General features: G+C 41.7%; 8 protein-coding genes across 17 annotated transcripts; 4 read left to right on the top strand and 4 right to left on the bottom strand.

Annotated features, from left to right (window-relative positions):
• Positions 1-8,189: 8,189 nt before the first annotated feature.
• Positions 8,190-80,254, top strand: cercam (cerebral endothelial cell adhesion molecule). Of its 2 annotated transcripts, XM_052037255.1 has the most exons (13): positions 8,192-9,301; positions 12,099-12,209; positions 22,964-23,081; positions 30,472-30,606; positions 32,384-32,588; positions 34,556-34,675; positions 45,422-45,498; positions 47,581-47,687; positions 52,516-52,648; positions 57,215-57,342; positions 59,153-59,356; positions 72,014-72,273; positions 78,140-80,254. In XM_052037255.1, the coding sequence occupies exons 1-12, from the start codon at positions 8,775-8,777 to the stop codon at positions 72,252-72,254; spliced, it is 2,106 nt and encodes a 701-aa protein (XP_051893215.1). In that variant the 5' UTR covers positions 8,192-8,774; the 3' UTR covers positions 72,255-72,273; positions 78,140-80,254. The 2 variants fall into 2 exon arrangements, with proteins under 2 accessions (XP_051893217.1, XP_051893215.1); XM_052037257.1 differs by lacking the exon at positions 30,472-30,606 and having other exon boundaries at positions 8,190-9,301.
• A 3,309-nt stretch (positions 80,255-83,563) lies between these two features.
• cfap157 (cilia and flagella associated protein 157) lies at positions 83,564-108,501 on the top strand. Its single transcript, XM_052037219.1, has 9 exons — positions 83,564-83,833; positions 91,301-91,572; positions 93,676-93,829; positions 95,292-95,559; positions 97,687-97,817; positions 98,602-98,752; positions 104,597-104,811; positions 106,183-106,384; positions 108,258-108,501. Exons 1-9 carry the CDS (start codon positions 83,706-83,708, stop codon positions 108,354-108,356), a joined length of 1,620 nt encoding a protein of 539 aa, XP_051893179.1. The 5' UTR covers positions 83,564-83,705; the 3' UTR covers positions 108,357-108,501.
• Positions 108,502-113,636: 5,135 nt separating this feature from the next.
• On the bottom strand, positions 113,637-250,916 carry LOC127582253 (ral guanine nucleotide dissociation stimulator-like). Of its 5 annotated transcripts, none has more exons than XM_052037409.1 (18): positions 161,383-161,702; positions 141,158-141,268; positions 139,091-139,284; positions 138,154-138,225; positions 136,993-137,183; positions 135,595-135,710; positions 134,845-135,060; positions 134,090-134,193; positions 132,289-132,373; positions 127,910-127,987; positions 126,745-126,831; positions 126,267-126,299; positions 125,272-125,393; positions 124,778-124,873; positions 122,967-123,165; positions 121,286-121,357; positions 119,865-119,979; positions 113,637-118,993 (listed from the first exon to the last, which is right to left on the bottom strand). In XM_052037409.1, exons 1-18 carry the CDS (start codon positions 161,563-161,565, stop codon positions 118,818-118,820), a joined length of 2,250 nt encoding a protein of 749 aa, XP_051893369.1. In that variant the 5' UTR covers positions 161,566-161,702; the 3' UTR covers positions 113,637-118,817. The 5 variants fall into 5 exon arrangements, with proteins under 5 accessions (XP_051893369.1, XP_051893370.1, XP_051893368.1 ...); XM_052037410.1 differs by having other exon boundaries at positions 121,286-121,354; positions 161,383-161,693; XM_052037408.1 differs by lacking the exon at positions 161,383-161,702 and adding an exon at positions 250,168-250,916 and having other exon boundaries at positions 113,638-118,993; positions 121,286-121,531.
• Positions 250,917-258,569: 7,653 nt separating this feature from the next.
• ccdc180 (coiled-coil domain containing 180) lies at positions 258,570-327,320 on the bottom strand. Its single transcript, XM_052037466.1, has 40 exons — positions 327,225-327,320; positions 324,475-324,582; positions 322,797-322,987; positions 321,519-321,607; positions 319,736-319,845; positions 319,226-319,354; positions 316,285-316,395; positions 315,253-315,348; positions 314,273-314,436; positions 311,985-312,095; positions 308,785-308,864; positions 307,962-308,050; positions 306,720-306,842; positions 305,336-305,509; positions 303,819-303,934; positions 302,706-302,832; positions 301,714-301,774; positions 301,129-301,235; positions 299,582-299,630; positions 298,817-298,971; positions 297,052-297,269; positions 294,639-294,814; positions 293,736-293,916; positions 293,435-293,581; positions 291,895-292,039; positions 289,598-289,714; positions 286,077-286,175; positions 282,821-282,907; positions 281,216-281,394; positions 276,391-276,458; positions 275,267-275,357; positions 273,132-273,206; positions 270,694-270,760; positions 268,031-268,175; positions 266,651-266,811; positions 265,239-265,376; positions 263,210-263,321; positions 261,377-261,494; positions 259,273-259,441; positions 258,570-258,701 (listed from the first exon to the last, which is right to left on the bottom strand). Exons 2-40 carry the CDS (start codon positions 324,535-324,537, stop codon positions 258,570-258,572), a joined length of 4,770 nt encoding a protein of 1,589 aa, XP_051893426.1. The 5' UTR covers positions 324,538-324,582; positions 327,225-327,320.
• A 105-nt stretch (positions 327,321-327,425) lies between these two features.
• psmd5 (proteasome 26S subunit, non-ATPase 5) lies at positions 327,426-347,693 on the top strand. The gene is made up of 10 exons (XM_052037414.1): positions 327,426-327,617; positions 331,414-331,558; positions 332,425-332,538; positions 335,969-336,097; positions 338,738-338,847; positions 339,676-339,818; positions 340,912-341,103; positions 341,665-341,774; positions 345,741-345,881; positions 347,117-347,693. The coding sequence occupies exons 1-10, from the start codon at positions 327,445-327,447 to the stop codon at positions 347,372-347,374; spliced, it is 1,515 nt and encodes a 504-aa protein (XP_051893374.1). The 5' UTR covers positions 327,426-327,444; the 3' UTR covers positions 347,375-347,693.
• A 42,342-nt stretch (positions 347,694-390,035) lies between these two features.
• LOC127582287 (beta-1,3-galactosyltransferase 9) lies at positions 390,036-392,353 on the bottom strand. The gene is made up of 2 exons (XM_052037465.1): positions 392,348-392,353; positions 390,036-391,097 (listed from the first exon to the last, which is right to left on the bottom strand). Exons 1-2 carry the CDS (start codon positions 392,351-392,353, stop codon positions 390,036-390,038), a joined length of 1,068 nt encoding a protein of 355 aa, XP_051893425.1.
• A 3,648-nt stretch (positions 392,354-396,001) lies between these two features.
• LOC127582254 (kelch-like protein 20) lies at positions 396,002-425,051 on the top strand. 2 transcript variants are annotated; one of them, XM_052037412.1, is made up of 11 exons: positions 396,002-396,261; positions 398,406-398,977; positions 400,976-401,134; positions 403,853-403,947; positions 408,473-408,588; positions 410,725-410,908; positions 415,055-415,198; positions 417,231-417,364; positions 419,235-419,443; positions 420,599-420,705; positions 423,650-425,051. In XM_052037412.1, the coding sequence occupies exons 2-11, from the start codon at positions 398,414-398,416 to the stop codon at positions 423,732-423,734; spliced, it is 1,797 nt and encodes a 598-aa protein (XP_051893372.1). In that variant the 5' UTR covers positions 396,002-396,261; positions 398,406-398,413; the 3' UTR covers positions 423,735-425,051. The 2 variants fall into 2 exon arrangements, with proteins under 2 accessions (XP_051893372.1, XP_051893371.1); XM_052037411.1 differs by lacking the exon at positions 396,002-396,261 and adding an exon at positions 397,281-397,348 and having other exon boundaries at positions 423,650-425,016.
• On the bottom strand, positions 424,890-432,778 carry LOC127582256 (uncharacterized). 4 transcript variants are annotated; one of them, XM_052037415.1, is made up of 9 exons: positions 432,411-432,778; positions 431,467-431,607; positions 430,374-430,521; positions 429,898-430,019; positions 428,465-428,586; positions 427,847-428,009; positions 427,701-427,774; positions 425,896-425,946; positions 424,890-425,726 (listed from the first exon to the last, which is right to left on the bottom strand). In XM_052037415.1, the coding sequence occupies exons 1-9, from the start codon at positions 432,554-432,556 to the stop codon at positions 425,491-425,493; spliced, it is 1,203 nt and encodes a 400-aa protein (XP_051893375.1). In that variant the 5' UTR covers positions 432,557-432,778; the 3' UTR covers positions 424,890-425,490. The 4 variants fall into 4 exon arrangements, with proteins under 4 accessions (XP_051893375.1, XP_051893378.1, XP_051893376.1 ...); XM_052037418.1 differs by having other exon boundaries at positions 425,038-425,726; positions 425,896-425,972; positions 432,411-432,665; XM_052037416.1 differs by lacking the exon at positions 425,896-425,946 and having other exon boundaries at positions 425,038-425,726; positions 432,411-432,668.
• Positions 432,779-452,803: the final 20,025 nt, after the last annotated feature.

The following is a 452,803-nucleotide window of genomic DNA, read 5'->3' as shown; positions in this document are numbered from 1 at the left end:
CACCATTCGCCATCATTATACTTTCAAGGTGACAGCACCTTCTGTGCTTACAGAAGCTGTGGTCAGTGATACTCTGCTTCTCCACAGGTGTGCTGTTGGAATCTTTGCAAATGTAGTCAATTTAAAATCACAGCCTTGCTGGGAACTTTATTTATTTATGAACTGTTGCTGTTGGAAAACCACTGGAAATATTATACCATCTTGAATAAAGTATAACAGGATTTTTAGCAACGTGCTAAGCTATAGTTAATGCTCAACAACCTCTCTGGCTCTGAAAAAAAAGCTAATTTCACATTTTAGCTAACTGCTTCAAAATTCCACAATTTTTAAAATAATCCACAACATATTTTTAAATGTTAATGACACTTCATCTTTTACCTCAATTCCATGTTCTTTATTTCAGCCTTTGTTAAAACATTTAAACTGCTTGTTAAAAGTTAGAGTCTTTTACTCCCTAGTTTGGAAGTAAAAAAACTCTAACTTTAAGGTGATTGGCTGCTCAGCTTGTGTGATGATGCCATTGTTGCTGGATCCATAGATCCCTTTATAGCTGGTGCTAAATTGAGCTTCATGCCATTAGACAGGAAATGATGCCACATTTTTATGAATAGTCTTCTTTTGAGATTATGTCTGAATGCCCTCCCTTCATCATGAAACTCGAGCTATTGCATGTATGAGCATAAGGACATTGTATAACTAATTAGGGAAAGTGCTCAAAGCTGTAAGATTTACAAACTGTTGTATGTATCTAAACTAAATAAAAGCTATTGAACAGTTTTGCTGTTAGATATGCACATGAGCATGCCTCATCTTTAAAAGGAAATTAAGAAAATGCTGATAATTGCCAATACACAGAATCGCCCCCTGACTGAGAATTGTTGTTAGAATCATAAAAGTATATTTTAAAACATCTCATCTAAAATCTAAATGTTCTTAAAAATTTGCCTGAAAACAATTATTTTCCAGTTGATCACATTAGGGAACCTTTGAAGTGGTGCTGTTTTTACACAACCATATGCCTTAACAAAATAATCCTGTTTATTATATTTCCAGTGAAATCTTGTGGCCAAAGTTTCCCTGCACCTGAAACGGTGAGGCTGGTTGTTCCCACCACCCACCCCCTCCCATTATCACTGGGTAGAGCAGAAACTTCTGGTACCCCCCAATGCACAGGTGAATGCTGCAGACCAGAAACTGCTGACTCTTATTATTCATTCGATCAAGTCGAGTTTATTGCCATATGCACAAGTATGGTGAGGTACAGGTACAATGGAAAAGCTTGCTTGCAGCAGCATCACAGGGGCGTAGATTCAGACAACACACAGAACATAAATTATGCAACAGTGAAGAGAAAGACTGCACATTAGTGCAAAAACACAATTAGAAACAAGGGAGGTGGTCCACAGTGTTCCATTGCTGAGGTAGGATTGGGATTGTGTAAGTCAGTTCAAGAACCTTTTCTCTGATTTGGTTGTCCTTGGCAAGACCAGCCTCTGCCACCCACCCTTAATATTCCTTGAGAAGGTGGTGGTGAGCCACCTTCTTACATCTCTTCAATCCTTCTGTTGCAGGTGCTTCTATAATGCAATTGTATGTGGGGGGTGGGGTTCCAGGATTTAGACCCAGCCATGAAAAAAGACTGGTGATATATTTCCAAGTCAATATGTTGTCTGACCCAGAGGGGAATCTGCAGGTGTTCCCATGCCTTGTTCTTCTTGGGGATGGAAGCCATAATGTTGGGAGGTGCTCCCAGAGTAGCCTGGACAAGTATCTACAGAGCATTTTGTAGAATATAGACATTGCAGCCACTGTGTGCTGGTAATAGAGGGAATTAATGCTTCGGGTAGTTGATAGGGTTCCATTCTAGTTGTTTACTTTGTCTTGGATGGTACCGAGGTTCAGAGGGTTGTTGAGCTACATTCATCCAGGCAAGTGGATAATTTTTTATCACACTCCTGGCTTGTGCCTTATAGATGATAGAAAGGCTGTGAGTGTCAGGAGGTGAGTCAGTAATTGCAGATACCCGACTCTGACCTACTCTTGTAACTGCAGTTTTTATGTGACTTATCCAGTTGATTTTCTGGTCGATTGTGATTCCCAGATGTTAATGGTTTGGGACTTAGTGATGGTAATGATGGTGAATGTCAAGGGTAGGTGGTCAGATTCTCACTTGTTGAAGATGGACATTACTTGGCACTTTTTTTAAACACAAATGTTATTTGCCACTAACAGTCCATACCTGAATGTTTGTCCAGATCTTGCTTCATGCTGGCATTGGATACTTATTTACTGAGGATTTGCAAATAGAATTAAACATTGTGCAAACATTAGTGAATATCCTCACTTCTGACCTTATGATGGAAGCAGGGTCATAGTGAAGCAGTTAGTGGTATTTGGGCCTAAGACACTGTTCTAAGGAACTGCTGCAGTGATGTCCTAGGACTGGGATGATTGATTTCTGACAACCACAACCATCTCCCTTTGCATGATGTATTACTCCAACTATTAGAGAGGATTTTCCCCTTGATACCCATTGACTTCAATTGTACCAGGGTTTCTTGATGCCATAATCAGTGAAACTCTGCCTTAGTCATGCTTAGAGCGTTATTCTTACCTCACCTCTGGAATTCAGGTTTTTGATCCTAGTTTTGACTAAAGTGGTTGATGAGGTCTAGAACTGAGTGATCTTGGCAAAAACCATACTGGGCATCGCTGAGAGGTTATTGGAAAGTAAGTACCGCTTGATAATCCATGAGGTGTGCATGGACTCAGTGAAGCACATTTAGAGTTTAAGAGCTGGAGGGAATTGTCGGGAAGGTTGATCTAGGGATACTGAACTCACTTTGGAAGCAGCTGGTATTAGGGGAAAATGGAGGCAAGTAGTTTGGAAGGATGAGGATAGATAGACTTACACACCTTGGGCACAGAGTCAGATAGAACAAAAACAGGCCCTTTAGCCCAGCATGTCCATACTAACCATCACTTAACCTTTCCTTACTAATCCCTTTAATCAGCACTTGGTCCATAGCCTTCCAAGCCTTGGCAATTCATCATCTAGATAATTAAATATTGTGAGAGTACCTACCTCCTCCAACCACTCAGTCAGTGCATCCCTCTAAGTGAAAAAAATCTTCCTCTAAACCTCTTCTCCCTTACCTTAAACCCATGTCCTCTAGTTTTTGACACCTCTGTTATGCAGAAAGTTTTCTTTTATCTATGCTCTCAGTACCTCTATGTTTCTCATGATCAGGTCTTCCCTCAGCGTCCTCCACTCCAAGAGGAACAAGCCCCACCCATCCAGGTAATGAAACGCTTCGCCCCAGGCAACATCCTAGTGAATGTCCTCTGTACCTTCTCTTGTACAATCAGCTCCTTCCTCCAGTGTGGTGAACTACACACAACACTCCCTCTGTGGCTTAGCTAGTATTTCATAAAGCTGTGGAGTAACCTCCCTGCTCTTGCATTTTGTGCCCCAGATAATGAAGGCAAGTTGTACGCCTTCTTCACCATTTGTGCTGCCACCTTCAGTGATCCTTGGACTTGTATGCCAAGGTTCCTCTGTTCCTCAATACTCCCTACTATTCCTCATATACGTTACCCTATTAGTCCTCCCAAAGTGCATCACCTCAAACTTCTCAAGATTAAATGCAACGCTCTGCCCATTTTACCAACTGATAAATATCACCCTGTAACCTAAGATGGAGATTTCATTTTACTCTCCACAGAGTTAGTCACTGCATTCTGCACTGCCACAAGAGAAGGCTTCTAATATTGAACTGAGACTGATGGAAGAATTGGAGTCTATCATATTTCTCCACTGACAAATAAATTCACATTTATATGTGTTTTCAGTTCATCCTGTTATATGGAGTGACACAGACTTCACCACGGCAGCAGAACATAAATATAAGAGCAGGAAACCTGTTTGTTTGACTTTGGCCCTGTTTGAAAATATACTTTGCAAGCCAAAAGGATTGAGTTTGCTTTTATCTTGATGATGTGAACGGAAATGCCAAGCATCCTTCACACAAGCAGTTTGTTGCAAACAATGCTGGCCTCAATTTAAAGATATTTTTGTATTAGGAAAAAAAATAAAAAGCAGTAATACTGGTGGAAGGTGCCACAAGGAGTAGTCAGTTCACAAGTGCTGAAAGGCAATGTACTGTTCTCTGTGATCAGTTTGAAGGACAGTCAGTTGATATTTAGAAGACTGTTTCCCTCACCAAACCTAACCTGTTTGATAGCTTCTAAACTCCTTACTGATAATTAGTATTAATAATGGTTTAATTTGAAAGATACATGATATAGGGAGAGTAGCGAGAGACTGAACTTGCCCAGCCCTATATTTATTTCTTTATTTGTCATTGTACTGTTGCAACAACAACAACGAGATTACAATGGCACTCCCTTGCCTAATAAAAACCAAAACAGTAAATTGATAAGAGCAATTATAACTGTAAAATAAAACAAACATACTTACACAAATATAAAGTATAAAAAAAATAAAAAGGCAGTGTGCAAATGAACCATGATAATAATAATGATCAGCAGCATATCAATATATTAAATAACACCATGATGAGTCCAGCTGGTAAAGGGGGGAAGACATAGTATGTGTGTGTATGTATGTATAGGAGGTGTCAGTCCATGTTCAACAATTTAACAGCTTTGGGAAAAAAACTGTGTTTCAGTCTTGTAGTGTGTGCATGTATTGTCCTGTATCGCCTACCAGAGGGGAGTAGTTTAAAGAGGTAGTGAGCAGGGTGAGCTGGTTCTCGAATGATGTTTAAAGCCCTGCTCCGACATCGAGCCTGATAGATGTCCTCCATCGCTGGTAACTGAGTCCCAATGATGTTTTGGGCCGTCTTGATGACCCTCTGCAGAGCCTTCTGCTCCTTCCTAATGCTGCTGATGACTACAGAGGAATAGAAAGAATTTTTACCAATTTTATTCAACAGAGGGAGCTATATCCCAGCAACCTAGGTTTTCACAGTCGGACAGAAACCAGCCCATCACCTGAGGTTTTAATGCATTTATTCTCTTGCACTTTCTGTTGGCCTCCCTTGTAATCTCTGAATCTTTGTTTCAGGGATGTGGACCAGCCTTCCAGTGCATCAAGCCAATGGCTGAGCCCTGGACAGTTAACAGTCCAGATGAAGAGACTCGACCTGAAACGTTGACTGTTCGTTTCCCTCTACAGATGCTGCCTGACCCGCTGAGTTCTTCCAGCGATTTGTTTGTTGCTTCAGATTCTGGCATCTGCCGTCTCGTTAACAGCAGTGGGCTATTCAACCACAGAATGCATCACACACCGTCAGTCAACTGGTATCTCTGACTCCATCCTCCACACCCCCCCCCCCCACCCCACAACATACGCACGTTCACATGCGTGCACAGATATGCCACCTGTTGCTCCGATAACCAAGAAACTGGGCCCAAATCTTCACGAGATAACTGGGATTTAATAAGTACCAGAGTGTAAAGCACCGAGGAAATGTAAGACATGACCTCAGGATGTGCCAAAGCAAGCTACAGCCATGAATGAAGAACATATGGCTTCAGTCAACATTGTACCATGGGAGAGCATAAGGTAATATGCACACAGCAAGATCCCACAAGAAGAAATGTGATATTGACCCATTAACCTGTTTTTGGTGGCTTTGGTTAATGGATAAACAAGTCTCCCAGGATCTGAGCTAAAAGAAGCACTAGTATTAATGGAGTCAAAAAACCGCCCCTGGCGCTGTGCTGGGAATGAAATTAATTTAGTTTTAAATAAGAGGCAAACAGTTTGGTGACTACTGGGCGAGAGGAGTGGAGGATGAGTGGGGTGATGTGGAGCAAAGCACATTCAGACTTTTAAAACAAGATGGTTTTAATGACACCCTGATTGCTGGTGACACATTGTGCCATCTATGCCACAAAACAGAAAATGCAGGAAACACTCAGTAGGTCAGGCAACATCTGTGGAGAGAGAAACTTGAGTTTTAACGTTTCAGGACAAAGACCCTTTGTCAAAACTGGGAAAAGTGAGAAAGTTAAAGTTGTAAAGAGGGTGGGGGAGGGACGATAGGACAAGGGGAATATCACCAATAAGGCATATTATGTTTTTATTTCAGATTTTCAGTATCTGCATTTCTGGTTTTCAGTTTCTGTCTATGGCACCTTTGGTTAACTCAGCAGGCTCACAGCTCTATGGAAACTCTGGCTGATATTTCCCCCTATATTTACACTCCTACATTGGCTGCTACAAACTGCTAGAGGACCTGGGATCAGGAAAATGCAAGCTCTTTCTTCCATTAAGCACTCTAGAGGCTGCTTGTCCTGCTGAGTATTTCAAGCATTCGCTGCTTCACTTGCTTTTTTCCTGTATAGCCTCCTGAATAAAGAATGCCCTGAGTGGAGCTGTTAGCATCTGGGAAACTACATGCCGTGTTTGCCCATGGTATGGACAAGAGAGGGAGGATTTTCTTTTTAAAGATCCACTCAAACTACTTCCTATTCCTTTTGCTCTCTCGCAGTCTTCACACCAGCCACATTCCCGGTCTCATTCATTCCATTCCCTCCTAGTTATGGTATCGTTTACATCCTCATCCAGTACCCAGTCCCTTCACCAACCCTACACATTGGTCCTACTTGCTCCCTACACAGTAATCCTCTAACTACAGTTCTCATCCCTTTAGTTACCTAGTTAGAGTGGACAGCCAGCGCCTCTTTCCCAGGGCACCAATGCTCAATACAAGAGGGCATGGCTTTAAAGTAATGGGTGGTAAGTACAAGGGAGATGTCAGAGGAAGGTTTTTTACCCAGAGAGTGGTTGGTGCATGGAATGCGCTGCCTGGGGTGGTGGTGGAGGCAGGTACATTGGTCAAATTCAAGAGATTACTAGATAGGCATATGGAGGAATTTAAAATAGAGGGATATGTGGGAGGAAGGGGTTAGATAGTCTTAGGCGAGGTTTAAAGGCCAGCACAACATTGTGGGCTGAAAGGCCTGTATAGCGCTGTACTGTTCTATGTTCATGCCTTTATTCAGTCCTACTGTTTTCTCCACTTCCCCACATCATTCTGGCATTAGCTGTTACTTTTAAAAGCTGGTCTCAGTTGTGCATTTAAATAAATTCTCACCCCAGTATTTAAAAGGATAAATAGGTCTGTGTTCCACATGATACCTCTTTCCAGGGACGAACCCCCACAGATTAAAGCTGCCATTTCTGTTCTATGTTGAATTCAACTCCATCAGTGGAGCTGCTGGGAGCCTTGTGAATTTCCTGTCAATCTGGCCCCCACATGTACTTGAAGATTAAAGAATAAGGATAAACAGACGGCATTTATTTTACAGCAAAGCTTTTGAATTAACTCAGTCTTGGCAGCCACTGAGATTTTGTTTTCCTTTCATACAACTGTATTTCTTCAAACATTATTAAGATAGGTCCGAGCTGAGTGCTTCTTGCCAACATCTTCCCTTTGTTCTGAATTACTGGCAAATATAGGCCAACAGCTCAATTGTTTATCAGAAACACCTAACCTCCTCCAAAGACGCACGCCAAGCCTATCCAGTCCAGGGACACCTTTCCAGCAACTGCTGACTTGACCTTTCCTGGAGAAAGAAAAATACATAACTCTACATCACCTTTCGCAACCTCAGATGTTCTAAAGCACTTTACAGCCAATTAAATGCTTTGCATAGACATCCTTTTAATGCAGGAGCCAGTGTGCACTGGGGGTAAAGTTGGTCAGGAATAGTGTTGGAGAAGCTATCACACTCAGTTGAGAGGGCAGGAGGTCCCTTGGATTGGTGTTGAGAAGCTGCCGCACTCTCCTCACTGCCGCAAGGGAGCCTCAGTCAGGGCTCCTTGGGTGGGACTTGAACTCACAACGCTCAAAGGTAGGAATGCAACCACCGAGCCACAGTTGTCATTTCTCCATCTCTTTCTCCTTCCTCTCATCGCCCTCCCTCGGCTGAGTTCTAGTGTCTGCCAGCCCTTTACACACAGAGCTAATGCCCTGGTCAGTTACACACTCCCATCGGGCAGAAGCCCTTGCCAGCCCTCACCTTCAGAGTTCTCAACATGTAGTTGTCAACTAGTCTAATTCAAGCTCATGTTACACGTTACTTGGTACTGATTCACAGAATACAAGTGGGCCTTTTAATTCCTTCAGTGTGTTGAAAACTGCTGTAACATTTATTGCAATTTTCTGGGCATTCAGAACAAGTTACGATTCTTAATCTTTAAGTTACAAAAATGATTCTTTGCATGGGCTGGCTGAGATCTGACTCCACTGGACGAAAGCTCTCTGGCTGAATAACCATTCAAGCAGGTGTGAGACTGGACAATGAGCACAAGTGGGCTATTCGACTGTGCAGACCATCACTGCCAAAACAGATCCAACATTTCCAGCAGGACTCTCAGGATGAGACTCCAGACTAATCACATTTCTGTCCCCGACCTCAAAAAAGAACAGATAGTTTGTTGCATTTTCTGCGGGCGAGAATCCAAACCCCCAATGCATTATTTTTTCACCCTGCACTTCAAACACCAATGGACCTCGTCGCATTGCAGTTTATGGAAGCTTCCCGTGCACCGTTCGGTTGTCGCGTTTCCCACGTTATAGCACAGTTGATTGTCTGGAAAGCATTTTAGAAAGGCGCTATTGAAAGGAAAGTTTCTGAAACCCGAGGTTCCACCCGGGCCTCTTCCTGTCTGAAGCACAGTCGGTTCCATGCAGATTCACCACATTTTGACTCAGAGGAACAGATTTTAATTTAAAGTCATGTTTTCTTCAACTAAACTGAAAAGAATTATAACATTTCTCTTCCTCCATTGGGGAGACTTTCTGAACTACAGTGTTAACTTGCTCTCTTTTTACTTCACAAGAATGTCCTTTCTCCCTCGAGTCATGCTCTCCAGTTTCCCCTTCTCCTCCACCCCGGCTCCGCCTCAGCGCGAACTTGTAAAGTCTCCAGCAGCTCCATGTGTCTCCACCCCCACCCCGCTTGCTGACGCGTCCCGTCTCGTCCCGCTCCCGGGGAGACGGGCTGCACCAGAGAGCAAGGGGAGTGCTCGAAGGATGGCGGCGGCGAGGGCGATGGCCGTGTGCGCGGCGCTGCTCCTGACCGTCCTATCCCGACCCCTCGCAACTGCCGCCTACTTCTCGGAGGAGCGGCAGCCCAGCGAATCGCCGCTGCAGAGCCCCACCGTGCTGATCGCCATCATCGCCAGGAACTCGGCCCACACCCTGCCCTACTACCTGGGGGCTCTGGAGAGACTGGACTACCCGAAGGACAGGATCTCCATCTGGTGAGTGGGGCTGGGGTCAGGGTCCCAACTATCCCGTGGAAGCCCAGAGGCTCAGGCGACGAGATTCCCCTCACCCCAACCCAACCTCTTGTACCTTGTACTACTTTGTCTGCAAGGGTTTGGAAACCCCCCCTCTCCATTCAACTCTGTGGACGTTCAAGGCAAAACCCTTTATGTGAGGGACAGGAATTGTCTTCGTACAACGCCCTATTCGACTGCAGAAGCCATCATCATCTAGTGAGGAGCCAACGTTTCCTCACGCAAATCGCCAGCCCTGATTGGTCCGCTCTGCCCACCCCAACAGCAAGTGAAGCATCCTCATTGGTTAACGCCCACGGCGCTGTTGTTGTTGGGGGGCGGACATCCCAAGACACCTCACAGCCCCAATGAGAAGTGTTGCCTCGGTATTGTTGTTGAAACGTGGCAACGCAGAACTGGGGCACAGCAAGATCCCAGCAGCGTCCAGGTGATCTGTTTGTCATGGTGTTGGTTGAGGAGCTGATGTTGGCCCCAGACACCCGGAGATCTTGTTCAGTCTAGTGCCATGGGTTTGGTTGCTTCCAGCTGAGAGGGTCTAATGGGTTTCAATTTATTGTTTCATCTGAAAAACGCGAATTCCAACAATTTCACTGAGATCAGACTCGTAACTTTCGTGTGTCTCAGAGAAGACTTCCACTTTCCCTCCGAATCTCATGGTTTTCGATGGCACGGTAACCTTGGAGTGTCTTGTAGGGAGCCCTCTGGTTCCAAAGAGTAGGACACAGTCCAGATCAAAGATGACAGTGTCTGTTGTCGATTGTGGACTCACCATCCAGGGTTGAGTGTGAGGAATCATCAGTTGGGTAAAATGCTGTCTTTGGATGGGGTGGATCTGCTGCTGATCGTACAGAATGAAGGGGAATGAGCTAATCAGGGCACACCTCCCACACAACCTGCCAAGTCCAGCCTCGTACCGAGAAGTGACAGATAACATGTCAGTTGTGCAGGTGTAGAGTTTGTATACATTGTGCATATGGAACTCCTAACAGGAATGCTCCAGCGGCTTGGATTAAGGAGCATTGGCTGGACCACTGAATGTTCCAGCCACAGACTTGAGTTACATCTTTATTCCTCTAAATCTGTGGCTTCAGTAAACTGCTGATTCTCTGTTGGTTTCCAGTGCGGGATCTGCCAAGGGTAGGTTTACACTGTCCCAATGCTACTTAATGCAGTCTAAATCCTGACTGTTCACCAGTCTGGCCTGCAAGTCTGGGTGATGAATATTATGGGATGATCTTAGGGGTCCAATTCTGTCACGGAGATTCCCATTTTCAAAAACATTAAAACCTTTCACACCTTGCAGAGCTAAGGTTTTGCGCCTCATTCCTATAGCTCCTCACATTAATCACTTTGTTTTTTAAAATTCATTTTTAAGGTTTATTGCCCAGTCTCAGTTACCTTGAAATGAGGGAGGCGTGTCAGAGAGTTGTGTCCCTAAGTGATTAGAGGCAGTCTAGGGCTTGCTCAGATACTTCAACAACAACTTCTATTTATATAGCACCTTTAATGTAGTGTACTGCCCCAAGGAGTTTCACAGGAACAATTATAAATCAAAATTTGACACTAAACTACAAGAGGTGACAGGAGGACAAGTGAAACTGTAGGTTTTAGGTGCCATGGAATCATAGAGACACAGCACAGAAACAGGCCCTTCAGCCACTGAGTCTGCACTGACCATCAACCACCCTTTTATATTAGTCCCATTTTACTCTCCCCACGTTCTCATCAACTTTCCCCAGGTTCTACCACTCTACACACTAGGGACAGTTTACAATTAAACTACCAGCCCGCACGTCTTTGGGATGTGGGAGGAAACCAGAGCACCTGGAGGAAACCCACGTGGTCACAGGGAGAACATGCAAACTCCACACACACACACACACACACACACACACACACACACACACACACACACACACACACACACACACACACACACACACACACACACACACACACACACACACACACACACACACACACACACACACACACACACACACCACCATAGGTCAGGATTGAACCCAGGTCCCTGGCAATGTGAGGCAGCAGCTCTACCAACCGTGTCAGTGTGATATGCTTAAAGAGCGTTTTTAAGTAGAGAAGGAGTGGTAGAGGGATGGAGACATTTAAGGTGGGAATTGTTGAGTTTAAGCCTCAGGCAGGGATTCTCCGTGCCTGGGTGTCTTTGGAGAGAGAGCATGTGGTGTCCATTGGTTCTCTGGAGGCTTTCCAGGACCGGTGGGCACCACAGGGGCTGGAGTACATCCTAGACAAGGATGGTCATGTTTTAATCTGAATTAGAATTTTCTGTATATTTTGACGGAAATGTAAATATGTAAATGAACCTTTCTTTGAAGAAAAAGTCAGTTGAAGGTACAGCTAACAATGGTGAAGAGATTAAACTCATGAGGCCAGAAAAATCTTGGAGGATGTCGTACGGCAGTTAAGCGCCAAGTGTTGGAGTGGGATGCAGCTGGTGAAACAGACTGGGAAAGGACAGAAGATTCCTTTCCTTAAAGGATATTTATTCAAGTGGTATATGTTTACAGATAGAGTCATACAGCATGGAAACAGGCCCTTCGGCCCAACTTGTCCATGCTGACTGTGTTGCCCAGTGAACTAGTCCCATCTGCCCGCGTTTTTATTGTTATAAGAGTTATATTGTAACTTTTGAGATTCGTGGCTGTTAATCTGGCCCTGCCCCACAGCCGGCTGTGTACGCTGTCACTCTCATATCTAATGTCTGTTTCTTTAGGGCAGCAACTGATCATAACATAGACAACACAACTGCCATCCTGAGAGAGTGGCTGACCAGCGTCCAGAGGTTTTACCACTACGTAGAGTGGCGGCCAATGGATGAGCCAAGGTATGTATCTGCACCTGTAGTACACCCTGTTTCCGTACACTGGCTGTTGGTGACAGTTTTTTGGGTCCAAGCTGCTGAGATCCAGCCCAACATAGTCCCCCTGCCACAACCCTAGATTATCAATCCTTGGGACAGGATTCCCTGGCGTGCCTCCTTGAGCTCTCCTCAGCAGGGATTAGAGAAGGATTGATTGAAGTTTGTTGCTTGTGGTGAATTGTATCAAAATTACAGGGTGGGATAAGCTTCTAGTCGGATGTTGCAGTGAGCAGCTAGTGTTTTGTATTCTTTTCTCTTGCCTGAGCTCACAATAGGTTAAAGAAAACTGGAGCCTGTATTTATTTAGCACCATTCACAGCCCCAGGACATCCTACAGCACTTCATAGTGAATCGATAGCAGCCAAATCACACACAGCAAGGTCCCACACAAACAGCACTGAGATTACTGGTTAAGATCATTAGCAAGCTCACAGTGGCAGCTCATCAGCAGGGAATGCAACGGCCACTCCCTGCAGCCTGGTTGGGAGTCGGTTCAAACTGGGCTGCTGTCTGACAGGCGGGGTGGGAGGGGGGGACAAAGTGGGAGGGAGGCACTTACTGGGTAGAAATGGAGGGATTTTGCTCCTCTAGACCCCACACAAATGACTGTAAACAACCTGAGCAGCCTGCAGCAGCTCCTTCAAGGATCTTTGGTCACTTGATGCCTGGCACCAATGAGCAGGATGTGTGTGGAATTCTTCCTGCCGGATTGCAGCCCACTTTGATCTGATGTCCAACCAGATTGCATGGAGCAGCTGTTGGATTCTCTGCTGAAGACCCATTGACTCTTGATGTTGTGTTTTGACGCCCAGTACGTTTAAGTCCATTATTAATGTTCTTGTCTGATTTGGGGAGCAGTTTTCTTTATCCATTTTCCAGCATTGACAGGAGAGGTGCTGGGTGAAATTTCTATCTCATTCCCCTGACTCTTCCCAAACCCTAATTTTCCCCAGGCACAGCCAGGTCTGTAAAGTACCATTATACATCTGGGTAGCTTGGTATCGTAAATGAACATGAAAAACAATTCACACACCCACCATTCCATGATCCAGTAATGCTGAAGCTGCAGCTCTGCATACTATCCCTGCAGGAATGTGGACTGTGGCTGTGCTGTGGGAGTGAGGTTAGATTCGGCACTGTGAAGGTTCAGGCAATGATTTGAACCATCACACTGTTGAAGCCTGGCGTTTCCAATCTCGAACAAGAGCTGCGAGCACCCCTGGAGGAGCAGATAGAAGGTTTGCACATCTGCAAATGATATTACTGCTGCTGGCAGGTTTTGTGTATTACTCTTTTGCAGGACGTTGAGTTTGTAATGCAAACCATCTGTTTTTGAATGAGGTTCTCTGGAAAAGGGTAGCTCGAGGCCATCTTTTCTGTTTCTTCCCTGAAAGAATTCTTTCCTGTCTGCTTGCCCCCATCATCCATGAGTTTGATCCTTCCTGTGATCAGGAGCTAGATGTTGGAAGGATTTACCTTGCCGTGAGAGTTAGAGTGGAATAACAGAATGAGGTATGTTGTGGTGACTTTGACTGTTTCGTGCTCGGCCACCCTATTGCAAAGTCAAGTTTATTGTCGTATGCATAAGAACGTGTATGCACAGGTGCAATGAAAAACTCACTCGCAGCAGCATCACAGGCACATAGCATCATAAGCAGCATTCACAAGTAAAACATAAACATAAATTAAACAGAATTTTTACAAGAAAGGATACAATTAGAACAAAAAAACAATGTCCGTTTCAGTGCAAAGTGACCAAAGTGGTGATAGTGTTGCTAAACTGTAGTAATTAGGGCTTTGCAATAGAATAGAAGTGCTGGAAATGCTTAGCAGGTCAGGCAGCATCTGTAGAAAGAGAAACTGACCTGAAAAGTTCACTTTGTTTATCTTTCCACAGATGCTGCCTGACTTGCTGAGTGCTTTTATCATTTTTCTCCTTATCTGTAATGGAATGTAAACTAGATGGGTTCCACAGTACACACTCAATCCAACCCAGCAGATTTCCAGAGGGTTAAGGAAGAAGTATATCCAGGCATTTTTAACTGTGATTGTTTCTCCAGTGATAAATTTGCTTTATTGTGGCAATGTTGACCTTAAACTTGAACATTCTGGGCTTCAAACCATTGGTGGGGATGCTGTGAGCTCTGGAATTCCCACCCACAGCCTCTCCAATTCTTTCCCCCGTCTCTCCTCAAACCCTAACTCTTCGCCCAAACTATGTTTCTACTGGTCCTATTATCTCGTTGTGTGGCTTGATGTTTTAATGTTGTTTGCTGACAGCCCCGTGAAGCACTTGGGACACTTACTAGGTTAAGTAGGCTGTACAACTGCAGTTTGCTGTTTTGGTGTATCACTTCAACCATCCATTATACAACTGTCATCGGCAATAAATTACGTTGCAAGTCAATAGTGATTGTCTTTCAAAACAGTGATTGGATGCTCATGAAATTTGAATTAAGGGTGTTTGTTGATGGTAAGTATTGGCTGGGATGCTGGAGAGAACATCTTGTTTCTTTTCCAAACAGAATCATAGAATTTGAGAGTTAGGACATAGATTTAATTGCTTGACCAAAGGGTGCCCCTTCTGTCAGTGCAGGACTCCCTCTACAGTGTCACCTGAATTACAACCAATTTGGGAGGCGACAGTACTGTTGAGGGTCTTTGTGAGGAAAGGGAGGTTGGAGATAGGATGTAGTTTACAGGAAGAGAGACATGCGATGGGGGCATGAGGGCTTCAAGGTTTATTTAATGCAGAGGGCTAAATACAGCAGATTGGAAAGAGAGGTGTTGTCAACCAGATAGTGTTGGTTTAATGGAGACACAAGAGACTGCAGATCTTGGAATCTGGAGCAAAAAAAATGGCTGGAGGAACTCAGCAGGTCAGGCAGCATCTGTGGAAGGAAATGGACAGTCAACGTTTTGGATCAAGACTCTTCATCTGGACTGGCAGCATCTGAGCTTCAATTTAAATGCACAGCACACTGATTTTTCTAAAATTTATAACCAATAAAAGGCAGAAAAAAGTAAGGTAAGATTGATTCCACCAGAGTGTCCTTGATGGGTTACTGACTGTTACAGTTTTGCTTTAGATGGGTTTTCCTTCCTGCTCCTGAAACAGTTGGATCATGCTGGTGGTGGATAGTTGGGGGGGGGGGTGGGCAGTGGGCTGGGGCGGGGGGGTGGGGGAGGTGAAGTGCAGTACACTCCACAGCTCTGGTATCTTGCCTTTGTTGATTGCGCAGAGTAGTGCTTCTCTGATAGTGTTGACAGCACCTGGTTCCCATAGGTGATGTCAGCAACCCAGAGACAAATGAAGAAATAAATATAAAAAGTCTTTGTTGTTATTATATAGCACCAGAAGAAATGTGCTACCAAGTAACCAGGACTGTAATCTGATTAAAGCCCTCATCCTAGAGCTCACTGTACTTGGTTTGGGGCCAGTGGACCCATAAGGTCTGACAGTCTGAAGAGGAAACCTGAAAACATGACAAGGACTTGATCTTAGAATGAAGGTAATTGGCAAAACTGGAGGGAATAGTTTTCTGTGTGGTTGTGGTGTGGAATGAGCCTCCAGGGAGGGTGGTGGAGGCAGACTCATTCATGGTCTTCAAATGGGAACCAGGTAAGTACCTGAAAGAGAAAAAAATATGGCAGGGCTATGGAGAGAGGGTGGGGAAGTTGGTTGTTCTTCTGGATTGCTCTTCTATAGAGCTGGCATTGTCTCAGTGGGTTGAATGGCAGTCTCCTACGTAGTATAGCCTTTCTGTGAATCTGTGGTAGGGCCAGACAACCAAAAGAAATATACACACACACCCCTTGATGTACTGGTGTGATGAAATCATCTGTATGGTATGCAGAACAATTTTTCACTGTCCCCAGTACATGTGGCAAAAATAAACCAATTTACCAACTTACATACACACATCTCTCTCTCTCTCTCTCACACACACACACACACACACACACACACACACACGTACGTCCTGGCTGAGGCCATGTGACTAAAGCTGCTCCACCTAACTGAGTTCTAGTTTAACATATCAGAATAGTAATCCTGAGATTTTAGGATAATCTTAAATAACCTGGGGGTCTTTTCAGTTCTGCTGCAGATTGTTTCTTGTAGGTGAGAGAATGCTCGTAGAGTTTGCTAATCCTTCTGGGCAGTTCCTGAACAGATACTGTCTGGGATGTTTTTAATGGTTTATTATGGACACAGCACACATTCCAGCAATGTGTTCCTAGCTCTCCAATATTCTAAATTCTAAAGATTGAGGTTAAGGAGGAGAATAAACATTCATGAACAAAGGGTTTTGAGGCTATGGAATGTTCTGCCAGTGTTACAGACTGAAGCAGAGACCATGGCAAAACTTAACCACAGTTTAAGAGGGTTCCTAAGGGAACAAGGAATGAAATTGTATAGGAACAGAGCTCTCAAGACTAAGATTATTACTCATTTAGGAGATAAACACTGAAATGCACTGAAGTTTTCACAATGTAATATCAATGTAGATTGATTTAAAAGATACAACAATGTTCAGCTGTCATGTTTGCATTCTTGGAAAGACCATTACCTTTACCTTGGCTGTATATGATCTAATGGATGTATCAGGTTTCCCTGTTTAATTTCACAGTTTATCTCCAGTTTCTCCTGTGTAACCTTGTGCTTATTGAGAGTTAGTCTGCATTACCTCATACCCCCTCACGGATTGCCCTGTGGCACCTCAGATTAGTTCTCCAGCTGTCCCTATTGCTTGCTCTAACCTCACACTTGCTCCAGCTCCCATGTGCTATCCCAAGTGGGTCTTGAATTAAACCTCATTTCATGGTCCCCCTGCATTTATCAGTTCCCCTTCCTATTTAGCTCTCTCACCAACCATCCCATGTAATCACAGATGTGTTCACTATTTAGCCCATCAAGATGTCAACTAACTGCCTCTACTAGGAACATAGTCATTCCCAGTAGAAAAAGGGAAAACACTCCTGGGATTAGTCCTCTCCATTTTTTCCCCCAGCTGCTAAATTCTGTTTGAAAATGTTTACTTTTCCTTGAGAAAATTTCACAGCTGATTGTACTGCCTTTAGCATGAGCAATCAGCTTCACCTTCTACTGGTTGTAATTTAAACACAGTCATCCTGATGATTTACATCCATCCTGTTAACTCCCCGATGTGGTAAAGTCTGGACAAGGCAATGCAGCTTACTGCAGAATTTAAAAGGCATCGTTCATTGCATTACTGCATACAGTCAGGTAGTGGTGCCTGTTACTGTGCGAGTGTTTCACTTTCCCAGCTAGAGTTTGGTCAGTTAGGCAGAGCTGGCATTACGTTGGCTTGGGTGTGGAGAGTTGGGTGGGCTTCGGGGTATTGAATACAGTTGGGAAATTGGCAATGTTTGGTTGCATTTCCAAGAAGGATGCAGATAATTCTGTAGGGAATGTGATTCTTGGGGTATCATGTTAACCAATGTAAAATACCAGTGAGGGAAGTTTTGCAGCAATGCTTGTTTTCCTGTCCTTCACAGGTGGCCTGAGGGAAGTGGAGAACAACACAACCACACTTAAATCAATTATATCACTTGTGCAGTGATAGAGGTAGTGCCCCTTTAATTTATTCTACACAAAAGCCAATTGATCCAACTCGTTCTCAAATTGTGCCAAGCTTCGAGTAACTTATCCCACATACATTAGCCCCCATTGGGACTTCAGTGTCAGTGAAACCTTCATCAGCCCTTCCTGCTGTCCCTTATTCACTGTGTCAGCCTCCCAAACACCACCCATGTAAGTTCTACTCATTCAAATATCGACCAGCCACACTCAATTCATTGTTGACTCCCAATCTGTTTTTACCCCACCCAAAGCTTTCCATTCCCCCGAGAGTCAATACATGAGCAGAATGTTGTGCTGTAAAGTACTTCGCACTGAATGTGAAGGTGTTTGGTTGGCCTGTAGTACCTTCTTTGGGTTGACTGTCACTTTATAGGAAGACTAAATGGCTGGGAGGGGGACATAGAAGTTGAACGTCAAGCTGCCTGCCACAGAAACAGTGAAGAGTTAAAGAGGGATCACCCAGGTTGGAGAACTGTGAAGCCCTTCTTTGACTCCCTGATGCACTGGTTGGAAGCAATTTAGGAGAACATCAAGAGGTTCTTCATCCTCAAAGGAGTTCAGAAAGCAAGACAGAGTCAGAGGGAATTGGGTAAACTCCAGAAAAAATTTTGCTCGAGGTGGGTGAATATGCAGGAGGAACTCTGAGAGTTAAAGAGGACACAAGCCTTGCTCTTTGTCTTAGAGTCCTCCAGGATCATCTTCTGATCCAGGGTCCGCTTCGTGGAACAGGATGAGGTGTGCTCACTTTACAGGAGGAGTTCTGTGATCCACAGCCTTCAGGAAGAGGGTGGTTCAGTCACATCCTCCCAGCCAGACACATTGAGGATCTGTAAATCCTTCTTATGCTGGTCTGTACAACAGCTTCTTGTCCTCCAGCTCAGAGGTTATGGACTACAGCAAGTGGGAGAGTCTGGACCAGCCACTGACCCTGGAGTTCCATCCATTCTCTTGAGATGAATAAAACTCCCAAAGTGATGGCTTACAGGCTGAGTTGTACTTGTCTCTGTGGACTGGGTGAACCCAGGCATGGTGGAAGTGTACAATGTTATGCTTCAAACTGGCAGCATGTCAAATCCATATGGAAGGGCATCCTCATCCTCTTCTACAAACAGAAGGGGGAGAGGGAGGACATTGGAGACCCTTGTCACTGTGGAATGTGGATTACAGGATCCTATGTAAGGTCATTGCCGATTGAGGCAGGTCTCCTGTGAGACAAAACCTGTGCCATACCCAGTTGGAAACTCTCTGACAGCCTTGCCCTGCTTAGGGTACCATTGCCCACATAAGGGACAGGACTGAGGTGGGGGGTGTACACTTGCTCGGTCAGCTTGGACCAGGAGAGTGCCTTTAACAGGATATCACACACATACATGATGGACATGATCCCTAAAGTGGTCTTTGGGAGGGAATCAGGAATTGGATCCAACTGCTCTGTGCAGACATCAGTAGAACAGTCCAAAACAGAAAGCTTCCCATTAAATCTGGAGCTGGGCAAGGTTGCCCTGTCTTGTTTGTGTGTTGTACTGAGTCCTTTGTCAAATTTATCAGGAGCTTCACTGGTATAAAGTAGCGATGATGCCAGGCAGTGGGGGCACTCAGATCAAAGCCTGTAGATGGACAATGTCACCTTCTTCTCCTTGAACCCATGGTTGGTCTGTAGATTAATCTGCATCTGTGACCAGTCTGAGCTGGCCTCGGGGACCAGAATCAGTTGCATTAAGAGTTCTTTGGAAACTGGCCCGACCAGTCCCCTGTTCCCTTCCCTGTCAAGCCTGACTACCTAAAGGTGCTGGGGCATGTGACAAGAATTAGCTGGAGCAGATAGCCATGGTGAAACAGAAATTGGGAAAGTGGGATTGGCGCTCTCTCCTGGGCAGCAGGTGCGAGGTACTCTCCCGGTTGCTGTACTTGGGTCCACCCCTGGGTATCCAGTAGTGGCAGGACACAGTCTGGGATGTTGCTGGCATGGACACTGCCCTATGCAACAGCCTCTCAAACACTGCATGGGTGCATTGTAAGGAGGGAACAGGAGTGGCGTTGAAGCATTGTAGGAGAATGTATTGAATTGATGGCACAGTGAACATAGAGAAAGGCACGCGGATTGTATTTCCTGTGTACATTGTTATTAATAACAATATGTTTTTGAAATAAAGAAAGGGAGTACGACACGGCACCAAGGCCTGATAGGGGGTGTGTCCCGGGGCTGGAGACTGACAGGGGTGTGTCCCGGGTCTGTGACCAAAGGGGAGTGTGGTCCTGTGGGGGGTGTGTCCCAGTGGAGGGGGTAGGGTGGTGTCCCGAGGCTGTGTCCTGGTGGGCAGTGTGTCCCGGTGTACACTCATTCATTCAGTAACATGCGGACCAAGATGATTTAAGATACTGATTTGATTTTCTTGCTCGTGGTTTTTCTATTTCTGATTCCTGGCTCAGTGTTTGATTACTTTCCCAGCTGCTGGGTTTGTCATGGGAGACAGGAAGTGGAGTTGTGTGTGTTTGTAATTGCCTTGTGTTGCCAAGTGTGGATCCCTGACTGGTCACGGGCGGTGCCTCAGCGCACAGCTGGTTCACCCGCTGCTGTTAATCTTTATTCACACTTCTGCTTGTCCCGACACCTGATGATCCCATTCGTGGAATTGGGGCTCCGGATGGGTGGAGGAATGGGAGAGGGGCGTCTCATGGTGAATTGACCATCTGATTAAATAGTTACTACAGGGGACTGAAAAAAATGTTTTGAATGTTAATATTTACACTTGGAATAGAAAACACAAACACTATGGTTTACATTAACGAAATTTTCCAGGACAAAAGCTTTTAGCTGCTAGAAATTTGTGTCTCTACCTTCTGGCCTGTTTGTTCTCACTGCATTGCTGTAGTTCCGACTAATTCTTTCTCTCTGCTGTGTCACTTTTCATCCCTCCATTTGCTGTGTGTCTCTCTTCCTCTCTCTTTCCCGTCCCCTCCATCAATTCTCCTCTACTGTTATCTTTTTTGAGTTCCTTCCCTCCCACCCCCCAACCCCCATTGAGTCTCCCTTTCTGTTCCCCACTCCTCTTCTTAATAACTAAGTGATGAAACTTTGGGTTACAATAAAATCTGATCATCTGCTGTCCCATTGTTCAGAAATCCTGATGGTTTGGCAACTGGTTCACCAGGTGTTGATTTCTGCACTCCCTCCGACACACTGGGTCCCGGTTCCTGCACTCCCTCTGACACACCAGGTCCCCGGTTCCTGCACTCCCTTTGACACACCGAGGCCCCATTTTCCGAGCTCCCCCTAACGCACTGGGACCGTGGTTGCTGCACTCCCTTTAACTCACCAGAGTCTCATTCCCCACTCTCTCCTTAAACTCACCTGGGCCATGCTTCCTTTAACCTTACAAGGTTTGCTCAAAAATATAATATAGTACTGCTTAACATCTTTAAAAAATGATTTAATTGAATGGTGGGATATTAATTGGAGTACCATCCAATAGTCTTGAGCACTTGCCAGTCCAGCACCACCACAGTCTCAAACATGCTGGATTAACAGAGTTATACTGTACTTATTCAAGAGCCAGTGGATACTCAGTTATGGCCTTTGTGTGGACTTGTATTCAATAGATTTTTGGACACTAGGATTAAAAGAATACAGGGATTGGACAGGAATCTGGAAGAGCTAGATCAGCCATAATTTTATTGAATGACAGATTAGTTTCAAACTACCGAATTGGTCAAATGTCAAAAGTAGAACAGTGCTGATGCTGGAAATCGGAAATAAATGTAGAAAACACCAGAAATTCTCAGCACGTCAGGCAGCATCTGTGGAGACAGAGACAGATTTAACAGAAAAACTATGTCAGAATGAAATGTGATTAGGAAGGGGATGTTCAGGTGGTGGTGTTCCCGTGCACCTTTTGCCCTTGTGCTGTTTGGGAAGCACTGCCTACAAAGTCCTGGTGACTTGTTACACTGCATTTTGTAAATGATAACACACTGTGGGCATGGTGTAATAGTGACAGAGGAAAAAAAAATCATGGATGCAGTGCCAATCAAGTGGGCCACTTTGTCCCAGATGGAGCCTTGTTGGACCTGCACTCATCCAGGCAAGTGGAGAATGTTCCATCACTCTCCTAACATGACTTACTGATGGTGGACAGGCCCTGGGATATCTGGTGGTGAGTCTCTTACCACAGGATATCCAGCCCCTGACCTGCTCCTGAGGCCACAATATTTATTTTGCCAGTCCAGTTGAGTTGCTGGTCAATGCTGACCTCAGAATGTCAAGGGTGGGAGCTCAGTGACGGTGATGCTATCGAATGTCAAGTGTAGGGGTCTAGACCCTCTCTTGAAATCATCATTGCTGGCACTTGTGTGAAGTGGCAAGTTATCAGGTGGTCTTGGTTTAGCTGAATATGGGTATGGACTGCTTATTTGTTTGGCTTGTGTGGTTATGAGTTGGAGACAAGATCAGATTGGTATAGTTGAACAAATTGCTAACACCCAGTGTCTAGACTTACAGTCAAGACAATGCCCAGCTCGGATAAGGGTTATTGAAGCTGATCTGGGTGAGATCAAAGTCAGTTTATTGTCATATGCATAAGTACATGTATGTGCAGGTGCAATGAAAAACTTACTTGCAGCAGCATCACAGGCACATAGCATCATATAAACAGCATTCACAAGAAAAACATAAAATAAACATAAATTATACACAATTTTTTACAAGTAAGAGTACAATTAGAAGAAAATAAAACAACATCCATTTTAGTGCAAAGTGGTCATGGTGTTGCTATACTGTAGTGATTAGGGTTGTGCCAGTTGGTTCGAGGGCCAAATGGTTGAAGGGAAGTAGCTGTTCTTGAACCTGGTGGTGTGGGTCTTCAGGCTTCTGTACCTCCCGCCCAATGATAGCTGTAAGAAGATGGCATGGCCCAGATGGCAGGGATCTTTGATGATAGGTGTTGCCTTCTTGAGGCGGTGCCTCATGTGGATACTACCGATGGTGGGGAGGGATGTGCCCATGATGTATTTGGCGATGGGTAGGCTGGGAAATTGGGATTTCCTTGTCAACAATACAGCAAGCTGTACCTGCTCGTTGCTTCTTGCATTTAACACTGCATTTCTTGTCCTGTAGATCCTATCCAAATGAACTAGGCCCCAAACACTGGACGCAAACCAGATTTGAATACATGATGAAGCTGAAGCAAGCTGCACTCAAATCTGCCAGGAAACAATGGGCTGATTACATTCTGGTGAGTTGAGCTGACATCATTTCCTGTGAAGGGGAAGGACTCTGCCTCTCCCCCTCTGTGGGGCAATTGGGGTTTTCTAATGAGTGCATGATCCAATTCATGGTTCTGTGGATCTCCCATTTTGTTACTAAATGTTGAAGCTGTAAGATCCACCATTAGCATAAGACCTTGTCACATCTGAAGATGCTTCACACAATGCATTACTTTTCAAAGAGCAGTGACTCTCTCTTCACATGGTGCAAGATGGCAGCATTTCTGTAAACAGTTGGGCTGGTTGATTTGTTCATTATTCTTGTTGATTGTAGGAGGAACAGGACTAAGCAAAGCCATCGTCCCCTTCACCATCAGAACAGGCAGGCTGGCCCTCAGTGAAACACATGGCTCCCAAGGGTAACGTAGGCATCCTCAGTATCTGGGCTAGATACTCCCCAAAATCTTCTGTGTGGGCTCCCTCTACTCTTGTGGGCCCTACACTCACTATCTGCCCCCTCTCCCAATGCAAGCTCTTTGGGTGCTTCAGATTAGGTCACTCTTGTTAGCAAACCCACACCATGAACTTGGCTTTCCTCTTCTGGTTTTGTTTTTTTTGAGCCGACCATCTCCAGCTTGCCATGTCTTACTCAGGCTGACAATGTCAACATTAGAACTTCTGAGCTCCCAGGTTCTAAGTGCGTAGTAAAATAAAGGCTTGGTGAAGCTGGGGCCAATTGATGCACAACAGACTCTCTCTCACTTCAGACTGTGGTCATGCAAGGCTGCGTCATCACCCCAACACTTCTCTCAGTCTTCACAGTAATGCTGCAGCTCACTTCCTACAAGCTCCCCACTTGAATGAAGCAAAATCTACAGGATAAATGGGAGGCTATTCAACCTTTGCCACCTCCACTCCAGAACCAAGGTCATCCAGCCTCAGTATGCAAGCAACACTTGTGTATGTGAAGATTTGGAGGCCGAGCTCCAAGTGATTGTCAGTCCGTTCACTGAAACATATGTGGGAGTGAACTTTGCACATAACATCCGCAAAACAAGAGTCCTCCATTGCTGTGCGATCTCACCCTCCATCAATAAGGGTCCATGGTGAATCTGAGGAAAACAGGGACCATTTGCCATATTCAGGGGCAACCTCTCTGAAATTTGCAATCACCTCAGTGTGCCAGCACAGCCTTTGGCTATCAAAGGAAAAGAATGTTTGAAGTCCACGGCTTCAGGCGTGGTACAGCACTCCTGGCCTGTCAAGCAGTAGTGATCCTGCCCAATGGTATTCTCTCAAGAGATGAATTGCCCTCAGGAGGCACTTCAAAAGACAGAAGTACCGCCATTGTCTCTGCAAATTTCTCCAAGTCCACTGAGTAGATAAATGAACCAATATCAGTGTCCTCTCTGATGTCATCATCCACAGTAGCGAGGCCCTAATTATACTTGGTTGGCCCCAGTGAGTGGGATGTTTTGTTTGCCTGACATCAAAATCCCAAGACAGACACTCCTAGTTCTGTCACAGTGAGCGATTCCACCAGGTGAATGGTGGAAATGATTCAAAGATGTTCGAAAAGTCTCCTTGAAAAATTGTGGCATCCTCACCAACTCCTGGGAATCCCCAGCCATGACCCCAACTTCCCAGGATGGCACTGAGAACTTGGCCTTGGAGACAGGAGGAAGCGTAAGCCCAGTGTACACAATGGAAGCAGTGCCCCACCAGCCAAGTTACCCACTTCCTGCCTCACCTGTGGGAGGGTCTTCAGTTCCCACAATGGCCTCATCAGCCACCTCAGGACCCGTAGAACTGGAGTGGAAGCAAGTTACCTTCTATCCCGAGACTGTCATCCAAGTTTATAATGGGTCAGAGGTAGCTGTAGAGCAAAGGAACCAAACAATTAAAGGCACATCTTCCAGTTATGGAGCGATTTAGGGTGAGGAATGGCAAGAAGTGGGGAAGAATTTGGTGCGGGGGTTGAGAGGGAGAATTGAAAGGAGACTCAATGGCAGGTAATCTGTCCTGATTTTCATTAAACCAAGCACTTTATGATGGTGCTGACACTTGACAGTAACTTCCAATGACTGAGCAGTTATAACCTCCTCCTCCCACATGCTACAATTCTCAGCTGCTTGCTGCAGATTCACCAGTGTGTGTAGCAATGAAACAGTTGATGGTTTTCTCTGTTTTTGCTGCTTGTTTTATGTTGGCAGTTTTGATTTGGGAACTTGACCCTCTGCTGGAGCCAACCTCTATCTCTGAGTCACCATTGACGATGATCTTCTGCAGTTTGCAAATTGTCTTTTGAGTTTTGCCGACAGGGAGAACATAGTCTCAACGTCAAAATAATTCAATGGCTTTCATGCTCTTTGGAAGCTTCTAAAGATATGCAAGTTGGTATATAAATGAAAATTGTTCATTCCTTTGCAAATTGAAATTAGCACATCTGTCAAATAATTAAAATGCTCAGGCGAATAATAAAGGAAAAGAAAACAGAATTTATAAAGCACCCTTCACATCCACTAGAAGACAAGATTCCTTTCCTTTTCCCCATGCTCTCTGTTGACAAATTTGTTGATCCCATTCTCTTCCCCTGGCCCTACATCCTCATCCACCAGTTACTTTTCATCCCCCCATTCCCTTATCAACCCTTGATGGAGATTGAAGCCACTGAGCTGAAGGAGTTGCCCGCTGCAGGGGCTGAGAAAGTAAAGAATGAAGGATATCTGGTGAGAGAATTGGGATGGGGACTCGACTTTAAAGGATAATTGGGGAACAGGCTGAGCTGTTCGCAGGAGAAATCACCTTTTGATTACTGGTGCTCTCCACAGGAACCTCCCAGGTTAAGAGAGGTCAGAGAGCAGAGTGCAGTGTATTGGGCAGGGCAGATGGTGGATAATCAGGTGGGGGAACCTCAACAAAGGTCACAAGCCGTCTTTCAGTCACAGATGGATTACAGTCTGATTATTCACATTAAGATTGTGGATGTGAAGGATCTTCCAGTAATTAGCCTGTTGGCAAGTTATCAGCTGAACATTGGTCCCCAGAGGGCAGATTGGGCAGGATGGTTGGGCGGGGAAGAGGATGTGGTGGCTGGACTTGCATTAGGCTACACGTCTACCTATATACGTGATGTGTGTTTATGTTGTGTGTGTAACATAATGAAACATGCCAAGAGAGAAACTTGAGTAGGGGATGAAAAACTACATCTACAGAACTGTAATTCAATCATGATGTAATCTCATTACCAGTTTGTTAGTCTAATGAGGGTGATATCACTTGACCTGCTTTCTTGTAGCACCCAAGGTATTTAATGGAACTGCCTTATTTTAATGAGCATTTAAGCTGGCTTCTTCCACTGTAGAACCGGCTGAGGCAACCTGCTGACAAATGACTGCCAAGTGTGAGTTTATTGCCACACACTGTAATGGTGAACAATTAGCTGCAGACTTCTTAATTTTTAAAAAAATGAATAGACCTACAGATCTACTGTAGCTAACACCATCAGATTCTGTTCTGCTTTCGTGGGCAAAGATACCCTACAAAGTCATAAAAGTGCACACGACAGGGCCCACTCAGTTCCTCCGGCATTTTGTATGTAAGCTGCCTGCCTCTTTAAGGACAAATCTAAATGCTGTAACTAGGCACAACATGCAGTCAGCTGGAGGATGATGCATGGCTATCTGCTGAGAAATTTCTGTAATTCTCTTTATTTTTGTCTTATTTTTTGATATCTGGCAGTGTTACAGTTCTTTATTGACTGGCATGCTACTGCTCTGAGTTGGAACATGTATTAGTTTTTCACTCTAACATCAGGATTAAGGTCAGAATGACAGCATTTTCAGTGATTCCTCCCATCCAACCACTCGCCATCTAATGACCACACCCAGTTCCCTGCAGACGCTGTCACAAATAATTACTTGTTTAAACATTGGAACAGTTACATTATCCTCAGTAACTTCTTCCATTCTGTCATTTTCTCCACTGTTTTCCCCACTGTACAAGCTCTTCCCTCCACCCTGCTCTAATGTGCTTTGGAGCAGTAAACACAGAGTGATAGTCAGTGCCTACCTGGGGGTGAATTCTTGGCCCTGTAGATACAGTGAAGGGAGAACTTGGCATCTAAGGCTGCCACACCTCACCTGGGGCAAAGAAGGAGGTGATTTTCACTCCAGGCAAGTAGACGTAGCCCGGGCAAAGATCTTGTAGTCTGTGCTGTGAGAGACCAGAAGTGGCAGAGATCATAGACAGAAGGACAATGACTGCCCTGAGCCATGACAGGGGCACCTCCCCGGTCATCAGTCGTTTCTCCAAGACTTGCGCATGGTCGCCCCTTGGACATCCCTGAAAGCCCTGAGGAAATCCACAGTCAGCCCATCTGCTCCCAGAGACTTGCCCCTCAAGAGCAGGTGGAAGGCACCAGTCAGCTCTGCACATTGTCACAGCAGAATGTCCAGGACCTGACCAGGATCGAGGATCTACTGACCTCGACTAGCAGAGATGACTTTGAGGGGAAGCTGGATAAACACGTGAGGGAGAAGAAAATAGCTGGTGGTGATAAGGTGGCATGTGAGGACTGTGAACCCTGGCCAGGTCCTATTGGCCAAATGTAAAACACGATGATGCTGGAGGAACTCAGCAGGCCAGGCAGCATCCATGGAGAAAAGCAGGCGGTCAACGTTTTGAGTCCGGACCCTTCTACAGGATTGATAGGAGGGAAAAGCAGAGCAGTGATAGGTGGACAAAGGAGGGGAGGCTGGGTGGGGATAGGGAGGTGATAGGTAGATGCAGGTAAGAGATAGTGATAGGCAGGTGTGGGGGAGGGGAGAGCAGATCCACCGGGGGATGGGTCAAAGGTAAAAAGAAAAAGGGTCAAAGGAAAAGGGGGCTAAGACAGGGAAGAACAGAAGAAGCATGGTGGGGGGGGGTTGTGGGGAAGAGGGGTGGGTATTATCTAAAATGGGAGAATTCAACGTTCATGCCGTTAGGCTGCAAGGTTCCAAGACCTTGGGACCTTCCTATTGGCCAAATACTCTGCTTCTGTCCTGCCTTAGATGTTTGACAGGATGATATAGGAGGAGATTTAGACCAGGTGTTACATGTGTTAAATAAACCAATCGTATGTGTTAAAATTATGCAGGCACTGGAAGGGCTGAAAAGAATTGCTCAGTTCCCTTGGATAATGGCAGGAAATTGGTTTTCAATGTTCAGTGATCTGAAGACTTGTCCAAGCCTAGTCTCGTTCCCTCCTACATCTGTCAGAATTTGACCGTGCTTTGTCCTGTGTGTTGTGGAGCTGTTCGGTACTTTCAGTCCTCGGATTCTGGCTTGCTCTGAATTGCCAACATGCAAAGAAGCTGAGGAGTTCTGTTCTTGCCAAATGTCAAATGCTCTTAACACAGCCATAGCAACAAACATCTGCCAGAGTGCAGGCTCCAGCTAACAGTGTAGATTTGCAGCTGTGTGCCAGCTGGTAAACTAAGCTCACCTCTGGCAAGGATTGCTGGCAGCAGTGATTTTAAAGGAGGTGAACTGATTGCCAAATAAACCTTTGCCAATTACTGCTGTTGTTGGTAACAGACATTAGCCTGGACTTTCTGGACTTTGTTATTTCAGTTTATTGGAAAAGTAATTGGAAAAACATAAAATTAAAAATTCATATTGGTGGAATGCCAGCAACAATAGGCGTCTGCCTGTGAGAAATGCTGGGTCCTGGAGAGACTTAATTATAGCCTTATTACTGACAATATGTTGTATGTCATCCAGGAAGGGGTCCCCAGAGAATACCCCTCCGAGGGTGGACAATGATCGACGTGTTAGTAGGGCTGTTGATCCTGATGCAACTGAGCCTAAAACACTTAATCAATATGATGTTCCTTGCTCCAATATTTTAGCAAAGGGATGTTCTGACATTTTCAATGAGATAGCATTTCCTGTAAGAGCAGACCAGTGGATATTATGTAAGTGCATGAGGTTTCTGTTCACTGATGTTAGTTGCAGCCAGTTCTGTCATGTTATGTGGTTGAAGGAACCCTGCTGGTTTTAACCGCATTGTTTTTGACGGAAGCCATTTCTCCAACACCGCTTTCCATGATGGAAAATCCACAGTCATAATTCATTGTTGTTGTGGAATGTTCCTTTCCACTTGGGTTGCTTTATGAACCAACAGCTCTCTGATTTTTACCTTGCGTCATCAGCCCACTTATCATTTGATCGTTACTGGCCATCAAACATTCCTTCACTCTTCCTGCAATTGTGCATGCTTGCAGTACATTGTGCATTCTTTGCTGTTGCTCCAATGCATGATGATCATAGGCCCCTAAGCTGTAGCTTCAGTGTGCAGCTGGATGGAGCTTGGAGCGTTCCGACAAGGACACTCCGTTGCTGCCTGTGTCTCCATCAGCTGCTCTTGCTCACTTGTGATATGGGAGTCACCAGGCATAAACCCAACTGTTGGCTTCACCTCCCCCATTAATGGGCTGGATTGTTCTCCCCCTTGCCCCATGCCTCATGTTCTCCACCCCCACGATCCTCATCACCACACCAACATTTGCAGCCCCATGGGACCAATTGCCCCCAAAGGTGTCCACTCTGTCGTCCAACCATGAGGCACAGCAGGTCACAGATGGTGGCCAGGCTATGGGTGGTGGGACTTGAGGCTCCGTCCTGGTCAACATCTGATGGCTACTGACAGCTCAAAGTTACGCTGCACGGGGCAGGGTACTCAGAGACAGTTAAATTCAATTTCAGTGGATTTAGACAATGAAAATCACTTAAAAAAAGATACATAATTATTTGAAAATTACATTGCAGTAAATTAATTAGAAACATGAAGTGAAATGAAATTTTAAACAAAACTTATATTTTTAATGAAGTTTGATGTTCCAGCTATGCCTCGGTTACAGCAGAGGGGCCAGATGCAACATGCATTTTCCCTTCAGCTCAGTCTGATTCGGAACTTAGTGGTGAGTCTGGGGAACCGATGCATCGGCATCTGATCTCTCGCGTGTCTCTGAGTTTGCGCGGAGGTGGACAAATGTGGAAGTTGAAGACAAGATGAACATCAGAGGGCTAAGTGCCTCAGTTCCCCTTGGAAACAGCTTCCACATTGAGCCACACGTGTGAGTAACTGAGCTGCTAGATGGTCTGCCTGAGTCCTGAGAGGGTGTGGACTCAAAAAGTGACATCACGGAGGAGCTGACGTCGTCCTCCTAAAGCACCAATTTCCCTATGTGTTATCAATTTCCCTCCTCCCTCCCTCTCCCAATGCAATGGGGACTTAACATCTAACCCAGTCTTAATTCTGATTCTTTCCCTGAGCTGCTGCGATTTCTAGCTATTTTGGCTTTTGTTTCAAATCTCCAGCCACTGCCATGTTTGCTTAAACTTAATGCCCATTCTTTTTCTCTGTACTTTTAGTATGTGGACACAGATAATATTCTGACCAATAACCAAACACTCAACCTATTGATGGCTGAGAACAAGACCGTGATAGCTCCACTGCTCATCTCACAGACAGCTTACTCCAACTTCTGGTGTGGGATCACTCCTCAGGTAACGAGCTGCTTCCGCAGATTCTTCACATGGAAGTGAAATCCTCCTTTCTTTACGACGCGAGCCTTGGCTTACGTTCTCCTGAAAGGGCAGACCCATGATCTCATTGGTGGGATGGTGGGGGGGAGCACTGAAATTCTGGAGGGATTCTCCCATTCAATTACAAATAGAACATAGAACACTACAGCACACAGTACAGGCCCTTCGGCCCACAATGTTGTGCCGATATTTTATCCTGCTCTAAGATCTATATAACCCTTCCCTCCCACATAGCTCCCCATTTCTCTATCATTCATCTATCTGTCTAAGAGTGTCTTAAATGTCCCTAATGTATCTGCCCCCACAACCTTTGCTGGCAGTGCGTTCCACGCACCCACTACTCTCTGTGTAAAAAAACTTACCCCTGACATCCCCCTTATACCTTCCTCCAATCACCTTAAAATTATGTCCCCTCGTGTTAGCCATTGTTGCCCTGGGAAAAAGTCTCTGACGTCATCAGATGAATTACCTCAGATGATCCATGGAAATTGGTGCAAAACGACCAGCTTTGGTCACTGAGGTTGAGGGAGGCTCAGATATTTGTTTTTGGGTCTCAATTCCCCCATTGTATCAGTTTAATGTCTAACATCTGTATCTAAGACAGGGTGTTGGCTTCATTTTATGCTGACTGTGCATCATCTGCCATATTGGTAAAGGCATGTGGCTGTCACAGGATCACAAGAAAATACGAGCAAGAGTAGGCCGCTCGGCCCCTCAAGCCTGTCCACCATTCAATATGATCATGGCTAATCTGCCTTCGGCCTTATCTCCTCTTCTGTGCCTGTTCCCCATAGCCTTCAGCTCCCTGATCCTTACAAAATTTATCTAACTCCTCTTTAAATATGATTTAGCCTCCACAAAGCTCTTAGGTAAAGAATTCCTGACATTCGTCACTCTTCTGTCAGGCCCCTTCCGCGCGCAAGCTGAGGGGCCCAATACCTGCCTGAGGACCCCATAGCTGTCCTTGATTGTGCCTGACTGCAGGATGTGCAACTATGCTGCAGTAAGTGCCTCCAAAGAGGGTGCCACAGGGGAAGTAAGCTTGAACTGTGTAATCTTATTGTTGAGGTAGGAAGCAAGAGAGTGAACCCCCAGGATCCACAATAAGTTAACAGGCAGCTGTTGCCACCAATCTTGTGCCCTCCCGATTGCCCCTTCCTCGAAGCCCTGCCTCACATTGCTCAGGCTGTTGACAGTGGGCGCAGCTCTTCTCCCTCCCTATGGTGTTCCCTTTGGGTCTTGAAGTAATAGAACCCATTTCTATAGCAGTGAGCCTGATCTTCCAGCTGGGATTTTGAGGAACCTGGGTTCAAGCCTAGTCAGGAACATCTGGCTGTTCATTTTAATGAGTACGAAACAGCGCCTGGCAGCCGCAAGCGATTCCATCCATTGATGGGAACTTGGTGGTAAGTGCTTGAGTGATGGGCAGGGCTTGTTTCCAAACTCCTGTGTTTTTAAATGGAACAGAAAATGTTGGAAACATTCAGAATGTCAGGTATCCTCTGTGGTAAGAGAAACAAGTGCTAACGTTCTGTGTAGATGTTGGGTGGGAGAAAACCAAAGTGGGGGAATGGTGTGGTTTGTGGTAGAGATTAAATAGAAGAGGTGATGGGGCAGGTCCAGAGCACATGTGAAGACCAATAAGTATCTGGAATTACCAGCAGGGAAATCGAGCTGTAAATGCTGGAAATGTGAGGGTAGCTGGCACTGTAATGTATGCCTGCTTTGTTCGCTCAAGGGTTACTACCGCAGGACGGCAGAATATTTCCCGACTCGGAACCGCCAGAGGTTAGGCTGCTTTGCTGTTCCTATGGTGCACTCCACCTTCCTGATCGACCTGCGCAAGGAAGCCGCGCAGAACCTGGCGTTTTACCCTCCACACCCGGACTACTCTTGGGCCTTCGATGACATCATCGTGTTCGCATTTTCCTGTCGTGCCTCAGGTAGTTGGTTTGCGTGTGTGGACAGGAGTCAACAGATGAAAGAACAAATAAGAGAATTTTCTTTACTGGTCTGGTGTACAGGAATTACTTTCTCTCCCCCTTGCTTGGTACCCACACCTTGAGTTTCCCTCTTTCATTCCATGCCATTTGCTGGTCTTGACCAGCTTCCATCAGCTGAGAGTTGGAGAAGAATTTCTTCTTGATTTCTTAGCCCTGGCTCCCTCTGTCTTAGGGGATCACATGTCTGCAGTGTAAGGCTATAAGAATTACAATGCCTCATTCCTGGTGAATGCAGAGCAGATCAACTAGTCTTTTCCTTAGCGGTCGAGGGAGCGGAGTGACCGGCTGCCAGTGGTGGAATGGTTAACTGCTTCTTATCTCCTGCTGACATAAGGATCTTCATACTTTTCTCCCAGACCATGCCTTTATCCCTTACCATTCCCTGTCCATTCACGTGGCCATTTTGACTTCCACACTGACTCAGTTCTACTTTCTATTTTCTCCTTCTTTTCACTTTACCCCTCTGCCCACTGCCCACCCCCTCATTCCACCCCAGGCACCTCTCAGCTCTCTTGTTGCTTCTGTTTACTTCTCCCCTCCTATACACTCTGCTCCCTCGCCTCCAACCCTCCCCACTCCTCAACCTTTCTAAATTGTTTCACCCCTGGCATCCATGCCTTAAGCTGCTTGAGTCTAAGCTCCAGAATTCTCTCCTTTGCTGTCCCTCCCCTTTTGCACCACTCCTGAACAACTATTTCTTAGACTGAGCTTTATTCTCGTTTCACCTTATCTGGCTTGTTGTTGAATTTTGTTGGTTGCTCTCCAGCAAAACGATTCAAGGAAAGTTTTACTATGATGAAGACACTTCATAAATGGACTAACATGACCTTCAACTTCCTGACGTTTTTTTTTGAAGTGACCAGTTCCCGGAATACAGGGCTCGGAGATGATCTTTGGCCACAGAATGATGGAGTTTGTCTGCCTTATTGGCCTTTTTCCATGCCACTTGTGATATTAATCTCAATACCCTAGTCTTTCAGTAGGACCTCAGTCAATCTTCTTCATTACCTGTTGCAAACCCATTCCCCATACCCCTTAATTTGACTTCCACCATCTTTCAATTTCAGCCTTGAACATACTCAACATCTGAGCATCCACAAGCTCTAGGGTAGATGGTTCCAAAGATACACGAGGGTAATGAAACCTCTTTTCATCTCAGTCTTAAATGGCCATCCTTTCCCTGAGCTTCTGGGCCCTTTGGTCTCTCAGAATTTTATATATTTTAATGAAATCACCTCTCATTCTAATAGACTGATGAATATAGTCCCTGTCTGCTCAGTCTCTCCTCATTGCCCAATCCCTTCATCTCTAGAAATGATCTTGTGAATTTACGATGCACAGTCTCTAAGGGAAAAGTAGAGTTAAACAGATCACCCATGCTGTTATGTTGGTGGATCAGGCTGGAGGAGTTGCCCACCCAGCTCCTCCCCTTGTTCTTCTGTTTCTGCTGTTTTCAGTTCTTGGGTTTCCCTGGGGATCCATAGTGACACTCGGCCGTTGAGCACATTCAAGATGGAGACCAATGGATACCAGGGGGATTTAAGGAAAGTTGGGAGGGCCAGGAAAGTCGAGCTGAGTACCAAAGCAGCCACAAGAATTCAAAGCAGCAGTAGGTTATCAGGCCCTCGAGCCTGTCCTGCCATTCGTTAACACCTCGGCTAATTGAATGGCTTGGGTTCAAATGGTCTTCTGCTATATTACATTATGTTCTTGATGTCCACAGCACTGGATGGAAGAGAGTGGGTTGGTGCTGGGCCTTGGGGAACTGGAGGTGGATTTGCCAAGGCAAGAAGGCTTTTGGTGGACTGGGAGAGAAAGTGCGAAGTGTTCCAGGCAATGATGGTTGGAGGATGAGGCTAAACAAATTACCAGGCCTTGATCAGCATCCCTGTTGCTTTCTTTTGCAGAGGTCCAAATGTACGTGTGCAATAAAGAGCGATATGGTTTCATCAACATTCCTGGCAAACCCCAGAGCACACTGGAGGACGACAACCTGAACTTCATCCATCTTATGTTGGATGCAATGAGTAAGAGCAGCCTTGAGCACAGTTTTTTTTGACCCATCATTGGTGTAGTGGAATAGGTGTGACGGGGAAACAAAAATCATCATGGGCAGCAAAAATACCCTGAACTCTTCCATGATTCCCTGTTCTGCTGCGTAGTGAACAGTGTCATGGGAAGCTAGTCATGCTCCAGAATGATTGATTACAGGCCTGAAGCATATTTCTTTTTCATTGTCCTTAAGGAATTGGGGATTAACCTTCTGCTTAATGGAAGTTTAACCTGTAATGAGTCACCTCTCTTAGATGATTAAATAATCAGCACGATCAGTTCACTATGTTCTAGGCCAAATGGTTTTATCTCATTTCATATTTTTTCATGCCCTGACAATAGAAGGAAGATGATAAGCAAGTCCTAAATAAACCATTACAACATTTTAAAAAAGGTTTGTATTATTTAAAACCAACACTGTCTTTAACAGTATAAAATGCATTCGGAACTTTTGCTTTAACAAACTCTGTTGTATATTGGTGCTTTTTCCCACAGTGAATTTGGATATCAACTGCAGACATCCAGGGGACTAAAGAAAGGACAGGAAATGAAAACACAGGAGAAACTGCAGATACTGGAAGTCTGGAGCAACACACACAAAATGCTGGAGGAACTCAGCAGGTCAGGCAGCATCTGTCCATTTCCCTCCATAGATGCTGCCTGACCTGTTGAGATCCTCTAGCATTTTGTGTGTGTTGCATGGGAAATGAAAAATTATTTTGCCACTGTTAAGATGGTCACTTTGGACCTTGGTGACCTGTGGCGGTATTGATCTTGACTGATGGTCATTGGTTGGGCAAAGTTTATGTGTCCTCCAGTAATAATGCAAGAGAGCTTGTGTTCAATGAGGGACTAAAAGGAAGTGAAGGAAGAGGTTGCAACCTTGTTTGATTTGTATCCCCTGTTTTCTCTCGGGCTCTTGCTAAAGTAAAATAATCAAACCGCTCAAATCTCCTCAGGATTGTTTGCTTTCTTTAGCTCTCAAGCTTTAGTTAATCTTTTGGGAACAGTATTATAAGTAACCGATTTAATGGTTACTGTGACCAATTGAATTATAGCCCAAAAGAGGTAAGCAAATGTTGAAAATATACTTACTTTTAAATGGAGTTTATATTAGAAAATTCCTGCAGAATTATAGAAATAAATTATAGGGTCCAGGAGTCCTAAATATTACCATTTGTTTTTGTAGAAGCGTGTTTCAGAGTTTCAGAAGGGAAATGTATTCCTTGGAACAATGTATTAATGTTATAAATGGAAGCTGCGCACATTAGCTTCTGCCTTAATTCATATGTTCTTTGTCATAACAATGCTATTATAAAATGCATAAAGTTTGCAAAGCATCTTAAGTTGCATCATTTGGGAGGGACATCCTTGTTCCTCTGCCGAGTCAGGATGAGTTGGATCGTGCTGCCCAGATTTGCCAGCTGCATTCCCCTGAGCCAGATGTTGACAGATTTTGTTGACCCTTCACACCTTCTCATCAGGTGCCAAGGTCTCAGACAGTGGTATGTGTGCGCCCTGCCCCAATAGCACCTCTGACAGTCCCTGACAAGGCAAAGGTGTGAGCTGACCTTTGTCTTCAGTCAAAATTGTCACTGAATTTAACAGTTTTTAAATCAGATACATAAACACTATTAGAATGGAAGTAAATGATAAAAATACATGAACATTTTAAAAGTAAGTTAATTAAAATAATTACAACACTTAAACTAAAGCAAAATAATTTTAAAAAAGCCTTCCCCTTTGCTTCCTAATTTGCAAGCCTGAAATCCTCAATAAATCAACAAGGTCACTGATCTTACCCTAAGTAAGATATAGTGCATGATCCCAGAACAATTACACTTGGAGAATCCCAGAAAGACCTGATCTAGAATCCAGTGACAGCACTCCATCACTCTGTAACTCCCAGAGTCCTCCAGTTACATGGCAGGCTGAGAGTTACTGAAGTTCCGGTGAGTGAAAGCTGGAACTGTGGACCCCAGCCAATGAGATCACCACATCCTTGCAATTACACACATTGCATCTGCACCCACGCTGGTTCTAATTTAGGCACATGAACCAGAAGAATGAAAGCTGAACAATGCCAGTTTAATGTAACTGACTTTGGCCTGTAACTTAAAATCTGGAGAACATCCTTTCCCTTTTAAGATTTAACAAGAAAAATATGTGTGTGTCAGAAAACTGAAAGGAGGCAGATTGTGATGACATGTTATCTGTCAGTTGATTCAAGTTTCCCATTTCTATTTCATTCCTTCCCTTTAAGGGGACTGAAAACTTGCAAAAGAATCTCAGTTTGTACAGTTGTAATTTTGAATGATTTTAAAGGGTAATAGAGTTGCAGCATGTTTAATGTCCTTTGCTGAAAAATAACTTGGCAATGTTTAAAGAGGTGTTGAAAAATCTGCTGGAGGAACTTAAAAGGTTGAGCAGCATCTGTGAGGGGAAAGGAATGGTCAACATTTCAGGTTGAAACCCTCTGAGTTCCTCCAGTAGATTGTTTGTTGCTCCAAGTTCCAGCATCTGCAGTCTCTTGTGTCTCCATTTACAGGGGTGATTTTGTCTCTGTGTCAAGAGACAAGGGAGCGAAATAGGCTGGAGTGCACTGGGATTTACGAACCCCTGTCTTTGTTCTAGCTATAGGGCAGTGGGAGCAAGCATTCTTTAGAGGCTTGTTGGAGCAAGCATTCTTTAGTTGGAGGGACAAGTAGTGTTGCAGAGGCAGGGAGTCTGAAGAAGGACTTGGACAAGTTAGGAGAGTGGGCAAAGAAGTGGCAGATAGAATACAGTGTAGGGAAATGTGGGGCTATTCCCCTTGTTGGGAAGAATAAAGGTGTAGACTGTTTTCTACACCTGCAAGAAATTGGAGGTGCAAAGGGACTTGGGAGTCCTAGTTCAGGATTCCCTTAAGGTTAACTTGCAGGTTGAGTCAGTCATAAGGAAGATAAATGCAATGTTAGCATTCATTTTGAGAGGACTAGAATATAAAAGCAAGGATGTACTCCTGAGGCTTTAAAGGCATTGGTCAGACCACATTTGGAATACTGTGAGCAATTTTGGGCCCCATATCTCAGGAAAGATGTGCTGTCCCTGGAGAGGATCCAGAGGGGTTCACGAGAATGATCTGGGGAATGAAAGGCTTAATGTATGAGGAGCGTTTGATGGTTCTGGGCCTGGACTTGATTGAGTTCCAAAGGATGCGGGGGGATCTCATTGAAATCCACTGAATACTGAAAGGCCTGGATAGAGTGGATATGGGAGGATGTTTCCAATAGTAGGAAAGGCTAGGATCTGAGGGCACAGCATCAGAATAAAGGGACATCCTTTTAAAACTGAGTTGAGGCGGAATTTCTTCATCCAGAGGATGATTAATCTGTGGAATATATTGCCACAGAGGGCTGTGGAGACCCATTCATTAGATGTTTTTAAGGCAGAGATATTAGGTTCTTGATTGATAAAAGGATTAAGGGTTACATGGAGAAGACAGTTGAATGGGGTTGAAAAAAAACAGCTGTGATTGAATGGCAGAGCAAACTTGATGGGCCGAATGGCCTAATTCTGCTCCTGTATCTTATAGACTGTACTGTTAACATTTCAGGATATGTTTTAGATTTATAAGTCAAGGATGTATTGGTAGCGCTGTGTTTGTGTTGAAGCTTCCTTCAAGTACAAAGTTAGAACTGTGTAATCTGTATAAACTCTTTGTGTTGGAAGAACTGGTTCATGGGAGTGAGTGGTGTGCTGCTGTGGAGAGGCACTGCCACCGTACTGACGTTCCAGTGCAGAGAGCACAGCACTGTCAGAAGTGAAGTCTTTCTGAAGCGATGCTAAACTGAGTCAGAGAAATGCAAAAGCTTTCCTGGGACTGTTGCAGAGAGGAGGGTCACTAACCCTAATCTCCTGCCTCATGTATATCCCTTAATTATCATATTGGCATTTTTGGAAGATTTCTATCCATAAATAGGCTGTCCTTTCTCCACTGTAATAATACTGACCATACATCACAAGGGTTCATCGGCTGTGAAGCATTTTAGGGTGTCATATAAGTCCCTTCACTTTTCTTCTCCCCACTAAGATATCTTTATTAGTCACATGTACATCGAAACACACAGTGAAATAAGTGCATGTTTTTGCATAGACTGTTCCAGGGGCAGCCCACAAGTGTCGCCACGCTTCCGGCACCAACATAGCATGCCCACAACTTCCTAACCCGTATATCTTTGGAATGTGGGAGGAAACCAGAGCACCCGGAGGAAACCCACCCAGTCATGGGGAGAACGTACAAATTCCTTACAGACAGCGGCCAGAATTGAACCTGGGTCGCTGGTGCTGGGTTCACCCTCTGCACAACATCCCCTCTAATCCCCATGATGCACCCCCTTCTCCCCACGATGTCCCCCCTCCTCTTCTCCCCACTGTCCCTCTCCTCCTCTCTGCATTCACAATCTAGATCAATGATTTGCCTGAGGGGACCTAATGTCATACTTCCTAGTCTGCTGGTGATACTTAACTACGCAGGACTGTGAGTAAGGAGGAGAATGTAAAGGGGCTTCAGGACGATAGGGCAAACTGAGTGAGCGGGTGACAATGAACTGATGTGGAAAAATGTGAGATCATCCACTTTGGTGCACGTAACAGAAAAGCAGAGAATTTTTTAAATGGTGAGAGAATGGGTAGCGTTGATGTTCAAAGGAACCTGGGTGTGCTTGTACGCAAGTCACTAAAGGCAAACCTGTGGGTGCAGCAGGCAAGTAGGGGGGCAAATGTGAGAGGGTTTGATTCTATCTGTATATCAGGAGCAAGAAGATAGCCAAAAAAAGTGTGGGTTCCCTTAGGGACCAAAAGGGTAACCTATCTAGATCTGAAATGAATACTTCTCATCTGTACTCACCAACAAGAACAATGTAGAAGTTAGTGAGTTCAGGGAGAGATATGTGGATCATTTGGAGCAGGGCAGTATATAGAAGGAGGAGGTGTTAAATGTTATGGCATGCATAAAGGTTGATAAATCCTTATGGCCGGATGCAATCTATGCCACACTGCTATGAGAAGTAAGGAGGAGATAGCAAGGGCCCTGATGGAGATTTTTTCATCTTTATTAGCCACAGGTGAGGTGTCAAAAGACTGGAGGGTAGCTAATGTTGCTCCAGAAGGGCAGCAGGGATAAGCCAGGTAACTACAGGCCGGTCATCCTTGCGTCAGTAATGGGGAAATTATTGGAGAAAATCCTAAGAGATAGGATTTATCTACATTTGGAAAGACAGGGGCTGATCAGGGACAGTCAGCATGGCTTTGTGCAGGGGAAATCCTGCCTCACTAATTGAATTGACTTTTTTGAGGAAGTATCTATAAAGATTAGTGAAGACAGGGTTGTTTGCATTTGACAATACCCCACATGGTAGGCTGGTCCACAAGGTTAAGACACATGGGAACCAAGGCAAGCTGGCTAATTGGATTCAAAATTGTGTACCACAAGGATTGGTGCTGGGACCTTTGTTGTTTGTGGTATATATTAACAACTTGATTGTGAATGTAGGAGGTATGATTAATAAGTTTGTGGATGACATGAAAGTTGCTGGTGCTGTGGATAACGAGGAAGGTTGTCTAAGGCTACACAGGATATAGATCAGATGGAAAGTTGGGTAGAATATTGGCAGATGGAATTTAATCCCAACAAGTGTGATGTGATGCAGTTTGGGGAGTCAAATAGGGGTAGGACATATACAGTAAATGGTAGGGCACTAAAGAATATTGTTGAACAGAGGGACATAGTTCCTTCAAAAAGATAGAGCAAAAAGGGCATATGGCATGTTTGCCTTCATAGCTCGGGATATAGAATATACAAATTGGTATGTTATGTTGCAACTTTAGAAAATGCTGACCAAACTGAACTTGGATTATTGAGTGCAGATCTGGTTGCCACGCTATAAAGAGGATGTGGTTGCACTGGAGATAGTGCAGGAGATTCACCAGGACGTTGCCTGGATTGGTTATAGGGAGAGTTTGGATAGGCTGGGTTTGTTTTCCCTGAGGTGAAGGAGGCTGAGAGATGGCCTGATCGAGGTATATAAAAATTATAAGAGTTATAGATAGGGTAGATAGTCAGAGTCATTTTCCCATGGAAGGGGTGCCTAAAACAAGAGGGCATAGGTTTAAAGTGAGAGGTAGGAGTTTTAAAGGGGATTTGAAGGGTAAGTTTTTTTACACAGAGAGAGGTTGACATCTGGATGTCACTGCCCAGGAAGTGGTGGAGTCAGATACAATGACTATGTTTAAGAGACATTAGACAGGCACTTAAATAAGCAGGACATGGAGGGATATGGACCTAGTGCAGGCAAATGGGATTAGCATAGATGGGCAAAAAGGTTGGCATGGATGTGGTGGGCCAAAGGGCCTGTTTTTCTTGCTGTATGCCTCTATGATTACAGGAGGAAGTGAGTCTCTACAGCAATGGCCAGATCATTAGAAGTACTTAAGGTGCAGGTAGATAAATTTTTGAAAGATCATGTAATTGAGGGCTATTGGTGAACTGGCACAGAAGAGGAGTTGAGGCCAGCACAGAGCACTATAATCATATTTCGTAGGCAAATGGGACTACTCAGATAGACATCTTGGTCAGCAGGGATGAGTTTGGCTGAAGGGCCTATTTCCGTGCTGTATAACTGTATAACTCTATGGCAGGCTTGAGGTGCCTGGTGGCCTGCTTTTGCTATTTTCTTGTGTGTGTAGTTGTGAGTCTTATTGCAATTGCATGGGGATGTGGTGAGATTGAATCGGGAGTGTTGTGTTCAGTTTTGGTCTTCTTAGTAAATTTACTTGCCACAGAGAGAAAGCAGCAAAGTCTTCCTAGACCGGTTCCAGTGATGATGGGTTTGCCATATAAGAACCTCAATGAACCTTACATCATGATTCTGGGCCTTGACAGTCTTGATGGAGGAAGGATGTTTCCCTTGGCTAGGACCAGGGGGTACAGTTTCAGAAGAAGTGGTTGGGGAAAAACATTTCTTTTTCCCCATGTCGGTTCATGGATGAAAAAATTTCTTTTTTCTCCAAGAACCTTTGGAATTCTCCGTCCTGCGAGGCAGTAGAGGTGTAGTCGTTGAGTTCCTTTAAATGGCACTGAGGTAAAAGATCTGCCATGATCTTAATGAATGGTGCAGCGGGCTTCAAGGACTGGATTCCTGCTCCTATTTCTTATGTTCTCCCTGGCTCCCTTTCTCCCCTTGCCTTCTGCCACTGCCCCCACTTCTGGTTTTGTTTTTGTTTTTCTTCAGTGTTTTGAGAGTGGGATTTGGGGTGAGGGTAGGGTGAGATTTTCCTCCCTCATGTCCCTGCCCTCACCAGTCTGTACCTCTTACACCCTCCTGTCATGCTAATGTCTCTGCCAAAACACCCACTCACCATCTGCTCCTGGCTTGGAGTTGGCAGAGGGAGAAGGACACTTGTTAGGAGCACCACGTTGCCTTGCTAAATAAAACAAGGTGTAAAAACCTTTGAAGCGGGTCCAGATGTTTGAATGAACACCCCAGGACAAAATAGTTGGAGTTTATGCTCTGACAGTCCGTGAATTTCCGTACAGTAAATGAAATACTGAACTGCCAAGCAGAAGGGCAGGAAATTCTGGCCAAACATTAAGCAAGTGAAGAAATAGCGGACGGAAGAATTAAAACCTAATCGAGCTGCCCTCCCTGTGGCCAACAGGGCTAAACACAGTTCCTGACACAGAACTGCAGCATGTTGACCCAAATAAATCTCAGGTTCAACCCTTGTTTGGACTGAGAGTTAGCCAACCTCAATGAGGGTAGGGTTGCTTCAATTAGATGGTGTCCCTACTTAGGCAGAAAGGGGGTCAGGGAATAACCATGGTGCTCTCTCCTCAACGATATCTCCTGCTAAAGAATGGGTATGGGAGTGTGTGTGACAGGACCATGCTCTCACTGTTGAAAAGCTTGTGAATTCTGTGTCCTACCTCTCATACACACCAGAAGAAGGTCCCAGCCCAATTTAGTGTCTTTGGGGTGGGGGTAAGTGGGGATTGAACAGAAGAAATAAGAGTGGAAGAATAGTCTGTACAATTTCTGCACGCTAAACTGTGGTTAGTCCATAATTGTCTTTTCTAGTCTCTGTACAGATATATCTCTATTCTAAAAGAAAGTTGACTCCAAACTAACCAAAGGCCTGGAGCTGGGCCAAGCATGATTCCAATAATGATAGAGCTCAGCATTTTGTGCAGTTATAGGGGAACAGCAGACATGGTAAATCCTCACTAATAAACACATTTCACCAGTTTATATTTCACCTTTTATGCAGAGGGTTCTTTGGTTTATTTGTGTTAAATCAGAGCCTGACTTCAATGATGGTCTTGTCCATTGTCCAATCTGGTAGTTCAGCCAATGGAAGGTGTCATAGTTGGTCTGGGTGTGCCTAAGATAGCATGAGAAAGCTGGAATCAGCATGCTCTTAGTTGCTTCACAGATAGTTCCTGTACAGAGGGTAAGGAGAATTGGGGGCTGGATTAAGAAGCTAGAGTGCCCTGTATAATGAAGCTTGTACATGAATATAAGTAACAGAAATAGGACGAGGATAATTGGCCCCATGAGCCTTCCCTGCTATTCAATAAGATCATGGCTAATCCAATCTTGGCCTCAATACCATTTTTCCATTCTTTCCCCATACCCCTGGATTCTTTTATAGTTCAATTGTCTTATCAGTCTCCACTTTGATTATATTCAATGGCAGCTCTCTGAGGTAGAGAATTTGAAAGACTCATGACCCTCTAACGGAGAAGAATTTGCACCTCATTTCTCAAATGGGTGACCACTTAACCTGAAACAATGTCTCCTGGTTCTAGATGTGCCCTCTGGGGGAAGCCATCCTCTCAGCATCCATCCTGTCAATTCCCCTCAGGATCTGATGTGTCTCAATAACATCACCTCTCATCCTTCTAATCTTCAGTGATTAGAGGCTTAACCTCCTCAACCTTTCCTCATTGGACAACACCTTCGTCCCAGGAATGCTAATGAGCTAATGTAAATGTTCTCATGAAGATGTGTGATACTTTAGTAGGATGGGGGTGAGGGGCATCATGCACCTCCCCACCCCAAAACAGAGAGGTACATGGTCACCCCAAAGAGATGTCCTGCTGCTCCCACTGTTACAACTCCAGATTGAGCTGAAGTGAATTTTGCAGATACCAAACGGGAACAGGGATCTGAGCCCTGGACCAGCTCCCTGCTCGCTCAGATCTGATTAGCCAAGAAGTGTCTCCTTTTGTTTCCATTGTGATCTCTCACCACTTTCACCAGTGAATTAGCTGGGCCACTGCCTGATCCATTGCACTTCAGCCACAGGCCACTGATTGGGGCTACCCTAGATGAGACTTTACTCTCCAGCTGTGGCACTTCACCTGGGGATGTGTGTGATGAAAGTAAGGCCCAGAGCTGGGATTGTTCACTGGTCCTCAGACACAGGAGGCTGCGTGGAAGGAAAGCCATGCCAACAGTTTTCAGTGCAGCGAGCCAAGTTATGAAGTCACCTCACAAAGTGAGGCTGCCTTTGCTTTCAGCCAGGCCTCTCGGGATTTAACAGGACATTCAGGATGCAGAGCAGCTGAGAAACACGATATCTGTAGGATTCTTACATCTGTAACTCAAACTCTTAACCAAGCAAGCAGGGTTTGATATCAGCCCGTTCTGGGAAACATAAAAGTGGGAAGATAAGTTCAAGCCTGACTTAAATTGTTTAGCCTCTTTCTAAAACTCTGCTAACACACTGAACCACAAAGTGGTTGGACCTGGGCATCTTTATCTTCGATCACCATTGTTCTTGATTAGGAAGAGTTTTTGACAAAAGACCCTCTGTCCCACCCAATGTATATTAATTAGTTAAGTGCCTGTACATTAAATAATATCTTACGTATAAAATGCATCAGAATATATAGTTTCACATCATAATCTGTATTAATCTAAAAGTGTTACTACATTCAATGGATAGATATAATGCAATGTTTTTTGACATTGTTTGCAGTACATAATATATATTGATATATTTAAATATTTCATACAAAAATACAATCAATGTATTATATACTATAGATGATAAATCAACTACATGTATATTGGAAGAAACATATACTAATAGATGTGGTAACCATGCATGAAGGGAGGGTAATGTTTTGGATTGGACAGTGTCCATTTTCATCCATAACATGTTACTACAATTGCCAGGTTCACCCACCCATAGGTAGCTGGTGTGATGAACAGAGGTGTTCTCCTTGTGCAGCTGGGGCTACCCAGGGTAATAGGGTGGAAATATAGTGTTGGACTAGAGTGAAGAGACCACTTATTCTGCTGGTGTACCATGACACCAGGGGGGATTGTTTGATGCTGACTCCCAACAAGTTGAACTCAAACTTCCCACAGGAGAGGGAAATATTGGGGAACGTGTAAGTGGGTGGCTGATCTGTTTCTGTCCAGTGGGAGCAGTCATTCCATTCCAAGCCCTAGCATTGGCTCGGTCACCACTGAAGAATATGTTACTATCACAAAGTATATCAATATTCTAAATGGATAGCGTAGTCCAGGAGCACTTGTCACTGGTTTTAAAGCCTGGTTCATCCAATTAATATAAGATAAGATAAAATATCTTTATTTGTCACTTGTACATCGAAACACACAACTGTTGGTGGGATTTATAAAACAAAATGTGTTGTCTTTCCCCTGCAGTTTATGGGCCCCCGATGTTGCCATCACAGTTCACCTACCTCCCGCCCAGGTATCCGGATAAGATGAACTTTGATGAGGTAAGCTTGATGCTGCGAGGGTGGGATTTCTGAGGGGTTGGGCTCTCTCCATAGCTGGGCTAAGAATCAATTATTGGAAATTAAAGGTGAGAGACGGCTGGAGTTCACTGTCAGTCTCATCCACCCAGTCCTGTTCTTGACAATCTCCCTTTGATTCTCAGTTCCTGGCTCACGGACAAAAGAATATTTGGTCATGAATGCAAACTCTTCCCAAAGGTTTGGCCCTTCTACTCCTCATAGAGTTATGTAACATGGAAACAGGCCCTTTGGCCCAACTTGTCCATGCTGACCAATGTGCCTTCCTGTCAGTCCCATTTGCCTGCATTTGGCCCATATCCCTCTCAAACCCTCCTATCCACGTACCTGTCCAAATATCTTTAAAACATTGTAATTGTGCCTGCCTCTACCATTTCCTCTGGCAGCTCATTCCATATACCCACCACCCTGCTGTGGTCTCGCATGTGCCCTTCACCATGGCCTCTTGCCCTTCACTGCCCACCATTGCCAGTGGAGTTTGCAAATCTTTCCAGCAACCCCCTTTGCCCTGTTGCCTCCCTCCCCACTTACAAAGATCTCCTTCCTGCCGTTAGTCACCTTTCCTAATTATTCTCTCCACCTCCTTGCTCAGTGTTGTCTCCCATTTTGTAAAACTGTTCAGGAACATGATGAGTTCTTTTCTGAGTGGCAAATGTGAGTTTACTTGTGCTGTGGGTAAGTTAACACCCAGACTGCCCATAGATGTGTTGAGGTGGACCAACTGGTTTAGTACATTTTCAATGCTCGTACCTTGATGCTGAAACATTGATAGTCAAATTTCTTGGCTGGCTATTCATCCAAGAATACTAAAATCAAAATATTTCATCAAAATAGATACTTGAGGCTGTTTTCTCTTGTTTCCCTTTTATCTCTTGTTCTTTATCAGTCATTCTCTTGGTTTCTAAAAGCAGATTAAGTGTGAAACCCAAGTTCTCAACCCCTCCCAACTTTCCTTCTATAAAATGCTAAAGGTGAGTTTTCCAGCCAGGTTAATTTGATGGTGCAGTGGACTTGTCCAAACCTTGACAAGCTTGTTTCCCTCAAGTTGAATCTTCAGTAATGGTATTCAAGACAGGTAAAATGATCTATGGTTTTCAAAGGGTTAATCAGAGGAGTTGGATATAACATGGACCATCCTAAAACTGGCACTGCCATTAAATACAGGCTTGTCAAAGAATTTCAAAGAGCTGTGTGGGGGGGGGGGGGGGGGGGGGGGCGGTCGGTGCGGGGATGGAAAGTGAGATGTGGTAATAATTGGAGAGCTCTTTTAAGGAGCAGACATGGGTATCTTAGCCTCCTTCTGTACTGTAATATTTCATGGGAAGAGCTCAGCTGTGCAGATGGCCAGTGACAAGATATGGAGCAAACCTTTCACCAGTACTCTTATCACTGAACCTGCTAAGTATACAGAGTTCTTGCATCAGAACATTCAGGTTAAAAAGGGCAGATCACACTATCCCATTACAATGCCTGAGCCATATTGGTTAAATGTGGAGGTAGAGTTGTAAGGGACCTGAGAAGTGATCCTGACAATCATGGCTGAAGGAGGGTGGGAAGATAAAATGCTTACTCATTCCTGGGATGTGAGCATTTATTGCCCATTCCTAACTACCCTTGAGCTGAGTGAGTTGCTGGGCTATTTCAGAAGGTATTTAAGAATCAACCACATAGCTACTGTATGGATCTGGAGTTGCACATGGGTCACACTGGGTACGGGCAGCAGGTTTTCTCCATTAAGTTTTTTTTAATACAAATCCAGTAGTTTCCACGACTGAGATAACCAGCCTTTCATTTCAGGTTGTATTTAATTAACTGAATTTGAATTCCTTAGGTGCCATAGTGGAATTTGAAGTTTCTCCAGATCAAGAGACCAGGTCTTTCATTATGTCTGGTACCTTAACTATGAAGTCACTACACTTCCAAGCTTTATCATAACCTGATCTCCATCTGGAGGCTCGTTTATGTGTCTCTGTCCATTTGTCAGGGGATAAAAGCAAAGAGATTTTATATTAACGTTGGCAATGTGCATGTCTTATTTTGTGGCAGGTTTACCTAATAAACCTCAAGCGGCGTCCAGATAGACGGAAGAGGATGCTTCAGGCGCTGTACGAGCAGGAGATTGACTCCAAGATAATAGATGCAGTGGACGGAAGGTCAGTCAGTTTCCTTTCCAGATGTACAAGTCCCAGGGAAGATAAACTCAATTGGCTCTAAAGCAGGGAATCAGAGCATTAGTTGCCATTCAGCAGAACCAGAGACAATGTCCAAACTGCCCATGTGTTCATCCTGCTGCAGATCTTCAGACATGACTGGGAGGGGAGCAGGACTTTTCACAGCATTCCTCCTCCAACCATCAGTACCAGAAGCTGCTTGCCACTCATTGTGGGATCTGCTGTGAGCCTGTATTTGAACAACCAAGGCGTATATGTAATTTATTCTTTAAGAACTCTGGTGAGGTACAATATATAAAATCAAGTTCCACTTTTCAACTTGTGATAGAGTTACACAGGCCGATCAGATTTACATTCAAGTCCTGGGCTGAGCTGTGCCAACGAGTCTAAGTTAGGGGAAATTTCCAGAACTCTGAAGTAAGCTGTGATACTCTTGGGAGACTCTTTATAGTGGAAAATTCAAGCATGGTTCCTGCTTCTGGGCAAGGAGTGAGATTGGATTTTATTGTCTCCCAGGAAGACTGAAAGCATGGAAGAAAAATTCTGGAAGAAGAACAAAACATTGAAAAGAAAAATATCTTTTATTGCTTATTACCATAAGATGTTGAAAAACACAACTCTCCTGAATTGCTGATGAGTTTTTCTTGCTCCGTTGCCCAGCCCCCTACTGCCGCAAACCATCTCCTCCACCCTCTTCAATTCATTTAAGTCCTTAGCTGGCTCCCTGATTGAAATATAAAGTGCAATGTTTTGGCAAGGGTGGATAAGCCCACAACCCAGCATGCATGCTATGGGGGGAATAATGAATTAGTTTGTTGCTGGTAGAGAAAATGTGGCTGCAATTTTTGGAATTAAATGCACCTCGGGCAAGTGAAATGTGTGCCAAGTGGGGAGAATTAAGCCAAGGTCAGGATTTTTTATTTTAAATTCCATATGTGGCTGATCGTTTTATTGTATTTGGGATAATATATGCCTATTTAATTTTACAGATCTGACTGAAAACTGAAAAGGAATGAGTCATGCAGCCAAATTTAACTTTCTTGATCAATCAACAAAAACTGAAATTGGTTATTTTCCTTTGACCACTTTCTCCCCTCCACCCCTGGATGTTCTGGCTGGTTTCATGTTGATGACCTCTGATACCTCCCCATTGTGGCTGCTCTGTAGCAGGCTACTCTGCAGAGGGAAGCAATGCTGTCTACCAGTTTTGGTCCACTTTCAAGTACAAATGGCTGTGTGTGCACTACTCAATCAATATCTGGTGATTGATACTCAATCCCTGGAGGCTTTTCCCCTTTCCAGCCCTCGTTGGGATGCAAGAAGGGATGATTAAGTTTGAGAGGTTCAACCATGGGAGTCCTTTTGAAGAGGGAGTTTTGTTTTTCACCACCCAGTGAAGGGTCTGTGCCTCTTGCCCTTCACTAGTTCTCACATGACCCCCTCTCACCCACCCTACCTCCATATAAGTCACTTGCCTTTCGAGTTGAACACTGTTCCCAGCAGAGCTCCTGCACTCCTTGTTTGATGGACTTCAACTCGTCCAATGTTGTTCACCTCACTCATTCTCCAGAGTGGCCTGCTCTCCACTAGGACAATTTCTGTGTAACACATATAACAATAGGAACTCAGCCCCCATTAAAATCAATCACTGATTTGAAAAGATTGTTGTGGATTCTTCAGATTTCTGGGAAGTTGAAGAAACTGGCAGAACATGAAGCACAGATTGGAATGTGAGCTCACCCATACAAGTTACACATTGGATTCTTCTCAGTAACTAAGTTCCTGTATGCTGTTCCCAGTTTGCACATGATTGCTGTCTCTCACTGACCCAGCACTGGTGCATACTGGGCCATTCTCCTAAATGTATGTGTGTCCTACAGTACCCAGCCGAGTGTCCATTCTTTATAAGCCTAGATAACGACTGTTGAAATATTATATAACAGTTGGGGAGGTGGACCCAAAACAGTTCCTAGTTCCTTTACTCATCTTACACCAATACTCAAGCACTTTTTAATTTGGATCACGTGCCAACCAGAAGCCATGACTGACAGCAGAGATACATCAACTGTTGAAAACTCGAGACACTGCCTTCAGGTCAGGTGATGTGGCAGCCCTCAGGACAGCGAGGGCCAACCCATCCCATGGCATCAGGGTGGCAAAGAGGAGTTATGCCCAGAAGATCCAGGGCTACTTCTCTGATACCAAGGACACAAGATGTCTGTGGCAGGGCACCCAGGCCATCACGGACTACAAGCCCCCACCTCGCACTTGCGACAATGACGCCTCCCTCCCAGATGCACTGAATGACTTTTATGCTCGGTTTGATGTACTTAACAACGAACCTGCGAGCAAGACACCTCCGCCGCTCAATGACCAGGTACTTTGTCTGTCCTCAGCTAGTGTGAGGAAGACATTATCCAGGGTTGACCCTCGGAAATCAGCGGGACCTGATAACATACCTGGCCGTGTGCTCAGGGACTGCGCAGATCAGCTGGCAGATGTATTCACCAACATCTTTAATGTTTCTTTGAGCCAAGCAGTTGTCCCCGTATGTTTCAAATCTACCACCATTATACCAGTGCCTAAAAAGACGCCTGTAACCTGTTTAAATGACTACCGCCCCGTGGCACTGACTTCAGTCATCATGAAGTGCTTCGAGAGGTTAGTCTTGCAACACATCAAATCCATTCTCCCTCCCTTACTGGACCCCTTTCAGTTTGCATACCGCCCCAATCGGTCAACCGACAATGCAGTGTCCTTTGCCCTCCACCTGGCTTTGTCTTACCTAGATCAAAAGGACACTTATGTTAGAATGCTCTTTATAATCTTCAGCTCTGCCTTTAACACTATCATCCACCTACTGGGCCTTAGCACCTCCACCTGCAACTGGATTCTGGACTTCCTCTCTGAAAGGCCACAGTCAGTTCGTATTGGAAATACCATCTCAAAAATCACCAGGCTGAGCACTGAAGCCCCCCAGGACTGCGTACTCAGTCCACTGCTGTTCACACTGCTGACCCATGACTGTTCTGCCAACTCAAGCTCCAACCGTATCATCAAGTTTGCTGATGATACAACAGTGATGGGCCTCATCAGCAGGAACGATGAAACAGCTTACAGAGAGGAGGTGGAGAGGCTGGTGGATTGGTGCTCAGTCAACAATCTCTCCTTGAACGTGGACAAAACAAGAGAGATGATTGTGGATTTTAGAAAGGCTCAGGCTGATCACTTACCACTGTGCATCAATGGCATCATCGTACAGAGAGTGCTGTTATAAGTTCTTGGGAATACATATAACAGATGACCTGTCCTGGTCAACCAACATCTCTTCCCTCGCCAAGAAGGCACAGCAGCGTCTCCACTTTTTATGGCAGCTGAAAAGAGCAAACCTGCCCTCCCCCACCCTCACTATCTTCTACGGGGGTACCATTGAGAGTGTCCTGACCAGCTGCATCTCTACCTGGTACAGTAACTGTAACATCTCTGACTGTAAGTCTTTGCAGAGAATTGCGAGTACAGCGAAAAAGATCATTGGAGTACCTCTTCCCTCTATCTTGGATATTTACAATACGCGATGTACATGTAAGGTTTATAGAATCATAGACGACCCTTCTCATCCCTCCCACGACCTATTTGTCCCACTGCCGTCTGGCAAGCAGTACCGGAGCAGCCAGGCCAGAACTACTAGATTGCACAACAGTTTTTTCCCCCAGGCTGTTAGGCTCCTGAATACCCTGGTAGACAAATGCCGCGTCAAAAGCTCTGGTTTGCACAACGGCGTATAAGAACTTTGGCTGCTGCTGAACATGTTTATACAATGAGTACAACACACTGAGCTTATATTTCTCTTGTCCAACCTGGTTTTGCACTAACTCTGCACTAAATTTGTATTTTGTATATACTGTTCTTTTTGCACTATTTGTACTCGCACTATTTTTTTTTGATTTTTTTGTTTTTTGTTTGTGTTTATTGTGTGTCTTCTGTTCTATGTATGTCCTCTGTTGTGTGAGTCTGGGGGAAATGACATTTCGGTCTGCCATGTGTTTTTATAGCATGGATGAATGACAATGAAGTAACTTGAACTTGAACATAAGCCATTGCAGATTATTTCCTAATGCAGTGAGGTGCACTGTGGTTCACACTCATCGATTCAGAAACAGCTTCTTCCCCTCCGCCATCAGATTTCTGAATGGTCCACGAACCCATGAACACTACCTCGTTATTCCTTTTTGCACTATTTGTTTACTTTTGTAAGGTTTAGTAATTTTATGTCATTGCACTGTACTGCTGCTGCAAAATAACAAATTTCAAGTCATTTAAGTCGGTGATAATAAATCTGATTCTGATTACTGTAACGAATCACCAGATTTGAGCTGGAAGAGCACAGAGCAGGGGTGAATCTGGGACCTACCCTTAACATATAAATGGTCTACATTTCCAACAGACCATTGCATAATCTCAGAACTGTCCCTAAACACTTCAGGGTGTCGTTTTGTAGGGTTTGCCAACTTTTACTCAGCAAGGTCCCTCTTCAATCTTGTGTTGGGTGAGGACTGACTTCTGAACCGGACACTAGGAAAACTTATCGCCTGGCTTTATGTTGGCATCAGGGGATCTTAAAGGGCCTAATGAAGAAGCAGCACATTCTCAGTCCTGCCATCTCATTCCAAAAGATGGAACCTCATGCAAAGCAGTGAAATGAGCTGTAGCTAAGAGTGTTACCACTTTCTCTCTGTGGACAATGTGTATCTTTTATTTTAAAGCATGATAACTTAGCTGATGTTTTGTTCCCCTGATTTTGTCTCCACAGTGCTTTGAACAGTAGCACCTTAAAAGCAATGGGAATTAGCATGTTGCCAGGATATTATGACCCATACTCCGGCAGGACTTTGACCAAGGGAGAAATTGGATGTTTCCTTAGCCATTATTCCATCTGGAAAGAGGTTTGCATCTTTGACATATTGACTTTGTATCATTATTTAACTGTTGTGCATTTTTTGGGTTTTTTTTACATCCAAAATCCAATACCCAGAAACAGAGGAGTGCCTAATTAAACATGCAATATCTAATGGAATGATCTGTGGGCATTCACTTGCAAACGTTGGTTATGTCACTGAGTACAGTTAGTGGCAGTCAGCAGGCATTTTGGAGATTTGACCAAATATGGATGTCTTCACTTTAGAATATTCTGACTCATGGTCCAGATATTCTGTTTGTGTGGATCCTGGCACTCAGCTGATACCGCAGTCAAGTTACTGTTCTTTTTATGCCAGTCTTCATTTCAGTGGACAGTCCAACATGGAGATGATCATAGACTAATCCACTTGTGAGAAAGTTGGGCAGGATGAATGGGGAGGACCTATTTCGCTTGGAGAGGCCAATAAATAAGGGTTCTTAGATTTAAGACAACACAGCTCAGTGCCTTTTGGTGCACACACACACATTATCTCAATATGGGGATTACGCCAGGTGCTCTTTATTCTAATTCAGTCACAGTGCTTAAATTTCATAGTTTCAGCTGCAACACGCCTGACACCTTGTGCTAGTACCTCACTGTTGCCGGTATCTATGATACTGGAAATAGTCAGTAAATTACCAACAAAGGTACTCAGTTAATAAAAGAACTTTCTTAAGATTTAAGGGAAGTGGAAGGATAATGTTTTCGCCAAAGCATTATGGGAATCTCGAATTCACTGCCTGAAAGGTGTGCAGCAGAAAAAAGTTCTTGTCACATTTAGAAGTACCAGGATAAGCTGTCGCTTACAACCCCAGAATCTTGGAAGTGGGGTTAAGCTGAACAGCTCTTTTATTAAAGTTCAGAATGAGCATAGAAGGTGCCTAGATCCTGACCCATACATTTCAAAGATCCTAAGAGCCATTAGATCTTGGATACTAGTCATAGAGTCAAACAGCATGAAACAGGACCTTTGGCCCAACTGGTGCATACTAACCACGATGCCCATCCAAGCTAGTCCCATTTGCCATATTTGGCCCATAACCTTCTATACCTTTCCTATCCATGTACCTGTCCAAGTGTCTTCTAAGTATTGCGATTGAACCTGCCTCAACCTCTTGCTGCGCCAGTTTGTTCCACATACATACCACCCCATGTGTAAAAAAAAAAGTTGCCCCTCAAGTTCCTATTAAATCTTTCCCCTCTCACCTTAAAGCTCTGCCCTCTAGTTCTTGATTCCCCAACCCTGGGAAAAAGACTGAGTACATTCACCCCTCATGATTTTATACATCTCTGTAAGATCACCTCTCATGGTCACCTACGTTCCGAGGTAAGAAGTCCTAGCCTGTCCAAACTCTCCCTATAACTCAATCCCTCACGTCCTGGCAACCTTGTAAATCTTTTCTGCACTCTTTCCAGTTTAATGACATCTTTCCTTTAGCAGGGTGACCAAAATTGAACACAATACTCCAAGTGCAGTCTCACTAGCATCTTGTACAACCACACCATGACCTCCCAACTTTTATACTCAATGACTGATGATGTGTGCCAAGAGCCTCCTTCACAACCCTGTCTACCTGTGACTCCACTTTCAGGGAACCATGTACTTGTACTCCAAGCTCCCTCTGTCCTACAACACTCCCCAAGGCCCTACCATGCACTGTGAAAGTCCTACCTTGATTTGACTTTCCAAAATGCAACACCTCTCATTTCTCTGATTCCTAGTTTCAAGCAGTCTAGCAGAAGAACATCTCCTGATGACTTTCTCTTCTTCCTAAAGATTGGGAATATTGAACCTACTTATGAAGACAGCATCACTTGCCAGCCTGAGATCGGATGACAGGGCACAGTGATGGAGTCGTACAGCACAGAAACAGGTCCTTTGGCCCATGTGGTCCACACTGACCATCAAGTACTTATCTATACTAATCTCATTCACCAGCCTACTATGTGCAGGTCAGGGATTGAACTGGTGATTCTTTTGGTTGTCTGGCTCACCATGTCAGGCAATGCCAGGATCCCACTAGTCACCAGGCAAGCCCCTTTCATTCTTCATCAGCTTGTGTTGGGTTAATGGGTTCTGGTGCTTCCTTAGTGGCTAATTAACCCCATAAGCTAGCTTCAGTCCCTTGTCCTTGGTGAGCTGTTTGGCTTCAGCAGCTGGCAGTATCACCGCTGGTCTCAGTGACTGGGATGTAGTTCTGCTTTAATTTGACCAAATGGAACTTGCTTTGTTTTTAAACTCTGCTGCATGTTATTGTTAACCCCAGTCATATCTTGAGCCAGATGTTAACCCATTATCTATTAGCCCGTCCCAGGTCACTGGATAAAGACAAGGAAAGGGAAACTTGGCAGGTTTACTTTGCTGATGTGTGGGGCATTGCCTCATGGAGTAGTTGGGGCAAATAGCAGAGATGCCTTTTAAGGAGAAGCCAGGCAAGTCCTCGAGCAGGAAAGAAACAGGATGGATGTGAAGAGGACGATTCTTCTTGCGGGATAAAGATGAGGCAATTATTTTTCTCTCAGAAGGTCATGGCTCTTTGGAACACTCTTCCACAAGGGGCAGTTGAAGCAGGGTCTTTGAATATTTTTTAAGGCAGAGATAATCAAAGGGTGAAAGGTAACTAAGGATGGGTGGGAATGCAGGGTTGAGGTTACAATCATGATGTTATTGAATGGTGGAGCAGGCTCGAGGAGCTGAGTTCCCTACTACTGCTCCTAATTTTTATGTTCAAGTTTAGAGAGATACGTTGTTGGGTCAGATGCAATGGAAGATTCATGTGGATCATATGAGGAGCCGTGAGGTATTGTTGCAGCTATACAGGTCCCTGGTCAGACCCCACTTGGAGTATTGTGCTCAGTTCTGGTCGCCTCACTACAAGAAAGACGTGGAAGCCATAGAGAGGGTGCAGAGGAGATTTACAAGGATGCTGCCTGGAATGCGGAGCGTGCCTTATGAAAGCAGGTTGAGGGAACTCGGCCTTTTCTCCTTGGAGAGACGGAGGATGAGGGGGGGACCTGATTGAGGTGTATAAGATGACGAGAGGTATTGATAGGGTAGATAGTCAGAGGCTTTTCCCCAGGGCTGAATTGGTGGCCACAAGAGGACATAGGTTTACGGTGCTGGGGAGTAGGTATAGAGGAGATGTCAGGGGTAAGTTTTTTACTCAGAGAGTGGTGCATGCATGGAATGGACTGCCAGAATTGGTGGTGAAGGCTGATACGAAAGGGTCTTTCAAAAGACTGTTAGATAGGTACATGGAGCTGAGTAAAATAGAGGGCTATGGGTAAGCCTAGTAATTTCTAGGGTAGGGACATGTTCGGCACAGCTTTGTGGGCCGAAGGGCCTGAATTGTGCTGTAATTGTTCTATGTTCTATGTGCTTCTATAAAGGCAAACATGGAACAGATAAGCCAAATGTACTGGTTCAGTCCACTTCCAAAACCTCACCCAGTTCTACCCCTGCTTCAGTTCTAGTGCTACTGAAATCCTCAGCCATGCCTCCATTACCATTAAACTTGACAGTTGACCCCTGACCAGCCTCCCAGCTTCATAAACTAGAGCACATCTAAAACTCACTTGTAACCATCATGCTGAAAATAAAAAAAAAATGCTGGAAATGCTCAGCAGGTCAGGCACCAGATGTGGAGAGAGCAACAAAGTAAATTCTACAGGTCAATGAATTTTCCAGAGGTCTAGTGAAAGATCATCAATCTGAAACATTCGCTCTCTCTTTCCCTCCATGAGTGCTGTTTGACCTGCTGAGCATTTTGTTTCCTTAGCTACTTATGTGGATTAGTGTAACACTCTCATGAAGCACATTAGGATTCTTTACCGCCTTAAAGCAGCAACTGAATGTAATTTATTTTAATATTTTAATAAAGCTAAAGGAATTGGTGCAGTCTGGCCTGAATTTTCTCCCCTTGGCTGAGACCTTAGAATCTGCTGTCAATTTAACAGTTAAGGAAAGTATTTGTGAGATATTGATCTTAGGGGGGAATTTTGGCAGAAGAAAACTCCTAATCTGGGTGTATGTTGCATTGTATGTTCTCAGTATAACTGGGCTTCCAAGCTCATTTGTTTCCTTATCTTTCAGGCTAAGAAAAGGAATTCTTCCAATATTACCTCTAGTGAGAACTCTGCTTTTTTTTGAAGTGGTGGGAAAGGAGTTCAAGTGTACACCCCAGCTTGTAGTACTAAGAAGTCAAAGTTTGAGCCAATGTTGATCTAACCTCTGGCTCTCCAACTTTGATTAAATTTTGTTGGATGGATTGAGGTAGCGAACAAAAATGAAGTCATCTGTCTCTCAGGGAGGAGCTGAGAGAACATTACAGGAAAGGTCAACTCCATACAACTGTTCACTTTTCTCCCGAGGGCAAATAGATGGTGGGAAACAATAAATTCAAAGAGAAGCATGCCTTATCTCTGCACTCAGAGTTTGCATCACAGCCTGGCAAGAACTTAAAGGATGATGCAGAAATGTTATAACATTAGGGTAGGAGGTCAGCTGCTCTCCAGGCTGGGGGAGAAAAATTACATGTTAATGTGGTTGCAGGTGGTGGATCGAAAGCTGAACACAGCTGTGGTCTTTGAAGATGATGTGAGGTTTGAGGGCCACTTTAAGAGGAAGCTGAAGAGACTGCTGAACGAAATTGAGAATGTCAATTTGGAATGGGACCTTATGTAAGTGCACATTAAACTTGTATCTTTAAATGTTTGAGGCAAGTATCCTGTTTTGACCTGAAAGCGCTGAAACATTGCCTGGTTTTCTGCCTCTCCCAGGGTCTGGGTGGGTGGGCAGTTTAGCCACATCAGCCCCGTGGGACCGGCTGGATGAACCCAGGTCTTTAACTCTCTATTCGTTCATGTGATGTGGGCATTTCAACATCCTTAACAGCCCGTGAAATGCTTCCTGTGTCATACAGGCCAGATCAGAAAGAAGGGCAGATTTCCTTCCCTAAAGGTTCAGTGAACGAAATGGGCATTTAATGACAGCCTGGTGCTTTTATGATCATCATTACTGATGCAAGCTTTCTACTTCCAAATGTATTTGAATTGAAATTCCCCAATTACCATGATGGAATTTTAACTCCATATTAATAATTTATGCCTCGGGATATTACTCCAATAACTTAACTGCTGTGCTACCATACCCCATTATTGTCATATGATTTCCAAGTGTGTATAGATCAGTTGTCTTTCTCTTCCTGCAAGTGTGTAGATATCTATCACTCCTTATTGTCCTTCCTTTGTCTCTGCTGATCTCCGTTTTCCCTTCCCATCTCTCTCTCTCAAAGCCATTAAAGCAGGCGATTATTGTGAAACCACACACTGCTTAGCAGGGGAAATGGTGTCACTTGATGTGCCATTCCTAGACGTACCAGGCTGTATTTCTGGAGTCACCCGGAAATAGTGACTATTGGATTTCACTCCGAGGAAGATCCATTTTCAATCACATGATGCCGAGATTAACAGCACCTTGCAATTGAATTTTTAGCCTTTATCTATTCCCAGTAAATAGGAAAGACAGCAGTGAGAGATAATTGAGATAATGATGATATGTTTCTAGGGTCCTTTGAGATAGACATTCAATTCTGGTGATGATATCCTGTCCTGTGAATTAAACAAGAATATAATGGTCAGTTTTATACATATTCACCCCCATCTGATCTCAACTGGGTAGTGTTCAAGATCTCCGCACAGTGTGCCATGTGTGAGATTAGACAGCAAAAGGCAACAAGGACTCGATATAACGAGGCATCTCAGCCAATCCAAATTCAGTCTTCAGCTGCTCCAACAAACAGATGCTTTCAGTAGGTTGCACTGATGATTAGCAGCAACATGATCTGTTTGCATATATATAGCACCTTTAGTGCAACAAAATGTTCCAAGAAACTTTACAAGGATTCTTTTTTTAAAAAAATGAACATTAAGCCATTTAAGAAAACATTATGTCAGATAAAAGATAGGTTTTATAGAGTTGTATAGCACAGAAATGGGCTCTTCGGCTCACCACCCTCGTGTTGACATTTTTCCCATCTACATTACTCCCATTTGCTGCACTGGGGCCGTTTCTTTTCATGCCTTGCCTATTTAAGTGTCTCTCTAAATGCCTCTTTTATGGTGCACCTTAATGAAGGAGGAGTGGTTTGAAGATGGAACATTCGGAGGTTAGGGCCAAAATGGCTGAAGGCATGTGAATGGATGGTGAAGAATCAGAGATGTGTACGAGGCAGGGACTGGAGTGACAGTGGCCATTTTCTCCATCCCTACTACAGCCAGAAGATATTAAGGTCTTTGATTCACTCAGTAATTAACTGGCTCAGCATAGACTAGGGATTGTTTTTTTTTCCTGTACTGCTCAGGACCATGGTGGTTTACATGTCCACCATCTGAAACCTTAGGTTGAGATCTTTCTTTAAAAGTGGGCATTTGGAAACTGCCAAGTATTAAGTTTGGGGTGAAAACAAATGTAATTTCTTTCATTTTTCAGCTACCTTGGTCGAAAACTGGTCAATCCCAATCAGGAGGAGGCTGTGCCCAATGTCCGTAATTTGGTTGTGGTCGAGTATTCATACTGGACGCTGGCTTATGTCATTTCACAGCAGGGTGCTGAGAAACTGGTTAACTCTCAGCCATTGAGTAAAATGCTGCCTGTGGATGAATTCCTTCCTATCATGTACGACAAGCACACAAAGTGAGTCCTTCTTAATTAATTGGAAAGAATTCTGATTGAGTCTGTGCTGTTGTAAGAGTGCCTCAGTGCCAGTAATTTGTTGATGAACAGATGTCCAGGACACTGAGATTGAAATGCAAAGGGAGAAGACATTAGGCTAGGAAGCAGCGATTGGGTAATGTACTGGAGCCAAATCTTTCAAGGCTGTATTCACAGAAATACACACTGTGTGCAGCACACTCTGATGCTATGTCTATGCTACTCTTCCCAAGCCTGCTTCCATATTTGTGTATTCAAGGGTCCCTGACTGATGTTCTCCAGCTGAATTCAATGAACACCAATTGATATAAATCACCAGTAACAGGAAACGCTACGAGATTGGTTTTAAAGACTTAACATTGGAGAAAGGAATGAGTGAGTGTTTTGAGGCCTCAGGTAAGCATATGTTGGGGCATGCTTTGAGGAATCTTGATTTCAACACCATGAATGCCCAGGGGGGAGAAGGAAGAAAGCATTTTAGGAATCTATGTAGAAAGTACAGAGACACTCCTTAATAATGTCAATAAAACTAAGAGGCACTAGAAAGGTTGGAGTGAGCACAGCAAGCAGGTGAGGGAAGTATTGGCAATTAGACAGCAAGCTTCCTCTTGCAACCCCAAACGCAAGCGTTGGAAATGTACTGATGTAAAGATAAGGGGCATGGACCCGTACAAAACAAAACAATGATGAGCATCACCTTTCATCAATGTCAATTTTACTAGTTTCGATTAAGATTCTTGTGTGGTTATTCCACACAAGAAGTGATTGTGAACTTGTTATTCTTTAGGTTCATAGCCTCAGTCTTTTATCTGGCCTCGAGTTGTGGTATTAAAGTGCACATTATTATTGATTGTCAATATTCTCAATTTCCATATTATTGCTCACACTCCCTTCACTGCATTGCTCACCCAGACCAGTGTCATCTCCAGGATGGACTTCACAAAAGTACAGGCCTTCTGATTTCCTTCTCATACAAATTCCAGCATCATCCTCACCCCCTTTCAATAGACTGCATTTCCCACAACCTCTTCCTCTGTGATAGGATAGAAACCAAGGTTGTCCAGGTGACACGAGGCTTTTGGACCCGTCCAGTTAATAAATGAAGGAAGACCATTTGTTAGAAATTTAAAAAAAAACAAAACAGCATGCTGGAACTTTGAGGCAGAACACAGCAATGCTAGAAATCTGAAACAAAAGAGAATGCTGTAAATTCCCAGATAGGGTGAATGTGTTTGCATCAGTACTGGCTATTTCTCACACAGACAGGAAATGCTGGTAACTGAAATGGTTAAGTTCGGTATTGATTTACAAGGGCTGCTATGTGCCTGGATAGAAGATGAGGGTTGCCACTCAAGTTTTTGTTGGACTTTGTTGGAAAAGTGTAGGTCAAAGACAGAAAGGTCAGAGTGGGTGTGGAATGGAGAATTCACACAACGGGTGGCTGGAAGTTCACTTACCCTTGCAGGCTGAACAGACTGACTGACCAAAAGCAATGCACCTCCTCTCTCCACGGAATGCCAACTGCCCCGCTGAGTTTTCAGCACTTTATGTTTCTGTTTTAGGATTAGCCACATGAACTGCAGTGGCCTTGTTCCTTTCTCTTCAAAAGCTTCAAATCTGTGAGCTGTTAAGTAAGAAAGCAGAAGGCCAGGGAGATATGTAGATGGAAAGGAATGTAACCACAGTCATCACAACCAGTATTAATCAAGACAGCTGGAAAATCAATGTCAATGTTGAAATAATACAATAAATTACAGTGCTTTTAAAGCAAAGGAATTAATAACAGAAGGAATATTCCTCATGTTTGCCTGCTTCCTTCTCTAAGAGGCCAGTTCTTCTGCCACTCAAGTTGTCATCTCAGCTTGGGGTGAGAATGAGGCCTAGATTGTGAACATGTGAAGCAGTCATCATCAAGTCACGCAAAGTAACAAGATGTTGATTATTAAAAAACTGAGGACTCCACTGGAATTACCTTCCCTACCCCCTCCCTGCCAATCACACCTTGCTTGAGGATTGTGTCTCTTTTGACCTTGGCATTGAAGTTGCCCATGTGGATCTGTCTGAGACCCTCTGGGATGTAGATCAGGGTTTTTTCTAGGTTGGAATAGAAGAACGAACTGGTCACATCTGTAGCTTCCAAGGTTGACTGTAGTGTGCTGGTTTTGGGTTAGAATGAGCCTGAGGATCATGATCTGTTCACTTTAACCACAAAGGGAGTCGCTGAGATGCCCGAGCTATTAGAGCAGAGCAATGTTCAGGTCCATCATTGTTGCAAATAAGGGTCTTGATGTTCCAGGTCACAACCTTCATATTGAGGAGTGAAAGTTGCCTGTGCAAGACTTCCTTTAGTGTGAGATGGGCATTGCATGCCAGCTGCCGAATGGAGTTGACAGTGTGGGTTCTGATCCGGTGGCAAGGGGGACCAAGATTACAGGAGACGATGCCACTGCATCAACATTAAGACACGCACAGCTGGGCATGTATGTGCCTAGGTGCCAGTTATTGTATGCACCTGCTCAGGCACAGGTACCTTGGACTTTGCCTTTTCCCCTTTCACTCTCGATCCACCCTATCTCTGAAGCTCCATCCTCAGTGTTCCCACTCACTTCATTCTCTCCACCTGCAGATCTCCCTCCCATTACACTTTCCCTCTCTCTTGCACCCTGCTACTTGACAATCCCACTAACTTGTGGGAGATTCTTGACCATGATGACATTGAAAACATTAAGTCCATCATTTGGAAGTGCACTGAAGCCTAGCAGAGAGTATTTTATACATTCATATTTGGGATCTGGGCATCAGTGGCAGGGCCAGCATTTATTGCCCATCCCTACTTGCCCTTGAGAAGGTGGCAGTGAGCTGCCTTTTTGAACAGCTACAGTCCTTCTGGTGAATGGACTCTCACAGTTCCAGGATTTAGACCCACTAATGAAGAAGCACTAGCAATATCTTTCCAGGTTACAGCATGCCATTGGTGGAGGGAATGAACGTTTAGGGTAGTTGGGGTGCCAGCCAAATGGGCTTCTTCATCCTGGATTGCGTCAGGCTTCTTAAGAGTTGTTGGCACTGTATGCGTCCAAGCAAATAGCGGTGTTCCATCACACTCCTGATTTGTGCCTTAATATATGGTGGAAAGGCCTTGGAATGTCAGGAGGTCAGTCACTTGCCACAGGATACAGTCACTGACTTGCACTTGTAGTGATGGTGTTTATGTGGATGGTCCAATCGATTTCTTTGTCGGTAATGACTCCCAGGATATTGAAGGAGGGGGACTTGGCAATGGTGGTACCATTGAATAAATGTTAGGTGGTTAGACTCTTTCGTGTTGGTGATGGTGACTAACTGGTATTTCTGTGGCACGAATGTACTTGCATGCCCTTACCTGAATGTTGTGTAGGTCTTGCTGCACACAGGCATGGGTTGATTCATTTGCTGAGGAGTTACAAATGGAACTGAACATTGTGCATTCATCAGCAAACATTTGACCTCATAATGAAAAGAAGATCGTTGATGGAGGTGTCAAAAATCGTTGGTCTAGAACACCGCTCTGAAGAACTCCTGTTTGATGTCCTGGGGCTGGGGTGAATTCTAGTGTACGTCATGAGGTAGAGCTTTGGAGTGTGAGTTATTCATTGGGCCCAGTCAGGAGTTGGCTTGTAGCCTGTGTTTGGTGTCCCTGCTCTCTATACTTGTTAAAATTGTCTTAACTGCCTAAGTGCAGAGCAGCATTTTGTGGAGGATCCCAAGAGGCCATTTTCTCAGGACGGAGGGGTAGAACTGTGGATATGGCCTTAGGATAAAGGGTCAGGCATTTTGTTACAGAGTGGCTTGTGAATCTTTTGAATTCTCTTCCTCCAATGGGCTGTGCAATATCAGTCTTTGAGTATTTTCACACCCGAGATTGGTCAGTAAAGGATTAAGGCGATTTGGGGATTCGGGGTGACACTGAGTGGCTGATCATGCTAAGGAACTATATTGCCTACTGCTTCCATTTCTTATATTTTTATGCAGTACTGCAATAAATTCCATACCTTAGCCATTTTTTTCCCAAGGGATATATCATGCCCTAGCTTGAGGGAAATGGTCCTGCACAAGTGCCTTACAGTGCAGCCTCTGTGACACAACCTGATATAAATCTGCCTTTCACACATAATGGAGCTCTAAACCTATGACAATCTTGTGAAAGTTCAATGTCTTCAATACACCCCATATGGCTTTGCTTTCTTTGCAGGAAATCACACCAAACTCTATTCAATATACACAAACTATATTCACTACAGAACTGAAGGCAGTGGTTGGCTTATTGTGCTGTGCCATTATTTTGAGGAGAAACAGGTTGTGTATCTTTTCTTGTAAAGTTTGTCTAATGTTTATTTACGAAGAAGGCTTCTGTAAGTGCAGTGATTCCTACTTTTAAACACTTCCCCTTATGACGTGATTATACCCCACTGCATTCTCTGACAGCATTCCTGTTTGCACCAACTTGCCAAGACTTGGTCTCATGGGTTGTTCATGGATCATCCTCAAAACACCTCACCTGTCATCACGCTCAGGCCAGTAGTACTAGAGCTGTGCCTGAGAAAGCGAGAGCAAAAATGCATTTGGCCGAGTGTCTTGAGCATTGTTCCTAAATATGGCTCTTTGGCACTGGAGAACCATTTATACATAATTCCTCTCTGTAGCTCTTGGAGAGTGTGCAGTATTCTGTAATAGAAGAGGCTGACTGCTGAGCACTCTTACATGAAAATTACTTTACCCGCTGGCTGCCTAGGAAGTAGCATTTCATTCAGCACCTGTTTCAGTTCATTATTAGAGCTAATGCTGGTCACACAGTTGGCAAGGGCAGATCTGTACTCCTTTACATGGTCAAGTCACTTGTTAGATAGGCTGTTTCAGGCACTGTAGTGAGCTGGTCACTGCATTTGAATGGCACCAGCTTAATCTGTCACTTCTGAAAAGTCAACTGCTGTAAATAAGCTGCTTTGTGATGGGTCACTATCAGGGGTGATTTACCATACAGTTCCAAACAATCTCCAGTGGATGATACAGTAATGTGCAGGATAAGTTAATCTGCATCTAACCAAATGCAGTCTAACCGTTCACCTAATGCAGTCACATGCTGAGGAAGTGACGTGGGAAGTTTATTTTGCACCCAGCTCTTACAGACCCAAACCTAAGAGGTCCTGATGTTGCTGCAGAAGGAGATATTGCAAAATATTCCATTTACAACTCTGGCATTCTTCAGTGTAAACCAAACCCGCTTGGTGAAATGGCCATGGATCTGCTCACAGCATGGCAGATGATTATCCGGTGTTAGTACCTTTCAGTGTATCACATTGATGAGTCGATGCTGTAGGTGTTTAAAGCAGTAAAGTCTAATCATTGTTCAGCATTAATGATCTCTGGATAGTGTTGAAGCTTGTTCGGGGAGTTTTGCAGAATAGATTCTAATTGTCTGTTTGGTCTGCTGCCTGGGATCATTATTATATGTTTTTAAAGATTGAAATCTGACGTTGAAACACATCATGACAGATTTGGGGCTCCCTTCTCTTTCCATCTTCTTTCTCCATCCCTTTGCTTCTATAATCCCTGTCCTCCCTCCTCCAATATCTCCCTGTCCTTTTGCGGTTGTCTGAACGAACTGCGTTAATGTTGAGTCTCCACTGTTAGTGTTAAGTGCTCACATTGTTAGGAGTAGCTCAGCCAGCTCTAAAGTAAGAAATCTATCTACTCTGCTCCAACAATGAGCCTCAGACCAAGACACACAACAGGAGACATTACTCTACTGGTATGGAACTTGGCCTGTTAACAGGTCTTCCAGAGTGTGTTAGTCTGATTGCTAAATTGACCTAAATTAAAGACAGCTCTGGGCTATGGGCCTACATAATTTTAACCCTTCACAGGTAAGAGAATTATTCTCCTTGCTGCACTTCAACTTTAGTCCCAGTAAGAGCCATTGTGTCTGCATATGCTGCATCATACATCTGTATTCGTTCTAACAGTGGCAATTGTGAAGGTGGAGAAAGTTTATAAATGAGCTTATAACAGGAACACAAAAACATAAGAATATAGACCATTTGGTCCATTCAGCCTGCTCCACTATGCAATTGAGTCATGGCTGATCTTATGCCTCTAATCCACTTTCACAATTGATCCACATATCCTGATTCCATTAGCATCCAAAATTCCATCTATCTAAGCCTTGGACATATTCAATGATGAAGCATCCACAAGTGTTCGTGGGTAGAGAAGTCCCTCTATGTGAAGGGCATTCTCCTTGGCTCATTATGAAATGATTAGCCCCTTGTCCTGAGTCTGTGTAGCTCTAATCCCTCCCAGCCTGAGGAAACAAGTTTTGTGCCATCTGCCCTGTCTAGCACTCTTGGTATGATCACCTCTCAATTTCCTTGTGTGAAAATTTTACAAATGACCTGACATTTCCAGTGAACAAGCATACTGCAATACAAGTTTTAGAGGAATGGACAGATAAAAGGATGATGCACCCCATTCACTCACCTTCCAGAGGGTGACTGCCACACAATTTGAGGACCAGAGAGCCCACAGAAGAAGTAGCAAGAAATATGACAAATGGACCGACAGCTTTTATAATGCATCCCAATTCTGAATGTGGCTGTAATATTTGCTCACTATTTTTATAGTGCATCATATTTCACACCAACAACATGAGGGTGACATGACAGACATCTTACTTATTCAGAAAGTTTGGCAAGTCTCTGCAAAGTAGATGCACAATGTAGAATATAGTGGGAATTGTCAGTAACACGTTAGCTTTACAGATCTATGGGCAAAAACCAACCCAAATGAATGGTAAAGACAGAAGTTCAATTATTAAGATATGGTTGGAGTCAGATCTTGCGTAGAGGAAGGTAGTTGTGGTTATTGGAGGTCAATCGCCCAGACTCTGCTGTCAGCAACTCCCAAACCCATAACCTCTACCATCATAAAGCATCACCAACTGCAGGTTCCTCTCCAATTTGCACACCATCCTGACTTGGAGATATATTGCCTGATGTTAATTGTTGTTGGGTCTAAATCCTGGAACACTCTGCCTAATCGTATCATGGGGGTACGCACTGAAACTGAGAGAAACGCAGATTGACACAAAAACACACGAAAACCGGCAAAAACACATAAAAACGGCCAAAAGCACACTAAAACGCGCAGAAACGCACTGAAACTGTTAGAAATGCAGAATGTCACAGAAACTCACTAAAACGGCCAAAAACCTTCATCAGGATTACACTATTACCTTCTCATGGGCAATTTGGGATAGATTATAAATGCTGGCCTTGTTAGCGAAACCCCCTTCCCAAAAAAATGAATGAATAAATAAATCACAGCTGTGAACCATGATACCCACTGATAATTAAAAGCAGTCCACCAAGCAAAGAACTGAAGCTTACAGATCTCTGCCTCTGGTGGGGACACAATACAGAACTTTCTCTCAGGTCAGGATTTCACAAAGTAACATCAATTATATTGGTGGCTGTTTCTGATTCTCTTGGAGGTCTGTTTAAGGTTGTTAGGCATCTTGGTTAGCTGAAAATAAGGGGAAATAAGAAGATATTTTGCTGCACTTTTTATGTAACACAGTTTAGTAGCTCTTTCTTCTTGAAAGGACTGCAGACATGACCCTTGCCTTGAAACCATTTCCAACATTCTAGTGACTTGGTAATATTTTATAATGTGCTGTGAGTTTTTGTTGCAAGTGATAGCTGGATGTCCTCCCACTGTTGTCAGTTGTAGGATTGTCTTATTTTGGATCCTTGAAAGTCCTACTTAAAATTGTTCATGGGATGTGCATCACACAGATGGAGCCCTTTCATTAAGCTGTTTCCTGTTTAATAGATGGAGGAATCCTTCTGAGGCACTGTAGTCCTTGGGAAGCTGTACTGTTGACAAAGAGGGATATTGAATCCATATGGTGGATGACCGATATTAAGAAGATGGGCAACTTAAGAACCATTTCCACAACATTGCTGCTCTTGCTCTCTGATGGTCAAGGTCGCAAGGGAGCGAGGCGTGATTCAGTGCTGGTGAGATGTTAGAACATAGAACAATACAGCACAGGAACAGGCCCTTCAGCCCATGATGTCTGTGCCAAGCATGATGCTAATTTAATCTAATCCCATCTGCCTGCACATGGTTTATAGCCCTCCATTCTCTGCCTGTTCATGTGCCTAAATGCTTCTTAAACGGTACTATAGTATCTGCTACCACCACCCTCTCTGGCAGTGTGTTCCAGGCACTTACCACTTTCTGTGTAAAACAAAAACTCCCTCAATAAATCTCCTTTAAATTTCCCCCATCTCACCTTAAAAGCTATGCCCTCTGGGATTTGACATTTCCATCCTATTTACCCTTTTTATGCCTCTCATAATTTTATACACTTCTATCAGATCGCCCCTCAGCCTCCAACGCTCCAGAGAAAACAATCCAAGTTTGTCTAACCTCTCCTTTAGCTAATACTCAATTCTGTCCCTCAGAATCTTCTCCAATAATTTTCCTACCACTGTATGGCTCACCAGCCTATAATTTGCTGGAATATCCTTATTTGCCCTTCTTAAACAAAGGAAAATTATTGGCTATTCTCCAGTCCTCTGGGACCTCGCCTGTGGTTAAAGAGGATACAAAGATTTCTGTCAAGGCCTCAGCAATCTCTCTTGCCTCTCTCAATATCCTGGGATAGATCCAATCAGGCCCTGGGATCCACTGTTTATGTTCTTCAAGAGACCCCAACACCTGCTCCTTCTTAATATTGACATGCCCTAGAATATCAGCTTAGCCCTGCCTGATCTCTGTGTCCTCCACATCCTTCTCCTTGGTGATGTTGCAAAGCATCCTGAATGCAGTGTGTCCTGCCTCCACGGAGCACTGATGATGGTTGTGGAGTCTAGTGAACAGAACAAATTGCATCTGTCTTCTCAGCTACGATGAAATGAAACTTCATGTGGATTCAGATGTCTCTGTTATTGTACAGTGATATTTGAAGCAATTGTATGAATGAGTAGTTTGATTGGGGGTAAATATTTGGTTGGTTATGATATGTTACAAGGGAGAGATGTCCATTAATTTTCATGCGCTGTGTAAAACATGGGGCAGGGACTTGTGGAACTGTACTAAACTGGAACTGTTGTTGTCTTCATGTCTGAAGGAAGAAAGCTCAAATGGATTGAAGAAATGAGCCCATCCTATGATAGTTGGGTTCTATATTCAAGAACAGCAAGAAATTGGCTTTAAATAATCCCACCAGGTCTAAAGGTGTTTCATGGAGATAAATGACTCGAGAGGCACAGGCTCCTTGGCACTCGTCAGTGTGAGTGGATACCCTGGAGGAATCAGGAACTCAGCGGAAGAGTCTTAAGTGAGAAGTAACCTCAAGATAAACCTGATAGTGTGTGCTGGTGAGAAGGTTCTGAACCTTAACATTGGAAGCTATTGGAAATAGTCCAGAATAATAGGATTAAGCACTCAAGTGGATACTCCCCTCCAACCAGCTGGAGAGAGCTTAGTCTTTCAGCTCTGCTTTTAGTTGACAAACATCACCCATGTGAAAGCAAGCAGCGTAACAGATGCTAGTGTTCATGCGCCATTACCTTGCGCTGAGGAGGCCTGTGCTGCCTCACTGGACTGTGCCAGAAAGCTACACGCAACTCATCTCCACTGCACAAATTGGCAGGATCTCCAGACAAATGATCAATTCCAGGCTAGTTAGGAATCTTTTTTTCTTTTTATTATTGAGTTTTCTTGGCAGGGAACTCAAATTATATAGTTCCTTAACTTTTTTCTTAAAAAAACAGGTGCTCAGAAACGAAGTATCTCTTAATTGTAAACAGTGTGATATTCCTGCAGCTGCTGGAATGGCAGCAGGGCAGAAACATTCCACAAAGCTTGGCAGAGTAAGCATTATAAGGAGGCTCTGGTGAATCAAAAGAATGAATGCAATAATGAGGCATTTCTCCAGATCCAGGCCTGTCTGTTCTTTGGTGTGTGTTTATCTTCTATGTTTGGGCTGGGATCTTCCAACTTCCTGAGGGGTCAGTTCTATAGAACTACAAAAGAAACATACAATTCCACACCCAATACTACTGAAAGGTCATTTTAGAGAAGGCGAGTGAGGCTAACAATGATCGAGTTAAACTGGTCACATTTATCTTTGGAGAATGTTAAACCAATCCCTTTACATTTGTCATACTTCAGAAAATCTTATGGCGTGTGTACACTTTCTGGTTATAACATTTTCCTCCCTATTGTCACCTTTAATGCCACATTTTTTTGCCACCGATTTCCTCCTTGGAAGGAAGGCATTTGATCCATAATGCCTGCTAATATGCTTACTCCCACTGTCCCACTTTTAGTTTATAACCCTGCAAGTTCCCCACTGCATCCCACTTCCAAACACCCTTCTGTACCTACAGTGGAAAGTGCCACTGTACTCATCTCACTTTTTTGTCTTTTTAAGCACCTCCAGTTTGCAACACACAGCAAATGATCAGAAATCTTGGTGCAGAGTTTCCATTTTGAGCACAGCCACTGATTCAAATGCCTTGCACTTATTTTAAGAAGTTTTTTTTACCCCTTGAGTTTCTGCTCTAGCTGAATTAGATAACAGTGAGTGCAAAATCTGCCATAAATCAATGCAAGCAGGCACCATTTTAAGGATGTATTTTAAAAAAATTCTTGACATATTTAAGAATGCTCAGTTAGTGCATCTAAAAATGGGTTTACCACAAAAGAATAAGCATTTTTAACCATTGTCTGGTCCAGCTCTGGTAACATAATTTTAAATTACTGAAAATGCTTTATCCTAATATAGAAACATAATGTGGTGTGGAAGTCAGTACCAATATAAACTTAAAAAATATACATACAACTCTGTAAAAGTCTGCCAAGTTTGCAGTGGGCCTGGCTTCGAGGAATGTTTTTAAAAATTAACCCAAAGGATTGCAGAAGCTTGATTTCCACTTAACACAATTTGTCAGATTAAAATTCCCCAGAGGTTCTGCACCAATTTCAAGCAAATTTTGCAAAGAAGACCCCTGTTTAATGTAGTTAAAATCCTTATATTGCAAATTATCCTCCAGATTCTGGCTTTAAACACCACACTCAGTTCAGATTCTCACTCTGTTAAGAGATTGATTAATAGAGTATGAAGGTGACACATGTTTGGTTCCAAAGGACAAACACTGGGTTCTAGAAACACGAGCTTGTGCACAAACACAGATACTGCTACACCTTTAAGGAAAGTTAGGCAGAAAACTGGAGAGATGAATAATTTCTCTCAGAGGACTAGAAATTGGCCCTCACATGTAACTAAGTTGGCTAGTGGAGGGAGAGAGACAATTATTTTCCAGCCAAGCTTCCATCATGTTAGAAACTGCTGTTTTGCTGAGTGATAGTTAACTAAGTAATTATGCAGGAGCCATATATTTGAAATCAGCGTGACATCACTCCAGCTCGTAAAAGTAAATAATGTGCATTATATGACGTACAAATATGTTATCCGACCATCCCATTCACTTGAATGTAAATAACAAGAGGATGTTAAATCGTATCTCCCACTGAGGGATGTATATTATGTGCTGGCCTTGACACAATGAAGAACTTGTGCTGGCATGTAGAATGATGTAATGCCTCGTACTGCTCTGCCGGTGTGCAGACTCACATAAAAATTGACTGGAACATTCTAGTTTCATGTTATTGTTGGCCACAAAGTGGAATTCCGACATGAGTTGATTGTCGAAACACGGAAACATAATGACTGTTTGAGTATTTAATATTCTTGAGCTTAACGCCATGAGGAGCAGATTCATTGTAGGGTGCTGAGATAAACCAGACAGAACACATCTGCACTCTATATTGTGGAGTGAGGTCAACCCTGATGTTGTGCCAGTTTATACAACGTTGCAGCAACCTTCAGAAGCCCCGAAGCATTTCCAAGACAACCAAATCCTTTTGTGATGTGGTTCTTATCATGGTGTAGAATGCTATTGTGGCAGAAAATACTGTTGTGGTATAGTCACGCTTTTGTAATGTGTGCTGCTGTTGTAGTCTTGCAGTGGACTGGGAGAGTTAATGTTTGGTAATGGGTAAAATGCAGCATCTTTCCATACACTGCATGGGTGCTCGTTCATGTTTCTGTTGTTGGGGAGGTTTTGACTGGATTGGGCTCAGCTGGGAGCCCCTCATCCCTCCTGCTGCTCAAATGACTTGCTGAGACTCATGGGCTTGGGTCTCCTGTGTCTAGACTTCACAGCATGCAAATTTCCACCCACATTAGTGATTGGAATTTCTCACCCATTCAGAGCCTCCTCTGTCATGGTCCGTATTGGGACTGGGCTCACACAGTAGAATGGCTGCTTGAGCAAACTGTGTGGAACTTAGCTCCAGGAGGAGGCAGCAATTTTAGGGGAGGATGGGATCACTCAACAAAAGGAGGCCTTTGCCCTAACGAGAAAGCAACCGAGTTAGTTCTAATCTTTCCCCACAGCTTTTCTGGTATCTATCCTTCAACCGTTACGAAACTACCACTGGATCCGCTTCCACCATTCTTCCACCTGGTGCACTGTTTATGACACCAAACCAGGAAGTTTGTCAAATGTCTTTTTTTCCTTGCAGTGAGGAATATAAGAAAGTTTACCCCAAACGAGACCTGTTGGCATTTTCTGTCCACCCTCTCCTGGTGTTCCCCACCCACTATACTGGAGATCCTGGATGGTTCAGCGACACTGAAACCTCCACCATTTGGGATGATGACCTGGTGAAGACGGATTGGAGTGGCTCTCAGAAAACAGTGAAGGCCTCGCAGGCAGGAGCCTCGCGTCAGTCCATTGGATCTGCCTCAAGGGATGAACTGTAAACCTCAGCATCGGTGTAAGGTAAGGCAGAAAAAAAACACGACTTGCCAAATAATCTCCTCCTCCATCACAGCCAGGAGGTTAAACTCCTTTGCCTCAATAGATCAGCTGGTAAATGCAGACCAGTAATAGTCTTGTGTTCAATTCCCAGCATTTGCTACACTGATCCAGAAGGGCCATTTGGCCTCAACACATCCTGAACCACCAGAGAATCAGGATTTTATGGCACTATTTCACTCTAGTTGATTCAAAAATGAGAGTTGGGGAGGGGGTTGGTGAACAGTATTAACTTGCATATAGCATCATGAACAGAGTAAAAGTGCTAGGTGGCCCTCTGCAGAAGTGATAATCAAACAAAGTTTAACACCCATTCCTATTAGCAGAGATTGGACAGGCGAAGAATGCTTGGCCAAAGATCTTCATGGAATCTCCCAAAGGAGGAGGGAGTAGTGGATCGAGGGGGGATTTGCATTTGTAGGCAGTGGGACAGAAATGGAGGAATGTGGAGGATCCTGCAGAAATGGGGACAGGGCGATGAGAGTTGATTTGAGGTAATGCAGATCTATTCCCCCTTCCCCTGAAGGTGTCAATTCCTTCTGGATTATAGTTCCATGAATGGCATTACCAAGGGGCAATGCCATTCATGGAACTATGATCCAGAAGGAGTTGACACCTTCAGGGTGCTTATTCATTTTTCAGGATCTGGGCATTGCTGGCAACCCCAGCATTTATTGCCCATCCTTAATTACACTTGAGAAGCTTCTTGAACTGAGTGGCTTACCAGGTAGATTCAAAGGATTGTTAGGAGTCAACTAACTTTGCTGTGGGTCTAGAGTCACAAACAGACCAAACAAGTTTATGTTCAAGTTTATTGTCATAGGCATACGTACCCAGGGTACTAATGCTATGAAGGTTAGCTTTTTGCAGCAGCAACACAGTACATTACAGACATTAGCTAACAAACTTAAATTAACAAATTGTACATAACTTGCACAACAAAATAAACATAATGACGTTAGTGAAAGTTGACAGAGAGAGGAAAAAAAAGCAAACCAAGCAATGGCGGTAGATTTCCTCCCCTTAATGACATTGGGACATTTGTTAACCAGATGGGTTTTTACGATAATGTGGTAGTTTTGTGATCATCTTTATTAAAACTAGATTCCTCCCCCACTTTCCAAAGTATTTGACAAGATTTCAATTCCACTGCTGCTCTATCAGGATTTGAACATGTTTCTGGATTATTAGTCCACCAGCTACCTATTAAAACACGTGCAGATTCCATACAAATTCAACACCATTTTTGCATATATGAATTGTCGCATGTATATCAGTCCTCATTTTCCAGCATGGAAATCATTGGGGGGTGTTTGCAGCTGGAGGAACCCCCAGCTGAAGTTTTCTCCGTCACTGATCCAGGTATATTGAGGCCAGGATACATGGGACTTCGCTAGGCCTGTACAACTCAGAATCAACAGCATTTCTACTGGGGGAACTAATCTTCAACATTCCATTTTCAACTTCCCAACGACACCACTCCCCACCATCCCCAACTAGATCACTTTCATCATCAGTCTAAGTTGTAATAATTGCAGTGCTCTCAGAGGTTAGGAGTTAGTCTTCTTACTTGGTCACTATTCTGGCAAATCCATCAGGACATGTTCAGAAGCCAGATGTATTCTCTGGTTACAAGTACCTGCATTTATTTGGATCCATTACAACCTATGATCCAAGGTTCTTTATAGTTAATGAAATACTTCCATACAATTATTCCCATTTGAGAAGTGTGCTTTGCTAGGAAGTCCAGCAATTAATGCCTGTCCCCCAGTTCCCTTTGAAAAAGTGATAGTGAGCTGCCTTCTTGAACTGCTTTAGAGCTGAAAGTGCTCTTGCAGTGTTGTTGGGCCTAGACTTCCATTGACAATGAAGGACCAGTAATGTACTGTCCAGCCAGGTCGGTGTGCAACTTGCAGGTGTTCTCATAAACCCAGTGGTCACTGCTGTAATACAGGAAACCTTGTTGCTAATCAGCAACTCCTCAAAACAGCAATAGGAGGGTGACCAGATAATACATTTTGGGTTATGTTGCTTAAAGGATACATGTTTACCAAAATACTCAGATAATATTATGGGATCCAATACATGTATCTGAGAGACCAAACAGGGCCTTATTTTCACTTCCTATTGGAATATGGCACTTCCCAGAGTGCTGTATTCCCTCAGTGTTACTGGGGTTTTGGCCTAGACTTTTGTTTGTGTGTGTAATGTGGGGTTTGAATCCACAACTTCATGACTTGGCAAGACTGCTAACCAGTAAGCCACCCTGCAACCAGTGTTGCATTCCAGCAATCTGTGTCTTGTTGCGTATGAGCTCAAATGTTTTGAAGGACTGGAATGACCATTCACCCATATTTAAAAAGCCAAATTTAGTGTTCCTGTAAATATAAAGAAATGAATCTATTCTTAGAAAGTGAGTTACTGAGCTGTATTATTTTGAGTGGGTAATGAGGATGCTCTAGCTATAATCAGTGGAACTACCATGCATGCCAGGCAACTTGATCTCCAGTGTTCCCAGGGATCTCCTGGCGTGGAGCCTAGAGCTTCCCATTACACTGTGAACATATGTTGCAGATGTCTCTCGGACTATGGATACACAGCTAAGAAATGCGAAGCACAAGAATAACTGTCGACTGAGTAGAGCCACCATTCCTAAAAATGCATGGGGTCACTGCACAGGCTACATGCCCGTGTTAGAAATCACTACTCCAAAGACCAGAACACTGGAGTGCAGGATGGAGGGAGTGTGAGCTGGCATTTAGATGAGGTTTTAAACCAAGGCTTCACCTGCTCTCTCAAGTAGGTGCTAAAGATCCCATACTATCAGCTCAAGAAGTACTGTGCTGTTCTCCTTGATGTCAATATTTACTCCACAACCAATATCTCTTTGACCATTGTTCTACTGATATTTGTGGGATTTTGCTGTCTGTAAATTGATGTCACATCTCCCACATTACAACAATGATTACTCTTCAGTAACCTGTAGAGCATTCTGACATCCTGCTGTTGCAAAAGGTTATCTAAATGCAATCTTTTTTCCTTTTAATCTGAAAGATATCTTCTTTGAACATAAACATTTACAATTCTGCATGAAATTATTTGGCTTAAGCTCTCTTGATTAGTTGGAAGTGCTCCCCCTGATGGCTCAGTGGGTAACTGCACCACAATTAGAACAGAAAGACAGAAACAGAGAAGACAAAAGAAACTGTACGTGCTGGAAATATGGAAGAAAAAAAATACAACGCTGGAAGAACGCAACAGGTCAACTGGCATCTGTGGAGGCAAAAGGTGTAAGTCAGCATTCGGGTCGAGACCCTGCATCAGTACTGAGAAGGAAGAGGAAAGATTGCCAGTATACAATAGTATGGCAGGGAGAGGATAGAGGCTGGTAGGTGATAGGTGGAATTGGATGGGGAGGGGATGATGAGCAGATGGAACCAGGTGAGGGGAGGGGATAGGAAATGTGAACAAAGAAAACAAAGTGGACAGCTATGTTTGGGAGAACACCCATCACCTACCAGCCTCTGTCCCATCCACCCATTATCCCCTGCCCATCTGGTTCCACCCATCATCTGCCAGCCTCTACCCCACCCATCCACCACCCAACATTGTACCACTATGTACTGGCAGTCTTTCCTCTTCCCCCTCAGTGTTGATGCAGGGTCTTGGCCCGAAATGTCACCTGACACTATTTGCCTCCACAAAGACTCGAAACATTCCACTTAAATCTGTTGGTTACTCTTGGCAGGTGTAGCAGCAGAAATATTCAGTCTTTGGGCCATTGAAAAGCATCAGTGATAAAGAAGAAAGATTGACATAAGGATGTCCAAAAGTACTTTACAGTACTCAAAAATAAAAAAATAATGTTGGAAATGCTCAGCAGATCAGGTAATATCTGTATGTCAATGTCAAGTTTATTGTCATATGCATAAGTACATGTATGCACAGGTGCAATGAAAAACTTGCTTGCAGCAGCATCATGGGCACATAGCATCATTCACAAGAAAAACAAACCATACACAATTTTAACAAGAACGAAGAATTAGAACAAAAAAAATCCATTGTGATGCAAAGTTTTCAAAGTGGTCATAGTTTTGCTTAACTGTAGTGATTAGGGTTTTGCTGGTTGGTTCAAGAACCAAATGGATGAAGGGAATTAGCTGTTATTGAACCTGGTGGTGTGGGACTTCAGGCTTCTGTACCTCCTGCCCGATGGTAGCTGCAAAAAGATGGCATGACCCGGATGGCGGGGATCTTTGATGATGGATGTTGCCTTCTTGAGGCAGCACCTCCTGTAGATACTACCAATGGTGGGGAGGGATGTGCCTGTGATGTATTGGGCAGAGTCCACTACTCTCTGCAGCTTCTTGCATTTCTGCGCATTTGAATTGCCGTACCAGACCATGATGCAACCAGTCAGGATACTTTCAACAGTGCATCTGTAGAAGTTTGTTAAAGTGTTCGATGACGAGCTGAACTTCCTTAACCTCCTAAGGAAGTAAAGACACTGGCGCGCTTTCCTTATGATTGCATCTATGTGCTGGGCCCAGGACAGGTCATCCGATATGTTAACACCCAGGAATTTAAAGCTGCTGTCTCTCTCCACCGCCGATCCCCCAATGCAGACTGGCGCATGTTCAACTTCCTTCCCCTTCCTGAAGTCAACAATCAGGTCTTTCGTTTTGCTGATATTGAGCAAGAGGTTGTTGTTGCGGCACCACTCAACCAGGTGTCCTATCTCACTCCAGTAAACTGACTCATCGCTGCCTGTGATTTGTCCAACAATAGTAGTGTTGTCAGTGAATTTGAAGATGGCATTGGAGCTGTGCTGGTCACACACTTGTGTGTATAGAGAGTAGAGCAGGGGGCTCAGCATGCAGCCTTGAGGTGCACCTGTCGAGAGGGAAGGAGCATTAACATTTCAGGTTGATTATCTTCTAGCAGAATCTTTGATGTTTATAATGTAGGAGAAACAGCCACCACAAATGGCAATATGATAGTGACCAGGTCATCTGTTTTTGGTGATGTCAGCTGAGGAATAAATATTTGTCAGGATTCTCAGTCCATTTGAAGTGTCTTGACCCGAAACGCCAACTGTCCATTTCCCTCCACAGATGCCTGACCTGCTGAGTTCCTCCAGCAGTTTAGTTGTTGCTCCAGATTCCAGCATCTGCAATCTCTTGTATCTCTAGTCAGAATTCCCTGTTCGTCTTCAAAACTGTATTGTGATCTTTTATGTGCTGAGTGGGTAGCTAAGGTGTTGGTTTAAAAGTTCATCCGAAAGATGACATCTCCACTCTAGAATATTCATTCACATGTCTAAAATGAGAATTGAACTCACAACCTTCCAACTGGGTATGAGAGTGGTACCATGGAGCCAGTGTCCAACTCCTCTGACAATTCCCCACTGGCACTAAACAACAGAAAAGGAAGACTTTGAGCATGATTATGGTCCTCTTTCCTCCCCAATCCCTTCTGCACCACCTTCTCGTCAAGAGTATAGCTTGCTATCTCTTCTACACTGCATATATACACTCTCACAAAAAGTAGGTGGTGAGCTTAATTAACAATTTTAAATCTAACCTTTGCTGAATGGATATGAAGTGACACAGAACCGAGGCAGAGATATGGATCTGTTGTGATATCCTTGACAGAATATTGTGGAGGGCTTGTTTCAGGTCCGATGTTCCACTAGTTAAATTCTATTTCCAAGGTCAGCCCAGATCTCTGGGATTCTATTCCAGGCAAAAGCAGAGAGAAAAAAATCTTTTAAAAAAGGGAATGAATTTCTCTCTTTTAATTAAAGTAAACTCTTATTTTTCGTTCTTAGTTTTCAGAAAATGAACATTCTCAGGAAGTTGGTGTTTCAGACCGACAGAACTGCCAAAAGATGAATGAAGATCGGCCAGCTGTAAATGTTGTGAATTTCTATCAAAGCTCATCTGCCAGATGCAGGCCGCACAGCTAGACAGAGATGCTTGAATGAGGAGCAAAATTATTCAGTCCCATCTCAGCACTTTAACTGTGTGTAGTGTGAAGGTGGCACCCATTACCTAAAAGGCACAGCCCTTAAAGGCAAAACATTGAATAAAATGATCCAGCTCATCAACAAGGAAAACAAAATATTGTGCATGTAGATAGATCCTTCAGGACCTTTGAACCGCAAAAGCCAATTTATAACCTGCCCTAAACATGACTCGTTCCCACTATGTAGTCAACAATGTTAAAAAGAATGCCTTTGCTTGAAGCAGACAGTGTCGGAACTTCCTGCTGGTCCGGCGTGCTCCCAGTGTTAAGAGGCAGCAGGCCATTTATGCATAGAAAGGATTGGTGCCCTGGTTGAGATCATAAGAGGGACAATACAAGTTAAATGTCAAGTACAGGCAGAATGGAGCAAGCAGCCTCTGTGTGTTGTACCATTCAATTATTCTGTGAATTTGAGTAAGCAACTGTTTGAAACTCCTGGGTAGTAAAAGTAGGGTAAAAGACACTGCAGGATGTTGGAGACCACATCCCTAAATAAGTATGCCCTCACTCCACTGTCTTCTCTAAATGGCCATCTCCTGCTGAGGAAGTAAACCATGCAGTTAGAAGTTTCCAAATGATCTGATCTTAGCTGGCACAGTGATGGCAGCAGAGGCACACCTGGTCCAGCATGGAGTCCCTGAGATAGAGGCCTACATGCAAATACTGGGAGAGATCAGTTCCTCTGTGATTGAACAACACCACAGCTAGTGGGGTATCACAGGCAAGACTGCAAAAGCAGTTCATAGAGAACAACCAACTGATTTAAGACTATTTCAGACTTTAATACCTCTAGTGGCCCATGGTCTAGATATTGAAGACTATACAATAAAATGAAGCAATGGGATGACTTAAGTTCAACCCCACACTAACTTTAGAAAAGCAATCCTTCCCCTATTCACTATCTTTGGTGGGGAAGATGAACAATTCAAAATGTTTTCTTAAAATGCTTCTAGCCAATGTAAAAATAGAAATGTGATCTTTCCAACAAATTTGCAAAATTGACTCCCAGCTATGTCCTTTCGTTTAATTGGTTGAAACTAAGTGTTGTATTTCCTCTCATTGAAAAATACCTGGAGGTTCAGGGGTCAGGTTCTAAGACTGAAGAAACTCTAGCTCTAGTCTTAAAGTGGATTCATAATTAGTATTGAGTACAGAAAGGGTGAGTCTGAAGCACCAGTTCAGGTTAAACCCTTATAGGGGATGCAGAAGTGCAGGTTCAAACTGAGAAAGACAAACTCAGGACTGATGTCAGCAAGGCCACCTTCACGGAGCAGCAAAGCTCACAGAATGGACTCTGGAGAACATCATCCATGAACAGTTATCTGGTACAATGGGCCATGGCAGAAGCATGCCAAGCCTTTCCAGCAGAGGAAGTTGCAATGGGCAGAAAGTGGCCTTCCTCCTGTGTCCACCTTGTGACTCAAGTGTTGGATTCAAATGTGCCTTTTAGAGATGGAATCATAACTGGGCAAAGGTTTCTCTGCTCTCACGCTCCCTGCTGCAATCTTGGTCACTCTGTCTATCAATAAATGGACAGATGTTCACAAGTTGTATGTTTTCTTTTATAACACTCTGTGGAGGACAAAAGTTCTAAACTGGGAGCAGGGAAGCAGAAAACCTACCCTTCTGGTCAATCAGTAACGCCGTTTTGCAGATCTCTTTGTATACTGCGTTTCATTGTAAATCTGTAAAAATGTCTGACTTGCATGGGGAGCATTTCCTTGGGATGTATCACTGTTGTACTACAGATTAATGTTATCTTCACCACTCTTTACACAGTTCAGCTGGTCTGAGTTTTAAAAAAAAGTCATTGTAAATTACATGTTTGTTTTTTCCTCTTTTTCTTCACCAGCTCCTTTCTTGGACAAAGATGCATTTTAATCTCCATGTTAATTAAAGCAAAAACCTATGTGCCTGAGGAATTTTTCTAAGACAGACTCAAAAAGATTTCATTAATGAACCAGGGTTCACTGAGGAGCCCAGATAGGCATGCTGGGAGCACCACCAGTCTCACTTAAAGTTAAAAGTTAACCTAGCGAAGCTGGAGCACAGGATTTAATGTGCACAAAACAGCATGCAGATCTAACCAATCTCTTGACCAACAGATTAGATCAAACTCTGATTCTGCCACATCTAGTCATAAATGGCAATGGACAATTAAATAGCTAATGGGAGGCACAGATTCCAAGAACCACTGTATCTTTAATGACTGTTGTGCCAGATTGCGAGTGTTAAAGATAAGGTTGAAACATGTTCAAATGTCAAGTCATATACAGCAGAGAAACAAGCCCTTCAGCCCACCAGGTCTGCGCCAACCCTCAACCACCTATTTACACTAATCCTATATTAATCCCACTTTTATTCTCCCCACAGTCTCTTCAACTCCCCCCAGATTCTACACACCAGAGGCAATTTACATTGGCCAATTAACCTACCAACCTGCACGTCTTTGAGATGTGCGAGGAAACTGCAGCACCCAGTGGAAACCCACTTGGTCAAAGGGAGAGCGTGAAAACTCCACACAGATAGCACCCAAGGTCAGGATTGACCTGGCTTTCTGGTGCTGTGAGGCAGCAGCTCTACTAGCCTTGCCATTGTGCCAACCTCTAATGTTCAGCTAAAGTGCTGAGGAGATGATCCATCTCGGCTCCTTCCTGAGATCTCTGCCATCACAGAAACCAGTCAATCCAATTCATGTGATATCAAGAAATGGCTCAGTGCAGCAAAGGTTATAGGATCAGGCATCATCCCATCTGTAATAATGAAGACCTGTGCTCCAAAACTAGCTGATCTTGTGGCCAAGCTGTAGTATAGTTGCAATACTGCCAACTACCAGACAATGTGGAAAATTACCCAGGTATGACCTATTCACAGAAGAGGATAAATCCAATCTGGCTAATTACTGCCCAATCAGCCTATTCACAGTCATCAGCAAAGCGATGGAAGTTTTGGGTTCAAGTTCCACTCTGGAGCTTTCATAAAATTCTATCTGATGTTTAAATGCATTTCTAAGGGTGTACTATGATGTCAGAGGTGTCATTCTGCAGATGTTAAACTGAGCCCTGTTGGTTGCATATAAAATAGTAACTTGCAATAATTCTGATCCAGACAGTGCACAATTTATAAAGCACTTTGAGTGTAGATAATGATTTCATCACTTCAAATGTATAATAAAAACTGATAGTGAGAGGACACTGAAAGTTTGGTTGAAGAGGGAGGTTTTGAGTTTTTAAAAAGACAGTCAAGGATGGAGCTGCACTTAACAAATTGAAGTTGTAGCTCCAGTGCTGGAAGATATAAAGGCACAGGGGCGAGAGGCTGTGAAACAGTATTCAGAGGACAAGAACAGATTGGAGGATGGATGGGGCAAAATCATGGGAGGACTGGTAGACAAAGATTTTCAGGTGAATTAGCTGACAGAGGGATCCACTGCAAGTCAGTGAGGTTGAATGTAAGAAATAGTAGCTGAAGTAAATATACAGCCCCTTGTGCCTTGCTCTGTCATGCTACAAGATCATGGGTGATGCTGTGCCTCGTCCACTTTCCCACCCAATAACCACATCTCCCAATTTCCTTAGTCTCCAAAAATCTATTAATCTGATTCTTTAATAAACTCAATCACCAAGTATCTGAAGGCACTTGAAATTGTTAAAACATTTACAACTCTATGCATAAAGAGATTTCACCTAATCAGTCCTAAATGGCTGATCCCTTATCCTGAGACTATGTCCCCTATTACTAGATTCCCTAGTTAGAGAATTATTCTTCCCCCACCCCACCCTTAGCTTCTTAGCATCTACTGTCAATCTCTCTCAGAAATGACATTACAATAGATTAAACTTCAAAAGTACTTCTAGCAGTAAAGCATTTGGGGAGGGTCATAAGATTGTGAAAGGTTTCATTTGAAAGTAAGCTTCTTTCCCGTGTAAACCAGAGATGACTGTCAAGCAATCAATAGTTTAATAAAATCTTCACCACTCTACACAGTTCAGCTGGTCTGACTTTTTAAAAAAAGTCATTGTAAATTAAATGTTTTTTCCTCTTTTTCTTCACCAGCTCCTTTCCTGGACAAAGATGCATTTTAATCTCCATGTTAATTAATGCAAAAACCTATATGCCTGAGGAATGTTTCTAAGACAGACTCAAAAAGATTTCATTAATGAACTATGGTTCATTGAGGAGCCCAGATAGGCATGCTGGGAGCACCACCAGTCTTACATAAAATTAAAATGTTAACTTAGTGAAGCTGGAGCACAGGATTTAATGTGCACAAAACAGCATGCAAAGTATGAGCCAATAATGTCTGATTTGGACCTCAAGCAAACAGCAAGACTAAATCACATGGACTGCCCAAGGTGGGAGTAAAGGGAAGTTTTTCTTTGGGGGGGGGGGGGAGCAGAAGCATCAATGGTGAAGTTGACGGACAAGCTGAGTAGATCAACAAGTATTGTGGAAAATGGCAAATGGCCAAGCATTTAGAAGTTTGAAAGTCCCGCGGCAAGGGGTGGGTGGCGTGTTTGTGGCAGGTTGCAGGAAAGACTTTTTTAATGGTCTGATGTAGAAGTGAGATTGCTTGAGGTGAATCAGAAACCACAAGTAGGAAGATGTACAGGTGTAGAACCCACTACAGTGAAATAACCTGATCACATTCACTTTTTACACTGAGACAGGAAGAACAGTCACTTGGATAACATTGTCGAAATACTTTCATCGGAGAAACTGCGTCAGTTTGACCAGACCAGCTGGGGTGGACAATAAATATTGGTCTTGCCACTGACATCCTCACCCCAGTACCGCCAAGTTGTAATAACTAACGCCGTCAGCAGACACGAGGAACTTCTCTTACAGTTCATAAATCAATTCACCCGACGGCATAATTGCCAAGAGTCAGTTGGATGGGAAGGAACACATAGCTCCTTGCACCTCAGCCAGTATCTATCCTGGAGCCAAGAACACCATAGCAAGAACACTTAATTCCACTCCAATCTGTGCTTCGTTCCATGTGGCTGCTGGATAAAAGCAATGAGAAATACTGATCCCAACACCGCTCCAGGATAGATAAGTCATGTTCTCCAAGCAATGTTCTTCTACTGAGGATGTGAAGAGTTCGCCCTCAAATGCAAACCGCGCTATAACATTTCCTCCACGTTGACAGGTCTGAAAGACACATCAAAACTCCGACCCCAACTGCAAATAGAAGCAATAAAACTTTTCTCATCAGTGGGGCGGGGGACCGGCGATGAAATGTCGCGAGGTTCTGCCCCGTGTGATGTGCGCACGCGTCAGAAATAGTCTGGTTGCTAGGGCCCGCCAGGTGTTAGCAACGGGCTGGGGAACGGTGCGGGCCTGCTGGGGACGGTCACGCGAACATGCCGCCCAAAAAGAAAGAAAGGCCTATCACCCCGCCCTTGGGCGAGGGGAAAGCGGAGCCGCTGACCGCCATGGAGAGGGAGCTGTACATCATCCAAGTCAGGGACCTGGAGGGCAGGGTGAGCAGGTTAGTGGCTGAGGGCGGCGCACGGACGGCGGTGGAGCGGGGCCCGAATACGGGCCGGCGGTGCAAAAACCCGTCGTGTGAGGGGTAGGGTAGCAGCTGCCGCTCTGAACAGGTACAGACGTGGAATGCAAGAATATTGTGAATGTGCAAGAATTTGCAGTCGGTGCTGGTGGGGGAGAGTTGATATTAAATACAAATATATAGCAAGAAGTGTAGAAATTGGAACTCATTAGGAAAGGACGCAATGCAAAAATACTATAAAATAACTAATGCTGAAATAGGCACTAGATTCAAATATACAACATAAGTGGAAGAGTAACTAACACAGAAATATAAACATTGGATGTATATGTACAGTTTAAAAGCTAGGGAGTTGTAACTAAAGTGGAAATCATGGTGTATGGAGGAATCCTGGCATGACTACTTTGAGTTGACAAACCTACAGAAAAAATCTCTGAATAGACATTAAGTTGGAAAATAAGGCTGGGTTCGATGAAGTCAATTAGGATGATGTGGAAGAGTTAGTGGAACCTCATGCCAACAGAACTACAAATGAAGATCTTTTACAGCTTGACCAGCAGAGATCACAAAATGAATAAGACACCACCACCAAAGCAGCACACTGTGAACGAACAGGCATTTGGAAGTGTCCTTCCAAAACTGCAAGTGAGAGCCATCTAAAGACAGCAATCCCAGTTTGGAGTGCAGCACTTAATGTGACTGTTAGAAAATGCTGTACTTTACTGTAGGGAACTTAAATTAAATCCTGTTTGTACTTCTATTGATTTGGCAGAAGGAACAAACCCCTCAAGATTGTCTTGCCTTTTAATAAGGTTATGGCTGATCTGATCACAACCTCAATTCTACATTCCTGCTTACTCATGGTAATGTAGAAACATGGAAAATAGAAACAGGGTTAGGTTGCTTAGCCTGAGGAGTGTGCTCCACCATTCAGTACAACCATAGCTGATCATCTAGCTCAATACTATATTCCTGCACTCAATCCCCTGATTCCTTTTGTCTTAAATACATTCAGTGTCATTGTCTTCAAACCCCCTGGTGGAGAATTCCACAGGTTCAAACCTCCCTCCTCTCCCCACCTCTGCCTTGCGTGAAGAAATTACTAGTTATCTGGTCCTAAATCTCTTGCCCTGAAACTTAATATCATGACCCTTATTCTAGATACCCCAGCCATGGTTGGCCCCCTCTCCATATCCAGTCTGTCTATCCCTTATTATTTTGTAAATTTCAATTAGATCTCCTGTCATTCTTCTAAGCTCAAGTGAATTTAAACTTGTACAGTCAGGCTTTCATCCCAGGAATCAATATGGGGAACCTGTGTTGCACTCCCACTATGGCAACTGTATCCTTGGTTTAGGAAATCAAAATGGTGCGCAGTACTCTGTGTGGTCACAGCAAGGCCCTGCATTATTGCAGTAAACTCCTGTATTCAAATCCTCTTGCTATGAAAGTAAGTAACATTTGCTGCCTTGTTGCACCTGCATGTCTGCTTTCAGTGACTGGTGCATAAGAACACCAAGTCTCTTCCTACATCAATGCTTCCCAATCTAACATGTATTGGGTAATATGCCACCGTTCTGTGTTTCATACTGATGGATAACCTATTTATCCATGTCTACTGCATAGCATGTTTTCAACTTGTTCAATCTATATGAGTTGCCTTGAAGCCTCTTAACATCTTCCCCTCCCCTTTGCTGACCAAGAATCTGTCCATCTCTGCCATTAAAATATTCAAAGATTCTGCTTCTGCCAGTCTCTGAGGAAGGGAATTCTAACGACCTGAGGCTCTGAGAGGTGGGGGGGTGGTGGTTGGAAATACATTTTTGTTTTAAATGGGCTAGCCCTTATTTTGAGATGATGACCCCTGGCTCTAGATTCTCCAAGAGGACACAACCTCTTTATATCAAACCTTATCAACTGCCCTCAAGACCTTGGCATATTTCAGTTGGTGAGTATCTTGAAAGGGATAATAAACTAATATTTTAAAATGTGCATTTTAATTTTTTATTGCATCAGATTTTTTAATTGACATATATTTATGGGCTTGGGTTGTAGAGTCATAGTCATGCAGCACGGAAACAGGCCCTTAGGCCCAACTCTTCCATGCCAACCAACATTCCCACCTAAGCTGGTCTCATTTGCCTGTATTTGACCTCTAAACCTTTCCTGTCCATGTGCCTGTTCAAATGTCTTGTTAAATGTTGTTATTGTACCTGCCTCAATACTACCTCTGGCGGCTCATTCCATATACATACCACCCTCTGTGTGGAAAAAGTTGCCCCTTGAGTTCCTATTAAATTTTTTCCCTCATCTTAAACCTATGCTCTCTAGCTCTTGATTCCACAACACTGTGGGGGCGGTGGGGGGGGGGGGGGGGAGACTGTGTGCATTCACCCTATCTATGCCCCTCCATTGTTTTGACTAAAATTCTTGAGCTTTCGGGCTCAATATTGAGCTTTTGCATTTAAGCTAATGGGAAAAGCCGCCTTGTTGTTTGCAAATTTTTCACAATTTTTTTTTCAGAAATGCAATCCTCTTGTAAATTGAGGAATCCCAGTATCAAGAGTCCAAGAATACTATTTGTAACAGCAGGAAATTGACAAGTTGCAAATATGCAGTATAAAAGGCAGATTATAGCAACTGTAATTGAGGTTTTTACATTAAATACTGTAAGAATTTAGCAAATGTAAATAAGTAGACAGAATACAAAAATAATAATATAATAGAACTACAGACACTAATGCAAATTTATTATATAAAGAGCAAATGACAATAGATGTGCACTTCACTACACTTTCCATGATGTGCCAAGTATATTTCTTAAGAAAGCAGACTACATCTGTAACACTGGAATGTGGGCAGGGAATGCAGGAAAGGAATGCAAATATACTTAATAAAGAGCAGAGAATATAGCTGTATCACAGAGAAATATACACTTGCAACACATGCATGTGCTCTAAAGAGCAGACTACAGCTGTAGAAATATTGTATATAAAGACTGCAATTACCCTGGTACGAATATACACAGATGCAAATTCTTTATAAGGAGCAATATGAAACTCTCTCACTGAGATATATGTAGAAAACGTACTGCAAAAAGAGATACCACAAGTATACTAAATGTATTCAATAGCTGGTTAAATACTGTATAATGAGTGGTCAACTGAATACACTGAAAAATTGCAGCATCTGCTCCTGTGTATATATTGTATGTGTTATTCATTGAACAATTGTTACATATTATAGCATATATACTAATGTGTTATGTAATGAGCAGATCAGCTCTACCATAACACTATAGTATAAAGTAAAGGGTTAACATATTGAACAAGGAAATACTATTATATCCTTTATGCAATTTACCCAACCATTATGGATTATATGTTAATGAACAGATCACATCATAAATAACCTATTTGTTGTAATTTCCTTCTGGGCATCTGTTTCTTACTCTTTACTTGATGCTTCTATGAACTGTCTTGGGATGTTTTGCTATTTAAATATACAATATTAGTACAGGTTCTTGCTATAAGGTTAAAGTTATGCTTCATCAACCACAACAAGTTGCATTGATTATAGTACTTTTTAACTGAAAAATATTTCAGAGGTGTAAAACAAAGATGTGGTCAAGGTAGCTCGTAAAGCAGGAAAGTGGAGGGTTTTAAAATCCATCTGTCAATGATGAAATGAAGGTGAGGGAATTTGCACAGCAGACAGGAGTGGGAGGAATGTAGAGTTAGAGGAGGTGTACAGAGAGGGGAAGGAATGTGGTCTGATCCACCTGGTTATTGGTGTAGCACTGACAATAACGCTAACATAATTTTGTAGCTGTAGGGATTATTGGGTGTATTATATTTCTACCTTTTTTGTGGATATAACATTACTGCAATTTTGTACTTTATTTGGTAGGTGCTAGTATTGTAGCTTATCAGGAGTAAATGTACTGAGCTTTAGCTTGGCTAAATGTATAGTTTCAGCGCTCCACTTGCATTGCTATCAGAGGCAATAATAGTTGGTGTATCAATGTGTTCAATGACTTTTGATATGATAGGGAATGAATCAAATCTTAAGAAGAGTGGCTTCAGTAATGCTGGGACCTTAGAGGATGAGGGATCATTCTCTCAGCATTTCTGGCTGAATATAGTTGTGACTGCTTCAGTCTTGGCCTTCGTACTCGTGTACTGGGCTCTGCCGTCGTTGAGGTCAGGTGTCCATAAAGCTACCTCCTCCCATTTAGTTCTTTAGCTGTGCACCACTATTTGCAACTGGCTACTGTAGAAATGCAGAAGCTTGACCTGGTCCATTGGTTGTGGGTTTGCATAGTGCATTGTTCCTACTATTTAAGATGCATTTTATTGAATGTAGAGGAAAAAATATGCTGTACAAGGTGTTTTTCTACTAAACCATAAACACAGAATGGAAACAATACAGCAACATTTTAAATACTTTGTGTCAACGTACAGAAAAAAGTATACTTCAAAAGTGTGTGTGGGAGTGAATATTCAAACAGTTTAACTCAGTATGATTCAATGTAATATATCCATATGGATATATGGTACAGTATATGTAGTAATTTTATAAATTTTAACTTGTGGCAAAAATGAAAATAATTGTGACCCTTATTGCTCTCCAGGATGAGATTATTTAATCCCTCATTGACCAGTGACTGAAATTGCAGCCCTTTTGTTAATCTTTTGGGGAATGCAGTAGCTTCTTAAAAGGTAGAATTGGCTATGCAGGAACCCAAGCCAGCTGTTCAATGGTTATGTTGGCTTTCTTGTTACGATTGTTTTACTTACATGGAAATGTTTGAGGTGATCCTAATATAGGATAAGGAACATTAATTTACTCCAAGTTAGGGATGGAAATAGAGAGTCAAATGGTAAGACTAAAAACTTTTGGTTGATAGTAAGAAATGTGTTTCATCAGAACTGGCCAGTTCTTGTGCAAACTCAAAAGGCTGATTATTTGATACTGTTGAATTCATTGTTGGATGATGAGGGCAATAATGTGCCAAGCAGGAAGATGAGGTGCTGTCCTTTGAGCTAACGTTGGGCACTGGAACACTAAGGGGCTAAAGATGAAAGTGTCAGAGTAGGATGGGAAATCCTACTCCGACAGGCAACGATTGTGTCAGATTTGTCCTTGTTCATTAAATGGGCATGTTCTGCAAAGCTTCCTATCCTGCTTCCTGTAGGTACTCTATTTTCTCTCTCCACTCCCCACCCCCGTCTCTCTGGTTCTATCATGCCTATTCTGATGACAATACCTTTTCATACCAGTGCTTTGAAGATGCCTTCATTGATCCTTAACTGCAGTTTTCTTTCTGTAGCAGATAGGGCTCTCAATGGCATGTGCTGTTTCCCATATTTTTGCTTTCATTCCCTCATCCCATCCCGAATAAGAGGGATAGAATTTCCCTTGACCTTGCCTTCCAATCCCTAAAATTCAACAGATCATCCTTTGAATTGCCAGAGCATCTGTTGGGTGGGGGGATGGGGGTGATTGCAGGAGAAAGAAGTTGTCAATGTTTTGGATGGAGACCCTGCATCAGGACAGGTCCCCACAGTTGCTGCTTGACCTGCTGAGTTCCTCCAGCAGATTGTTCGTTGCTCCAGATTCCAGTATCTGCAGTCTCTTGTATCTCCCATTGAATTTCCACCAGCAGACTTCCTCTCTTCTTCCCCCCCCCCCCCCCCCCCCCCCACTTCAGATCTGAAGGGACTATTTCCTCACCAATACCCACTCCCCTTCTGATTGTACCTACACACATGCATTTGGCAGAGAATCAACACCTGGATATTTGCTCTTTCCAGGGGCCCAAATACCACTTCCAGGTGAAGTGGGGATCACTTGTGCCTCTTCCTGTTTGATGCTCCTCTGCATTGGAAAAACCAAAAGCAGATTGGATGACTACCTGGCAGAACACTTCCATTCTGTTAGCAAGGGTAACAATAAACTTCCAGTTATCTTTCACTTTAGTTCTTCCTTACACACAAACACACAGTCTGATATGTCTGTTGTTGGCCTTTTACAGTGTTCCAACAGAACAAAAACTTGAGGAACAGTATCTCATCTTCTAACTTGACACATTGCAGCTTTTCTCTATCCACGGATGCTGTGAGATGGTGAGCATTTCCAGTGTTCTGTTTTTATTTCAGATTTCGAGCATCTGTGGTGTGTCACTTCTCCACTGTGCATTGTACAGTTTCGGCAGTGTTGGTTGACCTTTTCCCCGTGTTTTTATCATCTAACTTGCATCTCCAGACAGATCAGCTGTGATTAAAAGGCCTTCCCCACCCTCTGGTGAAACATCACCGACCTGATATGTTGATTCGTTCTCCTTCCACAGATGCTGCCTGACCGGCTGAATATTCCCAGGATTATTTTGTTTTTTTTTAATCTCTGACTGAATAGAGATATTTGTTTTCCTATTTGTCTTTTTTGGACCTTCACACACCCACCCCTCCACCCCCGTCTGAATTGGATCCTTCAAATGGGATTAGTTGTTTAAATAATGGAAGATTTTTGTTTGATTTTCATCCTAACAGTAGATGCTGTAAATCTGAAATGCAGGCAGAAAATGCTGGAAACACGCCACAGGTCAGGCAGCTTTGGTTTTTCCCAATGGATGCTGCCAGTTTTCAAAGATTACAGGATGTTTAGATATCAGTGTATTTGGGGAATACAAGCCAAATGGCAGATTTGCTGAGTGCAGAAACAGAAGTGCAGGGCAGACTGGAGTGACTGCATCTCGATGCTGTGAATCTAACTTCAATTCCTTTTGCTGCTTTGACTTGAGGGTCTGTAAGCACAGAATCTGTCATAAACAGTTATGCTAAAGTTATTATTTATTTTTGTTTTGTTAGCAGTGGGTGTTTATGGACTCTAAACAGGAAGCTGACCAGCTGTTAACATATAAAGACCTTGCTCTGATGACAAACTTTGCTGATCTAGCAGGTTTTAGTTGATTGCCCTTGATTGACCACAGCACTTTGTGATCTGAAAAATATTTGGATCAGTTTCTGTTCTGTGCAGTGACACACAGTGCCTTATTCTGGATGCTGCAAGTGTGTGGGTGTTGGGTGAAAACCAGACTTGGGTGTAGTGTTCACTAATATTAATACTCACTAATGCTTATTGTCTAATCTCCTGAAGCTATTAGTCTGAAAGACCAGTAGGTATTGATTTGCACCAATACAACTACACCCCTGCATAAATCAGTTCACAAGGGAAATTCATGTAAACCAGAGCTTAATGGTTCCGACAGTATCCATATTGTAGGACAAATGGTTCTGCTGTAATTATCACAATACTTTTGTATACCAGGAAATTAAAGTCCTTTAAATATTTCTAAATAATACATTCAATAAAGCGTACTGAAAATATATAATGTGCATTCTTCCTATCTATTTTAATAATGCACATTAATTTGATACTGTTAAGGTACCAACGGAGACTGGATGAACTGGAAGTGACAAAGACTGATTCTGATGAGAAGCATGAACAATTTAGCAAAGATTTGCAAGATGTTATTGCCTATCTGAAGAAGGGCCTGAATCAGAGAATTGATGAAATTGCTGATCTGAATGACAAGGTAGATGATTTGGTGCAAGCCAAGGAAAATGAGAAACAGAGCTATGAATCCCAGCTGTCACAGTTGCGCCAAGATTTTCAGGAAACTAAGGATCAGCTCACATCAGAGAACATGATTTTAGGTACAAAAAAATAAGGGGATATGTTTTAATGCTTAAAAAAATAAACATTTTGTGGATGTTTTCAGGAATAACCCTCAGTTGTATTAACAGTTAAGAGTTGATGTAGAGAATATTTTTGTCATTGCAATTATGAAAATATGAAAATAATTGCCACCTGAATGAAAAGCTCTTGCCCATCTTGTACTTTTTCTGTAAAGTTTTATGCATTGTACTAGATGGTACTAAATTAAAGGTCTCACTTTTATTCCTAACCAATCTTGTTCCTTACCTGGCCTCAATTAGTAGGGAAGGGAAAATGACATGATACTTTCAGTCTGTGGAAAGGAATCAGCTGAAGTTTTCTTGTGATCACTGACTTGTATTTTAAAGAAATCTGCCAGAGTCCCTATATTAGGTCATTGACCAAAGATTTAACTTGGAAAGAACTGTACCTCTTACACCTTGGTCCCTTTCCGGTGTCACTAATATTTGCCCAAATTCTCTCTTTTATCTCTTCTTCCCCCCACCCCCAACCATGCTAGTTGACATTGTAGCTGTTTCTCTTTCCTCAGGACTCCTTGCTTTCTTTCAAAATTCTCATCAAACAATACGCATGGTTCATCTGTTTCATGTTATTGCCCCATCTCTACCCTCTTTGCACTCCAAAATCTTTTGTCACTTTAAATTTCTCCATCATGCCTTTTTCCATCCTTAGACTTGACTATTCTTTACTGTCCTCACATAGCCTCTATATCTTTACCTCATCCTGCTCCCAGTAACACAAACTTTAAAAACCCCTTCCATTGCTTCTGCCTGACTTTGGCATCACATCATGAACTACACATGCTCCCCAGAGCTCCACATTCCTCTGTCTCTCCTGCCATTTGAACAGCTACCCCCACCTCTTCTCTCCAAACTCTGTGCTCCTTTAACCCTGACCAGAATGATCTTCTCCCTAAGCCCATGTCCTAGATTTTCCTGTCTAAACCCCTCCGCCTCCTCACATCCCTAAATGTGTACTTCTACTGACCAATATCCTATCCTGAAGCAAAACTCTCAAGATGCCATGTTAAAAATGTTGTATAAATGGAAGTTTTTATTGTACATGGGTACAAATAAAAACAGAGTAGGCTGTTTAATTTAAATGAAAATAAAAGATGGCTTAACATCTCTGGTGAACAATGTTCACTAAAACTGTACTTGAATGTTGTACGAGGATGGGATTGATCACAATTGTTTTTAATATATTAGAGCAATCTGTCAATATTGATTATTTCTCCCAAATTCCAGACAGTTAATAATTATCTTAAAGTACCTCTAATATTAGTCACCAAGCACAGAATAGGAGGCAAGGATCCAATATGGTGTATTCAAAAGCATAACTTCCACAATAGAATTGGTGTGCATGTGAACTCTGCCAGAAATCAATATCCTCCAGGTTTCTGCTTTTGAAATTTGTGGAACCTATGTGATTCGGGCTATATTAGAAAGAGCTAAGGATAAGTACTTGTGACTTGTTCTTACATCATTCCAAATTTCCAACGAGATAGAACATAAGAAATAGAAGCAGGAATAGGTCATTTGGCCTCTTGAGCTTGCTCTATCATTTAGTAAGATAATGGCTGAGTGCTGTGTCTCAGTTCCTGTGTGTCTTTACTTTAACCACCCCTGGCCACACACATCCCTCGAGTTATTTGTTCACAAATAACATCAATATGAGCATTATGTAGTGACTGAGCATCCACAGCCTAATGAGGTAGAGAATTTCCATTTTTGCAACCCTCTGCATGAAAAAAAAATTTATAAGAATTTTCTCCTTGTCTCCATCCTGGATGGCAAACCTGTAACCCTTGCCTTAACTTTAATGTTCCCTAGTTCTACAGTCTCCAGCTGCACCATTCCCAATCAAAATGGCAGATGAGCAATCTGCCCCAACATTTGGGCAAAGGAGTGTGAAAGTTCTACAGGGAAGTTGTTTTTTTTTAAATATTTAAGCATTTAAAATATTGGAAAATGGACTTGAAGCAATTTCTTAACCAATTTATGGTAGCAGTGCCACTATCTTGGGCTGTGATGAGATTTTATCAAAAATGCTGACTTTAGTTCTCCCTTTTTTTTTAACAGCTGGAAAACTTGATGCACTAGAGGAGTTTCGAGTTCAAAAGGAGGAATTGATGGCCAAGTTTGCAGCACTTGAACAACAGTTGAAACAACAGGAGGAAGAGCACAGTGATATTATTTACAACTTGGAGAGGAGGGCAGTGGTAGATAAAGATAGGTAAAAGCTTTCATCCCATGGTTACCTGGAAACCTCTGCAAGCTACATGAAGTGGCACAATGTATTCAGGCACAAACAGAATGGTGACAGCCTATTGGTTATGTGATACTGCAGTTAATTGGGTACTGGTCTTTAGCATTTAGACACTTGCCATCAGGCACTAGGAATGAGAACCCTAACTAATGTCTTGTTTCTCAACGGCACAGTGAATTGAAGCAAATTGTAACACCTCTCATCCATAATGAATACAAAAGATTTTGTCAGGCAGCATTCATAAATGGGCAATAAACTTGTGTGGTGGCAGGGTGACATATGAAGCTTTTGTTCAGATAAATCTTTTCTCCACCTAATCTGAGAGCAATTGACGCTGCGACTGGTTGCCTGAACTTTAGGTTTATGTTTCCAGTTTGCTCAGTTTGAGGCAAATAAAATAGTTTGCATGCAATTCCTGGATATTCCTTTTGTATTCCCTTGAGTTTTCCATGATTATACCAAAGCATTGATCTGGAAATTGGATTGTTAGCAAATTTGATCACAGTGCCAGTGCAGTCTTGCACACCCCCCAGTACCTCCAAAGATTGCTGGATTGACTGCTATGGGTCTGAAGAAACTTGCCATAGCATTTTGCATACATGAAAATTAAAACTGTAGATACTGGAAATCTATAATAAAAACAGAAAAAACTGGAAAAACTCCAGCAGGATGTGCAGCAACTGATGAAGGATCACAGACTTGGAATGTTGACTCTTTCTCTTATCACAGAATGCTGCCTGACAAAATCTTTTGCATTCATTTTATTTCATGTTGCATGTGTATATCCCTTTGCTGTAACTAATCAAAGCTGATATTTGCCAAGGAGACTTTAAACCAATTCAATGTCTCCATGTGCATGGTCAAAGTGCTTAATATTAATTTTGGATGCACAGGCATTGCGGAAGAACACAACTAAATAGTTCAATTTCAGCAAAGTGTGAACGTGTACACATTGCCTGCCAGATTGGAACTGAAGGTTATTATTTTTGTCTCTGCAAAACCATTTGAGTGCGAAAGATTTTATAGTAGAGAAGGAAATGATGGGGCAGGTAATGCAAAGCAATACAGTTAAAACTGGTCCTTTACTTTCCCAATATTCAAGTGTGTATCAATGAGTTACTGGACAGTGGGAAAAAATTTTCTTTTTTTCCTCCCTCACTAAACATAGTCCTAATCCAATTGTTTTATTATTAATGTCACATGTACTGAGGTACAATGAAAAAATGTGTTTTGCATGGCATTCATACAGATCATTTCATTACAGCAGTGCATTGAGGTCGTACAAGGGAAAACAATAATAGAATGCAGAATAAAGTCTTACAGTTACAGAGAAAGTGCAGTGCAGGCAGATAATAAGGTGCAAGGCCATAACAAGGATCTACATAAAGCGGATTGACTGCGTCTGTCACCAACTGCATTATTCCTTTAGGTTAAAGAAGGAGATGATTACACGGGTGAATGCTGTGGCCGCAGAGTTCCGTCGTATTTCAAAGAAGCAAGTGGCAGAAACGACAAGAAGAGCCATACGTGAAAATGTATCCATTAGCAACCAGCTGGGAAAGATGTCGGATAAAAGCATGAAAATAATCAAAGAGAATGATGAACTGAAAATGGAAGCTATGAAGCAGTGGAGAAACATTAATATCTTAGAGGAAAGTCAGAAGGAGCTGGTCAGAAAGAATCTCAGCAACTTAAAGGTTTGGTTTTTCTCTGGGTGGAGATACTCCAGTGAGTGCAGGAAGGGAAGGGTTTGTTTGTAATATAACATCTTGTATTTATACAGCACTTCTTACACAAACTATTTAAGTTGTGTGTAGCTGAGCCAAAAAAGATATAAACGGATGTGAACAGAAGCAGGGTCGTGATGGTTGGCTTTTCAGGAGGGAAGTTGTAGAATCTTGCAGCACACACTGAGGCTTATCGTGCTTTAATACCAGTCCAATTATCCCACTCTGCACTCCACTCTTCATAGCCCTGAAATGTTCTCCCCTTGTGCAATCTTGGCAATCGGAAACCTTGGTTATGGCAGCTGCATGATTTTATTACTGAACTAGTAATCCAGAGGTTTTGACGTGATCCAGAGACTTGAGTTCAAATCCCATGATAGTAGCTGGGAATTTTAATAATTGAATAAAGAACTACCAGATTGCTCTTTCTTTTTTAAAAAAAGAAAAGAAACCTGCCAAGCTGTTCTGACCTGTACATGATTCCAGACCTATGTAGTGGACTCCTAGCTGCCCTCTGAAGTGGCTTAGCAGAGGACTAATAATTTTTTAAATCATTCTCATGATGGAGTCATTGTTGGTGAGGCCAATATTTTGTACCCATCTCTAATTGCCCCTACACAAACCACCATCATTGAGTTGTTGCATCCCTGTGGCAATTGTGTTACGTAAGGAGTTTCAAGCCCTTGACGATGATGAAGGAATACTGATGTATGTCCACTTCAAGATGGTGTATGCCTTGGAATGAAACTTGTAATGATGTTTCCTATTTACCTGCAGCCTTCTCAGTTATCAGTGCCAGAGGTTTGAACACTGTGGAGAAACAAAACTAAGAATTACCTATCATGGTATCTGATGTGGCAAAGGCATCCCAGTTCTGCAAAGTCCTTTTCTCTACTTATGGGGAAATATGTGCCAGAATTGGGAGAACTGTCCACTTGATCATCCTTTCAGAAACGCATCGTTATGCCAATATCCCTGATTTTTTTCCATTTGCATCCCGTGAAACCCATCAGAACTGATGGCGCAGCTGTATATAGTTAGGAGGGAATGCTGAGGAGTGGGAGTGTTTTTGCCAGACAGACTACAAGGATTTGGGAATGGGCAATAAATAACTGAAGACCATCTTAGCTTGCTGCAAGAATAGAAATTTTCCTGCCCATCACCTGACTTCTTTGCCAATTAATGCAAGCCTTCTAATAACTTCATCAAAACTCAAGTTTTTGAACATGTCTAAATTTCCCTTTTGTTTCCCACCTTCCTTTTGTTTGGAGGCATCATTCTTAGCTTCCATTGATCTGCAGAAAAACAGCCCAGAATTGCGGGTGATTCTTAAACTGGGGCCTGACCAGCAAATTGTAGAGTTAGCATAATTTTCTCACTTTATACCTCCTATTTAAGATTCTTCTCAAGTTCTATTTTTCTGTCTCTCTCATACTTTTCTAAATTGTACCATTTAGTTCATGTTGCTGCAACTCATTACTCACACTTCTCTGTGACAGTTTTAGTTGCTCCCATATCTGTTCATTTCACTAATCTGTATATTCCTGAAGTCTGCAACTATTCATGTCACTGTTTACCTCTATTTTCAGTTTCAATTCTGATGCAAACATGGAAATTGTGCCCAAAATATATGAATTGGATCACTGCAATATGTCGGGTATCACCGTGAACCCATTGTACACTGTACATTTCCCTGCAATTTGAAAACATCGCTACTTTCTGCCTGTTCATATTGTATCTGCATTGCCACTATCTCTTTAGCCCTGTGGTGTTCAGTTTTCCTAACAACTCTGATATTTGCTACTTGGATCAAATGCCTTTTGAAAATCAAAGCCACATACAGTTCGAACAATGAAATTGGCAGAACACTTTCCACCTTCATTCTGTACTGTTGAGGAATGCCCACTTCACACATGCAAGAAATATATGCAAGAAATTCTTGTATGTATATGTGTGTGTGTGTGTGTATGTATATATATATATATATATATATATATATATATATATATATATACACATACATACATACATTGGTCTAACCATGGCAATAGTTTCTTCTCCATGCTTAACCAGAATATGTTATTGATTGAATTTCAGATTATTCAAATGTTGACTGAGAAATGCAAACAGCAGCAGAAGTCACTGGAAGGCTGCATGCAGAGAGAAAAGATGGTTCAACAACTTGAGTTGACAATAAAAGATCTTGAGGCTCAGAATGAATCTCTAAGGTATTTGCAACTTCTGGCAACTAAACACAAAGAGATTAGATAGAAGTGAGCTTCACAATGAGTTTAATATTTTTTTTAGCCTGCTTCCTTAAGTTTTAGTTTGATTTACTCCCAAAAATCTCTTCTACAAGCAAGAGATTTCTCCCCTATAAAATGTAGTGAGTCATTATTTAATATCCAGGCGACAATGAAGGAATTGATATTTGACACTAATGGAATAAATACCAAGTCATGGATAAAATAGTGGTTTGCTCTAGCCTTTCATTGGCATCAACTCTTCGAGAAATTCTTGCATTAAACCCAGAGGCCAAATGAATTAACACTGTAACAAAATGAGGAATATTTCATCAGTTAAGAACTCTTATCTGTCCTTCTAAATGTTTTGGTGTTCTTTTTTATTTCAGATTTCCAGTAACTGTAATATTTTCATGTTCTTGTCTAAAGGATAATTCAATAGTTAACAATTGGCAACGGCACAATGAACAAAAAAAAGCGTATGCAATTAATTGCACAGCATTATTCATCCATGGCTCCTTGAGATCTATAACATAAGCTGACAGGGTCTTAAATTTGGTAATTAATTTCTGTACATTTTGGGGACCAAGCTGATCAACCCAAGGATTAGGGGGGGGGGAGTTAAACTTTAATACTTGAGGGAGGATTAGCATGTAGTAATTTGAAGTGGTTTTGGTCTTGCTAACTGTAGGACTTTGGAGTTACTGAAACTTAATATTGAGTAACTTTGTTCAAAGAAGGCTGTTATTTCCCTTTGTGTAATGTTCAGGAATGAAGTAACATCTCTTAAGAAGGAGCTGGAGACAAAACAATCTCATCTGGAGAATCAGAAGGCCTCCATGGAGCAACAGGAGAAGCGCAGAAAGCAGGTGGAGAAAGTCCTCTCTGATGCTGCCTATGCTTTGAAGGATGCCCTGCTGGTAAGAAAACTGCTCCCATTCAAAGGGCATGTTCCTGTGCTCTACTGTTTTATGTTCTAAGGTTATTACCTTTGGATAACAAAGGTATGGCATCTTTTTTGAAAGCTGGTGAGTGCTTATGCCCTTCAGAATATTTGGTTTTGCTCAGTCATGTAGTCTGCTACAATTATGCACCCATAGCTTATCCATATCACAGGCTTCTGACCTTGGTGATATGAAGTAGATGCTGCTGAGAGTTGTGGGAATATCAGATTTAATCCACTTAATTGCCATTGATCAGAATACTACAAAAACCTAGGCATCCTCCGCCTGTTATAGGTTCTTGCTCCTGAATGATGTTTATTGATCTCTGCTTAAAAGTGCATACAGTTGTCCAAGGAAGACAAGCTTGTGTTTAGCAATGCAGCATCCCATGAACAAATAGCCTGCTAAAACTTGTAGTTCATGAAGTTGCTTGGACTTGGCTGTCCGTGTCCTTAGAACCAACTGGTAATATGATTCAATGTGTGCAGAAAAATGCACCTTAATTCGGTTACTCTTCCTTTGGAATTAAACCTCGAATCTCTTCAACTCAAAGACTTCCTCAAATTGGTTTAAATGAGAACCATGTGTAATTTGGTAATTTGGGGGGGAGGGAGGGACTCTTGAGGTTAAAAGCTGGAACAGCTGGAGCTACTTTATTGTTCCTTGCAAACTTGCACAGTCTGTGCAAAGTAACGCAAACTAAACAATTATGTACTCTTTGTCAATGTAGTCATTTGTACTTTACATGATTTGAACCCACCCCCTTTCGAGCTTATTTTGGGGTGCTTCTCTGTGCCCAACTGCAAATAAGCATTTTGGTTTCCTGTTTGTTGAGACTGACTATTTCCACATCTGTTCCAAGAATTTTGTGTCAACTGGAACCAGAGTCCATACTTTGCATTAACATGAAATATATTGCAGCTGTTTGGAAGAGACCCACTGTAGGCCTTGGACCTCAATTTGGGGTCCATTTGGGAGACTGAGGAAAAGAGGACAACATTTGGTTGGTCTTTTATTTACCCCACCCTCATTGCACTCCACGTTCATCCCAATAAGGAAGCATTTCATTTACTGTTCTTTTTGTGGTTTTGAAAATAACCACCCTTCACATAATGTTCTTCAGATAAATCTTTTCTGAAGTGCAATTTAGACTCAAAATACTCAATTTTTGGAATGGCTTAATAAAGGAAAAAACTATAGCAGATAAATTCTCCAAGTATTAAGGATGAGGTCTATTTTTATTATGATTTTGGATGAAGTAAGCTGAATTTAAAAAAAAAAGCTTGGGCTTTGTGTGAGGCTGATCTTTCATGGCAGTATGCAGTCAAACCTAGTACAGTGGTTATATTAAGTGAAGGTTGGTCCTAAATGGATGTTCTTTTTCAGTGCTTCTCAGGTATTCAAAATCCAATGCCCACTTATGCTGTTCCCTCCTTTGTTCTATACAAATTCCACTTGGACTGACTGTCTCTTATATCAAATGTTGAGGGCCATTGGTGATGCTGTTTTTCTGAGGCGTTAGTATATGGTTTAGCATTTTTTTTTATGGGCACTTTTCAACTCTCATCCACTCTATGGACAATGTTGTGGTTTTCAGCTCTCTACTTTGCATCCAAGTTGAATAACCAAACATTTCTGCATAATGAATTTTGTCTGAATAATTTTGCCCACTCACTTAGCTGTTAATGTCCTTCCTGCTTGCTCTTTATTGCACAAAACTATTGTTCCTCCTAACTTGGTGTTGTCTACAATTTTTGGTGAACAATTCTGTTCCTTCTTTCTCATCATCAAAATATATACATCAGTAAAAGGGAGGGAGGCCCAAAGACTGATCCCTGAGGAGCGCCGCTTGTTACATCCCAGCCGACAGAGGACATGAACCCTTCAGTCCTACAATGCTGACACCTGCCATCCAACCAATTACTGACCACAGTCACAAGGCTAGCTTCAATTCAATGGTTCCTTTTTTTTTAAAAAAAGCGCTAAATCTCTTGTGCAGATTCTTTGCAGTTTGGAGTTTAAAATTTTGTGTTCTAACTCCTTTAGCACAGAGTATTTCTATCCCTTTTAAAACACTTTGTGAATATCTTAAATTCGCTCTCCTGTCTTGCTGATCTATCAGACCTTATTAAAATCACCCTACCATGTTAATTAATGGGGTAGTACCTTGCCATCTTTTTACCTTCAGCTGCCTCCAATCCCCAGCCCCCTATATAGACAACCTGCCCTCCGCCACCAAATTACAGCCATTCGCTTAACGGAAATTTGCCCTTGCAGAATTCACTAATCGCTACCCAAAAGTTTGAGATGCAGAATAAAATTCACTCTCACTGAATTTGTGTGTGTGTGTGGGGGGGGGGGGGGGTGGTGGTGTGTGGAATGTAAATGAACAACTTTTTTTCAACTCTCCTTTTTGACACGTGCAGATGATGCAGCTTTGAGTTATGGAAAATCGGTGATACGGACTGTTATTTTAGGAAGGCAGCCCTGTCCCCCATAACGCAGGGATCACCTGTACAAAGTACTTAAGATGCCATTGGTCTCAATTCTGGAAGGATGCTGATTCTTGTCTTCTGTGTAAAAGCTTCATGCCCTATAATTCATCTGCAAAACCTAATGGTGCCACCATGTGGCAGATGAGCAGTTAAACTACTATCTAATTGAGGTGTTAGTGAATAGTAACTCTCTGCAACTCCTAGGGTTTGCCCTGCTCCCTATCTTGCTGGAAATATGGAAGGGTTAATACATTAACAGATGATGTTATGGGATCTGGACATTACTGGCAACACCAGTATTTTTGCTTACCTCTTAAACACCCTTGAGACAGCAATGAACTGCCACAAATTGCTGCTGCCCTTTGAGATATTTGAAGAGTGCAAGTATTCTTTGCAAGTAATTGGATGGCATTTTGTAAACGATGCACTCTGGAGTCATGGTTTGGTGGTGGAGGAAGTGAGTATCAATCAAGCAGGTAGTTTTGTCCTGGACAATATTGAGTTGCATGATAACCATAGAACAATACATCACAATACAGGCCCTTCAGCCCACCATGTTGTGCTGAACTTTAAGCCACACCTAAGACTAACTAACCCCTTTCTCCCACATATCCTCCTATTTTAAATTCCTCCATATGCCTATCTAACAATCTCTTGAACTTGACCAACGTATCAGCCTCCACCACCACCCCAGGCAGCGTATCCCATGCACCAACCATTCTCTGGGTGAAAAACCTCCCTCTGATATCTCCCTTGAACTTCCCACCCATTACTTTAAAGCCATGCCCTCTCGTATTGAGCATTGGTGCCCTGGGAAAGAGGCACTGGCTGTCCACTCTATCTATTCCTCAATATTTTGTATACCTCCATCATGTCTCCTTTCATCCCCCTTCTCTCCAAAGAATAAAGCCCTAACTCCCTTAGTCTCTCCTCATAATCCATACTCTCCAAACCAGGCAGCATCCTGGTAAATTTCCTCTGTACCCTTTCCAATGCTTCCACATCCTTCCTATAATGAGGTGACCAGAACTGGACACAGTACTCCAAGTGTGGTCTAACCAGAGTTTTGTAGAGCTGCATCATTACCTCGCGGCTCTTAAACTCGATCCCACGATTTATGAAAGCTAACACCCCATAAGCTTTCTTAACTACCCTATCCACCTGTGAGGCAACTTTCAGGGATCTGTGGATATGAACCCCCAGATCCCTCTGCTCCTCCACACTGCCCAGAATCCTGCCATTAACCTTGTACTCTGCCTTGGAGTTTGTCCTTCCAAAGTGTATCACCTCGCACTTCTCCGATTGAACTCCATCTACCACTTCTCAGCCCAGCTCTACATCCTATCAATATCACTGATGTATCTGCACTTGTTCAGGTAGGTAGATTCAATAAACCCCTAGCTGGTGCCTTGCAGGCAGAAAGACTATAGAAGTCAGGAAGTGAATGACTTTCTGCAGTTTCTCCAACCTTTGATCTTCCACCACAGGATTTATGTGGATGATTCGATTAATGTTTACGTCAAATGTGAGCAAACCCCTATCCCTTGATTATTGTGTAATATCAAGGCTGGATTATTAGACTCCTTTTGGAGATGGCCATTCTGCGCTGAGATGATTAATCTCCAACAACCACAACTGTCTTCCTTTTGTTGCAGGTATGATTCTGGCTGTTAGTTTTCCCCTTGATTCCCATTGCCTGTATTTTTACCAGGGCTCCTCCGTGCCAAACTTGGTCAAAAGCTGTTGACATCTAAGGCAATGCCTTTTGCCACACCTCTGGGATTTAACACTTTCTTGTCCAAGTTTTGATTAAAAATCTATGGTGATGTTTCATCGTGACTGTGACTAGAGAAACCCAGACTAAGTATTGCTGAGCTGTTTGTTGGCATACACGTGCTCAATTTGGATTGATAGCACTGGTGTCTTCCTTCATTCCTTTGATGGAATAGACTGACTGAGGGAATCATTTGTATTTGTCCTACTGCTTGTAGACAGGAAACAGACACTGTGGGGTATTATGCCAGAGTTCTTATCTGACGGCCTGGCTGGTTCTGAAGTAAATGTCTTCGGCTCTACAGATAAGATGCTGACTAATCCCATAACATTTGCTCTGTCTGTTGTATAGACTGAATGAAATTGGCTGAGGACTGGCTTTGGTAATGGGGAGATCTTGCGTGGATCACCTATTTGGGTAGTTTTGACTGATGATCATTACAAGTGCTTTGGCATTGTGTTTGTCACCCATGCTGGACTTCTTAATTCATAATGTGAGTTGTTCTTGAAGCTGCCACCTTCTAAGCCACCTCCCTTTCTAAATGGGTGTTGGAGAATGGTGGAGCTTTGATCTGAACACAAGCAACTGTTGCTTATGTGATCCCTGACTGTCTTTTGCATGCTACCTTTGCTGTGTAGCATGGATGCAATCGTGTGTTGCAGCTTTGCCAGGTTGCCTCCTTGTTTTAGGGTATACCTGGTGCTGCTCCCAGCTTGCCCTGCTACACTTACTCGTGAATCGGGTTTGGTCTCCTAGTGTTATAGTGTGGGACGTAGTAGGCTGTTGAGTCACAGATTGCTCTGGAATACAATTCTGAGACCATCGATGGCCCATACAGGTGTCAAATTTTGAGCTACCAGATATGTTCCAAATCTGCCCCATTTAGCAGGATGATGATATCTTAAAAGATGACGGAGCTTTTGAAGTTGGAACTCTGTCTGTTTGACCATAATTTGTCAGTTCAACCAATGTTATCCCGGACTGATACATTTGCTACAGGTGAATTAATGAAGATGAGTTCAAGTAGGTTTATTCCTTCTATTGATTCACACATCGCATGACGAAGACCCAAGGTGACAATTATGCCCCTTGGGACTTCACCAGCCTGGTCAGTGTTCTACTGAGCAATTGATGGTGGTGGAAATTGAAATCCCTTATCCAGAGTACATTCTTTGCTATTTTAGCAGTGTAATCATAAATTATTCTCTGCAAGTTTACATCATTTTGGCCACATTTCAATTATAAATGTACGGTCAGCAATAATTTAATGTTTAGTAACTACAACTGAACAGCCTCTGTTACTGATTTTTTCAATTAATCCTATCCACCAACTATTTGCTTACTCAATGATTCCAAAGTTTTTGTTTAAAAAAAAGTTAGTTCACAGCATTGTTGCCTTTTAATAATTTATCTGGTGACCTTAATATTCTTTTCATGGTAGAAATCCCAGCATTCTTGGATAGAATTTTGAAACCTCAGCAATTGATGCTTCAAAAATTTCAGGAATTGGGAATGGACTTAATCTGATTTTACAGGACTTTTTCTCTACAGGATAACACAGAATGTGCAGATGAAAGCTCTCCTACCATCAGTGTAGACAAGACGGATTCTGAGATGGCAGCATATACTCATCGAAGTCAAATGATGCAGAAACTGCTGCTCTTACTGAACAATGCAGCTGTACTTGGTCTTGGGCCTTCACCAGTGGAATTTATCAACAGTGAGCTGCCTATCATAGAACATAAGCCAGGGAATATAGCAGAAAGGTATGTGGAGTCTAACTTTTAATCCAGGTGTAGTTAGATTTATTTTACTAGATTTGTCTGCCCACATTTGCTGTTTTTTTTTCCAAAAAGGACGTTCATCATTTTTTGTACTGTATCCTCATTTTGAAGCTCCTTGATTGCCTTCTGTTTCCTTCCTTGGCATGAAGCCATTGTTTCATGCTGGATTAGTCCTGTGGTATGTCACCCAAGCTACTACTGATTGTTCATGAGCCAAGGATGTGAACATCAATAGCCTTGCTCTGTTGCAGAGACATAAACTGGCTTGATTTGGCTCCAACTGGCTTTTTGCATCCCATCTCCATTTCACCTGAGATCAACTCATTCAGCACAACATGAGGATTAAACCTCGGGTAGGTCTGATCTCTGGGACTTTTCAACCAAACTCTCAGCAAGAGCACAAATCAACGCATTACAACTTAGACATGTGTGATGGTCTCATAATTTACTTTATCTAATCCTGTGCAAATGATATTAAAAATCACTGCCTGAAATTGTGTAAATCTTCTAGAGTCTTGGGTAATTACTATACCTTTCATTATACTCCTTGGGTCCAAGTAATTGTTTTTCTTTATGATTTGGGCCTTTTTGACCGAACGCTGATTTTTATCTTGAGGTGCCTTGTATGGGTTCAGCAAGATCTCGAGCACCTCTCCCAAGCAGACATTCCAATCGCTACATGGAACAAGTGTTGTTTTCACCCAGTTCACAATACAGGATTAGGTGGAAAGCTTGACATTTGCACTTAGTCCAATCTGGCTCCCCATTGTCTTCATTGTCCGTTGTCATTGGGAAATCAGCATGGCAGAAGAACACAAGAAAAAGGAACACCACAGCAGGAGCGCTTGTTTGCCACTTGCTCCAGCATTGATCTGGTCAAACAGCTGCTGCCTATTCCCACAGTAGTGGCTTACTTAGCTGGTAACGGAAGCACAGTTGTATGGGATCCTGAGATCTGGACTAACTCGCACTGAAGTTCATCCCAGTTGGTACATTCAAAATTCAATCCCTCTAAATTCAACGGAATAATATTTTGTTGCTCCTTTACGATGGGCTTCAGCCAACCAACCGCAAGTTTCCATGAAGAATCACTAAAGCAGTCTAGAATCTGAAGTCCTGCTGATTTTTATCCTGTTGCCTTTGCCTTAGACCTGAGACCATTAGTTTTACGTAATTGGGTAAGTTCATGAATCAAATCCAAGACATTTTACCAGGTTTTGTTTTCATCCTCTTTAGGCCAGCACTCTGTTGGTTTATTTAGCTGGCAGTAATCTGCAAAGGGCTATAGCAGTATAATTAACAATTGTCTTGTCTACCCCTCCTTTCCACCTTTAAAACCCCTTTTCTCCACAGACATGGTTCTGCCTCTTCTGCTGTCAAAGGATCAGGCCTTCTGTCCCACTATAAAGTAGGTGACCTGGGTCTGGTTCCACGACCGAAGCAAGTTACTCCCAACCTTGCTGACAAAGTGGGCCAGCTATCAAAAACAACGCGTCTTGGTTTGCTCAGGCCATTTTCAAGATCAGCGCCAACCCAAATGAGTTGTTTGCTCAAGGTAACTTTCAGTTAGTACTGGAAAGATGTAAAGTGGATTTGAGGCTGCTACGGGAATACTGATCTTTCATTTCTAGGATACAGGTTCAGTTCCCGATGGTGTAACTGGAAGAATGCCTCTGTGTATGCTGGAAGTCCTGAATAAAATGGCATTTTACAAATAAGCTGGTGCTGCTCTTACCACTGTTGTCTGGTCGCCTTTGAATTTGGGGATGGGGCCAGAGAACTGGAAGAGTGTACTTGTTCACACATTTTCAGAAAAGGGGAAAGAGGAATAAACGTGAAATATATAGCAGTCAGTTCTTAATGATGGCTGGAAAATCTTGGATACGAATCCTGGACAAAAAGAATTAACATCTTAAAAGTGTGGGCTATAATTCAGAGGCACCATGGATTTGTTAGAGGCAAATGTTTTTTTTTGATATGTTAATCAAATTTGTTGATGAAGTAGGTGTTTTGAAGCAGGAAGTACAATTCATGTGCAATTGTGAACAAATGTGAACTTGCAATGGGTGTTTGATAAGGTACAACATCATAAATTTTATTTGTGTAACTAAATGATATTAACAGGATACAAAATTGGTTAAGAGATAAAACAAATGAACTATTTTATTTGGACTGGAAAGAACGGTACAATGGTGTGCCAAAGGGATTAATATTCAGATGCCATCTTTCTATATATGCTACTGACCTATACTCCAGGATAAAGGATGTATTTTCAAAGTTTGCATGTGATATGGAACTTGTCTGTAGTAAACAATGAGGAGGTCAATAGCAGATTCAGAAGGACAAATTGACGGGTAAAATGGTTGGCACGCAACAGATTATATTTATTGTGGAAGGATGTGGACTGCAATTATACACTTTAATAAGGAATATGAAAGAAGTGATAGTTTATTATTGTCAAATGTACTGAGATACAGTGAAAAGGTTTGTTTGCCAGACAGATCATTCCATTAGTACCTTGAGGTAGTATAAAATGAAAAGGGATGCAGAAGCAGAAAGACCTTCATGAGGTTGTATCCAAATTTCTGAAGTGGCAACAAGTTGAGAAGACTTTTTTAAAAAAAAATGTAGGATCCTTGGCTCTGTTAATAAATATAAAAGCAGAGTGTGCCAGATCTTTAAATCTCATTTAGATCATTGCCTTTAATTCTGGCACCACACTCTAGGAGTGATCTCAGGGAGCTAATAGGATGCTACCAGTAGTGAAAACTTTAACTAGTTAGGCTGGAGAAGTTAGGGTCATTTTACTTAGAGCAGAGAAGGTTAAACAATTTTTTCAAAATCATGAACGTCCCTAGTTTCTCTTTTATACTTTATCAGATTCCCAGACCTTATGCCAGTAGAAATTGTTAAAGTATCACCTTAAATTTGTCATGGTCATTGAACCACCCACCAACAGGAACAACTTTTCTTTATTTACTCTATCCAGACTCATTGTGATCTTGAACACTATTGCATCTTCTCTTGGGTCTTCACTACAGAGACCTACCCTGGATTCCCCAGTCTAACCTGGTAGCTGAGATCCCTCAATTCTAGCATTTTTTTACACCCTCTTCCTAGAAGGTTATGACCAGACTGAGTGCAGTATTGGATTTGTGGCTTATTGATTGTTTTATAGTTTATTGTAATCTCCCTGCTTCTTTACTCAATGTCTGAAGAAGGCATTTGCTTATTGGTCTGGTGCCATTCCGTGGGAATAGTCACCAATGGACCTCCAGCAGTTGGTTGTTATGCATGTGATTTTTAAGGCTAAATTCTTGGGTGAGCTACTACAGTATTCTGCCATATGGAACTATACCTTTCATCTGAGTTTTTCATAAATTGCATTTTCAAAATGCTTTCTTTTCCACCCACCTTGTTATTTACAGGATTCGGCTACTGAAGATCAGGGAGTGCAGAACTCAATCCTGCCCAAAATCACTGCAGCATACTGCCTCCAAGACCAAGTTTGCAAGCCAACTAGTTAAATCTTAGAGTGACCTAGTGAAAAATGGAATTTTTTTGTAGTTAAATTTGGATTTTTAAGTGATCAATGCCTTTTAAGAGACTTTATTCTTTCTAGGCCACTGAATTTGGTTACATTTTTGAAAAAAATAAAATAACTTTTATTTTAAGAAAATAATTAATTGCTCTAGTTTTCATTGTGACAGTGACTACAATAGCTGATTTTTAAGCAAGTTGATCAGACTGTAACTTAGAAGGCAGCAGTTCACCTGACCAGTGGACAATACTTTTTATTGTAATTGGCTTCAGTGGACAGTTCTATCATATTGCATTGCGCTGATGTTGGTAGCAGTAGTAATGGGCAGGTTCCACAGATTAAAGCAGTTTTCTATTTTTAAACCTTACCTGCCTTGAAGAAAGTGAGCAGGAAACCATTTAAAATGTTCCATATGATAATCCAATCCCACTGTCTTTCTGTGGGTTTCTATCTTAACCTGAGGAGGTGTTGTGGGTCTCCATCAGAAGCTAAAGGACTTCTTTAAATATGAATTCTTGTCACAGACAAGACAATCTGGCAACAAGAGGGATCACAGCCAGGAATCCCAAAATTAGGTGCATGTTTTTTAAAAATTTTTTTGTGGGGCTATGTGGAACCGGAGTACAACATTGGGCCCCACTAGTAAACTGTAGGCTTCCCTGATTCTAAGTAATCAGATTGGATGATAAACAATGGATTGACTGGATTAGTCCTGTCTTTGTGGACAGACATGCCTGTGCAATTGTTGACAGTGCGGGACAGATAGCAGTGTTGTAAATGTAATGGAACAGTTACAAGTGAGGCTAATTCAGGAGCACTTCTTCAATGCCACAACTGGAATGTTGTCACATCCCATGGTTTTGCTGTATCCTGTGTTTTTCTTTTATCAAATGGAATGAATCAAAATAGTGGAAGACTGGATTCTGCATTGGCAAGCTGATTGAAGCGGACACTCAACTACTATGTTCACTGGTTGAAGAGGTCTGTGATTCGGCATAACTAGGAGTGTCGCCTGCAAAATGTCTCGCATTTACATTGACATAGTTACTGCCCTTCTGTGTTTGGAACTGAGACATTGTTGTAATGACAGGAGAGTGAGGGAAGACTTTATTCTGCATTAGACTGTATACTGTTAACTATTCAGCACTTTTATAAATGGGAGTAGAGGAAAGAAGCCGCAATAAATTTCTATAAAATATTTTTTGGGTCATAGCTGAGACAAAACCATGCACCATTGTGAACTGATGTGGGACGGAGATACTGGCAGACAAAACATAGAAACCATAAGGCACAGATTCTCCAGGCAGATGACAGGAATGGCAAGTTGTAGTTAGAAGGAGAAACTTGAGATACTGGGACTATTTGGCTTTCTCTCATCTAATGGAAGAGGAAATTTGAATGATTTTTGGTAAGGGAGTAGGATGGAGGAGTCTTCTGCTTCTGGATTGGCCTGAATTTGGAAAAGGTCGTACGGAAACTCTGATATTTATAGACATCCGGGTTCCATCGTTAGGTTAGTCCATATGCATGTTGAAATATTGCCCTGTTGCACATAAACGAAAAGGAGCAAATACAAAAACAGTCTGGTTCACAGATGTCTGTGGCTTTGTCAAACTGTCCCATTTTCACCCACACAAGGCAGAACAGGCCTGTGTGGGTGTGGAGATGTGAACTTGCTGCTTGCCTCCAAGTCATGACCTCTTTCAAAAAAAGAGTTGCCAGGACTGCTTGGCAAATGATCATGGCAATGAAAAAGGGCTATTGAGACTCAGCTGTGCCATGGAGAAGGTTACTGCTTGTTCTGAGAAACAGATATTTACTTCATTTCTTGTTTAATTTACTTCATTTATGGGCTGTCTCTCAGTGTTCAGAACTAAGACAAACCAGTTGATTATTTGTGGCTACGTGTCTCTTTCCCACAATTCTGGTCCTCTACCCATGACTTGACTGGCAGACTCTTGTTGTGCTTCCGTCTTCTAGCATAGAAATGCTGTTAGGAGACCAGATTTTGCAGTCTCCGTTCAATGCTTTAAGGTGCCCTTTCAAAGTAGAGCTAATTTATTACAGCTGTCAGTGGTATAATGTACCTTAACTTCCCAAGTAGGATCACAAGTGGAGACCATTGTTCTATCCACACCAGATACAGTGGACTGCAACCATCTGGGAATTATACAAAGGCTGCTGATGACAAACCAAAAGTTGATTTTTTTTTTAAAGTCAAATTCAAATCTGATTGAATCTTTCAAGGGTAGTGCAGTTGTTGATGTAGTCTACATGGACGGAGTTTGGTCCTTAAGGTAAGTGCCTATTGGATCTAGGCCAATTGGCATGGTAATAGGAGACATGGGGTGATGGTCAAGGGTTGTTTTTGTGATTAGAAGCTTGTGACAGGTAGTAGACTATAGAGATGGCTGTCTGTTATATACATTAGCGACCTGGATGTGAATGTAGGCAGTATGATTTAGTAAGTCCACAGATGATGTGAAGATTGATGATGTGGATAGAGAGGAGGGTAGTCTTTGGCTACGTGATGACATTGATCAGTTAGGTGGGCAGAGATGTGAAAGATAAAAACATAGAAAACCTACAGCACAATTCAGGCCCTTTGGCCCACAAAGCTGTGCCAAACATGTCCCTACCTTAGAAATTACTAGGCTTACTCAGAGCCCTCTATTTTTCTCAGCTCCATGTACCTATCCAAAAGTATCTTAAAAGACCCTATCGTATCTGCCTCCACCACTGTTGCCGGCAGCCCATTCCACGCACTCACCACTCTGAGTAAAAAAAAACGTACCCCTGACATCTCCTCTATACCTACTGCCCAGCACCTTAAACCTACGGTGGCATGCAAAGGTTTGGGCACCCCTGGTCAAAATTTCTGTTACTGTGAATAGCTAAGCGAGTAAAAGATGACCTGATTTCCAAAAGATGCAAAGTTAAAGATGACACATTTCTTTAATATTTTAAGCAAGATTACTTTTTTATTTCTATCTTTTACAGTTTCAAAATAACAAAAAAGGAAAAGAGCCCGAAGCAAAAGTTTGGGCACCCTGCATGGTCAGTACTTAGTAACACCCCCTTTGGCAAGTATCACAGTTTGTAAACGCTTTCTGTAGCCAGCTAAGTGTCTTTCAATTCTTGTCTGGGGGATTTTCGCCCATTCTTCCTTGCAAAAGTCTTCTAGTTCTGTGAGATTCTTGGGCCGTCTTGCATGCACTGCTCCTTTGAGGTCTATCCGCAGATTTTCGATGATGTTTAGGTCGAGGGACTGTGAGGGCCATGGCAAAACCTTCAGCTTGTGCCTCTTGAGGTAGTCCATTGTGGATTTTGAGGTGTGTTTAGGATCGTTATCCTGTTGTAGAAGCCATCCTCTTTTCATCTTCAGCTTTTTTTTAAACAGACAGTGTGATGTTTGCTTCCAGAATTTGCTGGTATTTAATTGAATTCATTCTTCCCTCTACCAGTGAAATGTTCCCCGTGCCACTGGCTGCAACACAAGCCCAAAGCATGATCGATCCATCCCCGTGCTTAACAGTTGGAGAGGGGTTCTTTTCATGAAATTCTGCAGCCTTTTTTCTCCAAACTTTCCTGCGTCGTCAAAGGAACATCTAAACAAGCCTGATGCATTTTGGAAACAAGTCCTGTGGACTGATGAAGTTAAAATAGAACCTCTTGGCCGCAATGAGCAAAGGTATGTTTGGAGAAAAAAGGGTGCAGAATTTCATGAAAAGAACACCTCTCCAACTGTTAAGCTGGGGATGGATCGATCATGCTTTGGGCTTGTGTTGCAGCCAGTGGCACGGGGAACATTTCACTGGTAGAGGGAAGAATGAATTCAATTAAATACCAGCAAATTCTGGAAGCAAACATCACACTGTCTGTTTAAAAAAAAAGCTGAAGATGAAAAGAGGATGGCTTCTACAACAGGATAACGATCGTAAACACACCTCAAAATCCACAATGGACTACCTCAAGAGGCACAAGCTGAAGGTTTTGCCATGGCCCTCACAGTCCCCTGACCTAAACATCATTGAAAATCTGCGGATAGACCTCAAAAGAGCAGTGCATGCAAGACGGCCCAGGAATCTCACAGAACTAGAAGCCTTTTGCAAGGAAGAATGGGTGAAAATCCCCCCAAACAAGAATTGAAAGACTCTTAGCTGGCTACAGAAAGCGTTTACAAGCTGTGATACTTGCCAAAGGGGGTGTTACTAAGTACTGACCATGCAGGGTGCCCAAACTTTTGCTTGGGGTCTTTTTCCTTTTTTGTTATTTTGAAACTGTAAAAGATGGAAACAAAAAGGTAATCTTGCTTAAAATATTAAAGAAATGTGTCATCTTGACCTGATTTCCAAAAGGTATAAAGTTAATCTTTTATTTGCTTAGCTATTCACGGTAACAGAAATTTTGACCAGGTGTGCCCAAACTTTTGCCATTGTATGTCCTCTTGTGGCAACCATTTCAGCCCTGGGAAAAAGCCTTTGACTATCTACATGATCAATGCCTCATCATCTTATACACCTCTAACAGGTACCCCCCTCATCCTCTGTCGCTCCAAGGAGAAAAGGTTGAGTTCCCTCAACCTGTTTTCATAAGGCATGCTTCCCAATCCAGGCAGCATCCTTGTAAATCTCCTCTGCACCCTTTCTATGGCTTCCACATCCTTCCTGTAGTGAGGCGACCAGAACTGAGCACAGTACTCCAAGTGGGGTCTGACCAGGGTCCTATATAGCTGCAACATTACCTCTTGGCTCCTAAATTCAATTCCACAATTGATGAAGGACAATACACCATATGCCCTCTTAGCCACAGAGTCAACCTGTGCAGCTGCTTTGAGCATTCTATGGACTCGGACCCCAAGATCCCTCTGATCCTCCACACTGCCAAGAGTCCTACCACTAATACTATACTCTGCCATCATATTTGTCCTACCGGAATGAACCACTTCACACTTATCTGGGTTGAACTCCATCTGCCACTTCTCAGCCCAGTTTTGCACGCTATCTATGTCCCGCTGTAACCTCTGACAGCCCTCCATACTATCCACAACACCTCCGACCTATGTCATCCGCAAACTTGTTAACCCATCCCTCCACTTTCTTATCCCAGTCGTTTATAAAAATCACAAAGAGTAAGGGTCCCAGAACAGATCCCTGAGGTACACCACCGAGTCACTGACCTAGATGGAATTTAATCTTGAAAAATGTGAAGTGTTGTATATTAGGAAGACTTTTAATTTCAAATTTTATTCATAAAATATGTACAAGAAATACAGAAGACTGTTCTTTACATTGTGTTGTTCAGTCTTTACTTGATGTTAATGGTTCTATACCTTTTAATATCAGCACATTCTGTGTACGGAGCAACATTGCCACTCGTGGCCTCTTTGGACGATACAAACTTCTAGTGCCTGTAAAGCTTTTACATGGGGCTTAGCTCCTCAATGGCAGCAGGACCTTAGACAGCAGTCCTTCCCCACATTGGCTACACCAAGCTTCAGTGCATCCCTCAGCATCATATGTTATAGAACAGTATTTAGCATGTCCATATAGATGTATATTTAGTACATTAATATTGTTTAATATGTGTTCACATTTATTGAAGTTTGTATCGTCCCAAGCAGCAGCTTTCCTTTAAGGACACCTCGTAGTACTTGAAGACCAACAAGTCGGGCAGACCTCAGCTCTCTGACCTTCCTGAAACTTCATGGGAAGGTCACACTGTGATTTTTAGAAAAGTTTTCTTGCTGTGTGAAAATTGGCCAAATTCTTTGTTCTGGTTTTCACCAGTAGATGGCAGCAGCTTCCTGTTTACAGGAAGTTAAACCTTCACATGGAGGTACAGAGTACACAGTACAGATGGTCCTATCGGACCCTGCTGGGTTTACCTCTGCTTGAGCCTCTTGGCCAGCCTTCCTTACCTAATTGTATCAGCTTTACCCTCTTCCCTTTTCCTTCTTCCCTCCTACAGACTTGGAATTCTCTGAGCCCTCACAAAATGTTTTACAGAGAACAATACAAGCTGCCACCAGGTTCAAGAACAGCTACTTCCCTTCATCCATTCGGTTTTTGAACCAACAGGCAAAATCTTAATCACCACTACAGTGTAGCAACACTAAGACCAATCTGATCACTTTGCACTAAAATGGACTTTTTTTTGTTCTAATTGTTTTTTTTCTTGTGAATGTTGCCTATATGATGCTGTGTGCCTGTGATACTGCTGCAAGTATTTCAGTGCACTTGTGCATATGACAGTAAACTCAACTTTGACTTTGAACTTCTTAAGGTAGGATTTGCTGCCTCTCATAGTGAGTGAGGTGATTGTAAGAGTGCATTTACCGAGAGGCCAGGGCTACCTTGTGTTACTTGTGGCTAGCTCACTAGCACTTTTGACTCTAAGCCATGAAACATGAACGCAAAGGTTCTGACGAATGCCTTACAATTGTGGGGTTCCTGCACTGTAAGAGATGTGGTTTTTAAACTGAGGTCCCACCTGTTTCCTTCCAGTGCACGTAAAAGAGCCCCTTGGCAAAGGGCAGTGGAATTAACCCTAGGTACTGGCCAGTCAAGCTTTATAAGGCAGAGGATTTGAGTGCAATGGGTGTGCTGTAGGATAATGACAGACACTGATCTTGTGGTGGATATAGAGGATCCCGGTGATGGAGAGTATCTGAATGCAGGAAATGAGGGTGAGAATACAAAGAAAGGAACCTAAAATGTTGTGAAAATCCGGGACTATGGGACATGCCCAGCAGGACAGGCTGAATAGAGAGAGAGACTGAGCCAATGTCACCGATGGATGATTTTAAAACCAAGACAGCTAGACAAGGCAAAAGTCAATATTGAGTCTGGAAAGTGGTGCTGATCCTCAAGCTTGCATTGGGCATCATATAGCAGAGTTGGAGCCATGGACAGATAAGTCAGAGTGGAAGTAGTAGATAAGAGGAAGTTGAGTTGCCCCTGTGGATTGAATGCAGGTGCTCTGCAAAATGGTCACCTGATCGTTTTGCTTCTTCAGGGTAATCAGATGACATTGTGAATATTGGATACAGTGCACCAGATTAGAAGTGCAAGTGAATCGCTTCAGCTGGAAGGACAATTGGGGTTCCTGGATGGTGGGGAGGGAAGAGGTGAGTGGATAGGGACTGCATCTCCTGTGGTTGCTTGGAAAAGTGCCGTAAGATGGGGAACTGTTGGTGTGGATTGAAGAATAGGGAATGGCAAAGGGAACAGTCCCTTGAAAATGCTGAAAAGGGGAGGGAAGGGAATATGTGTGGTGGTGGAATATTGTGGAATCTAGCAGAGGATACGTACATGCATGTGTGTCCATTTTTTCTGTATGCAAGAAAGATGTGTGTGTGAGAGGGGGTGAGATTGTGAGGTGTGTAACAGGTGGCCAATCTCCTCCTATCCACCTTGCACCCCTGAAGAAGCTGGACTTTTCTATGTTGTGTGCTCTGTTTAGAACTGACACAATAAAGATATTCAGAGCAAATGGTGCGGCAAGATTCACGACTGAGCAGTGTTCCCATGGCAACAGATGTTGTGCAATTTAGTCTCTGTATTTAAATGGTATCTTGATGTACCTCCTGAAAACATAAAACACTCCACTCTGTGCTAATGGAGGCTATGTAGTGTTTATTCTGTATTTAGTGATGCAGATTATTCCATTTATTAGCATTTTAAAAAATCCAAGTGATTAGAATCTTGCCATCTGCTTTGTTGATGTATGATCACACCAGAGGACCCTTTAATATCCGTCCCTGCTATGAATTGAAGGAGGTTTCTTTCTTCATTTGCTGCTTTTTGTTAATGAGCGGAAGTTACTGATGCTGCCAGCCTGGGTTGATGTGCAGATGGTGCCAAGTTTGAATGGTGTCCAAGTATTGCTGCATGCATGCAGGCAGGCTGCTAAAGAGTTGGGAAGGGAAGTTAACATTGTGTAATTTATCAGTAAGTGTCCTACTTCTGACTGTGATGGAATGTCATTGATGATAGTTAGGCCCAGGACACTGCCTTGAGGAACTCCTGCAGTGTTGTCCAGGAACTAAGATGATTGATTCTCTTACAAATACTGTGATCTTTCCTGCTGTGATGTGACTATAGCTGATGGAAAGTTTCTCCTGATTCCCATTGTCTTCTGCTTTAGTGCCTGAACATCACACTCAATTAAGGCCTCCCTTGATGTTTAAGGGCAGTCATGCTGTTTGGTCCATATTTGGACCAAGGCTGTAATGACTGGAGCTGGCCAGTTCTGGAGGAATATAGACTAGATATCAGACCTAGAACAGGGGAAAGTCCTCATTTTGGAACTGGAAGGTTGTTGGTTCAGGTCCCACTCTGGAGACTTGAGCTCAGACACATCAGCTGACAATTAGGATGGAAGGAGTGCAAATTCAGGCCTGGTTAGTTCTTGGATGGGAGACTATTGGGAATAGGTGCAAGGAGCCTTTCTGCCTGGGGAACAGATGATCCAAACAGTAGACTTGTGTCCTGACAAGAATTTGTCGCATTATGTTTAAAGTAGAAGTTACAGAATGGCAGTGGGCTTAGTTAAATGGTTACTGAACTAAACACAGGACTGGCAGGTTGTGGGTTTAAATGTGCAGTAAGTTTCCAGTCTAATCCTTTAAGCAGAATGGTAGAATGTGCAGTTGGCTTGATGTTGGTATTGTAGGAGACTTGCAGAGCGAGTCAGAGACTCAGTGCATATAGTACTCCTGGGGAGGCTGTGACCAGCAGGAGAGAAGATAAAAATAATAGAATGTAAACCACTTTCTGTAGGCTGTGGGACCTCCTGTGCAGAAACAATATGGGATTTGATTTTGATAATGTGGTAGTACATTGTTAGCATTCAGTTAGTTAGTATTAGACTTGGATCCTGCCACCAATATAGTTCATGCTGTTGCAGGTGAGATGCATCAAGGTTAGAGATCTGTTAGAGAGGTTAGACACCTGTCCTAACTCAAAGCTGGAGCAAAGAAACACACCAGTGAGGTAAGGGCACTGTGGGGTTGGCATGCCATATGTCCAAGGTGAAGTAAACAGGCACTACTTTTAATGAAGGGTGGCCATTGGCAGAGTGGCAAGCAGGCAGCTCCTGGAAAAATGCAATGACAAAGGCTGGTCACAAACAATACTGGCCACGACTAACCAGAAGCCACATATAAACAGCCAGAAGAACAGATCTTGTTTGAAGCTGTATTCATAATCTTCCCTCTTTTTACAATATACAAAAATGTAACAAAGACAACACATCTCACCAGACAAGAAAAGACCCATTGAGCAAACAGCAACAGTATACAAGTAACGAGTCAATATATTAGATCATATTCAACAGTAAGAAATTTACAATTCCACTCATCAATATGTCTGTACAATGAATAAATATTGCCCCCAAAAAAGATTCAAGTGCTTTTTGTACAAAACAAACTTAAAAAAAATCAACAGTTCATTTGAAAATGAGTTATTATTTGCAAATTAAAAAAAACAAATGTTTCTCATATCAGCCAAAGAATGGCTCAGATTATAACTGTACAATTCTGTCAGTTCCAGCCTAACTATTCAGTAAGAGATGGAATCATTTCTTAATTGTAATAATGAACCATCCACTGTTGGCCATGTATTTCTGCACTGTGTCATAAGCCAGATGTCTTCTGGTCTTTGGTCTGACCAGGAAAGTGATGTGGGATTGAAATTCTTGGAACTCCCCACATTTTATTGGATAAACCTTAGAAAGGCTTTTTAATATTTATTGTGGAACAAGAGGAGATCCTATTGATGCCAGATAGCCTTTAAAATGGGGACCTCTTCTCACAGGATTAAGAGTCACTTATACCTGTCCAAGAGCAACCACTTTTAAACTTTGCTCACTGAAGTTCAGGGTGGACCTTGTGTTTCATTATAACTGCAGGTAATTGGCAAGCCACAAGGGCAAGTGTTCCATAACTGAAGTTATTTGTTCTGATATTTTGATGATAGATTTAGTGTTCTCTTTGCATTTTAGTAACTTCTGACATTCTGGGCAAAGCCAGCTGCTGTTCAGGTGCTGAAGGACAATGGTACAGACTTCATGGAGAACTAGTCTCCGCAGCTTATGCTTCAATCAGCCATATAATAGAAAGGCAGTTCCATCTTCTTCCATTGCTCCAGGTGGATGATGCATTCCAAGTCACTTTGCTGATCACACGATCTTTAATGTACCATCACCCAAACCTGAGAAGCAGGGTCGATCCTATGCCCACCTTGCACTGTTCCTTCTCAGCTCCATATTCCATTCAAGTTTAATGCCTTTCAGTCTCTCAAGTAAAACTGAATGGACACTGGTAGCAGGATACTTTCAGTAGTCTTAGTCACAGAAAATATTGCACATTTAATCGGTAACACTGAAATTTTTTTATATTTATAACATTAGGATGATCCAGCAACCATAGGCAACTGGTCAGGAGCTAGAAGATGCTTTTTGTAATCTTCAGTCCTTTCTGTTTCATTCTGGGGAGAGTTGAGCTTGAAACATGTTTTGGTTTTCCTGGTTTTGAGTGTCCCCTTTTCTTCAACATAAAGTCATAGTTGACAGATGAGTTCATGGCATAAAACACGTTGGCATTGTCAGGGATTTTCAGTTCTGTTATACAAAAAAAGTAAATGTTTTAAGCTCCCATTTTATCCCCTCTTTGGCAATATATTTGCTTTTGCTGCAGGTAATGTACCACACATGATGACTTCTCACTTGGTGTGTCGGGTTTGTGTGTCAGTGAGATTGGTTGAGGGCCGAACCTGGATGCACTGAAGGACTTCAACCCACTTTTCCAGTACAAGACACCAGCTTGCAATTGGGAAGATAACCTGGGTCAATTATAGTCTTCCCTAGCATGGAGGCAGCTAAAAATCAGTCATGTAACTGAGTTCAAGCAAGCCAGCATGGTCAGCTATCCATCTATGCTATACTGGGTGGTGCCTTCACTAAGGAAGCTCAATAACTCTTTCAGCTCCCCAGTGCGTGCATGACCCAGCAGTTAAAAGGTTGATGATTATACATCAGAATCGTTCTGATCAAGATCAAGGCTTCTCTCCACAGATGCTGGACGATTTGCTGAGTATTTCAAGCACTCTCTGCTTTTATTTCAGATTTCCAACATCTACAACATTTCACTTTTCTGCTGAGGTTGCCAGCCATGCCAATCAGCAAGTGGTCTGATACGTCTGCTTACAGCAATCATATTGTAACCTCTGGGCACAGTGCAGGCTGCACCTTCTGCCCAACCATTCCAAAGGACAAGTCATTATGACATGCAGGGCCAATCTTGATCAGGTTCCTTTGTTAGGTCACAGTTACTGACCCACTTTGGAACTCTCCTGGGTCAGTGTGAGTGACCCACACTGGAGTTCACTGTGACGATATGAACAACATACTGAAGTTCACTCTGGGACAGTGTTAGTGACCCACACGACTCTGCTCAGTCCTGTGTACCCACACAACTATATGACATACATACCTCTGTCTTCAGCGATGATCTGCACCAATTGGTAATCCTCAGGCCTGTCCCCATCCAAGTTGTGTTTGGCCATGGCCTTTCGAATGACTACAGGTGTCTTATCCTGGCTTGTCACCTGGAATAGAGTTTCAAACCTTTAAAAGACCAGGCTTAGAATTTATTACCCTGCTGTTTATTCAGTAGATGAGAATATCTACCAGAAATGGTTTCCCCTTTATGCCTCTACAAATGTTCTGTGATCCTCTCCATAGGATATCTACAACCAGGTAGAGTGCAAGTGTGCACTGGTTTGCACCTGACATTTGAGCTGATGCTCATTGGGCCACCTGATCTTGGAGAAATCACTGCAACCAAAACTATCTTCCAGCCCGTGTATCAGCCACACTCATTAACCAGGGCCAGGGCAAACAGGAGGAGACACAAGAGACTGCAGAATTTGAAGCAACAAACAATCCGCTGGAGGAACTCAGCGGGTTGAGTAGCAACTGTGGGAGAAAGGAACTGTTGACATTTCTGGTTGAAACCCTGCATTTACAGCCTATTTACTGAAGTGTGGTCACCAGTGTCATGTTGGAACCTGGTAGGCAAATGGCATGTAACAGCCCCATAAACATAAGTAGGATCTGTGAACAGGTTTATATCATAGAATCATAGACTGGTTACAGCATCAAAGAAGGTGACGTAACCCATGTGTCCACACCCACTCGTTACCAGAGCAACTCTTCAGTTCCACTCCTGGCTCTAGCCCTGCAAATTTTTCTGCACCATGTATTTATCCATTGCCCTCTTGGCCACAATAACAGCCATTCACGACCCTCTATTGACAAGGTATAAGTATCGAGTCATAGATGTACAGCATTGAAACACAGCCTTCAACCCTCCAAATCCCCGTTAACCCATTAGCACTAATTCTACACTGATCCCAATTTATTTTCCCCACATTCCCATCAACTTCACATATATTCTACCACTCACCTGCATACCTGCCAGTTAACTTATTGACCTGCATTTCTTTGGGATATGAGAGGAGAGAACTCTCAGTCACAGGGAGAATGTGCAAACTCTACAGAGACAGCACCCGAGGTCAGAACTGAACCTGGCTCACTGGCACTGTGAGGCAGTGCTCTACTCACTGCACCACTGTGCTACCCTATCACTTGGGACCCGTGCTCTCCTTCAAAATAGTAATGGCAGGATCTGTATCTGCCTTGTAGTGGGCAAGATTGATATTGGAGATGGTAGATGGGGAGTAAGTGTAACGTCTCATCCAAAAGATATCTGAACTTGATGCCCAGAGGAGTGAGAGGCAGTTTTGATTAGACTAATCCATCACCATGTCCTGCACTCCATCTCACCCACGATTCACAAAGTAGTACAACAGAAGCTAGATCTGCCCAAGCCCAGGAGCACGTGACACTCACCAAAATACTCTTGTACATGTTCCCATTGTCGACGTCCAGACTGACCCGAATGATACAGCAGTCGTCCACCTGCTGGTTATAAAGTGGCAGAGATAGTGTGGAGTAGCTGGATATTCCAGAGACAGAGCGCTTGTGCGTCCTGGAGGACGTTATGGGTGTGGAGGACACTGAGGAAGAGGAGGCACTGCTTGACCCTGAGCCGATTCCAGATGTGTCCAATGAGGACAGCGATGTTGATTCCCAGAACTAAAAGAAAATAAAATACGGGAAAAAAAAATAAGGTTTACCATTGGGACAGACTGGTACCAAGATTGCCCAGTCTGGCCCAGCTTGGAATGTTGTACCTGCCAGTTAAAAGCTGGTACTGGGTACATCCAAAGTTCAGTTTAAAAAAAAAACACAGGGACTGAAATAAAACTGAGTTTCCAAGTCAAATCTGCAGAGGTTTACAGTGTACATCCACCCGTAACCCCAGCATTGCCACCAGCAACCTTGTGTTTTACTTATACCAGCGCCAAGCTCAATTCACGTCCACCTACCTTACAACCACAATTTCATTTACATAGTGTCTTTAAAGCAGCAACACAGCCCAAAAAAACTTCACAGTAAGATTGGCATACAAGATTGAACTTTCAGTCAAAGGAGACATATTGGAAGTTGAGCAAGAAGTGGATCAACAAACATCTTAAAAATGGATCGAGAGGCAGAGAGGATTAGGGAGCGAACCCCAGTGCTGAGGGTCTTGGCAGCTGAAGGCACCATCAGTGGTGGAACAATTAGATTCAGCAGGGCTCAAGAGGTTTGAGAAGGAGGAACACAAATATTTCATTGGGTCATAGGGAAGAGGAGATCATGGCCACAGAGAGCGAAGTTGTGGTTATGGTCAATAACAATGAAATTGTTTTCTTAATAATTTTTCTTTTTTTTTATTAAAGTATTGCATGTACAAAGTTGCCAACCTGGGATTGATCTTTAAAACCCAGGAGAGAATGTATAGCACTGTGGGCCTCATGAAGAAAACATTTAGTGGAGATCCAACAGAGATGTGTCTGTGGATGGGAGGATCCCAACTTCAGGCTCCTTGGGCACTTCAGCAAGTCACCCCTTCCCTCCAGCCCCCTACCCCAGAATCCTACCAGTGGCCAGCCAACATGCCTGTTGTGGGAGGCAACACCTTGCAGGGCTACAGGAAAACAAATGGACTCTTTGTTACTGAGTCTGGTGATTATTGACTGTCAATCAAACTGTTAAGTTATTCTATTTTCTTTTAACTCACCACTGGTTTTTATTCTGCTCCCAGTGTTGTCCAGGAGATTAATCTTCCGTTTTTGGAGACTCCAGGATAAATCATGGAGATTTGGAAACCCCAATGGATGGGGGTTTAACTGGGGGGAAGAAATGGATAAATTTTGGGAGAAGGATGGAGGAGAAGGCCAGTGATCACCCCAGGATCAGAGTCTACAGCTGGGAGCAGGAACATCTTAGCTCATTCTGATAGGTCATGTGGCATCATAAGTACAGTGGTCTCATGTCCCATTCAGGCCTTGGTAGTGACAGGCTGCTGGGTTACACTAGGCTCCCCTTGGCCAGTTTTACTGTTGGGATGGATGACACCCTGCCTGTGACACCAGACCTCAAGTTAACAGGCAGCTTGTGGATGTTTGCATAACCTCTTCCTTACCTTTTTCTCCTGGGAATCTGGCGACTCAGAGATGAAGCTGATGTTGATTTCTTCCACATCAGAGCTGCTGGAGCCGGCAGACGTGACACTGACCGAGTCTGCTGCATCCCCGCCACCCAGGTACGGCCCACACTTGAGCTGCTCGCAGGATCGGGACTGGGCACCCGTACTTGGGGCATCTGTGGCTGGGGTCTGTCTGCTGCAAATGTCAATGGGAAGGAAGGAGAAAGGAGTTAAGAAGCTGAATAGTCCAATGACAGACCCCATACCAAACTGAGCAGTCACATCATTGGGGTTTTCATCAGCAGTCCTTATTACTCTTCCCATAGTTTTTTTTATTTCCATTGATAGGAATACAAACCAGGCTGTCAACTCTCTTCCAGGTTTTATACAGCTACACTATGTGACAGTCACCCCTGCTGAGAGTCATAGTGGGAACAGAACTGTGTCCACCTTGGAACCAACTTGCTTTTATTCTGGCCTCTCCCACTTTAGCTCAAGCTGCTGACTCACTCTAAGCCAGTGGTGCAAATAGTAGAGCTGCTGCCTCAGCTGTCCTCTGGTCCTCTGTGTGGTTTGCATGTTCTCCCTGTGACAGCATGTGTTTCCTTCTTGTGCTCTGGTTTCCTCCCACATCCTAAAGGTGTGTGGGTTAGCAGGGCAATTGGCCACTGTAAATTGTCCCGAGTGTAAACGGGTGGAAGTTGGGGACAGTTAACAGAAAAAGATTAAAGGAAAAATTGGCTAAATGGCCTCCTTCTACATTGTGAGGTAATATGATGAGCCATAGCCTACAAGTCGTTCCTTCCTGAGGAGGGTCCTCCCTTAACCTAACACTGAGGGAAGGGTCCACCATCCCCATAACACCTCCCACTTCCATGCATTCTCCATCTGCTGCGACAGACCTGTAGCAGAAACTTGTCTGTCTTGTCCTCCCTTCAGCCCCCATTCCCAGGAACCACTGAGGCCAATTGTCCCCAAATACTGACCCAACCCAAGATCAATCAGCTTACCCCGCCTCAGAAATGAACATGGGGCTTACCCCTCAGCTTGCAGCACACTTAACAATACAGTCACTGAGGGAAACTTGAAAAAGCTTTCAAAGAGTGCCTGCACTGTCCTTTGGGGGTGATTATTCAACACTGAAAATGACTACTCACAGAATGCAATTAGGAAGGCAAATGGTTGGCCTTTGTTTTAAGTATATTTGAGCACAAACAGAAATTCATTTTACTGTAGGACCCTGGTACACTGAGTACAGGTCTGGTCTCCCCATCCAAAAAAGAGAGTGCAGTGAGGATTCACCAGATTGATTCCTGGGGTCAGAACATTGCTTACAAGCAGAGATTAAGCAAACTGGGCCTACATTCATTTGAGACATGAAAAATTCTAATTGAAACATGTAAAATTCTTATAGGGATTAACAGGGGTCTATTTCTTATGTTCCTGTGATCCAATAATAGAGTAATGAAGGATGGTTGTGGGTTCAGTAGTCAGAGGATGGAGCTGGGGAGAGGATTTAACTAGCAAAAAAGGACCAGAGGTGAGCTGACAATTTCTTTTCACACTGTGCATTGTGACTAGGAATGCACCGTCTGAAGTAGAGCAAATTCAATAGTAATTTTCCAAAAGAGATTTGGATAAAATTTGGAAGGGACAATACGTTTTCAAGGTTCAAGGGTATGGACTAATTGCATGTTTTTCAAAGATCCAACACAGGCCTGATGGGCTACAGTAAATAGCCTATCCTCTATATCACTACATTCTATGATACATCTATCCACCCAAGGCCAGGCACAAAGGACACTCACTCGCTCCATCGTTTAATGATGCCTGTGTTCTTCTTTGCCTTCAGAGTGTTGCTCGCAGACTCTGCCAGAGGCTCAATTTCACAGGACAGATTGTAACTGGAATTGTAATAACAGCAAAGTCAAAAATGGTAACAAAGTCAAGATAGGACATGACCTTCCAGCACCTCACACCTTTTCAGTCTCCTTCATTCAGAGGGCAAACTTGTAAAATCCTAGTCACTGGGTCTTAGCTCTGTTCTCACTGGGATAGGGTAGTCCACTTGCACCACCTCCTCAGTTAAAAACAGATCCATGTCAACCAGAGATTGGTTTCACTAAAGCTAACATAGGAAAACATTTGCTCTGTCAGGCACATGAAGGTGTGAGCACCAAGTAGGAATGTGGGCTCTCCCCAGGCCAGTGAACTACCTGGTTCCCTCTCCAGGTGGTGGACTGACAGCACCACTGACCAGCCCATGCCCAATCCTTCCCAATTAGCGCAAGTGACTTCTCACCTTTCTGCCTCTGTCAGCCTCCCCACACTACGAAACCACTCCACAAACCGATGGTCTGGTGTGAACGAGTAGTTGTTGCAGGCAGACTGTAGCAACTTGATCTGGGCAATCACTTCGAACTCCTGACAGAGAAACACTCATTAGTGTTAATGGACCATGCAGAAGAACACAGCCATATCTTACTCTTCTCAATGACCCTTCCAACAGATTGGTTTTCCTGTCTTCTGTGGCCCCCAGATCCATTCTCTCAGTTCCAGACATTGTCCTCAGTCTTCACTATTAACCATACATGAGAGCTGCTCTACACTTTGGAAGCAAATGTGTGTGTGTGTACACACAAGTGCTCCCAATTCACAGTGTGGGGAGTGGGGGAAAATGTTCCAAATCCTGGTGGCAGCAACGTTACAGCACTGAATGCAATATGAACATCCCACTGAGGTCCAATTAAACACATGGAAGCCCCCACACCAACTACTATTAGCTGTGGCCATCACCTTGTCTCTGAGGGCAGGTAGTAAGCCCAGGCTGTCAGCTGACACGCTGCCATTATACCGTCTTTACTTATAATACAAGATTTTGTTTTAATATTCGTGCCCCAGATATGAATGCGCTGGTGATGCCAGTACTTTTTGTCCATCGCTAGTTGCTCCACAGGTCATTGGGAGAAAGATCCCTGGGGTATGTCCTGTTAATGAAGTCTCGCTCCCCAGTGGGATGAAACCCATGTTGCTGGACCAACAGTCCAGGCCTCTGGATACAGGTCCAGTAATGTAACCACTATACAAATGTAGCCTCAGTAATGAGGTAAAGGGGCCATTGTGACTGGAGGTGGGTTATCAGTTCTGGGTGCCATCTGGTAGTCCAGCTGGGATATGACCTCTCCTTGCAGGTGGGCACAGTGGCCTCCTCATGGGGAACTCTCACTCTGAGATATGGCAGATAAATGAATCTTGCACCTGGCACTCAATTATGAAGGAAGCCGTTAAATGTATTACCTTTCTCCTTTTCTCAAAGTTGATCAGACCTCCCTGTGAATTGGAAAGGAACAGATTAACAAACAGCACGACTGCACTTCCTCTCCCCACAATCAGCCTCCCTCCTTCTCTCTAGTGCAGGGACAGAGAATCCACTGCAGAGGTCTTACCACCACTCTAAATGCGATCAACTAACAGCATAGGCTGTGGATGAAACATGCAAATCTCCAAAAGTACACAGCTTGACACCAACTCACCATTACAGTCCAGAACGAACTGCTGGCGAGACTTGTGAATAATTATTTCATACATTTAGATGACACATGAACAGGGGAGTTGACCTATTTAAGATCACCAGTTAACTACTTCATTATACCAGTGAAGAACACATTTGCCATCATACTTGAATATCACAAACAGTACTTTCCAGACTAAAACCATTTGTTACATGAAGTGAATGCTCCATCTGGAAGCAGATCCCAGGCTATTTCTCACTTACGTCTAAATGGTCCTTCACTGCAGTGTCCAACATAACCAGGTCAGTAAGAAAAGTTCCCAAGTATGGTATTGTGCCCTGCATGACTCCCTGGAGAAAAACAACAGACATTTGCATTACTGATTAAGGTCAGTCATCACAATAAATGACTAAGGAGCAGGATAGAATATGGCTGGAGATGGGCTTGTCACTGTAATGATTCACATGTTGCTGTGAAAGTTCCCAATCTGTCTCACATTCCTGTGTAGGTTACAAGCTTCTGACTCCACTTACAAGGCAATTAGGGGAAAGATACTTGGGTATCTTATAGTACAGCATGGTCATCCCAAGAACTAGACAGGCAAGATACAGGGGTGATGTTCTGAAGACTGGTGGATCCAGAACCAAGGCTGCAACCTCAGAAAAAGGGGTATGCATCACAAGGCAGCAGACTGGTGCTGCTATTAGAGCCACTGCCTCACAACTCCACAACCCAGGAACAATGCTGATCTTGTGCTGTCTGTATGGAGTTTCCATGTTCTCTCTGTGACTGGTTAGGTTTTCTCTGGGTGCCCTGGTTTCCTCCCACATCCCAAAGATGTATGGGATGGTAGGTTAATTGCCCTCTGTAAAATGCTTCGAGTGTGCAGCTGAGTGGTAGAAAAAGAATGGGTGAAAGAGTGCCTGATTATTGGCATGGAAAATAGTAGAGGGCTGGAATTTGCAAAGAAAATGCTTTAAATTTTTCCCCCCTTATTTCTTTTCCAATTCTCCAGTTCTCTTTCTCCCTTTCAAGGGATGTTAATTCAAAATCCTTTTCCATCATCTTATTGCCTGCAGTTCAGTCATTTTTGGACTATTACTCCCATCCACAGCACAAGGCATTGGAGAGAAAAAAAAGTGTGCTGCATACAGAGCCCCAACATAATAAAGAAATGCACAAGATTAACAGACTCTTTATAAGCTATGGTCCCATTTTCCTCTCCCAATTACAGCCATTTCCTCTGAACTCAAAGCTGCTCAACACAAATTCTCCTTTCCCGATTGCTGTAGCACTTTGCTGGATTCAAATTTATTGATTTCTATTGACTCTTTCCTCATATTTTGATGTCCAGTGGGTTTAAATATGATGGATAAACTAAAATCAAGTTCTTAGTGTACATCAAATAGATCTCAGGAGCAAACCTACCAAATCCTTTTGTTGCTGTTGTCTTTTCTGAGCCCGTTTTGGATTGATGTCAAGTGTAGCGAACTTTGAGGTCCCCTCCTGGAGTTCCAGAATATGAAAAGAAAAGGAGACATACACACAAAGTGAGCATCTCACAACAGGTCAAAGAATGCATGTGTCAGATTCAGACTTCAGCAGAAACTGATATCAGGTGCTAAACCCTGCCTTTCCAGTAGGTGGTAGCACCACACTTAACAAGAGCTTGGGGCTTTAAAGAGAAAGTGAATAACCTCCAGACATCCAGATTTGCTGAGGTACTTTTTTCTGAAGTAGGCTATCTGCAGTTTGCACATAGCAAGATCCCATGAAAAAGCAATGTGATAATGTCCAGGCTGTCTTTGTTGGTGTTGAGTGATGGGTGGGCCACTGGGGATAGCTTTCCTGCAGTTCTTTGGAATGGTGCCACAAGAACATCTGAAAAAGGGGGCTCAGCTTAACATTTCACAAAAGACAGTTCCAACAGGAAGAGGCCAAGCTAGGTTGTGTGTTCAACCCACTGTGTTCTTTTACAGTATCGTAAAGGCATCACACTTGCACCAACTGCAACTTGTAGTTAATGCCGCAGGGGGAATACTGGCCAAAGTTCCTGCTCCTGATCACTTTTCAGTAGCCCTGCTGGGTAGTGCATTTGGCTGAGGAAGAGCGAGACCAATTCCAGCACAAAACCAAGCCCATCTGAGCTCAAATGTCCAATCCATGATGCAGACTTCACTCAATGAACGTATACACGGACATGAACGTCTCCTGCGGAACGTTAGCAATTAGGTGGTCATTATCAGGAGGGAACCCCTCCCCACAGCAGGAGTCCTCCACCCAGCCACAGGATTGAGGTGACTGTCCTGACCAAGAATTAAAAGTCAAAAATAAATTAAATGCATATGTCAGTCAAAGAAAATAGACTAATGAATTTTGGGACATCCCTCAATCTTTACATCTTGTCCATACAGATGTTGAAACAGAGACAGATGCATATACCAACCAGGAATCACCCTCCTAGCTTGAATTCCAGCCAACACCCCAGGGGCAATTTTTTAAAACTGTGCAATCCCTTTATTTTATTTCTCTGTGTTGTGTCAAGTTTTCTTTCCTCTGTCCTTTCTGCTCTGGGGAACAACACAAAACCCTTACTGCATCGGCCCTTTGTTGTGCTCTGGACCTTTGGCTAAGTGTTAAGTTGTTGAGCTTTTTGCCACCATGTGTCTGTCAGGAATATCAGGGCATCTTGCAGCTCTTCTCTTGCTTGTCTGCAGTGATACATTGCCAAACATGTCACCATGCAGCTCATGTACATCAGTGGATGGAAGTGACATGCACTCCTCTGTCCACAATAAAGTGTTTGCTACATCCCTCCCTGGGGAAAACAGCCTTTAAAAAAAGACTTTCCAACTTAGTTAGAATAATTCCCCCTCTTTCCATCTTCAGTCTTCCTCCAACTTCCTCTACTGAATGCAGAGATGTTTCCTGCTTTTTTGTCACATTGGCCTCTATTGCCCCATGACCCAGGTAATCTGCTCCAGATGTGCAAGGTGATCAGTGCTTGTGTGGATGTGATGACAGCAGGATCCAGGATGGCTAATTCTAGCTGGACACATCACTCAACGGTAGACCTCATTGAAATGGGAAACTCTGCTAATTGTTTTTAAATTTGTTTCCCAGCCTGATACTGAAACTGTGTAACTGACACAGCCGCCACCATCGTGCCCAAGGACAGTGACCCTTCCAATCTAGAAGGCCACCTGTCAGCCCATCTGGTCTGTCCTGCTTCTTTGAAAGAGCTGTCCGGCATAGGGCCACACTTAGCCATGCAAATTTGACCTTCCCACATCCTACTGGGATCAGCCTATAGAGGGGACTGAGCCAGGGAATGAAAAGCAGATGCTGGAATCTGAAATAAAAATAAAAATTGCTGGAAACCCTCAGCAGGTCAGGCAACATCTGTGGAGAGTGAAACAGAGCTTCAGTTTTTGGGTGTTTATTCTGTTACTCTTTCTTCTGATGCTGCCTGACCAGCTGAAAGCGCTTTGAACCTTGGATCTATTTTATTGGTAGGACAACACCACGACAGACATAGCCTCCCCCCACTGGCTGCTATCCTGAATCAGTCACGGCAGTTCCAAGTGATTCACTAATCCAGTGATTCAGACACAGCAGCTGCAAACCCACAAGCTGAGGGCCTTGCAAACTTACTGTAAGAGAAGCTAAATGAGAGAGATGATTGTTGGTTGCTGGGAATGGAAATGAAAGCTCAGACCCAGTCACAAACTATTTTTAAAAAGTGCTGTAGTGTGAACTTTCCCTTGGTCAAGTCACCAGGGCTTTATCACAAACCGGGCTCGGTTGTAAACTCCCTTTCTGGTGGCAAAAGCCATTTAAAAACTCGATGACTGATCTCCCAGCTTGGTTGAGAGAGCAGGGTCCAGGACTTATGCAAGAACACAGTGACTGGTCTGTAAGCAGCACTCACTGATTACTGGTTATACAACCACATCCTGCCATCAGATCTCCACCTACTACATGCCTGAAAATGTTGACCCTACAGCTGTTTCCAGGAAGCTATAGGTTTATAACCTTCACTCTAACCACAATGCAGGTCTTGTACAATAGCTTAAATCGAGCAGCTCATAAGTTTCAGGCTTTCTGCAAGATTCTTTTGATGTTAAAAGTGCAGAATGCTCTTATTTTTCATTGGCACCAAGTCAGTAATACAAGTTTATACAAATCCCATTTAAAAGCCTTGTTGGGTTCAACAACAATGAAAATTTGCTTTCATATTGTCCCTTTAATATACAAGAACTTGCCAAGATTCCTCACAACAGAATTGGTCAAAGAGGTACACTTTGGGAGGAGAGTGAGGTAGAGAGGTTCAGAGAGGGAAATGCAAAGGTTCAGCCTGTGCAGCCCAAGGCACAGTCGGCAATAGTGGAACTGGAGGATGGATGTGTTTTTGGACTCTAGTTTACAGAGATTGAGATGGGCTAGGGTATAGTAGGATTTGAGTAGGGTCAGTCAGTCCCATAAACACCATTACATGCTCTGGTCTGTCTCCACAGGCATCATAATAAAGATCTGATAAAAACAGATTGCTGGAAGCACTGTGGGTTTGGCAGCATTTGTGGAAAGAGAAACAGAGTCAATGTTTCAGGTCTGAGACTCTTTGTCAAAACTGACCCGAAATGTTAATTGTTTCTCTTCCCACAGAAGTTGCCTGACCTGCTGAGTGTTTCCAGCATTACTTGTTTTCATTTCTGATTTCCAGCATCTGTTGTTTTATCTTAACAAATTGTGATCTAAGTTGGATATTCATATCTTTTGTATGGATGGTTCTTCAATCTCCGAGGAGGGCGAGAGCAAACATTTGCAGAGACAGAGCTCAATTTGAATTGATAAACTGCTACACATCACAGCACAGGGACATGGACTCATGAGCAGATTCACTGGTTGAACAACACAAAATAACAAATACAGGACATATTCACAATGTTTTGCCTGATTTAAACAGTATATATCCAGTTACTCCCTATTTTTTTTTGCATACTGGGAAATTTTCCAGGGAACTGACCTTGAGATCACTCAGGTCACAGGCTCTCACAGGCAACAGCAGCCGAGGCTGGGTGCACAGTTTCATACATTACCAGAGACCACTGCTGGAACCCAGAAAGATCCCAAGTATGATTTGCCAACATTATTACACCTAGGTTTCCTTGCATCATTTAGTATTTAAAACCTCTGCTTGTTTTGCTTCTTGCTATTCATAACCCGACAGGGCCCAGAACCCCTGCCCAGCAGGTGTGAGCAGGTATGGATTACCAAGGCACAATTATAAATGACTTACTGTTGAGAGTCCTTGAGGGAAGTCCTTTCAGCCAGGATCATTTGTGTTTTAAACAGCCATCAGCTCAGAAGCCTACACTTTATAAAACTCACTTGTATATACTTCTCTTTAAGTGTTCCATGTTAACAATCCCCAAACACAACAGCTGTCAACAATACAAAACTCTAATTCTACACTATCAGCTTTCTACTTAAAGGTGCTGATGTACCAGAAGACTCCTGATTCAATGCATGGTGCATTAGTTGAATTAGTTGAGGGTGGACCAGGATGCCTTAACTGATCTCATTGCCCCTGGGTTGGGGAGTAGAGCAGTTTGGTCAGGATTACCATGTCCGATCTCTGTCCAGCCTTGCTGGGAGGTGAAAGAGTGTGGATAGTGGTCAAGTCCAGGCAGTGACCTTCCACTCATCTGGGATCACACTTGGGGAAAAGCATGACTGGGCCATTGGACCCTGCTGAAGGAGGAAAGGAAACCCTTAAGTTTCTTAAAGTAACAGCAAACACTTACCTTGATGAGCAACTCGCGGCTCAGGGAGTGGTTATTGTCATCTGAGAAGATTTCAGACAGTTCTTGGAATATCCGAATATTCTCTCTGCAAGATTCCAACCAAGGGCATAAAACGTTAGAATGCTAATGCAACCCTATTTGATATTCACAGGAAAACCAATAACTATAGCACATTGAACAACTCCCTTAAATCAGAGCACCAAGTTACCATCTCAGGCAGAACATGGGAAACTAAAAATTGAAGTTAGAATTGACCTGTGCACAATTCCAGGAAGCCTAATCTGCAGGGTCTTGCTTACAATGAACTTGCTGAGTACATGGAGTGCATGTTATTGAGAACCAAGCAGAGGACAATATCCAAGTTTACAACAAGCACAGCTGGAAATTGACACAGCGGAAGGTGCATTTACAACCCTTACTGTACTGAATCGCATACAACACAATGAACCTTCATAGATTCCTGCCCAGTGGTTTGGCATCTGGTTTCCAGGAAACACAGAAATGCCCATTCTCAGATCAATGAATTTAAATTTATTGGTTAGTCTACTAGTTTCTAAATTTTAATGATATGTATCCAATCGTAGGAACTAAACCCCCTCTGAAAATATACCAACCCTTAAAGAGTGGGGTTTTGTCAACAAGCATGGGAATGAGCCACAATACTGGCCACACCACAAACACGTATCAGGACATTAGAACTGACCTCAGTGCTGGCTGGATTCAGGATGGTCAAAATCTAAATAGACGTCTTTACTGCTCTCAAATACCATGCTTTAAGATGCATGGGTGGTAGGCTGTTTAATTATACATGCATACACTATGATTTAACATAAAGAAGCTCTTTATCCATCCTTTCTGTGGAAGAATGGTCAGAATGACCCAATTGCCAAAGCTCAAGATGGGTTAATTTCTAAAGGTAGCCCCCTAGTTGACACTAGATTGGAATGTCTCTCATTCATTTTCTGGCGACTAGTGGGTTTGCTGAGGTGAAACAGATAGGCAGAACCATAATGCCCTTGGGTTGGTGGGAGAAGTTATTATTAAATTGGGCCAAGGCCTAACTATGAAGCTTTATAAGGAAATAGACTGCCAAAACTCAGGGTTTAAAGTCACAGACAAAGGATGGCAAATTGGTCAAGTAATGAAAGGAAGATCACTCAACCACACGTACAACAACTTGCATTCATAGGGAAGCTTTTCCAGTAATGAAACATCAAGGCACTTCACATGAACCCTACAAACACGAAATTAAGGCTTGTTAAGAACTACTGGGACAAATGACAAAACATCTTGGTCAGTGTGGTAGATTTAATGAGCATCTGAAATGATGAGAGAGAGTAGTAGAGGGGTTTAAGAGGGAATTCCAGAGCTAAGCTGCTAAACAACTGAGGAAATGCCCCAGAATGGGGAAGTGGTTAAAATCAGGCTGATCAAGAGGCCAGAATTGGAGGAGCACAAACATTCTGACACTTTGGGCTACAGATGGTTATGGAGAGATACCATGGAGGGATTTAAAAATAATGATGAAGACTTTTATATGGATTCATTGTCAGCCCGAAAATCAATGTCAACCAGTGAAAATGAATGGGAGTTGGCTATGGACAGTAAGAGTTCTGACCACGCATTTGTGGAGGGGAAGATGGAAAATCAACTAGAAGAATTAAGTTTAGAGGTAATAAAACTACAGATGAGGTTTCATCAATCCACATTGAATCCACATCCAAGGAGGAATTAGCACCCTTTATCCCAAATTGGCTAACTAAATAAAGGAATTAAAATATAAACTTTATCCTGATCCTACCTTGATACCTCATCCCAGCTTTTCTTGAGCCTGTGGACAGAGTTGCATTGTAAAGCAGAGAGGATGGCTCGTAGTGAGGAGAAATTCTTGAAGATTCTGCACTCCTATGGTAAAGGGAAAGAAGGATTGAAGATGGTTGATAAGGCAATAATTTTTAAGACTCAGAACTCTTGAAGGTAGTATTCTGCCCTCAGCCAACTGTTCTGAGCATACATGGTCAGTAACAGCTGTGTGTTATATTCTGCTTCAAAAATTTGGCTCCACCTGCATCAGCACCTCTAGTGACTGAGGGCCACAGATTTCCAACCCTTCTTGTCTTATGATTTCACAATATCCTATTGTAGCTCTCCATCCCAACTGCTCAGAAAGGAAAAGTATTCAACTCCTGTTGGAGTCAACAAACCACCAGGGCACGTCAGCCCTTTATCCATTCACTTAGAGAGCCAGTGTTTATTACAAGGGAGAGTCAATGGAAGAGTGGAAATGGCAGGTGGATGAGGGGGGCACTGGAGACAGGAAGTGATTGAGGCTCCAAGAACATCGCCAATCAGAGTTAGCAACTCAAGCTCTAGACTTTTATGGATAACAGACCTTAGGGGATGCAGTGACTTGTCCAGAAATTGTTCACTGACCCCTCTTAGACCCCTCCATGTGGAATGCTCACAAATACCTTTTCGATATAATCCTAGTGATATACTAGGCCTCAGGTCCTAAAGGGAATGTTACTCAATACACCTGTCTAACTTCTTACTTACCCTGGCCACCTCAATCCATCGTTCTATGATCTTGGCTCTCTGTTGAGGCTTCAGGGTCTTGTCACTCAAACAGGTTGCAATGACACAGTTTGTAACCCTGTTAAACTGTGTGACGGTAGCACGTATTGTCGGTGCCACATGTTCCTTCCCCTTCTTATCCCTCTGGGACCAGATGCTTCCCAGGCAGTGATATGGAACTACTTTCTTGAACAACTCCTGAAGAAAAGAAATAGAATCTTATCACCTCTGGAAAACAGAACAATCATAGAAAATGGACTGTGCTCCATATATTATGGTGAGCATTCTGACTAAATGTCAGTGTGCACCAGAGAGGCAGACCTAAGTGATCAAATTCATGCCCCAGTGCAGAACCTGATGCACTTGGCATGAATGTGGCTTTGCATATCACCCCCTAAACTGGGAAGCCCAGTAGGGCCCTACAACCAAGTATGGCCCCCGAATTAAACCTACTTGGGGAGCCCAAAGTTGTAAGATATTCAACCTTTGCATCCCACCTGCCTGCTTAAATACAGAGTGAAAATATTCATTCAGCAACAGTGCTGGGGAAGTTGCCTCTGTGGAAAATTAACAATACTGAATCTAAAAGGTAGAAAGGCTGTGTGCTATAATGAAACTAAAATTCAGACCAACAATTCCCCTAAGTGCACAGGAAGGAAATGGGGCTGACGTCTTATCACTAATCATTTATGTGCTTTCACACTTAAGTGACAAGCCTCATGCTCCACTCACCGCATCCATTAAGGTGAACTGTTCAGCCACCACGTTGGCGAGAAAGGAGAGGAAGTCAGGCTTTGGCTCTTCAAACCCATTCTCCTCAACCATCGTGAAGGTGCAGTGATCAGCCGCTGTAAACACAACCGGATGTAGTTAACAATCAAAGTTATCTACTACTCAGTCAGATCTGGGATTACACATTAGGTCTTAAACTGTCTCTTGTTCTTCTAATCACTCCACCACTGGCAGCTATGCCTTCAGCTGCCCAGCTCTAGAATTCACTCCCCAATCCTTTCTGTCTCTCCCCATTTCTCCTCCATTAAAACACTCCTTGAAAACCATCTCCTCTACATGCTTTAAAACCTTCATAAATATCTACAGAAAATCTTGGAGATTCCTTACAGGTCAGGCAGCATCCGTAGACAGAAAGGTCGAAGACCTTTCATTGATTCTGATGAAAGATCAATGAGAAACATTAACACTGTACCTCTCTCCACAAATGCTGCCTGATCTCCAGCATTTTCTACTTTTATTTCAGATGTCTAGCATCATCTAGCATTCAGTGCAATTGGTTTGGTAACATTCTTGGGTGGTTAAAAGCACTACATAAACACGAGTTATTCACATTTTTGGAAACTATTACAAGCAAACAAGATAGAAACAGACTATGCCACAATTAATTGCTGCCACAAACCACATGGATACACTATGTTCAAACACATTGCAGTATATCACTGGAATCACAGGAACACAATAGCTGGGTCACATTTAAACTATTTACATTCAGGGAAGTAATAACATGACTTGTCATTGTCTGTATTTCCTGCTAACTCCAACTATTATTTCATATTTTTCCATTATTTCCTTATGACATTGAAGGAGGCTATTTGGCCCAATGAGTCTATGTTGGTTTTCAGAGCAATTCATCAATCCCAGTCCCCAATTTATTCCCTGTAATCTATTCTCTCTCATGTCCATCAACTTCCCACTTACCTACAGTAGGGGTAATTTAAAATAGTTAATTCATCTACCAACCATCAAATTTCTGTAGAGGGAAGAAACCAGAGCAACTGGAAGAAATCCACAGGGAGAACATGCAAACTCCACAGTCAGCACCAGAGGCGAGGATCGAACCAGGGTTGCTGAAGCTATGAGGTAGCAATGCTTCCTGCTGCACCACTGCATCTCCTCCCAGTTAATCCTCTTTATCCTTGTGAGGCTGCCTCGTGAGGGTGGGTGGTGGGGGTTGCCAGCAGCTATCTTATACTTCACTGCCAGTAAGTAATAGTAGAAGAGAGGCTATAATTATCCAGAGAAATTGGACAAGCTGTGACAGCTTTCTCTAGAAAGGGTGAAGACTCAGGGGTGATGTGGTAGGCTGGGCATGGAGGGCGCAGTGCAGCAAGAACCTACCATCTTGAAGATCCAGCTCTTTGTGCCTTTGGAATGTACCAAGGAGGACATGAGCGCGGCGTTGCAGATCCGAACCTGGAAACATCTGATGAATGTAAGCGTATAGATGCTTCAGGCAGGAATAATCTGGTGGCTTCCTGAAATCTTCAGAATACTGATCGAGCCAGGCTCCAAGAATGGATGAAATGGTACTGAAAGGAGAGAACAAAGACATGTAAACACCTGGTAATGAATGCTTTTTGCCAAACAGCAAATGGCCAGAGTACCATGGCTCCAGTTCCAGTGAGGCTGTGGTAAAGTGCTGGACCAGCATCCTGAGACTGGATCACTGATCCAAAGATATGACTTCAAGTCCCACCACAGTAGCTAGAGAATTTAAATTCAAGTAATTAAATAAATCTGGGATTAATTGCTAGTCTCAGCAACAGTAACCATAAAACAATAAGAAAATAAATAATTCACAAAAAGTAAAAAATCCAACTGATTCACTGACATCCTTCAAATGAAGGAAACTGCCACCCTTACTTTTCCCAACCCATACCTAGCTCTAACCCACTAAAGTTAGTGACTCTCAATTGCTCTCTGAAACAGTCAGGCAAGCCTCTTGATTTGGGGGCAGTGAGGGATGTGCAAGAAGTGTCAGCAATGATGCTCATATCCTGTGAATAAATCATTAAAACATTCATGGGTAGCCTAGCAGCACCCATACAGGATAAAGGCAGCTCATTTACCTTGTTTCTTTCACTGAGTAACTTCTCTAGCATAAATTCATGCCTAAAAACTTAGAGGAAGTGTTTTTTATCCCCCCAAAAGAAGAACAAAGCCCAATCTTAAGAGCATCTGTTTACTTCTATTTGTCAGCAAAGGTCAATGAGATACAAATGGTTTCCAAAGAACTTAAAAACATACAACCCACATCAAAGCAGATGGTAATCCCCTCATCACTCCCTATCACGGCACAATTGTGCAGAGGAATAAAACATGGCACCTGGAGTTGTGAACCACAATGCACTGGCCTTCCCACAAAAAAATGGCAAAAATTCAAAATTTATCAGCACTGTTGCCTTAAGAGGGCAACATATTTTAGCAAGCATGTTACTCAGCATTCTGGGCATCGATCATTCATAATGCAATGCAATAATAGGCACCAAAAGGTCTTACTTTTTCAATTCCACCCTATCATCTGGTGTAAGCTTAGAAACATCTCCATTCATTTGATGCAAGTTTCCGTATCTGTGAGAAACATGAGAGAGATTAAAACAAATGAGTTAAGATTATGGGGAGATAGAAGGATTTGAGAGCTTTAAGTTCTGGGTACAGTGGCTTCTTGTTCCAAAGGACTCAGATTTGATCTGCCTCTCTCTGCTGGGTCAGTATGGTGATGCACCATGCAGATCCCAAGGGGTTTCAGGATTGGGTTGAAGGTCTCTGCTGGGCCAGCAGGTCTAGGACAAGGGGTAAATGACTCAGTCTGGGGTACAGTTTCACCATCCAATACTACATCCAAATAGCCATTCTCCATGCAAGAAGCCAGATTTCAGCTTTAGTAGAGTTACTGAGACTATCACAATGGGAACACTGGCTTTTATTTAGTCTTCCTCACTTCAAGGATACCAAAGGGCACCCTGCCAATGAGTCTTTCATTAGCTTTTTGCCAGAAAAGCCACCAAGGATAGCTTGGTGGAATCTGTCAGTGAAAAAAAAAATGCACACAAATTCAGCTGAGCTAATCACACTGGGGCTCCACACATCTCCTCATCTTACTTTTCTATTTCTTTCTCCCTCTTGTATTTAACTAGCTTTCTCTTCAATGCATTTGAAGCATTTGCTTCAGCTACACCTCACAACAGTGAGTTCCACATCAAACTGCTCCCTGGGAAAAGAGTTTTCCTATTAATTCCCTCTCCCATAATGACTCTCATAATTAGGGCCCGCTATGTCTGGTCTCTTCACCAGGAAAAACATCCTTTACATTAAGCCTATCAAGTATTTATGCAGCTTAAAAGCTTCTATCAGGTCACCGCCCCCAGCCTTCCCTGTTCGAGGGAACAGAACCTCAGCCTGTTCAATGGTTCCGTCCACTCATCACTGCAGTCACCTGTTGAGAAGTAGGTCCAACACTTGTTTGGTTGATGCGAAGGCCCGGTAAGTGCAGAGGAAGATGGTGACATAAGTGGAGTCATTGCCTTTAAAGGCCGACACCAGGTACTCCACAAGTTTCTCCAGGGTCCCGGCCTTGATGGTCCGCACTTTGCACGTTTCGTACAGGTTCATGGCAGATTCACTCTCCACCTGTTGAGATGAAGGACGGGCATGTCATGTTGACTTGCAAGGCTGCCAGGGTTAGAAGCATTAGACTGTGGACAGGACATTTGGCACAATAAGGGAACTGAGCACCCTATTATCACTGCTGTTGAAATGGTTTGGGACAATGCAAGCTTCTTACCCTTTGCTGCTTGGCATTACATTAGCAACAATAAAACATTAAAACTCTAAATACAACTCCCTTGATGACTCAGGCAAAATTATCAAGGGAGGAGTTGAGTAACACGAGCCAACAACAGTTCAACTGTTTAGAGAGAGCAGAGCTCAAATGGGTCAGTGGCAAGAGAAAGAATAGTCTCAAGCCGCGTCAGTGCCTGTGAAGTGCAGACACTATAGTAATGCAGCAGATGTGGCAGCCAACTTGTGCAAAGCAAACTCCCACACAGAGCAACATGATAACCAGATGAACAACATGAAAATAAACAAGGAATTTAGGTGTAGAAATAGAAACAGTTAGAAACACCCAGCCATCAGGGAGTGTCTATTAAGTGTCCATTTCTTTTTCCCTTTTCCTTGGAGCAGACTCGATGGGCCGAATGGCCTGCTTCTGCTCCCTTGTCTTGTGATCTTGTGAATATTTTAGGTAATCAAAAGGCAAAAAAAAACTGCAGATGCTGGAAATCTGAAATAATATTGGGGAAGTGTTCAGCAGGTCAGGCAGCATCTATGGAGAGAGAAGCTGAGACAAGGCCTCAGGTTGGTGCAAAGGACCGATTTGCAAGGAGAAAAAGATAGAAAATAGACATTTCATTGGAGAGGAGTAGAGAACAAAAAGGAATGTCTGTGGTAGGGTGGAGACTAAAAGAGAGTGAATGATGCAAGCTGAGGGAGGGTGACGACAGCAGGTTAACTGCAGCTGATTTGTCCAGAGGAAACATTAATAAAGGGAGTTAAATGATGTGATGTAGGAAATCTCACATGTAGGAGTGAGACAAATGAAGGTTTTAGGTGCTGGTTGAGGATAAAAATTGGCAAGGACAACTGACAGAACTCCTTCACTTTGCTCCAGTTAGCAGCCCGAGATCATGAAAGAGAGCAGACAGGGCCTTGGTGTATATTCTGATCGAAAAGACAGTACCTCCAATAGTGTGGGCACTCCTTCTATGCCTCAGAGAATCAGTAAGATTTTGTGCTCATGTCTCTGGAGATGGACTTGAACCTTATATCTTTTTTTATCGTACTTAAAACAACATTTGGTCCAGGGGCACAATCCCATTAGTCCTAGTCCCCCTCTTTATTCACTCACAAGTATGCCCATCTACATATCTTTAATTCTTTTGCTGGTAATTTACACAAGGAGTAACATACAGTAATCAATTAATCTACCTGCATGTCCTTAGGATGTGGGAAGAAACTGGAGCAAACACACACAGGCGTGGGAGAGAACATGTGAACTCAGGAATGATCAAACCCAAGGCCCTGGAGCTGTGAGGCAGCAGTATCTCTGCCCCCCACCCCACAATGGTGCAGAGCTGCCGATCCCCACGTTATATCAAGCCCCAACTCCCTACTCAGATGACCATAAAAAGAAATTCACAGTACTAGTCAGAACATCGGGAACATTATCAATTAGCATACAAAACCCATGCACAGAGCCACACCAGATTTCAAAATTACTTCAATTGCAGTTGGGTGCCATGGGATATCCAGAGGTTGTATAAGGCAAGATAGAAATGCAAATGTATTGCTTTTCTTTCCACAGCTTCAACCTCAATGATCACTTAAATCATTTAGTTCAAATGGCATTAGGAACAGCCTTGAGAGGGTACTGATGGGAATTGGGGGAAGGGAGGAGTGCTCCCCTGATGGTGTGGGAGTGATGGGTTGGATTGCTGCTTACCCCAAGCCATCGTTGCCCTTTGCTCGCTGGGTGGTGCACCTGCACCCTCCTCAGCGTTATCGTATAGATGGCGCCATCTTCTGTCTCCTCGCCAATCTCCTGCGCTGCGCTCTGTAAAGGAAATTAACTTGTGAGTATGGTGCCTCGAGTAACCAACAGGTCTGCCCACATGATTAAAAACAGAATGTGCTACAAGCACAAAGCAGCTTGGGCAGTATCTGCGAGAGAGAAGCGGAGGTAGCATTTCAGGTTGAGGAGTTCTTTGGACATGCTGCCCGATTTGATGAGTTCCATTTTTGTTTCAGATTTGCAATACCTACAGTTATTTGCTTTCTGGAGTCTGCTGATGCCCCCCTGCCATGACAGACTGGGTACCTGTTATTAGGACACAGTGAGGACCGATACTGGGACACTGTGGCCCTCAAGATCCCAGCAGCCCCAGTTACATTTGTGCTCGGTTGTTGTTCCACTCATTGCCACGCTCTGAACATTTTGGAAAGAACTGTTTTCTTTCTGGGCACTGACACTTGATAGGAAACTAAACCTCAAATCAAAATAGTACTTACACCTACAGCAGATTAGTAGCACTGTGGTTAAAAAGTTACATGCATCTCTCAAGTTTTCAATGGCACATCAAGACACTGAGACAATGCTGGTCCAACATCAGAGTCCTCTGTTCCACAGCTACTTGGGATGAACCATTGCAAGGCATCTTGCATCCTTCTCCAGACCCTCACAGTCTGCAAAGAAGTGGGTGACCATCCCATTCTCGTCACAGCAATGCTGAATATTGTACTGGTATCTGGGTCTAGAACTTTTGGGAAAGCTGGGAGTACTGCAAATGAAGGGCTGTTTAAAAACCTCTCCAACAATGCAGGTGCGCTAAACAACAAGAGATGCAATCTGACACTGTTCTCTGAACAAACAGATGCACCAGTTTAGAAGATAAGGGACTGTAACAAAGACAGCCTACCATGGCCAGTAAAAAGGCCCCATAACAATCGTGTTCGGCATCACCTCTCCTGCTGGCTTAGGTGATTTCTGGGTAATTAAAGTGTCGCCTGTAGTTTGACTTGCCCTAAATATTAATGAACAGCAAGGCAGCTACAGGAAAGGACAGAGGCCATTGCCATGGTGATATAGGCACAATATTTCTCTGGACAGCCCATTAAAAGCCTGATGTTGCAGACAAATTGAGTCTGACATCTCATCTATAATAGTTAATGCTGCAGAAAGAAAACTTCAAAAGTGACCTTCTTGAAGTTTTAAAGGTTACCAAAGAAACTGATGAAAACTGACCTAATCAAATTAGTTGCTCTGGCAACAACTTTAAAATTCTAGAGGTGGCTGATCCATAATCAGCCTGGATCTATTGACATTTCATGTTCTTAACATGAAGGAAAATTCCTCAGTGTTGGTTCAATATTAGGACACATGTAGCATATCTCAGCCAGGTAACCTACAGGGTTCTTAAGGTGAGTGCAGAGGCTACAAGAAAGGATGATCTCAGGATTCGTAATCATTGACAGGCTTGTACAATACAAAGTCCACCAACAGACTGGCCAGCTGGATGGCACTTGAGAACCACCATGAAACAGTGTGCAGCAGGAGGAAAGTTGACAACTCTGGTTGGACGTACTCTGGAGGTTTAATCACATGACCCACCTTCCTCTATGTAATCAGACTTAATCCCCTATTTTTAGCTAACGAATGGAAGTTCAAAGAACATGAGATTTAATGTAACAATTTTTCTTGGCCAATTGTTCACATTTTGTTAAACAAAGTATTTATAGAAAATACTTCCACAGAAAACTAGATTCATACATAGCTAGTCTAAATGCAGGCAGCAATGTGAGCTATTACTGTCAATGCATTCGTACATTACAGTCATACATTATAATCATACATCAAGCATTTTACGATGAAACAACCACACAGGCTCTTTCTTTTCCCTCTGTGTGGAGGAGGTGGCTGTCCCCACAAGTGCTTTGCATAGACAACAACTCTCCAGTGCATTCCACAGCACACCTGGTCTTTAGAGTGAACCATTCGACAACCCTTGGATATGGACTGTTCCTTTTGTTGGAGGCTGCTGTCCAGGAGATTCATTGTTTATTTCCTCAAACCCACACCAACTAAAGGGGCTCTCAACTCTCAGGGGAAGCCAATCCTGTGATCATCTCTGTATCATTATCAAACAGCAGGAACAGGGCTACAACCAATATGCAAGTGTGAATCAATGGGTAATGAAACCTATTCAAATAAACTAATGAATTATTCTTTTGTCTCCCATTTCATGCACCTGGTAGCATTAATAAGGGAGCAGCTAAAATCCTGAAGTTGACTCTTTGAACAGCAAGTCATATTCCACATGCTTTGGGTTATATCAAATGATTTTCACAGTTAAGCTTTTCTGAGAACTATTCCAGGAAAGCAAAATGTTGTGTGCATTTTAACTTCTGTGGTGAAAAAATGAGATTTAGGGATGATCCTTAACACAACTGGAGAGCTCTCTCATTGTTTAATTCATGCTAAATCAAGGTTGCTGCCAGGCCCATAGCCCAGTTACTACATTACTGTGGGCCAGCTACTTTTGTCACAGGTGGTAGAGACTGCAGATTTGGAAGATACTGTGAAGTTACTGAAGTCCACACACTGGAGTCACAGTGCATTGGTGGTGGAGGGAATTAATGATTAGGGTGGTTGATGGGGTCCAAATCAAGTGGCTGCTTTGTCCTGGATGAAGTTTTTCTTGAATGTTGTTAGAGCTGTACTCATCTAGGCAAGTAGTCACACTCCTGAATCAAGCCAGGAAGATGCTAGAGGCGAAGGAATGAAGGCTCGTCAAACATTTACAAGCCATTACTGTGTGCATGGCTTTTCCCTCAGTGTGTACTCTCTTACATTATGCACTGAATCAATCATTAAAATCCTTGATTTGCTTGGCCTGGGTTGAAATCAATTTCTATTCACTTCCTAACCATTAATAACTGGTTGTAGAAGGACAAAATGTTACCTTCTACCAGAAATGGACCTGGATTGCAAGATGTCTTTGGAGATCTTGGAACCACTCTCAAGGTGGCATTTTAAATCTCACTGATTTTCTTTGCTCCACCACTGGCAGCTTCACCTTCTGGGTTGGTAGGTTAACTAGCCACTGTAAATTCCCCCTAGCATGTGGGTATGTGGTAGAACCTGGGGAGAAGTCATTGGGAATTTAGGGAGAATAAAATGGGTTTAATGGAGTATTAGTGTAATAGTCAGCATGGGCTCAGTGGGCCAAAGGGCCTGCTTCCACACTATGCCTCTATGGCACAATGGGCTTTACCACTGGCTTTCCCTCCCTCCATCCGCCAAATCTTCTTTCTACTTTTTAAACTCCTTGAGATTTGTCCCTTTGTGATCATTTACCCCAATATCCCTTCTGTGATCGAGGATCAGTTTTGTTTAGTTAGGTCTCTGAGAAGAGGCCTGAGATCATTTATTATGTTAAGGATGCCAAATAAATAAGCGCTGCAGTTGTTGTTATAGTGTGGAAGTGATCTATCCACAGATAGAGTCTGTTAAGGGTATGACTGCTTAGGATCAGCGTTCTGCCTAATTTTTAATTAAAATGGAGGTAATGTGAAATCTGTCAATAATTAAAGGGACCAGCTCCTTCTTGAGATCACAGTGTCTGTGCAGAATTGAGACCAAACGTCTTTTTTAGTTTGGCTTTGTCCCTACCAAATCAAAAGTTTACCATGCAGTCTCCAAGAGGTGTATAACCAAACCAGGACTGGATTTATTCAGGAGGTGAACTGTTTACTGTATAGTGCATTAATTTACAACATCAACACAGCTGCAGGTGCTTCACATTTGTAAGGCATGTTCACAGTTCAGCAACTGTTGTATGGGCAGATAGAGCAGGCATTCTGTGCCTGGTGTTTACCACAATCAGCAGTGAGATAAACATTCAGTTCTAACCCAAGGAAAGAGCCAAAGGAAAGCTCTCTCCTCTGTTTACCCATTAGAAGCCTGTGAAAAAACTTTGGTTTGGGTCCATCTTACCAGCTACTGCTATTAAATATCACCTAGGCAAAAGAACCAGAGTGGTTTGCATTGAGTTCATTTGATCTTCCTAAAGGGTAGTGGAAACAATAATTTCCACAACAGAATTAGATAAATACCTTGGGTGGTGTAATTTACAGGGAAAGAGAAGGGAAAAATGGACCATTTAGTTGGCACTACCAAAGAATCAGCACGATTCCAATGGGCCGAATGGCCTCCTTCTGCAGTGCGAGATTCTACACTTGACCCGGCATCAAATCCATTGATCACAAACAGGTGTGTTTGCAGAAGATGAAAAGGAAAAAAAGAGTTGCCAGAACAACAGTTGGCATTGAAGGATGATCCCTATAGACTTAACCTCCCTCCAGTCCTCTGTTTGGTCTGATGACCCTGTGCAAGTGTATGGTTTTGAGGCTCCGATTACTGCTTCAACTTCTCTGCAGACCAAGTGAACAGCCAGATGCAGCTTCATTTTAACTTCCTGTTGAAAAAGCTGTTTAATCTCATCATAAAACAGTCAATGATTTTTTGTTTTATTTGCTTGGTGGAGACAGAAGCAGCAGATGTTACTTTCGATAAAGTGGTGATTCTACTGTTGCAGTTCACTGCATTGTGTAAACAAACTTTTTAAATTTCCAAACAACTCCTTAAAACACAAAAGCTGTTGCTTGTTAAATGGGTCTGCTTTCTAAATTCAAGGGAGTACAAGCCAAATTTATGCATCTGTAGTTCAGAATTTAACCCTTTAAGTCACAGAATTATCCTGGTGAATTTCTGCTGCACTCTCTAAAGGCAATTGTATCTTTCGTGAAGAGTAGCACCCAAGACTGAACGTGATTCCATCTGGGGTCTGGATGAAGTCAAGCACAGTTCCACCTCCTCAAATTCCAACCATTTAGAATGAATTCCAGTCAGGTACTAGAAGAAAAACCCTACCCTTCCTTGGACTCAACTGTAGTGCTCTCATCGCCATGAAAGAAAACCTTTAAATATCATGAAAGGTCAATTTAAAATATGACTGTCCTCTCTTCCCAGATGCTTCCTGACCTGCTAAGTATTTCCAGAATTTTTGGTTTTATTTCAGATTTTTGGCATCTGCAGTTTTTTTGTTTAAGAAAAGCCCAAACCTACTGAGGTGACAGTATCCCTCAACTATTGCCACCAGAGCCCAATTTGCCTTATCACTGCTTATGGGATACATCAGGTACATAGTACACAACACAAAATAGTGATCTGCATTTATATAACAGCTTCCATATGTAACCAAAAGGAACACTATCAAGCAATTTGATGCCCAGCTATTGGGAAAGATGACCAAAGGCTTTGCAAAGTGACAGGTTTTTAGCACCATCTTAAAAAGGTTCAAGAAAAGAAAGCCAGTGTTTGGGGCTGTGTGTCAGTGATGGGGTGAAGAAAGCTAGGGTTGCACTTGACAAGTTTGACATTAAGATGAGAGATGTTTTGATGAGAAAGTGAAAATGCAGGACATTAACTTTTGTTTCAGTTTAAATAACTCATCTTTTAAGAAACGTTCATCTGGATAGTGTTGGCAGAAAGGAGAGATCAGCCTCTGGAATATCCCCCACAGACATCGTCGAGAGAAAGTGAGAAAAGGAAACTGACCCCTCATTCGGCTTACACGTTCATATCACTCTTTATGATGCTTATATGTTTTTACAATGTCAGCCAGTTTCAGAAGAGTTCCACAAATGGGTCTTCCATGACTCAGAAGGGAGCGTTTACTAATTTAAGGCCTGCTGAGTCTCTGTTTGGGTAAATTTTGAAGAACCCACAACCACAGAGCTTCTGCAAATTCCATTTAAATGGTGAGTTAAGTGACCACCATGCAGTTCAGTCTGACTATTTTCAGAAAACACTCCTTGTGTCACATGTGGCTGGAGTTTCCCCACTGTGACGTCACACTGGTTCTACCTCAGCAGCTGCTATCACCACTTTTAGAAATGTTACATAATGCCTCGCTCAAGATGCATCTAGATTAAGCCCAAAAATAGCTTCAACCACAAACTGCATTTATATAATGCCTTTCACTTTGTAAAACAATGCCATTTGTGCCACAAGGACATTCAGATAAAAACTGCTTTCTGCAAAGAGTTAATTCCCAGGTAATCTGGGCTGGGAGAATGAGCTGGTTCTTTAACTAAAAGCTTCATTGGATAAACTGGTTACATACATAATCCAGGCTGAGACTCCCAAGTGCAGTACCAAAGAAGTGATGCACTATTGGAACAGTTCTACATTGCTGGTAGGACCAGGTGTTACTTGCTCTCTGGAATATTTGATCATGCAAACAAGGTAATTGATGACAACCATTGAAGAGGATGCCTGTTGCTGGAGTGTCATGGGGGCCATGGGTGTCGGTCAGTGAACAAAATCCACTGACCTTGCCAGTCCTACTCATTGGATGCTGCTTGCATCTGGAGTTCGGATGAGAGCAGCTGTTAGTTCAGTTCAGATGACTTCCAATTCCAGTCTTCACAAATGCATTTTTCAAAAAATTTTTTAAAAAATGATTTACAGCATGGTAACAGGCGCTTCCGGCCCAACGAGTCTGCACCACCCATTTTAAACCCAAATTTACCTACCCGTACGTCTTTTAGAAAGTGGGAGGAAACCGGAGCACCCGGAGGAAACCCACACAGACACGGGAGAACGGACAAACTCCTTACAGTTAGCGACGGGAATCGAACCCTGATCGCTGGTGCTGTAATAGCATCACGCTAACCGCTACGCTACTGTGCCGCCCCAAAAGGTACATATGTATCAAGAGGTAGTGGTTTATGTGCAAGTTGGAACTTAACCCATATGTGGAACTTTCATGTTACAGACTGAATGTAACATTTAATGTCATTGTTTAAAGTGAGCACACCACAGAACTCTCCTGACAAGATCACATTGTTTGTCCACCACAAATGCCACATTGCTCCTCCCCCACCTTTTAAAGAGAAAGGTATTTTTGTTGACACCCTTTACACTTTAAAAAATGAAGTACAAGTTACTAATCAACTTTTCATTGAATTACAAGTGGCTTTCTCTTTTAAATGAGCAATAATTATAAATCTTTTAACTGGTTTTCAAAGTCTTCCTAATCTCCATAAAGTTTTATTGAATCATTTGGTTCTGGATTTAAACTCAAAGGAGATTCTGTTTGTCAGGCTTGTAGGATTACTTATTTTACTTCCTGAAGTCTGCACTGGATCCAACTTGGAATCAATCTCATGATCAAAAGGTTCCCCATCCAGACTTGATTCATCTCCAGCAGAGAAACCTTAATCTATATGATTACTTAAGATTTTGTCACTAATTGCAACAGAGTATCTCTTAGTTCCTCAAACTTCTGCCATGGCTCCTACTTCCCACCCAAGTGAATTTAACAAGTGAGCTAAGAACATGTTTTGCATGAAACTATGTCCCTTCTGATTAGTGTCAATGGCGGTGTTTTGCTACTTCTGTTCATTACTTTCAGTCAAATTTAGTTGAACAAGGCTCAAGCACATTCTCAACCTTCTCTTCATCAAGAGCTCTGTAGATGTTCACCCTATGGTGGTGCATATTGTTCTGTACTTCAGCAAGAAATCAGGCAAGTGATGTTTTATGCTGAGTTGCAAATGTTCCTGCAGCCCTTGTCTTGAGCACTTCCTTAACTGATCTCTCTGCTGCTTTATTTGAAGCTAGAGGATATGAAGTGATGGGAGTACATTGTGTACCATTCCATCTCAAAATGTTCAGAACAAAGTACTGTAGATTAAAACTGGTGGTCATTGTCTGAGACATGCTCATCAAATAAGCCATGAGATACACACATAGACATTGATTTATCAATAGTGTGTTCAGTAGTGGCTTTTGAGCCCATGTGGTAAATATCAATCTACACTGTGAATATCAAGAGAATGTCATTCTCTTTTTCACAAAAATTTACATGTACTTTCTGAAAATGTCTCATAGGCCATGAACAGTTTTTGGTGGCTTGTTCCAACAATTTTGGTGAACACTGCATTTGAATTTACAACGACTTAAGGTCTTTGTCAAAACAAGGTCATTAAAATAAGTTTTTTTGATTACTTGTGTTCAGTATGAAGTTTGGCCAAAATCTCTTCCTTCAAAAAAAAATTGGTAGATATTACCTTTTAATGAATCCATTGAAAAATTTCTGGCACACATGACAGTTCATTGCAATGTTTATGAACCATTTCAACTCCTGTCTGCACATTGAGCAAAATTTGCCCAAAATATAATGTTTGTTCATAGACCCATTACATCAGTGGATCTTTCAGGGTCATGTTTGTGACTTCAAATGCAGTCACTGGAAAACCTTCGTCATTCATAATTAAGTATGTATGCTTATCCCATTTTTGTTTGCATTCATTGTATGCACTTTGTTGCTCTTCATCCATTTTTAACAAGTAATACAATAATCTGAGAAGGAATAGTGTGTAGTACTGCACCACCCCGGAACTGTTTTAACTCAGCTATATCTTTGGACTTTGGTGCATTGGTGATGGCCTCTACTTTTGCCTTCACTGGTTATATACCACTGGCATCAATCTTCAGACCAAGGCACACTACATCTCATTGTAAAAACATACATTTGCTGTGTTTCAACTTCACATTGTATTCCAGTAATATATTGAACACTTCCTCCAAAATCAGATCATCTCTTCAGTATTTGTGGCAATCTACTTGCAATGATTTTACATACTGTGGCTGGGAAATCTTTAGGGAAGACTTGACTTCTGACAGCAATGATGCATAAAAAGAACTCTGTCCGTGTCGATGGTCAGGTATGGCTGACTACCTTGGTTGATGTTGAGAAATCCAATTTTGATGCTGCTAATGGTACAAATCTTGCAGAGTTGGTTATGGAAATTGTTCAACTTCTATTGCTTGATTCAGTGCAAATTTGCAGCCTTCATAGAACGCCACCATTTTGTGTACCTTCGGCAGAACCACTATGGATGCGGCTCACTCACTGTCAGTTTTAGCAAACACACAATTCTGTCCTAATATATCCAATTCTTTCTCAACTTAACTCTTTAAAGCATGTGGCGCTGCACTGGGCTTTCAATAGACCAGCATTTCAAGTACAGAGGCTCCTTGGGTTACTAATGACCTGACTTACAGAAATCCAACTTTACGTAAATTCTTCCATACATTTTTAAAGCATTTTTCAAGTTAGTAATAATGTTTCAGTGTTCATTAATGACTGATACAGTACATATTCCATTAGTTTAATCATGGGTACTGTTAGGGTAATTATTCAATGTGAAGAAAGAATTACAACAAGTGTATAATATGGGTTACTATAGAAACCAGATGTTTTTAACTTGCACAGAAATTGAATTACGGCAAATGTGCCCCGCATTACCCTTACCCTGCCTGTAGTCTCAAGCAAATGTGCACACAGTGCCTGCTTATGTCAGTGCTGTCTCTGAATGTATCCACATACCTTTCCAACAATGTGCTACTTTGATGCATCAACAGTGAAAACATTCCTTCAATCCAGCTTGCTTTGTCTTGACCAGTTCTTCTCAATGAATGTTGGCCTGTTTTCATGATTTGTTCCAATGATGGGTAGCTGTGCACACTATATATTGTGTTGCACTGTGCACTTCATTGTCCCTACCGACTCATATCTCACCTGAGTAGGTTTACAATGCTCTCTGTTGACAGTTTAGGGATAAACTTGACATAATAAAAATATCTTGACTTATTTCCAGTCTGTAGCAGTATCATTTCACATATCAGTGTAATCAACCCCTTTACTCAAAGGTTGGTCCATTTGCTGCCACTACTACTTGTAGTATAGACCTGCAGCTGCGTCAGTCACTGGCAACAGATGAAGTTCTCCAGCATTCTTGGATGTCACCTCCATAGAAACAGCAATTTTGCATGCAAGTTTGAATGTCATATTTTTCATCCTCAAAAGTTTTGAATGAACTCGCTCATTTTCAAATCCACATTTTGATTTTACTTATACACGCAGAGGCTCAGTATATAAATGAGCGAGGGCAGGTATGTTGTCCCACTACAGTTCAACAGTGACATGGCTGAACTTGGAATACACAAGTAGCCTAGTGATAAATCAATACCATACTCTCTTGCTACTGAGGCTTGCTCTGCTATGCACTCATCAGCATATATAGAGAACTTGGACAAATGAAATTCTGTTTGAGTGTCACAGGAAAACAACTGTTTGATTCTAATGGGTCTGGGTCACTTTCTTCCCTCAACCAAAATAGTCATGTTTATTGTATGTGGATGTCAGCTGTGATTACTGACTTGGATAGGACTTTGAAAAGATTCTCAGTTGTGCCATGGTACAGCTTAATGCAGCTCTGCCCACGTCTTTCTTTCCTATTCCAAAATTTATCTGGATAGATTATTGTCTGTGATATTTACAGCATTCTTTCCTGCACAGGTTTATGGAAGTATTCCCGTGGCTAGAATTTCCATCCGTGGTGGAGTTTAGCACAGTGCAAACACACATACAAACATGAACACAAACAGATTACACACTTGAGATGGTTTTAATCCCACACCTATGAAATAGAAACTTTGTACTCATTTTCCTGTTGAGAAAGTTTATTGAATCTCCTTTCACTGCTTCCTCATCTATTAGTGCCTACAGAGGCCATGCCAGATAAGGCACCATGGTTACAATAAATATTTACAATCCAAATCGATTTCAAAGTGAAAAGCATCAATGAGAACTGCTCCTTTACAGTTTAATTCTACAGATCAACTGATAGGTGGAAGGTTTCCCATTTCCTCATTTGTGCAACTCTGGTTATCTGGGGTGCCAGCTGCCCTGGGGACTCTAAGTGGTGCGTGTAAAGCTGGGTAGGGAGAATAGGCAGGGCGATATAATGCGAGGGATAACCTCCACCTGAATATGGACGCATCTTCAGCCTCTAGTGCTTCCCTAGCGATGAGTTCAATGATTAAAAGGAGAGGAGCAGAAACCCCAGCCCACACTTCCCCTCCACTGCCCAATGATGCAGAGATCAATTGCAGCACTTTTCACTCCCCCAAACCATCTGCCAACCCATCCCCCATTTGTGAATTAGGTAGCTAAGCATAGATGAGGGAGTTGAACTGGGAACTTTGGGAATCATTAAGACCACACCTGAGATCTACTTTATTAATTCAATAGGGAATACAAGACCTGCAGGGACCAGATAAACATCTCCCATTTCTTCACAGCTCATAACAGGTTGATTCTGATAAACTACAGGTGTCTGGGTCAAATAGGAGAGATTAGCAAATCAAACACACCTTTTATTATGTCTAGTTGCCTCAAAGAACCTTATAGAGCATGAAGCACTTTAAAGCACAGCCCTGATGTGATGCAGGAAATCAGAGCCAATTTGCACTCAGCAAGCTCCCACAAGCAATAATGTAATAATGACCCAGATTATCAAATTAATGATGTCTGTTGAGGGACAGCAGAAAGAACTCTGCTATTCTTCATCAAAATATATAATCATGGGATCTTTCACACCCAACCTAAACAGCAAATTAGGCTTTTGCTTAGTGCCTCATCTAACAAAAACCAGCTACAACAGCACATCACTCCGACAGTACTGGACTGCAGTACTGCACCAAAATTAATCGTAATAAAGTGCCGATACTAGAAGTCTGAAATAAGAGCAGAAAATGCTGGAACCACTCAGCAGATTAGGCAGCATCTGTGGAAAGAGAACCAGCTCTATTCCTGGTTCCACAAATGCTAATGTTTCAGATCTGAAGTAGGATCTTTGACCTGAAATGTTAACTCTGGTTCTCCTTCCACAGATGCTGCCTGATCTGCTGAATGTTTCTAACAGTTTCTGCTTAGACTCAGGAGTTAAGGGTGCTAGCAACTGAGCCACAATGCTATGAGCTTTGTTACCTAGTTGTTCCCAAATTAGATCAGGTAACAAAGTTGATAGTTAAGAATTTTATTGAGACCCCAAGTATTCAGCCAGCACTGATATGAGGCAACCCTTTCATGAGAGTTAATGACTTGATTCTAGAACTCTTGTGAAAATTAAGTCTAGGGGGTGGACAGATTAGAACACAAGGAATGGGCTGATCTCTCTCCTCTTTGGTCAGCCAAGGTTCTCTGTGCATTTCTGGTTCACGTTCAAGGACACATTACGAAAATGCGGACCTCAAGAAATTTGGCTTGTCAGAATTATCCAGGTTCTCTATTCAGGGCAGGATACAGTCACAACTGTAAGGTGGCACAGTTGCTATTTAACATCATATTCAGCTGCAGCCACCAAAGCATTGAACAGTGCTTGCTAAACTAGTTTTTAAGATAATGTGTTCAGAGTACACTATCAGGATAGGGTGTTTGATTATGTGTTAATTCTAAGAAGTGTATTTCTCAGAAGTTATAAGGTCACTTTCAAAACTGGTGATCTAAAAGACTTTCAGCAACATAAAGGGAAGCTTCTCAACCTTGTTCCTCATCTCACAATAATCATAATGTCAAAGCTGCTGCCTACAGTACAAATTGATAATTAAAAGCAAATGTCATTCTTAGAACACTTCCTCCTTGCAGTGCTGGATTTTTCCCTTATACAAGTTGATGACTCAGTCCCACAGCTACTCCCCGAAACCTTCAATTATCCATTCTTGATCTGCAAGTTTCGATGGTGAACAGCGATGGGGTATTCGACTGCAGAAGGAAGCAAACAGGCTCAGCCCTGTTTCCAACTGCCCCATACGTACACACACATACCCACCCACCGCAACTGCAGCACTGGAAGTGATCAGAAGTAGCTTTTGATAATTATGCTCCCACTGTTGAGAAGTGGTAAAGAAAATTCATCTCAATCCAGTTACAATCTTCGGGAGGCTGGAGATAATGCTCGAGAACGTCAAGGGTAATAAAGAAAGCACTGCCATCTTTCACTCTCGTAAGTACTAGGATTAAAAATGAAAAGGAGTAGAATGAATGCATGAGAGTATGTGCAGTGCACCAGGTAACCCATCTACTAATACTGATAGAGCCAAGATAGAGCTTTTTTTGAAGAGGTAGTCCACTATCACTATCCCTCTAGTTTTGAATATTTGTGACCATAACCAGAAACAATAGAATTTCAGTAACTGTGTCTTCTCAGCATGTCTGGTTACAAGGAGCAGGGCAATGCTGGGACTGGGAGGAGCAGAAAGTTCTGCTGCCCAACATTCCTCAGAGAAGCACATAATCAACTTGAGCAGTTTGCAGAAACTATGCATGTGGAAACTGTTACCTCCTCATGAATCTTCTCCACTAAATCCTTAATTTATCATTTACCGTCAGTTAAATATGTAAAAATTGTTGAATTTGTTTTCTTTCCCATTTCCTGCCCAGTGTCTCTCAAGGCAACTTATTTTTGTTGGAGTACACCTTAGTCAGAGCCAATTCCCATTTAAGGAGCCAGTTTTCATAAGAGAGCCCTGTTGGCAGCCTTGGGGCAGTGGGCAACCCTCAAGTCTTTGACAGCTGAGTATGTCCCTCTAAGTTGACATTCTGGTGCTGTACAGAGGAAGTGCCTCCAAACCTTATCTACCCTCTCAGGCAGATGGAAAAGATCCCATGTTATTATTTTGAAGCCGAGCAGAGGGTTTATCCCTGGGTATCCTGGCCAATATTTATCCCCCCGCCACCCCCCAAGCACCATTAGAAGCAGACTGCCTGGCCATTACCACGTTGCTGTTTGTTGGACCTTGCTATGCCTTTCCGACATCACAACAACTACAACACTTCAAGTGTACTTAATTGGTTGTAGAGTGCTGGGGCTGTACTGAAATTGCAAAGAGCTCTGTAATAAATAAGCCCTTCCTTCTGTTGATGAACATCAAGGGACTATTTGATGGAGGGAACCAAAGTCAAGAACAAACCCATTCTTGCTCAACATTCACACACAAAAAAGAGACACATCCCAGCTCCAGCTCCCAGACCTTCAGCACAGGGTGAGTGAATGATATTGGTGTTTAACCCATTTGTTGGAGCACCGTCCCCCACTCACCAGCCAACTCAAAGACTAAGCACTGCTCCTGGTGATTAGTCCAACTCAATTCCACACTGCAATGCATGGTGTGGCTGAGCTGTTACTGGAGCTGGGGAGCCCTCTTTTCCCATTCATCCTGTCCCAATCCTCACCCTGTCCCAATCCTCACCTGGCCTTTTTAAAGTCCGATGTTAGTTTCAGTCCTCTATTGGAGAGAGACATTTAAACATTGGGGAAACAACTCATTTTACAAAATTGAGCTTCTTAACTCACAGCAAGTTTACAAAGCCACAAGTTCATGGCTTATTTTCTAGGTTGTTTGTGCTCCGAAAACCAGCTGATGGGGAGAACATGGTGCCTGCAGTTGTCTGCAAGGTAAAAGACCCTGCAACGACTGGAGGATAATTTTGACCCTGTCTGATTTTGAGATGTGCACAGTTCACTGAGAATGCAAATGCATTAGCATTGCTGTGAAGAGTCACAGACCTCCTCCTCCCATTGCTGAATCTTAATTATCTCAAGTCAGAGCCACAGCCATAATTACACTATTAATGCCTGGCTTGAGACCTTGCAATATTCCCTGCTCGGGCTGTGTGACTAGCAGCATTCATCAGCCCCAACAATTGTGGCCTTGCACAATGCTGGGTCTATAAAAGCTGATTTCAGCAACACATTTGCTCAATAATGTATTGTTATCTTGCTCAACGCAGGCCAGACAAACAGGTTGAAGGTTTTAAATGAATGCAGGGACATAGAAGGAAATACAAGCACACTGCAGTTTTTATCCACTCTTTCACTCCACTGGGGGTGCAGGCCAGTGTCAATGAAATACGCTGGGTCACTCTGGAACAGGCACGAATAAGAGAAAGAAAGGAACATTTACACAATGTAGCCCATTTATCAATAAATGCTACAGTGTTAAAGAAGAACAGATAGCGCCTTTTTTTCCCTACCATGAATGTGCATAATAGTGACAGTGCCTGTACACTCCTGATCTATCATATTGGAGATAGCTTAACAACATTTTATCCTTCTAACATTCTCCCTTTAAATTCCCTTAGAATAGAATTGTTACAACACTGGAGGGCCATTCGGCCCATTGAGTCAATGCCACCCCCTTGTCAATACCATCAGCCCCATTCCCCTAGTCTTTTCCCATAGCCCTGCAAATTATTTCCCTTTAAGTGCCTTTCCAATTCCCTTATGAAACCCTGATTAATTCTGTTTCCACCATCTTTGCAGATCGTGAGTTCCACCTCTAACAAGTTCTTCCTTGTATCCTCCTTTGTAACTTCTGCATTGTCTGGTCCCCAAACTATGCACTAATGGGAGCAGTTTTCCTCCATTTAACCAATCCAAATCAGTCATAACCTTGCACATATGCATATTCTTCATTACTGGGCAGAAACAACGATCTTTTCCCTCACAGAAGTATCAAACATAACGTAATGAGGGCAGGGGATCAAGATACATGATCACAGAGGTAGGCTTTAAGGAGCCCATCATACGAGGACAGGAAAATACAAAGATGGAAAGGATTAGGGCAAGACTTCTGAACCTTGAGACCCCAGCAGCTAAAGCCATGGCCTCCTCAGGGAGAGTGAAAGAAGTTGCTGAGACTAGAATTGGAAAAACACATTGGAGGGCTGGAATAGATGACTGAGATAGTGAGGTAAGCAAGCAAGTAAATAACCTTATCGTAGGTCATCCAAGATTTATAGCACTATGTACATCTGAAAGTAACAGCAGTGTGTTTGTACCTGTGCCTCGAGGTGTCTGTGTACACATTTTTGTGTGTGAGAATGAAGGAAAAGCATTAGAGCCAGGCCAGGCTTGTCCCACCCTGACTTTACATTGCTCCACCTTCTCTCCCCACCTAAATTCCAGGATAATGTTACCACTCTGCAGATTAAAGCACACAGCATCTTTGGAAGCATAATTAGTTTTAAAATGGATCATAGTTACCTTTACACACTCTAAGGAGATAGCAACAGAAGCTTTAAAAGGCTCGCCCTACCCTGTACCATGGGTGATTTATCTTTCGACTGTATACCAATGCATCTATCAATCTGTAGTGTTGTGTTGAGGTAAGGCAATTTATTTGTTGAGCCCCTTATTTCTGTGAATATTCCACTTGTTTTCTTTCCAGCTGACATGGCAACAGTTAAAAGGGAAGCAGAGTGCAATCATTGCTGCTGTTTCACTGATCAAAGAGCAGGGAGGAGTAATGCAAATTTCCAATGATCAGAAGGATCAACATTGATCTTGATAGTCAGACATTCAAAGTCTCTTGGCTGTGTACGTCCCATAAATATCCTATTAAAAAGTTGTTTGACTAAGTATGAACTCAAGTTTATTAGGTTATTAACAGACAAACAATCTCACTAAGTCTTTCCCCTTTGCCTACAGTAGTATGAAATTGTGCAGCCCAATCCATCTTCCAACACTTTGGGACTCTTCGCACAATGTAGGCTCTACCTAATTAGCAATATCACTTAGCCAGGATAGCTGGATTCAGAAATGGAAAGATGCTACACTGGCAGAACCTGGATGCTCTTCTTGGCTTGTGTGTAAGGAAACTGTTCCACATCCAACAATAATGGACCTGACCAGGAGAGATCACCGGTGGTGTAGTTTTACATCCCTCTTTTTTTTAAATATATGATGCTGTGAAAAGAATTTGTATTTATTAGCAGCTTTCATGACCCCAAAGAACTTCACACTCCAGAAGTCTTGTAATTTAGGGAAGTATAACAACCAATTTACACACAGCAAAGACTCCCAATCAGCAATAGCTAGATAATGTGAGTTAGGGGTGTTGCTTGAGAAATAAACATAAAACTGCTCCTACGAAACAGTAACAGGCCTATACAATCCCAGCCCATGCACGCTTGGAGTGAGCAGTCCTGTTGGAAGCCCATGTGTGTTTCATACCACAAGTGAGCTGTAGATGAGAGCTGGAGCACAAATTTAACTGTGATTGGTCCAATGTTGAGTTCCAAAATTTCTGATCATCACCTCATTTTTCCATCCAGGAGTAGTTGTTATTTCCATTTACGTATTCCTAACACTAAGCTTTGACTTTGTGTTTCATACTCTCCCCCTTTTGCCTTACATCCCTACAATCTTTTGCATTCCACATTGTCACACCATCCCTTTTGTTTTATCTTCCTGGCTTTCCTCCTCATTTGAAGCTTGTTCTAATGGAACATTCTCTCTCCACTAATGCTGCCTAATCTGCTGACTGTTTCCAGCATTTTCTGTTTTCCTTTCACAATTCCACCAGTATCTTGCTTTTGTAATTGTAATCTGTTCCAGCTCATCGATATTCAATGTGATAGCCAGAGGCAGACAGTCAATTCACAAATTCAAGAAAATTTATTTCCTTTACAGTGTCCATGATTGATTTAATATTGATGTAATTATGAATTAATAGGAGAGCTTCTGAATTATCTTTACACCAAAACAATGCAAAAGGTTAAGTGATAGTTACCAGCTACTACCTCAAATTATGAACAAAATTACCCCCTCACTACCATACTCAATTCTTTTTTGCATGATTTCAGACTTTCTGCCTTCACTATCTTTCCCTGAAGTGTTTAGCATAGCTCTGTAGGTCGTGGGTTTAAATACCACCCAAGAAATAATTCCAACAGTATCTGGAGGTGTCAGAAATATCATGGAAGTAATCCACTGTTGGAACAACGATCTTTGTGGATGAGACATAGAACAGAGGTTCCAGATTCCTTTGCAGCTGGATGTAAAAGACTCCTTGACACAATTTCCAAGACAGCTTGATTCAGAGAACATTTATCCATCACCCAGCATCACCAGAAACAGATGAATTGCCCATTGCTCCATTGTTCTTTAAGGGAGTCTTTGTGCACAAACCAGCCGTTCTATTTCCTCCAGTGCAACAGTGAGTACACTTCAGAGGTACTTCATTGGCTGTAAAGCATCTTGGGATGTTATTTTGGTTGTGAAGGACACTCTAGAAATACACGACTTGCTTTCATTTCCCGATCTGGGTCCTCTTTTACAATTTTGAACCAGGAGGGGTTCAGGTTTGACCATTCAGAGCAAGTTGGTTAATAGCCCAGGTGGCAGTCGTGACCCTTCCACTGGCCTGGTTTGAGCTTCCTCTTTCAATAGCTATAAGAAATAAGAAGAGGTGCCAATACCCATCGGCCCAGTGACCACACGATGAACAGCAGTGTGGACAAAACCCACTTAAGGCTGCAGAGGGGAAAGAATAGAAAAAAAACATGATCTGTACATTAGAGAGCACAGGGGCAGCCATCACTGTGTAATGTACAGAGCAGACAACCACAATGCATTCCCTCCTCCTGGTAACATAAGGGACATCCTTATAAAAGGAGAAACTGTTCCTGCTGTTCTGGCAATATGAATTTTGTTGAAGGCTACTGATTTCCAAGTATTGTGGCTTCCTTTTGGGCATTTTGTTTTTAATCCAAGTGTCCTTGAGTTTTTCCCCAAAGGATTACATTTCAATATGCTCCCACTGCCAAGACTGCAGCTAGATTTTCCACTTGTGAGATTCAGCACATCTTAAAAATTAATTAAATAATGTTCTGTCTGGCCTTAAAGGGGCCAAACACCAGTGGCTGATTTCATCCCTAGATGTGACAATGAGTCATACACAAAGCAGGAGAGGCTGAGATTAATAATGAACAATGGTGGGCTGCTACACTTGGCCTCAGCATTTATTGCCCAGCTTCAATTGCCCTAAACTGAGGAGGTAGTTAACACAATTATAGTGGCAGACTTGGAATCATATATTGACTGGATAATGGAAGGACACAAGGACAGGTTTCCTTTCTTGAAGGACGTTAGTCAAGTGGATATCTGGAAAGGAGAGCAGCAAGCTCATGTGATGCTCTCCGAGGTCAAATATCTACTAGCTGTCTATAATTGAGCATCATTGCCATTGGCACTTTATTCCAATGGGTGGCAAGGGTTGTCATCATCAGGTGAGCGAGGGGAAAGGCAACTGGCACCAGCTTTACAGATTTTGCTTTTGTAATGAGGTTGGGGAAGAGGAGGAAGTCCCATTAAACACACCCCAGAAACACAAGGGCAGCTTGAACTTGAGCAGCTGTTAAAAAGGTAGAGGCCAGAAATTCAGCTTGGTGCAGTTAACTTAAATTAGCCTCACTTTTCAACTCTGATTGAGCAAATTGCATATATCTCCTTGGCAACCATACTTTGAAGTGTCAGAACTCCTCAGCAAATTATGTGGATAATATTCATGCTTCTAAATTCATGATGAAAATGGCCATTATGTCTATCTAAATTGATCCCAAGCTATTCCTCAAAAATTGATCTACAATTTAATACACAAAGCAAAGGAAATCTTCTCCTGTTGTGGAATATATAGCAATCACTGAACTCCTGAACTAGATTATTGTGCGTAAATGCAGTAAGTAGGCAGCTGGATAATTACACACACTTGCTTTAGTTACACCAGTTGCCCAGTCCTATTTAGTTCATTTTTGTTCGAAAACTTAACGCTTCAGAAACCTGACTCTCTCATCAGTAACCGTTCAAAGTCAGAAGAGGGGAGAAAAAAAACATGGAGCCACGGTTAATCCTGAGATAGCTGCTGATAATCCCCCTTCCTCCCCACCTGCGAATGCACACTGGGTTACAGTAAGGAGAGTTAAACATCTGACTGGATAGTGCTAAGTAGCATTACACCACCTCATGACACAGGCAGGATTCCACTACATAAACAAACACATTGCAGAAATTACTCAGAGCTTCATACCAACTGTGGGGATGGTTCGGAATGCACGAGATGACTAGTGAAAAGATCTCTTCTGGAATCACAGAATTGTTATTGCAGAGGCCATTCGGCCCGCGGATTTTATGCCGGCTCCAGTTAGAACAATCCTGTCAGTCCCATTCCCTCGCTCTTTCCCGACAAACTCTTCTCTCAAGTGCCAGAACAATTCCTTTCTGGATGCACTTACTGATTCTGTTCCCAGTGCTCTCGGGGGCAATTCCAGTGAATTCCTGATGATTATTCTAAATAAAACAAAAATAATCGCACCCTCTCTGGACTCTTTTGCTCATATTTTTACATCCCTTTCGGCAGAACCTAACGGAACAGCCCCCTCCATCTAACCCACGGGGAGTAAAAATCCAGCCTACCTCGGTCAAAGGGAGATCGGGATCCAACTGTGTGAAGCTGCTAAGAACCACGGAGCTAGGGTCTCCAGTCACCTCCAGCCTCACGGCATCCCAGATGTTCTTCATGCGTCTCGAACTATCAAACATCTTCTGCCCGCTGGGTGCACAGTCATTTTGCAACTCTGGCCACATTAGGTAAACCATGGGAAAGGCTGGTGCTGACTCCTCTTAAATTGGCAAGAAACAAGCCATTCCCCCCTTCAGGTGTCAGAGGGGGATGTAAACACGACTGCTGAATCCTGCTAAAGAAGGATCCTTCTCAACTCCCTCCACTCACTGGCAACACCAAGCCGTGGCTAAGCCATAAATGGGATGTGGCAGCCAGTCACGGCAATCGAACCCGCCCTCTCGGACAAGCCATGATGTCACCATTGTACAGCTGCGCCTCCTGCAGCCTCCCAAAAGTGGACTGGATTTCCCCGAACACCGGATTGGATCAGACAATCAATACAGAGTTTACATATATAAAAACTAAGGTTGATTAAATAAAAGTAGAATGACTTTTATATTTAAATGAAGTGGAGTTATTTCATTAAAAAAAACTCATATCATTAATTATTAACCAAACGTTGCTCCGACTATTCTTGAATCCAGCGTAGAATCCGCTTCCATCACAGCTTCAGTGCCCGTGGATTTCAAGCTACAGTTCTACGTAATAACCTCAAGAAATCCCGAAACTTTCCTGTGGAGCCCCTTATCTCACTTTCAGCGGGGGGCAGAATTTAGGTGGTTTACAGAACTAGGCAAGCCTGTTGTGCTAGACAAGTTGTAGTACAACTGGCCTGTGCGATCGCATCTTACTTGTCCCAGTGCCAGATAGCAAAGATAGGGCTGAATGATCTGATGCGGCATTGCAATTGAATGCTAACAGTCGACAAATACAGAGGCTTATGACCTTCTGAGGTGCCACCTGTTAGAGCGAGTTAAGGCTTTTGGTGAAGGGCTGCTATCTAAGGTACCGCCGTCGTTGAACATTGAGGGGCTGCTCCAGTGTAACAGCTCCGCAAATACCTGATTGTTCAGGGTATTGTTCAGAGGCATGATACTTTGTAAATAGAACGTATTGTTTTGATGACACAATGAATGTAAAGAAAGACATGTACTGATTGTATTATATTTCCTGTATATACTTTTAAGAATAAAGTTTATTTTTGAAATAAAAATTAATTTGTCCCTGGGTCTGTTTCTATGCTGCAAAACACTGTAACTCAATGAATCCAACCTATCTTCGCCTCCAATACAGATTGGGTTCAGGAAGCCACCAACCAGTATCACTCCTCTAGGAGGAACCCAAGAGCAGGCACAATGTTGCCCTGTAAGGTCAGCTCTGCAAAACATTGCCTTAAACTTTAAATAAAATAAAAAATATCCTGCAGATGCTGGAAATCTGAAATAAAAACAGAAACTGCTGGAAAAATATTCAGCAGGTCAAACAGCATCTGTAGAAAGAGAACAGTTAACTTTTCAGGTCCAGGACCCTTCATCGGAACTGACAAAGATAGAAACGAAGAGACAAGACAGAAGCAAGTTTGTCAAAGCAGCAGAGAAGATGGTGGAAGGGTGAATAGCTGAAACAAAGGAAATTTCTCAGATGGCTTTGAAATAATAGGGCAGTTAAAATTAAGTTTTTTTGTCTGTGTAACGTGTTGCTAGTGTAGCCCATGTAGTATTGTAGTCTGATTATACAAAGAAAAGATAAAAAGGAAACCATTCAATTAAGTGCTTTTGAAATGTAGAGCACACAGCAGCCAAATTACATCCAGAAAACTCCCCTAGAAGGCAATGTGCTATAAACCAGATAAGCTTTCTTTCAGATATGGGAAGATAATTATAGGACACCAAATAACTCCTGAAATACTGGCATGAGATTAGTTGGCACTCCATTGCAATACCAGGGGTGTGCCACACTGTTGGGGTGACAATTTTTGGTTGAGATTTTAAATGAAAGATCTTGTTTCTCACCTCAAGTGTATTAATTGATTGCCACATTCCCTACACTGTACAAAATGTATGACTGGAATATCCTGGGACAAGGAAGGTGCTGTAAAAATTCTTTCATTTTCCTCCCCTCTTGGTCTGGATTCATTCAGTTGGTATTGGCAGACTCTCCACAGTCGGTTTCCTCCCAACACCATCCCCTGCTGGAGCACCAGGATGTGAAACATGCCACAACGGGCAGTTAGAATTGTTACAGCCTCCGTCTGATCTCATGGCTGCCATCTGGTCAGAATAATTAAAAATGCAGCACAAAACCTTCATGTGTTGTTAGGAGTTCCAAACGTACTGTATTATCCTGCAGCCCCCAGCAATGTAAGATTGGTCTTCCTGGAACTGCTGTGAATAGCCAATGACAGTAGTGTGTTCTGGGAAGGTGGGGGCCGATATAGTTACTGCCCCGAATGATCATGAAGCACATTGAGGATGTATGCATTTTTCTGTAGAATATGTGCTTGACAGGATCTTCTGAAATGGTCAAAAATAAATTCTTCTGTGTGTACCAGATCACAGGGAATTGTCAAAATGGATCCCGAATGGGGATCAGAGTAACCTCTTGCTCTGACATTCTGACAAGCGAGTAGCATGACTAACAGTTACAGCACAACCATAACTTGCATGCAAATATAAGATTACAACATTACCATATAGTCAGAACTGTCTCATTCTACTTAGCCCTGTCCTAAAGACACATAATCAGAAGTCCTGAAATGTCTCCAATTCAGACCTGGCAGCTTTTCACTGCCTTGTTCACTAAATGGTCCGCCCTCTGATGGAAGCCTCGCGGTGACTGTCCTTAATTAGATTCACTCATCAGTCCAGCAGGTTTTAATGATTAACATTGTTTTCCGTCGCAGTTGGCAGCAGGAGCACACTGCAGGAAGGGAATTGCAGCAGTGTGGAATGTAAGTCCCTGCCAAATGATAACCTTTGTCTTATTGGGGATGCCTTGCACTAGGGCTGCTTTCATAGGAAGGAAGGTCAGTATTCACAGAAAAATGATTTCAGATAATTGGCAAAAAAACAACTGTTTTTTTATGAGGTGAGTTATAATCCAGAATGCACAGTATTAAAGAGTGGTGGAAGTGATTCAAAGGCAACTTTCAATCAAGAATTCATAATGAACTTGATGGAGAACTGGAATTAGCTGGACAGTTCTTTCAAAGAGCAGGCACAGCTGAGATAGACAAATTATCTTCTGTGCTATGTGATGCTACGAGTACAGGACAGATTGGAAGAGCAACATTCGATCTGTATCGTCACCTGACTCAACAACGCCAGGAATAATATATTTCTTGAAGCACTTCATTCAAGTGGTCATTCTTCACTGGTGACACATAGCATCAGCAGACTATTAGTACATGGGTGCAAATGCCGTCCTGTCATCACCTGATGTTCACACACATGCCCTGCACAGTAATAAGTACAGTGAGACAACCCTTCAGAAGCTGGGAATGCCGAGGCACCTTCGCTGCCAGCTGAGATCAACCATCAGCACCAACAGGGAGGCGAACCTGCATCCTGCTTGACCCAGTGCATCTACTTACTAAAGGCACACCATTATCTTATCCAGGTGTGACAGGATGGCTGGGAATTGTTAGCTGCACAATAAATGCCACCCTAATCCTCTCTATACCCTACATCCAAAAAATCTTGCGCTTCTTTAGGTCTCCCTACTGCAGAATGAGCACTGAACCACATCTCAGATGACAGCAACATGGTAACTGAGCAAGTGGCTCAGGAAGCAGAGATGAAGGAGCAGTGTAGTTTTGTCAGAGTGGATGCAAGTACAAGGGCGTGGGAGGTTTTGGCCATGGTGGGGATTTGAAAACAATGAAACTGCTAATGGAGTTTAGAGAGGACAAAAGAGATTGTAGTTTAAGGATCAATGCATAAAGCAGGCTATCTATTAATAAAGTACATGTAGAGACTGAGAGGCTTAAGTGTGGAAATGAAGGATGTACTACCCTTAGCAGGGAGATTGATCATCAATTGCTATAGATTTAAAGTAACTGGTAGAAGGATAAGAAAAGAATGGAGGAGAAATTTTCCACCCAGAGGATAGTGACAACTAGAGCTCATTGCCTGAAAGGGTGGTGAAGACTTACTTAGCTGAACACCTGAAGGCCCGTAAATTAATTGGTTAAAGATAGGAATGGGAAGTGGGGTTTACATTCACAGCTACTCCTCATTCAACATGAGCATGATAGGCCTAACAGCTTCCATTTGTTCAAATTTTTTTTAAATTTAAATTTTATTTACAGCGTGGTAATGAGGCTCTTCCGGCCCAACGAGTCTGCGCCGCCCATTTTAAACCCATATTAACCTACCTGTACGTCTTTGGAATGTGGAAGGAAACCGGAGCACCCGGAGGAAACCCACACAGACACGGGAGATCGTACAAACTCCTTACAGACAGCGACGGGAATCAAACCCCGATCGGTGGCCCTATAATAGCATCGTGCTAACCGCTACGCTACCGTGCCGCCCATATTTCAATGATTCTGGTTCCGTGTTTCTATGTGTTTCTAGATAATGTTAGTGATGAAATGAAGGCTGCACTCAGAGACCGATATGCGCAGGATCAGGGTGAGCAGGGTAACAGATGTCTAAGACCGTGGAATGATTGAGGAGATTGAAGTCATGGGACAGTTGGAAAGGATACTTGGTGTCCCAGTACTATTAATGTGTTGAAAGCTGGTTTGGCAGGTTTCAAATGAGATGCAGACACAAGAGAATGCAGGTGTTGGAGTATGGAGCATAAAACAAACTGCTGGAGGAATTCAGCAGGTCAAGCAGTCCTGATGCAGGACCTGGACCCCAAACATCCACCATCTCTTTGCTTCTACAGATGGTGCTTGACCTACTGAGTCCTTCCAGCAATTTGTTTTATGCCTCAAACAAATGGGTTTAGAAGCTAATTCTGAAGCATTGCTACTTTCCAGAACCAGCAATTCAAGATGTAACGATGATTTTCGTGTAGCACTCTGGTGTTAACCACTTGATACTCTAACCAAACACAACTCAAGTTTCGAAGAATACTAATGATTTTATAATCCATGACTCATATAATCTGCCAATCACTCTCTGCCTAAATTCCAACCATATTGTTGTAGTTTCAAGTATAAGAATGGTTGGTTGTAATACCAGTGATTGTATTAGAACTTCATTGTCTATGTGCCCACCAATGTATCAATATCTTTTTTCAGTCTGACAAGTTCCACAGAGTTCAAACAGGTACAGAACATGGATACAAAGACTTAATATCCTGCTTAGATTATCCAGTGTTAATCTAGAAACATTTAGGATTCCCCTGCAAATATACTGATTGGTATCAATAAAACTGGGTAGAGCTACTGATCTATTCACTATGGTCCACTGCTACTCTATTCATGATGATTCATTATTTTTCATGATGAGTTCACTATGGTTCAGTGCGGTTCCTATGGCTTACTGTAGACCAGAGCTATTTTATTCTGTACTACACTCTGATTCACAATGGTCCAGTACGGTTGTGTCCACAATGGGTCAAAATTTCCCAGTGCTGTTCACTATATCTCACAAGTGTTCACTATGGTTCAGTGTTGCACTGTTCACTAGGGTTCAGTGTGGTTCACTAAGTTTCAATATGCCTCAGTAAGGTTCACTGTATATCAGAGTTGCTCTTTTTACTATGGTTAAGTATGAACACCATGCTAACAATTGCCCTCTTAAAATCTGTAGCTTAGTCAATGAATCTGAGTGCATTGCAGTTTGTCAGGTGGACATGGCTGATTAACCGTCACAGAATTGTGCTGGCTGAATGATTTTCTGTGATTTTGTTTGATCTCTTCTCTGTGCTGCTTAAAATATAAAATAGTTGCCTTCATTATTTTTGATCTCTCTCACTCTCTCTTCACCCCTGAGGAGGAGCAGGGAGGGGACTGCTCAGAGAAGATCATGCTGAAGAGTCAGCTGGTGGAGAGCACACCCAGGACCCAGTGACCTTCCTTCTTTGGTCTCAGGACTAACTAAGTAATTGGCCTGCTTCCAGCCCCTCCCCCTATCACAGCTGCCACAATCAGTTTTAATCCATGGGGAGCTGTGGGTTCGAACAAGTGTTTGACTAATACCACTCTGCAGTACTCCTCCATTACAAGTACATAGCATCATCAATCACCAGTGCGCTGTCACTGTGGCCTGTAGCCAGCTATCGACTAGGTGAACAGAAAATGCTGTAAGTGGCAGCAATGGAAGGAAGGCCTGATATAATCATGACAGAGTGGATAGAGAGAAACTGTTTCCATTGGCCAGGGGGTCAAGAACTACGAATCACAGAATGAAGGTGATTGGCAACACAACCAAAAGTGACGAGGAACAATATTTTTTTCTAGAGCCAGGATAGCAGTGAAGACAATGAATTGTTGTGTTAAGTATTTATAATTTACAGGGCTACGGGGAGAGTGGGAGGACAGAACTAGCTGGATTTCTCTTGCATATAGTACAGGCGATGGACTAAATTATCTCCTAATGTGTTCCCATCATTCTGGATCCTTTGATGGTTGAATGGGAGGTTCCTCATGCACTTTCAATATAGGGACCAAAGCAGTCATTTACCTGTCTCTCACGCAGATGTTTACTGACCTGAGGGATGGTGTTAGTGCTCAGCTCACCTGGCTACAGTTCTATCTCCAATGTCTAAGTGAAACAGACAAAGGTTTTGCTAGTCATAATGTACTATAAATCAACAAAACTGATAATGTTTTGGTAGTTACTGTTATTAATAACCTACAAAAACTAGCAATGTTTTGATGCTTACTGTGTATTGCTAGTTAACAAAATTGACCATGTTTTGCTAGTTACTGGCATTGATAATTGTCAAGGACTTTTACAAACTACAAGGAAAGATATTTACTCTGAGTGTGAGTTCCAGCAAAACATGGTTGCTGAAATTGAATCAAAGACAAGTAACAAGATTGACCAACCTTGACACCAATATCCTGGAAGCAATTGAGCTTATCTGCCTGAGATGCAAAATGGCAAGAGGCCAAGCCAAAGAGAGAGATGTTGAAAAGAATTAGCAAATTCCAGTCCTATGCCATGCTGAAGATCATCTGGATGGCAAAGTAATGGACTGCAGAAAAAGCTGTGGATCTTCCACAGCAATGTCCTCAATGTGTTGTGAATGTAGCTCAAAATGGGGGAAGCTGACAAATTTGAGATCTTTCAAAACAAATGTAGGAGGAGCTCAGAATTTTTTTGGCTGAGAAAAACCTCAAAAATTAGAGTTGGATCAAAGACAAAACTAATGTACAAACAGTGTGAAGGAACAGATGTGACAATATCATCAATTGCACTGCCCAGAACATAAGGCATCAGTCAGGAAGCATAAAAGGGGGTCATCCCTAGGAGATAAGGTGAAGAACAGAAGAGGAGATGAAGACATATAACTGAGACTGTCAAGCAGGCCACAGACTAGCAGCCCTGGTGCTCTGTTCCAGAGGAAGCAAGCTTATGTGACACTTGAGGTATAAGCACGATGGAATGATTACATATTATTTCTCTCAGTTCCTTCTGAGCAAAACTAAAATTCCACTAGGTAGTTTTCCAATAAACCATATTACAGTTCAGGAGGAAGCTTTCAGAATTGTGCTTTAGGGATATTTTCACTGAGTGAATCCCCTTTGCAGAGGTTGGGGATTCCCATAAACCCAGGGAATTAGAAAAACAACAAAAAGATTCCCCTACCCAATTGGTTGAAAAAGCAGGAACAGTCTCAGGTTTAACCTGTGCTGAGTTAATTAAAATCAACTGGAGAAATACAGGAGGTGCTACAAATGGCTACAGCACTTCTGAGCCAGAATGGGAAGTCAGCCAGGGACCACACAGATCTCTGTCCAGCAACCCTTGCAGCAGAGCACATAGTTAGGAGTCAACTGCAGTTCCTTCCTAATCCTGCTGTGGGTACCAACTGTGGCTCAGTCAGCAGCACTCATACACCCAAGTCAAGTCTTTATGGGTTTAAATCCTAAGAGAGAATGAAATTAATGTGACAATGTAGGAACTGCAGCCCTGCTATTTGGTCAAAAATGGTCACATGTTGTTGTTACTTCAGTAATTATACTTAAAAAAATACTCTTCGGATATCCTGAGATAATGCACGGCAGAATGTAAATGCATGCACTTTCCTGATTAAACAGAACACCAAGTGCAAGTCAAGATTCTCAGAATGACTTTTCCTAGAGGTATTAATCCAAATTTTTAAATTCCCTTTTTAATTCCCTGTAAGACATTGATATGCACAGTTTGTGGACCTGTGCAGCTCCTTTAAGTGTTTTGATCAATATTACAGAGAAGGTCATCACTTGGTCATTGTTAATAATCACAAGAGAAACAGATTTTGGCAGTTCAGTATGGATTAGTTCCCAGTGAACAGTCTGTGATCATAAAACAAATAATTTGAATAATTTGACAGCATAGCAGCTCCTCATCCCCTCCCCACTTCATTCTTGAAGAAAACAGATTAGAACTAAAAAAATCACTAAATCAGTGATCATAAATATCGGGCGCGACTCAACATCAGGAAAACCTATTGGTGGGAGTCTGTTATAAAAAAGACAACACACTGGTGGTAATGTCTTAAATACAGGACAATATGTGAGTGGTAGTGTGTAAGAAACTGGGCAACATAAAGATGGTAATGCATTATATGCAGGACAACACTTGATGGGTAATGTTATATACAGGACAATGCAGAGGTGGCAATGTATTATATAGCACACAACACAAGTGGAAATGTCTTTTGTAGGATGACATGATGGGAATATGTTATAAGCAGGGCAACACAGGGGTGGCAATGTTGATGTACAGGGCACTACAAATGTAGGTGCATGTTGCATCCAGGATAATAAAAAGGTAGAAGTGCATTACAAGCTCCAGGGTGACTTATATGACACATGAAGTAGGAAATTAAAAGTTTGATTTGTTTGTTAAACACCCATCCTGTAATGTAATAACTCTCTTGAAATACTCTTATGTCAGTCTATCAGAGGTTATTGGAGAATGAAACACTTTCCTCTTCCACAAATTCAATGTCAACATCATCTGGAGTAATCAGTTCAGTGTCAGCCCTCTGCTCTGGCCCAACAATCTGCCTTAGCCCCTAGTATCAAATGGCAAACACTACCACAACACTTTAGTTTCAAACTTAGGGCAATTTTCCATTGTGGGCTGGCAATTGATGGGTTAATGCTGCAGAAACTCATTTCATACAGGACCCTATTCCAACTTTGTACTGGGCTGAATTCAACCCAAGCCGGAGAATAAGCAGCATTGTACTCACCCCGGCACCAGCCATCTCTGTCAAAAGGCAACCTTAACTATTGTTTTAGAAGAAAATCTTGATGAGTCAGCAATGGCCAATTGGGCAAATGACATGAAGCAATGTGGAGCAGTAAATGCTGGTTAAGGTATGATGTTAAACCACGAACCTAATGTCTGGTAGTTTGGACAATTCACCTGGAGTCACAAACTCAGCGGGTCAAGCAAGATCTGTGGAGGCAAAAAGTGTACGTTGATGTTTTGGTTTGAAACCCTGATGAAGGGTCTCGATCCAAAACATCAACATACACCTTTTGCCTCCACAGATGCTGCTTGACCCACTTAGTTCTTCCATCATTCTGTTTTTTCCTCCAGATTCCAGCACCTGCAGTCGTACTGGCCCTCTGGAAGTGACCAAGCCAGGTTTAAACACTGGCTTAGCTAGTGTTTAGCTAAATCAGCATTAAACACTGGCTTAGCTAGTCACCCAACATCTCTGCAATGAACATATTTTAAAAAATGTTTTTTACTATTAATTCTTGAGTGAAGGGCCTTGTTTGTATTTATTAGCCATCCCTGATGGTTTTCGGAAAGTGGCAATTGGCTTTCTTGAACCACAGAGTATTTTTGCCTTAAAATGGCCTCTACAGTTAAGGTAGAGGACTGGAGACCAGATACAAACAACAAATTTCATTCCCTAAAGGATATTTGAGAAATACTGCATTTTTCAAAAGCACACCATGTTTTACTTACTTACTTACTAGTAATGGATACGTACTTACTAGTAATGGATATACCGATAATTACATACTTACTAGTAATGGATTTATAAAACCAAATATAATTTGCCATGGTGGGAGCTGAACACACAGTTCTAGTCAAAGCAATTTAACAGCTTACAAAAAATCATAAGGTTCTTGGATCTGGGAGAAAGAGAGAACTTAAATGTTGCTTTGCACAAATTTTTCTATAAAGTATCTTTGTTTGTTAGTTCAAATAACCAGCTATCCTCCAGTATCTTAGTGAGTGAATGCAAGCAATCCACTCAAGAGAGATTCCTGTAAGGTACTTTTTCATTATTTGTGGTTCAGCTGAACCCAGTGAGGATTGGCTGATAAGATCCTTACGGATATGGTATTGATTTCACTTTGAAGCTATTGAGACTCTGGTGCAATTGTAGTCTGAATATTTCAATCTATACTCACTAATAGCCATTAGACAAATCTTCTTCAGCTGCCGTGGTACAACTCTGAAACCAGATTCACTCATTGCCAGAAAGCACTAAAAAGCTGTTTTCTCTTAAGTTTCTGTGGATAAAATGGTGGCATGGTGAGCAGTTAGTGGGTTCAGTCCTGAACTTGGGTGCTGTCTCTGAGGAGTTTGTACATTCCCTCTTTAATTGCATGAGTTTCCTCCAAACTCTAATTTTTTTTTGCTGTATTCCGAAGATATGCTCATAGGTTAATTGGACCAAAGTAAACTACCCTTTGCTGTAGGTTAATGCCAAAAATAATCAAAAGGGAGTTGACGGTTAAAACAGAATAAGTTTTACGGGTACAGGGAAATAAAGAGAGCAGGAATGGGACCAATGGGATTACTTCCCTGGGAGCCAGCATGGGGGTCAGGGGTGGATGGGGCAGGGCAGCGTCCTCTCATCCCTTGTTGACATGTCAATAGTGGCCAGGGGCAGCTTCCAACTACTTCCACCTCCTCACAGGCATCCAAAGGCATAGTGCAGCCAAGGTTTGAGGACAGCTCGCCTGCTCTCAGCCATCCTGTTCAACCAGCACCACTATAGTTTTGAGTCCCAGTTACTGGATGGCACTACTGTTCAAATGCTGCCTTACACATGGCCCTCAGCCCTTCTCTCTCTTCATCGGGTCCTCCCCTGTCACTCTTAGAAATGGCTGTTAATTGACAGAGATGTCTTTTGGACCTTTCTCAAACACTCAGATATTCTCCCTCCTACTCTGACACTACCCTTTAACGGTTCCCCTCCCTTTAAACTTCACATAAGCACAATAAATGTAAATAGATTCCAACATTATTCACTAATGTTGCCTCTTAGCTCAAATGTTTCCTTGACACAGGTCCAAACACAGGAAGGACCTTTCTATCCTGATGAGCTGACCATGACCACACATTGTCTTCTGAACCCCTCTAAATCCATCAATAGTTTCTCTCGAACATCCAAGCCCTTCTCCAGAACTGGAGTACCAAATGCAGTCTGACACTGCAGTGCAATTCAGTGGAAGCTGCTGCACTCTAAGAGTTCTCACTGGTGTCTCAGCCAATATTCATCCCTCACTTGTACATTCTAATCACTAAAGCAGATCGGCTGGTAATTACCCTATTGTTGCTCCACAAGTACTTCATAATGGCTTTGGGGTGTTCTGAAGGTGTGATCGAGACTACATCCATATATGATATCCACTTTCTCGCCTACAAACTTTGGAAATATAAACAGTGTGTGGGAGTTCTCATTAGAATCAGTGTAGGGATCCCAGGAGGAATGATCGTGCTGCTTTAACATCCCTTTAGTGATCTGTAGTCTCTCTCATGGATAGCAGAAAACTAAACATTAAACCAATACAATCATTCCTCCAGGGTTCTAGGCAGTGACTACATTATAAATTGAATCCTCTGAAAATATCTCACCAAATGCCATCATTACAAGCTCTTCCTGTTCTGTTTCTTCACCATATATTTTAGTTGGAAGAGGGTGGGGTGCTGAGGGTTTCTGAGCTCGGGCTGGGATTGGAAGGATGTGGGGAGCTTCAAATTGGATGCTACTGTGTAACTTCATCATTCCCTCCTCCATCTCTCTCCTCCCCCACTGCTATATTTATAAGTATCTATGTGAGGCAGAAAGAATGCCAAAGAGCTGAGCTGGCTCACTGCATTCTGTGATAAACAGCACAATTATTTTTGCTAACTTCATATTTGCTACAAGATAAGATACAATCCAGGAAAACAGCTCTTTGGGCATAGGCATTTTTCAAGGGGAAAAGAAGGATAGCCCTTTGGCATTTTGGCTAGAGCAAACAGCCTGTTTATTGCCATGCAGGGGAAAATAACTTTAGTGTGTGGCGGCCACACAACCTCACATTAGACATTAGAAAGAGCCAGCCCCTCAGTGAATGAGAAATGAGTCAGGCACAGATAATACTGCAAGGGCTTGGCTGAGGGCCAGGAGCAGAGCACTTTCTCTGTAGAAACAACTGATGAAGCTGGAAGTCTTTTCAGGTCTGAAGAGTTTCCTGTTATTCTCTCAGTGCCTTTGGAGAAAGTCTTTGATTACACCTCAAAGTGGTACGGTGGCGCAATTTACAGAGCTGCTGCTTTACAGCTCCAGTGATCGAGGTTCAATGCTGATCTCTGGTGCTGTCTCTTAAGTGTTCCATCATCTCTCTCTTGGATAACAGAAAACTAAACATTGAACCAGTACAATCATTCCTCCTGGGATCGGTGCAGTGAAGGTGTGGAGTTTACACATTCTTCCTGTCACTATATGGGTTTCTTCCAATTGCTCCGCTTTTTTCCCACATCCCAAAGATATGCAGGTTGGCTGCTGTAAATTGCCTTTAGTATTTAGGACAGTGGTAGAATCTGGAGATTGCTGATGGCAATGCAGGGATGAATTAAATGGAACCTTTGTAGGTTCAGTATAATTGAGTACTTGATGGTTGGCACAGACTTGATGGGCCAAAGGGCCTGTTTTGTGCGGTATAACTCTATGACTCAGGGCATAAGAAAATAAGAATAAAAAGCAGGCATAGGCCCTACACTCCTTTGAACCTGCTTTGCCATTCAATAAGATCATGGTTGATTTATTAGCCTCAATGCCACTGTCCTGCCCTATAACCTTCGGCTCATCTATAGTTCAGAAACCTGTCTCGCTTTGAATATATCCAATAACAGTGTCAACAGCAACCTTAGGGCATTGAATTTCAAAGATTCAGAACCTTCTGCGAGAAGAAATACATCCTCATCTCAGTCCCCTAATTCTAGTCTCCAACTCTTTCCCCACCCCAATAGGGGAAACATCCTAACAGTATCTACCCTTTCAAGCCCCTACAGAATCCTTTATGTCAATAAGATCACCTCTCATTCTTTTAAACTCCAGTGAGGCAAGGTCCATTCTGCTTAATCTTTCCTCACAGGACAAACCCCTCATCCTGGGATTATGTTATGTTCAGATAACTGAACTGGTGAGTTATTGTCAGTTGATCTCAATGTAGTATAAAAGCTGGTCAAAGTCAGTGAGAAAACTCCCTTGCTCTTCAAATTATATCATGGGTTCTTTTTCAGGTAGAATGAGCCTGTGTTTAACATGTAAGCTAATAATGCTGCCCTCCACCAATGGCTGTGGGGTTTGAAACTGCTCAAATCACAGAGAATAGATCAGACATTTGCATTCTACATAGCTCAACACTAAAGAGGAAAGAACTTTTTGTTTACTCATCAAGGGACGTGGGCTTCACGGAGTGAGCCATCCATAATTGCTCTTGAGAAGGAGGTGGTTTCTTGAACCAGTGCAGTCCTTGAGGTGTGGGTATTCCAGTCTGCATCCCCTCAGAACATCGCAACATCATTATCTCAACTAATTAACTTGAAACGTAGTCACTGTTCTAATGCAGTAGTCAATTCACACACAGCAAGCTCCCACAGAAGGTAATGAGATAAATGATTTGATTTTAAAGGTTAGTTGAGGGATAAATATTGGCCGAGAGACCAGGGAGGGAAGTTCTGTTATTCAAAACATGGGAACCTCTGTGTCTACCTGAGAGGACAGATGGGGGTTTGGTTTAACACATTACCTGTATGACAGGACCTCTTTTGGTGTGATGTACCCTCAGTATTGCACTACTGCATCAACCTAGATTTTGTGCTCCAGTCCTGGAGAGGAAATCCACAACATTCTGACTCAAACAGCCAGTGAGCCATGGATCTACATGTAATAAGCAGCAGGAGCTACACAAAGCATTGTGTCTACTAGTAGTAATAAGATATGTTGTGTCTATAGGTATGGATTGCACAGAGCTTTAGTTTAGGGATCTTCTCCTGTGACTGTGACAAGAAACAACATAACTTTCCATGATAAGAAATTAAAGTTTCTCAATATCGATAGAGGGACCAGCAACCCATGTTTATTAAAGCAAACTTTCTTTGCCAGGAGTGCATATGGGACCTTGCAGATGAAAATCTCCTCACTACAGAATTTAACTTCCCTTGAACAGATGCATCATCTAGCTTGCAAAGCTCTGAGCTGGGAGCATAAGTTCATTAGTGGCACCTTTTATTGTCAAGGGAAAGAAATACTTCACTACCAATCAAAGCCTGAAGCTCCCACCAGTGCAGGACATCCCTCCTCCTCATTCTGCATAACCCCAGGACCACACAAGTGGCAGCAGTCACTTGGTTGGTACTGGTATCACTTCCAGATCAGAAACCCAAGGTTCAAAGCATCACTGGAGACTGCAGCTGATTCTATTGTAAGATTGAGGGAGTTCTACAGTGTAAGAGGTGCTGTCTTTCAGAAGACAATCCCTCTCTTCCTTATAGCATTCTTCCTCTAGGATGTGAGCTTGCTTGTTTCTCTCCAAAGAGTTGCATTCTGTTTGCTACAAACTCTTTTCCACTAGCTTTGGAAATGTGAATTTGGATCATTTTAGCAAGATATTCCAATTGTCTTCTGCTACACTGAACCCTGGCCTCCTTCTGTGTTGCATAAATACCATGCACAAGGCTTATATTAAATGGAATTTCCCAAAAAGTCTATGTTAAATTGGCTTTCTTATTTGATATGTTGTGCCAATTATAATTGCCACGGGCCATTTCAGCGAAAGTATTAATGGGTAATTCTCAGGAAATTCCAGGCAAGGAGTTTCCAGTTCTCCGGTCATGTTTTGCTGGAAACTGAACTCTCCCCGTTGCAGAGGCAGAAGAACAAGGCAATTTTCAGCCAAACAAAAGAGAAAATTGACTTCCTGCTTGTCCTGGCCCGAGGCTGGACTGGACAAGAATCAAAGACTAATCCAGCACAACAGGATGCCACTCAACCCTTTGGTGCTGATCAACCCCTGCTCTTTCCTGCATCGATTTTTCCTTTATAACTCTATATCCCATTTCCTTTTGAAATTTACAATTAATTTTATTTCCACCACCCTCTGAGACATTTTATCCAGCTCACCAACTTCTGTGCGAAAAAAAATCATCTATTTTCTGATTCTTTTGCCAAGTTTCCAAAATCTAAGACTCCCCCGGAAACAATTTTTCCCAATCTACTCTATCAAATTTACTTGTAATTTCTAAGCATTTAAATTAAATCTCTTCTCAGCCATCTTTGCTCTATAAAGGACAGCTCCTACTTCAATTAAAGATCGGATTTAAATCCTGTAATGTAATAAATTGGTGTCCTAGTCAATATTTACTCCTTGGTCATCATCAGTCCTGATTGAGAGCTTGCTGTGTGCACTTTGATTTCCAAGTTTCCCATATTACCATGGTAACTGTACTTCATAAGCACTGAGCTTTGGGAGGTTCCAGGTATGGAAAGGCACTACGTAAATACAAGTCCTTTCTCAATTTTTCCACCAACAACACCAACATCATTTGAGGTGAATTCTTGAAAAGTATCTGGTGGAGAAGAGGCCAGAGGATTGGCCTTTACTGTTCAAAGCTTAGCGATGTGGTCTCTTCTGTTAAAATGTGGGGGAGGTAGGGGGAGGAACAACAGGGAGACGTTCTGCCAGGTTATAACATTCCCCCAATCCCAGCTCCTCTTCTGACAGAAATATAGCTTGTGGGTGCTTAAATATCTCTGACCCCCCTGCTATTAGAATTCAAAAAGGGTCTCAAAAAGGACAGCCTAAAGTCATCATCTATCATTACTCATCTTTGGGATCCTTTGCATCCACTGTAAAGAACAGGAAAAGCATCAGTTTAACCTCTCAGTCATAGGACAATATAGGTCATCCACAATGCTGCCCTGGTGGCAGCATCAACATAGATTTCGTGTTCAAATGCTTGAATTGTGGCTTAACCCCCAGGCATCTGATTCAGAGGCAAGAGCACTAACCACTGAAACATGGTCAACACTTGGCTGACAGAGGTAAGCCTGAGGTAAAACAAACAACCCCATGCCTACCACATGCTCCGCTTTGCATGCTTTTTGGCTTTTTCTGTTCAGATGCCCTGCTTCTTTGCAGTGGTCCCTCAGGGACATCCTTTCTCACCCTTTAGGTGGAATTAATATTCATCGGAGTGTAACAAGACAAAGAACAAAGGATTGGGCTGAGCAGTTAAGTAGATTTCACTCTCACAAATAGCACAATGTCCTAGGCTATGTAATCCCTCTCCCAAAAATCTGTTTAACAATTTCAATTCCAAATTAGAAAATTCCCAGTCCAGGCCCACTATGCATAATTCTTTGTTACTTTTCTAAAATGAATCATTAATTCTCTCTGTTCTAACTTTCCCCTCTCAATCCAGATAATCTTGGAGTATAGCTGAATGCAGTACCATGGCAATCTGCTGGCAGGGATAAAACAACACACAGAAAGGGCTATACTTTGAGTCTAGTCAAGCAAACTATTTGACCACAAGGTGAGGACCGGCACCAAGTCATGAGCTCCACATACTTTCACCAAGGGGAGAATAATTTCAGCATTTGCAGCCTAGAGCAATATCACATCAACTCATGCCTTTTTTATAAGTCCAATTGTACTTTTTTCTCATATGTCCTTTTTGTTCCTCTTTTGAATGTGTTTGGCCTGAATGATATAAAGTTCTGGATTGTCATAAAATCGTATATTCATTGAATTGTTATGTTAAGAAGGAAGCCATTTAGCCCATTGAGTCCATACTGACTCCTCATACAGCAATACCATCGGTCTTATTCCTTCACTCTTTCCCCACAGCCCTGCCTATCTTTCTCTCTAGATTGCCAATCCAAATCCCTTCTGAAGGCCCTGATTGCTTCTATTTCCATCTCCCAATGGGAAGTGAATTACAGATCATAACTACTACTTTTGGAGTAAAGTTTCTGCTCACATTCTGCTTCCTAAGTTTTGCCCAAAATTGTATATTTGCATTGTCTGGTCCTTGACCTATGTGGTAACAGGAGCAGTCACAATCTCATTTTCCAATAGCTTAGACAAGGCAGCAAATGGTGGGCCATGTTACCACGGTAACATCACGGCCAAGCTCCATCCTCATCCAGCATTGTCAGGTGAGCTGGTTGGTGTTAGCTTGGCTTTATTAGCAGCACACTGACCTCTGAGTCTTCAAGTGAGGATTGTATAATTTCGCCTTAGTGTAGCATAGAGGGAGTGCTATGTTCCTGCAGGTGTTTGAGTAAGTGTAAAAGGTCCCATGGCATCGAGAGAAGGTTAGCATCTTCAACTGATTTCCTAGCTAACACCTGCCCCAAACTGTAAAATAAAGTTGAGCAGCCAGATGCACATTAACTTGTTGTTTGTGGGTTTTTATTCTGGACAAACTGGCCTCCACAATGACTCCCTCCCACAACACAATATTACCTGTGAGATTTTATGCAGATAGGTAACAATATACAATTACTGCAGGAAAACGCCCCAAGGTATTTCAAAGGAGTTTTATCAAATTAAAGCCCCATCTGGAGATATTATTAGAACAGAAGTCCAAAGACTTGTTCAAAGAGGGAGGTTTTAAGGAGTATCTTAAAAGGCAGGCAGAGATGGAATGGTAGAGGGAGAGAATTCCAGAGTTTCTACAGCAACTAAGTCCGGGAAAAGAGCAGGATATAAGAAATGAAGGAATGGGGAAATCTGAGAGAGCTGGAGAGCAAGTGGAGATAACAGAAAGAAGTGGGGAGTCAAACCCTGGAGGGATTTGAAAAGAGAGATGAGATTTCTAAAACTGAGGCAATGCTCAACAGGGAACCAGGATGGGTCAGTGAGCATAGGGGTGATGGCTTAATTGCTGTTTCTTTCTCCTCCCCTCCCTTACCCAGAAGTTAACATAGTTGCATGGGCAGTGTTAATGAAATTATTATCTCAGTTAATAGAAACAGCACCTGCTAGATCATTGCCCAGGAGTGTGGAAGGAATAAAGAATTAAAGCCAGTGGCCTGTCATCCACGGTAGGCATAGTTAATAAAATGGGTGCTTTTTGGTTGGTGTGGACTCGATAGGCTAAGTGAGCCTGTTTCTCTGCTGTGTGACTCTGTAACTCGATTCCTTATCCTAGCTCTCAGACTGAAGGAAGCTGGATAAGAAAATACCACAGCTTTTCTTGGACATTCTCATGAATTTAAAAAAGATGTTTTTTTTCAATATGGCATTTTTTCTCGTGATTATAAATGATTTGTTTATTTTCATTGACTTTGGTACTGGCTGGCTCCAACACAGCTTGGTTTCTGTAGTTTAGTGGCACTTTCCTCACTGAACTGCCTTAGCAGGAGGTGATGCACAAACCATCTGACTATGATAAACTAAGTTTGGGACAGATGCCAGCAAGTATTTTACAGAGAGAGTAATCAACAGCTGAAGTTCATTGTTGGGAAGAGTAGTCAGACTAGAACACTGATCTCATTAGAGAAACAGCTCAATGCTATATCAGGGCAGGAGTAAAGAGTTGGCATTCTGGAAGAATGAAATAAGATTGATCGACAACCCTTCTTCATCCAAACATCTTGTGTGATCTCAGCCTAGTGAGACAATGGAAAATGCTCAGTTTTCTGCAATTATTTTTCTTGTACCCTGTTCAAGTGGTGACGTGATTCACAAAATCTCAGCACCTTACCAGAGTCAAGTAATGAGCGCAGTTAGTCATTTAACTGTCCTTCGCTTCACAGTCAAATTCTGTCAGGTGGTGTTGGCAATAAAGTCAGGTGTTAGAATTGCAGGATCATAGACACTCAGAGCACAGGAAGTGGCCATTTGGGCCCTTTGTCTGCTTTTTTTTAAAAAAGAGTTTGGTCGCACATCTCCTTTTCATCCTTTTCTGTCCATCATTTATGTTGCAGTTGTAAAAGTCATTGGTGAGGCCACACTTGGAGTACTGTGTACAGTTCCTTGTTATAGGAAAGACACGGTCAAACTGGAAAAAGTGCAGAAAAGATTTACGAGAATGTGGGGACTAGAGGGCCTGAGTTATAGGGAGAGGTTGGCCAGGCTAGGTCTTTTATTCGTTGGAGTGTAGGAGAATGAGGGGTGATCTTAAAGAGGTTTATAAAATCATGAGGAGCAAAGATAAGGTGGATGGTAGCAGTATTTTCCCCAGGATAGGGGAGTCCAAAACTAGGAGGCATAGATTTAGGGTGAGAGGGGAAAGATTTAAAAGGGACTTGAGGGGCAACTTTTTCATGTAGAGGGTGGTGAGTCTATGGAATGAGCTGCCAGAGGAAGTGGTTGAGGCAGGTACAATAGTATCATTTAAGTACTTGGACAGGTACATGCAGGGGCGGGACTTAGAGGGATATGGGCCAAATGCAGGAAATTGGACTAGATGGGTGGGCACCATGGTTGACATGGACTTTTTGGGCCGAAGGGCCTACATCCGTGCCATATTGCTCTATGACTCTATGTTCCTTGTTTTCAGCTACTACTTTCCCTTAAAAATTAATTGCCATGATGCATGTTGTTGAGAGGGGGCATAAATAGTGAATGACTCTCTCTTCAGTCATCAAGCATTGCTCATACCATAGTTGAGATGTACTCTAAATCATGAGGATGGTAGGACGCCAAATGTGGATGTCCCAAAGAGAGAAGGGGAATTTCCCCCACCCCCCCCCCAAACTTTGGAGCATCATGTAGTACCAACTCAGCTGCTCACTGTACATTCTGTTCCATTTTGCATTCATCAGAAAGAACATAAGATAAAGAAGCAGGAGTAGGCCAGTCAGCTCCTCTCACCTGCTCTGGCAATCAATAAGATAATGGTTGACCTCTTTCTTGCATTAACCCCATATCCCTTGATTCCCCTAATACCCAAAAATCTATCAATCTCTTCCTTCATCTACTCAGTGAATGAGCCTCCACAGTCTGCTTGAGAAGAGAATTCCAAAAATCCCCTTAAATGAACAAACTTCTTCCTAGCCCTGTCCTGAATGGTCAACCCCTTATTTTGAGACTGTGTTCTAGATACCTCAAGCCAGGAAAACAGCATTCCTGCATTTACCCTGTCAAGCTTCATAAGAAATTTATACTTTTCAATGAGATCACTTCTCATTCTTCCAAACTCTAAAAATGTCTCCTCACCTGACTAATCCACCATACCAGGAATCAGTCTGATGACGGAAATATAATAGGAGGATGAATCAGTATTAGCCACTTAATATTATCATCTAAAGTCAAAATGACCATCTAAAGCTGGTTTGTTCCTTGCAATGATGTCTCAGACAAGATCAGTGACAAATAATCACTGGAGCCTGAGGTCATGTATAGTATCTTACTTCTGTGCTGCCTTATGAATTGACTTACCAATTGCCCCTTAACTCATTTAACCTTGGTCAGACATGTCCAAGTATTAATAGATGGAAGAGGAGTGTACTCTCAGGATTATCAGACAAGACTCCTGTTGGGTTCCTTTGCTTTCTCAGCAGGTTTCTAGTCAAGGTGGTCCCACTCTCCCCAGCAAGGAATGGCTTCTGCCATCATGACAAATCATAGGTGAGGAGCCAATGTTCCTGTGATAAGCTTCCTGCCAGCATTGGATCATAAGCTCAGCCCTAATGCACTGGGAAAGCCAGGGGTTACTGGCTTGATTCCTGCTTTGTGCAGAGCCATTGACCACGGCTGGTGTGAATCCATGATCCCATGTTAGCTGTGGATGTACTTAACCCTCCAGACCTGCAGGCTTGGGGTTCAAGCTCTGCTCCAGATATTGGTATGCATAATTCAAGCTGGCATTGCATTCCAGTCCAGAAGGAGAGCTGTAATGTTGGAGGTGTTAGGCTGAAGTCCTGTTCTGAAGATCAGTTCCCTGATGTCCCTCAACCAACAGATATTCTGGTCATTATTACACTGCTTATTGTGGGAGCTTGCTGTGCACAAATGACTGCTGTATTTCTTACATTACAATAGTTACCTCACTTCAAAATACTTAGCTAGCTGCAAGGTGCCATGGGATGTATATAAATACTGCACTTTATAATTGAACTCAGTATCATAGGTGAATGTCAATGCCACGGGTTTGCTTGGGGGTTGGGAGGAATAGGGATGGTAAGCCATTGGTCTGGGCAGCCCTCATAGCTGAATAACCTGCTGGCACTGCAAACTCAGTGTGTGATGCATACAAATGGGGTAGGGCCAGGAGTTATCCACCCCAACAGGAGACCCCAACTTTAGAGGAGCAAGAAAGAAAATTAACTGAAGACTGAGGGAACAGGTGGCTGGTAGGGGAGGATGGTGAGGTGAGGGCTATGCTGTTTTTCTTAAACAGGCAGAAGCAGGAGCCACACCCAGCACATTACTGGTTTCCTGTGAAGCACTTTCATTCTGCACTGTCTAAGATTTCTGTCTAATGAGCAACAATTAGCAACTCCAGGTGAAATTGAAGTGTTTTTACTTTTGAACTCTAATTACTTAACACTGTTAACAGGCAAGACAGAAATGTGGCAATCTGCAAGAATTATTTTTGTTGACAGACAGTGTTATTTTTGAGACAGTCTTGATAAGGCCTGTCAGTGCGTTGACATCCTGAAGGCAAGGCTACTAGTTTACAGAGCATGCACTGCAACCACCATGTATTAAAAGCACCTCCAAAATAGTGAAACATCAAACAAAATTTGACTCAGAGCTATTTATTGGGGTAGCTGACCAAAAAGACAGGATCCTTTTGAAGGAGATTATAAACTAATGGTTCTTAATGAAGGAACTTCAGAGCCTATGGCAGGGCATCTGGAACCCAATGTAGCAGGGGTGGGAATTAGCCAAATTCTGGTTTTAATTAAAACATTCCAGTTTTTTGTTTTAAAACCAGTGTTTTGTTTGGATCCTATCCTGCTGTTCCATCTGTTTATAATCACAGCTGTAACTCATGCAGAAATTCTGCTTTTGTTATTTGGGAATTTTTTGAACCAATGCTGTAAGGAAATATACTCCATAATTCTAATTTGTAATCACCTTTGAAAATGATGATGTAAGATGTCAGGCATTTTAAAAGTTTTGGTTTGTTTATGGGCTGTGAGCATTTATTGCCCTCCCCAAATTCTTTCTCCAACTGGAATACAAATGAAGCCAATGGGTTTTGGCTTTTTCAAAATGGTCAAGACCTCCTTCCCTAAAGGGCCTAATGAACTAGATGAGGTTTCTTTTAACAACAGACCAATGGTTTCATTGTCTTTACTGTTGATACAAATTCCAGATTAACAGAATTGAAATTCCTCAAATGAAATGGTAGGATTTGACTTCAGATCATTAAACCAAGTCTCAGGGCTAGTAATACAGCAATGATATACTACTAAAAGTACTTGTTGGTGTTCACCCTCTGAACCCATTTGGTTGTCATTTACCATTTCCCTTGACTTTTTAACATCAGCATGAGAAGCTCAGGTGCTAAACGACAGCGAACACAAACTGTGGGCATTTGGTTGTTTAAAGAGCTGGCATATTCAACAACATACTTCAAGAAGATTGCATCACCAAAGCTGCTTCAAGGGTATTCATGTTTTTGTGGCAGCAAGCAGTGCATTATGAAGCCTCAAAAAGGTGCACACCTATCAATTAAAATCCATGTTTAAATCCACAAACATCAACAATTTGCAGCAGATTTTAACAAATTCTGCTCTGGGATTTATCTATCAGTAATTGTCACAGAACAGCCCTGCTTAACATTACAAGCTCTCAAACAAGACACACTAGTAAATAAGAAATAAAATAAACATTCATTTCCTACAGAGCTGGGGAGAAGACAAGATGAAATCTTTTTACTAAGGGTCGCAATGATCTGGCATGCATTGCAAGGAAGGGTGGAGGCAGACTGGAGTTATAAGGCGTAGATAAAATGAAAGAAAGAGTTGCATTTTATGACCTTAGCACACTCTAAACCACTTTACAGTCAATAAATTATTTCTGAAGTGTAATCATTGTTGCATTGTTGGAAATTAATTAACAGCATGTTTCCACAGAAAGCAACATGATAAAAGACCTGCTGTTTTTAGATGAGGGGCAAATATTGGCCAAGGGACAACTCTGCTGCTCTTCTTTGAAATAGTGCTTTGGGATCTTCCACAGCTTTACTTGAAAAAGAAGCCAGAGCCTCAGATGAGCTTTCATCCAAAATTCAATCTTCACTGGCAGTGCAGCACTCCCTCATACAGGCAAGATTCTTTTATAGTCAATTCTCTAGAGAGGGATTGAGGCCATACCCTCCCAACATAGAAACAAAAATGTCAGCAACTGAGTCATAGCTGTCTCAACTGAGAGGGGAAAAAAATGTGGTCAATTGGGAGACCGGGTCAAATATTTATGTCAGCCAACACTCAAAATCAAATTATCTGAATATTATCACATTACTTTTTGTGGGAACTCGCAAACTGGTTGGCTACTTCTGAGAGGCAGTCCAGAGGGCCTCCTTCTGCATTGCGTGATTCTAAGATGTGCAATTTACCTTGGCTCGACAGGCTCAGTTGCCACTCTTCCTGGTCATGATCATGACCACACTTTGATGTTCTGATGGAGGGTCTTCTATCTGAAATGTTAACTCTGCTTCTCCTTTCCACATATGCTACCTGACCTGCTGAGTATTTCCAGCATTTTCTGTTTTTATTTTAGATTTACAGCAACTTCAGTTTTTTTTTGATTTTCAATTGATGTTTCACCTGTGTTGCAATCAGATTATGTTCTGGATATCATCCAGAGATTATTGGATAGCATTCAGCTCTGAACTAGAAATTTATAGGTCCGAGATTTGAACATGTAATCTTGGCTGTCACTGCAGTGCAATATTTCCTCAGTATTGTCTTCATAGAGGAGCCCAGACTGATTTCTCACATCATCCCCTCTGCCATCAGATTTCTGAACAGTCCATGAAATCCATGAACATTACCTCGTTATTCCTTTTACTTTGCACTATTTAATTATTTTTATAATTTATAGTAATTGTATATCTTTGCACTTCACCACTGCCAATAAACAACAAATTTCACGACATATAAGTCAGTGATAATAAATCTGATTCTGATCCCAGGATATAAAATCTCATGCCTCTCTATCAACAAGATTGCAGTATTCTCCAGTCCAAAGTTTATTCCCCAACCAATATTTGGTCTGTTTGCTGTTCTCATTTCCTTTTCTAGGGGGTATTCCTGTGCACAACTTTGCTGCCATGCTTTTAGTACTATACTAGTAACTCTGGCTTTAAGTTAGTTGAAAAATACTATGATGCTGGAGGAACTCAGCAGTCCTGAAGAAGGGTCCTGACCCAAAACATTGACTGCCTGCTTTTCTCCAAGGATGCTGCCTGGCCTGCTGAGTTCCTCCAGCATCATAGTGTTTTTCATCTAGATTCCAGCATCTGCAGACCTTTGTTTCTCTTTAATTTAGTTTACTGGCTATAAAGCAATGGTGATTCTGAGACAGTGAATGGACATATGGCCTACGGAAAGATATTTGACTTTGGCAGACAATCAGGATGAGGAGTGAAAGGACCCAGTACTCAGCACCTCAGTAGTGTGGGTAAACCCTATTCATTTATTATAGAAGACCCCCTCAGTGATACATTGTCACATGCCGTTCCCCTTCACAGGGACGGGCTGCTGTGCAGTGCCAGCAATTTCCATGCCAATGTTTCCCTTCTATTTGACTAATCTTCCAGAACGTGTTGGTTAGCAGTTTGTCAGACTTTGACCACTGCACATCATATGCTGCATATCTCATCTATCCGAGATGCACTCTGAACTTCCATAAACCCACTGATTTTGGAGGCGTCATTGAAGAGGCAGAAGATCAGCCATGTCGTTCCCACTGAGCTGAGCCATTTGTTATTATAGCAGGTGAAATGTGCAAAGTGTGAAAGTTGATGGATGGCTGTAACCAATGTTTTTGTGGTTGAGACAACGTGATGCCACTGTGACCATTGAACACCTTACATGCTGCTATAACCCTCCTCCACCCAAGCCAATACTTGTTTTACCAAGTGCCGCCTCAAATGATCCAATGTGAGCAGTTTTGAGCTGCTATGATTTATCAGCTCCCATTTTCTTTCCAGGTACAGATGACCAATGGCTCATGGGAAACTCAACCTCACTTTGACAGGATGGTTTCAGACCTAGTTGGAATGTGCACATCCTTTGCACCCAAGCTAGCCTGGGGTAGTTTAGTTGCCCAACCATAGAATAGGCTACACTGGTTCACCTGGTACTAGACAGCAGATCCACTGCTATTTTGCTGATTTCACACACCAAACCATATGTAGAACAGCATAGATCACCAATGTGGAGTCCACTTGGCTGTTTGTACCCAACTTGTCACGGTCTTGGCCTGAAGCAATATCACATCTAATTGGTCAATGACCTGTTTGTTAACACCCCTGTGAAGCACCTTGGGATATTTCTGCTACATTAAAAGTACTATTTAAATGTAAGTTGTTGTTGTTGTTGTTGTTATCAACCATCATGTGCGCCCTGGAGTGCTCCCTGATTCTGTTTTCAGATTACGTAGTCAAGTAGGGAGGACTTACAAACTGCTGATCTTCCATTGCCAAGAGTATCACTTTGGAGCTACTTTGGAGATCCCATTTACCTCCACTCTGAGGAGAGTCCTTGGCTGGACAAAGACTCAGAATATACTGGCTCCCATGTAAACAGTGTAGAAAATTGCTTGGGAAAAACAAAGAGCAAAAGGACTATGCCTGTGATGTTCTGCACTGGCTTCTGTGTTGATATTTAAACAAGGAGCTTGTATGCTGAAGTCATGAGAAACAGCATCAGTGCACGAGATCTTTACCATCTGGGCAACAATTCCCCACAGTAATCTCTGAGATGTCTCCATCTCTCCCATCACAAGTTGGCTTGATCTTGCCTTCTTCTCAGAGGACACAACTACATCCAAACTTGCTTCATTAGTCTGGTGACAACCTAATCCAGTAAGCAAACTGTTGCCCATATGCTACATCCTCTGCCTTGTTCTGGTATTGTCTTACTTAATCTCCCGTCCTCAAGTGACATCAACTTTGATCCTGTCCAGGATCCCCTGTTATAACATTGTCAATGGTAACAATACTGTGCTGTAGCTTCCTTACCCTGAGTGCACAGGATATTTTGTGATCCACTCCATAATTCCTGCGGCTCAGCTTTCCACATGTTCTGTATTACTGACCTTTAAGGGGATTTGCAAACACAAATGCAGAATATATGGTTTGTTAACCACAAAATATTACATTCATTCTGCAAGTTGTGAACTTCCGGTAATCAAAGCACCAAGTATCAAATTGGCATCTCCACTTGCAATGACTATTATTAACCGTTTCAAGTCCCTTAAACTGAAGTAAGCTGCAATCAGTCCACAGTTATAGTGAGTTGTTCTGGGTTGGGATTATAAAGTCCTCTGCAGAGAGATATGCTCTTTGTGCACACAGATTTACTGAGTTAGTGAGGACAATGTGGAAGGCACTGCCAGAGTACTTAAAGAAAACAGTGTTGATACATTTAAGGAAAGCTAGGAATGCATGTATAGCACCTTTCCCATCCCTTCCGGAATGTCAATTTACTGTCAATGAAGAGCTTTTGAAGTGTAATCACTGCTGTAATGCAACAGCCAATCTATAAGATGCCACAAACAACAATGCAATACTGACCGGGCAATTTGTTTTTTTTTGGAAATGTTGATTGAGGGATAAATAAATGCCAGGACAATGGACGTTTCCTTCTTTGATATAATGCTGTGTGACCTTTTACTACTAACTGAGAGAGTAGACAGGGCACCGTTTAACATTTCATCAGAAAGATGCACCAGCAACAGTGCAGCACTCCCTTCAGTAGGGCACTGCACTGGATAGCCATGTGAGATTTTAATTCTCACATGGCTATCCAGAGAGAATAAGTGATATAGGGCATCACTGGCTAGACCAAGATTTATTGGGTATTACTAATGGCCCAAAAATAAGTTACTTTGAATAAATTGCTTTTATTTCAGAGGTCATTTCAGAGGGCTGTTAAGAGTCAAGATAGATCAGTTAGGGACTGATTTCCCTTACCAATTAAATCAAATTACCCACCTGCTGCAGCGGATTTGAACTGTGAGAAGGGGAGAGCAGGAAATAGAGGATATGCAGTTGAGAGCCCTGTCGACATTGGCAGAGGGAAAGGCATGGTTAAGGAAAAAGGAAGGCATCCTAAAAGGAATGGTTAAGGAAAAAGTTCTCATGCTCATCTTCCACCCCACCTGACTCCACCTTCAACAGAACATCCTCTGTAATTTCCACCAGCTCCAATGGGATTGCACCACTATACACATCTTTCCCTTTCTTCCCTTTTCAGCATCTGAAGTGACCATCCCTTCCGTAACACAGTTTCCTCTTCCAATTCCACCAGCCACACCTCTCCTCATGGCACTTTCTTATGCAACAGCATGAAATGCAGCACCTGTCTTTTTACTTCTTCCCATGCCACCATACAGGTGACCCAGCAATTCACTTGCACTTTTTAAATTTAGTATATTGCATTCAGTGCTCATGCTGTGGTCTCATCTACATCAGAGAAAACAAAAGTAGAATATTCTGCCATGACTTAGGTGCTATTAGGTGAAGACGGAGGAAGGTATTATGTAATAGAGAAATAGGTATCATTGAGGAAGACTGTAGAGGAGATTTGGGAAAATGAAGTTAATGGCCAGCCAACAGAGGACACACCTCAATCCTTCCTGTCGAGGAAGAACACTATACCTCAATCAGACCACAACGAACAACAACCAGTGACAGCCAAAAGAAAAACATCTAATGGATATCATGCTAGATTAGATACATGTTAGATTATATTTTTTTATTGAAATTTAAAGCTGAAAGCACAGGGGTTTATATTGAGTAATGCATGTAAATTTACTTTGGTTTATTGGAGCACTCGTAAATAAATATTAGAAGGATGTAGAAAATGAAGCAAATACAAGCACTTCCAGGTCAGAGGGTATTAGCAAGATGGAGGACAACCACATTGTACCCTTTTAAGTAGCTCTGAAATAATTTTATAATGTGAATTATCAGCAACCCATACAATGTGACAAAAAGTACTTATTTAAGAAAAGACAAGCTACTGACAAACAGCACAACGCAGTTCTAGATTATGGTTAGGGTATCAGTGTGGGCTGGATTGTAAGGGTTTATTCAACAGGAAGATGTTGGGCGCTGTGTAAATTGATGAAAGTAATTGAGCTGGTTAAAGAGATTAGCTGTTATTCACTGCAGTTATAACCCAGTTGATAACAGACCAGGAGAGACACTCTGCTCCGTCTGCCTAACACCCCTCTCACCCAGGCTAATCCCAGTATTTTTCTGTTCATGGAAAACTTCAGTATCCTGCTCATGTGGCAACCAATCAGTTTGTTTAATTCTGAGCTGCAGCTGGGACCCATGGGTTGTGAGCCAGGAACATTTCATAAATGTACAAAGCCAGTAATGTCTGCAAGCAATGCTGGCAGAGCCTACAGTGCTGCCTCCAGAATCAAGAAAGACACTTGGCATGTCCACTTGTTCTCCAGAATGAGGTAGAGCACTGGGAAAAGTGCTCCTATACAGCCAGCATTATGGAAATACAAGCTCATTTTGCCTGGTTGGTCCTTGGGCAAGAATTTTCATTTTCCAGTTCATAACCTAATGGCTTTTCTAAACTAGAAACAGTAGCCCTATGTAGTTATTGTGTTTTCCTTTAACAACATCAATGATGGCACCAGCCTACTATCAAGTAACTTGCCCACTGGCTAACATAAATGCTAGTCAACTATGGGAGGGGAGTGTGGGTGTCCTGGCAAAGCCCAAACCTCTCCAGGCTCATCTTCCATATGTGGCACCTGGTTGTCAGAGACTCAGCCTTACCCCCACCTCTCCCTAGTTGTGATCATCTGGCTCATCATATTGAGAAAGAAGCTGGCCATACGTCAGTAGTGAGGAATATCCATACAAACATCGGTGTCAAGAAATTCATGGTGGCTCAGCACAACTTCATGGTAACAACTCAAACCTGATGGTATCTAATGTGGTCTTTTGTGCAGAATCAAAATAAATTTGAAATACATCAGTCCAAAGAAAGAAAGATTTGTATTTTTATAGCATCTTTTGCAACCTCATGACAGCCCAAAGTGCTTAACAGTCAATAAAGTACATTTGCAGCATAGCCAATACAGTAATGTAGGAAGCATGAAATTTGAGCACAGCAAGCTCCCAGAAAACAGTAATGTGATGATATACACGAACTGTTTTATGCTACAAACTGAGGGGTAAATATTGGCCAGACACCATGGAGAACTCCAGCTGGTCATCTTGGCATCTGTACCTGAAAATTCAGACAAAGGCTCAGTTTCACAGCTTATCTGTAAGACAGTACTTCTAACCGTGCCGTGGTTTCTCAGTGCTACACTGCAGGGCCAGCTCAAACTTTGGAGTGGAACTTATAACCCATAATAACTTCTGACTCAGGAAAACATATTACCAGTGGAGTCACAACACAGTATTTACAGAAATCATAGTCTAATTTGATACATTGCCAGGTGTAATTTTTTCCCCATCTATTTCACAATGCACTTGTATTACATACTACTGCTCCAACCTTACACATGTGTTGCTGTAGGGAAAAGGCACTGTGAAGGAACTGTGAAGCATTCCATTGGAGGGCTAGAATTTGACCTCCTGTCAAAACCCGTGTCACCTTTCTTGCTCGGTGACATCTCTTGGTTGGCTTTGTGCTGTGTTATCAGAAATAAGCATATGTCTCGCAATCAGAGTTCAAAGGAGTGAGACACGTAATAATACATCTCTGTAGGATTGTTGGGACTTTCCCGTCATAGCCTGCAATTTTCTTTCAATTTCACAGGTGCCAGTTAGGCTCTGGAACTTTACTCTGCCATTCTATTCGTCCCATTGATTTTGAAGCAACAGTTTCCTGCTCTAGACACATAGTGAAAGAGACAGGATTCAGCTCCAGGAGTGAGGACTGGGAATGATGCCTTCTACAATCTTATTTGCCCTCAGGAGATCAGTAGATCTTCTTCAATAACCTTGCCTCATGTCAGGACACCCAAGCTCATGGCAAAATATTTCAATGCGACATCACTATGAATGATAGAGCAAAGGAAAAGGCCATCTGACTCATCATGCCTCTGCTAACTCTTTCTAAACCCAATCCAATTTGTCCCATTTCCCTGTTTATTGTTTTTTTCAAATAAATGTCCATTTCCTTAAATATAACTGGATAATTTACATTGGATTATAATGTGTTTGTGTAATATTTCTTCAGAGGCAATTCATTTAAATTCCTATAGTCTTGTTTGAAATCTTTAAAATTAATGACTACATTGCGCCTTGTGAAATGCCTGACTGTGGCCAAAATTTTGCTCTGATCCCATGGGCTACACAGTAATGACTGCCATTGCATGATATCATGGGGTTTGGGGGTACAGAGGAAGTGGGGATGAGGTATTAATGTGGTGAAACCTTGCAGACAGTTTAAGGCATTGCCATGTATTCAGGAGCCGGGGAAGGCTTGAACAAGAGTAATGATACAATATCCAACAGTAATTACCATACTGATGTACAGAAACACCAACTCTGAAAATAGATTAGACCTCCAAAGCATATGGGTATTTAGTTTTCTTTTGAGAAGTACAGACCTTATAAATTTATATTGAGCAGTATAACTCAGGAGGGCACTAGGTCAATTAAATCTGTGCCAACTCTTTCAAAGAATAATCTAACTAGCACCACTCCTTAGCTCTTTTCCCATACATCTGTAAATTATCTCCTATGGAGATCAGGTTGGAAAGTGCACAAGGCACAAGGTGAGCCATGACCTTATTGAAAGGGGGAAATGGCATAAGGGACTGAATGGCTTAGTCCTGCTCCTACTTCTTATATTCATTGATTCCTTTTTTGAAAGCTGCAATTGACTGTATTTCTACCACCTGCAAGATGGTAATGTAACTGGAACACCACAGTGGAAAGCTTGACTAATGATGCAGAGATAACAGTTCAAATCTTACCAGAGCTGCTGAGGAACTTAAATTCAGCTAATTGACTATATATGAAATTAAAATGCCCATATCAGTAATGGTGACCATAAAACTTCTAGATTGTTGTTAAAAACCCTATTTGGTTCACTATGCCCTCCAAGGAAGGTAGGTCTGCCATCTTTATCTGGTCTGGCTTTCCTGTGATCTTAGACCTACAGCAATGTATAATTTATGTTTAATGTATTTTTTTCTTGTGAATGCTGCTTATATGATGCTACTTGCCTCTAATGCTGCTGCAAATAAGTTTTTCATTGCATCTGTGCATACGACAATAAACTCGACTTTGACTTTGTAGGTGACCCCAAAATGTCCTCTGAAATGCCTTGCATTTCACTCAGGGAATGGGCAATAAAGGCCGTCCTCACCAAGGATGCTGCAAGAATGAATTATAAAAACAGCATCAGGCATGGGCATTCCAAATCATTGCATAAGAAAGTCTGTCTTCAATTCGCCTCTGGCTTACCTCAAACCTGTGGCTGGTTAGCTTCCTTTTCAACCTTCCCTCAGTCTTCTCCTTAATGACCCACACTCACCCTCCCCGTCCCGCCCTTAAAAAATGCCAAATTATGCAGGATGCATCCATGAGACAACTGCCTAGAAATTTATCCCCAATCAGTAGCATTAAACATGTTATAGAGTGACAGCAATGTGATCTACTTTGCCTTAATTTTAGAGTTTAATTTTGGAAGCACAGGAGATTGCACCACTGCTATGTATAGTAGATTAGTATTACTGACTGGGGACAATAATAAGATAGTTGGGATTTCCCACTATAGTTCGCAATTCTCTTTCAATTTCACAGATGCCAACTAGGCTCTGGTAATGTATGCAAGTTCCTAGTCTTCATCTCCATGGGGTCTCTCCAGCCAATCTTGACCTTGGCTTCACATAACATCCTTACAGCTACTGGCAACAGGAAGTGCTAAAGACCCTAAGGTCAATGAAGAACTGCTGAAATAAAGACAGCTGCAAGTTGGAAAGGGAGCAGCCAATTTGTGCACAGCAAGCTCTCACAAACCATGATATATAAATAGTCAGATCGTCTTTGTTTTAAATAATGTCAGTTGAAGGATGAATACTGGTTCAAATAGGACAGTGGGATCTTTTAAGTTTACCTGAGAGGGATGACATGGTCCTTGAGTTAATGTCTCCTCTGAAAAATGGCAACAGTGAGCAGTTTTCATCCATGGACCCAAAATCTTCAATGAGGGTGCTGGAAAGCTGGGAATTTTTTCAGCTTGAGAAAGCTCCAACACTGTGAAAAATTCCACTCTTAAATGGAGATAAAAAGGCCCTGACTATGTGGTTATTTTCATTCATTGGACAACTTAAAATAGACCACTCAGCATGTTTTTTTTTGTGAGGGATCTTATTCTGAGCTAGAGTCTAGAGTAACAACCATGACTGCAAATTATTGCACAGGGCAGCTTAATTCCCTGGGGGAATTCTACATTGTTGTTTAAGAGGTGTTCCTTTCTCTGTTCCCTTCCCTCCTAAACTGAGCATCACAAGCAACTACTGGGCATAAGGCCAGGATTATGAAACAGCAGCTACAAAACAGCAACTTGATTAAAGATCTCAGTGAAGCTCGAGCAGGATATGTGAAATTTGAAACCCAAAATACTTATTAAGAATACATGTAAGGTGCACTGTTTTCAACACTGCATACAGAACATGTAAAGCATATACAATTATCTATAATATGTACAATATGTGCTATTTTCTGTAGCGTACTGAAAGCATGCTCTTCCCGATAACAATTTATAAAGGGAGCAGTATTTATAATGTGTAGGATGTACATTTTCTATGATAGGTGTGCTACTCTCTATAATATATAAAATGAGCTGTTCTCTATAATTTATACTATACAGCATGCACCATAACATATGAATATATATTATATATATTTTTATATATATATCCTGCTCTTCATGACATATAAAGGATTTCAAATAGAATCGTAAGATATTTTCTGACCATCTGAGAGACAAACCATCCTTCGCTTTGATGTCTCAGCTCAAAGATGTCACCTTCAACAGTGCAGCTGTTCCTCAGTACCACACAAGGCTGTCAGTCTAGAGGTAACAACTGAGCAGAGCTGGAAGCATACTTCTTAATTACAAGGTTTCACCAGAGTTATATTATCAATCCAGTGTACCATTAAAGTGAAATTACCACTATATTTAGAGTTCAAAATCAATATTTCTTCGGCTCTTTTAGAAGCTTCGGTATGGCAATTTGGCTCTATGATAAACTGTCTTCTTTCAAAACAATCTCAGCTCAACATAGCAACCCAGTGCGGTTAGTATGAGTCACATTATTTCTGTGAAACTTGACATTGTTTAAATACAATCAGTCCAATTCTTTGTGCTCGACTCTTGTACTAGCTGCCCTTGTCACAGCACTGCGGGTCCAGAGGGGTAAGTGAGCAGGATGGAAAAATAATTTCAGTCTGGGTTATTTAATGGGAATATATAAGTGAGCCAGGGGAACTCCAGGAGAGAGTGTTGGGTTTGTCAGTGGCTGTCCCAGCTCTCAATTTGCCCTACTGAGTTTTTAAATGAAAGCATGTAGTACAACAAGCAAGAAAGATATGCTGACCTGAACTCTCAGGTTAGGCCTCAGCTGCAAAGAATGTCAAGACCTTGCAGAGGTTGCTGAAATTTACCAGAGTTCTCCTGGGGAAGAGGGACATCAGATGTGTGCAGAGACCACAGACATTGAGACTCATCTCCTCAGACGAGGGGCATTTAACAGATGATAAATAGAAGTATTTAAAACCACAGTGGGTGTTGATACTTATCTTATGGGGAAACTGTTTTCAGCATCAGCAGAGTTGGTAACCAGAGGACAAAGATTTAAGGGAATCAGCAAAAGAACCAGAAAAGAAATGAAAATGAAGGATTTAAGCAGCGAGTCGCTGTGATGTGGAAAGCACTCCCTGAGAGACTGGTGGAAAAAGACTGAATCCAATCCAGCTCAGAAACAGCTGTCTATAAAGATCTTGGTTGGAAGTTAACCTAGCTAATTTTCAGAGGGATATAATGCACTAAATAAATAATAAGTTCTAAATTGGTTAGAGGAATTGCATGATTAATTTACTCCCCACTTGAGAGGGGCAAGAGACAGTGCCACTGCAAAATACCTGGTTTCTTCAACAGCCCTTTCTAAATTCATGACATTTTCTTCCTAGAAGTTCGAAGATAATAGCCACATGGGAACAGTTCTGCTGGCAGGGTCCCCTCCAAGTCGCACACCATTCTGTCTTGGGAAAATATATCAGAACATAGACAGAACATAGAACAGTACAGCATAGGAACAGGCCCTTCGGTCCTGGAAGTCTGAGCCGAAGTCGATGCCAAATTAAACTAAATCTCTTCTGCCTGAATATGATCTATATCCCTCCATTCCCTGCATATTCATGCAGCCAATCATCATTACCTTTTGAAGACATTTACAGAAGGGCAACAAATGTCAGCAAAGCCCGTATCCTGGAATGAAGAAAAAGGATTTTTAAATTATAACAGGTGAGACTGCATGCACCTCTATGGTCTTCACAAAGTTATTCAGCATGAAAACAGAACCTTCAGCCCACCATGTCTGTGCTGGCCATCAAGTACGTATCTATACTAAACACATTTTCCAGCACCCAGCCCGTAGCCTTCAATGCCATGATGTTTCAGTGCTTATCTAAATACTTCTTAAATGTTGCGAGAGTACCTGCCTCCACCAGCCCCTCACGTCTGTCTGCAATGTGATATGGAAAACTCCACAGACTGCCAGGAGAGGTTTTAAAGGATGATATGGTATTGGTATATTATTGTCACTTGTACCAAGGTACAGTGCAAAACTTGTCTTGCGTACTGTTCATACAGATCAATTCATTACACAGTGCAGATACATTGAGTTAGTACGGAGTGCATTGATGTAGTACAGGTAAAAAAAACAATAACAGAGTACAGAGTAAGGTGTCACAGCTACAGGGAAGTGCATTGCAGGTAGACAATAAGGTGCAAGGTCACAACAAGGTATATTGTGAGGTCAAGAGTCCATCTCAATGTATAATGGAACTGTTCAATAGTCTTATCACAGTGGGATAGAAGCTGTCCTTGAGCCTGGTGGTATGTGCCCTCAGGATCCTGTATCTTCTACCTGATGGGAGAGGAGAGAAGAGAGAATGACCCAGGTGGGTGGGGGTCTTTGATTATGCTGGATGCTTCACCAAGGCAGCGAGAGACATAGACAGTCCAAGGAGGGGAGGCTGGTTTCCATGACACGCTGGGCTGTGTCCAAAACTCTCTGCAGTTTCTTGCAGTCCTGGGCAGAGCAGTTGCCATACTAAGCCGTGATGCATCAAGATAGGATGCTTTCTATGGTGCATCGATAAAAGTTGGTGAGTGTCAAAGGGGACATGCCAAATTCCTTTAGCCTCCTGAGGAAGTAGAGGCACTGGTGAGCTTTCTTGGCTGTGGAGTCTACGTGGTTGGACCAGGACAGGCTACTGGTGATGTTCACTCCTAGGAACTTGAAGCTATCAATCTTCCTCCAATTTGTTGTTTTCCCTTTCTGAAGGCATTGATTTTCAGTTGGAGATACACTCCCAGTGTTGGGGCTGCCCTTTAGTTCATCAGCTAAGTGCCCATTCTTTGCACAGGTTGATCAAGACACAGAGGCCAAAAATTTGGGAGGATTGTCACATGATTGGGAGAACTAACACAGGATTCAGCTCCTTTGTGTGAGAAAGTTTCCAGGCAAGTTTGATCCCAACATCAATTTCTACTAACTTTCCACCAAAATTGCCATCTCAAAGCAAGGAACAAGATGCCGGTCTTATTTTCTCCATCAATACCTAGGCCTGAAAGTCACTACTCCTGCCTGGTGAGTTCTTCTCAGTACCCCAGCCAAAGTGTGACATGGTGGCATATCTAGTAGAGCTGCTGTTTCATAGCTCCAGCAGCCCAGGTTCAATCCTGACCTCTGGTGCTGTCCGTGTGGAGTTTTCATATTCCTCCTGTGACCATATGGATTTATTCTGAGTGCTCTCATTTCCCTCTACATCCCTTCTGGCAGTTAGGGTGTTTGGCTTCTGTAATTTACCCTTAGTGTGTAGTGAGTGCTAAACTCTAGTGGGAGTTGATGGGTATGTGGAAAGAATAAAAATGGAATTAGTATAAATGGATACTTGATGGCTTGTGTGGATTCTGAGGGCTAACGGCCCTTTTCCTTGTATGACTCAAGCAACACTAAAATAGGATGGTCCAGTCATTTATTTCAGTACTATTTATGGGAGCTTGCTGTTCTCAAATTGGCTGCACTTCGTAAGTTTTGATTTAAAGTGTTTTGGCACGTTCAGAGATGTTGAAAGATGCTATATGGACATAAGTTAGTCCTTCCTTCACCAACTAACAGCACACGTCAGAAATGGATTCGTAAACTGGATAAACTTGCTAAAATAAAAGGAGCCTTTTTTTTAAAAAAGCGTTCCATTAAGAAGGTGATGTTGTATACTTGATACATACCAAGGAATGCATGACTGATTTTTCTCGTTGGGTCAAACTGCTGGAATTCCCTGATTATCACGTCCAATGTTTACAAGATTTTCATTGCAAGTACACAAGCAAAAAAGTCCCTTGATAATTTTCCCACCTGCATCTGCAACATTAATCACAATCTTTTGGCATAATCCATGTTATTTAAGGCTTCAACACACCTTCCATTCTTTACAATGCCAATGCCTTTAGTACAATATATTTTATTTATGACTTATTCACAGGGATAGCCCTTTCTTGGGAATCAACTCTGCATTCTTACTGCCCGGACCTCTTGCACAATGCCCATTTCCCATACCTCAATACTGGCAGCAGTAACTCCTGCCATCTGGATCCACAGCTCTGGAATTCCATCTCTAAATTTCTCTCTCTTCTTTTAAGATTCTTTTTAAAATTCATCCATCCTAATATCACCTTATTTGACTTGGTGACAAATTCTGTCTGACAAAGCTCATGTGATGTGATTGGAACATTTGACTGTTATGGTTCCTTTACATATGCTGTTGTGTTCTGCTGCCACATTAGAGTGGAAGTTGATTGGGCAGCTCCTCGAGCCTACTCTGCCGTTCAATAAGATTGTGGCTGAACTGATCTTTGGCTTCAATTTCACTTTCCTGCCTGATTCTCATAACATTTCATTCTCCTAAAATCTATTGATCTAACCCTTGAATATGCCTAATGACTCAACATCATATCCTTCTAGAGTAAAGGACTCCAAAGATTCACCATACTTCAAGGGAAGAAGTTCCTCCTCTTCTGTCTGCTAGCCAAGTCCTTGAAAAGCTGGGGCTACAAAAGACAAAGGAACTAATGCCACTTATCCAAGCAGAGTAATCCATGTTCCACACCTTCATCCTTGCATTCATTTTCTCTACCATTCACAATCTTCAACAGTTGGCATCAGATTATTCCAGTCCAGGCTTTCATTACATCCTTTTAACAAATCACTTTTCTCAGCTCAGAAGGACTTGCGGCTCAAACAAGCTCCTGACAGCCCTTTTATCCTACTATATCTGTAGACTTCCAGCCTTCCTCCCATTCATTCATTCTGCTGCCCTGCTCTCGCCTTCAATCCAGATGTTCATCCTTTATCAGCATTTGCCTTACAAATGGAAAAAAAAACTGCCGGAAATCATCAATTCTTTAGAAGAGTGCAGAGAGGAAAAAATATTGTATAAATTTAGACTATGGTGCCAAAAGCAGCTTTCGATATCACTATTACCACGGTGCAGTCATAACAGGTATACTGTAGATAGACTGGAAAATAAAACCCACACGGACAAATGCCACATTCATATCTGTTGTAACTGAAAAATCCCCTTGATAACAGAGTATAAACATGCTACCCAGAATGAAATGACTTCTAACGGTGGTCTCACTCCCTTTATTTTCTTCTGTCATCATATTCACATGAAATGCCCTCTCTGCTATCTGTTCCTCAGCTGATAGGCTTCCAGGGTATAAAGACCACAATGGCATTCGATAGCACTAATTATCTACCTCTCCCACCAATATATAATCCATAGAAGACAATCTGTACCTGCTTTCTGACTCCTAAACCAGCAGCTGAAAGTTCAAACACCCTTCTATTCAGTCCCAAACAGAGAATAACAATTCTGGACGTGAATACTGGGCTGATATTCACTAATATTCTTGTGTATGTTGGGTGAATCTCTCGTCGCAAGAGATCCCTCAAGCACTGTGGGACTAGGCCACCTGTTGGGCAGAATGGTTGTGTGCTTGAATGAGCCTGTGAATCCTTCCACTGCATTCTGCTCTTCTCCAAGGGAAGAGACTGAAGACATAAAAATAAAAACCATCTGCTTTTTCTAGAACATCAAACGTTTTCCCCTTGACTTCTGTTAACATTCATCTCCTTGGAAATCTCAAGCATCCTTTAAACATATATGCCAGCCATCCCCATTTGAGATGATTTGGAAAAAAAAACTTGCACTCGTGTTCCTGAATGGCCAGGCATTTCTTGCCTAGAAGTTGCTTATCTGAGCCAGTGTGTAGAGAAACACTGACTGCATGGAGCAATAGTGCAAGTCAGTATATTGCATGCAGCAGAGGGTGGAGATGGGAAATGGGGGAGGAGCAGAAATTCTATTTGTGGAATAGAAGGAAAAAGGCAGAAGCAGTAGTGAAAGAAAAGGAAAGAGGATAGCAAAACTGGAATATTAACTGAAGGGCAGGAGAAAGGTGAGTGCCATCACCTGCTTTATCTGCAGGGTATATGAGTTCTGGCAGAATAAAGGGCAGAGTGAAGAGCTTGTAAGCCAATTCACGTCCAGAAGGCTCATTTTTACTGGCACCTACTTGTTGGTTATGTGACAGGGCAAAATTCAATGGGATTAAAATTGGATGGATCCTACAAAAGAAGGATAATCCAAACGGCATGATTACTGCCCAGGATGTACACTGGATTTATTTTCTTTATTGAGAAGGCGTTAGCTGGAGAACATTCACTGGAGGAAACAATAAAAGGATGTAGGGAGCATACTGAAAAGTGAAACTATAAGATGAAATCACATGTGGAAGTAAGCATATGTGATGGTTTTAATACAGTGGCAGTTAATATATGATATACAGATTGTGGCAACAGAGAATATATTTATCTGTTTGTGGAGTCTGAAACACCAAGACTAAATTTTAGGTTAACACTTGGCAGAATATTTGCATCATGTGCAGGTGAATAATGATCCTCACTGCAAGAACTGTGTGACTTCAATAAAACCCTTCACCACAGGACTAACCACCCTATTGATTGGCATAAAGACAATGCCATCCAATGGGAAGAATATTGGCTGTTGAGCAACCTGCAGATCCTTTCAGGACTGCAATCTGTTTTTCAAGGGATAGGCATTGGAAGAGGAAAACATCAACACCTGATCGTGCGTTGGAGCCATCTTTTTTTCTATCTACGTAAGTGTGGCAAAGTCAAGACGATGACACAGATCTATTGTTAATGCTGTATTACATTCATTCTTTTTGAATAAAATAACAACTTACATGGAATTCCAGCAAGAACTCTGATGCAAGTGTCACAGAAACACTATCCTGAATAAATTTCTGCTCATCATTTGGCATGGACTCAATAGGCTGAATTGCCTCCTTTTAATGAGGGAAACTTCCATAATCTTTGTCTTTAATCACTGTAACAAAGATATTTCTTCATTCCCTTATCTAGAGCAACTGTATGCATGCATTTATGTTTCACCTTTAACACAAAGCTAAGCCCTAAGGGATTTTTCCAGTGAAAAAGTGTTGTTAACTACTAACTTTTAGCTCACATATTTATCTGCTGGGAGAACCTGTTTTGCATGTGTGTGCTTGCAATGTGTGTGTGTGTGCACACGTGCATGTGTGTATGTTGTGGGGGGGGGGGGCATATAAGCAGGTGACCAAAGACTTGATGAAAGAGGTTGGTTTTAAGTGGGAGAGTTGTTAAGGTTTAGGAAGAGAAATCCTTATTGTACTTCCAAGGTCTTGTCTGCAGTAATAACAGGATTAGTGTAAACCCTGATTTTCCACCAGCTCCTAAATCCCAGGAACCAGGGAGGAAGAGTCCATTCCATTCTATTGGGACTACAGTAGTGAAATGCTCAAATACCAAAAGTCTGAGTGGCTCCTCACTGCTTTAGCAGTGGGTTTGTAAAGTGGGAAGAAGGACAACATCTGCTTTTCCCTTCTACTGCTGGGCTGAAAGTCAAAGACAATGTTTCACTATTAAGAAATGCAGGCAGCAGACCAGCAGAAAGTTCACTTCTGAAACACAATTCACAGCAGCTTGTTTCTGTAGCACCTTTAACATACTAAATGCCCCAAGGCACCTCACGGAAGTATAATCAAACAAAATTAAACAGAGTATAATCATGATTAATAACTTTCTTCCTGACTCTAGGGTTAGACAAGTCCTTAAACCAAATAGATGCTGGAAACACTGAGCAGGGTCAGCAGCTTCCGTGAACAGAGAAAGTGCTAACGTGAAACATACTGATCTGGCCCACTGAGTATTTCCTGCATTTTGTTTTATTTCAGATTTCCAGTATCTGCATTTTTTTAGTTTTACGTAAATCCTCTTTTGACTGCAAAGGTGATGCCTTAAATGCAAACTACCGCGTGGCCCACTGAAGCGAGCATGTGTTAAGCAAACTGTTGTTCAGGACTATCTATTGTATATGTTTTTAGCTCACTTTCTCCTCGGTGCCCCCCCACCGATACGCAGCGATCAGTAAATAAACTCGAAAGAGGAATTGCTCCGAGCTTGCCCTCCTCTCCTCACGAGGCAAGTCTGCACTGGGCGGTGCTGAGACAGCGGGTGACCAATTTTAACCGAGTGTCAAAGGGTAGATCTTGACATCTGACTTACCGCATCGTTCAGCAGGTCAAACATGCAGACTTTGACGGGCTGTGCGAGCGCTTTTTGAAGATTAAACAACGATTTTGTCTCCATTTCTCCCCCTTCTCTGGTGTTGTAAACAGTGGACCTTTCACATGCTGTCTTCGCAACACGCTTGGGTATAGGGAGCCCTGCGGACGGGGGACAGGCTAGGAAACTCCCCCTCGCTCTTATTTTCTCACCGAGATGTGACAGGATGCTGTAACAAAAGCTTCCTTCCTCTCTCTGCAGCCCTCGAGAAATCCTCGGTGGTGAGTCTATCGCCCTCCCTCAACGTGCGGCAACACGCTCCCGGATTTGCATTTTATTGTCAAGCCACATCAGATGTGAGAGTCAAACAGCCTGCAGTGTACCGCCGCTGTGGAGTCACCGCAGCCTCGTCCCTTTATTCCCCTGTGGCTCAAAAATCTGATCAATTCCATTTGTGTAAGCTGACGCGTTTTCCTCAAGACCACTGGCTGCAAGTATGGCTGTCTAAAGAAAATAACTGCATTTCTATTACGTCTTTCATCGCCTCATGCCATCCCAAACAGCGTTAGTATTATTGAAGGGAAGACATTGTTCCAATATAGGAAAGTGGCAGCAAGATCCCATAGACTGTTTTCGAGAGTGGTTGAGACCAGGGACAAGATACTGCGAGCAGCTCACACTTTCTTCAGAATAGTGTCACTTCCCATCCTTAAGAAGGAACGTCTGGCAGTGCCACACTCCCTTAATACTGCACTGAGAGTGTTGGCACTGGAGTGTGCTGAAAAGAGTTGGCAATATGAGTGACACTGAAATTCCCAGGGCTTTCCCCAGTTTTCTGCTACAGCTGGCCAAAGGCTGATGGATCCCGGAGGACTGGCTGGGAGCAGCTGCCTGCTGTGGCTCCTCCAAGGCTCCAGTGATCTCCTTTCAGCAGGAACCTAGGAAAATTTCTGTGGGATTTCAGAGCTGGGTTCTCTCTCTCCCTTTTCTTCTTGGTTAATGAACCATTACATTTGGTACTAGAGTCACACATATCAGAAGGGTCAGATAGATCCCTTGGTCTGTACTGTGTTAAGTTGATCTCAGTGGATAGGTTACGATTGAGCTCAACACTTCAGGTGGGTGGAGAAGAGCAGGAAATCAGGCAGGGGTCCTATTCCCCATTTCCCAACTATTGATTCCTACTGAAAAGAACCTGTTGGGTGACAATAGGACTTACTTTCATACTCCCATGGTTCAAGGCAGCATTCCAGTTTGCGACTGTGGTGAAAAACCGTCACTAGGTGAGGAGTATATTTAGGCCAGTTTTCAGTGAGTTTGACACACACAGGAAAGATCTACACAGCTAGCTGTCAGACTTGGAATGAGGAAGTGAACTGTTACAACACTGGCATTCAACTGGTTCTCAAACTGATTTTTGGCTCATTTATTCTGAGGCCTATATTCATGCTCAGTGAGTAATGGCTTCAAGATGGCCATTTATCAAAGGAGTATGGCATCCTTCCTCACCTTGGCTGCAGACAAGATTTGACCTTAGAGTGTTGGTCAGCTATCCAGTTGCATGGGCCATTGTAACTCAATCCAATTTGTATCATACCTCCAAATGATGCCAATTCCAGACAGGAGTTCTGTTATAATGGTGCTGAGGCCAATTTTAGCCATCATCCAGGCCACAAGCACATTGCTCGGCATAGAACAGAAAATGGAATAAAAAGAATCTAATGTAAGATCACGAAGATATAGCACACGAGAGAATTCAACCCATCATGGTTGTGTCAGCTCTGTGGAAGAGCAAATAAATGAGTCCTAGTTTACCAAACATTCTCCATAGCCCTGTAAAACTTTTCCCCTGAATAGTTCAACACCCAAAACAAAATACCACAAATATACAGTGTGTCCATCATTCCAAATGGAAAATCAGAATTTTCCTTCAGAACATTCCAGCCCGCCCTGTAGACTCTTTTTCCATGAATAGAACCTGCAACTGTCTTGAATCAGTTAATTTATTCACAAGGGAAGCTTATTGAGCTTCCAGGGAACCATCAAAATAGCCTTTGTTTACAACCAGAATACAATGGCTTACACTGTCTGCATCATTTGGCTCTGATTCAACTGAACAGTGCTTTTTTCTTGTCTGATATTATATCTCAATGCATCACCATTCTAGGCATGTTAATAAGTGCCGTGCAGATGAGTCAATGGGCTGGTCTTTAAAAAAAACTTCATGCGGATTTTAACCGATGACAGGAATTAACTTTGGCCAATCCAACACCTGATACACACATTGACAGTTTTTTTTGTGTACTTTTCCTTCCTCTCAAATTAAATAGCATTTCCAGTGTTTTTCTGTTTTTCAGATTTCCAGCATCTGTAGTATTTTGCAAAACAAGGGAAAGGAAAGAAATTAAAAGATCCAGAATGACTGTAATATGCACTTGACAGTTACAGGGAAATGAACAAATGCTGATTTACAGTTAAAATCATGGCACATAGATTGACACCCAAATACACATACATAGTACATGGCAATTTAAAGGACACCATCAGAAAGTTGAGAAATAGAAGTATAATTAACAAATAGACTTTGGATTAATTTAACCAAGTGCTGGTTCAGACTGGATGTGGATGAGCAGCTGATGGGTACAGCAATGCATCTCCTTGATGTAATTCACCCTGAAAGACATTTTTGATCCAGTATTGACAATGTGTCTCCTAGTGTCTTCATTGTGCTGGAAAAAACTCCAATGGTCAGGAGAATAAATTGTTTACTCCAGGCAGTAGTGGGATGGATTGGCACAGGCAGTAACTGGTATCAGGGTGGACAACAAAGCCAAGATGAAAGATTATGGTCAGTGGACAAAAAGTGCTGACAGTCCATAACAGTTTTGACAGTACTTGTAATGAGAGAGATTGGATAACACTTACACTACGCATCAGAAGCACTATTGTTTTTCATTCAGATGACAGGCCTCCAGTATACTCAGCATTTCCTTAGCTTCTTTTTGTTTCTATTCGCGGTGTCTTGTTGGGGATCCATCTTAGAACATAAGAAACAAGGGCAGGAGTAGGCAATATTCAGCCAATGAATATGATAATGGGAAATCTGATCTTTGGCCTCAAAACTTTCCAATATATTTAATGACTCATCTTTCACAAATTTCTGTGTTTAGTTTTGGTCGTCCTGCTATAGCAAAGATGTTACTAAAATGGAAAGAGTGCAGAAAAGATTCACAAGGATGTTGCCAGGACTTGAGGGACTGAGCTATAGAGAGCAGTTGGACAAGCTACGGCTTTATTCCTTGGGAGACTGAGGTGATCTTATAGAGATGTATAAAATCATGAGGGGTATAGATAGGGTGAATGCACTCAGTATTTTTCCCAGGGTTGGAGAATCAAGAACTAGAGGGTATAGGTTTAAGGTGACAGGGGAAAGATTTAATAGGAAATTGAGGGGTAACTTTTTTTTTACACAAAAGGTAGTATCTATGTGGAATGAGCTGCAGAGGAACTGGTTGAGGCAGGTACAATAACAACTTTTAAAAGACAGTAGGGCTGCTACATGGATTGGAAAGGTTTACAAGGTTATGGGCCAAACACTGGCAAATGGGACTAGCTTGGATGGGGCGTCTTGGTCTTGGACCAGTTAGGCCAAAGGTAGCCTGTTTCCCTGATGTACAACTTGGATTATTGGATAGAATTAGTCCAACAAAAATAGGCCATTTAGCCCAAATGTCACTACTATTTTTTTATGCTCCTCTTGAGCATCCTCTCATCTTTTCTCCCTTTCGTTCTTATCTCACTTAAATCATTAAATCCATCTGTACTATTCACCTCACCTGTTCCTTGCAGCAGTGCACCAGTCCACGGGTAAGGTGGTGAAGAGGTGTTTCCTAAACTCTCCATTAGACAATATTATTCTTTTTCTTATATTCACGTCGCTTAGTTTTGGACTCCCTAAATTGTAGAATCATAGAAATCTATAGCCCAGGAAGCAGCCATTCAGCCCAATGCATGCATTCTGGCCAAAAATGCAGTTTATGCTGATCTCACCTCCCAGCTTTTGGTCTATAGCCCTGCAGGTTACAGTTCTTCAAGTATATGTCAAGATACTTTTCAAATATAGAGAGGGTTTTTGCTTCCACTTTCATTTCAGGCAATGAGTTCCAGACCCTCACCACTTCTTGAATTAAGTATTTTTTTCAACTCTCATCTCTTTCCTCTACTAACTAACTTGAATCAAGACACTGACCTCTCTGCTTGGGTCTTTTCTATTTAACCTGTCTAGGTAGCTCTACATCTACTACTCACAGTTTCAAAACTTCTATCACTCCCTCTGTCTTTTCTTTAAAGCACTACAGATGTCCTGAAGTTGTGAAAGGTGCTATATAAATACAAGGCTTTCTTTCATAGGAAAGGCCACTTCAGTTTTTCCTGAAAAGCTTTAACCTCTCAGTTTTGAGGTCAATGGTAAATACAACTCAGCTCCACAGTTGAAAAGGGAATGTAAACCCATTCACATGCAGGTCTGCTCAGGGAAAAAAATTAAAACCCAACCTGGGCCTGAGGATTTTTTTTCTATACCTGACTTTCACTATAAATATAACAATCTTAAACATGCTATTGGTTTGTTTAAGGGTAAAACACCTAATAATGAATGATACCACTTTGATCTGGATAACAGACTTAGCTGGGACAGCATGGCATGCCCTGACTCAACCCCAGATGTTTTATCAAAATACACACCCAAAACAAAACTAAACCTGACCCAAGTCCTGATGTGCTTGTGTCAGATCGCCATGCTGTGCATTCACCACCAGCAATTCCTGTTCTAACTAAAAGCACGTGAGAGCTGCCGCATAAGGCTGTGTATTGTGAGAGACACCATAGCTGCAATGTAAATAAAGATTAGTAGCTTAGCAATGTGCTTCTTAGAACCGTCTTTTTCAAAAACCAAAGATTTAACCTAATTTCTCAATCGAGAAATACTGTCCCTTTAAAATACCATGGATTCCAGCAAAGATTATTACCATAAATTTTATCAATGGACAAGCAGATTTAATTCACAGTTAACACTTGACTAAAGTTGCTATGTAAAAGGAAGCATAATTGTTCATGACAAATGTCAGCTTGTTCCCTCATTTCCTTATTGCAGTTTGATAGATTTGAGGTTAAAGGTCAGAAGCATTCTTCAGCTGCTGCTGCAGAAAACACAAGTGCCCTACTGAAAATGGTATTAAGCTTCTTCTGAAATTTGGTAACTAAAGCTGCAGTTCCATTAACAAAGCTCCTTAAAGCAAAGAAACAGGAACTCGTGACCCACCTTATTCACAAAAATACCTAATTCCTGAAAACCATAAATGATAATTGGCCTGGCACTTGGATCTGATTCTGAGTTTTGAGTGTCTGCCTTGGCTCAGTGGGTCCAATTTCAAAAGTTTTGTGTTCGAGTCCTACTCTAGAAACATGGGCACTAAAATCCCTGGGCTGGTAATAAGAAGTGCTGCACCATCAGAGGTGCTGTTTTTTGGATTAGATGTTAAGATAAAACCATCTGTCCTCCTCAATGGACATAAAGGATCCCACACCAGACTCCTAATCTATGCCCATCTCTCAATCAACACTGCAGATTGACTATCCCATTTCCAACATCACAGTACTGACTACTTTGTTTTGCAATCAAGCCACATTTGCAATGTTAGCAGCACCATGTATACATAAAAAAACATGCTAAACGTGTTATGCAAACATTTAATAGTGTATCTTGGTACTTTAGTGGGATGAGCATAATTTAAGGAACAGGAACTCCATGTTGTGATATTGACATGCAAATAGAGCAAGATTCTGTCAAGTCCCTAAAATATATTAGTTTAAATTTAAAGTACATTCTATGTAGGTTATTTTAAGGGTCAAAGTTGATAAACTGGAATCTAAGCTTCAAACACTGTGACACATCAGGGAGGGGGAGGGATACCTGGACACTGTGTTTTCAGAAGCCATTAGATTAACTGCTTCAAATTTGGTCTGTGGTCAGTGACAAGAGGGTGTGACTGTGAGTGAGGCAAGTAGGGGGATCCAAGAGGTAGTGCTGGAGAAGCCTCAGCCCTTGAGCTTGTCCAACAGGTCTGAGATTCTTGCTCCCTATGCGGATGAGAGTGGGGGCTGTAGGAAGGATGAGCAACTGAACCGTGATACTGTGGTTCAGGGAACCATTCGGTGGGGGGTGAGGGAGGATAATTGGGGATAGTATAGTCAAGGGAATAGACACAATTCTCTGTTGCAAGGATCGAGAGTCCCAAAGACTGTGTTGCCTGCCTGGTGCCAGGTTTGGGACATCTCATCTGACCTACAGAGGAATTTGGAGGGGGCAGGGAAAGATTCAGTTGTCATGGTCCATGTGGGTACCAATGACATGGGTAGAACAAGGAAAGAGGTTCTGCTGAGGGAATTTGAGCAGCTAGGGACTAAATTAAAAAGCAGAACCAAAAGGGTAATAATCTCTGGATTGCTACCTGAGCCACGTGCAAATTGGCACAGGGTCAATAAGTTAAATGTGTGGCTCAAGGATTGGTGTGGAAGAAGTCGGTTTGAATTTGTGGGACATTGGCACCAGTATCGGGGAAAGAGGGAGTTGTTCGAATGGGACAGGTTCCAACTGAACCACGCTGGGACCAGGGTCCTGGCGAATCACATAACTAGGGCTGTGGATAGGGCTTCAAACAGGTGGGTTCAACCGATTAGAAAAGTATGGATAAAGTAAAAGGAGAGCGCAGGAGAGGTTACTGAAGTCTCCAGAATAAAAAAAAAGACGAAGAGTTTAGAAAGGGATAAGAATTTAACTTCAGGCAACATGGAGACAAATTTGAGAAGAGGGGTGGTGAATACAGGACTGAAGGTGTTAGATTTGAATGCATGCAGTACGAAACAAGGTAGATGAGCTTATAGCACAGTTAGAAATTGGCAGCTACGACGTTGTGGGCACCACAGAATTGTGGCTGAAAGAAGATCACAGCTGGAAGCTAAATATCCAAGGATACACATCCTATCGATAACCAGGCAGGTGGGCAGAGGGGATGGGGTGGCTCTGTTGGTAAAAAATTAAATCAAATCCTTAGAAAGAAGTGACATAAGACCAGAAGATGTAGAATCCTTGAGGATAGTGTTAAGAAACTGCAAGGGTAAGAAGACCCTGACGGGAGTTATATACAGACCTCCGAATAGTAGCCAGGATATGGGGTACAAATTGCAACAGGAGGTAGAAAAGGCATGTAAGACAGGCAATGTTATGGCGGTCATGGGGGACTTCAATATGCAGGTAGATTGGGAAAATCAGGTTGGCACTTGATCCCAAGGAATTTGTAGAATGCCTACAAGATGGCTTTTTAGAGCAGCTTATGGTCAAGCCCACTAGGGAAAAGGCAAATCTGGATTTGGTGTTGTGCAATGAACCAGATTTGATTAGGGAGCTTAAGGTAAAGGAACCCTTTGGAGGCAATGATCATAATATGATAGAATTCACCAAGCAGTTTGAGAGGGAGAAGCTAAAATCCAATGTATCAGTATTACAGTTGAGTAAAAGTAACTACAAAGGCATGAAAGGGGAGCTGGCCAAAGTTGATTGGAAGGGGATCCTAGCAAGGATGACAGTAGAGCAGTAATGGCAGGAGTTTTGGGGAGTAATTCGGAAGATGTAGGATCATTACATCCCAAAGAAGCAGCAGCATTCTAAAGGGAGGATGAGGAAACCGTGGCTGACAAGAGAAGTCAAAATCAACGTAAAAGCAAAAGAGAGGGCATACAATATTGCAAAAATTAGCAGGAAGCTAGAGGATTTGGAAGATTTTAAAAACCAACAGAAGGCAACTAAAAAAGCAATAAGGGGAGAAAAGATGAAATATGAATGTAAGCTTGCCAATAATATAGAAGAGGATACCAGAGTTTTTCCAGACATATAAAGAGTAAAAGAAAGGCAAGAAATGACATTGGACCTCTGAAAAATGACATTGGAGAAGTAGTAATGGGGAACAAAGAAATGGCGGACTAATTGATTAAGTATTTTGCACTAGTCTTCAATGTGGAAGACACTAGCAACATGCCAGAAATTCGAGAGTCGGGGGCAGAAGTGAGTGTGGTTGCTATTACCAAGGAGAAGATGCTTGGGAAGCTGAAAGGTCCTAAGGTGGATAAGTCACCTGGACTGGATGGACTACACCCCAGGGTTCTGAAAGAGGTAGCTGAAGAAATTATGGAGGCATTAGTTGTGATCTTTCAAGAATCACGAGGGTCAGGAATGGTTCCAGAGGACTGGAAAATTGCAAATGTCACTCCACTCTTTAAGAAGGGAGGGAGGCAAAAGACAGGAGATTATAGGCCAGTTGGCCTGACTTCAGTGGTTGGTAAGATTTGAGAGGTTTCAGGGAACTTGGAAGAACATGATACAATAGGCTGAAGTCAGCATGGTTTCCTTAAGGGGAGATCTTGCCTGACAAATCTGTTAAGAGTTCTTTGAGGAAGTAACAGACAGGATAGACAAAGCAGAGTCAGTGGATGTTGCTTACTTGGATTTTCAGAAGGCCTTTGACAAGGTGCCGCACATGAGGCTGCTAAACAAGATAGGAGCACATGGTATTACAGGAAAGGTACTAGCATGGATACAAGACTGACTGACTGGCAGAAGGCAAAGAGTGGGAATAAAAGGGGCCTTTTCTAGTTCACTGCTGGTGACTAGTGGTGTTCCGCAGGGGTTGGTGTTGGGTCTACCACTTTTCACGTTTTATGTTAATGATCTGGATGACAGAATTGAGGGCTTTGTGGCCAAGTTTGCAGATGATACAAAGATCGGTGTAGGGGCAGGCAGTGCTGACGAAGCCGGGAGTCTGCAGAAGGACTTCGAAAGGTTGGGAGAATGGGCAAAGAAGTGGGAGAAGGAATAAAGCATAGGGAAGTGTATGGTCATGCACTTTTGTAGAAGGAATAAAGGCATAGATTATTTTCTAAATGGGGAGAGAATTCAGAAATCGGAGGTGCAAAGAGACTTGGGAGTCCTAGTGCAAGATTCCCTAAAGGTTAACTTGCAGGTTAAGTCGGTAGTAAGGAAGGCAAATGCAATGTTAGCATTCATTTCAAGAGGACTAGAATATAAAAGGAAGGATATAATGCTGAGGCTTTATAAGGTGTTGGTCAGACAACGTTTGGAGCATTGTGAGCAGTTTTGGGCCCCATATCTAAGGAAGGATGTGCTGGCGTTGGACAGGGTTCAGAGGAGGTTTACAAGAATGATCCTGGGGGTGAAAGGGTTAATGTATAAGGAGCGTTTGATGGCTCTGGGCCTGTACTCACTGGAGTTTAAAAGAATGAGGGGAGATCTCATTGAAACCTACCAAATATTGAAAGGCCTGGATCAAGTGGACATGAAGAGGATGTTTCCAGTAGTGGGAGAGTCTAAGACCAGAGGACATAGACTCAGAATAAAAGGACGGGCCTTTACAACTAAGATGAGGAGGAATTTCTTTAGCTAGGGGGTGGTGAATCTGTGGAATATATTGCCACAGATGGCTTTGGAGGCCAAGTCATTGGGTATATTTAAAGCAGAGGTTGAAAGGTTCTTGATTAGTAAGGGTGTCAAAGGTTACAGGGAGAAGGCAGGAAAATGGGATTGAGAGGGAAAAATAAATCAGCTATGATCGAATGGCAGAGTAGACTCGATGGGACAAATGGCCTAATTCTATGTCTTGTGGTCTTATAACCTCAGGATGCCCCAAAGCACTTTAGCATCAATGGAATAACGAAGTACAGGATGATAAAAATTGGCAAAGACAACTTCTCAATCTCCAAAGGCAATCACATCTCCCCAAGAGCTAGACAGGACCTCACTTCGGCATCTCACCAGAAGACATCAACTGCTACAGTGCAACACTCCCTCAGCATTGGCAGCCTAAACCATGTGCACAAGTATTTCAGTTGGGACTTGAATTAACTGTCTTCAGAAGCTAGAGTGCTAACCTGTGGGCCAATGCTAGATTCCACCTTACAACATATCAGGGTTTGAACCATATAACACGAGCCCAATCACAAGTACTTTCAGAAGTTTAGTTGTAACGTAGGCTTAAGCACTGCCAGGTTGAGGTTAAATTCAAATTAGAGGAACAGCACCTCATATTCCGCCTGGATAGTCTCCAACCTCACCACATGAACATCAAATTCTCTAGTTCCTGTGAACTGCTCCCCTCTGTCCCTTTTCCCTTTTTTTTCCCTCCTGATCCAGCTGGCCCCCATCACCCTATCTCTTTCCCCTTTCCCAGCCTTTCCATCGGCCCATCACCAACAAATTCCTCCCACTGGTTCCCCTCCCCACCTCCTTCCCTTTATTATTCCATATTCTAGCATCTCTCCTATCAGATTCCATCTTCTTTTGCCCTTTGTCACTTCTCCCAGCTTCTTACATCATTCCCACTCTTCTCCCTCCCTCATCTGCCTATCACCCTCCTAACCTGGATCCACCTATCACTTGCCAGCTCTTGCTCCACCCTTTCTCCCTACCCTTTTATATTGGCTATCTCCCCTCTTTCTTTCCAGTCCAGATGAAGGGCCTCTGCATGAAATATTGACTGTCCATTTCCCTCCATAGATGCTGCCTGACCCACTGAATACTTGCAGCTCCTTTGTGTGCTGCTCTAGATTTCCAGCATCTGCAGTCTCTTGTGTCTCCATTTTCACAAATCCAAACTACTGCAGATATTGGAAATTGGAAAAAATAGAAAATCCTGGAAATACTCATCAATTCAGGCAACATCCATAAAAGGACATTATTATCCTTTCAAAATATACATGTACTTATACAGCACGCCTTCGGAACATACAGTAAATTTTCAAGTGTGGTCACTGTGGCAATGTAGGAAAGGCAGCAGCCAATTTGTGCAAAGCAAGATCCTACAGTTGTATTGTAATAACTAACTGATAATCTTTTTTAACAATGTTGATTGAAGATAAATACTGTCTAAGATACTGGGTAAAACTGCACTGTTCTTCAAAATAGCACTGTGGAATCATTTCCATCTACAGGTTTAAACCCTCCAACAATGCTGCATTCCCTCAGCACTGCATTGGAGTGTCAATCTAGATTTCTAGGCCCAAGTGTCTGGAGTGAAATTTGAACCTCCAACCAGATGATCCAGACTTAAGTGTATTACTCACTGAGCCAAAATGCCCAAGATTTTATTATTCTCACTTTATTATCTTAATGCAGAAGCATTCCCTCTCAAGGAGAAAAGGCCAGTGGGGTCTGCTGAACCTTACCAATTCACTTTCATTATAAAGTACTTCTAAAGTTGCTTCTATTTTTCAAAAGCTGGCATTTTTAAAAACATGGCAGTGTGAAATCTCATTCTTACGTTGCCTTTCACTGGTGTGTGGTTGTTCAGACCATAAGCTTAACAAAACAGCTCAATATTTTTGCAGGAACAATAAATATTCCCTTTAAACATACCCTTAAACTTTCCTAGTACCTCCGACTATAAAACATTCCTCCCTTTAAACAACAAGCTTTAAAGCCAAATTGCTTGTTGGTGGGAGCTGGCTATGTGCAAATTTGTTGGTACTTTTACAATACCACACAGACATATGGACAGCCGATGCACTGTATGTAATTCACTCAGTGTAAAGTACTTTGAGACATCTCTTGGAGAAGTGTGATAAAGGCACAAAGGTTTCCATCTCTATGGAACATTCTATCATAGAGTGAAAGAGATTCTCATCATTTCTGCTATCCCACAATTCTTTAAGGAAATAAAATTGTTATGGGTTCAGTAGGTCAATTAACACAAGCCGCAAAAGGGCATTTTTACACCGTGACATTGACCACCCACTTGCTGGATGGCCAATGGAAAGGAATATCTAATCTTCTCTGACACAGAGATAACAGCATAGCAATTGGATCACCACTCTAGGACTGCTTGCTAAATTATGCCAGTCCATTCCTGCAGTCATTATTCCAGTTTCTCCAGCAGTGACTAGGCATATCGAGCTGTGACCCTTCTTCAAAACTGCTGGTAAATTAATTAATAGTTTATTGTTTAATGCATTTAGCTGAGTAACAAGTAAAGTTCTCCTTCCTCAACGCATTTTACGCATAGGGAACAATGTGAAATCTTCTATTATTCTCTCCAGCTCTGAAACAATATCTCAGATAAAGGAACCTGGTCCATTTGTCATGTTTTCTGTAGAAATCAGCTGGCACACTAACTGATCCACTGTCAGCTTCACTGCATTCACGTATTTCCACTCCCCCATCACCAGCCCAGTTTACTGTCATTGGTTTACTTCACACTAGCTCACCGGTGATGGTCTGGCAACTGATTATTGCTGCCACACCCTTCCAATTTTGGAACAATACACAGATCTCCACCCATAAGACGTCAAACTGTTGGCACCTCCACAGTTTCACAAAGAAGTACAAAGAGAGCAGGTACATGAGAATGCCACTACCTGCAGGTTCCCCTCCAAATCGCACACCATCCTAACTTAGAAATATATCAATGGTCCTTCATTATCACTGCATCTATTGGAGATACACTATCAGAAATGTTCTCTTTATTCTACCCATATCTTCCCCACTTCTCTGCTACTGAAAACTAATGTTTTTCTCACTTTCCCAGTTATGATGAAGGGTCCCAGACTGTTTCTCTTTCCATAGATGCAGCCTGATCTGCTGACTGTTTCCAGCATTTTCTGTTTTTATTTCATATTTCCAGCTTCTGCATTTCTTTGGCTTTCACTTACTGCAGAAGTGAAACAATTGCTTTTTGCTGGTTCTTTCCCCATAACCAGTGTTTGGGGAAATCCTTTGACACTTTCCTCATGAAGCTATCAGCAGATAATTGTAATATCATTACTTCATAGAACTTGCTCATCAGAAATAGGATTATGTGGGAACAACTACAATGTGAGACAGGGTTAGTTCAAGAGAAGTACATTCATACATACAAAGCTATGGAGTTATCCAAAGCCAGGATGGAAATGTTGGAAGTGCTCACTGTGAGGTACAAGAGGCAGAACAGGAAAAGTACAGCCAAAGTGGCCTAGATTTTGCAAGTGTTATGGACAGCGACGCAAGCGGCTGAATGAGGTAAAATGTGTGTGCAATGGGGACCAGAAAATCAGCTCTACAAACATTGCACAATGAAGAGGATATCAGAAGTGTATGGGTTGACAAGCTGAGCAGTGCAGAGACAGAAATAGGGTCAGATTCACATTCAGAGCTCCAGTTGAGCACAATATACCGTGTGTTAGAGGAAGACAGTTCCATGGAAAAAATATCCAGTGGGTGTTACGAATATCCATTGTGAAACTTGAGGAGCATAAACCGAGGAGCTATTTACTGTGGTCTTTGGTCTGCAGAAGTTTCACAATACACATGTAGGAGAACTATATACGTGCAGTGATCATAAGACACTTGAGATCAATGTTAAGCCCCTCCATGGTGCATCAATGATGTTGGAGAGAATACTTGTGAGGATGCGGTACTGGGACAATGCAGTGCCAGAAGCAAGTGATTCAGATTAGATGGAAGGAGAAGCTGAGCTTGTTTTCAGACTATCCTTCAACATGAAAGATAAACTAGGCAGCCAATTTTATAAAGAAAGTAACTATCCCCAAGTTATAAAAAATGACATGATCAAACACCTTCATGCCTTGCATCTGAGAGCAAAAGGTTGCCTCTGTAGGATAGAAAGTATGTACTGACTGAAAGTGGACAGGGAGATCAGAGACCACGTATAGAACTGTAAGCCCTGCAGAGCTTTGTAAAGGTGCCAATCAAAGTAAACACCTCACTCTTATCATGTTCTAAATACACTCTAACCAAAGTTGGGTCAGATCTGCTTCATCTAGCTGGGAAAATGTATCTCATGATGGTGGATACATTTTTGAGAGATAGATTTGAAAGAACACCCATTCATCAATGATCATTCACAAGCTCAAAGTAGTTTGCCAGACATTGCATCCCTGAGATCTCACCACAGACAATGGGCCACAGTTCACAGCAAGCTAATAGAGGTTCTCAAAGGATTGGCAGTTTGATTGCTGGACAACATCATCTCACTTTCCATGGAGCAATGGAAAGGAAAAGAACACTGTGAGGATAGCAAAGAAACTGCAAAATAAGGTGAAATCATCACTGGCACTCACACTGTCTGGGTATAGCTGCACAGTTCCGCTCATCATCCCTTGAACTGCTGGGTTGTGAAGGGTTAGGATACTGTCTGGGTATCCTAACCCTTCACAACCCAGCAGTTCAAGGGATGATGAGCGGAACTGTGCAGCTATACTAGAACTTCACACCCAATGACAGAAAGGTTGCTTGAACCAGAAGTGGAAAAAAGTGTAGCAAGCAGGACAACTGATGGTAGTCAAAAGAAGACAGAAACACAACTATCACAGGAGTACTAAAGACCTGCCACCACTTGGAACTGGAGAAACAGTGAGGTTAAAGCCCGGATCAGACTGACACTAGATAAGGGAAAAAACAGTGATGACTTGATAGACTCAACACACCACACCCAAAATCATACAAGCTCACAGCAGGGTAGGGCATCTCATATCTGAGGATCCGAAAGCCTATTGAAGCATTGAACAGGCTTGCTTGATAGAAGCAGAGGTGGATATACCATAGGTTCACCACTAACCCTGCAGAGCAAGAACACCACATATTTTCACCAGACTGAAAGAGAATTGCAACTAGTAAGACCAGATCTGGAAGGACAGTCTGTTAACCTAAGTATCTTGAAGACTTTGTACCAAAGTAAAAAACATAGAGACTGGACAGTTATTTTGGATGTCACTTATTCCTTTAATTTTTCATTATTAAAGGACAGAAGTAACATATATAGCTTACGTAATATTGAGTGTGTACTGATTTAAGAACTGCAGCATATCACCAAATGTTATTTGTACGTTGCTATAACTGTTTCACAGAACTCAACCCAGGGTGATTTAGTGGGAGCTTGGAGGAGGAACCTTCTGTTCCTCTAGCCCCTTGATAATCAGAAGCAATGGTCCATCAGGCTGGGTCAGCAGGCTTGAAGGCATCATTAGCCTTCAAGATCTTATTGATTGTCTGGGGCCTCGAATTCCATCTTAACTGAGCCAGTGCCTGCTCCTGACACCAGTGATAGAATCTCAACAGCTCCTTATACAACGTCAGGATGTTCCAAGCCATCTCACAGCCCAAGTACCACCATTGAAATATGATCACTATCGCAATGCATGAAGCCCAACAGACAACTTGAATATAATGTTCAATTCTAAAAATGCTGAGCTGCCATCTGCTGTCTCAGTAAAGGCATCTAATTGTGGAAAGAGAGCACAATTCAGCCGGCCCAAGCACTCCTGCGTTACTGCCCATATTATAGGCTGCAGATTTAATGTCAATCTTCTCAACTTCAAAATTTTCATCCTCAAAGCTCCTGCTTATTATTCCAAGTTCTTCTGGCTCCACAGTTCTGTCTGCTTTTCTCTGTTACCTGACTTCTTTTCTTCTGATCTTCAGCCATCTTAACCTTACTCTTGTAACCTTCCTCTCCAAGCCCCATTTGCCTTGCCAGATCTCTGTGTCTTCAAACCAGATCACTCATGATCTCTCCCTGCTATTTGCTTTTACCCCCAATCACCCCACCCATTTGAACCATATTAGAATGGTCTGCCACATTAATGGTGCTGGGTAGATGTGTCATCTTCTTAGAAGGCTGTACCTGAAGAACACAGTTGCTGACAACCTAGAATAGTAAAGCTTCTCCTGTTGCCTATGCCCCCAGTGCTCATCACACCAGGTGTTGGTGGAAGCAACCAGTAGAGAGAGCGCTGGCTGATTCACTCATCCTTATGGCATGGATGTCCAGAACCTCAGTTATTACCCAAGTTAAGACTACAAACTTCAAGGTTACAGTTCTATAATGCTTACATTCATTAACAGGTAAACCAGAAAATAATGATCTGGAATTATGTGCTCAGATACCACCACAACTACTCATTCATTAAATTTAATCTTCATAAAAACCCATCAGAATCACTCATGTCCTTAAGGGAAGGAAATCTGCTATCCTCACCGTGGCCTGCCAAACCCGTACATCTGGTGATGTGACTCACTAGGGGAGTATAGATGTGTGTCAGTCTACATAAACCAGCAGATTTTGCCTGTCTGGGTAAGATCAATGGCCTCAGGACAGGCCAGGAATTGAGTCAAAGGGCCCTGTCGACCTGAGTGGTAGTGCCACACGAGTAGGTGCACTTACCTAATGGGCTGCCAGATAATCTCTTACAGTGAAATCCCCATTTAGAAAACACTTCTATTGGATGGGTTGCACTATCAGCACAAGTATTTTACTTTTGCAGAATTGTAGGCTTGCAGGCAGTTGCACTCTGTTCTTTCCATAGCTGAGCAATTCAAACAATTTACGATGACTCACTCCCCTGGGCACATTTTTGAGCTTCGAGTATTGTTGACATGAATCATCACAGGCCAAAAACCAACTTATTTTTCTTAATACTAGGTAAACAAATTTCCATTGTTTACATTTCATAATGCCATTGATGTCCATTGGTCCTTATCATACCAAGGTCATCAAGGGCATTAGAATAATATACAATTCCAATATCTAGGTGTGGCCTCCCACTAAGTAACTACCTCTGACAATTAATTTAACCATAGCAACACCAAATATAATACATCACCAATCTCTGCTCATAAAATGACAGTCTCTGGGGTAAAGCAAGATGCAAAAAAAAAGTCAACAACTGTACAGAGGATAATATTTCAGGTATTAGTCGTTACAAAGATTTGTAGTTCTTATATACACTGTTTACTTCAAGGACTGTACTGACTTGTGTAAATGGAAAAACTACAAACTTCCAATAATGTAAAGGGCATAAAATAGAGGAACAGAATGTTCCATTCCTTCTTGTCTCTTGCAGTCCACCTCCTATACAAAGAAACAATGTCCAAGCGACAGTTCCACAGACCCCACTCACCACTTTGTCGCATACTGGATCACATTTCCACTGATGATGTCTCACACTAGTCCACAGACCCCACCCCACACTGGGGGACAGGCCACAGACCCTGTTCCACAGACACTATGACATGCTGGGGCACAGTTCCACAGACCCCAGCTTTCCTTTCAAACCAAACTGCACCAGATCTGCTTTTAGTCTCAACTGGGAGCCACAGAAGTGAAATTCAAAGGAAAATACCAAATATTTCTTTCATTCCTCAGCCCAGCCTGTAACCCCATTTAGCCCATTTGCCATACAGCCAATCCCCCACCCATTTGTCCCCACAGAAATAGTCTCTTGCCCAGCCAGTCGATCTCCTTGGTGGTTCCTGACTTAACTGATCCCTCACCCAGCAAGTCCCCACAAGCTGCTGCTCCATTCCAGTGCTCCTGTCCCCAGGTTGTCCGGCTCAGCATTTATGCTACCAGTGTGGGTCCATTTACTTCCCAGTGACACACTCTGCTGTCATAGAATTGTTGTCATAGAGTAATATAGCAAGGAAACAGCCCTTCAGCTCAACTGGTCCATGCCAACCACAGCATCCTCCCTGTTAGTCCCAGTTGCCTGCGTTCGGCCCATAACTTTCCAAGCCCCTCCCCTCCATGTACCTATCCAAATGCCTCTTAAATGTTGCCATGGTACCTGCCTCAACTACTTCCTCCGGCAGCTCATTCCAGGTACTCACTACCCTCTATGTAAATAAGTTACCTCTCGTCTCTCTTAAATCCTTCCCCTCTTATCTTGGATCTGTGCCCTCTAGTTTTGGATTCCCCAACCATGGGGAAAAGACTACGACCTTATCCATAACCCTCATGATTTTTATAAACTTCTATAAGGTCACCCCTCATTCTCCTATGCTCCAAAGAATAAAGATCCAGCATGGCCAACCTCTCCCTATACCTCAGGTCCTCCAGTCCAGGTAGCATCCTCGTTAATCTCTTCTGCACTCTCTCCAGCTTGACAATGTCTTTCCTATAATAGGGTGACCAAAACTGTACACAATACTCCAAGTGTGGCCTGCAGGCAAACTCAGTTTATCTCTTGAACTTGGGCCCAGTCTACCATAGTTCTCCCAGTCAGCCGGACACTGTTCCTCAAACAGGACCACCACAAAAATGTCCATGAATTATCTTATTTGCTGTACTAATTATCTTGTTTGCTGTTTGATGCTGTGTGTTGGATGGTAATATTGTCTCCCGACCAGCTCCATTTTGAATCTCACACCCTTTGTGTTTCTAGTGGGCAATGACTCTCCAGGAAAAAATTCCACAGCTGTGGGAACCATAGAGATTGAGGTGGTTGGCAGGGACGAGCCAAGGAAAGAATCAATCTGGTATACTGGACCCTGAAGGGTTTACTTTCATCAGAGGTCAAAGGAATTTCTAGCCACTTCAAACAAAGAGATGTCTGCATTTGCATACAAAAGCTCCAAAGACAAACATGAAAGTAGCCAGTTGCAGAACAGCAGCAGCAAGGGACGCCATCACATGACGGAATGACATGGAATCTGAGCATCCCCAGTCTGGTCCCAGAAGGGGGGTGAAGCATACTCTGACAGCCTTCCTTTGTCTCTTTATCCAGCTTCCTCTTAAATACAAAATTCTCCAGTACTCAGAATAATGTTTACATAGAGGGACAGGAGCCAGAAAAGGGAGGACAGGACTGGTGATCATTTCTTGCCCATTCTTTTTACCTCCTCCATTTTCCACTTTCCTATTTTTCTGATACTGATTTCTGCTGGGCTGTTGTCCCCAGTACCACTTGGGGAAGATCTCCAGCACACAACCCCCAGGTCAACCTTGAAACATCCATTAGGAAGGGTCCAGACTCAGGCACGAATGAAAAGCCCAGAACTTGAAAAGGAAAGCAAAGGCTGGGCATTGAAAAGCTCAAAGAGTGCAGGAAGAACCAAAGACTGAGGGGGTAAATGCTACAATTTTGAGTGCCTCAGAAGTAACAAGTCACCTTTAAAATCTTCTGAAAGGAACATATTGTACTAAAAGACATTAAAAGGAGAGAGAGAAGAAAAGTCATGTACTTGTTAAGTAACAGTGATTGCAACAGCAAGTTGTCAAGCCTTCCCATAGGAACAGATCCAAACTTGGAGGAAATTTACGGTGGGATGAAGAAAAATGAGATGGGAAATCACTCCAGGAACTGAGTAAATGCAGCCAAGAATGATTTTGATCTGGTACATTGTCAGGGAGGTCTCTTGGGTCAGAGAGGTCCAAACACTCCAAACATTGATGCTAAGGTCATAGATATTCTGACTTCTACTGAAGCTCCAAACACTGATGTAACACAAGCAGAAGACAGTATTCTTCCAGCATTTTCTGTTTTTATTACTGTACTAGGACACATGTGTGGAATACCTAAAGTCAGTGGCTGTGCATGCCAGTCAGAAGGCAAACATCCAAATCAGAGGTTCCACACCAACATCAAACGGAGGCCTTGGTTCCAGCCCAACAAACACCACGTGAGGATGTAGGACTGTCCAGATCCTAAAGGTGAGGACTGTGGATGTAACTGTTGGTTGGAGATAGTGAGGGTTAAACTCTCAGCTGCTTTAGGCCATTACTAATCCGGCACAATTACATTTGGTACAGAACCTCCGAGTAAGATTACTGGCCAACATTACATTAGCTACTTGTGGAAGCTTGTTATGTGTTTGATGGCAGCCATACTTTCTACTTTATAAAGTACTTCATTGACTGCAAACTATATTAGGGTAACTGGAGGTCAAGTGAACATGGCAAGGACGAAGTCCCACAAAAATATGGCTGGAATGAAGCTGGTTGGTAGGTTTACAGGTACATGGACAGCAATGACAGGAGACAGTGCCAACTTTAACCCCCATTATCATCTCCAGAAAGCTACTGGTTGCCCTCAAACTATATCTTCAGAATGTTGAAACATTACATCTTCCAAATACTGTCATGGGGTGTCAATCATTCTGTCAGGTTTGGTAACTCAGGAGTCACAGAGCACAAGTAACACATATCAATAGGCAGCTCTCACAAAGTCCACACTATCACTCAGCAAGTTGTTATTAACTTCATACAGCAAGGTACAGGACTGCTCAGGTATAAAATTAAAACACAATCTTACTATCACAATCTGAACCTGAGGAATTCAAGGATTTTTTTTAAACTACATGAGCTGAACCAAGACATATAGAGGAGTCCCATGAAGCTTGCATTGGGCAGCCAGGCTCCAGCACAGGGCCATTAACCTCTAGCAATGAAAGATTAATGTTCTCAAAAATACACTGGAGAACAGAAACTCCTTATCCTGCATGTGTTTGTTTCTGTTCTTTGAACACTTCCATTCATAACAGATTTCCACAAATTTTCTCTTTCTTCTTCAGCAGTCCCACAGGATTTGGGACGACTTGCTTCCACTCTGGTTTTGCAGGTTCTGAAATGGCTGACGAGGCCAGCGTGGGAACTACACATATAACAAAGACGAGGCAGAAGATGGCTGACATTGCAGGTGGTCCACTCTTTCCACTGCTAATGTAGGCCTTCTGCATGCTCCTGATACATGGACTCAAAGTTCTCAATATCATTTCAAATGCTTCTTTTCCACTTTGAGCAGTCATAGGCCAGAGGGACCCAGGAGTCAGTGGAGCTGTTGCATTTCCTCAAGGGGTCTTAAAGCACATCCTTGAATCTTTCCCTCTCTGCACCAATTTTTTCCAATGACAGAATTTAAAAGAGCATCTGTTTATGGAATCTGGTGTCAGGCATGCGAGTGACGTGGCTTGTCCACCAAAGCTGCTTTAATGTAACTAGGACTCCAGTGCTAGGGATGTTGCCTTGGAGAGGACATTGACCATTATTTCTCTCTTTTTTGGCCTTTACCTCCAGGTCCCCATTTTGTGTGCATTTTTGTTTGATTTAAAATAACTTTTGAAATGGTATCCATGCTGTCCAGCCCCAGAAGTATCCACTGACCAAGAAGGCCTCCAGTGAACCAGCAGATGCTGCTTGCTCCTATTCCAGCGATAAATGTAACCTTGGAAAAGGAGCAGTCAGCCTGGAGAGTTCCCTGAACTGCCCACTGTCTGAATCTGTGAATGGCCACTTTGCCCAGGGCGAGAAGCAGAGGACTAGGAGGTTCTCTGATCAACCCATCCTTCTACAACGGGTATCGAAAGATCAGGAGTGTGGGGTTGAAGTGAACCAGAATTTGAGGAGCAGCTTCTTCAAATGGGGGTACAACCTCTCTCATTCCATACAAACAGTAGAAATGGCAGGTGGCCTGGTAGGTCCATGAACCAGTTTAAAAACCTATTGCATAGGATTACTCTGTGCAGCATTCTGTAGTTCCTTTCATCTAATTTGGAGGATTTTGTGGAAATGGGACCCAACTGCAACTATGTGTCAATGCCTGGAGATCCAACAGCACCACATGCCAAAGGGCCTCCATGATCCTCTTCATTCTGAGTTAGGATGAGATCTAAGGATTGCTGCACCTGGGGGCGGGGAAGGAATTTGTATTTTCCATTCCAGTTCATCCCCAAATTCCTGCATGCAATGTTACTCTTTGCAATTGTTTGAATTATGGTGTTCCTGTGTGCTATTTGTATTTTACTGCGGTCAGGTCTTCCCAATCTGGATGACTCATTTCAAGTTAATCCAGAACAGACTGGATTCAGACCCAGGTCCCAGAGGAGAAATGGCAGTATTCTCACTGCAGCAATTGTCCTTAGCAAAGTTCCACTGCAGTGAAGAGACAGAAGGGCTGCAAAGAGGGCCTGAAATGGGCTCCTGAATGGGTACATATGTCAAGCTACATTCAAGGCTACTTTACAGCATTCTGTTAATAAATGCTCCTAAGTTCATTCAATGAGATGGTTGAATTTATTTGCTTAAAGTCAGAGGTTTGGATTCAACATTGAGTTCAACAATTTCATGTTATCTTTCATTTCTCCTACTTCCTTGGTTATTGTTCCACACAATTTCACTGTGATTTACATCTTTTCTTGACCCACTCCCCTTTATTCCACTACTGTCTGGTTTTTCAGCTTGCATTTAATTTCATTTCATATCATTCTCCAGTGTCCTATCCATCTATCACAAACCTTCCTTCAATTACTTTCTCTCCTCCCTCCTCACACCCCTTTCCCTGCCTCTGTATTTGTTTGAAACAGGTTGTATCACTAACTTCTCCCAACTCTAGGGTCATGTGTCTTCAACTGAAATACTGACTCTGTTTTTCTCCACATCATATACAGAGCCAGAGCTGGCCTTCATTACCTGCACCCCCACCCCCATGTCGGGGCAGGGATTTATAACCCAAATGGGGTTTCCAACCCTAATCCCGATGTGGTAATCCCATGTGTAGACATCTATTAAGAGAAGAATCAAACTGTGCCATCTCCTGTTAACAAACATTCTGCACACACAAATGCAACTGGATCCAAACCAATAACAATCTGCAATATATAGCACCTTTAAAGTAGTAAAATATTCCAAGGCACTTCGCAAGAAAAAAAAACTGACACTGACCAACAAAAGGAGACATTAAGGCTGTTGATCAAAGACTCTGTCAAAGAGGTAGTGTGGTTATATACTATATGTGCATAAATTAGTTATTTGTACATGTTCTGTAATGGCATAATTATCCATGTGATATAAGCATGCATTAATTGATGTTAGTCTGCAATAAGTATACAGCCATACTATGAAACCCTACGTGTCTCCAAGAGTCATCGGAAATAATGCATACCAGAACTACAAGTCTGGTTCCCAGTCCATTGTAATTATGTTACAACTGGTGACAATAATATCATGACTACGGATGTGCATTAGCTCTGACGAAAAAGGATGATTTGAAGATTTTTTTCCCAGTTTTTTTTTGCAGTTCTGAATGAACAGTCATGAATCTGAAACATTAATTCTGTTTCTCTTTCTACAGATGTTGCCAGACTTGCTGTGTTTCCAGCATTTTCTGTTTTTGTCTCTGAACCGGTTGTGTACGTACAAGTAAAACATTGTCCAAAAAGAGAAAGCCATATGGTATATTTGTATGTAAATAAGTCACATGTATCATGACAATGTATCATCATACATGTGACAGAATCACACATGTTGGTTGCTGTTTGTCAGCATTATATACCCATGTTCTGAAGATCCTGATGTCTCCTAGAAATTATGATAGTACATGGCAGCAGTGCTCCCAGAACTGTGGAAAGATGGGGAAAAAGTGATTAACTGAAACCAAGAATTGTTCCCATCCCTACATCCAAGGATGTAGGGATGGGAACAATTGACAGAGATGTCTTAAAGGGAAGTTATACTTTCCTGAGACCAAGCACTGGGAATAGTACAAGGCAGCAGATAAAAGTAAAGATATTAATCAAATGGCACCATTGTTCATTGGATTGTTGACTAGGGCCAGAAGATGCTAAATTTCAAACAGAAGCTCAGAGTGGAGCTTTCTTTCCCTCTCACTATAATTCACCAATGTTATACGTTCTGACTATATTTGTATTGTGATAGTTTTCTGAACACTGCCAGTTGCAGGGATCCTCGCCAGAGCAATTCCTCTGACTTTGTGTGAGACTATAATTCCATTCCACCTCCTGTTACTCAGCACTGTGTGTTTAAGCCCCACTCTAGAGACGAAGGCATGTAATTCTGTGCTGTGCTGAAAGGAGTGCTGCTATCAGAGGTGTTACCTTTCGGATGATGCATTAAAGTGACTTCCTGTCTATCCCTTCACGTAAATGTAAAATATTTCATGGTACTATTTTGTAGAAAAGCTGGTGAGTTATCCACATATTTATTTCATTTCTGTTTTTGGGAACTGGTTGTGCATAAATTGGCTGTGAAATTTCCCACCTTAAAGAGATGACACAAATGGGCAGCATCACAGTGCAGTAGTAAAACTACTGCCTTAAAGCACAGGTTCAATCCTAACCTCTGGTGCTGTCTGTGTGGAGTTTACTCATTCTCATTGTGATCTTATGGGTGCAGGTGCTCCAGTTTCCTCCCCTATCCCAAAGGTATGTTAATTGGCCACTGTAACTTGTCCCTATTGTGTAGATGAATGGCAAGGAATGTGGGGAGAATAAAATGTGATTAGTCTAGGATTAGTGTAAATGGGTGATCGATGGTCAGTACGGACTCAGTGGGCTGAAGGGCATGGTTCCAAACTGGATGACTCTATGACTCTAAAGGTACTTGATTGGCTATAAGGAGCATTCAGGAGATCTAAGATTGTAAAAGGCAGAAACAGAATCAGGTTTATTGTCACTGACATATGTCATGAAATTTATTGTTTTGTGGCAGCAGTACAGTGCAAGACATGAAGATTACTATAAATTACAAGATATAGTGCAAAAGAAGAATAACGAGGCAGTGTTCATGGGTTTACAGACTGTTCCGAAATCTGACGGCAGAGGGAAAGAAGCTGTTACTGAAACATTTGCGTGTGGGTCATCAGGCTCCTGTACCTCCTCACCAATGGTAGTAACGTGAAGAGAGCATGTCCTGAGTGGTGAAGGTCCTTAATGATGGATGCCATTTTTTTTTTGAGGCACTGCTTCCTGAAGATGTCCTCGATGGTGGTGAGGATGGTGCCTGTGATGGAGCTGGCTGAGTCTGCAACTCTCTGCAGCCTCTTTCGATCCTGCACATTGGAGCCTCCATACCAGGCAGTGATGCAACCAGTCAGAATGCTCTCCACTGTAGATCTATCGAAATTTGCAAGAGTCTTTGGTGACATACCAAATCTCCTCAAACTCTTAATGAAGCAGAGCTGCTGGTGTGCCTTCTTTGTGATTGCACCAATGTGTTGGGCCCAAGATAGATCCTCTGAGACGTTGATGCCAAGGAACTTGAAGCTGCTCACCCTTTCCACTGCTGGCTCCTAATGAAGACCATGCTATTGTGAACTGAATATCCCCAGCGTCGCCACGGCAGACAGCCTCCTCCCCCTCTATGTCAAGCCTCTGCCAGGATCTTTTGGTGTAACTTGGTGGAGAGAGGCCTGAGATGAAGAGGGACCCAGGGAAAGAATGGGATCTCTGGCTCAGCTTGGCACCTTTTAACAAGAGGGCTGTAAAGGGTTACCAGCAAACAAGAACATCAAAGGTGGGTGGAAGACTGTGGTTGACAAGATAAAGATGAGTTTGAAAATTTTGAACTTTTTCATGGCGAAATGTATCATAAGTCATACAGAAATGCCCTCCCTTCCATGCGAAAGGACATACTAGAAATACATAAAATTATGAGAGGCATAGACACAGTAGACTTTCCCAGGGTGGAAATGTCAAATACTAGACATAGCTTTAAGGTTAGTGGGGGAAAGTTTAAAGGAGATGTATGAGGCAAGTTGTTTTTTTTACACACAGTGATAGGTGCCTGGATGCCAAGGGAAATGTTGGAAGCAGATACAATAGCAACGTCTAAGAGGCATTTAGACAAACACATGAACAGGCTAGGATTGGACGGGTATAGACTATGTGCAGGCACATGGGGTTAAATTTAAATTGATTTATGGCCAACACAGACATGGTGGGCTGAAGGGCCTGTTCCTGTGCTATTACATACTAAGTTCAGAAAACGACTTGCGCAGCCAACAATCCTACCTCTTTATAATGTTGTTGACTGAAAGTAAGGGTTGTGGTGTGGGACAGAAGAAATGGAAACACCGCCTCCATGGGACGCCGACTCCAGGCCAGATGCCAGGACGAGCCGCCATCGCGAATGCTGCCGGCTATCGGCGTGAGGCAGTCGATTGTTGCGGACTGCTGACATCATCGGCGCACGCGCGGGCCGGTCAGGTGACCGCCCCACGCGCCAGTGATTGGCCGAGCGCCCCTGTCGTCGGGCTCAGTCTGCTTTGGCGGGCTCGGTGCTGAGTGGAAGGTGTGACGGTTGGGCGTCAGGTCGGAGGATCCGGCCCATCGTTCCCGGGATATACATGCAGCCACTTCATGCGTAGCAGGACTGCGCGAACGCCAGATGACATCAGTGTGTTGCATCACTGATGCGGGTGAGAGAACTGCCCTGCTCAGTAAGGACGATGTCACTGAGACCATCTGAACAAACAAACATGGTATTAGCTTGACGTACATCTGAAAGATAATAACGTCTAAAGTGCAGGACTCCCTCTGCAGCAGCCCGGGATACGTGCTCAAGTCCTGGACTGAGCCCTGGATGTACTGACCCGCACTTCCCTAAGACTGGAGAGCTTTTAACAGAGCCAAGTTGACACAATGACTGCAGCTGCGTTTCCCAGAGGGGCTGTAACCTCTCTGTACAAACGTCATATTTGTGGATGAACAGGTTTGCATAGATGCTAACAATTTGCAAAGACGTTTCATGGGAAAATCGCAGAGTCTTGTTCACATGCTTTTTCATGTTTAAACAGGAAATGATAAAATAAGTTCAGAAAACACCTCCCCCATCTAGTTTAATCTGTTTATCACACACACCTTGTAGTCCCCTTATCCCAACCCGCAAATGATTCCGTCTGCCCACCATCCCTTCTTTATTTATCAGATTACAGCATTTCCAGCTTCTGTCTCTACCTTCACCCTCCCTTCCCCCCACCTGGCTCCATCTGCCCTTTTTCCCCGCTTTCCTTATCCGTATTATACTAATCATCCACCAGTCATCATCTCCTGATTCCAATCCCCCCACTGGTTCCATCTGTCCATTATCTCCCTCCTTACCTAGTTTTACCTATCGCCTGCCAGCCCCTGCCTTAACTTCCTCCCTCTCACCTCTTTATACTGGCTATCTCCCCTCTACACTCTCAGTCTTGATGCAGGGTCTCGACCCAAAATGTCACCTATCCCTTTGCCTCCATAGATGCTGCTTGACCCACTGAGTTCTTCCAGCAGTTTTTTGCTTTAGAAAAATAGGTGTTCATTGCTTAGGTTTAACCCTCTTGATAGGGAAGGCGAGGCAATCCACTTGTCCCTCCATCTTCCTTCAGTGGTGGCCTACTCTGGAGCTGGAGGTTTGGTGCTAAAGTTCCACTTCAGGGACCGGAGATCGAAAATCTAGACTGGCACGCCAGTGCAGTTCTGAAAGAGTTCCCCACTGTTGGAGGAGCAGCTATTGTGAAAACAAGGGCCTCTCTGGACATAGAAGATGGAGTTATTTTAAAGCCAAAGGGGGCTGTTATTCCCTGGTCTCTTCGCTGTATCACTGTTAACAAAACAGATTAACTATCTGGTCTTATCACATGGCTCTTTGCGAGAAGTTACAATGCAGAAATTGGATGCTAGGTTTCCAAAATCACTAGAGGGAGTACACTTTAAAAAGTACTTCAATGTCTGTACAATGCTTTGGGAATGGGACAAATGTAAGTATCTTTCATTGGAGAGTAAAAGCCAGTGTGGCCCCTGAGCCACACCTGCCCATTCCTGTCATTTGGGATAGCTTGAAACTAAAACTGTGGTTTCTTAATATTAACAAGGAAACCTAGCACCAGGCACTAGCCCAGGCCCTGGGAGAGTGTGGGGATGGTGTGGGGGGAGGAAGAATGGAAGAACAGCAGGGGCCAGGAATGGGAGAACAGGGGAGCAATTGGAGATCACAGTGGAGGAGTCAGAGATCACAGAGTGGTAAGTGGGAGAGCATGGACAGGGGGGGCATAAGTAGGTGAATGGACAATGGTGGGGTGGAAGATTACAGAGCTGAGGTCATCTGTGATCATGGGAGGGAATGGTGGGAGAACATAGGATGAAGTTGCAGAGCTTTGTGCACTCGGAAGGTAGACTTAATTATTACCAGATTTATTAATGCCATAGAATTATACAGCATGGAAACAGGCCTGTCAGCCCATCTCGTCCATGCTGACTAAAGTGCCTACCTGATCTGGTCCCATTTGGCCCATAATCCTATCCATGTACCTGTCCAAATGTCTTTTAAATGTTATAATTGTTCTCGCATCCACCACTTCCTCTGGATATATAGAAGAGGAATCCTCTGGATTCCTCTTCATATACCCACCACTCTCTCTGTGAAAACCTTGTCCCTCAGGTTCCTTTTAAATCTTTCCCCTCTCACCCTAAACCCACGCCCTCTAGTTCTAGACTCCCCTACCCTGGAAAGAAGACTGTGACCATCGATTGGTGCTTTAAATCTTCCTGAAGGTCTTTAACTTTCTCAGATAACCCCGGTATTTATTAGCCTTCTTATGAGGTGCGGTTACAATGCATTTTCTATACCTGCAGTCACTGTCTGGTGTGGAAGCAACATGTGTTATCCTTCCCATAATGCTCTGGCTTCTGCCCTCTTCCTTTCCAGTCCTGATGAAGGGTCTCGGCCCGAAACGTTGACTGTTTATTTCCCTCCATGGATGCTGCCTGACCTGCTGAGTTCCTCCAGCACTTTTTGTGTATCACACTTTAATATAACCTCTCGGAGACAGTTTGTTGCTGCAGGGATCCAGGGAGAAGGTAATGGTTGGAACTTTTTGTACAGTAATGTTTTTTTAAAAGAACTTCTTAAAGATAGATTATGGAACTTGGTAACACAGTGGCAAACAACTGTCTGTCCTTGAAGCCTCCATTCTGCAACTTGCTCATGGCAAAATAAACACACTTCTCTGTTGCTACAATCTTTTGAGCCTTGCTCTTGCACTGACGCAGATTGGCAAGTTTGATGGCTACTCTTTCATTTGGAATTCAGCTGAACTTTTCAGAAACCCAGGCTGTACCTTGGACTCTCAGGATGTCCTAGATCATATTACACCGGAACATCAATTAAATTATATGCTTCCCCACACTCACCTCCAGGCAATAGGCTCAGCCCAGAATTCTATAGTCATAGATAAACAAAGCACAACACATGTACACAGACAGATAATTAGAAGGGCAGGAGTCTGAGTTCAGCTAATGTTGCTATAGGATGCAACAAAGCATAGTTCACACCCACTCTTCCCCTGAGGGTGCTGTCTCATGTGAAGTTACAGTTTCATAAGCACCAGACATGTGATAATTGAAAATTTAAAAAAACGCAGATGCTGGGAGTCTGAAATAAAAAAATACAGATGATGCTGTGAACACTTAGCATTCAGGCAGCAAGTGTGGAAAGAATAAGAATGTTAAAATTTCAGGTCAAAGACCTTTTGTAAGAACTGGGAAAGAAATAACAAGAGAGGGTGGGGGAGGATGGATAGAACAAAGGGAATGTCTCTGGTAGAGTAAGACCAGTGTTGTCATGGGAATTAAGTCATTAGTTGGTGCATTAATGAGGGAACTTAGAGAGAGGGAACATGAACAAAGGAAAATATAAACTATGAAATGAGGGCAGTTAGATAGAAAGAACAAAAACAGAGATATGAAAGCTGTGAAATAGAGAGGTGTAAAAAATTGCCCAGGAGATCAATCCATGCTAGTGGAGAGGGGAAAACTGAGCCAATATTACAAATGGATGAAATGCAGCAGAATTGACTAATTCTGATATATACATGGAAAGGGAGTTCTCAAAAATTGTAGAATTTCAGTTTGAGTCTTGGAGGCTGCAAAGTGCCCAGTCAGACAATGAGGTAATGTTCCTCAAGCTTATGTTGGACCTTGTCATAACAGTGTAGGAGGCCACAGGTCGGATACGTCAGAGTGGGAGTAGAATGGAGAATTAAAGTGGCCGGCAACAGGAAGCTCAAGGTGCCCAAGATGGTCACACAATCTGCATTTTGTTTTTCCAGTATGACGAAAATACCACTGTGAGGATCAAATGCTGCACACTAGATTGGAAGAAGTGCAAACGAATCACTGAAGGAGATGAAAGGACAGGTACTGGGGAAGCCATGTATCAGAAAGGAAGACATCTCAGGGACACCTTTATAGAACTTCTCACCCTCGGAGCAGATACAATGAAAACAGAGGAACTCAGATAATCATGGAAACGTACAGCTCAGAAGGCCCTTGTCACCCAACTCATCCATGCTGACCATGATGCCTATCTATACTAATTACATCTCCCTGCATTAGGCACATATCCCTCTACTCCTTTCCAATCCAAGTACCTATCCAAATGCCACAAACATTGCAATAATCTCTGCTTCCACTACTTCCTTTGCAGCTCATTCCAAATATTCACCACCCTCTGTGTGGAAAAACTTACTCCTCAGATCTCCTTTAAATTTCTCCCCTCGCATCTTAAACTTGTGTCCTCTAGTTTTAGACTCCCCTGCCCTGGGAAAAAGATTCTATCTATCCCATCTGTGCCCCTCATAATTTTATAAACCTCTATAAAGTCACCCCTGAGCATCCTACTTTCTAGTGAGAATAAATCCAGCCTGTCCAATCTCTCCTTGTAACTACTTGTAACCACAGTGGAACCAAGTCTTTACAGGAGGCAGAGTAGGAGGAAGTATAATCAAGATAGCTGTGAAAGTCTGTGGGCTTTTAATGGATGTTTGTTTTCGACTGAAACATTGTTTCTCTTTCCACAGATACTGCCTGACCTACTGATTGCTCCTAGCATTTTCGCCTCTTGTGTTGATACATGCTTGAGTATTAGCAATGTGTGCAGAGATCAATGGAGAGAAAGAGATATATATTTATTTATATGCGCTCGGGTACCAGAAGTCCTTCCATATTTCTCTCTCTATCTCCACCCATCCCCTTTAAGACCCACTTTAAAACCTATCTCCCAACTCACCTGTCCTAATGTTTCTTTCAGGTCAATTTTTTGTCTGAAAATGCTTCTGGGAACTGCCTTTGCACATTTTACTATATTTAAGTTGCCTTATAAATTCAAGTAGTCTCATAGAACTAGGAATAGTACCATGGGACTGTTCACAACAGGAAGGGTTAATATTGGAACAGGTGGAGGCCATTCAGTTTCTTGAGGCTTTCTCACCACTCAATGACATCATTTCTGATCTGAATACTAATTCCATTTAAATGATTTGGTTCCATTTCACAGAACACCATAGGCCAGCAGACTATCAACCTGGAATTTATATTTGTTCATTGAGCAAGCACCTAATGATTTATGTGGGAGACAGTTCCACATTGCACCTTCCTAACCTCCCTTCTTAATGGCTGGGCTCTGATATTAAGGTGTTCTAGATTTTCCTACTAGCACTAAAAGTTTCTTTCAATCTATTCTATAAAAGCCTTGATATTCCAAAATTTCTAGGACTAGAAGCACAATTTAGTTAACCTAATCCATTAAGCAGAGGACATAAGAATAGGAGGAAAATTTATCAAATGGCCCCTCAGCCTGCTCTACCATTCAAGACGATTTTGGCTAATTTTGGTCTCAGCTCCACTTTCTTACCTGTTCCCTATAACCCCTGATACCCCCATAGTCCAAAAATTTCCCTCAGCCTTGAATAATATTCAATGATTCAGCCTCCACAGCTTTCTGTGGCAGGAAGAGATCAGCAGCAATTCACAAACTCAAGAGAAGAAATACCTTCTCATTTCCATGTTAAATGGACAACACATTCTGAAACTATGTCCCCAGTTTTAGATTCCTCCATTAGGTTAACATCCTCTTAAGTATTCACCCACTAAAGCTATTTCAGAACCTTATGTTTCAGTAAGGTCACCTTTCACTCTGGTTTGCTATCCTTCCTACAAAAAAGTATGTGATCTCAATTTCAATCTAACACATTTTTGTCCACTTGCTTAACCTGTATCCATGCAGACTCTGTCCTCCACACTATGTGCATTCCCACCTGTCATTGCATCATCAGCTTAAGGCTATAATACACTCGGTCTCTTAATCTAAGTCATTAATATAGATTATAAATAGTTGAGGCGCCAGCCTCCACTTGTTACAATTTGCCAATCTGAAAATGACCTGTTTATCCTGACTCTGTTCTGTGTATTGCCAGTCCTCTAGCCATAGTAATATATTACTCCCAATGCCCTGAGCTCCTGCCTCTACAGTAACCTTTTATGTGGCACTTATCAAATATTTTCTGCTAATAAACAGAGTAGATAAAGAGGAATATCAATTGGTTCCACTTTATCCACCCTGCTTATTATATCCTCAAGGAAGTCTAATAAGTTTGCAAACATGTTTTCTGTTTCACAAAACCACATTTATTCTACACAATCATATTATGATTTTCTAAATATCCTGCAACTACTTCCTTAATGCCCCGTTATCAAAAGCTCTGGTAACATTACAGTCAATCTCAGCTGATCTCATTCTAAAACCGGTATGTATATCCTCCGAGGTCAGAACTGGCCACAGTATTCCAGATGTAGTCCAACCAGGGCTTTGCTGCAGCTAAGTTTGCTTTTTATTCCAGGCCTCTGGATATAAAGGCTCATATTCCATTAGGCTGAAAGGAAAATGAAGCTAATAGTGATTGAGATAGAGAAGGGGAGATGGAAACAGTGAGAGAGAGACAGACAGACAGACAGAGGGAATATCTGTTTAAATTGTACTGTTCATATCCCATGGACCTCCCAAAATGATTTGCAGCCAGCAATTTTGAAGTCCAGTAATACACATAAACACACCAGCCAAATTTGCCTAGCAGGATCCCACAGAAAGGACAGACAATCTGTTTGAAAGGAGGAATCTTGGTAATGACATCTGATTCATAGAATAGAACCATGAGACTGTTTACAATTACTCCAACAGACAAGCAATCTCCTGTTTAACACCTCTTCTGGCTCAGGCCGTAACCAGAGGATCAAACTCAGTGGGTACAGCTCAGCTGCTCACTGACCTATTGCATAAATTTGGGTAAAACAGCAGGTGACACAGAGAACAGGATGTATTTAACGAGGAGGCCTGTTAAATCTCTATTCATTATGGCTTCCTCTCATTAAAGAGTAGGGTATCTGTGCACAGGAAGATCCCACAAAGGTGGTGAGATGAATGAGCTTTTCTGTTACAGGTTGAAAGAGGGATACCAAGTGCAGTCAGGAGAACTCTGTGACCTGGTTTTTCACTCAGCCACTCCTGAGGTGGAGATGCTATGGTTTAATCACAACACCTCTACCCATTAACTGCACTGCAGAGGCAACAGTGAGCATCAGGGAAAGCCACAACCATTGCCCCTAAGATCAATTCTAGTTCTTGAGAGGCAAATAAATGGTAGTTGGGTACAATTACAAGTAGTTAAGTAACTGGTCCAGAAGCCACAGATCAAACCATAGCAAAGCATTTTAATTTTAAAAGATGAAATTGTTGTAAAACCCATCCAGTTCACTAGTGTTCTTTAAGGAAGAGATCTGCTGCCCCTCACCTGGTCTAGTCTATACGCGACTCCAGATCTTGACTGCCTCCTAGTTCACGGGCAATTAGGGATGGATTACCAGTGATGGCCATGTGCTGGGAATTTATAAAATAAATGCAACTGCACTTGGAACGCCCCAGTAGTAGCTCCTGCAGAAACCTTTCCTAACTTGTTCCCTACAGACAATCAGAGAGTCTCAGCTTTGATATCTAGACTGTGTTGACAATGAAGGAAAACTGCCTTCTGAATCATTGGGGTTACAGGAATTGCCCCTTTGACATACCAACTGCTGCCCACTGCTGGATACCTTGCATATTACAACGATGACATCACTGCAAGCAGCAGCAGCAGGGAATTGGATGTCCCAATGTTGAGAATGGTGCTTTGGAAATCCAACAGTCATTTTAGAGGCCTGGGTACCTGGAGGGGTCTGGATTGGCCTTGGCTGCAATGCATGTTGAGCTGAGGTTTAGGGAGTAGGAAGGAAGTCCTTGCCTGTGCACTTGCCTTCCAGAAGTGTACATGAGGGCAAATGGTGTTAGATCACAGATAGATAGTGATTGCTAGTGGCCCCAGTATTCTGTTAAAATCAGTATAAAGCTCTTTATAACCACAGCATAAGAAACAGGCCTATTCAACAGCACCTCCTCATCATTCAAAGTAGTGACTAAGCTATTCACTGACTGTCAGGCAAAATGATCACAGAAGATGACACCAGCAGGTATTTTAGGAAAGTCTCTTAGGATAGAATCATAAAATGATTCAGCACAGGAGGAGGCCAAATTCCCTATCATTTCACTTTGGAGGAGCTATCCAATTAGCCCCACCCTCATGCTCACTCCATGGTTCTGAGTATCATCCCCCACTCTTTCAGCAATGCATTCCAAATCAAAATAGCTCATGGGGTAAAAGATTCTCATCACCTCCCCTCTGTTTCTTTTGCCAGTCATTTAAATCGGTGTCCTCTGGTTACTGACTTTCTTATAGTGGAAAGAGTTTCTTCATCAAAACTCATCATACTCCCCACGGTTGTTTTCTTTTGTTCTTTCAGTCTGGTCCATGTGGGTCATTGACTTGCCTTATTATATTTATACACTAGATTAGTTTGTGGTTGAACCTTGAATAATTAAGGTTTTGTTCTTTTGACTCTATCAATAGACTTTGAACAACATCTTGGAAGCAGTCAAATGGCCAGTCTGCTCATTCCCAGAATGTGGGTTCCCTTTAGCAGTGGGAAGCCTTGCCCAGGAGAAGACTTAGGTAAGCATGTTAGGTATGGTCTTGCTCAGCTGAATTCTAATTCAAGAAGTGATCCCAGTTTCTGACAGTCTCCAACATACCAACTGTCCTGTGTATAACTCAACTCTTCTTACAGCCACTCTTTAAAAACAATTTCTTTGACCAAGGTTTTGGTTACTTGCCTTATTGTTCTATGGGATTTGGTGCTGAATTTTGTTTGTAACACTCCTACAAAATGCACTGGGATGCTTCACTTGGCTAAAGGCTAATGTAAGTTCAAGTTGTTGTTAAGATGTGAGAGATGAGAGAAGAGGCAAAATGGCTCCATGCTGAAGGGAGACACAAGAGATTCTGCAGGTGCTAGAATCTGGAGCAACACACACAAAATGCTGGAGGAACTCAGCAGGTCGGGCAGCATCTATGGAGGAAAATAAACAGTCGACGTTTCACGACAAGACCCTTCATCAGGGTTGATCTGCTGAGTTCAGCATTTTGTGTGTAAGGCTCCATGCTAGTTCTTTTGGTGTTGAATCTGTTTTGTAGGTCACCCTATCATTGATTGTGAAAGTTGCACAAAGAGTGAAAACTTCAATTGAACAGTATGGTCAGGTTCCCCTGTGTACTACTGTACTGAAACTAATAGTCAATGCAGCTTCTGGGGAATTCCCTATTGATGATATGTGGCAAATTCTTGTAATTGTTGGTATGTGGATCAGCAAGTGTAATCTGTGCAGGCATCTCTTAAAGGAACCACAATACAAGGAGTACTCTTCACAGAGGAGAGTTGCAGTGGATTAATAGATACTACAGTGATGTAGGGGTTGGGGCACAGTGGTAGCACACTTCCAAACAGGTCAGAAAGATGCAAAATTCAGCTATAGTGGGATTTCCAATGAACAGTGTCCATCAGAGGAATGTTTTTTATGCATGGAGGCATAGAGACTCTCCAGGGCTATAGGTTGGTTTTCCTGACTGGTGGTTGCCAGGGACATGTCTGTAAGAACATGAATGCAGTCTCCAAATACCTGCGCACTGAGGAAGCCTGCAATGCAGGTAGTTCCCCATGGTCATCCTGCCTGCTCCTGTGCCTGAAGGAAAGATAGGTGAAGTCTCCTCTCCTTGAGGCCAGAGTTTGAATAACCTCCCTAACACAGCAGTGAGGAGCAAACCAAAATATAGCCAAGGTCATCAGCTGCCTGGAATGATCCTAAGGTTAGGCAGCTGAGAGACCATAACCGTTGAGTTCCCTTGACAAGCAGTCCAGACAAGTGAGAGACTGTGTCTAAAGTCACAGCAGGTCACAGATTTCAGTGAGGATGGAGAAAGCCATTTGAGCATTGACCCTTACAATACTTTGGCTTCAGGGGAAATGGGGTTAATAAAACCAAGTTGTCCTCTGAGTAAACAAGTGTGAATTTTCACATGTGAGGTCCAAAATCTCACTATGGATGAACTTTGCATGTTGCACCAACATTGATGTAACTTGGAGAAAGTTTTACACCCAAAAACAAGAATGAAGAACTAACCAAAAAAATGAGATGTATCTCAGCTAAAACACTCAGAACGTGTGCAAAAATTACTCTGTTCTGGCTTAAGACAGTTTTGAACCACACCACTCCACTTCACAGTCATGTAAGCAAATTTGTAGCCTGAAGTTTGCTGGTTTGGGAGTGAGTTGATGCCTCCACCTGTTGGGCAGAAGGCAAACTGCACCGAATAAACAAAATCGCAGACGAGCAAATGTTGCTGCTTAGCAACACTCACTTGGATTTCAAAACCTTTAAGCTTGGAGGTGGGAGGGGCTGATGAAGAACTGAGTTCCTAGGAAGGGGGGGACAAGTTAAAGCAGGACTTGGTGCAATATGTTTTGACTTCAACATAGAGACGGGGAAAATTCAGAGGACAAACATGTGTCTGCCTTTTTTCATTGCCCCACCCGGGGTTATGAGCCAGATGATGGTTTCATGCCTCACTGCACCACTAGATCGCACTGTCAAGGCTGAAGCTTCAAAGTCAAGCACAGGACACTTGCCTCTAACAATCACCACATCTCAAAGCAGCTCAGTATATTTAGAGCAGCCTGAGGGGTGACTGGGAGACGTGGCTGAAAAGGACGTAGGAAGGGCTGTAAGCTATTCAGCCATTCATTCCACATGTCTATACTTAAATTCCATTTGTCCATTATCTGTCATACCAAAGTGATCAGGGACATGGTCTTTTAGTTGGATTGGAGTCCAACTAAGGGAGAGAAACACTTTCTGCTCCAGCCAAGGTGCAAGAAGAGCACAGACCAGAGTCATCAATTGAACTGCAACTATTTCTCAGAACCTGCCTCACTTCAGTGGAAAGAGAGTTTGTACAAAAAGCCAAAAACAAGTAAACATCGGGATTAGGCTTCCTGGAGATCCAAGAAGGAGACTGATCAGGTCTGGCCATTGTCAGAGCCCCATGGAGAGGAGGAGAGGCAAATTATGGCTTTGAAACATAACACATAGACTGCCAAGTTCTATTTGTTTAAATAAAGTGGACCCCAATTCACCTCTCTTCCCCTGCCCCCCCAACCTGGTCTCTGGGGTCATTTCTGCAAGACCTTCACCCCTACTTTGTATTGGCCAATCACAGAGAAGCTAAGAAGATTATTCAACCATGCTGAGACATCACAGCCTCTCCAACTTCTTTTCCAACATCCCACCCTCGCACATTTTTAGCTGATACCAAGTTGCTAGAATATGGGATCCCCCAGATCAGAAGGCCCTGGATTAGGATCAGGAGCAGGTGACTTCGATGGTTCCTACCTTCCCACCCACTGATACCCAATCAAATGTAAAGCAGGCTCAGAGTCATCACTCATTAATCTGGCACTCTCCAGCTTCACACAACAACAGTTTGAAATTATATAGCACCTTTATCTTAGTAAAATGTCACAAGATACTTTGCAGGATCACTGAGTCATATGACCACAACCTGATCTGGGGGAGTTGTTTGGCTGGGGGCAGCCAGGGAGGCCAAATCCTTGGATTGCCATAGAGCCAAAGAGAGCAGATACCAAGGCTGGCGCTCAGCGATGCTTGGTGCTGATTTAAACCACAAATGCACATACGACTCAGACACAGATGTGCCCTGACAGGATGAGGCCACATCATCAGGATCTATTTATGTGTCTGGGAGGTGGGACCTCTGGTTTTCTGTTTCATCTGAAGCTGCTTGAAATAATTTATCCATTCAGCTGAATAATGCAGAACTTTAAGAGTTGTTTTGCACGAATCTGGGAGTGGTAGTTAGGCATAATAAAAATTAAAAAAAAACTACAGACACTGGAAATTTGAAATAAAAGAACAGAAAAGGTTCTACACACTCAGCAGATCAGGCTGCATCTGAGGAATGAGAAGGATCGGACTTTCTCAACAGATGAAGGATCAGCAACCTGAAATGTTAACTCTGTTTCCCTTTCCAAATTGAGACCGTTTCCAGCAATTTCTGATGTCACTCTGACATGTCTGGATTATAGATACTGATCTTTATCAGCCTTATTGGTGCTGTTTTGTGTCCTAGATATTGTTTTTAAATGTTATAAATAATGCTATACTTGTTCCTGACCACCAATGACCTCTCTATGGAGTTTACATGTCTACTGCATGTGCATTCCCAGATGCCAAAGATGAGCTATTTGGTAGATTAATTTAGTAGTATAAACCACCCATATCGTAGGAGGCTGGTAGGAGAATCGGTGGGGGCTTGGGTGTACATGGGGCATTGATGTGCATGTGCAAGAGAAGTAGATTGCCGGAAATAAGTAGGGGAATGGGATTGCTCTGAGAGTTGGCTTCAACTGCATGGCCTCCTATGTTGTTTTGTAATATAGTAAATGTGGAAGTGGGAGAGAGTACAGGGATTGGGAAGGATGGGATGGTTGGAGAGGGAAGTGGCAGAAATGGAGGGAACAAACTCTCGTATTGGTATTGATATTGGTTTATTATTGTCACTTGTACCGAGGTACAGTGAAAAACTTGACTTGCATACCAATCATACAGGTCAATTCATTACACAGTACAGTTACACTGAGTTAGTACAGAGTGCATTGAAGTAGTACAGAGTGCATTGATGTAGTACAGGTAAAAACAATAACAGTACAGAGTAAAGTGTCACAGCTATAGAGGAAGTGCAGTGCAATAAGGTGCCAGGTCACAACAAGATAGATTGTGAGGTCATAGTCCATCTCATTGTATAAGGGAACCGTTCAATAGTCTTATCACAGTGGGGTAAAAGCTGTCCTTAAATCTGGTGGTATGTGCCCTCAGGCTCCTGTATCTTCTACCTGATGGAAGAGGAGAGAAGAGAGAATGACCTGGGTGGGTGGGGTCTTTGATTATGAAGGTCTTCATGGAGCCAGAAGTTGGGATCAGGAGGAGCAGATCTGGTTTCAGGGGAGGCAGAGCTTGAGACTGGTGACACGTGCAGTGAAAGTACTCAGGTTTGAGGGTTGCATCGGCTGAAATTCTGGGTCTCCTTCTCCCTAACAATCCTCACCTTGCTTGGTTCCTTTTGCCTGACTGTCTTCAGGTAGACTTTCATCAGACTCAATCAGTAATGGTGCTGATGGCAATGATAAGAATCACTGCATTTTCTTCCATGGAGAGAATTGCCTGTCCCATCACACCCCTGAAGTGGCCACACCTATGAGATCCAGTCCTTGTTACCTCTGGAGTGCATTTGATCACTGGTCCTCTTGGGCATGGCTGGTGCATCGCATTGCCTGCGTGGCTGCAGGATCTTGCCACCTTCTAATATGGTGCCTTCTTGGTGGTGTTCTCAGAAATTTGCTAACCCATCCCTCCCAGTGGAATTCCTGGAAGCATACTGACAGCTGTCTTGGCGGCATTCCCGGGAGCTTGTTGACCCCCACTCTGCCAGCTGTGTTCACGGGAACATGCTGACTCTACCCCAGCGGTGTTCCCAGGAACCTGCTGAAACCTGGTGGTGTTCCTGTGAGCCTGCTGCCCTTGCCCTTACCTGGGCATGAAGGTGGCAGGTTTGGAACGGAGCATCATTCAGTTCCAGCTGATACCATGTAGTGTCAGAGAACCATCCTCACAATCACCCCAGGGTTCTTTGGCCAGTAGTTGCCTGCAGTTCCTAAAGCCTCCTGCTCAGATCAGCATGTTGATTGATTTTCTCTGGTTCAGGAACTCCTCTCCACAGCTATCAGTGACTGCTATTAAAAACTGCTGCTGCACCAGTTGGAAGTTGGCATGTTTAATCTCATTATCAAAACATACTGCTAACAACAGATGCGCTCCTCAAATTGCACCTTTTAAGACAATAAGCACCAGAACCTGATTGAATCTGTAGCAGCCTGGCAAATTGTAACTAAGCAGTAACATGATGTATCAAGCAGCTTACTCCAGTGCTCAAGGTTAAGGTTAAGGTTCTTTCTCATAGAAATAGTCATGGGGTCATGCAATATGTAAGCAGAACCTTTGGCACTGACCATCAAGCACCCACTTACGTTACTTCTAAACTAATTCCATTTTGTTTTCCCCACATTCCTATCAACTCCCCTCACCCCACAAGTTCTGTTACTCACTATGGGCAACTTATGGTGTCCAATCATTGTACCATCCCCATGTCTTTGGGATGTGGGAGGAAACTAGAGCATTCACAGGAAACTCACGTGGTCACAATGGGCAAACTTCACAGACAGCACTGAAGGTCAGGATTGAACCCAGGTCACTGAGGCTATGAGGCAGCGACTACTAGCTGTGCCTCTGTGCTGTCCATTCCACAGTGCAGAAAGAGAGAAAATTTACCTTTAAACATAAAGCATTAGGCATCAAAATAACTGGGACTGCAGACGAAGCTACAATCAACAGCAATATCCTTGGTGTGTTTTTAATGTGACTCAGAGTGGAGGAAGCTGACAAGGAGATTGGCAGAAAAGCTTGAGACCTTCCAAAATAACTGCATGAGGCAGAAACTTCTGGCTGAAAAGAAGCTCAGATGAAGAGATGGATCAAAGGTTGAACCTACTGTCAAACTGTAAAGGAGAATGAGCTGGAGATGCTTCAGACATGTTTAATGCCTAGAATCGCCAGATGTGCTGCCAGGAAGAGCCCCACACTGGGCACCAAACAGGAAGCAGGAGAGGTATCCCCACAGAAGGTGAAGAACAGAAGAGAAAGATCAAGATGTGTGACTGAAGTGTGCAACACACAGCAGTAGTGGTGCTCTTCTTAGGAGGTATTGTGTGCTATGGTGTTCCTTCTGCCAAATGAGGCAAGAGGAGGACTTGATAAATTGTTTCACTATTTCAGGATGTCACAGAATGTCCACTGCCATTGCAATGCATTTGTAATCCAGGAAATTGGCAGCTGGTCTGTGTACGGCAAGATTCCATCAACAGCAAAATGATCCTGAGCAGATCAGTTGTTTCAGTAAAGAGGAATTAAGGTTGAGGATCACCAAGGTACAACTGAAGTAAAAGGCAGCCCATTCAGCTGCACTGCTGTAAGTCACTTCAATAGACATAGATCTATGCCAACAGTTAAAATTACAGTTGTCCAAATTCATTTTCCCTCAGCAATGGAAAGTCATCACAAAACCCCCTCTTGCTCACACTTACACACACACACAGTCAGATTATGATCTCTCATTTTTCACTTTGCCATTTAATAATTTATTGATGCTCTGTTCAATATATTTTAGTTTACCGGCACACACATCATATCCCAAAAGAGAGGGCTGATGTGAAGAATGAGTGTAGCTTGTATTATGAGCTCCAATCCTGGCCTCACACTAAAGGTGCCCAAGTCCAGGAAATGAAGTGAGTCAGCGCGCTCAGCAAGTCCACGGGACAGGTGGACTGTAATACACCTGTACGCTCTGTCACTAAGGCTCCTTTACTCACTATCACACAGACATGTGGCATCTATACCTAATCTACACATCAGTCGCAGTTACTAAGACCTCAGGACATACTGTAAAGCTCTGCTATTGCATGAGAACCTCTGCTTGGACTGAACACAGGATGGTGCATAAAAAGATTGGGACTGTGCTCTGTGATGGGCTCTGCAAGGAAGGGGTGATGGTAGCATTCAGAGAACCTCAGGACCTACCTGCTGGTGAATTTTTTTTATTATACAAAATAAACTTTATTCATAATAAAAGGCAAACTATATACAATTACAAAACAGTGTAAACTTTTACATTCTTGTACAGATCATTCATTAGTCTTACCTTTTTATATAGAAAACAGCACCGATGCCACACGTGTGGCTCCCTGGAAGCTACCCGGTCCTGTGTTTACAATATTTAGGGGCTTTCTCGCCTGTCCCCACCCCTCCCTCTCCAGTGGCAGAAGAACCCTAAACTGTAGTCCTTCCCCACCAAGACTTTGCGTTGGCTGCGCCCAGCTTCAGTGCGTCCCTCAGCATGTACTCCTGCAGCCTGGAATGTGCCAGCCGGCAGCATTCCCCTACGGACATCTCGCAGTGCTGGAAGACCAACAAGTTTCGTGCAGACCAAAGAGCGTCTTTCACCGAGTTGATGACCTTCCAGCAGCAGTTGATGTCTGTCTCTGTGTGCGTGTCCCCGGGAACAGCCCGTAGATCAGAGAATCCTCTGTTACGCTGCTGCTGGGGATGAACCGTGACAAGGACCCTTGCATCTTTCACTACACCCCCCTTGCAAACCTACAGCCCGCAAAGAGGTGGGCGACCGTCTTGTCCCCAGCGCAATCCTCCCGGGAGCAGCGTGCGCTGGGAGTGAGGTTCCAACCATACAGGAAGGATCTGACTGGGAGGGCCCCTCTTGGTGCTTGTTGGTGAGTTCTGGCGATGAGACATTCTGCCAGATGGTCTGGACAGTCTGCTCAGGGAACCACCCCACAGTATCCATTGAGTCCTTCTCCTGCAGTGCCTGCAGGATGTTCCGTGCTGACTACTGCCTGATGGACTTGTGGTCAAAGGTATTGGTCTGGAAGAACTTTTCCACGAAGGACAGGTAGCGCGGCAGCGTCCAGCTGACTGGGATGCCGTGTGGCCATGGGGCCAGGCCTATCCTTCGCAACAGCAGGGACAGGTAGAACCTCGGTACGTAGTGACACTTGGTGCCCACGTACTTGGGTTCCACGCACAGCCTGATGCAGCCACAGATCAGGAGGAGGGCGACATTGGAGACGACTTTACCCCCATTGTCCAGGGACTTGTGCATGGTGGCCCGTCGGGCCCGCTCCATCTTGGATCCCCAGATGAACCGGAAGACGGCGCGGGTGATTCCTAAGCCCGAGGAGCGAGGAGCAGGCCACACCTGCGCCAAGTACAGCAGACCTGAGAGCGCCTCACACCTGACGACCAAGTTCTTCCCAGTTATCGATAGGGAGTGCCATTCCCACAGTCCCAGTCTCTGCTTCACCTTCCCAATCCGCTCCTGCCAATTTTTGTTGCACGCCCCAGCCCCTCCGAACCAGATCCCAAGCACCTTCAGATAGTCAGGCCTGATGGTGAAGGGGACGATGGATCGGTCGGGCCAGTTGCCAAAGAGCATGGCCTCGCTCTTCGCATGATTTACTCTGGCCCCTGATGCCAACTCAAACTGGTCGCAGATGCTGATCAATCTGCAAACTGACCTCGGGTCCGAGCAGAAGACTGTGACGTCGTCCATGTACAGGGAGGTTTTCACCTGGGTGACCTCACTGCCTGGCAACGTCACCCCTCTGATGCTCTCGTCCTTCCTGATGGACTCGGCAAAGGGTTCTATGCAGCACACGAACAAGACAGGGGAGAGAGGGCAGCCCTGCCTGACTCCAGACTTGATGGGGAAGCTGTCTGTTTCCCACCCATTGATTTGGACTGCGCTACAGATGTCTGTGTAGAGCAGTTGGATCCAAGTCCTGATTCCCTCCCCAAAGCCCATTTTGGAGACCACGTCCAGCATGTATGTGTGTGATACCCTGTCGAAGGCCTCCTCCTGGTCCAAGCTGACCAGGCAGGTGTTCACTCCTCTGTCCTGCACGTAGGCGATGGTATCCCTGAGCAGCACGAGGCTGTCAAAGATCTTCCTGCCAGGTACAGCACAGGTTTGGTCCGGGTGGATCACCTGTCCCAGAGCAGACCTGACCCTGTTGGCAATGGCCTTGGACAGGATCTTTAGTCCACATTCAACAGTGAGCCTTAAGGAAGAGGACGGCTCAGTAGCATCCTCGCAGACGAACATATTAAGGATCTGCAGATCCTTCTATGCGAGTCTGTACAACAAAAAGGCCACAGACAGCACCGCCTCCCAGAACTTCCTGTCCTCTATCACGGAGGTCTTAGATGACAGCAAGCGGGAGAGTCTGGAGGAGCTGACTGGCTCCGTTCATTCCTTTGATTCGAATAAAACTCCTGGAAGCGACAGCTTACCGGTGGAGTTGTACTCGGCTCTGTGGGACTGGATGGGCCTGGACCTGCTGGAAGTGTACAACGCTATGCTTTGGTCTGGCAGTATGTCAGGGACTATGAGGAAGGGCACCATCACCCTCATCTACAAGCAGAAGGGGGAGAGGGTGGACATCAGTAATTGGAGACCCTATCTGCTGGTGAATAAACATCAACACATTGAAGAAACTGCCAACATCCTTCAAGCAAATCATCAGATGATGCAGCACAACAAAGGCCTTTTGGCTCATCATGTTTGTGCTGGAAACTGGTTTGCACTTTTATAGCATCTTTCACCACCATGTTGTATCCAAAATTACTTTACAATCAGTGACACCTCTTTCACATGTAGTCAAACAGCATTCAATAATTTTATATATGCGGTGGGGTTATATGTCCATTCAATGACATGGTGTCCTGGTCACTTTCTGTAGTAGGATCGAGAATTGTCAACACAATCCGCTTTACATTTAAACCTCGGGAGGAAGTCATAAGGAGGTGAAGAACAACCTGACCTCTTCAGTCCAAAGGCAGATTTGATTATCTTTCCAGCTTCACATTTATAGACCTTATTTCTACAGATAGCTCTGGGCTTACAATGCTGCTTTAACATCGAAGGCACAACGGTCTACTGCATGGCAGGGATTAGAATTACAGTATCAGTGTTGGCTGCTCAATGCCCTACAACAGGCTGAAGTGTTCCTAGGGTTGAGTTAAACAATAGTGGTCAGACATGCCTTCCCAAATTAAGGCTAGGCTTTCTCAGTGAGGGCTATTCAACAATTTCCAACCAGCCTGCTCCTGACTAAGTCCACACCAAGACCCTGTACACTGTAGGCAAACCCTGTTGCTTTCTTTAATCTGTTGTTTAATTGTCCTTTGACAAATTTGCACCACACCTTTCATACATACCTAAAGCAGGGGTCATTGAATTAGAGAAACACACAAACATATGAATTAGGAATAGGCTACTCCATCCCTCAAGCCTCCTCTACCATTTACTAAGATTGTGGCTTATCTGATTGTAAACTCAACTTCACATTCCCATCTACTCATAGTAACCCTTTACTCTTGCTTTATCAAATATTTATCTATCTCTATACAAATATTCTGCTTCTACATAACATAATTTTTAAAAAGGCATATATCTAAAACAACTGTCAGTCCAACAGGCCAATATCTGATTACCTACGGATACTGGCAATCCCAGCCTGAAGAATAGCCAACATACCCAAGATCCATCAAGAACAATGGAAATGCACTTCAGCAAAGGTTAGAAGGGAAACAAGTAGTAAATAGATTTGAATCAATGCTCTGCTGTAACACATAATGAAATAGAAGAAATACTAAATAACAACTCTCTTTCAGTATTTACCAGGACAGCTGGGTGGATTTGCATGTGTAGCTGGTTTCAGAGGTGATATAACTGCACTTAACTAAAATATTAAATAAGCTTAAAGAGGTTAAAACCCTTGGGTTTGTCAGATTGCACTGACCCATTTTAAAAGAATCTTGAGTAGTGACAGCAGAGACATGGTTACACAGATTTTTTTTAATTGCTAAAGAAAGGTGCAGCATTAAGGATTAGAGAATACTTAGATGGATATTTAAGAAGGGGATAAACACACACCAAAGAAACAGTGCACCAATCAGCAATTGGACCAATTGGAGGTAGCAAGAATAATGGCCTCCTTACTAAATCATAATAATGAATAGTGTGGATTTCAAAAGGGAAAGTCTTGTTTGTTCAACCTCATTAAATTTTCCAACAGAGGGATCATATAAAAGTAATTCAGAAGATGAAATTCATCTGCGTTTCAAAAATCCTTTGATAAAATGCTAGGTAATTTACTGGAATAAGGTCAAAGAAGGGAGCGAGCAACAAAAAGGACAGCTTAAGACAAAAAAGAGTGAGAGCAAGGGTAACTACTTCACTTGGTGGAAAAGTAGTCCACAAGGATTGGTGCTGAGCCCACCATTATTCATATTTTATGTTTGCAATTTAGACTTGGGAATCAAAAACACGATTTCTCAATTTGCAAATGGCACCAGGTTAGCAGTGCTGGTGACACCAAGAAGGCCTTCAATTCATCTGTGGAAGAAATGAATGAATTTACAGATTACAAGGCATTACACGCAGGTATAAAATAAGGCCACTAATTACATGTAAACAAGCAATGTGGCATCTGGAAGTTACAATGGGCAAAACTTGAAAAGCAGTTCAACAAGGCCTTCCAAATAGTAAGTGTAACATTTGCATTTTATATTTCTACAGAGAGAGACCTTATTCAGTAGATTACTTTATCAAAGTCTTTTTTAAATTCAGATACATTTTATTTTCTGAATTACTCTTATCTGCTTTCTCTGGTAGTAGAATTTCATGAGGTTGAACAAACAAGACTTTCCCTTTTGAAACTCAGAAGTTATGCGGGAACTTGATTTTAATCTCAGTTGGAGCATGGAATAGAGCTGTGGGCACCATATAGGGCTCAGAAGGACAGGTATAGATTTACAAGGATGAGAGCAAAAATGGGAGCTTGAACAAGCTGGGAATCACTTCCCTCGAAAAGTGATGGCTGACTGGTACCATTAAAATATGAAAGGTTTGGAATACAGATACACTTATGGGGAAGAGCAAAAGGCTGTCCATATAAGGTGGCCAACAAAAAATAAAACGAGGAATTCAGAATAAACTTCTTCACCCTGAGTGTGGAGAGAAAGTGATTGGTAAAGGCGTGTGGTGGGGGCAGGTATAGAGGATTATGCTGAAGCAGAGTTAGGTAGGGATAGGCGGAGGCTTGACTGAAGCGTAACTGCCAGCACGGATTGGTGGGGCCGAACTCCCTGGTTCTGCGCTTACATTCTATCGAATTCTATGTCCGTATTCCAGATTAAACTCATAATAACTGCTTGCATATAGTCCAACAGGAGTGCATTCAGAGCCAACATCATTACTGTTAGAGAAGGACAGATGTCGCCCTGCTCCCCGAGTCCTCAGAACAGCCACTTGATGCCTGACAAATGAACCAGCCGCTATTGTGCTTACCAACATTACCTCATGCGAAATCTGGCGTCATTAATACAGAGTGGGCGGCGCTGAGCAACAAACACCCGGCCTTGATTTTGTTTTTCATGCACGACAGAGATTGAACCAAAAACCCACCACGGAGGGTTGTTTCTCAGACTGTACACCATGAAGAAGTACAGAAACAAAACACTTGGGCTTTTAATTGGTACTTATGCATCCATTTACGGAAACACAGTTATAAATATTAATTACAATTAAATACATTTATTATTAAAACGATAGAAGAAGAGACGAGGAAGCTCATGTAAAATCAGTTGTTTAGCACCGTGCACCGACATCACCTGTAAACACACCCGGTCCGCACTATGGTTGTAATTTCCAGCCTCTGAATGCGGTGGGAACTGGGGAAGACGGCTGAACACCTTACCTGGGCATTCCACCTCATCATCTCCGAACCATAGTCTCTCCAGGGTCTTCCGTCCAGCCCTCTCAGTCTCCCCAGCGCTGAACGATCGGCACCCACAGTCTGTGTGTGGGATGGTGGTTCTACAGGCTCTTCCCTTGCTCTGTCTTCCCTGCTTTTTCCATCCTGGGCGAAATTCCTTCTATCCCAGGAATGAAGCAGACATCTACAACACTGAATGCAAGCCACGGGTTATCGCGAGCCAGTGCAATGTCTCTTTAAATGGAGCGGAATAAACCTACAATTTCAGTTTGACAACTGAGGAAGGTCGGGTGGAGAAATCCAGTCTTCGGGAATAATGTGGTAAATCATTAAAATGAACGAAAAACGAGGCGATTAAAAATGGATGCGCAAATAATCCAACACGGGGAGAAATCCAAAGGAATGGTAATCTGTTGTACAAATGAGTGCGGGTCCCCTCCCTGCTTCATCCAGGGTTGCCACCTAGTTTCCTCGTTGCTCTCTCCCTCTGCCTAACCCGCTGAGTTCCTCCAGCAGCTCGTTTGTTGCTCTCTCCCTCTCTCGCAGGTTGTCGGACGATCAGGTACAGCGATGCTTTGTAATGTTTCACCATTCACGTTTGAACATTTGTGTCCTTCGCTTCAGATTAAACTCGCATGAGACTGCTTCACCTCCCCCCCCACCTCAATCTCTCCGACCATCACATAATTTCCCTTCTCTCACTCCTGTTTTGTTTTAACAATACAAAATAATCCCACGTCGGTTGACGGCGTACAAGAGCATCACAGTTTTCCCGTGGGGAGGGAGGGGAGTAGCAAAGCGATGCCTTAATCCGCCGCACAAGGCACAACCCTCTCCTTTAATCCTAAAAATAAACATTTCATCCGATGTAATGTTTTTGTTTGTTGTTCTCTTGCCATTAACACTGTTAATAGATGTAATCTGCTACTGACCACTGATCCGCTGTAATAAATTAATATTGTATCTCTCTTGTGTCTCAAATTAGTATTGGGCACTAATAGATTTAGGGGAATATCATTCAAATACCAGCAGGATTGTGAATTTATTCTAAAGCAGGATCTGTTCCCTCTCTGAGTCAATTAAAATATATTTATATGTAATTTTCCTCTCATTCAACCTCATTGTGTCCAAATATTTCTTGGGACCCACAGTTCCAAAGCTAATCACCATTCTTCATGTGTGGGCAAGATATGAGTGTCAGCAGCTATTAGACAATGGAAGGCATCACAGGCAACCTTGGATTTGTCTATACAGTCCATTAGCTATTAAACATATGTAGCCAATTGAAAAACTAGATGTGGTTAATTGCATTGCTGATGTCTAATAGGCATGTGATCTCAGTACCAGTGTTCCCATGGTGTACGCCTGTGGAGTTTAATCATTTTGTGCGTTGGTTGGTAAAATGGAGAACAGAGAATGCAATTGCTTTTGACCATGGTGAAGGTATTATTTCCATGGTTACTGAATAGTGGTGGATGTAATTTCAAATATGTACTTGAAGCACATTTAACCACATTTTATTAAGGGGATTGCTTCTGAAATTAGTGGACAGTGTAAAAAGTATTGTCATTTTTGTTATTCACTGGATGTGGGCATCACTGTTGAGCCCGGCATTTATTCTCCATCCCTCATCGCCCTGGGTCTGGGTGGTTTGCTAAACCATTTCAGAGGACTGCCATGGAATCACGTTAGTCAGACCAGGTTAATGTGGCAGATTTCTAGCCCTAGAGGACATTACTAAACTAGATTAGTTTTTAACAATTCAGTCACCATTTAGTCATTATATCACCTTTTTATTCTAGTTTGTTTTAGTCAAATGATATAATTTCCCCAGTTGCCACGGCAGAGTTGGAACTCATGTCTCATTCTTTGGCTATTTAGTAATTCCTAATGGATAATTCTTTTTAACTCAAGCTTCCATTGTTTTGATCAGGATCACTGGCTGGTTGAATTTCCCTCTTTTGACTTTGCAGAGTGGCAAAGATCATGGAAATCAACTCGATGTTTAATCCCTCAGTTAATGGTACCACAGGATATACCATGTCTTTCTGGCATATTGATTCTCAGATTGGCAGAGATAGGGGTGGGGGAGTAGGGCCTTTGGGCATTGATCAATATTCATAATTTAAGGTTGCAAGTAGTCAAAAGTTGATGAGAGTCCTTGTGTGCCTAGATGGTGGAAGATGTAAGTTTGCGAGTTGCTGCCAAATAATCTTTGGTGAAATGTTGCAGTGCAGAATACTGGACAAAATTCCAAGGCAGAAGACATGTCCATCAATGGTGGAATGAAAGAAAACAGGGAATGGCAAAAGGTCAAAACCGGAGAAAAATCATGGCTTACAATAGGTAAACCAAGTTTCAGAAAAATTTAGTAACATTGCAAGTGCCCATTTTTGCAAAAAAACAGTAAGAAGCTTGGTGTGTAAAATGATACTAAAATCCCTCAAGATTGCTAACATTTTCCAGAATCCTCAGCACGAACATGAAATTGGCAGGCACTCAGGAGCTTTGTATTTGATCTTACTCCCAAAGTTTATTAATACCTCTGGCAATCCAAGTAACAAAATAAACACTGATGTGAATTGCTTCTCCAAGATTAGATAAGAGTGTGACAGTGCCTCTAGCACAGTATTCAACTTAAGTGGATATTGGGTGTTCCACTACTCTGCTTTGTGTTAAAAATGCATTAAGTTTGTCAGCATGAAAACATTGTTGATATTTAGTTTGGATCAGAGGTGTCTTTACTTGTAAAGTGGCCGGTTATAATCGAGCAATTTGAGTAAGATGTGACTGGTTTGGATTTTAAAATGGCTCATTCAGAGTTTGTGATGGTATTCATAGCTCTGAGCTGACAGCTTTTGGTTTGAGTGCCACCCATGTCCTGGTGAATGGGGTCAAGAATTCCATTCTCTAAGTATTAGGTTGCCTTTCTGGGGCACAAGTGTCCGATAGAAGTGGAGTCCACTTCTTCCTTCCCAATCCCAGACTCCACAAACCGGAGATCTGAGTTTGAGTCTCTGAATAATGAGTTGACTTTCAGCAAGACAAGTGATAATTCCCATTACATCCATCTGATCTTCCTGACAACTTTGCTCAGGGTAGGTAAATAAGGCCGATAACCTAGATACATCAAGAGGGTCTTGATTACAGGAAGAAAATCTGGAGCACGATCTGCTGGATACGCATGGTGGAAGAAATGGGTCACCTCACATGGCAACTGACAGGGAAGTGGCAGTGAAGGAATTAGAATCTATTGAGCTCTGGTCAGTCATGTCTGTGGTATTTCAGGATGGTCTTAATGATTAACTTGGCAGCTTAGCTCATTTATGGTGATAAAGCTTTATCTTAACCTGGATAAGACTAGAAGCCAATGCTAATGGACAAAATATTCCTGAATGGACAGGCATCAGGAATCTCTGACAGCAAAATGCCATGGATACTGGAAAAATCAAATAGAGAATATTATAAATACTCAGCACACCAGACAATATGTATGAACAACAGTCAATGCCTGATATTGATAACCATGCATCAAAGCCCCAGATTTAGAGCTTGTATCCCTGAAATTGACCTTGGGAGTGGGAGTCCTAGCTGACAGCTATCGGTACAAGTCTCACTACCAAGGGCATGTAAGGATGGGCAATAAACCTGGACTTGTTTGTAGTGGCCACGTTCTGAGAATTAGTTTTTAAAACATTGAAGATTGTTAAAGGCAGTGATAGTTTTCTGTTTGCTTTATAAACACACAAGCCCTTATCACATCAGCAATTAATAACCTTTTGATTTCTTTTAACCTTGTTAACCATCGACCTTATCTACCTTACACACTCCATTTCCCATGAATGAAGTCTGCATGCAGGGGCAGGACATGGACACAGTCAAGATGTCTTCAATCAAACTGAGTAGTCGGCAATGTAGGTCAAATGTAAACGGAGTTCTTAATAATTTATTCTTTCTGTCAGACATTGCTCAGAAATCTCCAGGAGCAGTCAGCGGCCTTTGATGCTGCTTTGTTCAACTTGGCGTTTGCATCTCGTAAGGAGGTGACATGGAAATGTGTCACAACCCTTTTAGCCGTCTGTCACCATGGCAACAAAAGACTAGCTGCACCACGCTGGGAGGGGGGTTGGCAAAAGGGAGAATTATTGTTGCTTCTCCAGGCATAATGCTTGCAGCTCGCTGCACACCAGGGATCTTCGTCAGGCCCTTCTGGGGCAACCTCAGTAATGAACTCCTCCAGGGAATAAGCACTGCGGGGAACCTGGGAAATAAAACTAAAAGGTCGCTTTGTAACAAGGTGATGGCACGAGAACAGATTCTTTCATCTCTATGAAGAATGTGTATGCTGAAATAACAACAATGAACTGGACTTACACAGCAGGTCTGTCAACATTAAAGGCAGCTTTGGATATCAGATCACTGACCTGCTTTAGAATTGAATCAGTTTGTGATTTTGTTTCTCACCGCCCACGTTCCTGAATCATACAGACCAGAAGCTTTAACCCAACTCTGCTACGTTTTAACTGGATGCACCATGCTTTGGGTCATCCTGACTGTTTTCTATTCATTTTCAGGATGTGAGCACGACCAGCATTTAATCCCCCTCCCTAATTGCCCCTGAACAGAGTGGCTTACTGGGGATTTCGGAGAATAGTGACCATTATTGTGGGTCTGGATTCACACAGGAGGGCAGACTGCCTTCCCTAAAGGTCCTAAATGAACCAGATGGAATTTTAACAGAATCCAGCAGTTGTCTACGTTCAGATTTATGTAAATAAATTAGAGTTTAACCCCTGGTGCCAAATCTACACCAAGGCCCTGACTCACCAGTCCAGTAACACAACAATTCGCTAGCCATTTGTGCTCGAGTGTTCTGGAAACGCAAGTCGTGTTTACAATTTCTCCCAATGACCCTTAAACCAAGGAGGGGAAAAAAAATCAGCTGCTCCTGATCGACATCCCGCGGTTTTCATTAAAAAGTGCACGCTTGTCTCCGAAGGTGGAATGGTATCGAGCGGTGATAATTACTGTGGGTGAATCATGAGCTGATCCTTTCCGTCAAGTTCCGAGAATAAGGAAAAATTATTTAGGTGAGATACGGCAGAGCAAATGGCGGCCAAGGAGCAGCAAATATCCAGAGGAGAATGGCCACAAATATACCATTACCGCAAACTAGGAACCGCAGAATGCCTGGGACTGGAATAGAAGGGAATTGTTCCACCTAGAAAGAAACTTACAACGGGAGCACAAAACGTTGGAAATGTTTATACCACTTCAGGTTGATGACCTTTCAATGCTGCTTTCCTCTGCACAGACACTGCCCGATCTGCTGAGTGCTTCCTGCATTATCTGATCTTATTTCATATTTGAAATGCTGGCTCAGCTTGCGAAGCCCACATCCCTTGATTGAATATAAAATATACATCCACAGTGTTTTACTTTTAGTTTAAATTAAGTTTTTTAAAGGTTTGAAAGTAGAGAACGGGACATAAATAAAAAAGAAATTGCCTTTATAATGTATCTAGAAATAAGCGCCTTGCAGCCAACACACTGTATAGCAGCAATGTTGGACACAAAGCAGCATAATTTTCCCATAGCCAGGTTCTATGTACGGTAACGGACAGATAATCTGTTGTTTGAGTAATAAATATTAGGCAAAGCATCAGGGATAAATAGCAGTACGCACACTTTTCCAGTCATCCAGCAGGTGGCACTGGAGTGTAATTCAGATGTTGTGCTCGAGTCCCTGAGTGGGTTTTGCACCCATGATATTCTGATTCCAGGGTGTGTGCTGCTATTGACACTTTGACTGTATTATATCACGATCTGCAGATCTCAGACCCATCCACTGTTCTGAGTAAACTACTGCTGGGAAAATTAGAGGGCAAATTGAAATCTGTTGTTCTCGCTTTGCAATCAAATGAAAAATGTTCCATCTCTTACACCACATTAACCCCATAAAACATCCTATCACACAATTACTCGTCTCTCTCATACAACTCGGCCCCAGATTATATTTCCTCACCTCTTAATCCCATTCTTATGTCTCATACCATTCGGTTCCATGCATTGGCAGCACCAAAGGCCTCAATTGTGTTCTATGTTCACCCTTTACTCCATATTTAGTTCCACCCGATGTCTATCGGTCTGTAATTCAACACACTCCCAATCCCAACGTTTGTCAATTAAACTGTTTTAACCTTGAATCCTATTGAATCTCTTAATTCCCTCATCACTTTTTTTGCTAGAAAATCTGATTGTCTTTTGCATTTTCCATATTATTTGCTTCCATGACTCTGCATACGATATAAAATTGTTTCATCTGATTTCAACTCAAAGCAGCTGTTTTGAAGCTGATAGTTCATGTGCAAAAAAAATGAATAAAATGCCTACGTGTTAAGATAAAAAGATTGGACTAAAGCTAAAGTTTTAATATTAAGAATCTTGATTAATAGAGACTCCAGATCCCAGCATCTGCAGTTTCTTGTGGCTCCATGTTTCAAAAGTTATCAGGTTACAAATTCAAAACATGTGAGAAGTTGCTTCTTCATTTCCAGCTGATTGAGTTGCTGCCATCTCCTGGCCTAATAGAGAACTGGAGACAGGGGGCGGGGGAATCAGGGTGAGGCAAGTTAGCTGAATTGCAAACTTCATTTTTCAGTGGCTGCCATAGAAAGGTCAGCAGCCCTGGAAGTTAATATTACTTGCTCCAAAAGTCCTCCCAGACATGCAGAGTGTACTTGGTGGTTTATTTCTGTTTCTTGTCCTGCTGCTGTTTTGATGGACACATGGTTTTCCCTCACTCACTTAAGTGATAGGAAGGGGAAAAGTATGGACTAATGGAGCAAAGATAAACTGCTGGAGGAACCCTGCACATCAAGCAGTCTCTTTGGAGGCAAAAGGATGGTTGATGTTTTGGGTTGAGACCTTGCATCATGACTGACAGTGTAGAGGGAAATCCCCACCTCATCTGGTTCCACCCACCACCCACCACCCACCACCTACCAACCTCTGACTATCACTCCCTCTCACTTCTGTACACCAGCATCTTCCCTCTATATCCTCAGGGCTGATGCAGGGTCTAGACCCAAAATATCAACCATCCCTTTGCCTCCACACGTGCTGCTTGACCCACTGAGTTCTTGCAGCAGTTTATCTTCTGCTCCAGATTCTGGCATAAACATAGAAAAGTACAGCACAGGAACAGGCCCTTCGGCCCACCATTTCTGTGCTGACCACGATGCCAACCTAACTAACCCCATCTGCCTGCACATGGTCTACATCCCTCTATTCCCTGTCTGTTCATGCCTCTTGAACATTGCTATCATTTCTGCCACCACCACTTCCACTGGCAGCGCGTTCCAGGCACCCACCACTCTCCGTGTAAAAAAAACTTGCCTCAAAAATTTCTTTTAAACTTAAACTTATCCCCTTCACACCCTAAATCTATGCCCTCTAGTATTTGAAATTTCCACCCTTGGAAAAAGACTCTATCTACCCTATCTAATGCCTCTCATAATTTTTATACACTTCTATCAGGTCTCCCCTCAGTATCCGATGCTCCAGAGAAAACAATCCAAGTTTGTCCAACCTCTATTTATAGCTGATATTGTCTAATCCAGGCAACATCCTGGTGAATTTCCGTACCCTCTCTAAAGCCTCCACGTCCTTCCTGCAGCATGAATTCCTGACTTCTATGCTTAGCACTCCAACCACTGAGAGCATGTTGAACACCTTCTTCACCACCCTATCCACTTGTGTTGTCACTTTCAGGGAGCTATGGACTTGCACCCAAGATCTCTCTGTACACCAATGCCACCAAGAGTCCTGCCATACACTGTATACTTCCTGCAATCCCTTGTGCATCCTAACAGATATGGAGGCCCATTTTACTTCAACCCAGCTTTCCATAATCAAATCTGTGTTTCTTAAGGATTACTTTGTTTTTGCCTCTAATCTACCCTACAGTGTATATATACCTTGTGCTGGTTATTCTGTATTGGAATGTCTTGACATCAGCCCTAAAAGTGTCTTTGATTAGTTTAAACTAATGTCTTCTTGCCTTGTTCCCTCAGTATAGTCTATAATGTTTCTTTGATGAAGCAGCAATATATAGCATTTGGCATTGTATTGTTTAAGCTGGTGTGTGAGCTGTATCTGCAAAAACTGTGTGTTCTGGAATGCAAAATTAGAGCAAAACGTGCTTGAAAGAAAAAATAGTTTCTGCATGAAGTCATTCTACCCCATTCCACAGATAATTAATAAAATTAATCTATAATTGAGAAAATCATATGTATTTATTAATTTAATAACTAAAATACAACTGTGGATAAGTATTGAGCAATTCAAAGCACAGTATTAAAACGTATTACGAGGAGGTCAGTCTAGGAATACAGCTTCTTTATATTCATCACCGAGTCTTTCCAGCCTTGCGCCCAACGTTGGGCATTAATTAGCTGCCCACTTGTCTCCTGTTCTATCTGTGACATCTCCTGTAGAAAGTACTGCTTGTATTTCTGTTGGAAGGAGGAATTCAATAATTACATCAAATGAAAACTAAGGAGTCAGGGCCATGTATTTAGATTGTGAGCGCGCAGTGGGTGTGTATGGGCAGTGTGTTGGCTGGACACGTATGTGGGATAAAACAATTATCTCAAACCAAGTACATTACAAATTGGGCATGGTTTATTGCTAATAATGAATGGGATGCACCTGGGGCAGTTGGTAGCATTGAGTTTCTTGGACAAGGAGGAGTAATCATGTCCTTTTTGGAATCATCTAATATTCCTGAATTCAGTGTGTCCGTGCAATTTAACAGGCATACACACAGGAGCTGGGCAATCTGTTCCACTGACTTACATTGGCAGTTTTATTTCACAAGTACATAACAGTTCAGTTGTTTGCTCTGGCAAATCAAGGCAGCAGTGATGAGAGAGCATCATAACATCCCTGCTTAATGACTGGAGTCCGTGATGCAAGTACCCTCTGGATCGTCAATGGGGATATGAATTACCGTTTTCTGAAAGCCATAGATTGTATAAATGATTCATGTGCAAAGAAATATAAAATAAAAAGAAAACAACTAACCAAATAAGCAGCGTCTCTTGCCTCCATTGTAGCCAGATGAGCCAGTGTTGTCTTAGCAGTTGTTACAGTTGCAGTTCCTGTAGGCAAAGCTCCTGCTACTGCAGATTCCTTGATGGAACTCTGGGTATCAATTTGTAGAAGTTCATTGGCTGGAATCCCTGGCCAGCTCCTCCATGAGGAAATAAGAAAAATGAAGTGATACTAAATCACAATGTTCACCATCAATCTCAAGCAGGTACAGTTTGAGAAGAAAATATTCTGAGGAATGTGGATCCTGGACAGGAATGAGAACATTGCAGGGAACATGAAATCCATGGACTAAGCACTAAACATCCCCTTTTGGGTAAAGTTGCCACTATGTGGAGTAGTCAACCATAATGCACTCAATGTCATGGGGAACAAATAAAACTGCAGATGCTGGAATCTGAAATAAAAACTGAAATGAGGGAAGAACTCAGCCAGACAAGCAGCATCTAGAGGATGTCCTGGGATGCGCTAGTGCTGAGCTGGCTGAGACTAACTGGGCAGCACTCGGGTTTCCTTGTTGCAAGAGTGACTACACTTCAAAAGGACTTAGGGAATATAAGTGGGAAATATTCCTTTCTTTTCACAATGGTTCTGATGTAAGGGATGATAGAGTGAGGATATTGAGGGTGGAAATCACCAGTACTCTTGATTTCCCACTGTGGCTTCTGCAGTGATGTGTAAATGTACATGTCGGGCTAAAATGTCCTATTGCCTTTAATGGACCAGTAGCCCATAGGCATTAAACCTTAGTGTAATAATGGCTCTTGGGTCCATAAGCAGGAAGGCTGTTTGCAGCTGAGGTAAAAAAATAACTAGGGGAAGCAATGGAAATATGGTTTCCGCATTCTTGTTTCTCTTTTTGCCTCCATGCTGCCTTGGCCTAACAATACACAGATACCCAGATAGATGAGGATGTGGAAGGGTGGGTTAGTAAGTTTGCAGATGACACAAAGGTTGCTGGTGTTGTGGATAGTGTAGGAGGTTGTCGAGGGTTACAACTGGACATTGATAGGATGCAAAGCTAGGCTGAGAAGTGGCAGATAGAGTTCAATCTGGAAAAGTGTGAAGTGATTCACTTTGGAAGGTCGAATTTGAAGGCAGAATACAGAGTTAATAGCAGGATTCTTAGCAGTGTGGAGAAACAGAGGGATCTTGGGGTCCAAGTCCATAGATCCCTCAAAGTTGCCACACGAGTTGATAGGGTTGTTAAGAAGGTGTATGGCATGTTGGCCTTCATTAGTCGGGGGATTGAGTTCAAGAGCTGGGAGGGAATGTTAGCTGGGAGGGAAGTGTGGTATAAAACCCTGGTTAAACCACACTTAGAATATCTTGTTCAGTTCTGGTCGCCTCACAATAGGAAGAATGTGGAAACTTTAGAAAGGGTGCAGAGGAGATTTACCAGGATGCTATCTGGATTGGAGAGCATCTTATGAGGATAGGTTGAGTGAGCTGGGGATTTTCTCTTTGGAGAGAAGGAGGATGAGAGGTGACCTGATAGAGGTGTAGAAGATGATAAGAGGCATAGATCGAGTGGACGGTCAGAGACTTTTTCCCAGGGTGGAAATGGCTAACATGAAGGGGCATAATTTTAAGGTGACTGGAAGAAAGTACAGGGGGGATATCAGAGGTAAGTTTTTTTTTACACAGAGAGTGGTGGGTATATGGGACGTGCTGCCAGGGGTGCTAGTAGAGACAGATACATTAGGGACATTTAAGAGACAATGATAGAAAAATGGAGGGCTATGTGGGACAGAATGGTTAGATTGATCTTAGAGTAGGTTAAAATCCTTTTATCCATATTTTAAATGTGATGTATGTACATGAGATGACTGTGATGTGCTTTCAACACCTCCCATAAGACATATGTTCAATACTTCACTTCACAATCAAGGCTGGATATTCAAACCACAAGTTTTAAACAATGATGATAAATGGACATGCTAGCCAGTCCTGTCCCATCTGGTTCCCGGAGGAAAACTGGGGCTTGAGGTTGATAACACAGGCTGGCGAGATTTCAGGCAAGATTTGGAAGTGACAAGATCAAGTGGTTTGCTTCAGGTAATTCTGAACTGATCACCTGCCACCTTGATCCTCTGGGCCAGAAAGCCTGCAGTGCTTTTCCTTCCCTTGCAGTCGGGGCCCAGCTTGCTTCTGTTCAGACAAAGTGAAGGTCTTTTCATTTGATTCAGTCAGATCTAAAAAGTAATATAGAGTTCTTGAGTTCTCTTGTGACAAACATTTCTGGTGCTGTAGTTCATGTCTGTTATTAGCAGCTAGAATCACAAGCAATATAATCAATGTTGTAACTGTCCAGAGGGATGGAATGGCTGTACAACAAACAATGGAGCTCCAAATGACTGAAATTACATCAAGTAGAAGAATTACACCTCAAGGTGCTAGTCTTGGACAATTGTCACAAGTAACACAAGATATACGATCAGGAGTACAAAGACGAGTGGTCACCAGGCTCTTCAAGCCTGCCCCACAATTCAATGTGATCACAGCTGATCTGCCTTAGGCCCAACTCCTCTTCAATGTCAGTTTCCCATTGCCCTCAATTCCAAAATCCTTCCAACATTTAGTTAACTCCTCTTTAAATGTCTCCTATGAATGAGCCTTCATAACCCTCTGGGCTAGAGAATTGCAGGGATTCATCATTCTCTGCAAGAAGAAGTACGTGTGCACCATAGTCTTAAATGAGGGTCCCCTTATTCTGTAACTATGTTCCCTCATTAGAGAATCCTCCCCTGGTGGAACATCTTAGCATCTACCCTGTTATCACCTTTAGGATTTTATGTGATTGAATAACATCACTCATTCTTCCAAACTTCAAGGAATACAGGTGTAACATTTTTAGCCATTTGTGATAGGATAACCCTCTCATCCCAGAAAATAGCCCGGTGAATCTCTTCTGGATGGCTCCAATGCTAGTAAATCCCTTCTTAAATAGGGACCAAGACTGTACACAGTACTCCAGGTGCAGTTCAACTGTTACAATAACTTTCTATTTCTAACCTCCAATCCCCTTGCAATGGTCAATTTGCCTTCCTAACCTTTGCTGCTTCCTCATATTAACTTTTCTGTGTTTCATGCACATGAATACCTAGATCCTTTGTGCTCCACACATTTGCAATCTATTTCCATTTAGAAAACAGTCTGCCTTTTGATTCCTCCTAAAGAAATGCATGACATAACATTAAACTCGATTTGACAGGGTTTTGCCCTTTCACTCAACCTATCTGTATCTTGTTGCAGAACCCATTCTCCCACTATGGAATGCCCTCCCATGATTTTATGTATCATCTGAGTAGGCCAAATAGAAAATATAATGCCTGCAGCAAAAATATATAACTTCTGATGGATGTAACTTCAGCTCAATTCTTACTGTCTCTGAGAGCTTATACAGATAAAACAACCTAACCACAGGGAAAGAATCAATGGACTTTTGTTTGTGTGTATACAGAGAGGAGAGATGCATCATGTGACACTGTAATATCAGGCACATTCTCTGTTCCATAAATGGGACGTGCTTTTTAGCTATAATTACACCTTAACCAATGGGTTGGCGTTCACCTACTGCTCTGAGATATTCTTCTACAGGGGCCATGCAGCCTGTGAGTTGTTTAAGCAGATGAAGTGACCACATGTGTTTGTGGAGCTGGAATAACAATTTGTATTTAATGTAGAGCCTTCAACATAGTAACTGAGCTAAAATCCTTCACAAGGACATTAACAAACAAAATTAGACATCAAGTCCAATTGAGGGCAGAGTAAGATTTGAGGAATAGCTTAAGGGGGAAAGGGAGGTAGAGTTCATAGCACAATTCAACTCATGAAATGCACTCTCTCTGAGACTCCTGAAATGAATTAGACTGAACAAACAAGAAATATGAAATGAGCACATGTTTACCAGGAGTTTGGACATCATCAATGGTGAGAAAGTTGTCAAATTCCAGGAGGAGATGTTCAGAGAGGCAGGAGAGCTCAGACACAAAGTTCTTGGCATGTTCATATAAACATTGCTGTGAAAACATCAAAAGATTATTTCATTTACTGACAAGGCAATAGGCACAGTGGAAGAGAGGCAAGGAGGACTGGTTCTAAAGTATTCAATACAGCTTATAGTACCCTGCTGGGAATGATACCTGAACTTAAGCAAAGCTTTCATCAGTCTGTAAGGTGGTTTATCCACTGGGAGGAATAATGCCCACTCTTATTATTTTGAAAGTAATTAAAAGTGTGCAATACATGACACTGAAGATATAATGAACCACAAACTCACTTAGGTGTTGTCAACGAGTTGGTGATTCATTATCAACTGTTGTGCACTACGGATTAAGAGATGTGCTCCATTGTGTTTAAGGGATTTTCAAGGAGTGACGACATATAGGTCCCCTGTATCTGTGGTAGCATACATACATTGCCTCGCATTTATTAATACATTAAAAACTGTGTTCAGTTGGTTGGTGGAGAGGGACAGAATTATCATTGGATGTGACACCATAACAGGATTTTTATTCTTGAACACTGTCCAGTGGCCTAAGAGAGGAGCTTATGAGTAGATGGCAGGCGAGGATTGAACCAGGCTAGCAGTGATGTCCTCATGGTTGAACAACCCATGGATACCCCCTTGTTCTGGCCCTCACATCCAGGGGAAAGGCAGGCCCTGTGGTACTTTACCCTGGTGATATTTAGCATAGTCTTTTAAAGCGGTTGGGGGGGGGGGGGGGGAAAGAGAAAAATTAGGAAAGAAATGCCTTAAACTTATTGCAAACTGTAGGTATTGGCTGTAAATTCCTTGGAGCTTCTCCTGTTTGGCTGACATTAGATCACCTTTATTAAAGTCTGGACTAAAGCAGAGATTTGTTTCAAGTGTTGTTGATTGATAGATAGATAGATAGATAGATAGATAGATAGATATAGATATATATATATATATATATATATATATATATATATATATATATATATATATATATATATATATATATATATATATATATATATAAGGCTAAGAAGCCACAATTTTTTTCTTTCCAATATTCCTCCACTCTGACTGGGCCATTGATGACTATGGACTGGTAAACATAAACATGGCTTAACTTATTTGAACTTACTTATCAACAACCTCTTTGTGTTATCAGAGTGTGACTCCTGACTCCACAGAAACACTGTTGATCTGTGTTAGCCAGAATTATTTGACCTAACCCACCTCCCCTTTTTGTTTGCCCCAATCTCTTTGCTTCTCTCCTCCCCCTCCTCCTCCTCCTCCTCCTCCTCCTCCTCCTCCTCACATCTCTCCTTAGGACCTTACTCGTGGGAGACTCAGCAGGAGAAGTGGTTGGATTTGGACAGGCTCTTACCTCCACTCTTCCAGTCATCTGATTGATGTCCATAGTTTACCTGACCAATATAAATGAGGTGCCTTGCCCAGTTCTGATCAACCTTCAGGTTGCTGGGAATCGAAGTGGGAAGCAACCTCTTCCCCAAGATCAGACCCATTTTGGCCAATTTCCAATTTCTCTCTGTCCAATGACGGTTAGTAATTACAACATTCACATTGTCTGTCAACTGCACCATGTACCAACTGTGTGGAACTCACTTTAAAAATTCTACCACTTTGCCACCTGCCCCCCCTTTACTTTCAAAGACCCCTAAACTGCTTCCCTTTAACCAGGCTCGCAGCATCCTTTCACAATAACAATGATTCTTACAAGAATTCAATTCCATGGGTGCAAATAGCCCTCCACTACCTCACCCAAGTAGTTATATCAGGGAGTGCCGGTGGGCTGTTCAACATGAAGACTGTCTACTATCTACCACCTCCCAGTGTGATTCAATTCTTAAAAAGCAGCCAAGGATGCTAAAAATAGAGTAAATGATTTGAAGACTGTTAATAGCTCATCAGGGTTTTTGGCAATGTTCAATTATCTTCCTGCCTTGAGGCTTTCTGCATTGCTAATGATCTCTGTAGTATCAGTGTCTTGTCGTTCTTCCTCCTCTTTGCACAGACTCTCGAGCATCTTGAGGTTGTTGGGATGACCTAAAACTGGCCGCAATCTGTGTTTGTTTCCAGCCTAATGAAAATAAATAGAATAAGACAAGATCAGCACTATATGCAAACATATGGTTGATTAGGCAGCCTATGATGCAATCTAGTTTATGTGTTAACCTCTATTTTTGTGACACTAGGAAAATTGCATTTTGATCCCGCTAAACATGCACAAAGGAATAAAAAAACTCAAGAAAGTCAAAGATCAAAGATCATGATCTGCTGGGAAAGATCATAAGGAAAAAAAATCCTAATCACCTCTCTTCTCACAACTATATCACCTCAGGTCAAACATCTTGGGAAAGTTGTATGTTTTCATTTTGGAGAGTTAAGAGTTCATAATTGAACCTCGTATCCTGAATATAAGTAAGACAGTGATGGAGTACCACAGAAGAAAACATGGCTTTGTTACTGCTCCAAGTATCCCAGGATTTTCACCAAGGAATGTTTCTACATGAAAATAAGTGACTGGGACAACATCAACAATGTGTGATTACAGTATCACTTGGATGACCAGTATAATAAACCCAGGCAGAAGGCTTAATTAACTATAGAATGGAAAGGATGTTTATGAAAATAAGCTGTTAATAAAATGATTGAATGATTTATTAAACAATAAATTAGGAAGCAACTTGCCTTTGAAGTAAAACTCTGCTAATATAAAGTATAAATAGACTGCAAAAGATCCAGAAACATAGCATGTCATGAAATCTTATCTGAAACAAATATCTTTGATGTAGGACGATTGAGGTGAGACCTAAGAGCATTATTGTCAATAGTTAGTTGGAAAAGAGCAAACGGTAAAGCTACTTTGCATGCAGTTAGGTTGATCACTGACGTATAAAAGTAAAACCAGTTCTGTGCACTGTAATGCCAGAGGATCTGATGCTTGAATCTTGTTGAGTTGAGCCGTAGAAAGAAGATGGTTGACCAGCAGGTGGTCCAATAAACTCGTTACATTCCACCACCCAACATCACCACACACCCATTATCACCCCTGCTGTCATCATATTCTATCGCTATCCCACTTCTCATCATGACTCCCTACCTTGATACAACACCTTCTTTCCATGGCTCCCCACTACACCTGGCATTCCACATCAGTACAGCTCCCTCCCCACCCCTCCTCTCCTCACCACCCCACCACTCGTCACTACTCAACTCCTCATTACCACACTCCCCTCTTGTCATCACCACCTGTTGTTGTTCCTTGTTAACACATCCTTCTGATAAAATTTTGCTAAACCTGGACACATTTTGCCATATCATTTCAATATTTTTTATTAGTTGCCTTCCTACCTTGGCACTCTCCAGCTGCTGTTGTTTCTTGCTGAATGTGGAGCGTTTCTCAGCCATCGCCCTTGTGATAAATTCCAAGTGATATTTAAGGATTTCTTCCATTAGGAAGTGAGGTACAGCAGGGAGCAACTGCTCAAACAACAGCAGCTGCTCTCTGAACTCTGAAGAGAAAAATAACACCAGAAGAGGCTGAAGTAAGGCTTCAATGTTTGGCCACAAAGGAAATCTTATGATACTTTTTGAAATTCATAAATTAATTGTCTGCATTCTCACAAACTGGACCAAGGGCTTGTGACCTGCCTTTAGAAGAGGTCAACATTTTTTTTTGTTGAGGGGAAGAATTTTCATACAGGCTTTCCTGTACAACCCCCAGAGCTCTTGCTTATGCCATTTTCCGAGGATCCTATCACAACTGCAGTAGTTATTATAGGTAAGTGAAAGAGCTATGATGGAAATGCTCCCTTTATACTTTGTGGGACGAATGGAGTGAGCATTAGGGAACACTTTGTGCACTTCCTCTGTTCTTCTTTTACTCCTGAGGCATTCTCTTTTCCTTATGTGGGTAACAGATCAATGGACATTGATTTCGCATTTATATTTAACAGCCTTAGATATGAAAATGGTTAACAGACTTGTGAGGGAGAGATTGGAGGTGAACCCAAGAGAGAAAACTTTAGGATTTTGGAACTGATAGAGCGATGGTGGCAAGAGAAGCCTTTGTAGCTCATTAGTGACCACAACAGCACAGATCAGTATAAATGTGGGAATCAAGAGAAAATGTCCTAACTTACTATTGTTGAGAAAATACTTCAATGTGACAACAAAAGAGTGAAGCTAAACAGAGATAAATTACTTACAGTATTTGAAAACTATTTAGCAATAAAATATTCCTGCTATCCGGCAGCATGACTGGTTTTCGCTGATCTCAGCCATGATGATGCTCGAGGCTTTTACAATTCCTGAGCTAGGGAAAGTAAGAATCAGTCGGAATTCATGCTTCTCTTTCCTGCCGGATAATATAAATAAGGGCCCCGAAGGAGAGCAGAAGGAGATCTCAATTGTAACAAGCCTATAGTATCAAAGAGCTCAGTATCTGGGCTCACATGGTGGAGTCAATACCCAGTGAGTTGTAACACAGTAAACAAAAAAGGATGGCCTCAGGAAAAGAAGAGAAAGTGTACAAGAAGTACCCTATTACTCAACTTGTTCTTACCATAAAATGAACTGAAGCAAACTATGAACATATTACATAATAGAAATCAAAATGTACTCAAGAGTAACACCCTACCCCACACTGTCTTCTGCTATGTATTTCTTTGTAAACTTTATGAAATTACATGTATGATTGAAATTACAATATAGAATTTAGTGTTCAATTACCCCGCAGACTGTTATTGTAATAGTCAATTGCCTGAGATTGATATGACTGCATCTTCTGAATCACCTCTTCCGCACATTGTTCAAATGTGTCCTTCAGGTACTCTGGCCTGTGGACTGGAGTTCGTTCTTTCTTTTTGTAATAGTCCTAATGCAGATGAAAAAACAGTGTTACATGTTGAAACATAAGTAATGACACTCAAGGATTTGTTGGGTTGAAGGCAACTGTGTGTAACCAAAGGCAACAGATATGATGAAAGAAGAGGAGTCAAGGACATATAAAATAAGCATCCATTCAGTCAGGTCACCGCAATAAGAATATGATCTAGAAACTGATAAAGATTTATTGGCATATTAAACCTGTACCTTCCATACAGCGTATACAAGCTACTCTGCTGAGGACAATGTTTCATTGATTTAAACTGATTTACTTGCATATCCCAATAACTAATAGGCATTAATTTTTTGAAAACATGTTATGCTCTAGAAATTCCTTCTCATCATGCTGAGGAAAAAACCTGTTTGAAAGTAGGCTTAATCTGGAGGAGAGAAATTTCCAGGGCTCGGAGTGCCCAGTGGGAAATTCAATCCTTGACTTTCCAGCAAAACTTTCATTAGCACCAGAAGCACTTTCTCCCCACATAAAACTCCCCCAAAATTCACCACCAGCTTGGTTTTCACCTCACAGGCCTGAAAAACAATTCTTGTATTCTCAGAAAACAGCCAGGTTTAGAAACTCTGTTTCCCATGAAACTGTGATGTTTAAAGACCCACACTCAAACTCCATTCCCTGCCAGTCAGTTCCATGGCACTCTGCACTCCACGCACTGCTGTGAGTCTTTCTTCTATTTTAAATTAGTTCTCCGTACTCAGAACTGACTTCCAAATGAGGGTTTGTTGATATCAAACATTTCTCTTGCTGGATGACATGGAGATGGAACACAGACATCAAGAGATCATAGGCAGCCATGGGGAGCATATTGGGAGGAGGCTGAAGCTTGTACTAGTGGTGTTACACCTGAGTGTTGTTCTGGAACCATTCAATTGAAGATCAAGTGCTTTACAGGAGTTCTAAAAACAGCATTAGGGTGATGCAGAACACTGTTTTAATGACACTAAGAGAAGGAAAGGAATTTCTGGCTTCTGTCTGATTTTCTGAATCTATGTTTTCAACAGGGCTCCTCACATAACAGGAAAGCTTGGATATCCTGTCCCTGACTTTTCATTCATTCCCTCAATCAAAGCCTCTGTGTCTGCAGCTTCCTGCTGCACGAGACCAATGGGGAAAGACACTTCGCCTTCAGCACAAATGTGCAATAGTTCTATTTAAAAATGATACAGTGTCAAAATAAGCTCCAAACTCTGAAGTGTTTGAAGTGATATCACTTGAATGTGTTAACACATGGGATCTGATGACATCATTGAAATGCAAAACTACCTTCCCTAACCGGTTTGCTAGCAAATTCATCAGTTCAGGACATTTGCCAGTTCAGGACATTTGCCAGTTCAGTCTTTAACCTGTGCTTTATCAGCAGCTTTCAGAGGGTAAATATTTAAAATTGGCCTTAGCTTTCCTCAGATCAAGCAAGAAGAAAATCCAAATTCTTAACCCTGACTGCTCTTCTGAGATTCCTGCCAAACAGATTAAAGGTCACACTCAGCTATGATATTGTTCATTGTGAAATAGCCCACTGTCATTCACACAGACTGGATGCAAGAAACAACCCCTGCAATTAAGCAGATAACTCTTACAGCCAACAATTTGGGCATCATTATATTAGACCACTGAGCTGTGCATATTTGCAGGGCACCTGAAGGCATCGAGCCGGCAAACTGGCTTGGAATAACAGGTAGTCACACATTCACAGCATCCTTCGATCAATTGCTTAAGGGAGAAGGAAGGGAAATGTGGTCATGAGGGAGGCAGATAACAACCAGCAGCAGACTGAGAACTCTGATGGGGGCTGGTAGCAACCCATGGTTTTGACATAAGAGCTAGAAGGAACACTCCAAGTCCTATTGCTGCGTGTTCAGGTAATACTTTTAAAACATTTATGTTTGTGTGGCAACCTGCAGTGCCCCTTTAAAGCCATACTTAGGTCAACCAGGCCACCAGCTGCATTCACTAACCACTGCACCACTGTCTCAAACATGGAGCAGGCTCTCTACTGGGGCAAGCACCATGCCTGTCCTGAGCATAGTACTTGGATGATTCCCCATTTCTATGTGGCGTGTGATGTACTTGTGCCTTGTGAAGAGCATACATTCGTTGTCTGGAATGTTGCAAGCTTAAGCACCCATTTAGTACCTGAAAAATCACACTCAGTCTGATTAAAACTCTAGACCTCAAAGGACCATTGTACGAAGAAAAGCCACTTAGATAAGGTACTGAAACAACATTACCACAGCAGAACTATACCCCAGCAGAGTCAGCATTTTCAGAAGAAGGAAAGGAAAGAAAATTACAATCTTTAAAAACTAGCAGAATAGGCTGGAGGGGCTAAAGAGTTAATTCCAATTACTACTATAAAATGGCACTGCATATGTCACCTAAATTGATCAATGCAAATGTGAAATTATGACAAAATGTTACACTCTAATATGCATAATAATAAAAAATAGTGATGATAAAATATTCAAATCCAAAGAACAAATTAATTACTTACCTCAGCCACTGCCAGTAAGGCATTGGTACTTTCCCACAAAATATATGTTATTGCTCCTTTATAATATCTGAAAAGACAAATAATTCACATTAACTTTTCAAATAATTGTCTGGAATTGCTTTGGAGCTGATGAGCGAGTGACCAGCATAGGGACCCAAAGTTATCTCAGTGGGAGCCTTCCGCTCCAATGAAGGCCTGACAGTAAGAAGGAAGCAGCAACATGGATTTGGCACTAATCATGTTACCTTTGTCCTGCGTAACCTGAAGAAAGGCAGGATAATAACATCTGCCACAGCATATTTGGTGACAACAGAAGATCTCTAGGTAGTAATGGTAAGTGATTCCTCAAACCCACCTCTCTCTCTGCCATCCTCTGCCCAGCTTATCATAAATGTTTTAAAGGCAGCTTGTTCTGAGTCACTTCATGAGAATAAATTGCTTTAGAAAGGATCCTCCAGCAGAAGTGATCTTAGGGCAACCATTAAGTGATGCATCTAGAAATTCCTTAACCTTGATCAGCTATCACCAATTTTGGGTGATGTGAACAAATGGGGAAGGTATGCCTGTGTTTAAAAGGAGTAGAGATGATTCCCTGCTGTCATACCAATCTGCTGTTTTTACTTATGGGAAAGATGCCTATACGGCAGGCGGGGGACAAATGGAAATGTACAAGTTGTTCTCCTGTGAAGTTGCATAGATATCGGGGTGATTTTTAACTCAAAATGCACAAAGTCCTACCTGGTAGACAACCAGCCTTGAAGTGTCAGAGTCATTCAAGCTGTACATAAATAAACATTTGGCTGCAGGATCTTTCTATGACCTGCTTGCTGAGCAATGTTTCCAGGTTCCAGATCACTTCTTTCACTTATTAAACATGAGCCTAACTGACCTTTATCTGCTTATGTTGAATGTTAACATTGCTTATTTTTTTCAGATAGTCAATCATTTGGACAAGGGGTTTGACTACAACCAGCACCAGCAGCAACTGTACTTATTATAGGGTGGTAGAAAATATTGGGGTGTAATGGATAGGTTTGGGGGGGGGGGGCTGCATTCGACTATGCATAGGTTGCTACATTCCCTTAGGGAATGCACATGTCAGGAGTCATTACTTGGATCTATTTAACGAGGCAGAAACTGTATTTCTACAGGAACTTTGATCAATTCCTCTGCAGTCTCCTACAACAAGGCTAGTTTCTTCCACATCATTGGGGTACATTTCTCTGGGTGCAGGTAATTCCATCACAGCTTTTTAAAAACCTTTGCCACAGATTTCAATCAATCTGCTACAGGGGAATCAGCTGCATCCATTAGACTGCAGGAAGCATTAAACAAGCTATCAGCATTCTGCTTGCAAAGGATGACTAGCACATCATGTTTTCCTCTCAAGCTCAGGGACTTGCAGCAGTAGTTACTTTTCCACACGTCCAAGGCAATACCGATTGAACACATGTTGCTATCAGGGCTAAATACAAATGGGCAATAATAATAAAGGCTTCCAATCCATTGACGTGCAACCACTCCCACAGGCAGGACTTTGCCAGGTATCTAGTCAGCTCCATGATATAGTTGTCCTGAATCAGTCTACTGATTACACATTATTTGTCCATCCCAGGAAATGGCAGGATGGCTACTGAGAAATACTCCCTCCCTCTTATAACATGCTTCTTGTTATCACATTCCAGCAACACATGTCGTTGAAGTAGGGAACAAATATGATATCAATTGAGCAACTATGACTGAGGGTCAAGTGGCTCTACTTTTGTTGGTAGGGGTGGCATGGTCTTCCAAAATGATCCACAGGAAATTTCTTACTTCATGATAGACACCATAAACATGGCACTTGCCATTCACTGATTAAAGACAATTCAAACCATTTAGGTAATATTTATATGGATTCAGAATTAGCTATTAAATTATGCCTTAGACCAAAATGCCAATTATAATAAAGATGATTAATTTAATAGTTAAAATAAAATAATTGTTTTTCAATTTATTTTTCCCCAAATGAACAACTAGTAAGGCTTCTCTTTAACAAAGGTATTCTTGGGTAACTATTCCCATCACACCCACTGACAGAGCTGGTGGAAGTCTGCTGTTGCTCATGCTGTTCCTTGTGACCGCTGCGTACTTAATCGAACCTGTGAGAGCCCAGCTGCTGACTTTGGCTGTTGCTGGAACTGCCAGCTGTAATCCACAACATGCAAGTATTGTATGAATGTGTCAAAAGGAGTTGAAATTCCTGAGGGAGTGAGTAAAAAAAACACATTGGCATTCACCTAAAGCACTCTCCTGCTGTGATTTTAGAAGTTATATTCACTTAACTGATCACATGTACCAATAGCAAAAAGCAGTTTACCTTTTAATTATCTCTTACAAAAGCAAGGACACACTGCCAACAGTTAACAAAAAAGTAATTAAACTGAGATTCTACTTACTCAGATGCTTCTGCAGTTTCACCAAAAACTTCATACTTTGGATCAAAGCGGTTTGGCTTAGTATATTTAATTGCACTAGAAAGGTAAAATTGCTAACTTAAGTTTGTACGTTTCACATATTTTACATACTATGGTAAAGAAGGCCATCTGGCCCAGTGGCTCCCAGCAAAGCAATCCTATCAGTCCCATTCCCCCTCTATTTCCCTGTATCCTCTTCTTTTTGCATGCTCATCACTGCCTCACTGATTCTCTTGGCACCCACCTACACTAGTAGTAATGCATTGTAGTCACTTGCCTACCAGCATGCCTATGGTATGTGGAAGGAAACCGGAGCATGCAGGGGAAACCCATGGGGTCACAGGGAGAACCTGCAAGCTCCACCCAAGGTCAGTATTGAGCCACAGACCTTGGAGTGGTGAGGTAGCAGCACTAACTGCTGCACCACTGCCTTGCACTGAAAATGAGGCTGATTGATCCCCGGAATACTGGGAAATGCATGAAGTCATCAAAGAGTAAAAGATAATTCAAACAAACCTGAAGAAAACAGATCAGTTATTGTGAGCTGGGATTCTTTCATTCTCTTCTAGATATGGGCATAGGCCAATACAGTAGTGAATAAGCCAAACAACTTGTCTGAGAAGCCTGGTAATAACCAGACCATCTGTTTAACAAATGTTGATCAAGGGATAAATAATGGCCAGGATACAGTTAAAAATACTTTGAAATGGCAACATGGGAACTTTTACATTTAGCTGAAAGAGAAAGAAGGTCTTTGGTTTAATGTCTTATCCAAAAGATGCAACAGTGCTCCCTCTAAAGGGCACTAAAGCATCAACCTAGATTTTTATAGTCAAGTCTCTGGAGTGGTTCTTGAATCTTATCACTTGGAGACAAGAAATTTACCCAATGAATCATAGCTCTGGCTGGCAGTAAATGGAGAAGTTGCAGCAGTGACTTGTAAATCAAGACTATTAGCAAAAATTAAAATATTCTGTTGGAAATTACTTTGCATTGTTTGCTAATAAGCCCTATATTTTTGTTTGTGACCTTTGACAGAAGTGCTGTAGCTGCTACAGCCAAAATCATGATTTTCAACACATTCAATGATTTGACAAACAAAATGGGTACTGTTTGTACCTTTTATTTAAAAAAAAGCAAAACATAGCTTATGAGCCAGTATTAAGGAAACTATTACATGGAATAGTTGGACTGAGACAGTTGCTCCACCAGTTTAAATGTGGTGCTGCAGAAATGCCACCCATCCGAGCCTTAAGCTGGAGTACCCATCCAGTGTCCCACAGATGTGGCTATTTATACATCATGGCTGAGCAGAATGCCTGTTATGGTTAATCAATGGTGCCGAACCAAGCCTCAACTAGTTTTACCGACCCTCCACTATTGTCCATGCTCCAGAAATTAGAGCAGTATGGAGACTACTGCAGTAACAGTTATAGGGACATCAAAAATATGTGGTAATTTTTTCATTTTATCTAGACATTTTCTTTTGTTAGTTTTAAAAAAATTACTGGAGGTGGGAACAAGATTTGCTGTTTGCTGAATGGGGTGAACAGAAGGTGGGCTGTGGTGCAGAGTGGTGGTGGTGGTGGTTATATAAGGAAACCTTCAAGAATACATGAGTTGATCCTAGACTGAGCAGACTTGATTTTGTGAGGTGGCGTCTTGACACTTCCCCTGGGATCCATATAGGACAAAAGATTTTTCTTGTCCAAGTCTTCAGTTCCCAGTGATTTGGTTTTGTTTTCAGCGAAGTTAACTAATGCTCACAGGGATTAATTAGCTTGTTCTGGTAGAGGTTTGGAGCTTTTGAAGGTCTCAGAAGGAACTTGGTAGGTTCCAATGACTAAGCTAACTACGGGAATAAGGAGGGAATATTTTCAGTGAAGCCCGAGGACAGCCTCTGAAACAACTCTTTAATACTCAGGCATGGGAGAAGGGAAACAAAAAGACACTTACATCACCACTAACCCCCCCCCCCCCCCCCACTTTTGTCCTCCCTTGGACCCAAATTTATTAGTTCTGTTCAAATCCAGAGGAATGAACAGTGATTCATAAAAATGAAACCACTCTCAAGAACTTAACTCTGTTAGAAGTAATAGTCTTGAGAGGTAACAGACCTTGGTATTGATGACGCAGTCTTTTGTCCTCTGGAAGACCCACCAGCAGAGCGGACATTTTGGGAGCCAGAAACAAATGATATTTGAGATCCTGACAAAGTGAATGAAAAACAGTGCGATTTTTAATGGAGCTACTGTCAATGTTCCACACACTTGCCAATGTTTTTGGTGGTGGTCTTTATTATTCTACACATATAGTAACTAACAACATTTCAAAAATCAATGCCCTGTTTTCAAGCATGCAAGCTTCATTTGTGGAACATGACATAGGACTCAGCTAGTGAAATGCTGAATCAAAAAGGTGCAAATTCAATTTACAATCCATGCTTAGTTAACGGACCTAATTGCAATGGTGACAAGGATGATTCCATTTCCAATCATGATTCAGTGACCTCAACTGGGCACTCTTTGAGTGAGACTAAGATGAAATTGGGCAGCAATGGATCTTGCAAGTAAGTTGGCTGATGAATCTCACAGTCTGGGGCAGCAACTGAAGAATGGCCATGTGAGTGAAGTACTAGAACTTGTTAGTACCCCCGGAAATTGTTCCACAAGTATCCTTTGTGAAGAGAGAGGATGTGGGAAGAAAATTGTAAAAGAAACAAAATGTGATTTAGAAAATTCTAAGCAATCAACTACCAAGTGTGAAATGATAGACACTTTCAGGTAGCGTTCACTGAGTTGTGGACAACCACTTAAATCCTATAGCCAATAGCATCTGCAAAGTGAACTGTTTTGAGAATCAAACATATTTATAATTTTCAATTATTTAATGATAAGGTTTGTGCTGTGGATTTGGTACTTACCTGGTATTTTACCCATTCTCTAATATCATTTTCTACAATATCAGCATATTTGAATGCAGTTATTTTAATGTAATCCTAAGAGCCACACAAACAGTGGCAGTGACTAGGTGTGGGAAAGCTGGTTCACTTTGTTGTCCCCTACCCAAGCCCGGATGTAGTGGCCAAATATGGTGCTTTATCATCACTCTTTTAAGTTACAGACAACAGCAGCCCTTTCTTTATGTTTTTCAGTAACTAATATAGAAACAGGAATAAATATACAGTGTTATTTGAGGTAATGGGAAGATGCAAGGGATTCTGTTTTGTATAAAGCCTTACCTGCAGCTTTAATTTGGTCATCATTTTCCTCAAGCGGTATTTCTGTTACTACCTTTGATTTACGGGTCCTGCAGATTACATTTTTCAATACAATACAGAATTATTATATATTCAATAGAGATCACATAAGTTTACCTTTGATGCAATGTACCTGTGCCAGTTGTTTGAAAGAGCTAGCAGTTCCATTCCAAGGCTATTTCTCCATCCCTTTTACATGTTACCACTGTTTCTGTCCGGTCATTCAATATCCTTGAATATATGTTTTTTCCCCAGATTTCATGCACAATGAGTCTGAACACTGCATGGCTGCCATGATGAAACTTCTTTAATGGTGCCAATCTACATCCCAGCCATTGTGTATGAATGATTTGGCAGCTGCAAGCTCAGCAAGCAGGGTTTTATAAATGGGAATTTTTATGGTGAAGGTGTGCCAAATTGTTTGGAGACATCTGATTTGGCATCAGGGCAAAATGTAGCACCAAATTATTCATCTAAAATGGGTGAAATCCAATTTCTAGGGTTAAGATTCTCCTGATCATTATCATTATTGTAGCTTCTCACCAACACTCGCCATCACCTTCCTGGCTATTGATTTTGTGAGTTTTCTTTATATTTCATCATGACCTTGAAATCCTTTCTAAAGACACTCAGAACAGGATCAGTGGTCTGAATGCAGCCTAATCTTTGATTTCTATAAATATATTTAGCATAGTTCCTTTGCTCTTTTCGTCCATTTATAAAACCTATGGTCCCAGCTTTGCAAACTGATGTTCTTAGATATGTGTATCTGCACTCAGTTCCTTTAAATATCAATACAATAACATAAGAATATAAGAAATAGGAGCATGAGGCCATATGTATCCTCAGCCTGCCCTACCTATCAACAGATCGTAGCTGATCTGACCTTGGCCTTATCTCCACTTTCTTGCTGTTCCCTATAATGCTTGACCTCTCTCTAATCAAAAAGTCTCTATCGAATACATTCAATGATTCACCCTCCATAGGTGGTTATAGAATTTCAAAGCCTCTGAAAAGAAATTCCTCTACATCCATCTTAACTGGGTAACCCCTTATTCTGGACTACACAGCCTACTTCTAGATTCCCCCAGGAGGAAACATACTGTCAAGCCCCTCAGAACTGAAACATAGAACATAGAGAAAAGGAACAGGAGTTGGCCATTTGTCCCTGCAAGCCTGCGCTGCCACTTAATGCAATCATGATTAATTCTCACTCTCAATACCATGTTCCCGCTACCCATTTTGCTTTTTATGTCTTGGAATCTAAATATTGCTTTCTTAAATATATTCAGCAACTTGGCCTTCAAAGCCTTTTGCAGTAGAGAATTCCTCAAGTTCACTGCCCTTTGAGTGAAGAAACTTGTCATCTCAGCCCTAAATGTTTAATACCATATCTTGAGACTGTGACCTCTGGTTCTACAAAGCAGCCAAGGGAAACATCCTCCCTGCATCCAGAATATGATCCAATGGCGCAAGAAATACATGAATAGTGACTGTCATGGAAATTCTGATATCTTGTGCAAAAAAAATTTTCTCCATCCCAACAAAAAACATTTCAGAATCAGATTTATTATCATTGACTTATATGACGTGAAATTTGTAGTTTTGCAGCAAAAGTACAGTGCAAGACAAAATTACTGTAATTTATCATGATCATTACACTTTCTGATCAAACCAATTTCCTTTGTAAACCAAGGTTCTCTAATCTTACCATCTTTGCTTCTTACCGTTACAGGGCACACTGACTCTGAGCTCTTACTCCCTCGCCTTTGAACACTGCGCCCCCCCCCCCCCCGACTTAATAGATGCTGGTTTTCTCTCAAGCAGCTGCTCCCAAACTACTTTCACCAGGTCCTGCCTCATACTGTTGAACTCATCCCTCCTCCAACTTAAGACCTTAACTCTAAGATCAATCTTATCTTTTTCCATGACTACCTTGAAACAAACTGAACTCTGGTCACTGTTTCCAAAGGATTCCTCTACAAACACTTCCACCACTTGCCCATCCTCACTCCTTAAGGTTGAGTACAGCCCCTTCCCCAGTAGGTCTCTCTATATACTACTTTAAAAATCCCTCAGGAATGCTTTTTATGAATTCATTCCCACCTAAGCCTCTTACACTAAGGCAGTCCTAGTCAATACTGGAAAAGTTAAAATCCCTCACTACTACAACAACCCTATTGCTTTTACACCCAAAATGCAATTTGCCTACATATCTGTTCTAGTTCCTGCCGACTATTGGGAGGCCCATAGTATAATCTCATCAAAGTGACCTCCCCTTTCTTACCCCTAAGTTCCACCCATATAGCCTCATTGGCCGAACCCTCCAGGACATCCTACCTGAGTACTGCTAAAATGCTCTCCCTGATCAGCAGTGCTGCACCACCAGCCCATTTGCACCCCCCTCTGTCAAGCCTGAAGTTTCTATACCCAGGACATTGATCTGCTAGTCCTGCCCTTCCCTTAACCATGCTTCCATATTGCAACAATATCGTAATCCCATGTACTGATCCATGCTCTCAGCTCATCCAGTTTACCCGAGAGGCTCCTTGCATTTAAGTAAGTGCAGTTAAGCCTACTAGCCCTCTCATCCTTCTCCATCAGTCTCTGTCTGCTCTGCCCACTGGACTTGCCTGTTCTATTTTCTACATATACTGCTCTGTCATTCTGGGTCCCAACTCCTCACCCACTAGTTTAAACCCTCCAGAGTAGCATTAGCAAACTTCCCTACAAGGATATTGGTCCCCCTCAACTGCCCTTTTATACAGGTCACCCCTGCCCCAGATGAGATCTTAATAATCCAAATACCTGAAGTCCTCCCCTCTACACAGCTCCTTAGCCATTCATTCAGCTGTCCTACCTTCCTATACCTATACTCACTAGCACAGGGAGTAATTCTGAAATTACAACCCTGGAGGTCCTGCTTTTCAACTTTCTACCTAATTCCCTAAATTCTCTTTGCAGGACCTCATCCCTCTTCTTACCTATGTCATATGACTGCTGGTTGCTCACCCTCCCCTTTCAGAATGTTCTGCACCTGCTCAGACACATCCTTGACCCTGGCACCAGGGATGCAACACATTCTGGAGTCTCACACGTGGCCACAGAAATGCCTGTGTGTGCCCCTGCCTATCAAGTCCCCTATCACTACTACTCTTTGTCCTTCCCTGCTGTACGACAGAACCAGTCATGGCACCACTAATTTAGTTGCTGCTGTTGTCCCCTGAGAGACATCCTCCCCAACAGTTTCCAAAGCAGTATACCTGTTAGAGAGGAGAATAGCCACAGGAGACTCCTGCACTGCCTACCTACCCCTCCCGTTGGTCACCTACCTACTATCTGGCTGAACCTCTCTGAAGCTCCTATCTATAACACCCTCTGCTTCCTGTATGCTCCTCAGTGAATCCAACTGCTGCTTCAACCAATCCATGCAGTCTGAGAGGAGCTGCAGCTGGACACACCTCCTGAAAGCATAGTTGTTAGGGACATTTGACTTCTCCCCGACCTCCCACTATTTTATGTTCTTCTAAACTCTAGTGAATACCAGCCTAATTGATCCAAACTCGTCTCCTCCTATTCTAGTAGTTGGCATGGTTAGCAAGCTTTGATAAGTTAAACCAGGTCAGAACTTTCACAGTAAATGGTAGGGCCCTGGAGAGTATTGTAGAACAGAGAGACCTAGGGGTACAGATACATAGTTCCCTGAATGTGAAGACACAGGTAGACGGGGAGGTGAAGAGGGCATTTTGCATGCTTGACTTCATGGGTCAGAGCACTGAGTACAGGAGTTGGGACATTATGTTACAAGGTACAAGTTGTTGGTGAGACCACACTTGGAGTATTGTGTGCAGCTCTGGGTGCCCAACAGGATGTCATTCAATTAGAAAGGGTGCATAAAAGATTCACGCGGACATTGCCAGGACTGAAGGGCTTGAGTTATAAGAAGAGGCTGGATAGGGTGGGACTTTTCTCCCCCAGAGCATAGGAGGCTGAGAGGTGACCTTATAGAGGTATATAAGATCATGAGGGGCATAGATAAGATGAATGGTCACAGTCTTTTATTCCCAGGGTAGGGGAGTCTAAAACTAGAGGTCATAGGCTTAGGTGAGAGAGGAAAGATTTAAAAGGGACCTGAGGGGAAAATTTTTCACACAGAGGGTGATGGGTGTGTGGAACGAGCTGCCAAAGGAAGCTGTAGGGGTGATACAATTACAATGTTTAAAGGATATTTGGACAGGTACATGGATAGGAAAAGTTTAGAGGGATATGGGCCAAACACAGGCAAATGGGACTAGCTCAGGTCGACAACTTGGTCAGTATGGACGAGTTGGGCTGAAGGGCCTGTTTCTGTGTTGTATAACACTATGACTATGAATCAGCCTGGCAAATCTTCATTGTACTCCTGCTATGGCAAGTATATCCTTTCTCAGATAAGAAGACCAAAACTGCACACAATAATTCGGGGGTGGTCTCACTTATGTCATGTTCTTTGAAATGCCAATGAGTATAGAACCATCTTGTTCAACTGTTTGTCATAACACAACCAAAACATTATGTAGACTACAGGAATATTTCATCTCTTGCAGCAGAGGGATCTTTGTGCATTATTCTCTCTCTGTTATGTTTAGTGCTGGTTGTCATTCTGTGCTGTGTGATAAAAAGATTTAGAGCACAGACATGTTCAGCATCCTACATTTACTTGAGATGCTTTAGTAATGAGGAGCTGGTAGGTTCACATTTCTGGCACTCTGTGCTACTGTCTGTTGCTTGCTAGTGCCTGTGAAATCATTAGGCCATTTTCACTTACTGTAGTATTTCTTTGATGACACCAACAGCCACATCTTCAACAGCATTTCGTCCTTTTCTGGAGGGCTGAAACAAATTCTCATTGACAGAGAAGGTTACTTTACTGTCTTGTTTCTGAAAATCACAACGAGTGGCTGTAGCAATCGGCCCCTGCAGAGGGACTTCTGTTACAACTGGTTCCTAGGAAAAGGAAAATTAAAAGAATGGTTTAAACAGTTTAGTTAATTAATGATTGATAATGGAATTTTTTGGACATGCAGGTTCATTAATGATGACTATGGTGGTTTAATCAAACCCAGTGCAAGAAAGCCATCCTATATACCTGGTACGGAAGAACCAGTATGGTCCATTTTCTGTTGGGACTGAGCTTGCTCCAGTTCTATTATAAGAAAATTATCAAAATAATAATGCCACAAGTAATAATGCCAAATAATAATGCCATAATAATCTGCACTAATGATGCCACAAGTGTATTTTTACCTTGGCATCAGGGGGATAGAAAGAGAGTCCATGGCTGGAGAGGATCTCAGCTCTGAAGGCAATGTGTAATATCGACTGCTATTTATAATTCAGTTATACGAGGTTCTTACAAGTGAACACTATCTATGTTTGAAGGTGATTACTAAATATCAATAAAAGAATAAAGGTCACAGACCAGTTCACTTAATAAATTTGTCATGCCCACGGCGCACAATGGACCATGCCCTGGGATGGGGATTGAGTGATATTCCTCACTAAGCCACTGCTCAGATTTAACAAGGTGCTTCAAGCAAGGCTTCACTAGTGAAAATTCCAAAGGTAAGCAAGAAAATAATTGTAAAGTGTACACCAAAGCTACAAAAGGAATGCAACAATCAGGATGCAGAAGAACAATTCCAAAAACTAATAATAAACTCACACTTCTGTATAAATACTACAACGTATTTTTATGAATTTTTATGAAAGGTGAGTATGCCTCGACTCCTGTACTCATTCTGTACAAATTCACATTAGAATCAGTGCGTATCAGTCTACAGCAGATTATAGCTATTTAATTAAAATAATGTATTTTCTCTTTTTCACATGTTCTCACATTGCACTGTTCGAAGTCCTGCTGATAAAGATTGAGATCAACATCAAGTGATATTCAATCATACAGCCTATTTGACTGAGTCCATATTCTGTGTTATGGAAACCCACCCTTGCCTATAATCTTTCCCTGGATTCCACCAATGATTTTTAACTTTTGCAAGAGGGACACCCTGCAAAATACTGATAAAGTACTCTGAAAACAGACACAACCCTCAAATCCACTGCGAATTAATAATTTATATAAGTAACAGGATATTCCCAGAAGCTTCCCTGCAAATACTGTCACTCTCTCAAAAACCTATGTTCTAATTTACAGAACACAATGTCAGTCACCCAGCAGAAAATACTGCTATAACCACACAGCAAAGGAAATAAATTGTTTATGAGATAACATGCAGAGATAAAGATCAGAATATTAAATTTTTAAGGCATAATGCCAGCGGCACAAGGTGATTACTATGAATGGTGATTGTAAGGGAATTCTGAGTAAACAAGGACATGATTTTAATATCTTTTAATGCACAATTATACTTACCACCAAGCAGTTGAGATAGATGGCCCATTTCTCCATTAGATCCCTGATAATTTTAGTAAACTGATATAGATCCTGAGGCAACACACTCTGTGAGGGGTGGAATGGGGTAAGGAGGGTGAAAATTACTATTACATTAACAGTAATAAAACGTCCACAGGTTAAATCCATTTACATTCCACTGCCTCAGAATTCTAAGCAAAAGACACAGTTTTGCCTTCTCATTTATTGCAAATTTCCTTTCCAAAATATTACCTTCCTTTTCCCCTTCCTGAATGCTGATGTGTTCAACCTCCAATTAATAATTTCGGTTGTAGCTTTTAGCAGTTACAGTTTATTGCTTATCTTTATAACATGCAGTAATATTTAATTGTTACAGAGGCTTTCATCATTGTGGGCTTCTGTGACATCCAGCAGTTTGGTAGAGAGGAATCACTGCTGTCATTTTGGTTTTCATTCTCTTGATTGTCCATCTGCTTATATGCTTTCCTCATTTTGGAGTATCTGGGTTCTGAGATTGCTGCCAATCTTCCAGCATTTAGCAGGTGGCTGGTCTTCATGACTCAGTCTGGGAAAAGAGTGTTAGCCAACTGCAGAATATCTAAGAGCTGAACCTAACTGTGTTCTCATCTGCAATCAGACACTATTACATGACACTAATTAGAAGTAGGAGTTCTAGTTGCATTTTTCTTCAGCTGCTTTATTCCAGGGATCCTGAGGCTGATTTTAAGCACCCTACTATTCTACTAGTGGAAATCAGATATCTCACATTTGCAAGTCTGCTCTATTAGTCATAAAGAGAAAGAATCAAAACAAGGAACTTCTGGCTTAGTATGGCACATATGGTTGATTTCTTAATGTATAAATGCCCTAAGATCACACACGCGAAGGACACTTTTCGTAATGCAATAAAATGTGATAGCATAAGTTTAGTCTGAACATTAAAAAAGTGTCAAAAAATTCAGCTATGAAAATAATGTGCAGTTACAGTATATTAACAACAGAGAAGTGGGTACTGGCTAGATAATGAATAACATTCTACATTTTTTTGGTTTTAAAAATATGTGCTTTTAAATGTTATCATTTCTGAAGGGTAACTAATTACAGTAACATTTTCCCTTTTGATACTGCCCACCACCTTATGGCAGGGAAGCTCCCTCATAGAAACAACATAACTGGATTTGGTGTGATCCTTTCCTCATCTCAACTGTTAGTGGAAGAAAGGGGGTGTCCACACCAGGAGAGTGAGGAGAGCAAAGTACTGCTTATTCTGCAGAAGTTTCAGTTACCTCATAAATACTAGCAAGTAGGAATCAAGAAAACATTTACAAAGAAGACAAAACCTGGAAACAAATAATTGGTGCCACTGCATCTATTTCAAAGTGGACAGATTTTGCAATCTGGAGAAATATTCAATGTGGGATGCAAAGACTGTCAGATTTTCTCGCCACCAAACTGCAGGATTTGTCCCACATCATATAGTTTTGCCTATGACTTCAGGCTTGTACAATACTGAGAAATTAAAAGGAAGATCCTGTTGTAAAGACCTCAAAGAGTATAAAAAGCTGGAGATAAAATGGAATAAGTTGTAGTCAGGAGATGCTAACCCTGGATTTTAAAAGAATCTTGAAGGTTGAAGGGAAATCCAAGTAAGGAATTCACAACTTTGAAATGCAAGAAAAATTAAAGCAGCCTGAGGAGTGTTACTTACAGGAAGATTTGTCTAGAGTGATATTGAGAAAAGCAGTGGGTATAGTAATGCAAATAAAATACAAAAACATCAGGAAATTTTTTAAACTAAAAAATAACCTCAGAGACTAGAGTAATGAGGAAAGGATTGTCTACCAAAATGTTGTTTACTTAAATCTTACTTATAAGTGTGTTTGTGAGGCTGCACAAACTCCCCTAGAAAGTCTCTTTCAGGCATCTGTGAAGTATTTTGCATTTTCCAACTTGATATTTAATTATCTCAGCATTTTTAAAAACGAGAAGCATCCCTGATAGATCAAGTTGTTGAATGCAGGACATTGCACATGCCAGAACCTGTAGGAGAACACATAGTAGGTGTTTATAATATTAGGATAGAGAAGTCTGGAGTTTAAAAGGGGGCAATGAATAGTTATCGGTGATAGGTAAAAGAAAAGGGGGTATATGGATAATAGGCTTATACAATACAGGAATTCTACTCACAATAAGTGCCTCTGTTGGCTGCATGAGAGTACAAACTACATAGATACTGGAAGTATTGTTAAGGAATATGCTGCAACATAAAAGCAGAAGCAAACTAAGTACAGGGACCTAGTTTCGTGGATTTGTATTCTAGGGCTACATACAATATAGTAGGGCAATGAGACAAGAGACCAACTCCCCATTATAAATGCAAAATAGATTAACAGTGAATGAAGGCTCTGCTTCTGCTGAGAATGTGTATAAGGTATAAGTAAAGGTTAGGAGAGTAAAAGCTTGTGAGGCCTGAGACGTGAATTAAAGGGTACATCACTATGGCTGTAATAGTCTGCTTGAAATAGCTGTGCTTCGCTTTGCAGTGCCTTGCTCCAGAGATTTTGCTTGCTTCAGCTAGTTTTCTGCAGCCTTGAGGTATGATAGTACCAGTACAATCAGTTCCTGTCTCAGCAAGTCTGCACAATTGACTCTTGCTCCACTAAACTGACCCTGAGCCCACCATGAGAAACCTTATATATACAAAGATAACCGGTGGAACAAGATGGTCTGAAAAGATTAAGGAACTATAGCTTTAGTAGAAGAAGTAACTTTTTTAAGTAAATTCCTTTGTCTGTAACCAATCATGATGTAGAAAATAAGTGCAATGCTGCCTGACTAATGCATGATCATTCCTTGTATGGTAATTGTTTGCACCTCTGAAAAAGTATAAGAATGTATGTAGATCAAAGTATCTCAGAGACCACCCGGTCTGGGACGTAGGTGCCTGGCTTGGTGCTCTCTCCTCGGATCAAATAAAGAAAGAGACTGAACGAGAATAGTGGTCTTTTGAGTCTTCTCTCCGACCGAATTCGACACTGCAACTTGGAAAATGCTCAAATTGTAAAACGGGAACATCTTCACATCGTAACAAAAAGCCATTATGAGAAGAGTTGTGGTACTACTTCAGGTGATACAGGAAGATCCAATCATTATTAATGATAGAAAATAAAGAAAATCAACAACACTTTGTGCAACAAAATCTGCAACAATAAGATTCAAACTTTACAAAACACAAGCCAGCAGAAGTAAAACTTACCTCTTTGTCCAGGTTTGGCCGCGAACATGCATCTATCTTCCTTTCAAAATGCTCAAGATGGGAAGCTACACTCACAAGCTGATGGTTGCTTTTGGCCACCTGCAATATAATCAAACAAGTTTAAAATAAAATAAGAAAGGGTTTCCACACAATAATTATGAAGGTCATCATGATTTAACACTGATGCAGAACTTCTTTTAAAATAATTCCAAAAAATAAAATCCAATGAAATGCAGAGGGGATATACTGATTTCTAGCCTCAGTATGTGTGATCATTGAGCACCAAATTGTGAAACCTGCCCCTTTTAGCCAGTATTGCTAGTAACCGAAATTCACATAAATTCCATAACTACTGTTATTCTTCCTCTAGCAAATATCCTTATGCTATTTAACATCCCCAACTCTCTTTCTAAACTCCTGAATTAATTTTTGGTCAAGATAAGATGTATGTAAACAAACTCTTCTGGCTGTCTGGGGAGATCTAGGTTTAGAAGAGAGCCTAAAATGTAGATGTTTCAGGAATGAACTTTGGAAACAGTTCTGCATGCAAAGGCTTGGAAAAATGTGGAATTGTCTTTAGCAAATGACAATTTATACCAGATTAATTGTTAATTTTAAATCTTAGATTAATAAATTTTTGGTGACTAAATATATTGAAAGAAACAGGGAATAAGGCGTGAATATGGGAAATGCTGGAAATACTCAGCAAATCAGGTAGCAAGGAGAGAAAAACAGCATTAGCATCTCAAGATGATGCTACTTCACTAGTACTTCATTTTCATATTGGAGTTTGGGAATATGATTATCTGAATATAATTGAGTAGTGTCTCTAATGGATCAAGCTATGGTATGCAGGATATCACAAATGGCAAAACATGCTGGAGAACAGTTGACTACAAGCAAGTTTTCCCCAAGCATTTTGCCAAGCTCTTAGGCTTCTACCAAGTTCTGAGGAAACGTCATTGACCTAGGGCTTTGAAGGAGTGGATCAACTAATTGTCATACTGCAAAATTCCATAGATTCTTGAATGGAAGGTTGGAAATATAACTTCACTATTTAAGAGAGGGAAGGAAAAAATAGAACAATTACAGGTTGAAAGTAACTTAAGATTGCTGACTGTTTCCAGCATTTTCTGTTATTACTTACATTTTCCAACATTTTCCAACATTTTCAGCATCTGCAGTACTTTGCTTGTATGTATGTGGTGTGAGGTCACAGAATTGCCATTGTATCACTCATGTTAAGGGAATAAATGGCCTTCCCCTGTTTCTGTGTGTTTATCTCAACATTTGATTCTTAAGTTGCCTAAGCAAACATTTAAGGGTAAGCTTATAACTATATCATTGCTGAATGTAGCCAGTAGGGTGTCCTGTGGAGTGAATTTCAACAGTTTCTTTCCCAGTCTGTCACCAGTTTGTACAATGAGAAAATGATGATGTGTAACACTGTAGATAATTGATTTTATAGGTTTGATTAGGAAAAAAAAATAACAGGTATATGCAACTGGAATTGAGTGAATCCCTTGAAAAAATAGAGTGAAGGAGAGAAATTAAGAAAATTAGGAGGGCAAAAAGCGGTCACGAACTATCCTTGGTAGGTGAGATTAAGGAGAATCCCAAGACATTCTTTAAGTATACTAGGACCAAGAGGGTAAACAGGGAAAGAGTGGGTCCCCTTAGGGATCAAAGGGGGTAATCTATGTGTGGTTCCAGGGGACGTGGGCGAGGTCATAAATGAATACTTTTCATCTGTACTCACCAAGGAGAAGGAAGTGAAGAGAGCATATGGCATGGTTGCCTTCTTAGGTCAGGACACAGAATATAAAAATTGAGAGGTTATTTTGCAACTTTACAAAATACTGGAGTTTTGTGTACAGTTCTGGTCACTACGCTATAGGAAGAATGCAGTTGCACTGGAGAAAGTACAGGATGTTGCCAGGGTTGGTGGGCTTTAGTTATGGGGACCGATCGGATAAGCTTGGCTTGTTTACCCTGGAGCGAAGAAGACTGAGGGGTGACCTGATTGAGGTATATAAAATTATAAGAGGCATAGATAGATAAATAGTCAGAATCGTTTTCCCCTGGTAGTGATATCAAAAACAAGAGGACTTAGGTTTAAGGTGAGAGGAAGGAGATTTAAAGGGGATCTTAGGGGAATTTTTTTGTTTTGCATATAGAGAGGCTGATATCTGGAACGCACTGCTGGAGAAGGTAGTGAATCAGATACAATCACAATGTTTAAGAGACATTTGGACGGGCACTTGAATAGGCAAGGCGTAGAAGGTTAAGGACTTAATGCAGGCAAAGGGGACTAGCGTAGATGGGCAGAAGGTTCGGCATGGACGGGCTGGGCTGAAGGGCTCATTTCTGTGCTGTTTGATTCTATGAGTTTTAAACATTAAATTAATTTCTGTGTCACATCTCAGTGCAATCCAGCATTGTGAAATCTGAAAAATTCTTGATGCCATTTTTCAATCTACAGTGGGAGAAGAATTATTTAGCTCTTACCTGCTCAATTTTAACTCAGAATATTGGGTCAATGGGTCACCAAAGCTTCATGCTCAGAGTACCTTAACTCTCAGATCTCATTTAAGGACACCATCCATTTCCTGTTTTAACGGAGTTGTTCGTGTCGAGGGGAAGCAGTGGGTTACCTTGGGCACTGGGAGGTGGGGGTGCAGGAGAGGGAGCTAATCAGAGAGCATTTGGCTGAACACTGGCTTCCTGGTCTGGCAAGGAGGAGAGTTGTCTTGCCATAGGATAGGCGAGAGATTGTTGAGTTAGCTGCTGGGACAGAGACATTGGTAACTGTGGAACATAAAGATGAAAAGGAAAAAAAAATCCCCAAGAGTTTCATCATCCTTCCTATCAGCTGCTGAATTGCTTCAGCCTCACGAGAAAGCAGTGGTGTTTTTGCTGCTCAAGTCCTGGTCATTGCGACATTGGAATTTTGTTGCAGTCAGGCATCACTGGTTGATGTTTATTTATGAGACTCCCACCTGAATTTGACAGGAACCTCACCCATCACCAAAACCAGTGCTATTAAAATAGGAGACCACTTAAACAGTGCAGGAAACATACTGCTCCGTTTCTATTTGCTTACATACTCAATTCTAGCGTATCAGAAAAATCTAAAGTTCTTTTGTAGGTATTGATGGCATTAAACTTTAGCAGAAAGATATCTTGTGCTTGGTATTGCTGGAAAAATCCTTGTAACTTTATCTGTCTTCAATAAACATTTGTTGATGCACACTCTGAAGCACAAAAGCTATCGGAAGCAGAAACCCTCAATTGGTCATTTCACTCCATAGCCCAGGAGCATTGGCAGCACGCCCAAAGCTACTTGCACTGGTTTTAGACATTGGTGTCCTGGTCTCAGCAGCTCAACAAATAATAAAGGAAGCTGTTGATACTTTTCCCTTCCTATAAAGTTTGTTGAAACAGTTGAACTAATTGGTTTGTATTTGGTTTGTACAACGTTCATACTTAACTAGGTCAGTTACTCAGAAATCTTTTCTTACCTCACTTTTGATTCTTGTTTGAGTGTTTGTCAGAAATCGTTTAATTTTCTCAATGAAGATCAAATCTAAGGTGTAACGCATATACTTGTCTTCAACCTCTTTGATCACATCAGAAGACTTTTGAAAGAATAAATAAAAGTAACACATTCAATAACATGCCTTGACTCACATTTCTTTAGCCACCCTTTTTAATGTCATGTCAATAATCTGATGGGCGCATAATGATACCAATCTGCCCTCAACTTTGGCATGAAAGAAACCTGAAGTTGCTAGAGGCCTCACCGTGAGCCAATCTTTCTCTGTCAGGTAACAACAGGCCTTCTGTGCATTACCAGCATTAGTAACTTTTCCTTTTATTGCTTCCGAATGATTGATGTCCCTTGAAGAGGGAAGCTATGAAGAGGTTACATGTCTTTTGGTTGAGATTTCTGTTTGTCCAGTCACCCTTAAACTATCTTGTCCCTCCCTCCTTCTACAATTGCCTGACACTTGTTTATATTTCATTCTAGTTCTGATTTAGAATCATATTTTTCACTTTCAAGTGGCTTGACCTGTTGTATGTTGCTATGTTTTTATTTCAGATTTCTGGTGGTCATGCTTGCTTTTGCTGGTGGAAGGCTGCTGTTGTTTCTCCGATCAGCCCTCAGCGATTGAAAACAAAGCAGTGGATATGTTAAACACCACCGTCTCCATCACTGTTTCAGATCAACTTACTTAAAAAATACAGTCTTCATCTCAGCAAAAATACATCGACTCTCAATTTCATTTCTGTATCATTGAGGGTTTCTTATAGTAAGAATGTATCAATATATTACAGGAATGGGTCTGCTTTTAATGGCCATGCTGGTGTTACTGGCCTATATTTAAATTATTTTTATAAGGCAAAGAGATATTCCCCAAAAATAATCTGAGCAACTTCCCCTATTGCCCCAATCCAAACTTCATGCCCCCACCTCCACACACACACACACACACACACACACACACACACACACACACACACACACACACACACACACACACACACACACACACACACACACACACACACACACACACACACACACACACACACACACACCAACAACTCCCAATCAAAATTTACTTTGCTGCCAAAGATCACCTCATGTGACACCAATCCCAGTCCATTGGGTGATCTTGTTTCAGAGAGCAGTTCTTTTTAAATGAGGTCCAGGCCTCAAAGCACATTTGGGTTCCTCATTTTCAGCATACTTAAGGTCCATCCCAGCATGTTTCTGTTCATATTTGGCAGATTAAATTATATCTTGAATTTAAACAAAATTACTGAAGTGGGAACATATTGTGCCAGCCATTGTACATTTCAGGCATCCAGTATCAGTGTCCAGGTCAGCCTCAACATGTGTAAAGTTAAAAATATGCACCATTGCACACCATACCCTGTATGTGTCAACAACTTTAAGAAACCCTATAAAGAACCAAATCAGAATTGTAGTAACGGTCAGAGGAAATCCATCAGCAACCAAACTTCAATTGTTGAAAAGAGTACTTGTTCCGGGATACAAAGCTAAGCGGTGTTAGCTGGTGCACTGAGCTGAAATTTAGCCCAGCTGGAGGCAAATCACTATGCATTCATCTGCTGACTTTGCACATTTCCTCTGGGAATTAATGGTGCACCTACTAATACTCTTATCATCATGGCAGGTGTGTTACAGATCTATGCATGTACATCAGTCACTATATTTAAAGCAATACTGAACCATAGCTCTCAAACAGAGCCAATTCTGTTGTAGTGCCTTCAGAGGAAAAATTATTCAGGCAAAATTGTTGATTGTCGCTAATGGGGGTGGGGATGATGCTGATAATGATGTAATAAGTGCAAGTTTTCTTTCTTTAAATTTAAAGCCACTTCAATAGTCACCTCTGCCTGGCTTAAGGACTCTACTCTACAAATTGCTTGGAGCAGCTCCATCACCTCAATGTAAAAACCAAAGAACGTCAACTGATTCTGATGAAAGGCCTTGGACTGAAACCTTAACTCTGTTTCTCTTGCTACAGATGTTGTCCAGCCTGCTGAGTGTTTCCAATAATTTCTGTGTTTTTTTCAGATCTCTTGCATCTGCAGTTATTTTGATTTTCAAACATAAACTGAGACAAATTATTTCAACTATGCTTTTGAAGTCAACTGCAAATTATAAAATATATTCAATCTCATAGAGCCCAGGCAGTTATCTTGGTACATCCTAGATATATTTTAAGGATATTTTAAGTTTTTAAATAAACTAAATGTAATAACTTATTTGATATTGAGTCCACACCTGCTGTACGGATAGGGTCCCCATTACTTCCAGATTGACCATAATTGTCCCTTCAGTTTTGGCAATCTTTGTGGTTGTCTGCTCCACCTTCTGGCGGTACGTGTCAATTTCTGTCGCTGTAAAGTTGCCACCTTCTGCAAATAGCCTAAAAATCCAAGCATTACGTAATAACAAGCATTTTTAGCAACAGGAAGATGTTTTAGGCCCCATGACCCTGTGCTTTTTTGATAGATCAATCCCAAAAGACCCAATTTCTTAGGATTTGTCAGATATTGGAGAGCATCCAGAGTAGATTTACAAGAATGGTTCTTGGGTTGAAGTACTACAGTTACAAGAAGCTGGGATTGTTTTCTTTGGAGGAAAGACAGAGGAGAAATCTGATATGTTTATGTAAAGTTGAAATGTTCTATTCGAGGCAACATCATGGTGAGTCTCCTCTGCACCCTCTCCAGTGCAATCAGATGCAATAGTGCATCCTTGCAAAAGTGCAGCCACCAGAACTGCACACAATATTCCGGCAGTAGCCCAAGCAATATTTTATAAAGCTGTACAATGTCTTTCCTGCTCCTCTCACCACCAGTATCCCCAAATTCCTTTACTGGTAAGAAATTAACCATTAGTTTATATTGTTGCTATTTATTCTTTTTTCTCAATCTCAAAGCTCATGTTAAATGGCAGCTGTCACAGGCAGATAAAGCAATTTCTCAAGACATAATATGATAGAAGCTAAACTAAAGTACTTAATTGTCTGATTAGCACTTTGGGGCATCCTGGAGCTGTGAAAGCTTCTAATAAATGCAAGTTCTTTTGTTTTCAATTTGTACATTTATTTTAAGGGCAGTTGTCACTAGAAGTCTGCTCAGCATAAAAGTAAAACCCAATCCTAAAATTTTATCAGAATACAGACCCAACTTAACTTGAACCCAACACATATAGCTGCACACTATCAGGTTTGCATTTGAGAGCTGCACTCTAGTAAGCACTGCAGGAACTATTCTTTTATAGGTGTAGTGCCATGTACAAGCCAATTTGAATAAAGTGGGCTTTATTTTTGTTACCAGTTATTCAGGAGAGAGATTTATTAAAAAATTTCACACTTGTCAAGATATTATTTTATCAGGAGGGTGGATTCTAGTGCTGCAGAGTGGAATACTTTTCCTTTCACGCAATCTGTGCCAGCATCAAGTATATCCGGGTCCAGTATAACACAAAAGTGCACAGTAAATTTACTATTCTTCTGTTCCACAGATGTTCCTCAGTCCCAATCTCAGATGTGCAATCCTCCCTACACAAATATACTTTTCAAACCTCCCACACTCTCTCTGTACAATTTGGACTGAGAATGCCCAAACCCATTTTACTTTTGACAAGGTTGGCTTTCATCTCAGCCATCTAGGATGCATTTGAATCCAGCAGCCATCTTGAATCCACCAATCATTAAACTACAAGCCATTAACAATGAGAATTTTACTCATTGCACAATACATCTAAAGTTTAGTGTTTTATGTTAAAGCTAAGTTTAATCCTTTTCCATTGGTACCTCAATGATTTAATAAAATGTGTATTGTCATCTTGTAACTTTCCAAGAGATTTGTCCAGCTTCTGTTGGAAGTTGCGAAGTAATTTGTTTACACCGTCCATATATTTTTCCTGCTGGCTGTTAAGGGAATTTACCAGATTAACCAGCCTAGGGTAAAAAAAAGAGAATGAATGTCATTTACAGAGTAATAAACAACACATAACATTGTGCCGTGACCTTTATAACAGCCCCAAGCTGAGCAGGGCAATTATGAATCTACTAGGGGTGTTTTTTTATGAATCATCTCTGGAATGTGATTTACCTATCAGATTTAGTTGCCGTTTTGAAGATCTGCTCCATGTTGTATATACTGTTACGGAAGTCCAAGAGAGATTTGCAATGCGCTGTTTGAATTTCTGTGAACTCCTTTTTCAGATTTTTCAAAGCTTCATCCACCCCATTACAGTGGCGTTCCACTTTCTCACTGTGCAGACGCAATTCCGCTGTGAAACAAAGCCAATGGTTAATCTTAACAAAGTAGAAATTCATCTTTCTGCCATAACTTCAGGAGAAGAACTGTGGACTCTTGATAAAAGCGTGAACTGTGCCTGTCTATCCTTGACATCAGCTGTAGCACTATCGAAAGGAAGCAGGTTACCCATTCAGAGTGTTAATTTATTATGAATTCCCAAAATACAGGGAGTAAACTAGTTGCAACCTGGTAAGGCCAAGTAGATTTGAAAGTTACTTGTATTAGGCTTAACGAACACTGGCATCTTTCACCTAATTATTTTTTGGACAAGAGATTAGACAATGGACCAGTATTTATTTATTTATTTATTTTTATTTTATTTACAGCGTGGTAGCAGGCCCTTCTGGCCCAACCAGTCCGCGCCGCCCATTTTAAACCCAATTGTGTGACATCTCAAATGAGCTGAATCCTGTATCTCACCAGCTGCCAACAGCTGTATTTCAGTAAAAGTCACCAAGTAATGATGAGAAATGAACTCATCAATTATTTTCTCCCTCTAATCTGGAAACTGGGATCAACTATAAATTCTCTTTTGTCACTGTAGTTGTGACCAAATAAGGGATTAAGATGGAGATTCTGCAGGCTTGTATTATGTAATAAAACACCATGTGTTGCATTCATTGATTGACACATTGCGACTGCCACCATGTTTCAGTTTATCTTATAATTTTGAAATAAGCACTGATACAGTACCAGCCCGGACATGCAGTACATCCATCTTAATGCGTTTTCCTCTGGGCTCATGCAAGTGAGTTCGCAGTTCCAACTCTGCTTTAAACTCTTTCTTCTTGACCACAGCAACATTTTTGGCATTTTCCATACCTTTATCATACCAGTCCTCTAAGTGATCAAAATAATTCAAGCGAATCCTATAAAATATAATATATTATATTGATATACTATCCTGATTTGGCAAAAGCAGTTCTTCTCCATCGTCCAAATACTGCTTTGTAGAGTTGTCCTATAGTAAAAAACTGATGATCTCTGGATTGTAACTAATGAAATAACACGATTTCCAGAATATAATTTAATCAAGGTGTCTGAACGTGTCAAAAATACTCAAGAGATTGAAACCACTTCTCAGAACTTCTAAATTAGATTAATGTCTATGATTCATTGATGGTGGATCATGCTCACCACACATAAATCCAAGCTTCTCTATCTTACTTAACAAGAAAAGCTGAAATCAAAAGTGAAATACCAAAAAAATAACAGAAGACCTGGAAGGTCTGCGTATTTTTAATCAACTTTCACATAAAAAATGGCTTTGATTAGCAGTCTAACTAGCAATTAACTCAGATGTCAAACTAGCATTTAGTGTTCATATGATCCTATTCTATAGGATTTTCTTTGTCTTACTATGCAGATAAGGAACACATCAATCAGAACACAAACAAAATCTACCAATAAAGATCTATTAAGACCATGTAAACCTTCAAGTAATTACTTATCAGTCATCAGCAATCATTGGAATGAGTAAAAAGGAGGTGAAGGAAAACAAATGAAAGTATCCCAAATTATTTTTGACCTTTTCATATAATTTGGGTTCTGCTGTAAAGAGTAGTAAGTTAAGGCTTTTAAGAAGAAGAAAATTCAATTCGCAGTATGGTAAAAGCATTAGCCTACAAACAAAATTGATTTATTTGTTTGAAATATCTTTATTTACCTCAGAACAGAAATAAAACCTGGTAGAGTTTGATCTATACAATTGACGGAGATCAGTGCTTTACCAATGAAACCATTTGTGTTTTTATAGCATATAGCACTAATGTGAAACTTCACAAGTGATTAACAAATATAAGGAGATAATATGTCAAATGACTAAAAATTTGGGTTTAGGGACAGCACTGGGGATAATAGCTGCACAAATTTAAAAGCAGTGCAACAGAGAGAAGCCACTAGGTTTAGGGAAAGTTCTATTTGTATATCTTTGTGTACTGGAGACACAGGATACTGCAAATGCTGGAATCTGGAGCAACAAATAAACTGCCGGAGGAACTCAGTTGGTGGTAAAGGGATAGTCAATGTTTTGGGGTGAGACCTTGCATCAGGACTATTTACTGTATGTACTACCTACTGCTCCCTGTCTTAGCCAATTTTTCTCTCTTTTTCAACAAATACTGGCTTATATTAAGTATGGCTTAACAGGCACTTGAATTCAAATAGCCATTCTTTATGGGAGGAACCAAGCATGCACCTTCAGGTAGAGGATTATCAGATTAAGGGTTGATATTCCCTCCATCTCCCAGAGACATGGAGATCACTCACAATACTTCTGGTGTTACCAAGCTGGGAACAGCTAATTTGGCAAGAATCAAGAAACAAACCTGGTATTTTAAAACAATTTAAATCTATAATTATCTGACTATTTCAAAACTAATTTACTTGCAGAAGCAACAAACATATTTTCAGTGCAGACGTAGTTGTGTTAGGCTGTAGGTTTCCAATCATATTCCCAACAACCAGAGCTGGTAAGGAAAAGGAAATGGAGATAGTATTGGGTAGACTTTTTCCCGAAGGGTCCATTGTTTGAATACAGTTGACTGCACAATGTTGTTGGCAAGGACTTATGAATCTCACAGTACCAATAATATTTATCAGCTGAAGGTGTGGAAGTGATAAAATAGGCAAAAATATTTATGTATTTCTGATCAGTTATGAATGGAGTTTAAATATCATGGACACTGTTTAATTACAAAATGGTTACTAAGCCCCCATCCTCATTATAATGACTTTTGCATGAGATGTTAAAACAAGGACCAACCTGCTTATTTTGTTGGATATAAGAATTCCCAAAGCACAACTCAAGGCTGGGAAAGTTCTCTCTCTATCCCAAGTGAAGCTGATCTCTTGATCATTACACCAAAATCTTTAACCAAAAATGCATATTTATCTCTTTTGAGGCTTGCGTGATTTTCCGGTGTGCAAATTAATTCATGTGTTTGCCTAGAAAACTTAACTGCTGCAATTTCAAAAGTAATTAATAAATAGGTAGTAAATAGGGATATCCTCAGGAACTGAAAGGTCTTTCAATTTTTTCCAAAGTTGTTTTTCAGTTAAAAAACATAATACATTCAAGAAAAAGATAGAAACTTGCCCCACTAACCTTTGCTCTAAATCTGTAAACACTGCTTCAGGAAGAAGAGCATGTTTTGTGTAGATTAGAAGGGACCTTAGTTCTTCATTTTCACCTAGTTTAGTAATCATTGTTGTATTCAATTTTGTCTTCTTTTTACGTAGTACTGAATAGGTGTTCCCTTTGGAAGTAACAAAATACTTCAATTGAACAGCCTTTTTGTTATTATGTGTTTCTTGACGAGCAACCTAGAGAAAAAAAAGGGAATTTTCTATTGAACTGTGCTTCAGGATGTAGAATAGTGACAGAAATTCCAGCAAACAGTATCCTTGAGTTAAAACTCCGGGTAACAGTAAGTTGAGCTGGAAGTCGCCATCTCCAGTTTTAATTGCTGCCCTGTTCTAAACTGGCAGCAGAGGCAGGGTGCAACAGCAGTGCTCATCCTACCTGTTTAGGGAAGGAGGAGGTCATGTGCAATTCTTTTCCTGTTTGCTTTTCAAAGTCTTACTGATGAATTAAATGGATGTACACACCAGGGGTTGATTTGTCATGCTCTCCACAAATTGGCAATACTGACTTGATGAGACTTATGCATGAAAAAAGCATGAGTAAGGTACCAGAGAGCAGCTGTTATAGGAATACCCAGATGTGAGTGGAGAAAATTCAAAGAAAGAAAAACATTAATAGAAGTAACATCCTGCGATAATCCATTGTACCCATTGTATGTTGCAGTACACACTTATGAGCCCAAATTATGATGAAATTATGAGCAGAGGTTGAGAGGAAAGGCTCAAGCATCAAACAGCACTGGCAGAGCCCAACAACCTGATCTCTCTAGTCAGGGAATTGTAATAAAAAAAAGGAAAGCTTTACTTGTAAGTTTCCTCATAATGAAGTATACTGGGGATATCAGTGGTGTCAGTTTTATACCAATCTTGAAAACTCTTTGCAGAATATAGAGACAAATAAAAAAAAGTAAATTTTAAGAAACCACAGAATGAGAAACCCAGTCAAAGCTTTGGCCACAAGTTGTGTAGCACCTTATCCATTATTACTCCCATTTAATATCTGGAAGGAAAGCTCTGCATTTATCCACTCTAATTTTCCAAAGTTTATTCATCAGAACTTCACTCTATAACTTCCTGATTTTCTATGGTTTATTAAGCTGGTCTTGAGAATATTCACCATGGTCGACATATTACAAATTCAACCCTACACTGATGGCCTCAACTAACATCACCCACTCCCTCAGCTCCAGCAGTCTCATGACCACCAGCCAACAATATATGTTATGCCGTAAATTTTGATGGAGCTGCTCCTACTTCACCATACTGACTTCAATGCACGTACTTCAGAAACACTGTTGACATGTGCAAACATGTTTACTGTCATATATCCGGCAAAGTTACAGACATGGAGAGGCAGCAGCTGACCTATATTCATCTGCATAACCCGAGGTTCTATTTCCAACAAGTTACAAAGCCGCACCAGATGTTATATTGCTTTGTTGGGAGGATGAACAGAGATCTGTCACACCATATGGGAAATCTCTGGTACCACACATGAAGAAATTCCATATTATTATTAGCAGATTACAGGGTCTGGAGATCTGACACCCCAGTAAGTTGTAATACATACTTGAATCTGGAGAAAGATATTCCCTGGGCATCAGAATTGGTTTGCCATGAAGATGGTATGACTAGGCGCAATTAATTAATGAGGTGAAATTGTGGATGGCAATAACAACTACAAAAAAAAATTAAAAAGCAATCAATTCCAGGAGCTCAGACTTTACCGTTTTTTCTTCAGGGAAGAAAGCCTTTTCCTGCCCATGCCCATCCTCAGAAAAACGTTCACTGGGATGAGGTGATGACTCCCAGTCTGCCTGATCACTGGTGTTTCTACTTTCTTTTGAACTATTTGATTTCTGGTCAAGTTCAAGACTAATGTCTAAAGTAAAGAAGAATCAAATACATAAAGAGGTATGTGATTAGACCAGCCACATTTTCGTCCTTTTATTTTTTTGTCCCTATATTTTTTATTCATACATATAATCAGATGATTTCTTCTGGCCAGATATCTGTGTTTGGGCTTACAATGTACTGATTTAAAAGGTTTTCTTGAAAGCATTTTAAGAATTCTGCACCTTTTATAACTCTTACATTGTTTCTGTCATGGTCAATATTGTTGAAATCCTACTTTTGCTCTTATTTTTGCACTTCTTAGAAATCTATTTATATATTTGTTCTTCTATCTCTCTCTGCTTGTTTGGGGCCTATACTACGTTGCTAATATTGTGTTCCCCCATTTTTGATCTTCATAGATATGGGTAAAAAATCACATTAGACCAATAATTAGATTTATTTTCAACTTTCAATTTTTTCTAAGGGGAGATTCTATTTAAAGTCAATTCCCATTATCATAATGAAAATGCAATTCTGAAAAAGAGCTATGATTCATCTTAAAGATGAGTTAAGGTAAAGGTTTTTATTTAAAAATGAGACGAAGTCTGAACTTCATTGGATTCCATTTTGAATTTATTTAGTTTAAAAATACATACCTAACATTTGAGGACTTAATTCACCCTCTGAATGCTCTGTTTCTTCTTCCTAGAACATAGTAATGCAGGTAAATGTTATCATTTAATATGAATATTAGATTTTCAAAAGCCTTTTTAAAGATAGCGAGCAAATGTAACCCCACCATTGAAGAAAAAAGTGAATGAAGAAACGAGGAACAATGGATCAGTTAATCTGACATCAATAGTAGTTGGAATCCATTATTATTAAAGTGGTCACATTGCACTTAGAAAATAATAATATGATGGGCAAACTTGACATTATGAAAGGAAATCACAGTTGACAAATCTATTAGAGTCTTTTGCGATTGTAACTACCTGAATGGATAAGGCTGAATCAGTTGATGTGGTGCCTGTGGATTCCAGAAGGCCTTTGATAAAATTCCATGCACAACATTATTGAACAAAAATAGAGAGTAATGTATGGGGGCTAATATACTGGTGTGAATGGAAGGCTGGCTAACAAAGAGAAAAGAGTAGGACAATGCAGCTGATTTTCCTGTTGGGAAGCTGTGTTGCTGGGGCCCTAACTGTTCAGACAAGATCAATGACTTGGATATCCAGAGGAGTTCAAGTGTAATATATTTGCTGATACTACAAAAATAGGTGGTGATGTGGGCTGGGATGAGAATGAAAAGGGCTTCAAGGGTATAATAGACAGGGTTATTAGTGTGAAAGGAAATGGCAGATATATGGAAAAAATGTGAGGTCACCCACTTTGGTATATAAAGTAAAAAGGCGAGGTATTTTTAGGTAGTGATATATTAAAATGTGTGTGTGTTCAGAGGGAACTAGATATCCTTGGATTCAAATCATGGAAATTAACATGCAGTGTAACATACTATCAGGAAGATAAATGTTTGTAGCCATTATTGCAAGAGGATTTGAGTGCAAGAATAGAGACACCTTGCTCCAATTATATAAAGCCCTGGTGAGAGCATATTTGGAATATTGTACAGGGAACACAAGTCTGGTCTCTCTACCCAAGGAAGGATATATTTGAAATAAAGGGAATGCAGTGAAAATTCATCAGATCGATTTTTGGGATGTAGTTTTGTCCTTTCTGAAGGATGAAGCATATTGGGCCTATACTCTCTTCATCTTAGAAGAATAAGAAGTGATCCAATTGAAATGTACACAATTCTTACAGGGCTTGACACGACAGATGCAGAGTTAACATTTCACCTACTTGATGTTAAGAACCATGAGCCAAAGTCAAAAAAACGAGTCACCCATTCAGTACAAAGATAAGGGGGTAGAGAATCTTGAGGGCAGTGGAGACTCGGTTGCTAAGTAACTCAAGACAGAGATCGATAGCTTTTTTATATAATAATGGAAGGAAATGGGTTTAGCGGAGGAAAGTGGCACTGAGGTAAAAGATCAACCATGATCTTATTAAATAGTCAGGCAGCCATGAAGGACTGAACTGCCTTCTCCCATTTCTATTTTTTACGTTGAGATGTTTTTCAGAAAACAGCACTAGACAGAACTAAACAGTTTAACGTAAGTATCTGGTTGCATGATCTTACACTTTGTTCCTCAAGGAGGTTTAACTGATTTGGCAATAGTTCTTCCCTTATACTTGGATTCTCATCACTTTCATCCATAATATCCTCAGAAGCGCCATACCTGGCATCTAGAGTTGGGGAACAAAAATTACACATGGAATCTCAGTAAGGCAAATATTGCGCACAGACAAATGACATCATGGTGACCGATCACCCTGGCTGGTTTGTCAACAGAAAGCCATCAGTCTTTTTCAGAGCTTTGTAGTGTATATACTAATATACTAAGAAAAAGGTGGAGCCGACTTTTAAGGGATGTTCCAAAAATTCAGTCTTTTATTTTTATGCACTGACATTTTCTTTAAATAAGCAGCATGGAAATGCTCGTTCTTCTCTGTAAATGATTAAACTGCATTCTTGAAAATCATACACTTGAAAGTTTTGTGTTGGCTGCAGCTCCACAGAGCTCCGTTTGTTTGATTGGAAAGGAATGGCTGCAAAGTACCAAGCTTTAGTTAAGATTATTTTTTTGAGCTTAGCTAAATGTGGGGGGGGGGGGGGGGGGGGTGGGTGCAGAGGGTGATGCCAACTAATAGTAAGGAAGCAAACCTTCAGTAAGAAATATTTTCTTGTCCTCTTTAGAAGGTTCTATTATTATCTTTGATTCACCCTACAAAACAAAGAACATAAATTACTGTAATACAGCTTTACAAATACAAGGTAACACAAAAATTTCACACAGCTTAAGATCTACTACTGTCTGCTTTAGTTATGAACTATCCAATTTTTGAATAATTTCAAGGAGATTTGGAGTGCAAAACATGAATATTTCTAAAATTTCAATGTTAAGTGACATTAGTTAGGAAAGCTTTCAATTCATTTCCACCAAGTGAAAAATTAAACATCAGAGCTGGAGTCATGATCTCACTCATTCACACCCATTTTCACAATGCTCCCATCTTAGGAGTCAGCTATAGTCAGCAATTCTGCTTCAGTAGCTTACCAAGAAAAAAAACTACCATTGCAAATACTATTGCTGTTAACCCACTCTATGGAGGTAAGGGGATGGGGAGGGATATCCACATCTTGTGGGTGAGGGGACCAGGGTGGGTAGAGGCCATCCACACTCTGGAGGTTAGGGAACAAGGAACAGTGCACAGGGGAGTAATGTACCCAAGTAACCATAGAAACTGTTGCAAACGTGCAGCATATCTGTCAGCTCCTGAAAAGAGAGAGATCCTTGCTTTCAATGCACAGCTGCCTTTGTTATTTTCTTTCACTGACTGATTAACATATATTTCTAGCATTTTCTGTTTTTCATTAGGATCAGATCTGACAAATCTCTTACAGTAGAAAGTGGCACTTGCAGGACCTGAATGAACAAGTTCTGAGCATGAAGGAGAAAAGGAGGAAATGAATGAGCAGGAAATTTGAAAGCCAATTATAAATCATTCCATGAAATATTTGCCTCTATTGGGCTTGTGAAAATAAAGCAGAATATTACATTATGTCCATCCAGATATTTGGTTAAAACAGCAAAATGGGAAGATACTCTTCGCAATATTTTATTAATTTGTTACAAGGTTGAAGAGTTCTCATACCGGTTTATAGACTTCAATCACTCCAAAATAATTACTGATAGCGGCGCTGAATCTGTGCAGCTCCTTCCTCAATGTGGACGGGTACTTACTAACTATTTTCATCTGCTTTTGGTAAAAGCTCTCGTATCTGTGTATAGAATAATACCAAGTTAAAACAGCTAACAGGATATCATGGTTACAGTGAACTTACTAAAATGCATGTGATATAAATACAGTGGAGTTACTTTATTGTGATGCTTTTATCTCAGTAAAAATTAAATATGATGGAACATAAAAGCATTTGTACCCTACCATATAATGGTACTAATTCACAGAGACTAGATTTGAATATGCATAGAGTAAGCTGTGATTAGTTTATGTACTAGAAACTCCATGGTTGTTCTCAGGTGCCTAAAGTTTCATCTCTGGTTGGAACTGCTGAATTCATTCCATTGGGCAAAGTACATTCCCCACTGCACTGTCCCTATTATTACACATATTGCATAACTTACTCGGTGTGATTTTCTGGGCACGTGTCTCTGAACTGGGAACAAAACAGCATCCTGGTTTTCTGTTCCTTATTAGTATTCAGTAATATCTACTTGAAAGTATGTACATAAGAATCCTAACTGAGAACAGGATTGTTCAAGGAAGAAAAAAATCAAGGGGGTAGAAATTTTCCAGTTCTACATGCCCCAAACACGTGATATATAGTGGCATGTATATTGTTATATAGTTGGTCCTTCATCGGAGCTGGGTCTAAATCCTGGAACTCCCTGCCAACAGCAATGTAGGTGTACTTTCACCAGAAGGACTGCTGCAGGTCGAAGTGATTCACCACAACCTTCTCAAGGGCAATGGGGATGGACAATAAATGCTGATCTTGCCAGTGATGTCTAGATATTAAAAAACTCTGCTTCTGAACGCTTTTCCACTGAAGCATCAAATTTTAAAATTTGCAAGTCATCTGAAAGATTAATGGCCTACCCTGTTTTCCTTGTGTATGAGAACAACTTGTTAAGTGGGAGAGAACTCAGCTTGATCCCTGAACCTACTCTTTTTATTGGAGAGTCATAATTCTTGCTGAAGCAGCTGAAATTAAGCAGAGAAGCTTCTTGTGGTGAAAGTACTTGCCCCTTTTTGATTCCATTCAGCAGGCAGATGGCCTTCTTATGGTCTGCCTTCAGTTCCAGCTGCGTGTTGCACTGTCTCAGCTGATCGATAAGCAGATCTAGATTTGCTTCTCTCGCCTGAGAAAAGATTTAAATTTTTATGGGATACACGTGAACCTTGTTGTTCCATGAATGAAAGTATGGCAGTTTGTTTTTTTTAAATGGGGAGTAGGGCCAGGAGAAAAAAAACGATGAAACAGTGAACTGATGTTTCACATAAATTCCTTAAAACAATTAGATTTGTCATTAATTCCTGGAATATAACTAATTCCTGGTACTTCAAAACATCCAACAGGTTAATTTTGTGAAATGCATTTACTCCACATCAATGAAAAAACAATGGGGGAGAAGCTGCGTGGAAAACATGCACTAGAATCATGAAGCACAATTATGCTGTTTGTTCTGATATAGGCTGCACATAAAATTCACACTCCAACTTACTATCATGCAGGAAGACCCATGACAGTGCCAAAAGCACTGTTTATTGCATTAGGACCTATACCCGGAATGAGTTTTGAGAGACTCTTGTCAGTGCTGACTAAAGGCATGCTTGAACCTCTTAAAGGGGAAGTGCTCGGTCTCTCCAAGAGCTGTTAGAAAGATTTGGGAATTTTGCTGCAAGCCTTGTTGGCCAGGAAGGCCAGGAAGCAAACACTATCATTTTCAGATGTAGCCCAGCATACAAAGCAAACCATAGGAATTAGGATTAGTATAAATGGGTACTTGATTGTCAGCATGGAATGGTGGGTCAATGGGTCTGTTTCTGTGCTGTATGACTTTACGACTCCAATAAGAGTGAATTTCAAAGCAGTAAATAATTGTACCAGGATAAGGTAATTGTCTTTAAAGGATTCCCAAACTACTTTTTGGGATGATATTTAATGGCATGGGTAATATTTTTATCTCAAACACAGATTGTTAAGAAAATCCATGGACACTGACAATGAGATGAAATTGGCATCCACAGGCACAATTAAAGATTATGATGTAAGAACTTTTTATGAAGAGCACAAAGCCAGTAGCCTAGAGGTCCCTAATAATATTGACATATCTTTCCAAAAATGTATGTGAGTTCTGTCAGAGTTGTTCATGTTAACCTTATCAATAATTTGTTGCACACTTATGCTTTGTATGAGGGAGTGCTGATTGTCTTCCCTGCATTTTTTTTTGAGTGATAATTTATGGTTCTTGGCAGGGAAAAACATTCTTGCTGGCAGCAAGCTTACTTATTTTTGGAGAACATTGAGCAACCATGCAATAAAAAGAAAACAACATTGGCAAATTCCTGGTGCAGATAAAACAATCCTCATGAGTTGGACACCTGCTAAAGGAAGTTAATTTCCATCCAATGAATGGGAAGGAATTTGGGGCAGTTCCTATAGTTGCCCCATTACACACACCCTGGTTTTATATTTGTTTGGGGTGCTGCAAATTAACTCCAGTGTGATTCCACATTGAGCTCTAGAACTGTCTGCCTACCTGATTTGCTTTATCATGTTTCTTGCGACAGTCATCAAGTTGTTCTTTCAGCTGGTCTTCCAGTTTAGTTAAATTCATTTCATGTTCCTCCCAAAGTAAAGCAGCTTTCTTCAAAGTATTAAACAACTCCTTGCAATGAAACTCTGTCTCCTGGGCCAAGTTCTCCATGTGTTTCTGAAAACGTGGGAAATATGGAACAGAATTTATACAAGGAAGATCACAATAGTTGGATGGAAATATTCAGGGAATCTTCCTGGCATTTCACAATTTGATAGTTTCCTCTTAGGAATTTCTATATCGACCAGTGAGCAACTGAGTGCGTATGATTGTTAGACTGTGTTGTCTTAGCTAATCCTATTCAAGGTAGTCCTTTTGACTAGGAAGAGGAAAAAAAACAGCCATAGCATCTGTTTCCAATAACAATGTGGCAGCCTTTACTGGGAGATGATGAATGTGTGTGATTTCTGTGTGAGGGCAGCATTGCTCCCATGACTCAGCCCCTCCTCTATAGTCCACTTACACCTTCGGTATTGGTATTGATAGTTGACAAGATTTACTTGTCAAGAGTGCCCACTGCAGCAAGGCATTGGTGAGTGCTCAAAATCCATTGAATCAAATTCCATCAGAGTTAGTAAAACAAAAAAATGCACTTGCTGGAAATCTAAAATAAAAGCAAAACTGCTGGAAATATTCAGCTGGTCTGAAGCATGTGTGGATATAAAATTAGAGCTAATGTTTCATGGGTTCTGATGAAAAGTCATTGGACCTGAAACATTAACACTGTTTCTCAATTCACAGATGTTGCCTGACCCGTTAAGCGTTTCCTACATTTTCTGTTTCTCACATTGAGAAGTCAATGTTTTCAGTAGCAAGTGTATTTTGCAGCATCCCTTCGGTACACATGATATTACCCCGAGACTGTTGGCCTTTGCTTACGTTTTGATAGTTGTGCTTCCATTCCCTACCTAGCTGCAGAGCACTTATAATTTTTTCCTGCTTTTTTTTCCTCTCACACCAGCAAAAAGATTGTGGTACATGCTAATTTAAGGCAAGGCTATCCCAATTTCTAAATAGCAAATGAAATGCCAATAATAAAAATAAAAAAGAGCCAAAGTTTTTTTTTATTTTTCTCCTTACCAGATGGAGAATTGCTTGCTGCCTTCAACAGTGTGTTTGAAATCAGCAATGTAACATATTGAGGATCTTGGTCAGACCCCAAGTCCTACTGCACTGTGCTGGAGCATGCTGCAGCATTACTCAAGAGTCTTACTGGATTTAAATATAACTCTTTGCCACACTTGTGATTTCCCACTTGGACCACCAGCTGTCTCCATTTATTCAACTGCAATAAACCCTTTGGGATATTGGAAATAACCAGGCTTACATCTATAGCAAACAGCTCCTCTTCAAAGCGGCATTGTAAATTGCCATGAAGAGGAAGAAAGTCAGAGAGCATCAGCTGTTTGGCTTCTTTTTCTGTACATGTCTTGGAAGTCAATAGCTCCTCCTGAATCATGAAACAGAACAAAAAAATTGCTGTAGATAAGACAATAACAAGCAAACAACATTTCCAATATACAGTATGTTGCAACAGGAAACTAATAATACCAGTTTGTAAACACCTAATAAAAATTACCTGGACCTTGCACTTAGTAGCTTGTTATGTACTATAGGGAAAGACAAGGCTGTAAATAGTCATTGTTTTAAATATCTTTCCCCACATTTCCTGGGCCTTTCGCCAGGTCTCTTCAAATGGCAAATGGGAGTGAACCACAACATGTAGCACCAAATCCACAGGAACCAACCAGCTAAAATGAAGTAATTCTTCTGTCGTAATCACCAACACAAAATCAAGGTAAGGAAGGACAGAGCCCATCACATGGATTGACATTCCTACTGTTCCACATTCATGTTCCAGTTTTGCCCCATTTTATGGTTAATTAATTAACGATTCTCTCACAATGTTACTGCCTCCACTGATATTTACTCAGCCTCAACAACATTGCATTCATAAATATGCTGTAAATGACTCTAGTAACAACTTTAAAAAGTGCCTTTTCTTTTCCCACCCATGTATTGAAACACATAATTGCAATGAATGAGAGCTACATACTGGATCTCTTCAATTTAAACTTCACCACAATATTAACTGGCCTGCCACTGTTACATAGCAATACAATCAAAGCCGTTCTCACCATTTATTACATAAATTTACATACTGCTGAATAAATTTATGTAACAACAATTAACCAAATTAATGATCATGGTTACCCACACTTACCAGCATATATGTGACATTTAGCTAAGGGTCTGAATATAGAAAAATATCCATATTTGGGATTCAGATAAATCAGACTTAAGGCAAAAAATTCTGCTTAGTAAATAGCACTTTCCCTCCCATACCCTTACAATAAACCCACCAGCCTCCTGGTTATACTGCAGACCACAAGTATACTATATGCTGGGTATTACTGCAAGAAAGATCTAGAATGAGAAAGACAATCTGGTCCTTACTTTCAGACTGTAATTTTAACTTTAAGGACTTTACCCTCACCTGCTTAATCTTCTATGGCAATAAAATTTTCTTACTTTTCCCACCTTGCATCACTTCAGCACATGTACCCACCTTACATTTTTCAATTTCCGTCATCCATTCGTGATAGAGTTTTTCATAATATGTCTGCAATTTATCTATAAATTGAATATGCAGTGAATCTAGAAAGTGAAAAAAACATTATTAGAGATCCCGTGTTTTGGAAATATAATGTGGAATTTCATACAAGAGTAAATTATATAAATTCTGACATATAAATGTGAGATAAAATTACTCAAAGTAACAAACTATCACAAGGACTAGTGATGGCTACATTACTTCTGCCACATTATTCTCATTATCTGTGAGTGTATCCTGTGCATTTCTTACAGAACCTATCCTTATCCTGAATTTCTCTTCCTCTTTGTCTGTAGTCATTATACTATTTCTTTTATGTTCCTCAGTAATTATTTTGAAGATCTTCTTCCCTCCTCATTGTAAATTTTTATTTTATTCCTAACATTTTTTTATTCCCTTTTGTCTTCCTCTGTTTTGCTTTTTGCTTAGATTATTTCTTTTCCTCTATTTTCAATTTTGCCCTCACCTTTTCACATCCATTCTGTTTCATTATTGAGTAGTTTGTTCTTATTTGCTGGTGGAATATATTCCTCCAAATCCCCGTTGATCACATTTTAAATATTTCCCGTTGCTGCTTCAACTGCTTACTTAACAGTCCTCTTTTCCCAGTACCAGTGCCAGTGTCCAATGAAATAATGCACTCATTACTTATTTATTTTATGCAACTGATTTTTAAATATGTACAAAGACGCATTATGTGATTATGTTACCTGCTTTCCTAACAAAAGGAAGTCAAAGCCATTGTTGATATCTACCCATCTTGGTGATGTATACTCACCTACTTCTTGATTCAAGGCAGTTAAGGATTCATACCACATATCCAATGAGTTTTTATTGCAATCAGATGGCTTTATGTTTCTGCAAAAAAGACAAATAAACATTAAATAAGCTAAATTTAAATAGCGAGATAACAAGTTGCATACCTGAGCCAGATCAATTGAACAATGGTTTTATCTAATAGCACTTTGCTTGGAACTTAAATATTCAAACTGCTGACACCATCCCCTACCATTCTTTAATAAAACCCACTCTCACTATATCATGCAACATCACCCTTATTTATTCCTAACACAGCTAAAGTATTGAAATAAAAAAATCCAGATGCTGGAAATTTGAAATAAAAACAGAAAATGCTGGGAAATCTCAGCAGGCTGGGCAGGATCTGTGGAAAAAGTAAGAATGTTTCAAGTTAAAGACCCTTCATCAGAACTGACAATAACAGAACCACTAGCCAGAGTATTGCTATTTTTGTTCCTTTTAGACTATCCTAATACTCTTACAACTTCCACAGTTCCATCTAAAAACTCCCCAATGCATTTAATTCAAGACGCTTCTTTTCAGATCCTTCCTTGGCCTTGTCTCAACTTACTCATACAACCTATTACACTCTAGTATTCTACCTTGTGCCTTCTTCTCCCCCAGAGTTTTGGCCTCTAAAGCAACTCGTTCCTTGTTCCACCACTGGAGGTAGAGCCTTCAAATGTCTTTGTTCACCACAGTCAAGCATGGCCCCTCAACCTCACTACATCACTCCTAGCTTTAAAGAGATTTGCTCAATATTCTCTACTTGAATCATCTTGCTCAAGTGCGACTGCAGAGCACAAAGTCTGGGTTGGCACTCTAGTTTGATAGTTCTGTACAGACTGAGTTTCCATCTTCAGGTGATATTAAACAAAAGCGTTTATGGAAGATGTTAAGAGTTCCTGGGCACAATTCAAAAGAGAACAGGGAAGTCTTTGTGGTGCCCTGGCCACTATTTATCCTTGAGCTAACAGTGCTAAAAACAGATTATTTGCTTGTTCATCATATTAATATTTTATTGAAGTTTCTGCATGCAATTTGACTGGAAAGCATTTCTATGTCACTACACTGATTATCCTTCATTCCCTGCAAAGCACTTTAATGTTTTCTAAGTGGAAAGGGCAAAATGATTTGCACTATCACCTCTCTACCTCCACCAATTTTCTGGCATATCTGGAATTTCTGGAAATGAAAAAGTGCTTGGAATGTTGAGTTGCCAATCCAGCCCTTCTTCAACCATGTCTCTGTAATACCAACAATATTATATCCCCATGTGGTGAGGGTCAGTGACTCCACCTTCTTTAACAAATGATCATTAAGCTGCAAGTTTGGTTGGTTCAATGGAGGGTGGAAGGCAGAGGGTGTCCCACCACTGGGAATATGTGACAATAAAAGAGGGCCCAAGGGACTATGCTATCCTGAGTAATCACCAACCCCTACCATATTACTCTCTTTGCAATGCAAGAAAATGCTGCTTTCCCCTGATTGGAGTCTGGCTTTTCACCTGACTGGAATCTAGATTTTCCTTGCAGTAAAAAAAACAACAAAGTACCGGAGATGGAAATTAATAAAAGTAAAAAATGCTGGAAACATTCAGCAGGTCAGGCAGTATCTGTTGAAAGGGAAACAGAGTTAACTTTATCAGAACTGGGGAAGAGAGGAAACACTAACAAAGGATCACAGTCCTGAAAAGTTGCCCATTTTTCTTTCCACAAATGTTGCCTGCATTTTCTGCTGTTTAAGAGAGAAAACAAGTTAATTTTTAAGTTGCAGAGGCAGAAGGGGAGGGGGAGAGAGAAAGAGAATGCATGACATAGGGCAAGGCCGAAGTTACTGTGGGTTGCTGTGCAAAAGTCAGTGGTTGATGGTTTAAAAGGGGCAGTTAGAGAGTGAGAATACAAACAAAAGACCAGAAAAAAAAATGGAAAATTCAGAGCCGTAGGACATGACCAGCTAATCAGACTGCACTAATGGAGAGAGGTAAACTAATATCACAGATGGATTACTTATAGCTTAAATGGCCAGTTCTGATACACAGAGAAAGCAAGGTACCTATAGTTGTAGAATTTGATATTGAGTCTAGAAGGCTGCTACATGTCCAGATGGAAGATGAGGTGTATTGGGCCTCATTATAACAGTGCAGGAGGCCACAGACAGATAGGTCAGTGGTAGTAGGATGGAGAATTAAAGTGGCAGGCAACAGATCACCACTGCACACTGAACGTGGGTGCTTTGCAAAGCAGTCATCCAATCTTTGTTTTCCCCCAGTGTACATAGTGAAGATCGAATTTGGAAGAAGCATAAATGAATCTCAGCTTTACTTGAATGTATTGTTTGGGTCTCTGGATGGTGGGAAAGGAAAAGGAAAAAAGACAGGTGTTGCCTCTCCTATGGTTGCCTGGGCAAGTGCTATAAGAAAGGGAGTGGAAGGTGGGGATGGAAGAGCAGACTGGAGAATCTTGAAGAAAACGGGCCCTTTGAAATGCTGAAAAGGGAGGTGCTGGTGATAGAATTTTGTTGAAGCTGGCAGAAATTGTGAAGGATAGTCCATTGAATATGAAGGCTGGTGGGATGGAAGTTGAGGACCATGGGATCTCTATCTTTGCTCTGTCCAGGAGAGGGGCTGACAGCAGAGGTGTGGGAAATAGTTGAGGTGCAGTCAAGGGTTCTGTCAACTATAGTCGAATAAAAGCCATGATTCAGAAAGAAGGAAGACATCACAGAGGCATCTATGTGGAAAGTCTAACCATCTAAACAAATACGATGGCGATGGAGGAATTGCACTTCACATTTTATGCCCCTCTGTTTGTATTCTCACTCTTTAACTGCCCTAGTAATCTCCTGACTGGATGGCCTCTACAATTTATTCCTATGGCAACCCCGGCCTAACTCTTTCTTCTTTCCATCCCTTTCCTTACCATCTCTGCAGTTTAAAACTACCGTGCTTTCTCCCTTCCCCAGTTCTGAGTATTAAACCTGAAACATTAATTGTTTCTCTTTCTACAGATATTGCCTAACCCACTGAGTGCTTCCAACATTTTCTGTTTTTTATTTCAAACTTCCAACATCGGTAGTTTTCATTCACTGGATTTGTACAACATTTCCATCTCAATCTGAAAACGTACGCTCATATTTCAGGTTGGACCCTTCATCAGAATCATTGTTTCTTAAACTTACACTATCTCCTCAAGAAGCTGCTTCCGTTGACAGTTTAGACCTTGCTGTTGTTTCCTCAATAAGTCCTCTTCTGTTGCCAAACCAGCTTTCCAATCCTTTGCTAAATAATCTCTGTGAAAGGAGCAACAATGCAAAAAGCCAAACATTGACACAAAATTATTACTTGTAGCTAAGCAAGTAGCAATGCTGAATATTGAATACTGAAAACTGTTTGATGCCACGTAATACTTTTATGATCAGTTCTTACAATGATATTATTGTCTGACGTAGAGATTACAATGGACAGCAATCCACATTAAAGAAACCATTAATTATGTACTTGGGCAATTAGAGCAGAGGGTCAAAACTACTGAGATATAGATGGATGAAAGATGTAACTAACCAACCTCCAAAAAGAATATTTTCAATTTTTAAAAATTAAATAATTAACAAGAAAAAGGATGTGCACACACCATAAGTTTTCAGCACCATTGTTTACAGCACCATCCATATTAGGGAATGAGACAGATGGATTGCTTCAAGAGTACAGTCACTACCATATAAAATATATCAAGTAAAAACATAAAGCGAAGTACCATGAAATGTGTGAATGCTTATTCTGTACTTATGTGGAAATCTAGAAAAGGCATCAACCTGAAATGTTATAGAACATAGAACACTACAGCACAGTACAGCCACTTTGGCCCATGATGTTGTGCCAACTTTTTATCCTGCTCTAAGATCTATCTAACCCTTCCCTCTCCCCATTTCTCTATCATTCATGTGGCTATCTAAGAGTCTCTTAAATGTCCCTAACGTATCTGCCCCCACAGCCTCTGCAGGCAGTGCATTCCATGCACCCACCACTCTCTGTGTAAAAGAATTTCCCCTGACATCCCCCTTATAACTTCCTCCAATCACCTTAAAATTATGTCCCCTCGTGTTAGCCATTGTCGTTCTGGGAAAAAGTCTCTGACTGTCTGCTCGATCTATGCCTCTTATCATCTTGTACACCTCTATCAAGTCACCTCTCATCCTCCTTCTCTCCAAAGAGAAAAGCCCCAGCTCACTCAACCTATCCTCATAAGACATGCTTTCCAATCCAGGCAACATCCTGATAAATCTCCTCTGCACCCTCTCTAAAGCTTCCATATCCTTCCTATAATGAGGTGACCAGAACTGAACACAATACTCCAAGTGTGGTCTAACCAGAGTTCTATAAAGCTGCAACATCACCTTGCGGCTCTTGAACTCAATACCCCGACTAATGAAAGCCAACACTCCACACGCCTTCTTAACAACCCTATCGACCTGCGCGGCAACCTTTAAGGATCTATGGACGTGGACCCGATGAGTTATCTATGTTATCTCTGTCTTTTATCTCTACAGATACAACCCGATCTGCTAACTTGTTGCTAGCATTTTCTGTTTTCATCACAGAAATCTGCTGAGCGATTACTTCACAACCATCTGTGTCCTAACACTGGACTCCTCATGGTGAGGGAACAAGAACCTGGGTAAGATGTTCTGCACTTATAAAATAACCAAATAATTCTATTCCTGACAATGGAAGGAAAATGATGCAAGTTTATTATTTTGAAAAGATTTTTTGGTACTTTTCCTTGTTTAAGAATATGCTTGTGAACTAGAATTCTTTAAAAAGACTCCAATAGATTATTGACAGTTTTTTTTAAAGTGTTTAAAGGGATTAGAAGTGGTTGAATATGTTTTTGTTTATGCTTTTTTGTGCTTTAAATTATTAGAGGTCTTTGGATGTTTCTGAATGTATCTGACTTCCTGTGAAGTCTTCTCAAATAGAAAGGGTGGTTTTAGTGCTTGACTGTTCCAGCTAAATATATAGCACAACAGAGCTGACTTTTAATTTTCTTTTCTCCCTTTTGTGGGTATGCCTTGTTCTGACCGAACCACATAAGGCTTTTTACTTCTTAATACCACTATGTCTCCTAGGTCCTTGTCCTCCGACAGTTTCTACCAGCTCCCATTGACAGGATCATCAAAATTAAATATGGATTTTTTAAAACCAAGGTCTGTAGACAGCCAAATGTGCTCCCCACTGACCACATATTCTTTATCAATAATTCATGAATCTTGAAGTATTCACACAACTTGGAGCTTAACATGAATGAGATGAAAGTTTTGAGAAGTAATAGTCAAAAAAAAGTTAATGTAATAAAAATGGGGGCCTATCTTTACTTTCAGAATCATGGCTATCAGATTAACTTGTTAGTGTGATCATTATATAAGTTACTTCTCTACACACTTATAGTATTGGCAACAAAAAGACTCACTTTAATTTCCAAAGAATGTCCTGCTTCTTGTAGGTTTTCAAGTCTTCAACTTTAGTGTTCCATTTCTGCCAAACTGATATCTCTTGCTTCAGGTCAGCCTTGATCAGATTTACATACAATTTGCTCATTGCTCTGCGATTTGCCAACAAGGCCTGGTTTACCAGCTGTGCAAAATGGGAATGAATACAATAGAATTATTAGCATGATTTAACATCTTGATATAAATATATTTGAAGCAAAACAAACATCTTCTTTTACATTTATTTTGACAATACACAAACTTCATTATCTCATCTTCTTGCATTTAACAAATAATCATCAAAACTTCTGTTGACTCTTGAACCAGACTTTGCACAGATGAAAATTGTCATAGCAACATTTGCGCAGTTTGAGGGAAAATATCATAAATGTTTTACCTACTTGTAATTACTGAAGGCCAGTTGAACACATAGGAATCAGACCAGGGACCAAAGAATGATTAATGGATGTTATTAATGTAAATATACATCAACCAGATGGGAAATGAACTAATCATACATCTCTTCTTTATCAGTTTCTACAGTGCCTTATGCTATGGTAATGCTGGCTAGAGACACTTTTTGTGTACAACACACTTTATGTGATAGCAAGAGATATTACTTCTGTGACATTTTTAAAGGACACAATGTCCAGTGTTCTTCATCCAGAGTATCGTTGGAGTATGCTTTGTTCAGATTTGTCAATACTTGACAAATCCTAACTGTGGAATTAAGAGACCCAAGCCTGGAGCCACCCGTTAATCATAACAACTAAAGGTAGGTGACCATGTCTGGGTCTATCATGAGGTGAGAAGAGCTGGGTCAGGAGGAGTAGGAGTGTTTTCGGCAAGTCTAAAGAACGTGCATGTAAACAGCCTGTGGTGCCACCTCCATTATTTTCCCCATCCAACAACCTGCTATCACATTTCTGAAAAAAAAATCATTTAATTATTTTCTTCTTACCATTGCTTCTTTATCAATAAGTCGATAAATATCACCTGCTGGTAAATAAGCGATCTTTTCCAAAGTCTTCATGCAGTCCTTAAATTCTGCTGTTATCTGAATCACAGATATACATTTATATTATTGCCAGTTTGTATTTGCAAGATATATAATAATGATCCACTTTTGATTCTCCTGAGATCCCCACCAATGTAAAACCTACTCAATTCAATTCCATGTGTTACCAAGAAAAGGCCGAGAGCTGTTGTAACAGTAAAGACTACAGGATCTGAGAACAGCTCAGCTGGCATTCCCCAGACAATGTGAGAAATTGCCCAGATATATCCTGTCAACATTACGAGGACAAATCCATTTTGTCTAATCATCACCACAACAGTCTACTCTCAATCATCAGCAAAATGATGGAAGGCATTGTCAACAGTACTTTCAAGTAGCACTAACTTACCATGAACTTGATCACTGATGTACAGTTTGGGTTTACCAGGAATACTCAGCTCCAGATTCCATTCTAGTTTTGGTCAAAACAGAGGTAAAACTAGAATGGAATCTGGAGCTGAGTAGTCCTGGTAAATTCCTAAGGTGAGGAGATCTGCCCTTGACATCACTGAAGCACCTGACTGTAGGATGACTCAGTAATATGTAAATGAAAGGGAATCAAGGCCATTGTTTTAGGAGTTCCTTGAGTCAGTGACCTGGGCTCAAAACTCTTTAAGATGCCTCATCAATAATCTTTCCTCCATTATAGTCTCAGAAGTGGGTATATTCATTGCAGATTATACTTCATTCAATTTCCTTCACAACAACTCAAATGTTGATAAAATCCAAGATCTGGATAATAGTAAAGAATGGGCTAGTAAATGGCAAGTAACACTTGTGTCATACAAGTGTCAGGCAATGCCCACTTCCAACAAGAGAGTTTAACCAAGGGTCTCCATCCTGAAATAGCAACACTGTTCCTCTTTCCGTAGATGCCGGTAAGTGTTTCCAGCATTTTTCTTGTTATTTCAAATGCCCAGCATTTAAATTACTTACCTGGTTCACTCTTTCTTTTTCATATTCCTTGAAAGTTTCATCAAGTTTTTTGACCCGATCCCTCCTCAGTTGTGAGAGTTTCCTTATGCTCTCCCATAAGTCATTTAGATTCTACAAACAGAAGTAAAGCTTGTCAAACAAAGATAAATAGGGCCTCTACGTTAAACATTGTGTTAAAAAGAAATAATCCACAATGTTTAAAAAGTCTGGTGTTTTAATAATACAGCAGTTAAATCAGTGAATGGCTGACAAATACAGATCAAAAGGATGATGACGACACTTCAAAGCTAACTGATCAAGTGAAGAGTTAGTTCAAAAGATCAGTTCATGAGAACTGGGGGTAGGGGCAAAACCAGTAGTGTTTCAACTCCTGATCAGTATTTAGTTTTCTTTTATTCTTTCATGGGATATGAGTGTTTTAATACCCAAGCCCAATGACTCTGGACAAGGTGGCGGTGAGCTACCTTCTTGAAGTCCTGAAGCCTGTGTGGTGAAAGCACTCCCACAGAGATTTCCATAGTAGAACAGCCAAAGAGTAATCACATCTTCAAGACAGGTGAAGAAAGAAAGGGAAATATTGCTTAGTACACAGAAAACATTGGAAATATATCTGAAAATGAAAGGTAGGTTGTGTTTCATGTTTCATTAAAACAGGGATTCAAAAGCTCACACTAACTTTGTCTTTTAGGTGCTCATCATTCCATTGAGCATTTCAAACATGTTATGAATTTAATCAAAGATCTTAGACCATAATTGTGCACCTTCCTTACGCTTGGTAAGAGCTACAGAAGGAGTAGCCATTAGGAGTAATGTACAACTCATTTCATTAAGAGTGGCTCATAAAACCCCATATAGTTCCTCTGCTGGAACACAATGCCCTACATTATGCAAGGAAACTTGGTGAAATAAGACTGGCATTAATATTATCATGAAATTTGTACAGAACCCCAAAAATTATAAAAATAATTTTTAGCTTTATAAGCAAAGCAGAAAAAGATTTTCATACACACAAAAGGTACATTAGCTTGGAGCACCAGATCTCCATTATCTGATATTTGAATTGTTATAATTATTCTAAATATGTTATAGTTGTCCAGCAGGTCAACAGATTACATAATTACTTACTAACATTTTGCAGTAGCTAACTAATGACCAACAAGAGAGAAATCCTCAAGGAAGTGGAGCCTTCCAAAGCATCTCAGAGTTTTCCAATGTAAATCAGCACAATCACAGAAATCTTTGACAAGGACAAATGCTTCACTTAATTTGCTGCTAAGTACTGGCAGACTGAAAAAACTGGAGAAAAGAACTGGAAAATCCAAACAGAAGGATAATCGCACCTTGGCAAAAAGCATAGGTATCCACCCTTCCATGATTTGGACTACAAGGCATATTGAGTACAGGTAGCAGTGACATTATTTATTTTGTAATTTTCCTTTGTTTTTAATGATTCAATTTTTTTGTGTTGTGTCCCTCAAAAAGGTGAATTTTAGTTAAGAATTTTGTTTTATAATGCAGGAACAATTTACGAGGAGTGAAATTGATCTCTGTATTATCTACTTTTGTTATTAGCAGCTATTGGTTATTTTGATAATGCCTCTGCGGACATGACGATGGGCAAGGGGGAGTGGGTGAGGGAGAGGTCAGTCTGAGAGATCTGTCTCAAACTACAAGCATAATTGGGACACAGAACAGAGCCAGACCATGTACCTGTCACAGTAAACAAGGAGGCCTTTAATTTCTTTATCACAGGATTGTTGCAGCTGCTGATATGTGTACTACATCACATGGCAATACTGATGCATCAAGGAGGTCACAGAGGCTCTGATCATTAGGATAGTTGAGTTCAGCTCCTCTCTTTAAAGGGAGGAGCAGGCAGCAGGTGTGATAGGCTTCACAAACATTACAGGCTGCCCTATCATTTCTTCTACTTAGGCAGTCCCTCAGGATCAATGATGATTGGCTTCCAATCTGGTTTTGTTCACTGATGGGTCAGGTGGTGTCTGACGGGCTGGCTGGCCAGGTAGTTTGAGGTGGTGTGCTCATTTTGCCATTTACGCAGGGCTTCTATGTGTTCCTTACCTGCTTATAACTAATCCCCCTCACTTTCTACACCCACTTTATCCCACTATCTGTTCTGATTTATGAGGCACATTTGGTGTAAACCTCTGCACATCTCCTGATGCAGAGTTCTCCCAGCTGTGGAATTAACTAAAACACAATTTGCAGCCATAAGCCACTTCCAGTTCCAAAGGTGCAGGCTCATATTTGAAGATTAATGGCCACTTTAACTGGTACCAGATACAACAGACATCGGGGTGCATATATCAGCACCAAGGACAGCATCAGTGTCATCAGCACAGGTTGATTGCCCCATTCGTGGTAATAAGGACTGAGCATGAACATCCTGCACAATTTCCACCAGCTCAAATGGACACTGCTAGCTGCACATTGTTTCCTACGTCTGTTTCAAAGAATTGGCCTCACACCTCACACTTTACACATCCCCTGTTTTACAGATGTCAATGTGGATTTTGTCCATAAGTCAGAAAATACATATAAATCACTCAATATAGTAACCATACCTCCACAGTGTTGTAATGAATAACATTAAAAGCACAAAAGACCAATAAAAAAGAACAATTACTAAAAGTAGCGAGAAAGAGGAAACTAGTTCTGCTATTCATTGGTACAAACATATGTATGTACGTCGGACTTTTGAATTTAATAATATTATGGGAGCTTGTTCATATGTAGGGGGTGTTCCTACATTGGGCATTCTTAACCTGGGGGTAGCCTGTATTAATAAACAGTGTACTTATTTTGTTGAATAAGTGATTTATAACTCTGCATTTGACTACAAAGCAATTTACATAAAGTTCATGTTATTATATCGACCTACTGCTTGTAGAATTGTATTTATCAATAAAGAAAACTATACCTCAAACGTCAAGGTAGGCAAATCGCTGTCACCTTCTATCCTTGACAATAGTTCATGAACATTTTGGTGAGACTCTTCCATGTACTGCAGTAGCTGCTCTGCAGCTTCAGTAAACCGCTTCTCTAGGTCCTAGGAATATCAAAAAATAAAGCTTATTTCTGTTCTTAAAATTTGAATAGGAAAAATCTGCATTTTGAGGCAGCAATGAGATATTGGAACTGTACATAGGAATGGCAGAGTGATATTGGACAGTATTAACTTTTTTATGTCACATCAAGGTTTTTACCACCTCAGGCTTGACATGAGAATTTGAGAGAATAGAAACACCATACTTTGTATTTAGAATGAATCCCTAAGTATGCTGTCAAAGTAATTAAGTGGAAAGTACATGACTGAAGCAGGTGCAGACCACAACACATGTCCACAAGTCATACTTTAGTGTATCCAGTAATATGATGGGAAAAAACTGTCTTGACCCAAAAGAGAGAAATAAAGACAATGTTATCATACCCTACTGATGATCATCAGTTCTTGTTCCAATTTCATCATTGCCGCCTCATGGCTTTTCTGTTTATTTTCTGTCATCTGCTGAATAATGCTGGAGCCTATTTTTGTAGGAACTGTAGTTTAAAGGAAAATATCATCTTTAGTAACACATCTTAACCAGGCACCTAGAAATTCTTTCTCACAGCAGAACATTTTTGAGCAGATTTAATGGAATTTACTCAAAGCTTACCTGCAATTCAAGTCACACAGAATGCTAAATTTTTTTTAGGTTCTGCTAATGCACAGAGGTGCCTGAACTAAGCAGTGATGTTGTGCAATGTCACTAACAAAAAATTCATTTGTGTACGCTTTGCCAGCAAAATGGACAGCCCGCTCCTGTAGAAGCTGCACTTCCTATGACAAGTGAGGCTTGCTTCTGCATGACTCAAACTGCTGTGGAGTCTGACACATGAGTAGTCCCATAGATAGATTACCTTTAGGATATATACATAATCTTGCTCCTATGACAGCCTCACTACAGATGTCTTTTGAATTTCGCAGCACGTGTTTCTAAGACTTTTTTTTCCAGAAGTACAGAATGACTTGAATTTAAATTCCCCAACCTTTCAAACTTTTGTTCCATGGATCAAAGGTCCAGAACTCTGGCTACTAGTCCAGTAATTTAACCACTATACAGTGTACCCAATTAATCAATAGAGAATGTTTTAAATCCTAGATAAGAAGCAGGAAGATCTCCTGGCCAGGAACTGCAATGGAAAGCACAGCCCATTTTAACCAACAGGTCTTAATAGCAAACTACCAGCCACCTGCCCATCCATAAAGGATCCTCAAAGAAACCTTGCCTGTTTTAGGTCTACAAAAGTTTAGGGTCAACAGTTAAGTAGGGGGGTGTTAGCGGATGGTGGTGGGGCAGTGATACAGGGTGGGGGTTGCAGAGGGGATTCCATAGATGGAGAGGGGACTTGGGCAGTATTGGTCCAAGCTTTCTGTGTGGTTTCACTCAATTAAGTTACAGACACTCTACTGGGAGCCTGCCAAATTTCAATGAACAAAAACCCAGCTTATTAGTTGATGGTTAAAATAGTGTTGCAGCCTGCAAAATGAGGCTCCATTCTGGGTCAAACCAAGCAAACAATGGTATTAAAATTGCATTCTAAAAGAACCTTGTGTATTCATCCAGCAGCTGACCTTTGGAAAGTTAGCATTGGCAATACATTGGCATTATGCAATACACCACCATTATCAAACCACAATGCTCCTGTTTCTGTTAGATTGGTGGATTCAATCTTTGGCACCAATGGCAACAGCGGGTGAGAAGAATTGATTACAACATCTCTAGGACAGATAGTGAAATGCTTAGCACTATTCCAAGAGCAAAGGGTTGGGCTTGGTAACATGCTGGGCCATGCACATTAGAAGGCACTTAATTCTGCAACTGATCTTAGCCTGAGCAGCCAGTTTGCTACCTTTTTCCTTCAGGGCCATTAAGCTAATGAAGAGAGAAGGAAGTAAGGATCTTGTTCTTGTTGATCTCTACTTGTTTGTCCATCTGTGAACATCAGGTGAGAATAAAATTAAGGTTATCTGTCATATTCACTCAAGAAAGTAGGCTACTGATAATGAATGTTTAGGCTCAGCTACAAGTAAGATAATTTGGATGGGGCACTGAAGTCCTGAGTTTCAGTGGAATAGCAACCCAACATAAGACAGCACCTTAACGGGTGGGAAAGAAGAAAACTGGAGGAGAAAAAGTCTATTAAAAAGGCTTTTAACAAACCATACTTACCAATTATATCAGGAAGACCTTTCACTTCCATCACTGCATTGTTCAGCTCAACGACCTCTTTAGTTTTTGTGGCCGAAAGGACTGCATCTCTACAATGTCAGAGGGCAACAAGAGAAAAAAGATTGCCTTTTGGATGCTTAATCACATCAGTAAATAACAAGCACACATTTATATAATGTTTCTCATAACCATATGATTTCCCAAAACAGGCTAGTTATTTGAGTACTTTTGAAATGTTGTCAGTATTGTAATGTTGGAAAAGCCAGCATCTATTTAAACACAACCAGGCCCCAGAACACAGAGAAATAAATCGCCATGTAATTAATATCACTGATATTGGTAGAAGTATAAGCATAGCCTACAACACCAGAGGAACACAAATGATCTTTAAATAGTGCTGTGGGATCCTTAACATACAAAGATGGGATTCAGAACAGGAATGCACTTCTGATATTGTAGCATTCCTTCAACAGTGAACTGAAATGTCTGTCTACATTATGTGTTCAAGTCTCTGAATTGTGGATTGTACTTAAGACTTTTTAAACAGGGCAAGAGTGTTGCTGTTGATCTAAGATTGAGACTAAGAAGGCAATTTTAACCCAACATGTTCATGTACGAAGCAATGTATGCTGTAAATAACAGCCCAAATTAAGTTATTAGAAATGTAATCCTTATCATTAAAAGTAGTCCAGTAAAGTGGTTTCACTTGAACCCTAGCCTTAATTTTTTAGTTTTTGGGATATGAATCTTAGTTTTTGTATGAAGCCTCTTTCCCAAAAAAAGTGAAGAATACTGAAAGCAAAACAAAAATTGTAATAGTTTAAAATTTGCAAACGTTAAATTATTTTAAAACCTAAACTGTAAAATCATTTGTTCCCCCACTACACCATACTCAGAATTTACATTGTTGTCTGTCTTCCTCTATCTAAATTGTTTAGATCCTATGGTAGCTCCTGTAAATTTTGCTCTGTGCCCAGCAATTTGTGGGTCCACATCCTTTTTGGCACTGGGTTCCAATGATCAGAATTCTTAACACAAAAATAAGTTTTTCCTCACATCCACCTCTTTCATCTGAGCTTTACTTTAAATTTGTTCCAATGGTCCTTGATCCATCTGCCAACAGGAAGGGCCTTGGTCTATACACCCTAACTAAACATGTCACACTGGTTTCATATGTGACATGAAACTAGTCATGTCAACCACATGGTTTAAGTGCAGAGTGTATCAAAATTAATGTAGCTTTGAAAATATCACACTGTGATTGAGTTCCACTGTTACCTGCGCAACACTGGATTTTCAATGTACCCATCATTCATTAACCCCTCCATCCAGGAACGTCGACGTTGTGAGAGGATATACCCTACTGGTGTGTCCAAATTCCGAACGATGGGAATCCTCCCATTGCCAAAGCGAATATCATGGCACAGGGATTTTCTTCTTGTTTCACCCAGTGTACGGACAAGCTGAACCTTTACAGACGTGCAGAATTTAAGAAAATTAAAATGTATCTTTCTGAAAGGAAGATAATATGATAACAAACTAATATTTCTCACACTAATGAGACTAATTATATCTTTACTAGCTTCATGATGTTACTCTACAACGCTACCTCAGAACTCCGTCACACCAGGCTTCTAATTCCCACAGCAGCTGTTCAGTATCCTCAATGTGAAACTGCTAATTTAACCCTGAATTAGTCATTACACATTGTATTTACACTGCAGGAACAGGCCAATCATCCCAACATGTGGAGGGTTTATCTGGTCAAATCAATACTGGAGTGTGAAGGAATTTAATTAGTCTGGCTAAAATTACCTTAATTATCCCTTAATTTTATTACTAAAAGCTGTAAGGTTGCTGCTCTGTGTGGTGATTATTCTTCTAATAATGCATCTCAGATATATAAATTTCACAAATTACTGGAAAAACTTTGGAATTTTTGCTGACTTGCATTGTAAAAATCTGATTTATATGAATTTAGCCATACTCCTTCAATCATAATGATTATCAATAATTCTCCATAACCCTCTGATCTGTGAATCACAGTGATTAATGATTATTCTTTACAGCCTGCTTTCTTAATAGCAGAGATGCTTTCTGACTGGTTATCACTAACTGTGCTGTCCATTCCATTAGATCAGATGAATTAACAAGAAGAACATCCAGATCTATGTCACAACACTCACTCTGAATATAAGTGCTACCCATTCCACAACTCGATCAAAGTGAATATCTGTTCAGTAAATTAAAGTACTTTTTAAACTTTCTAAAATGTAAAAAGCTGCCAAACAAACCTCAGCAGATACAATAGGGCTGATTTTAATCCTGCACACTTATAAGGCAGGTCAGGCAGGTGATTAAAATAGCATTCAGGCCCTTCCTGCTGTATTCATGCATACTACTGTTTTAAGTGATGGTTATTCTACATTGTTAAATCATTTAAAGTTCAAGGTCTGATGGTATAACTTGGGCCACCAATGTGATGTTTTTCTTCTGATCACCGCAGTGACGTTCCATTCTGGGACAGGCACTGATAAAATTGTCCAGAAGGATAACTTCCTGAAGAGGATCACTGTTTTAATCTTTATTGAGCTTTTGTTTTGGGCCAGTAGGTGCAAGAAAGGTCCTCCAGCAGCCACAAGGAAAGCTTGGTCTCCTCTGCTCAGAACTTGCCTCCCCTTCCCTTGACCCCAATTAGTGATGGATGGCTCATTCTTCATCTTAATGGCAGCGACTATACCCACAAGTCACTCTCGTGCCTTTGAAATTACCTCTTCTCAAAGATGGCAATAAGGCTCTGGACTTAAAATGATAAAGGTCTCATATTAGCACAGTCCTGTCCCACCCACTCCAGCCATAACAAACTATGCTCACAAGTAGAGCACAATAGCTTTTACAGCATTAAGATGCACTGTGCTTATACAGTGATTAGATTAGGAAGCAATTTTGAGCATACCTCTGCGTCAAAGATTTGCCTGTAGACCTTTCCACTGGGTACCACACGAACCTCATCCATCATGGAAAGCCACCCAAAATGAATCAGCACCAGGAAAGGAAATAACTTCTAAATGAAATGGAAAGAATATTATCCAAGAAAAAAAATTCAAAAACACAGAGGCATACAATATGGTATTATTTGTACAATTTTATATCTGTTGTCTTTCCTCAAAATATCCCAGTTCCAAAGTAGTAATGGAACTATAAACAGTTCTTTGAGAAATTTTTAATTCTTCAGATAACCTAACTATAGTGTCCTGATTCATCTGAAGTGCACGTTTTCTAAAGGTCAATGAGCTAGTCAAAATGAAATATAGTTTCTGTAGTCCAGGCTTCATCTTATTCTGATCAATAATCTATTAGCCTTTGTGCCTTTCACTCTTCATGAACTACCAATTCAAGAAGGTAGGGCTATAATGCTCTTAATCACCACTTCTGAGTTGGGTCTGAGTTTACACCAGCCACTAAGCAAAACACAGCAGTTAATTCTCATCTCAAGGAGGGCAGTTTCCAGTGTAAATAAAGCTTCCAATGGTGACAATCTTTTTTTATAAATTAACATTTAGATTACTTGTCAGTCGAGAGTTAATAAGCAATAAACACAAAGAGTAGCTCTCTGGTTAGCTTAGTTTAAAACACTACAACTCTGCTCCACACCACAACACAACTTGCAAAAGTTCAGTTTTATAACATTTGCCAGTTTTTTTCCTAAATTTTCTCACTAAGCAATAAACAGCTTACACACATGGGATGCGTAGTCCAAGGTAGATGGATTAAAATCAGAGAACAATACAGCACAGGAGGCCTTTTGAACTTGAGCCATCACTTTGGAAGAGCTATCCTTGTCACCCTGTTTTTCTCCTGTCCCCTTTCCCTTTAGCCCTGCAATTTTTTTCTATTTTCAGAATTTGGAAAATCCTTTTTGAAAACTATTGTTAAATTCTGAGACAATCCAAATTGTTTAGCAGTGGTGTTGGATAGAGCCCGTAAATGCTTCCTGTCAATTTTGCTATGTTTTGCACTTTTTTGTCATTTTCCTACCATTGCATTTGGTAAGTTGAAGCAGCTAGTCTCTCAAGAACTGCGTGTGCACAGTAATTCTAAAAATTGTGCATACTTATCCTTATACAGAAGGAGATTTGACTCATTGGTTCATGTTTTTTCTCAAGAGAACAATCCTATTAACCCCATTCCCTCTCTATTTCCTTGGACTCTTGCAACTTCTCCACGTGGCCAAAACTCCCCTTTATTCAGTTTGCCACTTTTTTTACTGTAATTTGCAGTGGCTAATTGACCTACTAATAGATCTTTGGGATGTGGAAGGAAAATAAGAAACACATGTAGTCACAGAAGGAATGCACAAACTCCATGCAGAGGTCACTATTGAACACAGGCTATCCCTGGGTTATGAACTGGTTTCATTTTTACAGACATCCATAAGTCGACTTTGTCCATGTAAGAAAATATACAAAATCACTTGATATGTTAAGCATACCTCCACAGTATTGTAATGAACAGTGTTGTTGAGGACCAATAACATGAACATTTATTTATTGTCTTCCCTTGCCTAGTTACAATGGTACAGTATCAGGATGTCCCACGCTCAATGGCTGGTTTCAATGGCCTTCAAGTATCAGTGGATGTTACAGTACATTGTTGGACAAGTATCAGTAGAGGAGATTGTTTGTTAATTTTCGAAGTAACTCACTTGAATGGCTTCCCACAGTAAAACTGGCAACCTGTAAGCATTTTTTTTCAAGACTGGTTTTCATTTGAATTTAATAAAATTTATGGGAGCTGTTTGTATGTACAGGGGTCCATCATTCGGGTGTTTGTAACCCACCGAGAGCATGTATAGTTCCCAAGTTTTGAGGCAGTGATACTAACTTCTGGGCTACTGTGCTGCCCTAAGACACTGCAAGCAATCATACACAGGCACTCCTCAATTAGTAAACATTCTATTCATAAATCTTTGCTGTAATGCAGTTGGCTCTTTAGCATGTGTCTTCAATTTACAAATCTATTTTTATTACAATGAATACTGTGCCTCTCCATAATGGTAGCAATACAATATACCAAAACACATTATACATTTCACCCACCATTTTTTATTTACAAAATTGCACTTAGTAAGACTTTTTCCAGGAATCTTTTCATAAATGGAAGAATACCAAGTGAGAAACAGACCATTCAGCCCAACTATTTCATGCTGGGTTTCCTGTAAGATTCCTCCCACACCTCTGCATCTAACCCTGCTCTCCTATTTCTTGCTCCCTCCTGTATTAAGTTTATCTTTAAATGCATTTATCTTAGTTGTCTCAACTACTTCAGGTGGCAGTGAGTTCCATGTTGTAACTATTGGTGCTGGTTTTGGTTTATTATTGTCAGTTGTACCGAGGTACAGTGAAAAATTTGTCTTGCAATTCGATTGTACAGATCAATTCATTACACAGTGCAGTTACATTGAGTTAGTACAGAGTGCATTAAGGTAGTAACTAAGCCCTGGTTAAAGAAGTTTCTCTTAAATTGGGATTTATTAGTAAATATCTTATATTTATAGCTCCTTGTTCTGATCCTCAACCTCTCCCCCATCATTGGAAACAACTCCCCATCAAACCATTTCCCCTTTTCAATACCTCTATGCCAACCCTACCATTATACACAATTCAATGAGCAATGTTAAGAGGAAAATAACTTCACAGCCATTACCTTTGTGAAGATGCCCAGCTGAACTTTAGTTTACAACTTGCCTTTGCATGATTTAGAAGGGTTTTGAGGCGAAACCCCTTTCGAGGCTGCACGGTTGCCCTGGCAACGGTCCACAACACAGTCCAAGGAGCGGGCGTTTGTCCATTCTATCGCGAGATCTCCCTCGTGCTGAAGTATCGCGAGAAGACAGTAGGTGGGCCTGCCGGGAGGGAGGGAGAAGATGGCGGCCTCGGTGACCGAGCTGCTGAGGGAGATCGCGGAGCTGGAGGAGCCTCTGGCGGAGCTGAATAGTTTGAAGGCTGCTGTGAATTCCGTGCCGTTGAACACGCTGCGGGAACTGGCGACGGGCTTGCGCTTTGGGGTGTTGTTCAACCTGCTGGATTGCGATGACAGGTGGGTGGGGCGCGGGGCCGGGACGTGGCTGCTCGGGGTTTGACTGCAGAAGGGAATGAATTGGTGGGGCCCCGGGGAAGGTGCATTAACAGTCACACTATGCAGGTTAGTGAGCCCGGCCGTCCTCCTGCTCTTCTTTCGCTCCTTGTGCATGTGGCCTTTGCTGCGTCTGCCACCGGGCAGGAGGTACAGAAGCCTGAAGTCCCACACCACTAGGTTCAGGAACAGCTACCATTCGGTTCTTGAACCGACCTGCACAACCCTACAGTAAGATAAGATATCTTTGTTAATCACACGTACATCGAAACACACAGTGAAATGCATCTTTTGCATAGAGTGTTCTGGGGGCAGTCTGTAAGTGTCGCCACGCTTCCGGCGCCAACATAGCATGCCCACAACTTCCTAACCCGTACATCTTTGGAATGTGGGAGGAAACCGGAGCACCAGGAGGAAACCCACACAGACATGGGGAGCATGTACAAACTCCTTACAGACAGCAGCCGGAATTGAACCTGGGTCGCTGGCGCTGTAAAGCGTTATGCTAACCACTACGCTACCGTGACCACTCTGGCCACTGCACTGCAATAGATTTTGTTTTTCTTGTTCTATTTGTGTTCTTTCATGTATAATTTATGTTGTTAATTTATGTTTTTCTTGTGAATGCTGCATATCTGTGCTTGTGATGCTGCTGCAAGCAAGTTTTTCATTGCACCTGTGCATGCATGTACTTGAGCATATGACAAACTTGACTTTTGAAGTAACACAAAATTCTGGAGGAACTCTGGGTCAAGCAGCATCTATGGCAGGAAATGGACAGTTGATGTTTCAGGTCGAGACTCTTCATCAGGACTGGAAAGATAGAGGAGATAGCTAGTATGAAAAGGTGGGGGGAAGGGGTGGAGCAAGAGCTGACTTTGAAGTGGTTGTTGTCAGATCTTGATGTAGGACTGTGACATGGTTTCATCAGCTTTGGTCAATGTTTAATGACAGCATCCTGAATTTATGTAAAATATCACCAAAATGTGGCTTCATGCCTGAGAGCATAAACAGGAAGATCTGCAATTAGCTGGAGACACAAGAGACTGTAGGTACTGGAATCTGGAGTAACAAACAATCTGCTGGAGGAACTCAATGGGTCCTGATACAAGGTTTAAACATGAAACATCAACAATTCCTTTCCTCCTATAGATCTTGCTTGACCTGCTGAGTTCCTCCAGCAGATTTCTTTTTGTTGCTCTACAATTAGTTGGATGGATTTGGGGTGTATTTTTTTAATGACTTTTATGATTAATCCTGAAGAATATAATCATTTTACCAACCAAGTCAAAAGATAATACTGAACCAAGATGCAGATGAGTCTAATCCACAAAGCTGGGTAATGTTGTTCAAAAATTACTACTTGCATTCTAAGAACAAATTGCACATTTTACTAAACTGGGTAATTCTAGGGTCAGTGTATTGGTAATGTGCACACTGAAGTCAATCATTGATTCTGCCATGTTTCTGAATTTCCTCTTGAAGATGGTCCCATTAATAAATATGAATAGGTAATAGGACTGAACTTAATTTCAAAACAGAAAATGTTCGAAATGTGGTCACATTGAAACATTAGTAAATTGACAGGATGGCTTTTATACTAACATACAAAGTGGATTAGACTGAAATTTTGTTACTTTAACTGCCACAAGAAAATTAGTAGCTGTGCAAACCATTGACAATGATAGCAACAATAATTGAATATAAAAGACACCTTGGTACAAAGGAAATTCCTCTGATATACTGGTCGGCATTTATCCCTCAAGCAATGACACTATGATAGAAAATCATCTTGTTTCCACTGGTTACCTGATAGTGGCTCAATATGGTTTGTGTTAGGATTTTTTAGTTATGTGCTGGCCATGATGCTCTTTATACAGTGCCATGGGGGAGTATTTAAATCCAAATATTGCTCTCGTTATTGATAGCTAAACAGTGACGCAATTTGTAAGTCTATTGAACCAGACGTGACAAGATATTATTTGAAATATTTGTTCATACCAAGCGATACAAGTACAGCAATATGAGAACATTCATGTAACAGGGTGTGATAATGATTGAGGAAATTTGCCAAGAGAAACTTAAGTGAAATATTCAACGTTTGTAAAAGTTGACCCACGCTCTGTAATAAATCAGACAACCTGAGCTCTGTTCTTATCCCACTCGAAGAAGCCTCGGTTAGTGTGTATCTTATACCCACTTCATGAGAAACCTTCATGGGAAGTTGCACTCACTATGGTAATAGCTTACAGTAAGTTTTAGCAAAACAAGATGTGTCTAAAATAACTATGTCTTCCTTACTCACACCTGACCCTCACTTTCAGCCATAACTATAATCACCCCATGGTTGAGGTAATTCTTTACCATGGGAAGAAGTTGACAATGAGAAGCATACCGTTAACCCTTACATTGCCAGCCATTAACCCTTGCATTCCCAGTTATTTTTTATTTACAGTGTGGTAACAGGCCCTTCCGGCCCGACGAGTCCACACCGCCCATTTTAAACCCCAAATTAACCTACCCGTACGTCTTTTAGAATGTGGGAGGAAACCGAAGCACCCGGAGGAAACCCACGCAGACACAGCAGAACGTACAAACTCCTTACAGACAGCGACGGGAATTGAACCCCGATCGCTGGCGTTGTAATAGCATCGCGCTAACCGCTACGCTACCGTGTCACCCCCAAATCTTTTACACATTATTCACTTTAGACTTGTAACATTACTATGTGACAGCTGTGCTTCATTTCTGTATTGTCCACCTTTCTTATGAATTATTACAGTCTGAGTGGATTTCACCATAGTTATTGGCCTGATGTTATTGTCTTTGCAATAAATAATAACTGCTATTCACCTAGTACAATAATTCCCTTTCTGAAATCTATTCAGTTTAGGAAAGCTGCCTAAATGTTCCCAACATTAACTAGCTGTTTCAAAATATTGTTTTAAAGCTACATTTCTCCTAATCGTCATCACATTTTCAGGTACAACATGCTTAGTGATGTTCCAATAAGCAAAACAAAGCACTGGAAAAACAAAACACAGCAAACTCAATCAAATTATTATTGTCCACTCATGCAAGTTCAACATATTTTGATTGGTGTTCATAAAACTTTGCTACATGCAAATTGTTATGGATTTTACATATATTGTTATAGTGATTACACCGCCTAATATATTGTTAATGTTTTGGGATAAATATGTGAGGGGTACTATAAAATGCAAAATTATTTTGAATTGTCACTGGTTTTCAATAAGATGCACTTTGATCAGTGGCTGAGTTACATTATTAAAAGAAAATCTCCGCTTAAAACTGATTTTTTTTAAAGATATAAATTAGCTACTGATCAAAGAATAATATGCTCATTTAAAAACAAAAGAGCTGGAAAAGACTACACAATTCCTTGAGCCTGCACTGCCATTCACTTGGACCAGGACTGAATTTCCAGCTCCCTCTTCTTTGATTTCATCAGTGTTCAAAAGCCTGTCAGCTTCATATCTTCTATATGCTGAGCGTATCATCCTTCTGGGATAGAGGATTATAGAGATTCAAGATATTCAGAACTTTCTTCTCTGCTCAAGCTGACGTTTTCTGGTGAGGTCGAGTCCTGGTTTTTGACTGCCAGGCTAGATAAAATAACTTATGAACAATTGTCCTATCAGCCCCGCCTTATCTTGTTTTGCCTGGTAAGTCGTGTGCTTGGCCCAGTATTTTTTTTATATTCTATTTTGTCTATATCCAATTGTCCCTCTTTGTTCAGGGAACAAATTGATGTGTGTGTTGCCATTCTGGAGCGACTTCTGCAAGCTTTGGAACCAGTCTTCCTGGCTCAAAATTACAAGCTGGAACTCCAGAAGGGACTTCAGCATTCTGATGACCGTGTTAAAGTCTTGGCGCTGACACAAGTAAGGCGGGTATTTCTTCAAAAGTGTGTTTTACTTTGACAGGTTTCAGTTGCATTTGAAAGACTAGGCAATGTCTTGTACATTACCTTGGTTTCCTAACATTTAAAACAAAGTTTGGAGAAACAAGTTGAGCTATTGCAAATTGACAGCACTAATGCAGTGAGTAAAAGTTTTCAACCATCAAGACCTGCATTCTCACTGCTCTTTAATGTAGCAAAACTTTCTGACACACTTAACAAGAATATATCAGTGGAAGTTTTGACATCCAGCTGCAAAAGGAGAAGGCAGAGCTTTGTCAAAGTAGATTTTAACAAACACGTTTAAAGGAGGAGAGAGAGCTGGGGAGGTTTGGGGAAATAATTCTAGACCTAACCAAAACATCTAAATACATTGCCGCTGACAATGGCACAATTAAAGTTGGGGATGATCACAGTGCCAGAATTGAAGGAGCAGAGATATCTGAGAATAGTGGTGTCCAATAACTGAATATCAGGTGTATGCTTTGGACCGACCTTGTATTTCTAAATATTTTTCCAGTTTCCTCAATAATTCTATTGAAATCAGAACTAAACATGTTAGTATCTGTCTTTTGTATTGTAATCCCAATCCTTACTTGCACATTGCCATTGGCATGGCTAATGCCTACCCCCAGGCTGTTTTTTTTAAAAGAAATTAAATGCAGTTTATTTTTCTTTTTTGATGTTCACAGAATTTTAGTAATAATGGACATTAAGATAGGTGGTTTAAATAGCATTTATGTCAAGTGCTACCTTTTTTGAATAGGGATAAGGTGAAGTTGGAGTGGGAAATGGTGAATGCAGGCAGTACATTCATTTCATACTCACATTAAATGCTATTTTTTCCAGATTGGGCGGATTGCTGAGAGCACAGATGCGGTTGTGACAGTTCTTGGTTCTCCTGAGTTGCTTAAGGAGATGATCCATAGAATTGGTGGCGAGAAAATATCTGTGGCAAAAGAGGTAAGGTTGCCTTTAGTAAAATAATTACTGATGTCCTCCAAGAACTCAGATCTAACAGTTCCACCACTGAGAGCAAAGGTGCTATCTTTGTGCTTTCAAAAAAAAAATTCCTGTCGTATTTTGAAATGCTGAAGATATAACAAGGTCTGTCTAATGCAAATTTATACCACAAAACATAACCAATTAGCCTATTGTGTCTGTATGGATCCTGCAAGAAAAACTCTAAATCCACCTGCCATCTTTTCTCATAATACTAAATTATGAAAATGAGACAAGATTCTGCAAAGGAATATATAGAGATTAAGGGATGATTTTAGGATAAATTTAAAAGAAGAGCACTGTGAATGAGAATTAGTAAATGTTAATGTGGAGAAGGATCTCAGTGTGATCGTTAATAAGAAGCAGAAACTAAACATGTAGGTACAGCAGGTAATTAGGAACACAAAGTTATGTTGCCCTTTAAAGCAAAGGGGTTGGAGTATAAAAATGAGGATCTGTTGCTAAGATTCTACGGGATTTTGGTGAAATCCCATTTGCAATATAATATATGAATTTTGCAGAACTTGTCTCAATACATAATGCGAATCTACACATTTTTCCTATAGCAGACAGCAAGCAGAATCCCCCATAGTTATTGCAGTCAGTCTTTCCTTTCTTAAACATGATCATGATTACAGCATCTCTGACATTCCAAATTAGAGAGACAAGGTCATGAATTGCATGATAAAAGTAGTTCTCTGCCATGTTTTCATACTTAAATAGGAATTTTATCTGCTATAGAGACCTTGTTGCTTTTCAGCTGCTGAAAGAGTTCTTCAATCTCATGCAGGGTCAAGATCTTGCCTGTCAATCCCTCCTGAGAATCCTACTAGTTTAAGTGAGATCGTCTCTCCTTCATCTTATTTGGGAAAGGCCAATCTTACTCAAACTCTCTTCATGAGACAATCTCTCAGTGAATAGTGAATATCCAATGCACTGAGTCAAAGTACATCCTTTTTCAAGTATGGAAACTTAATCTGCAGAGACAAATTCTGCAAAATTCAAATATTATATTGCAAATGGGATTTCATCAAAACCCTGTAGAATCTCAGCAACAGATCCTTACTTTTGTACTCCAACCCCTTTGCCTTAAAGGGCAACATAACTTTGTGTTCCTAATTACCTGCTGTACCTACATATTTAATTCTGCTTCTTATTAACGATCACACTGAGATCCTTCTGCACATCAACATTTACTAATTCTTATTCACAGTGCTTTTTTAATTCATCCTAAATCATCTCTTAATCTCTATATATTCCTTTGCAGAATCTTGTCTCATTTTCATAATTTAGTATTATGAGAAAAGATGGCAGGTGGATTTATTCTGAGTTTTTCTTGCAGGATCCATACAGACACAATAGGCTAATTGGCTATGTTTTGTGGTATAAATTTCATACTTCCACCGAATTTTGCATTAGACGGACCTTGTTGTACCTTCAGCCAGTTGCTGAGGAGCTGTTTCCAGAGTCACATTATAGATTCTATTAGCAGGTAAAATAGACACCATTTTCATCACATGTCAAATCCAAAAAAATGTAGTGCAACATCAGTCCCTGTACGTGGGCTTTTGTAAAGGATTATAGAAAATCCTTCTCAACATCTAGCTAGACCTGGAATTTATAACCATCCCCATCCCATGTATGGAAGAATGATGACATGTATTCAATGATCCTAACTAACAGCTGCACTGCAGATCTAATCCCAGTGCAGATTAGAGTCAAGCTCTCTTCCTAAACCTCTGCTGCAATACTGGACCTTGCTTCCTACAGTCCTCCAGCTAGTGGAACTAATCTTCTGGATGAAGAGGAAATTGTTCAATCTTTGTCTACGCTTTGGAACCAAGATCAACTAAATCTCGGCCATTGACTTACACACACATCACGCAGATGATGCTTGTGTATGTGCACATTTGGCTGCTTAGCTCCAAATCATGTTGTCTCTTTCACAGAAACCTATGAGAGAATGTGTCTTGCACTAACATTTGGAAGCCCAACCTGTCTGCACCACACAATTCATTCTTGCTGTCTCTCTCCATCACACTGGGAGAGTCTAGAAAATGTGGATCATTTTTCCTGGGTCACAAGCCACCCTTCAGCAAAGGTAGATATGGGTGATAAAAAGTTTTTTATGACTAAGAGTTCAAACCTGTGCTCTACTGAGCAGTAATGATCTTCGCCTTCCTATGTTCTGTGGTGATGTGGACAAAATACATTCATCTTCTCAGAGCAAACACTATATATCTCCTAACTCTCTGACAGTATATATGAACCAGAGTTAGCTTTACTTCCCAGGCCAACATCACCAGCACCAAGGTTCTGATCATGCCCAGCCAATTCTAGTAGTTGGGCCACATCATCTGGATGCCTGACTCTAGACTTCCGAAAAAGTATTCTACTCTGAGCTCTATCATAGCAAGAAAAATTTAGGAGGACAGGGTAAACACTTGAAGGATGTTCTTAAATTTCCCTGGTTGGGGTGGGGGGAGGAATAATCACTGACTTGTGGGAATCCCTGGCCTATGATTGCTCAAAATTGAGAAAGAGCATCTGGGATGCACATAACATCTAATCTCTATAAAGGCAGCACACAGAGATAATAAGCAAACAGTGGAAAGAGCATAAGGAATCCCAACCAATTAGCCTACCTGTCTCATTGGGCACCACTTGTTCCACCTGCCTGTGGATCCCATGTAGGATTCTTCAGTCACCTCAGAACTTGTAGAACAGGAATGGAAGCAATTTGTCTTTAACCTGGAGGACTTGCTGTTGAAGAAGTGATCATATCCAGAACTGGGTGGTTTATGGGTTGCCTATATAAGACTGAGGTGAGAAATTTGGAAAAGGAGAGAGTATAAATCTTTGGATCACTCCAACCTGAAGAACTGTGAATGCTCAGTCATAGATTAATGGACACTTTGGAAGATATGGGAATTAGGCAGGAAAGTAGAGCCAAGTACAATAGAACATAATTCTGTTGAATGACGAAGTAGGCTTGAGGGCTATTTATTATGTTCTTGTATTCTTTAAATAAATAGTTTATATACATCTGATCAAAAATGGAACCAATCTTTACAGAAAGTATTACATTGGAAGTTAATTTGTCACTGTGGCAACTATTGCAGTGTTGCATCTCTGTTTTCGGTACGCATCCTCTGCACAGCTGGGGTTCTGAACTTGGCTTAGTAGAAAATATGTCCCATGTGATGTGATGCATTTTTTATTTTAATGGCATTATCATAAATTTGATACCATTGATATAATTCTTACAAGAATGGGTAACTATATAAATCCATTTTGCTACATATGGATAGTTCTGCTTGCCTCAGCTGATATTTACTTCTAAGCACCATCAGTAGTAAGAGATTTATTGGTGCTGCATTTTTACTTTCAGGCAATCAAAGCCCTTTCCAGAATCGCCCAGAATAAAGGTGGACTTGATGCATTATTCACCACCAGTATGTTACAAGATTTGAAAGATGTTATGGGCATCAATGATGTGGTGCGATACAGAGTTTATGAGGTACAGTGCATTTGTTGTAGTTGACATTCAAGAATTTTCTTGTAAATCAAATTTAGATATCACATAAAGACTCTTGAATATATTCATTTTGTAAACTTTGATTTGCTTTCTGAGCCAATGGTTATATTTAAATCATTAAAATACATGTTCTTCAGATATTTTCCTCAGTTCATTAGGCAATTATAGTTTTCCATAGCTCACTTTAAGAGTGAAGCACACTTTGGGTCACTTAAGTCATTAAATTAATCTAAACAACTCTGATTCACTTGAATGGTTTGCTTTGACTTTGAGCTGGGATTAAATTTTCCCTGAACGTTGGAGAGGATTTGGAGATTTTATTAAGCCTGATTCTCTTATTAAGCCTGATTCTCTTATTAAGCCTGATATAGTTACTTAAATAATCATTTAAATTGGTAGTGGCTCCACTGCCATATACCTTCAGATATCACATAACATAATCTGTTGCAAGTTATGAGAGAAGGCTGAAATATCTTTGGCTCTTCAAGTTTGAAGAGATTTCTGAAGGGGGAACCTTTGTAGAACTGCATAGATTTATCCTGATGGTTTTGTTAATCATGAATATACAGGTAAATGCTCAATAAAGAGACAACAACTTCATGCTGAGGGTGATAAGCAAATGGTGAAATTTGCAAATTTCATGTAGGCAATAGATAAACTTTGTGCAGTCAAGATCCATTAAAGAGTGGGGAAAAAGTGGGACATGATATCTCTGATCTGAAACTGGATTGTTGGATGGAGTAGTAGTAGTTGTTGTTGTTGTTGTAGCAGCAGCAGTGTTAGCTTTCCATACAGCCTACTGTATTCCATTCCCACCAGGCCTCTTCTCTTTTCTATGTCTGTTTTCTCACCAGCCTTGCAATCTTCGGAGAATTCTGCATTTTTCAGAATTTGTCATCTTGTGTTTCTCACACTTCCTTTCGTCACTATTGGTAGTTTTACCTTTTTATAGTCCACATCAGACACTCAAATTTCCCCCTTCATCTATTTCCTTATTCTTAAGATCTTCCTTAAAACCTAAGTTTTTAGACACTAATATTTCCTCTCTTGGTTTTGTCAATTTTTTCTGATTAGTTTTCTATGAAGTTTTCAGGGGATTTTTATGTAAGATTTGTTTGCACTGTTAGGCATGAGTATGAAAAGACTTTGCTTGTTCTCTTATGTAAATAGGTAAGGAAGATAAACCTGGAGCACTGCTTCAAGCTGAAATGAAAAATGCTGAAAGGGATTAAAACTTAAGATTGCTAGAAAATCACTTTTGCAGTACTTGTTTCCTCAGCATAGGTTAGTGGAGATAAAAATGACTGCACTTTTGTCAACTTTCCCTCTTGCGTATTAAAACTAAAGTAAAAGCTGATCAGTCTTTGATGCAATTTGTATTGAGTCTTTTAAATTGCATTGCAGCTTGTTGTACCAGTGGCACTTTTGGTTGTCAACCCCTTTTGTGACAGAAGGTTTTACAGTCCCTCTTTGGTCATCCCACTGACTATAGGTTTGTCACTTTGTTCTGTGATCTGTTTATGACATTCTTAATACTTGGAACTGGAGTGGCTCATTATTGTCACATGTACTGAGGTACAGTGAGAAGCTTTTGTTTTGCATGCCATCCAGACAGAGCATGCCATATATAATTACATCAAGGTAGTAAAAAGAAAAACAGTGCAGAATATAGTGTTGCAGTTACAGAAAAAGTGCAGTGCAGGTAGACAAAGTTCAAGGTCCATGACGAGGTAAATTGGGAATTTGAGTTCATCTTTTAGCGTATGAGAGACCCGTTCAAGATTCTGATAACAGTCGGACAGAATGTGTCTTTGAGTCTGGTGGTAGGTCAAAGTTGAGTTTATTGTCATATGCACAAGTACGTGTATGCACAGGAGCAATGAAAAACTTGCAGCAGCATTCACAAGAAAACAAATTAAACAAAACTTCTACTCACTTTTTACAAGAGAGAACACAATTGGAATAAAATAAACTAAGTCTATTTTAGTGCAAAGTGATCAAAGTGGTAATAGTGTTATTAGACTGTAGTGATAAGGTTTATGCCGGTTGGTTCAAGAACCAGATGGTTGAAGGGAAGTAGCTGTTCTTGTACCTGGTGTGGGACTTCAGGCTTCTGTACCTCCTGCCTGATGGTAGCTGTGAGAAGATGGCAAGGCCTGGATAATGGGGATTTTTGGATGTTGCTGCCTTTGGATGGCACCTCCTGTAGATACTGTAGGTGCTCTCAAGCTTCTGTATCTTTTGCCCAACTGGAGATAGGAGAAGGGAGATTGACCGGGGTGGGATGTTTTTTTTTGTCTGCATCTTCCCTTTGTCCTGTATCCCTTCTGCATGAAATTTTCAGTGGTAACTCGAATGGCCAGTTCAAACCCTGTATTGCTTTGTAGTATCTATAGTACTTTGAACATTTAGTGGTGAGGTACGTAACTTCAAAAAAAAATGCAATATGATTGTAGTGCAGTAAGTCAGATCAATATGCTCATTTGAAGATGACATGTTTTTTATTCTCGTATTACTTTCAGAAATGAAATTCATAAACCCAATCTATTAAGCTAAAGTAATTTGATGACTGTGCATCATTCTGACAGCAATATTAAGCTTGCTTATGTTATTGCCTTGCAGTTGGTGCTGGAGATAGCAAACATGTCACCTGTTTCACTGGGGTATTGTGCCAACAGTGGTTTTATAACTCGGTTGCTTGGTGAGCTTGCAGGGGATGATGTCCTCATCAGGTGAGAAGGATTCAACCTGTCACAAATTTTCTTCTGTCGCTTTGTTCAATCATTAAACAGCAAATTCTGGAGATGTCTGCAAGCTGAATGTTGCCATATGTTTTTGTCTCTTTGGTTATGTTGGACCATTTTTAAATTTTGACCTGGATTTGCCATGGCAGGAAGTGGGTAAAAGCAATAGCCTTGCTAAAATGGAAGGGGAAATACGTTCTATGTTTGTGTTCAGCTGCAGTGGTGCCTCCTTGCAGAGTACCATTAAACATTGATAGATCATTGTGAGAACTAAATCATCTACCTAACCGGTTAGGGCTGGTTTACTGATGGAAAGAGGAAAAGTAGGGGTTATGTGAAAGTTTTTCTGTCATCACTCAAGCTGTCTACTCAGAATATTTGCAATTTGCCACTAATTAGCTCCCTTAACTCGCAAGGATATCTTGCCTTGATGCAATGGGGTTTAATTTCTGGGCTTTGGGGTTACAGTACATTGTTGGGATAATATTAAGCTGCCTATATTTTGACACAATTGTAAAATCATCTTTTAATTTTGGCCTCTTGTACAAATCAAAGTTTTTGACTACTTCATTAGGGGTTGGGCTTTCAGTTGCTTTGGGGCCAAGCTTTGAAACTCCCTAATCCCTTCTCTCTCCCTTGGGATACTGATTTAAAACCTATCCCTTTGATTAAACAGTTATTTTTTTCTCTTGATTTGTGATTGAAATCTTCATTTGATAAATGTGATTAAGATTTCCCATTATTAAGATGCTATATAAATGCAAGTTGCTATAATGGTTGATTAAATTAATGACAAGTATTTTTATTCAATTTCAGAGCTACCGCTATCGAGATGATCACCATTCTTGCTCAAAGTCAGCATGGACGACAGTACCTGGCTCAACAAGGCGTCATCGATAGAATCTCAAACATGATTATAGGTGCAGATTCTGATCCCTTCTCTGGCTTTTATTTACCAAGTAAGTAAAGAAAATTGTTTTGTAATATACTGTTATGTCAAGCCACTAATAAGAATGGGCAAGCAAGCTTTTCCTTGTGATGATCTAAATTGTCCAGCCTGCCATCCAACTGTTATAGCTAAGCAGTCATTTTAATATTTCTGTTTCTAGTCTATTGTTCCAAATGTTCATCCTCTTTATGTAAAATTCTTAAGAATCTGAATTATTATCACTGACTTATGACGTGAAATTTGTTCTGCGGTAGCACTACAGTACAAAAACAAAATTACTATAAATTACAAATAAATATGATACTTGCTAAAATTTACAGTTCATCTGTAATTAACTTTTTTTCCCACAATAAATGTGGAGCAGAAAGGAAATCTTAAATGTATTTGTACATAATGGCAGTGCAGAGTAGCCCCTCTGCCTCTCTCCTATAAGATGGTTCACTAAAAACCTACTTCTTTGGTCAAACTTCTGATCACCTTTACTTATGTTGCCAATTTTACTCCATTGTCAGCCTTTTACCTGATTAATGCTCTTCTATAGTGTCAGGTGATAATAGTGCTGTTTGAATAGTTGTTTAGTAGCAATTTTCTTTCTAGCTGTGGATCCATAGCAGTAATTTTAATCAATTCATTTTAACCAGAAAAGAATACTCTGAATCACTGATGTATTTAAATAACTTGATTCTGAGTTAAAGGACTTGCCCAGCAGCACCTACTAGGTAAGCAGGGAAGGCTCACCCTGCATTGCTGTGCTGCTTGCTATGTAATATTCTGTCCTGGAAAATGGGGATTGGTTTAAATATCTTCAACTGGGCCTATTGATGTTTCGGTTTGCTCCTGAGAAATCACTGGTTTGAATGTTTCGGGTAGTTGTCCTTGGAGCATGGGTCAGGGCCTTCAATAAAGAAGAAAGATAGGACAGCGAAACTTTGTTTCTTGTGTGTTTTAGAGCTGCATTTAATTTCTTCCTACACAAGCAAAATTGAGTCCAATAACACAAATATGGGCACTAGATCTAGACTTTCCAGCACTAAATGTGTTGAAATCATTACAGTTTTGATGCACTAATGTGTTTGAACTTTTATTTATTGTTTCCTTTGTAGATCTAGTGAAGTTTTTTGGAAACTTGGCAATGGTTGATAGTCCTCAACAGATCTGTGAACGTTATCCTGTCTTTATTGAAAAGGTGTTTGAGATGATTGAAGGACAGGAGCCAACCATGATTGGAGTTGGCTTAGATACCATTGGGATTCTTGGATCATGTATTGAAGGAAAGCAAGTTCTAAATAAAACAGGTAGACAATGTTTTTGCTTTAATCTACAACTGAATGAAGAGTAATTAAATTGTTTTTTTTTCCCCTCTTTTATGCAAATTGCTGGATAAGTTGTTCTTTCTAATATTCTACCTTCAATTTGCTCTGGTAGTGCTGATGTGTTGGATATTGAAAAACTAATTTACCTAATAGTTCCGCGAAACAGAATTGCACATTTAGTGTTGTGTAGACAAGTTTTTAATTGAATGTGTTTCTCTGAACCTATTAGCAGTTTTGTTTTGTCTCTCAGCTTTCCCTGAGCATATTAGCAGTTTCTTTTTCCTGCCATTCTATTTAGTATGTTTCCCTTGACTCTAGCTGTCTGTGCCTCACATGCATGGCTTGGTACCTCCCATTTCACTGCACAGGTCACATTCCAGTTCGTGGGAGCTTGTTGGTGGCAGACATTCTTTGCACTCCAAAAGAAAATATGCCTAGCATTCAAATTGCAACACCAGTCTAGCTTAATTATTGCAATACCTGTCACTTTTCCTTGATCTTGTGCTAAAATATGGAATTATAATAGTTATTCCATTATACAAGGTACTGCATTCCAAGAGGTTTTGAGAAGGCTGGGTTCAATTTCGTGCAACGCTTCCACAGATGTACGCATCCGCTGCCTTGACACAATCGCTTCTCTCCTTTCCCTGCCAGTGAGTACCCAGAAAGTGTTGTTAAATGAAAGATGTGGTTTTTAAAAAAAGTACTGCATTTGAACCAAGGAAATGGGTGACTTTGTGCTGCAATGCAAGAACAGCTTGAATCATCTTTGTGATCAAAAAAAAGGGAGATTTTCTAATTGGCAATAAAACTTTACAGACACCTTGCTAATTTGCATCCATTTTCTGACATTAATTTCCGTAAACACTAGACATTAGTGACCTGCTGCCAAACCAAGTTGTAATGGGAATAGTACACATTTGCTCTCGTGCTTCATTTAGTAAGCATGACTTTTTTTTTTAAAATAAGGATATTCCGCAGTCATATTGGGTTAAAGTAAAAAGTATGCTGAATTCATGTTGTCCAAATCTTCCACAAGAAGATATAATTGACTACATATTAATGTCGCACTATTTTTGTGTTCTGGGTTTTAAAGTTATGAAAAGTAGCCTGTAGCATGCTTTTTGCGTGATGCATTCGCTTTGGAGGGCTGTGCATGGAGAATGTGCCCAGTGTGTCAAGATGACCATTAATCTTTAGATCACTTTCACTCTATTGCTTCCTCAATGAATAAACAATAGATTTTGTCAATTTTACTTGCGCCTACTGAATGAGTGGTGAGAAAGAATTAGTTATATATTTAAAACTTGGAAAAATGTTGGAAACACTTCTAGTTTAATTCTGATAAAATTACATTTTCAAAACTGAAAATTGGGATGAAGAGAAGAGCGTACAAAGGAGAAAAGATTAAGTATTTTATGTAAAGTGGTTAAGGTTGTATAGCATGCAGTTGTGTAACATGGGTTATTACTACAATACACAAGTAGGATTTTTCAGCACCTCAAGCTTGCTCTGCCCTTTAAGACATTGGATGAACTAATTGTAACCTCAAGTCCACATTCCTGCCTACCCCAATAATCTTTCAACTCTTGCTTATTAAGAATCTTTTCACTTCTGCCTTAAAATTATTAAAAGGCTCTGTTTGCACCACCCTTCAAGGAAGAGAGTTCCAAAGACTTACAGCCCTCTGGGAGAAGAAAAATATTCACCTTATTTGTATCTTGAATAGATGACCCCTTATTTTTAGTGATCCCTAGTTCTAGATTCTTCCGCAGAAGGAAGCAGCATCTCCGCATCCACCAGGTCAAAATCCCTTATGTTTTAATTAAATTCCCTCTTGCTCTTCTAAATTCCAATAGATGCAAGTGAAGCCTAGCCAATCTGGCCTTAAGACCATACTTCTGTTCCAGGTATTCGTGTAGTAAATCTTCCCTCTGCTTTTTCCAAAGTGTTAACATCTACCCCTAAATAATGAGACCAATACTGTCTACATAAGTCGTCTCAGTAACTAACAGATGGGCAGTTTAAAGCTTGGGCTACGGGTTGAGCATGACAACAAACTTATAAGCAGTCAGGTTAAGTTTCAGGCAGATGCCAAGGAGCGGGGTAGAATCAGAGTCTAGGAACAGTTTGTGGTGAGGATCAAAGACTATAGTTTCTGTCCATCAAGTACTGGATGTCAGACAGGCAGTTTGACAAAATAAAACTGCTGGAGGGGTTAATTGTTACCAGAGAGCTGGATATTAGCATGTGTATTGAACCTATAGTGTCTTTAGGTGAAGTTGCCATTGGACGTAGGTGAGAAACTGAAGGGACCAAAGGTTAAAAATCCTAGGGAATAAATGGTGCCAACATGAGAGGAGAAGCTGCTGCAAGTGTTTCTAAGACTGGATAGATAAAAATGGAACCAATGGAAGAATAGATCCCAACTAGCCAGATGGTGGCTTTGAAGGAGGATATTGTGATCAACATCGCAAAGGTTGGTTGAGAAGGATGAACAGTGATAGATTATCTTTGTCATTACACAGGATGTCATTAGTGATTTTGATTAGAGCCAAGCCTGGCTGAATGGCAAAATAAGTTGACGTGTTATTCCTTGTGGATAAAGTGTGGGATAATTGTGTGGCTACAGTGGGCAAGTGCAGACAAGAAGCTGCACTTGGCAAGCCACATTCCATTGGTTTACATGTTACCTGGAGGTGTCAGTCTCCTATTTATTGACTATATCTCCACCTTCAATACCATAAATAGCGGTTAGCATAACACTATTACAGTGCCAGCGACCCGGGTTCAATTCCTGCCACTGTCTGTAAGGAGGTTGTATGTTCTTCCTGTGTCTGCGTGGGTTTCCTCTGGCTGTTCTGGTTTCCTCCCACATTCCAAAGACATATGAGTTAGGAAGTTGTGGGCATGCTATGTTGGCGCCAGAAGTGTGCCGACACTTGCGAGCTGCCCCCAGCACATTCTACGCAAAGATTCACTTCACTGTGTTTCGATGTAGATGTGATTAATAAAGTTCTCTCTCGCTCAAACTCGTCCCCAACTCCTAGACTTGGCAACCCCTCAGCAACTGGAGCCTTGACTCCTGACCAACAGACTGAAAACAGTAACTTTCTCCATGATTATCCTCAATACAGGTGTCCTGCAAGGCTGTGTCCTCAGCCTCTACACTCATGACTGTGTGGCCAAATTCTGCTCCAACTCTATTTACAAGTTTGCAGATGACAGCACTGTAGAGGCTGGTTCTCAAGCAACAATGAGATGGAGTATAGGAAGGAGATGGAGCCTAGTGGCATGGTGTCAAGGCACAACTTTTCCCTCAGTGACCAGCTCTTCCATTTTGTTGACATTCAGGAAGCAGGGTGGAGTATATGCTGCTGTCTGTATCAATGTTGCTGAGGTGCAGATGGTTAAGAGCGTTAAATTCCTAGGTGTAAATGTCACTGACACCTGATCCAGCCACATGGCACTATGGCCAAGAAAGCGCATCAACGCCTCTACTTAGAGAGCTCAGGAAATTCAGCGTGTCCCTATGATTCTCACCAAATTTTACAGATGCACCATAGAAAGCATTCTATCTGAATGCATCACAGCTTGGTATGGTAACTGCTCTGACCAAGGCCACAAGAGATTTCAGAGAGTTGTCAACGCAGCCCAGTCCATCACGCAAACCAGTCTCCCCTCCATTGACTTCGTCTACACTGCTGCTTCTGCTGCCTTAAGGAAGGCTGCCAGCATAATCAAAGGCCCCTCCCAGCCTCGTCATTCTCTCTCCTTCCCCCTCCTGTCGGGGTAGAAGATACATAGCTCGAAAACGCATACCCGCAGGACACTTTCTATCCTGCTGTTATCCATACCCTTGAATGGATCTCTTATACGCTAAAGATGTACTCTTGATCTCTCAATCTACCTCGTCATGCCCTTTGCACTTTGTTTACCTGCACTGCACATTCTCTGTAACTGTAACACTATATTCTGCATTCATTTTCTCTGTAGTAGCTCGATGTGCTTGTGTATGGAATGATCTCCCTGGAATGCATGCAAACAGCTTTTTGCGGTATCTCGGTACAAACAATAAAGCAATTACAAATCATCAATTATGGGTAAAGGAGAGGATTTTGGATTAGTGTCCTCCTGCATAAGGCTGAATCGGATGTACATTGGACCTGTATGGAGATTTGTATTTCTACCTACTGGAAGAGTGAATAAACCTTGTTTTTCCAACAAACTATTGTGAAATTGATCAGAACAGTGCACATTTTTGTTGTATATTGTATTGCATTTCAGCTAATTCTTTATCTGTGTTGGCAAGCACAATTTAGAGCAAATGAACTTGTGGTGATCCTTTGGGAGCAGTTTACTGGGTGCTCCAATTTATCACTTATGGGAAGCAAGCATTTTTTAAAAAGGGAATTAATTTGCAGAACATTGCAGCATTGTATTTACGCACTGGAATGTGAAATCCCCATGTCATCTGCAAGATCCTTTTCATAGTACTATGTTTGAGATGAGTTTTCAAAATGTCATTCTGTGTATTTCTGCATTTTGGGGATTTATCTGTAGCCACCTGTGCCATTTTCTTATACCATTGCTGTTTTACTTTTCCATCAATTTCATAGACTGATCAGCAAACTGAAGATATTCTAGGAATGACCGAGTCCTGGTTCCATGCCTTGCACAGCCATCCAATGGAAACATTCCGCAGTATGAGTTCCCAGCCTTTCCCAGATATCCACATTGGCGCACTAAAAGTCTTCACTGTGAGTCTTTTGTCATTAGCACACAAAATACAATTTCTTATTTACTTAGACATCCTGTCCTAACTTAAAATGCAATGAAATTCACATATTGACTAGTAATGCTGGGTGATCTTAGATTTGTAGATAGACATGATGGTTTATAAACATTCTGTTGCTGGTTTGTGTTACCTTTTCCACAATTAACAGAATAATTGGAGATTTAAATCAGAAATGTGTAGATGGTTGGTGCCTGAAGAAGTGCCTGAAATTTCTCCATTTCATTTGGAAAAAATAAATATGAAATGCATTCTATAAATGGCTCTACAATTACCACTTTGGTTTGAAGGTGTGTATTTTATTTGAATGATTTTGTAAAAATAGTACCGTTTAGGGAAGACAATTAGATTTACCTGTACTATTATGACAGCACACACTAGTTTTTCTTATGAAAATCAAACAAAAACACTACAGATGCTGAAAATCTGAAAAAGCAGAAAATGCTAGAAAAGCTCAGCAGGTCAGGCAGCATCTGTGGAAAGGGAAACGGTTCTTACAAAGGGTCACAGACTCGCTGTTGTTTCTCTTTCCACAGATGCTGCCTGACCTGCTGATTTTTTTTTTGTTCTACCATTTTTTGTTTCTGTCTCAGTTTTGCTTACAAGTTGCTCCTACATCAGTGAAACTTAAAATGGAACTTGTGTATCAGAATTGCAATTATTTTGTAAATTTGAAGTAGAAACTGTTTCTCTTCTAATAGCTTGTAATAAAAACACTGTTAGAAATTCATGAGTCGGGCAGTATCAGAGGGAGAGAGTTAATATTTAAACTTGATAAGCATTTTTGATGAGAAACCATTGACCTGAAACACTTAATTCTTGTTTGTCCACATATGCATACTGATCTGAGAATTTTGAAGATTTTCTATAATTACAGACATGTAGCACCTGCTGTATTTGCTTTTGCTTTGCAATGTAATCTTGTAACTCATTATCTGGTTTCCACAGTTAAGTTGCTAAAGACTTGAGCTGATTGCAACCTGGAATCTGTCATTTTAATTACTCAGATGTGTTGAGCTGTAAATTATTATCTCCGTCTCGCTCATTACTCAGAGTGTAACTATCTCAGTTTTGCCCCTTCTAGCTCATGATGGTAATCAATTAAGAGTGCAATTCCTATTATTGAATTGAGTTATTTCTGTTACTGTGGTTGACATCTTTTTCCCAATGACTTTTCTCCTACGTCTTTCCTAAATGCAGGCAATTGCTAGTCAGCCTTGGGGTCAGAGACTGATGATCGGTACACCAGGCTTTGTGGAATACATTGTTGACAGGTCAACGGAAGCTGACAAAAACTCGAAGGATGCCAAATTTGAACTGGTAAAAGCCCTTGTAAATTCCAAGACAATAGCTGAAATCTTTGGAAACCAACATTACCTGCAACTTCGAGCGTACCTGCAGGAAGGCCCTTACTTCGTAAAAGCAGTGGCAACAGTAGCTGTGGAAGGTGGAGAGTAGCTGCCTGATCCTGATCATTGAAGAATATTTCTTTGTTAATTATTTTTTTTTGTAAAGGACATGTTATATGAAGCTTGAATTTGAACAGAAGCTTCGATTAAGTGGCATCTTTGATCTCTTTACCCACTTTTTCCTCTTCCTTTCCATTCCTTTAAACAAACCATGAGTAATGGTAAGATCTGCAACCTGGATAATATAAATGTCTGTCATTTTGAGATGTTGGGCCAGAGTTATATATTTTGTCATAACATCCACCTGACTTTGGTTTCCAGCTGAACATCAGTCTTTATATTTATTAAAAAAGAACTTTTATGATTGATTGAAGTGAGATCTGTAGTTCATTTTATTACCATTGCAAGAATTTAACCATCTAAGCTGGGTCAAAATCCTCGACTTTCTTACTAAGCACCTTCATTGTACATGTTTCAACAGTAGCGGGAGGCAATTATCACTGGTTCAGTAACTTGGCTCTCCACCACTTTCAAATGTTTTTGGGGAATGCATTATGCTGGCCTTGTCCACATCCTGTGATTGATTAGAATGTACTGGAGGTTGCCAGCATATGTTGTCTCAATACCTCCAACAGAAAGGGGAGAAAAATGTACATTTTCAAATCTGTATCTAGAAGAGAATATAGAGTTTAGAAATTATGACTAATATGAAATTCTTTCAAATTAACCTATTTTCAATGCAAATTGGGTCTAAGCCATACTGCTACAATTATTGCAAAGTTACTTTGTTGGACGTTGCATTAATGTGCACACCACATTTGCTAATGAAGATCTTGCATACCATGAAGTGTACAAATAAATTTGTCAGTAAATTTGAGTACTTGTTTTAGAGACAAGAAAATTACTTCTGGTCAATAGACTGTTACTCGGAAAGCTGCCTACAGCCAGGGGTGGAAAATCATGAACTGAAATTTGCATATTATTCTCATTCAAGAACAGTGAACTGTGCTCATAGTAGGGAATAGCCTTGGATTCATTAACAATGGTAAGCTTTTACATTCGCTATGGTTGCTGGTCTTGTGGCATTTTCAATGGTTGAGTTGGGAGCTATTGTGTTTTATGCATTAAATGGTTATGAGGGGGATCTATCAAATAACGATTTTCTATGGTCTTACTTTTGATATCTTCTCCCAAAGATAGTTAAGTGCATGTGGGTAGTGATCCATGGGAACTAGCCCATTTTTCAGTGAATCTCTTGACAATACAGCACACACAGGACTTTGGTGCCTGACGGGTAGATTTTCCAGACCGGATGTTATTCTTTTAATACCCCAACACTTTTAATTCACTTTTTAAATTCACCTTTTACTATGTAGCATATAACATCTAAATTTTCCAGTGAACTCCGTTTCCTGTGCTCTCTTTAAACTAGAGCCCTGGTGATTTGAATAGGAGACACAGGAACTGGAGTGAATTGGAAGAGAGTGTGGCAAACATCACCTGGTGCTGAGCTATTGAGATTTCTGAATAGTCAGATGATGGATCATTGGAATTTCACTGCAGTGGCTTGTGTTAGTAGGTGAGAATGTATTATTTGCAGCAGCTGCATTTTACTAAATTGATAGACCTTAATGAATTTTGGCTTCTTACTAAGCAACAGAGGAAGCTAACTGTTTAATTAAAGGCTTGACATTATTTAGCATCCAAGTTCACAAGCATCACTGAAGATATTGGACATTTTATTAAATTGTTTTCCTATGCCATTGCTTTCAGATCTAAGTATTGAATTATGGTACATGAGTCATGGCATTTAAAAATGTATTTAAATGAAGAATACACAAAGTCAAATCATGATCAAATGAACAATTGTTACCACAGTAAAAGGCATGTGATCACAGTGGCTTCCATGAGGCATCTTGTGATTTTTTTTTTTCATGATCAATGCCTGGATGAAATGTTCTAAATTGCCTGCTTATTTTGTCACACTAAAGAACATCCATTTTAAGATTTTTGGACACTAATAACTACAACAAATTATGGATTGCAAAAGGGATGGAGTATAAAAATAGGGACATCTTGCTGCTACAGTATAGGGTGCTGGTGACCCACATTTGTGGTACTGCGTACAGTTTTGATTTCTATTTAAGACACAATATTCCTGCATTGGAGGTAGTTCAGGTTGATTCCTGAGATGAGGGTTAGTTATTCTATGGGGAGTGGGGAGTACAGGGTTATGACTAAGTAAGCAAGTGAAGCTAAGACCCCCAAAATTGAATCAGCTATAGTCTTGTTCAATGGCAGTGCAGGCTGAAGGAGCCATATGGTCTCATCCTGTTTTGTGTTCCAAACTCCGTTTGGTACAATACAATAGTGGTGACTGAGCATTGTTGTCAATGCTGGATAACAGTGCAAATATCTGTAGTGTATATGATTGATCACAATACATTGCAAAGTTCACTACAGCAAATCACAAGATCTTTTGATTCTCCACCTTTGCCATGTGTGGGCATGTCTGCTGTCTGCATGTTCCTCGCCAGGTTAAACATTATCCTGACTTGGAAATGTCATCTTTGCATATTTCCTCAGATCTTAAAGTGGATGTCTTCGAATCATAAAGTCATTGAGCTATGTGACACAGAAACAAGACCTTTGGCCCACTGTGTCCATCCATGCCAAACATCAAGTACCTATCTTTACTACTCCCATTTACTAGCACATGGCATATAGCCTTCTATGCCTTGCTGATTTAAGTGCATGGCAAGGTACTTAAATGTTGTGAGACTACCTCCTATATTCTATGGGTCAACAACAGTTTTTTTTAGGGTCAGGTGGCTAATGAGACCAATGCAGGGTCCTGTCACAAGTGGAGTTTGATGGCAGAGGCAGGTAGGTTGTTTGGAATGGTACAGATTGCTTCCACTAGTGCTTCGTCTCTGGGGCCAGTTGAGTAGTTTTGGGCTAGGGATTCCCATTAACTGATAAGAATTTCACTTTGTTTCTGACCCAAAGAGACTTTGAGGAAGTTATTGAGGCATTTTCTTTTTCCTTCTGGGAAAACATGAGATAGGATAATGTGTTTTGGGAGTCTGTGAAGCATGTGGATCTCCTCAATGAAAACTCGGTCTTTTACAAGTGTGCGTGCTTCCCACAGGAAACCATCCACTTGGCAAGAGATTTAGATAAAATAATGAAAAGCTGAAATTAACCCACTTTAAACATGGATTATTTTCCATACGTGGGAGAAACTTCCCGGAAGTCTCAGGTTTCCACCAGTTTCAGAATTTTGCTTTTGTAGTTATGCAGCTGTGGGAGTCTTTTGTTTCCCAGAGGTTTGTATTTTGGACTAATTGCAAGATGGGTTTCAATATGTGATACTCTCACCTATTGTATATTTTATGTAAGGACTTTAATAGATATTTAAGTTGCTAAATGTTGCCTAGTGATTGATCTCCATGTGCCAATGAAACAATTTACTGTGAAATTAACAAGTTGATTATTCCTGATCACTCAAGCTAAGGCTGACTGGAAATGCAATGTTAATTCTAGCTGCTGTTAATTCTAGTGGTTTGCGGACTGAAACTCATTTAAGAACAAAAAGAAAAGCTTATTTAGTCTTGCATGCTCATTCTAAAGCAGTTTTTAATGTATCCATACATTTTCCCTAGTCACTTTTATCCTTGCTAATGGTGGAAGTATTATATTTCCTTGTGGATGTAAAAGATTTCAGTTTAACTTATCTGGCAGATCCATATACTGCTTTTGAGTATAGAAGGATTTCACTTTCTTTATACAGTTTAATCTGTGCTCTTCCCATTACTGACCATTGCCTTTAATCATTGACCCATTGTGCCTTCAGCTAAATTCTGGAATTCCTCTTTTTCACCATTGACTTCTCACCCATCTTTTAAGATGCTCAAAACTTGTCAGTATGTTAGTTACCTCTCCTGTTAAATGATTGGTAAATAAAGCTGCTGTGAAGCGGCTTAGGACAGTTAAATACCCTACATAATGTAATTTTTTTTAAAATTATTATTTTGTAAATCCCTTGGCAAGTTCTTGTAGCCAAAAGAGAAGCAACTGTGGTAAAATAGCATTTCCCCATAAAATATGTTCTCATTTTGATATTGCTGAGTTTACGGCCAATATGGTCTGGTGTGCCCCTGGTTATTTTCTGTGAGTAATGCATTCAGTTCTTTCTTCACTCCACTGCTGAGCTCATTTCCATTGAGACTCAAGTACCTGAGTGATCGGTGAGGATTGGAAGATAAGGCTTTGCACAGAGCTAGACCTCCTTCATCTCCTATTTCATTGCAGTCCAGGTCTACTTTACATAGACTTCCATTAACACAGAGCACTTTTGCCAAGTATTTTGCCCCTTCATTGCGAAGAACATTATCATCAAGCAGGACATGAGAGATGTGCCTACAGTCCTTCAAAATATCAAATAGTCCTCTCCACCCAGTCAAATCTACAGCATTATTCTGGGACAGCCCCAAATATTTGAGAGGTGGGTTCAGGCTGAGAAATGAGGCCACGGAATTCAGGCCTTCATTGGTTAGTTGATTTGAACCAATGTCAAGTTCAGTTAGCTGCTGCCTCTTTTTCTGGATCTCTGGCTGCTCACCACCTTGAATGCCATTCCCGGTTTCTTCTGCGTTCTCGGCCAGAAAGAGGTCAATGAGTCCATTCATCAAAATGCTAATACCTTTGTCACCCAAATTATTTCCGTGTAATCTGGAAAAAGTAATAATGGCAATAGTAATAGACTATGATGTAGCAGCTGGATTGTTTATCCCAATCCTGACAGGAATTTGCAACTGTAATCTTAATTGTTACAAATACAATTTTTCATGTGAAATTCAAAGTTTAAGTGATGTGGAAATAAAAAAAACTACAGATGCAGAAAAGTAGAAACGAAACATACTGGAAACACTCAGCAGGTCGGGCAGTACGTAGAAAGAGAAACTGCTAACCCTAGTTGGAATTCTCTTTCCACAAGTGCCCTCTGACCTGCTGTGTGTTTCTACTATTTTCTGTTTCTAACTTAAATGATGTGGAGTGCATGACTGTTAGAATCTGTATTGCAGCTACCACTGTGGTAAACGTAGTCTGTCCTTTTCCTATACACTTTGAAACCCACATAAGTGATTACACATAGAAAATAAATTAACACTCTGACTTGTTTACTGATTCCCAATGGGATTGAGATTGGGAAAATGCAAGAACAAAGCTCGAGCTAACCTTGTCATCAGCTCATCACCACTTTGCAATGGATCCCAGCACTTCCTATACTTGTTCCAAAATTGGAGCTGGGCACTGGGGGCCTTTCTCTGTTAACCACAAAGTAGATAAAATGTACAATAGAAAGTAGATAAAATGTAAATGGCATGGGTGCATTAAGGACAGTTGAATAAGTCCTTGAAAGGATATGAAAAAATGTTTAAACCTGCAGATGCTGGAAATCAGAAATAAAAACAAAATGCTGGAAACACTCAGCAGGTCAGGCAGCATCCGTGGAGAGAGAGTTTATTTTTAGTCAAAGGATAGAAAGGGAAAAGGGACATTACCTTGATGGAATTAAATGAAATAAGGTGAGGGGGAAAGAAACTTATGTGGAGAATATAAATTGGTACGGTTGAAACAAATGGCCTGTTTCAGTGTTTTAATTTGCTTGTCTAGCACTTTCATTGTCAATTTGAACATCTTTCAACCTCTTCAATAGTAACATTGTTCCATCTGGTTGCCACTGGTTTGTATTTTCCATATTGTGGCTTCATGTGTGGTTTTGCATCATATGACAGGATTAAAACACAATGAATAATAGTTTCTCTGTCCAAGAGACACATGATTCCTAAATACCAGTCCCTAAATTTTTCAAGAGCTTAGTGACAATGTTATTTGTAAAAAATTCATCAGCACTTCTGAGATGTCAGTAGTCTGAAACATTACATTGAATGTGTCTCTCTCACTCTGTGCTACATCTTAACTTTAGATTTCTAGCATCAGCAGTATTTAAACAATCTCCAGCAGTTCCTCCAGCAGATTGTTTGTTTCTCCAGATTCCAGTATATGCTGTCTCTTGTGTCTCCATCTGCAGTATTTAGTTTGTGTTTCATTGGAAAAATCAAATTTTAATGTAATTCTTTACTCTAGAATGAGGTGACTATATAAAAATATCATTGAACCCACAAATTAGTAAACTTCAGATTCATGAAGCATAATAAATCAGTTATCACATAGTGCAAATAATATGCTACTTACAGCAGGCACTTGATTGAGGGCTTGGCTTTAAGAAGCTCCACCAGTAGCTCGGCACTCTGTGGCCCGAGGTTATTGATATTAAGGTTAATTGTTTCCACCTCTGATTGGCTGTTGTTTATTAATGTGCTGACGAGCATTTCGAGAAGGTCATCAGTTAGCCCAGTGTTTCTCATGATCAACTCTCCCACTGATTTGCAGACCTTGAGCATAGTGATTACATCTGCAACCTTCAGGGGGAATAATTGAATGAACTGAACTGTGAAACATTCCAAGTTGCAGAATAACCCAACCTTTAGCTGTTCCTTTAGAAGCTTGAGTATGATAATTTGAGAATTCTTTTATTTCATCTGCCTGGCTTCAGAAATACACATCAATGTCAACAACTTCCTAATTATATAGCAGTCTTAAGGGAGTAAATGACTAACTAAACAACATTTGTCATCAAGCTTCATAAGCACAGGTGACCAAAAGGCTTGAAGTGGTAAATTTTAAAGATAGTCTTAAATGAGAAAGCTAGATGAGAAATTTGGGGAGGGAATTTGAGTGCTCAGGGCTCGACAGGACGGCCAATGGAGGAGTGAATAAAATTTGGAATGTGCAAGAGATCTCAGGGGGCTGTAGGGTTCAGGGGGTAGAAGGAGGTTACAGAGCTATACAACTCTTTCTCAACTTCACTTGCACTCTCTCTGCCTCTCCCAGGGATGGATGGATGAGATGAGAATTGCTTGGTTGTAAACCCTAAATGTTGCTTTGCTTGGGAATCATTAGAAGATTGAGGTCCCTGTTAAGATATAGGTACCGCCATGGAATGAAAGCACTAGTGCAAAAACCTTTCATAATTTAGTCCTTTAGTTGTTGCAAACACATTCGGCCCATGGTCTTGTATATAGTTTGCACCATAGGTTTATGAGATGCTGGTTAAATTCATCTGAAGGAATTCCTGTGTGAAGGCAGGTTTACTAGTTCTCAATTGAAAAATTAGTAAATACAGGGGAACTGAAAAATGTCACATTATGACTACAAGCTTTCAAATACATCAACTATTGGATAAAGGCATGGAAGGCAAAAAAATCCAGGTCCTTGTGGGGAACAAAAAGAGGAATTGGTACAGGGCTGAAAGATCGTCTATGCTACCAAGTTCAAAACTCTTATAAATTGTATCTCCGATTTGCAAGTAAGAGCCTCTAGGCTCAAGTGTTCCTCTAATTGTTGTTAGATTTTAAGATGTTTGGACTCAGATCAATGCACTTTTTTGAAATTATTTTGATATAATAGCAGAAATATCATGCCAAAATTTACAGATGAAAGTTTTCTGCACTGTTTTCCTTTGGATGGTTGACTCTGCTTTATTTAAGTATTCCCAGGAACACATCAATTAACAGAAGTGGTCTTCTACACTGGTTTAGAAGAAACTAGTTTTAGTAATGGTGCCATTGTAAGCAATAACTTGAATATACAGAACACCTTTCACATTAATATAAAACTTCAAGCAGCTAAGACTCAGTAAAGGAACTTATACTGACTAACCAGTTTGCAGCCAGAGGTAATTAACTCAATAATGAATCCATGGAGACCAAATCAGAAATCAACATTAATCAGGTACAAAGACCATGCATGATTGCACTTACTGGAAGCTGTCTACAATGAGCAGGAAGTCGTTGGGAATGTCAGCATAACTTGATTTACATTCCCATGAAATTCTGAACTGGAAATTTACAGAACTGACAAAGGGGGAGATTACCATAGTTGTGGTCTTGTTTCCTTGAACTTGCTACTTTTCATGGACCACACAGTCATAGAGTTGTACAGCATAGAAACAGGCCCTTCGGCCCACCGTGTCAAAGCCAACAAGGTAGGAATGTTGGGAAAGAAAATTATCTCCATCCATCTTGTTTTGTCAATCAGGTCTTTCCTCTGACAGGTGCTATCACTTAATGGTCCTTGTATCTCAACATCAACCTGATTTACAATAGCTTCCTTATTATGCTAAGTATGTCTGGCCGTAAAGTCATTCTCTCAGTTTCCAACTTGTTAGAACAAGTTCTTCTAACAAATGCATCTTTGTTGCTCTAATCTTTAAGTTTTTTTCTGACATGAAAGGTACTTTGTTAATTCAAATAGTTGTTGCTAACATCAAATAACATTCAACAACAGTATAGGACACCATTTTGAATTATTGGCACACTGCTGAAAGCCCATCTACCTCTAGGTACAAAGTCATTCCACCTTGTAAAATGGGAGGGATAGACAAAGAGAGGGTTTCTTAATAAGCCCATTTAAGTTGTAAAGTCAATTTCTAGAGAAAATGCCAATTAAATAGGTAATTTTTTGTTTGACCACATTTTTAGGTTTAAATGTTTATACCTACTGTACTTGTATTATTCACAAATAAACTTGCATTTATCTAGTATCCATTATGTCCTTAGGATGTTCCAAATCTCTTTGCAGCTCAAAAATTGCTTTTTGTTTGTTCTTTAAGGTATCAGCAGAGTCTGATTGTGGAGGTTGGAGAAACAATCTGTCCTTCACAACTTAACAAAAAAAAGTTTAAAAACATATCTGCTGATTCCTTCCACAGTTTCCCATGACCCTTTATGGAGATTTTCCCATGAGATGAAGTCATTAGATGGAGCTTGCATTGCAAGCTCTCTTTTTAACCAGATTTCCAAATGAGTCTTTGATCAATCTGATCTGTCAGGAAACCCTTTAAGACAAATTGCTCCTATATTTAGCAGTGACCCAAGTGTGCACAGTTTGGGTCCCTACTTTACAATTTATCATTGTCACACCTGTAAAAACAGCTGCAATAATGTGCAACCTTGGTCCCATTGTGTTTTTGCTCACACATCACAACATTTGCAAGAACACCTTGCCCTACTCTACACTAAAACACTTCAGCAGAGTTGCCTGTTACTTGCCTGTTTTCTCAGTGTGTCAACTGCCCATTGACCTTGTATGCTGCCAGTTAACATGGCCTTATCATCCTCATTTCCTGAAATGAGTTTATCAAGGAGCTGCCCACTGCCATAGTTTGCATCTTCACTCCTGCATGTTCCTGGTTTGGTATCAGTATGGTCATCCTTGGGACCTAGGTTGCAATGTGCAGGCAGTTGATGCTCCCAGGGTGGGTCACCAGTGCAACCCAAATCACCAGGTGACCAGAAATTGGAACCTGTTAAAATCGGTTTGTCTTCACGCGCCTGGTGATTGGTTATTCTGCGTGACTTTCCAAGTACTTGTGCTGACCCCTGTAGAGGGTTCTGCTCATCCTTCAAAACATTGAGTTTCTGATTGGAGACACCTTCCCCAGCAATGTCATTGTTCCCCAATACATCAGTCCTGTTCATTAGAAAGCAAGTGTATTCCTGGCTGCCATTTAACCCATCCATGGAAGACTGGCCTTCAACATTGCTTGAGCCCTGTGGGATAGTTTCTGGTGGACTCCCACCACTCTGTGTAGAGCTTGGTTTCATCCGACAGTGGTCCTTTGTTCTTCGCTGTAGTACAGAGTCACTGCTTGCTGCTTCCTCATTGGCCTTCCTTTCTGCCAATAAAGCAGCATTATTGTGCACGGCATCCTTAATTTTTGTCTGTTCATTGGCCAGAAGTTGCCCAAATTCATCTGCTTCCTCATCTGCAAAAGTTATTAAAACAGAATCAGCATTTCTGCTATAAATGGTATGTTTAAAAATCTAGTCTTACAGTTGTACCATTTCAGCAAAAAACCTTCACATCAATTCCAACTCATGTGAGAAGCTAATCAACTGAAGTTGTCTTGTAGAATTAATAATGTTTTATATGCCAATTCCTATTTAAATCTGACCCTCCCTCCTATTATCAACTCTCCTCTACACACACCTGCTTAAAAGCAACAGCTCTGGTTGTGGGATAGTTCCTTTGATGCCAGCACTCACCCAGATACAACAATTTGCATCAACCTTGTGCCTTTAATGTTGTAAAACATTCCAGGATTTTCACAGCAGAGGTGATATGAATTAGGAGAGTAGGCTCCCTTGATCCTATTCCACCATTTCATAATATTGTGGCTGATCTGACAGTAATCTCAACTTCACATTCCCACCTACCCAGAGTAACTTTTAGCCCTGTTGCTCATCAAGAATCTATTTACCTTTACCTTAAAAATATTCAAAAACTTCTTCCACTGAGGAAGAGAGTTCCAATGAGTCATAATCTCTCTGCACTCATGACTGTGTGTCTAGGCATAGCTCAAACGCCGTCTATAAATTCGCCGATGACACCACTGTTGTTGGCAGAATCTCAGATCGTGATGAGGAGGCGTACAGGAGTGAGATAGGTCAGCGGGTTGAGTGGTGTCACAACAACAACCTCACACTCAATGTCAACAAGACCAAGGAATTGATTGTGGACTTCAGGAAGGGAAAGTCAGGAGAACACACACCAGTATTCCTTGAGGGGTCAGCGGTGGAAAGGGTGAGCAGCTTCAGGTTCCTGGGCGTCAACATCTCAGAGGATCTATCCTGGGCGCAACACATTGATGCAATCACGAAGAATGCATGCCAGAGGCTTGACTTCATTAGGAGTTTGAGGAGATTTGGTATGTCACCAAAGGCTCTTGTAAATTTCTATAGAACTCTACCTTGTTATTCCTCTTCTGCATTATTTTGTTTATTTACTTTTTGGTAACTTATAGTAATTTTTATGTCTTGCATTGTACTGCTGCTGCAAAACAAATTTCACGACATATGTCTGATAATAAACCTGATTCTGATTCTGAAAAAAAATTCACCTCATCTCTGTCTTAAATGTGGGATACCTTATTTTTAAACTGTGCCCCCTATTCACCCAGGAAAGGAAACATTTTCTCTACATCCACAGCAGGATCTGGGAGGTAATTTAATTCTGGGGAATATCAACAAGGCTGGGCTCCACTGTTTAACTGTATGTGGAGTCCAACTGGGATATGCACTGGCAGAATTGAACTGTTAGTGAGTCTGGGACCTCCATGTACTTCCACTATTTACTGGCACTTAACACCAGCCATTCCATACAGAACTGCCAATGTTAGCCAGCAAGTTCCGTCCCATTATTTTAGCTTTAATATTGAAGTATACATTTACTAATATGAGGACAGAATAATATTTCTGTTATTGCTTTTAGTCATTGAAGTTTACTATATTTTCTGAAGATTTCTCATTAGTCTTCAGTGAACAGGATCACATTAACTTACAGCTTGTCAGCTTATAATATTAAACAACTGCATCTTTGCAGGTGGATAACTATAGTGATGTAATATATAGGTTGGAAACATTATATGCAGTTATAATACCCAAATCCTCTATGTATGAGGTGGTAATCTAAGGAGAAACTGTTCTTTTGTAGAATAATTTTATACACACAGTATCTGTTTGCTTATATTTCTAACCACGACAGCAGCATGTACCAATGTGAACAATCTCTCTGAGCTTTCAAGCTGATTTTCTCTTGCAGAAGTTTTAAACTGACAATGCATTTCTCTGAGATTTTTGAAAATGACTGCTTGCTACAATCTGAGGCTAGGGGTTGAGAGCTTCAGGGGTCTCATGGTGGGAGTGGGTGGTTTTACCTCTCCCAAGGCCAAGTTAAATTGGAAGATATTGTGGTATTTGTACCCGTTGGTTCTGATGACAAGGTCGATTTCAGCATCAGTGGTTCAATTTCTGACATTTGCAACTGAATCCTCTTGGGAGCTGAATGTTGCAATGTCCCTTTCAGACACTGGGTGTCACTGTCAGATTCGGACACCAAGGCTCTCCAAATTTTCCACTAAATGGTAACTAAGAATGGCTGGATTTGGAAAATGTGACTGTTCAAAGTTTAAAAGAAACACACAAGTTGATCCAATCACAGCATTCAAAGTCGTAACCAGCGTGATTTGGAATTAATATCTTCAAACTGGGTCTACAATTGTAGCTAATTGATTTTTTTAAACTCAATGGGGATGAAACTGATTTTGAGCAGTAGTAAAAGAGTTATCTGTTTGGTGATGGAGATGGGTGCTGTCGACATGAGCTGGCTGTGTTGTTGCAGTGTATCCTATAGAAAGTGTACACTGCACGTTTACTGCACTGGTGATCGAGAAGGTGGGCATTAAGTTCAGTGGTGTCGCATTTCGTGATGTGCTTAAATTATTCAAGTATTGAATCATTAGTCTATGTATATTTCATTTCATTTTATGAGATTTAATTTTGTTAACTAATGCAGTAGCTAAGCAAATATAGAACAGGTGAAGGGTCTTGACCAGAAATGTTGACTGTCCATTACCCTCTACAGATGCTGCCTAACCTGTTGGGTTCCTCCAGTAGTTTGTCTTTTGCTCCATATTGCAGCATCTGCAGTCTCCTGTGTATCCAATTAAAATTCTAATCCTTGTTTTCAAACCCCTTTCTTCTGCTTGGCCATACACCTGTGCAACTTCGATTGGCCTGACCGTCCTCCAGGGGAGAGGTGTGGGCATGACGTAAGCAACAATCTTTAAAATGCACCTATAACACAAAGTTATGTGTGTGTCTTCAATGAGGCCCTCACCCCTGGAATGATAAGGGGTCCACATCAGACTTGGGATGTTTTACAATGCTATAGATGCTATAAATACGTTGTTATTAAAGGAAGCTGTGTCATATAAGGGTGAATAACAGTAACAACATGCACCTTTAATGCACTTAAACATGACTAGGTGCTTCACAAGAACAAAGTTAAATGAAATTTGACACCATGCAACACAAGAAGATGTCAGGACAGGACATCCCAAGGTTTTTAAGAAATTCTTTGAAGGAGGAAAGCGATGTGGGGAGGTGGAGAGGGATTCCAGAACTGAGGACAATATGTAGCTAAGGCCCAGCAACTGCTGAAGGAGATCCAAGAGGCCTGAACTGAAGACTCAAGATCAGCCAAGAACTACTTTCCCCGAAATTATTGGAGCAGACCAAATATAAGTACCTGTCCCTTAAGCAAACAAACCTAACAAGATTTAAATTTAAAGTAACCGGCACTTGACTATTTTTTTGTGAGTGAGCTTGTTGTCTAACTCCCTCAAGGTGGGGTAAAAAAGGCCAATTCAATGATAGGTCAAATAATAAATAAACAAATTGATTCCGGCGCAAGGAATTCAGAGAGAGCAAATAGAACTTTAAATTAATGATTTAAGATGTAAGCAAGTGCCAGGAAGCTGAACCAATTCCTGACTGGGCCAGAGGCTGCATCATGGGTAACTCTGGGCAATGTAATCTTGTGGAATGGATTGGTCCACCTGAGATGTTTGGAGAGAAATTTTCCAGAGTGTTATTCCCTGTTGACCCTGGTATTATCTGCCTTTGTTTGCCTTTCCCAAGAGACTACATGATGGAGGGAGGTGTCTGAAAGGAGTCTTTAGCAATAATGGTCCAGATGTTGTGATGTGGGACGGACCTGATGGTCCAGCTGGCCTTTTCCCTCCTACCACTTTTATATTCATTGTAAAGCCACTTCCCATTCCTATAAAACTTACTTGTTATTTGCTGCCTTTCTTGTGCAGGGTTTTTCTTTACATCCTCGCTCTCCTTCCAGTCTTCACTTCTGCTAGCCTCACTTGTGTCACTGAGCTCTGGCTCGGACCAGATGGTCTCGGCATGTTTGAGGGCTGATGCAAGCTTCTCTCGAACCCGTGCAGGCAGCTCCACTCTAGAAACATCAATGGGCGTACCTAGAGAACAAAGATAGAGAACAAAGGTAATCCCTTGAGATATTATAGTTAGAGAGATGACGTGGAGCATGGCTTCAAAGTGCATTGTACCAAGTATGTGCCAATTTTTCTTTCCAAAAGTTCTCTAAGATCCGTTCACCACAGTTAGGTACAGAGCCGGATTCCTCTATTCCCCCTCAGTTAAGCTGCTTAGCTTCCCTTTATACTTTGCCTCCTTGGGGCAGTTGATTATGGAAAGTGGGTCAGTTAATTTAAAGCAAAGCTAAGATTGGAAACCGAAAGTGCTTGTAATCTGTCATCGTGATTTGATCCCTGAGGGGTGCATCTGCAGAACTGGCCCCAATTTATTAATAACATCAGTCTTCCTCGGAAGTACCACTGGGTCGTCCTTTAGGAAGTGGAACACAGTCACACTCATAGAGTAGGGGTGTGACTCCGAACTTGGAGAAGAGAGATATTCTTGAGGCAGTATACAGAAAGATTTACTCAGCCCCTACTTATTCTATTCCAATCCAGAGAGTGCTTTCCAGCATGACTGGATATTTGAATGTGGGAATGTTTGGATTCTCTGGCATGGAATACTCTTGCAGTACAGGCAGTCCCCAGATTATGACAGGGTTCCATTCCTGAGAACTGTTTCTAAGTCAGAAGTGAACAAAAAATGGTTTGTGGGAGAAGATCACAGAAATAGCTCTGACGGGAGAGCGAGCAGGCATGGGAAGGGTGGCTGCCAGCTGAACTCACTGCTTCAGCAAGTCTGCTCAGTTCTCCCAGCTCTGCTCAGCTCGAACCAGTCCCTGACTGAGTATGACAAAGGAATTGATTTGTAGACTTCGGGAAGAGGAAGTTGGGAGAACTGGTCCTCTTTGAGGAGTCAGTGGTGGAAAGGGTGAGCAGCTTCAAGTTCCTGGGCATCAACATCTTGGAAGATCTACCCTGGGCCCAGTCATGAAGAAGGCATGCCAGTGGCTTTACTCCGTTAGGAGTTTGAGGAGATTCAGTATGTCACCAAAGACTCTCATAAATTTCTGTAGGTGTAGGGTGGAGAGCTGCATCACAGTCTGGTACGGAGGCTCCAATGCACAGGATCACAAGAGGCTGTAGGGGTTATAGATTCAGCCAGCTCCATCATGGGCACAACTCTCCCTGCCAAGAGGTGGTGCCTCAAGAAGGCGGCATCCATCACTAAGGACCCTCACCATCCGTGACAGCCCTCTTCTCAATACTACCATCGGGGAGGAGGTACAGGAGCCTGAAGACCCGCACTCAACATTTCAGGAGCAGCTTCTTCCCCTCTGCCATCAGATTTCTGATCGGTCCATGAACCCATGAACACTAGCCCGTTATTCTTTGTTTTCACATTATTTATTTATTTTTGTAATTTTTAGTAATTTTGTAGCGGTTAGTGTAATGCTATTACAGCGCCAGTGGCCTGGGTTCAATTCCGGCCACTTTCTGTAAGGAGTTTGTACGTTCTCCCCGTGTCTGCATGGGTTTCCTCCGGGTGCTCCGGTTTCTTCCCACATTCCAAAGACGTCCAGGTTAGGAAGTTGTGGGCACGCTATATTGGTACCAGAAGTGTGGCGACACTTGCGGGCTGCCCCCAGAACACTCTATGCAAAAAGATGTATTTCACTGTGTGTTTCGATGTACATGTGACTAATAAAGATATCTTATCTCTTATCTTATCTCTTTGCACTGGACTGCTGCCGCAAAACAACAAATTCCACGACACAGCAGTGATGATAAATCTGATTCTGATTGTTGTGGCTAAGGGGGGGAGGGGAGTGTAGTACAGTGATGGAGAGCGAAGGCACGCAGAACTGCCCTGTTCCCTCTCAGCAGAAGATGCCTGCAGCCCCACAGGAGCTGTCAACTCCATCCCCATCCATCCTGCCAGTCTCCCAAACACTTGATCGTATGCATGGGGTGTCCATAAGTCGGGCATTCATAACCCAGGGAGGACCTGTAGAGCATTGGTGCAAGAATTGTAACAGAATTGAGAGGTTATTCCTATAAGAATGAATGAACAGGCCAGAACTTTGAAAAGAAGACTGATAAGGTTTTTAAGATTGAGATTTATTTGACTTTGGGAAGATGGTTCCAATCATGAACTAGAGGTGATTAATATAAGATAATCACCAATAAATCCAGCTGTCAATTCAGCAGAAATGTCTTTACCCAGTGGGTGGTTAATACATGGAAGCAATGGCTGAGGCAAATATCAGAGATTTAAAGGGAAGGGAATAAAAGTCCACACCGTGAAGTTTAGGAGGAAAGAGACTTGCAGAACACAAACATTGGCACTGACCTAAGTGAACACCATGTTTCTATACTGTTATCCTTTAGATTCTGAGCAAACAGCAGAGTACTGCCTCCAGGTCCCATTAAGATTGATGATATCATTTGAGATCATCACGATGGATGAAGTATTTTGTTAACAAGACCAGCAGTCAACTCTCTAACAATTTGCCACTCACCATTTTCTTCAATTTGTTTGTCTTCACCAAGATGGATTCCAGCTTCATTGTCCTTGGATTGCTGCTTGCTCTCACTACAGAGTCGCTCTGTGTTTTTGATGTGACTGCCTTTCAGGTTTTCCTCCATGTGTTCATCACTCAGGTCTCCAGCAAAAATATCACCTTGTTTCAGATCTGCAGGTTCTTTGTCGATCGAAACCTGAGGAGTAACGTTGCTTTCAGTTTTCATTGTTGAGTTGTGCGCCTGAATGCCATCCTTGAGCAGTCCCTCTGGATCTTGCACAGTTAACTTTCCTCCTTTCATGCTGTTCCGATTGTTGTCAGGACTTTTGTCATCATTTCCCAAGAAACCTGACAACGTTGGCAGGTTGTTTTCTGCAATTTCACAAGTAAAATGCACTGAATACATTGAATTTTGACAGGGAAGTCATAAACGGGCAAAAGTAAGTTGATCAAATGTGGTAGGGGTCATAACCAATGGCAGCCCACTCATACAGCATAGGTAACCAAAACCAAAATGATAGAGCTTTCTCTCCCAATGGTCTCATGATCAAAGGCACTATAAGTCTACGCACCAGACTGCTCCCAGTTCAACCCTCATTCTGATTCTTAGTCAAGTGAGCATTTTACAAGCAACACTTGCCATCAATAGTCTTGAATTATGATGACAGAATCATTAATGGATACTTCCCTTTATATTACTTAGTGGCCTCTGTCTGTGTTTTGCATATAATGGCTATCTTATATGAATCACGTGGAAGCAGACATGATAGTGTCATTAGACACTCATATGGACATGAAGGCAATGGAGTGATATGGATCATGTGCAGGGAGATGGGATTGGTTTCATTTGGTCAACGCAGACATCGTGGGCTGAAGGGACTGTTCCTGTGCTGTTCCGTTCTATGGTTCCATCCGCTCACCCAACTCCATCTGTCCATTAACCCCCCTCACCTGGTTCCACTTATTCCTTGCCAGTTCTAAGGGCTCTCCTGACTGTCTGAGCTCATGCTAGCTCTCGAGGATCAGGCTGCCAAGGACCTTTCTAATCATCCAGGTTTGTGATTGATTACCATACTGACTGTTTAGTCCCTATTGGCTGTCTAGCTATGTACTGCCTGTCTAGGATCATACCGGGTGTAAAGGACCATTCTGATCTTCTAGGCACACAATGACTGTCAAGGTTATATCGTCTGTTAGGACCTGACTGGGTGTCTAGACCCGTGTTGTTTATCTAGTTATGGCTGTCTCAGCCAACAATAACTGTCAAAGGCCGTTCTGACTATCAAGACTCAGGCTGACTCTCTTAACCCACACTGGATAACAAGGCTCATTTTCTTTCTCCAGGCCCATGTGTGAAGAATGTTGACTTTTGACAGCGATCATTATGGAATCAACCTCAGAAAAAAAGTCTTAAGGAAGGTGGAGAAAACTTCTGCTTAAGAATAAATGCTAACACTTTGCATGGATGTCAATCAGCATGTTTACTATACATGGCTTCAGTTTGTCATCAGGAAACATACTTGACAGTGGCATCCTTCAAATATTTTAAGGCGGTGATGTAATCCTGCATTGTAATCTTATTGCAGTAAACTCTGGCTTTGTGTCATAGTGCAAAACATGTGAATTTAGATCTACATTCATGGGAATGAAGTTCAGGAAGCATTAAACTGTGTGCACAATGGCACAGGTAAATTCCACCCCTTCCGTCACACCGTTGTTCTGGTTTCTGTGCGCAATTAATGAAACATCACACTCATTCCTCACCATCTTCCACTGCTTCTTTCTGCATTACAGAGACAGCACCTTGGTCTTCCAGATAGCCTCTTTTCTTCAGCGTCCTCCCTCTGTGCCACATCTTCTTCCTAACGCCCTCTTCCACACGGTCAGCAAACCTTGCACCGTTTATCTCAATTTCTTCTCTTGCTTCCCATTTCCTTACTCTCTTCCTCTTTGTTTTCTTCTTCACCTTGCGGCCTTTACTAGAGGTACTACTGTCCTCACTTTCTTGATTACTGCTTCCCCCACCTGCATCTAAAGTACCTTTCTTCCAAAACCTTCTTTGATTCTCAAACAGTTTCCTCGTGGTATTTTCATCACTGCTGGAAGATTCTTGGTTAATCTGTTGGCTACTGTGCTCAGTATTATCCATTCTCTCAACTCCTTGACATATCCTTCTCATCAGAATGTTTCTCTTGTGTGTCCCACCTCCATTGTCAGAACCTAGGTTTTGTGAGGGATTGTCTGTATTCAAAGACTCACTCAACAGATATCCACTCTTGACCTTTATGTTTTGCTGGCCTACATCGCAAGACTGGCTTGAGTTCCTCCTGGTCTCTCCTAAGGAGGCTGGAATGTCCACTGAAGTCAAGACTTTGTGGTTTGAGTTGCTGTAGGACCCATCAATCATGGCTGTCTTGCTCTCTCCCACATCGCTCTTGAGTAAACTGGACTTTGATGTAGCCAGCACTGACCTTTCCATCGTTCCTGGATGATGAGGGTGATGGGTGGAGGGTAGAAGAACACACAACTTTTTAAATGCAAGTATTTTATCTGAGTAAGATGATAAGAGGCATAGACTGAGTGGACAGTCAGAGACTTTTTCCCAGTGCGACAATGGCTAACATGAGGGGAGATAATTTTAAGGTGATTGGAGGAAGGTATAAGGGGGATGTCAGAGGTAAGTTTTTTACACAGAGAGAGTTGGGTGCATGGAACGCACTACCGGCAGAGGTTGTGGGGGCAGATACATTAGGAACGTTTAAAAGATTCTTACATAGACACATGAATGATAGAGAAATGGGGAGCTATGTAGGAGGGAAGGGTTAGATAGATCTTAAAACAGGATAAAATGTCAGCCCAACATTGTGGGCCAAAGGGCCTGTTCTGTGTGCTGTAGTGTTCTATGTTCTATAATTATGATGCTGTTGAATGTCCCTATTTTTTTCCTGCATTGCATTTTAATATTGAATATATATAACAAAGATTTTATGGTTACTGGGGTTGGACAAACAGTTGTCTTGTGGGGCTGACAATTTCTTTTTTTTTGTTTTTGCACTGTGATGACAAAAGTAAAACTCCTCAAACAGCAGAAGCAGGTTTATTGATGAGATGCTGCTTCTCATTAGCTGAAGTGAACACTTAAAACAAAATTTTCTAATACAATAAAAACCTTGGCGTATCCTATTCTTCCTTATCTCTGTATTCTTTTTAGATTTAATTTAACTTTACTCATTTGTTGCAATCCTTCTGAGATTAAAATGTTTAACTAACCTCTCATCTGTAATAAACTCCCACTCTGGAGGAAGGGTTGGGTTGAGGCAGACGTTGAGGAAAGGTAGAACAATTAGCCCATGGAAGAGGAGAGCTTAGGTTCTCAAGCCTAGAAGAGCTACAACAGGATTAACAGTCATTCAACTCTTTATCTCAAAAATGCCATTTACCAAGGAACCCTGAAACGGCACAATGTTGACGTTTACGAGCAAGGTCACATCTCCTCTCTGTGGCACAGCAACTTGCAAGAAGGTAGAAAGAATTGTGCAGGGACTTTCATGACTTGCGATGTCCCAAAGCATGATTGAGGTCACATTCATGTGAGAACGTGGGAAATTTTAGTGTTTTTGACGTTGGGTGATATATACAGGTGACCCTAGCTGTTCAGGTTATGGAAATTCACCCTTACAGAATTCACAAATCACAACACAAAAATGTGAGATACAGAATAAATGGAATTTGTGTGAAAAAATGTAAATAAATCAACACAAAATTTTTCTTTTAACTCGTGTTTCTTGACGCATGTGCAGATGACATGGATCCGCATCACGGAAAATAGTGACGTGGCCCATTTTCTAGGAAAGCAACACCTCCCCCCCCGGAACACAGGACTCACCTAATAATATTTGTCAGGACCCTGGGTGTGGGAGGAGAGGTGGTGGATGGGGTGATCCTCTCTACTTTTAAGAAATGCCATGAGACAATGCCAACAGGTAATACTAATTATTTCCACCTGTAGACGAGGGTCTCCATTTAACATGTCATCCGAAAGAGAGCATCTAAGACAGTGCAGCACTCCCTCAGTACTGCCATAAAATGTTAGTCTAGATTAAGCGCTCAAGTTGGAGGATTGGGGCCTGAACCTTCAAGCTACCTACTGAGAGGGGGAAGTGCAAGCTGCTGAGAGGTGGCTAAACCCATCGCTATGGTGTCATTCCAATCAGCCAATGAACAGCAGTGCCTAGAGTCAGTTAAAGCACCAAGTTGTTAATGTCCTCACTACATCCAGTCAAAACCCAGACCCATTAAAACATCTTCTATCTTTCCCCAACATCCTCAAATCAGGATATCCCTCACTATCCCCATCCTTCTCTTCCCCTTACAGGCTCATCCATCCCAAAGCTCACCACCTCCTCACTTTCCTTCCAATTGTTTTCACCCTGGTCATCCTGCTTGTTGGGCTGCGGACATTCATTTTGTCTTCTCAATCAAAGACAAGATGAAAAAGCCGTGAACATTATAATTCTCAGCCCTCTATACTGTTTACTTTCCTGCTTCTCTGTTCTAATTATTTTTATTGGTGCAGGTAATACTGATCAGAAATACTGAGCTCCTTGCCTTTTTCTAACCTGTCATCTTCATGGGTGAGGTCTGTGTTTCTCCCAGGCTGTGTTGCCTCTGTCGTTTGCTTACTCCTGTGTCTTTGGTACTGCTGAGCCATCAGACACCTGTTTAATGTACACAGTTCCATTGGTTACTACATATACATTAGATAGGATTTACTTTGTTCAGTTTCCGAGTGAGACTATAGAGTCAAAAATAGAATAGTGTTTCAAGGAATCATGACTCCAAAGTTATTGCAGGAGACAAAGACGCATTTTGAAAATCTTTGCTTACCTACATTAAAAGAGGTTGATGACTTTACACACTGACCCCACAGGAAGCAACTTTTGAAGGGGGCCAAAGGAATCAACAATGATTTTGTGTTCTTACATCTGAGCCATGTTCCCCTTTGAACTTTTCTCACTGGTCAGGTTAATGAATTTACCATTGTATGTGAAAACCAACTCTTTAAAAGAAAATGGTTTCATTATTCTTATTCTTACTGTATATTAACAAAGAAGCGATCACCAATAGGAGAAATAGGCCATTCAGCTCTCTGAGGCTGGCCCCCAGTATGATAGTGGCTGATCCACTACTTAATTCCCACTAATGCCTTAAGTGAAGCACTGCAAGTGATTTGTGTAGCACTCAGGTCTCTAATTGTCATGATTCATTAACCAGGATTTGTATTGGTAGAGAATTGTTAAGTGGTTACATTAGCAAAGCACCCACCCCATCCTCAGATGAACTCAATGCCTCTCACAGTTGCAAATTACTTTCTGAAGTGCAGTTACTCTTGGTGACCAAATATAGGCACTAATGCATTCCAGATATATGATAAAAGTTGAGAAAGTTTAGAAATACTAATATGCAGAACTGTCCTGATGAAGAGTCCTGAAGCAGAAACATGAACTGTTTCTCTTTCCATGGATGCTGCCTGACCTGCTGTGTGTTTCCAGTATTTTCAGTTTTTGCTTCATGGAATGTCTGCCATTTACCAAGGAACCTTGTAACAGCACAGTTCCAAGATCTACCTGCAAGGCCACATCCCCTTTCTGTGGCACACCCATTCTCAAGAGGGTAGAAAGGATTGTTCAGTATCTTTCAAGACGATGGGATGTCCCAAAGCATGACTGAAGTGGAGTCCCTGAGACAGCACAACTATCAACCAGATAATCTGCTTGTGATGTTGGTGGAGAAAGAAATATTTGTCAGTACTAGGGACAGGGTGGGGAATGGGGAGTGAATGGATCTTTCTTGAAATGTCATGGCAACTTTTACTTTCACCTGTGGCAAGGCCTCCAAAAGACAGCATGTCCAACAGTGCAGCACTCCCTCCATACTGCCGTCAACTATGAGTTGAGGATAAATGCTCAGGTTTCTGGAGTGGGATCTGAACCTTCAAGTTACTGACTCAGAAGTGGTAGGGCAATCTGCTGAGCAAAAGCTCAACACGCAGCTGAAATGTCCTTACATTAATATTTTTTACATTCTATCTTTATTTTTATGAAAATTGAGATTAATTCTGTTGTACGTCACTGGAGGAAGATCAGTTGAAGCCTTGGGGAAAAAGTGTTTCTGCTGATGGTGAGTTATTAACTAATCCTACAAGAGCCTCATCCACTCCCAGGGAGCCCTCCTTCTCTCTGGAAGTCCACCATCCCCTGTCCCTGGTACTGAATCCACAAGTTCTTCCCCAGCTGGGACCCATGTGAATTCAGCAAACTGTGCACGTGAGGGTTGCTGAGTGAGAGGAGGATGGTGGACATAACCTGGGATCATTGGAAATTGTTGTAAAATTCCAGGATATTCAGTAAATGCATAAAGTGTTCTCTGACCCCTCAGACCCCACTCTGTAATGTAAAAGAAAGTGAAATCGTGCTTGGGTATTAATGGGAGTAACATCCAATAGTCTGGGAAATCTGCTAATTCAGCAGTACCAAAGTCTCACGGGCACCCAATTATCAGAGTTTTACTGTATCAGCCTTGTTTTTGGCCTAATAGATCCTGCCTTAGATATTAAAGTTGAATTGAATAGTTAATAAGTGCCCAACTCAGTCACTGGTATCCTTCAGCAAAGGGAGACCTAGTCTGATCTACACTATATGATTGACTCTAAATGTCCTCTAAATTACACTTAAAATCAATCATATGGTGTAGATCAGACCAAGGATACTGTGAATTCAATCAGACTCACCACCTTCTCATGAGAGATTTTGGTGGGACCAGGCATGGAGGAAAGAAGGGTGAGGGCAAAGGCTTGAAGATTATACCTTGGAAAAATAAGAGTGAATGAGGCATTATCTGTCTACAGGAGTGGGTGCAGGGCTTGGGGGGATATCAAGGGATCAGATCGCTCCAGTAATCATCCAGAGGTTCCATGAGGTTATCAAGACATGTGGGCACATTCGCCCCAAACAATTAATGATCCATCTCTGCCCCTGTAAAATCCCACAAATCTAATTTCCTGCACATACCCTAAGTGTTTAAAGCCACCAAAATAATCAAACAAATTCTGTTTTATCCTAGCAGTTCCAAAGTCCTTACTCCAATACATCCCAGTAGAGCAGTGGTGATCATGAATGCGCTGCCTGAAGGAGTGTGGATGCAGATTCAATTGTGACTTTGGAAAGAAAAGGGTAGGGACTAGAAAAGCAAATGTATCTCAGGCTAATTGGATACACATTTCAAAAGAACTGGCATAGGCATGATGGTCCAAACATCTCCTCCGTGATCCCACCTGTGGCAGGGTATTCCTCCCCTAACACCGATCAGACGGAAGCAACTGTTCTTTCCCTGCTGGAAGCCGGCATGGTACTTGTGTTCACAGCACCAGCTGATGCGGGCAGCCACCATCCCGTTGACGTAGATCGTAGCGCTGAACGGAAATCCAAAGTGTCGTCTTGAAACAAATTGGAATTGTTCTAGGAGAGAGAACGAATGTTGTAACATCTGTACGTTTTTCTACATTTAGATTTATTCAGGTAAGGAACATGGTTGGAATGTGTAACCAAATATCCTGCATTAAAGGCAACCAATACCCAACTAATTACAGTGGTTGGCACAACATTGTGTCAAAAGTCATTGCACGTGATACTTGTATTTCTTAAAGGTGTATACACACAATGAGCATAGGTGGGTCAATCCATCAGTGGGACTTCTGTTTTTTGGTCAAATTTATGCTGCTCGAGGCGAGGGAATGTTAGTGCTGCAGAACAGAACATTGTCCATCTTTGAGAAATCAATATCTATATCAAGCACTTCTAGGACGGTACTAGATTTGCTAAAGACATCATGCCTGAAAATTGCTGCACCGGTAGGGCATTTATCCATCTTCCACCTCTCATATTGCGTGGGATATTGCTGAGTATGGCCATATGAAGGGACATTTGGTACCTTAGGTCCCTGCTCATCATTAAGTGGGTTAAGATGATCCAGAGTTACCTCACTCGAATCCCTTTCAGCTAGCACACAGAGAGGATAGTCCTTCACAGCAAGCTGGATTTCAACCCAAGCCCAGGACCAGTGGGTGGTGCATTACCTTATCACATCAACCTGTCCTCTCTATCACTTCTATTGAAGTGGAAGAGTGACTTTGATTGTGCCAGTTCTAAACATGCAAAATATTGCCTCAAAAGTCTCAACACCAGCTATCTGAGTGTCCATTAAAGTTTCCATGGTAACTGAGTAAGTTTATTTTACACAATACCAAATTAACCCTGAACATACATGACTCCACGCCATTGAACTTCCAATTATTCAAGACAAAATGGGCCGTTTCATTGACCAAAATGATAAGAAAGAAAGTATGAGGGTATTTAGGGAGTTTTTGATGTATGAGTCATTTCTGCTGGAATACTTTTCTACTCTAAGCATTTTTTGTCCATACTATGTTTTTTCATGTCAGGTACCATCCAGCCAGTGTAGAGGAAAACCTTTCTTTCTTTTCCCTCAAGAATATGCCTGAAGCCCAACCTTAGAGTATCCCCATTTGGTGTAGAATGTCAACACACCGATCTGAAAATAACACTCACAGAATGGAAAAGCCAGTGAGGCTGTTTCAAGAACAGCCACAGATATCTGCTCAGAGAGTAAGGCAGAATATCTATTCTTGACCTTTTGGTCCATTTCCATTGCTCATTACACAGATTAATATTACCTGCTCATGCTGAAGTTCTTTCCCTTTACCTTATCCCACCAGGAGCTAGGTTGGGACTGCCCAACTCACATAGAGCTCTGACACTATCCAAAGCATCTCTCAACAAGGGTGAGGGGAACAATCCAATGATACATGCTGTCAACAGGCAAACTTGTGCATGATTGGTGTGTAGACAATTGAGCTTGGCTGCAGTGACTCCCATGGTGACTGCTGACCATACTGTACTTCTCCCAGGTAGCTTTGACAGCCTCCTTACCAAAGACTCATGCACAGGCAAGGTACTTGGGTCTTAATAGTGAATGTATAATAATGCTTTCAAGAATTTGGAGGAAAAGTTACATCAGTACATGTAATATTGCACAGAATTGTCAGTAAAAGGAATTGAATGCTAAGACAGTTGGTGGGTTTGGTGGTCTCAGAGACCCAGCATGACAGCCCTACCTCTATGAAAGAGATGTCCCTTGTACACACAAATATTCTCTGCTCCACAGATTTGCTGAAACACCTTCAGTTCATCTTGATGATTGGCATTCTGAGTGGGAACTGCTGAACCTCTCCCAAGATACAGCATGGTGATGTGTACATTGGAACGGTTGGCTGCTCTCAAGACCTTCCATGTGTCTTGCAGGGCACGGGATAATTGAATCTAAGAAAATCACACTCCAAGTTACTCTAAGTGTTTATTGGTTATCCGTCTCAAGTTGTGAGGGGTTAGGGTCAATGTGATGGATTTGGGGGTGTTTTTAGAGGACGGTGGAAAAGCAGACGTAGGGGGATTTGAGTGATGGGGGTGGGACAGGGAATCTCAAGGAGTAGGAACCACAGCTTTGAAGGATATGCCTGCAGTAGAGGCAAAGGGAAGGAGTCCCAGGACAAGAGGAGTTTATTCTGAGGGTAACATCGTCTTACTTCCTGTGAACAGCATGCGAGGGGCCCCATTCTCCAGCTACATTAATAATGGGACAACACTGCATGTGCACTCTAATGAAGAGACAACTACACTGAATGTGAGCCTGATAAAGGAACGTACAGCCCTCTCAACTCCTCATTCTGCTGCCTAAATTTTGTATTTCCTCCCAAACTCTCTCTATCCCCCATCTTCTTCTGCCTAAGGTATTCCTAAAACCAAACACTTTTGTTTAAGCTTTTGGCTAATATTTCCTTAATGGGCTTAATGTCAGCTATTATTTCATAATGCTCCAATACTTTGACCTTATAGAGGCATTGATATGGTCTTTTCCCCATTGTAGAGGTATCAAAACCAAGAGGGGATAGGTTTAAGGTGAGAGGAAGGAGTTTTAAAGGGGCTCTGAGAAGTAGGTTCTTTTACACGGAGAATAGTTGATACCTGGAAACCAGGGGACGTGGTGGAATCAGATACAAATGACTACATTTAGACACACCTTAAATAGGCAAGGATTAGAAGAATTACAGTCCTAATACAGGGAAATGGGATTAGTATAGACGGGCAAAAAGATCAGCACGACGTAGTGGGCGAAAGAGCCCGTTTCTGTGCTGTACAACTATGAATCTATAAACCTTTGGGAGCATTTCACCAATTCACCATTTGCTGTGCAAATGCAAATTGCTGCTCACTGCACTAAGTTTTCCCACCATCAGCTGACCTGACTTCCTTCTCTGAGCATAGTTACTATGACGTAAGCTCAAGCCTCTACCTGTGTGTTCCTGATGTGGTTGTCTTCCAAGGAGGACTGCCTCCCTGTCCTCCTCGCTGTCAAATCAGACGACTTGTTCCTGCTTGGAAACCTTGACGAGCCGCGTGAGGGGCTGGAAGAAGCAGAGCTGTAGATCGTCTCGGAAAGATGTACAGCTGATTGGTGGAGGTGGGGTACCAACCCTGGATGGACAGGCAACCGCTTGTGGGCAATGACGGGGAGGTACCTTCCACCGACCTGTTTGTGAGCTGAGATTGGCTTGTGACTCTCCAGCTACAATGACAACAGCACAGTATTGTGGGTGAGATCAGTGCAGCCATATGGTCATGTGATTTTCTCTCACCTATTGGGTATTTTGCAATACAGGCCATCCCCCGTTTCAAATGCCAGACTTAGGGACACCTGTACATACGAATGAGCTCCCATAAATATTATTAAATTCAAATGAGAACCAATCTTGAAAACAAAGCCTGTTTATATGTAACCTCCCTGCAGTCATCAGACATCGTCTCTTAAAAACACAGGCTGCTGTTTCACCGCGGAAGGTCACTTAATAGAGTTGCTTTGGAAATTGACAAGCAATCACTTCTATTGATACGTGTGCAGCAATACTCTCTTAAACAATATAACATCCACTGATACTTTAAGCATATTGAAAGCAGCCATTGAGCGTGGGACATCCTGATTCTGCACCATTGTAACTAGACGGGGAAGACAATAAATAAATGTTCATCCTAATTGGTCCTCAACAACACCATTCGTTACAATACTGTGGAGGTGCTGTTACCGTATCGAGTGATGTTGTGCTTTTCTGACCTATGGACAAAATCGACTTATGAACGTCTGTAAAAATGGAGTCCATTTGTAACCCGAGGATGGTCTGTAAGGAATTATTTTGGAAGCTTATGGTTTGAAAAACTAAAAGCACCCAGCAAGGCTTTAATGGACATGGAAGTATATAGCACATTCAAGATCATTAAACATAATAAATAAAATATAAATTCTTCATGTAAGTGTTTATAAATAAATGAAAGCTGAATATAGGGATGCTGTAGACCAGAGATAAACTGCCACACTTGAGACTTTGGAGAAACAAAGGACTGCAGATTCTGGAATCTAGATGAAAAACACAATGATGTTGGAGGAACTCAGCAGGCCAGGCAGCATCCGTGGAGAAAAACAGGCAGTCAACTTTTCAGATCAGGACCCTTCTTCACCTGTTTTTCTGCATGAATGCTGCCTGGCCTGCTGAGTTCCCCCAGCATTATCGTGTTTCACACTCAAGACTCTGATGGTGCCAACTAGCAGAATTTCCGGACTATTGGACGTTACTCTAAATAATGCCCTGATACACTTTTATTTCAATTTTTTTTGCATGTTACACTGTAGTATAATAAATTTTCCAATGATTCCGCTCAGTTTAAAGGACTAGGAAATATACAAACACTCTGGACCCCAGATCCACCCACAAATCTATGTTCCAGACCCCTGGTGTTTCAGACCCTGACCCTGGCTCCAGCTGCACCCAGCCCACAGTCTGGACCCTGCACCTGACCGCACTTGGGACCCCGGCTCTGGCTACACATCCCGCTTGTACTCTGGACCCTTGGCTCACATTCTGGACTAACAAGTGAACCAGATGCCAAACCATCAGGATTTCTGAACAATCAGATGCCAGATTATTGGAGGTTAACTCTAAGCGGAAACTGTAAAGAGGCATCTCAGGATAAGTTATCACTGTCCTCTGATTCCCTTCCCTTTTTTCACCATTGGAATACAATTTTCAGTTAATTTGGATCACTCCTCATTCTGCTGCCTAAGATCTTGAATTTCCTCCCAACCCCTCTCCATCTACCTCTGCCCAAGATATTCCTTTAAACTCCATTCTTTGTCTTGGCTTTTGGACACCTCTCCTAATATTTCCTTAATTGGCCTTTGAAACTCTCACTCTCCCCTCACCACCCATGTCCCTTCCAATCACTTCACCTTCTCTATCTCCTTTAAAAGTCTCCATAAAGTTTTTGATTAATGAGTCAGTCATTTCTCCTAATCTTTCTCCTCGTTCAGAACAGATCATAGATAAAGGCAATGCTGATTGTTTTACAAGCGATATGGTGGAAGAATTTTAGTGTGAAGCACAAACACAGATGGAACAGTTAGACTCAAGAGATTTTGCAGATGCTGGAAATCTGGAGCAACACACACAAAATGCTGGAGGAACTCAATGGGTCAGGCAGCATCTATGGAGGGAAATGGACAGTCGATGTTTCAGGTCAAGACCCTTCAAAAAACAACATACACAAAATGCTGGAGGAACTCAGCAGGTCAGGCAAGTTTTTATTTCAACTTTTATTTAAATGTCAACTGTTTATTTCCCTCTATAGATGCTGCCTGACCTGCTGAGTTTCTCCAGCATTTTGTGTGCGTTGGAGCAGTTAGACTAGCAGCTCGTTTCCATGGTGCATAACTCAACTGACAATCGATCCCCTAATTGAACTACCTTGGGACAACTCATATATCATTTAAGTGTATGTTACTATACATATCCTGTGTCTGAAACATTTTTCTTAAAAGAACTGGTCTGAAGACAAATCAAAACCGGAAATTTCTGGCAGTTAATACTTCTGTTAAGGCATTGCCCCAGATTTTGCTCCAACTTCCAACCATTCTGCAGTAACTGTACAACATGATGGCAGGTATCTGGATAAGAATTGACGTCCATGTATAATGAATAGTGATGAAAAGAATATATGGAATGTGTTACCTGATAGAGATGCAATACATCTAAATCTTCTAATAGGAAAAGTCCCCCTTCTCCATCTAATCTTGGAGTGCCACTGAGTGTGAGAGCTTGGAGGTGCACAGGTCTCACATTCCTACCAAAACCTGGGTGATGACAGGGTGGCTAAAAATAACGAGAAGTCCCAAGTTATGACACATACCACCCATGAAACTAGATAAGGTGCACAGACTTACAGTGTACTGAAACCTCTTTAGTCCGCACGTATATCAACAAGTCAGTATCATCCAGGTGACATCTCTGACACTTCCTGAACCATTGAAAGCCCAGTGAAGATGTCAGTAGATGCCACTCACTGTTCCCACACTTTCTATGTCCCACAGGCAACAGCTATTCTCAAATGGTTTTATTGTGTAATGTTCGTAACACCTTCAAAGCTTGCAATCTTTTTATCCCACTCATCTTGAATGGAAGTGGCGAGTTTGGAGTTTCGAAATCTTTAAACAAAAAAGGAGAGTGGCTTCACTTTCTCCATAATCAACGATCTCCGAATGGAACTGTCCTCTCAGAACCGGCCAGTGTCAGAGTCCTGTGCTTCATAACATTGTTAAAAGATTGCTGCTCATAGTGAGCACTCAATTTTTTCCATTTTTACTTTGGATTCAGTTTCTTTTGTGCTTTTTGGTCTTCAGCAAGTTCAGGTGTTTTTGGTTATTAAAAGACATTCAAGTTTTCATGTTTCAAATGCGACTAAATCAGAACTGGTAAAAGTAAGTATAAATTGGTTCAGGTTTTAATTTAATTAGTTGTTTGACAAAGTTCTCAATTTCTTTCATGTAATCATAAACACTTCTCACTTTCTGCCCCATTCACCTCTGTGCTTTGCCTTTTCTGGCCTTTGTCACACCCCCATGCATCTGAAATACAAACAGGATGGGTCTATTGCGTTTTGAAAGCTACGTACTGCATTCTTAAAGCAATATCAGTGAAAATCTAAATTTTGCACAGTTGCATTTTCTGCAAGCATGGTAGTTTATCATAGAAAAAAAATACAAGAATGATTTTCCAGATGGGCCTTTAGTGACGTTTTCTCATTCACTTTTGGTTTAAACTGAAAAATTCTACCCCAGTTATAGAGAATTACAGATAGTTCTTGGGATAGTTCCTACAGACTATGAGCTATCCGTATCAACTATAGAGTTCCCACATCTCCTGGAGTCTGTTGTTTCATCTCCTCGAGCTTTGAACAATTATAAAAAAAAGAATGTTTTGTTTGCATTGTCTTTCAAATTGTCTTATGACCTTCCTCATTCCTGTTTGATTGTCAACCAAGGATTTACTAATCTGGTAACAAAGAGACTGCTTGCTTTCCAGCTGTAATGCAAAGGCATTGGACTTTGAAGATGGTTGTGTCTTGTGTCTGATGCCAGGAGCTAGAAGCAGGGTAGACAGAGGTGAAAGGACTTTTGATGGACCTCCTTGATAGATTCCAACCAGAGCTGCAGAGATGGCAAGACTGGTGTAATACAATGGGACACTTTGTAAGTGTTCCTTTAAAAATTGAGGGGCAAGAACAGAACCCAGGAGTGACCTTTCTTCCTATCTCCTCTTGTTGCATATCCCTTCTTCCATCCCGTTCTCCTCTTCCCATCCACTCTCCTCCCCACTCCACCACTGGCCTTTGGTCTAAAGGTGGTGAGTCCGAGACTATACTTGGTGAATTTTTCGGCCACCCTCCGGGAATGTGTGCTGGTGTCTCACGGTTCAGGCTACATTGCCAAGCCTGCTCTCACCAGAGGAAAAGGAAAGATAGTATTACTCACATGTCTGATTGGAGCAAAGCTCTCAGATGTCATTGAAGCCGAGGAGAAGGGTGAGAGGGCAAATCTCTCTTTCCTTTTCATTCTCTCCACCTGAATAGCCAAACAAGCAGCAGATTAAAACTTTGGTATCACCTTTCTCATTCCTGAGGTTCATATCATGAAGGTAAATGATCGAAATCCATGCTGTAGTTTGGTGTCATTGTTAGAGGTAATGCAAGAGTGCATTAAATAGGACAATCATTGATGTGTTTTGTAACATTGTTAGGCTCTATTGGAACTGAAATAATGGCACGTAGCTTTTATGTTTTTATTTTCAACCATCGTGGAAATAGTTTTTTCTTCTCAAAAAGCTGCAACATCAGTTGCCCATCACCCCCTCGATTCCCCCCCCCCACCCCACCCCACCGAGTCAGAAGAACATGAGCTCGAGTCTCCACTGAGCACAGTGACCTGAGCTCATTGGGCTGATGCTTCCAATATTGCCATGGCAATATCCTCCGAATGTGAGGTTATACTGAACCCTGTCAGATAGATATGAAAAAAAATCACATGATGCCTTTGAAGACAAAGCAGAAGTATTCTCCCAAGTACACTGGCCAATATTTATCCCTTAACCAACATTGTTGTTTATGGGATCTTGCTTTGCATTAGTTGGCCCCAACATTTCCCACGTTACAATTGTGATTATGGTTGAAAGGTACTTAAACGTTGATGATGCACTTTGAGCCACCTTGAGATTTAATCTCTACTTTGTAGGGGCCAATGTTCTGAACTATTCTGGACCTGGTGCTATTTAATAATACTTTGTACTTTACATGATGTTGCAAAATAGAAGATCTTCTGTTTCATTATGAACAATAGGACAGGATTTTCTTCAAATTTATTAATCGTACAGCATGAAAGTGCAAAGAATAAATTGGAAAATTATAAAATGGAAAATCAGTTCAGTGAAGCCTTTGATGTCAGATGATATTAGCACTTCCTCAATTACAATATGCCTTCTGAAATTATTTGCTGAATCATTTGCATATCTCCCTTCCTGATTTCAGCCAGATGGCAATAAGCAAAATGATCAACAGGACATTTGTCTTGAAGACTACAATGCAAGGCCACCAAACTGTGAAGTACAATTAATACAGTTATTTTCCAAATGATAATTGTAGAACAGTGCGGCCATAAGAACTTCTCTGAGTTTAGCAACACCCTGAGTGTTAATTTAAATACTCATTAAACTACTTTTTTGCCAACATAAGAGAGGGTCAGATAAATTAAAGAGGTTTTCTTCATCGACCGTCCATTTCCCTCCATAGATGCTGCCTGACCCATTGAGTTCCTCCAGCATTTTGTGTGTTGCTCCAGATTCCAGCATCTGCAGTCTCGTGTGTCTCCTCAGGTTTTCTTCCTCGATCTCTTGACACCATGGGCACATGTATCATTGGGTGGGTGGATGAATTATGGGCAAAGAGATAATTGGGTAGATGAAAGGCTATAGACCTGCTGATAGGGAGGCTGAAGAGTTAATAAAACAAAGCTACGAGGAAGCAAGATGAAAAATAGAACTAGGACTCGCAGTCTTCCAGAACTGGAGATCATTGTCCCAAAATAAGGAGATAACCTTCAGAATAGGGATAAGATGACATTTCTTCAACCATGGGGTAGTTGATCTTTGGAATTTACCCAGGACGACTGAGGAGAGTCAGTCATTGTATATCCATGGCAGAGATTGCTGGACAGTTAAAGAAAACAAAAGATATGGAATTGGTGCTGAGGCAAAGGATCAGCCATGATCTTTTGAATGGTGAAGCAGGGACTGAGTGGCCCAGTCCTGCTTCTAGTTCTTCAGTTTTTATGTTATTTGTTTGGTCAGCTTGTTATTTGGTCTGCCAGGAAATTCATAACCAAACCAAGCTATCGTGAGAATAGAGGTTCCCAGTTCATGGTGGAGAAAGCACCAAGGGAGCTTCTGAGGAACATCAAATGTTTAGTTGACAAGAGAAATAATTTTACAAGCAAGGACCAACAATAAATAATTGAAAAATCCATTGAAGTGCTTGTTACAATGGGGTGCGGTTATACATGTTTCATGTGAAGTTGAAATTGTGCAGTGTGAAGCCTAGCTGACGGCTGAAGGTGTTAGCGCCCTGGCATCCTCACAAGTCAGAGAAACGTGAACCATCAAACAGTATTGAATGGCACGAATCCACAAAACTCCTATTGTATTTTTAGAAATTCTAATTTATCGCTTTGAATAATTAATGTAAACATGTTCCAGCAAATAAACTGAAGTTGGTATACTGATGTAACCCGAACAATAACTTTGTGTTAATAAATTTAATCCATCTTGTTAGAATAAAGAGCGGGACCTCCAATTGCAACTATCGTTTGTTTTCTTTCCCTAATTCCAGCTGAACTTCATTTGAAATGGGCATAGGGGAAGCAACCCAGGCACTCCTATGTTAGCTCTTTGTCATTAGAAGTAATGCTGTTCAAAACTGTCTCTGGTAGATAAGGCTGTGGATGGAGTCTGTAGAGAAATAACCCAGTACTACTGCTTAGTGAGGATCAACTTATGAGGCCGCTTAAGTGAGGTGCTAGCAGCTGATGATGCCTGTAGTACCTTATTCTAGCAAAGGAGGAATGGCATTGATTATAAGGCAATAAGCTATCATACTATAAACCTGGCTAGCCATTTGCTGGCTGCCTTTTGAAATTGTGACTGTAAAAGACCACAGTGATTACACAGTCATAACAGAGTGAGCAGCAAAATAGCAGCAAAATCATGGGTCGCAGAGTGAAGTATTGGCTGGAACTGGCTACATTGTCAATTGGCCTTGTTGGATGTGCATTTGTGCCCATAGTTATTGGTGTGGTGAGTTACTAATCTAGGTCATCCTGCCAGTGATGATGAAATGACTACCCAATGTCAGGGAGGGGAATTGGAGGGCAAGCTCATCAGCTGACAGAGCGCCACGGAGAAAGGTGCCTGTTTGCATTCTATAACCAGGGACAAGGTGAGACGCAAGGGCTTGGAGCATGGAAAGGAAAGGGAAATGTTTCGGGTAATGGAACCTGGACATAATGACAGCACCAGGAGCAGTGTAAGGGGAACTCATTCCACACCCAGACAAAATGAACAATAACTGACACACTGTTCACACATTCTAATTGCAGATAAAATCCTCACCAAATCAGCATGAGGTATTTTTAGCTTATGTTGAACAATTCCTTTGAGTTAACTATAATCCCAGCCTTTCAAAATATAATCAGACCCCAAACTCAAAACTTAGTTCATAGAATCAGAAATTTTTATACCAATAGAAGGCTATTAAATAGAATTCTAATTGTGATTGGATTTACCAGCCAACATTTCCAATGTTAAAACAGTAAAGAAATTGAACAAAAAAAAGGATGAAACATACATCGCTGGAGTGTGGCGACTCATTGCAAGCTGCTCCCTGCAGATCTACTCATTACTTCTACTATAATTGTTCTACCCTTTTAAATTTAAATTCCATGTCACTAAGTATATTGTTTTTACCCTGTACTACCTCAATGCACTGTGTAATGAATTGATCTGTACGAACAGTATGCAAGACAAGTTTTTCACTGTACCTCGGTACAAGTGACAACAATAAACCAATAACTATACCAATATATAAGCCAGAAGTACATGAATTCAAATTCTGTTTAGCTGTCTAGCTAGCCTGTCTGTACCTATGTTCTTCTGGTAACACTTTCTAACATTATGACTGTGACGTACCTGCGATACCTGCTGCTCATTTTCTGTCCATTTAATGCCTGAGGAGTTTTTCAGAAGCAGAAGTCCAGCAGGATCTGCTGCAATCGCTGGGGTAAAGCAACGAGTCTCCTCCCTTCTTGGCACCTCCCCTAAAATACAAAGTTTGTAAGGTGATACGTGCTGTTAGAGTCCAAGGCTGTCGCTCAGATCTTAGGGACAGGCTGACTGGAGCGCACAAATTGCAAAAGGTTAACAGGCAGGTGTCACAGATGGTTAGGAAGGTAAATGGCATATTGGACTTTATTGCAGAAGACTGGAATTTAGGAATAAGGAAGTATTGATATAATTGTACAGGATACTGGTGTGGTACTGTTCACAGTTTTGTTCCCCTTATTTAAAAAAAGGCTCTATTGGCATTGGAGGCAGGCCAAAGGAGGTTCACTAGTCTAATTCTTGGGATGAGAGATTGTTCTAACATGAGTGATTTAAGAAATTATATCAATATTCTTTGGCATTAAGAAGAATGAGGGGTGATCTCATTGAAACATGTAAGATCCTTAGGAGACATGACAGGGTAGATGTCAAGATGTTTCCATAGTGGGAGAATCTCGAATGAGGAAGTGTAGTCATAAGATTAGGGGGTGGCCATTTAAAACTGAGGAGAGTAGGAACATCTCGCTGAGGGTAGTGAATCTCCACCCCAAGGGGTTGTGGAGGCTGGATCAGCGGGGGTACTCAAAGTGGACGTGGATACATTTTTGAAAGATCAGAGAATGGAGGGCTATGGGGAACTGGTGCAGAAGAGGAGATGAGGCAGATTAGCCATGTTGAATAAGGGGGGGCAGACTTGAGGGGCTGAGTGACCTACTCCTGCTCCTTTTTTCTTATATTCATCTTATGTTTTTATGTTCTAGAGAGTCATGAACCAGACAGCAGTGGAGTTACCATTACCCTTTAATGAATGTCAAGTGCCAGGGCTTGGTACACATGGATAATCACTAGCAGAAACAACTGACCAAATCGATTAAATATGTCCCACGGTAAATTAAAACCAGAATTTATAATATATTAGAAACCAAAGGAGGCATTCCAAACCTGTAATCAGATGTCAGATACTATGAAAACATTTGTGTATAAAAATAGTCAGGGCAGCACAGGGGTGCAGCTAGTAGAACCACTGCCTCAAAGCACCAGAGAACATGGGTTCAATCCTGACCTTCGGTGCTGTCTGTGTGGAGTTTGCACACTCTCCCTGTGACTGTATGGGATTCCTCTGGGTCCTCCAGTTTCCTCCCACATCCAAAGGACATGCCAGCTGGCAGGTTAATCGGCCACAGTAGATTGCCCCTGGTGCGTAGGGGAGTGGTAGAATCTGGTGGTAGTTGATGAGAATGTGGGGAGAATAAGAAATGGGATTAATGTAGGATTAGTGTCAACAGGTGGTTGATGGTTGGCATGGACTTGATGGGCTGAAGGGCCTGTTTCTGTGCTATATCTCTGTATGACTCTCTGGTTCATCTAGTCTGTTCCAAACTTTTTCCATTGCCATATTGAGCCTCTCCATGCCATTCAAGGCTCAGGTTGTGAGAGAGGGCAAAAGTCCTGACAAATCTCAGGTCAATTAAGCAGGAAAAATCTAGAAAATTCCTCCCTGGCACCTTTGGTTGATGAGACCAAATCTTTGGAGACCACTCTATCCCCGGTTAAAGTTGTTCAACAGCTACCTCTACCTCTTTACATTGAGGGTGAGTGGATCCACTGTAGGCCATTCACCCTGGTACTGAGATTCCATTGGATGCCCACTGCTCAGGTGCACAGGCCAGTTAGGGGGAGGTCTGCTGGTGACATGAGTTCAGCATCCCAAATCTGAGATTGCACAAGAAGAAGCAAAGGTTCCTCTGGCCAGATTGAACGCATTTTTGTGAGTTTACAATGCCATCAGTTTGCCCTCAGGTCTGGCTGCTTGTACATTGTGGTGGAGTGGATGAAGGGTGAGCAACCATCCACCCATACCAAAGGCATTCTGAATTTTGTGGCTGATATAAAGCATGTTTGTTTCATCTCAAGAGGTCACATGAGTGGCAATGATGCTCTGTACACAGAAAAGTATAGAACTGACAACACTGTGAACGTAACGACTGAACAACACTTTGAACGTAAAGAAAGCTATGCACTGTTTTTGCACAGATTTTTATGAATAAAGCTTACTTTTAAAGTAATGAAAAAGCTTAAAATATATGTGTAGAAACGAAGTATGCAAGTGTCACTATGTGCCAAGGTTCTCCCTGTCCCTGGTGTTGCAAAGAATGGGCTTGGCTTTGCTGCCGCGCAATGTTCTGTTCAGTTGGACATTGCTGCATTACCTACCCTTCATGCAGAAGTTCTTTCAGGAAAACACATTTGACCACAAGTCCATTAGGCAGTGGTGAGCACAGAACATCCTGCGGGAGAAGGACATGATGGGTCCTGTGAGGTGGTTCCCCAAGGAGACTGTCTAAACCTGACTGGCAGTCATCAGGGTCCTCTCTGTCAGATCCTTCCTGCACAGTCAGCGTCTCACCCACAACTCATGCTGCCCTCAAGGTGGCTGTAATAAGGATGAAACAATCGTCCACCTCTTTGTGGGCTGTGCATTTGCAAAGAAGGTCTAGAAAAGGATGCAAGGATCTTGTTGAACTTGGTCCCGAGCAGTTACATAACAGAGGACTTTCTGATCTACAGGCTGTTCCCAGGGACACATACCGAGACAGACATCAGGTGCTGCTGGAAGATCATCATCAACTCGGTGAAAGGTGCACCTTAGACTGCCCAAAACTTGGTCTTCCAGTACAATGAGAGTGAATGCTGCTGCAGGAGTACCTGCTAAGGGATGCACTGAAGTTTGGTGCAGTCAACGCAAAGGCTTTGTTGGGAAGGAATCTAAGGTCCTGCTGCCACTAATAATTGAGGGGCTAAGCCTCTCAAACAATGGATGCCAATGATGCCTTGTACATAGTATGTGCTAACACTACAAACGTACAGACCAGATAACACGATGAATGTACAGGCTGGACAACACAGTGAATGTGAAGGAAGCCATGCATAGTTTTTTATATTTGTTGTACATTTTTTATTAATACGTTTATTTTTGAAATATGAAAAATTAAAACATGATTAGAAGAGATTTATCTTCCCAGAGGGTGTGAAGATGTGGAACAGACTCTGAGTTAGTGTTGCATCAATTAACACCTTTGGAAAAGTGCTGGATAAATATTTAATCAGAAACGTACAAAAAGAGATCATAGAATGTTGAACGAAGCATGATGGTTCTGAATCGATTGGACAATATAAATTGAAGAATATAGCAAGATAAACGTATGTAATATGGGATGTAAAGTTAAGGTAGATGTCCTTAAATTTCTGGAAAAAATTGTAAGGTCTTATTACATAATCAGAATATTCCAAAGTACTACACAATCAGACTGTTACTTTTTAGTCTAATCAGGAGCAGGAGTAGGTTTAGCTAGACTGCACTGCTCCAGGTAACCAGTACCCATAAGAAGTGATTGGACCAAGTGCCAACAGCCATGTAGCAAAGTGAGTCCGGAATATATAGGCAGAGTTTGCTCTCTCCACTGCTCATTTGTACCAGATCGACTGCTGTGCCTGGCAATGTATTGTGGCAAGTGGCACAGCAAAGGAAAGAATGTGTTGCGAGGTGTTTGGACATTGGACTGGAGGAGAGATCTGCTCTGTCTGTCCTGAGACATGTGCTCAGAAGGTGTGGAGGACAGTGCCAGTGCTGCAGCTGCAAGGACCTGAATGCAGTCCAGCAAAAGGTTCAATGGTCTCACATGCAAGCCCAAGGAAAGCAATGGCACCTTCGCACTGATCTCCAATACTGCTCAGTGCACTATAGCCCCATTACTAACCAACCAGCAACCTCCTTCAGTTAGGTCTCATACCGAACATCCATACACTTCACCACCCTCTCAAGCCCTTAAGACTACCGTAAGCCTCAGCCCTGCATCACAGAACTTGCAGACACTGCAGTCTTGAGAGCCAACCAGATAGCATGACATACATCTCTCTCTCTCTCCCCTTCTTTTTTGCAGGTGGCAGCATACATACGAACAGAAGGAGCAATAGCTGTTGGGGGAGGGTATCCCAATGATGGTGTCCTGACCTCCACGGAGGACATAGTGCTGATAACGTGGCCACCAGTGAGATTCAAACCTTCGAAGTTCACCTCTCGTCATACCTCAGCCTCCTTCTCACCTCCCAACTCCCCATAACCCATACTCTTCTGATTTACAAGCTGCAGAGAGTGTAAGCAGGCACTTCTTGCTGCTGCTTCCTTCCTGCTATCAACACGACCTGTTTCAGAGAGCCAAGAACTGTAACCTGGTCAGGTAGTGAAGGAACAGCATAAGACAGGGATGATGAAGAGATACCATCACTTGATTTTGCAACTGGATTCACCAGCTCAGATAGCAGCACTGCATAATTTAGAGGGTATCAGAAAGGTGAGTCTGCATGTGTTGAGACTCTGGGTGCAACTGGTCTGTGGAGGGGGAAGAGGAGAGCACAGGTGTCAGAGCACCAGATGCTGAGGTTGTTCATGAGCACTGGTGCTGACGACTCAGAAGAGGTAGGCTTCAGAAGAATGCTAATGGACGTACTCAGCAAAATGTTTAGTGGATTGGGAAAGCTGACAAAAAGCCAAGGAACATTGCTGGTGTGGTGGACAGTGAAGACGTTTGTCTAAGGTTACAACAGGAACTAGATATGTTGGCGCCAGAAGCGTGGCTACACTTGCGGGCTGTCCCCATAACACTCTACGCGAAAGGTGCATCTCACTGTGTGTTTCAATGTACATGTGACCGATAAAGATATATCATCATCATCATATCATCATCAACTGAGGCAAAGGAATGGCAGATGGTATTTAACTCAGACAAGTGCAAAGTGATGGATTTTGGGAAGTTAACCCAGTGCAGGACTTACACAATAAATGACAGGGCCCTGGGGAGTGTTGTATAACTGAGGGACCTAGGGGTACAAGTACATAGTTCCCTGAAAGTGGTGACACAGGTAGACAAAGTAGTGAAGAAGGCATGTGTCATGCTCACCTTCGTCGGATGGGGGAGGGAGTACAATAGTTGGAACATCATTTTACAGCTGTATGGGACATTGTGAGACCACACCTGGAATATTGCATGCGGTTCTGATCACCATACTATAGGAAAGATGTGATTAAGATAGAGACGGTGCAGAAAAGATTCACATGGATGTTGTCAGGACTTGAGGGCTTGAGTTATGAGGAGAGACCGAATAGGCAGGTCACCTGTTGGACATGTGCTCAAGGTTTATTAAGTGACTGTGGTGGCATTAACTCAGCATCGTTTGCTGATTGAAGCCCTGATCTTCCTACTCTGCAGACTTCTAAGAAGTACACTGTGGGGCGGGTAAACCATCACCAACAAAGCAAATGGAGAGGTTTATTCCACAAATGTGCAGATGGAAGGTAAATGCCATTTTGGGAACTTAAGGGGAGGTCTATCACTCAAAGTCCAGGCACTGATGGACCTGGTTTCTGGCTGTGTGTGTCTGAAGGTGATAAATTTTAAAAATGCAAGTAATGCAAGTTCTATGCTCTTGCAATCAAACAAACAGCTGACACATGAATAAGTTAATGCCTGCTGTCTTGTATCACCCATAACACACTCTTTACTAAAGGCTTAAGGACTGGCCCATTTGGTGACCAAATACAACTGGAAACCTCAACATTGTCTGTCAGGCAAAAATATGTGCAAACAAATAGGAATCATACATTGTTCTGACCAATAGTCACCATAATCGTGATTAATGTATCATAAAATCTGCTCCAGGATCTACAATGCCACTAACCTTGAAGGTCAATCACATATCAAGCATGTTTTCTTTTAACAAAGAGCATTTGTTTTCTTCCCCTTTATTTATCAAAAATTATAAAAAGATGTAATTTTACTCTTTTCCCTTCTCTTTTTCCCCATATTAGTGAGGTGAAAGTTCACTGGTACAGGTGCATGGCAGGTGCAGTGATCATTCTTCATGAATGGTCCAGAAGACTTGATGGTGGGGGGAGAGTCAAACTGAGTCAGAGTCATCCAAAGTAAGCAGATACAGCCTGCAACCATCACACCCATCACCCCTGTACACATGGTCACCTACAAATGGCCACATCCATTGAAGAAGTAAAGAGAACTCACACACAAGGACCCATATTCCTGCAGACATGCAGATGAATTAATATTCTGGCACAGTCACTGGGTAGTAACCAGGAGTGGGAGCCATTAACTTTGTGTTGTAGCAGCCAAGCAGTTGCTCCAGTGAAGAAATCGAGCATTTAAGTAGTTATGCAGCATGGTCCTTGCTTGCCCTGGGTTCTCTTTGCGATCTAATATAAAGCATAATAATTACAAATGTTTCCTCACAAAAAACAAATGCCCTCTACACGCTTCAGAATCCTTAAATTAAAACAATTTATTACATGACTGCAAATGTACTGCTGTCAAACATTGGTGACAGGACCTCAAATCTATTTTCTATTTGAACACAATCAGTAACATTTCCTAATAATGCAGCTTTTAAAAATTCCACAACACAAAAACAAAAAAGCAATGAATAATAACTGCAAGTTTGATCACCATGTTTTGTAATTTTCAGAGCAAAACAATGGAAACAGGGGTTTGAATTTCCTTGTGGAAGCAATGGGAGGAAGACATTAAACTAGAAAAGGAAAGGTTATTTCTCACAAAAAATGGACCATACTGGGTTAATGGGCTGGAGGGGGAGCACACGGTTAATCAGAGGGAAGAGACTTGAGATGCTACTTGCCCTGACTGCCTGAGCCGAGCGAGTGAAGGATGAGGAGCTGGGGCCAGATACTATCCCACTGGGAACAGGAACCATTTCTGGACCAATGTTGTAACCATCTCTAACTTAGATGAGGCGCACCCCTGACAGAGGTCTAGCAGTGATTTGTAATACATAGCAATCATCCACAGGCCAGGCCTGGAAAGAGAGAGAGACTGGGATAAGCAGAGGAGCTTCATGGACGTTACAAAACAAAATTAAATCCGAAAGATATAGTATTGACCCCATGTGGATAATGGTTGGAAGAATCTTGTGTTTTCATTAACCCAGTATGTTATTAAAGAACTTAACTGAAATGCTGTTACGATTGTACTGGAGGAAATGTTGAGACTCCAGTCTGTGCACAGCAAGAGCCCAAACAGAAAGACCAGATAACCTGTTTTTTTAAATCATTTAGAATGAGGGATAAGTATTGACTGGGACACTGGGAATAACTTTCCCCCTCTACTTTGAGCAAGTGTCTTATAGCCACCTGAGGATAGATGTACTGCCCAAGTGTTCAAGTCTCTGGAGTGGTACTTGAACCCATGACCCTCCGACTCACTTCAGCTAGAATTGCATTTTATGGGGGATTGCCATTTTAATCAAGCAACATTTTACGTGATGGTACAACGAAATACTCAGACCTAATGCTGCCGCGTTATGTGAGCTTGTCCAGGTAGGTTAATGCTTTGCACTTGACCAGTCCGTAGTACGTCTCTAACATAGCACAGTGCCTGCTGTCAGTAATCTCCTCCCAGGCCCGGACAAGCTCCTCATCTGTCATCCCAAAAGAACTGAAGATGAAGTTGTAGCAGCAGCGATTGAACCTGATGTGCTTCTCCCCAGAGAACCTAGAGCTGTGGATAGGCACCACACCAGCCTTCTTAGCACAGATACCAACATAAACATCTTCAGGCATTGAGGTATCCATCACCAGGGAAACAACAAAAATTTTCCTGGCCACATCCTGCGAGATGACGTAGGCAGTAGCGCTGCAGTAATCAGGGTAGAATTTCTCTGAATACCGACTGACAGGCATGTAGTATTTGCTCAGGGGGTCTCTGATTGGCAGTACCTGGTGATAGACCCTCCCAATGTAGAGATCTTCTGCATGCCTCTTCAAACCAAGCAAATATTCCATCAAACTTTTGTAGTTAACAAAGGTCTCCTCATCAGATTTCAGAATAAATAAAGCCTTTGGACAAAATGTCACAACCCAACGCATGATCATGATGGTTTTATGGATGCTGTTGCTGGGTGAATCCAAGAAGGTGCCTTGGATGATATCTTTGTGGTTTGCAAACTCTTTGTTGATGTCCTCTTGTATTGCTGGTGTTTGAGGGGTGCCAATTGCAAAGAAAGTCATCAAGCGATATCCTTGCACTTTAGTCACACTAGCCCAAGTCCTCCTGATAATTTCCCGCCGTGTTCTGTTTTCTGCATTGCTGGAAATGACAGCCAGGAGAAAGAGATCCCCGTCACCGCAAGCTCCCATATTGCCAATGTGAAAGAACCTGGAGATGTTTCTCTTGACTGAGCTCATGTCTAGTTTTCTGGCTCTCTCTCGGATATCCAAAGTTTGGACATCTGTGTAAGTAGTTGGGGAGGATTGGAGCAGATATTCTTCCATAAAGTCAACCCCAAAGAGCAAGGCATGGAAAAGAATCACATTGAAGAGCAGAAAGCACCACTGATGTGTGCGAAGCCTACAAAATAACAGCTAGAAAAACAAAATTAGGTTTAAGGAAAGGGACATTAGACAGAACAAAACTATTCTTCTTTTCAAAAAAAACTATCTCTTTCTGTGCCATTCATTCTCAGCTCTTTCTAACCATTTATCTATATCTGTTTATTTTGCTCAACTCAGTGAACTCCACTGTTATCTTGACGCATGAAACATAGAAACAATTGCTGCAAACATCCATTTTTACTTGTGTTTTGCACTTCTTTAACTGTGGTACATGAAGCCTCAATCATATTGAATCCTTTACCTGGGTCAGCACTGTCAATTCCTACTGACATTTTGAAAACTTTGGACTCAATCAAATCTTCACTTTTTGAAAGAAAACTACCCCATTTTACTTGGAGATTTCAGCCCCCATATTGTTCACACTTGTACTTTGTTAGGCATAGTGATACTCCTTCAAAAGTAAACATCGCTGTCAACTTTCAGTTCTCTACTCTATGCCTCCATTTAATATATTGTTTAATTGTAGCTGCCTTTTTATCAGAAGTATTTCCTATTACCATCGCTACACACAGTCCCTGAGGCACCCAATTTTAGGCAGCCCTCCACTTTCTCTCCTTAGCCAATAATTTGAGGGTCAGCATAACACTACAGAGGCAACACTGTTTGGCTAAACTTTCCTGATTTGCTTCAGAATGTGATACTGTTGCCATGACACATGCCTCTAGCATCCTCATGACATATCTCTCTCTCTCTATCATCTGGGGAGTAAGAGAGCTTGTTATCAATAAAGCTGTTCGGTGCATGAATGTTATCAAAAGTGACACCATTCTACAACATAATTTTGAGTTGACTTGCAGCAAGTTGTGGAAAATCACATGAGGAGCACAGTCAACATCACTGCCACTGACATTTACATTTTATCTTTAAGTGGCTTATTATTTCACACAACTGTATCATGACACTTTCAATTAATTTCATTCTGATGTTGCAGCAAACAATGTTCACATAAAGTGCCGATTTCACCTAGCAGACAGCTGATATAAATATTAAGGGTTAAATAGTTTCTTCCCAGTGCTGGAGGTTTTTTTGATCCTACAGCTTCTCTAAAGTAAAACGACATAATCCAAACATACTGAGCGGCACTCATTGAAACCATATTAAATCTTGCCAAACTGACAGGATAATTTAGTTCTCGCCATCGCCAATTCTTTTGATCTGTTTCAATAGCACTGTCAATAGTTGCTTGAATATTCATTGGTCCAATAATGTAACACACTTACCTGCATGGTTACCATAAGAACATTAAGTTCCAGGTGATTAAGTCCTCTATGATGTGGAGATTTAACTGGTCTTTAGCAGCCGTGCATTCAATTTGTTGATTTGTTGTGCTGTACGTTAGTGTGCAATTTGAAAAATGAGGCAAGATACTACTTGGTTGACCTAATTCCCCTCTTAGAAGGATGCTCTCAGAGAGTGAAATTGTATAGCTCACTGTCAGATCAAATACCTGGGAAAAGGAACAAGAAACAAGTAAAACATGTATGATTATATTCCATTGCTAACTTATTTTTATATCATTTTGTAAATTATCTTAATTTGCAGGACATTGCATAAATTTCAATGTGTACTTACTCTCTGTGCAGTTATTCCTTCCTTTTGCAGCTTGTGTTGTTGAAAGTAATTTGCATTAGGTGAATTATTTAGTACTAAAGGTGAAACGGATAACCTTCAGTATCAAATATCAGGGCAATGAAGACATAAATTAAATAGATCCAAATCCACAGTGCATCAAGGCTCCCTATGTGAAATGAATGACACAAAGAACAAAAAGCATTTGTACAGTCTGAAATGATTATGCTTATTGAATTATAGAGGCTGCTAAAATGATAATAATGACTGTTAAGTAAAATTATAACTTCAATACTTGGTAAGAAGGCAAGAAACTAAGGTAACTTCTATTTTTATTTGAGAGGGTTGCTTGGAGATGTTAAGCTATTTGGCTCTTTTTATACCATACCTGAAATTGGATGGGAAATACTCCATCAGGGTGGGGTATGATGGTGGTGCAGTGGCAAAGTTACTCAATTTGTAATCCAGAGTCCTAGCTTAACAATCCAGAGAGCTGAGTTCAAATCTTACCATGGCTTCTCTTGAAATTTGAATTCAGCTAATAATTAGGAATATAAGTGAAACATGAATTTGTCATTTGTGATGATGATCACAGAACTACTGATTGGAAATAAACAAAACTGGTTCACTGATGCCTTTCAGAGAAGGAAATCTGCCATCCTAACCAGTCCAGCCTGGATGTGACTCCAGCACACTTCTGAAATAGCTGAGCATCCCAATGTTAACTACCATAACTACCACAATGAAGGATAAAATCAGACAGACCACCCAGTATTGACCTTGGTACTGAATTTGAATGCAATCCAATCCTTTTCACAAATATTACAGGACAGTGTCAAAATTGCAATAACTGCCCCACAGAGCAGATAAGAAACAGCCTGACATAGTTATTCTTACAGAATCTTATCTTACATAAAACATGCCAGAAACCTCCATCACAATCCTTGTAAAACTCTAACCCACCAGAACTCTAACCCACAGAAGTACACAGACGCACCCGGTTTCCAAAAAGATGAAGGCATAAAATTTTTTTGAAGGAAAAAAACTGTTTGATTTTTTTTAAAGTGAAGATAAATGGATTTTTTCTGGTGTCATATGAAATTCTACAATTTTGGGTCACAAGCAGATACTCAGGATTGAGTTTTATGTAGCTAATCTCTCAATGAGTTTCAAGATAGCTGACCTTTTCTATTATTGCTTTATTTACCAATGACATTTGCACCATGTCTCAAGAGCATTGAACTATATAATTGCAATGCAATTATGTATTTAACTCTGACAGGAAATTCCACATGTAACCACATAATCCCTGTAAAATGTCACATGTTGATGGTCTAAGGAAATTAAATTGAACAGGTCTTTTTAAAAAGAACAATGGTAGGAAAAATGCTTTACTGAAAGTTAAATGTTTGTGATTTGATTTTACATGATTTTTTCTCTCTTCTATATGTTAATCAACATCAAGTAAATCTGAATGTATTTATACTGTTTGGCACATGAGTCCTTTGTGCATTCTCTAAAGATCCTATTATTAACCTTGGACTCAGTTTAAATTTATAGGAGATTTGGGCAATCTGGAAAAAATTTTATTTAGCCATGATTCAGAAGAAAAATGTCCAAAAAGCACTGTACTAGCAATTGAGTTGCAGACAGAGCTCATATGACTCACAGCAAGTCAACTATTTCACAGTCAAACAAAATTAATTTACTCAGAAAACTGAGTCTATTAAAAGAAAACAGAATCTCCAGCAATGATTTTTCAGAATAGTTAGCAGCTTATGTGTAAAGAACTGTCAAGGGGGCTTAGTTAGAGCCGATGGGGTATAGGCTGAGGAAAGCCTATTTAAATATCACATCAGAAGGTGAAATAGGTTGTCAGACGAGACTGAAAATTTTTTTAAAACTGCAAATGCCGGAGATTTGAAATTAAAATAGGAAATGCCTGCTCAGCGGTTAGGCAGAAAGAGAAGCAGTTAACATTTCAGGTCTCAGACCCTTTGCCAGAACGGGGAAAGAGAAAACACTGTAGTTTTCAGCAGCAGAGAAAGTGGAGGAAGGATGGGTAGAACAAAGAGAATATCTCTGACATGGTGAGGCCAAAAGTCTTAAAGTGGAAGTTAGAAGCACATTACGCTTCTTTGTCTGGGTATATTGTTGCTAATAGCAGGGCTGGGGGACATAACTGGCAAGCCAGGCAATACTAATAGAAAGAGAAAAGCTGAGCCAAAATGATGACAGGTAGAAATGGCCAGTTCTGATACAGACAGAAAGAAAAAGAGTTTTCTAAAGCTGTTGAATTTGTGATCAGAAGCTCAGGGCCACTCTCGTAGGTTGAACTCAGGCGTCCCACAGTCAACCGCAAATGTAAAGTATATCACATGGTGAACACCAAATGCAACACACAGACAGGAATGAGTGCAATTGAGTAACTGGATCATACGGTCCCCCGATGGCGGGAAGGGAAGTGGCGAAAGGACAAGCATTGCATCCTCTACAGTTGCACAAAGAATGCTTGCTGGGGATTGAAGCGTGGACCAGAAAGTTGAAAAGGGAGCAATCCATTCCAAATGCAGAAACGGGAAGGGAATATATGTCTGGTGGTGGGATCTTCTTGGAGCTGGTGGAAATTGGAAAGGATAATCTGTTGATTTGCTGGGTCTTATTGCATCTGTCGCCAAGTAGAGGGTGAGATCAGAGATGCAGGAAATAGATGTTCACCATGGTAAAGGTGAAGCCACGTTTCAGGAAGAGAGAAGACAATTCTTAGGCACCCATATGGAGCAAACGCGACAGAGACTGATAAATCAGAAGAACACTAGGAGCGGCTGCTTGGAGCATTCAAGCACGTACAGAGGGCGGTGTTGAAAGGCTCCTGGTTAAAATGATTGGCAGTTCAATTACCGTATCAGAAACCAGAAGGGGCTGTCATTTGGGCCCTTTAGACCCTATGCTGAGAGTGGCTTTCAAAGGGCGGGGGCTACTCAAATGACTGGCAATTCAAGTATCGTATCAAGACGCAGATCGCTGCATCAGTGGAAAAGATGAGAGCCTATGAACGTGAGCTGAGGGCGGGTCTTATAGGGGGCCGCCTATTTTTGAATGATTGGCAGTTTGGCAATCAATTAGCTTACGGAAAGGGCAGTCGAAGGCGGATGATCGCGGCCTATGAATGTGCGCGGAGGGCGGAACTTAGGAGGTGCAGCCTAATTTTGAATGACTGGCAGTTTGAGATCCAATTAGATCGCGGAAAGTGGAGTCACGGGCGGATGATGGCGGCCAATGAGAGTGCACTGAGGGCGGGGTTTGTCAGTCCAGTAGTTGGTTCCTGGTCGGATTGGAGGAGAGTGATTGGGATGGGGTTGGCTTCCATTAACGACAACAATAGTCCGGGCAGCAACGAAGAACCGTTTCGGTTTGTGGATGGCGAGTTGGCGTAGGTTTCGAGGCTGTTTGGGTTGGTGATGGCGGCGGGGGACGCCGACGGTCCCGGGCCGCTGTCGCTGACCCAGTGAGGTGGAGCTGGGGCTTGAAGTGCTCGGTGTGTCCGGCTTCAGGCCGTCATCTGGTGAGTGTCATTCCTCGGAAAATGGATGCTTTTAGCTGCTGATCTGCGTCCGTGTTGGGCTCAGTCGGGACCCTGACCTGCCCGGAGGGAATGGGATAAATCCTGGAAGGGCAAAATACTGCGGGGCTCTGGAACAGGGGCTGATTGGGCAGTTGTGCCAAAGGGCTAGAACAGATACGATGGGCCGAGTGGTACTGTGTCAGTGTATGATTAAACAAATTGGGGTTGGCGTTCTCTAATAAATAACTTCAATCATTCTGGTGTACTATTCTGGTGTCAAGTCGATGTTGTCAAATCAAACTTTTTTCCTCATTTTTCTACCCCAACCCCTCGCAATTCCGTGTTACTCCAAATATATTGCTCTACAATATTAACACTGCTCGACGTGCTTTGTGTTTCCAGCATTTTTTTAATCCCACTTTACAAGCTGTGCGAAGCAAAAACGACAAACTTCTGAAAATCTGTTCAGAGATGTGTGTTTGGTTGAGATTTTCTGGCCCTTCCTCAGCCCATCATGTTCAATACCATCTGAAATCACAGATAGAGAACACCTACAGAGGGAAGCCAGTTATTTTGTCAGCGCAGGTCAGAATTCATTATCACTGACTTAGATGACGTTAATTTTGTTATTTTGTGGCAGCAGTACAATGCAAAGACATGAAGCTACTATGAATTACAGAAATAAATAAAAAGTGCAAAAAAAAGAAATAATGAGGTAGTGTTCATGGACTGTTTAGAAATCAGATGGCAGAGGGGAAGAAACTGTTTCTGAATCATTAAAAATTGCTTATTCTCTCTGGAAAAGTTGTTTATCCATGTTATGTGGATTGTAACTGCAGAATCCAGATATTTAAAAAAAACTGGAAATCTGAAAATGCTATAACTGTTCAGCAAGTCAGGCAGCATCTGTGGAAAGAAAAAAGAATTAATGTTTTAGATCAAAACCTTTTTCTCTTTTCGTAAATGCTGTCTGACCTGCTGAGTGTTTTCAGCATTTTCTGTTTTTATATTAGAAAGCTGAGTTCCGTAAGCCTGAGATCAAGTATTGGAAGGTATCTTGACGTCTGTAGAGGTGTGCTACTTGAACGTGAGTTGAATGTGCACTTTTATCTTTGAACCTTTTAAAATCTGCCTGTTTGTTTAAAGTTTGAAAGTAATTTCAGAGAACATTTTTCAAGTGTAACTATTGCATGGGTGCTCAAAGTATTGGACTTAAATCTAAATCTGCATTTTCAGTTGCATTTTGACATGTGCATCGTTGTAGCTTTATAATAGTTCTTATGAAATACTTTTCTTTGAAATTTGCTCATGTATTTTTGAGTTAAGTAACTTGTTGGCATGGTGTAAGACATCCAGGTGCATAATACCACAACTGGTGCTACATTTAGCAGAAATGTATAGAACTTGAAGAGTGGGTGACAGGTCAGAGAGCTCATAGCAACTTAGTTATGGGATGTTAAACAATGGCAAAAGGTGGAAAACAGTATTCCACAAGATTCGGGACCAGGACCACTAATGTTCACTATTTATACGTGCCTTTGCAGTAGAGCACAGTGACTCAGCTGGTAGAACTGCTGCCTTGCGGCTCCAATGACTTGGGTCCAATCCTGACCTCGGGTACTGTCAGTGTGGATGTACAAGTTCTCCTTGTGACTGCATTGGTGCATCTTTCCTCTCACCGCCACCCCCGCCGCCCCCCCCCCCCCCCCCCACACACACACACACACACACACACACACACACACACACACACACACACACACACGTTTGTTCTGATCTTTCTCCCACATCTGAAAGATATGCAAGTTGCTGGGTTAATTGGCCACTGTAAGTGGCCCCTGGTATTTAAGTGAATTATAGAATCTGGGCAGGAATGTTGAGAGAATAAAATGGGATTCGTGTGGGACTGGTGTAAATTATGCTTAGTGGTTGGTGGGCTGAAAGGCTGTTTCATACTGTATGACTATGACTCTGCAAATTAGACATACAACTTCAAAAGCTGAGGATGACATCAAATTTTTGGGGGTGGGTTGCTGTGGTGTGGTAGAGAAGATCAAAGTACCAAGAAGATCTTGATAATCTGACAGAATGGATGTCTGTTTACCAAATGAGTTTCAACGAACATTTTGTCCCCACCTTTTTAGATCTGTACATGTCTCCAGTGGTGACAGGAATGGATGTGACCAGCCGATGTACAACTGGTGATCCAAACCGGCTTCCTGAGGGACTGCCTCAACCTGCACGCTTGCATTATGTCTCTGACAAACACCCACGACTGACTCTGGATGCCATCAACCAACTGAGGAGAAACCAGGGCCTGTGTGACGTTGTGCTTGTTGTAGGCCTGAAGAAAATCTATGCCCATCGGGTGGTGCTTGCAGCCTGCAGTCCGTACTTTCATGCGATGTTCACCAGCGAACTTGCTGAAAGTAGACAGACAGAAGTTCTCATTAGAGACATCGATGAACGTGCCATGGAATTGCTCATTGAGTTTGCATATACATCACAAATTATTGTGGAGGAGAACAATGTCCAGACTTTGCTGCCAGCTGCTTGCTTATTACAGCTGACTGAGATTCAAGAAACCTGTTGTGAATTTTTAAAGCGACAGCTTGATCCCTCCAATTGTTTGGGAATTCGAGCGTTTGCTGACACTCATGCTTGCAGGGAATTGCTGCGGGTGGCCGATAAGTTTACTCAACACAACTTTCAGGAGGTGAGAAATTTCATTTCTTTTCCCCCCCCACGTTGAATTATTTGTAAAGTCAGAGCTGCAATTATTAAAAGCTTGATGGACTAAAGAGTGGGATTTGGAATGGCAATCGTGTGACTGCTGCACAGTCCCTTTTCCGTAGGCAGCTTTTGTGTGGGCGGTACAATGAATATTGTCTTTTATCAGAAGCAAAGGCTATTCTGTAAAGTTTCAAAGAATATAAACAGGCGGTCATCTTGTAGACTGACTGACTAAACAGAACCTAAGTTAAGAGTTGGTCTTTCTGTTTCTGTCCTGTTACTTTACGCATTCACAGTGGCTCCAGAGGGTCAACTATGTCCAGCAGCAAAGCTACATCTCTACTGTTTTGGAGCTAGCCATCAATTATACTTGAATAAAATAATAATTTGTCCTGCCATTTCCTTTATCTGAAGACCCATATCTGGTTTTGAGAATACAGAGGGCAGGTTAATCATCTTGGACCTGAAACATTCCCTTTTTTTCTCTTTTCCATTGATGATGCCTGGCCTGCTGAATGTTTCCACATTCTCTGTTTTTATTTGGGGCAATTAAATTGCTGTTATAAACTGCAACTGGAGTCGTATCAAGAACATGCATTTAACTGGAGATTAGGAGGATAGAGCCCATGACTGACTCCAGTTGTTTGGTCCTGAGATTGGCTAATTTATCACCACTGCACAACTTGGAGTACATTTACCCATTTCCAGAATGACCTGAAATTGTCTTTGGTGTAAATAGAGGACACCTTAGTGTGTTGATAGTATTTAGTTAAATCTTTGTCTAGCATAGGAAGAGATTTACCTGTATTAAGATTAGCTGTGACAGTTTTGCATGTAGTTCTTGTATGTTAGGTGTTACATTTTTTAAATCCACATCTCTCCGTTGCCTTCAGCTGTTCTCGGACTTTTTTCTTGCATATCAGTAAAATAAATTATATTCTTGTTTTCTGGTCCATTATCCTCTGAGGAAGATGTAGCCTGTAATTAACTACAGGAAGTTTGAGCAGTTAGTGTGTAGCTATAAAGACTTGGTCAAGGTTATACTTGGCTATCTGTTAGTACCACATGGATCACTCAATACTTGGTGGCCCTAGTGAAGTACAGGTCTTCATTTGCAGGCCACTTTTCCTGAAGGTTGCCTCTTGCTTCCCTTGAGGAAAGGAATGCCAAATCGTAACATATAACAAAGGGAAATGTTTATGTGGTGTGATAATCCTGTTGTTATGAAACTTTGTATTTTTGACTTAAAAAACAAATTCTTCAGTAAAATGCAGGCTTCGTGTTGGTATAGAGTATATCTGCCTTTTATTGCTGCAATAGAAATTTTAATTTGCTTTGTATATTCTCAATAAAGTATTATGGCCTTATGGAATGAATTAATTCCTTGGACATTTGGGGTATATTTGGTATTTGTGGTGCCGCAACTGCACTTCATCATGAATAACAAAGCAAGTTTTATAAAGCATACAAGATGCAGATGCAGATGCACTTGGCTATAAAAGAGCATTGTAACACGGTCATTTCAGTTTCACACCCAAAGAGTATACCGCCAAAGTTGATAAGTATAGACAGGTATAATTTCAAAGTTTGCTATCCTCTGCCATGGTATATATCGGCTTCTGGCATAAATGTAAAATAGAATGGAAATCATTCCTGCACTGCTTATGATTGAAAGGAAGCCATGCACAATTCTGATGATCAAGACCTTGCCATGCATTTCTGTTTGTTGTTGTCCTCCTTTCTTAATTAACACCCCTTGTGTAGATTTTAGCCTAACTGGAAGGTTCTCTTCTAAGCTCGTTTGATGACTCTATACATCCTTGCCTCATCACTGTTCTTGTTTATGTGTGACATGCAGGTGCAGTGGATGTGGTCAGTTCACTGAGGACACCCTTGTGGATCCATTGATACATTCTTATTCAATTATAACTACTTTTAATATGAAACTGATACTTGTGTTTTCTTAACCCTTTTCATACAGGTAATGGAGAGTGAGGAGTTTATGCTTCTGCCAGCAAACCAGATGATTGATATTATTTCCAGCGATGAGTTGAATGTGCGAAGTGAGGAGCAAGTGTACAGTGCTGTTGTATCCTGGGTCAAATATAACATTCAAGAGAGGAGAGGACAACTTGCTCAGGTGTGAAGAATGGTGAAAGCAGGGATTGGGTGGAAAAGTGGATTATCATGCTCTCTCAACTCATTGGTTTGAATTCAGCTCATTTTGGTTGTGCCTTCCATGATCTTGGGATGTCCCAAAGTTCTTGTCGTCCAAAGAACTACATGGGGAAGTAGGCAGCCAATTAACAGACAGCAAATTACCATAAACTGCAATGTAATAACAACCAAATGTTAGGTGATATTGATTGAGGGACTGAGAGGTAACTCCAATGCTCTTCTGGATTATGCCTTGGGAATTTTTAAGTCCACCTGTGAGGGCAGAATGGGCCACCGTCTAACATTTCATTTGAAACGCAGGACTCTGTGCTTCACTAGAGTGTTGGCCTAGATTTTTGCTCTCAAACCTTTGGAGTAGGACTTAACCCAAAAACCTTTAGGTTTGGAGGCAGAAGTGCTAATAATGGAGGCACATCTAACTCATTGGTTAGTTGATATTACGAGTGTTGTCTTTGTTTGTAATGGATATTTGTAATGAGTTTATTTCCCAATAATTGCATGTCTAAATTTTTATAAAAATACCTCTGAAATTAGCATTTTGTGCCAAATTTCAAGTCAGACCAGAGCATAAGAAATAAAAAGATGTCACACTTTTCCTGTTAAAGATGCTAATTCTGCACCTAATTGGGCTGTATTTGCTTTCAGGTTTGTGCTGTTGACATTGAGTAACTGTCATGGCCACTGATCTGATCTTGATGACAACTGCCATGAAGATCTATCAGTCTTACTGACCTTGCCTGTTATCATTATTGAGAAAAATGGGTTGCTGGCATTTAGTGACAGTGATATGATGAAGCAAAATTATTTTGGGGCCAGAGTTTGCTTGGCATTAATTACAGCTCAATACGCCATTTAAAATTTCATTTCCATGTCATGCACCAACAAACACATTTAGAGTATTTTACAATAAGGATGGTTTATAATGACTATAGCCAATGACCTTCCTTGATGATGCTGAAGAAGGCAGCAAAGCTGCACACCCTGTGGAGGCTGAATAAGTAATTTGTTCATAAGGATAAGCTGCACAGGTTAGTGCTGAATTGATGACAAGCATCTCCACTTCTGCATTAAGTGGCACATGTTTGGGAAATTGCTGGAGGACCACCATTAGTTCATCATTACAACTGCAGACTCCAAGACGCTCTTTTATCCCAATCTTAATAATCTCAAATGTATCAGCACACTGAATAGGAGAAAAATAGCACCCTTGAATTTGAAAATGTTTTTGTGGTATTAAGGTATTTGGACATACCACCTGGAACATTGGCACGCCAATTTTTAGGGAAAAAAAAGTTGTGAAATGTCTACCTGATAAATTAACTCAGCAACTTGCCATGTACCAATTGGCTGCCATGCCTCCTACTTTAAAATAGTGAATATCCTATGAAATTATTCCATTGACTGTAAAGCAATTGGGAATGGCATGAGGCCATGAAAGGCACTATGTTAATGCAACATTTTTTGTATTCCATGAAAAATATGCTGGAGTTATAAATCACAAGTGGTGCTACAATGGAAACCCCTACAGTCTCTCAATAATTTGTACTAATTGACCTTGATATTAACAATTGGAACAGGGAACTCTGATAAATAAGACCACTTTTCACAGAATGGCCATATATTTTGAAGTTGAGGCTAACCAATAATTCAAGTGATCTGGATTTTCTTTGTACTTTGGGATTATTTTGTCTCCATTGACTGCTGTAACTATTATTTACTATCATTGAGAATAAGGATCTAGCAGGTGGTTGGTAGGTGTCCTGTAATTGGTAAATTTCCTAAATATTAAACAGACCCAGGTGAGATGAGGGAGGAAAATTCAACTAATTAAATACAGTGAACATCCTGGAATTATAAAAAGTAACCGATCTCGGTAACAGTAGCCATAAAACGACTGCATTGCTATAGTGTGGGAAAGGGAAGTCCGTCATCCTTGCCTTGTTTGGTGTATATGTGACTCCAGAGCCATCAATGTGATTGTCTCCTCAGCTCAGTCCAACGATGATCGGACATCAATTGTTGGCAATGTCAACTATTTCCACATTCTATGAATAATTGGGGGGCATATAAGTGTCAACCGTACTGTTGGGTTCTTTGCTAACAGGTCAGCTTCTCAATTGGTGGTAGTTAGCACAAGTCACGAGGTAATCCCAACAATTTCTATTGTAGCATTATTTCTAACTAAAAGCCAAGCCATTTTCAATGGCTATTTGCAACCAGCAATTGGCCTGAAAAATTAAAATCAACCATTTGTTAAATTGAGGCAAAGTCAATGCCACAGTCTCCTACAGCTCAGTACAGGGGAAGCGATTGACTTTGAGTGGGCTTATTAATATGAGACTGAGTGGGAAATGGAAAGGTGGTGTTGATGCAGTAAAATGTTAGTTTAGATGCTGGGTTTGGCATGATCTTGGGATTGTTTTTAAACTATGTGATTTAAGTTACAACAACTTGAGAGAGGGTTGGAAAATGTTTGAATTTTCCATTCCTTAATACTGGCAGTCTTTTGACTGTGGTAAGCAGTCTTTGTTTAAGGTAGAAGCTTCATAGTGCTTTTTGTAGCCTTTGGACTTGCAGAGAATACCTCTGGGTAATATACATTGCAGTTAAGTTTTTGTGCATTTGTGCTTTTTTTTTCCCATTTCTTCCCCCCACCCAAATTCCCCCCCCCCCCCCCCAGGTTTTGCAACATGTTCGACTGCCATTGCTGAGTCCTAAATTCTTGGTTGGCACAGTTGGAACGGACTCTTTGATCAAAAGTGATGAAATGTGCAGGTAATGTCCACTGTACGCTGAGCTAGGGTGCTATACGGATGAATTCTATTTTTTAAAAAAATACACTGTACCTATGAAGCCACAGCATTTGCTGTACAAAGTGGCTGATCATTGGAGGCTGGATAAGTAATTTGTTCATAAGGATAGTATCATGGCATTTACTGTTGACCCCTTATTCATTTTAACATCTTGTAGTCTCAAGTGATTCGGAACTCCACTTGAGGAAAGTCTTATATCTTTGTATCAGTTACAGTGATCTTTCAGCACTTATTTTAGTCTATATGGGCTTGGCCAAAGAACTGCCTGGTGGTTTTGGCTGGTATTTTAGTGACTGTAATCCACACCATTATTTACAATAATTCTAACAAAGATTTGTGCATTATTGGGAGGAGAGCTTTTGGGAATTGAGTTTATGTTTGATATTTGAATCAAACCATCTAAAAAGGAAAGAATTCATGGGGTGGAAATAAAACACAGCTGTAGTATTCCAAATGTACAGTAATGATTTTCAAACCAGCATGCAATTTTTGCCCTCAAGTCAGTTGTAAGAGAACGGAACAATGGCAGGCACGGTAGTGTAGTGGTTAGTGTAACGCTTTACAGCGCCAGTGACGTGGGTTCAAATCCGGCCACTGTAAGAAGTTTGTACGTTCTCCCCATGTCTGCGTGGGTTTCCTCCCACATTCCAAAGATGTACAGGTTAGGAAGTTGTGGGCATGCTATGTTGGTGCCGGAAGCGTGGCGACACTTGTGGGCTGTCCCCAGAACACTCTACGCAAAAAGATGTGTTTCGATGTACATGTGACTAATAAAGAGATCTTATCTTTAACACTATAATTTGATCATTCATTGAAATATTATGAACTGTCTCAAGAAGAGCTATCTATTTTGGGTTCTCACATGGTGTGTTGTAGTGGAAGTGGACAAAGCTGTAGAAATCCAATTTGCAGCAACTTTTAACATTAAGAATTTTAATTGTGAATTAATCACTGACTTCCAGCTACCTGGAATTATCAAAGTAACAATTTAAAGATTCTCCTCTATTTTTATTTCCTTAAGTTGGATTGGATTGACTTGGGCAGCGTTTTAAGGTATTTTGTTAAAATGCAGTGTGGCAACTGCTGCTTTTCGGTTGTCCTGCTTTTTGTTGTCACTTGCTCATTTATTTAACACTTCCAGAAAGACTGCTATAGAAGGTTGAAAGTGGATTCCAATTCTTTAATAGATAGTATGGTGAGTATTCTCAGTACAGAACAAAAAAACATTCAGATGTGCTCTTCTATTCCTTTCTCATGCTTGTATGGCTAGTTTTCTCCTTCAATGTACTTGTATCGATCACTATAATTATTTGTGACACCAAGTTCTAATTCTGACAACTCTCTGAAAAATGAAGTTTCTCCTGAATTCCCCATTGGATATATTGGTAACTATCTTGTATGTAAGGCCTCTGTATTCCTGAAGAATGCTCACACTTTCCACAGAAGCTCACTGTATATTTCTAGCATTTTCAGTTTTGATTATAGGACTAACAGACTGATTGATTGTGCTGACTGAACTATAAGATTACAGGGACTACATTCAGGTTAAAGTGAAGATAGAAATGAATAGTGCTGAAAGACAAACCTATTTTTGTTAGCCACTTCCTCCTCCAAATATTTCAAACAAGCATTCTATAGTCTGACCAGATGCTTTGCATATGCGGTAATCACCAACAGAACTCTTGAGACTTATTGACACTCATTATTTTATTAATGAATGTATTCCTGAACTAATGAAGGTATTCCTGAACTGATTTATGGGATTGTAATGTTTTTCAGGTACTACTTCGTATCTTTTTCTTGTACTGACTAGATCCTTTACATCTGAGCACTTTTTAAAGATAGGTCTACAATATATGTGATACAAATTTTAAATATTAAGGGAAATTGAGTATTCCATTGTTTAACAATGCTCCCCAATTCTAAGTGAAATCATAAATTTGAAGTGTTGTCTTTTTACTACTTTAATTTGGTGATTTGGACCGACTATTAATGACAAAATGCTGATGTTACTCGATGAAGATTAATCGTTTCAAGAGTCCATATGTAATAAATTGCCATTCCTACTTTTGGCTTGGTATTTGTGTATTAGGAAAACACATTTTAGCTGGAATTTGACCTTGGGTGATATGTAACCCCGCATTGTGTTTGTTTTATGTCATAGAAAACTGGTATTTCATAGAACGTGCTGTGCTGCACACACACTTGCTGAGAAATTGCAGCCACAAAGAGGCAGGGTGTGTCCGGATCTAGGATGTAAAAAGATATTGAATTTCAGCATTAAATAAGTGGATCTGCTAAATTATGTCAGCTAACTCTTATGCCAGTGCTTTCACTTAATGGAATATCAGCTCTCAGTGGCAAGACATTTAATAATGCTTTCCTCTTGCCAGATAGTGTGAAATCAACCACACAAACTTTTTGCAAATGGGAAGTAATTTACCAATGTAACTATCATCATTGTCAATTATAAATGGGGACGATGTGTGCAGTTATATAATACCTAGCACCTTACTGTTGTCCCATCAAGATAGGCATGATAGTTAAGGTCTGAATTCCTTGGAGTTTAGAACAGTGCGGGATGACCTTATTCAAACATACAAGACCCGAAGGGGGCTTGACAGGGTAGATGTTGAGATATTTTCAGTAGTTGGAAAGTCACGAACAAGAGAACGTAGCTACAAGATAAGGGGTCGGTATTTAATCTTGAGGTGAGTAGTTATTTCTTCTCTCACAGGCTAGTGAATTGCTGGAATTCTCTGTCCCTGATGATACTGGAGGCCATATCACCAGGTATATTTAAGGTGGAGGCGGATAAATATTTTAAAGATTGAGGAATTGAGGGTTATGAGAGAAATGGCATAAAAGAGGAGCTGAGGCTAGCATAGATCAACCATAAAATAATTGAATGGTTGGGCAGGCTTGAAGGGTCTGGTGGCCTACTCTTGCTCCTATTTTCTTATATTCTGGAACTGAAAGCACTTTAATTCCATTTTTATGTTTGACCAGTTGAATGGAATATCCAATTTGAAATTGAGGTTAGGGCTGAATCACCAACACAGGTTTTGTAAGATTAATTTATTAAATTTTTAAAACACTTGATTATACAAGTAATCTAATAATATGTGTATAAGATTGTTTGCTGAAGCACGTTCTAGATCTTTACATTTTTTTAACATTGCTTGCAATTTGTTGCTTTCTATAGAACAGTTGATGTGTTAGAATCTACCAACTGCTACGTAGGAGTCTGTTGCTAGAGTTAAAATCTGGGTTGTAAATTCCAAAAAAGCAGAACAAGGGTCAATTTGTTTTCATCTTGATTTCTGCAATTTTTTCAAAGAACAAATCTATTTAACCATTTCAAAACTATTCATTACTTTCATATCTGCAGACCCATTTTATATGTGTAGTTACCTTTGACAGCCTGCATGTCCAAGAAATACATTGCTCCAGGTTCCTACAATTAGAACTTTGGTTGTATAGATGCAAACTCCAATGTTGTCCTGTGTTTTCATTTTCAAATTCTATTACACATAGCCAGGCTTCTTCTTGGAATGGTTTGTACTCCTCACCAGTTAAAACATTTAAGTTTTATAAAATGTACATTTTGCTTTGGATAAACCACAAGTCTAAGTAGAATCTGTGTGCATGTTGTGATTAATTTTGTTCACTGCATTTTGTTTATTTAATCTTGACACCTTTTAAGCAACCATTATTTGATTGTAATTTTCCATTGGGGAAAATGAGCCTTTCTTAAAGACAAGTAAGCATGCCTTGTACTCACCAAATTCCATAAGCAAATTTTGCTTGTATTCGAAACAATTTTCTCATGTATAGATTTTTAAGATACCAGTTAATATGAATGAATAATTTCCCTTAAGTCCTGTCATTTTACTGATACTCTGCGATGAGAATGAAATACTTCTGAAACGGTTCAATACCAAATGTTCTCAATATAAATGCAAAAATGTCACAAGATCACAAGACAAAGGCCATTCAGCCTATCAAGTCTGCTTCGCCACTTCACCATGAGCTAACCTATTCTCCTATCTAGCCCCAATTCCCAGCCTTTTCCCCATATTCCTTGATACCCTGACTAATTAGATACCTATTAATCTCCGCCTTAAACACCCCCAGTGATCGGGCCTCCACAGCTGTATGTGGCAAGGAATTCCATAAATCCACGACCCTCTGGCTAAAGAAATTTCTCCTCATCTCTGTTTTAAATGGGTGCCCTCTAATTTCAAGACTGTGCCCTCTTTGGAAAACATTGCAGTTCAGATTAACTGTTTTTAAGAAGCAATTATATAATATGTTTAGAGTTGGCAGTGCTGTGAAAGTTGCACTCAACGCAGCTGTTTTTGTCTGCTGCAACTGTGTTTCATTGTATACACTTGACAAATGAATTGTTTAATCATAATGACTATTTTTCCCATTCCCACACTGCCGCCCTCTTCTCGTGCCACCCCACTCCATGTGCTCTTCAGAGATCTCTTGGATGAGGCAAAGAATTATCTGCTTCTGCCACAGGAGAGACCCCTTATGCAGGGCCCTCGAACACGACCCCGTAAACCTATACGATGTGGAGAGGTGCTTTTTGCTGGTGAGTGAATGTGGTAGTTTATTTAATCATTTATTTAATCGGTAGTTAATAGAATCACGAACCTGTTACTAAATATTTCACATTTCTGAGGACTCAAAAGTGTTTTCTGTTAATTATGAATCTGACATCATACTATTAGTCTTTTTTATTGTATTTCTGTAATTATGTAGGCACAGGGCTTGGAAATCTGCCTGCACGACAATAACGTACTGCAAATCATTAAGCTGGTAACTAGACATTTAAAATTTCTTTTTAAAACCATAAGACAGGAGCAGAATTAGACCATTCAGCCCATCGAGTCTGCTCTGCCATTCGATCATGGCTGATTTATTTTTCCCTCTCAACCTCATTCTCCTGCCTTCTCCCCGTAAACTTTTGACGCCCTTACTAATCAAGAACCTATCAACCTCCACTTTAAATATACCCAATGACTTGGCCTCCAGCCGTCTGTGGCAATGAATTCCACAGATTTACCGCCCTCTGGCTAAAGAAATACCTCCTCATCTCTGCTCTAAGGGACGTCCTTCTATTCTGAGGCTGTGCCCTCTGGTCCTAGACTCTCCCACTACTGGAAACATCCTCTCCACGTCCACTCTATCCAGGCCTTTCAATATTCAGTAGGTTTTAATGAGATTCCCCCTCATCCTTTTAAACTCCAGCAAGTACAGGCCCAGAGCCATCAAATGCTCCTCACATGTTAACCCTTTCATACCTGGGATTATTCCTGTAAATCTTCTCTAGACCCTCTCCAATGCCAGCACATCCTTCCTTGGATATGGGGCCCAAAACTGCTCTCAATATTGCTCTGACCAATGCCTTATAAAGCCTCAGCATTACATCCTTCCTTTTATATTCTAGTCCTCTTGAAATGAATGCTAACATTGCATTTGTATTCCTTACTACAGACTCAACCTGCAAGTTAACCTTCAGGGAACCTGAACTAGGACTCCCAAGTCCCTTTGCACCTCTGATTTCTGAATTCGCCCCCCCCCCCCCCACCTTTGCGCCTTTATGCCTGCCTTTTCAATAGCATGTGTATCCTTGGATGTTTAGCTCCCAGCTGTGACGTTCTTTCAACCACAACTCTGTGATGCCTACAACATCATACCTGCCAATTTGTAACTGTACTATAAGCTCATCTATCTTATTTTATATACTGCGTGTATTCAAATATAACACCTTCCGTCCTGTATTCACCACCTTCTTCTCAAATTTGTCTCCATGTTGCCCGAAATTAAATTCTTATCCCTTTCTAACCTTTCTGTCTTGTTTTTTATTCCGGAGACTCCAGTAACCTCTCCTGCACTCTCCTTCCCTTTTACTTTATCCGTACTTTTCCAACCTGTTGAACCCAACCCCTGTCCTATTTAGTTTACACTTAACAGTTGTTCTCAGCACAACGTTCCTGCACTAAGTTTAATGGTTGGATCATTAACTGGAGAGATTTCAACCCTTTATCAACCTGAATAAAACAGCATCTCTGAACAAACAAAACTAGAAAATGCTGGAAAACTCAGCAGATCAGGCAGCGTCTGTGGAAAGAGAAATAGGTAATGTTTCTATTAGGGCCACCGCTTGACCTGCTGAATTTTTCCATCATTTAATATATCTTTATTAGTCACATGTACATCGAAACACAGTGAAATGCATCTTTTGTGTAGAGTGTTCCGGGGGCAGCCTGCAAGTGTCGCCTCGCTTCCGGCACCAACATAGCATGTCCACAACTTCCTAACCTGTACGTCTTTGGAATATGGGAGGAAACCGGAGCACCCGGAGGAAACCCACACAGGCGCAGGGAGAACGTACAAACTCCTTACAGACAGTGGCCGGATTTGCACGCGGGTAGCTGGCACTGTAAAGCGTTACGCTAACCGTTTCCAGCCTGTGCAGTTTTTTTGATTAGCACATCTGGCCAAATGGGTTGGATACTTCCTTATTTCCAAGGAACATGATCTACTGTAATAGTAACAGCAGCTGGATTGGGATGGACAGAGCTTTGGGAACAGCTACAAGCTAGTGAACACTAAGTCTCTAGCATTAGCAAGGGACATTATGGCTGATCAAAACCTTGTTGAATATAACAATTTTTTTTTCATCATATCCTTTAACTTATCCTTTTGTCCTTTTTTTTAATAGTTGGTGGTTGGTGCAGTGGTGATGCAATCTCTAGTGTGGAACGCTATGATCCTCAAGCACATGAATGGCGAATGATGGCATCAATGTCCAAGCGAAGGTGCGGTGTTGGCGTGGCAGTTCTGGATGATCTTTTGTATGCAGTTGGAGGTCATGATGGGTCTTCCTATCTCAACAGTGTAGAAAGGTAAATTCAAAGTGTTTTATTTTCTAAATGATCTGTTTTTAATGAAGAAGCACACAGCATATTGTTGCCTCTGGAGTTGCAGTATGGTCTTGGGACTGAGCCATACTGATCAGAATCTAGTACTAGAGTTGATTTTTGTCTGGCAACAATAGGGATGTGAATTGGCTACTGCTGCCTGGAAAACAAAACAGGCAAATGCCCATTGGGGGGGAGGGGGGGGAGTTCCTGCTTCAAATTACTATCTTTTAACCAACGTTGAAGGTTGGGTTTAGATCCTGGAGACGTTGTTTTGTATAGACTTGCCAATGAAGATTGGTTACTCAAAGTAGAAGTCGGCAATTGTTGCACCTTTGGGGTAGCAGGACTAGGAATTCAATCATTTATTCTTTATGAAATATGAGAGACTGATACAGAGAAAATGTTTCGATTTACGGAGAAGAGATTAACTAGAGACCATCAACATAAGATCACCACCAAGAAATCCAGTAGGGAATTTGGAAGAAACTTCTTTACCCAAGGGATAGTCCTGGGAACTGGGATTCAATCCATCAAACATTTCTGAACTAGGAAGCACTTGCTACTTCTGTACCTGTACTGAGCCCATAAAGATGGATACTAGATTTACATTAAACTGACACCAATATAGAGTTCATTAGATATTTGAGATCAACTAGCATAAGTGGGGAAAGAGGTGGAACCATATGCACAGATGTTTTTATTGTAGCCCTGCATTTGCCTCTCCCTGGTTTGCGATGAATTCATGGACATCGACTCAATATAAATGATAAAACATTTCATTTGAAAAGAACTGATGGGACAATTTTTTTAATCAGTTGGATCTAGCACAATCTAATTGAATAGCGCAATAGGCTTGATGGGTTTTGGAAACTTGAATGTTTCCAGCTTAATTGATTTTCAGCTGTTGCTGTTAAACTGTAGGCTGCACAAAGCTCTCAAAGGTGAGAGATAATATTGCATCAGGTGCCAGCGACACTAAGTTCTGATGAAATATTAATTCTATTCCTCTCTCCATAGATGCTGCCTCATTTGCTGAGTTTTTCCAGAATTTTCTGTTTTTATATAAAAGAACTAACTGCTTAGCATCTGGGTCAGTAGAGTATTTTCTGAATTTGGCTCCCTAACTAGCTCAAAGTCCTCGCTTAGCTTGCAGGGTATATATACTTCTGTAACGTGTACACAAGGGAATACAGGAAGAATGTGTACCAGATGAATGTACATTCCTGACTTTACTGCATGGCTAATGTTTTCCAATGGGTAATCAAACAGGAGTTGCCATGTCTTTTAAGGTAGATAAGGCAGTATAATAGACAGCAAGTGCCTCCATGTCCCCAGAATTTATTACCTCTATTTTCTGGTAATTTTGTATTAAGATGTAGTGGTCTTGGAGATCACTTCATGGAACTTCTCTAAGTAATCACTATATACATTGTGTGTGTCCTTGTAGACTAGATGAGGAGATGCAAGATTGGTAATGCTTGGAGCAGAAGGATTCTCTTTCATTAACTGAAGTCTTGCTTGCATGTTCTAGCTCAGATTTCACTTGCTCCCATTTGCTGCAGTTCTTTTATAACAACTATTTTTCCGCACTGATTCTATTCAGAATATAACCATGACTGGTGACCAGGATCATGGATGTGATAATTGAAAGGTCTATTAACTAGAGCCCTCGATCAGGTTATTAGCCTTCCCGGGAGAATTGCATCAGTGGTTGAAGTGTTTTCAAAACTATCAAATCTCAATTGCAATTCAGTTTGTACAACCCAAGTACCACGACTTGACATGTTCTACATTAGTTATTTGGGTGCATGGGTTGTTTTAACCAAGTGCTGCAAAGCCAAGTGGGTTATTGCAGTGATTATCATGTTCTCTGAGTAGAGAAAAAGAGAAGTGACTTGGGAATTATTTAGGGAGCCTATTTTCTTCATCCTTTCTCCCTTTTATCTAAATTTGTGATCTCAGGTGGAGATCTGTGCATCCTGGATAAGTGGAATAGGCCATTCCTGCTCCATCTGTAATTGATGCTACAAAGCAGCTTCAATAAAATGTAACTATGTAACTGTCAAGTTGGTCTGTTTTTATTTATTGGAATGTGGATGGATATTAGCTGGGTCAGTATTTATGATCATTGTGAACTCACACCTCATTGCAGTTCTTCTGATGAAGGTAGACTCAGTGTTGGTTGATAAGGAGTTGCAGGATTTAAGTCGAGCGATGACGAATGAAAGGCCCTCTATTTCCAAGTCCAGATGATGTGTGACTTGCAGGGAAATCTGCAGGTGGTGAAGTTCTCAGGCACCTGTTGCCTTTGCCAGTGGTTGAGTTTGCAGGCTTGGGAAGTGGTGTCATAGTCTAAGTAAGTGTACAGCATTTTGGAGATGGTATGCTCTGTAGCCATTGTGAGGGGGAGGGGGGGCAAGCAGGGGAGAGAGTGAATGGGATACCAGTCAAGCAGGCTGCTTTATCCTGGATGGTGTCTCGAGTGTGGTTAGAGCTGCACTCGTGTGTACCGTCACGCTCTTGACTTGTGCCTTGCAGAGAGTAACTACAATTTCTTGCCACATTAGTTTAGAAAGTAATCAGGAATTAGATGCTTATCAAAGTTAATTACATGTAGATGTTCATAGACCTGTGCACTGGCTGGGAAGATTCAAAGTGGAGCAAACTTTGTAATTGGTTTAGAGCAGCACTGCAGAAAATATGGTACCTGAACTTCCTTCCTCTGGAGGCAATTGCTCATTCTCTTGCACTATCTGCTGTACAGACATAGTTCTTGGTGATTAACTGAGGACTTTGTCTATCACCTGGTGAGTGTTGCTCAGCCAAGAAGTAACAAGCATGAGAAATTTCACACAATTGTTTGCCCGCTGTATGGGCAGAAGTGTGCTCGCTTCATGTGCCATGCATGAGCATTTTCTACTTCCTTCAAAATTATGTTGCTGCTAATGAAAAAGCACATAATAGCTCCCAGGGAACAGGCAAAAGAATCAGATTTTGTGAGTGGGGAGAGGAGTGCTGCTGTCTGAAGTCGTGTTTCTTGCAATGTGAGCTCAAAAAATCCCAGTGGCCAGTTTGGCAGTTTCAAGCTTGTATTCCTCAAGGTTGCTGACAGATTGTTGGACTATATTGATGCAGCGAAGGCATTTGGAGCAGTGCTACTGAGAGGTGTTCCTGTAGCAGTGAGTCCAGAGGCAACAGAGATGATCTGGGGTCTTCCTATAATGACATGGAGGATGGACAAGGTGCTTTAATTATTAATTGTATTTGGATCAGTTCAGAAAAGTTGAGTTTGGAAAATGTAGCTTTTTTTGGTTCTTTACAAAGTAAAGGCAAATTTAACTTTGTAATAAATTGGAACTAAATAGATAAGGACAGTAATACCTGCACATTCTGCCAGATTTCTTCTATTCCAGGTTTCTCCCTTCTCCACCCCTACCTCAAGTGGTCCGTTGTCCTGTCACATCAATCCTCTTTTGTATGTCCTTAAGCTACTATCTAACTCCACTTGTTTGTATAACATTTGCATTTTTTCAAAGTAAGATGCATGATTGACAAATTAAATTGTCAACAAAGTTTAACTGGCATGGCTGGGGAAATACTTGGAATATTTTTTCAGCAAGTCTTAAGGGACTTTTTTTTAAAAAAAACAAAAATTCAACCCATGGATGTGCAAGTTCAAAGCTTGTAGCACAGCTTCATTCCTTAAGATTTTAATAAACCTCTTTATTCTTCTATGCTGGAGCTTGATTTTAAATTTAAGTAGTTTATGCCAATGAATTTGTGTTTGATCAAAATTTGCATTTTTTTTCTCGTATTTGATTCATCAGTACTGTTGTCCACCTTGCGTTCATTCTATCTGAATGATTAATTAATGATAAGTGCTTGAATAATTAACTGAGAACTTACTTGATTTGCTTTAATGTTCCTTTTATTTTGTTTTTATTTGTCTTTGGATGTACTGAAAGTACACATGTTAGTGCTGTCTAAGGAAATGAAAAGTAGGTGAAAACTGTGTCTTTTTATTATGGTCTCAAAAGCTTTCAGAATAATGACATGTTAGATTTTTTTTGGCTCTCCTACTCAACCATGTCTTCGCTAACTTGGTAATATTTCTGCTGTGTTGCAAAGGTATGACCCCAAGACAAACCAATGGAGTAGTGATGTAGCTCCAACAAGCACGTGTAGAACCAGTGTTGGGGTAGCAGTGCTAGGAGGATTCCTGTATGCTGTTGGAGGACAAGATGGAGTGTCCTGTCTTAACATTGTAGAAAGGTAATGTTTTTATCTGGTAAATATTTGTTTAGTCAATGACAAAAGTCCTGGTGCTGCCTAAGAGACGCATAAAATATAAATCCATTCCATTCTGTTTCCTAATTTAGGATTTCTAAGCATGCAATAGGATATACTTAATTACATGTACAGGGATAAACTGGGAGAAGGATTTGAGGGGAGTGATTACAAATGGTGCTCTGCGTTGCAGGAGAGAATCAACAGCTGTTTGTGCCAAATTGTGATAAACTGAATTGAGTATTTTGGAGAGTATGCAGCGTTGCTGCCCGACCCAGTGCAAGCTGCCCTGCACTGGCGCCTTGTAACATGCTGAAGCTGGTTCAAGACAATACTGTGTTTGGAAAAGGCTGTTATTAGAAATTGTCGCCTGAAGGCTGGGTTCAGGAACATTTCATTTTCTAAAGGTTTAGTAACTACATTTATTGAGTTGCAAAAAGTGGCTGAATCTCTGATGTTAGCATTTAATTGGTTATTGTACCTTTAGTAAGTGGCAAAATTAGCCTATTCGCCTGGTGGGATGGACATGAGGAAGATGGTAAGGTTCAGTCTTTGTGTGGTTTCTTTGGTTCAAAGTGATTCACTGATGACTGAAAATTGGACCTGAGTGGGTCTTCTGTGGTAATCCACTATCTGAGCTATGTTGGTCTGCAGTATCATAGAGCAGTGTCTTGTTTCAGCAATATCTATCAATCTGGGCTCTACGTTGACGCACCTGAGGATTCATCCAGCTGGATGGATTGTGGTGAGCAGTACAAAAAGGCACATTTCACTACCTGGAGTATTGTGAGCAATTGTGCACCTTGAAAAGGAAATATTGGCTTTTATGTGAGTGTGGTGTAAATTTACCGGAATGGTCCTTGAACTCCAAGGGTTAAACCAAGAGGAAAGAGTTACACAGATACTTATTCCTTGGAATTTAGATGGTGTCTTTAAAGTTTAAGTTATTGTAGGGAATTGATAGAATGAATAGAGAGAAACTGTATCTGTTGGTTAGGGAGGTGAGGGCTCGGGACAGAGTTTTAGAAATTAAAGTAAGGCCTTTTGGGAGTGAAATCAAGAAATGTCTCTACCTGTGAAAGATGGCAAAAGTTTGGAACTCTCCTGCAAGTATCATTTGACTTTAGAAAATTAATTTTAAAGTTAGCAATGATGTGTTTTTGTTTACCACCAAAGATATTTGGTTAAAGCAGGCCAAGTGAAGTTGGGTCACAGATCAGTCACAATCCCATTGAATGGTGTAACAGGTCTTTAGTGATAATTCTACAATCTGATGAAGCTGGCTGGACAACTAATAGTGAATTTATCAGTACTATTTATCTGTGTTGTATCCTGTTAAGTTCTTGCAGTATCCTTGCCAGCTTTTATCCAGATCCTGAGTGATTAGATAAGGAGATGGTGTGCACCAGTTAGAGGACAAGCAGAACACCATGGATTTCATAGTGATGCCTGATACTAGTTTATGATTCATGCAAACTATGCATCCATTCTGAATGTTCTGTTTAACCTAAATATATACATATGAAATGTTTTTTAGAAAAAGAACATTAGAACTTTTCCAAAGTTTCAAACTTGTAGCTGAGTCATACAAACAAGGAAGGAACCAGCTTGTATCAATGGTCTGCATTTAGCCACCTTAGATTGATCGATGTGGCACTATTTCTATAAAAGATATGACTTCCAAGCTTGGAAAGAAGAAGCAAGTTAGGGTCATGTGCCTGATCTCTATCCTGTGACCTTTACCGAGTTCCCTCTGTGTGAGTATTGGATAAGATTGGACTTGATTGTTATGTTCTTTGCACCCACATACTTGGCAGCACTCTGTTCGACTTGTAAGTAAAAATTGAACAGTTAGAGTGCCAGAAGGCTGGTGGAAACCTGAGGGGAAGAAAAACCTTCAGAAGGTGAGAAAGTTGGCAGAAAATGCAGAGGCAGAAAGAGAATACTGGCTGTTAGAGTTGATAAGGCAAGATTTATAGAGGAAATCTGATTTGTAACACATTTACTATTTTACCAGGTTTGATCCTAAGGAAAATAAGTGGATGAGAGTAGCACCTATGAGCACTCGTCGGCTGGGGGTAGCTGTGGCAGTTCTTGGTGGACATCTGTATGCTACAGGGGGCTCTGACGGAACGTCTCCACTGAATACAGGTAATATTTATGGGAACAGATTCCTTCTAAGATTAGTTACAATTGCATTTGTGCATCAGACTAACCTTAACTCTAAATTTTTGCACATTACTATGAGAGTGAGAAAACAAGAGCAGAAGCATCACTGCAGGTCGGCCAAAATATGTTGAGTATCTTCAGCATTTTCTGTTTTTATTTCAGAGTTCCAGCATTCAAAGTGTATGCTAGACTTTTTTTAAGAAGTACAGGTTGTGTTCACTACTTCAGATGAGACACAGTGTGAATCTGTACTCGATCTAGTATATTTTAACACTTCTTTTTTTCCAACTCCTACACCAACTGTTGCAATTTCAGTAGTAACCATTGCTAAATTCATGGAAATTTTAGAGCTATGGTGTTGGAACCACCAGTACTTGGGTTGTAATACCCAGTCTCATTTCATGTATTGTCTCCCTCTCGGTGGTGCAGATGGGCTTGGACAGGTCTCTGGTCCTGGGAGTGAATTGGTAGTGAGCCTCCCAGAAACTGTCACCTTATGCTTTGCATTTGGTCGAATTCAGCACTCCCCAAAAAAGTCATTTTTCTCCACAGATTAAGATATAGTGGGCTACTACCAGAGAAAAAACTTGGGAACAAAGGGAAACCACAGGATTATTTTCTCTGATCCCAACACAGTCTGACTTATTTTTTAGAATCTGTTCATATCGTTAAAGAACTTGTTTTAGACAGGTTTTTTAGAAGTTGTTCGTATAGTTAAAGAAATGCAATGTTAATAGATTTGTAGAGGGATATGGAAATCTTCGCATATTTGGTGTATTTAGACTTGTGAATCAGAGGAAGTTGTTTTGAAACCAGCTTTGGTCATTGAGACATGAGGAAGGAGATGAGTTGTGGAAGCATTTGGGGGAAAAGCCATAGACAGAGCCCTACTGCTGAACTAAATCAAGTAAATGCAGGAAAACCTTGGACTTTTCAGTGTGACGGTGAGGAAATTGACCATATGTTTTAGACACAGTGTGAAAGAACTTGCAGCTGTATGGTGTTTTCAACAGCCTTGGGCTGAACAGAATGCTTGGTTCATGGGAATGGGAGTAAGCTGTTGTTTCCCTATTTGATGAGATCAAAGCTAATCTGTGACCCAACACAATATACCTTTGTCCAAAATCCCTCAGAACCTTTTAATTAAATAAAAGCCATCAGTCTCAATTTTATGATTGACAGATGATGCTATGTCGGTTGTTTCAGAATCAGGTTTATCACTGACGTACGTCGTGAAATTTGTTGTTTGTAGAAGATGGTTCCAGACTTCCACCACCAGCTGTGGGGAGAAATGTTTCTTGCTTGTTCCTGAAAGGCATGGCTCAGGTTTCCCAACCTGCAGAAACAATTTCTTTCCAACTCATCAGTTCCCCTTAATGTCTTGAAATTAAATCAAGTCACCTCTTAATCTACTAAATTCTGGAGCATACTTGAGTTTATCAGAGGAAGTCATCTTGAAACTTAAAATTTAATGCCAGGTGTCATTCTTGGTTCTTCCTCCATCATATTTTTATATCCTCCAAGCTATTTTTCATGTGCCCAGAACTGCTTACAGTATTCTCGTCTAACCAAGGCTTTGCATTGCTTTATTAAAACTTCTATGCTCTTCCTAGTCGTGTGGGTATAAAGCCAGTCTTTGATTATTTGCTTGTTTGAATGGGTTTTTATATATGTCACCATCGCCATTTGATGGAAAAGCAACTCACGTCTATGCTAGTATCCAGGGCAAACATTAAATAATGTACAACTGACAAAATTAAAATTATGTGAGCTACCAAACAAAAATGTGCACGTAGCCTACTTTGCTCCATTACTGCATTGACATTGTTGTTTGGGTTCATGCACTTTCCAGTTGAACGTTTCATTCCTCAGGAGAATCGTTGGTCTCCTTGCCCACCTATGGGAACAAGACGGAAACACCTTGGCTGCGCTGTCTTCCAGGACATGATCTATGCAGTGGGGGGACGTGATGACACAACAGAGCTCAGCAGTGCTGAGCGATACAACCTTCGAACCAATCAGTGGTCTCCAGTGGTTGCTATGACTTCCAGACGGAGTGGAGTAAGTGAATACTAAAATAGTGCATGCAGGTGTGCGTATGTGTTAGAGTTGAGACTGAATATTGGAAAGACCAAAGCAACTGCCATTAATCGAAGCAACGCCCTTGATCTAACCCCCATTTGTTCATCTGTACACCATTTTGGTGTCGTATTTGACGTGGTTTGATGGGATTTGGACCATGTATCCATATCTCACTAAAAACTATTTCCACCACTACATCTGCAGTGAAACATTCATCCATGCCTTTTTGTCCTCAAGGCTTGGTTATTCCAACAAATTGCTTGCTAGCCTCTTTCATTCTGCCCTGCACATGCTTGAGATCATCAAAAAGCTGCTGTTCAATTTGTAGCTCACACCAGATTCTACTCATAATCTCACCCTATTTCTCCAGTTCATCTGGCCCTTTGTCCCTCTGAGATGCACTCTATCATATCGACATTTAATCTACCATTAGGGCCCTTGGCAGCTGAAGGCAAGGCCTCTGGTTCTAGCATTCCATCCCCCAAACCTCTGCCTTATTACCTCTTTCCTCTCAGATCTTGCTTAAAACTAGGCATTTGCTTATTTATGTCAATTTTTCTTCATTAGAACAATGGAGTGCCTTGGTCATTTAGCTCTTTTAGAGGTCTGTATAATTGGAAGTTATTGTTGGCTTGTGCTGTATTGGGCAGAATAACTTGATTTCTAAAGAGAGAGCAAAAATTTCAGAATTTACTTAAGGGTGGCTTCCTCCCTCTCACCATGTGACTTTAGGATTCTTTAGATTGTGAATAAATAGTGTACACTCTAACCTAGTGATCAGTGACATTTAAAATGCACTTCAAAAGAATTCCATTGCCAATGTTGCCTACTCCACAGGATGGCATATTTTGGGAGAAATATAGAACATTAATTACCCACCAGGCAACACATAGGATGGAATTCTTTTAGAATATATTTACATTTTTTTTTCTGTAAAGTTGCCAAATTCTGGTCCACCAACAGAACCTGCATTGAACAAATTGACACACAGTACCTACCGTGCTGGGTCCTCTTAACATACCATTGTGTTATGCAGGCAGGTTATTTGCATGCTTTATAGGAAATCTATTAAAGTAAATGCTGATGTTTCTGACAATTAAAAGCATCTTTTGTTTTGTTTTCTCCTCCACACAGGTTGGGCTTGCAGTTGTAAATGGACTTCTGATGGCTGTTGGTGGCTTTGATGGCACAACCTACTTAAAAACTGTTGAAGTCTTTGATCCCGATGCAAATACATGGAGGTATAAACAAGTTTTAAAATGCTTATTTGACCGTATGTGCAGCTGTGATATTTTGATATAAGAGTGAGATATTTTGCTTTTGAAAATCATGCCATTATCGGGTCAAGACTTTTCAATGAAATAAGTTATTATACAGCAATCCCTGTTCTGCAATCTTTATCATTGCAATGCTGAATGAGAGCATGCTCACTTAAAGCAATAGGTGGTGTGAGTTAGAGAGACATTTTATTAATAATTTTAAAATTGATAAAACTGATGGGCACATATTTCAACAAACTGCAGCTTCCCAGAGTGAGATTTGAGTGCATCATAAAGTGTTTGAGACAGAAGGATGAGACTCAGTCAATGTCCCTGAAGAGCTGCCCTGCTTAATTCCAGCTTCCAGGCCTGCTGGTCTCGCTTCTTCAGATGTGTCCAAGTACTTTATAAAAAGAGGCAAGGGTTTGTGTCTCCACTGCCCTTTCAGGCAGCCAGTTCCAAACTACCTTCTGTGTGAAGAAGTTTTCTTCATCTCCCCTTTAATTCTTCTATAAATTAATATAAATCTACATCACATACTTTTTTAATCACTCAGCTAAAGAGAACACATCCTTTCTATCACTCTCTCTTGGACCTGCATTAATTTATAAATCTCTCAAGTTTCCCACCCCCAAACACATTGTCTTGTGTATTCTATGGAAGAAAACACCAGCCTATCCAATCTTCCCTCAAACTAAAATTTCCAACCCTGGCAACATCCACAAATCTCCCCTGCATTCTCCCCAGTGCAGTTACATTTTTCCCGTAGCCTAGCTACCAGAATCTCAAACTGTGGACTGATGATGTTTTACATAGTCCTGGCATAACCTCCCTGTTCTTGTATTCAATGCCAAGGTTAATAAGAAATAGCAAAGCATTCTATATGCCTATTTAAACCACATGCAGTCCAAGGTCGTTCTGTTCCTCCACACTAAATGTCCTCCACTTTAAATATTCCTTACCTTTTTGGCATCTCCCCACATTCTTTACCTGGCATTTCTCTGGGATTAAATTCCATTTGCCACTTCTGCTCAACTGAGCAGACCATTATTTACAACAAAGCTGAAAGCTTTTTTTCCAGGCAGCCAATTTTTACTCAAATGCAAACCACTTTATCTGGCCTCAAAGCATAAGGTAGCACAAGTATCATTATATAGCTGATGATTTGAAGTTGGGTTTGTGACTGCTGTTCTCCAGGTTAAATCATCTCATTCCTAAACCATCTGAATTCTTGCAATGATGACTTCCAGATTTCAGAACCGTCACCTGAAAGAGGCCCTTTGCCCGAATCCTTTCAAAATACTATAATTTTACCAAACTACCTATCCAGGACCCTGTGACCCAATATCCCATTAAAAGGATGCATTTGACCTTCATTACTGCAAGAATATCAGTCTAAATGTCATGGTTATTTCCTTTGTCAGAAAGCTGGTGATTCACATCCAACTGGAGCTGTGCAGTGAGCTTGACTGCATAATCCTCCTTTCTGCAGGGAAAGGTATTCTTGTCTTTCATTTGATTGTTGCACTTTATCTACAAAAGAATGTGCTGCAAGGGTAAAATCCCAAGGCTGAATATAGGTAATGCACTAGTGTGACAAATAGTTGTTAGATGGCAATAAACTTAACCCTGTTATGATAGGGCGATTTAACTCTGCTTTCAACACAATTTTCCCTAGCCTGAAATGTAATATTTTGAAGTCTTTGTGGAGTTTAGCAAACATTTAACAAGGGCTGACTGATGGACAGGTTGAAGTAAAAGCCCGAGAGAGCCAAAGTGGAAAAAGGCAAATTGGATCCACTCTTGGCTGAGAAGCGGAGAACTATTTGGGGATTGCAATGTCATTGACAGCCAGGTTCCAAAACACAGTTGTGAGACAGAGCTTTTCAGAGCATACATTAATGTCTGTATCATATACAAACTTAACCACATCCTTGCGTTGATTGTGAAGAAGCTAACTGTGGCCTACTGGAAAATACCAATAGTGGGTAGAAATTGGAGCTGAATGTGAGGGGGCAATGCAAACAAGGGAATACAAATGGTAGCTAAAGATGAAGGGCCTTCTTGAAATCTATGTCCACTGGTCCCTGAAGGTAGCAGGGCAGGTAGAAGCCCTCACGACAAAGGATTACTTTGTTAACTGGGGCAGAACAGAATAGGGCACACAATTCTGGTCACCATCAGCTAGAATGAGAGAGCAATGGAGTGCACAAATCTAGCTGTAGGTGAGGAAAGGCTGAAGGGGTTGATGTTGTTTTCTTTAGAAAAGTTAATTGAAGGGCCTGGAGTGGATAGAGAAATTAATTTCCAGAGCTACAAAAGATAGTTGCAACGTGGGAGGGGGTGGTGGAAGATGAGAGGCAGAAACCCCAAGCCTATTGGGATATTCACTTGAAGTGCCATTATTTGGTAAGTCCAAGAGCTCAGAAATGGTGGTTAGCTCATGCAGCCAGGATGGGCCACATTGGTGTACAGGGAGCAATAAATGGGGTTGCGATCTTATCGCGAGAACAAGGAAACCCATGTCCAAATTAACAAGCAGTTTGAGATCGCAGCCAATTGCAGAAGAACTCAGATTTAAGAAGAAAGGTGCGCAGAATGCCTACCCGCTTTTTGGGTATGAAGCCACCTCATTCATTTAATTCCATTCAAATGTTAAACCAATCCAATGCAAGTTCTGGATTAGGTTAACTTAATTGCTAGACCTAACCAGACAAATTACTACCCTTCCTTCAAGTAATACATATTTTAGATTGAATTCCTACTCCTGGCAGTGCCCACTGTTCTGTAGGCAAAAAAACGAAGTCAACAAATTCACTGCCAATTTGAAGGGTTGCAGAAAATGAAGTGTTATTGGGAGAATGTCAGCCCTGATTTTTTTTGCACCTATTCATTGTATAATGGATTAAACACTGTCCCATTTCAGATTGTTCGGAAGTATGAACTACAGACGCCTTGGTGGTGGGGTTGGAGTGGTGAAAATGACACAATGCGAGTCACACATTTGGTGAACTGACACTTCCCAGAGGATTGGCATGCATGTTTTACCATTCGTAACCTGGCACTGAATTGTTAATTTGAATGCTATTGGTTATAGAGTGCAGAAGAGCACCCACTGGAACAAGTGAATGAAGCAATCTTGTACACTTCAATATGGGTATTTAGCAGTTGTATTTAAAATCGGAGCTAATAGGAATAACCAGAGGCATCCTTTTAATCTTAATGAAATAAAACCTGCTGCCTTAAATTAACCAGCTCTATTTAAAAATACTCAATTTACAAGCTTTTGAAATAACTTCATGGCAGCTGTATACCTTATTAACCAGCAAACTCTATGCAGCTTGCAAACAAGAAATTAAGTAGCTGAGTGCTCTTATTGGCAGAGGTTAATACTACAACATTCAAAAGGGCACAGGAAAGTCATAATAGTGGGAGAACTCTGCTTTGGTCAAAGTCTACATTAGGGGAGAGGGGACAAATCAATTTAAAGTTGTTATACACTACATTAAGTTCATGGAATGTAAACAGACACACACAAGTTTGCAGTAGTGGAGAAGTTATGATTCAGTGTGGTCTGTAAACTGACTGGATTGTGTTATGCTTTGCCAACCCATTGTTTTATATTTGAGCTTTAATTCAACTGTAATGCCACAATTTATTCTTCCTGAGGAGATCAAATGGGGGCTGTATTTAAAGGGCATGAGTGACAAGTGCACAGTCAGATTTCCACAACAAAAGTTAGCACAGGATAATTGAATTCTTGGTTTTGGTTATCTGTTAACTTTACAGTTTCAATCCAAAAGGCAAGAGGTTTAAATTTGATGTACAAGTTTAGCCTTGAGACAGTGAACATATGTAATGCTATAATCATAGCCTAGTTACAGTTGGTAACTAAAACCTGCACTACTTTTAAATGTCTTCATGCAACTTGTTTTTTGGCTTTAACAGCTGTAACTTACTACCTCAGCTGTTGAGTTAAGCACTGAAATCTCTAGATATCATATGTAGTTCCAAGTTGAGACTATTAGTTTAATTATGGGAACTCCCAAGTCTAATTGCAGGGTTCATGCACTTCAGTTCCTGTTAAGTTCTAGCATTTCCCTGTTAGAAGTATTTGCTAGCTCTTACCTTGCATACCTTTACATGAATTATCCATTGAATATATGCTACCACTGTAGTGAATGGGTTAATGGATTCAGTTGCTTAATTGAAAACATTATTGCTGTTGCAATGTTGCATTTGTATATTTGACTTGTACAGTATTTAAATAAAATTGTGCAAACATGCAGAAAACTAGCTTTGGAATAATTAAACCCTTATTTGACAAGAACTTGTGCCTCTGAAGCATGTTATTAAATTGATTCACAATTTTATTTCAGCAAACCAGTTTTACAATACTGGAAGTTTGAGTTTCAGCATTGATCATTGAAAATAGGTAGGACAGGCAATAGCATTTCTTCCCCTTAGAATACAGGTTTGCTCCAGCAAAGTTTCCAGAAGGGCAGCAAAAAGTTTCCCCTTAAAACTCAAACTACAATTCAAGTAATCCAGTAGAATATCCCTTCACTATTAACTTAAATTTTCTTTAAAGTAAATTAGAATTCAGATCATCTAGACAAGGCTGGATTAGTTCATGTAGTCACTGCATCAAGCAAGTGTAAACCACCAAATTACATAGTGACCCAAAAAACAATTAGTTAAACATTGGTTAGACTACTTGTAGAAGTCAGTGCCCAAGAGCCTCAGTTATTCAATAACTAATCAACATTAAAATTGTTGCAAAAAGTTCATGTCTATTGTAACAGTTTCTTCAGCACACTGGTGATCAGTTGTCACGGGTTCCTCCACCTCTGGCCAGTTTCCCAACAAATTCTCAGCTGTCAGGGTATCCAAATCTGGTATGTGAAATGATGATTTTTCCATTGGTTTTGCTTCCGAAATCCAACTTTTATTGGAACCATTTGGATCCATGGTCAATGCAGAAGTCACCAAACTTGTGTCAGCTGTGAAGAGTTTTTATTGAAGTACAATTTCAAATAACCCAGATTCAAAGATCATTAAAGGTTAGGAGCTAATACAATCACTTAGTGGTACTGGTGGAAAGATCAACACTAATGAGCAAAGAGGATAGTTGACAGCGGTGTTTGAAATAAGTCATGATGGATTACTTACAGCAGTATTTAGTGGTAAATGGTTCAGAGGTGTGGAGAGTGGTACTTCCCCCTGGGGAAAGGTTAACCGAGTCAGAACTATTTTGGATAGCAGAGGCAAGAAGTATTAGGCACAAACAAAATCACATTACACAGTGAAAAATAAAGCTGCAGATGCTGAAAATCTGAAATAAAATCCAAATGCCAGAAACACTACAGGTCAGACAGCATCTGTGGAAAGAGAAACTTAACATGTTCAGAAAATTTGACTCAAGTTTTTCTTTCTACAGATTAGATTTTACTAATTGTCATATAGCTGTTTAGAGGGGATCTGAGAACACTCCCCCCTCACAGATGGTTGTTGGAATCTGGAGTATGTTGCCTTTGTGGTGGCAATGAGTACTCACAACATTTAAGCATCTAGATGAACACTTAAATTGCTAAGTCAGTGAAGGCTACAGTGCTAGTGAATGGGATTGGTGCTTGAAGCTAGCCAGGAGTGCCCATTGCTGTGCTGTACAACTAATGAGGGAGTCACAGTTAAACCCAACACTGAACAACTCTGGTTCAAGGATGGACAAGGGGGAGAAAAATACATCCTGCTCTGACATGGGGAGCGGTAAATATTTACCCTTGGAGAAAAGTGTGGAGAGATCTCTTCAGAACATTTGTTCCTAAATGCCTAGTGGGGGGGAACTGGAAGTCACCCATGTAATAGCACACACCAAGGGCTGGTACATATACAAACAGATTTCAGTAATGAGATTTAACAATTCCTGGGTCCTCCCTCCCTCCCCCAATTAGAGGGAATGCTGTTAAATGATCAGTGTCCAATTACAGCAGAAAGCCTGTGCTGCTCCACACAGCATTTGCTATACAATGGGCCCTGCACAAAACCTGTGCCTCATTGCCAAATGCAAATGTTGGAAACTGTTTAAAAGATTCTTTTCAATTGTTTACTGGGAGATACTTAAACATGTTAGTTATGAATGGATTAGCAAGCAAAAGGAAATTTGCTTCACTGGATAAAGATTAAGCAGTTTAACTGGAGTTATAAATATTTGCCCATCCCACCCTTAATCTATTAATTTCCTTCCTGCTAAATGCATGATGCAAAAAAGACAGCAAGGCACATACAGCAAATACCTGCATTTCTGTAGGATGCAGGTGAAGAATCAAGTCTTCCACAAGTAATAGCTGTTGACACCCACAAGTTAAAGCAGAATAGGGGCTTGGTTTAGGGGATGTGATAACCTTGAGTAATAGGAGAGTCCCAAAGATGTTATACTATCCATCTAATGGATAGTATGAGAGCAAGTAGGTGGATGCATGCCTGAATGCACTGATGCAATTGATTTCTACCACCAGTAGGGTGGCAATGCCATATATACAAATTCCCTTCTGGTGTCTTAAATGGAATACGTCTCCACACAAGATTTTTGACTGAAGTGCCATCAGGCCTCTGCAAAAGAATGTATCTGCATAAAATCCAATTCTCTGGGCAGGCAGATGTCCAAACCGAAGAGCTGGTTGTCAGGGGTGTTGAAACCCAGGTCAATAGTAGCATCCTTACTCCCACTCTGCTAAATTGGGGATTTCAACCTGGAGAACTTTCTGGTTTACATAGATGTGCTATCAGTTAATATATTGAGCTACAAGACAATGCGGAGAGCTGTGGGGCACATGCATCATCTAGTACATCTTGGTCACACTGCCAAGAATAGCAAGGGTACAAATGGGTGAAAAGTATTTTCTTCATTTGAAGGAAAATTGCCAATTAACAGTAAGCTATTGAATTTACAGCATCACACAACAATTGAAGTTTACCTTCAGTGATGTCCTGTGGGTCTGGATTGGTGAAAGACGGATTGGCTGATTGAGTTGCTATTGCCCCTGGAAAACTGAGATTAACAGCAATTAAACCCTGAAATCCAATACCCATCTCAAATTTTAGGAAAATATTGAAGACAAACCCTTTTTGTTGAACTGCAGTAGCTTTACAACTTGTAAGATTTTGTCCAGACTGGTCTTCAAACAAACTGGGGAGCACCGGAAGCCACTTGTCAGAGAGATAGCTGGTTGGAGATGTCACATTCTGCTCAGAAGAGCCAGTGAATGGCATCATTGTTTGCTTTTCTACAACAGAAATTTCATTAAAACTTAGAATATAACTGCAAAACAAAAGTAGGTGAATCATTACAATCCTCTGCAAGACCTTTAAAACATAACCCATTCTACAAAGTAGAAGTCACCAGTGCATAATTAATGTTAAACTAATGTAATACAGCGTCAGCTTCCAATCATTTTAAATGATTCATTTCTAGGCATTAAAATCAGATGCTTATTCTTCCTACAAGTCAACAAGAAGATTAATTCTGACAAATATTCTTGGAGACCAGGAACCTTTTCTGCCATCTTACATTCAAACCATGAAACACTTCTACCAGCCACCTCCTCCCAAATATACTGTTCTCAGATTGAGTGGATGTCATCTTGGTTCAAGGAAGATTAAATTCATTTCTGACCTTACTGTAGGCCAAGTGTAAAAAAGTTGGATGAGTTAGTGGTACTTTTAACTGGCATCAGCTAACCTGGGATGACAGGGACACTCAATTGCAGCAAGTCCTGGGGGACGCCGATATTTCCAGGTAAGGCTGTCTTTTTGGCCACTGCAACTTGTGGTGAACAATGAGTTTTCATTGGGGCCTTCTTCCTGTTGAAGAAATAAAGTACAAAAATAGTTCACCATACCTTTGGAATCCTCCTAATGTTCTGAGCTTCAGGATATATCTACCACAGTTTGTTGAGGGGTGGGCAGTATCTAAAATTTAAACAGATTTTTCCTGGAGCTTGTGTTGGACAGGTTGGTCTTTCCTTGTCCTTCCTTTCCCCAACTGCCTGGCTGAAGACAGGTGGTTCCACACATCTTCTATGTCAATAACCAATGGCCTCAGATGAAACATTTACATCCCTGGGAAATGTTTCCTCTAATAAACTAAAAGTAGATGCAAGCATAGCAACCTGAATTGGCTAACAGGTGGCAAAAATGTGCTAGTTAACATCAAATCAAGGTTACAGCACAGAAACAGGTTCTTCAGTCCACCAAATCCACACCAACCATCAACACTAATCCTACATTAATCCCACATTCTCATCAACTCGATACGATCTTTTAAGAGACTTTTGGATAGGTACATGGAGCTTAGAAAAATAGAGGGCTATGGGTAAGCCCAGTAATTTCTAAGGTAGGGAAGTGTTCAGCACAGCTTTGTGGGCCAAAGGGCCTGAATTGTGCTGTAGGTTTTCTATGCTTTATGTTTTAACTCTCCTAGATTCTGCCATTCACCTACACACCAGGGGCAATAAACTGTGGCCTGTTTAACCACCAACCCACATCTTTGTTATGTGGGGGAAATCAGAGCACCTAGGGGAACCTGTGGTCACAGGGAGAACAGGCAAACTCCACACAGAATACATCCAATGTTAGGACTGAATCTGGGTCTCTGACCCTGGAGGCAGTGGCTTTATTAGCTGCACACATACAGTTTAAGGCAGAGTTCTGTCATTTTTGCAGTGTGTGAAGAAGTGGTCCCCAACAAGGTAATTTGTTCCAGTCAAGGAGACATTGAGCAACACGATTTCCTCATTATGGAAAGGCACAAACACCGAGTGATTGGGACTTCAAAAAGCTGGAGCTAACATGGCCAAAAATAATTCAACAACAAGACCTCACATTCTGGGACATCTAGGCACGTCCAACTAACCCCTCCAAGAGCTCAGTTTGTTCAAACTGCTTCCCTTCCCATAGGTCAGCCTCCCAGGATCATTGCAATTTGTCACCCAATAGCTTTTGCACAATTATTCATACAACCTCCTGGGAATAGAGGAACCATTTGTTTGGGACACAAGCATCGTCACCAAGGCCAGCATTTATTGTACATCACAGGCCATCCAGATTGTCCCAAATCTTGGATAAATAGCAATCAAGGAAGTTAAACAACTGATGTTCAACAATTATACAAACCCTTTTGGGAACATTTTTCTTCCCCTTGTCTTCTCTCCCTCTTGTGCAGAATATGACATTGTTGGTTCAGTCTTCGTGGGTTTCTGCCATTTTTCGTAGAGACTCTCAGGTACAGACAAGGTCTAAGAGCATCAGAACAAAGGAATTTTAAGATTTGCATTACAAATCACAAGATTAGTGGTATTACAAACCCATCAGCCCAAGTGTCTAAACCTCAACTTTCTAAATTAGAATTGAACAGGTTTTGCTCACCTGAACCACACGTCAAGGTGGCAAGGAGGTACTTCTTGCCCTTAATCAGCCTTGGCTTGGAAAACAATGGAAGAGGGTACTAATCAATGCAGAGCAAAGGGATGTTCAAAAGAAGTTGGGGAATTGGACCAATGGAATTGGCTTCAGCCGGCAGGGACTTCAATGGACCAAATGGCCTGCTATATTGCAAGAAAGATATTTGTAAAATTGGGTTGGGTACTCACTCTAGATTGTTCCTGCGGTGGGACAAGTGCTTGGACTAGCTCCAGGTATTTCACAGTCATCTCCAACACTGATGCCATATCATTTCTTCGACCTTCAAATTTAGGCAGCAAATCACGAAGCTGATCACAGCTAATTTTAATCCGTTTCCTGGAGGATTAAAATGAAATGAATTACCTTTTGGAGAAGATGCAAGCCATAATCACAAACCACCTTGGTGGATACCCAATGAACCTTATTAGTCAGTTTGAAAGGCCCAGTAGTTTATACCCCACATTCTTGTTACCCAGCTCATTCCTAGATGTGGAAACTTGGGCCATTTTACTCCCATAGCAAACTTGGTGCCTGATCTTGGTATCAGGCTTTTTGTTTAAAACCACTGAACTGAAATCTAACCCTGCCTGGTCCATTTACAAGACCAGAGATCATAAAATGAACCTGCATCTGGATTCTAAGACTAACCAACACTCAGGCATAGTTTATTAGCTATATATGTGTGAAGAGGTATTGGTTTATTATTGTCACTTGTACTGAGGTACAGTGAAAAACTTGTCTTGCATACTGATCATACAGGTCAATTCATTACACAGTGCAGTTACATTGGGTTAGTACAGAGTCCATTGATGTAGTACAGGTAAAAACAAGAACAGTAAAGTGTCACAGCTACAGAGAAAGTGCAGTGCAATAAAGGTACAAGGTCACAAGGTAGATCAGAAGCTGTAGTTTTTAAAAAGCCCAGTCTAGTGGGCAAAATGCAACAATCAAAGCTTCCAATTCCACAAGGCACATTGGAAGGGCTAGATCACACAGAATTAGTATATTGCTCATTATTCTACTGTGATGTTACACACAAAACACAAGAGGAGCTGGGATCAAGAGGAGAATTGAGCAAAGACAACTCAATCCCCATTTTCACATTTAAAAAAATGTTTATAGTAATTGCCCACACCCAAGCGATTATGCCTTTCCAGCATCTGTGGCCCCATGTTGTCCCTATCAGCAGAAAGGTACAATTATTTTGATAAGGAATTTTAAAAGGTAGGATTGAATTGAAAGGAAATGGCTACAATGCAATCTAATACAATGAGATGGTACCTTCTGCCTCGCTCTTTGATCACATTTATTTTGCCAGCCTGTGCTTCTGCTTTTGCCACTGCTTCTTGATGTTCCCTTATCATCTGCTTCTGGAAATCATCAAGTTTAACTTTGTTCTGCTCTTCTTCACCAGAGTCAGTACTGAAAGTTGAGAAGCAGGCTTTGTAAACACTGCAGCATTAGGACAGAGTAGGACTCCTGTACCTCAGTCTGGAGGCAATGAATCCATGAACTAATCAAACAGTTTTAGAAACTTTTACAACTAAATTATGGCAGGAACATTAGAATAGTTTCAACACAATAGGAGAGAGATCATGAAGTTTATAAATCACTGATTTTGCTCAGTAAAGTGTTATTTCTAAAATAAAACAAAATCAATTCAAAGATTAAATATTCACACGATGTGGGTACCAAAGTATTGGCTATAATTATGCTTCTTCCCAATGAAGCACATTAAAGCAAGGATAAAGTAGGTCCTATTTGGGTCACATAGTGTGTTACCCCATTCCATACATTTAAACACACTGGCACACCCAGACACAAATTATAATGTTATATCCAAGACAGTTCTCCAACAGGAAGACATCACAATCCCATGACATTTCTCCGCACTCCCTAGAACTGAAGGACATATTAAGTACACACTCTCTCCCAACACTCAATATTTCTTTTTACAGAGATACAAGGCAGCCTGTAAATAAATATTGCCAGTTCATAGTCCTCTTCTATTATGTCTTTCACTACATTGTCTCAAAGCAGCCTTGACTTCAGACAGGGGTCTGAAATAGGAGGATCCTCAGTAGTTTTCAAGCACAGAAAAAAAAACAATAGTTTTAAACACTTTGGTTGTACAATAATAAAGTTCCTGAACTCAAGTCACAACATCATAAACTTAAACAGATCAAAACCCATCAAGGCAGCCAGACTGCAAGTTGATCACACACCATTCATACACGGAATCCTCAGACTTGTCAGAGGAAACCTCCTCAGAATCCACCACACCCAGAGCATGGGATGAGAAGATTCCCACATTGGTGCGAGGAGTGACGGTTTCAATCAACTTCGGGCCTCTTGTTCTTGGAGAAGTCATGAGCTCAGCATTACACAACTTCACATCAATGACTACTTTTATGTCCTTTTACTCCTTCAGCATGTCCTTTACTTTGGTACTACAAAAACCCTAAGCCTTCCTCTACAATTTCTACTGCCTTCCTCTGAATAGGGTTAAAACCCTACATCACTTGCAAATGATTTCTCAAAATACATTCAGGTGAGACCTATTTGGTCTCAAAATGTCAACCAATTAACTTCCTATTGTGGTATATGGCTATCACTTAAATGAGAGAAGAACCCTTTTAATCCCCTCATTAGTAACAATTAACTTGGCAAATAGATAATAAAAATATATAGAGAACAAATCAGGTGTTGTTTTATCTGTAGTTCTTACTATCCCATATGTTTACGCATGAGTTTAGTCTCCCAGTTAGTTTTATTTGATTCAAACTTGGGGCAAATGTAGATCAGAGGCATTTAGAACTTAGAGTGCTGTTGATATTTGTCATTGTTTGAGAATGTTAAAAATTTGGATATGCCTGCAGCTGTGGTTCCCGAGAAGCTTAATGCTTCAAGGAATTAACTGAGGTGGAACAGAAGGGAACAGATCATGGATAGGCTGCAATATTCTGGGGCAGGTTAAACCATCAGATAGGTAAACAAACTGATGACCTTGAAGATGAGAGACCTTGTACAAAAGGGTATTAGTTGCCAATATCATCAGTTACCAAGGCCCTAAACATCTCTCTTCTACTTCTCTCTCTTTTTTTTAAGATTCTCTTTACCACTAACCTTTTGGGCAATGTTCAATGATCTATCCTTGTGGCTTTCTATCCAATTTTCTTTGTTAACACTCCTGTGTAGTACCTTGGGTGGTTGTATTACATTAAAGGTGATACGTGAATGCAGAAGTTCTCTTTCATTCTTTCATGGGAATTGCTTGTTAGAGTGCATTTATTGCCCATCCCTGACTTCCCTTGAATAGCTGAAGTCCTCGTGGTGAAGATACTGCTACAATGTTGAGTGTTCCAGGATTTTGACCTGGTGTAATATTTGCTTTTGAGGATGGCATTAGACCTGTGTGAGGACTGAAGGTTGGTTTTGTTTTTTCTGTTTTGTCTGCATTTCTGTTTGACTCTTGAGGTTGATAGACCAGCCTAACACAAGCCTAACAAATACAGCAGCCACAATTACTTCTGCTCACTAACGTGATTAAAATGGCTCGATTCAATTTATCAGAGGATTCAACATGGTTGGCATAGAGAAATTATTTCCCCTAATGGAGAATGTGGAGGGAATCCAGGAAAAGGAAACTGGAACGAAATCGAGAAACTACATATTCCTGCAAATTGTAATGGGAACTTTCCCTTCTCCCCACCAGAAATGGCCATGGAGACTGGGGGTGATTTGAAGTTCTGGATCAAAAGAATTTTATTGGGTTAGGATATGAAGGTTTGAGGGAAAGGGTGTAAATGGAGTTGCATACAAATCAATCCCTGTCGAGCTGAATGATGAAGGACTCAAAGGCCTGGACGTGCTGGAGGCTTTGCAGATCACACAGTCATGAAATCATTGCTCTTGGTTGGATCTTAATCGACCTACTTCAGTGTGCGTGTGGGACCTCATATCTTCAGCACACTTTGCTTGTTCCCACCGCCATCCCACCCACCACTTCCTCTCCCCTCTCCACTACCACGGTAGCATAGTGGTTAGCATCAATGCTTTACAGCGCCAGTGACCCGGGTTCAAATCCGGCCACTGCCTGTAAGGAGTTTGTACGTTCTCCCTGTGTCTGTGTGGGTTTCCTCCGGGTGCTCCAGTTTTCTCCCACATTCCAAAGACGTACGGGTTAGGAAGTTATGGGCATGCTATGTTGGCGCCAGAAGTGTGGCGACACTTGCGGGCTGCCCCCCAAAATCACTATGCAAAAGATGTATTTCACTGTGTGTTTCGATGTACATGTGACTAATAAAGATCTTATCTTATCGTGGAGGTAAGTAGGAAAAACTGTTGTGCAAAGATACTGTTGCAAGTAATGTTGACCAATGTCATCCTAGTAAGTGGGCTAGTGTGGCAGTTAGTGGGATTTTTACCTTTTGTGTCAACTGATGATTTGCATCTGAACTCTGGATACGATGGAATAAAATAGAAAATGCAAGTCAGGCAGCATCTGTGGAAAGAGAAACAATTACTGTTTCAGGTCAAAAACCTCTCATCAGAACTGGGAAAGATATCACGTATTACCCGAAGCTGTAGGATTCAGTACTGAGTCTGGAAGGTTATAAAATGGTTTCCCCAATGTAAAGGACATCACATTGTGAACACTAGATCGGAAGATCCTTTCCAAGGCAAGTTTTCCTTGGATTCTGTGAGTGAAACCTCTCCATGCTTCCACTAGATGGCAGCAAACTTGCATCTCCTTGTTTGTACCAAGGCGGAAATCATTGAAGAGGACATTAACCCTTTGCTGCTCACCTCTGGTCAATTACAGCCTGCTAATTCATGCTCTGATTTTTTCCATTGTTTCCTTCTCTATACTTTCTCTCAAGTGTTGCTTTCTGTTTTCCCATTAGCTTTGGATTTGCTCCATTGCAAGTTCTATTTCTTGTCCACAAACAAAATACTGCTTTGGTAAATGGCACTGATGATTTGCATTGAGTGCTGTAGTATCCTGGGCACTGACAAGCCTGCACTAGCCATTGCTGATTCTCAGCCCTGGACTTGGAGGTAGTCGGGAATTGCTCAATGAAAAATGACTTGGTAACTGGCTTCAACCACAATGGGAGTGTCATGGTTCAACAATGGAGCTGCTGATTAACTGATTTCTGTCTATTAGTTTATGGCAAGCCAGACATGATACAAGAACCCCAACCCAGACCCAGACACACACTTCCCCACCTAGAGCAGGATTGGATTCTGGATTTCTATTGTATCTTAAAGATGAATGGGTCTCTGTTTCAATTATACTGTAGAAGCACAAATGATGTGTATATAAATATGTATGTATCTACACTTGTGAGAGTGATGCATGGTATGTGTGAGTGATTAAATGTGATTGCATTTGCAAATGAACATGTGTGTGTGTGTAATTAAACATTGGAGAAGTCACTTGCTACTCGTGTCCAACAACCTAACATCTGGACTCGCATATGGGGAGCAGTCATTTGATTGAAATACTGGAAGTAAACTCTGGACATAAGCTGTGCTATAGAAAGAAATGTCAATTTTTAGTATGTCTCTATAGGGGAAAAATGTCACTGCATCCCCTGAGCAGTGGCTGGCTGTGCCATTTCTCAAATTCTAATGAATGGGTGGGGTTAATAAATCATTATCTGTCAATAAGGTCCAGAACTCAAAACTAATTGAAGTGTTTGCATGATTTATCTATGTAGAATAACTTTTATCGTGCTATACACAGAGTGACTTGCAGACTAAAATATTATTCCAAAGGTTCAGGTCATGTATATAAATAAGAAAAAGACTTGGAATTGATTGCAAAGCAGGTTCAAGGGCAAGCTGGAACAAGTGCTGCTCTTGGTTGACACAAATCCCAATCCCACAGAACAATTGGAAGGAGTTGCACAAACATTAGGTTGTCATAATTTCAATTCTCCTTTGTTATAAATGATTCAAGGTCCCTTGTGAGGTAAAGAATTCCTTGCAGTGTAAAAGCCAAAGGAATTAGACCTGTGCCGAACAGCACCAAATAAAAGCAAAGTGACCAACTGAGTCGCAATCGCGTTGGTTGTACTTGTGTTTCCTACATCATTGACACCACAATTTAATTACATTTATTCCTGAACCATTAACGCCTCCAACTTGGAAATCTCATCCTTGAGTTTATATGCCTTCTCTGTAATCTCCAAACTTTTAACTTCTCGAAATCTTGGTGCCCCTTTAATTTGGGCCTCTTGATCGTCCCTAATTTAAACCTCTCTCAGTTGTCCTTTTGATTAACAAGACCCCAAGCTCCAGAATTACCTCTCTCAACCTCCCTGCCTCTCTCTCTTCCTCAAAACCTGCCATGCTTTTGGTCATCTGCCTACTATCCCTTCGTGAGGCTCTGTTGAATTTTGTTTGATTACGGTCCTGTGAACCCAACCTCTGTGGGTTATTGGTTTCTGCTGTTCCTATTTGGAATTTCTGCCATCCTTTATTGTGGGATTAGGGTTTTTTTTTCCTTGAACTTGTCCAGATAAACCAGAGACTTGGGAGGTTAGATACCAATGAAAGGAATCCATCTGCACCAGTCCAGAATTCAGCTGACATCCCGATTCCTGGAAAGCAGCCGGTGTGTTCCCTCCTCCCTTCCCTTCGTGCTCCTCCTCTCAGTTTCTTGCCATGAGATGAGGTTAAGAACTCCGGCCTGCCAATGGTGAGATTGTGCAGTTGCAACAGGCCAGCACAATTCTTCCCATCACCCCTCTTCCCCGCGCCCACCCCCCCCCCCCGCGCCATTCCTGGCTGCCGATTACTGGAGCTCCATTCCTGTGCATTCCCAGGAAGTGGAATCATCGTAATGGATCACCATTGGCCTCCTCTGTCTGACGTTGTGTGGCAGCACAGATCTCATTGCATGCATGTGGGTCGTGCACTGGAATCACCAGCCAAGCCATTAGTGGATATCCCTTGTCATCCAGTAGTTGGCATAGAGATGGCCGTTGAGTAAAAGCACCTTAGCTGTTGCCGAGGCAGTGGGCAGTCACCAGCACAATGCACAGCAATTGGTTGCACCCCTGCTGGGCATGAGGGAGGGGATGCACTTTTGGTTCCAATGTACAGTAGAGCTGATACATGGCATCAACAAAAGCAGATGGTAGTGCCCTGCACCATGGCAACACTCACATATCTGTATCCCGGGGACAGTAACAGCCAATTTACTGGACCAGTTGCCAGAAGTGTGTTTGACTCCAGCGATGGGAGGTAGAGAATTTAAATTTACATTATTGGATAAATCTGGGATTTTAAAGAGACCTAAATCTCAGTAACAGTAACAATGAACTGGATGGTCGTAAGAATCCAGTCTGGTTCACTAATGTACTTCAGGAAAGGCAGCTTGCTGTCCTTTGCTGGTCCGGTTTACATGTCCAATAACTGCCAGAGTTGTCAGTGACATTTACATCCTATGAACAAATACATTTAAAATAAAATGCCATCTGCTCTGTCTGCGGGCTGGTTTTTAGCAGGGGAGAATGAAATGTTGTTCGGCCTTTGGATGGGCACCTCCCGTCCGCGACAATGATCAGTGAACCACAAGCTGTTGCCAATATCTCCAGCCTGGATGGAGCTGTTTGCAGTAAAGTCCATTGCCACAGTTGACTTGACAGACACTGGAAATGCAGTCCGTGCCCTGCTCTGAGGTTGAACACAGACACCTCGTACATCCTTTCCTGCTGAGAGTCAGGTGGGATTATTGCTCCTGATCACTCCTGGGTGGTGGTGTGAGTGAGAAAACAGAGTCGATGGGTCTCAAAAGCAAGGACTCTGAACACAGTCTGGCAGTAAACGATTTTATCTACATAAGACAAGCGTGGAAAAATGTTAACAGGAATAACACACACGCACACACGCGCACGCACACACGCACAGTTTATAGCGAGCGTGGGAAAATCGCACCAGGGATAAAATACACGCATACACAATGAACTAGGTACATACAATCGTGGAAAAACTATACGATACCTGCCACCCCTTGACTCAGTGTAGGCACGGCTCTTTGCTACTAGGGACATGAACTAAAACGGTCCCAACCCTTTAACAGTGCACACCTCACCAACGATTTCTCCAGCACCATTCCACGGTACTCGGCCTGGAGTGAAGCAGGGTGGTCCCTTGAAGATGGTAAAGAGAGCGAGCCTAGCACACATGGCGCCTTTTATAGTGCTGGAGGGCTGGGGGGTCCAGCCCAGGTAATTTACAGAGGGCCAATGGTCAGGTGTGCGCTGATGGGTGGGGTGGGGCCAAACCTTGATTGGCAGTGGTGTGTCTTCCGACCAGGTAGTGGGCAGTGCTGTCATGTGACAGCCACGACCCTCCACAATACAGGTGGATATTTGCCTTGCTGAGAGCCCTTTTCCCCCCCGAGGCTTGTCCTGCTCCCTGTGTCCCCTGCCCATGGTGCCAGACGTACCACACTGCAAGAGGAAAGGCTCCTGCAGCGTGCAGAACAGGGGCAGCCGGTTTGTGCAGAGCCTTGGAGGGTGGCAAAATATCCACCAGGGTCTCCCCATCACCACAGAGACTCTCACAACATGGAGCAACCACGCAAGCAGAATCAAAGCAGCAGCCAGGATAAAATCAACCAATCAACACCCGATGATGTGCTGGGGGGGAGGGAGGGCTTTCCTGATGGTCCCTGCAGATTCAACCCCACAAGGTTACACTGAGCATAAGCTGGAGAGGTACGGTTAGTGTTAAATGGTTTCTTCCAAAAAAAACTTCACTTCGTTGGAAATATTTCCACAGAAAAATATATAAACACACAGTTCACTCAATCGCTTTACACAGCTACAGCCAATGGGTTTGCACATTACAGCCGTGCATTGAGATATCTCGGTTTTATTATGAAACAGTCACATGGGCTCCACCCTCTCACACTGAGTGTGGAAGAGCTTCGGTGGGTGGCTTCACTCAGGTGCTTCGCAGAGCCTGCCCCTGGCTTCAGGGTGTCCTGCAGCACTGCTGGGATTTGGAAGTGGCATTGCAAGTTGTAGCTCTTGCACAGAAATTCACCGCTGCTTTGGTATCTGGCATGGACGATTTGAATAGAGAGCACCAGAATCCTGGGCAGTGACCCGTCCATGCCGACCATTCCCAATATTCAGCCATGGGTTCTGAAGAAGTTGGGAATTTCAGGATGAAAATGACCTCTGGCAACTAGCTTGGACAATAGAAATCTCACAGTGCAACAATGGAGCTATTGATTATCCATAGCTAACAATTCCCAACAATTAGTCTACAACATGAGGAATACTTTCCACCCTCCCCATGTGGGAGATGTCCAGGGGTTGGATACTGGACCTTTCATCACATCATAACATAGAACACAGAACAGTACAGCACAGGAACAGGCCCTTCGGCCCACAACATCTGCGCCAAACACGATGCCAAATTAAACTAAATCTCTTCTGCCCACACATGATCCATGTCCTTCCACTCCCTGCATCCAGCACCACCCCTGGCGGCCCATTCCAGGCACCCACCATTCTCTGTATAAAACAAAACTTGCCCTGCTCATCTCCTTTAAACTTACCCCCTCTCACTTTATATGCATGCCCTCTAGTATTTGACATTTCTACCTTGGGCCGAAGATACTGGCTGTCTACTCTATCTATGCCTCTCATAATTTTATAAACTTCCATCAGGTCTCCCCTCAGCCTCTGATGCTCCAGAGAAAACAATCCAAGTTTGTCCAACCTCTCCATTTAGCTCATACCCTCTAATCTAGGCAGCATCCTGGTGAACCTCTTCTGCACCCTGTCCAAAGCCTCTGCATCCTGTAATGGGGTGACACAATAATTCCATCGCATCATAAATATAAACAGGTCTCCACTTCAACCATGTTTGTGGACATGCATGTATCGGAGTTTGTGAGAGTGGTAATCATTAGTGTGTGCATGTGAATGCCAGTATGTTATTGTGTATCTCCATGCATGTGCCATTAACCGCTGAAGGTGTAGTCTGCTCGAAGACCAGCAGCCTTACGTATTGATTGACATCTCAACTGGCCTATCTCCAGTCCGGCTGAGGTGCCCTCACAGATTTGCCCCACATTATTTTTATTGATTCACTAACAGGATGCAGATGTCACAGGCAACACTGGCATTTCTCGCCCCGAACTCAGGAGACAGTTCAGCGTCAACCAGTTCGGTGGAAGTGAAGTTAGACCAGGTAGGGAGGGTAAATTTCCTTTCACGAAGGATGTTAGGAGGCAGATTTTTTCTCAATCAATTCCATTATTGAACCTGGCTTTTTATTTAATGTTGCCAATTTAATGAATTATTTGAACTTAAATTCCCCAATCAGCATGGTGGAATTCAAATTTGTGCCTCTGTCTTGATGGTCCAGAGCCCTGTCTGATGATCCGGTGACTTAACCACTACATTACAGCCCAGACAACAGGCTGGTGTTCTAAAAGTGCAGAAAACAGCCTCCAATCATCCCATTGATCACTGTTCAGATTGCAGCAATGAAACAGTTAAACATCTGCATAGGTGATGGGAGAGAGAGGGAGATAACAGAAGAAAAATGCTGAGGTTTAACGGCAACAATATTTTTGAGACACTCCAAGAAAAACGGTGTCTGTTATATCTTTTCCCCAATGAAAATATAATGTTTTCAACAATGACAGTGCCTCTGTAAGGAGTGTAGGAAGCCTTTGTTCCCCGTCCCTGCCAGCTGAACCCCTTCTGAGGAGTAAGCAGAGTTATGTCCACCATCTCTCACTGACGCTGATAGCATGTGAGGATCTGTGCTGCTTAATGTGTCTCCTGAGTGCCATGCACTTCGCTACAATCGTGTTGGTAATGGAACTCCTCGCTGTGTGCTGACAAGAGCCTCCCCTGCTCATTGCTGACAGGAACCCAGTGAGGACTGATTTCCGAACACAAGTATGATGGCACCTGGCACATATATTGTATCCCTGGTTTCCCATACTGGAGGATGCCAGACATCCTGTTAGCTCACAGGCACCAAGTCAACAAGAACTCTGAGAGGGAAATTCTCCCAAACCAGCCCAATTATCAAAGCTGGCCCCCGGGATCACAAGCAAAATGCTGCAGACAGTGGAAAACCTGAAATAAAAACAGGAAACACTCAGTAGGTCAGGTGACATCAGTGGATAGAGAAACTGAGGCACCATTTCAGATCAACAATTCTCCAGACGTGAGAAAGTACTGCTGGTGAAGGTTGTAGTGCTTGTGGGTTTCTCTATATTGCTGCAAGCATAGATTGTTAGGCAAAGGTAGAGCTATAAACAGAACATCCTGCATTGAAGACAGAATCTCGAGGTAGCACATCATACAACAATTCATAATGGTCCAACTATGTGGTATGCTCACCTCTTAAGAGTGCTGTTATAGAGTCATACAGCACGGAAACAGGTCCATTGGCCCTAGTTGTCCATGCGGACCAAGATGTCTATCCGAGCCAGTCCCATTTGACTGCACTTGCCCCTTATCCCTCTAAACTTTTTCTATATATGAACCTGTCTAAACGTCTTTTAAATGTTGCAATTGTTCATACCTCTACAGTTTCCTGTGGCAGTCGTTCCATATACCTACTGTGAAAAAGTTGCCCCCTCAGATCTCTTTTAAATCTTTCCCCTCTCACCTTAAATCCATATCCTCCACTTTTAGACTCCCCTACCCTGGGAAAAGGGCTGTGACCATCCACCATGTCTAGGCCCCTCATGATTTTATAAACCTCTATATGGTCACCCCTCATTCTCCTCCACTTGAGGGGAGAAAGTCCCAGCCTATCCAGCTTTTTCTTATAACTTAAGCTGTCTATTTCTGGGAACATCTTTGTGAATCTTTTCTACCCTCTTTCCAGCTTAATGACATCGTTCCTATGGCAGGACGACCAGAACCGTGATTGTGTACGTACACTCCCGGCATGGTAAGAGGAACCAATGGAAGACCATTGACCTGGAGCACTAACTCTTTCTCTCTGCAAAGGTGCTACCTGACTGAGTATTTCCAATGTGTTCAAATGTTGGGCAGCTGTAAGAGCACGAGAGTTAGGAGCTGGCAGAGGCCACTGGAGCCTGTAACCCCATTCATCAGTACTGTGACTCATCTTCCACCTCAGCAGCATTTTCCTGCCCTCTGCCCAGATTTCTTGATTACCTTAATGTCCAGAAACCTATTGATCTGTGATTTAAATTAACTCATTGACAGCCCTCCGAGGGAGGATCCAAAGATTCTCCACCTTCTGTGCAAAGAAATTTCTTCTCATTTCCAACCTAAATGATCTTTATTCTGAGACTGTAGTCCCTGCCTCTAGATCCCTCAAGGGAAACATCCTCCCTTAATATCATCTACTGCATTTGGTGCTCCAAGTGCGGCCTCCTTTACATTGGTGAGACCAAACACAGACTAGGTGACCGTTTCGTAGAACACCGGCATTCTGTCTGTAACCACGACCTGCATCTCCCCATTGCCAGTCACTTCAACCCCTCCCCCCCCACACTATCACAGATGTGTCAGTCCTCGGCCTCCTCCACCGCCAGGAGAATTCCAAGCGCAAACTGGAGGAACAGCACCTCATTTTCTGTCTTGGAACCTCGCAGCCTAACGGCATGAACATTGAATTCTCCCACTTTAAGTAATCCCCACCCCCCTTCCCCACAAACCCCCCCCCCCCCCCACCGTGCTTCTTCTCTTCTTCCCTTTCCTAGCCTCCCTCTTTTTTTCTGCCCCTTTTTTTTCCTTTCTCTCCTTACCTTGGACCCATCCCCCGGTGGATCTGCTCTCCCCTCCTCCCCCGCACCTGCCTATCACCATCTCTCACCTGCATCTACCTATCACCACCTTGTGCCCACCCCACCTCCCCTCTTTTGCCCACCTATCACTGCTCTGCTTTTCCCTGCTATATATTGGGCTTCCCCCTTTTCCTATCTTCAGTCCTGAAGAAGGGTCCTGACCCGGTGTTGACTGCCTGCTTTCAAGGATGCTGCCTGGCCTGCTGAGTTCCTCCAGCATCATTGTGTTTTTCATCTAGATTCCAGCATCTGCAGTCCTTTGTTTCTCAAACATCCTCCCTGTTGAGCCCTGTAAGAACTTGTTCTTTAAGTGAGATCTCTTGATTGTGCCACCGTGCCAGCCAGCACATTCCTGGCCAGTTTCCCGCTTTCCAACCATCCAGAAAGCATTCACTTTAAAATTCCCATCCATGTTCCCATTTCCTCCATGATCTCCCCTCTCGCTATCCTCCTCCACTCCTCTGGTTCTGGACACTGGATTACCCCACTTTCAATCTTCCAACCACGCCTTCAACTGCAATGGGCTCGAGCTCCGGATAAATCCCTCTGCAAATCTATCCCCCTCCCCAACCCTCGCCTCTTTTTGATGCTTCTTTTTTTGACCAGGCCTTTAATCTTCTGTTAATATCTCCTTCTGTTCCTCAGGGTCAGATTTTGTTTGATCACACCCTGGGAAGTATCTTGTTGCATTTTACTATCTTAAAATGCAAGCTGTTATTGTTGTTGTAGACTCCTCCAACTCATCCACATGTGCACTCACATTGTAACATTGGCTAGCAGCCCCACAGAATGGAAGAATCAGTTCAATCTGTTTACATTCCAGAGATCGTAGACTGCAAACAATATGTTCCTGACTTTGAACTTTCAAAGTAAAATCCAACTTCCCATCTTGTGAGAACCTCCTCTCCTAACTGCCCCACAGTGTTGACAACTTGGATCCAAAAACACTTTTTATCCTCGATGGTCACGTCATGGTCTCACTCCTGAGGTGTCAGGGAGTGTTAGTGGGTAACAACAGCCTATATTTGATATTTCTTATTTGACCAGCCTTTTGATCCTCTGTTAACATCTAATATCAAAAGTTTCCGTATCAAAACTAGCATCTAGTATCAAAACTTTGGTTCGGCCACACTTAGAGTATTGTGTGCAATTCTGGTCACCCCATTACAGGAAGGATGTGGAGGCTTTGGAAAGTGTACAGAAGAGGTTTACAGGATGCTGCCTGGATAAGAGCGTATGAGCTATAAGGAGAGGCTGGACAAACTTGGGCTGTTTTCTCTAGAGTGTTGGAGGCTGAGGGGAGAATTGATCAAAGTTTATAAAATTCTGAGAAGCACAGATCGGGAAGACAGAAACATTTCCCTGGGTAGAAATGTTGAACACTAGAGGACATGCATTTAAGATGAGAGGGGGAAAGTTTAAAGGAGACGTGCGGGGCAAGAGAGTTACACAGAGAGTGGTGGGTGCCTGGAACGTGCTGCCAGGGGTGGTGGTGGAGGCAGATACGATAGGGGCATTTAAGAGGCTGTTAGACACATGAAGATGCAGAGAATGGAGGGGTATGGATCATGTGCAGGCACGGAGAGATTTCGTTTAATTCAGCATCATGTTCTGTGCGGACATCGTGGCTGAAGGGCCTGTTCCTGTGCTGCACTGTTCTATGTTTTACTAACAACAGAATAAATGGGTGTGGATGGAGGGAGGGGGTTGGTTTATAAACAAGGCAATAACATCACACTGATAACTTGTGACATCCTTCAGGATGTCAGTGCAGACTGTCACTCTGATCAGTGCTCACTCCCACAGGATGTCAGTGCAGACTGTCCAGTGCTCACTCCCACAGGATGTCAGTGCAGACTGTCCAGTGCCCGCTCCCACAGGATATCAGTGCAGACTGTCCAGTGCTCACTCCCACAGGATATCAGTGCAGACTGTCCAGTGCTCACTCCCACAGGATATCAGTGCAGACTGTCCAGTGCTCACTCCCACAGGATATCAGTGCAGACTGTCCAGTGCTTGCTCCCATAGGATGTCAGTGCAGACTGTCCAGTGCTCACTCCCACAGGATATCGGTGCAGACTGTCACTCTGATCATTGTCCCCTCACCCCTAATACTTGCTCAGCCCCGATAAATCTTCTTTACCCACCTCCATAGTGCCCATCTCCCCACCCCTCGCAATCACCTGCTCTGCCCGATCCTCTCCCCACCCCATAAGATGTAGGAGCAGAATTAGGCCATTCGGCCCATCATGTCTGCTCTGCCATTCGATCATGGCTGATTTAATTTTCCCTCCGAACCCCATTCTCCTGCCTTTTCCCCGTGACCTTTGATGCCCTTACTAATCAAGAACCTATCAACTTCCACTTTAAATACACCCAATGACTTGGCCTCCACAGCCGTCTGTGGCAATGGATTCCACAGATTCACCGTCCTCTGGCTAAAGAAATTCCTCCTCCTCTCTGTTCTAAAGGGACGTCCTTCTATTCTGAGGCTGTGCCCTCTGGTCCTAGACTCTCCCACTACTGCAAACATCCTCTCCACGTCCACTCTATCCAGGCTTTTCAGTATTTGGTAGGTTTCAATGAAATTCCCCCTCATCCTTCTAAACTCCAGTGAGTACAGGCCCAGAGCCATCAAACACTCCTCATGTGTTAACCCTTTCATTCCCGGGATCATTCTCGTAAACCTCCTCTGGACCCTCTCCAACACCTGCACATCCTTCCTTAGATATGAGGCCCAAAGCTGCTCTCAATGCTCCAAATGTGGTCTGGCCAACACCTTATAAAGCCTCAGCATTACATCCTTGCTTTTATATTCTAGTCCTCTCGAAATGAATGCTAACATTGCATTTGCCTTCCTTACTACCGACTCAACCTGCAAGTTAACCTTTAGGGAATCCTGCACTAGGACTCCCAAGTCCCTTTGCAGCTCTGATTTCTGAATTCGCTCCCCGTTTAGAAAAGAGTCTACACCTTTATTCCTTCTACCAAAGTGCATGACCGTACACTTCCCCACACTATATTCCATCTGCCACTTCATTTCCCAGTCTCCCAACCTGTCCAAGTCCTCCTGCAGACTCCCTGCCTCCTCAACACCACCTGCCCCTCCACCTATCTTTGTATCGTCCGCAGACTTGGCCAAAAAGCCATCAATTCTGTCATCCAGATCATTAACATATAATGTGAAAACTAGCAGACCCAACACCGACCCCTGCGGAACACCACTGGTCACTGGCAGCCAACCAGAAAAGGCCCCCTTTATTCCCACTCTTTGCCTTCTGCTAGTCGGCCAATGCTGGTACCTTTCCTGTAATACCATGGGCTCCTATCTTGTTTAGCAGCCTCATGTGCGGCACCTTGTCAAAGGCCTTCTGAAAATCCAAGTAAACAACATCCACTGGCTCTCCTTTGTCCCCCATTACTACCTCTCCAGCGTCATTTTCCAGTGGTTCAATGTCCACTTTTGCCTCTCTTTTACTCTTTATGTATCTGAAGCAATCTCATCTTCCTTGGATACTCTCTTGGCCTATCCTTGGTGCTCCCCATCTATCGGCTTCCCCCCCCACCCCCCCCAACAACCACTGAATGCTGCTCCAATACAACCCCTCTGTGGTGTCCGCCCTGTGGAAGAATCATTGGTGGGAGGCCTGTTCAGTTGAGTGGGTTGCCTTGGGCTGTGTGTGTGGGGATGTCAGAACTTCTGACCTTGTGGTGGAGTGTAGCTGGCTCCTCACCGCACGTCCTCCCTCCATATGTTTATACACAATGAAGAACCTTGAGGCCCTTGAGGAGCAATTGATCACCTGATCACACTAGGAGATGAGTTAGTCTTCATTTCACTAGAACCCAGTCATGATCCTTGGTGAATTGCTTCCTTTTTATTATCGCTGCATTGGACTTAACAAAATTTTCCATGTCCCTGCTCGCTCTTCCTGTTCTTGGCTGTGACACAAACACACCTTCATCATGGAACAGCTTCCAACATTCCCCTTGGAAAGAGTGGGATGCTAACATGCTTGCCCACAGTATTCACTGCCACTTCAGAGTGAATGTTGTCTCAACTCAGTCATGTCACCCAGCTGAAAGGCAATTATATCTCCCCTCAGTCTCCAACCAATTCTTCTCTGTAGTTCTCCCTGCCTTGCCTGGAGGCACTAACTCATACTACAGTACTTCAGATGTCGGCAGTGCTCTGTTCTCACTCCCAAGTGCACATCCTTCCTGCCATAGCTTACATCACATGTTAAAAATGCTTTTTCAGTGGTGAGGGGCTCTGGGACATCCCAAGATCCTAAATGGCGTAAGCTAAATGCAAATCTTTCTGTTCTCCTAATGATTTATTACAGCTGAACTATGGGGAGCCACATCATCAGGTTTGACCCTTGCATGATTGCTCACACACCTGCATATGTGCCCACTCATTCACACACACACACACACACACACACACACACAAAGAGATATATACAGGTACATAGGCTCACACACACACACACACACACACACACACACACACACACACACACATACATACAAACAGATACATACAGGACACACATGCACACACACAAACACACACAAAGAGATATATACAGGTACATAGTCACACATACACACGCATTCACACACACACAGACACACAATTGGAGCCTTTGTACAAACTCAGATACTCCTCACATTCTGTCCCAGGAAGGTTTGGTGATAGGACCTAGCATGGAATGCACGAGGCAGTGCCCTGGCCTGTTTCCTGACCCTCCTCTGAACCCTTTTTATTACTTCTCCTTCCGTAATGCTGCTTGTTCCTGGCTGGATGTGTGTCAGGGAACAGACACGCCTACCATGTTACCATCTCAAGAAGGTAAAAATTTGGGTTGGGGAGGGATGGATCCAGGACACCTTCTGATGCACCGTTGATGGTCAGGTTTGCCTGGTGTACTCGTCAGACAGACCTGCCAAGTGGAGAGCAGCCCCACACTCCCACTTCTGTCTGGCAGATGCTCAGATACACAGACCAGCTCTGCAACCATCAGTTACCAAAGGGTCAGAGCCATGTGAGGACAGCTGACCAGGGCCCTTAAAAAGGCACCCGTTGGTCACTTGGGAAGTGGGTTGTTGGGAGAAGAATTTTTCTCTGTGCCAGGAGGAGCAGGAGTGCTGACTGACTCCCATCATCAGATTAATGCCCCTGCCCTACCAGCCATGACTGAGAACAATGGGCTGATCAGAGGGCGGGAGGAGAAACGTCCCAGCTTAGTCACAACACAATAACACCCTTGGACAGTTTACAGAGCACAAGATATTAATGAGAACATGTGGACCACCACTGATCCTCCATCCAATGGGAAATCTCAGCAACAACCCTACCCAAAAGACTATTCAACTGCTTCCTGTTCCAGAGGTTTTGTCTCCAATATGTGGTGCTCACTTCCACGTGCTCTGAATGTTCCGTGTGTAGAGTATCCTGACAGAAGTCCTGTACTTGCCTTTGCCTAGCTTTAACATGGTACCCTTCTCGCCAGCTTAGGCTCATGCTCTGGGTTTTGCTTTTTGGCTCAGTGAAAGCACTTCTGTCTCTGGGTTTGATGTAGGGTTCACACCACACCCCAAGCAGTCTTCGGAGTGGAGATCAGATGGCTGAATTCTGGGGTGACTTCCATCATTATACAGTGGGTTTTGTGAGACCCTGCCGTCTTCCTGTCATTGGACTCACCAGCCTACTGGTTGGTTTGCCAATGGTCTCGGCCATGCAACGAGTCTTCACGTGTCAAACAGTTAATCCACATGCAAATCCTTCCATGCTAATTTCAAATGTGAGGATGCAAAACCACTATGTCCCAATACAATACAAACCATCAGTCTTCCTCCACTCCTACATGACTCAGGAACTAGCTGGTCTTGTGGCCTTTGTTACACTCAGTTCTCAACTGTCTCCCCAAAGTCTTGGTGATTGGAACCAGTCAAGGCATGTTTGTATGAGGGCACAGAGTGGTTTATGCATGACCCCCACGGACACCCTCTGCTGTATTAACTAAATAGACCAGTATTTGATCTGCACAGTGACTGAATATCTCTTGGCTTCACTGGTGGATCCATTCATGGACTACATGGGTTGCTAATTCTCTTTTTCCCATTATTCCATTTTCTATCTCATCTCTTATCATTTATATCCCAGCTGTCTCTTCACCTTCAGCCAACCTGGTATCACTTCAAATTTTGATCATTTATTGGACTCCCAACCCTCAGTATCAATCAGAAACTGGAAGAATCTCCTCTCCAACTTTTGGGTTGTCCATTTAACACTTAGCTTCGCACCCAACATAAGTTCTGTCCATTCAATACAACTCCACCTACTTCAAAATGACAATTTTATTCACAAAAATTCCTTGACTTACGTTTCCAATGTTCATCAGTTAACTGCAGTAATGTTTGGAATTAGGAACTAATTACGTGTCATGTAAGGCGACTGTATTGACAGGGACACAGAGCAGTATCAATCACTCTGTGTGCCCTTTTGGACATCATAAAACTTTCAACCACTGCTCACGCTATCAAGCAAGAGGGTCTTTGGAACATTCTTCTCAAATTTAGCTGCCCTCAGAAATGTATCTCCATCTTCTGTCAGCGTCATGATATATGAGTTGTGTTGTCGCGAACTTACTGGTCCACAAATGAACCATTTTCAGTGCAGACTGATGTGAAGCAAGGATGTGTCACTGCCATGATATTTCTTACCGCAGCATTGCATCTCACCTCAAACAAACTTCCCAGTGGAGTGCAGCTAATCTACGTAATAAATGGGAATCTGTCCGACCAACTCACTTGCACTAGAGCCAAGGTCACCACAACTTTAGTCATGGAGCAGCAGTTGCCAGAAAACATTTGTGTATGGGCATGTTTGGAGGCCAAGCTCCAAGTCATCACTGACTTGTTTTCTGAAGCATCTGAGACAAAAAAGTTTATAGTTAACCCCCACAAAACAAAGGTCCTCTACCAAACTGACCTCACTGTGCAACGCCATTCTCTGACAATAAAGGCCAACGTTGAGACCTTGGAAGATATGGACCACTTCCCATATCTCAGGAGTCACTGCTCAGTGAAGCCAGACATCAACGATGAAATTCACCATTGTCTCCAGTGTGCCCAGGAAACCTTTGGTGAGCTAAGGAAAAGAGTGTTTGAAGCTTAAGACCTGAAATCTGGCACCAAGCTCCTGGTCTATTGGTAACTGGTGTTTGGTAATTGGTTTATTATTGTCACATGTACCAAGATACAGTGAAAAGCTTTTGTTTGCGTGTCATCCAGACAGATCATTCCATACATAAGTACATCAAGGTAGTACAAAAGGAAAAAAAAGAATAAGACAAGATATCCTTATTAGTCACATGTACATCGAAACACACAGTGAAATGCCTCTTTTTGTGTAGTGTTCTGGGGGCAGCCCACAAGTGTCGCCACGCTTCCGGCGCCAACATAGCATGCCCACAACTTTCTAACCCGTACGTCCTTTTTTTGGAATGAGGGAGGAAACCAGAGCACTCAGAGGAAACCCACGCAGACATGGGGAGAACGTACAAACTCCTTACAGACAGCGGCAGGAATTGAACCCGGGTCGCTGGTGCTGTAAAGCATTATGCTAACCACTACACTACGGCTACACTATAGTGGAGACACAGAAATTCTGCAGATGCTGGAATCTGGAGCAATACACAAAAAGTACTGGAGGAACTCAGCAGGTCTGGCAGCATCCATGGAGGGAAATAAACAGTCGACGTTTCAGTCTGGGACCCGAAACTATTACAGAGAAAGTGCTGTCGGAGGGGTCTTTGATTATGTTGGCTGCTATCCCAACGTAGTGGGAAGTGTAGGGGAGGCTGGTTTTCATGACGAACTGGGCTGCGTTCACAACTCACTGCAATTTCTTGCAGTCTTGGCCAGAGCAGTTACCATACCAAGCTTGATGCATCCAGATAGGATGCTTTCTATGGTGCATCTGTAAAAATTGGTGAGGGTCATCAAGGACATGCTGAATTTACTCAGCCTTCTGAGGAAGTAGAGGTGTTGATGTGCTTTCTTGGCCATGGCGTCTAGGTGGCTGGACCAGGACAAGTTGTTGGTGACATTTACACATAGGAACTTGAAACTCACAACCATCTCCACCTCAGCACCGTTGATGCAGACAGGGGCGTGTAGTCCACTCCGCTTCCTGAAGTCAGTTTTGCTGACATTGAGGGAGAGGTTGTTGTCTTGATACCATGCCAGTAGGCTCTCTATCTCCTTCCTGTACTCAGTCTCATTGTTGTTTGAGATGTGGCCCACTGTGGTGGTGCTGCAGCGATCCCTGCCCTCCTGTATGACTGGAGAAACATCATCAATATCGTCTTCACAAGATCCTCCACAGGAAGGACATGTGAAGCTGTCAGCATCTTCTCTCAATACCACATCTCCTACCACAAGGCCCTAAATTCACTCAATTAGCTCCAATGGGCAGGCCACATTGTTTGCATTCCAGACACCAGACTCTTGAAGCAAACACCCTCCCTTAGAAAGGGACTACCAGGCGGACAGAGGAAAATATTCAAGGACGTGCTGAAAGCCTTCTTGAATAAGTATGATATCCCCACCAACTCCCAGAATCCACGCCTCACGGCCAATCAAAGTGACGAAGGCACATTCAGGATGACGTTGAGAATCTCGTCCACTTGCGGGGAATTCGCAGAAACCCAACGTAAACAGCAGGAGGACCACACCACCTCACAAATTGCCCACTCAGCTGCTTCATAAGCACCTCCTGCTCCACCTGTGGGTGCTGCAGTGGCTTAATCAGATTGGAGTAGAAGCAAGTGAAATTTGTTAGAAGGCTCTGCACAGACTCCCAGGACTGGCGAGGGAGTGAGTGTTTCTCAGGTTGGACTCTGTGGACTAATATTGGCCTTTTTGTGCTACATTTAGAAAGTTATTTTTATTTTAGGGATGTGATGCCATCACATCCTGGATTACATAAACAACAACAATTTACTTTAATATATAATGAAGCATCATGAGGCACTTAAACAAAGATTTGGCACTGAGCCAGGGAGAGAGATCAGTTAAGTGACTAAAGGCTTGATCTGAGTGGTAAGCTTTATGTTACAGAAGGAAAGAGAGATGGGGAGGGGGGAGTTTTAGGGAGGAATCCCAGAGTGTAGAGCCTTGGCAGCTGAAAGGATTACAGCCAGGGGTGGAGTGATTCAAATCTGGAGAGCGTTAGAGGAAAGGAAATGGACAAGGGAAAAAATCTGGAAGACTTGCAGGGCTGGAAGTGGTTGTGGACAGAAGAGAGGAGTCTACAGAGGCAGTGAATGCAAGAGCAAGAATGTAGGAGATACAGAGGGGAAATACTGGAAATCAGCAGATCTGGCAGCATCTGTGAAGATGGACAAGTAGATTACAGATGGTTCCCTTTCCTGCCGCCTTGACAATATGCAAAGAACCCCCACAGAATTCCCCAGCCCACCTCCACATACTTTTCCCCAACCCCAGTCTCAGCTGACTTGGCAGCTTATTCAGTCATTATATAACCAATTGTGAATGGATTGCAGCTACTTTAGCTTCGGGAAGGGGGAGAAGGGAGTAGGATTTCGATGTTAACTGAAGGCTAACTGATTTACCACCACTGTCCCCTCCCCAGAACAAACCGAGGGAGAGAAGCTGTCATGTTTCAATCCAATCTGAATAATATTGACGATGGCCTCTGCTAGACTGGAGGGGTGGAGCCAAGAATTGCTGTCACTTGTGGTCTGAGAGATAAGATGCCTCCAGCAG

This window comes from Pristis pectinata, chromosome 23 (genome assembly GCF_009764475.1).
Source record: "Pristis pectinata isolate sPriPec2 chromosome 23, sPriPec2.1.pri, whole genome shotgun sequence".
Lineage (NCBI taxonomy): Eukaryota > Metazoa > Chordata > Chondrichthyes > Rhinopristiformes > Pristidae > Pristis > Pristis pectinata.
This window is presented reverse-complemented; position numbering and strand designations above follow the sequence as displayed.

Coding starts and splice junctions, on each gene's coding strand:
- cercam (XM_052037255.1), top strand. CDS start 8,775: ATGTTTTCTTCAACTAAACTGAAAAGAATTATAACATTTCTCTTCCTC. Junction 9,302..12,098: donor AAGGACAGGATCTCCATCTG/GTGAGTGGGGCT, acceptor CTGTTTCTTTAG/GGCAGCAACTGATCATAACA. Junction 59,357..72,013: donor ATGTACGACAAGCACACAAA/GTGAGTCCTTCT, acceptor TTTTCCTTGCAG/TGAGGAATATAAGAAAGTTT.
- cfap157 (XM_052037219.1), top strand. CDS start 83,706: ATGCCGCCCAAAAAGAAAGAAAGGCCTATCACCCCGCCCTTGGGCGAG. Junction 83,834..91,300: donor CTGGAGGGCAGGGTGAGCAG/GTTAGTGGCTGA, acceptor GATACTGTTAAG/GTACCAACGGAGACTGGATG. Junction 95,560..97,686: donor AGAATCTCAGCAACTTAAAG/GTTTGGTTTTTC, acceptor ATTGAATTTCAG/ATTATTCAAATGTTGACTGA.
- LOC127582253 (XM_052037406.1), bottom strand. CDS start 161,565: ATGGTTTACCTAATGTGGCCAGAGTTGCAAAATGACTGTGCACCCAGC. Junction 139,285..141,157: donor AAGGGCAACGATGGCTTGGG/GTAAGCAGCAAT, acceptor TCATCTCAACAG/GTGGAGAGTGAATCTGCCAT. Junction 126,300..126,744: donor CAGTGAAGGACCATTTAGAC/GTAAGTGAGAAA, acceptor TCCAATTCACAG/GGAGGTCTGATCAACTTTGA.
- ccdc180 (XM_052037466.1), bottom strand. CDS start 324,537: ATGATGGATGAGGTTCGTGTGGTACCCAGTGGAAAGGTCTACAGGCAA. Junction 294,815..297,051: donor TTTACAGATTTAGAGCAAAG/GTTAGTGGGGCA, acceptor TATATTTTATAG/GATTCGCTTGAATTATTTTG. Junction 261,495..263,209: donor TGATGATGTCCAAACTCCTG/GTAAACATGTGC, acceptor ATTACTTTTTAG/ATCTGACTGAATCAAATGAA.
- psmd5 (XM_052037414.1), top strand. CDS start 327,445: ATGGCGGCCTCGGTGACCGAGCTGCTGAGGGAGATCGCGGAGCTGGAG. Junction 331,559..332,424: donor AAGTCTTGGCGCTGACACAA/GTAAGGCGGGTA, acceptor TATTTTTTCCAG/ATTGGGCGGATTGCTGAGAG. Junction 345,882..347,116: donor GCGCACTAAAAGTCTTCACT/GTGAGTCTTTTG, acceptor TCCTAAATGCAG/GCAATTGCTAGTCAGCCTTG.
- LOC127582254 (XM_052037412.1), top strand. CDS start 398,414: ATGTCTCCAGTGGTGACAGGAATGGATGTGACCAGCCGATGTACAACT. Junction 401,135..403,852: donor GGAGAGGACAACTTGCTCAG/GTGTGAAGAATG, acceptor CCCCCCCCCCAG/GTTTTGCAACATGTTCGACT. Junction 415,199..417,230: donor TGTCTTAACATTGTAGAAAG/GTAATGTTTTTA, acceptor CTATTTTACCAG/GTTTGATCCTAAGGAAAATA.
- LOC127582256 (XM_052037415.1), bottom strand. CDS start 432,556: ATGACTTCTCCAAGAACAAGAGGCCCGAAGTTGATTGAAACCGTCACT. Junction 430,522..431,466: donor ATCAAAGAGCGAGGCAGAAG/GTACCATCTCAT, acceptor TTAATCCTCCAG/GAAACGGATTAAAATTAGCT. Junction 430,020..430,373: donor CACCGCAGGAACAATCTAGA/GTGAGTACCCAA, acceptor TGATGCTCTTAG/ACCTTGTCTGTACCTGAGAG.